This window comes from Saimiri boliviensis, chromosome 13, assembly GCF_048565385.1.
Source record: "Saimiri boliviensis isolate mSaiBol1 chromosome 13, mSaiBol1.pri, whole genome shotgun sequence".
Classification (NCBI taxonomy): domain Eukaryota; kingdom Metazoa; phylum Chordata; class Mammalia; order Primates; family Cebidae; genus Saimiri; species Saimiri boliviensis.
The window spans coordinates 23,704,462-24,280,588 of record NC_133461.1 but is presented as its reverse complement, the minus strand read 5'-3'; the positions used below and the strand labels follow the sequence as shown (position 1 = coordinate 24,280,588).

General features: G+C 37.7%; 3 protein-coding genes, 1 non-coding gene and 1 pseudogene across 13 annotated transcripts; 4 read left to right on the top strand and 1 right to left on the bottom strand.

Annotated features, from left to right (window-relative positions):
• Nucleotides 1-28,446: 28,446 nt before the first annotated feature.
• LOC120361638 (uncharacterized) lies at nucleotides 28,447-43,957 on the top strand (annotated as a pseudogene).
• Nucleotides 43,958-180,265: 136,308 nt separating this feature from the next.
• On the top strand, nucleotides 180,266-190,223 carry DYNAP (dynactin associated protein). The gene is made up of 3 exons (XM_003926055.2): nucleotides 180,266-180,391; nucleotides 184,223-184,387; nucleotides 188,544-190,223. The coding sequence occupies exons 1-3, from the start codon at nucleotides 180,335-180,337 to the stop codon at nucleotides 188,859-188,861; spliced, it is 540 nt and encodes a 179-aa protein (XP_003926104.1). The 5' UTR covers nucleotides 180,266-180,334; the 3' UTR covers nucleotides 188,862-190,223.
• On the top strand, nucleotides 186,386-186,519 carry LOC120361732 (small nucleolar RNA SNORA64/SNORA10 family). The gene has a single exon (XR_005577865.1). It is a non-coding gene; the product is annotated as a small nucleolar RNA SNORA64/SNORA10 family (small nucleolar RNA).
• Nucleotides 190,224-270,795: 80,572 nt separating the features above from the next.
• RAB27B (RAB27B, member RAS oncogene family) lies at nucleotides 270,796-451,234 on the top strand. Of its 5 annotated transcripts, none has more exons than XM_074383407.1 (7): nucleotides 270,796-270,873; nucleotides 271,006-271,078; nucleotides 435,261-435,432; nucleotides 437,018-437,103; nucleotides 442,043-442,146; nucleotides 445,246-445,369; nucleotides 446,834-451,234. In XM_074383407.1, the coding sequence occupies exons 3-7, from the start codon at nucleotides 435,280-435,282 to the stop codon at nucleotides 447,021-447,023; spliced, it is 657 nt and encodes a 218-aa protein (XP_074239508.1). In that variant the 5' UTR covers nucleotides 270,796-270,873; nucleotides 271,006-271,078; nucleotides 435,261-435,279; the 3' UTR covers nucleotides 447,024-451,234. The 5 variants fall into 5 exon arrangements, with proteins under 5 accessions (XP_074239508.1, XP_074239510.1, XP_003926103.1 ...); XM_074383409.1 differs by lacking the exons at nucleotides 270,796-270,873; nucleotides 271,006-271,078 and adding exons at nucleotides 383,581-384,277; nucleotides 411,239-411,406; XM_074383410.1 differs by lacking the exons at nucleotides 270,796-270,873; nucleotides 271,006-271,078 and adding exons at nucleotides 386,942-396,528; nucleotides 399,375-399,522.
• A 4,307-nt stretch (nucleotides 451,235-455,541) lies between these two features.
• Nucleotides 455,542-517,354, bottom strand: CCDC68 (coiled-coil domain containing 68). 6 transcript variants are annotated; one of them, XM_074383404.1, is made up of 14 exons: nucleotides 517,266-517,354; nucleotides 502,245-502,334; nucleotides 501,401-501,469; nucleotides 499,611-499,735; nucleotides 497,894-497,980; nucleotides 494,895-495,035; nucleotides 493,270-493,395; nucleotides 491,417-491,545; nucleotides 486,215-486,297; nucleotides 478,292-478,397; nucleotides 476,221-476,304; nucleotides 466,028-466,104; nucleotides 461,177-461,269; nucleotides 455,542-460,035 (listed from the first exon to the last, which is right to left on the bottom strand). In XM_074383404.1, exons 4-13 carry the CDS (start codon nucleotides 499,725-499,727, stop codon nucleotides 461,212-461,214), a joined length of 1,008 nt encoding a protein of 335 aa, XP_074239505.1. In that variant the 5' UTR covers nucleotides 499,728-499,735; nucleotides 501,401-501,469; nucleotides 502,245-502,334; nucleotides 517,266-517,354; the 3' UTR covers nucleotides 455,542-460,035; nucleotides 461,177-461,211. The 6 variants fall into 6 exon arrangements, with proteins under 6 accessions (XP_074239505.1, XP_039319711.1, XP_074239504.1 ...); XM_039463777.2 differs by lacking the exon at nucleotides 501,401-501,469; XM_074383403.1 differs by lacking the exons at nucleotides 501,401-501,469; nucleotides 517,266-517,354 and adding an exon at nucleotides 504,868-507,210.
• Between the last annotated feature and the right edge of the window lie 58,773 nt (nucleotides 517,355-576,127).

Here is a 576,127-nt window from a genome sequence, read left to right as displayed (position 1 = left end):
GGGTCTCATAACCTAGCAATTGATCACATTGTCTGCGACCTGTATAGATGACTTTACTAACTAGCTGGACATAGGGTATTTTAGTCCCAGAATGTGAGTAAAAAAAACCCATTCTAGGCCGGGCGTGGTGGCTCATGCCTGTAATCCCAGCACTTTGGGAGGCCGAGGCACTTTGGGAGGCCGAGGCACTTTGGGAGGCCGAGGCGGGTGGATCACGAGGTCGAGAGATCGAGACCATCCTGGTCAACATGGTGAAACCCCGTCTCTACTAAAAATACAAAAAAAAATTAGCTGGGCATGGTGGCGCGTGCCTGTAATCCCAGCTACTCAGGAGGCTGAGGCAGGAGAATTGCCTGAACCCAGGAGGCGGAGGTTGTGGTGAGCCGAGATCGCGCCATTGCACTCCAGCCTGGGTAACGAGCGAAACTCCGTCTAGGATATGTAGTCCTGGGGCCATCAGTCCTATTAATCCTGTTGGGAAATGTTTAGCAGGAGAAACAAACAATTGTACTGAATATCATGGGTCTATGCAATCTAGCTGCCGCTAAGAAATAGCTTCCCTCTGTGTCCTCAATTTCCCTTTTTGCAGCAGGGGTTAGATACTTGGAGGAGTCCAGGGTTGCCTTGCCCTTTAGGATAGAAAACAGATTTTGTAATTTATCAGTAATAATGCCCAAGGTGGGGTGAAGCCAATTTATATCGCCCAGGAATTTTTGATAATCATTTAAGGTGTTTGTTAGTATTTAACTTTTCGAGGTCACTGACCAGGAAGTTAGTAAGTATCCAAGATATTTCCAAGGAGAGGACATCTGTAGTTTGTCAGACACTATGATTAAACTTCTTAACTGTGTATTCCTTTTGGTAGAGGCATATAAATTTAAAAGTATTGGCTCCACTGGGCCCGTAAGTAAGATATCATCCATAAAATGGATGATCTTGGCAATTAGAAATTCTTTTCTACTGGGGAAGAAAGCCTGATTTACATGATACTGACACATGATAGGACTGTTTAGCATTCCTTGAGGAAGCACTTTCCAATGAAATCAGTGAGCTGGCCATTCATTATTTATAACTAGTATTGTAAAAGCAAATTTTTCTCTGGTTCTCCAAGGGGAGTTGTTTAAAATCAGTGTTTTAAGTCAATAATGACTATAGGTCAATCTCAAGGAATCACCACAGGGAAAGGAAGCCACTGTTGAAGCGGCCACATAGGTTGCAAATTAGCACTGATATCCTGTAAGTCATGCAGAAGTCTCCATTTACCAGACTTTTGGGGAAGGACGAAAATGGGCGAATTCCAAGGGCTGTTTGATGATTCTATATGGCCAGCTCTGAATTGTTCCTCAACTAATTCATGGGCTTGTTGTAATTTCTCTTTAAAGGCCACTGTTCTACCCAAATAGGATTTGAGAGAGCCACATGAGGGGCTGGAGAGGAGTAACAATAGTGGCCATTGTTGGAAAGGAGTCTTATGTTCACATAATTTATTAAATTCTGCCTTCTAGAGGAGGAATTGACTGACGTCTAAAGTTGTTTTAGGTGGCACTGACCAGTCCCATGAGGTCATATGGAAGTTGTCTGCTGTGGTCTCAATCCTTTTGTAAATAGGCTAGTGGCTCCATTTTCTCTAATGCTTTTTCTTCTCTCTTTGTAAGTGTCAAAAGTAATGGGTTCATACACCCGATTGCCTTGTTGATCTTGCATCACCAGGCAGGCCAAGAGCTTCCCTTCTAATCCTGCTTGCCTAAGACAGGGTCCCATAACTGTAGTGTATCCCTTGTCTTTTTTCCAGTTTATTGGGGGAGGGGGCTCAGAAAAAATATTCATTTCCTCTTTGGCATCTTTGCCCGGTAACAGCAGAGTTGAGGGAGGAGGAGGAGGCAGTAAGGTAGGTGATGGTTCCTCCTCCCCTCCCTTTTTTAGGCTTTTCTGTGTCGAGCAGGGCCAAAGAAGCCCTAAGGTCCATAAGGTTAAGGATATTACTGGGACCTGTAGCCCTTGTGCATGATGTTTAAGATTTCTCCCAACTTGTTCCCAGAGCTCTGGGTCTAGTATGCCTTCTTCTGGGAACCACGGGTTTTGGGAAACAATAGTTTGCATTAGGTTTCTTTTTCTTTTTTTTTTTTGGCGGGGGTTGGAGTCTTGCTTTGTTGCCCAGGCTGGAGTGCAGTGGTATAATCTCGTCTCACCGCAACCTCTGTCTTCCAGGTTCAAGCGATTCTCCTGCCTCAGCCTCCTGAGTAGCTGCAATTACAGGCATATGCCAACACGCCTGGCTAGTTTTTGTATTTTTAGTAGAGATGGGGTTTCAACATGTTGACCAGGCTGATCTCAAACTCCCAACTTAGTGATCCGCCTGCATTAGGTTTCTTAATTGAGACTGTGAAAACAAGGCTCCACTAGCTTTAAGCAGCTGTTTCAATACTTTCATATACTGTTTCTGTTGAGGGGATAACTGTTGTCCCTTGATGAAACCTTAGCTTGAAAATTCCCTCGAACTTGGAAATCCTGAGCAGGCACCAATGACTTACCGACCGCACAGTCTCTACACCTTCATATTTGAGGGTTCCGTTGTGATTCATTGCAGCGTTCCTCACAGCGGGCACCAGCTGCCCAGTCTGTCTTGCAGACTCTGGCCAAGCCACGGATGAAAGGAGTGATGGATTTCAATGCATACTCTGACACAGGTATGTAGTGAAAGAGCACTAGGGGGCTAGGGGACTGCCTGCAGAGTGAACAGTCTCAGTAAGCTGATACTGCTCGCTTTTATTCAGTACAGACGTAATGCTGAAAGCCTGGAGCCCACACAATCTGCATAATTAACATTGTTGTCTCCTCTTGCAGGGAGCAGTCTTGTACATGAACGATTAAAGGTCAGTTTCCAGACAACATAAACAAGCCTATTTAGATAAACTCCCCTACATTCCCTGGTACCTACTCCTTGCCCTTTGCCTCAGGGTAAGAGAACAGCTACCTTCAGCTTATTGTCCCCAAAGCTTTGCAAAACCTTCTGACCTTTCAAGGAAGTTTACATCTTTTTCTATAGCTTCTCCCATCACCCTGACTGACCTTCTATATTATCCAAAGCTTACTCTTGCATTTCTTTAAAGCTCTGATTTAAGTATTTTATTTCGTCCCCAAATATTCTAACTATCAACCAAAATGTGGTAAGTTGGCTTTTCTTTTTACTTCTGTCATTCATTTAGCTGTTATATTTTGTTTTAATGTTTTGGATGATGCCTCTTATACTACATTGTATTCCTAGGCAAGGAAATATATATCAAAATATATTACATGATTGATTCTGTTTTATCTTATCTCCTTGATGATAGTACCTCTTATACTACTTTACAGAATCAAGAAAAAGAAAACTATAGTGGCTTTAAGTATTGACTGATTATTTTAAACCTGGTTTCCTATATAAGGTTGTAAGTTCAAGGTAAAAGAGACCACATTCTTTACTTATGTGAGGTTCTAGAAACTCGTTATTTCTTTTTAAAAAACATTTTAATAATTTTTTTAAAGTTAAAAACTTTTAAGAGCAATTTTAGGTTCACAGCAAAATGAAGAGGAAAATAATTTTTTCACAAAGATTTCCCATATACCTCCTGCTTCTGCACATGAGTGAACTCCCATTTTCAACAACTGCCACCAGAGTGGTGAACAATCGATGAACCTACACTGACTCATCATAATCACCCAGAGTCCATAGTTCACATCAAGGTTCACTCTTAATGTTGTACATTCTGTGAGTTTGGACAGATGCATAATGACAAGTATCCACCATTGTGGCATCATACTGTTGTAGGACTTCCTCCTTAGTTTAGCTAAGAGCTGGGTCCTTGTCACATGGCCCTGAAATATTTTGCTTGCAGACACTTTGAAGGGTAAGAATAATGGAATTTAGGCCGGGCCTGGTGGCTCAAGCCTGTAATCCCAGCACTTTGGGAGGCCGAGATGGGTGGATCACAAGGTCAAGAGATCGAGACCATCCTGGTCAACATGGTGAAACCCCGTCTCTACTAAAAATACAAAACATTAGCTGGGCATGGTGGCGTGTGCCTGTAATCCCAGCTACTCAGGAGGCTGAGGCAGGAGAATTGCCTGAGCCCAGGAGGCGGAGGTTGCGGTGAGCCGAGATCGCGCCATTGCACTCCAGCCTGGGAAACAAGAGTGAAACTCCGTCTCAAAAAAAGAAAAAAATAATAATGGAATTTATTGGGCAAAAAGGAAAATAAACAGGGACTTTCTGCCAAGCCAGAGTCCCAGCTAGTATGCTTTCTGCCTCACAGATTGAATTCTAGGTTCCCCAGGAAGAGGAGGGGCCAGGCTCTTCCCCACTGCAAACTGGTTCCACCCCAGTGTATACTACTCTTAGTGAACAGACCGGTTGGGATTTCTCTGGGGACCCCTTCCAACCTGGCTGTCTCATACTCTTCTAAAGTACGTAATTGACAGTAGAATAAGGATCTAGGACGAAGACCGATCTTAACTTCTTCCTACTGACAGGGGTCACTGTTTTGGGAAAATGGCAGTCAGAACTTTCTCAGAGGCCTAAGGGTTCTCAGCAGAAGGGGCCATTGTTGGAGGCTCCTGTTGCATGACCATTTGGAGTTTGATGGCCAGGTTGTTAAAAAACTTGTATCAAAATGAAACAAAGGGAGGGGTAAGGACAGCTCAAAGATCCCAAGGCCTTTACCAGTTTGCACAGGGATAGGCAGGTCAAAAGCCTGACTGATAATAAAAACTTTTACCAGCATGTTGGGATTCTGGATTCCCTTCCCCTGAGCCTAAACCTAAGTCAAATAGTTTAAGGTTTGGGAAATTAAATTCTCCCAGTTTGAAGGGTGTATCTGAAGGAAGTGCCCTGTAGTATGGAGACACAATTACCTATCTGTGAAGTTAGGACATAGGAGGAAAAAAGAAAAAAAGGTGCTTTTCAAAGGAGTCCCAGGGGTTCAGGATGCATTTGAAAGGGGTACAGACTGAAGAAGAATGGCCACTTATCTAGAAAGAGGGTAGCAGGCATCTGTGTTTCCCTTATCTTTTTAGCAGATACCTGGGGTATGTGAGGGAGAGAAGGAAGAGCATTTTCTTTCCCTCTTCCATCCTTGTATCTCTGAGTCCTGGTGACCTTGGCAGGTGCCACCATAGGTGTGAACGTGGCTTTCACTCACGTTAGCAGGGGACTTGGGGGTGGGAATTATCCACTCTTCCCACATATGTCCTATCTCCTCTGCTGTCCATAGGCTTGAATTCCCTAGATCTCATTTATGCCATGGATACTAGCATGGCCTTTAGCCATGAAATGGGAAGCCTGGCTTTATTGACAGGAGCCAGCCATGTTCACCTGCATTGTGCCTTTTAACTTTCATTATCATCTGCCTCTGGATCCTGCAGATCCAGTTTTCTTTCCTAGGGCTTTGACCTGAAGCTTGAAATTGAGTTTGGGACAGAAATATGTCTCGGGGGTATTTGCATAGACTCCTTATCATAAGCCAAATGCTAAGGTGAAGCTGTGGAATTGGATCCTCCTCCAACAAGGGAGAGAAAAGGATGTCTTGCAGTACACCCATATAACTGCTGGCTATAGTTATGCTGCTAAGATTTGGGTGTGTGGTGCTTGGCTTTGGTTCCCTCCCTTGGTCTTTCTCAAGAAGCAAACCTCCAAACAATGGGCATCCTATTTATTCCCATCACCTGGCAGGATTTGCAGCATAATTGCTCAGAACTAGAATATTGATCCAGATTTTTACATTACCCATCCCTGTGTTCTTTCTAAGCTGCAACTGGAGATTGCTGGTAGGTTCACAGGAACAAGTAGGGTTAGTCTAAAATATAGGCAAAAACTTAAAAATGACAAATGAGTTTAAGATTTAATAATAAATGTATGATAAGTTTTTATGCAATTTCTCTCTTATTAGTCCTCATTTTCATTGAAAAAACACAACTCATCATAGAACTAAGTGGTTTCCAAAATGGACTTTAGTCTTATACTTGACTGGATTATTTGCATAAAGTGCAGCAAGGTAATTATTTCTACATAGTCCTTTTGGATTGGCTTTGATGGAACTCTGCTCCACAGGGAGTCTCAGATTAGATGTTTTGAAGGTGAGCCCAGCCAGGGATTTTTATCTTCAAATACCTGTGAAGAGGGTGATTATCTCCTATGATGGTCCCAAATAAACTTGGATGCCCTAGGCCTGTGATAAAGTGACATTTTTTACTGACCACACATCCTTTACAGGGCCTGTGTAGGCAAGGGTATGAAGCAGTTCTTCCTATGGGGCTTTTAGCAGCTCTACAAGTGAAGATTGACTCCTTAAAGGGAAGCATACCGGTAATTCTAGTCCAGGCCTTGGTAAAATAACCAGTTTCTCTAATTGCATCCTGTTGCAGAAGAAAATGGATTCTATTGCACTGATGCAAATAATAAGTTAACAGTATTCACAGATAATTTCCATATTCTAGAGGAACCAGGCAGAGAGAAATAAACATACTCCAAATTTTGTTCACAGGAGTATAACTTAATTAAAGGCCATAAATAGTTCAAAATAAGTTTCCTTGACTCTGAAAAACAAAACATGGATCAGCAACATTCCAAGCAGAAGTCAAAAAGATTTGCTTCATTTTCCTGACTTCAGTCTAGTTAACTCTTATTTTGCTTGGTATTCATGAACAGTTCAGCTCTTTGAGTCCTGTATATTTTTCCTTTATTCCAGTGTCATGGTCTCCAAAGTTATCGGAAACCTGCATTTGAGAGCACTGGTCAGAGTCCTATGGCTTATAATAAGCCATCTTTTGAAAAGGATTGAAAACAAGATAATTGTGAACAGCAAAATGTCCAGGGTAGTTATGGTTAGAAACACAATTGACAAGGAAGTTTGGTTATTTCTGTGGCTTACAATAACTTAACAACCTTAATTATGGTTGATGGCATATACATAGGCATTAGAATTTTAGAAGTTCTGTATAATTTTGTAACATATATTAGCATTATTCACCAAAATATAACCTAAAGAAGACTGAACATCATTTTGGCAATCTCATGTAGCTGAATATGTCAAATAATCCTGTTTGTAAAAAGGGTTGTCAAACAACCCTTTTCTGGATGTTTCAGGGGTCCTCTGATCCATCCAAAAAGGTAGGCATCAGGAAAGACAATTTTGAAACTGAAGTTTGATTTTGGAACACCTGTATGAAACAGAATTTCAGATTATGATAAGTTATTTTGCCAAAATAATAACTCAAAAATTTTAAAGAAGCAAAACCTTTTACAACCCTTTACAAATTTTGATAAAGAGCAGATTAGCACCTTAAGAATACTTTGTTGTGCTTTTATTTTAATGCTCAATTTACAGAAAAATCATATACCTTTTTTGAATTGAATTTAGTCAATATGTTCACACAGAGAACTTCTGCAAGATTTATTCTTACAGTCCTTTCACAACTAGTTTGTCCCTTCAGCTTTATCTTATCTAATTAAAACAATCCTTTAACCCTAGGTTAAAATTTACATTTCCATGCCTTCTTATAACCTTTTACTAAAAAACACATTTTACTGTTCTTATACACTTTACATGTAAATATAGTTCTAGTAGTTTCAGTTACATATTATAATGGTAACTACTAGCAATTTTAACTTTAATGTAAAACCTGGTAAGTTGTTTTAATTGTGTGCCAGGTACAGCCAAGATTTTACTCCTTCCAGCATAATGAAGGTTGTGGTTAGTTTTATATGTCCACAGGCCTTAACCAGTTGTGCAGCAGGCAAGTCAGAGGGTTCTCAAAACTCCAAAAGCAGTATACAACCTCTAAACACTTAGCATACCTTACATTTGACATGCATGACTTAGTCCACCTATTTACATTTTGATGGCATCTGCTTTTTACTGATAATATTTAAGGCTGTTTTATTTTTCTCAAAGATTAAAGTCATATGAAATGAAAGGTACCACAGCTTTATCTTCCCTTTAAAAAATATTTGATCTAAACGCTGTGTTACTTTAGACCAAATTAATTAGAGCTTTCTTTACAGAGATCATACACACCACATATATAGCTACACAGATAGGCAGGAGAAAACTCACTCCCCAGGTAGAGCCCTGTAAGAAACAGGGCTAGGAAAACATGCAGAAAGAACTTATTCCCTAAGGCAGGATTGCTAAGCAAAGCTTTGCCACTCTGCCATCATGTAAAACAAGATGGAGGCCTACAATGAACCATACAGACATGCAAAGCACACCAGATTGGCTACAGCTTAAGACCAGCCTCACAAATCCTTTTTTACAAAACTTTACAGAGAATATAAACAGTGATCCTTATCATTCCTAGCCTAGTAAAACATCTTCTAAAAGGAAAAACCTCACTTAAAAGTTAACTGCTGATGGCCTGGAGAAGGGGAAGAAAAGAAACAGTTTAAAAATGCCTGAGGAAGAGCATCTTATTCTTACACAACTGGTTTCTACACCAGGGAGAAAAGCTTAATTACTGTCTAATGAAGTTGAGCCCCTTGGCAGGGGAAGTGGGGAAGAGCTCGGGACATTCCCCAGCCCCAGCCAGGAGGGGAGGGGGAGTGAGGAACCCCTGTTGACCTGTCTATCCCAAAAAAGAAAAGGCTATGGAAATGCCCCTAACCCCAGGGAGTGACAGGGGTGGGAGAACAGTTTCCCCTACGCTTAGATGTCCGAGGATGAAAAGGCTTAGAAAGGACAGTGAGAGGCTTTGAGTTCCCATTTCACTCACCGCTTATCAAGCCTCACACTGGGCACTAAAGCTGTTGTAGGACTTACTCCTTAGTTCAGCTAAGAGCCAGGTCCTTGTGACACTGCCATGAAAGTATTAAACTTGCAGACACTTTGAAGGGTGAGAATAATGAAATTTATGGGGCAAAAAGGGAAACAGGAACTCTGAAAAACCTGAGTGCCTGCTAGTGTACTTCCTGCCTCACAGATTGAATTCTGCATTTCACCCAGGAAGAGCCAGGCTCTTCCCTGCTGCAAATGGCATGAACTGTGGCTCCACCCCAGTGTGCACTCCTCCCAGTGCGCATGCCTGTTGGAGTTTCTCTGGGGACCCATTCCCTTCTGGCTGTCTCAATACAGGCCATTTTCACTGCCCTAAAAATCCTGCATGCTCCACCCATTGTTCCTGACTCCAGCTGCCTGAAAATCCACTTTAAAATGCAGTACATTAAACCTGTTTTGGCGGAGCTATTTCTTTTTTGATGTTGCTGCTCCTGTTCATTAAGTAGGAACAATAGTAGTATATTTTGGATGACATAACTAAGCCTTCTGACCTCCTGAGTCCTCAAAACTGAGATTTTTGAGTTTTTAAGTGTTTTCCATTTCATCAGTTATATATTCAATTTTACAGATTTAGGACTAAATCTAGGAAAATTCAGTTTATTATGGAGACTCAAGTTCATTTATGTTGCTAGAGCAAAATACCTGAGACTGGGTAATTTATAGAAAACATAAATTTATTTCTCACAGTTCTGGAGGCAGGGAAGTCCAAGGTGCTGGCAGACATTTGGCTGTCTGGTGATGGCTGCTCTCTGTTTCTAAAATGGCACCTTAATGCTGCATTCTCTGGAGAGGAAGAACTTTATGTCATTACATGATGGAAGGGACAGAAAGCAAAAGGGGCCCAGATTCCTTCACCAAGCTCTTGTATAATGACATTGATTCTGCTCATGACTTAAACACCTCCCAAAAGTCTCCATCTTCCAATACTGTTGCATTGGGGATTAAGTTTCTAATACATGAGTTTAGGGGAACACATGCAGACCACAGCGCTGGATTTTGCATTGTGTTGCTTTTTCAAGCCTGGCTTGATGATCACTGTTTGGGTCTAATCTAGAAGCAAATCACACAGTGACATTAATCAAGGGAAGTTTAATATAAAAGTTTTAAACCAGTTGAGGCAGAGTACCCAAGAAAGGGCAGACTTGGAAGAGAGAACCGAAAGTCTGGATGCAGACATTGTTGAATATAGGGTAACCGTGGCCCACTGGTTTGCTTAGACCGCTGCTGGTGTTATCAGGCAAGCAGAAGCCACACTGCTGACTGTGTGAGAATGCAGAAGGAGTCAGGGCAGGACATCTGGAGCATGTGGTGTCTGTTTTGGAAGGGTCACAGGTGATCACCAGCCCAGATGAGGTCTGTAAAGTCACTAAGAAAATACCTTCCTGGAGTGTGGCTAGGGCAGAGTGGCCCCAGATGTCTTCACACCCACACTTCTTACTGATGGTGCAGCTGCCAGAAAGCAGCAGGAGAGTCCCTTTGGGGTAAATTTGGAGTTGAGAGACCATAAATTGATAACTAGTGCAAAAGCTGATTAGGTTCTAGAATGGTTTTGGTGAAATTTTATATTTACCATTTTATATTGGTAATTATAAAATATCTCATCCTCCTTTGCCCTCCTTGTTTTGCAACATATTGCATAGCCTGTCCAAGAAATGTGGGCATATGGGTAAGGTAGTGGAAATATCAGGTCATTTAGAAAACTGAGGAACCATGAAAAACCTTAAGCCAATATTTTCAAAATCTAATGAATTTGATAACTCCATTAAATACTTTATGAACTATAAATCTGGGACTAGGATATTTTGGAGTTACATAAATGGTACCCTCAATATATCAGGAGCATGGAGTATTCCTTTCATTACTTTTCATCAAGATGGTCATATAGTTTTATATGAACAATTCTGAAAATGGAAAATTCTCTGCAATTCTAATACTTTGTTTCTTAGCATATTCTTGCTTCAGTTAAGTCATGATTTACATTCCTGTGTCTTCACATTTTGCTCTTAATTTTGTCTCAAGACAATTTCATGTACATGTTTCAGTATTCCTAATGTTGAAATCAACGGAAGTAATGTTCCATCATTTAGGCTCAATGTTTCTAAATTATTTCTTTGGTAAAAATTTTATTTATTCATTATTGTTTTACTTTTCTAAATGTTTTCCAGCTTTCAATTTTTTTAATGTGGCACCAGATGTCCAGAATTCATAGAGTAGAATGTGGAGACTCTATGTTTAATAGTTTATTACAGTACTTTATTTTTCTAGTATTTATTTGACTCCTGGCACTGTGCTTGATGTGTGTGTGTGGCGGGGGCTCGGGGAGCGGTGATAACAAGCCATCACTCTACGATGAGGAACTCAGTGGAGGAAATATATAAATGGAGAAATGTATACTACAACCAGGTAACTATTGTTTCAGATAAATGAAGATAGAACAATGATGAAGAAGCACAGAAGATAGATCAGCTAAGTAGCCTGGGAAAAACCAGGAAAGATTTGTCTTAGGAGGGGATACTTGAGTTGATATAGAAAAATGAACAAAAATTTACCATCCAGGAAATTGAGTAGAAAGGTGTTTTTTTTTTTTTTTTTTCTAGCCAAGAGATAATATGTGTGCAAAAACTGAGTGGTGAAGAGCCTGCTACAGAATTTGTTGAATCAGAATAGTGTGTGCTGTAAAAGAAATCTGGGCTTCAGGATCAACAGATTTATGATTCCACTATTTTATTAGCTCTTTACTGTCGACAAGTGTCCTGACCTTGCCCAAGGTCTTTTTTGTTTTCTCTCTCTTTTTTAATACCTACTTTGCAGTTTTGTTTTGAGGATTAACTGAGAAAGGGTATGCCTGGCACATACGATCTCAGAAATTACTGACTGCCAAAGTCATAATGCATTTGGTTGAGGAGACACTAGGAATAAGACATAAGCTGCTTTTGCCTCTAAGGCAAAAATATGCCCTCCCCATTCTATTCTCCAGCAAGAACTACAGCAAGAGCAATCTTTTACAAACATGTCACATGATGTTGTATCTCTTAAAATTTCCAGTTCCTTCCTTTCAGAATAAAACAGAAGTTCCTGCCATGGTCTAGAAAGCTCTATGATATGCCAATATCTCTCAGTCCCCTCACCTAATAAAGCCAGTGCATTTTCTACCACTCCATTTGCTGTATAATTCAGCCATATTGGTCTTGCTGTTCTCAATTACTACAAACATGAGTGTCTGCTTTCAGACCTCTGCACTGTTCCCTCCATCTGGATAGTCTTTCCTCAAATATTCTGTGATTGACTCTCTCACTTCAGGTGTCTGCTCAAATGCCATGTACCAGAGGCTGACCCTAACCACCACCATTGTTCATGCCATTTACTCTTTACCCCTTTCCTCCTTTATTTTTCTTTAATTAATATTGAGGCTGGGACCTTTGTTTCATTCACTATTGTATCCCTAACAATTAGAAGAGTGCTTAGCAGTTATGTAAAATGCTCCAAAAATACTTGTTTTCTCAATGAATGATGCTAAGAAGGTGGCTTGGGGGCCCAACTGAGGCACGTGATATACTCAGCCAAAAATTTTAGATTTATTCTGTGGGCAAAAGGAAGGGGATTAGCATTTTGATGCAACCTAAAATGAATATTAATTTTTTTTTTGTTAGTCCTTATATTGATTTGTGCTTGCAGTAAGTGAAACTTTTTTAAATACAAAAACCATTTTTTTTTTCTTTCCAGTAGCCAGTCCTTAAAACCTGATGACATGGCAATAATACACTGTGTTAATTTCTTTAGATAGTAGTGAAAGGTAGAATGCAGGCTTATTGTTTTTGTTCAGAGATAAAGCTACTCTTAGTGAAGTTTCTATGATGTTTTGGTGTAAAATAAGTTCCCAGAATCTAGTGTTTTTATAACGATGTTAAGAGGGCTGTTGCTTTATTTTAGGTTGCAGTAGTAGACAATATTTAATTTATTGAATGATTTTTGGGGTGTGGGGGACACAAGTAAAAGAAAACAGAAATGAACACAGAGAAGTATCTTTTTACAGGTGTTCCAGAAGCAAGGGTGACAGTCACCTGGCTCATGATGGTGCCCCTGATGAAAAGTCAGTGCCCCTTTAAATCATAAATATTCAGTAATTTTAAAAGGGGAAACCTGGGGGAAACATAAAACTTTATTCAGAAACAGATTTACTTATTCCAAGACAAAGAAGAATAGATATTCTATTAAAAATAAGCAAAGCAACATCAATCATACCTCAATAAAAATGTTTTAAAAAAAGATGGGTGAAGAAAAAATGAGCAAAGAGTTGCAGATATTTCAGAAATTTCTCTAGTTCTTGTTCTGTGTGTGTGTGTGTGTGTGCGCGCGTGTGTGTGTGTACATGGTTTTATGAGGCAGATTTCTTAGGAGGGTTTAAAATTTAACTGTCTTCTGTTTATTCTATTAGCTTAGGCAAATTAAACGTCTGATCTTCAATTTCTTAAGTGGAGCTATGGCATCCATCTCATACAGCTGTGAAGATTTAGTGAGGTAATGCTCGTAAAGTGCTTACTTAGCACAGTTCCTGGCATGTAATAAGTAATCTATGTTAGTTGTTACCGGTAAAAATAATTATGCCAGCACATGGTGTCAGAATTTCAGTCAGTAATGACTGCCTGTATAAACAGACGTTTTAATAGTAAGAACTGTTATGCTTTTTAATTCCACTAGAGGGCACCTTTCTCCTACTGTAAACCTGATGTAGGCATAAAGCATTATGACTGTGGCCCCAACTCCCCTTTAGCATCCTCAGCACCACGATTCCTGTTAGACCACTAATAACCTCACATTGTGCCAGCTCTCTCCCTGGTTATCCTCCCCACATTCACAGAACGGAAGGATGTTTTAGTCTTGGCACATGCTTTTGCCAGTCTAAAGGGGTGGTCCTTGAGAATGTAAAAAGTATAATAATAATTAGCTTTGGGTCTTCAGCAAGACATAGGCTTGACATAGTGAGCTAGGAGCAGAGATTCAAAGGAAATACCCTTATTACTTCTTACCCTGGGGCCTCCCTCCCATATGTATGATTAAATCAAGTGTACCTAGTGGACTGAACCAGTCTCTCATATTTTAAGTCAGGGGAAAAAATAAGAAAATGTGAGATGGGGAAAGAGGCAGGCAGAAAGGGGCAAAAAAAAAAAAAAAAAAAAAAAAAAAAAGAGGATGAGTTAGAAACTTTGAGAAAATCACTGTAACTGACAGATCTTGAATGGGAGCTGGAGTCCCTGCTCTAGTTTCTGGAAAACAGCATTCTCTATCACCCATGATCTTAGGTTCAAATGAAAAAGTGTAAACACAGCACCAACTGTGTACTAGGGGTTCCCTGGCTATTGGAAGTCCTCACTTGTCAAGAATGAGCCAGATCCTTCCACAGGCCTCCTTATTTGGGAGACGCAAGTAAATCAGGGATCTGGTTCAATAATTTGAACAGTATCTTCTCAGGACCATACATCTGACCTTGAATAAAAAGTGGGCAAGTTAGGAATGATTTTGACGTTGATGGATTTGTAATAAATGTCAAGATTGAGACATGACTAGGAGGTCTTCCAAAAGGTAATTAAAAGTGGCCAATCACTGGTTCTGCTGGAACTAGATTATTAGCAATCTAGTAGAAATAATCATCCTTTTAATAAAGCAGGATCTACCCTGCCTGGATGAGGGGCCAATCAATGCTGATTAACTGGTTCTTATCGTGTAGTTCTAAATCACTGTAGGTCTTGAACCAGGAAGTGGGGAGAAGTAAGATATGTACTCCAAATAAGGGGTAGGTAAACTATAGTTTGACTCCAGCCTACTGAGAGTTTTTATATGGCCTGCCAGCTAGGAATGTTTTCTACATTTTGAAATAGTTAGATAAAAATTAAAAGATGTATCATGTTTTACGATAACATAAATTTAAACTTTAGTATTAACAAAGTTTTATTGGAACATAATCACAGTTAATCATTTTTGTATTTTCTTTTCTTTCAGACAAGGTCTGGCTCTGTGTCCAGGGTGGAGTGCAATGGTGCAATCACAGCTCATTGCAGCCTTGAACTCTGGGCTCACAGGATCCTCCCGTATTAGCCTCCTGAGTAGAGGGGATTTCAGGCACATGCTGCCATGCCTGGCTAAATTTTTGTTTTTTGTAGAGATGGGATTTTGACATATGGCCAGGATGATCTTGAGCTCCTAGTCTCAAGCTATTGTCCCTCCTTGGCTCCCAAAGTGTTGGGATTACAGGTGTGAATGCCTGGCCCATTTTGATCTTCCTTCCTTCCTTCCTTCCTTCCTTCCTTCCTCCCTCCCTCCCTCCCTCCCTCCCTTCCTTCCTTCCTTCCTCTCTTCCTCCTTCCTTCCCTCCCTCCCTCCCTCCCTTCCTTCTCCCCTCCCCTCCTCTCCTCTCTTCCCCTCCCCTCCTTTCCCCTTTCCTTCCCTCTCCTCCCTTCACCTCCCCTCCCCCCCTTTCTTTCTTTCTTTTTTTTTTGATACAGTTTCACTCTGTGAGCCGAGGCTGGAGTACAGTGGCATGATCTCGGCTCACTGTAACCTCTGCCTCCCAGGTTCAAGCAATTTTCTTGCCTCAGCCTCCTGAGTAGCTGGGATTACAGGCACATACCACTACACCTGGCTAATTTGTGTATTTTTTAGTAGAGACAGGGTTTCACCATGTTGGCCAGTCTGGTCTCGAACTCCTGATCTCAAGTGATCCACCTGCCTCAACCTCCCAAAATGCTGGCATTATAGGCCACCATGCCTGGCCCATTTGCATATTTTCTATGGCTGATTTTGCACTGGATTGGCAGCACTGACTAGTTGCAACAGAGACCATATATGGTATTTTCATCACTGCACTGCTGCTCCACACACTACAAATTAAAGTGATGTAGTTATTACTGGACAGCATTTTGAGTGCTGCACGTGTAACTGTACCATAGTGTTACTGGAACCAAGCTGGATCTGGCTGCATTTTCTTGAGGCCCAATAATGAGAAGCAGGTAAACTAGGAAAGAAGGGAATTTATTCCTGTAACCAGATACAGGGAGAAGGCCAGAGGTAATTCCACCAGACCTACTCAAAGTGTTACAATTTTTTTTAGTGCTTATATAGGTTGGGGTTATGTGCCTATGTGCAGTATAGCAGTCGCCTAAGTCTGTTGGTAACTAATCTTGATTCAACTAGAAGATCAGAGGCAAAAAATGCTTGCTAAGTTCAATTTAAAGGGCCCCCGTACTTTCAATCAAGGCCTGTCTACTGTGGTACGGGAGTGATTATTTCTATCTTACCTCCTTTAGAGCTTGGTCCGGAGAGCTGCCTTGCACTCTCCAATGAATCCATTAAAACGGCTGTCTCTGTTACCTTGACTCTTAGACAGGTCCTGGCACTAGGAATGTAAGACTGCCTCTATTATTTTGGCTTGCTCCAGGTTAGGGAGAAGTCCATGCAAGACTCCTACTGACCATATGTTTCATTTCTAGGTTTGATGTCTGGGCACTGATTGCCCTAGGTTTAACTATTTGCTTGATGGTAAGGCAGTTCTATGGAAATTTGTCTGTGTAGCTGGCGTGCTATGCAGGCCTGTCTGTGTGATTGTCAGGGAGAATTGGCCTGCCACAATAGCATTGTATTTATTGTTATTGCCAGTGCATAGCCATCATGTCAAAACAAGATGGGAAAATTGAACTTCAAATGTCATACTTTTAGGCATGATGGAGTGTAGATGGTTTTGTTATTAAATTAGAGGGCAAATCATTGTTTCATTGTGCACTGACACTACAGCTGTGCTAAAATAATACAAATATACATTAACGTTACTAGGCTGAAGATCTGTCACAATATTTCCAACTCACAGGAAAGCAAGAGTGAGATAAACTAGAACATTTAATATCATCACTGTAGAATTTCTTTACAAAAATAAAAAAATTAAAATGAGGCCACTGAGTTTTGAGTGACTCATTTGTTAATCAAGTCAAGAAACCTGTTTATTGATATTAGGTTACTTAAACTGAGTTCGATTGCAGCAGCTGGAGGAATGTGTGCAGAGAAAATGCACGTATTTAAGACTATTAACTATTTGGGGAGAACAGTTGTTCAAAGAGTTAAAGACATTGAGAGTGACATCAGTAGTCAAATAAAAAGCAGGGAAAAATTCATTTCGATGTTTTTTTTTCTTGTCTCTTGATGAGTCAGTGATGTTACTGATATTGCTCAGTTTTTTATTTAAGGAGTCAATACCAAGTATTTAAATAATTAGTCACTACGAATAGTCTGCAAGTTACAATTACAGGGGGAATATTTTCAAAGAATTTGAGAAACACTAACCAAGAAACTTGAAATGGAATTTGCTAAGATTTATTAAAACTCATTGTGGTAAAAATATGTGTGAAGCAGAAAAAAAGCTTAGTTGGCCAAATTTACAAATCTTGTCAAAATGTGGAATGTTTAAGGCCTATTCCTGGCATTATTCATTAGCAAGTTCTTTGCAGAAAATATTTGAGTCTACCATATGTTACTAATCTAATAGTATCAATAGTGAACTTCATTTACTCTTGTGGATTTAACCATCATCAGTTCTGCATTTTTTTGGGGTCAGAAATAGAAATTTAATCTTTTCTCTTGCCCTACTAGGCAGCAGTTTGATAACTTAGTAGTTAAGTTTATGTGATACTTCTGAGTTCAGGGGAAAATTAAAAATTTTCAGAATGAGAAAAATCAGCTTCAACTATTAAGGAACAATATATGGCTTTGAAATTAACTCTTGTAGTAGATTTCATAATGTTTCTTAATGAATTCCACTTAAAATTACAAGGTAAAACATCAAATACATGCAAATATTATACTATGGTAAAGTTATTTTGGTGACAGTTAACATTTGAATCACAAGTAATGTCGATTAGTTCTCATGTTTTCAAATGGTGAAACAAGAAGTGAAATCTCCACTCCTACACAGCCTTGCAGTGGATGTAATTTCCAAGATCAAATTATGAGTTTCAGCAGCACTTTTGGACCTCAATTCAAATGCAATTAAACATTCATTTATTTGTGCAATTGAGGAACTTTCACCTTACCTTTAATTGGAGGTTATTAATGTAATGACATGCTGAAAGGCAAATATCAAGAGAAGAATCTAACAATTTCATAAATGCTTTCTAATGATGAATATGTTTAGCTAAAATAATATGTTGATGGATTGACATTACTATTGGGCAGTACCTATCTGTGTACAAAGACGTTTTCAAAGATGAAATTTTCAACTGATCATCATTAGCAGATGAACATTTATAATCAGGTTTGATGACAAGGAACGCTAACTTTGAACCCCAATTAAGCAAAATGTTGTCTCTTAAAGAAGGGAAAGAAGAGTTCGATTTTTGTTATTACTAGACTTGTATTATAACAAATTATACACAATTATTATATTTTAAATTTTTTCTATAAATTTGTTTTGAAATTAATTTTCTCTCTTGGTATGTAAGTACCTATGTAATATCTTTTATTTTAGTTCTAGGACTACAAAGCCTAAACTCCTGCTCTGGCAGAATGTTTTTTGAATATATATATGGTTGAAGTAACCTTTTAAGTCATGGCAGAAATATATATGAATACTTATATTCTTTGTGGACTCAATTGCAGCCTAAATCCTGAAGTTTTCTATATATTTTAAATTCTTATTGATAGGTCTTTTGTCCCAGAGACCTCTGAACATGGAAAGCAACATCAACCACTATGCGGTTTGATGATGAATTATTAAATACATAAAATTTAAAAACCCAACTTATCCAAGCATTTAAACAACGATTTCAAGTTGACTAATTCCCTGAACAATTTAAATTGTACTCAAACTAGTATATCTGATGTTTTTTTAAACAGGAGATAAACTATATACAAATACAGTGATTTCAAAACTATTTCTAGAGTTATGCTTAAACCTAAAACATCAACACCACGACTTTAATTTATACTTGTGTATTAGATCCTATATTTTCCAAGTGTTGTACTTATTTTGATAGCTTCCTAGGGTCTTATTATTTTGATTTTTTTCCCCAAGGATTTTGTAATTTTATATGTTATCATAGGAACGAAGTATCAAGTTAATTATTGGTTAAGATATTAGACCTGCTTATAGGAACACTACATGGAGTTCATTTTCTTTTTTTCAGTGAAGTTTTATGTATTGTGCCATGAGACCCTTAAGCACCTATTATTCATACTGATTTTAACTTTTGACTGGTGTTATCACAAAAATGATTTAGTCTTTAAATTTTCCATAGTCAGCAGTACCTGAGCCATTGTCCTGTTATTATATTTTAATGCCTGGGTATGTTGGCATTATTAAAACATATTCACTCCTTAAAGAATTTTACTATAATTAGTAAGATCATCTAGAAGATTTTTTTTTTCTCCTAGGAGATGATGATTTGCTCTGTAATTACCCCTCTATTTAGAAATTTAGCTAATCCATCATTTTTGATACACAGCCAAACCTTTCATTTACTTGGTAATTGTGCATGATCACAGGTGCTGATAAAAACATTGAGCACTCTTTTTTTCCAGGTTACTGTATGTGACCATTGGTGAGTAATTCTCAGTCCTCTCTGTTTTGGGTACTGTATCTGCTGTCCCCAGAACTATTCAGTTCTCTCACTGTCCTCTTCCCTATGTTTACTGTTGTGCCTACACAGACAAAAGAAATTCATAAATTTATAAAGAAATATATCATTAATAGAAGAAACAAAGGGTACTATATATTAATATCCTTCTACTCATTAAAACAGGCATCCCCAAACTCTTTACACAGGGGGCCAGTTCACTGTCCCTCAGACCATTGGAGGGCCACCACATACTTTGCTTCTCTCACTGACCACCAATGAAAGAGGTGCCCCTTCCTGAAGTGCAGCGGGGGGTGGGGGGGGCGGATAAATGGCCTCAGGGGGCCGCATGCGGCCCATGGGCCGTAGTTTGGGGACGCCTGCATTAAAATATAGCATATAGTCTATTACTTTATCCTTTTATATTACAACTAGCTTTATTAACACCTTCTATTACCCTTTATTCTTAGAGTATCAGCATGAACATAGGACCTTTCACAAGTTTAATATATTCCAATCAACCACAATATAACTATTGCATATTTGAAGCTGAGATTGTCACAGTCTGGCTTTGTGTGAGCCTTTGAAAGCCTCCTGTTGTGTTGACATTCTTGAAAGCATCATTGCTCTCTGGCAACAAGAGGATGTTCCAGACTCTCCTGATTTTTTCCTGCCCTACATGTAGACACAACCTCCTTCCACAGAAACAAGAGTTCTTGCTCCTCATGGTAAAGAATAGTATTAGGTACCGTAGTCTGGATACTAGCATAACACATGAGAGTGAATGTAGGGCAAAAGTACAGTTACTGCAACTGCTGTTTGACTGTTTTTGGTAGTAACGGAGCTAGAAAATGACATGAATTCAAATTTATGTTTCTTATTTAGCATCTTGTACTGCTATACCATATCTATGTTTTTTAAAACCACAAATATGGTTTCATTGACCACTTACATTTTCTCCTATGTTAACAGCACACTAGAAGGGTAAGAGAAGGAGAGACTCATAAAGGCTGGATGCATTGGCCACTTCTTGTTAGTGGTTCAGGGTAAGAAATGTTGTTGTACTAAATTGTAAGTATCACACAAGAGTCGATCATTTATTCATTTAAGCCTACTAAGTGCCAGGTTTTATACTAAGCTTTAATGATGATGTCTCTGCTCTATGCAATCTATAATCTGGCAGTGGAGGCGTTCATGTAACTAGTCATTTTATAAATATTAACAGAGATAAACACTTTGAATGAAACATTCAGAGTGTGTTGAGAATGTATTACAGGAGCACTTAACCTAGATCTGAGGATATTAGAGAGTTCTGATAGATGTGAGCAAGTAAAGGAAATGGCATTTAGCATGTTGGTGGTAAAAACAGTGAACCATGCTAAGAAGGAACTCGCTTTTTTTGGAGGCTTAAGTGGCCCACCCAGAAATGAAATTGTAACCATTGAAGGTTTGTTATTCTTTAAGAAATAATTTCTTTTACTTCCAAAGCTTTGTGAATTTACAAAAGAAGTCCATGTTTACAGACAGCGTTCATTCATACTAGGAATGCAAAAGAGGTGAGAATCTGTGCCACCATGAATGGCAGCCATAACATCAGTGTTTGTCAGCAAATATACATGGACCATTGTTTAAAATATGTTCCCCTAAACTTGTATAATTGCCTCAGAGATCCTGCAGTTATTACCCACAGTCTCACATTATGTATGTGGGTCATTGGTATGACCATTGGGCACTGGAATGATACAGAGGTTTCTCTGTAGTATGTTAATTTTTTCCACAGGGTAGCTTCTATGAAAATGAAAATTTCAGCTTACTTTTTGAGGATAGAGATCATGGTTTATATTTTCTGGCATTCTCAGCTCCTCAGCATGCTGTCTGTGTGGAACAAGCACTTGATGCATGTCAGTCGATCTGTTGGTGTGCTGTAATGGCTTTTGACAAAGGGTACCCTTTCATTGATTGCTTCATTCTTAGGATGATACTTAGTGCTTCTTTGGTTTTTTCATTCTTAAAACTTGGGTTTTGCCACTGTATATTAAAAAATGACAGTCTGTGGTATGCAAGTTAAGGAGATGATGTGAAAGGGAGAGACTGTTCCAGGTGTTACTGAAAAGTAACCTGGCTTCCAGTGGAGTATCTGTCAGAATTACCTAAAATCTCTAAGTTTTAACTAGAAGGAGTTCATTAATGGATAGATCTTATCCCATCTCTCTGGAGTAGATCTGTAGCAAATATGGCAGGTGAAGATTTGAAGAAAGAGTGATGTGGAAGCATTGCCGGGAATGTGAGAAATCTAAATGTATATTTATTTCCCCCTGAATGGGAGAGGAAGAGACAACTGCTAATCCTTTTCATTTTATGGTGATTTGAAAGTTTTCTAAAATACTGTCTCCTATCTCTCTTTGGATTTGTATCACAACTTTCTGAAGTCGTTCCCCTCTTTGTTTACTGTTGTGCCTAAACAGAAAAAGTATATATTCTTAATTTATAAAGGGATATATCACTATAGAAGAAACAAAGTTCTTACAGTAATACTCTTCTACTTATTAAAATATAGCATACATTCTCTTACTTTATCCTTTTATATTACAACTAACTTTATCAACACCCTATATTACCTTTTATCCTTTGAGTATCACTATGAACATAGGACCTTTCGTAGGTTTAATATATTCCAATTAACCACAATATAGCTATTACATATTTGAAGCTCAGATTGTCACAGTTTTGCTTTGTATGCCCTTGAAAGCCTCTATTGTGTTGACATTTCTTGAAAGCATCGTTGCTCTCTGGTGACAACAGAATGTACTGGATTCTATTGATTTTTTTTTCCTACCCTAGAAGTAGACACAATCTTCTTCCAAGGAAACGAGTTCTTATTCCTGAAGTGGGCTGTTGGCAAGGGGTGGAGTTTATGACTTTACCCATTTATCTGAAGAGTAAGGCCTAGGAATTTATATTCTTTGCCTAAGGGCACATAGTGTTATCACCAATAAAACTGAGGCTAGCATAGAACTCTGTGCTGAACTCCAGAAAAGGCCTATGTGATCACCTTATTAATTAAAATGGCTCCCTTCGACATCACACACTCCTGCCTCCCCTGCCTAATTTTTTTTCTCATAGTACTTACCACTTTTTAACATAGTATGTAAATTACCACTTAAATTATTAATTAATTATGATTCTTCTACTAGAATGTAAGCAGCACGAGGGAGGGAATTTTTGTCTGTTTTATTTACCAGTAAAACTGAAGCATCTAGAACAGTGTCCTGGACATAGTGGGTGTTTGGTCAATATTTGTTGAGTGAATGCACGTGAGCTGTAACAAGTTTTCTGGAGCTGGACTCAGCTGGTCTTGTTGTCCATCTGATCACTCAGTAGCCATCCTGAAGTTTGAAGTTTGACTTCTATTATGCCATTATATTGGCCTTACGAATTATTTATTTGGGGTAACAAATTGCTGGAATGTTGAGTATCTTTTTTTTTTTCCTTTTTTTTTTTTTGAGACAGTCTCACTCCATCACCTAAGCCAGAGGTCAGTGGCACAATCTTGACTCACTGCAACCTCCTCCTCCCAGGTTCAAGTGATTTTTGTGCCTCAGCCTCCTGAGTAGCTGGAATTACAGGCATGTACCACCATGTCTGGCTAATTTTTGTATTTTTGGTGGAGACAGGGTTTTGCCATGTTGCTCAGGCTAGTCTTGAACTCCTGTGCTCAAGTGATCTGACTACGTCAGCCCCCCAAAGTGCTGGGATTACATCCATAAGCCACTGTGCCTGGCCTGAATATCTTTTTTTTTTTTTTTTTTTTGAGACAGAGTTTCGCTCTTGTTACCCAGGCTGGAGTGCAATGGCACGATCTCGGCTCACCGCAACCTCCACCTCCTGGGTTCAGGCAATTCTCCTGCCTCAGCCTCCTGAGTAGCTGGGATTACAGGCACACGCCACCATGCCCAGCTAATTTTTTTGTATTTTTAGTAGAGACGGGGTTTCACCATGTTGACCAGGATGGTCTCGATCTCTTGACCTCGTGATCCACCCGCCTCAGCCTCCCAAAGTGCTGGGATTACAGGCTTGAGCCACCGCGCCCAGCTTTGAATATCTTTATTATTATGTCCAATGGAATCCTAAAAAAATGAGAGTATTGGGAAGCTAGTGGTTTTATGTTATTTCTCAAAATAATTATATCACCAACTCAAGTGTCAGAGCTAGACAGTCATTTAATCCAGTCATACTTTTATACACATGAGGAAACTGACTTAGCATGCTTAAAGATCTAGCCTAAAATTGTATTGCTATGTAGATAGAGTAGAGCTGAAAGAATAGAACATTTTAATTTTTTTAATTTCACAAGTTTAGGGATCCTTCTCAGCATTCTCTGATGGCCTGTATTAGAAGCCCATACCTACCCAATGCCTGCAGGGTTAGGGTTCTCCTAAGAGCAAGGGTGTTTCTGGAATGGGTAATGGTGAGGGTAGGAGGAGCGGGAATATGTATTGAGCCTCTTCCACAAAAGAATTTAAATGTATGACATTGATTTTGAGGTGATAAAGCATTTGAAGTACTTATTTAAGTTTTATCTATGGGACCAGTAAGGTGATTTTCCCATCATGTTCTCAGGGTACCATAAAACACATTTTTTTCCTGTTTAATTTTCCGCGTACATTTGTTAGCTGGGATGAATCACATACATTGTAACATCTTTGAGGCAAGGGTCTGTGTCTTCTAAATTTACTAATTCTTCACAGTGTCTGTTATATAGTACATTATCATACATCTTTGATATCCAGTGGTCATACGAAAGTTGAACAGTAGATAAGAAACATTTGCATAATGAGAACATTGATTGATCCTGTTAGTAGTAAACATTTCAAAGGGAGTAATTAGAAAGAATTGACCAACATTGTCTTATCAACCTTTTCCACCCGAATGATTATAAAGGTAGACTAACATAGAGATGGGGAAAATTTCTTACTGGAACTTAGTAGCACTGCTTTTTCTCCTTTACCAGCATGGTATAAAGAAGAATCTATTTGACTCAGTTTTTCTGAAGAAAACAATATTCTTTTGTGATTGGATATATTCCAGGAAGATAAACTCAAGTCATATAATGAAGAGTTATATATTCAGTTTCTCCCTTTAACAGATATTGCAATCAGCAGCTCTTTGTACTTGCCAAATGTATTATTAGTTATGTCTAGCCCTTGTGATGGAGATAAACATTTCAAAGAATAAAACTTGTGGCTATGCCCTAGTGGGAAATAAGTGCTGGAAAAGTTATAAATATGTTTTCATTTTAGTTTGTGCTGAAAAATAGACCTGCCAAATGTATAGTGGTAGAATACAACAGAACTTTATTGCTTGTATATGCAAGAGTTTGAGATGGGTGTTTTTCCCTGGCAAGTGGGTTTCCTCTACACTGACCTGGGACCCAGGCTCCTTCCATCTAGTATATCTGCTCCCCACCAGGGCGTCACTGCATCCACCTGCTGAAAGTGTGAGGGGGAATAGTGGGGGATTACCTTCTTCTTCTTCTTTTTTTTTTTTTTAAATGTTTGAGCCTGAAAATGGCACACGGCATTTCTGCTCATAGTCTGTTGATTAAAACTCAGTTGCATGGCAAAACCTGACTATAAGGGATGGTGGGAAATATAGAGTAGTCGTGTGCCCAAGGAAAAGATGTAATGGATGTTTTTCATGATTTTCCTTCCTCCTTCCCCTTTTCTTTCTTTTTAATTTTTGAGATAATTTTAGACTTTAGACTTGCAAGTTGCAAAGATATTCCCTGAATAACTTTCTTTCAGCTTCTCCTTATGTTAACATCCACATAATGATAAAAGAATTTTCAAAACCTGGCACAATACTATAAACTATAGACCTTACTTAGATTTCACTAGTTTTTCCTGTAATGTCATTTTTGTGTTCCAGAATCCAGTTCATTTAATTGTCACATTTCCTTAGTCTCCTCCAATCTGTAATAGTTCTTGTCTTTCTGTTTTTTATAATCCTGTCACTTTTGAAGACTCAGTAATTACTGTTCAGTAGTTTTGTAAAATGTCACTCAATTTGGGTTTGTTTGATGTTTTCTCGTGATTAGAGTGAAATTAAGCATTCTAGTGAAGGCTACCATAGACTGGAGGGCATTTGCCCTTCTCAATGCATCAAATCAGGGGTATGTGATGTCGATGTGTATTATAAGTGATGTTAACCTTGATAAATTGGCTAAGGTGGTGTCTTCCAGAATCCTCCACTATAAAATCACTATTTTCCAGCCAGGTAAAGTGGTTCACCAAAAGTGCCAGGCACAGTGACCCTAAAGTGCCTGGAATCCCAGCATTTTGGGAGGCTGAGATGAGAAGATCACTGGAGCCCAGGAGTTCAAGACCAGCCCACGCAATATGGCAAGACCCTGTCTCTACAAAAAAATTAAAAAAAATAAAATAAAATTACTATTTTACCTTGGTAATTATCAAATATTTGAGAGAAATACTTTAAGAATATGCAAATATTATTTACAGTTTACCTTTCAATCAGTAATTTTAGCACTCGTCAAGGGATCTTGCTGCAGCAATTTTTACTGTGATAGTCTAATGATAATGTTCTGTTTCCTTCATTAAAAAATAAAGTTTTGGTGGATCTGACAGTTGTGTAGATATAAAGAATTCGTGCCCTCTTCTACATGTCCCCCATTTTGGAGATTAAAGTGACTATGATTTAAATGATGTTAAGCCATCATTTTATATGTGTGTGTGTGTGTGTGTGTGTGTGTGTGTGTGTGTATTTTTTTTATTGCACTTCAGGTTCTGGGGTACATGTGCAGGCACATACATGGCAATGTGGTTTGCTGCCTCCATCCCCACGTCACCTATATCTGGCATTTCTCCCAATTTTATCCCTCCCCAACCTCCCCCTGCTGTCCCTCCCCTATTTCCCCCCAACAAACCCCAGGGTGTGATGCTCCCCTCCCTGTGTCCATGTGTTCTCATTGTTCAATACCTGCCTATGAGTGAGAACATGCAGTGTTTGATTTTCTGTTTTTGTGTCAGTTTGCTGAGAATGATGGTTTCCAGATTCATCCATGTCCCTACAAAGGACACGAACTCATTGTTTTTTATGGCTGCATAATATTCCATGGTGTATATGTGCCACATTTTTCCTGTCCAGTCTATCATTGATGGGTATTTGGGTTGGTTCCAGGTCTTTGCTATTGTAAACAATGCCGCAATGAACATACGTGTACATGTGTCTTTATAATAGAATGATTTATAATCCTTTGGATATATACCCAGTAATGGGATTGCTGGGTCAAATGGGATTTTTATATCTAGGTCCTTGAGGAATCACCACACTGTCTTCTACAATGGTTGAACTAATTTACACTCCCACTAACAGTGTAAAAGTGTTCCTATTTCTCCACATCCTCTCCAGCATCTGTTGTGTCCAGATTTTTTAATGATTGCCTTTCTAACTGCTGTGAGATGGTATCTCAATGTGGTTTTGATTTGCATTTCTCTAATAACCAGTGGTGATGAGTATTTTTTCATATGTGTGTTGGCCTCATATATGTCTTCTTTTGAAAAGTGTCTGTTCATGTTCTTTGCCCACTTTTGAATGGGTTTGTTTGTTTTTTTTCTTGTAAATCTGTTTTAGTTCTTTATAGATTCTGGATATTAGCCCTTTGTCAGATGGGTAGATTGCAAAATTTTTTTCTCATTCTGTTGATTGTTGGTTCACTCTAATGATTGTTTCTTTTGCTGTACAGAAGCTGTGGAGTTTAGTTAGATCCTATTTGTCTTTTTTGGCTTTTTTGAAAGGATTGAAGGATAAGGGACACTGTCACAGCTTTGTAGTGCTTAGATATGGTCCAAATGGGAAGCTTGCTGAAATGGCAGTAAGAAAACTAGGGTTTCAGTTACAATTCTGCTATTAGCTGAATGTAAGGAGCTGTTTTTACTTTAATTTTCTAATTTGTAAAATGAGAGTAATTCTATACATTGTCCAAGGTAATGTGTAAGGATGTAGTACTTTGAATTACTAGGAAGGTTAATATCAGTTTTGTGAATTTGGGGTATCCTTATTATACCAATTAAAATATAGATATTATTAAAGTAGCAAGCCTACTTGTGCTTATTTAAGAGGAATAAGGCTAACATTTATTGTACATTTACTGTGTGCAGGCCCAAGCTTTGAATTCATTAACTAATTTGATCCTTTCAGACTTTTATGAGAGCAATGTTATTAGCCCCATCACATAGATGAAGAACTTGAGGCCCAGTGAGGCTAAATAACTTGCTCCAGGCCATATAGTCAATGAATGATGGGGTTAGAAATTGAACCATGGTAGGCCGGGCACGGTGGCTCAAGCCTGTAATCCCAGCACTTTGGGAGGCTGAGGCGGGTGGATCACGAGGTCAAGAGATCGAGACCATCCTGGTCAACATGGTGAAACCCCGTTCTACTAAAAATACAAAAAAATTAGCTGGGCATGGTGGCATGTGCCTGTAATCCCAGCTACTCAGGAGGCTGAGGCAGGAGAATTGCCTGAACCCAGGAGGTGGAGGTTGCGGTGAGCCGAGATTGCGCCATTGCACTCCAGCCTGGGTAACAAGAGCGAAACTCCGTCTCAAAAAAAAAAAAAAGAAAAGAAAAGAAAAAAGAAATTCAACCATGGTGGTCCAGCTCCAGAGTTTGGACTCTTCACTACTTTACTGTGCACTTGTGCCCAGGTTGCAGAATGAATATTCATCTAGTACATGCTATTGTGGCCATACTAGCTAACTGCTTCTGTTCGTAAGTGTTTAAGTTCTTAAATATTTAAGTAGTTAAATATTTTGTTAAAAATTTATATTTGTCGGGCGCGGTGGCTCACGCCTGTAATCCCAGCACTTTGGGAGGCCGAGACGGGTGGATCACGAGGTCAAGAGATCGAGACCATCCTGGTCAACATGGTGAAACCCCGTCTCTCATAAAAATACAAAAAATTAGCGGGCATGGTGGCGCGTGCCTGTAATCCCAGCTACTCAGGAGGCTGAGGCAGGAGAATTGTCTGAACCCAGGAGGCGGAGGTTGTGGTGAGCCGAGATCGCGCCATTGCACTCCAGCCTGGGTAACAAGAGCGAAACTCCGTCTCAAAAAAAAAAAAAAAAAAAATTATATTTAACAAGGTTGTTAAATAGGTTGTTAAATATTTTGGGTATAAGCCTGGGCACTGGTAAATAAAAATATTCATAATGTCCTAGTTATGTTTGAATTGAGCATGTATTGCATTTGAAAGTGTAAGTAAACCTGAGGAAATATTTTTGGTTTCTGTGATTGGAAGCACAATAATTTAAACAGTGAAGTGAAAACAGAAGTACTGGACATGTATTTGTTAATTATTCTTCCCAATTTTGAGTCATTAGTCCACGTTTGTCCATGGCCACAACATATAAGTATATGGCTCTTGTTTAAAGGTGATTATTAGGTGTGTGATTGGATATGTTATAAGGAAATCTAAGTATGGTCACCAATTATCTATTCTATACATCTGTCACTTGCTTGGTGATTTGGCTCCTATTGTAGAATCTGGTTCAGTTTACAATTCTGCCTATTTTCTTCCCAGTCTGCCAAGCATTTTTTTAATGGTCTGAAGAACTCACTGCATTTCTGAAGTTTCTGTGAAAAACTGGTGTTCCCTTTATTGGTGGGAGTGTGGGACTTCTCTGCACTATCCCGCAGAATTACCTTTATGTGCATTAAAATGATTTAAAAAATATTCCTGCTTTCAGCTGTACAGCTTCAATTCACCTTGAACCCTTTATATGTATATTAAAGGCATGAAGTTCTGCCGGAAATAGAAGTTGTAGGGAAAGCTCCGGCTGACAGTGGGTGAGCTGGGATTTTGTTTTGGCTCTGCCAGTGACTTACTCTGTTTTCTTGGGGAAAATACTTATCCTCTTTGGGCTCCTTATCTGCAAAGATCAAAATGACGGTATCCAGTTGCAGCTTTCTTTGATTCAGTGCTTCAGTGAGTTTTAGTGTAGTTTTGTTAATGATTTGTTTGTCTTGCCATTTAAAGGAATGCTAAGCACAGCCCCCAGATAATGCTTATGACAGAAGGCTGCATTTTCACATTTCCAAGAAAGAACAGTAAACGGCGGTGCAAAATTTTTTTTCGAAGATTCATATAGTATTGTTGTCTGATAAGACCAAAAAAAGTGGTCACACTATATTTCATGGCGTCAAAAAGACCACTCACTTTAAAACATATCTCATTTTCAGAGATATTAAAATGTAAAAAAATATGTACTTTGGATTTGATCAAACATGGTAGGAAAGCCCCAAGGTCATCTCTCCATCACTCGATCATAGATTAACCTATAGCCTTCTGGAACCAAGTCTGCCTGACCTAGGTGAGGTCGACATTCTTACCATATGGTCTATCATACAGCTGCTTATAGACAAGCCAGAAATTTGGACTAGAATGTAATTGGCTAAGTGTGCCCACCTAGTGTGGCTATGTTGAGATTTGAAGGCTCAGCTCACAGTTGCAATTTCGATGAAAACTTGCCTTCTTAACTTCCTCAGATACAATCAGTCTTGTGTATACTCACAGGACCTTGTATATATTTCTACATAACACTTAACACATTTTGTTGTAGTTATTTGCTTTCTTTTCTGTCTCTCCTCCTAAATTATGCACTACTCAAAATTCTCTTAATGTTGTACAGTAGTGGCATACAGTCTGGAATATAGTAGACATTCTTATCATGTTTATTAAAGGAGTAAAAGTAGGAAGGTAGGAAGGAAAGAAGGGAGACTGATTGTTCTGAGGATTATAGTAGGGTTTTTAGATTACTCAGCCACCATTTATCACCAGGAAAAAAATATGCAAAATAAATTTTCTGTAAAGATTAACTTTTAGGTAACAGGATGATTTCATAAAGTATTAGGAAAATTACATTATTAAGAAATAAGACTGATTTGGGTAAAAAAAAAAAAAAAGTTTACTAGGCTAACCACCCCCCATCAGATGTCAAAGAGAACCAATGTTATGGAAGAATATTTTGACAAAAGGTGCTTTGCTCCAATACTAAACTGGCTTTGTGATTAGAGGCAGTTACCATACCTCTCTATACCTCAGTTTCCTCATCTGTAAAATGGAAATAATCATAGCATCAGATAATCACTGTAAGAATGATATTATATAATGTCTGTAAAACACTCAGGACAGCACCTAGCACATAGTGAGAGGAGATAAGCGTGAGTTATTATTGTTACTATCTCTCTATGTTCATCAGTGGGCAAAGAGATGGGGACAAAAGGAAGTGTTTTATGGGTTTTTCTTTTTTTTTTTTTTTGAGACAGAGTTTCGCTCTTGTTACCCAGGCTGGAGTGCAATTGTGCGATCTCGGCTCACCGTAACCTCTGCCTCCTGGGTTCAGGCAATTCTCCTGCCTCAGCCTCCTGAGTAGCTGGGATTATAGGCACGTACCACCATGACCAGCTAATTTTTTGTATTTTTAGTAGAGATGAGGTTTCACCATGTTGACCAGGATGGTCTCGATCTCCTGACCTCGTGATCCATTTGGCAATTCTTTCAAGGACTTTTTAAACTCAAGATTATAATTGGATAGACGGTTTTCTTATTTGATGTCCTTCATGTTCAGCTCTATACAAGTACTCCCTTACTTAAGAATCCTCATTCTTCTCTGGGATCTCCCGGTTTGCTAGAGCTATCTTTTCCTCTCCTCTCCTTTCTTTTTCAGTGAATTGTTTGTTTCTTTTTGCCAATGGACAGCTCAGCATTTGAAATGTATGAAGATGCAAATAAAATCGTTTGTCTAAGGGGATGATAAACACTATCTCTAGAATGGTAATGTGGGGATTTATACCTTGTGATTAGTTCCCTCTAAGACCTTATGCAGAGCTCAGGAAAGAACTCCTCTTTAGATCAGCTCTTCTTAAGTGACCCTCTTCAGAAAGATAGCATCTCCTGCTCTGAACATTTTCTGATTTGCCCTCTCTCATAAACTCTAAACTCACACCCCATTTAGCTCTTCAATGGCCCAATTCCTTTTGAATTGTTGCTTATAGTATTAATAAGCGCTTTTGACTTCATGATTGTTAGAACCAGGTAAAATATATGCCTCTTAACTGGGGCTTTCTAGGGGCAGTGTCTTTCTAGAGGCATGCCGATCATTGAACGGCAGACAAGTTAAAGGGGAAACTTTATTTTTTATTTTTATTTTTGTTCAGCTTGTTTTTCATTGCCCTTCCTTTAACATTTGCTTTATGAATCTGGGGAGGCAGAAGAATAATTTTTCCTCTCCTCAATTTAAAGGGATCCAGGGGGTTTTCAAACTCCAAGTTGTAATCCACTAGTCATGAAATCAATATAGTGGGTTTGAACTGGCATTTAAAAATTAATACAATAACAAATAGTGTTTGTGAAACTTTTGTTTCAGTAGTGTGTATGTATGTATGTGTGTGTGTTTGTGCATGTATATATGTACATGTACTGGATCACAGCAGGAAATGTATTTCTTAATGTGGATACAGTAAAAAAAAAAGTTTGAGAAGCACTGATCAAGGCCATTGATTAAGGAAGAAATATTAATGTCTAGCAAAGCGTTACCTTTAGTTATATAAAGTTATATGCTATCATTTTCTTTTGAAAATGTAAATGTGACCTTAGAGGTGTGTGTAAATGTAAGCTTTTCTTTGAGAATGCTGGATCATCAGTATTACGTTTTAATGATCTGGCTGGGTATTGTCATGAGCACTTACATAATCCCAGCTACTTGGGTGGCTGAGGCAGGAGGATCTCTTGAGCCCGGGAGTTTGAGGTCAGCCTAGGCAACATAATAAGACCCCATCTCTAAAACAAAAAATATAATTAATTGATCCTGAAATGATATGCAGTGATAATACTTTGATTTAGTGGAATAACAGGAATCAGGAGAAATTCTTTCTACATCTGCAATTACAGATAATAATGTGGCTTTCCACAAGTCATTGCTCCACCCTGGGCCTCAATTTCCTCATCAGGAAAATGAGACATAGAAGTTAAGCTCGAATCTTTAGTATTCTTTATAATGCAGAATCTCTATGTTTGTATCTTAAGACTAGTTCCCCTTAAGACCCTTAACACAGAGCTCAGGAAAGACTCTTTAAGCCAGCTATAATCTTAAGAAATGTCCTGATCATGTCCTGGTTCAACATGAAATAATTAAAATATAAATTTTAAATATACTTTAAAAAATAGCCTTTTCATCATGTTTGTCAGTCAATTTTAGTTGAAGTTAGTATAAAGAAAAATTTAAGAGCCGAGAAAGGAGGCAATATTTCTAATGCATCATGAGTAGAGAATAATGGCTTTCTAGTTTTTCCTAGGTAAAGAAAAGGCTGTGGTCACAGTTAAGCATTTTCCTGGTGTGCCTTTTGGTCTGCATCATTACCACAGCAGTAGGAGTGCTGATTCTCTTCTTGGTCTATATTAGCAACTTATACAGACATTTATTTCAAACCTGATGCCTGGCCTCTGCAAGCAATGATTTCCATAGTACAAAAAGCAATTGATCCAGGATTTCAGTTTCTTCATTACTTACCTAAATCCAATGTGTGAAACACACACATTAGGAAAAATAATTATTCTCAATGGCAACTTTAAAACCACCTTTCCATTGCATGTTTGCCGAACTTTCTTCTCTATTGGAAGGAATGAACTGTGAGCCGAAGGATAAAGGAAGGTGAGATATAGAGAAGAGGGGAGAGTTGTGTTGATGTTGGCCTCAGACAGAAATGTGCTTCAGTAAATAGGTCCATGTTTGACTAGAGTAGAGAACTGCAGGTGGACAAATGGAAATTACTCTATTGTCTTGCCAACCTAGGTGTCTTTTTTTTTATGTCTAACAGGATCTACACTGATAATGCTGCATGTATTACTATTGCCATTCCTGGACTCTTATGGACCTATTCCTCCTCTTCCTTTCTAGGACTCCAAAATTCACCTCACCACCATTGATTGCCTTTTCCCTTTTGCCTCCTTCTTAATCTATAGGTCATGGTGGCCTCATGCTCCTTACGAGATGGACTCCATGCTTATGGTGGCTTGTTTATGGTTTTCCAGGTGTTGTGAGTTCCTTGGTGGTACAATCTGGTGGGCCCAGTACAGGAACAATGTCAAAGATGATCTCAGCAATGAAGAAGAGGCCTTTGGCACCAGCTTGAACAGTTGGAGATCACAAATGACATTAGGGATCCTTAGGATAAAAAGCAATGGCCTCCGGGCCCTTCATTGTCACTTCAATGCCAATGAACATGGCTGTCTTGCTCAGGTATAACTAGTTTGCCCACACTCTGCTCTTGAGCATGATTTTAGTTGTTGCAAAACCTGCTTAACTAAGAGATAGACAAATATTTAGGCTTTGGCTGTATATTCGACTAGATTAGTTAGCCTTGAAGCATTGGTCTGTTTGTTTAAATTATTTTTGGCATCACTTTGAACTCTTCTTCAGTGTGAAATCATTTTTCACACACTATTAAAATAAGATCACTGTTTAGTTCTCTGAGCCAAAGCTAAAACTGGCAGCTCTGATCTAATGATCAAAGAAATAGTAGCTTTTCTCTAAGGAAAATAACAGCAACCAGAATAACAAATGAGTTTGCTGTGTTCAGCCTAGAGTCTCTAAGATCAGGCCGATTGGATGCCCTTTTGTGGTTCAGACTTTTCAGAATGTTCTTGAAGTCTAGTGAAATAGAGATAGCTGGAGGCAAAATGAGTGTCATTACTTGAATTTAAAATAATTCATTAATTCCCAAAAATATTTATTGGTTTTCTTCTGCATTCCAGACACTGGGAAGCAGTAGTGACTAAGCCCTCGCAGAACTTTCAGAGTTTGGTCTTAACCTGGTGATTTAGTTAAAGATGCGTAGCCAATTTTACAGGATACTTTTGCTGTAGTTAAAAAAGCCCTCTTTTTTATTCTTGGAAAATGCATTCAGTTTTAGAATTTACAACATAAAGAGAGATTAGAGTTTCCTTTATATGAGACCAAACTCTTATTTTTTTCTCATATGAGAATAGGAGCTCAGAAAAATGAGGTGGTTTTTCTAAAGATAAACTGATCATTGGATTCACTGGGACACAGTTCATGTTTTTTGACTTCTTGTCTTTTTCCACATAGACAAAATATGTAAAAGAGAATAATCTTTAAAAGAGATTTGTTTTCTTGGCCTTGACTGAGCAGTGGCAGAGCAGTAGGAAAAAAGGCAGCTTCGTAGACTTTCCTGGAGGAGGACCCCTAAAAACAAACTCCAAGCTAGGGAAATTGGTTTGGAGCCTTCTTTAGTAGAAAATAGGCCCTGGGACTCAGCTCAGCCTGAGGAGGTTGTTCAGGCAGCTCTGAGAGTTTATAATGTGAGCTATAAGGAATTGAATATTCTCTAGATACCCAGATAATTATGGGATTACTGTTTCTCACAATCAGGATAAGAAACCAAGCAATAGCATGTGAAGAAGTCCCTCTACTGCACTCATCCAGGGAGATTGCTTCTGCTTCTGAGTGTCTTTATGGAAGATTTTCAAGGAACCCTGAGAGTAGGGTGGGCAAGCTGGCTGGTGTGCCTGGCTTCACCATGAAGATCACATTGACTCCTATGCTATCTCTGCTCTGTATCTGGAGTAATAGGTTCCCTGATATGAATAGGTACACATTTGTTGCTCCTTGCTTGTGGATGAAGAGTGAGCTCTTTAGAGGGTCACTTTTACCCTGCATCATTAATACCCATCTGGATTTGAGTTATACATGTCTGTATAGACAGAACAAAGACTTCTTTTTCATCCACCCCTGTGGCTGCTCCACTATGTGACCATGAGTCTCTGGTAAAACAGAAATAATGGTATCTTCTCTGCCTACCTCAGAAGGTAATACTGAGGAACAGATTAGAGAATGAGAAAGTATAGAATTTTATATATGCAGAATCAAAATATGGTTTAGTATTCAAAAAAGTATAGACTTTGGAGCCATACTGCTTAGGTCCAAATCTTGGCTTTTCCATTGACTAAGTAATCTTGGAAAAATATATTCTCTCCAAAGTTTTCTCTTTTGTAAAATAGGCATGATAATATTACTGTGCTTCATAGGATTGACATAAGGAATAATCAAGTCGAATCAAGTAAAGTGATCAGATGAATACCTGACATAAAATAAAGGCACTACAAGTTAGCTGTTATTACTAAAATTGTATGCAGACTTTTTCTTATCTGGAAAGCACACACATATCTGTATGCATACATACACACAAACACATGCATTCATATCTGTACAACCAACTAAAAACATGCACACATTCTACCCAAGTGGCTTCAGTCTTTTTAAACTTTAAAACATGCAGTCTTTGTCTTTGTTTTGTTTTTTGAGACAGTTTCACTCTTATTACCCAGGCTGGAGTGCAATGATGCGATCTCCACCCACTGCAACCTTTGCCTACCTGGTTCAAGCTATTCTCTTGCTTCAGCCTCCTAAGTAGGTGGGATTACAGGCATGTGCCACCATGCCCAACTAATTTTGTATTTGTAGTAGAGACGGGGTTTCACCATGTTGGCAAGGCTGGTCTCAAACTCCTGACCTTAGGTAATCTGCCTGCCTTGGCCTCCCAAAGTGTAAAACATGCAGTCTTACTAGAAGGCGATATTGCCCCCAAGAGGGCAACAACTGGTTATTGAAGGAGACAAAAGTCTTACCATCTTATGCATAAAGAATAGATATACATAGAGTATATAAACAATAGATGTATATAGTATACTGATGCACAGTATTGAATGGTATTAAAATTGCCTACGGTGGTGATAGACAAATCCAAAAGCATATCTTAGAGAGAAGGTAATGAAAAGATATTGAGAAACATTGCTCCAAAATGATGTTGGTTAGTTTTTCTGTTTATATTTTAGGGAACAGCATAGATTGGGTGGTTGATGATGATGGTGAAGTAATTACTACATACATTGTTACGGCTGGCCAAGTAATCTTCTTCCCTAAAAATATACTACACTGGATAAGGAATGTGGGGAATGAAGACTATTCTTGCTCTTCTTTTCCGTATATGATGAACTTCAGACCTTGGATGTTGATGATGTATTTTTTTCTGCAACTGAGACATTGCTTCCAGGTCACTTAAGGTAGGTACCGTATCTGAAAACACATATCACTCTGAAGGTATGTATTACATAGGCACAAAAAGGGCATAAATGTTTGCGTTTCTAGGGCAGGAGTTATCTAAGTCCAGGGGAAATTGACTTATAGGTATATATAATAACAGTTGGATAATGGACTCAAAAGTACATCTTATATTTCTCCTAATGACAAAATCTTGTTGAAATTGAGTTGTTTTTATTTTCTTTTATGACAAATTTCCATAGGGACTATAATGTATTGGCAGAAAGATTACAATATAATTAATAGAAAATTTGCTATAATTTGTATTTCTGAAGAGTCATCAACTCACCCATTCTTTCTCTGGGAAGAAGTTTGCTATAGATAATGTAATCATGTTTTCTTAATTTCACACAGAGAAGCCCATACTTTTCCTAAAGAATTGTAGTTACAGTATCACTGGGGAGCGCTCACTGATAATGCTGGTTGCAGAAGGTAAGGTCTTGATTCAGACAGTGCATCGACTGTTGGTGAAGAGAATTGGTGATGGCTTATGATTGGCAACTGGAGGAGGTAAGCTTAGAAATTTATATAGTGAGTAAGCTTAGAAAATTTATATAGTGGTAAACTTAGAAATTTATATAGTGAGTTTTTGAGCTCTACCTTTAGTGGACCCTAGGCTAATGCTATGGAGAGAAGTGGAATAAATGAGTCATTAAGTAGAGTATTGGCAAGTATGGGAAGCCATATGTACATTTCCAGGACTTTATTTTAAAAAACCAACACAATTCAACCCAAAATACATTGAAAACATTGGGGATTTTCATAAATATCAGAAGCCTTAGGCTAATTGAGTTCAGCTCTTCTGACTAGGACATGAAAACCACACTGGTGCTAATGCTACTCTATCGTCAGCTACCAACCCTTCTATTACTAAAATTTGTGGAATGTTTCACAAATATGTTATGTAGTTCCTTATGTATTTCAGCCTGAAGGTGGAGTTAATTTCATTACAACATTTCATAAACAAAAATAAGATCAAGGGGTCAGTGTTTCTTCCAACTTGGCAGAACTGGTTATGAAAGCTAGTTAGATGCAGTCTCCAGGCAGCCTTGTGTGGAGATTTTCTTTGACATTAAAGGTATAGTACATTATTTTGTGAAGACTTTAGTTAATGTTTTATATATATATATATATACACACACACATATATATATGACAATATATGTCCATTTTATTGACATGTGCTTTTTTAAGGTGGGCCATAGTCAAGAGAAATTTGAAAAAACAAAACAAAACAAAACAAACACTTCTCAACAGAGTAGGCAATTGATGAAAAGGCCTGGAGGCAAAAGAGAATGTGGCACAGGATTCCAAAGTATGAGGAGTGTATTGGCGCCCAGGGGTTCTGCAAGAGAAGCTGGAGGAGGAGTCCAATCATGCAAGTTTTGGAAGCTGTGCTAATGAGTGTCTACAGTAAGTTGATTGAAAACAGGAGCAATTGAGGGTTTTAAAATAAGAAAGTGACAAATTTATTTTGCTTTTTAAAGGGATGACCACTTTGGCCGAATTGTAGGGAATGGATTAGAAGGGGCCAGATGGGAGTCAGGGAAATGAGTCAGGGGGACTTTTGAAGTCCTTTCCGTAGGGACAAACTGCATTACAGCAGTTGTGAGAGGGAAAGAATTGGTGTAAAGCAAATAATTTAGAGGTAAAGCAGACAGGACGTGATCACTGACTGACCTGAAGGGTAAGGTAGAGATTGATGTTTAGGATGACTCAAGTTTTCTAGTCAGGCGCTGTATGAGAGTTTATTCTAAAGGGGACACTCTATGTTAGAAACATCAAGATAACTTAGAAGGTAGGCTAATATCTGGCTGTATTAGGTTACTATCTTGGGAGCCCATGCAATGTGGTGTCAGTCATTACTGCTACAGAAGTTTTCTGTGAATATAGAAGAGCTGTGTACTTTAATGGGACTAAATTTGGCTTTCTATCAAAGTACTATTTTGAAGTACTTTATCTTATTTTGTTGTTAAACTTCATCTGACTTAGGCTAAAAAAATATCAGTTTCCAAGAGGAATAATACAAAAAGCACAATATTGGAAAAATGGAAGTAAATTAAGAAACAATGAAAAAAAATTAGTAAGTTCCTGAATCAGGTAATTGAGAACATTGTTTTGATGAGCATTAGGATTGATAAAATATGAGACTTAAATTGAATTCAGGAACCTTTTGGACAAAAGAAAAAGGAAAGATCGAGTCAAACATTGGTTGACTTGATCATTGTAAATGGTTAATTGAGTCTTCAGTGTGGATTTAGGAACTAAACTTCTCTGGTATAGACAATCATATTAATGAAAAGACTGGATGCCTGTGAGAGTTCTCTTTTCATTTGTTTTTAAATACTCAACTGGTTATATTGTATCATTGCGGTGTCAGATTCTTTGGGTTCAAATCCTAGTTCTGCCATTTCTTCGCTGTGAGAACCTAGGTAAATTCCTCAACCAACTTGGATTTTAATTTCATCATGTGTACGATGGGGAGAGTAATACCACTGACCTTACAAGATTGTTGTGAGGAAGCAGTGACATAATGAACTGAAAAGACATAGAAAATTGCATGTTCTTGGTGAGGGCTGCATAAATATTAATTTTTATTATGATTGTATGAATTGCTAAGTTGCTAAGTAGGATGTTGCTAATGGGTTTCTTTTTCCTTTTTTAAGCATCAAGATGCCCTCACTTGGACTACATTCAGAAATTATAACAGAATTATAATGAATTACAACAGCCACATTTTCATTTTAATGCAAACAAAATGCACTATGTGTTAAGTGGATGTGGAAAGGTAATTTATCTCTAAACATTTTTTTTGGGAGGATTTACTTTTTAATGCAGAAATAAGCAAATGAGAGGTATTTTTCATTTTGCTTCAGCAGTTAATAACAAAAAGGACTCAGTCCTAATGGCTTTCTGGGCATAGTTGCTACAGAGAAAACCATGAAGATCCTACTAGGTAGTTTCTGAGTTTAATGAGACAGAAAGATTCAAGATGTGCATGAGAAGAGGCTAAGAATATTTCAGAAGTGATATAAAGATGTTATCACGATGGAGAGTAGGTTTTCAGTTTTGCATCTTCAGGTAATGCATAGTGGAAGGTGCCGCCCTTGGGAGAGTGTGAAGTAACAGAGTGCCTCTTGGTGTAATGTGAGTGTGGGTAGCTGGGGAGACATGGAGCTTCAGTAGGGTGGCCGCACATTCCAGTTTGTCTAGGGTACCCCTGATATATACTTGTCTTGGTGAAGTTATTGATCACCCTCTTTAACTTTTCAGAAAACTTGGTTTGGATGATCAATTATGTGGTTATCCTAAGAAAAGCCAAACTGTGTAGTATGTTTCTATAATGATTTGACTGTGGTTCCTCCAGAGTTTCATGGAGTTCCCTGGGGAAATCAACAATAGTATATACAGATGAAATTGGCTTCTCTAGCCTGTACCTTTCTCCATCTTGAAAGAAAAAACTAAAACCAGACTGGAACTTACTCATGTTATCATAGCAAAAGTCTTGTTTTATGTTTTTAGAAGTGAAAGCTTTAATAAATTGGAAAAGGGCATTGTGATTTTTCACCAATTATATTTCAAGTATTAGACTTCATTTTGCTTTGTTTGTGTGTGAGCATTTGTGTACAAATTTAGTCTTTAACTTTTTGAAGGAAGATTGTTAGGATGTTGCTATCCTAGAAGGAAGACTTTTCCCAAGCAGAGGAAGCAAAGGAAGGCATGAGGGTGGTAAAACACTGAAATGTAAATCTCTACCTGTTGTGTCAGGGAACATCATTTGTAACCCTTAATTAGAACATGGTGATTGATGCCCTTTTTCATGATGCTCTATGTATTGAACTCACTAATACATTTTAAGGAGCATTTACTTTAATATCTTTTCTTTTTTGTGGGGCTAGCAGATTTTATGTGAAAGATGACCTCTACCTTCCCCCCTTTCTCTTACTAAGGAGTTCCTGTATAATCATGTGCTTTTATTCATCTGTTCTTCACTACTAATACTTATTCTTAATGAATATTTGATTGAATAATGAATTGGATTTTCTGATGGTATCCATATAATTGATCATCTAAACTAGGCTCTCTGGAGAGTCAAGAGGTATGATCAATAATTTCACCAAGAAAACAAGTGTACATTTTATTTGCTTAAAGTTAAGTAAACAGTATTTTCCTCCCTTAGGTAGGCATTATTGGCACTTAGGGTACCAGAGAATTCAACATTCATATTGGAGATGTGATATTTTTCACTGTTAGAACCCAGCACTACATTAAGAGCACATGTGATTAGGATTTGCTTTTTATTCTTGCCTTCAAACCTGAAGACCAGCTGAGAATAAGCCAGTGAGAGAGAGATTGCCAAGTGTCAGTATTCTTCATAATATTTTGCTAAGCAAGGTGTCTGGACCAAAGGGAGCCCTCATTAAATGTCTGTTAAATGAATAAATGAGTAAACTGGATGAATCAACATGTGAACAGGAGAATAAAATAGTCTTCTCATTTCTTTATAAAGGGATCCAATGTATCACATTCTGTCTTAATGCTCCAAATTTGGAACACAGAAAAGGGATCAAAATGTCGATATATAGAGATCCATGAAATCAGTTTTATTAGTAATAAGTTTTAGAGAATGTACTAATATTGTGGGCAGGTGGGTTTCCTGATAGTGGTCCCCAGAATTGGAGAGACCTCCCATGTTGAGGCAGGTCTTTGCATATCTTATGGCATAAAGTAAAAGAGCATGCTCTTGGAAGGTTTGCCAGCTCCCAAGCAAAAAGAGGTAGGAGATGAAGTGAGCATGCCCAACTTATTCTTTTCAAGTGTACTTGAGGGGAAAAGCATGGGGAGAGGAAAAAAAAGAGAAATGGAGTTTCTTCTATATGAAGAGAAACTTCAGGAGTAGTGAAGTAGCATTTCTTCCCTTTTTCATTCTTGATTTTAAGAAATCTATGATGACCTGTGTATACAAAACATAGACTAAGGTAAATTGTTCACTGTATTAAATAGTTAATTTGCTTTAAAAAAAATCACCCCTGGACTCCTTAATTAGATGAAATGATGGGTTTGAGAGACAAGGATTCACTGTGGAATTTAGATTTGAAAAATCCTTGGGACTAGGTTGCCTTTTGAGACTGGGTGGGAAGTAAAACAGTCTGATTTGGGACCCCTGGGGTGAGTCCAGGAACAGACAGGCGTTTCTCTTGGCTGTGGTTCTTCCTACAAGGAGACCCACCATGGCCTCCATGGAGGAGCACATATGAATTCTGCAGTCTCTTCAACAGAGTCTAAGCCCAAAGGTGCATCTGATCTTGGTGATACTCATTTTCCAGAATGATGCCCTCCCTTCTTTGAGGGAGACTGGCAAATTATAGCCCTTGAGTCTCAAAACCTTCCTGGGTCTACCTGGCGAGAGGTTTATGGAGAGTTGCATGAGAAAGAGTGGAACTTTGGCTGTAGATGTTGTTGGCAGGGGGTGGCAGGGAGGAGGGATTCTGGTGACCCCTAATTTTGGTGTAGGTCTCACTGCTACTGCTGCCCTCTTGGTCATCATTCTCAATGGCCATTATAAGAACAAATCATAAAGCAAAATAAGATCTAAATAAGAAAAGAAAGGAAACCTGAAAGAGAGAAAGTTTAAGTTTAAAAAGGGGAGAATAAGAGAATTGAAAAATGAATAGAATAAAAAGGTTATGTATATGCAAAATATGACAACGGTAAAATGTTAAAAATCAAAATTAATATGGAGGTAAAATAAACAAGATTTAATGTGACTTGAAAGGCTAATATCAATAATTTAAAGCTTAAAAATACAAAAGTAAGATAAAAATGACAATTGAAAACCATTAAATACAAATCCCAAATTAGAGAGTACAAATCTTTTAAAAAGAGAAGTGAAATATAGAATTTTTAAATGAGAGAAAATAAGAAGTGATTTACAACAGGAAAGAAATAATTGAATCAGAATTTGGGGGTAGAAGAAATTTTTTCACTCCTCACTTACCTTCAGGAATGTCTGATTTGCACCTTGATGGAGGATAGTACCCCTTGTCCCCCATCACAGTAAGTGATGGGAAATGCCTCTGATGGGGGTGTGTTTGGCATAAGGAGTGTGGAGGGAAAAAGGAGGTAGGAAGGATAGACAGGCAGAGAGAGAGAGAGAGAGAGAGCGAGAGAGAGAGAGAGAGAGAGAGAAAGAGAGAACATATATCCAGAGAGAAACACAGAGAGAGTCACACACATACAGAGGGACAGAGGAACACAGAAGTAGATATATGGAGAGACACACAGAGGACGAGACACATACACACACAGACATACAGCTTTAAATAAAGAGAAAGACACAGAGAAGCAGACATGCAAAGAGAGTGACACAAAGAGAGAAACAACACAGCCATACACAAATAGGAGACACACAAACATGCACACAGAGAGGGACAGAGACCTGGAGACAGAGAGATAGAAGGAAAGACACACAGACACACATATGCCCACATACAGACAGACCTGTACCCAGGAGAAAGACAGACAGACACACACAAGGACCGACCTACATAAAGACAAACACACACAAACATAGACACATGCAGACAAGAGAGATTCAGAGGCAGATGTGCACAGAGGTATGCACACATAGACACAGGGAGAAACAGAAAGGTAGATGTGCATGCACACACACACACACACACACACAGAGAGAAATTGAGAGGCAGACTGAAAAAGGTAATATCAGAGAAGAGTAGGGGTGGGGAAGAGAGAGAAGGACAGCAACAGTCATATAGGGGATAAAGGCAGACACAGCATCAGGCCCAGCCCACTGGACATCCAAGCTTGGCAGATGGTGATTACCGGCCCCAGCAGAAAGAGGCCATCTGGGCATGGAGCTCTCAGAAGCCCTTTTGTCTCTAGGCCCAGCTCATGGGAAGACAGATGGGCCTGCTCCATCCTTAAGGAGAATCACTTCCCAGTAGGACAGAGGTCCCTTCTGAAAAGGTTTCAGATGCTTCGGCGTCTCTAGTCATCAGACTCTCCCTACTACACAGAGTTGAAAAGGTGAGCGCTCCACGGCAAGGCAAGACTAGTACACAAGGTGACCATTTGCAGGAGGTCAGATGTGCAGGTTGCCAAGTACCTTGAAGTACTACAAATGCCTTGACAGCTGTAAGATCTCTGCAGGAATCTGAGTAGTTAGATGCTGACATACCTTCTTTTGGTTTACACTATTCAGCTGCAAACCCTTGACATGGACGATTATATCCAGGCTACAGCAGACCACATCTTGGCCCAGCTTTTCTTCAGGCAGCAAAATGAATTTAACAAGAGTCCCCAGTTTTAGTAGGACCAGATAATCAACCTGCCTTAGAGTTGCTGGTGAGTTGCTAATTATTCTTCCTTCCCATTTCTTGTTATTGCTGTTAAAGAAGGACCACTTGGTTAATGAGCTTGGAGCGCTTTACAAAGTGGAAGTGGGAAAGCAGGTTTGAAGCAACCTGAGGGGCTCAGTTAGCTGTCAGTGACTATGGGCACTTCATGCTAAGGGAAAGTTTCAATACAGTCTGTAGATTAGCAGATCTATGGAGGAGACCCAATAAATTAATAGATTTTTATATGGATTTTAGCATGTGTGTATATAGTTGTTTACTTTCCTTTTATTACTTCAGATTTATTATTCCAAATGTAAAATCATTCTTGTTATGTCCATCAGTAAAACTTAATACATTGCAAATATTTTGTTAATAATCGTTGTGAAAGGAAGTAAAGAGATTAGCCTACCTATATACATATTAAGGCACTGGAACCCAGAAACTCAAATCTCCTCTGCAGAGTCTATAAAGAAGCCTAGACCAGCAATTCTCAATCCTTTCGTTGGCATGAGATACTTTCAATAATGCCAACATTTTCAAGGACACATTAACACTGATTTTATATTAGCTGAGAAAATATTTAGTGATAAACTGATTATAAATTCAATACCCTATCTTTAAATGTCTTTGGATTTTATTAATCACACCATCATCTATTTATACTTGACAAATAGTCATCCCTGTGTTTGAGAAGCATGTGGTTTATTTTGTCTATTGGTAATGCTGCCTATAAATGTGAATTCAAGGATACCTTATTATCATTCTGAAGCTGATAGTCTTCAAGTTAGGGGTTACTGTCTTAAGTAAAAAGTAATTTGTTTAGGTCTAATCTGGGCTTAATTTTTGTTTGCAATGTATTTTATTTATTTATTTATTTTGAGAAAGAGTCTCACTCTGTTACCCAGGCTGGAGTACTGTGGCACCATCTTAGCTCAGTGCCTCCACCTCCCAGGTTCAAGCGATTTTCATGCCTCAGCCTCCCAAGTAGCTGGGATTATAGGGACAAACCACCATGCCCAGTTTATGTTATAGTTTAAAAATATAAAAACTATTTTTTATATTTTTAGTAGAGATGGGGTTTTGCTATGTTGACTAGGTTGGTCACAAATTCCTATCCTCAAGTGATCCACCCACCTCGACTTCCCAAAGTGCTTGGATTACAGGCATGAACCAATGTGTCTGGTCTTGTTTGCAGTTTATTTCAACAGGTATTTGGTACCCTTGCAGCACACTGGGTACTACCATGAGTTCTGGACTACCCTATATAAAATTCTAAAGTAGATATAGCTGGGTTTTAATGCCTTTGATCCAACCCCTTTCAGTCATTACCTTAAGATCTAGTGGGATTTTTAAAAAGGTATTTTAGGCTGTTCCTCCTAGGCTACAAAGAATCTCTCTCTCTCTTTCTCTCTCTCTCTCTCTCTCTCCCTCTGAATGGTTAGTTCTCTTGACTACAAGTACAGAATTTAGTGAAAATCAGGAATAGCTCATTTTTTTCCAGGGGGAGGTAGGGACCTCCATAATGTACTTCAGGAACAGGACAACCTCTCTCTGCCCTTGACTATTTGTTTATCTAGCTATTCATTTACGAAACATTTACAAACAATGACTTTAAGTGAAGCATTATGTTAGATGTTAGTGACGTAAAATTGACTGTTAAATGATCTTCGTCCTGAAATAGCTTACAGCCTATAGAAAGACACAGAAAAAACAATGATACATTATAATAATGCTATAATAAATATACATTATAATAAGTGATATATATGTATATACACACCTACAAAGGATATGTATGTACATGCATACCTCAATGAGACATCAAATTCAGCTATGGGGTGTGAGGTAGAGAGTGTCAAGAAGTTTTCCTGGAATTGCTCTAAATGAAGATTAAGAGTTAGCCAAAACATGAAGAGGAAGAGGGAGTGTGTATATGTGAAGGGTGCTTCATAGTGAAGGCTGAAGGAGCCCCAGGTATGGAAGTGTGAGAAAGCAGTTCATTGTGGCTGGAAAATAGAGGCCCAGTGGTGAAAGATAAGGGTGGAGAAGGGAGGAATCAGGTTGGAAAAGACCTATTATCCCTTAGATCCACCTTATTGTGAATTTAGCTTATTGTCCTTTTCTGGGAAAGCTAAGCAATCTGAGAGCATGGTAGCAATGAGAATTTTGTGGTGGTGTTGGTGTTTTAAAGAGACTTTATAGTAAATGTTCACAATCCAGAAGGGGGAGTATAGTTGAGAAGGGCAGTGAATAGCACGGGGCAATGGGTATATGGAAGAGGATGTCCAAATAGAAAATAATCATAAAACGTAAATGATAATGTATGCAGAGTTTATCTGCTAGTTTTATTTTACTTTGGGTTTTAGAAAATATGCTGTAAACCAGTTATAATTCATTCTCTTATATCAGGAAATACTGTATCAGATTACAATGTAGTCATTTAATAAAGATTTTTGCATCTTCATATATTATTTTGTCATTGCAATTTTGAATAAAATCTGTTCTAATAGTTTTGTGTATTTGAGGCATTATTGGATTCCTTTTAGGCATTCTTCAGGTATGATTTATCATTACCTAAAGAAAAAATGGGCCAGGCATGGTGGCTCACGCCTATAATCCTAGCACTTTGGGAGGCTGAGGTGGGCAGATCACCTGAGGTCAGGAGTTCGAAAACAGCCTGACTAACATGGTGAAACCCAGTTTCCACTAAAAATACAAACATTTGCTGGCGTGATGGTGCACACCTGTAACTGCAGCTAGTTGGGAGGCTGAGGCATGAGAATTGCTTGAACCTGGGAGGTGGAAGCTGCAGTGAGCTGAGATTGTGAGACTGCACTCCAGGTCTGGGCAACAGAGTGAGACTCAGTCTCAAAAAAAAAAAGGAAGAAGATAATATATTATAATGCTGGAACTTTCTCTATTTTCTTATAAAATATACTTAAAGTCTGATTTAGGAATTTAATCCACTGTGAAACTAAAAAAGAAAACCCTTAAAAATAAAAATAACCTAATAAAACAACCCCACTGAAATATTGTTGGTATATTATTTTACAGTGGGAATATGTTCTTTCACTTCACGAATTTTTTTTTTCTTTCTTGAGTTGCTATTTCTTGATACTACTTTATTATTCAGGGTAAGTTTGTCTACTAGCCCTCAAGTGCTTTTAGGGTATTTGGTGTATCTACTTTAAAAATCAATGTACTGAAGTGTGAATTGCTCAATCAGATTGATATTTGTTATCATGTAGGCAAAAAACAGACTTTTGACTGAAAATCTCTTTTAAAACTGAATTCACCCTGACAACTTTATACATACATTCTGTGATATAGCCACACATAATGAATTTGATGCATAAATTATAGTACATAAAATATACTTAGATATTGAAAAATATTTTTAAAAAGAATTTTCTTTTTAACAGCAGCTTTAACTGAGTAGAATAAGTTTAATTTGAATATAGGAACTACAGGTTAGGTAAAGAAACACTGCATGCTCCTTATTGCTTCTAAATAGTGGAAAGTGGTTATAAAACTTTCTTTGTTCATACTCTCATCCTTACTTATGGGTGCAAGAGTCACTGGGTTGCTTTTTATCACCCAAATGATTGAAGGAAAGGAAAATAGTTGCTGTTACTACATAACTTGATTCTCAACTACCGTAATTTATCAGTGGTCAAAACCAAGTAGGCAATATAATATTATTGCTTAAAAATATGAAAAAAGAAAAAGTTACAGTGATTTTGTGTTATAATTAGAATTTACAAGTGATGTATCCTCCATATTTTTACTAATCATATCTTTATGAAACTGATAGGTGTATTTTGGATCACTATCCTCTTGGGGGTGGGAACAGGAAGAAACTGGAGAATCCAGAAAATAATAATGTTGGCCAAAGAGATGGGAAATGATTTTCATCATGTACTTAAGCTGAAACTATATAAAAAACATCAGTTAAGGGATACCTTTCAATCAGAGAAGTGCAGAGCTGTAGAGGCCATGTAACATCTGGTCCCATTAATTCGTAGAAATGGTAACTGAGACCTGAGAAATCTAAATTGCCCAGACTGCAAGTAAGATATTTGAGACCAAAGTTCAGGTATTCCTACCTCCACTCTGTAATATTTTGGGGCTAGTGTCTTCAAGTGTGTGAAAGATTGCTTCACAGGAAGCAGAAGTCTCTATTAGCAAATACGTCATCTTCAAGTGGGATGGATGGCTTCCATCCCCTACAAATCAGCCAGCCCCAGCCACAGCACTGCTGCTGCTTTGCAGGGCTTCCCACATGCGGAGTGCTTGAGTTCCAGAGGCTTCTCTGAAGAGGTGGTCAGGGCCTCCTGAGAAAACAGTTCACTGTTCCTGTTTAGCCAAGCACTCAATACTTGTTTTTTATTTTTATTCAAAATTGTTATGGTAGTAAAATATATAACATAAAATTAATCATTTTAACCATTTTTTAGATGATCAATTCAGTGGCATTATGTATATTCACAACGTTATGTAACCATCATCACCATTCATTTCTAGAACTTTTTTGTTATTCCAAATAGAAACTCTATACCCAATAAACAAGTCATTCTCCCCTGCCCTGGCCATGGTAACCTGTGTTCTGCTTTCTGTTATTATGAATTTGCCTGTTCTAGGTACCGCATATAAATGGAATCATACAATATTACTCAATGTTTGTTTTTATTAGGTTCTTGCTGATTTAAAAAATTTCGCCTTTACTATGTGCTTAACATTGTGCTAGGATTCTATGAGAGACATAGGATGTGGCCTTGGAGAATTTACAATTTAAATGTTTGTATTCAGTTCTGTTTTTCTCTTTCTTCCCTATCCCGTCCCTGGATAAGCAAACCCAACCCTTTGCACATCACGAGCATCAAAAGGAATGTTTGTTCATTTAGACTTTGTTAGGGAGTTTGCACTAACAGATATGAAAAAAATTTAACAGGTAGATCTATATTAAGCTTTAATATTTCCAGAGAAGGCAACACACACTTCTTCAGTGATTCCTATTCCAATGTCTTAAGTCCTCAATTTTTTAAATAAATCACCTAACATTTATTTGTTATTGCTTTTTTGGAGGGAGGCTTTATTGTAATCCCTAAAGTTTCAACATCCAGATGAGAGTGTTTAAATTCTTATATTAATTTTCTTTTCGACATTAGCAAGAAACCCAAATCGCTTAAATAGGTGTCTTTCACATCTCTCCTCTAGGTTCAGTATGTTCAACTTCATCCTACTGGCAATAAAGCTGTCATTTTGTTAATTGACTCTGATGTATTCAGATTATTTCTCGGTTCAGAGTGGGAGAATAGCTCATGCTGAAAAGAAAAAAAACTGCAATGTTCAGCCTACACACATAGAATACTGTACTATGTGGGCTGTAGTGAGGAAACCACTAGATTCTTTGTAGCCACTGCATTAGCACACATTCGAAAAGCCCATTTTTGATATTAGTTAATAAAAAGATAAAATTTTAAATCATCCTCCAGAAAAAAATCAAAGCAATTAGTAATCAATTATTAATTGTTGTATCTTTTTTCAGGAAATTGGGCAGATATGAAAAAGGGATTTTTATTTATTTTTGTTCTGGTATTAAGGATGCAGAGTGCTGTAGGTGTGTCAGGAATAAATTAAAAGAAAAACAGAACAATGGCTAGTAAAATTGGTCTCAAGTGATTCAGGTAAAGCCTTTAAATGTCTCCTGTACCTAGATAACCTTTTCCCCAGTATCAGCACTGCTCAAACGATTATTGTCCTTGGAGACAGTTTTGTCTCTGTTCATAAAGAGTTTTAGATAGTAAAAGCCAACAAGAAAAAATTCCTGTCAACCAGGATGGATTACCCTTTGAAGTATACTTTTTCTTATCTTGTAAAATAAGCCATTGGAGATGGTTTTACAAGTGTGTAGTAGTGAGCTCCCAACTAGCCTGGGTGTGGGAAGGAGTTCTTAAATACATAGTTACAGAACAGAGAGAAGCAGCATCACACAAAACAAAAGGGAAAAGTGTAGGTATGGTTTTCGTTTTAAAGTGCCATGACTTAACCAAAGGCTGCAGTAGAAATCTTGAACTTTCTTCCAAATGAATTTTTTTGACCTGTGCATTTCTCTATAAAATATTTGCTTTTGGATGGACACTTTTCTAATCAGGCATGATCTACTTCAGCTATATTTTCAATGATCACCCCCTAGGTTTTTAACATTTAACTTCTTATTTCAGTACAAACATACATGGAGAAAAGTGCACACATCCTAAGTGTACAGCCTGATGGATCTCAGCACACTGGACATGCCCATGCCCATGCCTATCTAAACAGCGCCTCAATCAAGAACCATGACATTAACTCCACATCCTCTTATGCCTGATTCAGCTGCCACTTCCCAATATGATGAAAAGACTTGTGCCTATTTTTGAACTTTATGTAAATAAAATCATACTAAATGTGTTTTTTCATATCTGATTTCTTTTACTCAACATTATGTTTGGGAAACTCATTAATTTCTTCACTTTTATGCTTCCTCTTTAATTTTTATGCTTCTCATTTTTTTATTCTCTCTTCTCTGATAAAAAACACTTGGATTTTATCTGTCACCTACTTGATTCAGTGATGACACCCATGACATATATGTAGTACAGAGTGACTCTAAGCCAGGTCCTCATTGTAGCTTTGATGGCTGAGGTTGTCCCTGCTCTATCTCCTCTGCAGTTATCTGGTGAGAACTGAAAGCTAAGAAGAGAAAGCAGGAAAAGACAAAGTCAGCTCTCCTCTGCCCTGTGGCATCTTTTCCTTTAACACTGTCCTTTTCAAGTCAGGCATAGTGGCTCACACCTGTAAACCCAGCTAATAGAGAGGCTAAGGCAGGAGAATCACTTGAGCTCAGGAATTTGAGAACAGCCTGGGCAACATAGTGAGACCCTGTCTCAAATAAAAGCCCAGCTACCAACCACAAAACCTCTAAACCGGTGCCTTACGCTTTCCTCTTCACCATGACCCAGCCCTCATGTGGGAGGAGTTTGTAGATTCCAGCTGCACTGGCTATGTTAAACTCCATGGCAAACTTTTCCCAAATAGGACACTTTTCCCTGTAATTAGAGAGAGAGAAGTGGAGGAGGGAATTCTGGAACAGATTACTAGCTTTCATAAGGGATAATTTGTTTAGTGCCTGTATATACATACAGGTTTGTTCATGATTTCGCCCCCTCTTCTGGTGAGTCTGACTATATTAATGCTTTATAAAATATATCACTAAATTTAACAACATGTTATATGATTTGAGACAGAGAAATTAAGAGAAAGATTTAAACTGCATAGGCACATAGCATAGATGAAGCAATCCACGGGCTCTGATCAATTCAAGTTTGAGCAATTTTATGAAGTTTTTTTTTTCCAAGACAATTTGTGGTAGAAAATTGATATTAGTAGCTCTGTAATTTTTGTCATGTTTTTACTAAACACTAGTCAAAACCATTCATTTTCATGCACTATGCAAAAATAAAGCCAATAGCTCTTGGAATTTGTCAACTTCAATTCCTAATGTGTTATCAAGAAAATTAACAGGATGTCCAACCACTCTTTCAACGTACTCTTCTGGCCTTAAAGGTGAAGAATATTCATTGGAATGCAGTCAACTTAGATTTTAAAGTTATAGTCAAAGTGGTCATGAAACAAAGTATTTATAAGAGAAATATGCATTCTGTTCTGAATACTTCTTCGTATGTTACAATTGGCATTTGCAGCACTGGGATAAATTTTAGGCTGAAGGTGGATATTGGAGGAAGTGGGAGGAAACAGTTATGGCTGTTGTGATTTTAGATGCTATGGAAGATACAGAGCTTCCTGTAACTGCAGTGACAGCAGGAAGGGGAGTCAGAGTGGTGGAATATGGGGTAGGAGCTAGTGAATCCTCTGGCAAGTCTTTTCTTGGGCTACTTGACGTTGGCTGCCTCTCTGGGAAAGCTTCTCTAGACATAATGACTCATTCAGAGAGGCCCCTTTTATGCTCCTCTTGGTGTATGAGGACTATTCTGATTTACAATATAAAATGTTAAAAAATATTTATATTAAAAAAATTAAAATTTTATATTTACAATATAAAATGTTAAAAAAATTTTTAGTGCCTGTATGTACAGGCACTAAAAATTCCCCACACCCAACATATAAACATCATAGGGAATCAGAGACTTCTTTCTTAAGGACTTAAGAGTAGAAGATGAGTAGAAAATTTGAATTTAGGCATTTTGGGACAGACACTGATTAAGGGCAACTTGATTTGCATGACAAATTTCAAGTAGGGCTGTAGCTCCATTAGTCATGTATCTACAGTAGGCATATAGGAAATTCATATGGACTTGAATTAGAGCTGAAACTCTTCCCCAAAATGTCTTTGTTTAAAGGAGAGAAAAATTCTTGTCCACTAAGCGTCCCAGCCAGATTAGTCTGTCACCTACCACAGCATCTCAGTGTCTAGAATGCCGCATAACTTCTTGCTGTATTTTAGACTTCCTGCTTGTGGTAAACTTCTTCCTTTGTGAGTATGTTTGCTAGTGTACATGTTTGCTACTGTACTCACAGCCTTCCAGGCCCTCACTGTCACTTTATGTTACCCTGAAACTATATTCAATTTAAAAAAGGGACTCTCAGAGGTGAGAAGGGATCATCTGGACCAGCTAGTCCAGGAAGCTCGGGCTGTGCTCCTAATAGTGCCCAAAGCAGATTCCACAGAGTTGTCTTTGGAGAATGGGTGAGTCAAGTCAAGCTGGGTGCTCAATGCCGCTACCAGCTTACACCCTGCCCTACTCCACATAAAACATAAAAGCGTTTGAAACTCAATGACCTGATCCAATCCCTTCCTTTTTCAGGTGAGAAAAGGGGCTTGAAAAGCTGCCTTCCTAGCTACAAAGCACACGAGAGTGGTAATGATATAACTGCTCTAGAAATTGATGTTACCTGGTTAACAGAACCTCAGGTCTCATTGTGGAGATGAGAGGTAAAAGGCAACAACTTTGTAAAGCTTTGGTTTCACTTAGATATTTTAACCTACCTGGAATGTGCTTGCCACATCTTTTGATTCTCTTCATTATTGGAACATAGCTTTGGAGAGTGGTACATACTGTTTCAGGAATTTGTTTTTTAAGAGACAGTCTTGCTTTGTCACTCAGGATGAAGTGCTGTGGTGCCATTGTAGCTCATTGCCTCCTCCACCTTCTGAGCTGAAGCTATCCTCCAGCCTCACAGCCACAGCCTCTCGTGCAGCTAACTCTATAGGCACGCACCACGACCATGTGTAGGTAATTATTATTTTGTTTTTTGTAGAGATGGGTTCTCTCTGTGTTGCCCAAACTGGTCTCAAACTTCTGGCCTCAAACAATCATCTTGCCTCAGTCTCCCAAAGTGTTGGGATTACAGATGTGAGCCACTGTTCTTGGCCAGGAAATAATTTAATGGCAACTTCCATCTAGTGCTTCTCAGGGCAATGTTAGGCTGAACACTGGATACTATGGTAAAGACTGTTACGTGACTTTGGGCTTACCTTTAGTGCACAGCTCTCCTTTCTCATGCTGTAAAGAAAACCATGATGAAATAATATACATGCCAAATCCACATCCCACAGTTCCTGGATGACTTGTCCCTTGACTTGTGATGACGTTGGAGGTCTTTGCTTTTGCTCCTCCACCTGGCTAAGCCCATCTCTCCTTTAGACCCTCTCTCTAAGACTCTAGACTCTTGCATGCATTACCCACTTGACATATCCACTTGCTTGTCTAATAAACATCTCCAACTCAACAAAAACAAGTCATTTTCTAATCTTTTTTTCTAAGTCTGTTCTCCCTGAGCATTTTTCATTTTGGGTTGTGGCAATTCTATCCTTCCAAATATCCTATCTATTCTATCCTTGGGCCAAAAACCTTGGAATCATTCTTGCCTTCTCTCTTTCTCTTACATTTTCTGCCTGAGCAAATCCTGAGTCTGACCAGTTCTTGCTACCTCCACTGTTGCCACCTTGAACAGAGTCATATTTATTTCCCGACCGGCTTCAGGGGCTTCCTAACTTGGCTTCCTACTTCTGCCTTTGCATCCCACTTTCAGTATAATTTTAGAAAAGTAGAGGGATTTTTTTTTTTCTTTAAGTTAAGTCAGATCATTATCATCTTCTGGTCAAAACCATCCAGTGGCTTTCCATGTCATCCAGAGAGAAGCCAGAATCCTACAGGGTCCTATGTGATCTATCTTGTGTTCTCTGCCCCTCCCCATGTCCCCCTGTCCATGGGCCACCCACTACTTCTCTGACCTCATCTTTACTACTCTTGCTCCTGGTCACCCACTGCTCTCCAGCCACATTAGCCTCTGGGCTGAGCTTCCAATTCCCTTGGCACACTTCCGTCTTAGAGCATTTGCTCTGGTGGTTTCCTCCATCCAGATTCCAAGCTCTCCCACACCTTCAAGACATTTTGCTCAAATGTCACCTTCTTAATAATGATCCTAATTAATATGGAAAAATGACTGCCACTGCACACATTCTCCCATGCCCCCATTTTTTGCATATGGATACTATAGACATATTTCTAGATGCAGAATAGCTGAGTTCAAGTTATACACATTTACAATGTTGCTTGCTATTGCCAACTACCATCCAAGAGTCTTTACCAGTTTACATTTTCACGAAGAGCGTATTAATTTCCTTACTTCAAACTCTTAATCACACTCTGAATTATCATTTAATCTTTGCCAATCCCATAGTCAAAGAATAATAAATTATTATTGTTTTAATTGTAGATGTCGTTGATTACTGTTGAGGATGACCATCTTTTTACATCTTTATTCAGATTTGTGATTTGTACTTCTATAAATTATCATTTGTCTATTTTTCTTTTTTTAAATTGCCAAATTATTAAAGCTCTTTAAGAATTAACTATATGTTAGTATTGCACATTGTACCGGGTTTACCTTTTATATTTTTAATGGTGATTTCCTGACCATGCAGAAATTTTAGATATTTAGATGTCAACTATGTCAACCTTTTCTTTCTTTTTTCTTTTCCTTCTTTTTTTTTTTTTTTTTTTGAGATAGAGTCTCACTCTGTCACCCAGGCTAGAATGCAGTGGTGCTATCTCAGGTCACTGCAACCTCTGCTTCCCAATTCAAGTGATTCTCCTGCCTCAGCCTCCCAAGTGGCTGGGATTACAAATGTGTGCCACCACGTCCAGCTAATTTTTGTATTTTTATTAGAGATGGTGTTTCACCGTGTTGGCCAGGCTGGCCTCGAACTCCTGGCCTCAAGTGATTCACCCACCTCAGCTTCCCAAAATACTGGGATTACAGGTCTGAGCCACCATACCTGGCCTTGACCTTTTCTTATATGGGATCTAGTTTTGTTCTCTTGCTCAGAAAAGTGTCTGCAATCCCTTGTATGAATAGTCACTCATTCGATGTTTATGATTTTATCAGTACATTGACATACAGAATTTGCAGTTTATTTGGGTTTAGTATATGTGATTGATTAGAAAAATGCTACAATTCTGCATCCTTATGAGTATGAACCCCCCTTTGCAATGTGACTTTGCTGTTCTGTTCATCAGGAGGTAGAATTTGTTTTCCCACCTCTTAAATCTGGGCTGGCCTTGTGACTTGCTTTGACCAATCAAATGTAGTGAGAATGATATTCTGCTAATCCCAGGACTAGACCTTCAAAGGCCCTTCATGTTCTGCCTGGTCTCTCAGAACCCTACAGTGCCATAGGAATAAGCCTGCTAGGCAACAAGATGCATATGGCCCTGGTACTCTCATCACTTAGCTGATAGCAAGCCAACCTCTGGAGACATGAGTGAGGCTGTCTTAGACCAGCTGGCCTTTAACCAAGGAGTCAGCTGGGCAGTAACTGATGGCAGACATGTGATGAGCCTAACCAAGATCAGAGGAACTTCTCTGCTGAGTCCTGGCCAAACTGATGACCCACAAAAAAGTGAACTAGACAACTGGTGGTGTTTTTAAGCCTATAGCTCTGAGTCTTGCCTTATTATGTAGTAGAAGTTAACTGGTGTCTTAAGTAGGGAATTTCATTTATTTATCCAAGGGTTAGTTTGTGGTCTAACATCACTACTACATACATATTTCATCTTGCCTCCATTGATTCAAAATGTTGCTTTTATTTAAAATATATTGTCTTGATTTATCTGTCTTTTGTGGTATGGTCTTGCTCAATAATATGTTTCAGTATCTGGAAGGACAAGTCTCACTTATTACTCTTGCCTCTTACAATCTTATTTTTATTCTTTCAGATAAACTTGATATTATTTTTTTCAAAAAAAGGAATGCTAGGTTTTTTTATTGGGGTGTTATTAAACATATAATTGAAAAAATATTGGCATTTAAAAATATTAAACCATCTCATCTAGAAACATATTTTGAATCATATTTTAAGTCATATTTTATATAATTCTGAAGAATTTTATAGTTTTTCTCATGTGATGTTCTCTCATTTCTTACAACATATTTTATATACAAATGGATTTTAAATGTATATTTTATTATTATATTTGATATTTAGAAAAACCATTAACTTCAGTATATTAACATTGTTAACTGACTACCTTACTGAGTTCTCTAATTATTTTTAGAAAATATTTAAAGTTGAGTTTCTTAACTATACAAGCTATACAAGTCCTATCTTTGCAAATAATGACAACTGTTCTGTTTTTTTTTTTTTTTAAATCAGCTCCTATACAAAGGTTGGGGTGGAAACCTGATTGCTATGCAAATGTGAAGTGAGAAAGGAGAGGGGCGCTCTGCAGCATGCAGAGGGAAGGGCCATACTATTAGTTGGCTTAGTGAATGAGGCATTGCTCAAAACCAGGCAACATCTATTGCTGGCATTCAGATTTGTCTCTGGGGACGTTTTCTGTACTAGCAGGGTGGCTACAACTGAATCCTTTGTCTATCTATTAGTGGTTGAGAAACCTCTTCGACATGCAGCTAACAAAGCACAACCCCTGACAGGAAAGGGGCTCTCCCTACTTGCTGAGGGAATGCAACATGCCATCTGCATGCTGAAGATTCCAGAGATTGCAGAGCAACTTCGACTTCTTCAGGGCTCCAGAGCAGCAGCATGGTGAACAGTGTGCTATTAGTAGCATGGGCTACCAGGCCTGGAAAATGGGATAGTCCCTGGCAGAGGAAGCATTGGTTCCAGGCATAATCATCATACCTAGTGGCAGCAGCATGGGCTGAGAATGCAGACCTCCCGAGAATAAATGGCACAGGTGCTTGTCAGAGGGTGTGGCAGCACTTTCTGGCACCAGAGATGGTGGCTGGGGGACTCCATGTGGTACCTAACTGGGCTTGCCTGTGTGAGTCCATTTGAGGGAGTCCTTGGGTATTCTAAAAAATATACATGGGGGATTTGAGGGGCTTAGGGATCTGTATGGTAGGGAAATATGGGGAATGAGTATTCCTGTAATCCCCTGTATCCATGAGTGAAGGTGTGCCAGAAGCAACATGGGTTATCAAGTGAGGGGATTATTCCCAAATTGGTCACAGGAGCCCTAGAAGAACAAGACCATTTGTTACTGCCTCTAGGGTTGTCTCTTCATTTCAAAGTATTTTAGTAGGACACACACACACACACACACACACACACACACACTCATAAACAGAGAAGTAAGTAATCTGGGACACAGGGGGTTAAAGTATATTGAACAGGTTGTCTTTCTTACGTAGGCCGTCATACAGGCAGACAGTGTCTCTGGTATCCTGACTCATTCAAATCGTGGACATTTGGTTAGGGATTGAGAACGCTGTAAGGCATGAAAATTACGCCTTGGCTGGTTCAGGTTCTAGGGCTGTAAACATGACAATGGGACAGGGCTTAAGTAACTTTCACTTTGGTTTTCTAGTGCGTTGCTTTCCCTCCTTTCTCCTCACCTTTCCTACATTTCTTTCTTCTTTCCTTCCTGGCTTGCATCACCTCTAAATAATTTGAAAACCTATATATTCCCTCTCATATTTATATTTTGCATAGAAATTTTAAAAATCATGAACTTAAATAGTTGCAAATGACACAGGTATCAGATTATTGCATATTACATCTGTGCTTCAAGTACATTTTTTGGAGCTATAAAAGAAAGCTGCAGGAAGGAAGGAAGGGAGGGAAGGAAGGAGGAAGGAGGAAGGAAGGAAGGAAGGAATGGAGGGAGAGAAGGAGAAAGGGAGGAAGGGAGGGAGGAAAAGAAGGCAATGCATTAGAAAACCAAAGTGAAAATTACCCAAGTTACGTCTTCATAGAATATGCCCATCATGTAATTAATTGACTAAACCATTTCTCATCGTCAACCCAAACAGCCAAATTAAGCTTTCTTTCTGACAAAAAGTGGTTTCCTTGATCTTTAAAATTTCATTCAAATGCATTCCTGGGATAACCATCCCAATTCTCAACTCTCATCCTAAAATACAGGGAGGAAAGGAGAGTACAAGGAATGGGAATACAAACAGGCTGGGAGACTCGCCAGAGTTTGTCAATTAGATGCAATAAGACTTTGCCTCCCTCCGTATTTTCTATTTCACTGGCTTTGTTTGCCCTCATAGAGCTCTTCCTCAGGGGTCATGCTTTTTCAGATTGCCCATGGGTTTAGTGACCTGGATGTCTTTCTGGCCTGAGGTGACGCTCCACAGTAAAACGTGGTAAGGCCATGCCATTCTTCTGTGAGGAGGGAGAGGAGGATTGTAAAAGTGGAGGTGATGGAGGGGACCCTACCTCACCATCAGAGGCTATGCCAGAACAGTCACTTTTAAGAAAAGACCGGCTGTTGAGGACCTGGGCCTTGATTCCTTCCACAGTTTCCAGCTCAAGTATTCCTCTCACAGCCTTTGTGTGCTCCAGAATCTTCTGTCAATTAAAAGACGGATAGGGAACTAGCAAGTATGTAATGGAAAGGAGACAGCTCTGATTAAATCATGGTCAGTGCAGAGGGCCTTCGTTCTTCCGCCAGGAGGCGCTCCTAAATTCAAAGCCCAACTTTGGTGTCTCAGGGAGGGAGATCTGCTAGATGAGAGCTCACAATGGAGCTCATTTATCTGTGAGTCATTATCTGGGGCTTATGTATCTCATCTGTCTGTGTCATTTTAGGTGTCTGTCGGCAGGTCAGCCGGTTGGCAGGTCAGTCAGTCGGACACAAATCATCAACACTTGGAGGTTCATCCTATTCCAAAAGAAGGAAGTTCTTATTGTGCCTGGGTTGCATTCTTCTGCCTGATTTTTCTCTCTGTGCTATTGGTCTCCACTACTCCTGCAGCCCCCAGGTTTCAGTAAAGAGGCCAGTCTTTACCTACCACAACCCACCCTTGCTAAACCACTGGCCTCAAGGAGAGAAGTAATCCTTCCCCAGTGCGGTTATCTTACGGATGATCTCTTGCTCACATTAAACACAACCTCTATGAGTCTTCTCATCTCAGAGAGCAAGTCATTCTCTGGATGTTCCCTGAGGTTTTTCCAGTCATAACACTTAGAATGTTAACTTATGCGGACTTTTCTCCCTAAGTCATCAAGATGTTTTATTTCTTCGGCAGATTGGAAACTCCTTGGAGGTAGAGTTTTTATTTTTCTTTTTTATTCATTTCTGTTCCCTCTGCAGTAGCAAGAATGAGGTGTCACACATAGTATAGGTGTTGAACAAATCTTAGTTGAATTAATAAACTTAGAGGTGACATAATATATATTTAAAATAGGAGATGTGACACAGGCCCCAAATACAAATTCATATAAAAACAAATATTTACAATGGAAGTTTTTAACAGCTATAATGGATGTTATTGGCTTCATGTTATTGATGAGAAATTTCGTGGAATCCAAGTGGATGGCCTCGTGTTTTGATGATATTTTGTGGTTAGGATATCAAGCCTGTAACCAGAGGTCTGAAACTGAAGCCACCCTGCCTCTGGGCATGAGGTGGCGCTCATACACCACCAGAGAAGTTTTTGCAAATTAGTCTGAAGTTTTGTTTTACAAATGGGATAGCTGTGGCTCTTAGGGAAATTCTGCAAAAAAAAAAAAAAAAAAAAAAAAAAAAAAAAAAAAAGATTTCCTGTGGACTTCTGGGCCATAGCTCTAGTCTCCAAAGGGGAATTTAATACACAAGCATGAAAACCTTATTATAAAGCACCAAGCTTTATAATAGCGGTATTGAAGTCCAAATCCTCTTTCTGTGAACACAGACGCTCTTTTCTTGCTTGGTCTGTGCTTTTTAAATAGCTTCCTTACAGAGAAAGAAAAGAGTAAAGGAAAGAGCAGGGAAAGAAAGCTAAAGAAGCAGAGTACTTTAGACTGGAGAGTTACTGATAATTTACAAAGAAATACAGGGCAGAAGAAGCCTGTGAGTTTGGACAAAATCACTTACTCTGGGTTTTTCACACATGGAATGAGGACACTTGACTCCGTGTTTTCTGATTTTTGAAGGGAGGTGAATTTTACACTGTACTGTCAACTGTCATTTCCTTGCTGTGCAAGAATGATTGTGCCTTAATCTCTCTCCTGCATTCTCTCCTCTCATATTTCTTAGGTCTAACGGGAGAGATTAGGGGTAGTTTATCAACCGGCAGGAAGCAAGTGGTTAAAGAGTAAAAACAGGCTTTGCCATTTACCAATGATGAAACCCTGAGTTAGTGTCCTCCTTAAGCCTCAGTTTACTTACCACTAAGGGTTAAAAATACTTATTTGGAAAGGTTGTTTCTGTAAGTATTGAACAAAATAATAAGCATACCATAAATCCTTTGCTTTTCTCTGCCTTTGAATAGACAACAAATGCAGACTAATGCTAAGAATTTGAGTCTACAGTCTTCATGGATTCATTTTCAGTCTTATTATTTTGAAGTCATCATACCTGTTACTCTTCAATTGGGCTGGTTCTTTGGGACATGATTGTCTATCCATTCATTCAAGTATGGAAGAAATATTCATTGAGCACCTACTGCCCTCCAGGCATTATACTAGGTACTGATGAGAATAATACAATAAGAACAAAATCCTTGATGTCATGGAATGCATGTTTTATAGCAGAAATAAGCAATATGTAAGTACACAGACATATAATATGTAATTATAAACTTTACTATGAGGGAAACAAACAGGTGCCATGATTAAAAAAAATAACAGTGAGGGGAGGAATATCTCAGATACAATGGCCAGAAAAAGCCTCTCAGTGGGAGGTAAATCAAAATACAGTGGAAGCGGAGATAAGGGTGAACCCTTCCCTGTGGAGTAAGTTGTGAAGCAGACCATGATCTGCTGGAAGATCTTTCTTTTTATCATTCTTTTCTTTTACTTTAAGTTCTGGGATATATGAGTAGAATGTGCAGGTTTGTTCCATAGGTATACAAGTGCCATGGTGGTTTGCTGCACCTATCAACCCATCATCTAGGTTTTAAGCCCTGCATACATTAGATATTTGTCCTTTTGCTCTCCCTCCCCTTGCCCCTGACCCCCTGACAGACCTTGGTGTGTGATGTTCCCCTCCTTATGTTCATGTGTTCTCACTGTTCAGCTCCCACTTATGAGTGAGAACATGTGGTGTTTGGTTTTCTCTTTATCATTCTTAAATAGCAAATGCAATTATATATATGACAATGTAATGATAGCATCTATTCTTCAGTTTAGATTAGCATATATCTTTGGGAGATCCTATCAAATTTGTCTTTTTAGCCTAATACTTTTCATTCAGCCTGGCCCAGAGTCAGTGTTCAATAAATGCTTGTTGAATGAATAAATGGTTACAACAATACCCTAATGAAGGCAAGGCAGATACCCCAGTGTAAGCAAGGCAGAAATTTTTGACCCATTGCAGAGATATTAAATCTTTGAATTATAGGGACAAGTCATATGGTTGACAAGGGGGTGGAGCTAGAACCAATGTTCTTTTATTTTCATCTTTGGAACCAAAATCTCATCCTTATGTTTGTGGGAGTTCTCTTTCACATGTAAGAATTCTTAGGTGAAATAAAGTACAAATATCTGAAAGAAAATCAGTACAATCGTGTACAGAATGGTTTTTAAGTAACACTGGTATTAATCTGAGTGGGATGATCCACACCACTTAGACTCCACCCATAACATTCTGGACAGGCTTATACCTGCCTATTGCTAATTGTTGGCCATGTTTCACAAACTAATGATTAGCTCCAAAATTCTAATGCTTCTTGAGTTGTTATTAAAGAATGGCTTCAATATTTCTGAGGAAGATGTAGTGGCAGCATCATACACAGTGTTGAAAATCAATCAATTTTAGCAGTGAAGGATGGATTCCTTCACATTACTCTCTGTATTCACACCTCCTTTGTAAACATTTATTTTTATATGAGGTAAACTTCAGAGAGATCTGTGTTGGAGAATTAAATAGTTAACTACTGAGATGCTTGAATAGAACTATTTGAAAAGAAGATATCTGACAAAAAGAAAAATCTCTCTTGAGCATTTAGAATACTACCCTAATGACTTTGTTTTCTCCTTTAGGTGGGACCTTTGTCTTACAGCCTTTCTTGAAATATAAAATTTGTTAATCAGTCACTGTGCTAGGTTCTGGGAGAGCTGCAAAGAAAAATATGTTTCCTCCAAGAAATTTATTCATTCATTTATTCCAGAAATATTTCTTGAACAACACCCTCTATGTCAGACACTGGGCTGGGCTTTAGGGGAGCCAAATAGCTAACATATTTTGAGTGCTTACTGTGAGCAGGCACTGACTGTTCAAAGTGTGTTTCATGTGTTAACACATAGTCTCACAATCTCCCTTTATAAACCAGAAAGTGAGGTCCCATTTCTCCACAATCTCACCAGCATCTGTTTCTTGACTTTTTGAGAATTGCCATTCTGTCCGGTGTGAGATGGTATCTCATTGTGGTTTTTATTTGCGTTTTTCTAATGATCAGTAATGTTGAGCTTTGTCATATTTATGTTTGTTGGCTGCATTAATGTCTTCTTTTGAGAAGTGTCTGTTCATGTCCTTTGCCCACTTTTTAATGGGGTTGTTTCTTGTAAATTTGTTTAAGTTCCTTGTGGATTCTGTATAGTAGACCTTTGTCAGATGGATAGATTACAAAATTTTTTCCCAGTTTGTACATTGCCTGTTCACTCTGATAATAGTTTCTTTTTTGTGTGCAGAAGCTCTTTAGTTTAGTTAGATCCCATTTGTCATTTATTGCTTTTGTTGCAATGGCTTTTGGCAATTTAGTCATGAAATTTTTGCCTGTGCCTATGTCCAAATGGTATTGCCTAGATTTTCTTCTAGGATTTTTATAGTTTTGGGTTTTACATTTAAGTCTTTAATCCATCATGAGTTCATTTTTGTTTAAGGTATAAGGAAGGGGTCTAGTTTCAATTTTCTGTATATGGCTAGCCAGTTCTCCCAGCACCATTTATTAAATAGGGAATCTTTTTTCCATTGCTTGTGTTTGTCAGATTTTTCAAAGATCAGATGTACATGCGTGGTCTTATTTCTGAGTATTCTATTCCATTGGTCTATGTTTTTGTATGAGTACCATGTTGTTTTGGTTACTGTAGTCTTGTAGTATAGTTTGAAGTCTGGTAGCATGATGCCTTCAGCTTTGTTCTTTTTGAATAGGATTATATTGGCTATATGAATTTTAAACTAGTTTCTTCTAATTCTGTGAAGAATATCAACAATAGTGTAATGGGAATAGCATTGAATCTATAAATTATTTTGAGCAGTATGCCATTTTCATGATATCGATTCTTCCTATTCATGAGCATAGAATGTTTTTCCATTTGTTTGTGTCCTCTCTGATTGCCTTGACCTGTGGTTAGTAGCTCTCCCTGAGGAAGTACTTCACGTCCCTTGTAAGTTGTATTCCTAGGTATTTTATTCTCTTTGTAGCAACTGTGAATGGAAACCTCCCCTCTTTTCTAGGTTTCAGTTGTTATTGAAACTCATGGCTGAGGGTGAATTATTTTTGACATTACATTGAATACTCTGATTTTAAGTCTAAAATTTAATAATATGAATATTACTACTGTTACTACTACTACTCATAGCTAACACTTGTCAAGAATTTACTATATTGCCAGGTACTATTTTAAGTTCTTTACATAAATTGACTTATGCATTGAAAACATCAATTACTGTCAATGTGCAGAGTAATAATTTGTATCTTCCCATGAAGTAACACTTCTAATGAAATCCAGATGTCTCTTGCCTTCCCCACGGGTTGTTTTTGGGACATAAAATACAGGTATTATAACTGTTATGGGTTAGTGTCCCCTCAAAAATTTACACATTGAAGTCTTAACTCCCAGTACCTGAAAATGTGACCCTATTTGGAAATAGAGTAGTTGCAGAGGGAATTAGTTAAGATGAGATCAGACTTGAGTGGGGAGAGGGCAGTTAATCCAATATGACTGTGTCTTTATAAATAGGGGACATTTGAACACAGACAGGCACACAGGGAGAACATCATGTGAACATGAAGGCAGAGATAGGGTGATGTGCCAGTGGCCAGCAAACCATGGGAAGCTGGGCAGAGGCATGGAATGGATTCTTCCTCACAGCCCTCAGAGAAAACCATTCCTTCTGACACCTCGTCTTGGACTTCCAGACTCCAGAACTGCGAGACAACACATTACATTTGTTTCAGCTACTTAGTTTGTGGTAATTTGTTCTGGAAGACCTAGTAAAATAATACAATAGCTTACAAAAAGTAGGTGAATAGCAAAATGCACTATATTGGCAATTCTTTGAATTACTTATTTTTGATGACCCAAGTCTTACTTAGCACATATATGGCTGACAAAGAAATTAATGAATATTACTTGATTAAAGCCAACAAAATACAGCATCATGATGGGCTTTAAAATGGCAGGGGAAACAGCTATGAGTATGCAGCAAGAACTACCTGCTGTTAGGGAGGGAACTATTCCTGTCATGAAAAAATTTAAAGTACATGGTATTGGCTTCGCACATGATTGCAAATGTCAAAATTCCATTAATTTGATTTTTAAAGTTTAAGGTATTCTGCCATTTGGTTACTCAGTATATGAATAGAATGACATTTATTCTACTTGGCTCTCTGTAAGCTAAACATGCACATTTGTTTGAAGGGTATCATTTATCCCTTTAATTAGTATTTTGGGAGCACACCATGTTGGACTAAATAGGATGTGTGATCAGAAGGAAAAGAATATACTCTGAAACTTTAGGCTCCAGTGGAAGGCAGACCTAACGAACATGAATGTCTTATGTTACAATGAAAAACAGCGTGGGATTAAGTGGCAATGAGTGATACAGACAAGACAATACATCTGAAGACTTCAGAGAAGGGGGAGAAGGATCAGCTAAGGCCTTGTGAGGGAGGCAAGATTCTATTTAGACTTTGCAGGGAGGGGGGGAAAGAAAGGCCCTTTAGATGAGTGGAGGAAAAGTGTGACCCAAAGCAGGAATGAATAAGGTTTGTTGATTTTCTCTTAGCTGGAGTGGAAAATTTTTTTTAAGGCTATATATTCAGCACCTACTATACATCAGGCATTCTACCAAGTATTATTTAACTTAATTCACAAAATAGCCTTGGAAATTAGTTGCTACCAACTCCATTTATAAATGGAGAAATTCTGGCTAAGGAAGGACAAGTCACTTGCCCATGGTCATATGCTAGCCAGTGGTAGAGTGGACACTTAACCTCAAATCTGTTCCATGTCCCTGACGTGGGTTTGTGTGCTGACCTTTCTGCTCCCATCTCAATTTGTTCAGATTTAGATATAATACAAGTGACATACATGTCCAAGGACGATTTCTCTCTCTTTAGTCTATTTAGGGAAAGGTAGGATTATATCTTTATTTTCCTGAGCTATTTCTCAGTGTCACACGTTCCTGTCTCTGGGAACATGAGACCTAACTTGGCTCTGGATCTCTGCTTGTTTTATAGATGATCACTGCCTGGACCCTATGGCCATTGTCCTATGATATCATGCTGCCACCATAATGTTGGCATCAATGAAATGGTGATGTTGAGAAGAACACAGTATCTTTTACTACTTTGTTATTTAATTCTATACCACACCACTAACACAAAGCATTACTGAGGGAATAAACCTTAGGTTATATTCATTAGGATATAGGTTTAGCTATGGAGACAGAGACCCAATACTAGTAATAGCTTTAACAATGAAAGTTTGCTTTTTTTTTGCCATATAAAAATCTGAGCTGTTATGGTGGTGCTTATTCATGACAGGGACAGAGAGCCTAGCCTTCTACCTTGTTGTTCTGCCACTGCAAAGCAGCTGCATGCAAGGTCCAAGATGGTACACCATTGTGTCTACATCCTATTAGGGTCTTTCTAAGGACATGGCCTGGAAGTTGCACACGTGGCTTTCACAATCATCCTTTGGCTATAACTTAGTCATCTGGCCCCATCTATCTGCAAGGGAGGCTGTTTTCTATATTCTAGGTGGCCAAGAAGCCAGATAGTACTCAAAAGGCTCCCTGTCTGTAGAAAGAGGAGGATGAATATTGGGGGATAGTTAGCAATCTCTGCTATTAGAAGGAATTCTAAAAACAGAGAAAACTGTAAATTTAGATGACAAATATGGCCATCCCCAGAGTCAAATAAAAGAGATAAAATTATTTATATCCATTGATGAAGGGATTCTATCCCATAAAAGACACTGTTCAGTTACAATATTTCCTATTTCAGATTGCATTCTTCTTTTGGAGAGAGATGAAAAGATAGAGGGTGGGATGGAGTGGGGCGGGGGGCGAGTGAGAGAGAGACAGAGAGAGAGAGTGCTCCAAATATACATCATCAGTCTTTTTAAAAATTAATTAATTAATTAATTTTTATTATTTTTTTTTAGAGGAAGTCTTGCTCTGTCACCCAGGCTGGAGTACAGTGGTGCAATCATAGCTCACTGCAGCCTTGATCTTCCAGGCTCAAGCAATCCTCCTGCACCAGCTTCCCAAGTAGCTCAGACCACAGCTGTGTGCAGCCATGCCTGGCACTTTGTTTTTTTGTTTTTTTGTTTTTTTTTGTAGCTACAGGATCTCATTATGTTGTCCAGGCTGCTGTCATACTCTTGGGCTCAAGCAATCCTCCCCACCTTGGCCACCCAAAGTGTTGGGAGTACATTCTAAAGTAACAATAAAAAGTATAGTAAATATGTGAGTCAATAACATAGTCATTTATTATCATTATTAATTATTCTATACTGCATATAACTGTATGTGCTAGACATTTATGTGACTGGCAGTGCAGTAGGTTTGTTTACACCAGCATCGCCACAAACAGGTGAGTAATGTGTTGCAGTACAACATTAGGATGGCTATGACATCACCAGGCAATAGGAGCGCTTCAGCTCAATTATAATCTTACGGAAATACTGTCATGTATACTATTCTGTCATTGACCAAAATGTCATTATGTGTCACATGACTGCAGTTATTTTTAGCTGAAGACTTGCCTTTTCCCAACAGCTCTGTTCTTCAACAGTTCCCCTCCAGAATCAAAATAAGACAGAAATGTTATATGGAAACACTGAATTTATAAGTGACAACCATTACGGTGAATAACTTTTATTTTTTCTTTCCTCCCACTTGTCTCCTTGCACCTTTCTTTCTAAGCAAATGAGATATTTAACTCCAATAAAGTTTTCAGAACTTAAGGATCATTTGGGTCTCAAAGACTATATTACCAAAAATTACAAGTTGAACAGATATAATAGAAGAGTGTTACAAAGGCAGACAAAGTGGTTTTTTTTCTTCACAGCATCAGCTATTTCCTTTCCAGAAGCTAATTAGAAATAAATGTCATCCCAGCTTAGTCCCTGGTAGTAGGTCATGAGTCTCCACATGGTGGTTCTCAAACTTGACTATAAAAATGCCACTGTCTGAGTCTTACTCCCAAGGATCTTAAGTTAATTGGTCTTGAACATGGCCTGGGTCTTATGATTTAACAGGTGATTCAGTATGCAACCACTTTTGGAAATCTGCTCTCAACCTTTTTATAAAACTAGTTCTCATAGGATGCCATTATGAGCTAATGATTTATTTAAATTTTGTTCTAAAGCATTGTATCTGTCTGGTAGAATAAGTTGATTAGCTGCATTGAGGATCAGATGGAATCTAATTCTACCTGATATAGAATTTATATCTATGTAAAGTGGAGATTCTAAATCCCTGGATCCAAAATGAAGTAAGGACCATGTGAAGCAAGACACGTGTCATTGTGGGGAGGGTAGACAAAGGTGACTGAGCCAGGTAGGAGTCAGCGAGGGACACAGCTAGAACACAGATGTAGACGGGAGAGGGTGAGGGGTGGACTTTGCTACTCCAGGCTTCGGAGTCAAAATTCTGACCATAAAGATTTAAATTTACTATGCGCTTTGGGAAAGTGTGTAGGAAAGGAGGAATCCCAGGTGCTGAGAGTTAGGATTCCCTTCTTTGAAGTGTCTGTGTTTCAGAGTTGCTTGGCTGGGACTGGGGTAAGGCAGGCTAGATCCACCCTACCTCTCCTAAAAACCTCCTAAAAACCTCTTTTCCATGTGCTTTCCTACCAGGGTACCATGGACAATTCTTACTCAGCCTAGGGGGAATTTAGATTTGAACTGGCTTTTTAAATTCTTCTAAATCACTTTTTATGTTCTTACTGCTTGGTTCTGTTCACTTGTGAAATCCAGGGTTTTTAAAATGAGGCAGATAGAAGAAAGGGATGAAAAGGAGAGGAAATTCAAATCGGTCACTTTTAGCCTATTAAAATTTGGAGACATTGAGCCACCTGGTGATGCCTGGATGAATAGCATATGTATGGCTCTAGTTTATTCCTCAAAGGTATTTTTGCTCTTTGTAGGAATTTATTTATTTTTATTATTTTAATTTTTTTGCATCTACTCGCTCTTCAATAATTTGATGTATGGCCAGATAGAATAACATGAAACAATTACGTTTTGGCTCATTTTACATTTCTGTCCTATAATAATTTGTTTTAATGGACCATTCATTTTTCATGCATATATAAGTCAAACACTGAATTTGGCCTTTCTTTATTGTTTTCTGCTAATCATTGGAAGCAATGATGTATAAAATATACACTTGCCTTGGAGTCTTGTAATTAAGCGTTCAAATCATTCTTTTTAAAAAATTAGTTAAGATCTCTAACTCTCAGTGCTTCTTTTTAAAAATTGGGAAAAGACTAATCATCATAAGATTGTCTTTGCTGTTTTAAAAATAATTAATATTATTTGTTTTTTAAAAATTTCATAATGCTGGAACAATTTGGGCAACAAAAGAAATAAAACAATATTGGATTAAAACCCAAAGTATAAAATAATATCAACACTGATCTTAATAAATGATCAACTAAAAAATAAATGGGGTGAGAATAGACAAATCTGAGCAAAAGAATTGCAAATAATTTCAAGGTCTAGTTCATTTTTCAATACTCGGTCAAAGCTTAGTGCCTAAAAATAAACAAAGCAAACATTAATGACAAATCCAATAGTACCTGCTAAAGAACTCTTAACATTAGTCCAATGGTAATGAATTAAACATTGGAGAAGTTAAGGAGGTTGGAGAGAGATATCCTTCAAAAAGCTATCAACAAAATATTGGTAACTTTCTGTCTTTGAAAACTTTGGAGCCCATGTATTTCTTCCATATTTGTTTTAAATGATTTTAAGCTTGCAAGCTGGCAATATAGAGTTTTGATGATCCCTTACAGTTCTTTTACTTTTCTTTTTTCTCCTCACTCAGAAAAATGAGGTTGAAGTGGTTATGTTTTGCTGATGCCTAGGAAAATAGGCTTTGACAGTGTCATCCTTCGTCTTTTGTTCCATCTTTACCTGTTCTCCTAACCCCTGATCCCACCAAATATTATTTTATGGACACAAAAAATATCTCTTTAGCTAAGGACAAGTATTTTTGGAAAAGTTAAAAAAAATCTGTTTCTTATTCTCCAAAGGATGTTTCTATTTCCCCTTTGGTGAGCCTTGGAAGAGATGGATAAATGCAAAGGTGTGAAAGGCTCGGGGAGCATCTGAAAGTATACTGGGTGTCTCAGTGATTTCGACTTCTGTTAAGCAAGGTGCAGCCATCATGGCCTCACCTACTTCCCTCCCAGAAGAAGGATTAGGGTTTATCCAGCAGCTTTGCATCATTTGTGCAAGGTCTGCTGGAAGTTTATGTTTGAATAATGCTTCTTAATGCATGCTTTCAACTATGCTTGACTTTATAGTTTTGAGGAGTCAGTCTTGTTAAATCTTGTTTCATGTAAAATGATGCTGTGTCAATGCCTTACATATTTCAAAGGCCTTTGTAGTATGTCAGAATTAATTACTGAAATATTAGCTGGTCCTATTTCACAGCTAAGGGATTTTTATGGAATGTAAAGAGAAGCAGCCCTACTTTTCTTTCCTTTTTTTTTTTTTTTTTTTTTTTTTTTGTAAATACTTGAGGATTTAAGCGTTAATGAAGATGTCCTATCAGGAAAAAAGAAATGGATAAGGTCTTTGAGAGTCTGGAGAAAACTAGGAGGAAGACTCTCCCCTAACTGATAAGAGGGGGAGGTTGAGTGTTCCATGGGAAGTGGGACTAAAGGCATTATATCAGGGCAATGAGGGAGGAGGTGGAAGAGTCCCATTTTTTTAGTGCCAGAAAAATGGCACCTATGGGAGGAGAGATATTGGACACAGGAATTTCTGGACCTACAGAAGATCCCTCATCTCCAGATGTGGCATGGAGGCCAGAGTCTCTGGCCTTCCAGGAACACTCTGGCCTTAGAGAATTAGGATGTCAATGGTCATTGCTACAAGTTGTTGGCTAGAGGCTCTTCCTACCTTTTCTGCACTCCACATAACCCTCATTGATTCTGCTGCAATCTGAGAATGGAGGCAGTTCTTATAAGAACTAAGATGAAAATGCAGGCTTGGTACCATATTAAGTTGATTAAAAAGCAATAAAATAATATTTCTTGAACACCTGCGCTTGTGCACTGAGACTCATATCTGTTACACTGGAATTAATTCATGGCTAATCGATTTGAAGGGAAAATATTGATCTTTCACACCAAAGGCAAATGTCTGAGTAAGTCTCAACAAAATCAGAAATTGCACATAACCTGTATCAAGGGAGATGAGAAGTACAACATGTGAATAAATGTACAGAGTTTCTTTTTCTATACAAACTCAGCTCAAAAACCCTAGGCAAGGTTTCTTTTAAAGAGCATATACATGTTAAAATTATAGTGGGGTTTGCAAGTCATTTAGCCAAAATTTTGGGTGTGAGTGCAGAGGGTAGTCATCAACTTTATTATCCAGTCATCCTTTCTCTTCTATATCTTACTATTTCTTATCTGTTGAAAGAACACAGGGCTAGGAGTCAGGACACTAAATTCCAAACTTTGGACTTGGACAATCCATTTTATCCCTGAATGTGTAAAATGAGGGTTTTGGCATACCTGAGAGTCTTTTAGTTGTGGAGGTTGAGAACTGGAAGCTGGTTCTAGGGAATGTGTAGTACAAATAATGGTGGGCTTTCTCTGAGGACATGGGCTCAAAGTTTGGCTTTTTTCACTCAATGGCTTTTGTTATCTTTGACAAATTAATTTTTCTCAACTTTAGTTTCCTAAACTGGAAGATATAGAAACTTTTTCAGGACCATCTAATGCAATGGTATATGTGGAAGTGCTTTGTAAATTATAAAGTGCTATACAAAGTTAAGGCCTAAGCAGCAATCAATCAATAATGCTTTATGAGAGCCTGATAGATGGTGGTTGGATTTGAAGGAAAAAAGAGAGAAGTCCTTAATATATGATTTCAGGCATTAGTGAAATTTCAGTTCAAAATTGAATAAGACAATTAGAGGAAAATAAACAATTAGAGGATATTAGCCAAATAAAAATTTTAAGAAAATGTTTCTTGGGGCAGGACATGAAGAGCTGGGGCCAGATGTTTGCATATTTAAAAAAATTGTGAACTTAAATAAAAACCAATTATCCACCAAGCCTTCTAAAATCTACAGAATAACTGAGATAGATCTTACTTTTTTTGTTTTTGTTTCCTCACCCTGGAACTTAATATATCATGACCATAGGCAGTTCCTATTGGAATCAGATAATGCAGATTAACTTCTCTAAATGGGAATCTTCATGCCTGGGAAATCCTAGATCAGTAAAGAATCTCACCACTTTGATTTCTTCAAAGTGGTCTATCATCAGTGTGTGTTTTAGAAAGAAATAATTGTTAAGTGCCAGGTATCATCATTCTTTATGTAAATTAACCCATTGAATCCTCACAAAGATCTTATAATTATACTATTATTATCATCAGCATCCTAATTTTTTAGAGAGGAAACTCAGACACAGAGAGATTAAATACAGACAGCCGAGCCCACTCTTGAACTCAGGCAGCCTGACTCCAGGGCCTTGCACTTAACCAGCGTCCTATGCTGCACTAAAACACAGAATCATCTCTTATTTCTTAACCTTTGCTAACCACTACATTTATACACTGTCCAGTATAGAAAACTTAGAGTTCTCAAGGACAATTTTGTTGGGAGAAACATTATTTTATTTCATTGAAAATGAGTGTATCTCTGACAATGTTTGTTTTTGAAGCAATTAGTGAAAACAATATTCCAGGAAAGCTAGTGATTTATTTTTTGCTAAGAATTCTCCAGAGTGATAATACTGGGATCTTGATTCCTAAACTCATGCATATGTAACTAATGAGGAGAAAAAGAGAAAAAGAAAAAGAAGCAAAGGAGACAAGAAGATGAGGCCTTGAAAACACAGAGTAGAAAAACAACATGTCAAATTTATTTTAACACAGCTCACTTAAATTCAGTGCATATTGTCAACAGTGTTTACCAAGATATTTGAATTTTCTGAGAATTTTCTTTCTTTCTATTAGTATATTCTTTAAAAAAATATTTTCAGGTATTTGTACGTTTAGATATCTTTAGGGCAGTAATAGCTACCAATGTACTTAAAAATAAATCTTTTTTATAGTCGGTATGTTGAATAAAAATATCTTTTTGGACAAAAAATTCTATTTATGCTTAATTCCTATTTATTAATAAAGTCACATGTAAGTATAAATCAATTGAAAAAATATAGAAAGCTATAGTAAAGTGATTACATGAGCAACAATAACAACAATTTACAGCTGTGATGGTTGGGTGTTTTAATCTCTCCAGGAAAACCTACACACCTTCAACCATTTAGGGCACCTTTTGAGGAATGAGGAAGAAGTTAGGGAACACCTAATGGTAATTATATTAAATTGCCATCACAGAGTTGGGTGTGACTCTGAAAAAAAATTCTAATACTAGGTGGCAAGTTTAGATGGAGAAAAGGGAGCTTGCTTAAAGAGAACTAGACAGACATTTTGAAAACGTGAGAAGTTTGACAGTAAAAAGTCCCAGTGTGTAATTGCTGTTTACATTTTCCCTCCCTGCCTTCCTTCCCTCGTTCCTACCCTCGTGACTTCCCTCCTTCCTTCCTCCTTCCCTCCCTCATTCCTGCCTTCCTTCTTCTCTCCTTCTTTCCCTTTCTCCTTCTCTCCCCCTTCCTGCCTCCCTCTACTTCTTTCTTTCACTTTTAAACAGCTTTATTGGGATCTCATTGACATGAATATATATATATATATATATATATATATATATATATATATATTTAAGTATATGACTTGGTGTTTTGATATACATGTACATGGGGGGAGAGGGAAGTGGGGAGATGTTGGTCAGAGGGTACAAGTGCTAAATTATGCAAGATGAATAAGTTCTGGAGATCTTGAAAATGTTGACAATAGTTAAAAATTGTCACCATGTTCAAGATCTCCAGAACTTAATAAAAATTGGTACCTATTCAGCATGGTGACAATAGTTAAAAATACCATATCGTTTGCTTGAAATTTACTAAGATGTTAAATCTTAAGTAAAATCTTCTTACCACACACACGTGAGAGATGATAGACATGTTGACTAGCTGGAATAGAAAGATTCATTCTTTCTTTCTTTAGTACATATTCATTGAGTGTATACTCCAGGCATTGCCATAGGCAATAAAGTACTATAGTGATCAAGGCAGATCATGTTCCTGCCCTCCTGAGGCTTACATTCTAATATAACACATCTCTAATACTATTTCCATTTCCTTCATTTTTGCTGGCATCCCTCATTAATAAATTCTTTATATTAATAAATTCATTAATATTTTAAATAGACTTTTGACTGGTTCCCTGGACTTCTATTTTCTCCCTCTACTCTGTTTAGCAACATATTTCTAATATGTTGCTTAATTAACTTCTTTATATAGTAAGAGCCATAATACTATCAACGTCATATGATTATCATGACATTTAAAAGAAACCTACAAGTAGACAGCACAGTAGGTCCTCATTAAATATTGACCCATGTTGTCATTCCTGAGTTTGCATTGGCTTCTTCCTCTCTGCTAGGGAAATGTTAAGCCCCTCATCCATCACTGGAGCTCTCCAAAGTTTTGGTTAGGGTGTGCCATATGACATGTTAGTGCAGTTCTGTTTGGTTTAGAGTTTATAACAGAGTTGGGTTCACATATAAAAATAAAAAAGGAATCATCTTTCATGGGTAATAAACAGAGTATTTTTCTAGAATGCTTTGCAGTATTTCAGATTCTGCCTTATCAACCTACTTCCAGCCTGTCCAGATATGGGATATTATTATTACAACTAAGTTATGATGATAACTTCTACATGTCCATGGCCATCACCATTTTTCTAGATCCCTGACCTTAAACCTGTTCTTACCTACTCCTCCCTTGCTCTTACAGGCTCCCTCCTCATGGCTGTGTTCGCATATCGTTAAATGACACTGCTAAGCCTTCACTGGCTGAATCCAGAGATCTTGGAGTCATACCTGTTTTTTCCCCTCTCTATTACTCCATACTGAGTTCCTAAATAAAGCTTTGAGACTCTGATTTCAACCCAGTCCAACCCTGTCTCCTCTGCCCTGGTCCAAAGTATGTTCTCTGCTCCGAGTTACCATGAGAGCCTCTTACTTTGCCATTCTCCTTCCACTTTTGCCCCTAAAGTCTACTCTCACACAGCAGCCACAGTGATTCTTCTGAAACATTAAGTCACTTTAAAAAACAAGTCCTCTATTCCCCAAGTGACCTCTCATCACCCTTCAAATTGATACAAATACCTTTATAGAGGTCCTCATTGACTGGACTCTCTCCTTTTTTTCTTTTTCTTTTTTTTTTTTTTTGAGATGGAGTTTTTCTCTTGTTGCCCAGGCCGGAGTACAATGGCACACTCTTGGCTCACCAAAACCTCTGCCTCCTGGGTTCAAGTGATTCTCCTGCCTCAGCCTCCCGGGTAGCTAGGATTACAGGCATGTGACACCACGCCTTGCTAATTTTGTATTTTTAGTAGAGGCAAAGTTTCTCCCTGTTGGTCAGGCTGGTCTGGAACTCCTGACCTCAGGTGATGCGCCCACCTCTGCTTCCCAAAGAGCTGGGATTACAGGTGTGAACCACCGCCCCCAGCCCTGGACTCCTTTTCTGCCCCTCTCTTCTCTTGCTCACAGCCTTCCGGCCACACTGGCCTTCTTTTTGTTCCTCTGATTCACTGTGCATGCACTCTGCTAGAAGCCTTAACTCCCTAAGCTTTAGTTTTCTTTGTACAAGGGGGATATTTGTATAATGAAAAGTTTCTTTTTATAGAATACTTGGGAAGATTACATTGGATAAGGCCTGTAACGTTCTAGGCACTGAACCTAGCATATAGTAATTTCTCAATAAATGGGTTTATGCTTGTTTCTCTTTTAATGTTAATCTCATTTTTTTCAATGGTCTAATTGACTTACATATCCCACTAGCAAATCAAATTTATTATTTCCAGTGTGAACTCACAAACATCTTCCCATAAATCAGTTAATTTTCTAGGCATTCTTATTCTTATAAGGACATCATTATTTTTTTAGATCCCTGATCTCAAACCTGTTCTTTTCTCCCTTTCCCTTGCTCATATCCCACCTCTAACTAGTCATCAAGTTCTATTGATTCTGTTTCTGAAAATTTCCATATATTGTTCTCTTTCTGTTCTCAAAACTGTCACACTAGACCTTTGTAGTAGATTCCTAATTGGTCATCCTGTTTCTGATCTACCCTTTCTAAACTATACTGTACTCCACTTTCAGATTCCTGTAGCTCAGCTTAGCCCTGGTCAAGTCACTTCTATGCTCGGAAATTTGAAGTCTCCCCATTACCTACAGAAGAAAGGCTCTGCTACTTGGTCTGCTATTTAAAGCCACTGTGTCAGTCAGAGTTCTCCAGAGAAACAGAATCAATAGGATATATGTGTGTATACTGTATGTGTGTGTATTGTGTGATGTGTGTGTACGTATATAAACAGAGAGAGAGAAAGAGAGAGTGTATTTATACATATGTAAAAATTGGCTATCATATCATGAGCAGTGCATCGCAGATTCCACCAATGACAAATTAAAAATATGTGGGGAAAAAAAGCAAAAAAACTAAGAATACAACAATAAAAAGTAATACAAATAAAACAGTATCACAACTATTTATATAGCATTTATATTGTATTGGATATTGTAAGTAATTTAGAGATCATTTAAAGTATATTGGAGAATGTGCATAGGTGATACACAAATAACTAGTCATTTTATATAAATGTTATGGCAGATGCCTGGATTGGGTGGGTCCAAACATTAAAAAAGTTACAATACATAAAATAAAAAAGTGAAATTCCTTATTTACTGCTATTTATTAGTGGTTACTTCATTTTCATTAAAAAAGTACAGAAAAAGGAAAGAATTGCAGAAAATAGGTATTGCTTATCTCAGATAACAAATAGAATGTCCTGAAGGAAAATATTCAGTAACAAGGCAAATTCCCACAGTTTATTCAAAGTCATAAATAATCATATTTCCTATTTTAAAAAACAGTGTATATCTGCAAGTTCTAAAGTGAATGTTACCTATTCCAAGTTACAAAATAAAACATTTAGTTTAAAGCAAAGGCAGGATGACAGATTCTATAAATACAGAGTTTTAGCAAGACTACAGCATTCTAACACTACTTTTTGCATATGAGGGATTTTGGGGCAATAAAGAGCAGCATGGCACAGGAACATGTTAGGGGATTCATCTATAAAGTGACCGCAGTCTTGCATATACTAAATTCTTACTTAAGGTATTTGATATTTCTCAGAGCTGGTGAAAGGATTTTCTGATTTTCTTTCTTTCTCTATTTTCTTTTCTTTTCTTTTCTTTTTTTTTTTTTATCAGTAAGCCACCTCCTCAGAAGTCAAAATAGGCCAGGCCATATATTTTATTTTACCTCAATTCTCAGAAATGTTCTTCCTGTATTAATAGTTAATGCTACATCTTCTACTTTTATAGAAGGCAGATAAAAATATTCATTTGAAGAATGAATCAGAATAATTACCAAACTGTGGTCAAAAACATTTTTAAAAATTATATTCCGTAGGCATATTGGAAGGATTAATATTATTTTTTTATTTCTTTATTGTTAAATATTATGGATACATAGTAGTTGTACGTATTTATGGTGTACATGTGATGTTTTATATAGGCATACAGTATATTATGATCAAATTAGGGTAATTGGGGTATCATCACTTCAAGCACTTATCATTTGTGTTACAAACATTCCATTTCTACTCTTTTAGTTATTCTAAAATATGCAGTAAATTTCTATTAACTGTAGGCACTCTGTTCTGCTACTGAATACTAGATCTTAAATAAGATTTAGTATTTGATGGTTGTATTTCTTAAGAGGTAATATATATATACTACTAAGCTCAGGGCCTAGCTGCATAGCTGCATGGATACTTACTAAATGGTAGCTATTGTAATCTTAAAAAATTACAATTTTTTAAGATTTATTGCCAGACAAATATTTGAGTGTTCCAAGAAGCTTGTTTGTTTTTAATAAAGCAAAAACAAGAATTATATGCTCACATGTATTTACCTATTTCATATAACTGATAGAAACTCAAAACATAATTTAGTGCCTAAATTCAATTATTATCTTATTTTAGATACTTAACACATCTATTTCTAGTCATTTTATAATTATAAAAAATTAGCTGTATTATTTTACATAGGTTTTAACATTCTGATCTGCTCTAATTTGTTTTTGGAAGGAGGTGAAAATGATTAAAACACAATGAAGCAGGATAGTTCCCTGACCCCTTCATAGGCAGGAATTGGAGTGCAGGGGCATTAGAACTAGCCAACAGCTTTGGACTTGCTGTGCCTCACCCCTTGCAGGAAGGGGAGCATGCAGGTGAGTGGGTATGGGAGCTGGAACAAGTACTTTTGGGTGCCGCCAGCAGGAGCAAGACTGTGCAGGCCCCATGACCAGACTCCTCTTTGAAGCTATGCTTTCAAGCCATCCATCTGATGTCAAGCCACTTCTCTCTGATGCAGAATCAGTCTCCAACATTCAGCTGTTTCTCCTCTTTCTGCTGGTTGAGGCTGGGGTTTTTATGGGCACAAGATAGAGGGCAGGGCAGGCCATGGGTGGTTTTGGAAAATGCAACATTCGAGTAGGAAAATAGAGATGTAAGTTCTCACTATAGGCTGTAGTTTCAGACTTGAGGGTGGGGCCCTCCCTGGGGACCTGGCCTCTTCTGCCCAGCATTTTCCTGGCTCCTGTCCCTATCAACAATGACAAGAAATAATGCTGCAAGGCCTCCAAATACTGACACTTTTCATAGACTTAGGATACTTCAAACAAAATACTTATGTCTTGAAAATAAAATTGATTCAGATGCCAACAACATGCATTTTTTTTAAATTCTAGAGTTTAATGTTTATAATATTTAAAATATCACCAGAAAAAGTCTGGATAATGTTTATGCCCCATTTACCAGATGAAACAAATATTTTACAGAATTAACATTGCCATTTTCTAAAGAGAATTCTGAGAGAAGCAAAAGTTTTGCTGTGACTTAAATATTAATTTATGCCATGTTGTAACACTTGAAAGCAGTGTGCTATATATATGGGTGTGTTATAGAGAATCCCAAACATGCATACCTGATTCTGCTGCCACTACTCCTGGTGGGTGATCTTTGCAGTTATTTAGCCCCTCTGAACCTCTATCCCTATCTGTAAAATCTTAAAAAATAATTTTTACCATTCATTGTTGTAAGGATTTATAATAATTTATGCAGCCAGCCTAAGACAGAATCTGGTACCAATATTCTATAATTGGTAGCTGTTAAAAATAATAACAAGACCAATGATACATACCTGTGCTAGCCTAGAATTGTGCAGAACACGAGCCCTCCAAGGACTTTCAATCACTGAATGGGGCAAGCAGAGTAAAATCTGCAGCAAAGCAGGCTGGTTCTTCCTTCTAAGGTGATACTGGCTTCACTAGCTTTGTCTTTGTTTGATGATGTTGGAAGTGAAAATGGTAAGAATTGTTAACTATTGGTTTTTGCTTATTTCAAACATCTAAAATAACTTAACACTGAGAAAATGACATGTTATTGACAAAAAGTTACATTTCACTTCTTTTTTGTAAGAAAGAGAGAAAAATAATCACTTAATACCAATCATGACTAAACGTGTTTTTCAGGCTATGGGTTGTTTCCTGTAACACCCTGGAATAATTATTTACTTTTATCCCTAATTGTCCTTGGTTAATTGCATACAATTTCTATTGATCATCTTACAGGTGTGCTAAGTTTCTAAAAACCTGAAATTTGCACATAACACATAAATTGAATCTGGAGATTGTGCCCATTGGAGACTAGATACTGACCCATATTGTGACTGTAGCATGACTTCATGTAGAACTGTCATCATCTATAGTTTCTCATGCAATAATTGCAGTTGTTTTGCTGAAAAAGAAACTGATAGTATGAGTCTCAATGTTTTAAAGTTGTGTACTTCTATTAATAAAACAATTTGATTTTGGTACTCAAAATATTGCAACTTCTTTGGTAAGAATAAACTCAGTAGAGAAAGTTGAGCTAAATGTGTATCAATTTTGGCCCCTTTATTTCTAAGAAAATATAAACACAAATAATCAGAAACCCTTACCTGTTAATTTTAGGTGTTCCTCTATGAAAACAAAAATAAACAAAAGCTGCTGTGGTCTTCCTCTATGAAAACAAAATTAAACAAAAGCTACTATAAATACTACCTAGGAAGGCAGGGAGTTGTTTTATCACAGTGTGGCTATAAAGTCTAGGAACACACCTTATTTGACTTTATCAAGACATGAAATGTAGACTGGGCACAGTGGCTCATGCCTGTAATCCCAGCACTTTGGAAGGCCAAGACAGGTGGATTATTTGGGTCCAGGAGTTCAAGACCAGCCTGGGGAACATAGTGAAATCTCATTTCTTCAAAAAATACAGAAATAAGCCAGGTATGGTGGTGTGCACCTGTAGTCCCAGTTACTTGAGAGGCTGAGTCAGGAGGATTGCCTGAGCCTGGGAGGTAGAGGTTGCAGTGAGCCATGATCATGCCACTGCACACCAACCTGGACAATAGAATGATATTCTGTCTCAAAACAAAAACAAAAACAAAAAACCCCACAAAAACCAAAACCTTAAAAACAAACAAACAAAAAAAACCAGGACATCAAGTGCTGATTGCACTTGACAGGCTGTGGGAGGTTTCTTGGAGTAGGACCTGTAGGGTGGTGCATGACACCTCATCACACTATCCCACAGCTGTTGGGATGATGTTAAACAAAAGTTATTGAACGATGTGGCTGTGTGGAGTGAGATGCCTACTTCCCAGATATGAAGACCTTCGTTATGTCTTCCAGAGTAGGCTAAAGGCATAGGTTTACTTAGTGAATACCGAAGACACAAATCATCTGAGGCAACACATTGCAGATGCATGTACAGGGATTGATGGAAACACTGCATTAATGCATTACATTCATTTCCATTCTGCCCAGCATAGTGAAATATGTGTTGCTAATGAGAAGCAACTCACTGAACTTTCATGTAATGTCATAGAACACCCATGTATTTTAATGTAAGATAATCACTGATCTGTTTATTGTGTCTGTTTGTCTGTGTTTCCAAAATTATGGTCATCCTCTAGGTCTCTGATCTCTGAGTAGCACACTGACTAGGGTGTTGAAGCATCCTTGTTTGCCTGGACCTGAGGAATTTCTAAGAATGCTAGACTTCTAGTTTTAAAACTAGGAAAGTACTGGGGAAAGTAGGACGAGTTGATCACTCTGATGATAACGTACCAAGATGTGAAAAACTTGGTCAATATGTGCCACCTTGAATACTAGCATAGTAAGTGTAGAATCCATCTAGCATTAATTTCTAGACACAAAGACAGGTAGCCATGTTCTTACGATAAGACTTGTAGTTGCTTTGCATCTCAGAAGTATTTCATCACTATCTTTTGAATGGCATTTTTAACATACAACAGTGAAAGATAATGACCAACTAAGAATTCATGGACCAACTCAGCTACCCACATCAAGTCCCAGCCTGGAGCCAGAGAGGTACAACGTAGAAACAAATGCATAGTTAACCAGTCCTGTGAGCATTTGGAAACTTTTTCCTCAGAAGTGAATGGATCTTTTCAGGAAATATTAAACTGAATGGGCTGAAAAAAAAAGTAGGTGCAATCTACTGTAAGGAATCCTCCCAGTTTTGTAACTGCCTCCCATCTTTCATGCAGTCATCTTAATAAGCAGTCTCCCCATCCCCACCACATACACACAAAATAGAAGCAGAGAGAAAGAGCTCTGGGGCCAGGAAAGATTGGGAAGGAATCCTACCTCCATTCCTTCTTGACTGTGTGGCTTTGATCAAATCACATAACATCTCTGAGCTTCTATGGCCTCATCTCCGAAATGAGGGATCTCTGGTCTAGGCCAGCTTCCTTTGTCATCTACTCTTAGGAACTACAGTCTTTTCCATCAGAGCACAGAGCTCAGTGGTGATTATTTGCTGTCAACTCACTGTAAGCCCTTTGAGAGCAGAAGTCATGTCTTTTTTTTAAGTTAGATTGTGTTTCTATAGGGGCAATCAATCACTTTTTGTTGAACAGATAAATTTGCTGATTTTTTTTGAAGATTATATACTTACCGGTAGGGTTCCTAGAGCCTTCTTTGCTTCCTGTCTCCCGAAGTCCACTCAATGCCTAAATGTTCCAGTTTTGCTTTTATATTTGTAGAACAAGGTTTAGTTAAAAGACCTTTTGTAAATATATAGAGAATCTGAAAATCGATAAGATGCCATATCTGCATGTTCATCAAATCTGCATATTTGGCTGGAATGCCAATATCCATCCAGTTATTTGAAAGTACTGTACATGCATACTTAGGATCTGGTCGAGAATTGTGACCAGGGAGAGCAGGTGGTTTATTTTGTTTTAACTAATGATCTCTATTTCTGTGGTGAGGCTGAGCTGATTATCAACAATTTCCGTGGATTACATAGACTTTTGCCAATTTTGAGCCCTGTTACTGCATCCTAGACAAGAATTCTGTCTGAGCAGGCAGTGAAAAGTGAAGACTTGTGGGCAGTTTATTTCATTTTATCCAATCAACTCAATATTTCAGCTGTATGTGATTTTTTTTCCAAATTATGTAGTTGATTGCTTCAATTTTTAACTTCCTTATGCATGTCTAGACACATCATTAGAACTGACAAAGAAGATGAGAGAATTTAAGAGGCATGCCCATCTCCACAGCAAAGGGCCTTATGAGATGGATAAATTTAGGAATTTACTCCTTTCTAAAAAAAATTCATTTGAAACAAGCCATAAAATTATTTGTACAAGGAAAAGTGCTCAGCTCACCAATACGTTAATATGGGACAGATTTGACAAATGCAGCTGTATCTGCAGTTTTTATGGTGGGCTTAAGAAAAGTTCTAATACCCTTTCAAGGAGCCTTTTAATTTTACTTGTCATTTAAAAAGTTATCTAGGTATGATAGTCCAAAAACTTTAACAGTTGCTCCATGATATGGTCCCTAAATGTCCACAGTGGGTGGTGCATGCTCACCATTGTTCTCCAGAATGGTTTTGTTGTTGCCAGTTTCTTGCATTACTACAGCCTCTGCTCTTCTTGAGTATGTCAGTCTCAGCTATACTTCCTCAAAGTCAGAAAGAAGGACAGAAAAACATGTAAAAACCAAAATTAAATACCCCCAAAATAGTTGTTTTATGCATAAACCTAGTAAGAACGCAAAATCCAGGTTGTTGCCAAACACTTAAAAACATTTGTGGTTTACCACAAATGCTACTTTATTTTTAAAATTTTTAAAAATTTTACTCTTTCACTTGACAATAATTGTCCTATTCATAGGGTACATAGTGATGTTTTTGATATATATAATTTGTAGTGATCAGATCAGGGTAATTAGTATATCCAGCATCTCAAATATTTATCATTTCTTTGTATCAGGAAAGTTCAACAGCCTCCTTAAAGCTATTTGAAATTGTATTACTGCTATCTATAGTCATCCTACAGTGGTTTAGAGCACTGGAACTTGTTTCCTCTATTTAGCTATAATTTTGTATTGTTTAATAAATCTCTCTACTGTTCCATTCTTGTGTTTTCATTATAAACAAGGGTGTGCATGCTTGTTTGTTTTATTTTCTTTTTAAACTGTAAGATGAAACTGATGGAATTAAGGGCCCATATGGTAGCACTCTCTATGTATCAATCATTGGCATATTCAGAGTTCAAATAGATTCTTTGCAGAGATCAATTATAGGATATAAAATGTGAAATTAACTCTAGTGACTTTTTAAAATAGAAAAACATACCAAGATCACTTCTCTTACTAATTGTACTAATTCATATTCATACTTTAGCAAATAAAATCTCTAGAATAAAAATTTAGAAACACTGGCCTCTCCCAACTTCAGTGTCTTATAACTATATAATAGGGGTCAGGGAGTGCATACTATGATATGCTTGTACATGTTTTCCAGCCGAAGTTATTCTCTCATTCAAAACGTTTACTGAGTACCTCGGATTTCCCAGGCACTAATGCTGTGCTGCCAGTTTTAGGAGATGGAAAAGTGAACAAGACATTGTTTCAGCCCCAGGGGAGCTTTCCATGACTGAGACAAACGAATGGTTCCTTCCTCCATGGTGCAATGAATGCTTTGATAAACACCAGTTCTTCTTAGAGGTAGATCCTGGATTGAAGTAATGGTTAATGAAGCTGATGAGTTAGTCAGTGATCTTTGAGATTAATCATGGGAATGGGCTAAGTGGGATCAAGAAGGCATACGGTAATAAGAATGTAGGTTGGGAGGACACAACCTTCCTAACCTGTAATTGTCAAAAGGTACTCTTCCCTGAGTTTTAGAGAGTATTGATAGCTATGATGGAGATGAGTTACTCTGACATGCACTTTCTAAAAAATAAAAAACAAATTTCTGGATCGCCTGCCAGGTCTTTAGTGCTCCTTTTACACTCAGTCCTATACTTACACATGATGTTTCCTTACACAGGAATTCATTTGCATTTTATCACCTGTAAAGTTTATATAAAAGAAAAAAAAATAAAATGATTTGCAGAACCCCAATTATGTCATATGTGCTCCTGGGATAAAAATAGCATTTTTTTCATTCTTTTTGAGCACATTGGCAACTTTTTTGCACTAGATTTATTCATTAACTCAAAAGTGTATACAGTCCTGTTGTCAAAAAGGTGAGTTCACAAATTTTGAATTTGTCAAATTTGGGTCACCTAAAGAAGTCAGGCAATTTTTCCTACTGTGTTATCCCCTTATTAATGTTGTGAAAGATATGTATATTTAAACAAATTTTGGAAGAGAGAGAAATTAGACAATCAGATTGACCATGAAAGTTGAAAAGAAAGAAATATGAAGAAAGTAACTTCTTTTATAAAAAGCAAAAGACATTGGATGAAGAATGATATCTCATTCTCTGTCTTCTTTGTGAAGAAGAAATAGATGAATTCTGTTGGAGGAGGAATGTGGGTAAGAATTCTTGGAGAGCAATTTCCTTTAGAAAGTCTAATGATAGTGGAACTGGTCTGTGTGGAAATTCCTATAATTTCCTTTTAGAATTTTCAAATTAATGTTGATATTCATCTGACTGTTGCTGTATTTGTGTTCTTATCTGAAAGGCTAGTTGGTGTCTTTCTTTGGGGCCTATTATTCCTTCATTTTATTTGTTTGATGAATACAGTGACTTGGACCAGTTTATCAACTCCTCTAAGCTTCTGTTTCCTCTGAAGCAGAATGAGGATAATCATAGCTCCTACATTTCAGGTTGTTGTGAGGATTAAATGGAATAATGCTTATAAGACTCTAATAGCAAAAGCCCTGGTGCATAGTAAGCAATTCACAAATGTGAATTATTATTTTAATTATTATTATTAGAGGGACACTCTGACCCATCATCAGAAGGACATGCATCTGAAATTTTTCCTACAGGAGTTTCCACTTGCCCTCGTTTAGAATAATGACATACATTGTGAGCCTACTGGTTAGGTAAATGGACATGTTCTCTAGGCAAAGAAAGCCAATAGGCACTTCTTTTTTTTTTTTTTTTTTTCTTTTTTGCTTGTTTTTTTATTTATTTTTGAGACAGGGTCTTGCTTTGTCATCCATGCTGGAGTACAGTGTTGCAATCATGGCTTGCTGCAACTTCAACCTTCCAGGCTCAAGTAATATTCCCACCTCTGCTCCCTAAGCAGCTGGGACTACAGGCACATACCAGTAGTCAGACTATCCATGAGAAAAAGATGAACTATCAATATCACCCCTGAACCTGTGAGTATGTTTCCTTCCATGGCAAAAGAGACTTTGTAGGTATTACCAAGTGAAGGATTTTGAGATGGGGAGATTATCTTGGTTTATCCAGATGCGGCTAATGTAACCACAGTGGTACTTATAAGAAAGAGAGAGAGTTAGAGAAAAAGATGTGATAACTGAAGCAGAGGTTGGAGAGATGTGTAACCACAAGCCAAGAAATGCAGGAAATTTCTAGAAGCTGGGAAAGCCAAAGAAATAGATTCCTCTAGGTGGAATGCAGGCCTGCTGACAAATTTTAGATTTCTTACCTTAAGAACTATAAGAGAATACATTTCTATTGCTTTAAGCCACAAATTTGTGATAATTTGTTATAGTGGCAACAGGAAAGTAATACAACTAGTGATAAATAATAGATTGAGATTAAAAGCAAAATCATTTATAAAAGCACCAAAATATAAAGTATTCATACACTGAATAATGCAAAATATGAATGAAAGAAATTAAAAATTTAATAGCAACACATATCACCTTTATGGATTGGAAGACTCAATATTTTAAAGATATCAGTTCACCCTAAGGAGGTCTATAGATTCAATGAAACCTCAATAAAAATTTCATTAACTTTTTATAGAAATGGAAAATCTATTCTGACATTCATATGAAAATGCAAAGTACGTATAGCAGCACAAGTAATTTTTAAAAAGTGGAACAAATTGGAGGACTTACACTATCTGACTTCAAGACTTATTATAAAGCTACAAGAGTAAAATTAATGTGGTATTGGTGTCAAGTCAAATAAATAAATGGAACAAAATGAAGAATTGAGAATTAGAACTACTTATATATGGTCATTTTAATTTTCAAAAATAGGTAAATTATATTCAGTGGAAAAAGAAAAGACTTCAACAAATGCAAAAAAAAAAAAACCAACAAAAAACAAAAAACTAAACTTGAAGTAATATCTTGCACTATATGCAAAAAATAACTCAAAATGGACCACAGACCTAAATTGTATAGGTCAATATACAGAAGTATATAGTTTTACATAACTGTAAACTTCTAGAAGATAACATAGAAGAAAATGTTTTGAGACCTGGGGTTATACAAAGATTTCTTAGATAAGATACCAGAAGTATGGCCTATAAAGAAACCAAATTGATAAATTGGGCATTGTTCAAATTAAGATGTTTTGCTCTTTAGAACACACAGCTAATAGAATGAAAGACAAGCCTCCCTATGGGAGCTAATATTTGCAAATCATATATAAAGGAAATCTATCCAGAATATACAAAGAATTCCCAAAACTCAATATCCAATTAAAATCCTGATAAAATCCTTTTCCTCATAAAAGAGAGAGATACTTCATCAAGGAAATATTTGATGGCAAATAAGCACATGCTTATCATATTTAGTCATTAGAGAAATACAAAACAAAATCACATTGCAATACTACTTTGCACTAATTAGAATGTATAAAATTGAAAACACCTACCATTCCAACTCTTGACAAGGATATAGAGTAAGCACACTGCTTTGGGGAATGTAAAACATGGTACAACATCTTTGGAAAACAGTTTGGCAGTTTTTGAAAGTTAAAAATACTCTTACCATATGACCTAGTAATTCTACTTTTAGGTAGTTACCCAAGATAAATGAAATCATAGGTCTATATAAAGATTTGTACACAAATATTCATAGCAGCTCTATGTGTAATAGCCAAAAACTGGAAACAATTCCAAATGTCCATCAACACCTGGATAAATAATTATAGTATATCCATACAATCCAATCTACTCAGCAACAAAAAGGAATTAACTTGGGATACATGTGATGACGTAAATGAATCTTGGTATAATTCTCAATGAAAAAAATCTAGATTACAAATGTACGTTCTGTGTAACTGTACTTATATAATATCTGGAAAATGCAAAGTTATCTACAGCAATAGCAAGCAGATCAGTGGTTGCTTGGGGATGGACAGTGGTGGGGAGGAGCAGGAGGGAGGTATTAGAAAAAGGCCCCCCAAAATTCTAGGAGATGAGGGATATGTTCATTTTCTTAGTATTAATGATGGTTTCACCTTTGCATATAAACTGTATACTTTAAATATTGTGATTTGTTGTGTGTCAATTATATCTCAATAAAGCTGTTAAAAAATGATTGTTTTGACACATGGATAAAAAGTCCTTAGCTTCAGAGAGAACTTGTCCCTGGGTATCATGGAATACAGTAGTGAATGAAGCAGTCAGGTCTCTCTGAGTTATTGTTCTGCGTGGCAGTGTCTTTATATGGGACCTGTGGAAGTGGTGGCAGATGTCTCTTTCCCTCAGAAACAACGTTCTTCGTTCTTTTATGTTCAGATTAACTGATATGAAGATGACTACACAGGATAGTTTTTCCTATATATATTTTTCTATTCCTTACCCTATCAAATATGAAGGTGCTATTTTATGATGACTGATGTTTGAACCTTTATTTTTAATTTATAAGTTTGAATATTTATAATCTTCTATCAAGGGAAGCCATGCAAGCAAGGCTGGTGCTCCTGCCAGTGCCATAGATGGGTATAGTTTCCAGAACAGGGACTTGGGCAGTGTTTTCAGTGTTGGCCATCTACAACAACCAGAAGAAGTTGGAGCCAAAACAAGGGCAAAACCGTGTCTGAAGAAGACACCCAGGATCAAAACTAGATGCTAGATTTCATGATCATCAAATGAGGGGCAATATGGTGATAAGGGGCAGATATGGGAAATTTTCCAGAGTTCAGTAGCCTGAAGAAAAAGCATAAAGCAGAAATGAGGTGAAAGAGGACATGTCTTTGGTCATAAATAGAAATGGGTTCCCTGGAACTTTCTTCCATTAGATACTGACTGCAGGATGATGTGTGGGTCATCTGGGTCAGAAGGCATGGGGTTTAGGGCTGGAATAATGGATATAAAGCACATTGTCACTTTAATACCCTCCGAGTAATTAAAGTTAGTCATCCTAGTGTGGAGAAGGGTGCGGCAGTCAATGGCTTTCTGATTTTTTACTTTTGAAAACTTGCCAGACAGGACGTGAGATTTCTCCTTTTTTAAAAGGAGGGAATTCTCTCTTAAATATTTAACTTCATGATAGGAGTAACAGGTTGTAAATAGAAAAGAGAACAAAAAGAAAAGGGGGTACATAAATTACAAATATTTAAGATACATATGTGCATTGTAAAATGTGTCATAGAAATATAAAATATGCATTGGAAGAACATTACTCAGATAACTAAAGTGATTAAAGTGTCTTACATTTATAATATTTCTGGGATCAGAGGATACATATGATACACTTACTTCTTTACTCAGGAGGAAAAACTTGAAAAAATCCAAGGCTTTTTATTTTTTGTAAAATTTTGAAATTTAAAAATAATATAGGTTTCAAAAACAGTTTCTTCCCCAAGAAGTTTGACTTCAGTTTAACAGACATGAGCATTGTGCTTTCAACTTCACAGGACACACCATCCTGGGCTTTGTTTTCTTCTCTGGTGCAAAAGAAAGAAGATGAAGTCATAGAAAAATCTCAGCTCATTCATTATACACATTGCTGTTCTAGAGCCTCATCTGCATGAGAAAACTCTGTTATGACCAATGGTTATTCTTGAGTAACGTGTTCATACAGCTTTCTCAGAATCGGAGATGTCTTACATGGAGAACTTTTAATGGATTAAAAAAACTCATAAACTTGGAATGTTGGAATATATTTTTATTGTAATGTTACTTGAAATGTACAACTGTAAAACTACATATGCACTCCTTATACTTTTAGCTATGAAACAGATATAAGACAAAAATTAACTTGTATAAAAATTAAATAACAATGAGACTTTAAAAGGAATAAAATTCAAATTGATACCATTAATTTGATGTGATGTATAATGCTATCCTGCTAAAACTAAATTTTCTGTTCTAATGAGGATTTTCAGACCACAGGTGTACAGATCTCAGCTGGTGAATGTTCTACAATAGTGATGTGATCCCTTTATGTTATCCTAGAGGCAATGGTGGTCTAGCAGATACCATGTGAGGTTTAGGGCAAACAGAGCTCAGTTTAAATCTCTTTTCTGATTTTTTTGGTAAGAGATGTGAGTCAGGACAAATTAACTTCTTTACCTTCATTATTGTCATCTGTGAAATGGGGAGGATGGTGAAATAGATAATACCTTTTTGGTGTTGTTTTGAAGATTTAATGAGATAATTTCGAAGGTATTCTATAACGATTAGTTCCTTTTCCCTAATTTTCTTTTTTAAACAGTTTTCATAAGTTTGGCTTTCCAAAGAGAATTAAAGCCTATAAAACTGCATTAAAAACTAACTAGCTAAGAATTAATTTTGGGAAGCAAAGAATAACTAAAACGTCCTTCTTCCCATACACTATGATTTTTCCTTTTTTCTGTGGTTGCTATTTTTTTTTTCCTCTCCATTCATAATGTCCTCCCAACATTCTGATGTTCAAATCCATTTCCTCACACTTTAAGGTCCAGATGAAGTGCACTGCAGTCAGATAACGTCTCTAAGTTCCCTTGGCTAGAAGTGATCGCTTCCTTCTTATGATGCCCGAAGCACGTTATGTATATATGTCTCATGTGATGCTCAAATTTGACAGGTCTTGGAGACAACTTACACAATGGCAGGACCTTGAAGTTGGGATTGGAGAACAGATTTCCCACAGCTCAGCCCAGATGAGGACTGCTGGGAGACAGCTGCAGGCAGATTCACCCCAATGGGAGCAGCCAAAGCTAAGCCCCTCAGCATGCAGGGTGAGGAGACAGCGTCAGAGATGTGAAAGGGTGTTTTGTTGGGAGGATTACTGGCCTCCCATCAGCCCTTTCAGCCAGTCATGAATGCGTCCACACAGAACAGTCCTGTCAGCAGCCTAATTCCTTCACAGGAGAAGAAATGATAGATCCATGTAGGTGAGGTGGAGCTATGCTTCTTACATTCTCAGTTGTAAAAAACCTGCACTTCTGAAAGCTTCTTTGTAGCAAGTAGGTACTGTTTAGTGGTTGATTTCCTGCTGACTTGCACAGGAAACTGAGTCAGCTTGTGGGCCAGCCTCTGAGATTGGAGCTGCAAGGACTTTCATACAGTAGATTTCAGGGAGAGATGGAAAAGATCAGGGTACCAGGCCACTGAAAGAAAACTCAAATGCAGAGTAGGTGGAATCAACTAAGGCAGGGAAGTTGTCAAGGCTGAAGTGTGGTTTCTGCTGCCTATGGTGAGGATAACCAGAGGTAAACAAATGTGAACACCAAAACAGTGCCAGGGTTTACCATTTAGAGTGGAACAGACCATTCCCCATGCAGAAGCTCTGACCTTGTCTTTCTTAATCTTGACATTTAATAACTCAGTAGGGACTGAGAATAAATATTTTTCTTTAGAAGGGATAAATGTGTTAGTCAGCATCTCTCCAATTGACCCAATCATGAAAATCACCTGGTGAGTTTTTTTTAAAAAATCACAAATTTCCAAAATCCATCTCAGTTGTGCTAGAATCACCATCATCGGGGAAAGGCTGGTCTGGAATTTTGAATTATTTCCCAAGCGCCTCAGGTGATTTTTATAATCAGGCTAGCTTGGGGTACCCTGCTGTGGAGGGAAGGGCTCAGGATGGGAGACCAGAAGGTGTAAGTTTGAATCTGGGCTTTAATGCTCACTCATTAGGAGGTCTTGTAGGAGCAATATAATGTCTCTGAACCTCATTGTCCTCAGATGGGAAAAGGGCATCCTGTACTCCCTACCTCATTTGCTTGTGAAACACAAATGACTGAATGTGTGTGAGAATACATGGGAATCACAACTATTGATTGCAAAAATTGACTGTTTTCCCAAACAGTTAATAAGATTAGTTACTCACAGAGTACAAAATTTTCCATTGACTTGTCGCATATTTTGGAAGACATTTATTTGGGTCAAATCACTTACAGGATGACAGAGGGAGGGCTTTGTTTTATGCTCATCTCCCCACCACTCAGCAGGCGCTGTGAGAGGACGTTGTTTCTTTGGGGGCTTCTTGGGTTACTGTTGCTGCTTTCATGGCCCTCTGGAGATTTGTAAAACCTGGAGATCAACCCTACAGTCTGATGGAGCTCAGTTGTCCTTTATCTCCCATTGAGGGTGGGAGGCGAGCAGAGTACGTGCTCACCTCCCACAAGCACGGAATGAAGTGAGACCACCTGATGGTCAGCCAGGTGGATGTGGGAAGGAATCTGGACATCAAAAGGAACGTGGGATGAAGTGAGCCCACCTGGTGGTCAGCCACGTTTATTCCAGAGCCAAGAAAAGAAGTTACTGGTCAGGAAATGCCTGATGTGTAGGTATGTGTGTGAATATTTAGTTAAATAAATATATGTATGTGAATATTTTTAACTATGACCGTTGTTGAAAAAAATCAGTGTACCGAAAACACAAAGAGGAAAACAGATTATTTGTAATCTCATTACCCAGAGCTAACTATTGTTCATATTTGGTGTATATGTTTCCATGCCTGTCTATCATCTATTAAGTAAAATTAAGACTTTTTAAAACCCATTTATTTTTCAGATAATATAGCTTTGATAGTTTTCCAAATTAATAAATACGGATTCATATCATTGTTTTTAATGTCTGACTTCTAACATATAGTGCACTACAGCCTCAAACTCCTGGGCTCAAGTGACCTTCCTGCCTCAGCTTCCTGAGTAACTCCTCTTTATTCTTAATGACATTCTTTGTCAGAAGTTTACTTTGCTTAATATTTAGCAAGCCTAGATTTATTTGATGACTTTGCATGAAATGCTTTTCTCCATCTTTTTAGTGTTAGCTTACCTAGGTGTTTAAAGTTGCTTTTTGTCATTCAGAGTCAGCCCTTCATATTCATGGGCTCTGCATTGTGAATTCAACCAACCATAGATCAAAAATTTTCAGAAAAAGGATGATTACTTCTGTACTGAACACATACAGACATTTTTCTTTTGGCTTTCTAAATAATGCATTATAATAACTATTTACATAGCATTTACATTGTACTAGGTATTATAGATTATTTAGGGAGAATGTATGTAGGCTATATGCAGATACCATGCCATTTTATATAAGAGTCTATGGCATTTAAATAAATGCCATCCATGGATTTTGGAATTTGAAAAGGCATGCTAGAACCAATTCCCCATGGATACCAAAGGGAAATTCTACATAGTTTGGTCTTGCTTTTTAATACAATCTGACACTCTGTCTTGCAACTAGTGTATTTAGAGGAGACTTGACAACTTTTTCTGAGAAGGACCAGAGAGTAAATATTTTCTCTTTTCTAAGTGACATGCTCTCTGTTGTAGATAATTAGTTTTGTCACTGCAGTGTACTGCAGCCATTGGCAACAAGCAAACGAACAGGCATGTTGGCCCTGGTCCATGTTAGGTCACCATGTAGGCCAGACTTGGCCATTGGGTCATATAGTTCACTGACCGCTTGTTTAGAACTTCCAAAGTATGTTCTTTGATATCCTTAGTTCACTGAAGATCAGCCTGGCTCTTCTACTTGTTGCCAGCTAATGACTTTATTCCAAAAATGTGGAATCATGAGTTGCTTTTCTGCATCTGCCTGTTTTCCCTCACTCTTCTTTCTCTTATATATCCTGCTTTCCCTTTGTTAGATAAATCAATCATTTGATTGACTTTATTTATGTGCAAATAAAATAGCTTGATAACAAGTATCTATCTTTAGGTTATACTCTGTCAATACCCTTTTAGCTTCTTGAGAATATTTTACTATTTGGTTAGAGACCTTTTGATAGTCATAGAATTTGAGAATGAGACTGATCTTAGCCAACCTAATTTTGCTAGTCATGTTTGATTATTTGTTGATTCATATGATTATTATATTTGTGTATTTCTTTAATCACTAATTAATACAACAAAGAACAAATATTTTGAATTTAGGCACTGTACCAAATGCTAGAAATATAAACATGAATAAGACTTAAACTTGCCTTTAAGGAGAGCTTTTTCTTTCTTCAACATCTTTCTAGCTTAACTTGTGGTCTTGCTGCTTTGCTGCTGCTGCAAATAATATAAATGAGCACGGTTTTTACCCTTACAATATGTATCCAAAACATATTCATTCATTACCCATTACAAAAAGTACTGTGAATTCTCGGAAGAAAAATTGCTCAATTGTAGCAGATTATATATTTATAGGTTTTGTTCAAAGTCATCCATTGTGTTAAATTTACGATGTTTTATTAGACTTTTGGTCCCATACTATGTGTTTAGTTCATAGTTAAAACATACATTTGAAAAATCTACTTACTTTTTTGGAATTGCCCACATCCTCTTCAAAGATCACCACCACCACCACCAAAACCTCTGTGTTTGTCCCAGGATAAATAAGAACATTGGAATAAATTTTAATATTTTTAAAAAAGAAAATATTATGCTTTAGTAAAATGAACTTTTACTTTCTGATTTCAAGTTGCTGCCAAGCAGTAATATTTATCACAGAAAATGTTATGACATGCTTTCTCATGTTAAGAAATGAAAGCAAAAGAACCAAAGGTGTTTACTAAACAGAATGTCAATAGAAACCCAAAATTTCTTTCAAGTTTCTGGTATTCCTGGCTAGAGAAGCACCTTTAACCAGGGTATGAGAATTACTAAATAGAATCAACAACTTGTACAAACAGTCATCTAAAATTCTGGAAGAATAGCTTCTTGGAGATTTAGACACCTCTCCACTTCTCTGGCCAGTGAAAGATGATATCACTCTTTTATTTTTATAAAGGAATGTGCTTTCTGAACTGGTAACCTCTATCTCAGTAAATCTCTGAGAATTCTCAACAAACGAATCAGTAATAATTCAGACATATTGCAGACTAAACTAACCTTGTGATAGATACTGTGACGGCCGTGTACACTTACTCTACCCAGTAAAGTTGCTTTTATCTTTAACCCCCAGCTTTCTCTTTCCCTTTTTGTCAGCTCTTTCTTCTCAGCATACGAGTTTTCTCAAGTCTCCTACGTTAATGAAACAAAACACAGAATCCTCAGTTAACTTCTTTTGACTATGTGACTCCCTCTCTATCCCCCTTCAGTTGGTTCCACATACTTTCTTTGCAGTCAAGATTCCAGAATATGTCATTTACATTCTAGGTTCATTTTCTGTGATTAGCCCATCCCATTACATTTTGGTTTTGCTTCATCACACAATTAAAATTGCTCTTACCGGAGTCATTTCTACCTCCCATTCACATTTTTCAGTAATTGTCTTAGTTTAGTTCGTGGGGCATTTGATATTGTTCACAATGCCCTCATCCGCCAATGCCTTTATCTTTCCTGGCTACTTGAACAACACTTTCTCTGGGTTTTTTCCTACTTCTTTGGTTGCTGCCCCTTAAGTTTCCCCTGGCACATTTTAAATTTGCCTGTCTCTGAAAAATGTAAGAGTTACAATTCCAAAGACTAGAGATAAAAAGTGACCTTATAGTGGAGAACCTGACAAAAACTACCTAACCTTTAAGGCTAATAGCCCCAATTATGTCATATGGGTATCAGATATCCCTGAAATGCTGTGATGAGAAAGGGTGCTTTACCTTTACGGGATGTTCTTTCCAAAAACCTATAACCCCATCTAATGTTAAGAAAAATACATGAGGCAAACCCAAATTGAGGAACGTTCTACAAAATGCCTGGCCAGTACCCTCAAAGGTGTTAGCTCATTTTTTTTTAAAGGAAGATGAAGAAAATGTCAGAGACAATAGAAGACTAAAGGGACACATTAACTCAATGGAGTGTGGAATCCTGAATTTGAGCTTGGAACAGAAAAAGGACATTAATGAAAAACTGGTGAAATCCAAAAAAAGTCATCTAGAACTTAGCTAATAGTTAATTTTGGTTTTTTAGACTTGGCAAATGTACCATAGTAATGTGAGATGGTATATTTAAGGAAATCGATATTGGGCAAAGGGTTTATTTGAAAATCTTTCTACTAACTTTACACATTTTTGGCAAATCTAAAATTATTTTAAATCAACTTTTTTTTTTTTTTAATGTAAGAATCTTAGGCTCCTAATACGTTTCAATTGTGTATTTGAATGTTCCTTATTTAGACACTGAACCCTAGAATAGGGTTATTTAAAGCTATTGGTAGCAGAAGGCTAATTTGAGACAAAATATTTGGGGAGGCATTTCATGGACTGGGGAGATTAAGAACAATTTATGCTCAAAGCCAGAGGCAAAATAGGGTGTTAGAAGGTCAGAATCATGCAAAGTTCGAGTGTGAACCAAAACGGGTTGGAAATAAATAAAAAGAGATAAATGCAATTGCTAGGAAAGTCCTTGGGAATATTTTAACTAGTGTAACAATAGGGCTGTCTTTTAAATATACTGTTACCTACTAGTTAAAACCTGTTTGACTGACTTAAAACATCAGAAGTAGATGATGGCTTTTAGTTTACACAGGATACTTTGCATATGTATGAGTTCCCTTGTTAATCCTTGCAGCAACTTTGTGAGGTACTATTTTCCACAGTATTTCCACTTTACAGATGAGCACACTGAGGTAAAGCAGCTAGTATAGAGCAACATGCCAAGAGACAGACTCATGGCTCAAAACACTGCTAGTATCAGCTATGTTTTTTATTATTGAATTTCTTGCTTTTTTTTTTTTTTTTTTTTTTTTGAGACAGTCTCACTCTGTTACCCAGGCTGGAGTGCAGTGGTGGGATCTAGGCTCACTGAAACCTCTGTCTCCTGGGTTCAAGCGATTCTCCTGCTTCAGCCTCCGGAGTAGCTGGCTGGGATTACAGGCATGCACCACTGTACCTGGCTACTTTTTGTATTTTTAGAAGAGACGAGGTCTCACGGTCTTGGCCAGGATAGTCTTAAACTCCTGACCTCAGGTGATCCACCTGCCTTGGCCTCCCAAAGTGCTGGGATTACAGGTGTGAGCCATTGTGCTCTGCCATTATTGAATTTCTGAAGAGTTAAAAAGGAACCTTCTTCAATTCATATAAAGGATATTTATTCTTTCACTCTTTGAAGTGTTGTGATGTCTCTTTTTCTTAAAGGTTTCTTTGTTTAACCTCACAGGTTTGGCTAAACCCAGACATAGGACAAAAATGCTGCTGGATTCCAGGTCTTAATTTTGCAGTTTTGTAATGGAGTGCTGGGTAGGACTTGACCGAGCTGATCAATTGCTTAAGAGATCTGGAAGAACTGCAGGAAATATAGAGCAGTGGGAGTCCATTTGGTGGGAGTCCATGGTATTTGGTGACATACTTGTATTTCTCACCTTCCTCAGGACATCCTGATAGTTTTTGCTGTTGTTGTTAAATCTCTCTGAGTAAAAACTTTTTTTTTTTTTTTTTTTTTTTTTTTTTTTTTGTCTTTTTGTTTTTTTCCTTTTTGTGGAGAACGGGGTCTCGCTATGTTGCCCAGGCAGGTCTCGAACTCCTGGGCTCAAGCTATCCTCCCGCTTCTGCCTCCCTAAGAGCTGGGATTACAGGCGTGAGCCACAGCGCCCGGCCTTGAGTAAAAACTTTTATTTAAGAAATGTTCAACACAAGCTTAAAAGCAAAAATATAACAAAAAGATCTTGCTTGCTCTTGTTGGATTGTTCCTTGAAAATTTCAGCTAGTCCAAATGACAGTTTCTTTACATATGTTAGACCTAACAGCTTCCCTAGGTAATATATTTATTTCTTCATAAATAAGGCATAGTATAGAAGATTAGAGTTTGGGCTTATAAATTGATTATAAATCTTTCTGCTAAGAAGTTTTAGCATTTTTATAAATTAGTTTATTTTAACATAACCTAAATTCTACAGTGTAAACTCATGCAAAGCTTTTTTCTCTCCTGGGTTTAAAAAACATCATTTGGGATGACTTTTACTACTTTGGGTATTTTTGATCAACTGCATGTTAACACTTAAATCTAAGACAATGGTTTCTGTTCACACACCAACTGGAAAACAAAACAGAAAAAATAATAACAGTGTAGGTTACATGTCTGATGACTGATAGCCATAGCAAGAACTACAGACATTTAGAGGAGAAAGTGTGCCTTAGGAGTAGTCAGGAGAAATTTAGCGAGAAAAAAGAAAAATAAAACAATAAGGTAAATAGGGACTTAAAGATTGAAGGGTCTTGAAAATAGCATTAAGTGAGGATTGATTTAGTGGATTGGAGGAAGAAATAACTAAACTCCATACTGAGTGTATTAGTCTGTTTTCATACTCCTGTAAAGAAATAGCCGAGACTGGGTAATTTATAAAGGAAAGAGGTTTAACTGGCTCACAGCTCCACATGGCTGAAGAGGCTTAAGGAAAAACTTGCAATCGTGGCAGAAGGCAAAGAAGCAGCAAATACCTTCCTCACAAGGCAGTAGGAAAGAGATAACAGGAAAAACTGCTACTTATAAAACCATTAGATCTCATATGAAGTCACTCACTATCGTGAGGACCCCATGATCCAGTCACCTCCTACGAGGTCCCTCCCTCGACACCTGGGGATTACAATTCGAGATGAGATTTAGGTGAGTACACAGAGCCAAACCATATCACTGAGAGAGGACGAGAATAAAATGATCTCTCAGGAAGGATTATTCTTTTAGAAATTGTTCCTGTGAGGACAGTGAGAGATAAGAGAGCATATATTTGAACTTGAGGGAGAATTTGCATGTCAGGATGTCTGTGACCCCTGTGTCCGAGACCCTTTCAGATCTCTGTGGCTCCTTTCTCAGTCATGAAGTGGATAAATAGCAACACTCTTGTCTGTCATTTATGATCTCTTACCCCAAAGCTTCAGGGACTTGCTCATAAGGCACAGGAAAAGCCTTCTTACATTGTGCAAGACCCAGACAGACAGACAACCAGGAAAGATGTTCTTTTCAGTATGCAGGGAGGCCTTTGCCTTTCTAAGCATGATTTACACAAGTGCAAGGAAATTGTTTTCTGAACCAGTAAATGAAGAGGGGATTATAATGGTATCTATTCCTGTTTTACTCATTTGTTCATTATTGAAGTGTTATACTGCTTTACAAAACGGATGTGATTTTCATAGGCTATAAAATGATCTACTATGATTTGTATTCAAGCTCTGAATGAAAGCACTTCTTTTACAAGTGGCAATATAAACAAAAACTCTAGTTCTTCTGGCAGTTATTGCTTGGAATTATCCAAGAACTCAGAGTTTCCCTTTGAGAGTAATAGCATTTTGGTGTTTGATTTTGTTTCATTTTGAAGAATTCAAAGGCTTTTATTTTTCACAAGTTTTTTTTCCTGATAAATGTGTGTTATTAGAATTTTCATATTTTATTTGATCATTTACATTAGAATTTCATAAAATATACAATTTTAAAAATCTAAATTATTTAATGGTCTTGAAAGATAAACTTGACTTCTTATCATTAAATGGGGTCGATAGACATGTTGTTGTGCCTCCAATTTAAATTAATTGAGTCAGTCTAGATTTTATGATGTTAGATCAGTTAGATATGAGAACTCCCTGAGTATTGGATATTGGCAACAAAAGGGTAATAAAAGCATACATATAATTAAGAATCGGCATTTTGAAAGTAAATTTTCATATAACTTGTTTAAGCCTTTATGAAGGGAAATTAAGTGTTGGATGCCTTTAATGAGAGCTCCAGATCTCAGAACACTTCATGCATTATTTTATAAAATATTCAAGTTAATTCTCTGAGTTTTTCTTAATCAAAAAGAATCCATGCAGATTGAAGTACAGTAAATGAAAGAACCATTGAAAAGTATGTTGTTTTCAAATAAGTGTAGAAGAAAACTATGAGTCAATGTATTTTTCCAAGATTTAAAGTTAATTTTAGTAAAATTTTTTCAAGTGCCCAAGTGAAGAATGAAAACACTTCTGGTTTTTGAACTATCTGAAATTCCACTGGGCTGAAAAAATTTCAGGTTTAATGCAATCAAACCATAGCACAGTTCTTTGCCTGGGCAAAATGGAAACTATTAATAAACATAAAATTAGAGAACAGTTATTTAGACTACTCCCAAGTGATTCATAGCTATTTTATTTAATAGAAAATTTTTGCCTTCTTTCTTTTGTCGTTTGCTGAAGAAATGCCAAAACCATTTGGGGATATTTATTGAAGTAACAAGAGAAATAAGCAAAATGGGATAAGAAAATAGGGAGACAAGGAAAAATATCTGATCTTCAATGTGCAAGTCTGTTGGGAAAATAATATTTTTTATTTTGCCAAGTATTTGTTGAGGTTCAAGTAAGTAGCAGGATAAAAGTTTTTTCTTGCAAAGAATTGGCAGTCGCTTCTTACAAAAATTAAAATGTTGAAGTCTCATTATAGATTTTTATTCATAGTGCATTTTTCCTTTGTAGTGTTTAGCACAGCTTATTAAACATTTATTGTGTGTGCTTTTCTAAGCTCTGAGTTCCCTGAGGGAAAGACTAAAAAGGATCTCTGGTCCTTTGCTTACTTTCTAACACTTAGCACAGTGGCTAACCCCTGAAAGAACACAGCAAAGAGTCATTGCATGAATGAATGATGCTAATGAAGTAAAAAACTGAACCCATAGGAAAAACTAAGAGGACATTTGATTATTTTAATTATTATGAGAAGATGGTTCTGTGGGAACAAATAAAGAGTACTCATATGAGAACAAAGAGAAACTCTTTATTCAGAGCTTGCAAGGGCATCAGACACTATTGTGTTTGTCACAAAGAAGCAGGCAGAGGAGTGGGAAAGCTTAATAGTGGAAAAAAGGGAAGGCTTCAGGTGTCCCCAGTCGGAGGTGTCAACACGAGGCAGCTGAAGGGGCTACCTAGAAGTAGCTTTTCTTCTCTAGTTGGTTTGGGGAGTATATTTGGTTTTCTCTGGTTAGTCCTGAGTTGGTAGAGAGAGCAAAAATTATGAAAACTGACAGTCATTGACCAGTCTAGGCCAATTGTTGCCTACGTTGTGTTTTGACTTCTCTGGCTGGTTGCTTGCTGCCAGAAGTTGTGGGTCATAGTTATACTACCATACATGGTCTGGCCATTATCCATTTGTATATTCAATTTCTCTGTTTAGTGTTCCTCAAATATGTGACAGTTTGAGGGCCTCATGTGATTTTCCCCCACAAATTTTATCTCCAGTACCACATAAAGGTGAATACTTAATAAATATGTGTGGGATGGTGAAGAATGGGAAGAGAAGAGGGCTGACATCCTCTTTCTCTCTGCTATAGAGACTCTATCATCTAGTGAAATAGCCACTAGTCACATGTAGCTGGTAGGCATTGGAAATGTAACCAGTCTGAAATATAGTGCAAGTATAAAACACACAGCTAATGTCCAATATTTGAAATGAATGAAATAATGCAAAATATCTCATCAGCAATTAAGACATTTTCTACATGTTGAAATAATATTTTGGACATATTGGGATAACAAATTTATCATTAAAATTAATTTCACTGTTTATTTTTTTTTTACTTTTTCTTTTTTTCTTTTTTTTTTTGAGACAGAGTTTCGCTCTTATTACCCAGGCTGGAGTGCAATGCCGCGATCTGGGCTCACCACAACCTCTGCCTCCTGGGTTCAGACAATTGTCCTGCCTCAGCCTCCTGAGTAGCTGGGATTACAGGCACGCGCCACCATGCCCAGCGAATTTTTTGTATTTTTAGTAGAGACGGGGTTTCACCATGTTGACCAGTATGGTCTCGATCTCTTGACCTCGTGATCCACCCACCTCGGCCTCCCAAAGTGCTGGGATTACAGGCTTGAGCCACCGCACCCGGCCCACTGTTTATTTTTACATTAAAAAATGTGGTTATTAGGAAATCTAAGATTAGTTATGTGGTTTAGATTATATTTCTACTAGACATCTGGGTCTTGACCCAAGATGACCTTTTTGTGTATAAGTTTCCTCTTCAGTAAAATAAGACAAATACATTGTATGGCTGGTTCCTTCTTCATTGCCTCAACATGAGTATTTAAAATGGCTGGAAACAAATTTGTGCATTAGTTTATTCATTCATTAAAGTATTTTTTTGAATTTACTGTGTGTCAACCAATAAGCTAGGGATTACTCACTCTTGAATAGTTTCCATTCATTGCCTTTGGCATCTTGGGGAGACAGAAAACTTAAATAGTGATTTGTTTAATAGGCATAGGAAACTGGTTAAGTCCAAGAAATTTCATAAGCAAACATTCATGCAGCCTAATGTTCACAATTATATATCACTAATGTTATAATTAACTTTTCTAAAAAAATAAAACCAGCACCAAAACTATCTAAAAATTCACCTCTGGAAAATTTTTGTTTACACATGTTCATGAACCAAGACCTATTTCAGTTGTGATTTTTTTCACCACTTAACAAAAGCTAAGCCCCAGACGCCAATGGGAATCACGGTCCCTTCCCCCGTAAGCTGGGTTTATCTCATGAAATTGCTCTGAGGCTCAAACATGATAATATGTGTGAAAAAACAATATAATTATGAAGGATAATTATGGTTATTATTAGAAACAATTATGGTCATTAGGTTAAAATGAGGGTACTGGGAAAAAGAGCAGTTTGGTGACCCAAGGAATAATTTTAAGCTTGTGTGGATTCCCATAGAACTAGAGGAAGCTAAATAAGAAGCCTAAAAATCCAAAGCATAATACATGATAAAATCTAACCCTTCACATACTTCTAAATCACTTTTTAAAACTGTCTTCATCATTGAAGTAAACTAATATATGACAGAAAGCTCTCAGGAAGAAATTGCTTCAGGTATACATTTTTGATTAAAGGTGTGGCCTAAAGCCTTATTCTTGGCAGGAATCAAAATGATAAAAAAATAAAAAATCATTGCTCCCTATGAACTCTGGTGGCCTTCTGACAAATTTTGGTTTTGTCTTCTCACCTAGCCAGATTAAGATAACTTCTCCAGCTATACCACTGGATTGCAAAAGGGTAGATACAAATGACTAGTCCAGGGCTATGTGAAAAAGATAACCTCTTTCAGGGCTCCATGGTTAGTATGGTAGCTGCAAGCTATGTGTGGCTATTGCACACTTGATATGTGGTTAGTCTTGTATTGTGATGAGTAGTAAGTGTAAAGTATATACCAAATTTTAAAGACTTGGCATGAAAAGGCAAAATGTTTCATTTTAAAAATAATGATTACACATTGAACTAATAGTATTTTGGATGTACTGAGTTAAATAAAATATTAAAATTAATTTCACTTTTATTCTACTTTTTGAAATGTAGCTACTAGAAAATTTAAAATTGGATATGTGCTTTGCATTTGTGGCTCACGTTGTATTTCTATTGAATAGAGTTCCCCAAGATCCTTCCTAGTATGTTTTAAAGGCACAAGTCCTTGTCTCAATGGATTTTTCAATCCATCCATTTGGCAGCTAACTAAGCTGCCAAAGCAGGCATCAAGGTTGGTTATGTGGAAAATAAGAACCCAATCATTCTTTCCTTCTGTTCTAATATGTTTTGTTCATTCATTCCTTCTACCCCTGGTTGGAGAGAAGACAAACTTTGATTTAAAATGACTTGATTGGCTCAAGCCTGTAATCCCAGCACTTTGGGAGGCCAAGGCGGGTGGATCACGAGGTCGAGAGATCGAGACCATCCTGGTCAACATGGTGAAACCCCGTCTCTACTAAAAATACAAAAAAATTAGCTGGGCATGGTGGCGCGTGCCTGTAATCCCAGCTACTCAGGAGGCTGAGGCAGGAGAATTGCCTGAACCTAGGAGGCGGAGGTTGCGGTGAGCCGAGATCGGGCCATTGCACTCCAGCCTGGGTAACAAGAGCGAAACTCCGTCTCAAAAAAAAAAAAAAAAAAAAATAAATAAATAAATAAAATGACTTGAGCAAAGTTCTCATAAAAAGTCCTTCAGTTAATGAATAGATGAAAACCATAAGATGAGTTTTCTTTGCAAGTCAATGACTTTCCTAGTAATCACATTTTTTTTTTTTTTTTTTTTTTTTTTTTAGTTTGAGGTGACCTGCCTCTGCTCATATGTGCAATAGGCATGATTTATTGGTACTTTTCAGGGACTCATTTTCTCTTTCATTAGACATTTTATTTAAGTACCTTGTCTGACCACAAATTTGTACCAAGAAAGACGTCCCGTTACAGAACAGAAACCGGTTTAAACCCCCTTTTCTTGCATGTGTGTCCTCTAGCCTTGATGAGGAAAAAGAAAGACAAAGAGAAGCAGAGATTTATAGGATCATGTTTAAAAGAAAGAAGAAAGATATTCAAGATAATTTAGAATTTCTGAAAGTGAAATTCTCGATGTTCAAAGTCTTGTGTTCACAACATGCCTGGAATGGCAGTTGGCACTAGTCATGCACTTATATTGTAATTGAGGAGGCAGGCAATAAACAAAATGTTAAAGCATAATTTTGAAGAAGGTTTTCTAGTGATTCTCTTGCAAATATAAAAGGGGCACAAATCAAAGAATATCAAATACCGTCTTCAACTCATTAATTAACAAGAGAACCAGTAAGATTTAAAAACAGGTTTAAAGATCTTTGGAGAAGTTAGGTATTTACAGTTAGTGTTAGGATAAATTTGTTGGGTTAGACACAAAACTAGTTAATGACCAACAGGGACATAAATCATAACCATAAACAATTAAACCAACTGTTAATCACGTATATTCTCTTCATCTTTCTTTGTGCATATATCAAAATTTGCAGCCATATACACATTTTAAAAATGGAATCATATTCTAGATTTTATGCAGAATAACAATGTTCAGATTTTAATACATCATGGATATCTTTCCTGGGCCATATTCAGGGCTAGACAGAGTAAACATGTCTTTCAGCTAGTGGGGAGCTTCTGCCATCTCCTGTCGGCTCAACATGAGCTGACTGTCAACATGAGCTGACTGTCAGCATGGCCTTCCAACTCTGCATTCAGTAACATCATGTTGGTAGCTTGAAACTGGCCATTGTGGGAACATTTATTTACACTTTGGCAATTGTCCTATGCTATAAAGCAGGCCCTCTCTCCCAAGAGCTGGTTGTTAAGCACTTGTCATCACACTGGGCCAGGACAACTTCAGAGTCCCCTTAGTTTGACTAAACTGTAGATAGGACTCTTCCTTACTCTAGGCCCTTCTTGGATTCTTAGGGCATTTACATTAGAAAAATTTCTGTTGTCAATTCTTTCTCTGCCCCTTTGAAATATTCTCCCAGGGTCTTGCTAGTTGCACAACCCTGGACTGTTTTCTTCAGGATCTGGGAACCATCCCTTTTCAATGTAATCAAGGAAAATAGTGCCCTTGTCTCCCCATCTCTGTGGTAGAGTAGGAGCCTAACTTGGATAAGCACCAATTACAAGTACAGATGGCTTCATCATATTGACCAGCCTCACCTCTAATATCTTGCCGTGCCTTTTCCCTGGCTCGGACCAATGCTTAACATCTGTTATTCCTTTTGTTTCAGTTGAGTTAAATTGAATCACTCTCCACTATTGCAATGTCTTAAACAAAGTCTTCTCTGCTTGTTTTAACTGATGCAAATTTTCTTTGACATACCACTGTCTATAATCCATATGCCTTAAGGGTGCTACAATGTGCTCAACCTCATAGGATATTAGATGCTATGTGCAGTAGGTTACCATTACTTCTACTCACAGGAGAGAAGACAAATACCATGAAAATCGTAACCAGACAGACTCCTTGTAGGAAAGAGGTCAGGCCAATGCCAGGTAGGTCTATAAAATTAGCTCTCTAAACAGAGTGCTGATGGCCTCAGAGTCCTGTTCTAGGGATCATATGGAAATGCTTGAAAAACCAAGCAGTAGAGTCAATGCAGATTTAAAGGTGTTTTTGGGGGGCCTTGGGGAGGCAGTTCTTTGGTGAATAAAACCTGTATTGAAGAGATTTCTTGAGATGTGTGACTAAATGAAAGATCGTGGAGATGGCATCACTGAAATAAGTAGCATGTAACTTAGCAGGATATTTGGAATGCCATAAATGGATATCAAACTCATCAAGAAATAACTGCAATACATTCAAATAGTATGAATAACATATAACCTATTCAACCAGTCCCTCCTTGATGGGCATTCAGGAGTGGTTTATAATTCTTGGAATATCAACTTTGCAACAAACATCTTTGTATATATATTGTTGTATCATAGTGCCTTTATTTCTGTAAGATAGATTCTTAAAAGAAGGTGAAATCAAAAGACAAAAAAAAGATATTTTAAATTTCAATAGTTATTTAAATCTTTGATTGCATTCTAAAAATGTAATATTTTGTAACTTTACCAGCAAAATGTAACTGTTCAGCAGTGTATACAACTTCTGTTTTTGTGCATATTCTTGAACACTGAACGATACTGCTTTCTTAAAACCTTTGCCAATATATTAGGGGAAAATTATATTTTTTTGGATTATGAATCTGTATCAGTACTACTACTTGGATCAGTGATAACAAGTGAAGTTGAGTATATTTTTAGTTTAGATTTTTTTCTTGTGAGACTTGTCTTTCATATCCATTGCCCATTTTTCTATTGGCTTGCGTCTTTTCCTTATCAACATGAAGACATGATTTTTATAGTATGTTTCATAATTTCTATTTTTATAGACAACATATTTTGTATTTGTCTGTTATATGGGGCAATCTTTTATGAATTCATTTATCTTTTGACTTTACTTATAGTCCAGTGTTTATGTATGTGCAAATGTGTGTCTCTGTATTTGACTTCTGGGTTTTTCATCTTGTTTATGAAAGTCTCCTCTTCACCTCAAATTTATCAATATATTTCTTAATAACTTGTTATATTTTTAAATTTTTAATATTTAAATCTTTAACCCCTTAGCATTTTTTTTAAAAGCCAAATAGTTTCAACAGAACATTAACTTTCTTTTAGGGCGGGGATTTATTACTTTGAAAAGGCACATTTAAAAATTTTTAACAATTATTAAATTAATATGTGTTCATTCTGGCACTTTTGGAAAATATGTACAAACATTTTGGGAACTATGCCCGTGACTTTTAGCATTAACCAATAGCATGTGCCTAATGCCATTTAGTTAGCTAACTCATGAATAACATTTTGGTGTATCTCTTTTACTCTTGCTATATGTTACCTTGTATGTAGAATAGTGAGGTCACACTGCATAAATAGTTTTGTATCCTACCTTTTAATGTAATATTTGTAGGTGTATTACAAAATAATTCCTGGAAACACGGGTGCATAACATCTTGTTATTTGAACATACCATATTTGATATCACCATTGGCTCAAATGCTTTCAGTTGCCAACCACAGAAAACCCAAATATGAATGACCAAAACAATAAAGGCAATTACTATTTTCCATAATAACAAAAATTCCAACAGTGCTACTCTAAATGCCAGTTTGCAAACTATTTTATACTACCTAGTGATGAGCTAAGTAGCTTGCTCCAGAAGGGAAAGCAAACAAACACCCTTAGTTCCGTAGATAAGTAAGCACTAATAGTTAACCTTTCTTTTGGTAATGAGACTTCCTCAGTGAAGAAAATGGCACATTGCTTTATGCGTAGCATATGATATCTTATTGAGGCCTATTAACAAAGTTCACAACAGCTACTATTACATGGATCCCACTTTGAGAAGCACAGGTCTAGAAAATGGTGGGGTAGTTGCAAGTTTTGTAGATCCTGCAGCTCCACACCACCCTGGGCTTAGATTCTCGGATCTTTTTGCACTGCCGTTCTCAGCCTGGCTCATACCCTTAGACTGGTTTCTCTTAAAGTCTCAAGCTGGCTTCAGCTTATGCAGATGGAAAATTCCAGAGGCAAAAATAAAGCATCTTTTTGTATTATATTTTTAAGAGCAAGAAATATGTCAAGATTTCATTGACCAAAATTGTATCACATGCCTGTGCCTAAACCTATCACACTCTTAGGTTTCATTGACCAAAATTGGTCACTCTTAGGTTTCATTGACCAAACACACTCTTAGGTTTCATTGACCAAAATTGCATCACATGCCTGTGCCTAAACCTGTCACAGGCAAGGAAAGTGGTATTACATCAGGTATAATTTAGCCCTCAGTATAGAGAAATTCTGTCTCCCTGCAAGCACATGACCACCGAAGTGCTCTAATATTTGCTAATAGTTGATACATGATGGGGCTTCTGCAAATGGGGGATAACACTACCTGCCTTAAAGGGTTACTGTAGGAAACCCAGTGGAATAATGTATATAGAACAGTTAGCAGAATTTGCCATTTAATGCATGTTCTATAAATTTTAGCTATTGATTTTATTAGTGTTATTTTTAATTGCGCTTTTTTTAACCCCAAAAATAGATGATTCAGCAGTGTTTTCCTGTGTGTTTTGAAATTTTTGATTGTGTATTTATGTTTACTGAGGTTCTCTCTATGGAACCCCTGGGAAGCCTGGATTGAGAATGGCTTTCCACAAAGAGAACCAGCATTTGCATCTGCTACATACCCTAGGGTGCAATCATCTGGGAAATATGAAGTAATGCCCCTGCTTGGGGTGTCTGGTCCCATTGAGGAAGTGTGCATTCTAATTCTACACCTGAATGAGGGCTAGTCTCTGAGGGTATAGCTGAAATTTGTGGGGTTCTCAATCTCATTTCCTCACCTTGTGCCTTGACCCCAATCCTGCCATTAAAATACAAAATAGTGTTTCATGGAAAATATGACTTCAGTCCCTGATTTTTACTATGATGAAGAGTCCTCCCCACTCCCTGTATTGCTCCATAGTTTCATTTCCTGGTGTCTTATAGTGGGAGAGTTTTTGTGAGTTATATAGTCATTTATGTTGGCACGAATAGGTGCTGTCCCTCTATTGTATAGGCCTTATACTTCTTCCAGTAACATCCTTCTTTACAACTTTGTAATTTATCTGATACATTTTAGCATATGGTATGATGTAATAATTTGATCTGATGTATTTTTTCCAAACAGTTATCTATTGAAGTAGAACCACTTATTTCTGATTTGTCATATGCTAAACTATATTCTTTTAGGCCTACTCCTGAATTTCATTCTGCTCTATTAATCTACTGCTATATTTGACAACAAGTAACACACTTAAAATATTTTCTAAATTAGGGCTTGATAATATTTTTACTATTAATGAATTTTTTCAAAACTTGGCTTTTCTCACTCATTTATTCCTCCAGGTATATTTTAGACTTTGTTCTGAACTATACATTAAAATATAAATTAATTTCAAGATCATTGATATCTTCATAATATTTTCTTCAGAATTATGTTAGAACTCTATTTATTCAAGCTTATTTAAGCTAAGCAATTAATTTAGAGATAAATGTTTTTTTCCTAACTAAAGTAACCAGAGTGATAGAGAAATTTCAGAAGGATATATGATGGTAATAGCCAGCCTGTAGATGTGAGGTGATACCTTGTGTTTTTGATTTGCATGCCTTTCATAATTAACAATGTTGAGCACATTTTTATATGTCTATTGGCCATTTTTATGTATTTCTTTGAGAAATGTCTATTCAAGTACTTTGTCCATTTTTAAATCAAGTTTGTTTTTGCTCTAGAGTTGTACGAGTTTCTTATATGATTTGGATTTTAATCCCTTATCAGAATATGGCTTGCAAATTTTTTTCCCACTCTGTAGGGTTTCTTTTCATTTTGTCATTTCCTTTGCTGTGCAGAAGGTTTTTATTTGAAGTAGTCCCAGTTGTTTGTTTTTGCTGTTGTTGCCTGTGCTTTTGGTGTCATATCTGAAAAATCATTGCCAAGGACAATGTCAAGGAGTTTTTCTCCTATATTTTTTTTCTAGGAGATTCATGGTTTCAGATCTTACAGTGAAGTTCTTATTCCATTTAACATTAATTTTTGTATATGGTGTAAAACAAGGGTCCAAAAACAGTTTGGAGTTTCCTCAAAAAATTAAAAATAGAATTATCATACCATCCAGCAATCCCACTGCTGGTTATATATCTAAATCAGTATCTTGAAGAGATATCAGTATCCCCATGTTCATTGCAACATTATTCATGGTAACCGAGATATGATGACAACCTAAGTGTCTATGGACAAATGAATGGATAAGAAAATGTTTCTCTCTCTCTCTCTCTCTCTCTCTCTCTGACGTATTCCATTTGTGCTGCCACAACAAAATGCCTGAAGCTGGGTAATTTATAAAGAACAGAAATTCATTTTTCACAGTTCTGGAGGCTGAGAAGTTCAAGATCAAGGCACTGATGATTTCGATGTCTTACCAGGGTCCCATTTGCTGCTTCCAGGATAGCACCTTGTTGCTGCATCCTCCAAAGGGCACAAATGATATATCCTTACATGGTGGAAGGCTGAAGGGCAAAGGGCCTAAGCTAGTTCTCTTCAGCCCTTTTACAAGGCACTGATCCATTTGTGAGGGCAGAGCCCTCCTTACTTAATTACTTGCCAAAAGACCTTACCTCCTAATTGCACCACAATGGGGATTTAGTCTCAACATGAATTTTGGAGGAGACATATTCAAACCATAGACAGGCAGACACACACACACACACACACACACACACACACACACACACACAGAATATTATTCAACCATAAAAAGAAGGAAATCCTGCCATTTGCAACAACATGGATGAACCTAGAAGATACTATGCTAAGGGAAATAAGCCAGACCCAGAAAAAGAAAATACTGGGTGATCTCATTTACATGTGAAATCTAAAAATGTTGAAATTAAAGAAAACAGAAAAAAGTGGTTGCCAGGGTCTGGGAGTAGGGATGCGGAGAATATGGAGATAGTGATCAAAGGGTGCAAATTGTTATTTATGAGATGAACAGGTTCTGGGATCTAATGTACAGCATGAGTGATCATGGATGTGTTAATTAATTTGATTGTGTTAATCATCACACAATATATATGTACATCGAATCACATTGTATATTTTTAATACATTCAATCTTTATTTGTTAATATTTAAAAATAGAAAACTTCAAAAATGACTATATAATGGGTTTTCTGCATTTGCTAGTAAAGTGTTATTTTGATTTAGTGTAAAGATTAGAGAGAAAAGAGAAAGAAGGAGAAGCAGGGAAAGGTAATTATATTGAAAGTAGTTATGTCAGAATTCTTATATAGCTTCTAAATCCTACTTTGACTATGAATTCCAAATTTTAGTCCCATCAAATTCTCATAAAGGTAAGTTTATAAACAATACATTTGACTGACACGTATTACAATCTCTTCTTTTCCTTCTCGTTCTCTTTGGAGAAGAAGGACTCTGAAAATATCTAAGCAATCATCTGTCTGCTTAGCTGGTCCTGGAATAGTCATGAATCCCCTGATACTACCAGGATTTTAATACCCAGCATAATAAGCCAGTGAGAGTTCTTTAGTAGACCACCGATGACAGGGGGTCTTTATAAGGAGCATAGGCTTTTGGTCTAATAATCCAATTATAAATTTGACAGAGGTCTTTATAATAGCACAGGCTTTTGGTCTAATGATCCATATTAACAAGGGCCTTCCAGTAGTTAATATGACCAAAGATACTTTTTGGAAAGGGATTGTGTGGATGGTCCTGATGGTCAACTCATAAATGAAGGTCATAGGTCCCCTTTGTTGAGCTCATGATCCTTCCCAGGCTGACTAGGAGCTTTCAGAAATACCATGGACACATCCTGTTGTTGCTTTACTCTTAAGGCAGGAACTGCGAAGCTGTCGATATTCCTTCACTGTGTCCTATAAGTTTAGCCATGGTTGCTAGATGCCTCTGTTGTTGCACTGGTGGTTCTTCTATGACCCTATGCTATGTTTGATGTTAAGGGGAATATATATTGCTCTATTAATTGTATGACACAAGAGATCTAAAAGGTGTTTTGAGCTCTAGTCCACAGCCGTGCCTGGCTGGCATTTGCCACTATTTCAATATGTCACTCAGGGAAAGTAATTTTATATCTCTTTACCTCAATTTCGTCATATGCAAAATGGGGCAACTTGACTAGTTTAATGTTGAAGGCCTAGTGAACTTAGAATGTGAAAAAAGGGAGCTAGTAGTTCGTGGGATGCAACAAACACTTAAATGGCACATCACCTTCTTTTCACGAGGCCCAATTGCAGAAATACAAATAACTATGGGTGTTTCAGTGTCTGAATTCTGCCTTCAACTTACTGCCAACTTGTTTAGACAATCTCATGGACAGTTCTTTGAAACATTTCCTCTCTCATCATACCTTTTGACATAGAAAGGGCCACTTCTATAGATGTCTTTATATCATCTGAGTGGGGCTTTAAGCCACAGTCATCTTAAAGTTTGTAGTTCAGGTCAAATGAGATATTTTCAAAGCTCAGTCTGTATTCCCAAAACAGCAATAAATCACTCAGAAAGTTATGTGCTCATTTGCACATAGCTTCAAATTACTGATTTAGCCAGCTGAGGGCACACATTATGGTTTTTTAGCATATGATTTTTTATTTCTGGTGTTCTGATCATCCAGTAATTAGTGGATACAGATGAAATTACATGCTTCTGCCATTGCCTCAGATGGTCAGGTTTTCAGGATGCCAACTCCCAGCTCCTTTGGAGTTGACATAAATATTATGGAAGCAAAAAATTATAGTCATTTGCAGGGAAATCATGTGTTTAATTGCCAAGTGAGGCAGAGGAAAAATAGCAGAAGCACGCCTCATGTATCGGTTAATGTGAGTGCATTATTGCATGTTGCAAAGGGGTCTAGAAGGACTTTTCAATAGCAAAATGAAAACAAAACTATTCTAAAAAAATGCCATCTGTGAAGCCTCCAGATATGTCTGCCTGGCTCATTTCATTTCAGAAATATTTCCTGCATTCCAAGAGATGTTAATAATGAATGAAAATAACCATGGAGTAAACATGGACCATGGCTGATGGAGTGGCACTTAATGTAAGGAGTTGATGTTGAAATAAACATGGAAAGGAATATCCTGCAGACATATTTTGTGCAGATACTTCAATGATTGCTGTAGATAGCACTTTAATACAACATAAGACTCCTTGGATTCTATACATAGGTGGGTTATTTTGATAATTTCAGATGCAGAATTTACTTAAACATTTATTTTTAAACACAAATTATTTGTAAAAAAAAGAAAGTACAAAAATACAGAGATATAATATTTCCAAGTTACATTAATTTTTGGCCTCCTATTTTAATTTAATCTTAATTTTAATTCATTTGTTATTTGGTAGACCTGTCATTTTGGGAAAGATAGTTGATAATTGATAAGGTTTTATAGGAGGCCAAAAATCAATGTAATTTGGAAATATTGCTATCATATTTCTATATTAGGTAGACAACTAATCATCACAGAAAACTTACCTAATCATGTGTCACATATCTTCCTCTATTCAAATTATGCTTAAAATTAGGGGCTTTATCTATTACTCTATATTACTATAAAAGCAGAGATAAAGCTCTCATAGGTTCTGTGTGGTACACCGTGATCAGCAGAGTATATCAATCAAGGACAAGAACTCTGGAGTCAGATTTTCTGGTTTTATTCCCCGTTTGCCACTTACCAATGTATGTCCTTGGCAAGTTTTACATTTATATATAACTCAGCTTCATCACCTGTAAAATGGAGATACTATCACCATCTACCTCATATGTTGTTGTGAGAGTTAAATGAGACAATATACATAAAGTAATGAATCTAATTCCTGTCATATATTAAGTGCTTAATATATGTAAGTAGCAACTGCAAACACTAGCATTCAACCAGAAGCTAAGTGTGGCACTCTCTGTTATTTGATAATTTTTAGCTGAGATGATGAAAAAAGGTATTACTTTATGCAGTCTATTATAGTATTACCTGCATAATATTCTTTATTCTAGTTGGACTATTATAATATATATATATATATATATAAAATAATGTATATATATATTATGAGGGCCTATTCTATATCAATTACTGACATATTTTTTCTGAAAAGAAGACACACAAATTAAAATTACAATGAGATATGATTTTTTCCCTATCAGAATTGCAAAATATGAAAAAATTTATAGTGTTGTTGATACAAATTCTGTAAGTTCAATTAAATGGAACCTATAAAAAATGAGGAACACACATACCCTTTGATCCAGCAGTTCAACTTACAGAAACTTATTTTAAATAAATAATCATGCAAATATGCATGAATACTTGTGAAAAGATGTTCATTATCTCATGCAATAGTGCAAAATTAAAAATCAAAGAACATGAGCAGGGGAATGCTCAGATACATTATAGTTTTTTTTTTCATACTATTGAATATTGTATAGCCACTCATGATACAAAGTAGATCTAGATGAATTATATAAATAAGTCTATTACACTGTGTTCAAGGTACAAGCCAAGTTGCGTTATGCTATGTGTTTGGTATAATTCTTTTTTAGTAAAAATATACTCATTTACCTTCTATATTTATATATTTATAGTAAAAGACTAGAAGGAAAATAATAAAATACAGTCTTGCTCTACATAATGACATTTCAATCAAGGATGGACCACATGTATGAAGGCGATGCCATAATATTAAAATAGAGTTGAAAAATTTCTAGCATGTTTTATCATAATGCATTACTCATGTGTTTGTGATGCTGGTATAAAGAAACTTACTGTGCTGCCAGTCATATAAAAGTATAGTATATACAATTAGGTATACCACATGATACTTGATAATGATAAGAACAACTATATTACTGGTTTATGAGTTCACTATAGTAAACATTTATTATTTTAATTTGTACTCCTTTTACTTATATAAAAAAAATAACTGCGTAATAGCCTCAGGCAGGACCTTAAAGAGATATTCCAGAAAAAGGCGATTATATAGGAGATGATGGCTTCAGGTTTGTTACTGTCTCTGCAGACCTTCTAGTGAGGAAAGATGCGGGGTTTGAGGAGAGTGATATTGATGATCCTGGCTCTGTGTAGGCCTAGGCTAATGTGTGTGTTTCTGTGTTTGTTTTTAATAAAAAAGTTTTTAAAATACTAAAAGTCAAAATGTTTAAAGTAGAAAAGCTTACAGAATAAGGATAGTAGCCGAAAGTGCTATTACGAAAGAGTCAAAAAGTTAGAAAATGGAAAAGACTGTAGAGCAAAAATGTTTTAGTAAACTACAGTTAATTTATTATTGAAGAAAGAAAAACATTAAAAAATAAATTTAGTATAGCTAAGGGTACAGTGTTTATAGGGTCTGTAGTAGTGTGTGGTAATGTCCTCAATCTTCACATTCACTCACTGACTCACCCAAGCAATTTTCAGTTCTGCAGCCTCCATTCATGGTGTCTTACACAGATGTACCTTTTAAAATCCTTTCTATCCTGTTTTTATTGTATTTCACCGTGTTGTCCAGGCTGTTCTTGAACTCCTCGGTTCAAGTGATCTGCCCACCTTCGTCTCCCAAAGTGCTGGAATTACAGGCATGAGCCACTGCACTTGGCCCAGAAATATTATTTTTGAGCTGGTATAAGTATATTTATAAACAATTATATATATATAAAACTTTAAAATTATATATTACTTTATAGATACTTTATATAATATGTAAATTATACTTTATATAATATGTAAATACATATTATATATACTTTATATAATATGTAAATATGTAAAGTATATAGATACTTTATATAATGTGTAAATAATATATAATATATTCACATAAATATAAATATAATATATAGTAATATAAATATAAATATATTTAAATACAAATATATATAAATAATATATATACATTTATATGTATATAAATTTATATATAATAGCTATATAACTATACACACTAGTGTTTTTTATATATAGGGTTAGTGTGTAAGTATATAAAGTTATATATATACACACACACATATATACACATATTTAGGTATGTCTATGTAGTGTTTGTATAAAGTTATATATACCATTTATATTAAATATATAATATAAAGTAGGTGCAGAGGGATGAGTGAATCTAACACACATGAATTATATATAATACACATGCACGTATAAAATTATATAATTTATGTGTGTGTGTGTGTGTGTGTGTGTGTGTGTGTATAGATACATACATACATTCATACACACACCTAGGAGCAGAATTGCTGGATCATAGATATGTGTGGCCTTAATTTGACCAAGGACCTGTAGTTCCAGATTCTAGAATTGCTGCCACCCTGCCCAGTATATATTCAGCTTTGCATTTTTTGCCAGTGTAATAGGCCTTTAATTCTAGCTATGCAATACCTAGGAAAACACCCCAGGAACTTTTAAATAAAAGCAAGCCCAAGCACCACCCAGAATATTTAGATCTGAATTTCTCAGGGTAGGGCCTGCATGTTAGGTTTTAAAAAAATCTCTCCAGGTGATTCTTATGCATAGCCAAAGTAGGGACTCTCTGGTGTAAAGTGTTGCCTTAGTGTTTTCATTTGCTTTTTTGTCTGATTACTCATGGTTTTGGATATCTCTTCCTATGCTTGTTAACTTTTGAAGTTTCTTCTTTAATAAATTATCTGTTCCCTAGCATATTTACATAATTGGATGCCAGTTAAAATGATAATAATTGATTTTTTTAACCTGTTAAATATGGTGCAGGCATGTAGAATTATTTTCTGTGTTTATTCAATGAATACTCATTGAAGGTTCACCATATGCTAGATGTTATTTAAGCCTGAATCATTCTTACCAAAAATGGGAGACAAAAAAAGAGAAAAAAGTCAGTTACACTTTATAAGGAAAAGAGAGTCTGGCTTCCTTAGCCTCAGTGATCTCAGTGATCATGGGATTAGGAAATCTATCTCGTTGTATGAGGCTGCGGTCTTCTGAAGCTACTTCCTCCTTATTCAGGTACTGCTTTCTGAATCACCATTCAGCCCCAGCAAAGCTAGGGATAGTGGAACTTAGTAAGTCCTTAGGTGTTTGTTAAAGAAATGTAAATAAATGACTCTTATTTTTTTTTAGGTTTGCAATACAAATGCCTCTTTTTCCTACTTAATAATTGGTGCTGGACAAGCTCTATTATGGAAAGATGTCAGTTTCTAAGCAACACGGGTTGGGGGTGGGCTTTGTGGCCTCCATTTTGGATACAGAGCCTGGATGCTACTAAGAGACTGAGTCTTGTTTCTAGGACCCACAGTCTGAACACCCCAACCTGTGATAATTCTTGTGTCCTGGATTTTCTTCTCTCCCCAGCCCCTCCCTTAATCCCTAGAGCAAGCTATTTTTGTGTGGCTGACCTGAATTTTACGGTGAGTCCCTTACCTGGAAAAAGTGAGCGGCTCCACCCTCTGAGACAGAGACCTCTCTGGGGCCTGGGAGGCCTGAGGGCAGCCTAGGCTTTGGGCGAGCTAGTACTGGCATGGTGTGTGACTGTTGGAGGAGATGGGCAGGTATGACCTGAGGTCATGTCACACCGTGCTAGATGAGGAACACCTTTCTGTTTCTCCTTAATTTCAGTTGTATGAGTTTTCAGATGTTATTTAAGCCTGAATCATTCATACCAAAAATGGGAGAGAGGAAAAAAAAAGTCCTCAGTTATACTTCCTGGCCCCTTATGGATGCCAAGAGTTTTTCTTCACCTTTAAGTAGTTTAGTTTACTAATTTTTTTAGCTAAGAGATAATGGTGGAAAAAATTCTCTATCATTTCATACCATGAGGAGCTCAAATTTTAGAAAGATAGATATAAATATTGGTAATCACAAATCACTGATCTTAGAGCCATTTACTTGCAAGACTGTGAGCGGTGGGGGCAGAAGACAGGGGAAGCGCTTCCCAAGGCCACTCTCAAAACCGGCGACTAAGCGGCAATGTATGTTTAAGCTGGGTTTTGAAAGAAAAGTAGAAATTTGCTAGGAGGAAAACTGGAACTCAATTACTCACTGCCTGTGTGACCTTGGGCAAGTTCTGACACCTCAAAAGCTCAGTTTCTTTAGGCGTGAAATGGGAAGACTAATATTACCTGCTTGTAAATGCAGTTGCAAAGATTAAATGAAAAAGAAAGCTTATGAAGGGCTTAACATGGGCCTGGCACAGAAAAAGGCTCAGCAAACACTTACTGAGTACATGCACGAATGGATGAGTGTGTGCATGGGTGCGCATGATGGAAGGTCCTGGCAAAGCTGATAAGAGAGGGACACTGCCTGATCGTTGTCTGGTTGATTGACTCTTATCCAGTACTCTGAACCAGAAAATTTAAATTATGAAGAACCCCCGACATGTATCTCTTTATTTAAAGGTCAAAATTAAAGAAGGCTAAGATTCTTTATTGTCCTGTTTTTTTATTTTATTTTTTATTTTACGAGTAAGCATTGGGGTTTCAAGTGGATCAGTTTAGGGGCAGATATGGATGTGGTAGCCCGTGGGTCTCAGTCAAATCTGAAAGGTGTTGAGTGTGAGCTGCAGAACTTCTAGTGTGTTTAAAGGCACAAGTTATTGAGGACAGAATTATTCACTGAGAGGGAATAACTGTTACCAGGAATTACCCCTAGAAGTTCTGCTAAGAAAGGGATAATGAATGACCCAGCCACAGGCCTAGAGGGAAGACCTGGGTCTCATATGAGATTGACTGATGTCCGGATTCCAAATCTGCAGCCTACACCTTTCTAAACTTCGAATTTTTTTTAACCTGTTAAATGCCTTGTAGGCATGTAGAATTATTTTATGTGTTTATTCAATGAATACTCATTGAAGGTGCACCATATGCCAGTGTCAGAGATATGATGATGATGAAAGCTGCACAGTTACCACCCTTGTGGGAATTTGGATTCAAGAGGCATGATAGATATTAAACAGATCACAAAGGTAATACTTAATGACCAACTGTGGTAAGTCCTAAGAAAGAACACAGTACTGGAGAGGTTGTGAAAGTAGAAGAATTAATTTAAATTGGAAAGTGAGATTCACACTGAGACCTGGAAAATGAGGTATTAGGTTTCTATGGCTGCTATAACAAATACCACAAACTTGGTGACTTAAAATAACACAGATTAATTATCTTGCAGTTCTGAAGGTTGGAAGTGCAGCATGGATCTCACTAGGATAAAGTTAAGATATTGGCAGGACTAAGCACTTTCTGGAGCCTCTAGGAGCCTCTCTACAGGTCTCTAGAACCTGGTTTATTGCTTTTTTTCCAGTTTTTGGAGTCTACTCACATTTCTTGGCTCATGGTCCTTTTATCCCATCTTAAAAGCCCTCAAAATTGCATATCTCTGATCATTTCAGTCATGTCTCTTTCTGAGGCTCTGTCTCCTTCTTCCACTTTTTATGACCCTTGATTACATTGGTCCCATTTGGATAATCCAGGATAATCTTCCTATTTTAAAGTCAACTAATTAGCAACTCAGTTCCACCTTTAATCTTGATTCTCCTTTGCCATATTACCTAACATATCTGTGAGCATTAAGTCTGTGGACATTTTTGGGAAGGTCATTGTTTTGCCTAGATGGGTCGACATGAGCCTGGGGAAGTTAGTTAGAGGTGGAGAGAAGATATCATAAGCAGGAGACCTTGAGTCAGGCTTCTGCTGAGTTCATGAAAAAGCAGAATATGTCTGAAGGGGAGAGCAGAGCCAGCTAAGAGGGCAGATGGAGCTAGATTTAGCAGGGCCTTTTTTGCCTTGTTAAAGTTTGAGGACTTTCATTCTCATGCACTGGGAATCCATCAGTGCTGAGTAGGGTGTGGCATCATGGGATGGCATTTAAGAATCACTCTGCATCCTTGGAGGAGAGCTGACTGAAGAGGCCAGCGATGAGGCTCCTGACCTTACCAGAGGGAGAGATTTATGAGATTCTTTAGCATAAGGCTTGGCAATTAGTAGGAAGTTTCCTGCCTTTAGTTCTTCTCTGCAATCAAGGTATTTGCTAGTATCTTTCTTAGCAACATTCATTATTTTTGTCCATTGTACTTTTCTCTTAAAGGCTCTCTTCTTTTACAACACCCACTTTTGCTCTTTTTGCCAACCTCTAGTATCCTTTATGATCTGGCTCAAGATTTACGCCCTCCAAGAAGCCATCAGCAGCAACTGGCTTTACTCTACATCAGTCACTGCCTTTGCTTTCTATGCATACTGAATGACTTAACTGTCATATTCTCCATATTCCTCCTTCCAGAGTCTACTCATAGCACCCCACCGTGGTTTCTGTTCTGCCTAAATTCCAAACCCACCATGACTGAGACAGATTTCACTGACTAGATAAAGCTTCAATTTTGAACAATGGAGTGCCAGGATCTTCCTCCATCTACTGTGGCCCTGATATCTATGCTGCAGTTGTAACCTGATGAAGTATAATGTCCCACTGCTGACTCCTCAGATCTCTGTATTAGTCTGGACAGGCTATGTTTCGCTGCAATAACAACTTATGTATTGCAATGACTTATGATAACAAAGGTTTATTTCTTGCTCATACTACCTACCTGTTACTGGTCACTTATGGGCTCTCTTCATTTAGCATTGTCCTCATTCTGAAACCTGGGCTAATGGAACCTGGACTTTTTGTAGAACATCATCTTTGATTGTGGCTCATGACTTGCATCAGTTTTAAATGTCTGGCTTCAAATGATAAATACATCTTTTGCTTACAACTCTCGCCAAAATAACCTGAATTCAAGGAGACTGAGAAGAAACACTGAGGCTAGAAAGTGCAACCTTATTATGTGTTGAAAACGGGAGAGCTAGAACATTTAACAAACAACATAAATGGCTAGTATTTTCATTCTTGTCTGGAGATCAGGACTCAACCCAAATTCCATGGTGCCTCAGATCTGATAACAATTAATATGCCAGAGGTTACAAGCCCAAGCCCTTTCTGTGTGACTCAGTTTATACACCTGACTTTTTCGTGGGTTTCCCTTTGAATTCTGCTCTAGTAGCTACTTTTTTCTCCACTGTTCTCCAACAGGGCTAGAAACCTTGTTTTGTCCTTTTCCAGTTTCCATTTCTATGGGCTGGAGGCTATTCCAATGCTATAGCCCTGCTCCCCTTGGGTAGACGATGACGTAGATGTCAATGAATGCCTGGATTCCTACGGATTCTCTAATGGAATTGCACCTGTAGAAGGCCTTGATATCTTTGGCTTCTCTTGTGTTGATCATTTCCTTGAACACTTGGCAGAGATTCTGAGTCTGCAAAAATAATAAACTTTATCTTCTTCTTGAGAATTCTCAGCCTGTGATGTAATTTGGGTCTGGGTTTCACCAACCTCTTGCTAGTAGGCAGGCAAGTTTTTAGGCATTACCACCACTCATTTCTTGCTGTCAGTAAACAATCATGTTGTCTTAATATATTGAGATGTGTTGGCAGAGTCTCTGGTTGATTTCTGATCTTTTTCCTGTCCATAAGAGATTAAGATTCTAAACATATTTCTGTCTTCGTTTTCCAATTTTTTTTTCCTCAGCATCTAATGTGGCACAGTAAATGTGCTAGGAATTCAATAGCTACTTCTTGAATAAATGAATGGGGAGTCACAAACTTATTAAGACTTATAAAGTATCACTAAATGCTTTGGTATTTCATCAGAAAAATGGGGTAATGATATTTAATTCAGGAAGATACTAGGAGGATTAGATATGATTATTGTGGTATGCTCTGGAATAGGCATTCCTCCACAAGAAATGGCAATAATATCATTAACAAGATGTGGCTGAGTCAGATGCCACCCAGCAGCCAGTTAATGTGCCCCATTAATGTGACAGTCTTCAGCAAGGGATGAAAGATTTATTTTCCTATTTCTCACCCACACTTGAACTGCCCTCCTGTAGCCTTTTCCTTAAGTCAAGGAAAAATAACCCTTAATTTATTTAAGGCACATTTCTGGGAGTCATTGGAGGGGTATGACAGAGATGATTTCTTGAACACATTTTCAGATAGTTTTGTTTTCTTCACTCTCCCACTTGATCATTTTTTCACATCCTGTAGTCATTTTACTGGCTTGACATTTACTTGACATTTAACTTCCACACATTTTGAACAATTATCTTTCAAGTTTAAATTGACAGGAAATGTAAATCTGAATTCTGTACTGAAGGCTTTGAAATCTGGTATCCGCTTATTTCATTACCATTTGATCACTCAACACAATGTGATGAACTATAATAATGGCCCTGGCATCAAAAAATTGCTAAAGATAATAGAGCTGGGGCTGTCATATTGGTTTTCCTCACATTGAAAGACCAAAGCAGAGACACAGAGGTGTTTTGATTACTATCAGTTCATGGGGAAATCTTAGCCACAGAAATATTTGATGTGGGTAACATGATAAATAAATCTATTTTATTGTATCTTTAGGACTATGGTGTACTTCATTTTATAATGCTAGATGACATATTAACAGACTTTCCTTTGGCTAAAAAAAAGAAACTCTATTATTGAAGGACTGTCAACTATTCTTAATTAATGTAGACTTCCAAATTTTTTGGCTTAAAATTCTGCAAATATAGAAAGCTTTTGTAGAAGATATTCAGCATACCAATGAGAGATAGGTGTATTCTCTTTGCACATTGTAATAATCCGGGTGCACTCTACTCTAGTGGTTGGCCTGTGATATAAGATTAATAAAATATGTTCTTTGGAAAAATAGTGTAAGTTTGAATTTTACACTGAAAATTTAAGAACATGGCAATTTACATGTGCATTCTTTCTTTAGCTCTTGCAATGGTTAATCAATTAATGATAGTGAGAAAGGGACTTTAATATTTTGTCACTGAAAGAATGATGTATATACTCCATATATTTCTGAAATCATGATATACGTTTCTGGAATTCTACCTACTTGGTGGTTATGAAACTCCAGTGCAAAATTTAAATATTTGTATCTCAGTATCACAATGATATGTTAAATTTTAAAATAGCTCAACTAAAATATATAATCTATTCAACTGACATATGTGTTCACTAGAGATATTAAATTGATTTTTAAACCAGTGGTTTATTGAGTGGTATAGTTTAGTACTAGTGAATCTTCCAACTCACATAGGTTCCTTATAGCTAAGTGACAACCTGTCTTGTTTGTGTTAGATACTGTTGTCTCTGTGAAATTACTGCTACTGCTTCCTTTTACTTTCGAAAGGCATTTGTGTGTGTGTGGTTTAATATCCAAAACATTGCATTTGGCTTTTGTCTTTTATTTTCTTTATTTTAATTTTTTAAAATTATATTTTAAGTTCTGGAGTACTTAAATGTGCAGGTTTGTTACATAGGTATACACAAGCCATGGTGGTTTGCTGCATCCATCACCCTGTCACCTACATTAGGTATTTCTCCTAATGCTATCCTTCCCCAATTACCCCACCCACTGCTATCCTTCTCCTACCCCCGACCCCCCAACAGTCCCCGTGTGTGATTTTCCCCTCCCTGTGTCCGTGTTTTCTTGTTGTTCAACACCCACTTATGAGTGAGAACATATGGTGTTGGTTTTCTGTTCTTTTGTCAGTTTGCTGAGAAAGGTGGTGAAGTACATGAACATTCTACTTAAACAGTCCCAGAATCCATTGTTTCTGACTCTTTTTTGGACCAAATTTCTTCCCTAGATTTTTCATGACTTTTTGTTCTATAGGCCCCAGGGCTGTTTTTCTTTGCCTCAGTGGATTCCAATGGAAACTTTTTGGCTTTAGAAAGGATTAAAAAGTTTTAAAATACATAATATTTGCTCTTTTTCACCATTGAACAGTCAACACTTAGCACAATGCTTGGCTATAGTAGAGACTCCATAATTACTTGTTGAAAAATAAACCATTTAAAAACTTAACCATTTTTTATTTAAGAAAATTCAAGTTTCTTCACACACACACTTTTCTTCCCAAAGATACTAAGCTACTTCGTGATTACCCTTGGAATCATTGCTTAGTAAAATATTTCTCAAACATTGTTTGAATAAAGATTACTTGGAATTTGGACAAGCAGGACCAAAATTCAGACTCCCAGATCCTGCCCCTGAGAGTCTGAATTTGTCTCAGATAATGCCGGATAAATAATAGATATTCCATCTAGGATCCTCTCTAACTTCAAGTCTTTGAAATCTCTGTCTGTCTTTAATTTCAAAAAGATATTTCCTTGACTTCCTACTAAGCTGTCCATCTTTCTACCATGTCATTACTAATAAAGTAGTTGTGAAGAAGATACTAGACTGCAAAGAAAACAAACAAACAAACAAACAAACAAACAAACAAACAAGTTCCACTACACAACTGGCTCTTACTACTTTCTCTCTCTGGGTACAAATTTCCTCAACCTTAAAATGACATGGCTGAGCTACAAGATCTCTCAGGTCTCTTGCAACAGATAGCTCTTATCTTTGAAGCCTGATAGATGTCTGATCATGAGCATTTTCCACAAAAGAGTACAACTACTTTGTCTTTGTTGCTTCATTTGCAAGAAATAATCTGTGGATTAACTACTACTTAAGAGATATTTCAGTCTTTTAGGTTTAAACACCATTCTTCACAAACAACTTTCTGCACCAATTTTATTTCAGATTCCCTAGATGCATGTATTGGGAGATGACTGATAATTTTCATTTCAGAGATTAAATATTATCTCTTAACTCTTGCCAATTGTCTCTTAGATCCTACCAAAGATATTTCTACAGATAAGAAAAAAGCCTTCACTTTGGAGTATAATTTTCAATAGTTGGAAGAGCCTCATCTGCCCACGTGCCCTGTTATTAAGTCATAAACACAATCAGAAGTAATCGTTTGGGTGGCCATGCCAATTGGAGCCCCTAAGATGGGAAGAAAAAGGAACCCTGGTGAATACATGTGCAGAGATTTGTTCCTCAGATTAACTATCTGTGGTGTATTGGAGCTTGAAAAAGACTAAGCCAAGTTAGATTAATTTTTTTTCAGAAGCAGAGAGAGGAAGAGAATAGACTGGAAAAGTTGTAGAGCATGGAAAGGTACCCAAGAAGGTCAAGACTTGAGCAGTGGGTAGTGAGCGTCTAAAAGTTGTTTCCTCTGAAAGTTATTTCCTCTTATTTGAGGAAAAGACAGTCACATGTGGTTAGAAGGAAGCAACAGAAATATTAGAAAAGAAGCAACAGGAACGTTCACTTATTCCGGAATTCTGTTCTGTCTTGGGCTGTTCTTGAGGTCAGAAGGAAGAGTCCTGAGAGATGATGTGTTAGGGAGAGAAGGAAGAAATCTATCTGAGGGCAATTTCTTTCTCCTAAGCAGGCTGTTTGGGGATGAGTATTGAGAGTATAGTCACCGAGGTGGTATTGATTTTCCTGTTTCTTTACATGATTACTTAACACTGTACTTCTTCCCTGAAGGTGGATCCCATGCAAAGAATAATTATTTATTATTTAATCTAATCCACACTGGCACTGATGTCTCATAGTAGATTTACTGTTAATCAACTCAATTATTTCTCAAGGTGCAGGTATAAAGGGCACCGAAGAGGCTGAAAAATGTTTCTGGAGTGAAGCTGGTGATATTGGTAGTTCAAGAATGGACAGAAAACATGGGAAATACGTAGTGAATATTGACCGCTCTGGAAACCAGCAAGTGAGTATTGGTGGCACCACTGTGATATATTTTGCTAGTCCACAATCTTAATTTCAGTATTTATGAAACCCTACTTTTTAAAAATTATAACATAGTTCTTCCCAAAATGGAATTCTTAATCAAAGTTTTACACGGAAGCCAATTTTTAACTACTCTATTACAACTTCTTAATTAGAAAACTTGTGTTTTTCTTCTGTATATCAATACATGCATAGTAGAGAAACTTATTTTAAATAATCACTGATCTAAGATATTAGCAGTTTTGGCGGGTAACAATTTAATGATATATTTGAGTAATACTTTACAGTTATTATAATTTAAGCATAAGACAACAAACATAAGTTTGACTGAATTAGCAAATTAAACTTTTAAAATGTGAAGTGTAGATTTTTGTGTTAACTGCCAAGATCATTAGTGTAATATCCAGATTAATCAGAACCTAAATATTTGTACCTATTTTTGAGAATCAGAAATGAATCTTGCAAGTGGAGTTGAGGCCTAGGAAACAAATCGTCTAGCAAGCCCTTTAGAGTGGCCTCTACTTAAGTGCTTATAAATTTCTTTTTTGGTAAAGAATTGTATTTAGATAAAATTTTAGAGTTCAATTACATGCAATCTTGTTTATTGTTTAGGATTTTAGAAGAAATAATTTAGCTCTGTATGTTTTATGATTGCATTTTATGTAACTCTTCATGTCTAACTAGAGTCCTTGATACTGGAAACAGAAATGGAAATATGCTGAATGAAATCAGTATAAGTTTGAATGGATAGTTATGTTTTGTGAGAAAAAATGTTTTTCTCCCCATGCACTAAGAAGGAAGTTATAAGGCAGAGAAACTTTTCCCTTGATTCTAGACCCGTACCCCTCTACCCTGAAGACAGTCTTTATGGTCCATCTACTCTTGCAAATCTGTCACTGTGTCTTCACAGTGTTAACATACTCAAATGAAAAGATTTATTTGGTAATAGTAAGGAATTAGTCATCTTGACTGTTTTCCTAAACAATGCTGTTTTCGAATAAAGGTTACATATTTTAACACTGACTGAATATTTCACTTATATCTGTATGTATACTTGGATGTAGTGACAGAAACAAATTTTTTTTAATTGAGGGCCATTTTAACCAATGAATTAAATAGAAATTGAAGGCCACATAAAAATAAAATTTAGGAGTTTGTTTTTCCTTCTTAGGAAACAAAAATTGGTAACTTAATCTCTTTATGAGTAGGGAATTTAAAATTTTACTCCGTGTGTATAGCTAATGCATATCAGATGCATGTTGGAAATTATTAGCTGCTACCAAAAGGTAATTAAGTATAATTCACAGCTCCCTAACTGATCAATTGTTAACTTTAGAGACAACTTTTAACTTTAATTTTTAACTTTAGAGACTGACAGGAGAAACTGAGACAGCAAGAATTATATTACCCCCAAACCTCCAGTGTGGTAGGCTCTCCATTCTTGGTATAGATACCCACTATCTTCCTTCCTTGATAAAGAACTTAAAAGAAATTCAGGCAAGCTGGTCTGGAAAGTGAGGTTTTATTTAGTTATAAAAGTTCAAAACCAAAAAACTAAGTTCATCACCCTCAGTTTACTAAATAGCTGAAGAATAAATGAAGCTTTTAGAAAAGATGAATTTTTGTCATTTTTCTCAAAGTTTCTGATTGAAGAACAGATGGAATTTTGGTAAGGTACCTGTGTATATCCTATTTCATCTTATTTAATATTGTTGAATAGCTATTTAAAAAAAAATGTTTTGGCATGCTATTGCACCTTAAGAAAAATTAGACTCTGGTTAAGTCTTTATACCCAGATATATACCTTCTTGACTGTATTTAATCACAATTAAACTATCTTTTATACTTATGTATAGTCTCCCACTGAGTAATGTCTGCATACACATTTGGTTTGGTTGTTTTAATAGAATTTAGAGATTAATTGATTTGTCAACATCAGTAGCTTTTTAAAAATCCACTTAGGATTGGGCATTTAATCAAGAAGGTTGAGAGAGTATATTTATTTTATTTATTTATTTTTATTTTTTATTTTTTACTTTTTGAGACAGAGTTTCACTCTTGTTGCCCAGGCTGGAGTGCAATGGCGTGATCTCAGCACACTGCAACCTTCACCTCCAGGTTCAAGAGATTCTCCTGCCTCAGCCTCCCAAGTAGCTGGGATTACAGGCATTTGCTATCACGCTCAGCTAATTTTTGTAATTTGGGTAGAGACAGGGTTTTCCCATGATGGCCAGGCCGTTATCAAGCTCCTGACTTCTGGTGATTCACTTGCCTCAGCCTCCCAAAATCTTGAGATTACAGGCGTGAGCCACTGCGCCTGGCCAGGAGAATATATTTAAATAATATTCTTACCGTTCTATTAGAAAAAAGTTCTAGATAATTATATAATATTTTTTAATTGTAACAAATTTACGTGGACCAATTTACAGTCCTTTGAATATCTAACAAAGATTATTCTTCTTTTTCTTAAAACTTTTTCTGAGATTACTTTTTCTTTCAACCTCCCTTTAAGAAAAACGTAACCCCCACATTGTTTCACATTTGAACCCAACTTTTTAATGCATTTGCTTAAAAAATATTTAAATAGGTACCCGTGTACCAAACACAAATGGAATCTTCCTCTTTTTTTGCAGGCAGAGTCTCACTTAGTCACCCAGGCTGGAGTGCAGTGGCACGATCTCAGCTCACTGCAACCTCCGCCTCCCCATTCAACTGATTCTCCTGCCTCAGCCACCTGAGTAGCTGGGATTATAGGCATCCACCACCAAACCCGGCTAATTTTTGTATTTTTAGTAGAGACAGGGTTTCACCATGTTGGCTAGGCTGGTCTTGAACTCCTGACCTCAGGTGATCTGCCTACCTCAGCCTCCCAAAGTGCTGGGATTATAAATGTGAGCCACTGTGCCTGTCCAAAGTCTTCTATTTATATCTTCTCATTACCACTCCCTTTAACCTTTGCACTATCCACTCCATGAAGACTGTGCTGAATATGGTTGTACCCAAACATTTTACAGCTTCTAATGCTTTTTATATTTGTATATAAATTCAAACAAGTCTGTGGCGTCTTTAGCCAACGATGGCGTACAATCTGTGAGGTTAGATAGAACAAAAAGAAACCAAAAAGTATATGTTGAGTCATCACTAAATGATGCATCTTCTACAGTTTTTCCATAGACTGTTAAGTTCTGTTGAGTATTAGATATTATTCATAATGCTTAGGCCACAGGATTCAGTTTTATATGGGGAATCTTAGTCAATGAAGGGTGGACAGAGGTTACTAGTCTTTGTAGTCTTAGAAATCCTGGGCATTATAACCTGAATAATGTAACCAGAAAATGTATGTTAACCTTCTCTTGGCTATAATCATTTCTCAGATTTTCCTTGTTTTTAATTACCTTGACGGTTTTGAGGACTACTACTGGTCAGGGATTTTATAGAATTTCTCTACATTAGGATTTGCCTGATAGTTTTCTCATGGTTAGACAGGTGGTACTGATTTCTTTCGGGCAGGCCACAGAGTTAAAGTGCCATAGTTATCACATCAAGGGTACATACTAACAATATGAGTTAGCTCTGTTGATGTTAACCTGGTCAAGGTGGTGGTTTGCCAGGTTTCTTCACTGTAAAATTACTCACTTCTCCCCCTTTCTGTGCTATATTCTTTGGAAGAAAGTCAAAAAAATGCAGCCCACACTTAAAATGTGGGGAATTATGTTCCCTGAGGGTAGATAATCTAGGTAAATTGTCCTGAATTATTTTGCACAGGATACTTGTCTCTTCTCCCCTATTTAATGATTTAGTCATTTATTTATATCAGTATGGACTCATAGATATTATTTTTTTTTAATCTGGGTGATCCAATACAACTTCAGTTATTTGCTCACATTTTCTAGCTTTGGCCATTGGGATCTCTTTCAGTTGGCTTCTGTGTATGTTTGACCTGCCCCATCATTGTGGGTTTTTCTAAAGGACAGTGTGGGGACTTTCTTATTCTCTGATACTATAAGATACTCAGGGTCATCTTAAATATTTGCTGCTCTAGCCCTAGAAACAGCCATTTCTCCAAGGAGCCCTGGGTCCTTTTGTTGGGAATGGTATTTAAAAATCAAGATTATGCATTGCATGTTCTCACTCATAAGTGGGTATTGAACAATGAGAACACATGGACACAGGGAGGGAACATCACACACCAGGGCCTGTCGGGGAGTGGAGGGCTAGGGGAGGGATAGCAGGGTGGGGGGGATTGGCGAGGGATAGCATTAGGAGAAATAACCTAATGTAGATGACAGGGTGATGGATACACCACATCATCATGGCACATGTGTACCTATGTAACAGATCTGCACATTCTGCACATGTACCCTAGAACTTAAAGCATACTAAATAAATTTTTTTAAAAACCAAGATTTGGGTGCTAAGTATGCTTGTTGCTACTGGCATTTTGTTGCTTCTGGGTCCCTCACCTGACAAAGCAAGGAGACATGTGAATATACTATCCCATGCATATAAACATATCTATAAGTATTTTTATATGTAACTATGTTGCTATTAAGCTAAGTCTAAATTTTTATTGATGTCTCCAACTGTAATTCATCCAATCTCTAACTGTAATGATCCATGGATCATTCTAGCCTCCATTGATGAAAAAAGCCAAACTGTAACATTTTTAAAACGGTTTCTTCTGAGCCAAGTATGAGTGACCATGGCTTGTGACATGGCCTCAAGAAGTCCAGAGAACATGTGCCCAAGGTGGTTGTGTTACAGATTGGTTTTATACATTTTATGGAGACAGAAGTTACAGGCAAAGATGTAAATGAATACATGTGGGGTATACATTCTTTTGGCCTGGAAAGTCAGGGCATCTTGAAGTGGGTGGGGTGGAGGAGTGAGTGTACACACTGGTCATAGGTGGATTCAACAGTTTCCTGATTGGCAATTGGTTGAAAGCCTTGAACTTTGCCTAAAGAGTGAAAGTCAGCAGAAAGAAAGGCTTGAGTTAAGATAAGGAAGATTATGGGAGCCAAGATTCTTCTTATTTAGATGAAGCTTCCAAGTGGCAGGCTTCGGAGAGAACAAATGGTAAATGACTCTTATCTGACCTTGAAAGGTGTGAGACTCAGTTAAATCTCTTCTGAATCAGGAAAACACCTGCAAAAGGAAGGGGATTTTCTACAGAACACAAATTTACAAGAGATGGCTTTGTAGGGCCATTTCAAAATATGTCAAAGAAATACATTTTGGTGTAATTTTTTTTTTTAATTTCCATCAGTGCCTGCTTTCTGTCATGTGTTGCTAAACCAAGGTCAGGTTGGAGCTGGGTATTTCATTGCTACAAAGAATCTGTTTTATTTATCTATGATCTCTATTTTAATGTTAATTCTGGTCAGTTGTGCCTAAACTCCAAAGGGAAGAGGGATAATAAATTATATCTGATCTGCCCTTCCTGTTGTGACTCAAAGTAGTTTTTCAGGGTTCTTTGGGATCCCCTTAGCAAAGAGGGGAGTCTGTTCATTCAGTGGGGCAGCTTAGAATTTTATTTTCGGTTTACACTTTCTTCTCTTGCTTATCTCTGAACTTCTACTCTAACAGGGAGAAACCTGGCTCCCATCCTCCCATCTTCCATCCATTTGCTTAATTATTTCATTCCAGTATGCATGTTTGGAATTATTAAACTGTCCTCCTGTGGGTAACAACTGCATCAGCTATAATTCTATGCGGTGTCTAGTTTCTTTTACTTTTAGTGTGACAGACTCCACTTGTTCCCAAAGTTCCTTTAGTCAGCACCTTTTGACTCCATCCACTTCAGTGAAGTTGTTGATTCTTATATTTGTAATACAATCAGATTGTTTCATCCTATTTTGTATTCCATCTTGGAATTCTCCAATATCCTCTGTGATTTTCAAAAATTTTCATATATTAAGTTTGTTCATGTGATAGCTTAGTGTACTCATGATTTTGAATTTTAAAAAATTAAGGTACAATATACTTTATGTAAACCATACATAAAATAAACTTATATTAAGTGAAAAAGTTAATGAATTTTTACACACATATGCATACACACACATATATGTATGTATATGTGTATATATATATATATATATATATATACATCAAGCACATACCTGTGTAACCATCCCTTGTAGAGTCTTAACTAGGGAAAAGGAGTCAGGCTGGTAGGACCAAGGGAAAGCAACAAGTAAGAGCAGATAAGCTGTAAGTCTGCCTTTCTTCATGGTCCAGTACACATAGCTGTCCTGTGCAAATAACTCACAATCCTCCTGCACCCAGCTGATCACCAGACCCCTGTAAGTTAGCTCATTGCAATCTTGGCATTATCAACCCTTCATAAATCCCTCTTCAGCACACAGCACAGACACCATTCTACAAAATCCCCAGCAAGCCTTTATCTCCTTGCTGTCAGCTCCTCTCTTGCTAACTTGCCTGCAGCTTCCTTACAACTTATTTTGCAGCTTTCTCTGATAATTCTACCTTTCTTTACTACAAGTGTTTTGATAAATTATTTTTACCCACTGTGCCACTGGCCCAGATAGTCACTGGTCACCCGTGACATCCCCTAGATCAAAATACAAAACATTTACAACATCCAGGAAGACCCCCTAAGCTGCTTCCAGTCAGTACCCCATTCTTTCAGAGGTAACCACTCTTACTTCTGTTGCCACAGCTTAGTTTTGTATTTTTTAAAATTCTGAATAAACGGAGTTGTACAGTACTTTTATGTATGTGGCTTATGTTGCTCGTCACGGTGTCTATATCACTTGTTTCTTCTTTATTACCGTAAAATATTTTATTTGCATAAACAAACCATAGTTTATTTATCCATTTTCCTGTTGATGGATGTTTGAGTTGTTTTCACTTTTTGTTATGAATCAAGCTTCTGTGAACTTCCTTGTCCATGGCTTAGGGAACACATGGCTCTCATAGCTCTTGGATGTACAGGCAGGAACACAGTGGCTATGTCATATGATAGGTGCTGAGAGCTGCTAGGTGTCCAGGTGGTCAGTTAGGACTTTGAGTCAAACTAAAAGTGATACTAAGCCCTTATTCACTTATTGCAATAGTATAAGCGAGAAGTCAAAGAGGAAATGGTTCCAGACACCATAATGTTCCTTTTTTTTCCTCCACATAACAGCACTGGGCAAGAGTTACGTGGATCAGCATAGACCAGGGTCACCCCATTTCCAAAGAAGCACTGAACAAAGGGTTGCTGCCATTGTATGGACTCAGGAGATAGAATGAGAAAGAGGAAGAAGGACTAGAAGTGGGAAAGAGCTGAGCACTGAATCAGGGTGGAAAAAAATTGTCAAGGGCTCTGATAAGGAGGCCTCCACATAAGTGCTTGAACAGTATCTGGGCTGAGGCAACCCTTGCTTCTATCCCCATACCAAACAAAGAAGTGTCCAGATGGAAGTTGCTGGGCAAGGAATGAAGATATGCTCAACAGCATGGTTACCCAGGGTGTGTGGGGGAAGGGGAGGATCAGTTCCTGACTGCAGCTTCCTCCAGAGACTGCAGTGCACAATGCACAGCTACACCAAATCTTCAGGGAAGGCAACTTCCTTCCTTGAGGCTTTCCAGGTGAAGACTTTGCAGTGGCCTTATAGTTACATCTGAAGGGTCACATACAGAATTTCGTCCTGGAGCCAGACTTCTCAATAGGTAGTATACGTTTTACGTTTTTTCCGCATTCTTTTCCACCTATAGGCTTTCCTGAGCCCAAGAAACCATGAAGCTCACAATTCAGCATGTCAGTTATCTACGTCAATGGAAATAACTGGTGATGTTGGTACCAGTTTAAGTGGTGTCTGCAGTAGCCCAGTGACCCTTGAACACTCAGAATTTCTAAACAGAGAATTCCAACATTGTCAGGTAATACTTGGGACAACACTGTTTTCTGGATTAAGATATAATCTACATGGAAATACTCTTGATCCAGTATTTGGAGGGAAAACATTCAGTCAATTAACATTAACATTTTTCTTTTGAGAAATCCTTTGAAAATGTTAAGTCACTGAGAGGGAATATAGGAGAGGTAGAAGATTTATGGGGCTGTTTGCTTAAGAAGTTAATGATCTTGATAGAAAGATAAAAACATAAGGAGTTTAGAGAAATTATGTGCAGGTCAAAGAAAATAAAAATTAGAGGCTTTTATTTTTGAAGTTTTGACTAGGTGGCAACCTAGCAAATACATTGGCAGTGAATGACGTTTGTAAACCTTGCACAGGTGAAAGATGAAGTCATGTGTTGAGGTCCCAGGCCCTAATCTGTGGATGATCTCTCTCACTCTGCCTTCCTGTGTGCTCTGAGCCTAACTGTGGGCTTTCGGTAGCCCTCCTGGCTCTGACCTCATATGCTTTCAACCTTGGCTTAGGTGGTTTCTATACTCTGGGAAGTGTAAAGAGTTTCTAAGAAGATTTTTATTATTTTTTAATTTGGAAAGATATATTCATGAAAATGAGAAAGCATGAGAGATCAGTGGAAATTTCTCTGAACATTAAGGAAAACCAAAGTATAAGATTTTTTCTAATAAAAATTAAAATTTGGGCCCAGCATTTGTTATTTAAAATAGCTTTTGTGTTCATGTTTTATGCTCAATAGGCTCTTCCTGCTCACTGATTTGATAGAACCGATTTGTCAGACACGGGGATTGCAATAAATAGTTTTAACATATAGAGCTGGCTAAATGGGAGACCAGAGTTTTATTATTACTCATCTCCACCTTCCCCCAAATTAGGAGGCTGGGGTTTTTCAAACATAGTTTGGGAGGAGAGGTGGCTAGAGAATTGGTGCTACTGCTTGGTTGGGGGTGCAATCATAGGAGTGTAGGAAATGATCCTCGTGGTCACTGAAGTTGCTTCCAGGTGGGGCCACAGGACCAGGTGGAGCCACCAGTCATCAGAAATGCAAAAACCTAAAAAAAAAATCTGAAAAGACCAATCTTAGGTGCTACAATAGTGAAGGTATCTGCAGGAGTAATTGGGGAAGTTGCAAATCTTGTGATCTCCAGAAAAGTGACAGGCAATCATTTATGTCTACATCTCAGCAGAATTCAGGTTCCTCTCATTCTCCTCACCTGGTGGTCTTTCATTAGCTTTACAAAGGCAGTTTAGTTTTGGGGAAGGCCTATTATGCCCAGGAATTAGTAAGGACAGTTTGGAGGTTAAAGGCAAGAAGTTGGTTGGTTAGATTACATCTCTTTCACTATCATAATTTCCTCATTGTTATAATTTTTGCAAAGTTGGTTTCATTTATACATTCAATGAAGTAACCTATTTCAAAATCTACAAAGTTGTAGTAATGGAAACAGGGCAGTATTGGCACTAAAAAAGACAGACCAATTGAAGAAGGCAGAGTCTAGAAATAAATCCACACATTTATGATCGATTGGTTTCAACAAAGATGTCAAGAACACACAATGAAGAACAGTCTTTTCAAAAATGGTGTTGGGAAAACTGAATATCCACTTGAAAAAGAGGGAAATTGGAATCTTATCACTCATCATATGCAAATATCAATACAAAATGGCAAAACACTTGAGTGTAAGACTTGAAACTATCACACCACTAGAAGAAAACATAATATAAAAAGGATAAACAGTGGCATTAATTTTTCACAAAATATTTATTTTTATTTTTAGTAATTTTTAAAAAATCCATTCCAGGTGAAACGAAATTTCTTCTGTGACTGGTCTCTATGGAAAACCTTTCTCGCTTGTCTCTTAGCCTGTGTGATAACAACAGCAATTGGAGTACTCGTAGTATCCCTGGTGTATAATGGGAAAAATAATAATGCCTCCATTGTTATCCAATTTCCCCAAAGCCATGGAACACCCTCATCTACCACTGGAATAACCTCATCTACAGTTTCTCAACCTACAGTTACCACTACGATAATAAATTCTACCACAAAATCCACTTCAACTAAACCTACTATTATGAGAACCACTGCAAGCACTTCTGTAGAACCTACCAGCACAATGAACTCCACTAACACTTCAAATGCAACTACAGTATCACCAGCCACCACTTCAACTGAAGCCACAGCCACAACAAATGCAGGAATTTCCACAGAGGCTACAACCACAACAGCCACCACTACCACCTCTCCTAAACCCACAACCAAAACATCAGCCAGCACTACAGCAGAACAGTTTGCCACCACAACCACAGGAACTTACACTGAAGCAAGAACAACAAGAGCCACTATGATCACCTCAGCTGAATCTACAACCATAACAACTGACAGCACTACAACTGAGCAGTCTGCTATCACAACTACAGGCACTTCCACTATGGCTACAACCACAATGACCACTACTACCACCTCTACTGAACCCACCACCACCGCAACAGCCAGCACTACAACTGAACACTCTGACACCACAACTGTGGGCACCTCCACTGAGGCTGCTACCACAGCCACCACCACTGACACCTCTAATGAACCCACCACGACAACAACAGCAAGAACTGCAACTGAAAAGTCTGCCACAACTGCAGGTACTTCCACTGAGGCTACAACCACAACCACCATGACTACCACCTCTACTGAACCCACTACAACAACAGTGGCCAGCGCTACAACTGAACAGACTGCCATTGCAACTACAGGCACTTCCACTGAGGCTACAACCACAACGATGACCACCACCACCTCTACTGAACCCACCACCACAACAGCCAGCTCTACAACTGAACAGTCTGACATCACAACTGCAGGCACCTCCACTGAGGCTACAACCACAATGACCACTACGTCTACTGAACCCATAGCCACAACAACAGCCAGCACTACAACTGAACAATCTGCCACCACAACTGCAGGTACCTCCACAGAGCCTATGACCACAACCACCACCACTACCACCTCTGCTGAACCCACCACAACAACAGTAGCCAGTGCTAACACTGAACAGCCTGCCACCACAACTACAGGAACTTCCACTGAGACTACAACCACAACCACCACTACCACCTCTACTAAACCTGCCACAACAACAGCCAGCTCTACAACTGAACAATCTGACACTACAACTGCAGGCACCTCCACTGAGGCTGCTACCACAACCACCACCACTGCCACCACTACTGAACCCACCACCACAACAACAGCCAGCACTACAACTGGACAGTCTGCCACTACAACTGCAGGTACCTCCACAGAGGCTATGACCACAACCACCACCACCACCACCTCAACTGAACTCATAGCCACAACAACAGCCAGCACTACAACTGAACAATCTGCCACCAGAACTGCTGGCATTTCGACTGATAGTACAATCACAACCACCACCACTACCATCTCTACTGAACACACCACAACAACAGCATCCAGCCCTACAACTGAACAGTCTGCTACCACAACTGGAGGTACCTCCACAGAGGCTACGACCACAACCACCACCACTATCACCTCTACAGAACCCACCACCATGACAACAGCCAGCACTACAACTGAACAGTCTGCCACCACAACCACGGGTACTTCCACTGAAGCTACAACCACAGCCACCACTATCACCTCTACTGAACCCACCACAACAACAGCCAGCTCTACAACTGAACAGTCAGACACTACAACTGCAGGCACCTCCACTGAGGCTGCTACCACAACCACCACCATTGCCACCACTACTGAACCCACCACAACAACAGCCAGTACTACAACTGGACAGTCTGCCACCACAACTGCAGGTACCTCCACAGAGGCTACGACCACAACCACCACCACCACCACTTCAACTGAACTCATAGCCACAACAACAGCCAGCATTACAAATGAACAGTCTGCCACCACAACTGCTGGCATTTCCACTGATAGTTCAATCACAACCACCACCACTACCATCTCTACTGAACCCACCACAACAACAGTAGCCAGCCCTACAACTGAACAGTCTGCTACCACAACTGCAGGTACTTCCACTGAGGCTACAACCACAGCCACCACTACTACCACCTCTGCTGAACCCACCACCACAATAGCCAGCACTACAACTGAACAGTCTGCCACTACAACTGCAGGTACTTACACTGAGGCTACGACCACAGCCACCACTACCACCTCTACTGAACCCACCACAACAGCCAGCTCTACCACTGAACAGTCAGACATTACAACTGCAGGCACCTCCACTGAGGCTGCTACCACAACCACCACCACTGCCACCACTACTGAACCCACCACCACCACAACAGCCAGCACTACAACTGAACAGTCTGCCACCACAACTGCAGGTAACTCCACAGAGGCTACAACCACAACCACCACCACCACCACCTCAACTGAACTCATAGCCACAACAACAGCCAGCACTACAACTGAACAGTCTGCCACCATAACTGCAGGTACCTCCACAGAGGCTGTGACCACAACCACCACCACTATCACCTCTGCTGAACCCACCACCACGACAACAGCCAGCACTACAACTGAACAGTCTGCCACCACAACTGCGGGTACTTCCACTGAAGCTACAACCACAGCCACCACTACCACCTCTACTGAACCCACCACAACAGCCAGCTCTACAACTGAACAGTCTGACATAACAACTGCAGGCACCTCCACTGAGGCTTCTACCACAACCACCACCACTGCCACCACTACTGAACCCACCACCACAACAACAGCCAGCACTGCAACTGGACAGTCTGCCACCACAACTGTAGGTACCTCCACAGAGGCTATGACCACAACCACCACCACCACCACCTCAACTGAACTCATAGCCACAACAACAGCCAGCACTACAACTGAACAGTCTGCCACCACAACTGCGGGTACTTCCACTGAAGCTACAACCACAGCCACCACTACCACCTCTACTGAACCCACCACAACAGCCAGCTCTACAACTGAACAGTCTGACATAACAACTGCAGGCACCTCCACTGAGGCTTCTACCACAACCACCACCACTGCCACCACTACTGAACCCACCACCACAACAACAGCCAGCACTGCAACTGGACAGTCTGCCACTACAACTGCAGGTACCTCCACAGAGGCTATGACCACAACCACCACCACCACCACCTCAACTGAACTCATAGCCACAACAACAGCCAGCACTACAACTGAACAGTCTGCCACCATAACTGCAGGTACCTCCACAGAGGCTGTGACCACAACCACCACCACTATCACCTCTGCTGAACCCACCACCACGACAACAGCCAGCACTACAACTGAACAGTCTGCCACCACAACTGCGGGTACTTCCACTGAAGCTACAACCACAGCCACCACTACCACCTCTACTGAACCCACCACAACAGCCAGCTCTACAACTGAACAGTCTGACATAACAACTGCAGGCACCTCCACTGAGGTTTCTACCACAACCACCACCACTGCCACCACTACTGAACCCACCACCACAACAACAGCCAGCACTGCAACTGGACAGTCTGCCACCACAACTGTAGGTACCTCCACAGAGGCTACGACCACAGACACCACCACCATCACCTCAACTGAACTCATAACCACAACAACAGCCAGCTCTGCAACTGAACAATCTGCTACAAGTACAGGTACCTCCACTGTGACTACAACCACTGCAGCCAGCACTATCTCCTCTACTGAACCCATCCCCACAACAACAATAGGCACTACAACTGAACAGTCTGCCATGACATCTGCTGTCACTTCCACTGAGACTACAGTCACAACCACCACCACTAACACCTCTACTGAACCAACCAAAACAACAGTAGCCAGCACTACAACTGAACAGTCTGCCACCACAACTACAGGAACTTCCACTGAGGCTAGAACCACAGCCACCACCATTACCATCTCTGCTGAACCCACCACCACAAAAACAGCCAGCACTGCAACTGAAGAGTCTGCCACAATAACTGCTGGCACATCCACTGAGGCTACAACCACCACAGCCACCACCACCACCTCTACTAAACCTATAACCACAACAACAGCCAGCACTACAACTGAACAATCTGCCACCACAACTGCAGGCACTTCCACTGAGGCTGCAACCACCACAGCCACCACTGCCACCTCTACTGAACCCACCACCATAATAACAGCTAGAACTATAACGGAACAGTCTGCCACAACTACTGCAGGCACTTCCCCTGAGACTACAACCACAATGGCCACCACTGCCACCTCTACTGAATCCACAACCACAACAGCAGCCGGTATTGAAACTTGAGTCTGCCACAACAACTGCAGGCACTTCCACTGAAGCTACAACCACCACTGCCACCTCTACTGAACCAATAACCACAACATAACCAGCACTGCAATTAAACTGTCTGCCACCACAACTATAGGCACTTCTACTGAAGTTACAACCACCACAACCACCACTGCCACCTCTACAGAACCCACAACCACAACAACAGCATGAACTACAACTGAAGAGTCTTCCACAACTGCAGCACTTCCACTGATACTGCTACCACATTTACGACCACTACCCTCTCTACTGAGATGAGCCCAGCACTACAACAGCCAGCATTGAAAGTTAATAGCCTAACACAATAAGTGCAGCAACTTCTACTGAGTCTTCAGCCACACTGGTCACCACTACTGCTTCCTCAGAATTCACTACTTCAATCCAACCAGCCATCTCACTGCCAGAACTTTTACTGAGACTACCACCATGGTGAGCACTACTACCTCCTCTACTTAATCTACGACACCAATAATAACCAGAAACACCATTGAAACAACCGCCACAATAATGTCAGGCCCTTCCACTGTGTCTACAACTACAACAGCCACCACTCACCCTTCTACTGTACCCACAACCATAATAGCAGCTAGCACTGAAACTAAACAGACTACTGCAATGACTGCTGGTACTTCCACAGAGGGTACAACCAAAATCACCACTACAGTCACTGAGTATACAACCACAATAGCAGCCATGTTGCCCATTGAACAGACCAGCACAACAACTTCAGGGACTTCCACTTAGCCATCACTCACAATGATCCCAACTTCTGCTTCTATTGAATCTTCAACCACAACTGCAACCACCAGTTCACCTGAACTGACCACCACAACAACCACAGACACTCCCACTCAGGTTACAACCACAAAATTCTCCATTACTACTTCTACTGAACCCACTACTCCAAGAGCAGCCAGCATTTTGACTGAATGAAACCTGCAAAACAGAAATAGCCACCATTTTGACTATGATCATTATCCTAGCAATCATAGACAGCATTTCTACTAGCCTGTATGTATAAGAGCCAGGACGATTGCTTCAAAAGAACCAACTATCACAACAGCAGCCATTCCTTCAGTTTAACCACAAACCATAAAACCATGTAAGGCACTTCAGCTGAACTTACCAGAACAGCAACATGCACCTCATCTAATGAGTCTGTAGACACAGATAGTAGTGCTCCATTTTAAGTAAACTAATAACCACAAAATCAGCTGCTACTTTAACTGAAGTTAGTGTTACTACACCTACTGGTAGCACTTCATCTGAACCTGCCATCATAATTGTGAGTCCAAATCTCCTAATCCAAACTTGTCACTGTAACTCTAAGCTTTGTTCCTTCAACTGAATGCATTACCACAACCATAATTATCTTTTTTTTTTTTTGAGATGGAGTTTCGCTCTTGTTACCTAGGCTGGAGTGCAATGGAGTGATCTCGGCTCACCGCAACCTCCGCCTCCTGGGTTCAGGCAATTCTCCTGCCTCAGCCTCCTGAACAGCTGGGATTACAGGCATGTGCCACCATGCCCAGCTAATTTTTTGTATTTTTAGTAGAGACCGGGTTTCACCATGTTGACCAGGATGGTCTCGATCTCTTGACCTCGTGATCCACTCACCTCGGCCTCCCAAAGTGCTGGGATTACAGGCTTGAGCCACCGCGCCCAGCCCCACAATTATCTTTTCAATTGAGGCCACAGCCATGAGAACTAGGTTCATATTAACTAAGTGTATGACCATTGTAACTTTTACTGAATCTACTATCATAAGATTACAGTAAAAATCTCACTCTTTGGTATCCACAGTGGCCAAAATTCATACTTAAGTTGAAGCTACAACTACATAAATCATCCAACAACTTTAGCTCAGCCCTGAATTACTTTCATATCAAATGAACCTACAAATTACTATTACTTTAACAAAATCATCAGATGCTGCTACCTGCACTTTAATTTGAATTTACAACCCTTAAAATAGCTACCTCCAACTCAGTTACTTAATCTATTCTGTTTTCTGATAAAACTAAAACATCATCTTTAACCTCCACTGCTACCAACTCAACTTAATGAAAACCAACATATACACTACTAACTCAACTGACTCTTTGATCACAACTCCCTAGCAATATCAGCTCAATTTACAATCTTCATAAGCATCATTACCTGATAATAGAAAATGCAACTACAGTTTATACATAATCTGTTATCACAGTATTGTCAGTTCTTCCACTGCCTTTTCAAAAAAGTCCATTTATAGCCACATCAACCATGTCACATGGTCAAAATGTGCTACTCCCATAACATCTACTTAAATTTTTCAATAGAGATCACCACAGTTCTACTGTATGTACTCCTACAACAGACAAAACTTTACTGAACGTTTTAATACCCTCTCACTGAACTCTACAAGCATTACAATTTCTATTGGCATGTTATTCAGTGCCATTCACTACTTATTCATAAATCAGAAACTATCAATCTTTCTAGTAAATTTACTAAGTCAGATTACTACCCTCACTTGACAAAAATGGCAACTCTCTAATGACCTATTCTAGGGCAACTGTGGTTAGTATACCTACAAATTAAATCCTAATACCTACTATTATCATTCCTATACCAGATTCTGTATCTACCATCAGTACCATGGGGAATTCTATGACCAGTGTCACTTCCAACATATGACTCCAACAACGTGGGGTTATGAAACAACCACCTTTAAAACAAGATTTACTTATTGACCAGTTCAGCTATTACTTCCCTGACAATGAAATTTATTTTTCATGCCTGCACTTATTTTCATGCCTACGCTTAGATTTTAAAATACTACTTAGCAGACCCGAACACTTATTGTGGAGTTTTTCTGTTTTCTCTGTGAAGTTTTAGATAATCCAATTTTTCATACAGAGTAAATTCAATCTATTTATATATGTTGGAAACCCGTTCTGGTTAAATAAGTTACTAAATATGAATATAGTCTTTTATTATTCCAAACTTTTAGTGCTTAATACATAAACTCCTTATGCATTAAGGACACGGGGACATTCTATCTTAATACATAAACTCCTTATGTATTAAGGACATAGGGAAAGGACATTCTATATAGTGAGGGTATATTGCATGTATGAAGTACTACATTTCCTTTTCAGATTGTATAAAATTATTTCCATTTCATTATTTACTGCTTAAATTGTTTTGGTATTTAAGTAATATTAATGGACGTGTTCTTACTATTTTTGATTTTAAAAACTTATTTTCTGCTTTTTTTCAGTAATCTTATACAGTTATTCAATTAAAAACCTTGAGTAAACATTTACTGTGTGCCTGCTATCTGCTGAAATACTGAAGAAAATGTAGAAAACGAAAATAGCAATGCAGGCCAAGCACAAAGGCTCACACCTGTAATTGCAACATGTTTGGACCCTGAGACAGTAGGATTGCTTGAGGTCAGGAGTTCAAGACCCGCTTGGGCAACATGATGAGACTCCACCTCTATAAGAAAGAAAAAATATTAGCTGGGCATGGTGATACATGCCTATAGTCCCAGCTACTTGGTAGGCTGAGGTGGGAGGATTGCTTGAGTCCAGGAGCTCAAGGCTGTAGTGAGCTATGATCATGGATCATGCCACTGCACTCAGGCATGGGTGACGGAGCAGGTCTCTTAAAAAAAAAATAACGCAGATAACAGTAAAAAACTTACAAATTTGGATTCTGTTATTTAGAATTCTTGGTAATTGACAGATTTAAATTAATGTTGATTGTACTTGCATTCCAGTGCAGTTCTATTGACTCAAAATCATCAAGGATGGACCAGAATTCTATATTTTTTAAAAAGTGTGCACCCAGGGTTCATAACCACCCACTGAAGCATTGACTTCAGTAGGACATTGTGACGTGTTATAGCTTTTAGATGGTGTTGATGAGATTGATATAAATCACTGGACAGTTTTTGAGCACTAAGAAAATTCAGTCATTTTCTTTGTGTGTGTTAGTTCTCTGTATAAACAAAAGATGGCAGTATATAGGCACTTCACTTGAGCGTGTGGTTGGGAGCAGGAGTGAAAACACTTATTTACCAAAAAAGAAGTATTCTCAAGAAATTTAAAACAAAGACTTTGACAGCATTTATGCTACTTAGAAATCATATTTAACTGTTTTTTATGCCGTTCCTATAGAAGTACTTTCCCCCCTTTTTGCTAGCCTGCTGACTGTAATTATATGCAATTAATGTAACAAAACTGCATTCAAATACTTTAATTCTATTTATTTCCTTCCTTCTTATATTTTCAATTAGTATTACTTTATTATTAAATGTATTACTGATTAAACTTTTCTCTTTCTGCAAATTCTTTTACAGTAAATTTTAGTTAAAGTTATTAGTCATAACTTTCACCATTTTCTAATTCTACATTTCTGCTTCTAATTAGGATGAGCAATGTTCCAGAGTAAATTCATTATGTAAATAAATACAAGGTAGTTTGTTTTTTTAACAATAGATTTTCCCAGTTTAACACTTTGTAGGTGCTTAATAGATATTTATTTAATGCAGTTGACCCTTGATCTCTGCTCTGTCTAAAATCTGCGTATAATTTTTGACTCTTCAAAAATTTAACTACTAATAACCTACTATTGACCAGATGACTTTCTGATGACATAGTCAGTCAACAGATCTTTTGTATATGTATTACATACTGTATTCTTACAATAAAGTAAGCTAGATAAAAAGAAAATATTATTTTAAAAATCGGAAGGAAAATAAAACACATTTACTATTTATTAATGTAAGTAGATCATCATAGACTTCTTGTCTTCATGTTGAGTAGGCTGAGGAGGAGGAAGAGGAAGGTTTGGTCTTGCTTTCTCAGTGTGGTGGAGATGTAAGAAAATTTGCTGCATAGTTCAGTCTCATGATGTTCAAGGGTCAACTGTTAGCACATAAATGCATCGTAGAAAGGCAATATGAAGTTAACTTTCTGGAGCCAGGGACCTGCCTCTATGTTTAATCACTGTGTATACCTGGAAGCTAATTGATAATAATTATTTGTTCCACAAATAAAAATAGTGATCATTGTAAGAATTTATTACCAAACTAAGATGACTAGAATCGGAAATATACTGTTAACTCAATTTTTAATCTACTTTCATTTATGTTAATCTATTCCTGTTAGTGTTAGTTTTCTAATTTTTTCAGTTGAAATACAACTAAAAATTAGCAGAAAATGCACAAATCATAAGACACAATGCAATGAGTTATCACAAAATGAACACATCCATATGCAAATCAAGAAATAGAACATTATCAGCACCTCAGAAACTCTCATGTGCCGTTCCCCAATCACCACCTCATTTTTCTTCCCCACAAAGTAAACACTGTTCTGATTTCTAACACTGTTAATTACTTTGTCTAATTGTGAATATAATAGAAATGAAATGGTACTGCATGAACTCTCTTGTGTCTGGCTTCTTTGGTTCAAGAAGTGAGTTTTTTTTAATCTTTTTACTTATACCAGTAGTTCCCAGTGTTAGATACTGATCAATCACCATACATTTATTTTCCATGAGGCTCTCCAAAGGACCCTGAATCATTTCCCACTTCTCTGCAGTGTTACCTAGCCATAAATCACATCTGTCATTTGACTCCTATTATCCTTAATTAATTAATTTGCTTAATTCTCCCTGTGTGTAACCAAGGTCCCATTTCATGACACTCCTGCCACTCCTTCTGTGACACAGATGTCCCCTTCATGCCACTCAGCTACAGCACCCAGCATCATGTCTCCTAACATCCTCTTTACCCTGTTCAGACTCTGACTGACCTTCCAGAGCCATCTGGCCCTATTCACTTTCAAAGCAGAGGCCTGCTTTATTCTGTGCCCCTTAATGAGCTTTAGGGCTGAACAGTTCAGAAAGAGAAGGAAAAAGAAGGGAAAAATAAAAGCAAGAGAAGAAGGATTTTATGTAGTTTGAGGTTATCTTATTTTCTCTATATGAAGTTAGCCTCAAAGTTGTCAACTTAAAGAAACTGAGGCAAAATTAAAATAAGTAGAGAGCTTATTTGAATCAAATTTGACGACTATAACCTGAGAGACACAGATTCAATTTTCCCTGAATATATGCTCCAATTAGCAGCTATCACAAGTGAGTTTTTAAAGGAAAAAAGAAAGCAGCTCCTACATTGTTCATTTAAACTATTGATTGGTTGTAAATTATCTTCATGAGATATCTTTATTAGCTCATGAAGATACCGCGTGAACGTCACACTGTGCAACTTGTAATGACATTTTAGGTAATTTAGTCAGTTAGTCTGGAAACTATAAGGAAGAAAAAACCAAAAAAAAAAAAAAAAATGTCTTTAACAATTGCCCCTGGGCATGGATCTGGCAGGGCATGGGGGAGGGGAGTCCTGTCCTGACTGAAGCTTCATATTCATCTTCTCTGAACCTGATCAGTTTTGCATACCTCACATAACTCAGACTGCTCTGAGCTACTCTTCTTTCTCAAACTTTTCCTGTTGATAAGAAAATTATCAATGAATTGCTCCTGCTTTGAAGAAAATCTATCTTTTATTCTGGTTGCTTTTGAGATTTTGTTTTTGTTTCTGGTTTCTTGAGGTTCAAGTGTGATCTGCCTATGTCATAGTTTTACTTGTATTTATTTAGTGATGAAGCTTTTATTGATCTAGATTTCAATGCTCTTCAGTTTTTGGGTTAATGCTTTTTATATTAGTTTTAAAAATATGAAATAATATTTTCAAACATAACTGCTTTTGCTTATTCTCTTTCTTCCATCTTCTGTGACGGATATATTTAAGTCCATTTGGACTCATACTAATCTCCCATTATTTTGTCTCTCTATATTTTTCACTCTGCATTTTTTTCAGTTGTTGTAGGGCTTAGAATTCTATTTTTGGTTTACATTCTCTCCCTTCTGTCTAAGATTTGCCAGAATCAATGGCCACCAAACTTTTACTTTGTCACATAGTGTTAACAGGGTTGCATGTCTGCCTTCCCTAGGACCAGCCTGTTCCTCAGTGGGACTTCCAAAGGCCAAAGGACTTAGAGCCAAAAGATTTATGGCCAATAAAGTATTCTAGGCCAGATAGAAATGGATGTGGACAGGCATTCATTATCCCTTAAAAATTTTAATAATATAAAATCCAGCAATTATAGCAATTAGCTATAGAAAATATAATCATTCTTGGCTAGGCTTAGTGGCTCATACCTGTAATCCCACCACTTTGGGAGGGCTAGGAGGCAGATTATGACATCAAGAGATAGAGATTATCCTGGCCAACATGGTGAAACCCCATCACTACTAAAAATATAAAAATTAGCTGGGCATGGTGGCATGCACTTGTAGTCCCAACTACTTGGGAGTCTGAGGCAGGAGAATCACTTGATCCCAGGAGGCGGAGGTTGCAGTGAGCCAAGATCACGCCACTGCACTCCAGCCTGGTGACACAGCGAGACTCCGTCTAAAAATAAAAAATAAAAAAAATAATGCATGTGTCAGAACAGAAAAAAGAATTTAGTGCATTAGGGCTCCAAATAAAAACATGAAGAAAATTATAACCTGGTGCTCTTTAGATGATTATTGTAGCCACGAAATAATTCATTATTCCATCTGCACTCAAAAGTCAGTGCTGGAATCTAGTAATAGGTGTTATTGTTTTCCTTTGAAACAATTTCCCTTTCTAGTTCTCATTTTCTACTAAAGAGAAATAGTAAGACCTATTTGTGTGCAAAGTAAGTTTCCGGTTTATTATACTTGGCTTGATTATCTGCATAAAGTGTAGCAAGAATTGATTGGCCATATAGGCTCTTTTCAAGTTGGCTTTGCTGGAACTTTACCTGAAAATGTGTTATTCCAGTCAAACCCTTGGTGAAATAACCAGTGTCTCCAATTGTGACTTGTTTCAAAAGAAGGGACTCTTACTAAACTTATCCAAATAAGTATATTATCATAAAATAAAAATATTTATGAATAGGTTTTGGATTTTGGAATTTCAAATATGATCCATCATCTAAATTCCACTGGTTTCTTTTACCTTTAGTAACTGAATACAACCCTGCTGCAACTCCATACTATGGGTGACCACTTGGCCACCTAGTAGTCAAAAGTTTTTTTTTCTTATGGTTTTATTTCTCTTTATTCATGAGTTTTATTTATATAATTTTTCTTTTATTTTAAAGCATGCTTAAATAGTTTCTAAATGAGAAAAATTGCATTTTATTTAGCAAAAACTACATATTCATGGTTTTATAAACTTACCAAAAACACATTTTTTTCCTACTGTTGTAACTATTAGCAACTCTAATTCCCATAGGAAAACCTAGTATTAGTTAATTTAACACAGGATGACTTTAAGAAGATTTTAAACTACTGGAAATAACTTAGATTAAATTTAACAAATTAATCTTATGAAAGATTACTAGTCATATGAACCAAAAAGCATCTGAGATAGATTCTGTTAATCTGAGAAGTACTTACTTTTTTTTCCAAGCCAATTGATTAGAGCTTTTTCATATAATGGGTAGTGAAATATCACTTCCACATGACATATATAAATATATAGACAAAACAAACACACAGACAGAGGCAGGTCCTATAAGAGTTTTCATTTGCCAGTCAACAAAAATTTTCCCTTACTTTATTAATTTAAAAAAATGACACAGGAGCCAACAAAAGTTGTCAAGAGTTACTATCCCAGGCCTTCTAAAAGGGAGAAAGACCTGAAGCAGCAGGGTACAGCAGAAGTTGAACTTCTGAGATATCAATACAAAGAATTTTAAAAAGAAAGAGATTATAGATTTTAAAAATTGAAAGTTTCTTGCAAGTTCACTGAGTAAATCAAATTGTAAGAATATCTAATTCTAACCAATTATTTAGTTTTGTATTAGTGTTCTTTTAATATCAGTCCAATTTTTAGAAAGACTATAATTTCCCTCAACTATAGCCAACTTAACCATATAACATTTTTATAAATTCCATCTTTCAATGAACCTTATTATAACTTACACAGACCATTTGTGTAAGTTATAATAAGGTTCATTGAAAGAAAGAATTTATAAAAATATGCTTGAACTTTCTGGTTTGTTCTAAACATCTCTCTTTCCTTAAACAACCAGTCGTTTTATTTTAGGTCAAAATTTACCATGTGATTATTTCTCATAGTCTTTCTTACCAAAAATATATCTTTATATTTATAACCTTCTTTACCTCTCTTACTTCCTGTTTCCTTTTACCTTGCTTTGTAAATAACCTTTGAATTAGACACGAACATATTTTTTTTAGAAAAATGTTTTTCATATGGTTTCTTAACCTGGAAACGACCCAGTCATTAAATAAATATCTGTTATTTAATTTAATATAGCTTTAGATTTTAAATTGTATGGCAAGTTTACCTATAAGCATTTATTCCATTACATTTATCAGATTAATTTATTAATTTTTAAAATAGTTAATCCACATTATGGATGAAAACTGTGATAGTCATTATTTAAAGATTTTTCCTTGCTAACCATTTTAATAGCCTGTGAATTTTAGGTGTTTACCTAAATAAGGACACCAAGGTTAAATATATGGGCATTTTACCAATAACACAGGATTTAGATGTTTTTATTAAACCAACAATATTAAATATCTTATTTATCAAAAATTTCACAAAGATCATTATGTTTGGGGCTGGGTTTACAGTTTTATATCCCTTATGGCAAAATTTGACAACTTACAGTATTTGGCAAAAATAAGTATAAAATCACTAGATCGGATAAAAACAAAAATGCTGACAGTTCTTAAGACATTTCTAGTATTACTTTACCAATAATTTTATAACCAGGTTATTTATTAAATATTTTACTTCAGTCACATGAACTTGAAAAGCATTCGGGCTTATTTTTTAGTTTTATGAGTATTCTTTAAGCCATTGTGGCATGTTGTGGCTAAATCATGTAACAAAATACATGTATGTACACATAAACACAAACATATGTGCCCATACAAACTAAGATCCTATAGCTTTTACTAGGCATGGGATAGTAATGCAAATTCAATGGTTTACAAAAACAATAAAAAATAAAAATAAAAAGTTGCGTCCAAATAGTGGGTTTTATCTCAGTAGAAAAGTAACAGCAGATTTAAAGCAGACAGAAAAGAAAATAGAGAAATAGACAACTTAGGATCTCTAAGTTGCAGGTCAACCTCTGGGCTCTGAATTTTTCCTTTATGTAATTTGTCCATCAGTTTAAAATGTGCACATAAAAGACTGTAACATGCAACTATCCATAGTACTAGAGAACCTGGCATGCCCTAGACTTTTTCTATTTTATACCTACACTTGCAAGTAGAGGCACCATAAAATCAATGAGATGCCCAGAAGAGGTCCTTCTCATTGTCTTTCCTCATTCTGAGATGGCTTGTTTCCTACATTTTTTTCTTAAAAGGAGAAACTGAGCTGTAGTCTAGGGTTTGGTATAGTGGAGAGAAGTGTGCTGATTTTCAGAACTCCACAGTGTGTCACCACTGAGTCATTTCTGCCCTCTTTCTCTCTATGAAGGACTAGCACCTTTAAGAGGGTTCAAAGTACAGAGTGACCAGCTCTTATATGTGTTTCCTGGAAAAGTCTTTAAAAACTAATTTTGCTGGGGAATCCCTCTAGGGCCACTGCACATTGTGGGGAGGTCAACCGCCTAGACAATCCCACTTGGCCCCACTTGGTCACCCAGGGGCATGTTTTGGGTGGGAGGAGCAAAAGGCCCTTTTTCTTCAGAGCTGAGGAACTCAGTCTCTCATTTATCTACAAGAATGACGGGTCAGTTTGTTAAACAAATGTACAGACATGCCAATCGTGATACTTTTGAGAGAAAAGGCAATGGAGAAGACCTTTCAGACTACACCACCAAACCAGACTTAGGATTTTAACAACTTCTTAGTAGGGAAAAAAACCAGCTAAGACCACTTTCTGTAAATTGTCCTCAGCCACCCCTAATGTTGTAGCTTTTGTCCTCCTTTACACACACCAAGGTCAAATCTTCTCATGGTACAAGATTGTCTCTGATACCCCCCTCAAAGCCAAAGAGGTCAGTTAATGCAATATAAGAAAGCAGGGCTGTAGACCTAAGAAGAATCTGCCCATGACTCTTGAAACTCTGCAAAGAAAACAGAACACAGCCAAAGGGGTGACGAAACTTTATTCTGAGTTCTTTAAGGAATCTTATTCATTAGAAGCCTTCTCTAGAATTTTCTTTTTTTTTTTTTTTTCACTTGATATAAAGATGGCCGAGAGTGAAGGAGGAATAGGGTAGAAGAAAAGTAGTGAAAGAACAATTTTTTTTTTAAAGAAAGGAAATGAACAGAGAAACCAATAGAACGTTTTTTGTTTTCATTTGCAGGGAATTTTAGCCAATTCAAAGGCCTTGTTCTCCATAATTTGGAATTCCTAATCAGATTTCACCACATTGGATAGAGTTGGTCAAATCCAAAGGAAGACCAGAACAGCAAAAACAAAACAAAATAAAACATAAAAACAAAAACAACAAAACACACACATACACAAAACAAACAAGCAAGCAAACAGAGATTACTGAGTGCTCTAACAGTAAGGAGAAATTAAAACCACCTAGTTGTCAATTTTAACTTTTAGTTATTTAGGAGAATTCTTGAGACAAAACCCCAATTCAACTACTTACCTAGGAATAGGGTCCAAGTTCAAGACTGCTCTCTGCCATCTTCGAAGCGGGTGGGAGGAACCCCTCAAATTTACCTTCTCTGTTGGAAGTGAGCCGAAACTCCAGAAAGCAGTTGCCTGCTCTCCATTGCCATGGAAGCAGGAAAAAGCTCCTTCTTTGTTGTAAGTAAGTAAAACTCCAGAAAAGGAGATGTAGAGCTAAATAAATAGAGCTAAATAAATAATGTAGAGCTAAATAAATAAAACCCTAAATCTCAACCAGATTTTGGGATTGGGGAGTCTATGGAGAAGGGAGCTCCCAGGCTTCAGAAAATTGTCCTATTGGTTTGAGCAATAAAGATAGCTCAAGCTGGTGCCATACTCTAACAGGAGATTTGTTAAAGGTCAGGGGCACCTTTACTCAGAATCCCTTTGTGGTTGCCAATTTGTAAACCAAAAGTATCTGAAACAGATCTCAATCAGTTTAGAAAGTTTATTTTGCCAAGATTAAGGATGAGCTCGTGACACAGCTTCAGGAGGTCCTGATGTCAGGTACCCAAGGTTGTTAGGGTACAGCTTGGTTTTAAACATTTAGAGAGATATGAAACATCCATCAATACATGTAATATGTATATTGGTTTGGTCCAGAATGGCCAGACAACTCAAAGCAGGGGCTTCCAGGTTATAGGTAGATTTAAGGATTTTCTGATTGGTAACTGGTTGAGTTATTATGAATAATAAGGTCTGGTGCCTGTAAATTCCAACTACTCAGGAGGCTGAGGCAGGAGAATCACTTGAACTTGGGAGGCAGAGGTTGCAGTGAGCCAAGATCCCACCACATTGCACTCCAGCCTGGGCAACAGAGTGAGGCATTGTCAGAGAAGAAAAAAATAAAGAAATAAAGGAATACCAAGGAATGCCTGGGTTATGATAAGGGATTGTGGAGACCAAGAGTTTATCATGTAGATAAAACTTCCAGGTAGCAGGCTTCAGAGAGAATAAATTGTAAATATTTCTTATAAGACTTAAAGAATCCTTTCTATCAGTCATTCCCAAAGGGAAGAGGTTACAGTGAGGCATGTCTAGCTCTTCCCATTCCCATCACGGCCTGAAGTAGTTTTTCAGATTAACTTTGGGATATCTTTGCTAGGAAGAGGGGTCCATTCAGATTGCTGGGCAGCTTAAAATTTTATTTTTGGTTTGCAAAGCCATCCATTGAATTCCTAATATTAATTATTTTATTTTCAGTTTTAATTTAAATATTTTAAATACTTTCATGTTTCTGCCAATTAACCTCCTTGTTTTTAATTTCCTGAACAGGTTAATCATAAAGATTTTTAAGTTCATATCTGGAAACTCTATATTCTTGTTTCTGTTTTGTTGTATAAATTCTTTTTCTTATTTTTCATATAAATATGTTTTTACATGTGTAATAATTTTTGCCCAATACTCTTTTCATGAAAATTTTATAGAAATAATTTGAGAATCTAAGAGGGATTCTCTTTCTCCAGAAATCATATACATCTGCTTCTGGCAGGCAGCTGAGTTGGTGGTGGATCATCTTAATTCAGTGAGGTGTGGAAATGACTCAAACTTGAGTGTTCTTGCTTGTGAGGGTCATTTGTAGTTCTTTGGATCCCAAATAAATACCTGTAATGTTTACCATAACCCCTCCTCTTGCATGAAGAATTTAGAATAGAAGCTCTATGAGGACAGGAATCTTTGCTATTTTATTTGTTGCTCAAAATTCTGATCAGGACCTGCAAGATATGGGTATCCAATAAATATTTATTTAATTAATAAATTGATGAACGAATAAGATACAAATTACAGTGACCAAGGGATAGCAATTCATATAACAAACTGATGTAATTAAAAATATGACAATACCTAGTTTTTAGCAAGTAGGTGTAAAACTGAGACCATCTCTATGAGAGCGTACACAGGTAGTTTTAGAGATCAATTTGGCAAAGCATGGCAGTTGAAGATGCACATACACTTTGTCTAGGAAATCCATTCTTAGATATACACTTTAGAAACATTTATATTCGTTTAATGTAAAATTCTTTCTGTTTGTATACTTGAAATACTTCTTTATCTTTTTTAAGACACCATGGTTGAGACATAGTAAGTATATAAATGAGGGAACAATGAAGCTTGAGAGAAGAGCAGGAGTTACCCCCACTTAAAGTCTTACAGGTCATTCTAAGTTTTAGTGATTTCCCCTCTGAAGAGGAAGTGCCATTGAGGTGTTCTGAGCAGGACAGTGACATATCTGCTTTCATTTTAGATAAACAGTGGGATGCTGTGTGGAAAGGGATTGAGGGATTGTAGAAATGGGAATAGGGAGGACAGTTGGGAGAGTTTTGCAATGGATTTGGTAGGAAGGGAGGGTGGGTTGGGTGAAAAGACTCAAAATAGTACCTAACACGTGGTGAGTGATCAATACCATGAATATTACTCTTATTGCTCAGATGATTCAGGTATACACAGCCATTTGTCCCTTTCTGAGAATGGAACCCCAAATCTTAATATTTTATTCACATACAGTAACCATGCTGTTTTCTTGATGTTATGTCTTATCTCTTCCAAATTTAGAATCAAAGTTCTCTTAATCTGCTTTCTCACTTTGTACATTGATCTCATTTATCTACATTTTCACAAAGGCCTCTCTGTATACCTGGCCCTATCTTTATAGTTTCCTTCAATCTTAGAGCTCCTCTGCATTGTCTTAACTGCTCTCATCTTCTCCAGTGCCCTTCTTCCTCCCCTTTTCCAACCTGTGCGCATCATAACCTTTAAGATCTGATTATCTTCTCCATGCTGTGACCAGCTTATTTCCTCTGAGATTATTTTCTTTGCTTTCTTACACATTGAAAATCATCACTCCAAATATGTTTATTTCCAGCTCCATCCCTTAGGCCCTGCCTGAGCCTCTCTCAGCTCCTCACAGCTGAATCCACCAAACCCCATCACCTGTAACTTCTATCTTTCCCCAGTGTCTACCCTAGTCCCAGACACAACTGGGTCAGCGAAAACAATCATATTAGTGCTCCTGCCCCTTATCTTCTGTTGGGCGGGGGTGCTTCATACTCGTCTTCTGCTACCTTCAACTCAGATTAGGTGGCCAATCCCATATGCTCACCTCCGCTGTGATGGCACAGTCCTGCCCTGACATTCTGCTCAAAACTTTCCTTGCTGTGGCCCTGAGTTGGGGCTGAATGTCTCATTGCTGATTCCTTCAGTCCCACTGTGGTTGTAGGGTTACAGCTGTCCCCAGCTCCCACAGGCCCTCAGATTGGACTACTCCATCATGACCCTGCAGCTTATAAGCCCTTTACTGTGAGCTAGTTTGTAGTCTCTGATAATTAGAGGGTTCCTTTTGCATTGCTGATGAATATCTGGTTGATTCCCACTCATTTCCCAATAGTGCTTACAGCCTTACTTTGTTCTTTTCAGGCCTCACCCCTGGAGATTGGGTCTTTTCTATGAACTTTACCTCCAAAGGCTAAAGACCTGCTGACTCCTGCAGACCTTGACTAACACTGTAAGACATGCAGGGCTCTTGATGGATTCATGATTCTTGTACCCAGTGAGAGGATGGGCTTCTCCAATGGGGATGCCTTAGTGCTGATCATCTGTTTAAATCTGGGTTAGAGTTTAGAGCGTTTGCGTGGATAGGAAGCCTGACATTCTCAATTAGATTTGCTAAGCCATTGCTACTACTTAAAGCTTGCACTCCTGCATCTGTTGTCCCATGGATGTTCCATTTCCAGCCCTCAACGCTACCTCTGTTTTGGTGTCCTGTCTTGTAATGGTAACATGTAGGCCTCCCTGATGCATTTGAAGATAAGTCACCATTTTGTTTTTCAATGTTTTTGTTTGGTCCCTTTGAAGGGTTCACTTCTAAATATGTTTCACTTCTAATTTACTTTTCCCATATCCCCTACTATACTTTTCAAATGTCAGCTTTATTGAGATGTAACTCACATATCATAAAATTTGCCAGTTTACAATGTATACTTTTTCATCTTCTCTTATTCTTAACAAAGGTATACAAAAATTATATGATTGGTAGATTAAATGATTAAATGATTGGTAGATGAGTGAGGCAACCTCAGATACACACTTAACTTAGCTTGGGAGTCACTGAGTGTTTCTTTAAGAGTTGATGTCTCATCAAGAAATGGGGATAATAATCTTTCCTTCTTAGAGGAGTTATAAGAATTAAATTATAATCAGAGAGCACATATCTCTTTATAGTGAATTTATTCATTCTGAATGAAGGAGTAAAAGACAATATTCTATTTATAAAGACACATTTGACATTTTTAATCTAATATATGGATTAGAAAAAAAACTCATATGGGTCAAACCATATTTTTCAGCTACCTGTTTCCATTTTGAGTAGTACTAATTATTATTATCACAATGGTAATCCTACTGGCAAGCTGAAAGTGCGGGAAAATGCTGCCTGCTCAGGTATTAACACTCATTTAGGAGGCTGCAGTGACATTTTGCAACAACAGATGGTGCTTCCCCGTTGAAAATAACTTAAGTAAAAGTCAAATTGCAATTTTTATTTTTTAAGAAGTTTTTTTTTTTTTAAATTTGAGTAATGGGGAGCATGTTTGTGGTGTTAAAATAATTAAGAACCACTTAGAATTTTTAAAGTTTCAACTTTTATTTTAGATGCGGGGGGATAAGCAAGCAGGTTTGTGACATAGGAATACGTCATGATGCTCAGGTTTGGAGTATGGATCCCATCACCCAGGTAGTGGGCATAGCACCTGATCAGTAGTTTTAAAAACCACACCCCTACCTCTACCATATAGTAGTCCACTGTGTTTATTGTTTCATATTTATGTCCATGTGTGCTTAATGTTAGCTCCCAGTTAGAAGTGAGAAAACGTGGCATTTGGTTTTCTGTTCCTGCATTAATTTGCTCTAGCTCGATCCATGTTGCAGCAAAGGATATGATTTCATTCTTTTTATGGCTGCATAATATTCAATGTGTATTTGTAACACATTTTCTTTATCCAGTCTGCCATTGATGGACACCTGGGTTGATTCCAAATATTTGCGATTGTAAATCATGCAGCAATGAGCATATAAGTGCATGTGTAGAAGAATAATTTGATTTATTTTGTGTATCTCTCTACAAAACAGAATACGAGGCAATAGGTTGAAGTTACTGACGACTTTGACTCAACATAGAGAAGAATGGTCTAGTAGTGTAAGTCAACTCAGGAGAAATTGTTGCACCCTAGAATATGAATGAACTCCTCGTCATTGTAAATTGACAGAGCCTGGAAAACAGAGTTCACTTTTGTTCATTGGAGTTTGATCATATTTCTAGTATGCTTTTATGTAAAATATAATTGCATACTTTTTTAAAAGCAGAGTATTGTCCATAATAAAATACAACTACTTTGAGAGGCTGAGAAGGGCAGATCACTTGAGTTTAGGAGTTTGAGACCAGCCTCAGCAACATGGTGAAACCCTGTCTCTACAAAAAATTAGTTGAGCTTGGTGGTGTATGTCTCTGGTCTCAGCTACTCAGGAGGCTGAGGTGGGAGGACTGCTTGAATCCAGGACATTGAGGCTGCAGCGAGTGTGATCATGCCAAATGTACTCCATCCTGGGTGAGAGAAAGACCATACCTTAAGAGAAAAAAACACAACTACTGTTACTTAAAGGAAATTTTAAATTTATAATCAAAAGTCAATGATTATATGTGTTACCAACTGCGTTAAGACTAGAATGTAAGCTCCAATAACACAAGTACTTATCTTGTGTTATTTTATTTTTTGCTTTGTAGATCACTATTTTCCAAAAAAGTCTGACTTGTATTACATTTTCAATAAACATTTCTGAATAAATGAAGAAAAGACACCATTCTATCATGAAAAACGCATTTGGCATTTTTAGTCATTCATATGGGTCAAAACATATTTTTCAGCAGCTTGTTTCCATTCTGAGTATTATTATTACAAGATACTATCTAATTTATTTTTCATTAATTTTAATCTATTGAAAGGATATTCTATCACTGGTATTAGAAACTAAGGAAAATAAAGAACCACTCTTATTTTTTATGATAAAAGAGAATGTGTAAAATTTTCTTTTATTTTTTACTTCTACACTTAGTGATTTTATGCAAAGAACTCATTGAATTAATATCAATCTGAGGTTTTGAATTTTTTTTGCACCTCTGTGTATTTCTATAACGACTTTTCATACATTAAATAATTGAATAAGACTGGAAATGTAATTATCACTAACTGCACTATATTTTAAAACCTTTTGTCTGGCTTGTTATTATGTCACTCAAACAGTTAAAGGAGCTAAGATAATCTCTTTGCCTAATTATTGTCAAAAATCAGAGAATTGGGGCTGTCATATTGGTCTCAACCAATAAATGAACTAAGTTGTTTTAATTATCAACAGACCATAATTAAATTTCAGCCAAGGAGTTTGTGTGTGTAGGGGTCACAATATGAAACAAATTGACATAGCATTAATAGATGAACCTAGCAGAGACTACCAAGTTTCTTAGGAAAAAGTATGGCCAAATATCAAAGCACTTTTACTAGTTTACTAACTAATAAATGTTTCCAAATTCTTTTGGTGGAAAAAAAAAAGCAGAGCAGAAGTATATAACTGTGAAGATGGTGGAATATGCAACTGCAAGTGGCATCATTTTCACAATCTAAGATGCATTAAATATCTAAGGTGTACTTTTGCCCCTGGTATTGGGCGAACTGACAATCCTGGACTTACCCATACATTCATTGCACATCATATTAATCCCGGTGTTCTATTCTGAATAATATACGAATACCTGCATAAGAAATGTTCTTTGACAATATAGAGATCAGATGGATTTTGCAGTAACATATTTTCTTTGGTGCCTTGTAATTGAGTCTTGCGACTGTGTAATCAATTAGGCATTTTGAAATTGGAACATGCCAGTTATTGTACAAGCATCAGAAATAATTTATTCATCTGTAGGCTATCAAAATAAGGTATAAATACAAATGAATGCTTGTTAAATTTTATCTGTGCTGTGGTTATGGTGCTCCAGGGCCAAATTAAGATAGTTTCTCCTCCCTGCCATAATATGGTAGTGTATTACTAAGAATGTAATTTAGCTGTCTTAAAAGTCTAAGGTGCTGCAGTAATTTTTCTTTATGAAGGTCTTAGAGGTCCAAGTTTCTTTCACTTTTCTACTCTGTGATTCATAGGATGTTGCCTTGATCTCTTGAGTTGATTTACACAACTAGATCATTCTTTTCTATGTTGAGTCAAAGTCAACCTGTAAAGGGTAAGTAAGCTGATTGTCATACAATGCATTAACTATCCTGTCTCAGGAATGACACGTCATAAAGGATGGCGTCCTTCCTCCCCAGCCCTCTCCTGCTTTGATTATAGCCTCTGTCCTCTGTTTGGCTGAACTCAAATTTCTTCATCTGCCTTAATCCTATCTCTCTCAACAGTGCCTTATTATTTTTTATAGATGAACCATCTGATTTATAATGCACATAGATGTATCCCTTCCTTATTCCCTGTAACAGAGCGTGAAGGCATTGAGGCAACATAAAGACCACACGAAGCATGTTGATCAACTGCAAAATATTTGGTCTTTCTTAGTTTTACCTTGAGCTTGGGCTCTGGTATTCTGTTAGGGCATTGAGTTATTACTAATACAGAATGTGTCTTTGCATGGGGGTTTTAAATGGTGGTTGTAGTTTCAGGAATTCCAGGATAAGCAGGAGAAAATTGGATAATAGAATTTTCCAAACTGTTTTGTGGAAAGTCTCCACACCACTTTTAGTCTCACTAATTTTATTTCTAAAATAACTGGCAGGTGTTGCTCTTGGTAAGCAATGGGTTTTCTTTTAGCTCTGACCAGCTATGACCATTTGTTTCTATACCTAATAGAAGGCCTGTTGTGGTATATCTTCATAAGATGTACCTATGCTTGAAATATGGGGATATTTAATAAATATGCATTGTATGATGATAATGAATGATGGATGATCTTGCTTCATAACATTAATGAAGTATATGAAATTATAATAAAGTCTAGTGGCCTGACTGGATTTAATTACTTTGAGAGCTAATTTTATTTGAAGACTATTTTTATTGATTAAATAAAATAGAAAATTTTATTTAATCAGTACAAGTCTTATTTTAAATATTGATCTAATAATTTTATTACATGTCACAAGATGGTTTAAAAATTTTTAGAATAATTTTACTTGAAAAATTCAACACAGTAACTTCCTTTTCTTTCCATTTGTGCCACTGTTTTGTCCCTGTAGACACTCCAGAGTCCAAACAACCATGAAGCTCATAGTTCAGCAAGTCAGTTTCTACTGATGTCACCAGAGTGGCTTATACAAATATCAATGCTGTCTGCATCAACCCAGAAACCCCTGAACCCTCGGAATTCCCAGAAAGACTGTTCCAGCAGGGTCAGATAATGTTTATGAGAATACTGTTTCTCTAGTGATACTTCCATGGCAGTACTCTTGGTTCAGTATTTACTGAATGGTATATGTATTTGATAATATAGGTATTATGTATTAGAAATGAGATATATAGAGAGTATATTTCTATATAATGATGTGTATGTATGTATATATACATATGTATAGACATATATGTGTGTGCATATATGTGTGCACATGTATATTATCTAATATCCAATACACACACACACACACACACATTCCATATATATATATATATATATATGGAATGTATATATATATATATATACATATATATATATATATATATGGAATGTGCAGGTAAACTAAGCTCAAGTACATTATGGAGGTGTCGATGTGCTCCAAGACTCAAGGGCTCTGCTCTCTAGGAGACTGCCTCTTACTCCAATTCCGGTCCAGCCTCTGAGTCAGCCTGACTGTCCTTCCTCTACCCCTCTGGGATCTGACTTCTCTCTCTTTCTCTCTCTCTCTCTCTCTCTCGATAGATGGATAGATATAGATGTCGATATAATTATACTGTGAGTACTGGGGTACATGTGCAGAACATGCAGGATTGTTGCATAGGTACATACATAGCAATGCGGTTTGCTGCCTCCATTCCCCCCATCACCCATACCTGGCATTTCTCCCCATGTTATCCCTCCCCAACCTCCCTACCCCCTGCTGTCCCTGCCCTAGTCTCCACCAACAGACACAAATCTGTGATGCTCCCCTCCCTGTGTCCATGTGTTCTCATTGTTCAACACTCACCTAAGAGTGAGAACATGTGGTGTTTAATTTTCTGTTCTTGTGTCAGTTTGTTGAGAACGGTGGTTTACAGATTCATCCATGTCCCTACAAAGGATATGAACTCATCCTTTTTTATGGCTGCCTAGTATTCCATGGTGTATATGTGCCACATTTTCCTTGTCCAGTCTATCATCAATGGGCATTTGGGTTGGTTCCAGGTCTTTGCTATTGTAAACAGTGCAGCTGTGAACATACATGTGCATGTGTCTTTATAATAGAATGATTCATAATCCTTTGGATATATACTCAGTAATGGGATTGCTGGGTCAAATGGAATTTCTATTTCTAGGTCCTTGAGGAATCACCACACTGTCTTCCACAATGGTTGAACTAATTTACACTCCCACCAACAGTGTAAAAGTGTTCCTATTTCTCCACGTTGTCTCCAGCATCTGTTGTGTCCAGATTTTTTGATGATCACTATTCTAACTGGCATGAGATGGTATCTCAATGTGGTTTTGATTTGCATTTCTGTAATGACCAGTGATGATGAGCATTTTTTCATGTTTGTTGGCCTCATATATGTCTTCTTTTGAAAAGTGTCTGTTCATGTCCTTCACCCACTTTTAAATGGGTTGGTTTGTTTGTTTTTCTTGTAAATCTGTTTTAGTTTTTTTAGATTCTGGATACTATGCCTTTGTCAGATGGGTAGATTGCAAAAATTTTTTCCCATTCTGTTAGTTGCAGGTTCACTCTAATGATTGTTTCTTTTGCTATACAGAAGCTCTGAAGTTTAATTAGATTCCATTTGTCTATTTTGACTTCTTTTTTAAAAAAACTTTTTATTATGGGAAATTTAAGACATATACAAAAGTTAGAGCACATAGTATAAAATAACCTCATATTTATATTGCTTAGCTTCAACAAGTATCAACATTTTTCCAAATGTGTTTCATTCGTTCTCTTTCATTACCTTTAGGTCCTTTGGCTTGCAGGTAACTCAACATACTTCTCTACCTGAGGACATTTTAAATAACATCACCACCTTTCTGTTACCATACTTATAAAAATTAACAGTGACTACTTAAGATTACCTAATAGCCAGTCTATGTTTCAGTTGCCCCTATTATCCCTCAAATTATAATTTTTGGTTTTAATGAAGATCTAAATAAAGTCTACACATTGCTTTGATTTTTACACATCTACATCATTTTTAGTCTAAAATAGTTTTTCTTCCCCTCTCTCTTTTTTTACATGGCATTGATTTGTAAAGAAACTAGGACATTCTCCATGTAGAATGTCTCACATTCAGGATTGGGTTGGTAGTTTCTTCCTGATACTTTTTGACTTGTTACTTTATCCTCTATATTTCCTGCAAGCCACAGGCAAAAAACATTTATAGGTGATGTATTCTACATTTTGCTGCATACAAAGTCTGTTTTTTCCATTCATTTTGATGCTTAGTGTACAGATACATGTGATATCAGGATGGTAACACTATCATAAAGTTCCTCAACTCTTTCACGTAAGGACTTTAGTATCTATTGATAATCTTTACCTAGATTCACTTTTGTTTTCCCATTATAGTTGGAAACTGGTGATTTTCTGATTATATGTTTCCTTCTACAATTTTTTTTTTTTTTTTTTTTTTTTTTTTTTTTGAGACGGAGTTTCGCTCTTGTTACCCAGGCTGGAGTGCAATGGCGCGATCTCGGCTCACCGCAACCTCCGCCTCCTGGGTTCAGGCAATTCTCCTGTCTCAGCCTCCTGAGTAGCTGGGATTACAGGCACGTGCCACCACGCCCAGCTAGTTTTTTGTATTTTTAGTACAGACGGGGTTTCTCCATGTTGACTGGGATGGTCTCGATCTCTCGACCTCGTGATCCACCCGCCTCAGCCTCTCAAAGTGCTGGGATTACAGGCTTGAGCCACCGCACCCGGCTACAATTATTAGATAAAGTTCTTTGATAAAGATGAACGAGCTATTTTATTACCTTGAAACACAATCCTTAAAGGACTGCATAAATAGTTGAATATTTCATTTTATTTATTCATTTTCAAGGAAATGAGCTTGCTGGTGCCATAGCAACCTCCAGTGGTGAACAGTGAGGTTTTAATTTTAAGAGTCAGTGTTATAATTCCTTTTTTCATGGTTTAATTTTTCCTTCTGGTCAGTTAGAGCCTGTTCAAGTTGACTCTTGTGTCTTATTGGCAAAATCCCATTAATCTTTGACAGATCACTTGCTGAAGGAAGGAATGTCCTAGGAATATCATCTTGTACTTTGCACACCTCAGACTTATAGTTAGCTACCTCTCTAAGGACTAAAACCTTTCTTTTGTCCTCCTGATTCTAAGTTTAGCATTTTTCTTTTTGTGTTTGTTTTGCTTCGTTTTTGGAAACGAAGTCTCACTCTGTCACCCAGGCTGGAGTGCAGTGATGTGATCTCAGTTGCAACCTGTGACTCCTGGGTTCAAGCAATTCTCATGCCTCAGCATCCCAAGTAGCTGGGACTACAGGTGTGTGCCACCATGCCTGGATAATTTCTGTATTTTTAGTAGAGATAGGGTTTTGTCTTTTTGGCCAGGCTAGTGTTGAACTCCTGACCTCAAATGATCCACCCCTCTTGTCCTCCCAAAGTTCTGGAATTACAGATGTGATAATCTTAGTGTTTTTAACTTAACTTAGAAACCTTACTTGGTTTCCCTGTGTTTCGCTCTTTGGTTTGTTGCCCAGACTCAGATATCCCATATTACTGAGTTTCTGCCACGTTGCTCTATTTACTTCATGCATTGCATGATTCCTAAATCCGGAACCCAGCAGAAAATTGACGTTGCTTTATGGACGAGATATTTGGCAGCTCATTTGGCTTACCATGGCTTTGAATTCACCCCTCCTCTTTTTCCTGCTATGATGGAGCATCTTCTAGAGGGTCTGAGTCCTGGTCCTTGATACAACTTTAGCAGAGCTAAAAGAGCTTAAAGAGAAGTGCGAGGATGTGTCTCCTTATCTGCAAAAGTGAACTAAAACATTTCAGTTTTAAAGCTGAAAGTCACCTTAGATACCAGTTAATTCAACCTCTTCATTTGATAACTGAAAATATACCTTCAGGAAAATTGAACATTTTGCTAGAATTTATACTGTTGCAGAATATTCAGGAGACCAGAGAGACCAATGGGTGAAACAGGAGGATTTTATTAAGATGGCTACTGGCTCAGTGGATTAGGATCTGAAGGCTGAATGCTTAACAAAGACAGGGATTAACTTTTTATATATGAAGCACACAGTGGTGCAAAAACAAGTTTGCAGGTGTACAACAAAGACAATTTGTTAAGCAATGACAGGGATACAACTCAGGCTTCTGTATGACTTTTGCTGTGCAGCACAGATGCTTGCTATCTGTAGAGCTCAAGGATTCTAGCACTGGCCTTATCTGTTGCCTTTTGCTGTAGCTCCTAGATGCCAGAGTCCAACCTATTTAGGCCTTTGCTGTGTTACGGAAACTTAACAGTTATTAGCTATGGAGAACAAGAATAGAAGAATTTATAAACATAAAACTTGCAAAGCAGGATCTGATCCCACAGGAGGGGGAAGGACTCAAGGAAGTTTGCTTATAGAAAAGAAAAATTGAATTTCTTCTCCCCTTTTCCCCCATTAATAAAACTAGTTAGTGGCTGAGGTGAACTAGTATCAGGCAAATTTAGAGACTTCTACCAAATATCATAGTTTTGAGACTTAAACCTAAGAATGCTTGATTTTTTTAAAAAAGCCTATTCTTTTCCCACTATCATGCTACCTATCCACTTAATAACAAAAAAGATTTGTTGCAATGTTACGATAATCATCAGTACTCGCATAATCACAAGCATTCTATATAACATATGCTAAAACCCCGAGTGAGATATGAACTTTACCCATTTATCTCATTTAAGCTGCGCAACAACCCCATGTGCCAGGTTATATTATTATTCTTATTTTACAGGTAAAGGCTGTGAAAAGCAGAATTGAGGTAATTTACTCCAGGCAACACTGTAAATGGCAGAGCTAGGTTGGAAGCCAAGTTGTTTCTGGGTCCAGATTCTACGCCATCCAACCACTATGTATTCAACCTCTCACTTGAACAGCTTTTTAGTTCACAAAGCTGTTTCACCCACATGAGTCTTTATGCCAGTATTGTAAGTCTACTAGCTCTCCTGTTACTAATTTTACAGGTGAGGACATAAGCTCAAAGAGGATAAGCAATTTTCCAAGGGAAAATAGCTAGTGACTTGCAGAAGCTAGATTCTTCTAAGGTCTGTCTAAAAATTTTCATGTGGATGAGTCCTAATATGAGCTGAAGATTAGCAGATGAGTGTGTTTTGTCTAATAATTGGAAAGCAAACCACTGGAAGATTCCTAGGGAGTATACTTAATGGAAGGATTTTGAGTTTTAATAGGCTCAGAAAGGAGAAAATTTTAATCAGGAGAATTTAGGTGATTCCTTATTGACACTATAAAGTCAACAACCTACCTGTGTACTGATTTTTGAGGATTTTGTTTTTTTAGCAAGTTTTTCCTTAAAAGAGGTAGACATACGACTAAGAAAGGATGAGCATTATATGCAAGTTTCTTTACTGTGATGGTAGGAAAAGCTTAAGATCAACCATTGCCCAGGATAAAAGTAGAAATTTAACTTAGTATTTACTATGAAAAGAATAAATAATAGTGACATTTACACACTTGGTGAGGAAATTACAAGTAAGTGGCAAATTATAAAAAGCAAGTAAAAATTAAAATGATAAAGAAGTGACAATGGCCTTCATTTTTCTTGAAATGTTTGATTTCATTTTAATAGTTTTGTTTAAATCATTTTAAGGTGACACCAAATATACCTAGTGACTGGTCTTTGTGGAAAATCTTTCTAATTTGTCTCTTATCCTGTGTAATAAGAACAGCAATTGGAGTACTCAGTGTGTGCCTGGTCAGTAAAGATAGGGACAACACTGCCTCCATTATTATCCATATACCCCTAGATGATGGGGAATCTAGCATAATCATTCCTGGAACAACCTCATTGCCTCTCTCTTAACCTACAGTGACCACTACAACAGAAGTAACTATAGAAATTGTACCTACAATGACCACAGCAGATCATTCTAAAATTTCAACCTAACTTATGACCATAAGGCCCACTATGTTACCTGAAGCTGCAGACAACACAATTTCAACCAAACCTACAAACATAACCCCAGTAACCTTCACTTTCATGGAAGCTGTTACCATAATGGAAATAATCATCAGCATTTCAACAAAATTGTCTGCTAAACTGGATAGTACCACCACTCCAGCAGAATCTACCACTTTAGTTGAGCATAATAGCACCACAACAGTTACGGCCATATCAGCAGAAGTTATACGTAAGGTTACTCCAACAGACCTTACAACAATAACCACATCAATGGAACATACAACTCCTGTACCTACAATCATCTTAACTTCTAAACCTGCCAGGATAGCCATGCCAATTTCAAGTGAATCTATACATATCACCTCTTCCATTGATTTTGGAACCTATTTAACTACAGTTACTTGAAGTGAATGTATGTCCACAACAGAAACAGTCACTTCTATTAAATCTGAAAACTTTACAATTTCTACTGAATCTACTACGATTGCAATGACAACAACCGATTCCATTGAAATTACAACAAACACAGTTGATACTACCTTGTTAATTGAGCCTAAAAGCACTACAATTTCTATTGAACATACTGCACTTAGAGATATAATGAATACTTCAGCTGAAACTACAAACAAAACAACCTAAACTTCTACCTAATGAACCCTCATCATGGTACTAGCTGTCATTGAATCCAGTTCCACTGAACTTATAACCACGAAAGTCACTCCCACTTTAAACTGAATCTACAAATACCATTAAATGCACAGGTACAAAAGCAAGGACCAAAACTAATCACATTTATAACCTCTGAAAAAACACTCAAATAAACACTGAAATAAACCCATCATTTTGTTCAGAAGCTACTTTCAAAATAAACAACAGCACTTAAGAATTTATAACACTACAAATAAATCTACAACCCCTATGGCTCCAACTACTTCATCTGAAGGCACATCTGCAATAGGAACCAACACTTCAGCTGAACTATCCTATTGCTATGACAGCCACAACCACTACCACTTTATCTCAACTCTCTGTAGTCAATACTTGAAATAAACAGATAATTGACACAATTTTGACTGAACAACTCCATCAGCTATTGCCACTTATTTAATCAAACTCATCTCTCACAATACAACCCTTTAATATTATTCATTCATGCTTTGCCATATTTGCCACTAACTCTAGTTAATTGTAATGATAACAACTAGCCTCCATGAGACAAAGCCTGCAACTACCATAGTTACCACTACTTCCAGTGAACCAACTGCAATAGGTCACCATGACTATAAAATAGTGGTAAAGCTGAGCCTGAAAAGCAACATATGCTCCACATAACACTACCACAAAAGATACAATATCTATTTCAACTGAAGCTATGATTGCCATGGTATTCACTAATTTTACAACAATCACAAAACAAATGCATCAACTGAACTAACAGCTACCACAAGAAATGATGCAATAGATTTGTCTGAAGTGGTAGAGATAATTTAATTGTGGTCATTGAAGGATCGAATAGTATTATATTTTTCAACTGAGCCCAAACGACCACAACTGTAACTGTTATGTTAGGTTAATCCAGTACCATAACTGTTTCCAGCACTACTATTGTTACTCCAACCGACCTTACAACAGTTAACTACTTCAATGGAACATACAACTCCTGAACCCACAACCATCAACACAAACAAACACACAAACACCTGCAACAACACAAAGACTTTCTTATGGCAAAGAAACTTTTATTATTGCTTTTAATTTTCCTATTGTCTCAGTCCCCACTCTCTTCTATTCCTGAGCTTCTATCTATGCATAGATGATTCTTTGGCCAACAGGAATATTTCATTGGAACTTTATTACCTTTTGAAGGACAAAGGACAACCATTTGGTTCATAGTCAATTTTCCATCACTATAATGATATAAAACCCACATTATCTTCTGTATTTGTTAAGCCATTTCATTAGAACTTAAATTTTAATTTAAAATGCTTGTCAGTTTTCTTAAAGTTTCAGATTATGTATTTGCCTAGAAAATGAGTGTATCTAAAAAGCTTTATCTAAGAAAAGTATGATAAAACCTCATGGTAAAATGAATTCAATATCTGTTGGTAATATAGATGCATTTAAAAGGTGAACTTTCAATATAGGAGTATATTAAATAAACATAAATAGAATATTTCCGATTTTTATATTTTTTCCTATGCATGGAACACAAAAAGATAGTTATTTTCTGTTAAGATTGTTTGTCTTTTGCATATTATATTGGCTGCTACTGCTAATTCTACTAACATTATTGTGTAATGAGCTTTTTCTATTTTTAAATGAAAGCATTAATTAAATACAAAGAAGTTATTAAGAAAGAAAATAACAGTGCAGGATAAGTAATATGATTATTAATATAGACTTTTATTGTTTAGAATTTCTGCCAACTGATAAGGTTAAAATGGATACATACAATGACCAGGCTTCTCTGGAAGCCTATGGAACCAATGAGGTGGGCTAGGAATATATTTTACAAATCAATAGACATTAAAGAGTTATTAAGAAAAATTAGTTATTGAGACATGCTGTATAAAATGTTAGCCTATGAAGAATGGACTCTTATTAAACATATGATTGCATTCTGGCAGGGGTTAAGGGGGAATATTTTTGGTTGGTAGGCTGTTAATTGCTGCCTCAATTTCAGACCTTGTTACTAGTCTATTCAGAATTCTACTTTCTTTATGGTTTAGTCTTGGAAGAATGCTTAAGCGTACAGGAATTTATCAATTTCGTCTAGATTTACTGGTTTATTAGCATAGAGGTGTTTATAGGATTTTCTGATGATAGTTTGTATTTCTGTGGGATCAGTGGTGATATCCCCTTTATCATTTTTTTATTGTATCTATTTGATTCTTCTCTCTTTTATTCTTTATTAGTCTTGCTAGTGGTCTATTTTGTTCATCTTTTCAAAAAACAAGCACCTGGATTCATTGATTTTTTAAAGGTATTTTTGTGTCTCTATCTCTTTCAGTTCTGCTCTGATCTTAGTTATTTCTTGTCTTTGGCTAGCTTTTGAATTTGTTTGATCTTGCTCCTCTAGTTCTTTTCATTGTGATGTTAGAGTGTTAATTTCTATAAAGAAAAATAAAGAAGGTTTTCTCTGAGGCAAAATAGAAGAGCTTGAAAGAAATACATGCCTAAATATCCTTTAACTATCACTTTTAAGTGGCCAAAAGTGCATTAAAAACCTCAAAGATTAGGTTTATATATTACTGTGCATACAAAAATTAACCAGGCATGGTGGTGGTCACCTGTAATCTCAGCTACTCAGGAGGCTGTGGCAGGAGAATTGCTGGGACCTGGGAGGTGGAGGTTGCAGTGAGATCATACCATTGCACTCCAGCCTGGGCCTACAACAGTGAGACACCATCAAAAAGAGAGAGAGAGAGAGAGAGAGAGAGAGAGAGAGAGAGAAGAAACTTGGTAAATGAATCAATGGTTATTGATTTATTAAGCTATGTTGCTCTCCCTCTGGAAAACAGAGTTGGAGGCCAGGCTTGGTGGCTCACACCTATAATCTCAACAGTTTGGGAGGCCAAGGTGAAAGGATCACTTGAGTCCAGGAGTTTGAGACTAGCCTGGGCAACATAGTGAGACACTGTCTCTAAAAAAATTTAGCAGGGCATAGTGGCACACCCTTGTGGTCCCAGTTACCTGGGAAGCTGAGGTGGGAGGATTGCTTGTGTCTGGGAGGTCAAGGCTTATAGTGAACCATGATGGCACTACTGTACTCCAGCCTGAACAGTATAAGACCTTATCTAAAAAAAAAGAAGTGTAAAACCTTGTCCAAACAAAAACCAGGGTAAGCCCTTGTCTAAAAAAAAAAAAAAAAAAAAAGGAAGAAAAGAAAACAGAGATGTGGTCTAAGAAAGTGCTATCCAAGAAAATTTCATCTTGCTGAATACTAGAGCTATGGGACTGAAAAGTTCAGAGTATTGGGGGCAGATTGAGTCAAGGAAGGATAAGCAGGAGCCCTGTATGCCTCAGAGGAGGTCAGTCCTGGAGAGGGAGAGTAGTCATCCTAGGCTTGAAAGAAGGCAACTAGAAACATAGCTTACTTTAGAATCCTCTCATGAAGCGGCCCTGAACTTAGAGGAATGATGTCTGTGGGATGAGAGCAAGAGAAGGAAAGGAAATATTACATATTACCACATATTGCTTCTGCTAGACAGGATGCTGAGAAAGAAGCAACAATACCTCTTAGAGCCAGGATTGGTTTTCTTGTTTCTTATTGCAATTAATAAATATTTTACTTCTGACTGTAAGGTGGGTCTTCTATCTGATATTTAATGTTTAATTTAATCAACACATGCACAGATGTATCACAGTGAATTTGCCATGAGTCAACTAAAATATTACTCAAGGTTTCAAATAAAAAGAGCAATCATTGATCAAAAGGCAAATTAGTTTTGAAGTTAAACTTGTGACACTGGTAGCTCAAGAATGGAGAGGAAACATGGGGAGTACATGGTAAATATTGACCCCTCTAGAAACCAGCCCATGAGTCACTGTTGTTCCATTTGGATATTGTGTTTATGTGAATCTTATTCCTGGTTTTATGGCTTTTAATGTAATAGAAGTAATGCTTATACATTCTTCACAAAAAAGAATGCATAATTTCAATGATTAAGGAAAGGACAATTTATTAACTTCTCAGCAATTCCCTAAAAGTCAGAAATTTTTTATTTTTTTATTTTATGGTACTAAAGGAATAGTTTAAAATTTATTTCATGTATTTTTAAAGTACTAGTGTTTTCTGGAATATAATTTAATAATGAGTTTAAATAATAATATGACTTAAAACCATACAATGCTGGCTTTAGTTACTTTAAAAAGTATTTTTTAAGTTTGATATCTAGGTTTTGGTATAGAATTCTTAAATTTTTGAAACTAATTCTAGAACTTTCAAAACTCAAATAATTCTGATGTCTTTGAAAAACAGAAATTAATGATATATGTGCTCAACAAATCTAATCCATAAATCAAGAAAATCTGGTTTATATATAGACATCATCATGTTTTCCATACCAAAGAGCCAAACTCTTCTTTTGTTTCTGTAGTCGCCTTGATGATGGAAACAAATGTGGATATGCAGCTTGAAATGGACAGTTTAAAGAACAGTTTAAAGGTGAGTGGGAAAGTATTTTTCTTCAAAAATCAATGTGTAGAAATCACAAGCATTACTATACAACAATAACAGACTTAAAGAGAGCCAAATCAATAACGAACTGCCATTCACAATTGCTGCAAAGAGAATAAAATACATAGGAATACAACTAACAAAGGACGTCAAGGACCTCTTCAAGGAGAACTACAAACTACTGCTCAAGGAAATAAAAGAGGACACAAACAGATGGAAAAACATTCCATATTCATAGTTAGGAAGAATCAATATTGTGAAAATGGCCATACTGCCCAAAGTAATTTATAGATTCAACACTATCCCCATCAAACTACCTATGACCCTCTTCACACAACTGGAACAAACCACCTTAAACTTCATATGGAACCAAAAGAGAGCCCGCATAGCCAAGTCAATTCTAAGCAAAAAGAACAAAGCTGGAGGCATCATGCTACCTGACTTCAAAGTACACTACAAGGCTGCAGTAATCAAAACAGCATGGTACTCATACCAGAGAAGAGATATAGACCAATGAAACAGAACAGGGACCTTGGAGGCAACGCCACACATCAACAACCATCTGATGTTTGACAACCTGACAAAAACAAGCAATGGGGAAAGGATTCCCTATTTAATAAATGGTGGTGGTAAAACTGGCTAGCCATGTGCAGAAAGCAGAAACTGGACACCTTCCTGACAACTTATATGAAAATTAACTCCAGATGTATTAAAGACTTAAACATAAGACCTAACACCATAAAAACCCTAGAAGAAAATCTAAGCAAAACAATTCAGGACATAGGCGTAGGCAAGGACTTCATGACCAAAACACCAAAAGCATTGACAACAAAAGCCAAAATAGACAAATGGGATCTAATTAAACTCCACAGCTTCTGTACAGCAAAAGAAACAATCATTAGAGTGAACCAGCAACCAACAGAATGGGAAAAAATTTTTTGCAATCTACCCATCTGACAAAGGCCTAGTATCCAGAATCTAAAAAAAACTAAAGCAGATTTACAAGAAAAAAACAAATCCATTCAAAAGTGGGTGAAGGATATGAACAGACACTTTACAAAAGAAGACATTTATGCAGCCAACAAACATGAAAAAATGCTCATCATCTCTGGTCATTGGAGAAATGTAAATCAAAACCACATTGAGATACCATCTCATGCAAGTTAGAATGGTGATCATCAAAAAATCTGGACACAACAGATGCTGGAAACAACATGGAGAACTAGGAAAACTTTTATACTGTTTGTGGGAGTGTAAATTAGTTTAACCATTGTGGAGGACAGTGTGGTGATTCCTCAAGGACCTAGAAATAGAAATTCCATATGACCCAGCAATCCCATTACTGGGTATATATCCAAAGGATTATAAATCATTCTATTATAAGGGCACATGCGCTTGTATGTTCATCACATTACTGTTTACAATACCAAAGATCTGGAACCAGCCCAAATGCCCATTGATGATAGACTGGACAAAGAAAATGTGGCACATATACACCGTGGAATACTAGGCAGCCATAAAAAATGATGAGTTTGTGCCCTTTGTAGGGACATGGATGAATCTGTAAACCATCATTCTCAGCAAACTGACACAAGAACAGGAAACCAAACACCATATGTTCTCACTCATAGGTGGATGTTGAACAATGAGAACACATGGACACAGGGAGGGGAGCATCACACACACAACAGACTTGGGTCTGTTGGGGGGGACTAGGGGAGCAACAGAGAGGGGTAGGGAGTTGAGGAGGGATAACATGGGAAGAAATGCCAGATATAGGTGATGGGGGGATGGAGGCAGCAAGCCACATTGCCATGTATGTACCTATGCAACAATACTGCATGTTCTGTACATGTACCCCAGAACCTAATGTGCAATTATATATATATACACACACACATAAAAGAAACATGTCAAAACAGAAAGTCATGTTGCTCAATAAGTATATTTGTTGAATGCTTGAACATCAAGTAAAATACTTCTGTCTCAAAGGTAGGAGATTCCCCCACCCTCATTTGTTTTAGTTTATGTGAGCCTCAAAGATGGTCTTCAGATCTTTCTGAATCCTCAGTTCTCTGATGGAATTTTTATTTGAAAGTACTGAGGTTGAATAATAAAGTAGTTGCTTTTGGTAAGGCATTAATTGATCATGTTAATCTTTACTTGGGTTAGTGGCAAATTTAGATATGTTTGAAATCCTATATAAACAGTACTTATAGTACTCTGAAAATTTTACTTCCATCTGGATATTTTGATGTAATGAGGTCAATTTTGACCAATGGAATAAAATATCACTTTCAAGTGAGATTCAAAAAGCATGTCAGGTGTACATCTTACATCATAACTTTTCTGTAAATACACCAAATGCATCTCAGCTGCACTGAATGGCATTATTGACTATTTTTGGCCAGCTGATTAAACATTATCCTCAGTGGTCTACCTATTCAAATTTTAAAATTTAGAGTCAGAACAGAGCCAGAGCAAAATGGCAGTACAACTTATGACTTGGGCTGCAATACTTGTGACAAGGACCAAAATAATCCTTCAGCATCACTGTTTTTTCACTACTGATAGACACCCTCTGTTATGGTGTATAATGAATACTTTAAGTGAACCTTCTGCTTACCACTACTTTAGCTAAAATGTAGCTATCACAATGTATACTGAATGTGCCACTATCATCATATCAAATTAAGCTGCAAGTACCACTTCAACTGAGCCTTCAATTTTCACAGCTACCATTATTTCAACTGAATGTACACCAACAACAGAAAGCAGCACATTGGCTGAAACAGCACAAACTCTCTCCTCCCTTCCAGTACATCTACTAATGGAAATGCTAATATCACTATTCTCACAGAAACTACAGCAATGTGGTAGCCTCCTATATAGCAACCAAACCTTTAATCACCATAGCTGCTCGTACCCTAAATTTGAATCTACAGATGCTATCATGGTGATTTGTTTAGCTAACAGAAGTACTTCAGCAGAGCCTGTAGCAATGGCCAACAATAACAGTTTAGTCCATTTCCAAGCACCAGCACCATGACACCAAATTCACTGCATTTGTCTTTTATACTTAAGAGATCTCCATTGTATTAGAATTGATATTTTATTTTGTAAGAGTTTAAAAATTTTTCTAAAATTTCAGATTGTATAATTTTCCTAGAAAAAAAATCTAGACACCACTCTCCAAGTAATTTGATAAAATTCCACAAGGAAATTGTTATTAACATTTATGGGTATTCCTTACCAACATTGTTTTTGTTTTTATAAAATTAAATTGTTCTTTGGTGGGAATGCAGTTTCTTTACTGTTCATTTAGTATGTGACAATTCTTTATGTTTTCAATCAATATACTATGTGTGTTTTAAGTACCACATTTTGTTTCCTTATGTGTAAAATTATTTTATTTATTTAAGTTTTCTTCAGATTGTTTTGCTGTGTAGCAGCACAATTGCTGGAAGAAGTAATTATTTGCTATTCCTTATGTAACCTTATAGTTGCTTAGTTAAATGTCGGACGTTTACTATATGTCTATCTCCCAAAATACTGAAGGAGATGCAGAAGAAATAACAATACAAGACAATTACTAAAATAATTAATTTGAACAGTTCTTGTTTACATTTCCTGGATATCAAGAGGTTTCAATTGATGTTGTTATGCCTGGGCTTTCCCTAGGCCTACTGTACCATAACCAGCAGGAGTGCAGCAGGAACGTATGTTCATAAACACCTTCACAACTGATTCTAATGCACAGGAAGGTTTAACAGTCATGGTCCAAACAGTAAACCAATGATTTATTTATTTAATTAATAAGTATTAAATATAAAATATTTAAAGTAAATATTTAGCTATTTAATATTTAAATTCTAAAATATATAGGATAGTTTGCATGTTTTTAAATTTGTATGAATTCTGTTATACTGCATTTTTTCACAATGCAGGTGTGGGGTTGCCGAGATTAAAGCTCAATTACATGGACACTTGTAACTCTATTTTATTCATTTTCACTGTTTTATAGTATTTCATTCAATTATTAACCTATTGTCCTATTGATATAAGTTGAGTTGGGCTCCCTTTTATTAGCATAATAAACAATGAGGCTATGAATATTCTAGAATATGCCTTGAATATGCCTTCTTGGGCATACTGATTAAAATATTTTTTATAAATTATTAATATAGAATATTAGATATTTTAAGTAACAATTTAGCTATTTATTTAATATTTAAATATCATATGTGGTCCTCCTTAGGTGTGAGGGTGGAATTCTTTTTTCTGTTTCAACATCCAATGCCCAACAGGGGACATAAAGGGCAGTCGACAGTGTAAATAGATTGTATTAACACTGAAATTAATTTAGGGATATTTACAATTTTATTTTATTTTTTTTACTAATACAAGGGCTATAAAACTAGTTATTCTACATCTAATTTTCATTTATTTTCTTGCTCCAAAGACTACTGTATTGTTCATTTCTCAATTCATATTTTAAAGTTCATATCCTGACATTTCTTTCCTTTTTGCCTATGTAATCTAGTTAATACCGATTTCCATTCTAGCCTTTACTTTACCTCCAGACCACTCTTCCGACTTTCCCCCGGTGCCTTCCCTCTTTCTGCCACTCCATGGTGGTCTTCACTTCTCTATTCTACAAGTTCTCTTTCCTTTTCTCTATCCATCCATGTGCACTGAGGACCTTTAAGATTTGGATGTAAATTTGCCTCTTCCAAACTGTCACCAGCTTCATCCCTCAAAGATCACTTCCTTTGCCTACTAGTATTTTGACAACTGTCCCAGTGATTAATTCTCACTTCTTCTCACTACTTTGCCTACCTGCCACTCTTCACCAGCTCCTCAGAGCTGAATTAATCACAGCTTTCTTCAGTCCTGTCTTAGTTCCCATCAGTGTTCCATATCCAAACCTGACTCAGGTAGTTCTGTGAGCTGCTCCAGCTTCATGAGCTCTCGTCTTTTACCACCCCATCCTCCATCTACAGTGAGGTTAATGAACACAGCCAAGTCCTAACTTCAAACTCTGAGACAGTTGGGTTTGCCTTGCCCACTTTACCCCAAGCCAGGCTACTGCAGCCCTGAACAGAGCTGTGATGTCCCACCCCTGAGCCCTTGTACCCCGCTCTAATCCTAGGTTGAGTTGACCACAATCTTAGTTCCAGATCTGATAACCCAATTAGCTTCTGGACCTTATGAGTCCCAGTTTCTCTATTTGCTCCATCTTTTAGATCTGACATTTGCTGTGAGTTTCATTCTGAGCTCTGAATCTAATAAGCAGTGTATTTGCCACAATTTTTTCATGAAACCTGGGCCCTGCCTTAATCTTTTTGTGCTCATTCCTAAAAACTAGTCCCACTGATGGGTAAACCTCAGCTCCGAAAGCTAGGGCCTTGATATTCTCAAAAATAAGGCCCACATAGCTGATTGCTGATCCTCATGCTCTGTGAACATCCTAACATTTGTCTCATGCTTGAACAGAGCTTGCAGAGTCAGCAAGGATGATGAGGCATGTTTCCACCCTGGGATTTGCTAAATTCTGTGGTATTTAAAGCCTGATTTCCATGAATCTCTGTTTTCTTGGTCTGGTCTCATTCCAGGTGGCAGAACCACCCTGGCTGTGCTTCCAGTGAATATCCACACCTCCCTGATGAATCTTGATATACGTCACCAGAATCTCTAAAGGTGCCAGAGTTGCATGGTCTTTACAATGAATTCAAACTCTGAGTTGTCTTTTACATTTTCTGCCCATCCTTCTTAGGGCTCAGTGTGGTATACACTAGACACTAATAAATGACCATCAACAAGAAATGAATAGAGATCCTGAGAGCCGCACACCCTAATCGTAACTTGAATTTGTAAAAGGTCACTGAAAGCATACATGTCTCGTCGGAAAAGTGGGAATACTACTACTTAACTGTTGTAGGTGTTACAAGGATTAGCTCTGAACAGTGTGGTACACCCATTGGAAGGGTCATAAACATTTCTACAATGTCGGTAATACTATGGTAATCAAATCTATATCAGACTAAGGGTAGCACCATTTCCTGCCATCCAGCAATGGTTAAAGCTATTTTCTTCTTTTTTTTCAAATAGACTTTATTTTTTAAAGTAGTTTTAGATTCACATCAAAATTGAGGGAAAGGTACAGAGAGGAAAAGTATGTTTTCATGCCCCTTCCCACATGTATAGCCTCCTCCATTATCAACATTTCCCCATCAGAGTAGTATTTTTTTCACAATTGATTAACCTACATTTTCTTCTTTTCATTCACAGTTTTCAAATGCCGGTCATGAGAGTCAGTTTACTAACTGAAGTCTTTTATGAAATATTTTTTTAAGATGATGAGAATAAGGAGGGACATAACTATCTTAAAAAATCGTAAAATTTGACACAAATTGGTGTGACCTGGAGTTCTAGCTACTTGGGATGCTGAGGTGAGAGGATTGTTTGAGCCCAGGAGTTCAAGTCCAGCCTGGGCAACATAGTGAGGTCCTGGGTATAAAAAAAAATAGCATTTCTATAAACCCATCATCACTCATGTGAAAAGGCTTGAGTTAGTTATGTTTCATGATTCAAAATTTTAAAAATTTTATAAAATATGGTACATATATTACATATTACACAGCACATGTGTTAGCTTGCAACACACATTAACATTTTTTAATTGAATATATACATAACCATGCTAATTCCAAATTTATTAAAGACCCAAAATATCCTTGTTTGTTTAGATTAATTTTTACTGCCAAATAAATTTATGCCAAACATAGAAATTGATTTTCAGTTTGCAAAGCCTTTGTATTTTTAGAATTGTGCATTAGGGATTGTAGATTCATAGTCTGAAGAAAAAATAGTTTTATTTTAGGTATCTCCAGATAGGAGGACCAGGGTATAAGTCAGCCAAAGAAACAAGGAAAATTTTGGCTCCATAGGAGAAAGAACTTTCAAACAGCAAAGATTACCAAAAAATGGAATAACAACCCCTAAGTAAGTCATGAATTCCTAGTCACTGTGCTCAAACACAGGTGAATTATACAATTGCCTTTTATTCTGTAGAAGTTGAAATATATTTATCATTTACATTTATCATTATGGTTCTTCCTTTAGTTCCAACATACAAAAAGCTAAAAGAGAACACTCTCTTTGATTGAACAAAAATATTAACACTTTAAACAAATTTGAAAGTTAAAATCAAAAGTCAAGCTTTCAATAAATAGAGTGTAAGCAGAGCTCTTCCCTGTCTTGGTTGCTGCTAATTTGATATCCAGGTTTCAGACATGCCTGTGATGCATTAGGCACTCGATAAACAGTTGGGAATAAATTAATGGAAGACTGTGCTTTGTTAACATAACCACATTTAAAATGTATAAGTAGACTTTACATTTAGAATTAGGAAATTCAATGATATGAATCAAAACATGTTTGACCTAGGCTTTGAGACAACACAGCCAATTCACTTTCTTATTGGATGGCTGAAAAACAGCCCCCTTCCCTTGCCACCTTACACTGCAAAGAATGGCCAGCTATCAAATAATTTTCTCAACCTCATGTCAGCCAACAAGACTTTCAGATTTCTTTTTGGTTATAAATCCTGCTCAGAACAAAGATCCTTTATCAGCAACTCTGACAAAGTAATGAGAGGTATCCATGCTCTCTGCCCATTCTAACAATCCAGGTGTCCTCTGCTTTTTACGCTAAGGTTTAGATTGAGGCATTCAAAGAATTGTTCATAATACATGGTGAAGAAATATTCTTTGCAAAATAAAGAAAAATCTGACTTTAACATGGTATATTTAGCTGTAGAATAAAATGTTGTCTTATTTTTCTGGTACTTTTTATTTTAATTTTAAATTTTAAAGTATTCTTCCAAATTTTGTGACTGAGTCTTGGAACTGCTTGGCCAGTTAGAGATTGTGAGGGTGAGACTCCAGTGAAAAGAGTAATCTTCCACTCTTTATGGCATTGATGTAATATGTGGTTGCCATCAATATTAATGGAGTTTCACTTCCACTGTGGTTCTAGTTCTAAATGAAATGTTTTTGCAGAGACATTTCATTTAGAAATAGAATATTTAAAATTTTAAATATTTTAGTGATATTTTAAACTGGAATATTTAAAATATTACTAAAATTGTAATATTTTAAATAATATGCAATTAAATATATATTATTTGTTTAATAATCTTCTGATTTTTAAATGAATCAAAAAGTTAATCAAAAGGTAATTCAAAAGTCATTTTAATATTATTGACACCTTTAACCCATGTTGGTCCATATACCCTATGGCTATACACTGGTTGTTTGCTTTGCTTCAACAAGACTAAGTCTTTATGTTTTTGTTTTTCACTTTTTAAATTGTGGTAAAATACACAAAACACAAAGCTCATCATCTTAATCGTTTAAAGTATACAGTTCAGGGAATTAAATACATTCACAATATTCTGCAACCATCGCTGTCATCATTTCCAGATCTCTTTTTGTCGTCCCAAACTGAAATTCTATATTCATTAAACAATAACTCCCCATTTCTCCCTCCTTCCAGCCCTGGGCCACCAATACTCTACTTTTTGTCTCTATATTTTTGACTATTCTAGGTATGTTATATAAGTGAAATCTTAAGTATTTGTCTTTTTTGTGATGACTTATTTCACTTAGCACAATGTCCTCAAGGTTCATCCATGTTGTAGCAAATCATCATATTTTAAACTCCTCTTTAGAATAATTTTTTCCCAGTTTTTCAATTCCTTGACAGCTTTCCATGTTCTTTATATTCTACAGCTTGAGGCTGTGTTACTTCAGTTGATCCAGTAAAATTTACAAGCTGAAGCTAATGAATACATTTATAAGAGAAATTTTAAAGATTAACTTAAAAAATATTCAGAATCCAAAAATGCCATATACAAAGAGAATATGAGTGTTTTGTTTTGTTTATTATGGAACTTTCTGCACTAGAAAAATACCTGGCACACTTTTGAAACTCCATATTCTCACTTGTTGAGTGAATAAATCAATACAAGAGTTGATTCTTTTACAATTTAGGACAAACTAGATTTTTTGATTAAAATAAAAAAAGATTTTCAATATTTTGTCACTCCTTTGCCATTACTGCCTAGGAAATTGATTCTAATAGTTTTTAATGAGTGTGAATTGCTTGAGCAGCCAACCAAAGAGACTTTCAGACACCAAACCAGGGACTGAAAAGGTGAAGTGTCCCTAAGGTCACGGGTACCTAAGAGATGGTGCCAACATGGGGAGAGTGGCATTCGTGCTTGAGTAGAAAGTACGCAATGGTAAATTTCTATCTCAGAGCTTTTTTTCTGGGGTTGGTCCTAAAATAAAAGGTGAGTTCCTGAATGATGAGGCCAAAGAGGAGAGACAGAAGAATAATGTAAGATTTTCAGAGTGGGTAGTCACAATAACTCTCAGAGGTAAGTACTGGTTTTCTTGCATCTTTCTGCAATTAACATTTCGTTCCCTCCTCTAAGGTGGATCCTGTTTTAGTGAATAATTGGTATTTAGTTTAATCCACGCCGATGCATCATAGTTGGTTTCTGCCAGTTGTTTTAATTGTTTCACGGTTGCAGATATAAAGGGCAATGAAGAAATCGAAAAATATTCTTGGAGAGAAGCTTGTGATATTGGCAGCTCAAGAATGGACAGAAAGCATGGAACATACGTATTGAATGTTGAGCACTCTGTAAACCAGCTGGTGAGTGTTGTTGCTCTGTTTTGATAGTTTTGCCTATATTACAGTTTCATTTTCAGCATTTAAAAGCAGCTTAATCTCTTCTCTACAATGTAGCCAAGATCATAGTTTTGCATTCTTCTCCAAAATAAAGAGCAACCCTATATCAATTTTTGTGCCGTAACTGTTATGTCTTTTTTTTTGCTATGTTATATATTTAGGTATTAATTTAAATATATATAGATATAAAGTATTAGAAATGTTTCTATGGCCATATGGCTATAGGATATACAAACAGATCCATTTAACTTTCTATATTCACTCTTATGTAAACATAAACTTCAATGATGTCAGTATTTATTTATTTATTAAGTTCTAGTTTTACAATTTGATGCTTAGAGTTTTTAGACTTGTCAGAACTCAGATTTCTAAATATGCTTAAAAACAAGATATTAATCATAGATGTTAATACTTCTAAGAAACAAATCCTCCAAAAATACCTGCTTTGTGTCAAAATATGACTATTTTGTCTGCTTTTAAAAAAATTTTTTACACCGAGAACCAAGCCTTCAGTGTACAGTTATCATAATCATGTATCTGTATCTTATACAGATTCTATATATCTATTTATATCCAACCAAATAATCTTTGACATCAGAAAACAGGAAGGACATGTATTGGAAATTAAAACGCTGAGTTAAAATTCACTGCCTGATGGTGGCGTGTGCCTGGAATCCCAGCTACTCGAGAGGCTGAGGCAGGAGAATTGCCTGAACCCAGGAGGCGGAGGTTGCGGTGAGCCGAGATCGTGCCATTGCACTCCAGCCTGGGTAACAAGAGCGAAACTCCGTCTCAAAAAAAAAAAAAAAAAAAAAAAAAATTCACTGCCTGAAGATGAATGAAACACTTGTAAAGAAATAGTTTGCTTTTGACATATGGAGCTGTGGTAATCAGCCTGTATAACTCACGTATGAGATAAACCAAAGAAGAAAGTCCTGTTTCTCAGTAAGTGTTAATACAAGAATCCTATGGAGGATTTCTGATTCACCAAAAGAACCAAGATCTTCAGTACCAGGGTTGGTGTCTGGAAGTTTGCTTGGTCAGTTGCTCAGGCAACCCTGTAATTGAATCTTCAAGATGTCCAAATATTCAGACGGAAAGAAAAAAAATTCTCTTTGGCCAGATATTTATCATCTTGATAGTTTCTCTAGATAATAACAAATGTAGAGATGTTTACAAATATGAGCTTAAGTTTTTTTTGTTTTTTTTTTGTTTGTTTTTTACAGCATATGTCTGGATAGCTGACTAAATATTTTACTTTATTATATTATTCAGGCCTAGATATAACAATATTTTTCTCTTCAGGCCAAATTCAATAATGTAATTTAAAAAGTATTTAAAGATTATAAACACATAGAAAATAAATTTTGGTGTCCTTGTTTTTCTGTTAGGGATACAAGAAATCTCAAGTTAATCCTTATAAAGTTAGGGGATAAAACTTATAGAGTGTCTTTTTGTAAATATAGCTAATACATTTCAGGTGTCTGCGGCCATTATTAGCTAATGCGGATTATGCTAATGCTGATTAAATATTATTTACAGCTCTCCAACTCTTCCAGTTTTGAATAAAGACTCCACTGTACTAAGAGTCAGAGCAACCTGACACTGTAAAATCATTACTTAGGCTGCAATATTATTCCCAAACTGGTCCTAGATTGCAGGCTGCCACCCTTCATGTAGACCCATCCATTACCTTCCTCTCTGAAAGGACTGGGATTCTAACAGAGCCAGAAAAATTTGGGAAACTGGCCTGCTGAGTGAGTTTCACTTTGTTTGCAAAGGGAATTAAAAGTTCAGGTTCACTAGCCACAAGTAAATTGGATGTAACAGAAACAAAAGGATCAGCACCTAGTTAAATAAGCAAGAATATTATCAAAAGATAAATTCAACTTCTTCAAATTTGCCTAATGAATAGTAGGTAGAATTTTACTCATATTTGATAAACATGGGACAGTTATCTATTTCTTTGATATTATACTTAACAGAAAAATTTAACTTAGCTAATTTTATACTGCCAGGAGTATCCCATCTTATCTGTGTTTAATGACAATTGTATATTTTTGTATTTTTAATGATAATTTCTAATGGGTCAATGATTACATATCATTCTGGTTTGACAGTTTTCATAGAACTCACTGGTTGTAATTTCTATAACTATTAGTAATGGGTTATTAAATCAACACAAAGACAACTGGTAGCAGTAGCAGTAGTAACTATTACTAATAACAATAACGATAGTTAACACCTATTCAGTGTATACTATGTGCCAGACATTGCTCCAAGCGTGTGGCAGTTATTTACTCAGTGATCATATGAGCAAATCTGTAAGTGAGTAATTTTAGTATTCCTCCTTTGAAGCTGATTGAGGAGTGGCCAAAGATCACCTTGATTCACAGCAGAAAGTAAACATTATCATCCTGTGAAATGAAGAGCCTTAAATAATTCTACCTTATGTTTCATATGTAATAAAACTTTTGGCTGGGCACAGGGCCTTGTGCATACAATGTCAGCACTTTGGGAGGGCAGAGCCAGAGAACTGCTTGAGCTCAGGAGTTCTAGATCAGCCTGGGCAACATATGTAGACCCGATCACTATGAAAAACAACATAAAAAGTAATTAGGTACATAATGACGTATGCCGGTAGTCATGGCTACTCAGGAGGCTGAGATGAGAGGACTGCTTGAGACTTGGGAGGTTGAGGTTTCAGTGAGCCGTGATGGTGTCATTGCACTACAGCCTGGGTTACAGAGACCCCATCTCAAAACCAAAACCAAACCAAACAAAAAACTTTTCCACAAGATCCATTAATTCTTGAATCTACTCCTCTCTCGTTTTCACTTTATCTTATTCTTCCCTTCTTTTATCTTTTAACACATCCCTTTCCTAAAATCTTTCCCTGCCAACTCAGTCATTTTCAATCCTTATTCATCTCTTCTTCTGAATGGGAATTTACAATTATTGCATTTATTTGTTAATTATACAGTAATCTGTTTTGCCTCCCCATGGGAAAATAGACTCCTTGAGAATAGAGACTAACATTGGTGTGGACTGTTTTTACACTGCACTGTGCCCGAGGAATCCAGCAAAAACATACTGCAAACTCGACAAATGGTTTCTTTTCTGTGTCACTGCCATAGGCTTGCAAGTTCCATTGGATACAGCATGATATGAATTATGTAAAGCAGTCATTTTGTGTAAGAATTTTTCACTAGTATCATGTAGTATAGTCTATACTACATTACTATATTAGCATAACATGGTATAGCATAACAATGTGTACTTTACACTATACTATTCCTAGTACGGTATAGTGTAATATAGTATAGCGGAAAGTACACGGGCCTTAACACTGGAAGGTCCGAGCTCCTTTTGTGTCATGACGGCAAATCATTTCAACTCTTTTTACTTCAATATTTCCATTTCCAAAATGACCTGAACGGGTTAGTACCCAATAATATGCAAGGAGTTCAGCTTACCATCCTCTTCCTTATGGAGGCTTCTTAACACATGCTCCACATATGGCAGCTTGCAATATGAAGATATCCAATCCACTGATGTAATACCATGAAGAAGAAGATAACACATTCCTAAACTAGGAGTTTGGTAACTTAACAAAAATTAGTTAAAGTATAAGGTATAATAATCTGTCTAGATTTTTTATCTTCAGAGGATAAGAAAACATTTATTCCTTTTAAAAGTCACACTCTTATGTATGTTTGATAGAAGAGTTTTATTTTAGCAATTCAATGCCATGGCTTCCTAGGTTTCCTAATCACTTGCACTCTGCCGTTGTAGCCAATCACACGTCCAAATGACCAAGAGGCTCACAGTTCCATACGCTGGTGTCCACCATCAAATGACATAACCAGTGATGTTTCTCCCAACTTAGCTGGGGTCTGCGTGAGCCCAGGAGTCCCTGCACATTCAAGATGTCTACAATCAGAGTCCTGTAACACACAGGTAATATTTAACACAGGAGCTTTTATTCAAGTTGGGACGTGCTCTATATGGGGAGGTACTTTGCTTATTCTTTCCCAAGAAATGTATTTAATTACTTAATTCATTTACATTTGTATTAAGCATTTGCTGTATTCTCAGTATAGGTACAAGTCACTGTGAGACAATTCACAAGAAAATAAATATTTGCTAGTCTCTGCTTTCCAAGAGCTAATGTTCTAATTGGGGGCTCAAATATTCACAATAGATAGAGAACATATATGAAAATCAAAGGAATAAGTGTAAGGTACAAATGCAAGTTTACGGATGGGTGGACAAATAAGAATGTTAGCAGTATTAGTGTTTAATTCACCATTAGGCTCTGACGGGAGACTGTGTCATATTTAAAGTTTCATGGGTCCTATTCTACTGGCGATCACCTTATTTTTAATCTTCTCAACAACAATATGAGATGGATAATTTTTATCCCTGTATTTCAAAATAAGAGACTTCAGGTTGAGAGAAGGTAAGGATGTTGTTTAAGATTTCATACCTCTGAAATTAAACATATCTCTCTATTTAAAAAAGACGGGACTCTTCTATTATGCCACATTGCCTGTCTAAGAATAGTAACAACAAATATTTGCAAAATACTTTCAGTATTAATAAACCAATTCAATTATTGTAATTTTAAGGCAATCCTATAAGTCACAAGCCATTTTTATCACCAATGCATAAATGAAATAGGAACTCATAAAAGCTAAGAAATTTTCTGAGGTAGCATGTAGATTTCAACATAGGGTCTCTAATCTAACATTTTATGTTTGTTCTTTTAAACTGTGCTGGTAAATAATCTCTTTAATCTTTGTTAAAGATAGTGAGAAAATAAGCAGGGCTTTGGTTTACCTTGTTAAAATGCACATCAATGGAAATTTGATGTGCAAATTAGGGAGTTGCACAATGAAAAACTAGGGAGTTTTTTTATTGTACAATTTCAGATATTAGGCCTGGGATGGAGATAATGCACTCAGGTGGATTCTCTGAGTCTCTCTCATTATACTTCACTCCAGGTAGCCACCTACATGCTGCATGATTGGAAGTTATAGAGTTGTTATCAAGAGTTGATTCATAACCTAGCAATCAATATTACTTAAATAATTGGGGATACTCTAAGAAAAATTAGTGCATCATTCTTCTCATAGTGCCCGATTTCTCTCCTAATAACATAGTCACTGACCAGTGCTCAGGAACTGGTGCCAAAATAGGTGCCTGTGGAAACAGTGCTGTGCTGAAGCTGAACCATGCTATATTCTGGATGGAGGATGGAGGATGGAGGATGGAGGATGGAGGATGGCGGATGGCGGTTAGAATGGCCTTCTTGACTGACAGACAAATTTTTGCCAAGGTCCTATTTTAGAAGTAAGCATGGTGCGTTTGAAGAAACTGGGGACGAGTAGGGTCTGAGGCTATTGCAGTATAAGGTAGAGATAAAGGAAGCCTGGGCTAGACAGGTATCAGCAGAGATGGAGAAAAAGTCATTAATACAGGGATATATTTAGGAACTAAAGTTAACAGGACTTGGTACTGAAATGGGAGATTTCTAGGATGATCTCTTTGTTCCAGTTTATGGAATTGAATGGAATGGATGGTGGTGCCATTCAGTGAGATGTGGGAGTTGGCCAGGTTTCACTGAGAAGAACATGACTTTGGGTTTGAACACATTGAATTTGAGACATCTTTGAGATCTAAAATATGGTACCATGTAAGCATTTGAAAGTTAGAGGGATTGGCTGAACTAGGGATAAACATAGTCATTTGGATATGGTTGGTAACTAAAATCATGGATGTAATGAGAAATCCTGGGGAGAAAGCATAAAGTGACCAAATCTAAGACCCCAACTATTTTTGGAGATAAAATTTCATTGAAGTGCAGCCATGCTCACTTGTTTATTCAGTGTCAGTGACTGCATTGCCACTGCAATGACAGAATTGGAGTAGCTGTAACAAAAAGTATACAGCTCTGGCCTCTCAGCTCTGCTTAATCACACAGGTTATGTGTGTGCTTGATGTGTTTTCAGAGAGGCAGAGGAAGACTCTCCTATTGCATGACAGACACGACCCCAGAATGGCCTCTCTGTTCCTAGAGAGCATCAGCTTTTGGGGAGAAAGAAAAAAAAAACTGTGTGGCTCACAAAGCTGAAAATAATTACTATCTGACCCTTTTAGAAAAATTTCATTAACTTCAGACCTACAGTGAAAAGAGACAAGGGCCTGGGTATGTCAACAGTAAAGGCTGAAAATGAACAGTGAGGTTTCAAAAGAAACTGAGAATAGGATTCTGGGGAGCTAGGATGAAACCAATGAGAATGGAACAACACAGAAGCAAAAGAGACAAGGAGGAATGGGCTCCAATGACAAATGCTACTCAGGGCTTAAGTAAAATGAAGTCTAAAATACGACAATGAGCTTCTAATAAATGAATATTACTGGTGACTTTTTCAGTGGCATGAAGGAAGCTGAAGCCAGATGGCACTGGCTTAAAAGATGCAAATGGAGACATTGCATCTAGGCAACTTTCTAGACATGTCATTTTCCAGGGAAAGAGAGGAAAAATGCAATAGCAAGAGGTTCATTTGGAATCAAACGATGTTTTTTTTTATTTGAAATGGGAGAGAGCTGAGTGAGTTTAAATGTTAAAAGGAAGAGCCGTTTAAGAGGAAAGTGGTGAAGTATTCATTCTGAGAGGAAGGGCATTCAAAAAAGAAATGTTGCTGGGAAGGGGAGACGAGATGGGATCCAAAGGACAGATTGGGGGATCAGCTTCAGTCAGTTGGAGGTATAACTTCTCTTGTGTCAATCGGGAAAGGAGAGGTGGAGTGCAGACCTCTGGTGGAGTGTTGAGGTTTGCAGGTTTGGTAGCTAATAGGGGTCTGAAAGAGTTACTGTTAGGTATTTTTGAGTTTTTCAGTGAAGTGGGAAGGTGTGGTCATTTGATGAGAATGAGAAGGGACAACTAGTGTGCAAGGGTTTGTGGGTAGATATTACAGATTCGAAGAGACAGTAGAAGATTGAGAAAGTACTATGAAATGAGAGAGAATTTTAGTCAGGGAAATATAGTAGGGTGATAGAGCAGAACAGAAAATTCATTTGAGGATGACGAACTTACATTTACATGGGTTCTAATCTGCTCAAGGGCTTGACATTCCCCAACAGTGTGGCAGCCCCAGGGCGGGTCCAGAGAAAGCAAATAGTCATTTACTTGCCATCTAGAGAGAATGAGAAGAGGAAGTTCGAGAGATTCTAGGGAATTAGCAAGAATGTTATTTTGAAATAATGGACCACCCAACAAAAGATGGACAAGGAGGAATCTAAGTGAAATAAGGGCTGCCAAACCAAAGGTTTCAATAAGACTAAAGAAAGATCATGCTGGTATCAGGGAACAAGCAATGTGGAAGGAGTGAGCATGGTGGTTAGAGGACAGATTTCTTGAGGAAATGAAGCAGTTTGTGGTAATGATAATGTCCATTGGAGAATCAGGTGCATGAAAGAGAATTTACTGTTTAAAAGTACTGTTCTGCTCACATGAAAAAAAAAAAATGTAGGAGTGAGAGAGGAAAGAATAAGTGGAATGCAGAGGATTTTTAGGGCAGTGAGACTACTCTGCATGATACTGTAATGGTAAATATATGTCATTGTATAGTTGTCCAAACCCATAGAGTGTACATCACCAAGAGTGAACCTTGAAGTAAACTATGGACTCTAATAATGACATATCATTGTAGCTTAATTAATTGTAACAAATATTCTACTCTGATGGGAGAAGTTGACAACTGGTGAGGCTGTAAATGCGTGAGGGCAGGAGGGATGTGGGAAATCACTGGATCTCCTGCTTCATATTGCTGTCAACCTAACACTGCCCTACAAAAATTAAGTCCGTTGAAAAGAGACAAATGGAAAATAGAATAAGAGAAGATGAAATTTTACAGATCTGTCTTCTAATGTAAGGGACAACAGACAATTATTTCCACTTGCATGAAAACATGGAGTTTAAGCCCAACTTTCAGAGACACATAGTGATTTAAATGATTGTTAATACAGTAAGTTATAAGTAATATAAAAGAGATGATAAGTTACAAGCATTTTTGTTTTTCTTTGCTGATATTTTTATATACATGCTTAGGTAAAAGAACATTGCCACAGTGACTGGTCTATGTGGAAAGTCTTCCTGGCTTGTCTCTTAGCCTGTGTGATAATGACAGCAATTGGGGTACTCATAATATGCTTGGTGAATAACAAAGGAAGTGCCAATTCCTCCATTGTTATCCAGCTGTCCACAAAAAATGGAGAGTGTGTTACTGTCAAATCTGGAACACCCTCTACTGCTTGTCCACCTACAATGACCACCACTTCAACTGTACCTACAACCACTGAAACTACAACCTCAACAGCTACAACTGCCACCACTTCCACAGGACCTACAACTACAGCTTTCTCTTAATATGTGATTTAAACAGCCACAGCCATCACTTCAACTGAAACTTCAGCCTCTACCACTTCAACTCAGCTTGCAACTGTAGCAGCTGCTCCTATCACTTCGAGTGGAACCATGGCTGCCGTCACCGTAACAGACTCTTTAACTGTTACAATTTCAGCAATATCAAGTCCTACTTCAACTTAAACTTACTTGACAATTCAAACAATCACCAGTTCTACCATCTCTTTGACTGAATCAACAACTACATTCTCTTCAACTGAATCTACAACCACTACTGCTTCCACTTAACCTATAACTACTGTAACTTCTGCTTAGCCTGCAGTAACAATGCTCATCATTCTTTTCCAACAATGTATAATCTCCACCTATTCATCTTAGGACTAAGCTCTGATTTTTCATCTTGCCCACATTCCTTTCTAATTGGTCTGGAGAATCATGCCCTACAAACCATAATTTCTCATCAGACGGGTTTTATTTAACCCTGTATATTGTGACTTACTTTCCAATCTGACTCTGGTATAACAAGGGAAAAAAATCAAAATGTTTTACCCCAAGATATATTTTCTTGCCATACCTTGAAATTGCCCTGCAAAGTCTCTTGTGGGAAAAACTCCACATTCTATAGAGAATACCCTTCCCCCCTTTGTTTTCCTTCCTTTCTTTCCACATTCAGGAGATAATCAGCAAAAAGTCAGGCACTCTTTTAGGTCTGTTAAGAAATATTTTACAACCTGCTCTCTTGCTGAAGTCTGAGATCTGAGAGATTGCTCTGCACAATAAAACTTGGTCCCAACAATCCTTTATCTTAACCTGAACATTCCTTTCCGTTGATCTCAGGTCTTCAAATAAACTCAACCAATTGTCAGCCAGAACATATTTAAATTTACCTATAGGCTGGAAGCTCCCTCTTTGAGTTGTCCCGCCTTTCTGAACCAAACTAATGTATTTCTTAAATGTATTTGATTGATGCCTCATGCCTCCCTAAAAATATATAAAACCAAGCTGTACCCCAGCCACCTTGGGCACAAGTTCTCAGAACCTCCTGAGGGCTCTGTCATGGGCCATGGTCACTCATATTTGGCTCAGAATAAATCCCTTAAAATATTTTACAAAGTTTACTCTTTTTGTCAACACATCTGAACCTGCAACCACAAATGCTACCATTACCACTTAAAACTTCATAGAACTACCATCAGTCATCAAAATGACCTGTTCTATATTAAGTTAACTTTTAGTTATCACCAGTAATGTTAGTCTACAACTACTCCTCACACTGGCCCTTCCCCAAAATTGAAATTGTACAATATATGAGTCTAGTTCTGGCTGACATAACATTATTGCCTACATTAAAACCTTCTGCAATGCAAAGGGAATGAAATGAAAAGTCAGCCTGCAGAATAGGAGAAAATATTTGTAAACTATGTATCTAATAAGTGGTTAATATCTAAAATATATTAGGAACTTACATAACTCAATAGCAGAAAAACAAACCTGATTTAAAAATGAGCAAAAGATTGAAATATAAATTTTTTTCAAAGAGTACATACAAATGGCCAACAGGTATATAAAAATATGGTCAACAGCACTAACCATCGGGGAAATGCAAGTCAAAACCACAATGAGATACCACCTCACAGCTGTTATTTTGACTATTATCAGAAAGTAAAGAGATGGCTAGGTGCAGTCGCTCACACCTGTAATCCCAGCACTTTGGGAGGCTGAGGTGAGCAGATCACGAAGTTAAGTGATCGAGACCATCCTTGGCAACGTGGTGAAACCCTGTGTCTACTAAAAATACAAAAATTAGCTGGGTGTCGTGATGTGTGCCTGTAATTTCAGCTACTTGGGAGGCTGAGGCAAGAGAATCACTTGAACCAGGGAGTTGGAGGTTGCAGTGAGCTGAGATCACACCATTGAACTTCAGCCTGGTGGCAGAGTAAGACTCTGTCTCAACAACAACAACAGCAAAAAGTAAAGAGATAAGTGTTATTAAGGTTGTGGAGAATGGGGACCCTGGTACACTATTTGTGAGAATGTGAATAATACAGCCGTTATGGGCAATAGTATGGAGGTTCCTCAAAAAATTAAAAGCACAACTACCATATGATTCAACAATCCCACTTCTGGGCATGAAATCAGTGTTTTGAAGAGATACCTGCATTTCCATGTTCACTTCAGTATTATTCACAATAGTCAAGATATGAAACAAATCTAAGCTTTCATTAATGAATGAATGGATAAAGAACATGTGATATATATAACATTTGTCTATATTCACTTCTAAAAAGGCTAAATAGTAATCCATTGTGTGTGTATATATACACACACACACACAATTTATCATATATATGATACACATATACTATGTATGTATGCACAAGGGAATATTATTCAGCCTTTAAAAAGAAGAAAATTTTGACGTTTGTAACAACGTGAATTAACTTGGAGGGTATTACGCTAAGTAACACAGACCAGGAACAGAAAGACAAATATTGCATCCAGTTATGATTAAAACTCTCAGCAAAATGGGCATACAAGGAACATATTTCAATATAATAAAAGCCATCTATGACAAGCTCATAGTCAATGTAATATTGAATGAGGAAAAGTTGAAAGCATTCCCTCTGAGAACTGGAACAAGACAAAGATACCCACTCTTACCAGAAGTCATAGCCAGAGCAATCAGACAAGAGAAAGAAAGAGTATCCACATCAGTGAGGAAAAAAAACGGCAAACTGTCCCTGTTTGTTGATGATATGATTGTTTACTTAGCAAACCCTAAAAACTCCTCCAGAAAGCTCCTAGAACTGATAAAAGAATTCAGCAAAGTTTCCGATACAAAGTTAATGTACACAAATCAGTAGCTCCTCTATACACCAACAGTGACCAAGCGAAGAATCAAATCAAGAACTCAACCCCTTTTACAATAGCTGCAAAAAATTAAAATACTTAGGAATATACCTAATCAAGGAGGTGAAAGAACTCTACAAGGAAAATTACAAAACACTGCTTTTTTGTATTTCTTAAAATCATTTCTTTCTCTCAGTCTTAAGCATGAGTTCGTTCCTTCTCTTTCCTCTTGACCTTTCAAACCATTCTCCCTGCATCAGCTAGAGGGAGCTTTCAAAATGACAAATTATATTTTGCCACTTGCATGCTTAAATGAATCCTGTGGTTTCAAATAGCTTTCCAAATGAGATCCAGTCTGTTCCATGTGGTCTGCCTCCTTCTTCCTTTCCAACTGTCCTTGCTCTTAACGAACTCCCAAAAGGTTCATTAGTCTCTTCACAGGCTGCCAGCTCTTCCTGGAGCACTCCTTTTCTTTCACCTGGCTTGCTCTTTATGAAGCTTTTTTTTTTTTTTTTGAGACGGAGTTTCGCTCTTGTTACCCAGGCTGGAGTGTAATGGCGTGATCTCGGCTCACCGCAAGCTCCACCTCCTGGGTTCAGGCAATTCTCCTGCCTCAGCCTCCTGAGTAGCTGGGATTACAGGCACGCACCACCATGCCCAGCTATTTTTTTTGTATTTTTAGTAGAGAAGGGGTTTCACCATGTTGACCAAGATGGTCTCGATCTCTTGACCTTGTGATCCACCCGCCTCGGCCTCCCAAAGTGCTGGGATTACAGGCTTGAGCCACCGCACCTGGCCCTTTATGAAGCTTTTAAAAGTCAGCTTAGCTACTGAATCCTACAGAAAGCCTTCCCTGTTACCTCTAATGGGGTTAGGTGGTTTGGCACCCTCTTGTGAGTGTCCACAGAGGTAATACATGCCACACCACAGTGGAATCACCTGCCTGGCAGTCTATTCTCCAGGCTGAGCTCACTGGCTTTTAGCTCGGAATCCACGACGCTCAGCATACGACTTTGCCTGGCACAAAGCTGATGTCAGTAGGTATTTGTTAAATGAATGAATAAGTGAATGGCTGATTATCTTTAATGCGTCAAGTTTTGCCAACTAACTTGCCTCTGGTGAAAAGCACTATGTGACAACGTGTTAAACAAAATAAATGCAAAATGCCAAAGTGTCGCATTAAAACTGATCTCTTCATCTGTTCAATTAGAAATATGAACTAGAAAGTGAAGTCACCAGGAAATGTTGCACGATTGTAGAGCAGGCGTCCCCAAACTTTTTACACAGGGGACCAGTTCACTGTCCCTCAGACCTTTGGAGGGCCGCCACATACTGTGCCCCAATGAAAGAGGTGCCCCTTCCTGAAGTGCGGCGGGGGACCGGATAAATGGCCTCAGGGGGCCGCATGCAGTCCGTGGGCCGTAGTTTGGGGACACCTGATAGAGCCTTTATCTAGTTCCAGTCATGGTTGAGTAGAGAATGTACATCGCAAGCAGGATTTCCAGTTCAAAGAAAAACCTGTTTTTTCTATAGTAAAAAGGTAACTATAAATGGAACTCACCTACTAGAATTTATTTATGTAATGTACACAGTTAAACTTCCCAAGCCAGCCTACTTCCAGTTAGGAAGGGGATCTTCTTACCCCGTCTTTCTACTTCATTTTAGATGAACTGGCTTCTCAACTCATACTGATCATTTTTCAATTTGTTTACTTACCTGTAATTTACCTATAACTACTTACCTATAACTTCTCATTTCTCAAAGAAATGACAACTTCTGACTTAGTAAATGTTTAAAATAAAAACAAAAAGACAAAAAATCATAAAAGGTGACCATAGGTGTCAGTGAACCTCCATTTTGCCACAATTCTGCAAACCTATTAAATGAGAAAATGGAACTAGATAATTTCTCTGATCTCATACATATTATGCTTCAATTAAACAAGAAAAAAATTGATTCATTCCACAAATCAATAGTCTGGAGGCATGGTTTTAAGTAGGAAGCTGATAAATAAGGTAGAAGTTTGCTTTCTTTTTTCCTTTTTAGTAGGAAGTAGGACACCGTTACTCAAACAATGTTTTGGAGCTAAGAAAAACTGTACCTGAGAGATGCTGGGAGGAAAAACACAGCACTGAAAGTGGCTTTGGCAGTTGCCAGAAGAGTTTCCTATTAATTTTACCAAGTGGTTTGGACTTTAGCCAAAAAAATTATTCATCTTTTTCTTTTTGGAAATTGTAATATGTCAACAGTAACACACTAGTATGTGGATGAAAGAAATTTTATACAGATTACAGAGTCATTTTCTAGTGAGGAAGACTAGATAAGAAAGACATTAGATAATTTTCAGTCAAATGGTGGAATGATCAATATTATTGTTTTACATAAAATATATACTCCAAAAGGCGTAGCCTACAATGGGAAATCATAACTACTGAATTGAATTCACTCCTGGATAGATGTATCATAGCTAACTTAGTGTTAAGTCCAATATTTCTTGAAGTCTGCAACTATAAAAAAATTAACAAAGTAACAAATATTTCTAGAACTGGGATTATGAAATTTGTTGCTATAGATGGAAGGAAAATGCAGGACATAATCCTATATGTGCTAAACAACTTCACATTTAAAAAATGAGTAGTATAAATATTTCTAACTCTAACCCGAGCTTTCCACTTATCATGAAATATCTAGCTTTTTGATGGTAAATCAAAATATTTTACAATGATTTTATTTTACTTGGATTACAATTAAAATAGCTGCATTTCAAATATATGAATTTGCTGTATGACTAATAGCTTAGCTACTTTATTAAATTGCTTTTCGAGTTCAGCCATTTGAGAGATGCTATTTTCTTCGGAATACAGATTCAAAGCTGCCTTTCCATAGCATTTACTATGCAAACATAACCAGGTAGAAGATAGAATACAGGATTTCCAAGAACAGTTTCCTGACAGTTCTTCAGGACTTAGCTAAGTTCTTACGTGGTAGTTTCAAACTTAGCATAGTTTTCACACCCTAAACAGAAACTTCTTAAGAAAGCTGGTTTATTGCCAGTTTATGATGAATGGTGCCACACGCAAGGCATACAATAGAACACTATGTTTTTCCTAGATTTTCTTCTAGAGGAGCAACAGGATGGATCTATTCCTATAATCTTCCCATGTAAATCACATAGTAATGATCCTAGAGTTGAGAGAAAGGAGTCTTTTCTCTAAGAGTTAAAATAAGATCACAGTGTGATACCATCTTACCATTATAAGAATGGCCACAATTTAAAAATCCAAAAATAACAGATGCTTGCATGAATATGGTGGAAAAAAAGAACAATTTTCCATTGCTGGTGGGAAGGAAAGCAATATTGAGATTGCTTAAAGAAATAAATGTAGAGCTGTCATTCAATCCAGCAATCCCACTACTGGGTATTTATTTACCCTCTGGGCTGAGTAGGAGTGTCTACGGGGTTGCCCTCCCCGCAAAGCACAGTTTGTGTTTTGGAATGGGGAACTACAGGAACTGCAGGGAACCTCCAGCAAAATTAGTTTAAAAAGGCTCATCCAGGAAACTCATGTAAGAGCTGGCCACCCTGTATTTAGAGCCCTCTTAAAGGTGCTAGCCCTTCACAGAGAAAAAGAGGGCATAAATGATGGTGGTGACAGTGTGGAGTCCCACCTACAACCAGCACACTTCTCTCTGCCACACTAAACTCTAGGCCACAGCTCAGTTTCTCCTTTTAAGAAAAAATTGTGGGAAATGAATCATCTAAGAATGAGGAAGGACAAGGAGAAGGCCCATTTTGGGTACCTCGTTGGTTTTCTGGTGCCTCTACTTGCAAGTGTTTGTGTAAAATCGAAAAGGTCTAGGGCATGCCAGGTTCTCTAGTACTCCGGCTGATTGCATATTATGGTCATTTTGTGCACATTTTAAACTGATGGGCAAATTACATCAAAAAAATTCAGAGCCCAGAGGTTGACCTGCAACTCTGGTGTTCCTACTATTTTTCTATTTTCTTTTCTGCCTGCTTTAAATCTGCTGTTATCTTTCTACTGAGATAAAAATCCACTATTTGAGTGCAACTTTTTGTATTTTGTTATTGTTTTTGTAAACCAGTGAGTTTGTATTTGCATCCCATGCCTAGAGCTTTAAAGTAAAAGTAATACAATACATATTAACCCGGTTGGAACTGTAAGCTAACTGTGCTTATTGTTCTAAAGTTGAGACATACAAATGTGTAATCTCCACTGGCAAGCTCATAATATATGGTTAGGAAATGTTTGCTGAACATGCTGAATTAGACTGTGACTCATTCTGTCAACATCTTGTTATTAATATTTGGAGCCCTGAGACATCAGGCCTTAGCTTGTAAGTCACTGAAATTGTTTTGACCACTTGCTTCTCAGAAACTTGAGCTGCAAACTCCACTTGCCCTAACACCTAAGCGAAGCCTTCTCATCACCAATCCTTGACCCATCTCCCATCCGGTCTTGTTCTCTATTTCCTCCTTTTTAGTTCATCCTTCAATTCTTCTTTTCTTCCTACTCTTTCCCTCTGTTCCCTGTAGGATCCTAATTAGCAAGTAAACAAACTCTCCTATGTCTTCAGTCTCTTTAAACTACGGGTCCACCATCTTTTTGCTGTAATGGAAGATGTCTTTTTCCATAGCATAATGTTTCCCTTTGTCTTCTTTAGTGACTATTTCATATTTTGGTCAGATTGAAACTAGCAGTGGGAGGTAAGGGAAAGGTGAACTTTCTAGTTTCCCATTGTTGCTGGCAAACTGTAACCAATCTTTCCTCATTAAACACACATGATTTTGAGAGTTTTGAAATCAGTGATTACCATAATCTTTCTGCTTGCTTAGCCATAGAATTCTGCAATATTAATAATCAAGGAGTGGCTTTGTGGGCTTTTTTTTTAGAAGCAGAAACTAAATTCCTAACCTGTGAAAAATCAAATTTCAGTGATTTCAAATAAGTTCTGTGAAATAAGGAGGGCAAGACCTTCCATTTGCTCAGAATCCTAGAATCATTCATGCAAATGAGATCATTTTCTGCCATTGCTTTTTGAAGGGAGCAGATATTTCTATTAATTTTTCTCTACCTAACATAAATTCTATACTTCTGGGTTGAATTTGGAAGTTTCACCAGGAAATAAATAGTTGTTAGTTTACATAATCCACATTGAATAAATACAAAATTATTAACTATTTCCTTACTTCTAACTCACAGAGTCAGCACAGATATTTTTGAAGTGGCATTTGAGATACCAGCATCTTCAGAATAAATGGAAAACATGCTGTGGATATTGAACAAAACAAGGCTGAGCTGGTTAGTATTGTAAATACTGTTTAATTGCTTTTTTGTCTAATATTCTTGCTTTCAACATTTAACATTGAGCCCTTCAAGAAAATTAGGTTGCAATTTTTATAATGTTGGATATTATAGGATTATGAAATCTGAGATGTTAATATCAGTAATCACAGTGCTGAGGAAGTTATTAGTGTATCAAACAGTGCTTTGACATCATTTCAGAATTGTGTGTTAGATTTTTTTGCTTAAATTTTGATAATTATACCAGAAACCTACAATAAGGTATCAGCAGAGAAGGTTTTAGTAGATAATTTAAAACATCATGTTCATAGCAAATACTAACAATATTATTTTTATATATATTTTCATTTGATAAAAATATTTATGATAATTTTTTTCTTCCTTATTGTGACCCATTTATATTTGGAGTAGCAATTATGGAAAATGCTTCATGGCGGGGGTACTTAGGCTTAAAATGTGTTACTTTGGTTCCATATGAAACTTAAAGTAGTTTTTTCTAATTCTGTGAAGAATGTGAACCATAGTTTGATGGGAATAGCATTGAATCTATAAATTACTTTGGGCAGCATGGCCATTTTCATGTTGATTTTCCTAAACATGAGGGTGGAATTTTGTCCATTTGTTTGTGTCCTCTCTGATTTCCTTGAGCAGTGGTTTGTAGTTCTCCTTGGAGAGGTCCGTCACATCCTCGTCAGCTGTATTCCTAGGTATTTTATTCTCTTTGTAGCCATTGTGAATGGGAGTTCATTCTTGATTTGGCTCTTTGCTTGTCTGTTGTTGGTGTAAAGGAATGCCTGCGATTCTTGCACATTGATTTTGTATCCTGAGATTTTGCTGAAGTTGCTTATGAGTTTAAGGAGTTTTTTAGGGTAGGATGATGGGGTTTTCTAAATTTAAAATCATGTGATCTGCAAACAGAGATAATTTAACTTCCTCTCTTTCTAATCGAATACGCTTTATTTCTTTCTCTTGCCTGACCGGCCTGGCCAGAACTTCTAATACTATGTTGAATAGGAGAGGTGAGATAGGGTATCCTTGTTTTGTGCCAGTTTTCAAAGGGAATGCTTACAACTTTTGCCTATTCAGTATGATATTGGCTGTGGGTTTGTCATAAATAGCTCTTATTATTTTGACATATGTTCCATTGATACCTAGTTTATTGAGAGTTTTTAACATGAAAGGATGTTGAATTTTATCAAGGGCCTTTTCTGCCTCTATTGAGATAATCGCGTGGTTTTGATTTTTGATTCTGTTTATGTGATGGATTATGTTTATTGAATTGCATGTGTTGAACAAGCCTTGCATCCTAGGGATGAAGCCAACTTGGTAATGGTGGATAAGTTTTTGACCATAAAAAGGAATGAGATCATGTTCTTTCCTGGGACATGGATGAAGCTGGAAGCCATCATCCTCGCAAACTGAGGACACAGACGCAGGGACAGAAACACAGGAACAGAAAATGAGCATTGCCTGTTCTCACTTAGAAGTAGGAGTTGAACAATGAGAACACAGGGACACGGGGAGGGGAACGACATACACCAGGGCCTATTGGGAGGTGGGAGGTGAGGGGAGAGAACTTAGAGGATGAGTCAATAGGAGCAGAAAACCACGTATACATAGGTAACAAACCTGCATGTTCTGCGCAGGTATCACAGAACTTGAAGTAACATTAAAAAAATAAACCTTAAAAAAATAAAAAATAGATATGTTCAAGTGTTAGAAAATAAAGTACCAAAAAAAGTGTTACTCTGCTAATGTACAAACCATACTTCTGAGAATCACAGAAACAAAGTTGTAAAGGTCTCATACATCATTCAAACATATTTTCTTGTTTTACAGTAGGAATATTAAGAGTCCACATAGCTAGTAGCAGAGTCAAAAATTACACTCAGGTTTCTCACATACAATCTTTTTATTATAAGAAACTATTTTTCAGATAACTTGACTACTACATTCCCAACAAAGAAAACAAATTTTATTATTAACTTGAGGTTATATACAAAATAAAAACTACAATAGATTTGATATAAGAACTGTTTTGCAACTTGATAATTAGACCACAGTTAACTCAGCTGATGTTTGCCTCGTGTCTTTTTTTTTGAGAAGGAGTCTTGCTCTGATGCCCAGGATGGATTGCAGTGATGCGATCTTGGTTCACTGCAATGCATGCCTCCTGGGTTCAAGCAATTCTCCTGCGTTCAAGCAATTCTCCTGCCTTAGCCTCCTGAGTAGCTGGGATTACAGGTGCCTGCCACCATGCCCGGATAGTTTTTTTTTTTTTTTTTTAAGTAGAGATGGGGTTTCGCCACGTTGGCCAGGCTGGTCTTGAACTCCTGACCTCAAGTTGTCTGCCCGACTCAGCCTCCCAAAGAGCTGGGCTTACAGGTGTGAGCCACTGCACCCAGCCTGCCTCATATTTCATAAAAACAGCAAAATTTCATTGCTTTAACATCATATACACATTGTTTTATTTCCTTTTCCTTTCTGTAATATATTAAATATGACTTATGATGTTTCCTACAATAACAAAACATTTATACAATTTAGTCCATTAAGTCAAATACTTACTTATACTAAAAAACAGTGAGATAAACTTCTGAAATTGTGAAGAAAAAGAATAATAGAACTTCTCATTTTTTAATAGTCTGACAATTACTTCTTATATTCCCCCCAAAAGGGATAAAAGATACTTTTTTTGAACAATTGTTTATATGAGTGTTATTTGCTTATTTTAGGGCATTTAAAAAATATAGAAAATAACAAAGAAAAAAAATTTTTAATTACCCATAATTTTACCCAGAGAAAATCACTGCTATTTTTTTCTTCCCATTCTCTCTTCTTCCTCTCTCTCTCTCACTTTAATCTCATATAATTTTTATTTTGCCACATGAAATTCTTGTCAAATTACTTAAGGTTTTCCTCCAAAAATTCTATAAAGTGCTTAATTGAAATCCAGGAAACTTATAGTTTATATTACTGAAACTTTTCATGAGAGAACATTTATTTAAGTTGCATCTTTTGGGTTCCTCAGTAAAGTTTTATGAGTTTCTTTATAAGTCCTATGGTATTTTATATGCTTAGGCATTTTATATACTTTATTTCTACTGTGAATAGCAATACACACACACACACAGTTGCTGTTATATTGTATATATTTTTCATATTTTTATAACAGCCAATTTAATGGGTTTTTATTACTTTTGATAACTATATGGTTGATTATTTGGAATTCCAATGGCAGAAAATCATATCTGCAAATAAGGATAATCCTGTCTTCACATTTTCATCATTCATATATACTAACTAGGACTTTCAAGAGAACATTACCTAATAGTGGTGGTAGGAGACATTCTTCACATCTCCCTGACTGAAATGGAATGCCCCTGAGATTTCACTGTTAAATATGATGTTGGCCATTTTTTTAAGATAAACATGGTGTATTTGTCTGTTCTCATGCTGCTAATAAAGACATACCAGAGACTGGGTAATTTATAAAGGAAAGAAGTTTAATGGATTTATATTTCCACATTGCTGGGGAGGCCTCACAATCATGGCAGAAGTTGAAGGAAGAGCAAAGGGATGTCTTACATGGTGGAAGGCAAGAAAGTGTGTGCAGGAGAATGGTCCTTTTATAAAACCATCAGATCTTGTGAGGCTTATTCATGATCATGAGAACAGTACAGGAAGAACCCACCCACCTTACTAAATTACCTCCCACTGGGTACCTCCCATAACACATGGGGAATATGGGAGTGACAATTCAAGGTGAGATTTGGGGACACAGCCAAACCGTATGACATGGTTTACCACATGTAGAAATTATTCTTACATCTTTAGTATATTGAGATTTGTTTTGTCTGCTTTTATCAGACTCAATGCTGAAATTTGTTAAATGATACTTAAATACCTGTTGAGATAATCATTTTAATTTCCTTCTTTGATAATTTCGTGTGAAAAATGTTGGTATATTTCATGTCATTAAACCTTTATCAAATTTCAGATTCTCCTAGAACTTGGTTATTTCTTTATTTAATATATGTATTTATATCATTTTATATTTTTTATATGCTTATGTTCCTGGATAAGATAAAGTTTCCTCATCCTTAACTATCAGGATTTGTTTTCTTGATTATCTATTTACTTAACTATATTTCTCTATAGTTATCCAGAAATCCATACTGTCCAAATGAAGGAACACACTGTGGTTATAGATTGTACAATATGGCCTTCCAGTCACAGTGGGTAAGGTTTGGGGGTTGGGGAGGAGGTGAGAAGTCCTCAGTAGTCTTTGGAATAATGGTAAAACAGAACAGGCAGCCCCTTCTCCATCAGATCCTCCGCAGGCCTCCAGCTGCCACTACGCAATCTCCAGGTAACACCTGGGCTCCAGGTCCCTAATGGTGCATCAGTGCTGCAGCTGCTTTGTATCCCTTTAAGATCCTGCTCTGCAGCAGAGCTTATTTTTCTAGTTTTATATATTTCTACACTCAAGGGATTTTTAAATTTATGTTTGACATATCCAGATATATTTAGTAAATAATTTTATAATTACAAAATCTTAACATGTAATGTGAAAATTAGAAATAATTGCCAATGAGTCAAAAAAAACCCCTGTAATTTTCCACCATCCAAAGATAATCAATCTATATGTTTTTATATATCTTTTCATTATTTTTCTACCCATTAGGACTAATTAGAAAATTTAATTTATATTGAGATGTTAGTAGCTGAGAAAACTTAACGTAATATATTCCTGAGGCAATCTATCGGCATTGGATATAAAGCCTTATTGCTTTGTACAACAGAGGAAGAACTAAGAGAGGATGTTTTGTCTCACAGGGTTGTGGACAAGATACATATATGTATGTGTTCATGTGTGTGTGAGAGAGAGGGCTGAAAACTTTGTTTTAAATTCCAGCATTTGAAGTGATGAAGAATGTTAGTCTTATTCTAATTAAAATCATTTACCTAGTTGATCACTATGTAATTTGCAGAAATATTCACCTTTCATAAACCTTTGCATGTTTCAGCAGATCCCTGGTCACTCTTAAAAACATTTATCATGTATCTATTGGCCTGTCTAATAGCCACAACTCTTGTAGTTCAGGTCTTGTATTTTGTCCACTTTGGCAAGCCCACCAGTGATACCACCATCATCATTCATGAAGACAGAAAGTCCGGTCATGCCACCTGCCTCCCTGGTTCTATTCCCCCATCTCTTTACCCATCACCGCTCCCTGGACCTGAGAGCACCCTGCCTTATGCTCCTGTGGCCAACCAAAGCTTCACTACTAAGATAACCCATTTGCTACAGTGACAACAAAAACCACAACATGGGGTCAACAAAGTTATCACTGAGTACAACAGCTCACATTTTTGAGCTCTCATCCCTCTCAAGCCAGTTTGACACCCTTCTCCCAAAGGAGGCATTCACAGCTTTCCTCCCCACCACCAGCTCCCGAAGCACTTAGCTTCCTGAGATCCCACCCTCTTGTTCAGTTCTTTGCTGGATTCCTACATGGTGATGACTCAGTGTTACACCCACTTGCATTCAAATGATTGGAAACAAAAAATTCCAGCTGAGCCTAGGTGATTCATCCAGGCTAGGGCATATAATATTCTTTTTACCTTTCCTGTACAACCAGCTTCAGTGATCACTAATGAGGACGTCAACAGATGAAGAGGCTGCCAAGTGCGTCTGCTCTATTCAGCTGTCTGCATGGAGATTCTTAAGCCAGTATCTACCATCAAGCTACTGTTGATTATCTCCCAATCTCATAGACTTGACTATTTTCAGCATTTGTACACCAGTAGAGAAAAAAGCAAATGTTCAAGTGAGGTGATTGAAAAGTATGATTTATTAAACACCTATTGATTTTTACAGAGGGGTTTCCCCTAATGGAGAAAGCATAAAACAGTGATCAGTGAGGGTAGGAATAAAGAAGGAAGATTTCAGCAAAAGGTTGAACATGAAAGGGTGAAGGTCTGGATTTAAGAATAAGTAATTAACATGAAAAATGAGAATACCAAGGGAGTTTAATAGACTTAAAACTAAAGGCACACTCAGAAAAAGACTTGAAATGTCAACCAGTGATAGACATACATGTATCTGCACTTTCTCACTGATATTATCAGTATTATTTTCTATACTTGACATTTTGCTTAATCTTTAAACTACTTTAAACTGCTACTTAGACATTTTGAACTTCTAAACTGTTTTTACTTCATGCTGTAACTTGGAGGACATATTGCTTATAATTTGCTGTGAAAGGCAAAACTTGTTTGATGCTACTTATATTCTGAGTGGTTAATACTTTCTAGAAGTATACTTTCTCAGTCTGGAAAAGACTTCCAAAGTAAAGAAACCTGCCCATCTATCCCCAATCTTCTAATTCTATAGAAGGAGGATATTGTTCCATCGAAGGGGTGCTCCTAGCCAAAGACCCAGACCCAATGAATTGACACTAGAACCCACATCTCAAGCTTACAACATCTGATGTTCTTTTGCACATTATTAGAGATTCTGCACAGGTTCTAAAAGCACTGTTTTGTTTTTCAACATTTCCCAGACCAAAAGAGTTTGTATTCTATATATAGCTTGGTTTGCTGCAGTCAATAATAGGCCATTTAAATGAGCATAGACCTTCAGGCCTTGCTGAGTCATTAAGCTCTACCAAAGAAAAATTAGAGAAATGCAAATCAAAACCACATTGAGATACCATCTCACGCCAGTTAGAATGGCAATCATTAAAAAATCTGGAGACAACAGATGCTGGAGAGGATGTGGAGAAATAGGAATGCTTTTACACTGTTGGTGGGAGTGTAAATTAGTTAAACCATTGTGAAAGACAGTGTGACGATTCCTCAAGGATCTAGAAATAGAAATACCATTTGACCCAGCAATCCCATTACTGGGTATATATCCAAAGGATTATAAATCATTCTATTATAAGGACACATGCACATGTTATGTTCATTGCAGCACGGTTTACAATAGCAAACACTTGAAACCAACCCAAATGCCCATAGATGATAGACTGGACAGGGAAATGTGACACATACACACCACGGAATACTATGCAGCAATTAAAAAACGATGCTTTCGTGTCCTTTGTAGGGACACGATGAACCTGGAGACCATCATTCTCGGCAAACTGACACAGAACAGAAAATCAAACACCACATGTTCTCACTCATAGGCGGGTGTTGAACAATGAGAACACATGGACACAGGGAGGGGAGCATCACACACTGAGGTCTGTGTGTGTGGGGGGGGGGTTGGGGAGGGATAACATTGGGAGAAATGCCTGATGTAGGTGACAGGGGCACAGAGACAGCAAACCACCACAGCATGTGTGTACCTATGCAAAAATCCTGCAATATCTGCACTCCAGGCCTTAAAGTATAATAATAATAATAATAATAATAATAATAACAATAATAATAATAAAACACCAAGATTAGAAATGTGATCAATCTTTACACATAGTTGTTATTTATGGACGGTTACTATTAATGTGATTTTTAAGACACTGGTAAATGTTAGAATTTGAGTCTTTGAAGAATAATTTTATATTCCTCAAACATTATTTGGTCCACTAGTAGAATTTAAGAATGATAAGTGATATTATGTAAATTTTAGAAAAGAAATTTAATGAAATGCTAGATAAGATTAGTAAAATACAAGAGAATAAGTGTACATACACTTTTCCCCAGTATTTTTTGTGTGTGTGCTTTGATTCAAATGTTTGTGAAGAAGAAAGCTTAAATTCACTAGGTTCAATGTGCTTTCTTATATAACTTAAGTTTTGATTTGTAATATTAAAATTAAAATTTTTTTTAAAGACCTAAATTTACTCCCAATAAAGAATAACAATATTTTATATTCTAGAAGCCATTCTAAATAACTTGATGATTGGTAAGAGTCATTCTTGACTCTTACTTTTAGTGATACCAAACGCAGAATGGTCATATGGAAGGATATCTTCTTTATGTTTGGGGAGTAACCTTTTTTATTTCTTTTAAGCAGACAACTTCCTAGGTTAAATGTTGGGTTGGAAGCGATTCTAATCATAGCTCACTGCAGCCTCAACCTTCTAGGTTGAAGTAGTCCTCCCACCTCAGCCTCCCAAGTACTGGAAACTAGGTGCCCATCACAACACCCTACTAAATTTTAAAAATTTTTGTAGACATAGGATCTCACTATGCTACCCCATGGTGGCCTCAAATCCCTGACATGAAGGAATCCTCCAGCCTCAGCCTCCCAAAGTGCTGGAATTACAGGTGTGAGCCACTGTGCTCAGCCAAATTTATATTTTTCAAAAACTGATTCACTAAACTTGAATGATAGTCATATATTTTAAATCAGTCCAGAAGTTCCTCTGTTTAGAACATTTTCTACAAGCACTTTTGTGACTCCATCATTTATTCTTAAATCCAAGTAACTTCATATAGGATTAAAACATTCAGTTTTCAAATATACTTCTACCGAATAAGAGTACATAATTCATCCTTTTAGATGTTTTACTGAAAAATGTTCTATTAGGCATTTTGTTTCCAAAATCAGCCCATTTGTCTACACTGAAAACCTGTTGTAACCAGTAGCACTGCTCCCTGATGATGTCCATGAATATTTTAGCGAAACCTTTTGGGCATAGTATATTACTGAAGATATATTTAGAAGGTACATTACTTAAGCCAATCACTTTGATACTGTGCAGTTTCAAAAGCTTCTTGACTCCTCTGTACTTTGTAAAATATTCTAATTTGTGGACTTTCACCTGCATGGTCCTTAAGTTCTTTAATAGCTTCCTGGGCTTCTCATTAATTGCTGTTATGGTAAAAAGCATCTCATTGTGGCGTTCTTCTCAAGTCAAGCATGACTCCATATTGCCACATCACTTGCTGACTTTTGCAATGGCATCATGAGAGCATCTTCCAAGTTTTCCATTCATCTATCTGTCATTGAAAAGGATCCCTACCATCCAACAATTTCTTTCTAGAGTCACTTACAACATTTGTCATTTTGTCCCACCACTTTGAACTTCTTGTTTTTTCCATTCACATTTACTTCATGTAAGTCTTTCTCTTCATATTATTTTTGTGCTTATTACACAAGATGAGTTTTGAAAATGGGGTAAAACTGACAGCAGAAAGGACAAACCAGAATGATTGTGCCCAACAACACATGCCATCTTTTCCAGCAGCAGAGTGGATTTTTTGTTCTGAATTCTACTTTGGTTTGTAAGAAATGTGGTAGGCACAGATACCTCTGTATCAGATGTGTTTATTTCTACATTTACATCTGTCCTAAATGGAAGGCATGTGCTTATCTTAGAAATAAACAAGAGACATCAAATCATAGCTAACTACTTACTACATCAAGGACACCTGTATTTGTTAAGATGAGGTTCAGACGTAATTGACAAATGTTCCTGAACAATAGTGAAGTTACAGAAGTTATAGAAAAATAATACAGAGAAGTTTCTACCCCGACACATTAAATGACTCAAGGTAGCTGGTTCAGAGTTGGAAAAAGTAATTTCAGTATCATCAAAGACATCGACTCCTTTGTCTTATTGTACCACATCCTCAACACATAGCTTCCTTTTCATAGTTCAAAATGGCTGCTTAGGCTCTAGTCATTATGTCTATGTCCAGCCAACAGAAAGAAGCGGGGCTGAAAAAGTTGATCTTTCACTTTAAGAATACTTCGTCTTAGAAGTTGCAAACAATAATTCTATGATATCTCATTGCCAGGAATTAGTCATACAGCCACACCTGGTTGCAAGGAAGGCTGGAGAATGTAATAATTATTCTGGATATGACCAACTAAAATCAAGGACTCCATTTAGAAGGAAAACTGGGAGAAAGAATATGGGGGGACAACAAAGAGTTTCTCTCATAGCAACTAAATTCAAACATTTTTAGAAGAAGAAGCATTTCACTCCAAATTCCTAATCCCTTCATGAGCCTCAGGTACTCTAAAACTCTTTCATGTACATTCTGGCAATAGGAAACTTCTAACATATCTAACACTTGAGAGTCAATTACAGTGTCAAAGGGAGTTGGCCTCAGGTGCCAACCTGACTGGCTGTGGATTCATGTCTTTAGGAGGTTCACCTGGTACAAGCAAGCATCATCAAGAGCCCCACCCTGAAGAAGTAGTCCATGCCCTGTGCTTTGGTTTAGTCCCACAGAGCCCAGCCCTGTGCCTGGAAGAAATATAAAACAAAGCAAGCATTTGCTGACAGCAGCACAGAACCTTCAGGTAGGAAGAGACCTTACAGATTAGCAATCTAAGCTCTTCTTTCAGATGAAATGACTAAAACTAGAACAACCTTTGGAAAGCTCTGGGTATGTACAGGCTCGGTGTAAAGGACTTTTCTCCTGTGATCTTACTTAACAGTACATTAGGTTTTCTTCTTTCTAAATCTCAAAGGGTTTTATGTTTATCTCTCAATAAATTATATGAAGTAATGTAGAAGTTAAAGTATACAAACTCCAAAACTAGGCTGTCAGGATTTGAAACCTAGCTCTCTCAGTACGTGACCTTTGGCAAACTATCTAAACTTTCCTCAGTTTCCTCATTTAGCAAGTAGTGATAAAAAAGACCACCAATTTCATAGAGTTATTGGGAAGAATGAATAGATTAATAAATGTAAAGCACTTAGGACAGTGGCCTGACATGTAGAAAGCATTTAATAAATGTTAGCTACTGCCGTCACTGTCAATTAAAAAATAAATTCAAATTACACTGGTAAAATCTCCTTAGTATAATTCCTTGTGGTTAAAAATTAGTGTGGAGAAATTTTTTTTTGTAAACTGATAAAATTTAAAAAAATAAGAGGAATATTTTTATGAATTTTGTGGTTGTATCTTTTTAAAACAACAAAAAGTTTTTAGGTATTTACCATGGGCAAAACACCAAACTGATATTTGGAATTAAGGTCACCAAATAGCTTTCAGCTTTGCCCAGGGGTTCTAATAATGGTGCTCATACCATCTGTTTCCTATGAGTAGCTTCCTTTTTTCTTGGAATAAAATCATGTAAAGAAAGGGAAAAATTGATCAATTTTGGGATGAAATGTTTAAAAAATGACAAAATACCATATGCACTAAGTTGACAGCCATAAAGCTTTGAAGACTGTGCAAAATCTTGGGTGCCTTCCTTACACACACCAGCTTTCAATATGTGTGAACACATTGCAGGCTACCCCAGCCACTTTGAAGCTGATAATTCATCCACAATCCAGGAGTCCCCTAAAGATTCTTTAGAGAAAGTCTAATAACCTTAGCTTGTGAGGAGCATCTGGGAAAAAAAAAAAAAAAAAAAAAAGAATAACTCTTGTGAAGACAGGTAACCAAAATCACAGAATTGTAAATAGAACTAAATATCCCTAAACATAGAAAACAGAATGCCTGTAATCCCAGCACTTTGGGAGACCAAGGAGGGTGGATTGCTTGAGGCAGAAGTTTGAGACCAGCCTGAACAACATGGTAAAACCCCATCTCTACTAAAAATTCAAAACTTACCTGGGCGTGGTGGCAGGTGCCTGTAATCCCAGCTACTTGGGAGGCTGGGGCTGGAAAATTGCTTGAACCTGGGAGATGGAGGTTGCAGAGAGTTGAAATCGTCCCACTGCACTCCAGCCTGGGCAACAAAGCAAGATTCCATTTCAAGAAAAAAAAAAGGTGGGGAAGAAAAGAAGAGAAAAGAAAATAGAATGCTCACCAGTGTGACAGTACCATGGAGTGTGCCTGCTGAAAATTTATAAAGTATGTCACTGACAAGATCTGGCCAAATAGGAATAAATTTGTCCAGATTTTCTGTGGAATCAAACAATTTTTAATTGTGTGTGTGTGTGTGTGTGTGTGTGTGTGTGTGTGTGTGTATATATATATATATATATATATAGTTGCATTTTAGGTTCTGAGGTACATGTACAGAACATGCAGGATTGTTGCATAGGTACATACATGGCAATGTGGTTTGCTGCCTCCATCCTCATCACCTATATCTGGCATTTCTCCCCATGTTATCCCTCCCCAACTTTCTACCCCCGACTGTCCCTCCTCTAGTTCCCCCCAACACAGACCTCAGTGTGTGATGCTCCCCTCCCTGTGTCCATGTGTTCTCATTGTTCAACACCCGCCTGTGAGTGAGAACATGTGGTCTTTGACTTTCTGTTCTTGTGTCAGTTTGTTGAGAATGATGGTCTTCAGGTTCATCATGTCCCTACAAAGGACACAAACTCATCGTTTTTTAATGGCTGCGTAGTATTCTATGGTGTATATGTGTCACATTTCCCTGTCCAGTCTATCATCTATGGGCATTTGGGTTGGTTTCAAGTGTTTGCTATTGTAAACCGTGCTGCAGTGAACATACATGTGCATGTGTCCTTATAATAGAATGATTTATAATCCTTTGGATATATATCCAGTAATGGGATTGCTGGGTCAAATGGTATTTCTATTTCTAGATCCTTAAGGAATCACCACACTGTCTTCCACAATGGTTTAACTAATTTACACTCCCACAGACTATAAAGTGTTCCTCATCCTCTCCAGCATCTGTTGTCTCCAGATTTTTTAATGATTGCCATTCTAACTGGCGTGAGATGGTATCTCAATGTGGTTTTGATTTGCATTTCTCTAATGACCAGTGATGATGAGCATTTTTTCATATGTTTGATGGCCTCATATGTGTCTTCTTTTGCAAAGTGTCTGTTGATACCCTTTGCCCACTTTTGAATGGGTTTGTTTGTTTTTTTCTTGTAAATCTGTTTTAGTTCTTTGTAGGTTTTGGATATAAGTCCTTTGTCAAATGGGTAGGTCGCAAAATGTTTTCCCATTCTGTTGGTTACTGGTTCACTTTAATGATTGTTTCTTTTGCTATACAGAAGCTGTGGAGTTTGATTAGATCCCATTTGTCTATTTCAGCTTTTGTTGCCAATGCTTTTGATGTTTTAGTCATGAAGTCCTTGCCTATGCCTATGTCCTGAATGGTTTTGCCTAAGTTTTCTTCTAAGGTTTTTATGGTGTTAGGTCTTATGTTTACGTCTTTAATCCATATGGAGTTAATTTTAGTGTAAGGTGTCAGAAAGGGGTCCAGTTTCTTCTTTCTGCCAGTTTTCCCAACACCATTTATTAAACAGGGAATCCTTTGCCCATTGCTTGTTTTTGTCTGGTTTGTCAAAGATCAGATGGTTGTAGATGTGTGGCATTTTAAACAAGAACTCTTAAATGAAAAAATCCAAAGTTAGAGAATTTGAAGTAGTGGACTTACTAAATTTTCCTGGCCACCCTTTCAACCTGTTGTCAGTAAATTATATTAGGACAAAGTCACTAGTTTATATTTTCCTTTTTCCCTTTCTCCTTCTTCTCAACTATATATTATTCATGATAGATAGCTTCTTTTTAAAGTATATTTTTTTAACGATAAGCTGTTATTGTAATAAAACTTTACATGGCATGCTGGTAAAAAACACACATATCTGTCTCTGAGTAGTCTCAGTTTGTTCTCCTTGATTCTAGTCTGCATATGATTATCATGTTAATCCGTTATTTTTCTTGAATAAAGTTTGCAAAAGAAAGTTAATCAGCTGCCTTATTTTATCTTTCAACATTAAAATCATTTTGTTAAAATTAAGACATTGGCACTAGAAAACAATGAAACTTAGGCTAGCCTGAAATCGACCAGTGAAACCAAAGCCATATTTGGTGGGGAAACTGAGGCGGTAGGAGGCATCCATTCTGGCTCTGAGATGGAGCCTACAGGACAGTGGGAACCCCCACCCATGTTCTGCCTAATTTCTCATTAGCTCCCAGAGGACGGGAGTTATCCCAGAGACTCTCCTCTCCCACCCAGCTCATGCCCTGTCCTCCACACTCATCAGAGATCTCAGGCTTGATATCTCCATCACTTTCTTCAATAATCCCGAATCACCACAGATATGATTAGAGGAAACACTACGGATCAAGTCATATCTTCAAACATAAATATCCTTGCTCAGTAGTAATCCTACCTCAAGCTTCCATAGACACATTTTTATTTGATGATAAAAGAGCTGTCATCTCCTATAATAACAATGCCTTCTTCTGGAACGACTCCTGAAGGACCTGCTTGAGGCTGTTTTACAGTAAATGTATTTTGATAAGTAGAAGGATTATTCTCTAAAATCATCATAAAAAGTGCAGTAAACACATAAACCAACAAAACAGTCATTTATCATAATTTTCAACTAGCATACACTGTACATAATTGTATGTGCTACAGTTTTATGTGATGGACAGAATAGTATGTTGTTCATCACAAACATGTGACTAATGTGTTGTGCTGTGATGTTTAGGACAGTACAAAGCCACTAGGCCATAGGAATTTTTCAGCTCCATTACAATATTATGGGACCACCATTACATATGTGGTCCATCACTGACTAAAATGTTGTCATGTGGCACAGGACTGTATATGGTCCTGTTAGAATTTTTAAATTTAATTTTGTTTATAGGTATGTTTTTCCCCAAACCATGAAATGAAGTATATACCTTATTTCTATTCTTTCTTTCTTTCTTTCTTTCTTTCTTTCTTTCTTTCTTTCTTTCTTTCTTTCTTTCTTTCTTTCTTTCTTTCTTTTTTTGAGACAGAGTCTCTCTGTGTTGTCCAGGCTGGAGTGCAGTGGTACAATCTCGGCTCACTGCAACCTCCACCTTCCAGGTATTGTCTGGTACTTTTTACCCATTTAGCAATGTATCACAAACTTTACCAATGCCAAAAAAAATTTGTGAGCATTTTTAACAGAGCTGTTACCTATTTGTCTGTCTCCTTTTCAGCAGTGTTTATTTAGATATTTTTTTGTGCACATTTCCACTTTGGTTATTTGTTTTCTTGCTATTGAGTTGTTTGAGTTTCTTATATATTTTGTATATTAACCTCTTAGCAGATTATGCTTTACAAACATTTTCTCCCAATCCATGTGTTTTCTCTTCATTCTGTTGTTTCCTTTGCTCTGCAAAAGCTTTTTAGTTGGATGTAATCTCATTTATTTTTGCTTTCGTTGCCTGGCATTTATTTGTGTGGCCTACAATTTCTTTCATCAATGTTTTCTAGTTTTCAGTATAGATGCTCCTCTATTCATGATGAAGTTATATCCAGATAAACCCTTCTTTAGAAACACTGATGATTTTTGTTTGTACCTTGCAACTTTACTGAATTTGTTTACTAATTTTAACAGGTTTTTGTGCAGTCTTTAGGGTTTTTCATATATAAGATCATGTCATCAGTAAACAGACAATCTCACTTCTTTGTTTTCTATTTGAATGCCTTTTCTTATATAATTGCTCTAGCTAGAACTTCCAGTACTATATTGAGTAAAGGTAGTGAGTGTGGACATCTTTGTCTGGTTACTAATCTTAGAGGAAAGGTTTTTAATAATCAAAGAAATTCAAATTAAAACCACAGTGGAATATTACCTCAATGGAATATTACCTCGCACCTATTAGAACGGTTATTAACAAATAGACAAAAGGTAAGAAATGTTGGTGAGGGTGTGAAGAAAATGGAGCCCTTGTGTACTGTCTATGGAAATGTAAATTAATATAGCCATTATAAAGAACAGTATGGAGGTTCCTCAAAAAACTAAAAATATAACAACCATATGATCCAGCAATTCCACTGCTGGATATATCTTGAAAGGAATTGAAACTCATATGCAAAATAAATATCTTCACTTTCATATTAATTGCAATGTTATTCACAATAGCTAAGATATGGAACACATCTAGGGGTCCATCATCAGAAGAATGAATAAAGAAAATGTGAAAGGTGAGCTCACAGAAGTAGAGAGGAGAATGGTAGTTACCAAGAGCTGAGGAAGGGGTGTAGATGGGTGAGGGGAGATGTTTATCAAAGGATATGAAATATTAGTTGGACAGGAGGAATGGTTTTAATAATCCATTGCATAGCATGGTGACAATAATAAACAATCATTCTTTGCTTATTTAAAAATAGCTAAAAGAGTAGATTTTACATGTTTTCATTGCAAAAGATATGTGAGGTGATAATTTGTTAACTAACCTGATTTAATCATTCCACATTATAAACATGTATCAAAACATCACACTGTACCCCAAAAATATATACAATTATTACTTATCAATTAAAAGTTTAAAAAGAACAAAGAAAAAATTCTATACTATCCTGCAACATAATATTTTTAAGTGACTTTAAAATATTCTCTTGTAAGGGTGCAGTGTAATTTAACCAGTTCTCTATATTTGGGCTTTTAAGTTGAATCCAATTTTTATGGTATTTAAAATATGTATTTAAAATATGTAAAAGATTTTATTGCAATAAACATCTTTTAATACATTAATAATTTTAACATAAGATAAATCCTGGTAACTAAAAATTTCTGGGTTCAAGTGTATGTACATTGGTAAGATCTTTAAAATATTTTATCCAATTGTTCTTCAGAAAGATTATACAAATTTACTTCCTATCAACAATATGAGTGTCTAGTTTCTTTACACCATTGAAAGAGCATTGTTTTAAATTCTTTCCCAAATTGAATATAAGATCAGTTCAACACAAATTGTCTTAAGCTTTAAAAAATTTTATTACTAGTGAGATTGGACATATTTTTATGCTTGTTTATGTTATTTCATGTTGATTTATCACATGTATTCCTGGATGAAACTGTCTTGTTTATCATGTGTTTGGTGTATTTTAACAGGTTCTTTATCTTCTCTTACTGATTTGTAAAAGAATTTTAAATATAGAAAGAATAAACCTCTTACCTGTCATATGTTGCAAGTACTTCCTCACATTGTAATTTATATTTTTATTTAGTTATGGTGCTTTTTTTAATTTTAGTTTTTGTATTTCAGAGATAGAGTTGCACCATATTGCCCATGGTGGTCTTGAACTCCTGGGCTCATGAGATCCACCCACCTTGCCCTACCAAAGTGTTGGGATTACAGTCATGAGCCACCCTGCCCAGCCTACTTATGGGCTTTAAGTTAAGAAGTATAAAATTGTTCCCATCTACAGATCTATTTTTTCTTCCTTTTTAATTTTTTTCTGTTAGTGCTGTGCCTCTAAAATCTCTTTCTCTAACACTAAAGATTACATCAACATTCAATTATTTTTTCTCCTTTAAAGTACCATTTTTATTGCACTCTTTAATCCACTAGAATTTATTTTGGTGGGTTTTATAAAGTTAAATTATTTGTCTGTCTATCTATCTATCTATCTATCTATCTATCTATCTATCTATCTATCTGTCTATCTTTATTTTTGAGGCAGGGCCTTCATCTGTCATCCAGACTGTGGAGTACAGTAGCACGATCTCGACTCACTGCAATATCTGCCTCCCAGGCTCAAGCAGTCCTCCCACTTCAGCCTCTTGAGTAGCTGGGACTACAGGTGCACTCCACCATTCCTGACTAATTTTGCTATTTTTTGTAAAGATGGGTCTCGCCATGTTTCCCAGGATGGTCATGAATATCTCTATTTTTGAAGAGCCAGAAATTTAGGGACCTGGAGATCCCATAGGCAAAGTTGCTACATAGAGTAGGTGCTCTGCAGTGGAAAGAGCTGGGAGTTCTGGTTTGCCCAAATGTATGTGGTAGACACGTTCCTTAACCTTTCCCTCTAAGTTCAATAATGCCTGCAGAGTTGTCATGAGGATTAAATGAGGTGATACTTTGAAAAATAGGAATGCAAATATTATCTTCTTATATTAGAGGATTTGGGGTGGTGGAGAGGGTAGGCGTATGCAACTTCATTTTTCTTTTGCAAGCTTAATCCGAAAGAACCTTTTTGCAGGTAGATAAGAAAGGCAAAATATAATGGAAAATAGGGGGTTAAAAAAAAAAAGAACTCGTGGTTCTTTTCCTCTGCCACGTTTCTGTTTTGAGCATGAAAATGATTTGACTGTATTTTAAGAGATCTTTGGCCTGTGTGTTTTCTCATGTTTGTATTTCTACCATGACTGTTTAGGTGCACAATGCAATAAATACGACACTCAATTGAGTAACTGCATTTTCTCTTGTGTTATTTGAGGCTCTCCTCTACTTGTCTCCTCTTCTGCTTGCACAGCTCCTTTGTCAATGTAGAGGTTTTGTTTTGTTCTTATAAATCACCTGCCTATATCAAGTGATACAGAAGGTATTAAAATATGTGTTTAACACTCAATATTTGTAACTTGGCAACTCCAAAAAGAGATTACCTTTGAGAAACACTGAAAGTATTAAACAGGACTTCCATATATATGTAAGCAGAGTTAAATATATTTCAATTATAAGGATATATATCTTTATTATACCCAAATAAATGAGTTCAGTTGGTAGATTCTCTTAGGTAAAATTATTTTATGTTATTAAGGTACCTAACATCCCCTTATGTAATGATGCTTTCCTGAATTTTTTTTTTTTTACTTTTATGGTTATCAGTGCTTATTTGTTTTCCAGATGGAAGAAATTATTAGTGTCAAGCCATTATTTTATTTTTTAAACAGATGATCTGTGCCCTGAAAAAAAAAAAAAAAGGACAAATTCTATGAGGAAATATTGTGAATTTTACTCTGCCAATAGGTGTTTCTGAAAAGAACACCTTGATGGAGAGGGGAGACATCTGGTGGACGCCAGCTGGAAAGAAGGCAAAAGAGTCACCAGGTAAGAGACCCGAGCAAGGGATTTTTAATTTATGTATCTTCGTAAGATAATACTGGCTAAATAAAAATGACAGAGGAAAAGGATATTAAAGATCTTAATATTTACCGATTTGCCTTTATTGGCAACAGTTAAAATTATTTTTAATGAGATTGAATTTTCTCTCTCTCTCTCTCTCTCTGTATATGTATATGTATATTTCTATCTTTCTTTCTCTGTCTAGTCAGCACCTCTAACGTTTTTGTTACTGTTTTAACCTTGAAACAAAGCTGAATACATTTTTCAGAAAATAAAACCAATGACGAGCTTTTCAAGGATATGAGGAATAGCTTTCCCATAATCTATTTTTATTTGCTATTGGCAATATCTATCAAAGTTTAAAATGCACACGGAAAAGAGCAATTCCACTCTGAGAAACATATGACACGCATATACTGGGAAAGTACACAAAGATAAATGTAAAGCCACATTCATTAAGCATCGTTTGTGAAAAACAAAAACCTAGAAATGACTTAGATTTCCACTGCTAGGAGAGTGATTACATAATTTAGAGAATATCAACATAATAAAATGTAACTGTTAGAAAGAATGAGATAGATCTATGTTATCATTAAACTATTTTCTAAACAGTATTATAGTAATGTCATTTGTGTAAAAAGAACATGTATACATGGGAGTTTGTTTAGAAGCTTGCAGAATATATGTTTGGATGACTGTTGAATGACCAAGAGTTAAAAATCCATATTCAGATAATGCTGAGGCTAAAGCCAAACTCACCATTAAGAGAATAAATTTCTGAGATAAAAGAAAAATATTATATTTTATTAAATCCATTAATGATGAAATGTTTATTATTAAAATTTTAATGGAAAAATATTAGAGTTCACTATTATAGAATAGACAAAATAAGTCTTAGTATTGACACTGCTAAGTTGCTCTGATAGTCACTTTACTACACATTTGTGAGACTAAGGAAATTCTTGCATTTTCTTTTTCGTTCGTTCTTTCTTTCTTTCTTTCTTTTTTTTTTTTTTGAGATGGAGTTTCACTCTTATTGCCCAGGCTGGAGTGCAATGGTGCAATCTCTGCTCACTGCAACCTCAACCTCCCAGGTTCAAGTGATTCTCCTGCCTTAGCCTCCCAAGTAGCTGGGATTACAGGAATGTGCCACAACCCCTGGCTAATTTTTTGTATTTAATAGAGATGGGGTTTTCCCATGTTGTCAGGCTGGTCTGAAACTCCTGACATCAGGTGATCTGCCCACTTCAGGCTCCCAAAATTCTGAGATTACAGGTGTGAGCCACTGCTCCCGGCCTGTCTTTGCATTCTCAAACTGCACATCTTACAATGTAATTTAACCTCTGTACAGCAGAATGTAATTCAAGATAAGTGTTAAGTAATCCATTGTCGAAGTAGATCATTGTATCCAGGTTTTATAACTGAAAGTTTGTAGCAATAATTTTGTAAGATTTTTGCATAAATTTATTTTTCTTTAATGTATTTAATATTTTTATCATGTCTTTATCTTTAATCAAGAGGAAATATTACAAGTTTTCCTTGGCCAAGGCATAATAAAAATATTAAATAGCTTAAAGTTTCATGTACATGATTTTGGGTTTTTCCCGTCAAGAAATTTGAAAAAGTAAAATTGAGGTATTCCTTTTAATTTGTTCCCTAAAGGATGTGAAGAATTCTCACATAGAAATTTTGCTTCAAAGACTTATAGCCCAACAGAAATTAAAGAAATAAAAATTAAAATGTATTCATAAAGAGTATACATTATGGAAACTAAAGGACATACTATGTTACAATTACTAGGCTATGGAAGCATCCAAGTTCTGTTCTATTTTCTCCTAATTTAAAGAATGATAACTTTTCAGAAGTAAGTTTGATTCCTTGAAAAATCACTTTATGCTAATATAGAAGACTCTGAATTCATTCTGCCTTAAGCTTTGTAGAGAGTGTTTAAGAAAAGAATCTGTGCTTGTATTTTTCTGTATGGACTTTAGCCACTTTCTGAAGCACCTTTATAAAGGAAGTAGGGTGGCATGGTCATTTCCAAGCCCAGTACAGCAGGATAAGGCAGAGAAATGGAGAACATCATGCCACCACAAGGATAGTGGCTGCAATTGGAGAGCAGTAATGTAAATAAAATACAACCTTTTAATATTCTGTAAGATGAAATGGAAAGTACACATAATATACTTGGCATGAAGCACTTGGACGATTGTTTAAATCATGAATTGAACTACAACTGAATTCACTGTATTTTTCACAGAATTGACTGCAATCATCCAGATTTGGTTGTTTGGCAGGTATTTTCTCAAAAATGAAAATGGAACTAGGAAACAACTAAAAGTATTTATGACCAAAGATTTTTTAAAAATTAACTTTTAGGTGAAAATTTGAATTTTGGAAAACTTGTATCCACTGCTGTGTGAGCTATAGTTTCTCAAAATATAAGGGATTTTCTGATGAGATTGGTGGTGATAGTCACACATGTGCTTTTAAAGTATTCAATAATAAAATGATACAACATTTAAAAGATCTACATAACTCAGTAAGCCAGTGTTTTCTAAGTAACCTAATGTACCATGTATAAAAGATGGATAAGATAAAAATCAAACATGGATAAAAGATCCATTGAAAGATACAATATAGAGCAATGAAACTTAATATAACATCATGAAAAGTTCACTGGTAAGATTTCAGATTTTTCACGTGGGGACTAATCTTTAAGAAACTACCACCTGTGGGGTTTTGGCATATTTAGAATTGCAGAACAATATCTGCAATAACCTAAAATCCTTATTTATGCTTATTTAAAATACTTCTCTGTTTTCGACCCTATATTTCTGAGAGCCAGATTTTCGTCATTTTCAACGAAAACAGTATAAAAGGCACATAAAATGTGGAGGGATCCGTAAGAGTCCAGCTGTTTTTCATTACTCCAGATATTAAGGCGATTTACAAATATGATACCATTCTTTTCACTTCTTCTGTTTTGCTTTCTCAGAAAACATATTGTTAATTAATAATGACATTACATATGTTAATAATGAATGGATTTATATTATTCTAAGTTAATTAAAAATACATATTTTCATAAATTTTTCATCTTTATTATTATTATTATTATTGAGACAGGGTCTTGTTCTGTCATCTAGGCTGGAGTGCAGTGGCATGATCTTGACTCACTTCAACCTCTGCATTTTGGGTTCAAGTGGTTCTTGTGCCTCAGCCTCTGGCGTAGTTGAGACTACAGGAACACACCACCACAGTCTGGCTAATTTTTGTATTTTTAGTAAAGATGAGGTTTCACCATGTTGGCCAGATTGGCCTCGAACTCCTGACCTCGGGTTATCCACCTGCCTCAGCCTCCCAAAGTGCTAGAATTACAGGAGTTAGCCACCCATCTTAATTTTTAACATGGCAAATTTGAGTGCTATAATGCACATAAATAAGAGCTCTTTGGAATCCTCACTAAACTTTAGGGTGAAGAGATCCTGAGAACCGCTGCCCTCTGCACTATCATCTCTTCTCCTGACCCTCCCAGGGGCCCTGAATGTGGCCCAGGTCTCCAATCTTCCTCCGTCTCTAATTCCACCTATGATTAACATCAGTTCTTTGACATGGGGAGGGCACGTGTTTCTATAGAAGCCCCAAGATGGCACTTAATACATTTTTTTTCTGTTCCACTGTGACACTGGCAGTTTCTCTAAGCACTTGCATGCCTTTTCCCACCTGGAGAACTCCTTTTCCTCCCTCATCAAATGTTCCCTCTTCCCAATTCTTTGCCTTCCTACTTCCTGCTTGTTAGGGTTCTCCAGAGGGACAGAACTAATAGGATATATTTATTTATAAAAGGGAGTTTATTAAGGAGAATTGACTCACATGATTACAAGGTGAAGTCCCACGATAGGCCGTCTGCAAGTTAGGATCAAGAAAGCCAGTGGTGGATTAGTCAGAGTCCCAAAACCTCAAAAGTAAGGAATTTGACAATGCAGCTTTCATTCTATGGCCAAAGGCCCAAGAACCCCCGGCAAACCACTGGTCTAAAGCCAAGAGTTCAAAGGCTAAAAAACTTCAAGTCTGATGTTCAAGGGCAGGGAGCATCCAGTACAGGAGAAGGATGAAAAACAGAGGACTTAGCAAGTCAGTTTCTTCTTTTTCCGCCTGCTTTTTCTAGCCTGGCTGGCAGCAGGTTGGATGGTGCCCACCCACATTGAGGGTGGGTCCTCTTCTCCCAGTCTACTGACTCAAACGTTAGTCTCTGACAACACCTTCACAGACACACCCAGAAGCAATACTTCACACCAAATCCGACCAACTTGACACTTAATATCCAATTAACTTGACACTTAATATTAACCATTACACTGCACATCATTCAGGACAAAGCTTCTTTTCAACATTCTCAAGGAAGTCTTACTTGACTGGCCAAAACAGCATTTTCTTCTTTTTTTTTTTTTCTTTTTATTGAGGCAGGGTCTCACTCTATCACCCAGGTAGGAGTGCACTGGCGTTATCTTGGCTCACTGCAACCTCTGCCTCCCTGGTTCAAGTGATCCTTCCACCTTAGCCTCCCGAGTAGGTGGGACCACAGGTGCATGCCACCATGCCCAGGTAATTTTTGTGTTTTTGGTAGAGCTTGGAGCCATTTGTGATGTCAGAGTTGATGTAGTCACTCAGCCCTCACCCCTGTTGACTTAGAATACCACCCTACTCTTGCTGTTTCATAAGTGAGAAACAAATTTGTATTGTGTTAAGTCATAATGTGCTTGCAACTATGTTTTTTATCATAGCCTAACTAGCCTACCCTAACATATTAGTAGAAGAATTATTGACTGTCTTGAGTCTTCCCTAATTCAGACCAAATTATTCATCCAATTTAATCCATTCATTTAGCCTATATTTGTGTAGTATCCACCATCTCTGCATTCTCTGTTGCATGCCAAAGATGTAATATTGAATAAGAAATGCATGGATCCTGCCTTCATAGATCATAAAAAATAGTGGGAAAGACAGAAAAGAGACAAACGATCAAAACATTAACAAACAACTAAAATGAAATATTTTTAAGTTGTGATAACTTCTATTAAGGAAATGAACAGTGCATGAGAATAGAAAATAAAAAGCATGCATATGAAGGGTTTTAGATGGTAGGAGGTTCAGAAAAGACCTCCCTGAGAGGGTGACATTTAAGCTAAGACATAGAGGACATGAAAGCCCATGAATGGGAAGTTTAAAATTACTGTAGGCAGAGGGAGTTGCATGCAAAGGTTGTAACATGGGAAATAACTTGGTAGGTCTAAAGCACTGAAAAAACCAGTGTAGCACATGGAAGAAGAGAAGACGTTGGGTTGAGAAGGCTAAACTTCATAGCAGTTTTCAGCCTTGTGAATGTGCCAACATTCTGGCTCCTTATTTACATATCTACTCTGGGACAAGCCAAAGACAAGTCAACTTGCATCCATATTCTGTTTGCTTTACCAAATTATTTTGTCCTATGTAGACAGACATTACTGAGGAGGGGAAAAACCAGGGTCAAAAGCCAAAGTGGCCCTGGTATTTGAGACTATTTTTTTTTTTTTCAATTAAAGGCCATCTGAATTACTACAGAAATTTTCTAAAACAAAAAGAGAATCTGTCCTATAAAAATATTTTTACTCTGCTTTGTATATAGCCACATAACTTTACTAATCAAAGTAAATCATTCAAAAATATGAGTAAAAACATTCTCTCTTCCATGAGTTATGTCATTCAACAATACATCATTACAATTTGTTAATGGAAAATTATCACATATTTTAATGACTTTATAATTATTTGATTACCTAAAGATAACATCACACATCTAAGACACTGAGGCCAAAGGTAATAATTGTATTCTTTATCATTTTCTTAAAAGTTCCAATGACTTCCTATTTCCACAATATCCATTTTGATGATTTTCTTAATAACCATGTCCAACCCAGGTTATCCTCAGTGCTGCTGTGACAAATTGTCTTGCCAGTAGCTACTTGTATAATTATCTCCATAGACTCCTCATGGTTTTATGCACAATGTTTTGCCTACAGAATTCTTCCTTGAATGTTATGAGTTAAGGATATCTACTATAAAAACCATGGGATATCGTTTAAACAGCTTTATGTAGACAGAAAAGACAATCTTCCATCCTGGAAATACACCCCAGCCTTCTTCCTATTAATTAATCTTACCCATTGATAGGGATAATTTGGAAAAGCATTCAGCAGGTTGCTGGGCAAATTTGAGATCTACAAAGCTTTCATCCTATCACTCTGATAAATTGAGATGCTGATCACCTCAGGGTTATGCCACTGCCGTTTGCCCTGAAAGTGAAATCACCATACATAAATAGAGCAGCTGCATTGTCCTGCCCAAATTATTTCTCAGTAGCTTTATTATATCAATGGTTCATTCCTTAGGCTTTAAAGTCACACAGACTCTATTAAACATCTCAATTGTGTGACACCCAAGGAAAGCAAACATCCTGGGTTCACTGATTTTTAATACCATGATGTACTAAGAACTGCTTCACTCAGGTAAATCAGAATTTTGTTTTCATGCCTAATTAGAAAATCCAGGAATCTACATCAAAAGTAAGTGAACTAATATAACATGCTTTATGTGAAAGTTTAACACTATGCCAGGCATACATTGAGCATATGATTAATGGTAGCTATCATTGTTATCTTTGATATTATCAGCTCTTAAAAAATCTGCCTTAGAGACTGAATATAGGAACTTCACACATACATCAATCAATTCATTAATTAACAGATGTTTTATGGGAACACAACTTGACTAATTATTAATTCAGTAGCTAGCCAAAAAGTGTTACAGTAATTCAGAGAGGCAGAGTTCATATGGCATAGATAAGATTTCATGTATACACGCAAAGTAGCATTTAAAGCAGAATTTAAAGGCTATTTAGATTTCTCATAGGCAGCAAGAGTGTGTTTTCTTCCCATCCCTTCCCCAAATTAGTTTTGAAAAATTTCAACCCTATAGAAGTGGAAAGAAGCAATACCTATTTACTCCTGACCTAAATTCCCCACTGTCATTATTTTGCCATATTTTCTTTATTGTCAGTCTTTTTATTCAGTCTTTTGGCTGAATGATTTGGAAGTAAATTGTAGCTAACTCAACACTTGGCCCCTTAATATTGCAGCATGCATCTCCAAAGACATCACCACAATATCATTATTCAACTCAAGGATATTAAAAAACACTGCCATAGTAGCATCTAGTGTACAATCCACCTTCAAATTTTCCCAATTGATACAAAACTATTTGTTACAGTTTTTTCTTTTTGGCCCAGGAAACAACCAATAAACATGCATTTAGTTGTTAAAAGACTTGTATCTTAAGTCCCAGATGATTTCCAAGCAGGTAGAAGCTTTTGATACCGTTTTCTACACATGGAAACATGGATGCTTTATCAATACCTAAATTAACAATTTTGGGTAGTAAACAAATCTTCTTATTTGATGGAACTTTCTGGAAAAATCAAGCAGAAAATTAAAGCAATTACTCATACAGTTCGTTTTTTAAAGAAAGAATATTCATGTTAATTTTCTGATAATTGAAGAGAGGTAAAAAGGGAGGAGAGGACGAATGATTAATTTTCCTTTAATTATCTGCCTAATTGCTTTTATTCTCCAAGATGTCTTGTCACTGATGATCTGGACTTAGCATTACATTGGGAATACAGGGAGCTCATAGGTGAATATTGTTTTTGTACAATCTGTCATTAATTTGAAATAATTAGACACATAGAGACCCATTTATTTGGCCTGCATTTTTGTTTGTAGACCATAGATGACACATCTTTGGAAATAAGCAAATTAAGTAATAATGTTCCGCAGCTGCTGAGTTATTAGTTAAATGTTCACCAAATGGGATCTCTCATTAGGATTCATGAACAGGTAATCTTTTTTGGTCAATGAACCTATAATTCTCATATCCATCCTACAATACACAGATTTCTCCTTTTATATTGGTTTCTAATGTCTTGGCACATAGGATGGTATATTCGATTTCTACTTTTAACAGATGTGAAATCATTACTGACACTTGATTAAGCCGTTTTTCAAAGTGGCATGAGGACCTACCAGGAATTAGATCATATGGGTGGGAATATTTTATGAATTTTATGAGTTAAGGTTTAGGTTTTGGTCAGATGCCAAATAATCACACCTATCATCCCAGCACTTTAGGAGGCCAAGGAGGGAGGACTGCTTCAAGCCAGAAGTTCAAGACCAGCCTGGGAAACAAAACAAGACACCCCCCTCCCCCGTCTGTGAATTTTTTTAAAAAAAAAGTTAGACAGGCATGGTAATGACTACCTGTAGTCCCAGATACTCAGAGGACTGAGGTAGGAGAATTTCTTGGACCCAGGACTTCAAGGCTACAGTGATCTATGATTGCATTGCTGCACTCCAGCCCAGACGACAAAATGAGAAAAGACTCAGATTTTTTTTTCTAGTTTTAACTTCAAAGGAAAGTCATGTCTTCCAATGAATAGTTTGATAGCTTCACCATTATGAAAACCCAGATGATAACTGTTATCCACATAAAAATAGTTCACATGTCCTTATTTAACCAAAGCTGCTGAATAGAAGTTAAAATTAAGTTACAAATGAAAACAGGTGAAAGCATTTATGTTTTTCCTGACTCTGAGCTAGATGGTTTCAAGTTCTAAACTTCTCCCTGCTAGCAATTCTGGCACTTTGGGAGGGTGCAATATTTTTCTTGATAAACTGAATTTCCAAGATCTTCCTTCATTGTAACTGGAAAAAAACTCACATAATTTAGAGGAGTTAATCAATACACCTGCAGCATCTTCATTTGTTTTAATCATTGAAACACTATTGAAATTGGAAACCTCATACATTGCTGGTAGGAATGTAATGGTGCAGATACTCTGGAAAACAGTCTGGTAGATCTTAGAAAGATCTAACATAGAGTTGCCATATCAACCAGCCATTCTACTCCTAGGGATAGTCTCAAGAGAATTAAAAACATATGTCCCCATGAAAACCTGTACAATCATTCAAAGCAGCATTTCTTAGCCAAAATAGCCAAAATGTTCACATTTGTTAGCTAAAAATGTGAACAACGCAATGTCCATCAACTGATGAATAGATATGATTTTAAAAAGTCATACAATGGAATGTTATTCAGCATGTTATTTGGCAATAAAAAAAATGAGAAGTACTTATTTTATGTGCTTGATCATAGACGAACCTTGAAAACAGTATGCTAAATGAAAGAAGCAACTTACGGAAGAATCAGACTTTATGATTCTATTTATGTTAAAGGTCCAGAATAGGCAATTCACCAGGGACAGAAGGTAGATTAATTGTTGTTTAAAGCTGAGAGGGTTGGAGGAAATGAATAGCACTACCAATGAGTACAGGACTTCTTTGTAGGATGATAAACATGTACTAAATTTGATTGTGGTGACAGTTGCACAACTCCATGAATATACTAAAAGCCATTGAAGCCTGTAATCCCAACACTTTGGGAGGTCAAGTCAGGTGAATTGTTTGAGCTCAAGAGTTCCAGACCAGCCTTGACAACATTGTGAAACCTCCTCTCTACCAAAAATACAAAAATTAGTTGGTCTCATAACTTGGACTCAAAATAAATAAATAAATAGATTAAAATTTTAAAATAAAATTTAAAATGTTTTAAAAACCCATTGAAGTACATACTTTACATAAGTCACTTGCATGGTATGTGAATCTTATTGCAATCAAGTTGCTTTAAATGTGATTAGTACATGAATATGCTGTATTATATAAATTTATAACATAATGTAATATTTATATATAATTTTTATTTCTTTTTGGCAAAGGAGAAGTTGGTGATTTTGTTAACATGAAGCCATAGGAATAATGCAAAAATTATTTCAAAATTATTACTATTTTTGGAAAATGATTTGAGAAAGATTTTTATCTACTGTTTCACCAGTTATTATTTAAAGACAAAGCTCAAATATTATGGGTATGCTATCTGCACCTATTATAATGTGAATGCAATGTAGACAAGTCATAATATATATTGCTTGGAGATCATTTCCTCACTAACAACAATGAATAAGAATAAAATATCCTTGCTATGTGCTTTGAGTTCCAGAAAATCCTTTGATGATGCCAGTTTTTGTTAATGTGATTCATTGCTGAACTGAACATGTATGTTAGGAGTAAAAATTACTGCCTACAACAATGCTCTGTTGGAACGTCTCTTTCCTATTTCTTAAACATCCCTTAGGCTGATCACCTTCTAAAAGAGAATAATCCAATTAAAACTCCTGATCATCTCTTTGTCCAGATCATACTTGTTCTGTAGCACCAGGAAGCTTGAAGGGAAAGGAAGCTCCAGTCTGTTATTTCATGTCATGCTCCCTCCGTCATCTTGTTCTGGGTTTTCCAGGAACAAGAGGAAAGATGGATAATGGGTGGTAGTGGTGACAAATACTTAACTGGTTATGAAATGGCATAGTTTGTAGTTATTCTTGCCTGGTTAGCATTAATTAATGTCTGCTTCTTGCCAAGTGCCCAAATACTGGCTCTTCCATGAGACATAGCTATGGCTTCACGGAACATCACGCTATTTCTTAGTGTATCAGTTGGGACAATCTAGGCTTTGCTGCAGTATAAATGGCACTGTAAAACTAGTGGCTTAAAAATGAGAAAGTTGTTTCTGTTTTTCCTCATATCTTGCATGTCCATCATGCACAGAAGCTAGAGCTTCTACACCAAATATCCTCATGGTGGGACCCTGGCTGATGGTATCTTGAATGTGATCTCCATTGCAATTGATACTAGCAATTAATGTTCATGTTTTTATAGCAGAGAGTAATGAAAATTCTTGATGAAACCAAATGATACTATTTTATTGTCCCATAACTAGCATCCTTCAAATGACCAAGACACAAAAGAACCCTAGTCAAAATTCAACTATAGAGTTCTGGGTAGTATTTTGCTATGTTTATCCTGATCCTTTTCAACAGAGTGTTACATCATCAGGAAGAATTGTGAGCAATACTTACATTCAAGGGTAAAAGATAAAAGATCTAAGGTAGTTGATGCTATAAAAATATAAAATATCCACTGACATGTAAAATTAAATTCAACTGCTTGGCCACTTACTATAATTACTATTCATAAGTTCTTCTAATTGATTGGAGCTGAATATATAGGTTTTTATTTTTTATTTTTATTTATTTATTTTTTATTGTACTTTAGGTTTTGGGGTACATGTGCAGATCATGCAGGATTGTTGCATAGGTACACATGTGGCAATGTGGTTTGCTGCCTCCATCCCCCCATCATCTACATCTGGCATTTCTCCCCATGTTATCCCTCCCTGACCTCCCCACACCACCCCCGCACTGTACTTCCCTTGGTGCCCCCAGCAGACTCTAGTCTGTGTGATGCTCCCTTCCCTATGTCCCTGTGTTCTCATTGTTCAACATCCATCTATGAGAGAACATGCGGTGTTTGATTTTCTGTTCTTAATAATATTTTCAACTTTTGCCTTTTTTAAAAAGAATAATTCAAAAGATTCTTTTCTATGGTTCTGCATCCTTAGAAGGTTGTTTTCTCAAGTCATTTGGCTATTAAAAGAATTTTATTTCTTAGCAAGAAGACTTGTCAGTTCAATGTTTCTAAAGCTATTTCATTTAAAAAGCAGTATAATTCTGTCCCTGAGTATCAAGTTGAAACTCAGTTTATTAAATGCCCCTGAAAATTGTAAGTCAGGCCAAAGGCAAGTGAAGACTACCTACTCTGAAGATAAAACACATTTACTTTAAAATGCCATATCGAGTATCTCAATAACTTTAAAACACAAGTGTTTCATGACCCAGCAATTACACTGTTAGGAAATTTATGCCAAAGAAATGATCTGTGAGATGAAAAATGATTTTTGGATAAGAATGTTCAGATACAGGTGAGGGGACAGAAGGCAGCAAACCACACTGCCAAGTGTGTACCTATGCAACAATCTTGCATGTTCATCACATGTACCCCAAAACCTGAAATGCAATAAAAAAAAAGAAGAATGTTCAAGCTAGTGCTACTTATTTATTTATTCATTTATTTTTTTATTGCATTTTAGGTTTGGGAGTACATGTGAAGAACATGCAAGATTGTTGCATAGGTACACACATGGCAGTGTGGTTTGCTGCCTTCCTTCCCCTCACCTGTATCTGTCATTTCTCCCCATGCTACATATACACCATGGAATATTACGCAGCCATCAAAAACAATGAGTTTGCATCCTTTGTAGGGACATGGATGAACCTCGAAACCATCATTCTCAGCAAACTGACACAAGAGCAGAAAATCAAACACAGAATGTTCTCACTCATAGGTGGGTGTTGAACAATGAGAAAACATGGACTCAGGGAGGGGAGCACTAGTGCTACTTATAATGAAAAACTAAACTACTAAAATGCTCATCGAAAGATTCATTAAATAAAATAAACTAGAGTATACAGAAAATATTATTTCCACAAATGATATTATAGAGGAATACTTAATGACATGGAAAAGTGAAGAAAGGAGCTTAAAAAACAGTATGTATAATATTGCTTTAATTTTATATTCAATCATTCATTTACTTATTCAGGAATGGTTATTGAATTCCAACTATATGAAATTTACTATGTAGGGCCCTGGGATAAACTGCAGATGGTATGGGAAAAATAGACTGATTCAGATCAAATGTCAAAGTTATAATATGGTTTGGCTGTGTCCCCACACAAATCTCATCTTGAATTGTAGTTCCCATAATCCCCACATGTCACGGAGGGACCTAGTGGTGGGTAATTGAATCATGGGGGCGGTATCCCCGTGCTATTCTTATGATAGTAAGTTCTCATGAGATCTGATGGTTTTATAAGAGGCTTCCCTCTTTGTTCGGCTCTCATTCGTCTCTCTTCTGCCGCTCTGTGAACAAGGATGTGCTTGCTTCCCCTTCTGCCATGATTATATATTTCCTGAGGCCTCCCCAGCCCTGTAGAACTGCAAGTCAATTCAACCTCTTTCCTTTATAAATTGCCCAGTCTTGGGTATGTCCTTATTGCAGTGTGAGAACAGACTAATACAGCTACCATTAATGATTATCTCAACCCAGGTTTCTAGAATGTTAGGAGTTAGGAATGTATTATTCCGACAAGTTTATTTGCAAGGAATTTTCCACACCAGTGCTAAATTCTCATTGGATGGTAGGACTTCCTATGTCACAGCTCAGGACACAAGTCAACTATTTCAGCAAGCCAAGTGGAAGCTACATTGCCTTTTATGACCTATCCTCTAAACATATAACGTCATTATGTATTATAACCAGTGCCCACTCCACTCATTGACCAGTAATGAGTGGTGTAGATTCAATGCTCAGCCTTCAATGGGACAATGGCAAAGAATTTGTGGACATGGTTAAAACCTCCATAGGTAAGAACTCATTGGTCTTATCAATCAAGATTTCTAGTTTTAATTTTAATGAAAATTAAACTTTAGTTTTAGTTCTAAAGAATAATGGAATATCATCAAACCATTTTAAGCAGAGGAATAACTCGATTATGTGTACACTTCTCAAAGATTAGTCTGGGCATGGGCATGGAGATGGGAAAAGGTCAGGAGCAGACATCATAAAACAAGTCTATTGAAGTGAACTAAACAGGAGATATAGGACCTTTGATGAATGGGCTAGTTTTAGAGATTGAGAAGTAGACTAATTTCAGAAATATTTCAAAAATGAAATCTACAATGTAAAGAAGAGGGATTCCATGGAGTTAGTTTTTGGTGAGGATGAATATTGGAAGCTGCTTAAGTTTGTGGGAAAATTCCATCTTAGACATGTTCAGTTTGAGTTAACCTTGAGAAGTTCTAGAGAAGAGGTCAGATATACTTGGAGCTTTGAAGAGATGTCTGAGTTAAAGATGCAAACTTTTGATAAAAATAAAAATAAATATATTTAATAGAACATTGAATGATACCTCTTCTCTTGCTTTACTTCTCATTGAAACCCCAAAGTTGATCACAGTAGGCATGAGCTACATCCTAAGATGCTTATATCATAGAGCATTACAGAGGGGCCAGGCAGCCCTCCAGGTCTTACTGCAAAGTGACCAAAGTGGTTCTGTGACCACCACCCTATCACCCACTTCCCTGCTGCATAGGACTAGAAATTACAAGAGTGTAGTGCAGTTGTGCCTTTCCAACATCTCAGAGCCAGGGATGTGCAGAGTTCACAATGAAGAGGCTGAAGAGGCTTTCATTCCTCTTCCCTACAAGAAAGAGGGAAGTGTGGCCCATCCCACCTCAAAATCATGTGAGAAGGGCTCTAGAAAAATCTCTTGGAAAGAACAGAGGTGACAGTAAGAAGCAAGGAAGAAGAGGAAACTGGCCTCTCGTGCCCTGGTTGGATGTTGACTTAGCAGATTTGTTGATCTGCCCTATGCCTACCTATAGAAGAGGACAACAAAGAGATCACAGAATAATAAGATGGCCAGCATTCACATTGTATTTCATGGCATGGATGGACGGGGAGTTTATGTGGGGGGAAGCATTCAGGCATGAGCCTTTTTGTCCATATAAATGTAGATGGCTGAGAAGCAAAAGGGTTCCCATCACAAGTATCTGTGCATGCTGTGCTGGTGAGGGTTGGTGGAAAGATTCACACTGGGCCAGAGCCTGTTCTCACAGTGCTGGGGGAGGCCTCACAAAGTCCCCCCTCATCCAAGAACTTTATATATGCTCTATGAAAGAGCCAGCATTGAGCACCTGCCACCAGGGGCATCCCAAAGAAATGGCAACAACTTACTGATGGGTTTATAGTCTCTCTCCCTGCTGAGCAAAAATCTTTAGCCTTTTACTCTAAATTTTACCCTTTCCTCTTTTCCCATGCCCTAGTAGCAGTAGAGCTAGAACCAAGAGAGAAATGAAAGAGCAAGTGATTGCCCCCTCCCCTCCAATTTCAAGCAGGAGCTGGAGAGAAAGGAAAGGATGAGATTAGAGCTTAACTATAAGGAAGAAATTCTGTAACTGAAAGGAGATCAACCTTGTTTTGTAGCAGACCCTATTCTAATTGCTTTAAAAAGCATTAGTTCATCCAATTCATAACAACTCCATCAGACAGAGGGAATTGAGGCACAGAGAGATGTAAACAATTTTCCAGAGGTCACGCAACTTGAAGTGGCAGGCTAGCTGGTTGTTGGGTTCATGATCTAAACCACTACATGATACAACCTTTCTACATGTTAAGAACTCAAGAAGGAGATTTGAGAGTGTTGTTGAAATGGTTGTAAATGGAGAAGTAAATAAATAAAACTATTTAATGACTGGAACTCTAGCAAGTTCAGACTAATCTGAACTGGAAATGTGCACATATGAGCAAATGATAATGCATATACACATAAAATTATTAGAGAATGTTCACCCAAATGTTAACAGCAATTATCACTGCAAGATAGGATTCTGGCTGTTAGTATTTCTTTGTATATTTTAGTATTTTTCCACAAATTTTCTAGTATGAATAAATATATAATACTTTTATGTATTAACTAGTAGGAATACAATAAAAACTCATATAAACAATCACAAGTTAGATCTAAATTAAAACACACCATTTACCATCTAATTGCTATTTCTGCTTATAATTCAAGTAAGAGAATTTAATGAAGTTATTACATTCTTAGGAATTTCATTTACAATCAGTTAAGCAGATAGAAAGACAGAGAGAAATGACCACCAGCAAATTCCATGAGGTAAAGGTCATGCTTGTCTGGTTCACCGTGGTGTCCCCAGAAGTTAACCCGGCACCCATTGTAAACTACCTTCCACAAAACCACATGGCCTTGGTGTCTTCATGGCCTCAGTGGCTCAGTTGTAATGGTGAACTCCAGTGCCCAGTACACATGGTGGCAACAGTGGCAGAAGTGCCCAGGAGGCCCTTATGTACCCAGCAGAGATGGGACTAATTTAGGCAACAAACAAAAAGGCAGAGAGCATGATGGTAATTGAATAAAAGACAGGTATTTCAGGATCTTTATGAACCCTTTAGAAGGGGTGCACATTTCAGGGAGCTAAGGTCCTACAAGTAGGGGCACAAATGAAGTGACACCAAGGTGATTACCATTAAGGTTACCCCATCTTTATACAACAAAATGCGTGCAAGGTAGCAAATGCACTGCTTGCAAAGCCATCTGGTGTTTGACTATGCATTGTGTAGCTGAGTATCATCAACCTCCAAATAAGTTAGTGGAATATTTCCATTGGCTAACACATGCAAATATCCTGACGATTATCTGAAACCTGGAGCTTTTGTCTAACATTTGGCTTTGTGTAAGTATGTTATAATGCTTCTAGTTTTGTGATTTAATTTACAAGTTCAACACCTTCTACAAAGGTAGCTTTAAATGCCAGAAAACCCTAAAGAAGTGATATGTTTTTATATTCATCTCCCCCTACCAGCCCTTAGTCAAGAATAGTTATAATTATCAGTACAAATTATATATAAATTATTGTTTCTGGAATTCTTTTTCATTGTTCTGTTATTGCTGCTTAGCAAAGTCTATTTCTTTATAAATATTGAGAAAATCCAGGCCTTGGTCAGATAGTGGAATTTCTGTGGAATTCAGATTAGTGCAATTTAATCATAAGGACTATTTACATTTTCCCATTTGAGTTAAGATCTAGCTATTTGTCTGCACATAGAGATAGAGAGTAGATAGCTTTCAGTATCACGTTATGTGTAATTTAGTGACTTTGAGACTAAATGTGTCTGTTCGGAACAACTGTCCCATCAATCATTAGGACTCGGATTATTTTCTTGAGCTGGTATAAAGTCATTGCCTGAAAAATTTTGGCAGTTGTTTAGTGCCATCTAGTGGGTAGCTTCTTGTGAACACACACATAAAAAATCTTACTTAACGGAAAGGCTTGTTGCATTTTATTATTTATAAAATAACTGTATGCAATTTTAATTTCAGATTTTATAAATTAGGATATAATAAAGCTATCAAATTTTAGAATCGTTTACTATTGCATTAAATAGCCAGTTTTTCAATTAGCTAAAAAATACATTAAGATTGTCTAAACAGCTTATAATCACTCTCTTTTATTGAAAAACATTGAAGTTTTCAAACCTAATTTAAAACTCCACAACACTTATTTCTCATTAATCCAAAATTTTAAATTATTCTATGCAGAAGAAGTGACTTGATAGTGCTATTAAATGTACAAGTGTTCATAAAGAATGTAATTTCTTACCAAATTGCTTAGTTTAGATAGCATATGATTTACTACAAATAAATATTTCAGGGAAATAATGTCACATATTTTAGCATAACAATCATGATGTTAATTCTATAAAATTTTGTTCTTCATTCATTTCAGAAACAGGATATCAGTTTATCTTTTGCCGTTATTAAATAAAATTTCTTTTTAAATAATCACTTTTTCTAGCTCAACATGGAATATATGTGCATGTTTGTTGGTCAACACCATTTATTGCATAGCAGGTGCTGCGGAGTGATAAAAAACATCTTTGGCAATGGTGATAGTGCAGGAGCACAGTTGAAAATATAGAGGGCTGCAAAAAACTAGAGTTCACATATATTAAAATCTGAAGCCTTTCTCTTACCTTAACTGACAAAAAATGGTAATAATGAGAGCTATGCAACGTTGAGATGACTTGTCTTGTGAGATGTGGATCTCTCTTTCCTTAGATGTTTTCAAACAATAGTTGCATGATGATAATGATGGCGACAATCATGTACCAAGAACTGTTCTCATGCTTTTCATGAATTGTGTTAGCCTTTCCTAATCACGAATTATATTAACTACCAATTCACATGGTAGTATTAATCACGTGAATATAATGTATTAATGTGCCCTGTTCTCTATATAGCTAAGAGAATAGTCTTGCAATATTTTTTGCATGTTCCAATACACATTCTCATGCTCAATTAAATTATTTAAACCATAAATGATAGGTTTCTCACTAATTTCCTTCAGATTTTGACTGCAAAAACAGAGGGTGAAAGACAGGGAAGCCAGCAGTGATATGATTCAATTTCCCAAGAGCCAAGTGATAAAAGGACTCAGGATAAGATTTTATTTCATTTTATGCAAATTAAAAAGACATTTATTTCTTATTTGAGTCTGTATTTGCAAGATGATACCCATCAGATGAGTACTACATGCCAAAATATAGAAGTTAAACATTTAAGTTGAAAATATTATTTGCACCGAGGTCAACTTTGATTTCAACATCTGATAGATGAGCAGCAAGGCCCTCCATTCAGGTCTTTCCCACCTGTATAGACTAACAGGACTAACGAAACAGAGCAAGAAATCTGTGCTCCTGAGGCTAAGGGTCATGGGCATGCAAGGCAACAAAACAGGTGGAACAAACAAAAGAAGATGACGCGAGCTGAGCAAGGCACGTGTGTGTCAGGAGTCAGGCCAAAGAGAGACTGTCAGCCACAAATGCCTGCTTCCAATCAGCATGATAAAGGTCTCAGGAGTGGAAAGACAGGTAAATAGAGAAGAGTTTTACCTGTTTTTCACCTTGCACCCCAATAAATCAGTCTTTAGCAATTCTAGCTGAAACATCTATGAAATATGACCAGGGAAATTCAGAGGTAATGTATCCCTGGCATGGACTTTGGCTGATACTAAAAATTCACAGCTCAGGGAGGTGCAGGAGTAGGACTGGAATGAGTTCCCTTTCATACCCATTAGCAGTTGTCTGATAGGACCTAGACGTTGAAATATATTCATCAAAAAAATAGCAGCACTCTGTTTTGTTTCTAATGGTATTAGTAAAAAATATCTTCTGATACATAGTTCAAAAAATATTAGTCTATCATAGGGTAGAGAAATCCTTGTTTTTTTCCTTCCTCTGAAATAGATAATATAATTCTATGCTCTATAGCAGGGGTCCCCAGCCCCTATAGTATGGGTCTCAACGGCTAACAGTCCATGGCCTGTTAGGAACTGGGCCATACAGCAGGAGGTGAGCCATGGGCAAGGACCAGAGCTGACTCCGCCTCCTGTAAGATCAGTGATGGCATCAGAGTCTCATAAGAGTGTGAACCCTATTGTGAACGGTGCATGTGAGTGATATAAGTTGCCCACTCCTTATGAGACTCTAATGATAAATGTAATGTTCTTGAATCATCCTGAAACCATCCTACCACCCTCCCATCCATAGAAAATTTGTCTTCTACAAAGCCGGTCCCTGATGTCAAACCAGTTGTGGACCACAGCTCTACAGGGAATCCTGACTTCAAAGAGGTTATTTTGGATGGTAGCATTCTAGCACAGAATAAATGAGCAATAAATATTAACATTGATTATCATCTCTCTAATTAACCTATAGGCTTTTTTTAGAGCAAAACTCATATTTTATTCAACAGTGTACTAGTCCAATAGCCCATGACATGGTGTCTTACACAAAGTGGACACTTAAAAGTAATTTTGAATTGATAAAAGAATGACGAGGCCTTGAGGTAATGAAACATGAAAAGGAGACAGGAAGAGAAGCTCAGGAAGGAGCCTGTGTGAGTCCACTATCGCATTGCTATAAGGAACTACCTGAGCCTGGGTAATTTATGAAGGAAAGAGGTTTAATTGACTCACAGTTCCACAGGCTTAACAGGAAGCATGTCTGGGAAGGCTTCCGGAAACTTACAATCATGGCAGAAGACGATGGGGAAGAAGGCACATCTTCACCTGGCAGAGCAGGATGAAGAGAGGGAAGGGGGAAGAGCTACACACTTTTCTTGTTTTGCTTTTTTGTTTTGGGATGTAGTTTCACTCTTGTTGCCCAAGCTGGCGTGCAGTAGCGGGATCTTGGCTCAATTGCAACCTCAGCCTCCCAGGTTCAAGTGATTCTTTGCCTCAGCCTCCCAAGTAGCTGGGACTATAGGTGGGCAGCACCACGCCTGGCTAATTGTTTTGTATTTTTAGTATAGACAGGGTTTCACTATTTGGGCAGGCTGGTCTTGAGCTCCTGACCTCAGGTGATCTGCCTGTCCTGGCCAGATCTCGTGAGAACTCACTCACTATCATGAGAACAGTAAGGTGGAAGGCCGCCCTCATGATCCCATCACCTCCCCACCAGGCCCCTCCTCCAACATTGAGAATTACAAGTCAACATGAAATTTGGGTGGGGCCACAGAGCCCAACCATATCAGAACTTCTCAAGAATTTGTGTCACATTTGGTTATCTTCTAGGGGCACTCTAGATATTCTTACTTAAATTAATGAAAATTATCCTGAAAAAAAAAAAGATAGAAAATTTTCCCGTTTTTTCTTAGGAGAAAGTGAAAGCTTAAAAAATTAAATGGCCTGGTGTGGTGGCTCATGCCTATAATCCTAGCACTTTGGGAAGCTGAAGTGGGCAGATCACCTGAGGTTGGTGTTCAAGACCAGCCTGACCAATGTGGAGAAACCCCGTCTCTACTAACAATAAAAAATTAACTGGGCATGGTAGCACATGCCTGTAATCCCAGCTATTCGGGAGGCTGAGGCAGGAGGATTGCTTGAACCTGGGAGGCGGAGGCTGTGGTGAACCAAGATTGTACCATTGCACTCTAGCCTGGGCAACAAGAGCAAAACTCCATCTCAAAAAAAATAAATAAACAAAAATAACTTGTTCAAGGGCACATTGTTATTAACAAGCAGAATTGAGCTTTGAGTGAAATACTTGCTCTATGATGCTCTCCATCCAACTAATCTTTGTTTTCCATATTTGTTAGCTTATTTCATCCTAGAAAGGACTGCATTTCTAGAGCACAGACTTTTCTCACCTTGTCTGAGTCCTTAATATCAGCCTGAGGGATGCTGTGTCACACAAGGTCTAACATGGTCAGTCAGATTACTCAAGGTCTATTTTAGACAGCTGCATGCTTAATCTATTCAATCCTGTGCTTAATAGGCCATTAAAATGGCTGACAACACAGTACCCAGAATGCCCTGGAAGATTCATTAGTCACACACAAGGGCTGCTTTTGTGCTTGACACAAACGAGACAATCTAAAAAGGCAAGAGAGGACAACATTTTAAATCCTCTATCTATTCTTACTCTTTCTTTTTTTGTTTGCTTTTAGCTTTTGCTGATTTTCCCATTGGACATAGGGAATTTTTTCACATTCTTCAGATCTAAGGCTGTGCCCCAAATTTATCTCTAACAGAATTCACCTCAGTATGAATTCAAGGAAAGAACTAAAGTGAAATATGCTAAGCAGTTTCTAAGTACTTTAGTTGATATAGTATATAATGAATATTTTGAGAAATCTAAATTTTTAAAAATATACCTAGCATATTATGTTATGCTATCTCATCAAAAATTAGAGACAAAATCGAATTCCTATTTATACAGGCATACTGTATCTCCCATACCAAAACTCAGAGTTATAAAGATAAATATCAGTAAATGTTAATACATGAAAGTCTTTCCATTTTCACATGGAAAAGACACAATAAACCAAAGTCAACAACAAACCAGGAAAAAAATATTTTCTTTTTGTTATTTTTTGAGACAGAGTTTCATTCTTGTTACCCAGGCTGGAGTGCAATGGCACGATCTCGGCTCACCACAACCTCTGCTTCCTGGGTTCAGGCAATTCTCCTGCCTCAGCCTCCTGAGTAGCTGGGATTACAGGCATGTGCCACCATGGCCAGCTAATTTTTTTGTATTTTTAGTAGAGACGGGGTTTCACCATGTTGACCAGGATGGTCTCGATCTCTTGATCTCGTGATCCACCCACCTCGGCCTCCCAAAGTGCTGGGATTATAGGCTTGAGCCACCATGGGCCTAGGAAAAAATATTTTCAACATGTGGAAAAAATATTTTCAACATTTAGAAAAAAATTTTAAATATTCCTTACATATAATGAGTACTTACAAATTAATAAGATTTTAATAGACATACACTAAGAGAAAGGAACAAAGGACATTAATGTGCTTGTAACAGAAGTCTATGTAATGAATGAAAACAGAGGGTAAGATACTTGACCTCACTGATAGTTAAATACCTAGAAATTGCAATAAAAGTGAGATATTTTTATTATTAGGTTTAGGCAAATTTTCTTAAAATTAATGACATTTTAAGAAGACATAACTATTTGATATTTATGGCCCCACTATGAAAAGGAACATGCCTATAAGAACACATCTTGAAATATACATTAAAAAGTAACATATCAGAAGATTCATTACTAGCTTTGCTCATTGGATGTGGAGACATGAGATCTCTTTTCTGCTATGTTTCCTCACCTTCCAGCTATTCCTAGCAAGCTGGCCACCAGCCTCAGTGAACATATGACCCAGGCCCACAGGGGGTTCTAAAGGAAATTTGCATTTTGAGGCATTTGAAAGAGTTAGGAAGAAATATCTCTGCCTCCAAATTTTTCCCAAAGGAGATAAATAGATATTTTAAACAAAGGCATTTGAATCAGTGAAATGTCGTGATTATAAGAGAGGTTCCAATGACAGTTCTGCCACTTGCTATCTGAGTTACTCTGGGAAAGGGACTTATTTCCTCTAAGTGTCAATGTCCAGATTTTTTAATATATTCTAAAAAAGTAGAGCAGTCAAGAGTAACTACCAGGTAATAGAACATACTATCAAGAACTAATAATTAATATAATGTGGCACTGGTACATGAACAGACAAAAATCCATGCAAAAGCATATACAATCTAGAAGGAGATTCCCTCTCCCCAATATAAGAATTCAACAATAAAGAGGGGATTTTATACCACAAAGCAAAATGTGAACTATATTTAACAAACGTCATCTCTATTTAACAGCAATCTGGGGAGGAAGGAAGCTGCATCTCATACCTTGCTTACACCAGGTTAGGAGAATTTAACTTTCTGAGTTGCCCAGATGAAAAGACCAATAGTTATAGATATTGGGGATTATAGATATTTCTGTTTAGTTATAGATATTTCTGATCATCTAATTGCAAAATCCACAGTCAACAGCCTCACCCTCTAAGCAATATGCATTAAGCTTTTTTTTTTTTTTGAGATGAAGTTTTGCTCTGTCTCCCAGGCTGGAGTGCAGTGGTCCATCTTGGGTCACTGCAACCTACAACCTCTGCCTCCCAGGTTCAAGCGAATCTCCTGTCAGCCTCCCAAGTAAATGGGACTACAGGCATGCATCATTCTGCCTGCCTAATTTTTTGTATTTTTAGTAGAGACAGATTTTCACCATGTTGGCCAGGCTGATCTCAAACTCCTGACCTCAAGTGATCCATCCACCTCGGTCTCCCAAAGTGCTGGGATTACAGTCCTGAGCCACGGTGCCTGGCTTCTAATGTTCTTTTAACCAATAAATATATACAACATTAACTATAAGTTTTATGAGGACAGGGCTTATGTCTGTTTTGCTAACTCATATCTGTTAAATGTGCAGCAGAGGTCTTGAGATACGTAAGGCATTCTATATACTAGTTGTTGAATGACTCCAGAGGCAAGGGGAAGAATGAATCGTGGCATTCTGAGAAGACTGTCCATCTCCTTTCTGGATTTAGAGAAAAACTGTATAGGAGGTGATAGATGATAAAGGAGATGGAGGCTCATAGCAGAGCTGCAAGAAATGGAGAAACACCTTCTGTAGAAGGATCATACCCTCTGCTTAACACCTTCTGCCAAAAAACCCTGTCCTCTCAAAAGGGAAATGAGGGGAGATCCAAATCTGGGTAAATATAGAATGCATTTAGAAAGGATAAAATAAATATTACCTGTATTGCAAACAAATATATCCTAAACATACTTAGTTTAGAAAAAATAAAAAAGACAGCAGCAACCAGGTGACAAATGAGTACTATGGTACGTTTGTACATTTATGTTTCTGTGTGTATATGTATGTTTATACATACATGTAAATAATGAAAAAACATATAAAAATCTCCTTGCAGTGGTCTTCTCTGGAAAATGGTAGGATAATGAGGGGTCTGAATTTTTACAATGCACATGTGCTTTCATAATCATCAAAAACAATAGGAATCCTTTTCTCATGGCTGATACTTACAGCAATATAATCAATTCTAAAATTAAGTAAACCAAAGGAAATGTGCCTTTTCTTTTGTGTGCCTCTTCATTTCTCTTCTGCGAATCAATATCAATGTAGTTTTGTTACATGGTAATGGAGATGTATTTTGTATGAAATCTGCTAGACAGATAATGTTTCTTCTCTTTGGTTCTAGGATAAACCTATGCTTTCTCTTTATGTGGGAAAGAAAGGCCATAGGAATAAATCATGACTCTTGTGTCAAATAGCTAGGCCTATGATGACTTAAGATCCATGAAGCACCTCATCTGTTCCAAATTCGTTGTGTAATTGATTCAAAATTCAATCAAGTATTGCACAGCTCAGCTTGGGCTATCATTGCTCTCCACAATTGTATTTGGGGATAAAGTATTCCATGGAGTGAAACCTAAAACCGCCAGACCTCCAAAGATGTCCACAAAATATAAAAACACAGAACAGAACAACAGTTGAGCAATTCTAGGAAAGCAAAAATAGACTTGCAAAATATTAACCTATCAGGAAAGCAAAAATAGACTTGCAAAATATTAACCTATCACAATCAAGGATGACCAAAGCCACCATCCCTTTCTGTCCAAGAGATCAGCTCCTTCTGGGGCACAGCCCAGTAGCCTTGGAGACTTACTACCTGATCTTTCCCTCTTAAAGTAAACCTTAGGTTCTCAGCCTCAGAGGGAGTTCTAAGAAAATGTCTCAAACAAATATTTCTAACCCTTTTCATAATTATTGCCTGCTTCCTGTGTGATAGAAAATAATCTATGAAAAGATTAGAATGGTATCTGCAGATTTTTCTACGTGGGCTATATTTGTGAATTTCCCTGTTGATGCCTACCCTCTGCCTCACTTGCTGGATTTAACAGAGCTGGCTGTTTGCCATTGGCTGTTAGAAATGCTATAAAAACCAGTAGAATGCCTGTGATGGGAATATTGGGCTGTAAGTACAACAGTCGCTCTAGACTTCCAATTAGTCATCCCAGGTTTGGGGGCAATAGAGTTTTCTGTCGAGCTGAATTACATAGTACTTATATGCAATGCTGAATAGTGCTATTGAGCTAGGATTCTTTATGACACAGAAAATAATCTCTGAAAACCCAGACCACAAGAAAAGAAATCAACCAGTAGATGTCTCTGTGGTGCTTCAGTTGATCATGTTCTTGCACGCTTAGCCACAGATATCTGTGGCTTCAGAAATGCAATGATATGAACATTTGTACTTTTTATTTGGGGCAAGTAGGGGGGAAAGATAAAAGTGCCCTAGAAATGTATCAAAACTCTTCAACAATAAGCTTTCTATACTTTCTGAAAATAAACCTAACATCTGAACTTCTACCTTTTTAAAAGGTGTTGTTTTACTTAACAAAAATGAGCAAGTATGAAACTTGGAAAAAAATGTTGTAAAATGATCACATTAGTAACTTCAGAAGTGTGTATCTAGGTGAAAGAAGTTTACACTGAGAAAAAATACCTCATTTTCTATGAAACCGTTTCAATCGTGAGTAGCAGAGGAAGTGGCTCTGTGGAAGGAAACAGGACAGCTTTAAAGAATGTCCAACAGTACAGATGACTCAGAATTCTAGGGGCCACTGAGAACTCATCCTTCTCATCTGTTTTACCTTTTAAACATTCTTCTGCTCGCCCCAGTGGTGGGACCCGGAGACGCAGCTTGGAACATTGAGATACCTGTCCTTGGGGAAATCACACGCTACTGACTCTCTCCAAACCTCTTTAGCATGTCAGGGTTAAGATTTTCCGGATTTTGCTAACACTAAAGCAATCACGCTGAGTCTATTTTGTAAATAGAATATTTGAAGCAAAATCATTACAGAGCAAGATTTGCATGTCTCCAATAAAAAAGTAAAATTTTCTAACTACATGACTCACTTTAAACAGTGTATTTCTGCATTTTATGGACTTTTTCCTCTTTGTGAATTTATCATAGGAAAAATACATACGTACATTTAGTTAAAAATATCTGTGACAATTATCATGTGAGGTTAAAATCTTTTTCTTCATTTAGTCAAGCAAATAATAACCCCCTAATATGTCTTTTCTGTAGGTGTAAATTTTTAAATCAATTTTTAAGTTGATATTTTTATTGAGATGATTATAGATTCATATGCAGTTGTAAGAAATAATAAAGATCCCTTGTACACTTTACCCAGTTTTCCCCAATAATATAATTTTACAAAACTCTACTAACATAAGCAGAATAGTAATACTGATACAACCCACCAATGTGTTCCTGTTTTTTCAATCTTACTTGTACTTACCTGTGTGTACATAGTATGTATACATGTGTATATGTGTTTATTTCCATGTGATTTTATCAAACGTACAATTTTGTGTATTTATCACTGCAGGAGAGATACTAAACAGGACCATCCTGTGGTTTTGTAACTGTTCAGTTTTAATCACATCCACCTCCCTCCACCCCCATCACAGCTCCCCTCACTCCCATCAAACCTTGGCAGTCATCCATCAGTCCTTCATTTCTCAGATGTTACAGGAATGGAATTATACAGCATGTAATCTTTTGAGATTGGCATTTTTGGGTCAACATAATTCCCTGGAGATTCACTCAAGTTGTGTTTCTCTAACTTGTTCTTTTCATTGCTCAGTAGCATTCTGGCATATCTGTACAACATAGTATGTTTAACGACTTACCTTTTGAAGAACATGTGGACAGGTTTTGCTATTACAGTATTTTGCTATTGCAAAGAAAGTTGCTACAAAGATTCATAGGCAAGTTTATGTATAAACCCAAGTTTTCATTACTTTAGGATTAATGCTCAAGATTACAGTTGCTGGGTCACAGGGTATATGTAGTTTTTAAGCAATTTTCTAAACTGTTTTCAAGAGTGCTCGATCGCTTTAAGTTCTCGCCTACAATATATGAGTGATTCAGTTTCTCTGCATCCATGCCAGCATTTGATGTTGTCACTGTCTTTCATTTTAGCTATTCTGATAGGTGTGTACTAGTTCCTTGTTGTAGTTTTAATTATATTTCCCCAATAGTTGAGGTTGAACATCTTTTCATATATGTATTTGCCTTATACTTTTTTTTGCCACTTCAATGAAATGTATGTCTTTATGTCTATTTTCTAATTGCAATGATTATTTGGGAGTTTTACTATGAGTTTTGAAACTTTCTTACATATTCTAGATACCAGGCCTTTGTTGGGTATGGGTTTGCAATTATTTTCTTATAGCTAATACTTATCTTTTCCTATTTTTCCTGTGAGCTTTCACAGAGCAAATTTTAAAAATTTTGGGTAGGGCATAGTGGCTCATGCCTGTAATCTCAGCACTTCAGGAGGCTGAGGCAGGCAGATCACCTGAGGTCAGGAGTTCGGGACCAAACTGCCCAACATGGTGAAACCCAGTCTCTACTAAAAAAATATAAAAATTAGTGGGGCATGGTGATGAGCACCTGTAATCCCAGCTACTTGGGAGACTGAGGCAGGAGAATTGCTTGAACCCGGGAGGCAGAAGTTGCAGTGAGCTGAGATCACACAATTGCACTCCAGCCTGGGTGACAAGAGTGAAACTCAGTCTCAAAAAAAAAATTTTTTTTTTGATGAAAATATATATCAGTTTTCCATTTTGTAGATCATAGTTTTTGGTGTCATATCTAAAAACTCTGCCTACCCTTATATCCCAAACATTTCCTATTTTCCTTAAGATTTTATAATTTTACATTTTATAATTCTATGATTCATTTTGATTTAATTTTGTATAAAATGTGAGAGTTAGGGCAAGGTCCTTTTTTGCCTGTGGATATTAAATAGCTTTAGCACCATTGAATTGATTTTGCACCTTCGTGAACAATCATGTGAACACATTTGACGAGGTCTATTTCTTGGTGCTCTGTTTTGTTCCACTATACATTTGAAGCATAAATTTTATTGTTTAAGTTTTATTAAAATTATATATATCTGTCTGCGTGTGTGTGTCTGTGTGTGTCTGTGTATGTGTGTCTGTATGTGTGTCTGTGTGCGTGTGTGTCTGTGTGTGTCTGTGTGTGTGTGTCTGTATGTGTGTCTGTATGTGTGGTGTGTCTGTGTGTCTATGTGTGTGTGTCTGTGTGTCTGTGTGTGTATATACATATATATATCTTCTCCCCTCTCCTCCATATGTTAACATTCTTATTCATTCTTTAACATTCAACTTTCATGCTGTCTCCTAAATCTAAGTTCTCTTTCTGGTTTAATGATTAGTCTAACTATAGTACCATAACTCTTTATGTATCTCTTCCAGTGTTTATTTAATATCAACTCGTGTTTTATAATAACTTTTCTTATTTGTATTCAAGGATTCATACTTCTCCATTTCATACTTTCTCTACATCTACAGTAACAGAGACAGAGTAGTATTGGCATGGCCCAGGCTTTATAAACCCCTGCTGAGATCTCAACCTTTCTGCATCATTCTCTAATCCTCACATGGGAGATCTGGCAAGTTTGTTTTTTCAAGAGAAGCTATAACTGAGAGCCTTTGAATTAGAGACCAATCTCTAAAGTGAAATCTAAATCTGTTTTTCGATGTTCTTAGCCAAGCAGAGAGAAATTCTGGCATCTGGGCACACACTGATCTTGAGCTTTATTGTGCACTGTTTTAAAGTAATTCTTTTGAGATTAGAATGCCTTGTTTTGTTTTGTTTCCACCCACTGGTCTTGATATTCATAGTGACTTTGAAATTGGTTGACTTTCCTAGAACTCCGTCTTCAGCTGGTACATAGTCTCAAGAGAAGGGTGGTAACATGGTTGACAGTATCTCCAGTGCTCTCCTAAGGATGGGCCTTTTTTCTTTGCTAGGATACAGCCAGATTTTCTCTGCCTTTGGCCCCACTGTGATTCTGTAACTCATCCCAAACATTCCAGAATTCCCTAAGGGAGTGTGTTTATAATGCTCATTATGGTCCTAATTTCTGTATCAATTAAGATTTGTTAGATAAAGAAATTTATTCTATTAAATTAATATCAAAATAAATAAATAAGAAGACTGGATCACTAGAAAAATTGTAAAAAGAACTAAGAACTATGTGCTTAAGTCTTGGGAAAGACAGGAACCAGGGCAGCAGTAGGAATCACAGTAGAAAGAGCTCACTAGAATCTTCCGCTGGCACATTGCTGTCAGAAGACTGGGTTCACTCATCATTCATCCCTGTGTGTTGTGCATGTTTTCAAAACTCAAACAATCTATAAGAAAAACTCCAAGAAGCCAGGCTTAGGTCATGTGCACCCCTGTGGGGTGGTGGAAGGGGAATGTCAAGGGACAGACGCTTGCTAGTATAATGTAATTTGTCATTCCAGACTTCATTATCAAAACTGTATAGTGATCATTCTTAAGCTTAATTATTTGCCTGAATGTCAGTTATTTTTCTTAGGATGGACATCTGAAAGTCAATTTGCTGGGTCAGAAAGTTGGGAAGTAAAATGAAGCTACGACTTCAGACTCTTGATATCACAACAATTACTTTCAGAAAGGTTATGTTGATTTACCAAGCTTCAAAAAGTACAAAACAACCATTTCATCATGTTTTATGAACACTAGTTATTACCCTCTCAAAAACTGGCAGTTTGGTAGGTTGGAAGTGATTTACTTTTTGTTGTTTGATTTAGTGCTAGCATAGAATAGTCCAAATCACAATGTCAAGTATTTAAAAAAAAGTTCCTTACATTTTTTCAGACTTTTGTTAAATAATAGGGGGGTTATTTTCACATATTTAGAAAAGAACCTACATGTTTAACTAAATCAATGTATTACATTTAATTAGGTTTTAATAGTAATTCATTAGGAGGGAGTAAAAATAATTTTAGCTTTTAACATTTAATTGTTTAGTGCAGTCTCTCAAATGACCACATATAGCTTGTAGCTAGTTTTGTGAATGTTTGAAGAAAAAATAGTTACTAATGAATGCAATTTTATCATTTAGTTTTTGACCTAAGTGTGAAAAAATTCCAGAATATGATATAAAATCTAGAGAAAAAGTCAATAAATTATGTGTGATTCTTAAATGTAAGTATTTCAGTGCTTATAATGCAATCTACAGTTAAATAATCAGGTCAAAAATGAACCTTGCACAGTGAAAAAATGCAGGATTGAGAAGTCTTAACTGGTTGCTCATGATACTCATGCTAACATTTAATAAGAAAAGAAAAATCTTGGGATACATCAGAAAAGAAGGTTTCCTAAAGAAGAAATCAGATATAAATCAATAATAAAAAATATAAGGTCTTGTGTACTATAATAGTTTGTCAAAACTCAAGGTTCAGAGCTACAGCTGAGAATGTTGGAAAAAAATGAGATTCAAATTGTGGTTAAAAAAACAAAACCAAAAATGGTAAAACAAATCATCCATCTAAGAGAAAGCACATGCACAGTAAAATCGCCTCCCAAGACTGGTTGCATAGCAACCAAAGAGGGATGCAGTAGCAGGAAAGGTCTGAGCTGGAAAGGAAGCAGGTCAGTGGTCCTGAAGCGGTAAAAGAATTTCCACAGAACAGGGCAGGAGCAGCATTTCCTAGAAAAACTACCATACGGGAAGATCCCTGAGGTTTTAAAGGAGAATGCAATTATGGATATGAATCAGAAGAAATGTAGTTGCTGAAACATTTCTCTTCACATTCCCCCACATTTTTTTCCATGTCTAAAAAGCCAGAAGAAAAAATGAAATAAAAAGAAGGAAAAGGACCATTTGATACTGAAAACAATACACACACATACACACCCCCAGGATCACTGCTTTTGCCATCTATTCAATAAATACTTAATAGTTTCCTATTGTACTTTATCTCAATGGAAGCTGTACAAAGAAATATAAAATATCCTCTGTCCCCCCCTCGAGACGACGATAGCATAATTGGGAGAAGAAGGCTTCAATAGGTGGGAAGTTTGAATAAATGATAAAAGAGAAAGGGAGCCAGGCAAGGTGGCTCACGCCTGTAATCTTAGCACTTTGGGAGGCCGAGGTGGGCAGATTTGCCTGAGCTCGGGAGGTTGAGAGTAGTCTGGGCAACATGATGAAACCCTGTCTCTACTAAAATACAAAAAATTAGCCGGCTCAGCTACTCGAGAGGATGAGGCAGGAGAATCGCTGGAACCTGGGAGGTGGAGGTTGCAGTGAGCTGAGATACCCCTACTGCATTCCAGCCTGGGCAATAGAGCCAGACTGCCTCAAAAAAAAAAAAAAAAAAAAAAAAAAAAAAAAAAAAAAAAGAAAAGAAAAAAAAGAGAAAGATAAATGAATAAACATTCATGGAGCATTCTGTGTACTGTGCTATTAACTTTTCATATATTTTTCATTAATCTTTTTTTTGAGACAGAGTCTCCTCTGTCGCCCAGGCTGGAGTGCAATGGTACCATCTCGGCTCACCACAACTTCAGCTTCCCAAGTTCAAGCAATGCTCCTGCCTCAGCCTCCTGAGTAGCTGGGATTACAGGTGTGTGCCACAATGCCTGGCTAATTTTTGTATCTTTAGTAGAGACGGGATTTCACTTTGTTGGCCAGGCTGGTCTCGAACTCCTGACCTCGTGATCCGCCCACCTTGGCCTCCCAAAGTGCTGGGATTACAAATGTGAGCCACTGTGCCCGGCCAATTTTTTCATTAATTTTGATAATTATTATTCACATTATTTTGTTAACCCTGTTTTGGGTCGTGGATACCTTTGAGAATCTGATGAAAGCTATATGCTCTCTACAGAAAAAAATGAAAACATGTACACACAGAAAATATTACTTACAATATTCAGGAGATTTGAGGACTTGCTGAATTTCATCCATGAATTTCAAGTTAAGAAATTCTGCTATTAGACTTATGGACCATTGCTCCTATTAAGGATAAAAGTGAGCCTAGCAATTTCTCTGCCTAAATTACTCTATAAAGTCACATAGCAAGTAAGTAATGGATTTGAGGCTCAAATCCTTCTTTTATTACATGTAAGAAATCTCTCTAGTTAATATGTCAAACTATAAAAGGAAATATTTATAAAACCTACTTACAAACATTATCTTGAACATTGCAGAATGCGTTAGGAACTTTGCAAAAGGCCCCTAGAATATCTCCAGGATATTGTTGCTGTCTCTATGATAGATTGCCTCTTTTCTACCAGAGCTTTCCTCTATTAAATATTGGTGAAAGGGCCAGGTGCAGTAGCTTACTCCTGTAATCCCAGCACTTTGGAAGGCCGAGGCGGGTGGATCACGAAGTCAGGAGTTCAGGACTAACCTGGCCAACATCGTGAAACGCCATCTCTATTAAAGATACAAAAATTTAGCGAGGCTTGGTGATGTGCACCTGTAATCCCAGCTACTTGGGAGGCTGAGACAGGAGAATGGCTGGAATCCAGAAGGCAGAGGTTGCAGTGAGCTGAGATGGCACCATTGCACTCCAGCCTGGGTGACACTGTCTCAAAAATAAGTTTATTGGTGGACATTGATTGAGGTTGAATTTCATATAACTTCACATGTCACAATATATTCTTCTTCTTCTTTGGCTTTTCTTTCCCCAACTGTGTAAGTATTTAAAAACCATTCTTAGCATGCAAACCATGCAAAGTATGCCATATTTGGCTCATGGGTCATAGTTTGCCAACTCTTGGCTTAGCACAAGATCTTACTTTTTCCTTATAAAGTTTTTGAAGTGCTCTCTTCCATCTAGTGACTTGGAGAGTCATAATTTCTTTATCTTGCAATGTCCCTATTTCAGCATAAGGTTCCCAAAGTCACTACAGCAAGGGGAAAGGAAGAATGAAAGAACACATATACTTAACTGTCTAGACCCAGAAGTTATACACATCACATATTATTGTTCACATTTCATTGGCCAGAGATAGTTAAGTGACTAAACTAATTACATGGGAACTGCAGAATGTAAGGCAGCAGATGAGATATGTGATAAGTATCAACTATCTATGCTACAATATTAAACCAAATAGTGGTCAATAATTTATATTTATGGCTATTGATCAAACATATTTCGATTTTTGCATTCCTAATTATTTATCATTGTATAGTTGGATGCAAATAACTTCAGAAAACTTCCACCCAAATAATATTATTGTAAAAACAAAAGAATACTGGCCAGGCATGGTGGCTCATGCCTGTAATCCCAGGACTTTGGGAGACTAAGGCAGGTAGATCACTTGAGGTCAGGAGTTCAAGACCAGCTCCACCAACATGGTGAAACCCCATCTCTACTAAAAATACAAAAATTAGCCAGGTGTGGTGGTGCTTGCCTGTAATCCCAGCTACTTGGAAAGCTGAAGCATGAGAATCGCTTGAACCTGGGAGGTAGAGGCTGCAGTCAGGTGCTGCACTCCAGCCTGGTAACAAAGTAAGACTCTGTCTGGAAAAAAAAAAAAAAATACAGACATACCATAGTAAATTTAATTAGGGTTTAAGATAGAATTCATTCTCATTTCTTAAATTCTTTGGCAGTATATTCTAAGTTTACTTTTATTACTACTTTACAAAATGCCAAAATCTGTTCTTTATGCTCATCCTATCATAGAAACACTCCACGTTTCCAGCTCATTAAGATGATTAGAAAACATCTTCCATTATTCAGTGCTATATACCAATCAAAATGCCCATGTAAAAATTACGTTCACTTTTACCATGTAATAATTGCTATATTTTTTCTATTAATTTATATTAAGCTTTACCTTCTTATTTGATTAAGTTAAATTTTTAATCAGCCTGGTAATTAAAGTTCTCTGTCAATTGTTGTCATCTCACTTACCATCCTAGTATATAACTTTCAAATCATGTAGCACATCTCTTTACCATCTCTGTTCATTCTTCATTTATTTCTCTATTGTTCTCTGTAAAAATCCTCTTCCCACCTCTGTCATCACCTTCTGGCATTACTCATCTTATATTTTTTTCAAATAAAATTTTGTATTTCTCTCCTCTCTGAAGTCCTACGGGATTAGCTGAACTTTATGAAGCCCATTCCTAATCTTGAGTTCCTCATATCATTGAGGATCTGAATCTTACTACCATAAACTTACTATTATAGAGACAGTGATGTACAGTTTTATGTAATGTATTTAAATCTTATTTTTGCATTTAGATTTTAGTTTTCTAAATGATAGGGACAGTCTGTTTTGTATTCAAAACAAAATTATTACATAAAATTATTTTTGAAATTCATCAGTCATCATATAAGGGGAAACAAAAAGACCATAAGATATTTTAGTATTTAACATTTTCAGAAATAAAAATATTATTAAATGTTATTTACACATATTGCTGAATTTGAGAAGAATTACTTTTCATGAGTCAGTTACTGAATAATGCAATCTAGAAGACAGATGGTCAATGCCTTATGGATGTATTCCAAAAGCATTGATAATCATTTAATTTAAAGCTTTACTCACAAGCATGAGCCCAAACCTGTATATGCACCATTTTATGGGGAACATTTTGCAGCATTGCACAAATATTGAAGACAAAACAGACGGGTCATTTAAAAAATGAAAAGTTGTTCTAAAAATGAATAGACACTTTCTTCATGGATTATTTCCACTTTCTTAGGAAATAAAGTCGTGATCAGAATTATTCATTTCATACATAGAGAAGACAAGAGTTACAATGAGGTGTATCCAGATGATAGCTTTTGTGAAAAGAGAAGTAGCCCAGAAGGGGAAGTATAGATTTCAGTACAAGGAGGATGACTTAGTAGCCAAGCAACGTGCTCCAGAATCAAGGGCTATAAATTGTAATTACAACATCTTACAACAGTTAGTGCTTTTCCAGCTGAGAGCTCAAAGTATACCCAGGCTAACAACTTGGTCCCAAACTGAGTCATTCATCCTCAGTTCAGTTGTCTAAAAAATGTAGATGAAGTAATGACGTACTAACAATTATACAGATAGCTTCAACATAGAAGTGAGATGAAAAGAAATTAATTCAGGATGTGAGCAAGCCTGGTGACTCAACATCAAAATGAAAGAAACAAGAAGAAATATAGGAAATAAAAAAAGGAAAAAAAAACCCTGCCTCTAATTCTCTCTCTGATTTCTAAAAATTCTCTCAAATTGCTTCGGAAACTCATTTCAATGACTTCTAATCATGTAATTTGAGAAACTGTTAGTTTTCACACCTCTTAGTCCAATAGAAAGTAGTTTCAAGTTTTATAAAGAATCATACAGAGAATTCCTTTGGAAGTCGTTTTAGATTTGCTTAAAATATAGACCTGCTAATAGAGAAACATTTTATACAAGAGAAATAAAATACTGATTTTAAATATAAACAAATACTTCCCATTTTTGCATATTTGTGCTGTAGCAAATGAAAAGTACTGAATTTAGGACAAACATAATCTAAGAAACTAGGTTAAAATTGACTCCACATTTTAGTTTCCTTGCTTTTTAAATTATAAATTGGGTCGAACATATTTGCATATATTAACTCTTTTCCAGTATTTAGTCATGGTGAGGGTAATGGAATATCATATTCCTGTACTCAACATTTATTTATATTAATTTATTGGAATTTTAGTATTTGTCAAAATTAGGGATCCTTCCTTCCATACTCTGGCTGGAAATAATAATTTTCTTCATCACAATGGGAGTTAAATTATAGACAGTAGAAAACAAATAATCTTCTCTTAAGAATAATGGTGAAAGCGTATTTAAATATTTCCCTCACTGTTTTCTGTCCTTATCTGAAGGCCAGAAACTTCATGCACTTAGATTATCTTGGGCTTCAGAACCCGCATACATTCTCATAAATAGAGTTTAGAGGAAGAGCAAGAATTTACCCTTTTGTCTACAACTAAATCCCTGTAGGTTCAGACTGCCTTTCCAGCAACCCCAGGTGGCCTTCTAATCTATTGTTGCAGTTTATCCCAGGGCCATGACCTCCCTCAGGTGAAATTCCACTAAATCTATTATTTTTCTTAAAGAAAAGGAGACAAATCTTCCTTAAAAAAAAGAGCATTTGAGACAGAGGAGAAATTCTTTGAATACTGGTTCAAACTGGGAATACTTATGTTGGTGATGTTTGAAGATCAGTAATCATTAGGTTTTGTGTAAAGGAATGTCATAAGCCTTGGTTAGGAAAGTTGATTCACACCAGTTTTTTTCTTCTTCTTCTTTTTTTGTTTTTATTGCATTTTAGGTTTTGGGGTACATGTGAAGAACATGTAAGATTGCTGTTGCATAGGTACACACATGGCAGTGTGGTTTTCTGCCTTCTATCCCCTCGCCTGTATCTGTCATTTCTCCCCATGCTATCTCTTCCCACGTCCCCACCCCCCGTCCCTCCCCCATTTCCCCCCAATGGACCCCAGTGTGTAGTGCTTCCCTCCCTGTGTCCATGTGTTCTCATTGATCAACACCCACCTATGAGTGAGAACATGCAGTGTTTGATTTTCTGCTCTTGTGTCAGTTTGCTGAAAATGATGGATTCCAGGTTCATCCATGTCCCTACAAAGGACGTGAACTCATCATTTTTGATGGCTGCGTAATATTCCATGGTGTATATGTACCACATTTTCCCTATCCAGTCAATCATCATTGGGCATTTGGGTTGGTTCCAGGTCTTTGCTATTGTGAACAGTGCTGCAATGAACATTCGTGTGCATGTGTCCTTATAGTAGAATGATTTATAATCCTTTGGATATATACCCAGTAATGGGATTGCTGGGTCAAATTGGATTTCTATTTTTAGGTCATTGAGGAATCGCCACACTGTCTTCCACAATGGTTGAATTAATTTACATTCCCACCGACAGTGTAAAAGTGTTCCTATTTCTCCACATCCTCTCCAGCATCTGTTGTTTCCAGATATTTTAATGATCACCATTCTAACTGGTGTGAGATGGTATCTCAATGTGGTTTTGATTTGCATTTCTCTAATGACCAGTAATGAGGAGTATTTTTTCATATGTTTGTTGGCCTCCTGTATGTCTTCTTTTGTAAAGTATCTGTTCATATCCTTCACCCATTTTTGAATGGGCTTGTTTGTTTTTTTTTCTTGTAGATCTGTTTTAGTTCTTTGTAAATTCTGGGTATCAGCGCCTTGTCAGATGGGTAGGCTGCAAAAATTTTTTCCCATTCTGTTGGTTGCCGATTCACTCTACTGACTGTTTCTTTTGCCGTGCAGAAGCTGTGGAGTTTGATTAGGTCCCATTTGTCTATTTTGGCTTTTATTGCCATTGCTTTTGGCATTTTGCACACCAGTTTTTAAAAGACGTTAGATGCTAGATTGTGACATTTAAAGTTTTTAGTTCCCCAATAATGGGGAGCCACTGATGGTTAATGAGCAAAGGGAAGCAACATAAGAAATGAGTACATTAAGAGAAAGTTGAAAATACACACGGTAGATTGGAGGTTTAGGAGAACTAAAGGGAAGAATAATTAGGAATGATTTCAATGGCAAATAAGTGGTAAAGTGGATGTATAATATGTCTTGCATTTATCATCCTTTTTTTAAAAAAGGAAGATTTTCTACATTTCTTGCATTTATCTTCCTTAAAAAGGAAGATAAATGCAAGAAATATTTACATGGAAAATCAAGCAACTCAATATAATTTCTTTCCAAACCTTTAGGAGAATAATGCAACCCATTTTTTCATTAAGATGCTAAACATATTTAATCTTGTAACACTTTAAAATCATAATTTTATAAGTTAAGTAGTAAAAAGAATTATTAAAAAAATAAACTGACATAGAAGGAATCAATTTTCCTAGTTTGCTTCAGTGATTTTTAAGTACTGTTTATAGTCTTCGCATTTATGTAGTCAAAATAAAAACAGAACCAGATGATTATGTTTTCTATGGTTGAAGGCTTGGCAAATTGTCTACAGGCAGGGTTGGTTTTCAGATGGCTTAGAGGTTTTTGAGATAGGGTAAAATTTTACAATCTCTTTGACCGCTATACATTTTTAAAACTCTAAAAAAAAAAAAATCACCATACATTAGAAATAAAAGATGAAGAGAACAAGAAAAAAACCTTGGTTGTTTTCAGTAAAATTCATCTTTAGCATATTCCTTTTGTTAATCCAAGAAAATGAGGAAGAGGAATTTTTTTTTTAAAGATAGAAAATAAAGAGCATTTAAAGTAAGATAGAGAATGAGCTTTCCAGTTTTTGCTGGTTAAATCCAATAATCATTTTCAATTTAACACTGCAGGCAGATTGTATCTTTTAATTCCTGTTTTTGTATTCCATACAGTGATAAGCACGTCTCTCTCTTTAGTTGTCAGGATAATGAATGCTAATCTGAAGATACGCTAAGATATTGTTTTTCCAATGCATTCACCTATGTCTTCTGTGTATGCCTATTCACTGTAGTTATCAGTCTTATAGTCAAGTGATGATGCATTTCATTTATAAATGTTGAAGTGGAATTAAGCTTTATAATGTTAACTGGGAGTGATACGTCACCTCCTGGTAATATTATGCCATAAGAAAGCTCTGACATTCCTGATGAAATTTTATAGATGGTTAATGTTCTAATTTTCTGGTGTTCTATCTTACTACATCTGACATTTTACTCATTTTTTATATTTGTATTGCTTTTCAAAGGTTAAATAAGTAAAATAAAACATCATAGAACATCTTTGTCACCTTGGATTAGACAGATTTCTTAATCAGGGTACCAAAAGCATTAAGCATGAAAGAAAAAAATGATAAATAAATTACATTAAAATAAAAAACTTCTTCGAACAATATACTTAAAAAGTTATGAAGGGCAGCCCACAAAACGAAAGCAGATAATATGTGTAATACATAGCATATATTTGAAAAAAGATATATGTATATATCAAATACAATTACATATATTATATATAAATGATGTATAATAATCATATATAAATGATATATTACATATATCAATATGATAGAGACACAAAAAAACCCTTCAAAATAATAATAAATCCAGGAGCTGTTTTTTTGAAAAGATCAACAAAATAGACCATTATACAGATTAATGAAAAAGAAAAGAGAGAAGAATCAAATGGATGCAAAAAAACAAAAACAAAAACAAAAACAAAAACAAAAAACGATAAAGGGGATATCACCACAGATTCCACAGAAATACCAACTACCATCAGAGATTACTACAAACAGCTCTATGCACATAAACCAGTAAACCTGGAAGAAATGGATAAATTACTCGACACTTGCAACATTCCAAGCCTAAACCAGGAGGAAGTCAAAACCCTGAGTAGACCAATAACAAGGGCTGAAGTTGAGGCAGCAACTAATAGTCTACCAACCAAAAAAAGCCCAGGTCCAGATGGGTTCACAGCCGAATTCTACCAGATATACAAAGGAGGAGCTGGTACCACTCCTTCTGAAACTATTCCAAACAATCAAAAAAGAGAAAATCCTTCCCAAATCATTTGATGAGACCAACATCATCCTGATACCAAAACCCAGCAGAGATGTAACAAGAAAAGAAAACTTCAGGCCAACATCCATGATGAACATACATGCAAAAATCTTCAATAAAATACTGGCAAACCGATTGCAACAGCATATCAAAAGCTGATCCATCACAATCAAGTAGGCTTCATCCAGGGAATGCAAGGCTGGTCCAACATAAGCAAGTCTATAAATGTAATTCACCACATAAACAGAACCAAAGACAAAAATCACATGATTATCTCAATAGATGCAGAAAAGGCCTTTGACAAAATTCAACAGCCCTTTATGCTAAAAGCTCTCAATTAACCAGGTGTCAATGGAACGTATCTCAAAATAATAAAAGCTATTTAGGACAAACCCACAGCCAATATCATACTGAATAGGCAAAACCTAGAAGCATTCCCTTTGAAATCTAGCACTTGACAAGGATGCCTTCTCTCACTACTCCTATTCAATATAGGATTGGAAGTGCAAGCCAGAGCAATCAGACAAGAAAAAGAATTAAAGGGTATTCAGTTAGGAAAGGAGGAAGTCAAATTGTCTCTATTTGCAGATAACATGTTACCAAGATCAAGCCCACACTCCTGCCTTTACTTAGCTATTCCATGTGACTGACCTTAGGGCTTTCCCACTCTGACCTGACTATAACTATTATTCAAGCCAAGTTCCACCTCCACCCACTCATCCCACATATACTTCTTAGACTGCTTGCAGTTTTCTCTCATGTCTGAATCAATGCTGCATTTGTATCAGAGCCATGTGTTTAATATTTATCATATTACCAAGCTGCATGATTATACAAATATAAATAAGTAATAGTTTTAATAAATATTTTATTGTTATAGTTAGGGTTTTAAATTTTATTCTGAGAACAGGGAATGGGACCTGCAAAGGAAAGATTCAATGAAGAAACAGCTGTCTCCTGGTGCATACCTTCGCCTGAGCTCACTCACCACGACCCCCCTACTTTAGGTAGCAATTGTTAAATTATGTTTTTGGTGTCCTACTAACACATATGACTTTCAGTGGACAAAGAAGAGTTGCTACAGAAATGGTGTTTCTTAACATTGTAGTGTGAAAAATTCTTTAGGAGGTATGGCTGAAGACCAATAGAGAGAGTGCTTCTATTAGTTGTGCAATGATCAAATCACCCATGGCTAAATGTTTGTGAAAAATCAACCTGCAGATATGATGAAATAATTCAGAGCCTGACACTTTCACTGAATTGGCTGACTTTCACTTCAGTCTACTTTTGAGGAAAAATTTCACACTATTTTATAAATAGGAAATTCATGTAAAATATGAGTTTATACAATAAAACAGGAGAATATGCCCAACAAAATTGGGTGATAATCATATAATTCTATTGAGATATGTTTTCTTTTAATTTTCTTTTCTTGTGGCATTTTGAATTTTTAGAATTGAATGGGTAGTTGATCCTATTGCTTTACATTAGGGTTTTTCTGACCTTATTTGGAGGTTCAGGCAATGATTATTTGTTCCTTTGAATTAGTTGGACATTTATACCTGAATTGCTACACATATAAGTGCTTTTATCTTGGTAGGTTTTGGGGGCAACAGAGTCAATAAAATGTTTGTCTCAAAAGACTGTGATCTATACACCACGATTTAAAGTAGATCCTTCAAGTTGGGTAAAGTTTGTGATACAGAATTTTAGGTTTGGTAGATCCATTGAGGGATGGTCTTGAATAGAATGTTGATCAATTGTTGTTTTATAAGCAAGCTATTTGCCCAGATGAGCAAACTTTTCCTGGACAGATGGATTTGCAAGAATTTTCTGATGTTAACAGAGACTTTAACAATATTGGTTTAATTTTCTAATGTAAACAGAGACTTTAAAAAAAATCGGACAAACATTTTTCCAGAACAAATAGTCATCATGTTGACACAAGCGTTCTTAGTTCTCAGTCCTTATGGTTGAGTTGTTTTCAGGCAGGTGATGTTAATTCACATAAAGCAGGGTAGCTGCAATAAGCTAAATTAGGCAAATTTAGATTATAGAGAATCTTGAAAGACACTGAAAATTTTGGTTGTTCTTCTGAGTATTAAATTTACTGTAAGGATAGTGGGCATTGCTACTATGCAGCTCTTTGTCAATATTGGAGCCCTCTTCAGTTTGTTCTTGGGTTTACCTGCCTCTCACTCAGCTGTTTGTTCTGCTTTGACAGTTAAAACAGAAACCAACTCTATTTGGGCTCTAGTGTTTCTGTTCCCTATGGCTTCCAGTGCCACATCCAGAGCCTCTGGTTCCTACCAATACTTCTAGGCAACATGTCATAGGGCATGGGATTTGTCTTTTCCAGAATATGCTGAGGTGACCAGGTGACACAACCTGGAGATATAGGAGTAAACTCCCTTCACGGTAAACCTCAAGGAGTGATAGAAAGAGAAACAGGTTGGATCCAGCAGTAAATCCTCTCTTCCTTGCTCTGACATACTATTTTGAGGCATGGTACAGATGTCTGGAGCTCTCTTGCTAGACTGAGCACATGTATTGCTGAGTGGACAGCTTGCTCCCTTTGAGTTTTCTGGGTATCAGTGGTCAGCTGGATAATGCATTATTGTGCATTTGCTTTCTATCTTTGCCTCCCTCATTCACCCTTTTAAAATTACTTACCAACCTGGGTTTTCCTTCCCAATAAAGTGTTAGTATTTAAGCCTTGCCTCAGGTCTATAATATTTTCTAGGAAACCTAGGTTAATACAATGACCTTAAGCTACTAAATCTCTTAGTCCTCAGTTTCCTTGACTGTAATATGAAGGGATTTACCTAAATTATTTCTATGATCCTTTTCAGTACTGATATACCATTATTATAATTTAGCCACTAAAATTTTTGTGCAAGGAATGATATGATAGGAAGCTGACTCTGGTAGTATACACAGTCAAGATTGTTGGAAGTATGAGGAAAATAAGCTAAAGCATTCTGGGGAGAACAGGTACTTGCAAAGAGGGCTGTCCTGGTCGGATGGCTACTGTAACAAAGGTGATTTAATCATGACTCTCAGAAAAGTCACTGAAATTGTACTATTGTAAACATAAATGTAAAAAGAAAGATTATATAAAAATTCATGGAAAACACGTGACTGATGCTGATAGAGTTATTGAAAAAGGTGGGCTTCATGAATTCATCAATTCATGCTTCTGAACAGGACGTTGTATCTACTTTGCTGCCAGAACACTGAACCCCAAGACATTTCTGAACAGAAAATAGCATATTTTTCATATTAAGAAATTCGTTTTGTAGTTCAGTGACTTCTAAGTAAATTGAATTCCCCGGGATGCTGATTTAGGGCCTTCCCAGCACACATAGTCTGTATAAGCCACTGAATAATGAGGGTGCAGTTTTGGATAAGAAGGGAGCTGTCCTAAAAGATCTTCCAACACAAAAACTTCCAGTGGCAGCCACATGGCATAACACAAGCTTTTCGATGGTGGGTTTAGAATATCCATCTAAGAGGCTGTCCTTCCTTCTTTACATAGGATGACATAGAATCCAGATGCTTAGAGGTGGAAAGGGTCTCAGATGTCACATAGTTGACTCCCCTCACTTTACTAGTAGGGAGAAAGAAGCCTCGAGTGAAATGAAATAATTTACCTAAGGTTACACACTGGACAATGAATGATCCTAGAAAAAAATAGGTTGCAGTACAAATTGTTTTTTCTCCACACCTTACAAAAGAATCAAAATAAAGCCAATGTTCAGCTAAAAATGCACAAACATACTAATCTACTCTGGCAGGGAAGTTTTTACTTCCTCCAATAATAAAGTCTTCTTTATCATCAAATTCAGTTATAGTCCATAGATAATATTAAGTATTAACACTATACTTTTCCTGTCCCTCTGTCATCTGGAACTTTGCAAATAAACAAGTCTTTAACACCATAAAGAGCTGGCAAAACCCATGATCTAGTTAGTGTCAAATGTAATGAATTAGAGTAGAGAAGTCCACACTGCTTCTCAATTGGGCATGTCAGTCCCACACCACAGATAATCTGTTTAGTGAAATGGATGAGCAGAAACTGCCCTTGTGAAGTATACTTAGAAAGAAACAGATTTGTCCCTGGTTGTCTTGAAGTGCTGCTACTGTACTTTGATGTAGTAAGAGGTAAGGATATTGTGCTAATAATTACCTCTTTTTCCATGAGTAAGCTGTAGCAGCATTGATGTAATAGGTTATGCAATACTACTGAAGGCCTGAATCTACCATTCCCTGGTTTTTCTTTCAATGTTCCGTAAATCACAAGGTATTAGACTACCTTAATACTTTCTATCCTCTTTTAGGGTAATGATCAGTTCATTCACTGAGTCATTTATTCAGTACTAATATCTCTATCTTGTGGAAGCCACAGCACAATGAAGATTCAAAGAAAAAGAAGGCTCAAAGCACATAGTAATGTAGTGTAAAATAAATAGCAAGATAAAATACTTTTAGGAATCACTGTAAGAAAATATTATATATGACAGGTACAGACAAAATAGAACTACTATGGAGAGCTGATAGAAGGGAGATAACATTTTCTGGCTGATGAGATGAGCAAAAGTAAATGAATAACTTTCAACGTAGGTATTAGGGTAAACGGTATAAAGACTTCTTATGCACATAGAATGCACCACAAATATATAAGGGATTAAAAATGCATGATTGGAGAATAGGGAATAGTTCAACTTGGGTAAATCTCAGAGTTTGGCAAACAGACTAGTAAAGGAAACTAAGGTCAGAAAGGCAAGTCAAGGCTGATTTAAAGAGTATTAAAAACTAATCAAAGGAATTTTAACTTTATTCTGTAAGCAATCTAAATTCATTGAAGATTTATGAGCAGGATGACATGGTTTGGCTATGTCCCCACTGAAATCTCACCTTGAATTGAAATAATCCTTATGTCAGGGGCAGGGCCAGGTGGAGATAATTGAACCATGGGGCTTTTTACCCCATACTATTCTCACCGTGGTGAATAAGTCTTAGGAGATCTGATGGTTCTATAAATGGGAGTTCCCCTGCACAAGCTCTCTTGCCTGTGGCCATGTAAGATACTTTCCTTATACTTCCAACAATCTTGACTTTGCTCCACCATCGCCTTCCACCATGATTGTGAGGCCTCCCCAGCCATGTGGAACTGTGGGTCAATTAAACCTCTTTCCTCTATAAATTAACCAGTCTCGGGTATGTCTGTCTTAGCACTGTGAGAACAGGCTAATACACAGGACATTAAGGTAATTAGAACTTTCTAAAAAGAAAACTTAATGTGGCACAAGTATGTAAAGAAAAAAGTTGAGGAAGATGTGACTGTAAGAAGTAAAGCAGTAAGGAGGCTACTTCAGTGGTACAGTCTAGAGGTAAAATATGCCAGAGGGAGGAGGAGACTGATGGTAGGATGCTGAGAAGCTGGTGTGAGAATAGATCAGATGTGAGTAGCAAGAGAAAAGAGAGCCAAGGCCTATTCTTGGGAAATTTCCACCAGTAGGATACAGGAGGAAGAACAGCTAAGAAGAAAAAGGAGCAGAGGAAAAGCAGAAAACTGGAGAGCCAGAATAAAGGATCAGTCATGTCAAAGGCCTGGAGAGGTCAAGAAAATGAAGCACTCTCACTATGACTAAACAGCAATGACTACACAGAGCAAAGGGTCACAAAGAGGTGCTGAGAGTGTTCATGCAGAGGATTGCATTTGGAGGTATTCTTTCCAGAAGTTCGGCTGTGAATAGTGGTGGTGATATCAATTGGTACAACCCTCTGGAAGAAAATGTGGCCACACACTTAAACTCTTTACATGGGACATATATACTTTGATCCAGCAATTTCATTGTTAGGATGGTGGCAAAGATTAAAATATATAATAATGAGGAATTGCTAATTTATAATATGTTCATAAAACAGAATACTATTAAGAGACAGCTACTAAAGTATGCCTTTTAGTAAAGACACCTATGAGAACACTGCCATAGCGGCGAAAGAGTGTGTATGTGTTTTAAGGCTTTTTGTTCCTGATGCTAAAGTGGAAGTTGAATACCATTTTTACAGTTTAACTGCAGATTAATAAACCATAACTAAATTTTAAAAGTAAAATTGAAAGGAATAGAAAAAATTAGTGTGTATTGCAGGTAGTAAGGGTTAGTGTCATTGTAAAAGTTTTGTTTAAAATTTGTGTGTAGATATATATATATATATATATATATATATATATATACACATATATATATATATGTTTGCATGGGTATTATTTAAAATATTTGGTTTATATTTGTGGTTACAAGAAGGTTTGAAAACTACTGGTTCAGAAGTTTTCCTCTTTTGCCTTCCTTTCTTCACCTAATTAACTTTTTCTCATCTTTTAAATGTCAGCTCCAATGTACTTGCTAAGCAAAGCCTTTTTCATCATACTCAGATAGATTTGATTCTATTGCCAATTGCCTTCAAGATTCATTTTCCTTTACTTCAAGCCTTCACCTCAGGTTGTAATAGAAATTTCATGGTGATATTGCTTGATTGATGTTTGTCTCCCACAGCAGACCGTGGGCTCCATGAAAAAAGATTGTCCATAGCTTTGTTCATCCTCAGATCTTCAGTGCCTAACACAATGCTGGAAGCACAGTAGGCATTTAATAAATACATGTTAAATAAATGAATTTTTCCTCTTATGAAATCTTCTCATATGATCTTATTTTAGTGATACCAGCAATATTGGAACGTCCCATGGGGTATGATGAGCAGACTGAGGGCATCTTGTTTCAGTAGATGTGCAAGCTCTTCTGTGAATTAACTCTTTAAACCACAAAAGCACATTCCTAGCTTTCAGAAAATTGGGACAACGATTGAATACAGATGGAACAAAAAGGCTTCCTTTATTGAAACTCACAGCAGCTAAAAGAAAAACTTCACTTTTTTTTTTTTTTTTTTTTTTTGGGACAGAGCCTCTCTCTGTTGTACAGGCTGGAGTGCAGTCAGTGGCACTTGGCTCAGTGCAACCTCTGCCCCCCAGGTTCAAGCGATTCTCATGCCTCAGCTTCCCGAGTAGCTGGAATTACAGTCATGTGCCACCGTGCCTGGCTAATATTTTGTATTTTTAGTAGAGATGGTGTTTCACCATGTTGGTTAGGCTGGTCTCAAACTCCTAACCCCAAGTGATCTGCCTGCCTTGGACTCCCAAAGTGCTGGGATTACAGGAGTGAACCACTGCACCCGGCGGAGAATTCTTTTAATAATGACCTCCAGTTTAGCCCTTTCTAAGAGTGAATGCCAGCTACATTAAATGGTAGAAATATAAACTGGGCTCTTCCCAAAATCTTTCTGCTGTAACTTCTTGTGAAGGCAAGAAAGGGCTTAGCTATAAAGAAGCAATAAGGCATGTTCACTATACAGCTTTTAGCAATTATTCTGCAATCATGAAAATTCTGAAGGATACAAAACAACTTCAACACCTTTAACAATTAATTCAGTAACGATGAGAAAGTGTTTTGGAAAGTAGATTAACTAATTATTGCTATAACATAGGGGGTAGCCAGTCAGGCATGAGCAGGGCAGGAGAGCCTCTGTCCCCACAGGAATATCAGGCAACCATCAGGTGATGACAGTCAAGCGATTATTGCACGGTTTCTCTAAAATAATAATTGGTTACCACTGGTGCCAGGGAAAGGCAGTCTCCCAATAGAAAAATCTGAAACTGGTGATCCATAGCTTCCTGATAAGATCTCAGGAGCTGGGCATGTGTGCTCAAGCATGCTCATTAAGAGGTAAAGCGGCGAAGTTTAACTGTTCCTCCTAGGAACATTCAGCTGGTACGAGAAAATGCCTCAGGTGAGCATGCGTACAACTCCAGCAAACACACTGCATAGCCCAAGGGCTAGCAGGCCACTGTGCATACTGACAGCCCGCCGCAAGGGAATAAGCAAGGGAGAAGGGAAACAAGACCCCAGAAGTATGCCAACATATAAAACCCCAAGTCAGAGGTCAAACTGTGCACTTGATCTCTCAAATCGCCTCCTTGGCCCTCTTCCAAGTGTACTTAACTCCCTTTCATTTCTGCCCTAAAACGTTTTAATAAACTCACTCCTGCTTTAAAACTTGCCTTGGTCTCTCAGTCTGCCTTATGACCCCTCGTTTGAATTCTTTCTTCTGAGGTGGCAAGAATTGGGGTTGCTGCAGACCTGTATGGACTCACCACCGCTAACATAACCGTATTCATTTTCCAACATGTTTTTACAACAATTAAAACAATATTTATGAAGTTTCTCATAATGGGGCTTTGTTGTCATGTAAATAATGAAAAAGTCACTGATGGCAACTGATTGGGTTATTCGTGGCCATTTTTTGGTCTTCATTTTCATAGACTTTAGAGAATGTATTTTCAAGATCTTCTCAAGGTGACCTTTCCTTGGCGGAGCATACCTTACATGTCATTAAATATACAAACTGCGTATAAATCCTTCAGTCTGATTAGGAATTTTTGTGTAGAGCTCTCCTGTCTGTGTACACTTCCTGGATTCTACTTAGCTTATTGGCAAAGGTGCTCTGGGCTATGTGATTAAAAGCATTTATGTTAGATGACACTGCTTTAATTTCTGTTACATATAGTGAAGCAAGGTCCATGGTAAGTCCTTTTCTTGTGCCATTATAAATATTTAATTCGGTTCAGGACAGGAAGGCTACCAAAGTTGTATCCAAACAAGCGCATGATATATTACAAGGGAAGTTTGATGTGATCAGGATGCCAGTTTGGTCATGTTTTCAAAATGCTAGTTACATTAGAAAGCCTAAGACATATACTTTAAATCTTTTACCCCAACTAAAAATATATAATGTTAACTTATTTGCCACTCTTTTACAATGAGGATAAGTTCTTTCCTTTGAGTATGTATGAGTATCAACAAGTGTCTATAATTTCTAGTTTTAGTTCTGTTAAGCAGAGCAAGAACACAAAACCCTTGCAAAGCCATTTGAATACATAACTCTATATTATTTTTGTTTGTTTGTTTTGAGACTAGCTCTCACTCTTGCCCAGGCTGGAGCCCAGTGATGCGATCTTGACTCACTGCAACCTCCACCTCCCAGTTCAAGCAATTCTTATGCCTCAGCCTTCTGAGTAGCTGGTATTATAAGTGTGCACCACGACACCCAGCTAATTTTTGTATTTTTAGTAGAGACAGGGTTTTGCCATATTGGTCAGGCTGGTCTCCAACTCCTGACCTCAAGTGATCCACCTGCCTCAGCCTCCCAAAGTGCTGGGATTACAGGCGTGAGCTGCTACACTATAAAATTTACTTTCAATCCTCTAGATTATTTTTGGCCCATATCTAATTTGGCAACAATTTATTTTAGCAACTCATCTTTATCTGGCTTTTACAAAGCATTACATTTATTTAGTTTTCTTAGAAATAATAACTCTCTTTTGCACTCATATTTTATCAGTGTAAACACCTTTCAATTAAATTATATACTTACACTAAAAGTACCTCCAACGTTAACAGATTTTGGTACTATACGTTAATGAATCTTGGTTTGTGTGGCAACTCAAGTACTGAAAGAGGAAGAACGTGGACATGCTTGGGAGTAAACACTAGCCTTCTGCATGTGTGGACATCAGTCAGAATGCTTTATTGAGCAGATTGGAGTAAGTCAGTTAAAATGAGGGGCATAGAGACTAGGGGTGTAGCAAAAGTGATGGCAATGACAATTTATTGAAGTTTCCTTAAATGAGCTTTACTCCATCTACAAATATGAATTATTCTCAGTGTCAATACAAATAACATAGTCATACAAGATGTTGAATATATTATGGAATTCAAATAGTTAAAAGAATGGTGGGGCTGGTAAGAAATGCATTTGCAATATAATATAATGTAATATAGTTTCATCTCATATCTTTTTCTTAGATGAGTCATGTTACTTGGCGTTATTATTCTAAGCATTTGATCACTCCAGATCATGAAAAGCGTGACACAATTTTGAGGAATTGTGATACAAAATTCCTCTTACTACACGAATCCAGAAAGCACATGATTCACATTCAAATGCTTTTGAAATGGAAAAGGTTCCCTTGTCCCCGTCACAGGGCATGCGATGGGGGCATGACTTGCTTCTTCAGTGTCCTGCTGCTCAGACCCCTAGGGGAGCATACAGACCAGCAGGCTGTGGGGCTCCAACCTCACCGCAGTGTCTGGGGTGGATGTTTACAGCTCCCTTGGGCTATGCAGTGTGTTTGCTGGAGTTGTACGCATGCTCACCTGAGGCATTTTCTCCTACCAGCTGAATGTTCCTAGAAGGAAACACTTTACCTCTTAATGAGCATGCTTGAGCCCACATGCCCAGCTCCTGAGATCTTATCAGGAAGCTATGGATCACCAGTTTCAGATTTTTCTATTGGGAGACTGCCTTTCCCTGGCACCAGTGGTGACCTAAAGCCCCATTGGGTGTGTATTATCAGGGTCCTCTCTTAATTTGCTGTTTATAGGTGGCTTGTGTTAACCAGCTCAGTAAGACCCTCTACCTTGTCACAAAGACAGAGGGCTTTCTGTATCCCTGGTTCTTGCCTTGAGGTACTGGGAGAATCCAATTGTATGTGGGCTTGGAGAATGAATGCAGTTTTATTGAGAGGAAATAGCTTTCTGCTGATGGGGGAGCAGAGGGAAATGGTTTTCCCCTGGAGTTGTGCCTCTCGGCCCAGGCCAGACTCTGCCTTGTCCTGCCGGTGGCTGGCCTGCCGGTGTACCGGAATCTGCAGTGTGCTTTTCCACTGGCATGCTCCCTCCATGTCCTCTTGACGTCCTGCAGCTTGTCTTCTTCCACTGATGTGTTCCTCTCATCCTCCAGCAGCTTCTGTCTCTGCCTTGCTGGGGTCTTGGCTATTTACAGGCCCAGGATGGGGGCGTGGTAGTCCAGGGTGGTCTTGGACAATGCAACATTTGGGCACAAAGGCAGAAATGCTTGTCCTTCCTGACCTAGGTCTGTGGGGGGAGAGCCCTAGCCAGGGACCCACCTTTCTCTACCCAGCTCTTCACTGCCCTCCACCTGTATCACCTTCAAGAGGTTTTTAATAACCACCACAATATATTTAACCACTCTTTGATCCATGTATAGAATATTCATGCTAAGCACTCTGCATGCATGATCCTATCTAATCCTAAGCAAACTCTTCACAGAGGTATTATTACTGGATTATACTTATGAGGAAACAGAGATTCACTTTGTAGAGTTTCAAAGTGAAAGAAGCTTGAAAGTCATTGCTGTTATCAATGCTGCACATCTTCAGAGGGGCAACTTTTGGCTTTATGCTACTAAATATAGTGGTTTCCTTTTTTAAAAATAAATACTTTTTTAATAGTAGAGTGGTGATGGTTTTTTTTTTTTTTTTTTTTTTTTTTTTTTTTTTTTTTTAGGCAGAGTATTGCTCTTATTGCCCAGGCTGGAGTGCGATGGTGTGATCTTGATCTTGGCTCACTGTAACCTCCTCCTCCTGCGTTTAAGCGATTCTCCTGCCTCAGCTCCTGAGTAACTGGGATTACAGGCATGTGCCACCACACCCAGCTAATTTTGTATTTTCAGCAGAGACAGAGTTTCACCATATTGGCCAGGCTGGTCTCAAACTCCTGACCTCAGGTGGTCCACCTGCTTTGGCCTCCCAGAATGCTGAGATTACAGGCATGAGCCATCCTGCCCAGTGGTTTTCTTTTTGTAATGGGCAGCTGTTCTGTGCTAGGCCTTTAAATGTAGTTGACATGGGGTCATTACAAGAGGCCTATGGAGTAGTATTTATTTAACTGCATGGACACACAAAGAGTCAGTTTTAATCTAGGTCTATAGTCCCAAAGTCAGTGATTATCCCACACTATTCTATAACAGTTGCATTTGCATATGACACCTGACTGCCACAATTCACTAGCACGTGGGTACAAATAAGGCTACATAAAATTGATAACCAATCTCATGAGATCTGAGCCCTCCTTCACCAGCTCATCCATGAATTCCAGCTCCTTATGATGCCCTTCACCTCACGGTCATCTTGAAAAGCCATAGACTGGTCCAAGTTACACTGTTCTTATAGTTACCATCAACTTTTGGCAAGTGAGCCCAAGATCTGTGATATCAGCACCACCCTTTACCAACTTGGGCACTGTGACACAGCTGTCCCTACAGAACCAGCAGTTAATGGCCTGTTGGGGGTCCCCAATGATTCTTCGAGGTACTGAATCTCACACAACTATGTGAGCCAAGCAGACTGAAAGGGAAGAGGATAACAGCACCCACACATTTGAAGTTTTCTTAGGGCCAAAATATTACAGAGTTTAAGAGGTCTCTATCTTGGTCAATTCAAGCTTCTATAACAAAGTATACACTGGGTGGTTTATAGACAATATACGTTTTCTTTTCATGGTTTTGGAGACTGGAGTCCAAGATCAGAGTGCCAGCACAGTCAGGTTCTGCTGAGGGTCCTCTTCAGAGTTGCAGGCTGCTGACTTCCCTTTTGATCCTCATATGGCAGAAAGCAAGTGAGAGAATTCTTGGGAATCTCTTTTATAAGGATACTAATCCCATTCATTAGGGTCCTGCCTTCATGACCTAATCACCTCTTAATAACCCCTGCATTCTAAAATCATCACATTAAGGGTTAGAATCCCAACAGATGAATTCTGGGGGGAACATAAATATTCAGTCCATTGCAGTATCTTTGTGTTTTCAGTTTGTATGGAGTCTTTTTCTCTTACAGGCATGTCCATCTCAGTCACAAAGCTCTACAGAGACCCATTACTCCCCTCTACCCCCAAGTTCTGTAGTGAGATCTATTTCCTCATGCTGGAATCCTTCTGATTTATGGTGACATGTCTCTCAGCAGCCCCCCTTTTCCTCCCTCCACCTGGAGTCATTGCACAGATGACAAGTCAGTGTGTGTCTGAAGCCCAATCATGGACATAGTGCTTTATTTCTTAGGGAGCTCTCCAACATTATAAAGATCAGTAACCACAATGAAATGCTTAATGAGGGGGCATTGCCTCCCTCACACACTAGGCACTCCCCTGCTACAGTCCAGCCCATGCACCACTTTGTAGTATCAAGGATCTATTGAGGGTACATTAGTGGCTTTTGCTGCTGATCAACTTTTTTTAAAAAAATAAGAAAAAGCCTCATTTCAGAAAACATGCTGAATTGGGAAGAAGTGGAAAGAAGTGCAATGGATAAGCAAATCACAATCCTCAGGGCTGAACAAAGCATTCTTTTTTTGATCACTAATCATTCTGAGTTCACCTGACTCTAGTGGTCAACATGGTTCCCTGGAGTTTTTCTCTAACCACAGTCACAGCTATTTGACCTGCAGATGATAGCGGATTGATTTATGGATCCTTAGATCACATAAAACCTCAGTGTCCCTTGTGGTTGGGTTCAGCCTCACCCCATGGCTTTTGATCTGTACTTTTCCCATGGGAAACCCCAGGCTCGAGTTCTCCATAGCAAGTCTTACCTTGATTTTTTCTCTCCCTCTCTTTTTGGTTGCAGAAGCCCTGAGCCTCAGCCTCAATGGCATGTCACCTTGTTATGGGCTGATGTACCTTGTTACTGCTGCCACACTTTACCACGTGGTTTGAATGCCTGGACCACAAGTTATGAGGTGCCTTCCTTGCTCTGGAAGGCAACCATCTCTCGGTGGAGAAGAACACTCTCCTGACTACCTACCTGCCAATGTAAGGTTTTGATCCAGGGCCTACAGTGACCACATACCCGTACCTGTACTCCTTCTCTTCACCTGTCTTAGTACCTATATTTACTCTACTAACCAATGTTACTAGAGTTAACTTTCCAGCTTCTAGTCCCTTCTGTACCAACCTGCCCACTGTCACCCAAACTCTACGTACTCTGGGGGAAAAAAGAAATCAACTGGGTTGAATTATCAAACCCAATCTCCCAGCTCCACTTCATACTCATAATACCCAGACTAGAAGCCCTTAGCAAATATAGCATATTTTGACTTTATTGTTCATTATTTTATGGCAAGTATCTTATGTACATGTAATTATTTGATTATACACATACACTAATATTTTTCTCTATGTTTAAATTATAAAATCCTGGTTGGACACAGTGGCTCACACCTGTAATCCTAGCGTTTTGGGAGACCAAAGTGGGCAGATCACTTCAGCTCAGGAATTCAATACCAGCCTGACCAACATGGTGAAACTGTCTCTATTAAAACTACAAAACTTAGCCAGGTATAGCATGCATACAAGAAACGCTTGAGCCTAGGAGGCAGGAGGCCGCAGTAAGTTGAGATTGCGCCATTGCAGTCCGGCCTCGGCAACAGAGTGAGACTCTGACTCAAAAAATAATGAATTATAAGCTCCTTAGAGGCAAACATATACTTAGCATGGTCCCTTATTAAAAGTAGTTTTTCAGAGAAGTATGCTAAATTGGATTTAATCACTTAAGAGATTAACTTCTGTACCTGTTTTCTATAGTGTAATTTCTCAGCTTACTGCCTCATTTATCTTTTCATAAATATTTACTGAGGGTGTATTATATGCTGGGCAATCTTTCAGGGGTTACTCTATCAAAGTCAATAGAGTCTGAGTGTGGTGGCTCACACGTGTAACCCCAGCACTTTGGAGGCTGGGGGGGGGCGGATTGCTTGAACTCAGGAGTTTGAGACCAGACTGGGCAATATGGTAAAACCCTCTCTCTACCAAAAATACAAATAATTAGCCTGGGCATGGTGGCACACACTGGTGGTCCAAAATTCTCTGAGGCCGAGGTTGGATAATTCCTTGAGTCGGGAGGAGGAGGTTGCAGCGAGCCAAGACGGCACCACTGCATACCAGACTGAGTGACAGGAGGGAGACCCTGTCTCAAATAAAGAAAAAAAAAGATAAGAGTCAATAGAACAGATTCCTTTATAGATACTGTACTGCAGTGGAGGAGTAAATTAAAAAATATAAATGTCATGAGGAGAAAACAGAAGGGGAATGAATAGAGAAAGATGAAGACTGGTGTTTGCATGAAGTGGCATGTGAACGTTTTGCCTCTTAGAGGATAAATTTCTGAAAGTCTTCATTTTGTTTGTTTTTGCATTTATTTCATTTTATATTTTTGAACAGCATAAACTACACATGGACTTTTCAGGGTTTTAGCAAACACTTTTTGCAAGTAGTTTTATAAATATATCAGACTTTAAAAATATCCTACTTTATTTTTTTTCTGTTATACATTAAACATTGAAAAAATAAAACAAATGGATTTTAGTAAATATCGCGTATTATCCGATTAGTTTGCTTTTGAACAACTCTCTGGCTTCAATATTTTTATGAGCATTATTTATTTAACAGAAAAGATCATCTGTAATCCTTTTTGGTTTCAACAGCAGTATCCGATTAACAGTAGCAAACTCTCTACTTATCATTTTTCCCAAACCTAAACCCCACTACCCTGATGCTTAACTGGCTGCTATCCCTGAAAATCTTTGGTGATAATCACTAGAAGAATCACCAAAAAGGGGAGCCTCTCTGGAGCTACCTTGTGTGGTAACCTGGCGCAGGCACTAGGACCGCCCAGGAGCCGATAGGCAGCCACGCTTTACAGCCTGTCAGAGGGACTGAGCCGCCTTTGCCGTTACACAGGAAGAGAGCAGGCAGCATCAATATCGGCTCAGCATCCTTCCCCCTTCTGTTCGATTAGAAGGTATTTACTTGCTATTTATCACTTAGGCTTTGAATACTGTCAGTGTGCCTTTAGTCTTCCTTTAGTATGATGCTCTGAAATACTGTCTAGCACCTACTGGGTTACTATATTATTTTATGTTAATTTCCACAGCCGATCGAAGCAACAGTGCCATAAAGAAATGGGATAGATATTTCCAGAGGCTGCAGTCTGGAGGCATTTGGAGGTGTGAGTACGTTGGTCACAGATCTCTAATGTGCTGGCTGTGTTAGTTGCTGTGTCTCTTGACCTTCCTCCTCTTCATTGAAAGAGTCAATGTGAGATGCCATCTGTATATTTCATTTATAAAGGAAAAGCAACCAGATGGTAACAGAAACCACTAATGATGGGCCTGAAACTCCACTTTGGAGTGGCTGTGGTTTCCTCTTCCAGCCTGTGGGTTTGCAAGAGAAGCTGGGTTTGCAACAGAGTTTGGATGGGAAAGAGATTTTGCTCAGGGCTGCAGACTGTGTGCTTAGATTCTGCTTTCTGTTTTCAAAGCTCAAAGACTGTCCTTTCTAATCATTGTCATGATGCAGTGTAGGAGTCTTTTTATGCTTGCTTTATTTCTGCAAATACTCTTATCATAGATGTGTACTGCCAGAAAGCTATTAAGCCATTTGGTGCCTCACAGTGTAAAGCCACTGAAGAGAAATCTAGTTTGCTTTTTCTTAACCATATACTGTACCATACACTTTTCCCTGACCCAATACCACAGCTAGTAGATGGCACACAGACACATGAAAAAAACAATGCGAATCTAAGATTATCTTTTCCTATTCAAAAATAATTTTGATTATGCATGATAAGGGAATAGTTTGCTATTAGGAAACTCAAATGATTATGATTATGATTTTATGTGGGAAATAGAAAATCCTTTTTTAGTATTTTACAAATCAATTGAAGGTGCTTTTTAAGAGCCCTGGTGCCAGTTTTATGCATTCAAGGCTCTTTGAAAACTTTAAAGCCTTCTCAAATTGGTAGATGTGGTTTTGACCACAGTAATTAGTTTAAATTTATATAAATTATGCCAAAATGTAATAGGTAAATGTATTCATAAATGAACAAAATATTGAGTTCTGCTAGTGGTCAATTCAAGAAAAATTGTAAGAGAAACAGTACCATCAACATTTATTTCAGGAAAGAATATATTTAACTAAGACACAAACGCAAAGCATCAACATTAAAAGTGTGACTTTAATAAAAAAAACATTTGTTAAAGAATTTTAAAAATACTTTTTAAAAAAGTATGTGTTTAATTTTCTTATATTTGATATATTGAAATACCCTAACTGTGATTTCAAAATGTTTAGGTATCCAATTTTTGAAAATGTACCTATAGTCCCCTTAAAATTCTTTATTTGGTAAACAAAAGAGGAGCAGAGGATATAAAGGAGAAAGAGTCTAAGTTTTACTTTGCTGTTTCAATTTTTTCGTATTTTGAATATTCTGATCTAATATTTGCAATATAAGCGTGCTGCCTATACTTTATAAATGTAACTAAAATTATGAATGATGGTAATCATTAATTTGCATTATCCTTAGCAAATAAAATAAATATATCGAAAAACATGTTAATATTGCTATATAACATTTCTTAGAGAGAAAAAGCCTTCTTTTCTAGATAGTCACTTGCTTCTGAAGGAAGTTAGAGAAATCAGATTGGGGTGGTAATAAACTTTCATTAGTTTCTGAGGCAAAAGTAATTTTTTAAACTTATTTTTGAGTCGGTGCACCTACAGTTTATTTTCAAGTTTGTATATATTACATATCTTCATAAAATTTGTGTTACAAAAGTTTTCTCCTTTCTCTTCTTAAAATACTTCTTATATTCCAAGTCTATAAAGATAACTCAGTTCTTCAAATTAAAGCTTACTTTTGAAAATTCCTACCCATCATATCATGATTTGCAGCCTTAGACTTCGGTTTGATGTCAGACTCTTCATGACACATGTCTTGTTAATAACTTTAAATAACTTTATTTTATGTTGAGTATAAAGATTCATTGAATTCAATTATGATGGGGGAAAAATCCCAAGAACGTAGATTTGTATTCAGAATTTGACACACTTTTCAGAACATGAACTTTGAACTTTCTTCTTGAATTTAAGTCCTAAAATTAAGTCCACTGGCTTGACCTAATCAAATGAAGACAAGTGGCACAGCGCTTAGCAGAAGTTCAGAATTACTAGCAAACAAATGGGACTTAAGCTAAGAAATAAATTGTAAAGGCTAAAAGGAATTTGTTGAGAGTGTGAAAGTCGTGATTATCAGGTGAGTTTGATGCCTGAGGATATCTCAAGGCCTTTAAAAGTCTTGCAGCCCAAGAGATCCAGGTGAATATCAATATTACATAGATTTACTGGGTAGTGTTAAGGTAGACATTTCTAACAGATGGATTTTAACATGCCTATTTTTAGTTGAAAGAATTCCAATAAATAGTAAATCTCATTCTATCAATTTCACCAACAGCAGTGCTTTTCCATCCAAAAAGACAGAAAATATTCCCTAACAAAAATTCTTTCATGAAGACAGTACTCAAGAAGACATTTTTAAAAGATAGCTTTTACATTATTTCTACATAGAAAACTACAGCATTTACAGCACTAAGCCACCCAGAAGATGCTAACATAAAGGAGAAAGTATTGGCACAATTATTCTGGTTTTTCAGTTTGCTTTTTTAAAAATTTTTTTCTGAGCACCTGCATAAGTAAGAAAAGATATCTCCTAGTAGGAAGCACGGAAAAATGCAATAAGTCATCCAGGGACCAATGGTAGGCCTGTGGGACACAGTGTTTACTGAATGGATTAAAGAAAAGAAATGTAGAAAAATAACAAACGATCCATTTGTATTTGTCATGAAAGATAATTGCAGTTCTAATATGAGTTTTTAAGAATCTGTTGGCCACATACACATGCCACAATAAATAGGAATTACATGTAACTTGAGATTTTCGTTATGATTTCCCCTTAAATAAAAGACTTAAAGGAAAGAAAACAAGAGTAGATGTGTCATCTCGACATCAGTTATAGTTGTGTGAACTGGGAAGCACAAATTATATATTTTGTTGGAGTTTGGCAAAAGGGAAAGTTATTATTCATATGGTTTTGGAAGAATTTTTCTCCAGAGGCAAGGTCTTGTGGTTTCCAGAACTGGATATTATTTATACAGAAGTAATTTTGTAGGTATAGCAGAAAGCTTTTAAATATATTCAATTTTTGAGTGTAAAGGACACATATGCAATGTATTCATGGCATTTGTTGATAAACAAGTTTATCCAAAACATTGTTTTAACTTGTCATTTCTAGTTGACACACTGTAACTGATGTGAACATGGGATACGATTAATATACTCTCATTCCTTTTCTTTTAAATATATTATTTGATAGGGAGGAAGTTAAAAATGCCAAAGAAACTTGTTGATAAATATTAATCATGATTTCACAGATGTGTAAATTGCAAATAAGATTTGCTCTTTCACATAATAGTGATCATTGGAGTTTGCACATTGGAATCACTGTAAGGTTTTTTGGACACAGCATTTAATATCTTTGGATTATTTTCTTTTCCTTAATACATATTTATTGATCTCTCACCATATCCCAAGTATGGGAGTTGCAGCAGTAAACAAGACATGTCCACCTTGAACAGTTTCCATCATTTTGTGAAGGGATAGATGCAAAAACCTAGGAATTAAATATTAACCAAATACATTGGTATTAAAATTATGTTGTTATTACTATAACTTATTGCCAATTAAATAAACCAGAATATATCTGATAAGTGCTAACTGGAAAATTAAAAGAGGGTACTGTGATAACGAATGGCTTCGTGGCATTTTCAGTTAGGGTTGTCTGGAAGACTTCCTGAAAAAGTGATATACCATTAGAGATCCAGGTGAAAAAGCCAGCCAGATAATGAGAGACGTAATGAGAGTATGGATTTAGAAGCAAACCTGCTGCAATTTAAATCCATTCTGTGTCGTTCTTAAACCCTGAAATCATGAGCATTTTACCCTATGAGCCCATTTGAGAAAATGTTACAGAGTTTTGACAAGAGACAAAATGAGATGATGTATGTTGAGCGTCCATGACACTAGGGGAAAATTTAATTTCCATGATGACTTATGAGGTGCTATAACTTTATGAACTAACTCCTTTAAATACTTCATATAGTGAAAAAGTATTTGACTGTTTTATCACTCCTGTGCCCCTTTCTTTAATTTTTTTTTTGGAGAATTCTCATAGAGTTGAAGGAGAAAAGACTGGTACTTCCACAGACAGCAGAAAGAGAAAGCATTGTTCCAGAATCTTCTTAAGAGCAAGCCTCAACTGGGATCTGTGTTAGGTGCAGATGTTATTAATTTTTCTCATCTCCCCAGAAACCACCAACATGTTGATGGGTGTTGATTATGGTGCAGCTCCTCTCAGGCAGTGCTGGAGTAAGATGACTACATCCAAGGAAGTTAGACATAACCCCTGGCAGGACTGTGCTTACTGGGCTCAGCCCATCACATCCACTTCTTGGGAAGTTGAGTGAGAGGCACATGGCATTTCATAGTGCACAGCACAGCATTCAGGCTCAAGTAGAAGAGGCAATTGATGAAGATAAGCAGTCATTTGATAAATTTGTCATTGATACTTGGAGAATTCGCACCTAAAGTCTCTTGGGGTTTTGTCATCTCATAGGCATGCAGCCGTGAAATACATATCTGCATACAAACATACACATATATTCCGCTAATCAACTGCTATAAATCTTTTTAAGTAGAAAATTGCTATGGTGTGACTTTTAAATATTTTCCTCCTATTATTCTTGACACTACAGTTATGCATAGGATCAAAATGGTTCAACAACGTTTTTCCCATTATTTCAAAGGAAAACATCCTGGAGTCTATCAGCTACCTGTATTTGAAGCTACTTTATGAAACAAAAGTCAAAATAGAAAACTAAACTAAAAGTTTTAAAATGGAAAACTCTGGCATAGAAGAGAGGCATGGTTGAGGGGAAAAATATGCATGATGGGTTTGGACTTGACTGGGACAATTTCTTTCCAATCTTGTAAAAGAAAATGGAATTCTCCTGAGTGGCAGCCACAGACAAATTGACATGTTCAGACTAAAATGCGTCCTTGTTCAGAATCAGGAAAGAGCAAAGACTCTTGCTGGGGATAAAAGAAGCAGTGGGAGAGAGTCAGGCCAGGAAGTAAAATTCAAGTTTATGAGACCTTGTGCTGCCACTGTCTAAAAGCTACCTGTGGCTGTGAGGTGTCCCACCTGCATGTTATTGGAAATGTAACTTGATCTACTTAGGTCCGAGTTTCTTTATTGCTATGTCTTGGGATTGGATTTTATAATAATCAACAATACGAGGTAGTTATTTTGTCATTTTCTTCAAAAATTTATTATCTATTATTCAACTATTATGCTTGGAACAACTCTGGAATTTATGTTTATTGCAAATACAACATGAGAAATCTGGAAGGAATAAGTGAGTTCAGGAAGCATACTAATCTCACATGTAATCCTGAATATAAGTAATCATGTTGAATATAAATAATAAAAAATTTTATGAAGATTGTGTAATTCTGAAACAGACAATTAGATAATTAGAGAATTAGATAGATAGCTGATAGATAGATAATAGATAAACAGATAAAATCCCTAATAACACATTAACTTATAAAGACAATCTTCAAGGTATGCATCTAGCAGCTTGCATAATTATTTCTCTGCCACATTTTAATCCATAACCAAGTGCTGAGTATTTATTTATAATTGATATGATTTTTAATGAATCTAGAACCCTCCTAATCTAAGCCCTGAACACAGAATCACAGGGGAGCCCTCAATGAGTAATAAGTTCTTTTCTTTTTTTGCGACAGGGTCTTAATCTGTTGCCCAGGCTAAAATGCATTGGTGTGATCTTGGCTCACTGCAACTTTTGTCTCCCAGTTGCAAGCAATCCTCCTTCTCAGGAGCACCACCACAGCTGGCTAACTTTTGTGTTTTTATTAGGGACAGGGTTTCACCACGTTGGTCAGGCTGGTCTTGAACTCCTGATCTCAAGTTATCCACTCGCCTAGGCTTCCAAAGTGCTGGGATTACAAGAGTGAGCCAAAGCATCCATCCAGTAATACAAATTATTAGACTGTCACCTCCCATGTTTTAGATACTTTGTTCCCTTTAATGTAGCCTAAGCATACATTAACCTTTCTAGCAGCCACATCACATTTTCCACTGACATGAATTTACTGAGAATTCAAACTACTAAGTAAGTTTCTATATATGTGGTTGCTAAGTCATGTCTTTCTCCACCTGGTTAAATTTTTGGATGCTTCTAAAATTTCTTAAATTTTTCCAGCTTCATCACTATTTTGTAAGACTCAGTCAGTTTTACCTTTATCATGACATCCAACTTGTGATGTAAATAAAAATTTCCCACATTTCCACACATGATACTTCTCACCACTAAAATCACATTTGAAAAACCAAGTGTGAATTTATAAGAGTATGTTCCTTAAAGAGTACACATTTTGGTCACTATGCCACAGTTCTGCTGCCAGCCAACAGTTGGATTATAGTCTCATCTTTGAAAATAAATGTTTATATGAAAAAATATATTTATATTTTATGACATGTTGCCCTTATTGCTTTATGACATTTACTGATAGATTAATTGGTAGTGACACTGAAATAATTAAAACAAAGTTGTAAATAATTTGGTCTAAAAGCTGCCTGTTGGGTTTTTATTATATTCTGTATATCCCAACAGGCTCGGGATCAGTCTAAACTGCAGAGCTTTGAATACAAACACAGCAAAGAAAGCTCCAGGAAAGTTTACTTCCTCTGGCCAGAAGATGGGAATGGGATAGAGGTGGGGAGGCTACAGAAACGCCTTTAGACTGTTTTTGGACCTCTCCATCCAAGTATCAGCAAAGAACTAGCAGCCCTCTCCTCCCTAGTATGGAGGTGGCAGTGGGGATGGCATCCTCAGTGGGGTGAAGTTTTTGTTACTTTTTACTCTTGCCCCTCTCAGCTGCATAGACAATCTCAGACCCTGAGGAATGGAGCACATGGTAACTGTCCATCCAGAATCCTCTATCTAGCAAAATGGTATCTCTCAGAAATAGAGGCAAATTGAGAAAATTCTCAAGCAAAAACAAAACAAATTCATCCTAGTAGTTCTACTCTAAAGGAAATACTAATGGAAGTTCTTTGCATGGAAGGGAAATGATTAAAATGGGAAAACAGCTGGGTGTGGTGGCTCCTGCCTGTAATCCCAGCACTTAGGGAGGCCGAGGCTGGCTGATCACTTGAGGTCAGGAGTTTGAGACTAGCCTGGCCAACATGGCAAAACCCTGTCTCTACCAAAAATACAAAAAATTACACAGTCGGGTGGTGCACACCTGTAGTCCCAGCTACTTGGGAGGCTGAGGCAGGAGAGTCCCGTGAACCAGGGAGACGGAGATTGCCATGAGCTCAGATCACACCACTGTACTCCAGCCCGGAAGTCAGAGTAAGACTTTGTCTCAAAACAAAACAAACAAACAAACAAAAAGGAAACCTGCCTACAAAGTAAGGAATTTTTCTTTAAAAACTAGTAGAAATCTTAAATGTTTGAGTAAACAACATGGGCTATTTTTCACCTCTTATATTCATTATAACATATATGACTGTTAAAATGCTTTTTGCATAGGCTATGTCACAGAGTGATATAGCTACCTATGAAAACTATATCATTAAGGAGACAGTCTACAGGGACTTACATATTCGTAAAGTTTCTATTTATTAGTGCTATTTGGAATACAAAAATATTCTTATAAGGAGATTCAGGAAAACTAAAAAGGAAACTTAAATACAAGGAGTCTAGGAATGATAAGTTTAAAAATTTAACCAGTTAGAATTCTGAGATAAAAGACCAGGGAGAAAAGGAGAGGAGTGGTATTCTAAGGGTTAATGACCAAGAGTTTTCCGAAAATAGGCCAGAAGAAAGATACTAAGCACACTTAACCGCAAGAAGTGTATATAGAAAGGAACCTACATGCTCAATAAATATATTAGAGTTTGATGAGGGAACACCAATGACAAGAGAACATTTAAATAAGTTTAAAAGCAAGGTGGAATTAAATTACTAGGAAACAGTAACATGGAAAATGGGGGCAATTGTCTGATTTATAGCATTCTAAAATACTTTGTATTGCTTACGAGGAGGTTAATTCTGTTAGTGAGCGTCAGACTTCCTTAAGTCAAGTATAAGTGTTATAAAGTTGTTGAAAAGGAGTAAGAGGGATTTTTTATAGCCTGATTAACCCATAGAAAGCAGGCAAGTAGAATAGTAAAAACAAGCAAAGCAACAACAAAAACAGTAAACAGAAAGCATAAAATAAATCTACCATCAGAGAACATGACACTGTAAATGAATTCATCTAATCACTTTAGATTTTTAAAACATAATCCCACTTACGTGCTTCTTAAAAGAGATATTCTTAAGACAAAAGGACAAAAAAAAATGTTGAAAGTTAAGACCAGACTCACATCGAGATTGTTCACTTAATGCCTTTTGCCTTAAGTGACTCTCGAAGAGTTCTAATTTACTGAAGACTCCTTTTCTCCATTTGGTGTGATTCACTAAGGAAAGATGCAATAAGAAGGGATAATTCGGGTTTTTTTTCTTTAGGTAAAGTCATGCTCATCAGTTTATTTGGTGAACATTTTCTGGTCAGAGAATATCTTAAATAACTAATTTATATATTCATAATTCAAATTGCATATTGTGTTTGGGTAAACCCAAAACAGTAGTGAAGGGTTATATCTTTTAAGATGTTCAGTCTGTCACATACATCACTGTTTCCATAGAGTTAGAAAGTGCTCTTGTATTTAGTCTTTATTTTGCCCGGAAGATGTTATCTGGACTTATGACTATGTTCAGGTGCATTTGGAATGAAAGATTAACCATAAGTTCTGAAAAGTTGAAAAACAGGTGCTGACATAAGACTGCACCTTCCAACAAATGCACAGTTCTCGCCCAATGTCCTCTCATTAGCAAGTCTTCCTCACCAGCCAAGTACGATAAATCTTCATCATGCTATAGTTATGTGCAAGCTGCATTTCTTTCTTTTTAATTGATTTTAAATTACATATATGATATGGTTTGGACGTGTTTCCCCTCCAAATCTCATGTTGAAATGTAGCCTCCAGTGTTGGAGGTGGGGCCTGGTAGAGGTGTTTGGGTCACAGGGGTTGATGCCTCAGAAGTGGGTTGGTGCTCTGCCTGTGGTTATGAGTTCACGTGAGAGCTAGTGTTTACGGAGCCTGGCTCCACCTCTCTCTCACTTCCTCTCTTACCATGTAATGTGCTGGCCCCCCTTCACCTTTTGCCATGAGTAAAAGCTTCCTGAGCCCTCACCAGAAGCAGATGCCAGCACCATGCTTCCTATACATCCTGCACAACCATGAGTCAAAATAAACCACTTTTCTTTGTAAATTACCCAGTCTCAGATATTCCTTTATAGCAATGCAAGAACATACTAACATGCTATATAACTTTGTTTATATTTTTATTGTTTTTCTGTCTGTGAAAGCTTTTGAGAATCTTAGATTAGGATAAACACATTGTCATTTTTGCTACTGAAATAATAGTCATGTATTTTTTCATTTGAGATTATTTAATTTGGCAATAAGGATGTTAGGAATAAATTAATGTCACTAAACGAGGGGTAGGTATAATACACAAATGCCTAACGAGCAGATATGAAATCAAGGCTAGAATAGCCATAATCACAGTAGGGAAATAAATAATAAAGTAGAAAAAAATTAGAATTCAAAGGGATTGTGAAATGATAAAAAGTTATAGTTCACTAGTTCAATATATACTGAACCTGTGAGTACCTAATGATTAACCTAAAATGTACTAACAATATACAGAGCAAGAAAAATAAACAAATCCACAATCATAGTGAGAGATTTGACCAAAGTCCTTTCAGAAACTGGGCAAAAATTCCTAAGGATATACAAAGTTTGAACATTATAATTTAAATCTCAATCTAACGGATGCATATGAAATCCGCAACCAATGAAGTTATTTTTTTTTAAGTAAACATAAACATTCTTTTTATGCATAACATTTACAAAAATGTACTAGGTTCTAACAAAAAGAAAGCCTCAACAATGACACAGATCAATGTGATACATCAATTAACATCTTTTACTCACAATATTAAAAATTATGTTGTAAGCTATTTTAATATAATATTAGGGTATAGAAATTTTTATGACCCTTAACAGACCATTCCAATTTCTTTACTTGATAAGCTTTAGTTGTTTAAAATTTTCCATCGGACTAAATTTAAATTAGATCAAATTTTCATTTCAGATCTTTAGCAACTTTGTTGTCAGTTTAAAAAAAGATGGGAAGACATACTGAGTACTGTGTAAGCTCTCTGATAAACAATGACCCTATTTGATGTCTTGGCAAGAAGAAAACTCTAGGAAAGACATAAATCTTGTCTCATTCTATGTGCGTATCAAAAGTTATCTATCTAAAGAACAAATGGCTCAATAAAAGAGTGATTGCTCCTGGCAAAGTAATCATTTAAATGGTACTTTTTCTTTTAGAATGGATTATGGTAGTTGTTATTACAATAAAAAGATCTGGTGTATTCCAGATCTGTTTGAGTTCTTTTTAGAATGTTCAAGTCTATTTCTTTCAATAATATTCTGTTTCTGTTAATGTATTCAAACTTTTCAGTTTTAGGATATTTAAAGTGACATTTGAAAGAGACATTTACAGATGACAGTTCCAAGTGGCCAGGTGCAGAATTGAGTGTCATAAAACATCATTTCTGGAAGGAGAAGTCATGGCTTATGATTCTCAACCAGATATTATTGTACCAGAATATTGTTTCGTTAAAATATAGTTTTAAAAGAAAAAATTATAACTCTTGTGAAATATATAATCAAGATGTATAAAAGATTTTCTTTAACTTACTAGTTAATAAAGAATATCAGTAAGATATAATGACCAGCTCAGAGCACATTTAAGAAACTGGATATTAATAATCAATTTTAAAAACAAATATTATGGTAAGATTGCTGACTTAAAAATAAAAGGTTTTGAGATTTTCTGTTCCACCAGACAAGTTATTTATATTTGTGCAAGATAAACCTCTATAAGTTAACAAGTAACTTCACCAAATCTGGAACTTTTAATCAATAGTGACTGATACGAACAAAATCCCTTCCCTTAAACAATCCTAGGTGACCTTTTCCCCCATATGTTGTCAGGATAACTTTCTACTCATCTTTTGCCTTATTTCCATCTTTTAGATTAGGTCAATTAACTAGACCTATATGTCAAATTCATTTCATTTCATTTTGTAAATGAAATCTTTTTATTTTTTATTTTTTTTTAGAGATGGGGTCTTGCTCTATTACCCAGGCTGGAGTATGGTTGCATGATCATAGCTCAATGTAACTTCAAACTCCTGGGCTCAAGCAATCCTTCTGTCTCAGCTTCCCAAGTAGCTGGGACTACAAGTACACACCACCAGGCCTGGCTAATTTTTAAAACTCTTTTGTAGAAATGGGGTCTTGCAATGTTGCATAGGCTGATCTCGAGCTCCTCAGTTCAAGAGATCCTCCTGCCTCTGCCTCTCAAAGCACTGGGATTACAGGCATGGGCCACCGTGCCCAGTTGTAAATGAAGTCTTTTTAGAGCCCAGGTTTAATTTGATTATTTCCAGGGGTGTATCAATATCATTAATTAATCATACAGTTCTCCTTGAGTTTGTTCTGCCAATATAGAGCCCTACAATATTGAGCAACCACTAAGGCCACAAAATTCACTTGTTTAGGAATTTTCAGAAGGAACTTGGGCTAGACTCTTGATCTCTCTTGCTCTTCTTTTCTAGTGCTAGGAAACAACCCCAAAACATACCCTCCATTAGACTTCGCTTGTAGTACCTATACATTTAGGCAAAATCTTCCTTTATAGAGTACCCCCCCCAACCCGCCCAAATTTGCTAAGCTCCTTAGCCTTCCAGAAGTTTACTTCTTTCCTATTCTCTGTGCTAGAACTCTAGAAGCAGGCCCTGAATCAACTCACATATGTTCCTTAATGGTGAGTTGCCATACTTGATTAAGTATGAATCTTTCTCAAATATGACACTCCAAGTGTAGATTAGGTTGCTACAATAATTTATGCAGTTATGCTCTGGTAAAAATAGGCACAGATTCTTGTCAATCCTATGCAAATAACTTATTACCTTGGAAAGTAAGAATACTCTAAAAATATTTGCTTCCAAATTCTGAGTGGGTGGGTGACACTTAGATACCATTTAGAACATTTAAGTTTACAATAGTATAATCTACTAAGGAAAGGGTTAAAGATAGCTGAAGAAGAAAGATAAAGTGTTTTCCTATATACTTACTAAAAGTAGAAAATTAAAACAATGCCAGCCATATTCCAGACAAATAATCACAATTAAATTTTCCTCATGAGCTCATTTAGTCCTGATGATTAATTTTTCTTGCCCTGGATCTGTGGTCAGCAGTCTGCTTTCATGTAAAATGCCTGCTTCTGGACTGAAAGGAGCCTAGGAGATCGTAACTCACTCCACTGTAGAGTCTGAGAGTTGTCTAAGCCATGAAAATTTGGAAACCTATCCCTCAGAGCCTGTTCTTTGCAGAGTACTTGGTATGCTGTCTCTTCTATGAGGTTCTGGAACTGTCTTTTGTGCAAGATACCAGTTCTAGCCTATAATGTATAGCAGAGACTTCAGGCAAGCACCAAGAAGCAGAGATCTATTTGCTGATGAGACTGGCTGTGATTAATTTATTATGATAACCAATAATATAAGAAAAAAGGATCCTCTAATAAGTTCTCGTAATAACTTAATCAGTGTTTTCTCTGAGGGTAAGATCAGATTATGGAAGGCACTGAAGAATCTCCAAGGCCTTTTCAAAAAGCACATAATTTCTGATAGATTTATATGAGTATTTTAGTTACATAAACAGACTAAGGAAGACTGGGCATCTTCTTTGAGTTTATCACTCTTTCCATGAATCTCTTGCAATAGTCTAAAACAAATTAGTAAATATGAAGCCACCAAACAGACCTAATTATTTCTAGCAGCTTTCATTTTATAAGGTAAAAGAACAAATTTCCCAGGTGGCCTCTAGGAAACCTCAGAAATAATTCTATGGGTGAATTTTAGGGGATCCAAAGCTGAAATATAATTTTCAAATTATGAATCTCAGACAAACATAAATGTACATATGTGAATAATTTTCATATAACATTAATTAATGAGGGAACTAGATGTTATGATTGGTTCAAGAAAAATGTGAGAAATTATGTATATCTAGACCATTTAACAAAGATTTGTTAAAATAAAATTACTGAGTCATATTATAAAACTGGCTGATATTTCTACCATAAATTTTTGGCATTACTTGTTCTGCCAGGCAAAAATTATTTGTGTATCTAACAGACAAAATTCTACAAATTAATAAATAATTTTTTTTTTAATTTTTATTGCATTTTAGGTTTTGGGGTACATATGAAGAACATGCAAGATTGTTGCATAGGTACACACATGGCAGTGTGATTTGCTGCCTTCCTTCCCCTCACCTATATCTGTCATTTCTCCCCATGCTATCTCTCCCCACCTCCCCACACCCCGTCCCTCCCCCATTTCCCCCCAATGGACCCCAGTGTGTAGTGCTCCCCTCCCTGTGTCCATGTGTTCTCATTGTTCAACACCCGCCTATGAGTGAGAACATGTGGTGTTTGATTTTCTGCTATCACCTTTCATTAATAACAAAATGTGAGACAAACTAAGCGCATTCCTCTCTAACTGTGCTGTCCAATAAGGTAGCCACAAGCAATTTAAGTGTGACTATTTAATGTAACTTTATTTAAAATTAAATATAATGTAAAAAAGCAGTTTCTCAGTCACACTCTCCTCTTTTCATGTGCTCAGTAGCCACACTTGCTCAGGCTACTACACAGATTCACAGAAATTCTTTGGGACAGAGCTGTGCCTATCTAGACAATGCTTGTGGATTATCGGGATGTACTGACAAACTTTTTGCCTTATTTCTAAGTTTCAGGTAAATTTTCTTTTGTGATAGAATTTATAACCATTTAAGAGTGAAAGTATATTTATTATCACTTTTGTGATAGAATTTATAACCATTTAAGAGTGAAAGTAGGTAGTAAATGCCTGTTGCATGAAAAAACTTTACATATATCATGATCATGCCAAACTGGATAATTTTATGAGTAAACCAAATAATACATAATATTTTTTGGTAGTGTTTTAAAGAAGTGGCTTTAGAGCAACACACACTTTTTAAAAAGTATAATATTACCAAAATATAGTATGCATTAGTTGGCTTACTTGGTTTCATAGGGGTTGACTCAATCAAGCCCTGCAAAAGCATGCAAGTTGGGATATTTGTCAATGGTCTGGTAAAACTGAGTAGTGCCAAACTGAGTAGGGGAGATGTGAGGTAAGGCAACTGCAGTATCGAAGAAAAGTTGTGCTGCCTTTTGCTTCATATAGAATTTTATTTTTCTATGCTCAATTATGATGAAATGGAATTACAAATATTGCTGCAAAAGTACTTTCACATTCAATAGAACTTCATTTTTATAATAGCACCCAATAGCGCAGTAAGGAAATACAACATTATCTAATCGGATGTTATTAAAACAGAGATAGTTAACTTTATAATAAAGAACTACTTTACTTTACCATGGTTTTCTTATTAGTAAAATGAAAGTCTTATTTCTCTGAATTTCTTTATTGCTGTAAATTTCTTCATTTAATAAACAAATGGCTATTAATAGCTATTCGGTGCCTATTACATAAACAAGATAGAAACAGGGTCTTTCCATCTGCAGGGTGCAGAATATAAAGAGGATAGAAAAATGAATAACTAATTAGTAAGTTTCATGAGGAAGTACAAAGGGAAGCCTTTTCTAGTCTCTGGGTGTGTGTATGTGAAGGATCCAGTCAAGAAAGTCATCTCTAAGAAAGTGAAATTTAGATAAGATCTGAGGATAATTAGGGATTTTCTAGGCTAAGAGGGGTTCTAGAGGGAATTGAGTGGGAAATTTCAGGGAGGAGATATATAGAAAAGCTCTGACAAAAGAGAGAATAAGCATTTGAGTTTTTGATTGGATGGGAGACTGCTGGAGGGTTGTATGTAATGGTAAAGTATAAACAAATAAGCTATGTTTTGCCAAAGAGAAATATGCACTCATCCATGGTAAGATAATCATCAGGAACTGAAAGCTTTAGGGACTTGAAAGAACATTTTAAAAAATGTTATTATTTCCTTTTGTGGCAAAAAGAAAGAGAACAAATTGGTGCAGATTATATTCATACATCAAATTGCATAAGACTATGTAAGTAGACCAACACCAAATGACATACTTCTCATTCATAATTGCTCAAAATGTTTGTATCTGTGGAAGAAAACCACCTCTATGGTCAAGTGGACTTTCCACAAAGATCAGTTTCGAACCATATCATAGTTTATTCATTCATTGTTGACTCTCTGGGTTGTCTTATGCACACAAGGCTTATTTACTGGATGGGTTAAGAGTTAAGTTTTGAACGGGCTTATTGACTTTAGGCATCAAGAAGAAAAAGAGGCTACTCCCTTTGTCTAGGATAACAACAATTTTATTACCAAAAGTAACTCAACCTTTATTTATAGTTTCAATTATAGGCCATCTACATTAAGATAACTAAATAACATTAAATTAGATTGCAGAGTTTTATATTAGCCAATGAGTAGATTGGTCAAAATTTAATTTTAAAGTTTATATGGTACATCTTGCCATCATCTGTCTCCCTTTCCGCACACCTCTTATAATATATTTATCCAACTCTGTTAGAAATATGTGTTGCTATGTTTGGTATTCTTTCTTGACTGTGAGCACATAATAATATTTTCCATAATAATAATATTTCCAGCACTTAGCACAGTGCCTGGCAAAAAGAGATGCTCAATACATATTTATTGAAAGACTAAACAAGTGAAAAAAATGAATGTGAACATACCAGGAGAAAGGAGAAGTCTTTAAATTACTTGACTGATTCTCTTAAATAAATGAATTTTTCACTTGAAATGGATGTGATCACATTTAAATTATTTGACTAAATAATATTGAAGAGGCAAGATTTTTCAAACCTAAGAATATCAGTATAATCATTCACAATATGTTTATCTTTTATTAAACACCTACTAGGTTCAAATCAGCCATAAAAAGAGTTATCAGACAAGCTTCTTGCCTTTTAGAAACTTGTGATGAAGTTGAACAATAAAAATGTGTACTTAAAAATGTAATGGCCAATGTAGAAAATGTATGCTAACTGCCAAATGAGTACAATAAAAATTTAGAAACCCCAGACTTTGGAAGGTAAAGAAAAAGCGTCTTATAAATCAAAAGTTTATAAGAGAGAAGAGCTTACATATTTTAACAGACTCTTCTGATTGTTCTTAGATGACTAACCACTGACTCATAATGTTGTCTTTCTGCATATATTTCTCAGTATTTATTTTATAGCTGACAGCCTTTGAATATATTACCTACATTTTCCACAAAAGAACTGGAAAAAAGGAGGAAACGAATATTTTGTTGATCACTAATTGATGTGGTTGGGCTCTGTATCCCCACCTAAATCTCATCCCAAATAGTAATCCCCATAATCCCCATGTGTCAAGGCGGGGGATCTCGTGGGAGGTGCTGGGATCAGGGGGTGGTTTCCCCATGCTGTTCTTATGACGGCGAATGAGTTCTCATGAGATCTGATGGTTTTATAAGTGGCAGTTTCCTCTCTTGGTCTCTCTCTCACCTGCTGCCATGTAAAACATGCCTGACTCCCCTTCCATCATGATTTTAAGTTTCCTGAGGCTTCCCCAGCCATGCAGAGCTGTGAGTCAATTAAATCTCTTTCTTTGTAAATTATCCAGTTTCAGGAAAGATTTTTACAGCAATGTGAAAATGGACTAATATATCTATCATATCCTGATTTTTCCATAATGTACCTCCACCTAAATCCCTTTTTAGAACATAATCACTGTCATCTGATTTTTAATTTAATCTGTATCTTTTGCTAGTTGTGGAACAAAACTTACCTGAATTTTTTTTTGTAAAACAATTTTGTTGTAATATACTTTGCCCAAAACAAGCTTTACCTATTTTAATTGTACAACTCAATGAGTCTTGAAAAATATGTATCTTTGCATAACCATGGGTGTCTTCAAGATAGAGAATATCACCCCCAAAATTTCTCTGATGCTTCTTTGTAGTCAACCCTAGCTTTGGGCTGCCTTTAATATGCTATTTGTCACTATAAGTTGATTTGTCTTCTCTGGAATTACATATAAATGTATCAGACAATAGGTACTCTTTTGTATATGTCTGCTTTCACTCTGTGTCATATTTTTGAGTTTTGCTTTGTTTTGTTTCTTTTTAATTTCTTAGTATTCAATAGTATTTCACCATATAGAAATAATACCTTTTGGCCAGGTGAGATGGCTCATTCCTGTAATCCCAGTACTTTGGGAGGCCGAGGCAGGCACATCACCTGAGGTTGGGAGTTTGAGACCAGCCTGGCCAAAAATACAAAAAATTAGCTAGGTGTGGTGGTGGGTGCCTGTAATTCCAGCTACTAGGGAGGCTGAGGCATGAGAGTCACTTGAACCTGGGAGGTGGCAGTTGCAATGAGCCGAGATTGCACCATTGCACTCCAGCCTGGGCAACAAGAGTGAAACTCTGTCTCAAAAAAATAAATAAAAGATAAAGAAATGCTATCTTGATGTATACTTAAATTCTTTCTTTCTTTTTTTGTTTTTGTTTTTGTTTTTGGCTACTACGAATAAAGTTGCTATGACCTTTGATCTTCAAATCTTTGTGTAGGCATATTTTTATTTTTCTTAGTGAATACCTAAGAGTGGAATGGCTGAACCACATGCTAAGTGTACATTTAGCTTTGTAAGAAGCTGCTGAATTGTATTCCAAAGTGACTGTTGCATTTTACTGTCTCCAGTAAATGTATGAGGGCTCTAGTTTCTCCACATTGTCATTGGCATTTCGTATTACTAATAGTTTTAAGTTCAGCCTTCTAGTGGGTATGTAGTGGTATCTCACTGTGATTAATTTTCATTTCTCTGAAGGCCTAATGACATGGAGCGTCTTTGTGTGAACTTATTCGACATTCATATATCTTCCTTTGATAAATGCCTACTCAAATCATTTGCCCACCTGGATGTGTAAGGGTTATCTCCATATTCTGGATACAAATTATTTGTAAGATATACGTATTGCAAATATGTTCTTCTCTCATTCTGTAGCTTTCCTCTTTATTTTCATAACAGCTTAATTTGATATAGTCCTGCTTACCTATTATTGTCTCTTATGGTTTGTTCATGGTCTGGTGACAAGTTCACAGTGAAGAATTCATCTCATGGCTACAATTATTAAAATTCAGTAACTTGATTGATTCTGCATAAGGAAGTAATATTAAGGATCTTCCTATAAGAATTATTGTATCTTATACTTTCTATTAGCTAATTCCCCAGAAAATAAAACAACTCTCACACATTGTCCTCCTTATCCCTAAGATGTCTAAGTAGAAAGAGTTATAGAGCCTCAGGGATACAAAGGAAATGATAAGTAATTCTTGCTATCCTTACATTGAATAAACACTTGGTAGTTAGACTATTTTTCCAAGACACATTTCCAGGACCTATTTTTATTAAAGAGAGCAGTGTAGTATAACTCATCTGGATATTAGAACAAGAAAGGAAATGAGGACCTTCTTTCCAATCTTTTTTATTTTTATTTATTTATTTATTTAAATCTTTTATTTATAGGATACCTGACTGAGTTTCCACAGCTTGACAGTGGAATGTCTCCAGTCAATGTATCACTTTCTCTCAAGTAGAATCATGACCCAGAAGTGGCTGAAGTGGTCTTGTTGGCAGAGTGAGAGCTTTCTAATCAGTTAGAGCTAGGCATGCATGCTGGGTTAGCAACTTTGGCAAGTCTCTTAAATGTTCTGAGCCACAGTTTCCTTCATATGCAAAATGTAAAGCTTGGTATATATAAGCCAGTACATAGCAGGCTCTCACTAAGTGGTAGTTAGATAGATGATAGATAGATAGATAGATAGGCAGATGAGAGATAGATAGATGATTGATAGATGATAGATAGATAGATAGATAATAGATAAATATAGATAAATAGATAGGTAATATAAAGAATGAAATGAGATTTTATTGCTAGTGTATTTTTATTAACAGAAGAAAGGGGGCTGAGAAATTGATGAAAACATAACAAGACTAAAACCTTGCTGTTTATTTTCAATAAACTCTACCTAAGTTTTTTTATCATGATGATAATCTAATAATGTACTTTCATAAGAAGCATGTTATTCTGGAAGTCATGAATACTACGTAATGTCCCTGGCATACCAAACCTAGGAGGCAAGTGGTATCACAAAAAATTTCAACGATAAGGCAAAATACAGTTAAATGTTATTAAGAGAGACTGTATTTCCCTATGAGACTCTTTAAATTTCGAATTAGTAATTCAAAACTTGGGAAATACATAAAGGCCACATTAGAACACTCACCTACATTCCTCGGCCCACCCCACCCTGTCACCCACAGCCCTGCTCTTAAAGCTAAAGAGGTTTATTACCTATTCAGTATTTCTTTTTGCCAATACAAAGATGAATATTATATATTCTTTCCTCCCTTTTGTCACACAAAAATTAGTATACTAAGCTTACCGTTGTGCATCTGGCTTTTAAGAAATATAGTAGCCATGAGAAGCTACTAAGAGTCATTCCAACCTTATATACTGTGCTGCTGAAGCAAGAACTCTAAGCTTTTTTTCCTTTTTTTTTTTTTGAGACAAGGTCTCACTATGTCACATAGGTTGGAGTACAGAGGTACAATTTCAGCTCACTGCAACCTCTGATTCTTAGGCTCAAGCCATCCTCCCACCCCAGCTTCCCAAGTAGCTGAGACTACATGCATGCACCACCATGCCCAGCTAATTTTTTGTTTGTTTGTTTATATATTTTGTAGAGACAGGGTCTTGCCATGTTGCCCAGGCTGGTCTTGAACTCCTGGGCTCAAGCAGTCCACCCATCTCTGCCTCCCAAAATGCTGGGATTACAGGAATGAGTCATTGCACCTGGCCTCTAAGCATTTTTTAAGTAAAAAGTGATCTTCCTCCTGGCAATAGCTAAGTTCTTTTGTCTAGAGACAGAAGGTGACAATAGGTAAGAAGTCAAGGCATCTATAATATCTGAAGACATAAGTCTAGAGTTAAGTACTCCCGAAAACAAGCTTTGAGAATTCTGACATTCTACCTTCTGGCAAAATCAGTCTTAAGGGATTTGTTTTAGCCTGAAGGCCTGTGCTGCAAATAAAAGTATATTTCATCATAAAAGTTAATGCAGCTTTTCATAGAGGAGCAAATGTTTTCATATGCAAAGCTTGAAAGGGAAAGAGAATCTATAGCAGCCTTATTTTGCTAATTAGGAGGAATGACCGGGAAGATGCCTTTAAGCCAATTGTTTGCAAGGTGACTTAATTGTCACCCTGGAGGAAGCTGTAAGCCTCTTGAAACACTATCCTTTAGGAAATTTACAGGATAAAATTTTCTGGGAGTCATAATGGTGGGTGGAACACTGTGTTGAAGTCATTATGGTAAATGCAGTTTATTTGAGAACTATATTGTCTGGAAGCAGTTTCATCTTTCTGAGTTTGTAAGCATCCTGGCTTGTTTTCCAAAAACCTGAAAGTACATGTATGTTATGTTACTGAAATCTATCAGAATGGAAGGCATGAGCAAGTTGGGGTCAGTGATACAAATATTAAAAAGTATAACATCATTTAAATCATTCATAATTTATTTACTGAGAATATTTGCTATGTCTGCAATAGATTGACCTTCATTACTGTGTTTTGCCTCTGCTAATAATGAAGTTTATTTGCATTTTCTGAGTATAAAGCAAGTAATTATGAGAACAAGTGCCCTGAAGACAGCTGAGTGGTAGGTGTAAGGCAGTCTGGCTTACAGATTTTCTGTTTCTAGATTGTGTGAGAGAAAACAGCAAATCCCTGGAGTCTAACAAGGAGGATGCTGCCCACTTGTATATCAAGACCAAAGGCTTTCAGTTGCATAACACTGTGGTTTTCTCTGTTAATGTTGGCCGTATCCCAGGACGTTGATAACAGGGCTCATCCCTCCTAAAGTGTGCGGGAAAGCCTTGCAAATTTTGCATCTATGTCAACTCACCCTGTGAGGTCAGCTTTTGGCAGGATGACCAGACCACGTACTACTTTTGGAAGCCTGCAGAAGTTGCTGGCAGTCCTCAGAAGTGTGTCTTCCAATTTGGAACAAGATTTTCAAGCCTAGATAGAAACACAGAAAATCACTTTTCTTTCTGGCCCTCTATAACATAATCTCAAACATTCCTGGACACCCACTCTTATTGTCTATGCCAATGACTGTATATCTGGCCGTTAATTCCACACTACTCTGCAGCATCTCATTCAGCTATTGTGCTATTTAGCTTTTACATACTGTAGTTTTCAACATTTTATGTCACTGTATTAACATAACTGAATTAGAAGCTGTTTTTGTGGTGGTATTCTAAAATATCAGCCCATATTGATTGAGTCCCTAGAATTATCTCCTCTTCTAGGGGCTGATGATAGCGTTCCTGTTATCTTGGAGCTCCAGACAGTACACTGCAAATATAGAAATGCATCTATGACATGTCAGATGTGAATAATTAATGAAGATCAAGGGCTGAGAGACTAGGAGCTGATATCCATTGAATCAGGAGGGAAGAAAACTCTGTCCATATGGACCTTAGGCAGAGTCCTGAGTTCAGTGAGGGAATGAGCCATGCAGGTAATAAATGTGGGAAAGAGCACCTGAGGCAAAGGGAATGATGACTGGTGGAGGCCTGGTCCTTGCACAGCAGAGTGTTTGTCACATTCAAGGAAGAGCAAGAAGGTAAATATGGCTAGAATAAAAAGGGAGAGAGAAGGGTAATAGGAGGTGAGATCAGCTACACAACAGGGAGCCAGAGTAGACAGAGCAAATCATCTCATAGATTCTTAATAGAACTGTGGCCTTTATGCCCAGTGAGATGGGAAACCCTTGAAGAGGTAGAACCAATGAGAGACATGTGCCGTCACATGTTAATGGTTCGTAGGAAATTGATTGTAAAGGAGCTGGAGAGTACAGACAAGTTACAGAGATGTCACATCATAGTCCAGACAAGAGATGATAGTGGTTAAAACCAGTGTCTAGAGGAGTGAGTCTGATGTAATTGATATCCAGCAATCATCTCTCAAGAGAATTTGGGCCAAGCAATTTGCCTGAATCTATGCTTTTTACCATTGTCCTACCTTATTAAAATAAACAGTGAATCAATGTTATATTAGGAAAATAAACTGATTCATTCATTGGAAAGTGTGTGAGCCATGACTACTTGTATATCTCTTAGGTAGCTCATATTGGATCCAGACAAAAAGATGAGCAAATATGGATCTTTAATATTTCCTCTACCTTTCCTGTCTCATTTTAGGGCAAAGTTTTAGTTACTTTTATTTTAAGATGTGATAATGAAATCTAAAAGAAGATAAAAACCTTTTTATATTTTCCTTTTAGATTTGCACTATACTGATCTAGCATTTTGAGGCTGAGGCAATAGGAGACTATGTCTCATTACTAGCAATCTAAACCCAACAGCTTGTTTCTTTTTGAAGGAGAATATAGAGAAGGTCAGGCCCAAGGCAATCTGAGCAAGAAAAATATTTCAGAAAATGTTCTTTCCATCACACACACACAAAATGACAAATGTTTGGGATGATGGATATGATAATTATTCTTATCACAATATACCTCATAATTATGTATAATAACTATGTGTCCATTGAAAATAATAATAGCCTTTCCATGCTACCCAGAGAGTGTCCATATGGCATTATTTTGAATTCCCCTCAGAACTTAAAGGGAAACTTTTACAATGGCCAGAGCCTGTGATGTCTTGAACATGAAGGAGGAGAATGTCCTCATATTTCTTGCAGCAGGAATTCTCTTGGGTGGCACCAAGCTTGACTTCCAAATGGAACAGTACATCTGCAAAAGGAAAAGTGTTGGTATCTACATCCTAAATCGGAAGAGGACCTGGGAGAAGCTTCTGATGATTGGCTCATGCCATCATCACTGTTGAAAGCCATGCTGATATCAGTGTCATATCCTCCAGGAACACTGGCAAGTGGGCTGTGCTGAAGTTTTCTGCTGCCACTGGGGTCATTATTGCTGATCGCTTCACTGCTGGAACCTTCCAACACCAGATCCAGGCAGCCTTCCAGAAGCCATGTCTGCTGGTGGTTCCTGATCCCAGCCTCTTACAGAGGCATCTTAAGTTAACCTGCCTACCATTGCTCTGGGTCACACAGATTCTCATCTGTGCTATGTGGACATTGCCATCCCATACAACAATAAGAGAGGTCCCTCACTAGGTCTGATGTGATGGATGCCAGCCAGGGAAGTTCCCATGAATGCCCATGGGAGGTCATGCCTGATCTCTGCTTCTACAGAGATCCTGAAGAGATTGAAAATGAAGAACAAGCTGCAGCTGAAATTTACAGGAGGAATTTCAGAGTAACTGGACTGCTGCATCTCTTGAGTTCACTGCTACTCAGCCTGCAGATATCCCTGGGCCTACTCAGCAGTTTCCTACTTAAGACTGGAGCTCTCAGCCTTCCACAGAAGCCTGGTCTGCAACTCGACTGCTCAGGTCACCAGATGGGTAGGAACAACCACTGAGAGGTCTTAAGCTGTTCTTCCACAGACTCTAAAGCAAGATGGAAACAAGCTTGAGGGAAAATAACCATCAGCTTCTAAAAATACCACCGTGGTGCCTGGATACCTATGTAACAAACCTGCATGATCTGCACAGGTACCCCAGGACTTAAAGTATAATTTAAAAAAAAGTTTAAAAAAAGAACAAATAATAATAATAAAAGCAAATAAAATATTTTAAAGAGTCTTTAGAAGCATTCATATAGTTAATCACAGTTTATAAATATTTATTGGGATATGGCAGTGGGTTTGCCACCATGCTGGCCAAGATAGATAGATACAAAGATGGATACTGCAGTCTGGCTGATGAAAGAGCACCTAATATACAGTTAAGTAGAAGAGCAATGCCAGCCACCTGATACATACATGCAGGATGCCATATAAACTTAGAGAAGGGAGGCGATCTCACTCTGTATGGGTGAGGTGTGCCACAAGGTATTGATATGTGAGATGGGGCTTCAAGGAGATTGCAGGTGGTCAAGGAGGTCCAATGACAAGTTTTAGTCTTTTTTTGAGAAGATTGAAATTAGTAGGGACTCTCTCTAAAAATGAAAAAGTCCACAACTGAAGAAAAACTTAAAGATGACACCAGTGTCATCAGATGGCAAGAATATCTGTAGGTGAGGTCTCAGGTATGAGGTAAGACTCCTGATTGCCAGTCAGATCAGATAAAAACCAGAAGGTTGACTTTGGTATCTGGATGGTAAGAATATTACTGCTATTGGGAGGATTCATGGTAAGACCTGAGCCCTCCATGGTGTCAATAATCTTTAAAGACTTGGTTTGGAGTATTGCCACATGGGTCATACTTTTTTCCATGACAAGGTTCCTGAAATCTTGCAAGGGCTTCTGAAAAACTAATTTGGCCTTATTTTATATAGATCAGAGATGCTTGTAGATATAAGTCTTACAACTAATTGTCTTTGTGTAGTTAACACTCTTCCTCGTTGGTGGCATTCAAGCTTGCTATTAAGATAGAGAGGCTGGAATAAATCGGCTTTGATGCAGATTCTGGCTCTGGTATCTACCTGCTGTCCTTCTTTAATTAGCCCTTGTTTTGTTATCTGAACAACTGAGAGAATAAAGTGCCTTCCTCACAGAATTATGATGGAAACACAATTAGTATATGTAAAGCGCTTAGCAAAATGGCTGGTGTGTGTTAAGTACTTAATGAGATTTCTTATGATACTCAATCCCTAATGCACTTTTCATATACTTGAGTTTCATAATGATTTTGCTTCAAGTAACATATTAAATTATCTAACACAAACCAACTTTTATTCAAGAATCCTGGCTTAGAGGACATGATGAAAATATGCTTCCTAATAGTGAAGAGTAACAATACAGAGATTTAATGTTTGTCTGTAAGTAAAATAAAATCAGTCTCCATGTATCTTTAAAAAATGTGTTTTTGCTTCAGATTCTTTTGTAAAGTTTTACCAGGCAAGAGCAAGACAGGATTTTTATATTTGGCTTTGTTATACCCCAGACTACTCTCCATAGAGTAGCACCTCTTCCCCACAATCTCCAACCATACATAGCCTCAAGTTTCTCCTGACCTGCCTTCATTTTTGCTTACGAAAGAAGATCTCTATCTTGTATAACTTTTTCTGTCCCCTCTTGATGATGAAAATTTGCCAGCCCAATGTCTTACTCTCCATATTACCTTGTAGAAGAATCCTAATGAATATAATAGTGATTGTTAATATCTACAGCCTACTTCCAAGTGACATGGGTAAACTAGCAAAGTCCTTTTGATACATCAGTTTTGTTTAGTCTGAAATAGATTTAAACAAAAATAAAAACTTGGATAAGAGCAATGCCATTTTCCCATAGGTATGAATTGCAAATTGAGAAAGATGGCTGGTGATGCTTAATGAATGGCCACAGTGGATAATGCAGTCTGAGGAATGTGGAAAGATTTTTAATCAAAATCTGAATAATAGGTCTTGACATTTCAGTGCACTTGTATTTGTGTGTATATGCCCACATGCATGTATATGAGTTTATTTAAATTCTTTTTGTTTCTCATACTTTGCCTACCAAATAATTATGATATTCAAAAATATACGTGGGTTTCAGATCCAATGTTAGTTACTAGATTGTATAATTAGAATTTGCAGCTCAAGTATTTCATATTCTCATAAAGACTTTGTGCATAAATACTTTATTAAAACTTTATTGGCTGGGTACCATGGCTCATGTCTGTAGTCCCAACACTTTGGGAGACTGAGGAAGGCAGGTCACTTGCACTCAGCAGGTTGAGACCAGCCTAGGAAACATAGTGAAACTCCATCTCTCCAAAAAATACAAAAATAAGTCAGACATGGTGGTGCATGCCTGTAGTCCCAACTACCTGGGAGGTGGAGATGGAGAATCACCTGAGCCCAGGGAGGTGAAGGTTGCAGTGAGCTGAAATGGTGCCACTGCACTATAGACTGGGCAGCAAAGTAAGACCCTGTCTCAAAAACAAAACAAAGGAAAACAAACAAAACACTTTCTCAGTGGTTGAGAAAGTCAATTAAATAGAATATAATTTTATTCTATTTAAAATGATAATATTTCGTTATATCCACAAAATCATCTGAGTTCTCTTATGAATTTACACATTTCCTGTGAGGATGGTGTGATGAAGATATAAGCATGAAAGGGACTTTGGGGTGCTTTGCAGAAGTCAAAATGATTATTGTGGGAATCTGATGAGATGGATTCTCTCAGAACCTCATAGCAGTTCTTGCTTCTATGCCTTAATACATTGGGATTCACTATGACATGTGTCACAAGTAATTGCTTATTAATAAAATACAGCCATTTCCAAATGAATTGCTTAAGTTTACATGGATTTAAAGTTCTCCCTAAAACAATGTGGTCCTCTTGAGTGTGATAAAAAGGCAGTAGTTACAGATATTTTGCATATGGCTTAAAACATGGTCTCAGACTGTAGTGGGACTATAATCTATGTAGCTGTATATTAGGTGCCAGACTGCAGTACCCATCTTTGTATCTGTTTATCTTGACCAGCATGGTGGCCAACCCACTGCCGTATCACAATAAATATTTATAAATTCTGATTGACTTATGTGAATGCTTCTAATAACTCTTTTTAAATTTTTTTTTGCTTTTGCTATTAATATTTTTGGAAGCTGATGGTTATTTTCCATCAAGCTTATTTTCCATCGTGCTTTAGAGTCTGTGGAAGAACAGCTTCCACAGACCTCTCAGTGGTTGTTCCTACCCATCTAGTGGCCTGAGCAGTCGAGTTGCAGACCAGGCTTCTGTGGGAGGCTGAGAGCTCCAGTCTTGAGTAGGGAACTGCTGAGTAGACCCAGGGTTATCTGCAGGCTGAGTAGCAGTGAACTCAAGAGATGCAGCAGTCTGGTTACTGGACAGGAAGGACAGAAATGTCTCATGGATGCCTGTTCTTTCCCTGATGTTCTCGTGGCTGCTGTTGGGGACAGAGATTGACACCCCTGGTCTTTGCCTCTGTGTAGGAGAGTCTGTGTGTATGTGTCTTCCCTGGAATCCACACTGCCCCACCCTCCTCCTGCATCTAGTGTTATCATATCTCTGTGCATTGGTTGTCCCCTGGAGTTTAGGGGACGTCCCACCTCAGACATCCTTCTCAAGAGGAAGCAAAGAAAGGCATCAGGATGGGTGGGTCTCTGATTGTGGTGATGTTTGCAACTGTTCACGGTTCAATAAATATTGGATGAATTTAGCAACAACAACAACAAAAACCAAACAACTCAGATGATTCTGACACAGATGAACAGACATCACATTTTCGCAAACAGTGGTGATGGGGTCAAAGGAAAGCTTCCCATCTGTTCTTTATAGGTTAACTGAAAATGAACTGACAAAAGACAGATTAATAGGAGAAAAAGGCATACAATGTTTATTTTAATGCACATATGGACACAAAAACCATACCCAAAGTATGAAACTCAAAGAGGAGCCAACTGGTTGAGGTTTAAATATGCTCTTCCCAAGGGAATGGTGTACGACCCAGGAGGCAGGCATTATTTTGTAAACTACTCTCTTTGGAAGATGGATAGCACAAGTTATGGAAGGTAAAGGGCAGAACATGGGTTGTCTGTTATGCAGGTAAAGTTCCCCAGGTAACCTCTGGGAGCTGCCCTTAGAAGAATAGGTGAAAAGACTAGGCATGGTGATGACTCCCAGACTCTTTCCTTCTACCTTGGTTTGATCTTTCCTGGTTATTTGATGGAGTTTCTAGGCAGCGGGCCTTAAGACAATTGCATTTCTTTTGCAAAGAATCTTTCTCACATAAGAACATTTCAGAGAAAGTCCCTTCCAGTGATTCTGGAAAGAGGATTTGAGAGACAGGGAGGTAGGGGAAAATCAGAGAGAGACCTTGGATCTCAGGCTTATTTCTACAGCCTTTCCATTTTCAAAGCACTCAGCCTGCCGAATCCCCATGTTTTGGAGAATCATTTTCTGAGCCCCAATGGCAGCTTGATATCACCAAAGGCAACCAATCTCAAATAGATCTCTTAACTTCCTGCCAGCCCCAATTTCTTGCTCTAACTCTCAGTCTCTAAGACCTGCTGGAGTATATTCTCAGCCAAAGGAGTTTTGGCTCACAGATCCTAACTCCTTAGAACAGGTGCTGACATCTGCCAATTCTTAATGAGTCACCTTCCTATTCAACTGTATTATCAGAGATTGCAGAGGACTTTTCTAGATTATATTTCACTTCCACCTACAAAGAAAACTGAAAAACAATATTTTTTATTTCTAAAAGAATGATATATTTTTTAAAAGCTACAAAGTGAGTGGAATAAGAGAGTACAAGAAAGCTACAATTATTAGTGACTTATCTTGATGTAAGGAGAGATAATACAGAAGGAAGAAAGGAACAATATTTTTATAATATTCATAAGCATAAAATAGAGGCTTTGGATTTGGGTGGGGGGTTCCTTGTTTTCTGTTTTGCTTCAAGCTATAATAATGTTAGCTGCATTTTTACTGCCAATTAATATCTATTAGTAATTGTGCTCTTTGTTTTGGACTATTAAAAATACTCTTTAAAAATCCAGAGACAAGCTTTTAAATATACCTACTGTTATTGAATGGCTCATCATTGATGTTTGAGATTTTGCATCAATTAATGTCATGATTTCAACCATTCTTGAACTAAAAAAATAAATGACTCATGCTATATTTATGTACAACAGAAGTTCCAGCTTTTCTCACTAGTCACTCTAGTATGTCTCTGTCCAGAAAGGGAACTGCTTCCTTCCATTTTTTAAAATCAATTAAATTAACACTCATTTTCAGAATCCTATAATGATCCAGTGCTAGAATATTATAAAACAAATATTCTATTGACAGTCAGCTATGTGAAGATGTAACTATCTCTTGAAATGTTAGGAGTCTTTGTTTTGTTAGCTTGAGCAGAGAAGTAAAGGATAACATTACAAATTTTACTTAAATTTTTAACATTTAAAATTTTAAATTGCACTTAACAACTGTATAGAAATCAGACCTTTCTTTCTTCCTTCTTTTCCTCTTTCTTTTTATTGTTACTGATACAACACCTATTCATTGTCAATTTGGCTAACACTAAAGAAACAAAGACCCAGCCTTTGATAGCTCTCTTGGAGTTAATGATCTAGTTGCAGAGACAGAAGAAGGACACAGTAAACCCAATAGAAGTTAGTAAGTACTGTGGAAGCATCAGATACTGAGTTCATTGAAGGAATTCATTCATTCTTTGAGTGCCAGGCTCTAAGTGCTGAGGATGCAGAGCACATTCACTGAATTCAAGACAGGTTATAGAGAATAATGATTAATGATAATACAATGTTATAAGTCTAATGACAGAAAATTGCACAGAATATTTCGAAAAGCAAAGAACCTGGAAGCCAATGGAAACAAGGTGCTGTTTTCTGGAATAATGCATAACAGAAATGAGTCTTGATGGGCAGGGGTTAGCCAAATAAAAGGCAGAGGGCCACAGGCACAGGTTGCAGAGAACATTGGAGAGGAGCAACACACAAAATGTTACTTCTGGGGAATTGAGTTCTAGGCAGAGTAGAGAGTTGTGCATGGAGAGGAAGGCAGAGGGCAGTTTGCAGAGAGGCCCATGGGCACCTGGAGAGAAAGGACTTTATCTTGCCCTCGAGAGGCACTGAAGTTAAGAGGGCAGTCAGATAGCTTTACCTTTTACACCCTGGCGGTTGTATAGCCAATTGGTTTGAGAAATACTAGGAGTTTGGGGCGCTGAGTAGTTCATGTGAGAGGACAGGGACAGGAGTGCTGAAGAGGATAGTAGCAGAGACATGTAAAGGAGTTGAGGTCTGCAGCACTTAGTGATTGGCTGATAGGAGAAGTGATGGAGAGGAGGAATGTCAACCCCAAGTTCTAGACTGGGTGACTAGATGGAGGGCAGTGTTAGTGACTGAGAATTTTGGAAGTGAAATAGGCATGAAGAAAACAATTTGCTTTTGGACACGTTGATTTGAGGTGCCTGTGTCACCTTGGAGGAGCCATCATAGGTAATTAGATATTTGAATATGGGAGTCTGGGTATGTGAGATAGATTTGGGGGTAAGATTAAATGGATTGTTGAAGAACTTTTTTGAGTTTAATTTTGGACGCAAAGAATTTAGGAAGTCATTGGAATGTGACAATGCCCCTACAAAACTCAGACGGGAGGTTGAGAAACCAGCAGCATATTCATGACTGATTAGGTGATTAAATCTACCCAGGAGCTGGAGGAAGATGTAAGAGATATAGGGAAATTGATGAAACAGAATAGAAAAGCTGCATAAGAAATCGAGCATCATATATATGAGGTTGTAGGAAAGCAGTTGAGGAGATGACACAGTCATTACAGAAAAGACTGAGCCAGGAAAACAGTTCCTGAAATGAAAATTTCTCTGGCGACCATTTCTCTTGGGCTACAAACTAACAATTTACACTAGCTGGAGTTTCATAGTCCTCAGTGGCCCCATCTGGCTCATACCTTTAGATCCGAGCTGTGGCATGGTGAGAATCTGGTTCTTCCCCTCACAGAAGTCATTGCTACTTGCAGCCATTCAGTTTAGCACTTCATGACATACAGGTGTGCATTTTTCTGTACTTGCTTTACATGTAAATTGAGGCAGTGGTGAACACGGTGGAGAGCTCACTTTTTAAAAATTTATTTTTAAATTGTAAGCTGGCAATTTGTAATTTTCCGTATTTATGGACACTAACAATCACATTAAGCCATAGCCTCGGTTCATTCAGGCTTATGGGTGGTGACTCTCAACTCTGGCTACCAACTGGAATCATCTGGGGAGCTTTTATTAAAGACCGATGGAGCAACTCACGCCCCAAAATTTTTGAGTTAATTAGTCTGGGGTGGGGCCCAGGCTTTCAAAATGTTAAAACTTCCCCCAGGTGATTCTCATGTGCAAACAAGATTGAGAATCAATGCTGTAAGGTAAGAAAACACCTGCTTTGCCTAATCAAAGTAGCTGCAAACATATCAAATAAAATAGGGAATGTGTGGGAAAGTGTATTCACATGGTGGGGGTATTGAGGAGTAAAACAGCAAAGTCCTAAGAAAGCAGCAAGAAAGATTTTCTGTTTGGGGTTTGTTTGCTATTTTTCATGTTTAAAGTTACCTGTGGTAGGTAGGTGATTTAAATTTCTAGAATTGAAGCCTAGAAGTTTCTGAGTTCCTCCCAGCAGCCAGGAGGTCTATGAAAGTCCCTTAGCAGCAGAGCAGAGATTTGCACTGTGGTGGGCATTCTACAAGGCATCCCACCATGGAAGAGCTGTGCCAGCTGCATATTTATAGTTGCCTGCCCTGGGGAGTCTGCCCCTTTTTCCAAGCTATCCACTTGGCCATCTACTTTTTGTATTTATCTCCAGAGATATATCAAGGAGGTGAAATCTGCAGCACTTAGTGATTGACAGGGCAAGTGATGTAGAGGGGGAAAGTCAAGAAAGACACACCAAGTTCTAGCTTGGGTGACTAGACAGAGGGAACTTTCACTTATCACACTCAATAGTTTTGCTATTTTATGAAATGCCAAGTTAATTTCTAGCCCGCCGGAGCCATACACTTTCACACACTTGGTGTTTAGAATAAATATTTATACTCGCAAATCCACCCGTTTATGAATTCTCTACTTACACTTAGATTAGACCAAGAAAATAGTGCCCTGTTTACAGAATGAGGGCTGAACAGGGCTGTTCTTTTTGGATGTGCACCCTTGTTAAAAAAAATGCTTTATAAATTGCATTAGTGATATGGTTTGGCTCTGTGTTCCCACCTAAATCTCAGCTTGAATTGCAATCTCCAGGTGTTGAGAGAGAGACCTGGTGGGAGGTGATTGGATTGGAGACAGTTTTCCCCACGCTGTTCTCGTGATAGTGAGTGAGTTCTCATGAGATCTGATAGTTTTTTAAGTGTTTGGTAGTTCCTCTCTTGCTCTCTCTCTCCTGCTGCTACGTCAAGAAGGTCCTTGCTTCGCCTTCACCTTCCACTATGATTTTAAGTTTCCTGAGGCCTCCCCAGCCATGAAAAACTGTGAGTCAATTAAGCCTCTTTCTTTTGTAAATTGCCCGGTCTCGGGTAGTATCTTTATAGCAGTGTGAGAACGGGCTAATAGAATTACCTATATGAATGTAGGTTATTGTTACTGTTAGCAGAAAAAGGGGTCTTGATCCAGACCCCAAGAGAGGGTTTTTGGATCTAGTGCAGGAAAGAATTCGAGGTGAGTTGCAGAATACAGTGAGAATAAATTGAGCTTTATGGAAAGCTCCTCTATTACAGAGTAGGGTGTCCTCAGAAAGCAAGCGGAGGAATGCACTGTCTTTAAGTTTTTCTTATATAGGGGACCTGTCTATGTAAAGGCTAAACTAAGCTGTGCCCATGTGCAGGTGTGCTGACAGCATGTCACAATTTATCATTTTATTGATTTAAAGAAAACTATTCCTGACATTTTATATGTAAATACTTCAAAGCATGACTATAATTATCCTGAAAGCATATCTTGTTATGAATATTGGAATATCTGGACTTTGTATTGTAGGAGTCTGTCCCTGTAGGTATCTTTAAACTGTTTCCTGAGTTGTAAATATTGTATGATCATGTAACTAGCAATAAATGTCCCTTGCTAGTTTTGAGATGGAGTAGATTTTAAAATGGTGTCAACTCTGGCTCTCCTAGGCTCCTCCATCCCTGATGTTATTGCTATTAGGATGATGATTTATTGACTTTTCCGTGAAAGAAAAAGGTTGAAAATAGCACATTTTTAGTACACAGCATATCGCTCTGTTGACCCTTTAGAAATGCTTCCTTAGTTTCATTTAAATGTGTCATGTAAGGCTGGGCATGGTGGCTTACACGTGTAATCCCAGCACTTTGGGAGGCTGAGGCAGATGGATCACCTGAGGTCAGTAGTTCAGGACCAGTCTGGACAACACAGTGAAAACCTGTCTCTACTAAAAATACAAAAATTAGCTGGGAATGGTGGTGCTTGCCTGTAGTCCCAGGTGCCTGGGAGGCTGAGGTACGAGAATCACTTGGACCCAGGAAGCAGAGGTTGCAGTGAGCTGAGATTACGCCAGTGTACTTCAGCCTGGGTGATGGAGGAAGGTTCCATCTCAAAAAATTAAATCAATAACGTAAAACGTTTACCTGAAAAGGGTTTTGGATTCAAAAATAGTTTTATTGTGGCATCAGGTTTATGGGAGAGACTGTAGAATTCTTTCCCTGTGTGACAATGACAGTGTAAACTTCACAATTAAAGACCGTGATAAATTACAAGTATGTAGGTGATTTCCCCTTTGAGGCACTTTGGCATTTCACCCTTTTCAGAGCCAAGGAGAGGTCAAATAAAACAGGCCAATAGTATCGTCTGCATCGGATCACTACTTTGCAGTAGTTTTATTGTGCAAATGCCTCATCTGACACCAGATCTCCATCTTTATGAACAATTTAGTTTGAATTCCTGGAAGGAAAAATCAATAAATACCCCTGTTTTAGCACAGTTATCAGAGTTCCATCAGCCAAATGAATGTGTAAGAAAATAATCTCAGTATCAGTGGGCAATGATTTTATTAAACTATGACATAAGAGGAAGATGAATATTACATAGAAAGCAAATACCAGTGCCACCAAAATCTGTCCTTTGTCACAGGCCTATTTGAACAACCAGCAAAGACTTTAGCCTATTACTAATAGTAACTGTTTTAATTGGCTATTTCAATAGGGATATAAGTAGTATTGTCTATCTGCAGTTTATCTGTGTCTCTATATAAAAGTGAAAACATCCATCACTGAATAATAAAGAATAATAACTGATTCAGTGTTACTGATCTACTGAAAAAGTATGAGATGATAATTGATTTTTTAGCTAGGTCATACTGTGAAATATGACCTCCACTGTATAAAAATCAACAGGAAAGATGAAGGAATTACCCAAAAGTTTGTCTCTTCTGTAGCAGTGATATTGCCTTAGGTAACAGATGCAAGATGGGAAAGTACCAACTTACATTTCCTTGGAATCATTGCCACCATTTCAGTTGAAACTGGAAGCATTTCCTTTGTATTCCACATTGTACTTAATTAGGTCTCCCACATTATTTAAGGAGCTCCACATTGATACCCTGAATGTAGATTCATTCTTCCAGCCCCTAAAATACTGCTTTTCTAGCATGTTTTTCCCCTAGGAAAAACTTCTCCTTTAGCCCCTAGGAACTTACCATTATTCAGAGCTACCAATTAATAGCGGAGAGTATAATAATACCATAGCTGTAGTATTCTGAAAAATACCACAGAGCGGGTGTTGATGAACAGAAACCTACTGTGCTGTCTCCTGGACTGGATGCATTTATGAGTCTGGGCAGGGCTACCCATAAGCCAGGTTTTGGTGTATATTTGTCTGGTTTACCTAAGTACTGTACCAGATATTTATGTTAAATGAATATGGATGAATGGGTAGATAAAGGCATGAAGAATGAGACAGATACAGGAATACATTATGAAGGTCAGTTGAGAAACTTCATTTGGCTTAAAAGATGATGAATTTCTGTATCTGTCAACATAGCACACATCAAATTATTCCTTTCTATCTAACTAAAGTTTCACATTTCATCTTAGTGAAAAATTTATAGGATAATCTTCACGGAGACAGGTCAACCAAAGCTGTTCCATTTGGCAAACAAGCGGTATGGTGGTTCAGTTAGTATGTGACCTGCAGTGGTCGCTAGAGGTCAGGATAGAGCCAGGAAGCAAAGGGGCAGAGAGTCATTAGACTCAAAGCAGCTGGTCAGTGAGATGAAGACCAGAGGTTCTGGTTTCAGAGCAGGTGTAGGCAAAAGTCTCAATTAAAAGACCTATATGTTAGCATGCCAAGTATGAGCAGAAAAGGAAACTGTACAGGTAACACACATTTAAAAGGAAGTCAGAGTCAGAACAAGGAACCCTGGGAGCCTATGGATTTCCAAGCCAGTATCAAAGTCGGGATCAAAATGTAGAGCTAAAATTCAAGCTCTTATGGGTGCAGGAAAAAAGCTATTGCTCTAACATCAGAGAGGTCTCTAACCTCTGCTAGATGTCTGTTGTGCACAGCAATTAAAAGACTATTTCCTTCTAACCTTTGCAATTAGCCATACTTTTTGACTATAAACTATTTCATTTTAATTTGAGACACAATGACTGATTGCGTAATAGTCAAAGATGGTGTGAAATTAAATCAAATCTTTCATGAGAAAGCTGTTGATATGTAATTTATTTACAACAGTATATATACTCCTCTTGTATATATAGTGAATTGTTATATATATTCACTAAAAACCAAATATGAACCAATCTACATAAATTATAAAAGGGACAATGTAATTTATCTGAAAGGAAGATCAATTTGTTAAAATTGAGGCTAAAAAAGGTTACTTATTATTTTTTGTAAATACTTAAGAACAAGATAATTCTAGCTGAGATCATTCTAGAACAAAGGACAATAACAGGTTTTATAAGACTTGAAGTTTATAAAATTCAAGAAAGCTCTTTAATTTGATTATAAAGTAATTAATTATAAATACAAAATTGGTATGAAAACAATCTTTCAAAATGACAAAACCCCCATAAATTACAAATTCTTTGAAAAATTGACAAATTAAAAAAAATCACAAAATCTAGAAATATTTTTCGTAGTGAATTGTCTGACCCACCTCTATAATAATTGCTTTTTCTTTTCTTTTCTTTTCTTTTTTTTTTTTTTTTTTTTTTTTTTGAGTTGGAGTTTTACTCTTGTTCCCCAGGCTGAAGTGCGGTGGCATGATCTCTGCTCGCTGCAATCTCTGCCTCCCAGGTTCAAGTGATTCTCCTGCCTCAGCCTCCTGAGTAGCTGGGATTAAAGATATCTGCGACCATGCCTGGCTAATTTTTTGTATTTTTAGTAGAGATGAACTTTCATCATGTTGGTCAGGCTGGTCTGGAACTCCTCGCCTCAGGTGATCCACCCACCTTGGCCTCCCAAAGTGCTGGAATTACCGGCATGAGCCACTATGCCTGGCCTAATACTTGCTTTTCTGTTTTTTTTTTTTTTTTTGGTTTGTTTGTTTGTTTGTTTGTTTGTTTTTTTGCCACATGTTCTTCCTATGGTGAAGATTTATAAGATCATTTTTTATAGAAAGATAAATTAGTATTTCTGTCAGCATAGTTGATCAGAATCTGTATGTGTATGCTTATACCAGAGTATTTTACCTATTGATTAGGTAGAAAAGATTTTTTTCAGTTTCACATCTTTTAATTCATGGTATCATATAAATGTATAGGATTATAAACAAATTTGGTCAAACCTTTTTAAGGTTTCTCACATATATAAGTTTTTAAGACATTTGCAGTTTTCTTGTATAGTATCTAATATTAAGTTAAATACTATCTAATAAATTGATGACATTCATTTACCAGTTTGTTATCAATGTCCTGGCTGTAATGACACATTTTGAGTTTTGTATTATATTTGTTGTCATCATATTTTGTGTAAAATCAGCAAGAAAGTTGTCCTTTTACGTGTTTATAGGCTCATTCGACTTCATTAATTAAATTATCTGACTATGCAAAGAGTCCATTCATTACTTCTATTTAAAACTTATTTCCTGCTGGATGTGGTGGCACACATCTGTAGTTCCAGCTACTCGGAAAGATTCCTTGAGTTCAGGAGTTCAGGCGAGCCTAGGCAGCATAGTGAGGCCCCCAGAACCTGGAAACCATCATTCTCAGCAAACTGACACAAGAGCAGAAAATCAAACACTGCATGTTCTCGCTCATAGGTGGGTGTTGAACAATGAGAACACATGGACACAGGGAGGGGAGCACTACACACTGGGGTCCATTGGGGGGAAATGGGGGAGGGATGGGGAGGTGGGGAGGTTGGAAGAGGTAGCATGGGGAGAAATGACAGATACAGGTGAGGGGAAGGAAGGCAGCAAACCATACTGCCATGTGTGTACCTATGCAACAATCTTGCATGTTCTTCTTCACATGTACCCCCAAACCTAAAATGCAATTAAAAAAATAGAATAAAATAAAGTAAAATTTATTTTCTAAAAAAATAAAATGTATCTCCTTCCCTTAATAAATTGCTTTTGGTAGAGTCTGAAATGTTTTTTGTGACAATCCTTTCCTTTTTGTTAATTTTTATTTTAGGTTTGAGGGTACTTGTGAAGGTTTGTTACATAGACAAATGTGTCACAGGGGTTCCTTGTACATATTACTACATCACCCAGGTATAAATCCCTGATATAAAGTACATAAAGATCTCTGACCTTTATCATTTTTAATTTTCTGTTAAATTTTTATATGAATTTTTTCTCAGATCTTTAATAAATGCTGCTAAGGAAAGAAAATAAGTTACTTTATATATTAAATCAGGAGTTTGTAAATCCTCAAACTTTCTATATTGCTGTTAAAATAACCTATTTGCAACAATGTTCCCTTAACCACATGGCCAAGACATTTGCTGTCCACTCATATGTGTCTGATGTGAGAGGAAGTTGAAGTTGACAGAGGAAAAGTCAGAATGAAGGTTGACAGTGGTAATAACCAATGGTGGTTAAAATACCTTATTTGTGTAAATGCAACAAAAATACCTTTTGATTACCTCATGTAAGAAAGGGGCTCTGAAACTTATGCTTCCTTCACTTTGCAGTAAATCTGCTTATGGTAACACAACATATACATACATAATTTCTCTGCATATGAAAATATAAAATGCTGCCTAATTATTTACAATAATCTTCATAGCACTAGTTAATAAAACAGTAATTTCTAGTTGAGAAAGACGTGACCCTCCAAAGTTCTTTTGCAAGCAATTAAATCTATATTAGTGTTTGTAAATGCACTGACATAAGTAGGAAAAAATGAGACACTTGAAAAACAGTGAAATAAAAGCCACATACACTACACAAACATGCACACACACTTGCACACAGAGAATAACATAGGACTGATTTCAAATGCCAATAGTGGGAACTGCTTTGAGATCTGTTGAGAGAAATACCAGTCAACTAGAATTTGACTTCACTAAACCCCAAATTCAGCATCTCCTTAAGCTATGTCAGGCATGCTCACCATATTATACTTAAGAAGATCTACTCTAATTTGGACAGTAATTCAGAAAAGATGTATGGTTTTTCCTTGACTTGTATCCCTGGTAAGTAGCTACCCAGATTATTCTCTAAACAGAGCAGATACTCAATAAACACTTGATTATTTTCATTTAGTTAATACTTTATTCAAGTGCAGACCAGGTTCATCTATTTTTAAGTACAGGCTTTATCATTGTTTAGGAATCTGACCCCTGGAATATTCGATTTGCCCAAAGTTTGTGGATATAAACTTGACTCCTCCATGTGTATCCCTAAGAGTTCTAATCTTGTTCATTCTCAGTCTTCCAGCTGAACAGTATTAAGTTGTATGAAATCAATGGGGGTGGTGGTTGTTCATATAATATCATATAAAACGTAAAACACATCTGTACCAAGAATTGATTCTTTTTCGTAATGTTTGGTAGATTAAAAAACATTAAATATTTGGCCAGGTGTGGTGGCTTACCCCTGTAATCCTAGCACCTTATATGGCAGAGGCAGGAGGATCACCTGAGGTCAGGAGTTTGAGACCAGCCTGGCCAGCATGATGAAACCCTGTCTGTACTAAAAATACAAAACAGACAAACAAACAAACAAACAAACATAAAATTAGCTGGGCATGGTGAGGTTGCCTGTAATTCCTGCTACTCAGGAGGCTGAGGCAGGAGAATCGCTTGAACCTGGGAGTCAAAGATTGCAGTGAGTTGAGACTCCATCACTGCATTCCATCCTGGGCAACAGAGCGAGACTCTGTCTCCCCCAAAATGTGTGGAATATTTGAATTAAATTATTGATGGGAGGCTGAGGTAGGAGAATCGCTTGAACCCAGAGTCAGAGTTTGCAGTGAGCTGAGATTGCGCCAGTGCACTCCAGCCTGGCAACAAAGCAGAACTCCATCTAAAAAAAAAAAAAAAAAAAAATTATTGTACCTGCCAGAAATAAATATAGACTTTGTGTTAGATTAATTTTGTTTTCCTAGTAGATGCAAAGGTGCTGAATTTCTACAGGTAGCTTATTGGTTTGAATAATTTCATCCAAAATAAAATTTAGTTTCTAAGAGCTCCAGCTATTATTTTAAGTGGTCAAACATGTATGATTTCTTAGAAATGTCCTTTATTTATTCAGTTTGTATCTTTCCCTGATTCAAGTAGACTTCCTTGAATGTGGTACCCAAAGCATTTATTTATATTAATCCTGGATTACCCCCACCAAAGAAATAACAATTATTTGGAAAGAATGTCATACTACAAGAAGTCAGATATAAATCAAGAATTGCACCTTTCTATCACTGATCTTGTCATTCCTTTGGAAGAGAAGAATTATTTCATGAAACCACTTGTGACTCAGTGAGTTTGGTATCTTTTCTTTCTCTGGGGAATGGGAAGGGATTTTAGTTAGAACAAAAGAATCATTTCTGAAGGATCTGATGAGTGTTATGTGTAAGATCAATGTTGTGCTTTGTAACCTTGGTTTTTTAAGCCTGTATTTTCCAGATAATGTGTTATGCTCTGTTAGATAATAGCCAAGTGTTTTTCAATCCAATTTCTAGGTAGAGGTATGACAATTAAGACTGTTGTCAATTCTCTGGTCATTTGATGCAGATACTGCCTTCACTGTAATTTATGAAAATATTCAGTAACTTCCTATTAGTTTCATTCAATGTACTTAATACTTACCTGAGCCATGATGTGTAGGGCATTGTTTGGTAACTGTGGATAATATGAAGAAAGACCTGATAAAGGTTTTTCCTTTGAAGAACTGAAAATCTCAAAGAGATTAAACAAACATCCAAATAAATGCAGTACAAAATTTAATAAGAGAAATACCAAAAGTGTGTTAGAAAAAAATGTTAAGAGGATACAAAAGATAAGAAAAATATGTCAGGTTTGGGAGAAAGCAGGAAAGGCTTCATGAATGAAGGATCATTGGAGATGGCTCTCAAAGGTTGGGCAGTTGGTAGACAATGATGTCTCTCTCTAGCTTGCAAGTGACCAAAAACAATTTAAAAAAAATGAGGATGGAGCTAAGAGACCCTGCCAGATTCTAATACCAATTTTTGCTATGAATTCTGAGCAAATAACTTGCTGTCAGAAAACCTCCCTCAAGTGAAGGCACTAGATGGTGATTCTAATGAGCTCTACAGTGTGCTGAAGTGGGAGCAAATGCCAGACCAGCAAACAGGAAACTGGATGTCTTGTCTCTGAGCAATCACCAATTAGCTTTAAGTCATTTAACTTGCACAAGCTTGGCCTCATATTTAAAATGAGGCCGAGGGATCAGAAGACTTCACAAGCCTCTCTATAGCTCTGAAATTACATAGTTAAGCACAAACTCAACACTAATTTCTATTATATTCTTATAAGAAGTAAAGAAAGGTTTCCTTTTAATTTTTCAAAGTTTTGTATTCTATCAGTGAGAAGCACAGTAGAACACACAGTAGTTGGATAATAAGCACATGCTGAATCACCATGAGTATCAAGAAGTACAGACTGCAAAGTAGAAGTCACTAACTGGTACTGAGAAAGTTAGATGTGATATGGACAGAAGGCAGGGAAATACTGGGTAGAGGAGGGTGGTCCTTGGTGAGGGCGACACCTTCAAGCCTAAGACTGTGGCCCAAAGTAAGAATGTGCATTCCTGTTTTCCCATTCAAATGTTGCTTTGTGGCACACCCCGCCCTGCATCCTATATCCATAGAAACCCCAGGCTCCACTGGCAAAGGGGAAGCAGAGTGGCAAAGAAGGAGAGAAGAGAAGCGGCAGCTGGATGTTGGATAGAAGCAGCCTGACTTCAGGTATACAACTTGATGGCTAGACTTCAGAGAAGAGTCTGGCCAGGGATGACCAAACTCCAGGGGAAGACCACCTTTCCACTCCATCCCCTTTCCAGCTCCTTATCCCACTGAGAGCTACTTTCATTGGCAATAAAATCCTCTGTATTTACCATCTTCAATTCATTCCTGCAACCTGTTTCGTCCTGGACATTGAACAAGAGCTCAGGATGCAAAGGGCTGTCAAATTGAGCTGTGAAACATGTAAGCCATCCACAGACAACAAAGCTAAAAGAGCACACGGTAACATACACCCTCTGGGGCTCTGGAGGTTGTGGATACCCCTAGAAGCTGTCATGGGGCCACACAAAGTTCTACTCCTTCCAGTGCCCAGAAACACTTGTTGCACCCACTTACCTGTGTGCTCCCCTTCCTGTGAGGGATTGAGAGGTGGGGGCTGAGTAAATGAGCCATCCCTTTAAACATCCATTGAAAGGATCAAGGGAACCATCCCATTTCAGATGTAAATTCAGAGGGATATGAATACAAAGATAACTAAGAATGCTGAGTAAAATATGCTACATATCTAGGTAGGGGAGGTAGGGATTTAGCTTATAGACAACTGGAAATTTTATTCCAAGTGAGGTGAAAAGCTATGAAGGGTTTTATATTTATAATTTGGGAAATACATAATTTAACTAAAGTTTTGAAAATATCATTTTGGCTGCTAGGTGGCTAACAGACCTTAGGGGTCAAGGATGGAAGCAGGGAGGCAGGAGGCCATTGCTTTAGTCCAGGCAACAGATGATTACTTGAATTTGGATATGGCAGGACTACAAACAGCTTAGTGAAAGGAGAAAAGTGTGGTGTGCAAATTGATGTTACAGGGTAACATAACACCAGAGAAGAGGTGAGATTCAACCCAGATCATGAAATGAAGAACTTTAAGTGGGCAGGATGGCGATTCTCTTCAGGCAGAGCCCAGGGTCCAGTATGAGGATTCCATGTTTGGAGGGACACAGAATGGCTGTACCTGAAGCCCTGGATTCTCTGATACAAGGGACAGAAAGCATTATAGCTAGACAAAAGGTCTTTGAATACCAATCCTAGAAAATGGGAGAATATTCTTTAGATCATATATAGCAAGAGATCATTGTTGAATCAATGGGAAAGGTCTGTGGAGAGGTAGCTGTTAAAGGACAGGCATTCTTTTTTTTTGTACTGAATATCAAGATATTTGTTTGAGAATCTGACATCACAATCAGGATAATTTATAGTATTTCATTTCCTTCATTCTCTCTACATGCCATGTCTCCCAGAAGTTATAACTTGGGAAGTAAATCAAGATTTCAGCTTAAATTGATACCAGAGCACTCAGAAGTTCATAATGAGCCCCATTGTGATTTTTCAGGCTGAGCTCAACTCCTTAGACTCTTTAAGATGTAAATCTTTTCTTTTAGATAGGTGAGATCAGTTTCCTTCCTTAAAAATTTTTTTTCATTCAAATAGATAGACTCAAAATAGAGAGTTGTTACAGTCCTAATGTTTGCATGAGAAATTCAACATTGCCACATAAATGGCAGTGCCACATAAATGCATTTCCTATCTTCAGAATTCATCTCTGCCACATAAATGCGTTTCCTATCTTCAGAATAATTTATCTTCAAAACTTTGCTCTATTTGAATTGCAACAAAATATATTAAGCTACAGATATTTTTAATAAGAAATACCAAATGGTAAAACTGGAAGAGATACCCTACTTCCCTGCTTACATGCAACAGTTATAAACCTTCATCTTGGTTTATCCTCTGTTCACAGCAGACTCAAGTAGGCAATAACAATCACTGGGCCTATTGGGCTGCCACATACCCCTTTCTCTTCCAAAAACCAATGCTTCTGTTATTTCTAAAGCAGTGAAAAAGAAAAACTCAAGAGGCAATAATCTAATGTGTCAATAAATCTCATTGGCTGTATTAAAAAATCTAAAGTAGAAGCACTTCTGTATTAGCACACCATGCCTCTGATGGATTATTGACATCTGAATGGCCTCTTAACTGCTCTGGCTGCTTCACCCTCATTCCCTGTAGTGAATTGACTCACATCCCTCCAAAATCTATGCCCACTCAGAGCCTCCTAATGTGACTTTATTTGGGATTAAGTCTGTACAGATGTAATTAGGATAAGGATTGAGATGAGATCCTAATGGTATAGGATGGGCTCTAAATCCAGTGACAGTGTCCTTATAAAAGACAGAAAAGGAGAAAATACAGAAACACAAAAAAGAATGAGATGTGAAGATGGAGGCAGTTTGGCAGCATGAATAGATTCTCCCTATGAACTTTCGCAAGAATCCCCCTGTTGACCCCTTGATTTCAGACTTCTGATAAATCTGTAGTTTTGTTTTGTTTTATTTTTGAGATGGAGTCTTGCTCTGTTGCCCAGGCTGGAGTGCAGTGGTACCATCTCAGCTCACTGCAAACTCCACCTCCCGAATGCAAGTGATTATCCTGCCTCAGCTTCCTGAGTAGCTGGGATTACAGGCTTGTGCCACCACGCCTGGCTAATTTTTTATTTTTAGTAGAGATGGGGTTTCATCATGTTAACCAGGAAATTCTGTAGTTTTAAGCTACCCAGTCGGTTGTAATTTTCTATGGCAGCCCTGGGAGATGAATACACTCTCCCCATAGTCTAACCTTGTTTCCTTCCATCCCACCCTTGATCACTCTGCCACATTGTCCTCCCTGCAATAAATTAGACAATCAAAGCACAATCCTGACTTGAGCCTTGACACTTGCTATTTCCTTTCTTGGAATTACCTTTCCTTCAGATGTGTGCTAGGCTTTCTCAGTAACGTCTTTAATGCTCTGAAAGATTATTTGTCTGAGGTCTTCCCTGGGGATCTTACTGAAAAATCGTGTACCTTCCTCCTCCCCAACACGCCCTCCCCACTCCTTATCTGTCTTCCCTGCTTTATTATTCCCAGCACTTACCACTCTGACAAGTATTTTACTCCTCCATTTGCATATTGCAGCTTTTTCCTCCAGTTCATAGGCTGTGTGGGCAGGGATTTTTACTGTTTTGCTCACACCTATACCCCTCACCCCCAGGTCAGTGTGTGTTACAATGAGTGTACTCAGGCATAAAGAAATAAATGTGCACATTAAAGAAGTTTATTTTGCTTCAAATTTACTTTTATGTAATGCATTCATATATTCATTAAATATTTATTGAGTCTCTAAGCTTAAGGCCTTGATGAATATTAGGCTTTTAAAAAAATAGCACTTGAAGTTTTACATTTTCTGACAGTGAGAAACTTTTAGAAAACTTAAAACTTCAAAGGGTAAATAATATAGACAAAAAGCAGTCAGGGAGGGCAAGGGAAAGCAATCTAAAGTGAGAAAATTATGGTTCGCATACTGTGTTTGCTAGTATTTTTAGTGTTTCTGTGTGTTTGTTTGTTTATTTATTTATTTGCTTATTTTGAGAAGTCATAGACCAGTGAGCTCCTTCCAAAACCATAAAGTGCTATGGAGCCCAGGAAGGGAGAGGTCATTTCAGGTCAAGGTGTTCAGGAGTCTTCTTGGAGGTAGTGGTATTTGAGCAAAACTATGATGGGATGCATGATTTTGGTAGGTGGAGGTGATCAGAACATGCTCCAAGGATAGCAAATAAGATCATGGATGTAACAGATGTGCAGTTTTCGGGTTTAGAGAGAGAGAGAAGACTGGAAATAGAGGCTGAAATATTCTGCTTATGGTACTATGTTAAGTGGATTCCTCTAGTTCTGTTCGAAGGAGAGAGAAACAGGTAGGAAGAGTCTCTGCCATTCAAGTGTATTTGAAAACTTTATGACTCAGGCTTTTATCCTTAAATCCCTGTGCCTTATTCATTTCTTAACCCCTCAGCACATCCACTTTAAGACTAAAGTCCCTCACTCAATTCAGGACTCCAGCAAGTGTCTGGTCTCAGCAGAAACTGGCAAATTGGATGAATGAGAGGTATGATAGAGCCTGGTTTTCAACTCTTGGTTTGTGCTAAAGGAAGAAGTATCGAGAAGGGGAAACTTTCTGTGTCCCCCTGGTTATCTGTGGTATCTGTCACCTCTAATCAAGCTATCTCTCTGCCAGCTCTGATGTCTGAACGTTGCTGTTTCTCATGCACCCATTTCTTCTCAGGAGTCTGTTCCCTGTCTTGCCCATAGCAGATACTAATGAAGTCGTATTTCTTGATTTTTATTTACTGCAACTTGTTTATGGATTCCTCTGTCTTCCTCCTGGCTTTCCCTAGATGTCATTGACCCTGTTTTTACCATCTTTGCATTACCTCATTGTGTCACAGAGCCAAGCACAGACAAGACACCTAATTAATACCCATCAAACTGGGCTAAATTTTCAAGGAATAAGTACTGTTTTGCTTCTTCCACTCTTATGTCCATATGGGTAAATTTCAATACGTTATCTCTGACCAGACTTTGCCATTCAATTCTGTATCTCCTGAAATGCAATACTGTAAATATTGTAGGAATTAAAGTCTTAGCCATACTCCCTATTAAATGTGTACATTTTAGAGCAAACACCTGGTATCTCTGCTATTCACTTTTCTCATCTGCACAATGGGGACGATGATAATCATATTCATAGCTCATTTGAGAAATAGGCTAAGATGGGAGAGTAGCTAAGTATTTGTGCCTTCCTTATGCCATCATTAGGTGACAGAACATCTCCCTTTAGCTATTTGTCATTATTCCCCAACACAGAATCCCTCTACCAATCCTATTCCCTCTTAGAATTTTCCCTTTTCTGTGACTGACACTACCACTATCTTAGGTCTAAACTTGGGTGCTGTTTTTCCATTGTTCCTTTTATTTAATTGTTCCTCAGGCTTATTGATTCTTCTTTCAAAATGCATTTCAAATTTATCTGCTCCAGGGAAGGTGATTGTCCTAAACTCCAACTTTTGTCTTCTAACTGCTGCATGCTGTTTGTGCCATCTCACAATTCAACCCCATCAGACATCACCAACCAGATTTGGTTTTGAAAAAGACTCTGTGTCTTCTTACTTTCCAAACAGAATTCCTCCAGTTCTCCTCCATTGTGCTTCTTTTATTCACACTCATTTGTTCTTTTAATTAACCAACATTAAAAAAAATCCTATATCATGTCCAGGCAGGCTGCAAGATGCTAGGGATGAAAAGGAAAAAACAAAACAAAACATGACATTGGGAAGATTCGGGAGTTCTCATTAGTATAACAATTTTTACATTCTGCTTAAGTTCCCCACTTCAATCTTTATTTTGCTCCTAACTACAAACGATCCTCCTGCCTCAGCCTCCCCAAATGCTAGAATTGCGGGTGTGAGCCACTGTGTCCGTCCCCTCTCTGATCTGAATTTCTTATCCCCTGCAGCCCAGTGCTCACCCTCATTCCTGTTCCAGAAACCTTAGGTTCTCCACTCCCATGAATAACATGTTTCACTCCATTTGACTGCAAGACATTGACCATGCTGTTCCCCAGCCCAGAAGGTCCTTCATTTGTTAAGCAAATAAGCATTGGTCACCCTTGTGCCAGGCACTTTCATTTCTACATATCCTTAGGATCTAATTTAAAATGTACTTTGTTCCAGTTAAGCTCAAATCTAAAATCCTAATGCCTTCATCTGTACCTTATGGAGATAATGGACACTGAATTATTTACTGCCTTAGGGTTTTGCTTACTTTTTGTGTGTCTTGTTTACATCCAATGCAATTATAAACTCAAGAAATCTAGAGTCATTTTTAACTTCTTATATCTCCTTCTTCCTTTCCTTTCCCCATATCCATTTCAACCACACAATGAACTGCCTACAGGAAACGTTTTGTAAATTCTTTTAATAAAGTATTGAAGTAGGAGATACTGGCCCACACCCCATTGTTCACTGTGATAAGGCAACTTACTAATGTTTGTTCTGGTTGTTTCAGGAACTTAGGTACACACAAGAAGAGCTTCCATCTTCAAATATGTTTGGGAAATAATGAGTTAATTAAAGTTAAACCGGTTTCATTACAATAGCACATTACCTTCTTCTAGATGAAATTATAGTTTTCCAAATTTATTTTAGAGACACAAATTTTTGGGTGAAGACACATTTTTAGAATGTGTCACGGTCAACAATGAATGAATGGTCAACAATCACACCTCCAGAATCACCCGAGAATTCCTGGAGTTCGGTTTCAGATTTGTAATTGTTACATGGAATAACTTGTCTTTCTTCCATCTTACTACTTCCTCATCTTCATGGTATACCTCCAGAAATAATCAAAAGCAGAAAATAATAGAAACAAATATAAAACAAAGTCAACAGGGAACACAATAAATGGGGTCATTATGGATGAACGAAAGGACAGTAATGGCCCTGTAAATTGAATCTAAAGAGGTGTTTTTGCAGTGGAGTAGAAGCAGGTAGTCATATGCAGGGAGCACCAGGTTAGGAATTGGAAGTTTTATTTCTGGCTTTGCCTTCAATTGCCTTAAAATTTGAATAGATCATTGAATGTCTCCACATCTCCTTTTTTGGTGTGTGTGTGTGTGTGTGTTCCCATTTATATAATGAAGAGATAAGATTAAATAAGTTCTAAAATATCTCCTAGATCTAATGTTTATGTTTCTGCACTTCAGAATCTTTACACTTTATTTGGGCTTCACCTCTGCATACAAATCTGTGAAATATGCCTGAAGATATAGGCACTGCGTGTGGAATATTAGAAATCTATGACAAAGAACTCCTGGAAATGACTGGTTGATGTTGCATATCCCTTCTGGTAGTTTGTGTACTTGTACTGGTTCCCTAGAGATAACAAACTCAGGTTTTTAGTTGTGAAATGTAATTTCTGCTATTCATTCTGAAGTGAGGAAGCAATGGCTGCCTAGGGAATTTTTAATGTGAAGCATGGAGCTAAATCATCACTAATGCATTGTAATGTGACTTTCCTAGTGGAGTCTTTTAGAGGATTATGACTGGTTCATTTTTGGCTCTTCCTTAAATTGTGCCAAATGGCAAGAATGTAGGCATTTGGCCAAAGCTGACCAGGATCTTTTGAGGACCATCCAATTCACTAAGTTTGTGAGTGACCACAAATTTGAATTCTAAACACACAGGAAGAAAGGTAGGGAAACTTTAATCAATTACAGATTTTTCCCACCCTGGGAACCAAAGATTTTACTTTTATCTTACATTTTTAACATCTTGCTAACAGGAATGTAACACTTAAATACCATCTCCATTTGTTCTTTTAAATGTTTGCTCTAATACTCCTAAAACAGGTTTTTGCTTGAGTACATAACATGGAAAGGCAAATAACTTGACACACAACTATTTACCCAGTAGCTCATGCCAATGTCTGGTAGGCAGTATTGATTTTTCAGGAGTTACCCAGCTGTTCTAACTAAAATGGTTAAAGGTCATAGTATAGTTCTCCAGTAAGGTAATGGCCATGGGGGTATTTAATTGCTATAGTCATTCAACTCTGTATTTTTGAGATACCACCAGTAGATGGTGACTAATTAATGGCTGTTTTTCAAAACAAGATATAACTAAAAATAATATAGGAAAGAACTCTTTGTAAGGTGTTCATAAGCACAATTAGTCACTTCACTTTTGTATTTTAGATGATGGCCATGAATGATAATATGAAGTCAATGACATTGTTTATCTTCTATGTTTATCTTATCTAATACACACTCATTTCATTCCATCTGGTCAGTCCACAACCAGCTGAAGTCAGACCTTGATTATTTTGCCTATTTCCCACAATTCACCAAAATAAGCATAAATGCCATCCTTGGCACATGGAATGTTGCTAATATTGTATGACCAAGTTCTGACTATTGTGTGGACTCAGTGAGATCAACCTATCTCCAGCAAGTAATCAGATTGTAAAGGGACGTTTGTTCCATAAAGTTACCCAGAATCATCTTAGGGAATGCTTGTTTTGGGAGAGGTAGTGGAAAATTAAATAATGATCAGGGATATGGTGACAAATAAGAGTCCCTTCTAAGAATCTCGGGCTAATAGAGACTTGGAGAGGAAAGATGGGGAAAGAAATAATTACAGTACTGTCTGGTAGGGGCCGATGCAGAGGAGAGACAAGGAAGATGTCAGGGGAATAGATGGATACCTGGTGGAGGTAAAACTTGAGCTCACGTTGAAGGATGAGTAGAAATTTATCAGGTAATCAAAGAGGGAATCTTTGCAGATATAACAGCAAATCCAAAAGAGGGGATTAGATAATGTGGGTGGGGGGGTGTTATGGGAATATAAATATGTTCCTATGGATAAAACACAAAGGTGTTTGTAAAATGTAACGATATCTGGCTTGTGGCTGGAAGTAGCAATATGTGGCAATGGCTGCATGGTGAAAGGTATTGAATGGCAAACAAATTTTAATTTAAAAAATCATTGTTTTAAGGTACTAAAGAGCCATTGATAACTTTCAATTTTTTTCTACTCTTTATGTACAAATATATAAGTTTCATATGTACTAAAAGTGGTCATATGCATGCTTTCCTTATTTGAGTCTACCTTTGCCTCTGTATTGCCATCACTAGACTACCTTCTCAAGGTAATCAATGTCCACAATTTAACTCTCATTTTTTTTAGGATTTTTTTTATTGTCTGTTCTCACACTGATATGAAGAAATAGCTGAGACTGGGTAATTTATAAAGGAAAGAGGTTTTATTGACTCACAGTTCTGCATTGCTGGGAGGCTTCAGAAAACTTACAATCATGGTGGGGGGCAAAGGAGAAACAGGTACCTTTTTTCACAGGGCAGGAGGAGAGAGTGAATACAATCAGGGGAAATGCCAGATGCTATAAAATGATCAGATCTCATGAGAACTCACTCACTATCATGAGGACAGCATGGGGGAAACTGCCACTGCCCCCATGATCCAATTAACTCCACTTGCTCCTGCCCTTGACATATAGGGACTATGGGGATTACAATTCAAGGTGATATTTGGGTGGAGACACAGATCCACCATATCATTACACTCCTGGCCTTTCCCAAATCTCATGTCCTTCTCATATTCCAAAACCAATCATGTCTTCCCCAAGTCCCCCAAAGTCTTAATTCATTGCAGCATTAACTTAAAAGTTCACAATCCATAGTCTCATCTGAGACAAGGCAAGTCCCTTCTGCCTATAAGCCTGTATAATCAAAAGCAAACTAGTTACTTCCTAGATACAATGGAGGTACAGCCACTAGATAAATACATCCATTCCAAATAGGATAAATTGGCCAGAAGAAAGGAGCTACAGGCCCATGCATGTCTAAATCCAATAAGGCAATCCTTAAAGTTCCAAAATAATTTCCTTTCACTCCACATCTTACATCCAGGTCACACTGATACAAGAGGTGCACTCCTATGGCTTGGGGGAGTCCTAACCTTGAGGCTTTGCAGGGTACAGCCACCCTCCAAGCTGCTTTCACAGAGTAGCCTTGAGTGTCTGTGACTTTTCCAGGTGCACTGTACAAGCTGTCTGTGACCATTCTGGGGTCTGAAGGACAATGGCCCTCTTCTCACAGCTGCACTAGACAGTGCCCCAGAGGAGATTCTGGGTGGAGACTTTGACTCCACATTTTCATTACTTACTGCCCTAGCAGAGGCTCTCTATGAGGGCCCCACCCCTGCAGAAAATTTCTGTCTGGACATTCAGGTGTCCATAATCCTCTGAAATCTAGGCAGAGGTTCCCAAACCTTAATTCTTGACTTTTCTGCATTCCTGGCTCAACACCATGTGGAAGCCAGCAAGGCTTGGGGTTTGTACTATCTGAAGCAATGGCCCAAGCTGTACCTTGGCCCATTTTAGCTGCAGCTGGAGCTGAAGCAGCTGGGATGCAGAGCACCAGGTCCTGAGGCTACATAGAGCAGGGCAGCCCTGGGCCTGGCCCAAGAAGCCGTTTTTCCTTCCTATGCCTCCTATGCCTGTGATAGGAGGGGCTGCCACAAATGTCTCTGACATACTCTGGAGACATTTCCCCATTGTCTTGGTGATTAACATTTGTCTCCTTTCTACTTATGCCAGTTTCTGCACAGGGCTTGAATTTCTCTCCAGGAAAGGGGTTTTCTTTTCTATCACATCATCAAGCTTCAATTTTTTCCAAACTTTTATGCTCTACTTCCTCTAGATGCTTTTTTGGCCACTTAGAAATTTATGCTAACAGATACCCTAAATCATTTCTCTCAAGTTGAAAATTCCACAAATCTCTAGGGCAGGGACAAAATGCCACCAGTCTCTGCATAGCAAGAGTAACCTTTACTCCAGTCCCCAACAAGCTCCTCATCTCTCCATCTGAGACCATCTCAGTATGTACTTCATTGTCCATATTACTATCAGCATTTTGGTCAAAGCCATTCAACAAATTTCTAGGAAATTCCAAACTTTCCCACATTTTCCTGTCTTCTGAGCCCTTCAAGTCTCTAGGAAGTTCCAAACTTTCCCACATTTTCTTATCTTCTTTTGAGCCCTCCAGACTGTTTCAATCTCTGCCTGTTACTCAGTTCCAAAGTCACTTTCACATTTTTGGGTATCCTTATAGCATTGCCTATCTACCTTAGCACCAATTTACTATATTAGTTTATTCTCACACTGCTACAAAGAAATACCTGAGACTGAGTAATTTATAAAGGAAAGAGGTTTAGTTGACTCTCAGTTCTCCATTGCTAGGGAGGCCTTAGGAAACTTACAGTCATGATAGAAGGCAAAAGAGAAGCAAGTACCTTTTTCATAGGGTGGTAGGACAGAGTGAATGCAAGTAGCAGATATGCTAAACACTAATAAAACCACCAGGTCTCATGAGAACTCACTTGCTATCATGAGAACAGCATGGGGGAAACTGCCCTCATGATGCAATCCAATTAATTACACCTACTTTCATCCTTGACACATGGGGATTATGGGGATTACAATTCGAGGTAAGATTTGGGTGAGGACATAGAACCAAACCACATCATATACAAACATGTAAAAACACAAAGATATAAATTGATGGAGTTGTCATAATTTTGTAAAAATTTGCTTAGATACAATATCCTGCATCTTGCTTGTCTCACTTAATACCTCTTTGAAATTCTCTCAAGTCAACTTGTATTTCTATGCCTTTATAAAATGTGAATGTACCATATTTTCTGTATTTTATTTAATAATTCACTTGTTCACCTGTTCATCTGTGGAAACAGTTTTTCTTTGTTTGCAGTTACACACACCTACACACACAGAGACACATATACATATATAGCCTTACTAACGGGCACTTATATTTCTAGGGTAAAGACCTAATTTTAGCAAATTTACCAGATCACATTCCCAAAAGGCTATGACAGCACACACTCCTGCCAGCAGCACAGGAGAGCACTCTTTATTCCACAACCTCTCCAGCACTCGGTGACCTAGTTCTTTGTTGTCCTGGGCAGTCCACTGTGTTTTAAATGCCATCTGATTATTATATGAAAACATGGTTTTTAAAGTATATTTCTTCACCATTTCAATGTGATCTTCTAGAAATAGCCTCTTTTTATTGTTTTTCCATCTTGTTTTTATTTTTTGGTTAATTTTTGAGAGCCCTTTTCTATCCTCTGCAATAGTGATATTTATTCAAAATCTGTGATTTGGTCTGTTGGTTTTGTTCATAGTATATTTTGCCATAGAAAAGATCTAACTTTTTGTTTACACCGTTAGGGTTTTCAGCTGTGGTTAAGAAGTACTTCCATGTGATTGCTTAGATATTCTTGCAATATTTTATGGTTTTATATACTATGATTAAGCTTCTAATCCCTGTAGTATTTGTTTTATATTGTATAATGTAAATCAGGGGTCTGATTTCATTTTTTTTCTAGTTAAGTAGCCCATTGGACCAACACTATTTATTAAATAAACCATCCTTTCCTCCACTGAATTTAAATAGAACTTTTATCATATGCCAAGTTCTTATTTTCTCTCTCTCTCTTGAGATGGAGTCTCGCTTTGTCTCCCAGGCTGGATCGTGCAGTCTTGGCTCACCACAACCTCTGCCTCTTGGGTACAAGCGATTCTCCTGCCTCAGCCTCCTGAGTAACTTGGATTACACATGTGCATCACCATGTCTGGCTAATTTTTTGTATTTTTAGTAAAGATCGGGTTTCACCATGTTGGCCAGGCTAGTCTCAAACTCCCAACCTTAAGTGACCCACCCACCTTGGCCTCCCAAAGTGCTAGAATTACTGGTGTGAGCTACCACACCCGACCATCATACACTAAATTCTATGTTCTAAGATAGCGGTTGCCAACACCTGGGCCATGGACTGGTACTGGTCTGTAGCCTGTTAGGTACAGGGACTCACAGCAGGAGGTGAGTGGAGGGTGAATGAGCAAAGCTTCATCTGGTTTACCACCACTCCCTATCACTTGCATTACTGGCTGAGCTCGACCTCCTGTCAGATTGGCAGCGGCATTGGATTCTCATAGAATCGCACAGCCTATTGTGAACTGTGCATTTGAGGGATCTAGGTGTGCACTCCTTATGAGAATCTAATGCTGATGATCTGTCACTGTCTCCCATCACCCCTCTATGGGACCGTCTAGTTGTAGAAAAACAAGATGAGCGCTCCTACTGTTCTACATTATGGTGAGTTGTATAATTATTTCATTATCTAGTGCAATGTAATAATAATAAAAATAAAGTGCACAATGAATGTAAATGGACTTAAGTCATCCCCGAAACTCACCCCTCAACCAACATGGAAAAATTGTCTTCCACAAAACCAGTCCATGGTGCCAAAACTGTTGGGTACTGCTGATCTTGGATCTATTTCTAGTCTCAATTCTGTTTCTTTGATTCTTTTTTTTCTATTGCTATACCATGTTGTTTAACAGCAGACCTATAGTACATTTTTAGTATTAGATAAGGCATATCTAATATCTCTTAACACTCTTAACACTGTTTTCCAAAATTTTCTCCAGCCCTTCTTATTCTATTATAAACATCAGCATCACTCAATTCAATACAAAAAAATTCTCTGGGGTTCAAATTAGAATTGCATTATATTTATATGTTAATTCTACGAACAAAGACACATTTAGGTTCTGTCACTTTCTTGCTAAACTGGAGGGTCTTCAGGAGTGTCTAGACGTGAATGGATGTGTATTTTGAAGGCCCAGTGCAGCATCAGGATGGAGGATGGATTAGATTGCAATACAGGATGAATGAGAAAGACTGATGTGTATTTTTTGCTACTTTCCAGAAAATGCTGATTTCTGGTTAATGCAGTGACAATCAGTTTGGCCAAGAAGGCATTGAAAAAAGAGTCATTTTGCAGATAAAATCAACATTAATTTCTTTTCATAAATAGCTTTATTGAAGCATAATTGATATACAAAAAGCTGCACAGGTTTAATGTATACAGTTTGGTGAATCTGTAGCAATATAAATTTTTAACAGAACTTGTGTGTAAGTTGAAGGCTACAGAAGAGTTTAATGTCTCCAGGTCTTCACTGGATTGTTGTGACTGGACTCGTAACTGTGACATTCATGACGAGAAGTCAGAGTCAGGCAAACGGTTCTAAGGGTAGACAGACAACAAGGCCAATATTGGACACATTTCATTTTGAATTGCCTAATAATAGATGACAATTTGGAAATTTGGAGCTCAGGGGAAAAATCAAGGTTGGAAGTATAAAGGGAGTATCACGGTGATAGAGCTGATAGGGGTGTGTGTGTGTGTGTGTGTGTGTGTGTGCGCGCGCTCTAAAAAGACTGTGAAGTAACAAGATCAAAGTTTATCGAAAGAGCTCCTTCACATTCTCTTTAAAACCTCACATTTGACTTCATGATAGGGGATATTTCTACTTGTAAAGAAGCCAGGCTGAGGAGAAATCTTCACTCAGTTTTTACACAGTCATTAGAAGACAGGACTAAAACCCAAGCAGCCTGGGACACTGTGATCTGAAGACCACAAGCAAGAATGAGCATTTATTTTCTTTATGATGTTTGGGAAGCCTAGTCACTACTTTAGGCAGTTAAGAGAAAAAGATATCATCTCTATTACTTGATGGAATACTTTCACATTTGTACACATTCACTCACACATTCAACCTACACAAACACATTGGCTTACTGAAAAACTCCTCTTTAATTTCTTCCTGTTGCTTTTGCTTTTTGGTGAGCTGCCATGTTTATTTCTGATGATGAGTTTCTTTAGGGAATGTGTCTCTTCACCTCTAGTGACAATATTATCAGTATAGTCACATAGAGGTCCTGGATAGGGACAGCTTTGTTAAGTGACATTTGGCAACTGGCTGATGAGGTTTAGCCAATTTCCATGCCAGATATTTAGTAACATAATGTGTCATGGGTTAGATGCCAATGGTTCTTGGACCATTTCCTCTCTGTGCTTATGTGCTATGGACCCAGGGGGTGACTAACAAAATGGTACACTTTATTCATCTGTGAATAGCAGCATGTGCAAATGAAGCCCGGGAATTAAAGCTCTCCTCTGCCGGAGAAAAGAGAATGTTGTGGTGGCTCATCCTTAATTCTGTATTGGCCTCTAGGCTTATCCATATTGATTGTTCCTACAGTTCCACACAGCAATTTGAATCAAAATGTGAGATCTTTCATTTTAATAGTTAATATGCATCCAAATTTCAAATAGACATCCAGTGTGAGGACAAGAGACATTTTGCATTGAACTAATTACATTGACTTAAGACAGTTATAATCCTTACTCCAAAGTCAGGCTCTTTAATTATTTTTAAAAACCCTTAAGATATTATGTTTTAATATTGAATCTCTTGCATAATCGATCCTATAAGCCATGCTTCTTATTCATTCACTTTGTAAACAAGCTTTCATTAGGGATATACTTGGTGTAATCAGCAGGTTAGGTATCGTGATTATTCCTACCTTGTATATTGCATTACATGTCCTCTTTCATACTTTCATCTGTTTCCTTCTTTCTTTGTACAACTTTCCCTTTGCTGTCTGGAAGAATGATATCAATTTGCTTCAGAATTTAATTCAGTGCTTCTTTCACATATTTTGTACTCAATGACTGTATTTACATGCACTTTCAAATCCAGTGTATTTTCAGAATTTTTAAAAGCCATACATCAATTGTCATGCCTATACTTTTTTTAATCTTCGCCAATCTTTTTTGGTTCATTTGGCAAAGGCCATCTCATATTTCTGTCCTGAATTTAATTAAATTGAGTGGACATTAGCTTTGAAATTTCATTTTCTAAAGCACTAAAGGAAATAAATGTTTTTAGAGTCAAGTAAACAGAGGGACCAAAATCTTCCTGTTACTAAGGTCATCATTCGATACAGGGATGCCCATTTTCTTCAAAGGTGCTCTTGATGTATCTTGTAAATGGAAGCTCAGCAACCATGGTGTGCTGCTTTGGTGAAGGGGCTGTAGAGGCAGAGTGGCTGCACCAACAGTAGAGATGACTTTGGTCTGATTTTCCCAAAAGGAAACAGCCCACAAAGCTTCTACAAAGGAAATGGATGGAGGAATTGCCATGGTCATGAACCTTAGTTTCATTCTGTGATGCAGTATTATAATCTCTATTCTTTCACTGTGAATTTTGTCACAGGTAGCCCTGTCTTCCAAGCACATAACTCTGCCAGGCACTATCTTAGGTGTTATAGATACACAGGAATAAGAAGGATTCTTTGCCATGAGGATTCATGTTCTAGAAGAGGACACAGAGACATAAAGCAAGAGACAGTCTACTTTCCACAGCCAGAATAGGTTAATTAATTTAACTTTTAAATAGTAGGAAAATACAACTTCTGTTTTTTCCTGTCATATTATTATCTTCAAGTAGTAACCAGCGATGTATTCAAGAGACTATGTAACTGAGTAACTAACACACACAGCATTGCTGCCGATTTGTACTGTCAACCAGATTCCACTCCACCTCCTCCAACAAGTGATAGTAAGAGAAAAAACACGATGTGTTACATTCAGAAACAATTATAACCCTAGAAGGTTGATTTTAACGTTGGGAAAATTTTCCAAAAAGATTTAACATGTTAATAGGTAGCTTGTATTGAGTATTCTGTGCCAGTCAGTGAACCAAACACTTTTGATGTATAATCTCGATAACCCTTCCAACAACTTAACAAGGAAGATACTATTATTATTCTGTTTTACAGGTAAGAAAATAGAAGCTCATAGAGATAAAATAACTGACTCAGTTTACATGGGTTTGCAGGGTAAAACCAGAATCCAAACACAGAGCATTTGACAGGCTTTGAAGCCTGTTCTCCTGACTACTATTAAAAGAGCTTAACCTCTAGAATGTCCTCATCCTCATTAAAAACTGTCAGTAAAAATGTAAACAACTGATTATTGATGCCTATTGTATTTTAGAGGGATAGCAAAGTGTTTCATAAATACATTCCTTTTAATTCCCATTACAGCCCAGAGAGGTCAAGACTTCATTTCTACTTTTGTTTCTATTCTATAATAAAGAAACGCTGTTCAACAATTGTTCAAGCTGGTAAAATAGCATCTTTTCTTGTTTTTTTTTTTTCTTGGTCATTCTCTATTCCCTTATTCTACTTTGTTTTCTTTACAGAACTTTCCTCTATCTGAAATAGCTGATATTTATTTGTATATTCTCAGCTTCCCCACACGGGATCAGAGGCTGCTTGTGTTTTGTTTACTGGTACATCCCTTGAGTCCTAAGCCTAGAACTATACCTTAAAAATGCTTGCCATCTAATTAATATCTGCTCAGTGTTGAATGAATAAACACAAAAGAGCCTGTATGCTGTCAGGAGCTATCAGTCACTGCTTTTGCATCCTGTGAGGAACTTGGCTTCTGTTCTTGCCACTGCTTCCTCAGAGAGCCTCACCTGGGAGCAGGTTTTCAGCTTCTCACCCAGGCACAATTTGGGACTGTGTCTCCCCTTCTCCTTTGGCATGGCGTCTTCTTCCTTAGGCCATGACCACATCATAAACATAAAATAGCTGTGATATCGTGTAAGGCCCAGAAACAACGTCTGGCAAATCCTCAAGCTCCCGTTAGCCAAATGATAAAATGGAGCAGCTGCACTTCAGACCTTATTCTTAAATCTGGAATTGATGCCAAATTAACAATATTCTGGCCATTACTCTTACAGAGAATAGGGTGGATTTCTTGGCCTAAGATTTGTCCTCTTGGCATCATATGGCCAAGAAAAATGTGTCCAGAGATCTGTTTCCAAAAGCCTGCTGCCTCAGGCTACAACCTGGTCATTTCATCACGTGTAAACTCTTCCTGTTTCTGCCAATTGTCATGTTTTGCCTCCTGGCCTTTGGGATGCCACTAATGTATATGTGCCAAATGGAGTCTGACCCCAGAATAAATATCTGCTGCAGTGAATTGAATCTGGCATATAATGTTTCCTGCAATCGAACTCTCTTTGTCTTCATCTTCTACATCCCTCTCCTATGAAACTACTTGTAATTTCCTCCATGTCTATGTTGCCTCAACTCAGAGCACTTGCTCATGCTGCCTCCTCTTCCTGAAATGTTCATGAAACTCCCCTCTTTGTCACTTAGCCAATTTCTAATAGTCCTCAATCTTTTGCTAATACACCCATCACCCATATCAGTGCATGGTCAGCCTCGGCACATTCAACATCATATACCCACTGGGCATGTAGGTGCCTTGCAGTGCACGAGGCACCAGGAAGTATAGTGATGTCATAAGATAACCATGGGAAATTGGCCAGGCACAGTGGCTCATGCCTATAATCCCAGCACTTTGGGAGGCCGAGGTGGGCAGATCACAAGGTCAGGAATTCAAGACCATCCTGGCCAATATGGTGAAACCCTGTCTTTACTAAAAATATAAAAATCAGCTGAGTGTGGCGGCACATGCCTGTAGTCCCAGCCACTCAGGAGGCTAAGGCAGAAGAATTGCTTGAACCTGGGAGGCAGAGATTGCAGTGAGCTGAGATCCCACCATTGCACTCCAGCCCTTGGCAATAGATCAAGACTCTGTCTGAAAAAAAAAAAAAGATAACCATGGGAAAATTATAAGACTTTCTGGCATCTCCACAAATAATCCCTTGTGGAAAAGATGCTGGAATTAATATATTGTGTTCATAGCTCTTAAGCAAATGACTCCAAGATTTATGTGCTGCTCAATCTGAAAATAGGCCATATGTTATACAAAAATCAGAACATGTAGAATCTGCAAATTCCTGTGTATAAATTCTATTTGTTTGCAAATTGAATTTGCTTGATGGTATTTTATATATATATATATATATGTTGTATTTTATTGCACTTTAGGTTCTGGGGTGCAGAACATGCAGGACTGTTGCATAGGTACATATATGGCAATGTGGTTTGCTGCCTCCATCCTCCCGTCACCTGTATCTGGCATTTCTTCATATGTTATCCCTCCCCAATCTCCCTACCCCCCTCTCCCTCCCCTATTCCTCCCCAACAGACCCCAGTGTATGATGCTCCCCTCCCTGTGTCCATGTGTTCTCATTGTTCAACACCCGCCTATAACTGAGAGCATGCGGTGTTTTTTGTGATTTTCTGTTCTTATGTCAGTTTGCTGAGAATGATGGTTTCCAGGTTTATCCAAGTCCCTACAAAGGGCACAAACTCATTGTTTTTTTATGGCTGCATAGTATTCCTTGGTGTATATGTGCCACATTTTCCTTGTCCAGTCTATCATCAATGGGCATTTGGGTTGGTTCCAGGTCTTTCCTATAGTAAACAGTGCTGCAATGAACATTCGTGTGCATGTGTCTTTATAACAGAATAATTTATAATCCTTTGGATATATAACTAGTAATGGGATTGCTGGCTCAAATGGAATTTCTATTTCTAGGTCCTTGAGGAATAACCACACTGTGTTCCACAATGGCATAACTAATTTACACTCCCACCAATAGTGTAAAAGTGTTCCCATTTCTCCACATCCTCTCCAGCAACTGTTGTCTCCAGATTTTTTGATGATCGCCATTCTAACTGGTGTGAGATGGTATCTCAGTGTAGTTTTGATTTGCATTTCTCTAATGACTGGTGAAGATTAGCATTTTTTCATATGTTTGTTGGCCTCATATATGTCTTCTTTTGAAAAGTGTCTGTTCATATCCTTTGCCCACATTTGAATGGGTTTGTTTTTTTCTTGTAAATCTGTTTTAGTTTTTTGTAGGTTTTTGACATAAGTCCTTTGTCAAATGGGTAGATTGCAAAAAAATTTTTCACATTCTATTGGTTGCTGGTTCACTCTAATGATTGTTTCTTTTGCTATGCAGAAGCTCTGGAGTTTAATTAGATCCCATTTGTCTATTTTGGCTTTTGTTGCCAATGCTTTTGGTGTTTTAGTCATGAAGTACTTGCCTATGCCTATGTCCTGAATGGTTTGCCTAGGTTTTCTTCTAGGGTTTTTATGGTGTTAGGTCTTATGTTTAAGTCTTTAATCCATGTGGAGTTAATTTTAGTGTAAGGTGTCAGGAAGGAGTCCAGTTTCTGCTTTCTGCACATGGCTAGCCAGTTTTCCCAACACCATTTATTAAACAGGGAATCCTTTTCCCATTGCTTGTTTTTGTCACGTTTGTCAAAGATCAGATGGTTGTAGATGTGTGAAGTTGCTTTTGAGGCCTCTGTTCTGTTCCATTGGTCTATATCTCTGTTTTGGTACCAGTACCATGCTGTTTTGATTACTGTAGCCTTTGAAATCAGGTAGCATGATGCCTCCAGCTTTTTGTTGTTGTTGTTGTTGTTGTTGTTTAGGATTGTCTTGGCTATGTGGGATCTCTTTTGGTTCCATATGAAGTTTAAAGTAGTTTTTTCCAGTTCTGTGAAAAGGATCATAGGTTGCTTGTTGGAGATAGCATTAAATCTATAAATTACTTTGGGCAGTATGGCCATTTTCACAATATTAATTCTTCCTAACCATGAGCATGGAATGTTTTTCCATCTGTTTGTGTCCTCTCTTATTTCTTGAGCAGTGGTTTGTAGTTCTCCTTGAAGAGGTCCTTTACATCCTTTGTTAGTCATATTCCTAGGTATTTTGTTCTCTTTGTAGCAATTGTGAATGGCGGTTTATTCTGAATTTGACTCTCTTTTAGTCTGTTATTGATGTATAGGAATGCTTGTGATTTCTGCACATTGATTTTGTATCCTGAGACTTTGCTGAAGTTGCTTATCAGTTTAAGGAGATTTTGGGCTGAGATGATAGGGTCTTCTAAATATACAATCATGTTGTCTGCAAATAGAGACAAATTGACTTCCTCCTTTCCTAACTGAATATCCTTTATTTCTTTTTCTTGCCTGATTGCTCTGGCTAGAACTTCCAATCTTATATTGAATAGGAGTGGTGAGAGAGGGCATCCTTGTCTGGTGCCAGATTTCAAAGGGAATGCTTCCAGTTTTTGCCCATTCAGTATGATATTGCCTGTGGGTTTGTCATAAATAGCTTTTATTATTTTGAGATATGTTCCATGGATATCTAGTTTATTGAGAGTTTTTAACATGAAGGGCTGCTGAATTTTATCAAAGGCCTTCTCTGCATCTATGGAGATAATCAGGTGGTTTTTGTCTTCGGTTCTGTTTATGTGGTGGATTATGTTTATAGACTTGTGAATGTTGAACCAGCCTTGCATCCCCAGGATGAAGCCTGCTTGATTGTGATGGATAAGCTTTTTGATGTGCTATTGCAATCGGCTTGACAGTATTTTTTTTTAAAAGAAAACAGAAAGTGGCCTGTTAGTATTTGTGATGAGGAAAGGAAGTTGCTCATAATTTCATCCACCAAGAAATAAGGCTTAGAGTAACTCTTCTCCTGGAAATGGTCTCCTGCTCAGACAGGCAAAGCCTGGCTACAGGCAGAGGCCCCTCTATCCCTTCCCCACACTTTTCTATTCCATCCCAATTACCAAGTAAACCAAACCTTTTCTGAGGCTGTAATAAAATCAAGTCTCTGACCTTCAGCACAAGGCAGGAGCAGCCTGATTCACATTGAGTATTACTGAGCCCTATGTTGTGTAGGCAATGGGGGTCATTAAAGCCCAACTAGCTGGTCTCATACCCTGGTTTCCTGGAACCTCCTTCTCTTGTGGTTGAATGAATCATAATAAGAACAATCCAGAAGACAGGAGTCATCATTCCTTTTGGGAGATTGCAAAACCAGCACTGCACAAACTAGATGACTTCTTTATCCTCATGGAGGATAGATTCTTGTGGGTTCTGCCATGCTACCCTGTGCAGATTTCTGTGTGAGCCATGTCAACAGTGTTCTGCAGGTGTCAGTTTGTGTGTCTGCCTCTTGGACTGTGAACACCTTTGGAGTCGTATTCATGTTTATGACCAAAATGCCTAGACTATCTCCAGCTCCATGTCGGTCACACAGTGAAGTTTTGATGAATGAATAAATCTCAGGCCTGGTATGGTCAGGCACATCCATAATCCCAGCACTCTGGGAGGCTGAGGCTTTCAAATCACTTGAGACTAGCCTAGCCAACATGGCGAAACCCTGTCTCTACTAAAAATACAAAAATTAGCTGGGTGTGGTGGCATACAGCTGTGTTCTTAGCTACTTGGGAAGCTGAGGCAGGAGAATCATCTCAGCCTGGGAGGTGGAGGTTACAGTGAGTCAAGATGGCACCACTGTCTCAGGCTTGGGTGACAAAACAAGTCTTGGTCTCACAAAATAAAAATAATAAATAAATCTGGTCACAATAGCGTAGATCACATATAAAAATATGGTGCTTAGAAGCATGTTTTATTTGTATACATTCTGAGAAAAGTGAAGATGTCCTCAAATTTATAATAACTTTTTAATAAAATGCATTAAATGTTGCCGCATTGAAGAATTTAAATTTTGATCTGTTAAAGTGAAGAAGGGCATCAAGAGTGGTAAATAATTAACAGTAAGTGAGAAAGAAGAGAAAGTACTTGTTCAGGACAGAGAACTTGTAGTTCTCATAGATCTATTGAGTACAGGGATGGGTGTAGGTAGTGAATGAGAAAAAGTTACTAGAAATGTATCGACCTGAAGAGTGATCCTTACAGGGTTAGAAATGGGTGCAGTATTTCTGCAGCCCAGCATGCATGCAAACTCCTCCTGAGCTCTAGCTGCACTTAAATTCACTGAAGACTTTTTAAGAATACGAACTGGAAGGGTTGAGAGAGAGTTGTGGAGCAGCATGGAAATAATTCGCCTTTTGTTTTAAGTAATCAGAGAAGAGAAATGCAAATGTGGTTTCTGTACTCAGAAGGTATATTATCTGTGCTCCCAGTTGCAGGTCTTCAGGTTGACAGTACTTAACATTAGCTATTAACTTTTGTTTGTTTACTACTTGTGTTAATTTTTCCTTTTATCTTCTGAAACATAGATCTAAGTTGCAAACTGTATTTTCTTATTTCCTTTATGATATAATAAACAAGGTTCTTCACTAATTTAATTAAAAACTAGTTTTTTGTTTGTTTGTTTGTTTGTTTGTTTTTTGAGATGGTGTCTCGCTCTGTCATCAGGCTGGAGTGCAGTGATATAACCTTGGCTCACTGCAACCTCCATCTCTTGGCTTCAAATGATTCTCCTGCCTCAGCCTTTTAAGTAGCTGGGATTATAGGCACGCACCACCACACCTGGCTAATTTTTGTATTTTTAGTAGAGATGGGGTTTTACTATGTTGGTCAGGCTGGTCTCAAACTCCTGACCTCAAGTGATCCACCCACCTTGGCTTCCCATAGGTGCTGGGATTACAGGTGTGAGTCACCGTGGCCGGCCAAAAGTTAACCAGTTTTAAAGTACTTCATTGGACATAATAGAGTGGCATCTTCTCTCCCCTACCCTGCTTCTTTTTATTTTTCTAATTCTTCCTTTGTTCTTAATTTAGTTCTCATTTTCAGTAATTATCTCTGGCAAAAATAAAAATATAAAGTAGCAATATTGTCAGACCATGAAAACTTTTAAAAAGTCAAATTGCTACAGAACCCAAGGTACAAACGAAGAAGTTCCCCACCTTCTGCCAATTCACTTTAACAATTTACAGCTATTCAGAATTATACATGTATGGGTAGTTTTTCTTTCAAAAATCTTCAGTCTAATGTTCACAGGCCTGGCAGTTTTCTTCTTACCAATGAGTCACATGTTCTTTCTCGACACACTTCATAAATAACATAATTGCCGTTTCTTTCTCTATGGTGCTTCCAGGGTTAGCATTTGGGCATCTTGCCCTTAGAGCCATATTTATCATCTTTTCTCCAAAGTGTTTATTTTGCCTGAATCCCAATTTCTCTTGCTCCAAATCATCTACTGTTTGTCCACGTCCTTCAGGATAAGAATGTGACTCCTTAGCAGGAAGAGCATGGCATGAATGAAAGCAACTGGTCTTTGAGTCACAAAGTTCTGTATTCAAGTCTGCCTCTCACACTTGGGTTAATTAATTAGCTTTGTGAACCTGTAGAGAGAGATGACAATACCTGTAGACAGCTTTTGATGAAAGCAACTAACACCGGGCTTTGTATTTCTTCACTGAGCCAATTTGTATTGAGCTTCTGCTTTGTACGAAGCAATGTGTTTGGTTCTAGGGGTAAATGACTCTGTCTTCCTGGAGTTTCTAGTGTGGCCTTCTGTAAATACTCAATAAATTGAAGCCATAAATGATTACTCTTTTTTTTTTTTTTTTTTTTTTTTTTTTTGAGACAGAGTCTTTCTCTGTTGCCCAGGCTGGAGTGTAGTGGCGTAATCTCAGCTCACTGCAACATCCAGCTTGCAGGATTACAGGCAAATGCCACCATGACTGGCTAATTTTTGTGTTTTTAGTAGAGACAGGGTTTCACCATGTTGGTCAGTCTGGTCTGGAACTCCTGACCTTGTGATTCTCCCACCTCGGCCTCCCAAAGTGCAGGGATTACAGGCACGAGCCACCAAGCCGGGCCGTGATTACTCTTTTCCATTCATGGCCATCTTCTGCTTTAATCCAGTTTTCTGCCCTTATTTCTCTCCTCTCCATTCCTCTTCCAATAAAAATGGTCTGTGCAGGGTCCCTAAAGGCATCCTGCACTTCTTACCTCTCTGTTTTGTTCATCTTGACTTCTACAAACTTAGAATCTCTTTCTCTTTACTTTCTGTACAGTTAAGTCCTTTCACACTTCAAGAATTAGTTGGCTCCAATGATGTCATTCTAGATTATTTTAAATAGTATTTATTTCTTCATCTTCTAAAATTTTGTAGCTGTGGTCCTCACCATTGTGCAATCTAGAATCAACCAGAGATCTTGCTAATGGTGCCATTCCCAGGTCCCATTCCCTCTTATTACATTATACTGCAGGATGGTTAGTGTTGAGATCAAAAGTATAGGCTTTGGAAAAAATACAAAGTCACTTCTATAGCAGAACACAATTTCTGTTATCCCACTGAGAATCCCAGGTCCAGAGACTTGACGGGAGTTGGACAAATCCCTAAGACTGCACAGTGGGGCACAACACAGACAGAATCCCAAGATTAATACCTCATGTTACTAGGACATGGTCAAACTCAGGTTCAGCACAGCCAGGGAGGAATCCACATGGCAATGCACAAAGGTCCAGGATGTGAAAACTATTCCATTAGTTGGAAAGACTAGATCAGTGGGCCTCTGAGTGGGCCTCTTCAGACCAGCAGTATCAGCATCAGTGGGAATTTGTTAGAAATGTACATTACTGGGTCCTACCTAAGGTCTATTGCATTAATTTTCTAGGGCTGCCATAACAAAATACTACAGATGGTTGACTTAAACAGCAGACATTTACTTTCTCATAGTTCTGGAGGCTGGAAGTTCAAGATGAAGATGGCAGCAGGGTTGATTTCTTCTGAGACCTCTCCCCTTGACTGTTCCCTCTCCTAAGGGCTTCCCCCTCACCCTGTCTCCCCTCTCCTGAGGGCTTTCCCCTCACCCTGCCTCCCTTCTCCTGACAGCTTCCCCCTCACCCTGTCTCCTCTCTCCTGATGGCTTCCCCTCATTGTGTCCCGCCTCACTGATGGATTTCTCCTCACTGTGTTTCTCCTCTCCCTGAGGGCTTCCTCCTCACTACGTCCTCACATGGCCTTCTGTCTCTGCACTTACTCATCTGTGTCCTAATCTCCTTTTCTAATAAGGACACCATTTGCATTGGAATAGGGCCAATGCACATGACCTCATTTTACTATAATTACATTTTTAAAGGCCAGGTCTCCAAATATAGTCATATTCTGAGATATTGGCAGTTAGGATTTCAACATATGAATTTGGATGAGGTGGGACATAAGCCCATAACATCTACCCAATCAGAAACTACAGAGAAGTTTCGGTGATCTGTGTTTTAAAGAATTCTCCAGGTGATTCTGCTCGACACGAGGTTTGCAAACCACTAGATAAACCTCCTGGGAGGTTGGATAATGCTGAGCTATGTACTGGGAGTAGAATATACACTAACAACTCATTAACAGTGTTCTACATCGCTTTATATTCATACCCATCGTTATACCATGACCTGCAGGGCTAGGAGAAAGTACCCGAATTATTAGGATCTGCTGGGGCATAGTGTGGATCTCTTCCATCCATTGCAGGAGGCTAAGCTGGCTTCGCCTTAGCTGCCCTGCATTATTTCTGACCTCTAAGGCCCAATCACAGCCCAACTGACCAGCCAGCTGTAGCTCCCTTCTACTCACTGAACAGGAAGTGGAAACACTCCACTACTCCATGCTGCCACCTGATTGAAAGTATCAGAATGTAGCCTTTGTCTCTAACATTAGTATATAAGGCCAAACTATCTGCCCACTGGCCTTTCTGCTTAGGTTCTTAGTGTCAGTTTTCTCTGACAATTGGAAGAGAAGAGAGAGCAGTGGGCGAGGAGAATGGAGCCTATCCCTGACCTTCATGCTTAGTTCAGCCAGCTTTCATTCTCCGCAGACCCCTGAATTTGACCATCCTTTATTGGTCTTAGCCACCCATGATTCAAGGTCCAGATAGCTTGCCTAACACTATAACCCTTTTTCTTCCACAAAATCTTTGTTGCATGTAGTCTTGCCCTTCTATTTGAATCTCTAATAACTTGATGCTTGCACAGACTGGACTTGAATTTGCTTCTTAAACTTTCAACTTGTGATACTAGATTTGGGCTTTTACTTTTGCAGCTTCCATCCATTTGGGTTCTAGCTCCATCCCACATACCTTTCCTTGCAGGAGTTCCCAGGATGCTGTCCACAGGCACCATGCTACAACATCGATAGCATTGCATGTAACACATAGTAACTGACAAACTTCTTTCCTGGTTAAGCCGTAGCTATACAACCAATGAGCAAACATTATAATCAGGTAACTGTGACACCTATTTCTTTCTTTAGGATCAAAATGGAGTTACTGATGGGACTACTCTTAAATGTTACATCTTTCTCATGGAAATTTTTTTCACACAAAAAATTAAACGTTAGATATGAATTAACTTCATAAAAAATAGTGCAAATGCCAATTCTTTAGAATAACATGCCCAGTAAGCTTTCTTTTTTTCTTTGTCATATCCTTTCCAATATACTTTCTTTCTTTCGTTATATATATATATATATATATATATATATATATATATGTGTGTGTGTGTGTGTGTGTGTGTGTGTGTATATGTGTGTGTGTGTGCATATGTGTGGGTGTGTATAAAATTGCATTTGAGGTTCTGGTGAACATGTAAAGAACATGCAGGATTGTTGCATAGGTACATATATGGCAGTGTGGTTTGCTACCTCCATCCTCATCACCTATATCTGGCATTTCTCCCCATGGTCTCCCTCCCCAACTCCCTACCACCCCCGACTGTCCCTCCCTTAGTCCCCTCTCCCACAGACCTCAGTGTGTGATGCTCCCCTCCCTGTGTCCATGTGTTCTCATTGTTCAACACCCGCCTAAGAGTAAGAACATGCGGTGTTTGATTTCTGTTCTTGTGTCAGTTTGCTGAGAATGATGGTTTCCAGGTTCATCCATGTCCCTACAAAGGATACAAACTCATTGTTTTTTATGGCTGCATAGTATTTAATCGTGTATATGTGTCACATTTTCCCTGTCTAGTTTATCATGGATGGACATTTGGGTTGGTTCCAGGTCTTTGCCATTGTAAACAGTGCTACAATGAACATATGTGTGCATGTGTCCTTATAATGGAGTGATTTATAATCATTTGGATATATACCCAGTAATGGAGAAACATTCTATGCTCATGGATAGGAAGAATCAATATCGTGAAAATGGCCATACTGCCCAAAGTAATTTATAGATTCAACACTATCCCCATCAAGCTACCAATGACCTTCACAGAACTGGAAAAAACCACCTTGAACTACATATGGAACCAAAAGAGAGCCCGCATAGCCAAGTCAATTCTAAGCAAAAAGAAGAAAGTTGGAGGCATCATGCTACCTGACTAAAAACTATACTACAAGGCTACAGTAATCAAAACAGCATGGTATTGGTACCAAAACAGAGATATAGACCAATGGAACAGAGCAGAGGCCTCAGAGGAAAGGCCACACATATACAACCATTTGATCTTTGGCAAACCTGACAAAAACAAGCAATGGGGAAAGGATTCCCTGTTTAATAAATGGTGTTGGGAAAACTAGCTAGCCATGTGCAGAAAGCAGAAACTGGACCCCTTCCTGACACCTTACACTAAGATTAACTCCAGATGGATTAAAGACTTAAACATAAGACCTAACACCATAAAAACCCTAGAAGAAAACCTAGGCAAACCATTCAGGACATAGGCATAGGCAAGGACTTCATTACTAAAACACCAAAAGCAATAGCAACAAAGGCCAAAAGAGACAATGGGATCTAATTAAACTCCAGAGCTTCTGCATAGCAAAAGAAACAATCATTAGAGTGAACCAGCAACCAACAGAATGTGAAAAAATTTTTTTCAATCTACCCATCTGACAAAGGACTTATAAATCTGAAAAGAACTAAAACAGATTTAAAAGAAAAAAACAAACCCATTCAAAAGTGGGCAAAGAATATGAACAGACACTTTTCAAAGGAAGACATATATGAAGCCAACAAACATATGAAAAAAATGCTCATCATCACTGATCATTAGAGAAATGCAAATCAAAACTACACTGAGATACCATCTCACACCAGTTAGAATGGCAATCATCAAAAAAATCTGGAGACAGCAGTTGCTGGAGAGGATGTGGAGAAATGGGAACACTTTTACACTATTGGTGGGAGTGTAAATTAGTTCAACCATTGTGGAAGACAGTGTGGCGATTCCTCAAGGACCTAAAAATAGAAATTCCATTTGACCTATTAAGCTTTTAAATAAAATTTTAATGAGTTCAAAAGTTAAATGTTTTTGAATTTGTTAATTATAGGGATAATTCTCAAGTAGAAAGAGTAAGGTTTTAGAAAGTTAATGAGAAAAATTATTTTCTCTTGGCTATCATGCCCAGGAGTAGTTAACATTCCATTGTGCCCAGGGTAAAGAAATTAATGCTGGAATTCATTATTCTAAATAATGTCCCATACAATGTGCAGTTGTTTTTCTGATATCCACAAAGTTTAGAACAGAATAGCAACTATAAAGACAACCTGATACATCATTTTCATGTCCTATTTACAAAACAAAATGTATTGAAATTTGACTTCAAGACTTGGAAAATTTAATAATAAATCCAAATCACATGGTTGCAAAATGTAATGTAAAGAGAAGTTAATTAGTCTCTAAAAGAAATTTGAATGTAGGAGATATTTTGGGTGAGCCACTATGGAAAGATACTTTCTTTTTTTTGAGACAGTCTTGCTCTGTCGCTCAGGCTGGAGTGCAGTGGTGCCAAACTCAATTCCCTGCAACCTTCGCCTCCCGGGTTCAAGCAATTCTCCTGCCTCGGCCTCCCAAATAGCTGGGACTAGAGGCACATGCCACCATGCTCAGCTAACTTTTTGTATTTTTAATAGAGATAGGGTTGCACTGTGTTAGCCAGGATGGTCTCAGTCTCCTGACTGCGTGATCTGCCCGCCTCGGCCTCTTAAAGTGCTGGGATTACAGGCATGAGCCACCACACCCGGCGGAAAGATACTTTTTTTGCATCAACAACTTAGTGCATTCTACTTAGAACCTTCGATTGCTTCTGTTGTTCCTTTTTATTTCTTTACTTGTATAAAACAACAGAAAGGTATAATCTTATTGGCTATTCTGATATACTTTTGTCATTGATGGTCATATAAATATGATGGAAACTCCAAGAAAACCTCTATAATGATTTTCAAAATTGTTATTAAAACTGAAGTTATTCCTTAAATTTGATAGTAAAACACAGACTTTTTGTACATCTCCTGAATGTTTTCTGAATAGGAGTGAAGATGACTCTTGTACAACTTCAGAAAATCATAGTAAAAAATCAGTAAATATTAGCTGAGGCTACAGATTGTAACTGAAAATATACCATGTAGTATTTGACTCAGTTCCATTAAAGATGGAAACATAAAGTATCAGAACCCTGCATGAAAACAGAACAAAATGGGCATCTTACACAATGGTGGGGTCATTATGGATTTCTTAGGATAACATTGACAAGAGTCTCATGATAACCTTTTTTTTCTTTGAGACAGAGTCTCACTCTGTTTCCCAGGCTGGAGTACAGTGATGTGATCTTAGCTCACTATAACCTTCACTTTCTGGGTTCAAACGATTATTCTGCCTCAACCTCTGAGTAGCTGCAATTATGACATGCATACACCATGATGCCTGGCTGATTTGTGTGTGTGTGTATGTGTGTGTGTGTGTATGTGCGTGTGTATTTTTCACAGAAACAGGGTTTCGCCATGTTGGCCAGACTGGTCTTGAGCTCCTGACCTCAAGTGATCCACACACCATGTCCTCTCAAAGCGCTGGAATTTCAAATATGAGCCATCATGCTCAGTCTCATGATAACTTTTTAAATGATTTTTGGAACACAACAAGATGATGATTGTTATTATCTCATTATTTTTGAGTTTCAAGAATGTGTTTTATCACCTCCCCTACTGTGATTTTTGCAGCTCTGATAGCCTTTTCTAAGAAGTATTTTAAATGTGGTGATTTAATTAGTAAATATTTTGCTTCAGCTTTAAAAAAATGTTAATTATGGAGCCTATGGCTTTGTGTGTGTATGTGTGTATGGGCGTCTGTGTGTGTGTATTTGTGTGTATATAGCATAAGACACAGTGATTATTCTACTTTAGATCTCTCGTCTTCTCAGGCTCTTATAGTAAAGTTTTAACATTACATATGATTGTAACAAACTCTAGCTTAAGGTAATAATGAAGGGAATTTATTGTGAGGATGCAAGCGTGTCTCATGGAAACGTAGAAACCTGGACCTCAGAATGACCAGCAAGCAGATACTTTGCACTCACTCCCCTCTTGTCCCTGCTTCCCTTTTGGACATAGGCTTCATTCTTTCCTCTCCATGGAAACCATATTCTTTTACTGCAGTCTTCATAGTGGAAAATGAATGCCAAAACATGTCCCAAGTTTATATTCACTCCTCAAGAGAACAGCCAGACTTTGGACTCTCATAATAACATAGGAAGGAGCCCACTGGGCCACTTGGGCTGTGCTTGTCTCCTATGGCTGGAGAGTCATATAATTAATTGAAACAATCAAGGCAGAAGTTAGAGTGACAGGGAATGAGGGAGAGAGGCTGCTTCTGATCCACAGATGTAGGTTGAACCAAGGAATCAAATAATACCAAAATTTCAAATTGCCATTATAACTGGCCTTCACCTTTTGGATTCCATTTTCTTTTAAACATTTTATTTTTCACTTCAGATTCAGAGTATACATGTGCAGATTTGTTATGTGGGTATTTTACATGATGCTGTGGTTTGGGCTTCTAATGATCACATTGCCCAGGATGCTTAGTACTGGGTAGGTAGTTTTTCAACCCTACCCTCCACCCTCTGTTCCCAATTTTGGAGTTCTCAGTGTCTTTTGTTCCCATTTTTGCATCCATGAGTACCCAAGTATGTATCCAGTGTTTAACTTCCACTTATAAGTGAGACCATGCAATATTTGGTTTGCTGTTCCTGTGTTAATTCACTTAGGATAATGGCCTCCAGCTGCATCCATATTGCTGCAAAGAATGTGATTTTGTTCTTTTTTATAGCTGCATAGTATTTCATGGTGTCTATCTATCTATCTATCTATCAACCATGCATCAACCTATATATAAGCATCCACTTATATATAAGCATTAACTATGGCTGATGCTTCAAATGTCTTATTGTCTAGCAGTCTAAGATGAAACCAATACATAAAGATTCTTCTTATCTTTCAGTTGTGAAAATGGAGGCCCAAAATGGAAATGGGGTATAAAACTATGTTAGTCTGATTGATACTTTCCAAAACCACATTCTTTCCATGCTTCCAGTGTTCAAACTGTCTCATTCTTTCCTCCTCCTCCTCCTCCTCCTCTTTTATTTCCTCCTCCTCCTCCTCTTCCTCCTCCTTCTTCTCCTTCTTCCCTCTCCTTTTTCCTTCTCCATCTTTCTCCTCTTCTTCTTCCTTCTTCCTGATTTTTCTATATTGCTCTTCATCCTCTATTTCATCTTTTTCTGGTCTTCTGCAGAATATTTCCTCCTTCCTCAGATAATGTAATGTCTGTTAGCATAATGTCTGAGAAAGGATGTCCTTTCAATTTTATATATAAAAAAATTCTTTCTTTCCTTGAGTCTTTCCAGAATAATTCCAACCAATTCCAATTTTTTGAAGAAAAGTAACATTAACAGTCACATGCCTTTGACAACACTACAGCCTCTCCAAACTTGTTCTAATTTTTCTCTGTTTGTCATCTCACGTGGAGAGAAAAGAATGGAAGTTCAAGGAGGGCAGCTGGGACCCAGGATTTATTTCTGTCTCATTCCCTGATGACACCCTAATGTGCCACTTTGGTTAATGCAAATCAGCAATGAAATAAGACACAGCTGTCTCATCTGAAATATCATGGAAATCCCAAGTTAGATGAGAGAATATCTTTCAATACTTAATTAAATAACATTTAACTCTAGACACATATTTTGTATCCATAATACATGCCGTGGAAATGCGTAAGAGTAGCCTTTATTCTGTAAGTTTTAAAAATTATTCTGTAATTATTCTATAAGTCATTGAAAATGTTAATATAATAAGTTTGAGAGATTTAAAATCACTATGAAACCTAAATTTTCAAGTAATTATTTTTTTAAAATCTCAGAAATATATTTATCTGGAAATGGACTATCTGAAGTTTATCAGCTGCATCTGGAAGAGGTGTGTTGACAATTAAATTCACTTCAATAACCTAATGAGTTACAAAAATGGCCTTATAATTTATTGCAAAGTGTTTGCCTCCTGAATAACACTATTTGAGTATATCACTCTGCATAAGCAGACATTAATAAAGTTCTGTTTTGCTCATATGCATCAATTAATAAGAAATAGCCTCAAGTTTGTTTGCTTTCCTTAACTCATCATGCCCAAGACAATTTAACAGTTCAAGACACAGTGGTTATTCTGAATAGTGAAGCTCAAGAACTTCCCAATAGGAAAGATGGAGTGATAGGTATCACTATCTGATATCACTATCAGATATCACTATCTGAATTGTCATTTGGGCTCAGTCCCCATATCTTGGCTCAGTTCTTGAAGGTTGGCTCCATGGACAGGCAGATTCTTGCCTTGTAGGGGTACCAGCTGCCAGCTGGTCCAGGTTTATTTCCTTCTCATGCAAAATTATTCTGGAGTTGTAGTTCACTGCTTCTGAGCCTTTTGCACTGGTCATGTGCCCACTGTTGATTCTGGGGAAGGTTCTCTTTCCTACAGGAATAACATGATCTAAAAGTGGGCAAAGAATCATTCTCCAAGTATAACTGTAGTGTTATTTTCTAAAGGGGAAGAAGTTCTGAGTAAACCAAAACAAGAGATATCTTTACTGTCCCATGGAGCATCTAAAGAAACTCTGACAGAAAGAGATGGAGAGGATCATATTATTTCCTCTTTAAAGAGAAGGCCTTATATCTTGCTGAGCAGGCAGACATTTTGACTTCTCAGCATACACAAACACACAAACACAGAAGCAGAGATAGAATTTTTAAAAGATAAAATCCAAGTAATAGCAATAATGGCATCAAACTTCAAAAATATGATAAAATGCAGAGAAATCTGTAAAGCTCAGTGGAAGCTTTCAGAAGGAAACATTGACTGGATTAAAAAAAATTGCCCCTAATTTGCCATTCCCTAGTGAGATGGTCCAATGAGGTTTATAAAGAATTTATAGTGAACACTTAACTTAGGCATGTACATATAGAGCTTTGGCTTCACTTCAGATTCAGAGGATACATGTACAGATTTGTTACATGGGTATTTTACATGATGCTGTGGTTTGGGCTTCTAATGATCACATTGCCCAGGATGCTTAGTACTGGGTAGGTAGTTTTTCAACCCTACCCTCCACCCTCTGTTTCCCATTTTGGAGTTTTCAGTGTCTATTGTTCCCATTTTTGCATCCATGAGTACCCAAGTATGTATCCAGTGTTTAACTTCCACTTATAAGTGAGAACATGCAATATTTGGTTTGCTGTTCCTGTGTTAATTCACTTAGGATAATGGCCTCCAGCTGCATCCATGTTGCTCCAAAGAATGTGATTTTGTTCTTTTTTATAGCTGCATAATATTCCATGGTGTGTGTGTGGGGGGGTGGGGTGTGTGTGTACATATATAACATACAAAAAGCGAGTGAGCTTTGACTCTATATGTACATGCCTAAGTGTTCATCACTTGTGCCATATAATTTACTCCCATTAATTGTTTTCAAGTCAATTTAGTTGACCTAAAGTTCTGGTAAAAGATTCCATTCAAGGAATATTTAGCTACCAATATCTGAATCTACATGGTCCCCAGTTGACACTCAGGAGTTGCTATTGTGGGATCTAAGAAGAGATCAACTTCGAGTGTGTTGCTAGCAGCAGTTATGCACATGGATGTTTCTGGTATATCTCTTCCTGTGTCCCTCCTTGCTTTACTTTCTCAACAAGGCCAGATGAATTATAGAGTGGAAAGAATTAGCCCAGACTCAATTTACACAAACTGAAATGGGAAAGTTTTCATTGAAAGAGGCACGGGTTTAGAGACTACTAAACTCTCTAAGCATTTTTTATATTGTATGAGTAATTGCTAGTTGTACATGGTACTAAAGTATGGTGATTTCACGAATAGGTGTTTTTGTTTTGTTTTGAGACAGAGATCCCACTCTGTCACCTAGGCTGGAGTGTAGTAGCACAATCTTAGTTCACTGCAAACCCTGGGTTCAAACAATTCTTCTGCCCCAGACTCCTGAATAGCTGGGATTACAGGTGCCTGACATCACACCCAGCTAATGTTTGCACTTTTAATAGAGATGGGGTTTCACCATGTTGGCCATGCTGGTCTCAAACTCCTGATCTCAAGTGGTCCTCCTGCCTTGGCCTCCCAAAGTGCTGTGATTACAAGTGTGAGCCACTGCACCTGACCTCAGCTGATTTTTAAGAACACCAAGTCTACAACCATGGCCCTTGGAAATACTCTAATTTTACTTTTGGTTCTTTCCCTCAACTTTAAAGTGATGTTAGAAAAAGAAAACAATAAAGGATAATAATATTTAAGAGTTAGTAACTGGAGTAGATCTGCTATTAGTGGCATCTGAGAAGCCATTTTTGTGTAGGGGCCTCTGCTTCCACATTTCAACTGTCTGTCAGGGAACAAAACATATGGATTTGGCTGGTATCCCACCCCTTTGCTCAAGGCTTGCATTGCAAGGAACTTGATAGCACAGAAATGGTCCTGGATAAAGAGTGTGTGTGATTTTCACAGTGCTTAAGAGGTCACTGAAACTGCAAACTATGAAATTCACAAATTCATGGTCCTAAGTAACTGTGACTTTTTTTTCCCCTAATATATTTATTCTAGGTGTTGGGCCTGGTTATCTTGCCAATAAGGGAAATTTTAGACACTTGGCAGAATAACTTAATTTTTATTGCAACATTAAATTTGAAGAAATGTAGGCCATCACAGGAGGAGCTGTAAGAATTTTTTCAGTTCCTCTTGATGATCATATTCATAACATCCTTAAAATTATAAGAATGAGAAGGACATGTTATTTCTATATTCATACCAGTGGCTTTAATTTATGCTGTTTTTCTATTCACCAAAACCATAAAATTATGTATAACATGGTAGTCAAAGTGATTAATATTTTCTAAGTTGCTATATGGAATACCATTTAAATAAGAATTATTTCTTTTTAAATAGCAGGTAAATAAAATATAAGAAAGCAGTTTAAATAATATTGCCCCAATAATTAATAAATGATAGAAAAGTAATACATACAAATACCATTTTGCTATGTAAATATATATGTACATATTGATTTGAATATACTATTATCCAAATTATTTATTTATTTATTTATTCATTTTTTTGAGACAGAGTCTCACTCTGTTGCCAGTCTGGAGTGCAGTGGCACGATCCTGGCTCACTGCAACCTCTGCCTCCCAGGTTCAAGCAATTCTCCTGCCTGCCTCAGCTTCCCGAGTAGCTGGGGCTTACAGGCGTGTGCCACCACGCCCAGCTAATTTTTGTATTTTTTTAGTAGAGACAGGGTTTCACCATGTTGGCCAGGATGGTCTTGATCTCTTGACCTTATGATCCCCCTGCCTCGGCCTCCCAAAGTGTTGGGACTACAGGCATGAGTCACTGTGTCCGGCCCCCAAATACAGGTTTCATATGTCTTATCTTCACATTCTTTTTTCTGTTTTTCAGCACAAAATAATGTTTTATATTTGAACTTAATAAGATGTTGCAAATAACTACTGTTAGAAAAAAGACAACTTGACCAGTGACTTTTTGTAACTTTCACATCAGTTTTTAGATCAAATAATCTCTGTAATATAATTAACATATCAGAAGGACTGGTTATATTAAAATTACCTTCTGCTTCCTATTTCATTTTTGGAATTAAAGTTAAATACAATAAAATGATCTGTTACTAGGACTTTTTCAAGTGAACACTCCAATCTTATCTCAGTGCATTCTACATTTATTAAGGTTTTGCTTTTACCTTTGAGTAGTGGATTATTTTGAAAAATTTGAGATACATTGCTATCCTTTTTTTATACTAAATTCTGTAGTTATTTTAATTGATCCATCAATTCCTTCAAAATGCTGGGTTTCATAGCTCTTGTTAGTCACAACTTAACATAAGGCAAATTCTTTGTTGAAGGAAAATTAATGAAGGTGAACAATGAATCATTGAAACCTGGTCATTTTACATTTGTCAGGAAAAAAAGAGTATTTAAAATTGTTTTTATTAAAACATACACACGATTTGTTGATCTTACAAAATATTCTCTAAACATTTATCTCCACAAATCAACTATATTAAACTATGTGTGAAGTATGTCATATTTAAGAGAAAAAAAAGATATATAAACCAGATGGTTGTAAAAGTGAGACTTAGCAACAGTATTTAGAGACAGTATCCAGGAAACATCAAAACATTTTTCAAAATGAAGGAGTGAATTTGTGAAAAATTATTCCTTTTCAAATACTCCCAACATTTTCTCTAACCATTGCCATGACCATACCTTGATTCATTTTGAATGTTGACTACGTAAAAATGATCAGTGATTTAATCTTGCATCATTCTAGAAAATAAGTACAAAAAGATTGTTTTTCACATTAATATTTAGAGAAAAAAATGAAAATTTTAGTTAACAGCCAGATTACTTTCAAAAAGCAAGGTAATTAGCATATATCTTAATAGGCACAATTTTCAAAAGAAAATTTATGTTTTCTTGGAGATTTTTGTATAAGGTATTCACATTCTCAGTATGCTATCTTCAAGATTTATTATTTTACAGAATAGCTCTGTGTAGTATTTTTTTTAATAGAAAGCATATGAGAATTCAGAAATCTAATTAAATGTTATCTCTAAAAACTTTTGCCCCGAGGAATTATGACATTTTTTATTGCCAAAACTTTTGTAAAACATTTTAGCACTTGTATTATTATCTTTAAGCCTTAATTTTGAACCATGCAGAGAATGATATCACTGAACTTCTTCAATGCTTCCATTTATCACACTTGATACAGAATAAGTTTTGGCTTTTTCTGTACATAAATTTCATCCTCAAAGTACGAAAATTTTTCTGTTGCTAAGACTATTGCAAAGACACTTATGGCAATTTTAAGAGTGGAATCCTGAAAACATCTTCCACAGGAACATTGCAGTAAGAACGTGCCCCCAAATGACAAATATAAGAAGTTATCGTTTGTCATCTGGATTTTAGCATCCATTATTTGTCTTCTATTTTGATCTCCCTTGTCACTTTGTAGACTTGTTTCACAATAAAGATTGATCTAGAGCATCCCCCCAAAAAGAAGGAAAGAAAGAAAGAAGGAGTAAAGAAAGGAAAAGAAGAAACCTCAACTCTGTATAGATCAAGCATCTCAGACTTGACTAGATGTGATGGCTCACACTTGTAATCCCAGCACTTTGGGAGGCTGAGGCCAGCGGATTGCTCAAACCCAGCAGTTTAAGGCCAGCTGGGACAACAAAGTGTGACTCTGTCTCTACAAAAATATTTTAAAACTAGCTGAGTGTGGTGGAACACGCCTGTAGTCCTAGCTACTCAGAAGGCTGAGTCAGGAGGATCACTTGAACCCAGAAGGTCAAGACTGCCATTGATAAGAGAGTGCTAGGAAGGGAAGAGTGTGATCCATTTAAATGATATGGAAGGTGGGAAGGGAAGTGCTGGGTAGAGGAGGGCATGGTCCCTGGCTAGGGCTCCACCCCTACGACCTAGGTGAGGACAGGCACTCCTCCCTTAGCGCCCAAATATTGCATTTTCCAAGACCACCCTGGCCCTCCACGCCTCCCATTCTGGGCCTAGCGGGGTAGACTCACAAGTGACCAGATGTCAAGAGGAGCACATCAGCAAACAAAGACACAAGCGGCTGGACAGACAGAAGACATTTAGTGAGCATGCTAGCAGAAGAGCACACCAGCAGATGCTGGCAAGCTGGCAGGCCATCGTCCTGCGTGGAGTTTAGTGGGCCAGTCAGAGGAGGTGGGTGGGGGCACCAAGCAGCCCAACTCCAGGGAAAAACCATCTCCCTTCTGGCTCTCCATGTGGGAGAGCTACTTCCTCTCAATAAAATTTTGCACTCATTCTCCAAGCCCAGGTGTGACCAGATTCTTCTAGTATGCCAAGCCAAGAAGTAGGTATACAGAAAACCTTCTGTCCTTGTGACAAGCTAGAGGGTCTAACTGAGCTGGTTAACACAAGCCACCTATAGACAGCAAACTAAGAGAGTGTCCTGTAACACATGCCCATTGGGGTTTCAGTAGCTGTAAACATTCACCCCTAGACACTGCTGTGAGGTCAGAGCCCCACAGCCTGCTGGTCCGTATGCTCCCCTAAAGATTTGCGCATTGGGGCCACTGAAGAAGCGAGTCACATCCTCATCGCATGTCCTGCAAGGGGGACAAGGGAACTTTTTCCCTTTCACCATGAGCCTTGTTTGTATCACTGCACCCTAGCCTAGGAAACAGCAAGATCCTATCTTACGAAAAAATCAGACTCATAAGCTAACTTTGCTTGTGTGCCCCAAGCCTTGGTTTCTCTACATGGTCAAATAAATAACAGTCTAAATCTCTCTATTCAATTGCATAACTGAGTAAGATTTAAAAACTTAAATCATGTTAATGAACATGAACACTCAAGTTAATGAACAGAAAGAAATATACTTATGCATGCATGATAGTGAATAAATTGACTAGACCCTGGTTTTCTAAGTAATCATTTTGTTTCCTCTAGTTATTACTAGAGTAGCTATTACTATCTTCTTTTATATTCCAAACAAGAAATATTGTTTTTTCACTGTTCCGGTACCTAACACTTTCTGGTGTTAAGGAACTCATGAAGATCTCCACTGGATTACTGCCAGAAGAAAATGTGTTTTACAAATTTCTAACAAAAAGTAGGTATTTTAAAGTTCTGGTAGTACTCATGAAATATAAACTCCTCAGGAATAAGAGACCTCCAAAACTGTCATCAGTGTCAACAGCATAATATAGTTGTTCCTCAGTTTTTACTGTAGGGGCATTGGTTCCAGGATTCAAGTCCACAGTCCTCTGGTAGAACTGGAGTATAGGGAAAGTCAGCCTTCCATATACGTGAATTTTGCATCCATGAATTATTTTTAATCTGCATTTGGTTGAAAAAAATCTGCATTTAAATTGACCTGTGCAGTTCAAGCCCCTGTTGTGGAAGCACCAACTGTAGTTTTTTGTTTCTTTTCTTTTTTTTTTAAATTATTGACAGCAACATAATGGCTAACTTATGATATTATGTGAAAATTGAAACAGTCTCAGTTCCTGATGTAAATGCATTAGAAACTTGGTAAATGAATGAATATTTGAATTATCCTTGGGCCTTTGAACAAAATGTCTCCACAGATAAAACAGAAACATAATTCATTGAATTAAAAATATTTCAAATCCACTACTAGCAAACCAACTTAGGAAAAAGCCATTTGATCTGACACCTTCTCATTTCTTCCTCTGAGAATTCTTTGTCCAGAAAGAGTATCCTCTTTCATGTGACATGCCACATAATAAGAGAGGAACATAGATAGGTGATAAAGGACAAGAATCCCCACATATACTGAATCAATTTTGACAATTAACAGAGAGAGAGAGAGAGAGAGAGAGAGAGAGAGAGAGAGAGAGAGAGAGAGAGAGAGATCCTTTTCACATGGTTTTCCCAAGTTCTCAATTATGGAGATTTTGGACCAGATAATCCCTAGGATCTGTCTCTTTGAATGTTCATTTCGTAGGATATTGTGATATGTTTGAAATAACAACAAGTAAGCTAGTCAAGTCTTGTGATGAACAAATAAAGTCTTCCTTATGTTGTATGTTGGGCTGAAAATACCACTAGTGATTTGTAGTAAATTCAGAAGATGGTGCACTGTAGTGATCCAATCAAGTTTGAAAGTAGTTACAAGCCAGGCATGGTGATATAGGCCTGTAGTCTGAACTATTTGGGAAGCTGAGCAGAGATCTCTTGAGCCCAGGAGTTCAAATCTACCCAGGGCAACATAGTGAGATCCCATCTCCATTTTTAAAAATAGTTACATTTATTCCATTTACTGCATTGCAAGAATGTATACAGCCTGAAATTCTGCTATAATTGTCACAATCCACATAAAAATGCACAATCATTTATACTTATTAACTTTTTAATTTGAAAGACAGACTGGCAAAGGGATTAAAATTAGATTCTGGAGCCAACCTGCTTGGGTTTGAATCGTAGCTCTGCCAGCTCCTATGTATGTGAGAAGTTTGACAAAATACTTAAATTTCTATGCTTCTGTTTTTCTATCTGTATGGAGCTTATAAAACTAGTACTTCAAATGGTTATTGAGAATTAAGTAAATTAATATATACAAAGTAGTTATTATAGCACCCTGAACTAAGAAAATAATAGATAATATTAGTCTTCATTGCACATTCTAGCCTTCTTAGAACTCTCCACACACTTTGAGTGCTAGATGAATGCATTTGCATATTTTTCTGAGTTCCATTTATCAATGACATTTCAGTAAGATTGCATTTTCATGAAATAAAATGTTGAGAATAATCAAAAGGAACTCCAGTAGCTGTATTAAAGGTGTGCCTTTTGCATAAGTTTGATATGAGCTCTTATAGAGTAAAAAAAAAATCTTCAGACTTTTCTGAGAAATGAAATTTCAGCCTTACATGTAGAATGATTCTCTGTCTCAGGATATTAAAATGGTTTTGGCAGAGATACTGATGCATGTATTTGATCCATACAATGTTGGAAAAATTGTTGGAATGGCTGTTCCTATTTTTTAATGGAAGTTCACATAAAAATCTTAATTCCCAGCTTTTGAAGAAAGAGAAACCTGACAATATTTCCTATGGGGATGATTAGCTAGAGCTGAACAGAAGTGGCCCCTTTTAGAGTGCAGGAGCAGTTTCCAGAATGCCACCGTCTCCAGCAGTTTAGTTTCTGAGCTGCCCGGCATCCACAATGTGTTCGTGTCCATACTGCTTTTATTTAGCATGAAATAATAAAAAATGTAAATAGAGACAAGATCAGCAATCCTGTCACATGATTCACAAATGGAGTGGTCCTCTAAATTACATGGCTGGCTACTATATATTTGTTGCTTTTTTGACTATTCCTATTTATTGCAGAGACTACAAGCTTTATTTTTCAAAGTGAAACCTTCCTAACTGCAGCATGGCAGTGTGGTCTGTTTCCTGTCACCAGCTTTCCAAATTTATCATCTTCATATCAGGATGGAAATTGAGCTTTAGAGTGATTTTTAAAAACTTTCCCACTTAGGTTAATTTTACTGAATTTGTGATGCTACCACAATGCCATTCACTGTCATATGCCTGAATCAGAGAGTTGAAGTATAGCCTGATGCTCCCCTGCCCCCATTGCTAGGAAGCTGCCCCATGCTAGGAAGTAGCTTTGCTAAGCCCCCAGTTTTAAAGAGAATGTTTCACCTTTCACCGGTAAATTTACCCCGTAGTAACAAGGCCAATATTGTATTATGGATGTGCCTGTGTTATGAAATGCCTCTGGCTAGGTCCTTGCCATACAGAAAGCCAATCACTGAGATGACAAGTATTGCCAAGAAAGGCTTTACTGGGGTGCTGCAGCCAAGGAGATGGGAGATCAGTCTCAACTCCATCTCCCTCACTAAAATGAGATGTTTATGCAGCAGGAAAGAAATGGCTGTGGGAAAACAAGAAGCAGGGAGGGTTTAGGAAACAATCATTATGAATCAAGGGCCTGGAACCTCATTTGTCTGGAAGCGATGATCTAGTGAGTTTCAGTTATTTGATGCTTTTGGAGAGGAATAGACATCCTTTCCTGAGAAAGGAACTCAGATAAAACAAATGTAAGTTTCAAGCTGTAAGAGTAGAAGGGTCAATTTCTATATTTATCCCAGAAACTGTCTCTGAGACCATTGGGTCAGTTTCACATGTATACATTGTATTGTGGATGAAGGGATAAGATAAAAGCCTAAATTTTACATTGGAATCAGGTGTGAATGTGAGTTATGCAGAAAACCTGTATTTATCATTAATACTTTTATTTAAACAGCTTTACTGAGCTCTAGTCAACATATGCTGCACATATTTAGTGTACCATTTAATAAGTATTGAACATGTATACACCCATGAAGTCATCACAATAACTAAATGTACATAATCATCACCCCCAAAGTTTTCTTGTGTCCCTCTGTCCTAGGCAAACACTGATCTGCTTTCTGTTACTATAGACTAGTGAAATGGGAGAGTTCCCTTATCCCCCTTGCAGGATGTTTGTCAGGGGTGTGGCTCGCTCCTTTGGCTGCCCTGCAGCCCATATCCCTAGGCAGAGCAAGAACATGGGCCAGTAAAGAGGCGACAGAGAGTGCTTTTGGGCTCCGGCCCCATAGCAGCATCTAGGGGTGGGTGTCTCTGTCTCCAGAAGCCCAAGTGGCCATGCGTTACAGTGTGCTGTTTCATCTTTGCCATCTGCAGTCAGCTTGTGTTAATCAGCTCAATAGACCCTCTGCTTTATTACAAGTATATGGCTGGCTGTATCTAGAGTTCTTGCCCAGTGTACCAGAAAAATCAAATGTGGGCTTAAAGGATGAGTACAAGGTTTTATTGAGTGGTGGAGGTGGCTCTCAGTGAGATGGGTGAGGAGCCAGAAGGGGGGATGGAATGGAAGGGTGGCTTCCCCTGGAGTCAGGCTGTCCAGAGGCCAGACTCCTCCTCTCTCTTATTCTGCTGCATCATTCTGCCATCACTGGTTTGCCAGCCTGCTGGTATCTGCGGGTGTCTGTTGGTCTACTCCTCTGCTCCTCTCAATGTTCACTCACTGTGTGTATGCCCACTAATGTATCAAGTTTACATGGGCACAGGACTAGGGGGCATGGAGGGCCAGAGTTGTCCTGGAATATGCAACATTTGGGTGCAAAAACAGGAGTGACTGTTTTCACTTAGGTCCTCAAACACAGGCCCAAGAGTGGAGCCCTCGCCTGGGACCCTGCCCTTCTCTACCCACCACTTCCCTGTCCCCTTCCTGTATCAGTAGTTCACATTTTCTAGAATATCATAAAAATGGAATGATATGTTACATATTATTCATTTGGCCTGGCTTCTTTCATTCAACATACTTATTATGAGATTAATCTATGTTGCAATGTGCATTAATAATTAATTTCTTCTTATTGCTAAGTAGTATTCCATTGGATAGTTGGTAGTATTAGTTTATCTGTTTGCCTGTTAGTAGACATTTGAGTATTACAAATAATGTCACTATAGGCATTCATGTATATATCTAACTATAAATGAATGCAAGCCTATAGTAATACCTCAAATTTCATTTCAACATGTAGGGTTCTTCTTGGCCTTTATCAATTTTATATTTGTAAATCTCTCTCCAATGCTCCAATGGTTAGAAATATGAATTTCACTAATGCCTCAGTGTCTGGTTCTCAAATCAAAATTATTAGCTAAAATATTGCCTTTGTATTCATTAATATCATCCTCCAAGTCTGGCCATAACCATTTCTAATAGAAAAAAATAAATATTTATTGATCAAACAATGAATAAATGAAGTATAATAACAAGTTTTATGTCTAATCTCTTTTTCCAGAAATTATAAGCAACCAAAACTAGTACTCTGTAAAAACATGTTTTCATCACATATCTTCCCAATTTATATCCACAGTTAAAAAAAAAAAAAGAAAGAAAAAACTATAGTTGGCCAAGCACAGTGGCTCATGCCTGTAATCCCAGCTTTTTGGGAAGCCAAGGCAGGTGGATCACCTGAGATCAGGAGTTCGAGACCAACCTGGCCAACATGGCGAAACTCTGTCTCTACTAAAAATACAAAAATTAGTCAGGCATGGTGACGCATGCCTGTAACCCCAGCTACTTGGGAGGCTGAGGCAGGAGAATCACTTGACCCAGGAAGGTGGAGGTTGCAGTGAGCCAAGATCAAAGCACTGCACTCCAGCCTGGGCGAAAGAGCAAAACTCCATCTCAATAAATAAACAAGCAAACTATGGTCAGGAACCACCCAATCATTCCAGTGGATCTGAAAATAAGACAAAATAGTGGCTTGATTGTTGTAACCAACTACCAGGTTGGCCACATGGTAGTTGGTCCTGAGCAGGATGTAGAGACATAATTTCCCATAACATCAGAGTTTAAGAGGAGTCATTGCAGTCTTTGCTCCATTTCAGAAAGAGGAATGCAGATTTTTATCTACCCTGATCATTTCCAATGTGACTAATGCCTCTAATTCTGTTAACATCGAGAAAGTATATTTCCAGTTCTATAAAAATGGGTGAAAATAAGTGATATATGCAGAAAGGCAAGTAGAAATTTGACTGCAAATTTGTGCACAGGCTTACAAGAATTTGGAATTGTTTCTAGGGAATCACATCTCTTTTAAAATACAAAAGTGACCGGGCACAGTGGCTCAAGCCTATAATCCCAGCACTTTGGGAGGCCAAGATGTGTGGATCACTTGAGGTCAGGAGTTTGAGACCAGCCTGGCAACATGGTGAAACCCCATCTCTACTAAAAATGCAAAAGATTAGCCAGGTGTGGTGGTGCATGCCTATAGTCCCAGCTACTCTGGAGGCTAGGGCACAAGAATTGCTTGAACCTGGGAGGTGGAGGTTTAAGTGAGCTGAGATTGTACCACTGCACTCCATTTTGGGGGACAGAGCAAGATCCGTCAAAATAAAATGAAATAAAATGCAAAAGCATCCATTTCTTTTTTTCAGAATAGTTTAGTCTATTTCACCATGAGTCTTTCTCACTCATGGTGAGACAGACTAAATAAACAACAATCTGTCTCTGTTTTCTAACGACCTAAGTCTGAAGTCTAATAAGGAGCAAATATCAAAGGATTGCAGAGTGACTTATGGTCTAGTGGGTCTAACCTTGGTTGCCCAATAGACTCATCTAGGGAGTTGTCTGGGTCATTTTTGTAAACTAAGAATAGTTAATATTTCCAAGGTTGTAGATTTTAAAAGACAGTCTCTATTTACATAATGATATTTCTGCATGGGCTTATTTTCTTCTTCAAATGATACCCTTACCCTCATCTTGTCTTGTGGTTCTCAATACTGGCTGTGCAATAGAAATATACAGGAGACATTGTTTTTATTCTTTAAGTATTGGTGTCAGCTCTACCCTTAAAGATTCTAACTTAATCAATTGTGGTAAGTTGAACATTGATATTTTTTTCAAAGCTCCTTTGGTGGTTCTAGTACAAGAACCAACATCTATTCTATGACCCAACAACTGACTTCTCTTTCCTTTTCTCTGATCTATTTCTCTTTCCCATTAATGCTTTATATTGAGAGTTCATTCCTCTTTCCATTGGTTAGCAATTCATATTATGTTTTCTAAGAAATCACAAGCCTAGGAAACAACCATCTACCATAGAGGGACTAATCATACAGGCAGTCCTCCTCCAAGGCTGAGATGCCAACAGGAGACCCTGAGGAATCCATTATTGAAGTGTATTCCTGAATCTGGTCACAGAGTCACAGAGGGTGAGGGCTTGAAGAGAACTCACCTATTGCACAACTCTTCCATTTTGCCAATGATGAAACAGAAGCATAAAGATGACAGGATTAAAGGACTAGTGCTGGTGAAGCTAGATGAGAACCAAGGCCACCGGTACCCAGGCTTTCTCTGTCTCTACTCCATCCTGGGGCCACCCTTTTCATGGGAGAGTATTTGAGTCTCTTCATATAAGTGTCCAGGCAGAGAAAAGCCATTCCATTCGGCATAGGTGAGTCAACCTACACATGGGAAGTTCTTCTGTGTGTTAGACTTTCAAAACAAATAGGAAAAACATAGACAGTAGTGGCAACATTTCAAAATACTACTTAATATGAAGGCGATAGGACTTGTTGACTCTGGAACTTCTAAGTTGCTAAGATTAAGTCACATTATTCTGTGTATCAAAGATGTACTCATTGTTTGAACACTAAATACTATTATTTATGACTATTATTTTCATTCATGTTATTAGAAACTAATGTATGCATTGCCACATGTTATAAATTCAAAAGAATTTATGCCCTAAATATATTATTAAAATTTAAGAAACTATAAAAACATTAAATTTTCCTCAAGGATGAAAATGAAGACAGAAATCAAATTGTATGTTTTTTCAGTCACAGTCACAAGAGGATTACGAATGTAAAGACTGTCTTTTATTTAAATTTTCTGAGAATTTTTAAATTAAAAGAAAATTACTATTGTCATCAGTCTCTTCCTGGAAACAATCTTTTTTTTTTTTTTTTTTTTTTTTTTTTTTTTTTTTTTAATTTAGGCTATGCTTAGAGAGAGTTACAAAAACTAAACTTTCTGTGATATTAGGCTAATGCTTTTTTTTTTTTTTTTTTTTGAGATGGAGTTTCGCTCTCGTTGCTCAGATGGGAGTCCAATAGAGCGATCTCAGCTCACCACAATCTCTGCCTCCCAAGTTCAAGCAATTCTCCTGCCTCAGCCTCCCAAGTAGCTAGGATTACAGGCATGCACCACCACCTCTGGCTAATTTTGTATTTTTAGTAGAGACAGGGTTTCTCCATGTTGTTCAGGCTGGTCTTGAATTCTTGACCTTAAGTGATTCACCTGCCCTGACCTCCCAAAGTACATTTTTAAAAATTAAAATAGTGACTCCTTAACTTCCAAATTGGTGTTATTGATTATGCTAGGATCATGAGGGAAAATATAGTACGTTTACATGATTTGTTTAGTTTTGTTTGGACAACTTCATTTATCATCAATGACAGGAAATGTATCCCTAACTTAATGGCACTTCTGCTTTTACTAACTAATGCTTTTACTCAGACTTAACGAGAAACAAATAAATCAACTGGAATTTTCTTGATTCTTAAAAGACTGAGTGACATCTGGGCTTAATAATTTCGTAGGTCATGAAATACTATACTGTTTTCCCATAGGGTATAATATGTGAATATTTTATAAATTTAAATATATATGTTTCAGATTAATTGATACATTAAAATAGTAATTTATGTTTTTTTAAGAAAAATGGTTAATACTTTTTTCTTAATATGAAAGCAAGGTACACTTGCAATATATACAGGAAAAAATAACAGAAGATATAATAAAATGATTTTTTAAGCAGAATAACCATTATGCCACCATACAGAAACAGTCACTAAGATCATCAACAAACAAGAGCTTGAACTAGTGAGAACTTCTCTTTCAAAGATTTATTCACTTTCCCTAAGCTCTTCTGTTTTATTCATTGATAATATTTTGAGTTTATAAAAATATTATAATCTATCCTCCTTCCATATACAGATTTGTTCATTCGCTTTGGCAGCTGTATACCACTACACTGTGTGGTTGTTAATAAATTGTATTTAACCAAACTTTTGTAAATGGACATTGGGATTATTTTCAATTATTTGCTATTATAAACCACGTTACAATGAACAGAATTGTGTGTTTATCTGTATCCACCTGTTCAATTATTTCCCTAAGTCCCTAGATGTAGACTTGTGCATAAAAGAACAGGTACATTTTTAATGTGATTCTAAGCCTAGATTGCAAAGAATGTTTACATTTACCATAGTGCATTAGTGGTGCTCTTCTTCCTCCTCCGTCTCCATTGCTCTACAACGCTGGGCATTAATTCCTTTTTAGCATTATAGATGAAGATTTCATTTTAATTTGCACTGATTTCATTGTCATTGCAACTGTTCGTCATTCTTCTTTTGAGAGGGTACCTTTTGTAATTTTTGTCTGCACTTTTATTGAAGTATTCCTTGCAGTACCTATTTGAAATACTGCTATAGATTACAGACATTAAGACTTTGTTCCTGCTTACCTTCCCAGGCACATCTCTACTCTCACCAAGAATATGATGTTATAAATTCACCTCTTGTTTATATACACATTTTCCCATTGTAGTCGTTTTCTCTGGTTATTACTGTTATTATTATGCCCACTTTTTAACTGCTGTCTGTTCTCATGGGTGCTCAGACTTTTATGCTGTTATGATCAGCTCATATGTAATAAGTAAAATACGAAACTTGCAATGGCAAACCAGCAATCCATGGGCCGGATCCAGACCACCAAATTTTACTTTATTTTTTGGCTCATGGGGTAGTTTAATTTTAAAATTTGTTTTGTTCATGTTTTTGTTTGTTGGTTTGTTTGTTTTTTGAGACAGAGTCTTGCTCTGTTGCCCAGGCTGGAGTGCAGTGGCACGATCTAAGCTCACTGCAAACTCCACCTCCTGGCTTCAAGTGATTCTCCTGCCTCATCCTCCTGAGTAGCTGGGATTACAGGCACACACCACCACACCTGGCTAATTTTTATACTTTTAGTGGAGATGGGGTTTCACCATGTTGGCCAGGCTGGTCGCAAACTACTGACCTCAAGTGATCCACCTGCCTTGGCCTCCCAAAGTGCTGGGATTATAGGCATGAGCCATCACACCCGGCGTGTTCCTGTGGATTAATTTAGTTTTTCAACATTCTAAAATTAATCTTCAGCATTTATAAAAACACTCTAAAACTAATTTACAACAATATATATGACTATTAAAAACCCAGACTCTTTCTCTCTCTTCAAACACTGGAAAATCTGTCATCAGTGTATCCTAGGCCACCAACTTCTGCATGATATCCTATTGTTCATGGCCAGGTTCTCACTTACTATTGCCTATCTAGGCCTGTTGACCTTTGAGCAGGGTTTATCAGGTTCAGACATTTTAAGCCAGCAGTTCTTTGTTGGGGCTTGGGAAGTTGTCCAGTATATTTCAGGATGATTAGCAGCATCTCTGGCTTTTACCCACTAGATGCCAGTAACACACACTCTACCACCCAGTTGAGACCCAAAAATATATCCAGCCATTGCCAAGTGCCCAGGAGGAGGACTGTGGCCCCATTGTGAGAACCATTGCCTTGAGATACAGGTTCAGTCAGCAATTACTGAGGTCACTTCTTGCTATCCCCTATTAAAAGTGTCATCCCTATTTTTTTTAGTGTCACTGTTGCCACAGCTTTTCTGTTGGCCTTTGCCCACTGGTTCAGTGCTCTTATATCTGGTACATGGTTATTCAAGAGTTAAAGTTTTTCTAGGATTTGTCACAACAATCTCATGTCCAAGATAGCTCTTTTCTGTTTTGACTGGATGGTCAGCAACTGGGAGATTTTCTCTCAGACCAAATATGTAATCTCTATCCCCTCCTGAAATTTTTCAAGGTTTCTTGATATATGATTTTACACTTCCCTATTTTCCTATCTGCTGCAGATATTTGCTTATTTCTAAAGTCTGCCATTATTTCCATGGAATATAAGGCAAAAGAGAGTTTAAACATGTGTGCTCAATTTGATATCTTGAAACCAGGAGAAGTCAGAAAAAATTTCCTTGGTAGAATGGGGGACATTGGAGTTATAAAGTCTAACTGGACCAGGATCATTCTGTGAAACTTGAGGTAAACTTCTTAGTGTAGGAGGAGGATGGGCTATGTCAAGTCTTTGTCAATGGGACATGTGCTGATTTGGAATGGTTTTGTCAATGATGAGTAATCATGTGATGAGTGGCAGCTTTACCAACTCCCCATTCAGTCCTTACATAAGCATATTGATTTAAATTAGTATTTATTTGTTCATTCATTTATTCAGTTAATATTTATTGAGTGTGTTATAACTGGCACTGAAGCTGAAATACATGAATTGAAAAAAATACAATATTTCTTTCCTTATGAATGTACATCTAGAAGATAAAAGGAGTGCTAAGCAAGGAAAAAATAAATAACATCATTTCACATAGTGATGATGATTATGATGGAAATAAAGCTAGGGGGATAGAGAAGTATAGAAACTGGGAAAACAGGCTTTTTCAGATAAGGCAATTGGAAGTCCCCCTAAGAGATGGCTCTGAGCAGAATTGGGAATGGTAAGCAGCAAGCTAAGTAATGTTCAGGGTGAAGTGTATGCCCGGAAAGAGATTGAAGCTTGAGTGATCAGAGAAAACACAATGAGGCCCGGTGTGGCCAGAGTTCAGTGAGCAAGAGAGCATGAGAGCAATCCCAAAGATCCTTGGGAATGAAGTGAGCAATTTGCATTTGTGTTTCCCCTAAACATGATCCGTATCTAGTAGAGGTTTCAGGCAGGGGAGCCAGACTTTATTTTTGAAAGCTCTCCCTGGCTTCTGAGTGGAGGGGAACAAGAATGGAAGCAGGAAATTACAATGGTGGTGCAAGCAAGAGATGATGGATGGGGATATGCAATATTGTGAACAGTGGAGACAAATAGAATTGATCAGATTTGGGGTATGTTTTGGAGTTAGATGGTTCTACTGGACTGGCAGGATGAGCTGAGTAAAAGAGAAGAATCAGGGGTGATTTCTTGGCTTTGGACTTAAGCAATGGTGGGGATGATGGAACTATTCACTGGGATGATGATAATTTGGTTAGAACAGATTTCCGGGTTTATTCAGGGATAGAAGAATCAATAGTTCTAGAAGTTTGGAACTTCTGCTGGTGAAATCAGTGATTTAGGAAAGTTTGGAGTTCTAGAAGTGACTTCATTAAACAGTCACAAAGGATCATGGGATTAGTCCTGATGAGGGGGAAGGTGGATAATCAGTCCTGATTTCTTCCTCTTCTTGAGTGGTATCTTATGGGGCTCTTCCTACTAAAAATGTGGTCAGTCCCATTGATGGCCTGGGGGCTTGTTAGAAATGTAGAACCATGCATCTCACCATCGTCTTATTGAATCAGAATATGCAATTTAGTTAAATTCTCCATGAGATGCCTATGCACATTAAAGTTGGACTTCTAGGAAACAGCAACTAATCTAATGATGAGGAAACATCCAAACTGAAAGGCATTCAACCAAACAACTGGTGATATGGTCTGGCTGTGTTGCCACCAAATCTCAACTTGAATTGTATCTCCCAGAATTCCCACATGTTGTGGGAGTGACCCAGGGGCAGGTAATTGAATCACTGAGGACCAGTCTTTCCAATTCTATTCTTGTGATAGTGAATAAGTCTCACGAGATCTTTTGGGTTTATGAGTTTCTGCTTTTGCCTCTTCTTCATTTTCTCTTGCTGCCACCATGTAAGTAGTCCCTTTTGCCTCCCACCATGATTCTGAAGCCTCCACGGCCGTGTGGAACTGTAAGTCCAATTAAACCTCTTTTTCTTCCTAGACTTGGATATGTCTTTATTAGCAGTATGAAAACAGACTAATACAACTGAACTGTAATCTCCAAAAATGTTAAGATCGTGAGGGTCAAAGGAGGACTTTAGAGCTGTTCTATACTAAAGAGAAATTAAATAACGTGAAAACAAAGTGCAACATGGGATCCAGAACTGGAGTTGAGTCCTTTTGCTCTAGAAGGTATTTTTGGGACAACTGGCCAAACTTGAGTGGGATCTCTGGGTGGCATGTATGAGAATTTCCTTTTGCTGTGGCCACTCTTTTTATATATCCTTTAAAAGGTTTGTTTTTTTTTTGGAGTTTTTTGTTCCTTTGTTTTCTAAAATTTTGACTGTTATGCACCATTGCATGATGTGCTCTAGCTGACAGGTAGGTTTCTGGAGATCTCTTTAATCCAAGGGCACTCTGATCACCCTCCCTAGAACCTCAACCAGTGGGCAGTAAAGCCTTTCCAGGGACACAAGGCGCTCTGCACACTTCCCTTACACTCAGCTCTGATTGACATCGTAGGCAGCAAGTGGGAACCTTATCAAGTGCCAGGGATGTAGCTGGGAAACAACTCACATAGACTCGGGGGTCACTGTGGCATTCATTCCTAGTAAAGGCCAGAAAACACTAGGAAAAAGATTTACTCTGGGTCTGGGTCTCTTTTCCTTCTGGTTTATTTATTCCTTCGAAGACTGTATAATATTAAAACTTCATACTTTTCTCTTCCTGTGCTTGTAGAAATGTATGTCTTTCTATTTAAAATGTCAGGGTACTATTCCAGGTACATATCTAAAGCATAAAAACAATTTTCACAACATTAAATGGTGGTAATTTTTCTATGTACTTAGAGAATTCATGAGCAAGTTTGTTCTTTGTGATTGAAGACTTCCCTCTTAGAAAAAACTACAACACAGTAGTGTCGATGTGAAAATTCTAGCATAGGTAATTTATGAGTTTAGGAATCATGTTATTCATGTCTTGAAAGCACAGTACAAGTTAATTCTTAAGAATCACTAACAGAGTTGAATGTCTTCTTGAGGTTAATGCATCATTCACCAAGCAGTTATTTTAGTTATTATATGAAACTTAAGTTCCTACTTTGAAGATCAGGTTTCAGAAGAATTGGATCTTATATTGAGTAATAAAAATGCCTCAGAGAAGCATTTAATTTTTATTCCATTGGAAATTATAATTTAAGTCTCCAAATGCAAGTACCACTCCATCAAAATCATACATTGATTACTTGTAAGTTGAGCCAAACCCAATTCACTTGAAACCATGTGCTCATTTTTGTACCAAGTCACTTAATTTTACAGCTTCTAATTTAGCTGCTTCATCATAACCCATTGTGAAAAAATGATTGATGTACTTAGTCCACTCAATCTGCTTGCAAGCCATGGGATTTCCTTTAAAGATATAAAGCATTTAGCTAGTGCTTCCTTTTTTGTTCTGGTGCCCACATCCTGTGGTCTGTGGATAGTCACAGTTTTTGAAATATGTTGACAGCTGGTACAGATAAGTAGTGTACTTAGCCTTTGGTCAAGGACTGGAAACTGACTGGTATCTGAATCATCTGCTTAACGCAGAGCCACCCTCTTCTTAGGCAGATGCAGCTTGGTGTATGGTGTGGCATGGAGCTCTATGGTGTGTTACCATGTGTGGAGCATAGAAGACTGGTTAGAGGAACAGTCTCTTTATCTCTTTTCACTTTGATTTCAAGTATATACAAGCATATATATATAATATATATATATAAATTCCTCTCTCTATATATATTAATTAATTCAAATAATCACCTAGGTTAGAATTATATATATATATATATATATATATATATATATATATATATATATTAATTGTGTGTGTGTGTGTGTGTGTGTGTGTGTGTGTGTGTGTGGAGAGAGAGAAAGTAAGAGAGAGCTTGAGAAATTGAGTTTGGGAAATATATATATAATATATAATATAATATATATTATATATAATTGTATATATAATTGTATATATACAATTATATAATTCTTTGTGTTTGGGAATTATAGAGGTATCTCTCTCTATATATATAGATCTCTCTCTCTCTCTCTCTCTAACTCTATCTCTGTCTCTCTCAGAGAGAGTGAGTTTGAGAAATTCTAACCTAGATGATTGTTTTCAAATTTTCAGATTCTAGACTCTAATTAACAAGGACATTTTAGTAATTAATTTTGTTAATATTTATCTCTAATGGTTTAAAGATGAAATACAGAGTAATTTAAATCATAGTGTGAGGAAAACAAAATTCATGAGCAAGTTTGTATATGTACATCTGTACACAGTATCTATACCAAATAATTGCAAATAAAACTAATAATTCAAGAAATATTTTCCTCATCTTGATGCAAATGATAATTCCATCTCAGTATGAGAAATAGAGTGAATAAAAAAGCATAGTTTCTCTGTCATCCTCTGCAATTATACCCCTTAGTTGACATAATTCAGAGAAGAAACTAGATCTCATGGCATAGAAATGTGCTAATACCTCGTTCTCATACTGCTGTCAGTTGTGGCTTTTCTCTGAGGCTCTGTGATTTTTGTCCACTGCTGTGGCTGGAGGATACCCCAGCACCGAAGGGGTTTTCTTTACTTTTTTTTTGTATCCCATCTGCTTATTGAAAAATAAATAAGATAGGAGTGTCTTACTTTCTCTTATTGCCTGCTTGAAGCAGAAGTAAGAGGAACATTTAAAAATGTAGTCTGCTGAGCATGTACTAGACATCCTATGAGAAAGTTTACATGTTTTATTTAATAATTAAATATCCATAAAGGATTGATATGGTTTGGTTATTTGTTCCCTCCAAATCTCATGTTGAAATGTGATCCCCAGGTTGACAATGGGGTACAATGGGAGGTGTTGGGTCACAGGGTAGATCCATCGTGAATGACTTGATGCCTTGCCCATGATAATGAGTGGTAATGAATTCACTCAAGATCTGATTGTGTCAAAGAGCTGGCACCTCTCCCCTTTGTCTTGTTTCCCCTTTCAACCTGTAGTACACTGGCTCCCCCTCTGCCTTCCTCCATGATTGTAAGTTTCTTGAGGCCTTTCCAGAAGCCAAGCAGATGCTGATACCATGCTTCTTATATAGTCTGCAGAACCATGAGCCAAAATAAATCTGTTTATAAATTACCCAATCTCTGGTGTTCCTTTACAGCAACATAAACAGACTAACCTGGGAATAGATATAAATATGTCAATTCACCTCAAATCAACTTTTGGAAGTAGATGAGATATAGCTATACTTAAATATCTCCAGGTTTTTTTTTTTAATGGAGAAAGAAGATAAAGTATTTTTCCACATAATGGATAATTAGTTGGTATGGTCAGTAATGGAACTTGGGCCTGTGAAACTCTGATAGCCAAGGTCTTTCAACTCTAAGCACCTAACAGTATTTTTTGTATATATGCACTTTTCAACAAAAATTGACTTTCATTATGTATGCTGTTTTCAGTTGCTTAGTTCATACTCATTGTACATCTATTTTCATTTAATTAAGAATTCTCCTACAATAACATTTCAAAAAATTCAGTCTGTTTTGAGTGGATGAACAGTAATTTATTTAACCAAATCCTCTATTGTTAGGCACCACAAACTCTCTCTGTAAAGGGCCAGATAAGTATTTCAGACTTGTAGGCTATGGTAACTACTTTGTCCCTGTAACTACTCATCTTTGCCATTGCACTGGGAAAGCTGTCAAAGATCCAGGTTTACAATCCAGATTTATTGAATAAAACTGTTCTATTTTTAAATATATAAGTTAGTATTTGAACATTACCATGGAAATATTTTTGATTTAGCTCAAGGGAATGGAAGAGAAAAATCTATGGCTTTTCTTTATGTGTTGTCGTGTTGTTTCTCCAGTTGCCATGAGAAAACAGTTTTTAAAATCAAATCCCAGATAGTGATCCCACCTCATTTGAACAACTCAGTACTCCAGAGCTGGTTACCTTCCTGGATATTTTAAAACTATTTTTAATAACCGACAGGATATAATTCTTAGATTAGCTATATCTCATCCCTCTTACTGTAGACAATAAAAAGACAAGGTTTGTTAAGCATATATTTTTACTTTCCCAATGTAAAAATGGGATTAGTAGAATAACGGTCATGCCAAAATATTAATATTCTAAAGCCAAATTAATCTTTTGAGTAGATACATTTCAACATTTAACTGAATTAACCCATTCATTTACTTGAGAATATATATTACCAATAGTTTTTATTGTAGGATATTGAATGAGGTTATGTTCATCAAATTTAAATATTTAAATGTCTGTGAATAATTTTGTGAATCAGGGCTGCAAGGAATGTGCTGTTATTATTTTGTGTTTGGTGTTTGTTATATCAGTGTTTTTCATCCTTTATTTCACAACTACCATCTCAACCCTCATCTCCACCCTAAGAAGCCTTTTCAGACATCTTTTTCCCTAATTGCCACCCAAATCAAATTTTAATACCACAGATATACTGTGTACCTGTTTATGTGTCATAGATATATCTGTGCTTTATGCATAAAAAATTATTTCACTTCCCAACAACAAATTTTGCCTCTATGGGGCAATATTTTTCTCACTGAAAATTCATGGATTATAACTACTTCAGTTGTTTTCCAAGGATCAGACTAATCTTCCAAGAAGTATTATTTCAGGAATATGGTAACTGTGTACTAGAGAAGGCTTAGAACTACTTGCAGAGGATCCTCGCATGTTTTAACCTTGAGCAGAGACAGGGAGTTCTTTGTGCAGACATAGCCATGTCAGACTTCTCAGCTTTCATGGCAAGACATCATCTTACCTCATTGGCTAAAGCACACTGATTCTCATTTAACCAGCAACAGGCAATGGCCATTCTTCAAGTACTTCTGGGAGGTATAGCCTCAAGTCCGTCTGCCTCAGGACTTATCAAAATCTGTGTACCTGAGGTTACAGTCTATCAATTCCTTATTCTAAAATCAATTTCTTGATTTAGCTGAACCTTCAAAGAGCATCATTTTGTAAGCCCCTCACTCCCTTATAGAAGCTCTTATCTGCTTTTCTTGAATAATTATTTGCTGTCAATGTCATTCTTCTACACTGAGGACCATTTTAAGAAACCACCCAAAGCAATTCAAGATGGTACTTATTATACAAACATTCTTAAAGTCATAGCTCATTATGTAGGATAAATATTCTCTATGAGCATGGAAGCATCTTCTTTTTAATCTTAAGCCTGTGAATGCATAGGTTTTTCTTGAGTGACACATTTGTTTTCTTATTAAGGACATAGTGAATCATATATTATTCCTGGCTTACCTCTAACAAATGTAACTAATGTTACTGAAGGCCTTTTTCTGTACTAGTGTAACTGTTGACTTCATCCTGTATTTCACATTCTTTTTCATCTTAACCTGATTTCAGTGTTGTGGTGCTGTGAATTTATATCTTAAGGCAATTTTATTGAAGAACAAAAAAACATATGGAAATCTGCACAAACCCTAAGTTTAGATAAACTTTGCAAAACAAACATACCTACTTAACCAACATACAAATGAAAAATAGAAAATCACCAGAAGCCCTCTGATGTCTCTTCAGTCACTGCCTCCTGACTGCTGCAAGATAACCACTGTCTTGACTTCTAATACCATAGATTAGTTTTGCCTGATTTAAAATTCACACATATGAAATCCTACAAAATATATTATTTTGTACCTGGATTTTGCCATTCAACATTGTTCTTGTGAGATTCACTAATGTTGTAGGTAGAAATAGTTTATTCTCTTTGCAGTATAACATTCTGTTTATGAAAATACATCAATATTTTTTCGTTGTTAATGGACATTTAGATTGTTTACTACAAATATCTCTTACAAACGACTTTTGGCAAACATATTACAATGGTGTCTATAGACCATATATATAAGATGGGCCATATCTCTGCTTGGGTTTAGTTTTCCAAAATAGTCAAGCAAATTTACATCCCCATTAGAAGAAAATGAACATTTCAGTTGCTCCATCCACATTTTCTCCAACTTTATCATCAGTCCTTTTTCATTGTATCCATCCTGGTAAATGCATAGGTTTACGTCATTATAGTTTAATTTGCATTTCTCTGATGACTAACAAGGGTTAAAACCTTTTCATCAATGATAGACTGAACAGGGAAAATGTGGAACATATACACCATAGAATATTATGCAACCATCAAAAACAATGAGTTCATGTCCTTTGTAGGGACATGGATGAACCTGGAAACCATCATTCTCAGCAAACTGACACAAGAGCAGAAAATCAAACACCACATGTTCTCACTCTTAGGCGGGTGTTGAACAATAAGAACACATGGACACAGGGAGGGGAGCATCACACACTGAAGTCTGTTGAGGGGAAATGGGGGAGGGATGAGGGGATGGGGAGTTGGGGAGAGATAGCATGGGGAGAGATGCCAGATATGGGTGAAGGGGAGGAAGGCAGCAAATCACGCTGCCATGTGTGTACCTATGCAACTATCTTGCATGTTCTTCACATGTACCCCAAAACCTAAAATGCAATAAAAAAAACCTTTTCATGTTCGCTGGATATCTGGATACTGTCTTTTGTAAAGTGCCTGTTCAACTTGATTGCCTATTTTTCTACTGCATTATTTTATTTTTCTTACTGTATTTTACAGTTATGGAAAAATTTAACATTTTCTGAAGCAAATTGGCAGATAAAAATATATAAATAAATATTGCTAGTGCTAAGCCTAAACTAAGCATAAGCCAAAGCCATTGGGCAAAGGACTTGACCATTTAGTACAAATAAACTATAGATGAGACCTGATGGGCTAAACATTCAGTATTATCACAGTACATGTTTATGCAGAAAGAACTATAGCATATCTGTCCTATTTCTAATGTAGTATAAATTCTCAGTGATAATTTCTGCTAGTCACTAAAGAATTTTATGAAATTTATTATGAATATTGAGAACTGTTGAAAATGGGCAGTCTCATTTGAGAGTTACAATTAGTAACAATATTCTTATGTCTGGTATATTACAGAATTTTGTTGTATAAGTTTCTATTTTTTTTTAAGTTTATGTGCTGAAGTTTAAAGCACCAGCAGTTACTTGTCTTGGGTTAATTTGTAACTTGGTTAAAATGTTGTCTACATTTGCTACTGTAGATTATACAATATATAATAGATGTCCTAAATGATAAGTTTAGTAAAATTAATCTAGAACTAAAAACTATTTGTAAGAGGATATCATAGATAAACATAACTTAATGGACAAATCAGTTAAACTAAGGCATGGAATAGAATGTATCATATTTACAGGGAAAATATTTAAGACAAAAATCATCAAAAATAATACTGAGACCTAGGACAAACTTCATTATACTTAATTCAATATCATCTATTAGATTGAAAAAAGTATATTTGAACGTTTCAAATAAATAAATGTAATGAGAAGTGTTAGCACAAAACTACTTGTAGGAAAAGAGCCCTTTTTTTTTCTGTCACGAACATAATAATCATGAGATTATTATCACACAAACATAATTCAGTTTTCAAAAAACCTAGTTCATATCTAGTTCAATTAGACATTAAGCGAATGAGGATAAAGATATGAAATTTAGACACCTGAAAGAACAAAAGAGATTAAATGATTTTATTTTAAAGATTAATAGATAAAGTGATGAGATCATTATTTTAACCAAAAATGTAAATTTTTATTTTCAAGGCTAAAGTCTGAGACATTGCTAGACATCATTAGGGATTTGGTATTCTACTTGTTATTATTGAGATGGAGTTTCACTCTTGTTGTCCAGGATGGAGTGCAATGGCACTATCTCAGCTCACCAAACCTCCACCTCCTGGGTTCAAGCAGTTTTCCTGCCTCAGCCTCCCAAGGAGCCAGGATTAGAGACATGCACCATCATGCCCTACTAATGTTGTATTTTTAGTAGAGACGGGATTTCAACATGTGGAGCAGGCTGGTCTCGAACTCCTGACCTTGTGATACACCCACCTTGGCCTTCCAAAGTGCTGGGATTACAGGTGTGAGCCACTGTGCCTGGCCAGTATTATTGTTAATAAATTACCAGATAAATAAATCTTCTCTCTTTAACTATCAAATTATTTTTATTTCAACATATACATTTATAAAGATTAAATATCTAAACCCCTATCTTTTTCAACTGGCTTACTTAATATAGTTTGTGTATGTGATGGCACAAATTCACTAGTATAAACATTCACTATTTTAATGTGCTTAAGTGTGAGTAGCATGCCCTTCTAGAGTTACTGTGAAATGTAGAGTTGTTTGTTCCTTGTCATAGGCAAAAAATACCAATTGTGTCAGCAAAAACATTAGTAGGTTAGAAATGCTTTCTGGTCCCCACTGATCAAATTGAGGGTATAAAGCAAAGGCCAAATCAAGAGTAGGTAAAATACAGTAATAATTGCTTCTACATCAAACATGGGGTCATAGAGTCATGGGGTTAGGGGTTGAATTCAACTTTGAGATATTTCATAAATTTCCAATATTTTCAAAAACTTTTATTTGTAGTATCTTTAAATCCTTAAGTATGTCTTTGCCAAGACAACTGAGGAATTGACTTATTTGGAGCTATATGTTTAAATATTTTACTGTTTTATTGAATGGTCATTAATAACCAAATGAATGATTTAAGCAAATATTTTATTTTATTTTTAACTTTGAAACAGAAAAGATTTAGGGCTAATTTTATCTTGACAGTGATAGTCTTAAGGAAAGTGAAAAACACTTTCATTTAGTTGGAGAAAGCAGATTTCAAATTGTAGTGACAAGTGTTAAAAGATTTATAGTTAGGAGCATTAAGCTTAAGTTTGGGCTGTGTATTTTTTGATTGTTACAAATCCATTTTGTCCATTAATGGTTGTGGCAAGGCTAAGGGCAACCAGCAATAGCCAAGGCATTTCTGAGATTTATTTTATAAAGTGCAGGACAGAGAGTTGCATATACATTTATCACTAATTGTGACATAAGGTCATGATATAATGACTAATGTGAGGGAGTTATCCTTTCTAATTATCATGGAGGAAAAATAGAGATGATTCATATCATTATGGCTTAAGAAATACATTACATTTGCTATAGACATTTTTTATTCTGAATCACATTTGAAAGTCTGATATAAAATACTTTTCATCATTTTTGCAAATCTTTATTTCTAACATTTTATATCTTAATTATTAAAAAAATCAAATATCGTTGAGCAATGGCTTGTAGTTCTCCTTGAAGAGGTCCTTTACGTTCCTTGTTAGTTGTATTCCTAGGTATTTTATTCTCTTTGTAGCAATTGTGAATGGCAGTTATTCTTGATTTGGCTCTCTTTAAGTCTGTTACTGGTGTATAGGAATGCTTGTGATTTTTCCATGTTCATGGCTAGGAAGAATCAATATCATGAAAATGGCCATACTGCCCAAAGTAATTACAGATTCAATGCTATTCCCATCAAGCTACCAATGACCTTCTTTACAGAACTGGAAAAAAACACCTTAAACTTCATATGGAACCAAAAGGGAGCCCGCATAGACAAGTCAATTCTAAGAAGAAATAACAAAGCAGGAGGCATCACACTACCAGACTTCAAACTATACTACAGGGCTACAGTAATCAAAACAGCATGGTACTGGTACCAAAACAGACATATAGACCAATGGAACAGAACAGAGCCCTTGGAGGAAACACAACATATCTACAACCATCCAATTCTTGACAAACCTGACAAAAACAATCAATGGGGAAAGGATTCCCTGCTTAATAAATGGTGTTGGGAAAACTGGCTAGCCATGTGCAGAAAGCAGAAACTGGACCCCTTCCTGACACCTTACAGTAAAATTAACTCCAGATGGATTAAAGACTTAAACATAAGACCTAACACCATAAAAACCCTAGAAGAAAATCTAGGCAAAACCATTCAGGACATAGGCATAGGCAAGGACTTCATGACCAAAACACCAAGGGCATTGGCAACAAAAGCCAAAATAGACAAATGGGACCTAATAAAACTCCACAGCTTCTGCACGGCAAAAGAAACAGTCATTAGAGTGAACTGGCAACCAACAGAATGGGAAAAAATTTTTGCAGTCTACCCATTTGACAAGGGGCTGATATCCAGAATTTACAAAGAACTAAAACAGATCTACAAGAAAAAAACAAACAAGCCCATTAAAAAGTGGGTGAAGGATATGAACAGACACTTTACAAAAGAAGACATACAGGAGGCCAACAAACATATGAAAAAATGCTCATCATCACTGGTCATTAGAGAAATGCAAATCAAAACTACATTGAGATACCATCTCACGCCAGTTAGAGTGGCGATCATTAAAAAATCTGGAGACAACAGATGCTGGAGAGGATGTGGAGAAATAGGAACACTTTTACACTGTTGGTGGGAGTATAAATTAGTTCAACCATTGTGGAAGACAGTGTGGTGATTCCTCAAGGACCTAGAAATAGAAATTCCATTTGACCCAGCAATCCCATTACTGGGTATATATCCAAAGGATTATAAATCTTTCTACTATAAGGACACATGCACACGAATGTTCATAGCAGCACTGTTTACAATAGCAAGGACCTGGAACCAACCCAAATGCCTATTGATGATAGACTGGACAGGGAAAATGTGGCACATATACACCATGGAATATTATGCTGCCATCAAAAACGATGAGTTCGTGTTCTTTGTAGGGACATGGATGAACCTGGAAACCATCATTCTCAGCAAACTGACACAAGAGCAGAAACTCAAACACAGCATGTTCTCACTCATAGGCGGGTGTTGAACAATGAGAACACATGGACACAGGGAGGGGAGCACTACACACTGGGGTCTGTTGTGGGGAAATGGGGGAGGGACGGGAGGATGGGGAGGTGGGGAGAGATAGCATGGGGAGAAATGTCAGATATCGGTGAAGGGGAGGAAGGCAGCAAATCACACTGCCATGTGTGTACCTATGCAACAATCTTGCATGTTTTTCACATGTACCCCAAAACATAAAATGCAATTTAAAAAAAATCAAATTTACTGAAATTTAAAGCAAGAGATTCTATGTTCTTTTCCTTGAAACTTTCCTTGCTAAGGATGTGAAGGTAATTAGCAGTAATTTCTTCAGTTATTCACTCACCAAACATTCATTCTGTGGATACCTATTGTGGCATCAGGTGTGTGAAACTCTTATCAGTAGAATGAGTTATTTTAAAACCTTCTATTTTGAACATATAAGATGAAAGATGAATTCATCACATGTCTTTGGCAGAACTTGGAGTAAAACCCAAGGCTTTAGATTTAGAGTTCTTATTGATCTTATCCTACCTGGAACTTGGGAAGATCAAGTCTATAATGTATAGGCTTCCAAAATAATTATCCTACTAGGGAATGTCACAGGCTCTATACATCACTCTGTTCTGCTACCAATAAATCTTTTACCATAAATCTCTTGGACATAAAATACAAGAAACATAATGGCTTTTTCTGAAAACTGAATTAGTTGGAGGGTCTTGCAAGTAATTTACTAAATAAATGTCTTAGAGCCACCTATCAAACTATACCAAGTATAAGAATATGTAGCTATTTGATTAGTTGCAATTGAAGTAATCATCTGATTAAGTTTATAGATATTCTTTGGTGTCTTTGAAGACCCATCCCATCCACCTTCTACCCAGTCAGTGTAGAGAACCTAGCAAAGATCTCATAGGAATCACCAGAAATTAGTGTCACCATTAAGGATTCAAGTCCTTAATGGTGACACTAATTTCTACAATTCTTACAGAAAATGGCTATCCTATTGGATATATTCTGTTGAGTTGTGTTGCATAATTTCAGTATCTCTAAATTCACTCTTCAATCACATTATCCTTTGATCCATAGGAATGGGGGAAATGACAAAAAGGTATGAGGTGGATTTGAGACTCCTATTAAGCCCACATTAAAGTCAAAGTTGGTTAAGCCACAAATTCTGACTTGAATCTTTGAATTTCAGTGGCTTTTTTGTTATCCAGCTCTTAGTGATAGCTTAGAGCCAGTTTTCTGTTACTCTGGAAATATTCCTGTTCTCCAGTGCCAATTACTTTGGAAAATAGCCATATAATCCTTTGGGAAATTTTAGGCAGCAGACATTCTGAATGTATTTGTAATGGTATTGCAATATCCTTCCTGAAGAGTTGGGGTAGGTCTTTGGCTTACGACAGGAGTTAATCTAGGTTTGAGTTTCATCAAACAGAGAAAACAATTACAAGCACTCACAGGTAACTAAACTAGTATATTATATCCTATGCATCTACAATAATCAATTCATCCTTTTTCAAAAATTGTGCTCCTTTTTCCTTGGTATGAGCACCTCAAGAATTCATTCCCATCCATGTTTCTCACTTTGCTCACATAAATGATCAAGTTCCGTATTTGTTTTGGTATAAGACCGTTTTCCCCTCATTTGGCATTTTGTGGTCCCTGCTCCAGGACATGTTGGCATGGGACTAGAGCCATAAGCAAAGGCATTCAACCATGTGGTTAGGATGCCTCCACTGGAATCAGTCAGTGCTATTGCATTCGGGTCCTATGCACCACCATTAGTGCCCTGAGCACCTTACCTCTGACTTTGGCACTAAGACATGCATTTGAGGAGACCTCACAAACAGGAAAGAGGTTTGAGTGCCTATGCCAGTGTGACTAATGTTCACCACATTTTACAGGCAGAAAATGCAAGAAATTGAGAAGTTCTTATTGTATCTTTATCCTAACCATGTTTTTTTTCTATCAGTTCTTAGGAAACTCGTCTCTTCTGTGAAGACTCACACAAAAATCTATTGTCTGTAATTGATTTAAAATAAATTGAATGGTTCTAGTATATTCACATTTTATATCAAGTATGTGGGGATTTTCTCCAGCCACTCAACCTTCAGTAGCAATGAAATCTGTAGCTAAAAATACCACAGAACAGAAATCTACTTAGTGTTTATGGCAGCAATGCATACTTCAGAAGGTATTGTATGGCTTCAGAAGGTATTGCATTTAGAATTTTTACATCATTTTAGAAATAGAAATTTAATTATTATAAATAATCATATATTAACATAATTATTAATTAAATACTGTCAATATATAATTATTCTAAAGCAATATAATATATAATTATATAAAATATACATCAATATAAACATACTTATTTTATATATTTTATTATACTACTAGAAATATAAAAATTCCTTATAGGCTTATAAGCTACTACTATATTGATAATAAAAATAGACTAGATCATATAAAAAATTAGCTGAGCATGCACTTGTAATCCTAGCTACTCTGGAGGCTGAGGTGTGAGGATCACTTGAGCCTGAAAGATGGAGACTGTAGTGAGCTGAGGTCACACCACTGCACCCCAGCCTTGGCAACAGAGTGAGACTCCGTCCCCAAAACAACAACAACAGCAACAACAAACTATTGTTGCATATATTTATCATAAGACTTATTGATATTATTTCCTAAAAGTATAATTTAAAAAATAATCATCTAGCATGTGATTCTTTGCTATGATCAAACCTTAATTAATTAGCTGTTATTCTTTACATGTATTTTAACATCATATATGACCAAAAGTAAAGCAAGATAATTTTCCAAATTACACCTTAAAAAAGAAATAGTTACCTTAATATTGGATTTCTTACAGTTCTCTTATAAGGAAACAATCATCAAAATAATTACATAAAAATGTATTTTGAGAAGGAAAGACATATTTCCCTGAAATTACATTAATCATTGTTAGTTTAGATGCCTGAAAAATTTACCTTATAATTGGTTAAAAGTTCAGCAAAGAAGTTTAAGATGATTTAATAATCATTCCTGAATATATGACATCACAGCTTCAAGTGTTTGCAATTTAAAAAATAGCAAAAGTATCAAAAACACTGGTTTTAGGTAACAGCTTCTGGGAAAGTGGAGAAATCATCACATATTCATTTATACTTACATGGTAAGCCCATATGACATTTTATTTTGAGGCTTGCCATAAAGCTACCAACAAAGCAAATATAATTATAAATTTGATACGGATTTGCACATGACTATACTTGGGTTCACACATACAATTATATATGCTAATAAATGACTATATTTATGTATGTGTTTGTGTGTTATCATATGACTTGCAGAAAATTGTTCTTTCCTATATGCTCAGTTCTTATTGATATAACTTGTCTTTAACAAATTTTTAAAATCAATTAAGCGATGTTGTAATTACTTCTAAAGTTGTGCTTATAGAATTGTTTTTATAAAGAGTCAAATATTCATAGGCAGAATCATGGCATACCCACACTATTGTGGCTTCTTGGCAAGTTAGGACGTGCATAAAGGCTACATGTGAACATTACTCATGAAATTCTTTGGGCCTTTCACACAGCATGTTCCTTTAACACAATAAGAAAAAAATAGACAAAATTACAATAATCTCCAATAAGGTCTGAGTATATCTTCATTACACATTCTAAGAAACAGGCAAAATGAGGTTGGAACTGGGAAGGTTAAGACCTCACCACAGAGTAGATGCTGCAGGTACGATTGTGAAAACATAGCCAGTTTAATGAGCAGATATCTAAAATAAGTCTTTATGTGCTATACATTTAAAGTAATGTGCCAGTGGAAAGTCTGCTACGCATGTTTATTTCTCGAAGTTACATCTTCGTTGTGAAGAAAACTAGCATGACCTGGAAGTCCGGTCTTATGACTTGTTAGTCATGCTGTGAGGTTTTCTCAAACTGGAGAAGGGTGGATTTTTATTTGTGATTAGACAGACTTCTTCACATGAACAGAAAATCAGCAGGAGATAGAGGCACACCCGTGAATAACTTTCTGGTGAAGCCTTCCCTGCAATCACAAGACAAAGGTTATGAAATCTTGGATCTCATCAGCGGGGGTGGCCGGGGGGAGTAGGGGGTAAAGTCATGAGAAATTTTTAAGAGGATAGTGAAGGATAAAAGGCGTGACCAGAAGGTCAGTGGCTCATGCTACTAAAGACAGGAGAAAAGAAACCCAAACATATTTGTTGCTTAAAGCTTACAAATGCTGATTTTCTCTTAGAGCGCACCTTTATTCTTCCTTCATGTTCTACACTGGATCCCCCATACCTAGCAGTGTACCAGGTGCAAGTTGCTCAATAAATATTTGTTGAATGAATAAATCACTGCGAAAACTTCTCAAATATATCTTTATTCTGTCTTTTGATTCACTTTCTCCACTGCTTATAGATCATTATATTAAAGTATATACACATACTTTAATAAGCATAATGTTTTCTCTATAGAACAAATATCTTTTGTTTCCTTATGTATATTTTAAGTATAATTTAAGATTAATTTTATTTTTATTAAGGTAATACATCTCATAATTTAAAACAAAATCAAAATTTACATTTCTTGTAGAGCAGCATGGATCTTCTCCTAAGCCCTGGTCTTAATCCCTACAAGCTAACATTTGACTCTTTTAGTAGATTTTTTTTTTTTTTTTTGAGACGGAGTTTCACTCTTGTTACCCAGGCTGGAGTGCAATGGCGCGATCTCGGCTCACCGCAACCTCCGCCTCCTGGGTTCAGGCAATTCTCCTGCCTCAGCCTCCTGTAGATTTTTAACTGACTTTTATATTTCTAACTGGTTTGCTAATTCTGCTACTTCTTTAGCAATTTTACACGTTATTTATTGATTTTTGTTATAAAAGTTGAGGGTTTACTTGTCTCACATGCGCATATACACAGATAGTCTTTCCCTCTGCCATCCTCCACACGTAGTTTTATTTTAGTTTGGGGTTAATTCTCTTGTCAGTATTCCCAACATTTTTACTATGGTCACATCTGAACATAATAATGTTATCTATCATAATGTTTCTTTTCTCTGGTAACCTTTTGTTTCTCATGGAGTTAATAATATCCTTTTATAATTAGTTCAGCATGCTCTGTACCTATTGTATATTATTCAAAATAGCCTCCAATTGATCTTTAAAACTGTAACAGAATGATCTAACTGTGGTAACAACTCTAAAAATCTTCGTGGCATTATGCAAGTTTACTTCTAGCTCATGTCATAGTCCAATGTGTGGCAGCTGGGGTTGCTGTTCCACACCCTGATTTAGGGTCATGAATTTTCATGTCTTCTAGGGTCTAGGAGCTCTTCCTTGGTTCTTTGCATCTGCACACTAATGAGGGAAGAGGGAAGCATGGAGGATCTCAGGGTTTATTTTATGGGCATACCTTGGAAGTGAAGTACATCACTTCTGCCCACAATCCATAAACCAGACCTCAGTGACATGCCTCCCCACCTTCAAGGGGCTAAGAAATGAAATCTAGTGAGGTGCTCAGGAAAAAGAGTAGAATGTGGAATCTTGTACCTACTTGGAACTATGTACTTTATTTTCTCCCTCCCTCCCTTCCTTCCTTCTTAACTTCCTTTCTTCCTTCTTTTTTTGAGACACAGTTTCACTCTTTTTTTTCCCAGGCTGGAGTGCAATGGCACAATCTTGGCTCACCGCAACCTGCGCCTTCTGGGTTCAAGTGATTTTTCTGCCTCAGCCCCCTGAGTAGCTGGGAATACAGGCATGCACCACCATGCCCGGTTAATTTTGTGTTTTTAGTAGAGGCGGGATTTCTCCATGTTGGTCAAGCTGGTCTCAAACTCCTGACCCCAGGTGATCCACCAGCCTCAGCTTCCCAAAATACTAGGATTACAGATATGAGCCACGATGCCCGGCATATCTACTGTATTTTCAAATGCACATGTGTATCAAACCATCTATCGTTTTCTTTTCTTTTCTTTTTTTTTTTTTTTTTTTGGCTTGGAAACATTCCTACTGCAAGCCATCTCTTTGCCTCTCTTTAGGCCTGCTTCACACTTATTGCTCTGAAGAATTTATTTTACTGCCTTTTATGTTGGGCCTGCATTTTTGGGGTTTCGTCTCTTCCTCTTTCTTGATTTATAAGCTTGTATGGGGAATGGTTACTTTAAACTGGCACACAGGATGTATATTTTTTAAGTTTTGCATTTCTGAAAATTTTTTTAAATCAAGCTTGGCTGACAATTTGTCTCGGTATACAATTCTAAGTTCAAAATCATTTCATTTTGAAAATGTGAAGGCATTCAAAGAAACTTCTGGATCCATTATTTCTCTTGAGAAATCCAACGCAATTTTTTTCCTTTGTATGTGATCTGCTTTATGTTTCTGGAAGATGTTTTAGGTTTTTCTTTTTATTCCTGGGTTTATTTTATCTCAGAGTAGTATATCTTGATGTGTTTAATTATTTGATTAATTTAAAAGATTGTTCTCCTGGATGTTTAGTGGAACTTTGATCCCCAAAGTTCATCATCTTCATTTCTGGTATTGTTTTTGCATTTGTTTCAAATTAGTGTTTTTATCCTTTTCTGCATAGAAAGAACTCTTTTCTAGAGCTTTTTGAGATTTCCATTAGTCAGAATTTTTCCATTTTTTTTTTTTACTTCTACAGCCTTTTGCTTTACTTTTCTTAAGATTTCTCAACTCAGTCTTCTGCCCCATCTGTCAGTTTTTTGTAAATGTTGAGTATATTTTCAATTTCAGAAGATTCTTTTTCCTGTTTTGTATATAAATTTCTTTTTTATTCATTATCTCTAGGAGCAGGGTAAAAAGGCATGTGTTCAGTTCATCTTGTTGAACCACAAATTACTCTAGTTTACTTTCTCCAGAAAATAAACCTCCAGTCTCCTGGAAGCTGGATTGAGCAGATGGAGGAACTTATGGTTGGTTGATTGTGTGACAGTGGGGAAGGGAACTTTGGGTCCAAGCATTCCAATATACAGACGTCTAACCAAACCCCTGTGTTTACCCCACCACCTGGTCTCCTTCTATGCTAAGATTTCTGCCTCCTAGGCTTGAGCCTGCCCAGGTTTTGCAGGAAGAATTGGCTTGCCTTTCATCCATAATCCTCCCTGCAGGCATGCAGTGTATAGAATCTTCTGCTCTTCCAAATCAGTTACCACACCGCCATTTGATTTAGCTTCTTCGAAAATTAATTGCAAGTTTATTTGTCTTCGTGGTTCAATAACATTTTAAACAATTTATTTATTCTTTTAATAAAGCAGCTTGAGGAGAGATGAAATACATGTGACAATTTTTCCATTTGTAACTATGCATCTCCCCATGTACATTATTAAGGTTTATCCCAGTGTCATATTGATTGAAGTACACAGATATTATATCTAGTTAAGTTGTACTACATAAACTCCAGCTACAAGAAGACCTTATTACTATAACTATCATGACACACAATGTTGTCACTTTGTTTTCACTGGATTTCCATGGTTTTTATTCTGCTCTACCTCTGGTCAAAGTGGCCTTCATGAAGTGGCCAAGCAACATTTCTCTTATGGCTTCCTACTCTTTTTCTTCCTTGGAACCCCTTTTCCCAGGGAAAGAAGTGTTCTACCATTCTCTGGTAGTGTCACTATGTAACATGACTAGATCTCAGCCTTGGGACCACCAAGACAGGACTGTGTGTGGCAAGTCACTCCAGGAGGGCTATCCCTGCAATAGTTGGTCCTAAAGAGCAGTAACACTCTTATGTAGGGAAATATGGCAAGGAAAGTCATCAATAAATGTGTGTGTGTTAGTTTTTTTCATGGCAGGACCTTTTTCTAGAAGTTGTAGGGAGGTAGCACAATGTAGTGACCACTATGTGTTGAGCATTCAGGATCAATAGACCTGACTTCCACCTTTTGAACTTTTTCATTTTGGACAAATTTACCGCGATTTTCTCAACCTCAGTTACCTCATTCTGAAAGTGGAGACAATAAATATAATAGATGCCTTGCCTGTTTCAAAGTAGTGTTGTGAAAGCCAAATGAGATGGTCTATGGGCAAAGGCTTTATAAACTCTATTGCATACAGGAAATAATAGCTATTAGGATTAATGTCAGTAGTGAACGCATTAACTAGGTAAAGAATATGGGTTATTATTGTACAGCACAGAGGGTCGTTTTAAATCAACGTGTTAACAGTCGAGAAGGTTCAAAGTTCTCATGTTCTTTCTTTTATTTCTATCTGGGCACATGGACACACATTTTTTTGTACTTAGATATTGCTGTTAAATGCAAAGTAGATTTATCATGAATATAGATTCCAAGCATACATACTTTGAAACTCTACAATCCGAGTCTCATATATTTTATGTAGTAGATCTAAAATAATTTTTCTGAACTGGATCTTACTTGGGGAGAATCGAGTAGATTAAGTGCTACCAAAATAATAAGTATAGCCAACATATTCGTAGAATTTACTATGCAAGGCACGCTTTATGCACTTTTCTAACAGGAATTCAATCCCTCATAGTAACACTATGAAGGCATTATTATTACCCTTCTTTTCAACATTCAAGATAACATTGAGGGAAATAAAATAGAACTTTTTTCATTGTTTCATAATAGAATAGACAGATTTTTATGAGACCAAAATGTTTTCGCTAACATTCCCTTTGTCCACTACTCTGGTATTGTTTGTTTTGTTTGTTTTGAGTTTTGGTTTGGGCGATTCCTTTACTCCCTTCTACAAGAAATTCTCTCAGAGCCGATAACAGCGGTGCTTTCCAGATTGTCTCTAGGGCATCCAATAAGAACCGAGTTAAGCAATTAAAATCCAAGCAGCCATTGGCATTTCATTGTTTACTAACATGAACGCCAGCCGCAGGTTTGGAACTTTTAAATTTTGTTCACAGAGGAGTAAATCAGTTGCTACTATCATGTGCCCAACCTTGTATTCTTACCTTTACTACCAGTCTGTAAATTAGGGATGTCTGAACGTGCCTAAAATGTAATCACAAGACAGGCAGTCAGGACCTGTGCTTTGTGGATGAATCTGATGTGTTTAGAACAGGGTATAGCACATAGCAGGTGCTTGATAAATATTTGTTCAGTGCCTCTGTGTGCTCATTATCTTGCTTAGTGGTAAACTATTGATCTCTGAAGTGACTTCAGGAAGTGGATTAGGGCTTTGGGAAGTGAATTAGGATGGTGTATACTGATTAATGCATTCATCTGAACACATCCTAACTTTTAAAATATTAATTTCTTTCCAACGCCTTCTTTTATTTCCCGAGGCCATCCTCTGCTCCCCACTATCAATCCCTCCCCTTCACTTCCCATAGTTAATGAGACACCCCCTCGGAGGAGACAACGCAGTGCCAGGGCCTCAGTTCTTCTCACAGCGCCCTGGGCTCTTTGAATGAGAAACATCAAAGAAAACACAGAAAAAAAAAATGAATAAAAATGAGCTCGCTGCTAGGTCTGGAAGCCCCACCACGTGGAGACTTCAACTCCGAGCGGAGCAGCGTTTCTCACTGCAGCAGTTGAGTCACCAGCAAGACTTGCCTGAGGTGAGCTCCGCACATCCGCGTTGAGACTTGCAGACACGCCTTCTTCTCACACAAACCTTCCCCAGCCCCGCCGCCGCCGCGGACTCCGAGGGTGGTGCCACCAGCCCTGCCACTCGCAGTCCAGACGGGCAGGGGCTGCTGCGGACCGTCCGGCCTCAGACCCAGCGCAGCCACAGGTCGGAGGAGATAAGGAGCTGTCCCCGTGCGGTCTCCCCGTGCCCTGTGGAGCAGATCCTGTCTCCCTGCTGGCGGTGGCCGCGGAGCCCGGGAGTTCCAGGGCTTGGGAAGGGGAACGAAGCCTCTCTGAAATCTGACACCGGCTCTCCCAGCAAGGAAACTTTGAAGGCTGGTGAGTTGGGAAGGCGGGCTGCTGCTGCTGGAACGCGTTCCCACCCACCCGGGTGCTGCAGCGCCGGCCTGTGCCGTGGGAAGTGAGGCCTCTGTGTGTGTGTGTGTGTGTGTGTGTGTGCGCGCGCCCTCGATCGTGGTTTCCAGCAGAAATCCTTGCAAAGAAGACAGGAGTGATATATGCTGCACGGATGGCATGGGCCAACTCGACCTGGCTCTCTTTGAGTGTTTGCTTAACAAACAAACAGCTGGTTACCACCAAAAAAAAAAAAAAAAAAAAAAAAAAAAGCAAAAAAGAAAAGCAAACAACCTAGGCACAGCAATGCCAACTTCCTTTCATTTGCATCTCAACAAGCAACCAAAATAATGCATAAGAAAAAGCATGGGTAATGATGTGCTTGAGTTTCATTCCAGGAGGAATGACTTCGTGAGGCAAGCCAGGAGACTGTTAAGACATTTATTTGCACTTCCTGAAATGAAATAGCCGCAGAGACCTTAAGAGGACTTTCTGTGTTCCATTTTTTTACTCCGTTACTTTCGAATCCTGATCGAAGTGTCGCACCGGCTCGGGTATATGTGTGTGTGTGTGTGTGTGTGTGTGTGTGTGTGTGTGTGTGTGTGTGTTCAAGTGATCACAACAAATTTGCTTTCAAGACTTTCCCACCAAATGCAACGTTAATTAAGCCTCTGAAAACTACGGAAGTAGGTGAACTGTAAGCAGAGACTGCGTTCCTAGGAAAAAGCTGTGTTTGATTAGAGCCTTCACACCTGTAACATGTTTTATGAGTTTTTTTATGTCAAGATCTAAAGCCAAGGGTATGCAATTCCAGCTGTTTTAAAGGGAGCATCATTAAGACCAAAGTAATAACATATGGTTTCAGGGTTAACAACAAAATTATTATTTAATATAATACAGCTCTGAATTTTGATTTTCTTCTGTTTACAAGGAAAATGTCTACAGTTCTTAATATTTAGTTATATTCACACATATTCAGTAATATATATAGAATATACAAGGTTTTATGGTTATAAATTTTGAAAGGTTGATGGTAAAGATGGACTTAAGCATTATTATAAATTCAGATATTTAAGTTTAGTGAATTTTCAAGCTGCCGTAAAGTCCATATTGCAGTGATGAAGTGAGAGACATACCTGTCATGTTCCATTACTCCTCAGTTGGTTATTTTTCATAGTTTCCTGGCATAATCCTCTACTCAGATGGGGTCAGCACTCCTTGAAGGCAAAACGTGATTCCTATGGATGACCAAAAAGGGTAATTTTGGCAGATAGTTTAATGTTAAGGGGCTTTTCTGTTTCAGAACTAACCATGGCCTCTCATACGGAGTTACTATCAATGCTTTCGAAAGGAAAACAAAACATTGCAGATGAAACTGGATGAGCCTGTTCTCATAGTTGCCAAGACGGAATAAAGGGAATCTGTTGAATATAAGCAAACCACAGTTCCCCTTTCTCATAGGTCACTTCTGGAACAGACATGTTTGACCCAACAGGGAAGATAACCCTAATGTAATTGATCTTCTTGGTAGCAGATCGGTTGGTATGCCAGTTTACATGACAAGTATATGTTGTTTTCAGAATTGCTGTTCATTTATTTCACCTGAAAAACATAACTATTCATATAAAAACACCTGAAAAACAACTATTCATATAAAGCTCATCTCACAATTAATCCAGTTTCTTGAGCTGATTCATCAAGGCAAGTTGACCAATAGTTCAGCTCTTAAGCAAGTAATTGTAATGTCGAGATGCAGAGAAATGATTACAATAAAAATAGGCAGGACAAACCAGGTGTTTCCCAAGAAGAATACTTTCTAAAGATGGCTGCCAAAGGGGAATAATTTTTTTTAAATTCATTATTAGGTATATATGGAGCTTAAGTATATCCTATAGAAGTAGGAAGCAGCAACATCACTGTTTATAATAACTAACGTATTGTAAACCCCAAATGTGGAGTTGAGAGTATTACTTAATTTGTTTCACACCCTTTGCAATCATTATTCACATTCTCCAAATAGTAACCTCCCATTGGCACTCCTTAAATGTGACAAACTTGTTTAGATTGCCAATAAGGAGAGTAACACTCTGTTTATCCGATGGCCAAAAAAAACTTCAATAAATTTAGTCTTTTAAACTAAACAACTGCTCAATATATGGAGATAAATAATTAATAAGTTGCATGTTCATTTATTCAACAAATATTTTGTTAAGAGTGTCAGACACTGTTCTGGGCTCTGTGTGGATAGAAGTCGATAAAATATCCTGACCTTATAGAGCTTGTCATTTACCAGGAAGATAAAAACCAAACAGGATAAGCAGGCTGAGTCCATGGCACATTGGAGAAAGGTGCTAAGCAGAAAGAATAAAGCTGAGGAGGCATACAGAAAGTGTCAGTGACCAGAGTCTGGGAGGGCTGAAATTCTAGATCAGATGCCCAGGAAAAGCCTCACTGAGATGATATTTTAATGTCGATCTGAGGTAAGTAAGATATGGATATCCACATATCCACACTGAAAAAGAGCATTATAGATTGAAGGAACAGGGAGCAGTTTGCTGGCATCTTTCAGGTACAGCAAAGAAACCCATGCACCTGGCACAAAGGGAGTGAAGTGGGGGTGGCAAGAAATGGGGGAGAGGGGATAATGGGGACAGATCTTGGAGGGCTTTGAAGGTCCTGATAAACATGTTGACCTTTGGTTTTTATTCCTAGTAAAATGACAAAACATCATGATTTAGATATAGCCCGTTGAACGTTTTTCAACAAATACTCACTGAGCATACTATGAACTCTAATATTCTTCTAAGTACTATGGATAACAACAGAGGTTAGTGAGACATACCAGGCCTTTGATGTCATGGACATTATATCTAGGGTTTGGAGATAGACATATAAGTAAATAAACAAATTAGTAATTCTGGAACTTTTGGTGCTATTTAGAAAAAAAAAATGTTAAAGGGTAATATAATGAGAGTGACCTGAAGAAGATTGTGTGATCCAGTGGTCAAGAAAAGCCTCAGGGGAGGTGATCTTTTTTTTTATTTTTTATTTTTTTTTAAGATGGAGTCTTGCTGTGTTGCCAGGTTGGAACACAGGCACACACCACCATGCCCAGTTAATTTTTGCATCTTTAGTAGAGGCAGGGTTTCGCAATGTTGGCCAGGATGGTCTTGATCTCCTGACCTCATGATCCCCCAGCCTCGTCCTCTCAAAGTGCTGGGATTACAGGCATGAGCCACTGCGCCTGATCAGGTGATCTTTTTAAGAGATTACTCTGGCTTCCCTGCAAAGACTAAGTCACTGGGTGACCAGAGTAGAAGAGAGTCCAGTTAGGAGGCTATTCCAGTAGACCGGCTATGACAGTGGCATAAATCAGGGTCAGAACAATGGCCCCAGAGAGAAGTAGATAGATTCAGGAAATATTTGAAGGCAGAGCTGACAGAACTTGCTAATGAATTGGATAAAGGTGGAAGTGAAAAAAAAAAAGAACCAAAATGATCAACAGGATTCTTACTGAGATATGGGGTAGACAGTAAAGTCATTTCCTAGGATGGATAAAACTAGGGAAGAACCATTTTAATGGGAAATGAAGACTTTCTGGCTGGGTGCAGTGGCTCACACCTATAATCCCAGCACTTTGGGAGACTGGGACAGGCAGATCACAAGGTCAGGAGATCAAGACCATCCTGACTAACACGGTGAGACCCTGTCCTACTAAAAATACAAAAATTAGCCAGGTGTGGTGGCACAGACCAAAGGTCCTGGCTACTTGGGAGGCCGAGGCAGGAGAATCAGTTGAACCTGGGAGGCAGAGGTTGCAGTGAGCCGAAATCATGCCACTGCACTCGAGCCTGCGTGACAGAGTGAGACCTTTCGGAGTGGTTTTCAGTAGCCAAATGGAGTTATCAACTTGGGCTTTTGCATATATAAATCTGGAGCACCTAGAGAACATCATAGCTGAATAAAGAAGTTTGAGAGGCAAGTGCCTATGGATACTATTTACAGTGATAGCCTTGAGGACATAAGTCCGAGAGAGATTACAGAGAAAAAATGGGGCCTGACGATGCAGCTCTGGCTTATTCTCACATGTGAGACCTTGGATGGGAGGAGTCAGTGAAAAGCCAGTCAAGTGAAAGGTAAACTGGAAGAGAGTGTCATCATGAACCTAAGCCAGGATGTTTTTTTTAAGAAGAAGGGCAGGGTCAATAGTGTCAGACAAGGCCAAGATAAACAGTGAGATGAGGACAGGGAAGTGATGATTGTATGTGGCCTTGTGGAATCATTGGCAGCTTGGGAAAGAGATGGAGTTTTCAAAATAAAATTTTCAGAAAAACTAACTTCAAAAAGTTCTGAAATTATAGCATTTCACCTAATCCTAAAGAGGAATCAGTCAGAAAGAAAGAGGCCACCAGAAAAACTCATCAGGCTACATAGAAGCTCTAATAAATTCTTTTTTTTTAATGACTTATAGAACAGATGAATAAAGGAAGCATATAATTAGAAATACTTATGAAGGTATTGAGCTGTACACATAGCTTGAAGAAAAGTAATACACAGTGAGTTGAAGCTTGGGAAAAAAGTGCTCAGGAGAGCAAAAGATTATTTTCACATTGTTTGGAACAAAGCAGTGAATATAGAAGGGTCATCTTCCTGCATCCTGGTGAACGTGAGAGAAAGTGGAATTACTCAATTTCTGTTTGAAGTCCCTCTTCTTTATCCCTTTCCTCCCCTCCCCTCCTCTCCATTCCCCTCCCCTCCCCTCTTTTTTTTTTTTTTTTTTTGACAGTTTCTGTTGCCCAGGTTGGAGTGCAGTGACACAATCTCAGCTCACTGCAACCTCTGCCTCCTGGGTTCAAGCCATTCTCCTACCTCAGCCTCCCAAGTAGCTGAGTTTACAGGCAAGTGCCACCATGCCAGGCTAATTTTTGTATTTTTAGTAGGGATGGGGTTTCACTATGTTGCCTAGGCTGGTCTCGAACTCCTGACCTCAGGTGACCCACCCACCTTGGCCTCCCACAGTGCTGGGATTACAGGCATGAGCCACTGCACCTGGCCATGAGTCCCTCTTCTTTCTATATAAAAGAAAATAGTTTTCAAAATGGAAAGTCTAGTCAACACCAAAAGAAAATTAAGATCAAAGAAAATTGAGAAGTTATTGTAACTGCAAATAACTTCTTTAAATGAAAAAGATTAATGGTAGAAGTGGTCAAGAGGGCCTCTGTGAGGAAAGGCTATTTCAGTTGAGACCTAAAGGTTCCTTGGTTGCCAGTTAAGTGAAGGGGTTGAGAAAGAACAACCAAATGGCGCAAAAGGATTTGTTAAATTCTAAACTGGGAAAGAGCATGGAGCATTCAAGAAACTGAGCAAAGGAGTTTGGAGAATGGAAAGCAGGTGGCAGAGAGAGGCACAAGATGAATCTGAAGGCACCAGTGGGGAAGTCATTGCAGAAACTAAAGACCAAGGACGATCAGAAAGTGCAGTATCATAAAACTTACTGTCAGAAATGTTACAGAGATGGCTTCTTCTGGGAGGTTGAATTAACTAACCCTCAAGCTCTCATCCAAAGCTGTAATCCAACAAATATAAGAACACAATTTGTTTAATATTTGGTAATGTATGCTAGATTTTTTAAATCAAGAATTGACAGTGGGCCGGGCACAGTGACTCACACCTGTAATCTCAGCACTTTGGTAGGCCGAGGCAGGCAGATCACAAGGTCAGGAGATCAAGACCTTCCTGGTCAACATGGTGAAACCCCCGTCTCTACTAAAAATACAAAAATTAGTGGGACATGGTGGTGCATGCCTGTAGTCCCAGCTACTCGGGTGGCTGAAGCAGGAAAATCCCATGAACATGAGAGGTAGAAGCTGCAATGAGCCAAGATCACACCACTGCACTCCAGCCTGGTGATAGAGTGAGATTCTGTCTCAAAAAAAAAAAAAAATGATAGTGAAGGTTTAGCTATAAAATATAAAACAGATCAAAGTAAATTAAGTAGTAGCTGCCATACAAAGCATATGTTTAATATCCAGAAAAGCAGGAAAAGCATTTCTAACATTTATAACAATAGGTATTTACAGCTATATTCAAGGATACCAAGCCCCAATCACATAATTTTGGGAACAGTTTCATAGAGAGGAGAGATAGAATTCATATATTGGGATTTAAATCAAACCAGTAGGAAGTCTATTATAAGTCAAATATTGCTAGTGTTGAGTAGCGTATAACTTAAGGCATTCAGTCTCCCTAAGGATCTTGATTTTCTCCTGTGTAAAATAAAAGGTATGAGCTGATCATTTTAACATCGCCACTGTTCAGATCTAAACTAGAGTAATGCATCATTCTTGTTTTATATTTACTTTCTTCCTTCTTTCCTTCTTTCGTCTTTTCTTCCTTCCATTTATGTATCTATCCCTTTAGATAGATGATAGGGAGATGGTTGATAGATAGCCTTAAATCTTCCTAAGATTATCTTTATGTTGTACATAAATCTGTATGTATATGTGTGTATGCATATATGTAAACATGGAAGAGATAGAAACATGAACTCTATGAACATACGAACGTATGAATTTTTCCTCTCTACAGGGAAAATTTTTAAAGTTTAGGGAAAAAATGCAAGACTTCATTTTAGTCCTCTTTCTGGCTTCATTCTAGCACATAAATTTATTTTCAATTATAGTGAACTTTGGGTCAACCTAATCTGTTTTCTTCTTCTCTCCTTGCTCAGAAAAAAACAACGAGATTATATATTAAATCTGACCTGAGGGATATACCAGCACAATAATAATTAGAAAAAGCAAAATCAGCTTGCCCAATCTAACTTAGGCAAGGCAATCAGAGCCTGAGAAGTTCCTTAAATGAATTATTCAGTTCTTATGGTCTATTATTCAAAATATATTAATTTCATAAACAAAATGTACTGTTGATAAATGTTCCTGTACATATCTAAATATTAAACATGCAAAATGAAACTAGATTTTTCAGAAGGAATGAGAAACTAGTTATGTCTTAGTGCCTTTGAAAAAAAGTAGACACTTTTTCTAATATAAAGAGGTGCCACATATTGACTCAGGTGCTTCCTTGGAGTAACTTAAGCCCCTAATTTTCTGGAACTTTCTCCCAAATGCTGAAAAGTGCAGGAGCAATGCAATCTGTTTGCTAATTTATTAATTCTTTGAACTAAAGATACAGATCACAACTAACTATATGGAAACTGCCATTCCTAGTCCCTATACCTATCCCTCTCCCACTCAATTTTTGATCTTAATCTTCCTAAGGTTAGTGATACCTATTCTCAAATGCTGCCTCTCAAGGAGGAACCTAGAGAACAACACTGCAAAATGTATCTTATGGTGGGGAAAGCTGTAATGAAAATATTCTCATATTTAAAACTGAGGGTTAAAATATAATAAAACAGTCTTAAATAAATAGGGCATCACATTTGAAAGGCCTATTCTTTAATCTTCTGTTGGAAATGAGATGCTAGTTGATAAAGCCTGCATAGGAGTAATAGCAATAAAACAAAGTGAGCAACTTTGGGTTTGCTTTTCTCTGGGGACCTCACTAGACTGTCATCAGGTGCTACTTATTTTGAAATTGGCCTACACAATCTCCCCAGATATCCTTTGCTATGTTTTATTTTTTCACTTACCTACTGGGAAAACCAAGCAAACAAAAGTGAAATGTACTCAGCAAGTCCTCATTAGTATTGTTTTTGAACACCCTTAATTTGGGTGCCCTCAGGAATGTATGTACTTGAGAATTTATTCGTCTGTGATTACAGAGCAGCTTATATTTAGATGAAGGTGAGGAGGAGATGAGAAATGGAGGATAAAGACAAAACATACTGATCACCATGTGCAGGTACACCAACCTACAGGCTCTGTGTCCTCTACAGACTTGGGCATCTGTTTCCTGTGCAAGCTCTGAGGAAGTCACAAAATTATACATTGTGGTTTTCTTTGAAAAATAATTAAATAATGATAACTGAGTTGCTTTGAAGAGGAATTTGCCTCAAATTATGTTGTTATTCTGGTTCCCAGCAGTTCTCCTTATCAAGTGTACTTTCCGTGGTTCTGATTCCTTAGTTTTCACCCTTTCAAAGTTCACTTTGACTTTAAGATAGACTTATGCGTGAGGCCAGGGACCTAGAAACCAGTTTCCACTTCTTCAGTTCTATAAGGTGTTAGATACGAGCCATTTTAGTAAAACAAAGCCTTCAAGGTCTAAGTCGTCTAGAGCAGTAAGGTGGATTCCTAAAATCAATATTGTAAATATTGAGACACATGAGGGTATATGAGCTTGGCAACTTGAGAACAGAGAACTAACTCAAAATAGAAAAGGAACAATTTAAATTCATAAATATTAACTATATGTTTAAAGAAAGATATTCTGTTAGCACTGCAATATTATATAACCAGTAGAAATATTTTGTCTTATTTTTCAGGAATCATGTTTTCTAAAAGTGTGTAGAAATTGGGATCAGAGGATTTAAAAATAGCTCAAAACTGCTTTTTAATTGATGTTTTTCACAGTAAACATGCATTGTGCATAGTCACTCCATCTGAAAGATGATAGCAAGACATCCAAGAATTAATCATTTTCTTCGGGAAGCAAAATTTCTCCCTGTTGTAGGACATTATAAACATTAGGAAAAATGTTAAATTGGTTAAAGTTGGTGATGTTTTTACAACAAAAGACCTGCTCACCATGTTAAATCTGATAATACTAATTTAATCTCTGGCATATTTTTTCTCTGTAATTTTGTAATTTTTCTCTGAAATTTTGCTTAAAACATTCATTAAGTGCCTACTATGTGTCAGGTCGTGTTAGGTACTTTAGTTGTGATGGTCAGTAAGAGATAGTTTCTGCTCTTAAAGAACTTAGAATCTAGTAAAATAGAGAGTTACATGAGCACATAATTTTAATGTAATTTGATAAGGTTTCAGTTAGTGGTTTGAAGGCAATATTATGATAATAAAGAGGAAGATAAATTTAAGGAGGTTAAAACTGTAGCGAGATCAGTGAGGAGAGGAAAATAAAAAAGGTCTGAAATTGTAAAGTTGGAGAAGATAAGTTACATTAATATTAAAAAAATAATTAGCAAGAGTGGGCATTAACAAGACATTGGGGAAAAGGAGAAATTATTATAAAGTCTAAATTTCTGGCTTTACTAAGGTAATAGATGGATAAATAGTGGTCCCCAAAATTGAAATCAGGCATAGAAAAGGTATAGCAGTTTAGAGGAGGAAGAATTACTGCATTTGAGGTACCTGTAGTTATTCAATTGCATATGCTCAAGAAAATGACTCTTGAAATGTAGACGTTTCAGGAGAGGTCAGGCTGGTGATAATGATTGGGAAGTACTGTCATGCAGGTGATCCCCAAAAACTGGAAACCATCATTTTCAGCAAACTGACCCAAGAACAGAAAACCAAACACCACATGTTCTCACTTATAAGTGGGAGTTGAACAATGAGAACACCTGGACACGGGGAGGGAAACATCACACACTGGGCCTGTCAGGCGGTGGGGGAATAGTGGAGGGATAGCATTAGGAGAAATACCTAAGTAGATGATGGGGTGATGGATGCAGCAAACTACCATGACACGTGTATACCTGTGTAACCTGCACGTTCTGCACATGTACCCCAGAACTTAAAGTATAAATAATAATAATAATAATCTATTAAGAAAAATCTATGAGACCAAATGCTATCTGTCAAGGAGGTCCTGGAAAGAAAGAGGAGGAGTAGACATAAGAGAGGACTAATGATTTTCTTTATTTTCTGCAAGTACTACTACTCTGCTTTGTCTAATAAAGACATTTAAGTTCTGGAAGGACTTACGAAAAATTTAAGGTTATGTATAATTATATATATGTGTGTGTGTGTCTATATATGTAGGTATGTATTATTAAAATCATTGTAGTTGTTGTTAAATTGGAAGGACATAATAAATATACCTGTAGCTTCTATGGAGCAATCACCAATTAATATTTCCTTTACGTTTAATTCTTTTCACCTATGTTCTCTCCCAACCCAGTCTGTGAAAAATGACAAACCATGTCTCAGAAAATGTTCTAATTCTAGAGAATGGAAACCCAACAGATACCTTAAGTGGTTGAATGAAATGATTCTGGCTCATTAATATCATGCTCTAATAAATGGTGCCCAGCCAATGTTAATTTAAGTGCCAATTAACTTCCATTCTCTTTATTTTACTTAATAGCTTGGTTCTACCTCTGCTGTGACTAAATTGATGACACTTTTATCCTCAAGACCTACTTACCAAAGCGTAACAAAATATATCTTGGTGTTCTAAAAAAATTAAAGAATAATTGTCCAGTAATTATTTGTGTAGATTCCAATAATGTGAAAATATTGTCAAGAAATTGACTTGAAAAACATGTCAAAGGATTTACCAAATTTAGGGAAAGCTATCTTGTCTCTTCTACCTCTTCTTTACTCCCATCTTCATCTCCATGTTAATACTTTTTTCCAGTTCACTGTTTAAAAAAGTTTGGGGAATATTCTATTACACTTATAAAAAATCTTTAAACTACCATCTGGCTGCTTCACACTCTCCATCACCAATCTTTCTGACTATTAAATAATTAGCATGAGAACACATTGCATGCCTAACTTGTTCAGTTGAGATGTTCTCTGTGTTCCTTCTGGATTTCAGGTGTATAACACTTTCTTTGTTATAAATGCATCATTTGAGACATCTAGTTCTGAACAAATATGTTTTTCATAAACGCTCCTTATAATATGCCAATATCCCAGTTATTTCTGTTCTGGTGATCATAGATGGAGAACATTTAAATGACTCATGTATGAGTTAGACACATAATCCATACCTACAAATATTCCAAGCAAGATTTCTTATTGCACTCTTGTGGACTTTAATCCTTTTGGTGTTTTTGTTCCTTAAGCATTTGCTACTTACGGTATTTGCTAACCTAGGATCCAACTGCAAATCTTCTACACTATCCTCTTCTGTAAATTGATCAGCATTCACATTATTTTGGGAAATATCAGTGTGTTTTTTCTTGTGTTTTGATTGAAAGTAAGCTAACATTGTAGGGACAAATCTCTTGTTTTGTAAAGAGTATATGGACTTATACAAGAGAGTAATAATAAATATGGAAAAAAGACACAAATATTGCTGGAAAAAAGTCTTCCTACCACTTATGATGAATATTTGTGGATCATTTGAAATGATGGCTATTTGACATGGTTTTCCAGGGTGAAAATGTGCATTGATGTTAAACCCGTGACTAAAGACTGACAATAAGCATCCTTGTTTTTGGCTTTGAACTATTATCACCAAAAGCATACACTTGTTGAATATAACAGTGTTCAAGTCTAGGCTATTGTGTAAGAAATTAAAAAGTTTAGTAATTTTGATTTTAATGGGAACTGTTTTGCAAATTCCATTTTTTCTTACTACTGCTTTCTCTTTGCAATAAGTTTTTACATACAACTTGTTAAGGTTTCAGGACCTTTGCGCAGTAAATATGCACAGAATGAAAAAGATGAAAGAGACTTAAAGTAAACAAACATTCTCCCATTGTAGCCATGATCTTTCTGAGGCTAGTTTTAGGTAACATAATTACCAAAATCAGCCTAAGGAATGATTTCAAGGCAAAACTGAACCAGACGATACAGACAACAGTTAGGTATTGTCCAAACCACAGGGTCCCAAGGACAAAGAAATATGAAGGCAGAAAAGTAAAGGTTTCTATCTACTAAGGTCCTATTTCCTTGGCCTGATGTACTATCTAGTACCCTCAGATGCTGTGAGTATACCTCAAATCCAACACTAATTGAGAAAAGTCTAAGAAGTAGGCTAATGGTGAATATCTTTTTGCTTTTCTGGCAGCAGAAATCACTTAAGTACTCTGACTTTAAAATTACCCTGTATACATGAATCAGAAATGAATTGATATTAGAATTACAGGAATGAATATTTTTATGAAATTTATTCCAGGGATGAGTTTCATACGTAAGTCAATAACATTCTTAATAATAGTTGCTTTTTTTCATGAAACTTTATTAAGGATGACACAAAAGATGCTCTTTTGCAGACTTTGTGAAGAAATAATGTATCTTCAACTTCTCCTACTTAATTGGAAATAATGAAGTTTTTTATAAGGCCAGACATTGTCTATGGCTCCTAAAATCCTGTCTGGGCAAAGAATGCTATTAGTTGTCTTTTTTATCATGAAGGTAAGATTGTCTTCTTGAGTATTTATCATATTAATTGAGGGTAAAGTTCTTTCCTTTTGGTATAAATTATGGGTAACATTAATCTTTCTTAGAACTTTATTTTGGAGCCCACATTTTTCTCTTTTGATACTTTTCCACAGTGCTTAATGCCATTTTGCAGCTCCCAAGCTAGGAAATCAATGATTTGTTGGCCAGTCTTTCTGATAAATTAATTTCTGCTAAAGTAGTTATGGCTAAAAACAACTATAAATTACTGTTCCCAGTAAATATATTTGCTTGTTTACATGTAACAAAAATCCAAAGTTATGCCTAACGTTAGAAGCTCCAGGCTTAAAAATAGAGTCATGAAGGAAGAATTTGGGGCAAAAATAACTTTATCAGTAAAATGTAGTGTGACCCATATGGGTGGCAATGCTATGGCCTGGAATTTCTGGAGCAGCTACTGCTTTAAATCTTCCATACACTGGAAGATTCAGGGTTGAATAAATGTTTGGATCTATAGTTCTGAAAATGTGGTCACTATCCTCTCTTGTCTTTTGTCTTCCTCCTGTAGAGTTTCTAAGTCTGTCCTCAGGATGGGAGTTGGCCTTGTCACAGAGTCTGAGGCCTATTCACCAATACTGTCAACAACACTTGACTGAGTATCTTTTATAATAAGTTCTCAGTTTCCCACCTGTTTGTTGAATATTTAAAATAACAGATGGCTGGCTGGGCATGGTGGCTCATGCCTGTAATCCCAGCACTTTGGGAGGCTGTGGCAGGTGGATCACGAGGTCAGGAGTTCGAGACCAGCCTGGCCAAGTTGGTGAAACCTTGTCCCTACTAAAAATTAGCCAGGCGTGGTAGTGTGCACTTATAATCCCAGCTATTCAGGAGATTGAAGCAGTAAAGTTGCTTGAACCTGGGAGGCAGAGGTTGCAGTGAGTTGAGATTGTACCATAGCACTCCAGTTCTGGATGACAGAGCAAGACTCCATCTTGGAAAAAAAAAAGAAAGTACAGATAGCTTTCCCCATCTATGGTTTCCTTATCCATATATTTAGCCAACCACAGATCAAGAATGTTTGGGGAAAAAAAAATGAATGGTTACATCTGTCCTAAATATGTACAGGCTTCTTTTTCTTGTCATTCTTCCTTAAACAATAAAGTATAACAACTATTTACATGGCATTTACATTACATTAGGTATAAGTAATCTACAAATGACTTAAAATATATAGCAGGACATGTGTGCCAATACTGTGCCATTTACACAGGATTTGAGCACCTGTGCATTTTGCTATCCACCAGGGGCTCCTCAAACCAGTCCCCCATGAACATTGAGAAACTCGATGTAAGTAGATTCAGCTGGTGAACTGGCAGATGCTTTGGTAATTCTGCAGACTAAAGTAGTAGTAACTGGTTAACCAGCCTGAGCATATTTCCATCAAGAATGGTGATATTATTTTCTAAGCCAAATTTAGCCAGCTGCTAGATTAAGAGGTGGGCTCATAAATAACAGTAGGTTTGGCAAACAGGTCCACAGTTGCAAACTAAATGGCCAACCTCAAAGATAGATGACAGCAAAAGATCTTTTGGTTGATTGCACCCTAATAATTTTAGAGTAATCATTAATGCAATATTGCCTCCTGAGTCATTACTTTCAAAAATAAGATACCCATATACTATTCAGTCCAATTTCCAGTCCTCCAGCCTAGAAAAATAGACTCATTACATAGAATAAAATGGATCACAATTAGAGATTTAGACAATTCGCAGGGCTCAAGGACAACAGCTTGACTCCTTAAAAACGTATCTTACTGATTAAACTAAACGGTGTCTAGTATTTACCACATAAACATGTGTATGTGACTGTGAAGGAACAAGTTAGGTCAATGTCTAATGGCAGAAGACTGCTATGTGAGAAATAGCTCTAAACTAAATTAATTAGTTCATCACAGGGAAGTTTAGTCCTGGTTTTCTATCTGTACTTATCTCTAAACAATAATTTCAAGTCAGAGAAATTTAGAAAGTGAATGTGGAATTGGTTGTTCCACTTGTTTGTAAGAAAAAGTATGTAAATAACTTCTTGCTTATTCCAGCCCAAGGAAAGCCTAGATCAGATAACTATTGATATTCTTAGAATTTATGGGGTTTTCTTTACAGAACTGCTAGAGGACTTAATCAACTGCACTGAAATAGCTTCTAGCCTTACTTCAAGGGAATACGGTTTTTGAACTATTTCTCAGAAATGATTTCTGTAAATGTGTAAAAGAAAATCTGTTTTAATATTCCAAGTAATTTTAAGCATAACTAGGTTTATCAGGACATTCTCAAACCCATCAAAGTTTAGAAGATAATATCAAGAAAGATAAACAATATAACCTTATATATTAATAGGATAGATAGAAATCTTTTTCCTATGGGTCAAAGCAGCAATCAAAACTTTGTCTAAAATAAATGTAAAGACACATCTTGCTATTAAGTCTAATCTATGTACTCTCAAGAACAAAATGCTTATTTAAAAGCAGGCTGCTGCAACTAATTTTATCCTAGACCCACTAGTTTCAGACAAGTATTTGTGGCATGTATCTTGAGTTTATGCATTAATATTATTTTTTTAATGAACAGGCAATATAAACTCCTATAAAGTAAGTAGCTGTCTTTCAAATTCATTTTTACCATTGTCATGGATATCGTGTCAGCAAGGAACATAGAATTTGTAGTAAAAATATCTCTGTTCAAGTTCAAGAATGCAATGCAATAAATTAATTCCCTATACAGCTAGTTATTAAAGCTTTGTGGTAATAACATACCTATAAGTTTAGATTTTCAATAAAACTCTGTTTTGTTTTTGTTTTTGTTTAGCAGTGCTAGCTTATTCTATATTAAGAAGATGCTTCTTTCTGGCTCACTGGAAAGAGAATTTACACTTGAAGAGTCATTTTTAAAAGTGTCAGGAATGTATCTGCACTCATCTCTACTGCTTCCTCTCCTGATTCTCCAGGGACTAAAGGTGATATTAAATACATTGAACAACTAGCATGACACTGCTGATCAATCAAAATAAACCCCACTGGTGTGTTCCAGCTGAGCCAAGGGTCTGATGTCAACCTGTTGCAAAAGACAGCAGAGCCAACTGGCCTATTTGGAAATCAGACTCATTCTAACTTTCAAGTCAATCCACTTGATTCTAACACTTCTATGTATCTTAGTAATATGAGCATTATTTCTATTCTTCTGAAATGGAAAATGTTCATATCAAGTCTTTTCCAAAATGTTTCTTCAAATTCTATAAAATTTGGCCAAATAACATGATCAACACATTTAATGTTAAAAATAATTAATATTGAGGCAATGGTCCCTCCTACACTATAATTTGTATGTTGGCTGCCCATCCAAACAGGTTTAGGACCACAGTCCAAACGAAGGACAGGGAGGATAAGAGCCACAGAAGGAGAAGAAAAATCATCCCATAACCCTGAGATGGCTGCAGGGAAGAGAGGAAGAGTGTCATATTAATCAGGGTGGGGGCTGAGATAATTGAGGGTGCCACTTCAAGAAGTGAACCAAGTTCATGAATAAAACACAGTGTATAAGTATGGTTTATCTATATATCGATATCTTCTGAGGGATATAACTGTGGGAAGAGACAGTGAGTTAGCTAACCACCCTGACAAATGATTATGAGTTAAAATTTCTAAGGAGGTCTGTGGTGCAAACAATCCTAATAATTTTCTACTTAATGGAAGATCTGTGACGATTAAAATTGAAGACAATTCTAGTACAGAAAGAAAATTTACTGAATTTTCACTTCATAAGCTAATGTAGTTTTAATCTAGAGCTACTTTTTTTTTTTTTTTTTTTTTTTTTTTGAGACAGAGTCTTGCTCTGTCACCTGCTGAAGTGCAGTGGCGTCATCTTGGCTCACGGCAGCTTTCACCTCCCAGTTTTACATGATTCTCCTGCCTCAGCCTCACAGTAGCTGGGATTGCAGGTATGCATCACCAAGCCCAGCTAATTTTTGTATTTTTAGTAGAGATGGAGTTTCATCACGTTGGCCAGGCTAGTTTCAAACTCCAGACCCCAAATGATCCGCACACCTCGACCTCCCAAAGTGCTGGGTTACACCTGTGCCTGGCCCAGTTTAGAGCTACTTCCTAAATAATAGATCCCCGAGATACTCAGAATCTACTATGTTGCAGCATCCTAAATAAATGCACTGATCTGCTTCTTTTGTCCTACAAATTTCACATATGTATTTCCCAGCCTGCCTTTCTCCCAGTTCTCACCAGTTGGGTGTCTTTATGTGGGTGTTGCTGTGAAAATGGAGGTGTGGGGAGGAAGCTGGCTCTTTCGGTTTAGTAAAGTTTTTCATCATCAACACTAGAAATATGACGTCAGGTTTCTTTTAGAATCTGTTGTCTCAAGTTTTAGTAACAATTTGACCAAAGCTCCTTTTGTATTAGGGTCCTTTTCTCTGCGATGCATTAGTATCACAATGCCCACTTAACTGGCCTGATGTATTTGTCTAAGTGTAGGGTAAAAAATCAATTTAGGGCCTGGTACAGTGGCTCATGCTTGTAATCCCAGCACTTTGGGAGGCCGAGGTGGGCAGATCACCTGAGGCCAGGAGTTTGAGAACAGCCTGGCCAACATGGTAAAACCTCGTCTCTACTAATAATACAAAAATTATCTGGGTGTGGTGGCCAATGCCTGTAATCCCAGCTACTCAAGAGACTGAGACAGGAGAATTGCTTGAACACAGGAGGTGGAGGTTGCAGTGAGCCAAGATCATGCCATTGCACTCCAGCCTGGGCAACAAGGGAGACTCCATATCAAAAAGAAAAAAAATCTATTTAGGAAGAAAACAAGTCCCTTTGGATACCTCTAGCTAAGCAATAATAAATATAATTAAAAGGTCATTGCAATAGAAAAAAAGAAAATTGTGAAATAAGTTAATGCTGTCTCCTTTGTAGCCTCACCTTGTTTTTCCTAGTCTGTTCCCAGGGCCCTGAGTTGCTGGTCGGACCCCCTGATTGCCCCCTGGAATATGCTCATGTTGTCTCTGCTCTAGCTTTTTGAATATGTCTTTTTTTATTTTTTATTTTTTTGAGATGGAGTCTTGCTCTGTCACCCAGGCTGGAGTGCAGTGGTGCGATCTTGGCTTACTGCAACGTCTGCCTCCCGGGTTCGAGCGATTCTCCTGCCTCAGCCTCCCAAGTAGCTGGGACTACAGGTACATGCCACCATGCCAGGCTATTTTTTTTTTTTTTTTGTATTTTTAGTATAGATGGGGTTTCACCATAATAGCATGGATGGTCTCAATCTCCCAACCTCATGATCCTCCCCCCTCGGCTTCCCAAAGTGCTGGGATTACAGGCGTGAGACACCACACCCAGCCATCTTTTGAATATTTCTACAAGGCTATCCAAGTGTATTTGTCACTAGTTCCATTCCCACAGAACCCTCCTTTCTATTTATTAACCTACTACTCTAATTGTTGTAAATGTGCTAATTGGCCAAAATATAACAATATTAATTTTGAAATAACATACCATCAATCCTTATGATTCGCTAATCATGTATTTGCAAATCTGATTACTTAATAACATTCATTTATAACCCCAGAATCAATACCATGGTGCTTTTTTAGTCGTTTGCAGGTATATGCAGAGTGGTAAAAATTTGAGTCATCCAGCTTGCATGTTCTCAGCTGAGGTCAAACAAGTTGATGCTGTACATTCTTGTTTAAGTTCTCCTATTGTAAACAAGTATCCTTTTCATTTTATTTAATGCCATGTTTTTTCACATTTTTGTCCTTTTGAGTGGTGGTTTCTCTGTTTAAAATGTCCCCCATGTGCAGTGCTTAGACGCTGTCTAGTGTTCCTAAGGGCAAGCAGGCTATATGTGCCTTAGGGAGAAAATACGTAGATAAGTTTCGTTCAGGCATGAGTTATAGTGCTGTTGACCATGAATTCAGTGTTAGTGAATCAACTTTATATTATCTTAGATATTATATATTACCTTATATATTACATATAGGGTATCTTTAAACAAAAGCACACAGAAAAAAAGGTTCTGTTTTGCTAAGTGGATGAAAATACTGTGGCTAGAGGCTCGCAGGAGCCTAATCCCACTTCCTCTAATAGCAATAGCTTGGTATTTGCTAATTTAGTGTTTGTAGCAACATTATAGAATGAACATATAACTCCTGTGAATAGCAACAATAGACTCTATCTTCTCCCATGAAATAATTTGCAATCATTTAGGAATAGAAATAAAATGCAGTTAAGTACGCAAAAGAACAATAAAAACCAAGCAAGAACCAAGCCATGTAGTCTAGAAGTAGATCCATATTTGAGCAAAAAACTGAACTCTGAGCTTCTAGGCAATAGAGGCAAAAAATAAAAAATAAAAAAGACAGTAAATACTATAGCTTTTCTTATAAGGCTAAAGCAAATGTATCAGCTTTTTGGGAGAGATACATTTTTTTTTTTTCTATCAGTAAATTCTAAGAGTAACTTTATGGCACAAAGCACATAATGGCAATGAGGTTTCTATTTGTAGTTTTATAAATAAAGTAGAAATGAACTTCACGTGACTAGTTGTTTTGTTTGTTTGTTTGTTTTGAGACAGAGTCTCCCTCTGTCACCTGGGCTCGAGTGCAGTGGCATGATCTTGGCTCACTGCAACCTCCACCTCCCAGGTTCAGTGATTCTCCTGCCTCAGCCTCCCGAGTACCCGGGATTACAGGTGCTTGCCACCACGCATGGCTAATTTCTGTATTTTTGCTAGAGACAGGGTTTCACCATGTTGGCCAGGCTAGTCTTGAACTCCTGGCCTCAAGTAATCTGCTGGCCTCAACCTTCCAAAATGCTGGAATTACAGACTTGAGTCACCATGCCCGGCTGTGACTGCTTTTGAAATTGACAGTGATAAACCTCAAGGCACTGATGCTATTTTCGTTGCTCTATGAAGGCATCCCTACAGGGATCTGAAGTTCCAAATACTTCTGGGGCTCTGACATAAAATGCATTTCTATTGTATATGTGAAATTATCCTAATTATGGAAATACCCAGTTATCTGGTAAACCGAAAAGGGAGTTATGTTTGAGTCAGGCTGTGTTGTTACCTCTAAAACCACTGTAAAATGAAGACACCTGCATTTGCCTACGAATTGAAGAGTCAACATAGGGCAGCCCAGAATAATGAGAATAGTCTCCAACCCATAATAGACTACTCCAATTAGGAATATGATGTTATTAGAAATATTGTGTTAATTATGAGGTTAGATGTATCTGAAACTCCCTCCATCAAGTCCTTGACTCTTTCAAGTATCTGTGCTCATTTTAATTTGTTAATTTATCCTACTACTCATGCTGAGAATTTTCTGATATTATGTGGAGAAAGATACAAAATGTACATTCAAATAGTGAGTGAAGAAATGTTCAGAAAAAAACAGAAGACTGAATAAAAGCTTATCAACTCATTTAAACTTCCCCATATATTTTATGGATTGGCTGTTGATGCCCAAATTTTTGAGCTTGATTTGCCCTGATTTTCCAAACATGGTTATTCACACATTTGGGACTTCTTAAAAAAAAAAATTCAGCGGTTCAGCCAGATTAAATTTAAAGGAGTTTAATTGAGCAATGAACAATTCACGAATCCCTTAGGCTCCAGAATCACAGCAGATTTAGACACTCCAGTGCAGCCACATGATGGAAGAGAATTTATGGACAGCAAAAGGAAAGTGATGTTCAGAAAACAGAAGCAAGATACGGAAACAACTGGATGATAACAAGCTCTGTGTTTGCCTTATTTGAACACGATTAAACTGTTGGCTACATTTGATTGGCCGAGCTCAGTGACTGGCACAGGTGTGGGCCATGGTCAGTTCACACCTTCACTTATATAGTTCACGATGTACAGAAAAACCTTTAGGCTGAACATAAATATGCAAGGAAGCAGCTTTAGGCCAAACTTGATTTAACAGACTCTTTAGGAATACATATTCTGGAAGAAAAAATTATAAAAATAAATGTTTATGGCTATCTCATAACTCTGCATTATCAGCAATTTTTGTACTATCAAGATTTTTATGTTAGGTCTCAGTCCTTTATATCATTAAAATATTAAATAGGAAAAATCAAGGAATTTATTCATAAATAGATGTGCATCTATTTCTGCAGACTATAGGTAAAGAACCATTTGGGTGAGAATGGGCTGCTGATCTGCAAGGAGAAAAATGAGTTTCAGAAAACTGAGGGGAAAGTCATTTAAAAACCATCATAGTTTATAAAAGATATAAACCATTCAGTTCATTTGCTTTTTAATATTTAGAAGAATAAACAAAAGTTTGATTCAATTAAATATAACAAATACAATTAAAGGGAGATGCAATTTGATTTATTGTAAATAACATGATTTTAATGCAGATTAACTGTAGGCAGTACTCTACCAGAATGTAATGCATTCTGGAAAATACTGAATCAAATGTGTTAAGACATAAAAAAATGTTATGGGATGATTGGGAGAGGGGATAGGAGAGATGTCCGTTCCAGGGAGCTATAAGTAATGTCAACTCTTTAATTACTTGCCGCTTTTTTGTTTTCTTTTGTTTTTGAGATGAAGTCTCACTCTGTTGCCCAGGCTAGAGTGCAGTGGTGTGATCTCCACTTACTGCAACCTCTGCCTCTCAGATTCAAGTGATTCTCTTGCTTCAGCCTCCCTAGTAGCTGGGATTACAGGTGTGTGCCACTGCACCTGGATACTCTTTTGTATTTTTAGTAGAGATGGGGTTTCACCATGTTGGTCAGGCTGGTCTTGAACTCCTGATCTCAGGTGATTCGCCTGCCTCAGCCTCCCAAAATGCTAGGATTACAGGCGCGGGCCACCATGCCTGGCCACTTACTGCTTTTTGACATAATCTTTGATGGCATAGATCTAATATTTTATACATATACTTTTATTTTGTTCTTTCAAAGAAAATCATTACTTTGATTAGAAATAAGTAAGAAATACAATATTCAGATAATGGCTCAAACACTGCAATATGAAGATGGTGATGGGGACAAACGGAGCCCTTGCCAGGCCAGCAACACCTATGGGATTTCATTTTAGATGTCGAGTCCTAAGCTGATTTTTAAAAAGCCTGGGTTTGGCATTGTAATGCTGCTAGCTCAGAAATATCAACGTGTAATAGGAGAAAATGTATGGGGAATTCAGCACTTGCCTGAACCTCCATGTGCCCAGCCTTGGTACACTCAGGCTAGAGAGATCTGTGAAGGGCTGTTCCACTGCCTGATGACCACTCCCACCCCGACGTTGGTTGGAGATCCTGGCACATATCCACGGAGGCTGTGAATCTCTTTCCAATGAGATGCTAGCTTTTAGTCAACTGTTTTAAAAGTTATTAACTTTAACGGCTCTTGAAAGATTAATTTTCTATTGCCATGCCCAAACCTTTCCTCCCACTCTGCACCTGCACCTGCACCTGCACTACAAAGAAGGTAAATCAGCCAGGTACAGTGGCTCAGTAATTCCAGTGGTTTGGGAAACCAAGGGAGTGCATATCACTTGAGATCAGGAGTTCAATACTAGCCTGGTCAACATGGTGAAACTCCTGTCTCTACAAAAAATACAAAAAAAATTCGCCAAGTGTAGTGGCATGTGCCTGTAATTCCAGCTACTCGGGAGGCTGAGGTGGGAAAATCTCTTGAACCCAGGAGGTAGAGGTTGCAGTGAGCTGAGATAGTGTCACTGCACTCCAGCCTGGGTGACAGTGAAACTCCATCTCAAACAAACAAAAAAAGTAAATCACTAGGGAATGTATAGGAATTATATGACAAAATAGACTTTAGAAGAAACCTTTTTTAAACCACTTACAAAAGGAAACTGAATAGACCTCTGACATATTCTTGTCTCCAATAAGCTGTGAAAATAGTACTGGTTTGATCACCGAAATGACATTCTGCTATTCTCTGGTAAATATTTACTGATATATTTAAAAGAAAAAAATAGCTAAAGGTAAGCTTGAGTTAGAAACTTAACCTAACCTAATCCTTTGTAATTTGGCAAAATTCCTTTTCACACATAAACCATCAGCCATGTTTTGTGTTAAGACCCCCAACTCCGAAGGACAATTAGCCAACTCCTGGACCATCTCATGTTATACCCTGTCCAAAAATAAACAAACTGGGGATCAGCACATTATAAAAATATCTTCCTGTCTAAAAAAAAACATTTAACAGAGTTTGTCTAAAAAGCAGACTCTCCATTTTATTCTAAACATAATTACAATTGCATATATGTAATTTACAAACAAGTTTCCTGGAACACAAACACAAGCATTGCACAAAGTATACCTGTATATTTATTTAAAAGCAAACAATGTATATATATATATACACACACACACACACACATATATTAATTATATACACATATACATTATGTATAAAATATATATACATATATATTTAAAAGCAAACAGAATATATGTGTGTGTGTATATATATATATATATATATATATATATATATTTTTATTTTTTATTTTTTTTATTTTTATTTTTTCCTGAGACAGAGTCTCACTCTGTCACCCAGGCTGGAGTACAATGGTGCAATCTTGGCTCACTGCAACCTCTGGCTCCCAGTCTCCCAGGTTCAAGCAATTCTCTCAGCCTCCTAGGTATCTGGGACCATAGGCGCAAGCCATCATGCCCAACTATTTTTAGTAGTTTTAGTAGAAATGTGGTTTCACCACGTTGGTTAGGCTGGTCTGGGACTCCTGTCTCAAGTGATCTGCCCATCTTGGTCTACCAAAGTGCTGGGAAAACAGGGCGTGAGCCACCACGCCTGGCCTCAGAATATAGTTTTTTTTTTTTTTTTTTTTAACCAGTGTGTCATGTTTCATAGCTCAGTGACTGATGTTGGCATAATATATGAAGGGGCTTATTCAGTGCTTTTACTTTTTGCATTGATATTCATGCCTAAAGACCAATTTTTTGACTCTTTAGAAATACATATTCTGAAAGAGAGTGTTGTGTTGTGTTGCATTGTATTTAAAAGCAAAAGGCTGTGGATTTTGACAGACCTTCAAACTTCAGGCCTGCTACTCATTAGTTGTGTGGTCTTGAGCAAATTATTTACCCATTCTGAGTTTTAGCCTTTTCATTTGCAAAACCGCTGAGGATTATTTTGAAGATTCAATTAACTAATCTATGAAAGTGCAATGCAACAGGAGGTTGCTAATATTAGTTTGAGTGATAGTCTGGCAACTCAACAAATGCCTGTTAATATTCTATATACATCTAACTACACTGAGAAAATCAGAGTGGAATCGAATAAAATGTGTGGGCAAACTTCTATTAGTTTGGTTTGCTAAGTGTATCACATATATTATTAAGTGTGTTTCCTTATATTGATTTTTAGCTCCTGTTAGTAATTATTTATCAACTTTATAATGGTTTTTGTTTTAAAAATATGTAATATGCTTATGTGATTCAAAATTCAAAAGGCACCAAAGAATACAGTAAAACAGTCCTTTTCCTCCTTGTCTCCTGCTGCAGTTCATCTACCCAGAAGCAAACCTGCAAAATCTATCTTATGTATATAAAAACAATTCGATGCACATATAATTTTTACCCCCTTTTTTGCACAAAAATTAGCATACCATTTAGGGTTGCCAAATAAAATATGGGACATCAGTTAAATGAGCAGCATTTGAGACATATTTACACTAAAAAATTAATTGGTGTCTCATCTGAAATTCAAATTTAACTGGGTATCCTGAATTTTATTGGCTAAACCTGGCATGAGTAAATTATTATCCACCCTATTCTGCATCTTGTTTTTCTGCTTCCCTTCCCCCCTTTTTTTCTGCATTGGAATCACTTAAAACTGTTTTTAAACTCCCGATGCCCAAGCTGCACACACCAGACCAATTTCATCGGAATCTCCAAGGATTGTACTTGGGCAACAGTATATTTTCTCTGATTTTGTCTAATTGAGGAATAACTTACACACACAAAAAAACACCCATTTTAAATGTACAATTCAATGAGGCAATGACAAATTTATACACCTGTTTTTAGTTAGTAATATATTTTGGTGATCACACAAAAATCAGTTCTTAAATTGTAAACCCTTTAGAGCAACCCTTATATTTTATGCTACTTCTCTTCATAGGACTTGAGCATTCTGTGTTTCAGATAAACACAGGTTGACTAACAGCAGAGTTCTTTATTGCAGTCATTGTTTAAGTTTAATGCGCAAAATGAGAAATGTTATTAATGAGTGTTTGCAGTTGTAACACTTATTACAAAGAAATGGTTGCAGACTGTACTTAGCACCAAGAGATCATTTCCACCTACTCAAGAGCTGGCTAAGTGGCACGCTAGGTGCCTTGAATATACGGGATGACCCTACAAATTCCCACTTACACAGGAGGATCTGAGGCCCAGGTTAAAGAAATTGTTTAAGCCACATAGTTAATATTAAGAGGAGCTAGGATTCAAACCACATGTTTAACCTAAAATTCTTGGTAAAGGTACTTCTCAATATGGCATAATTTTAAGATTTCATCTTTCTTCATGCTATTTATAATTTGGAAAATTATTCAGATTAGGTGTTTCTATTTCTCAGCGGATGATTATCTCAGCCAATATGCCTTCTAGAGAGAACCAGTCAAGAGAAACTAAACAGGTCAAATTTCTTCAGGCTCAAGTTTCTGTGAGCTCTACGAAAGCCTTTACCAGGTAGTTCTGGATTTTCTGTTTGTTGGTTCACAGGCCTTAGAGTACCTGAGCATGAAGGGCTTATTAAAAAAATAGTTGAAAAGGTATAATTACAAGTTGTGACTTCAGGGGAAAGGAAGTAGTGTCTTTTGCTAATGAACCTTATCACTCTCTTTAAATTGTGTGTATATCATATCCACGTCTTGATGTGTCACTAAAATGAAAGAATTGACTTAAAACACTAGGGGTGAATATCTTGTTCCTGCACATGCCAACTATCTTGTTTCTCTTCCTTTATGGATGTGTGTTTTGAGATGCAGGATGTAGACAGACCACAAAACCATTCTAGTTTCTGCAGCAGAGAACACAATGTGAGTATCTGTTTCAAGGTCATTTCCTGATAATATTATCTTCCTGTAAATTTGAGGCATAGGTTCAGGGAGGGGAGTAGGACTAAATTCTATTCCTGGCTTAGCTCTTTCCTTCTGTCTCCATCTTTAAAGCAATTTTGAAAGTCTCTTGCATATAGCTGATGTTCAGCAAAGGTTGATTGAACTGTCTTGACATTCTTTTTGAAAACTGAGGATATGCTATGTTCTGAGTAATTTGGCAATATATCAGTGAGGGCACAATTATGAAGTCAGACACCACAGAACTGCAATGGGATCTCAAATGTTTTTTAATTTTGGCAATCTCAATCCATCTAGAAACATCTTTAGAAGAGCAACTGAACTTAAAATCAACATCCAGCAATAAGTAGACGAGAAAGAGCTTTATAAAGTCCAGTGAATTTTAGGGAGAACTTGATGCCTGGCAGTCTATGACAAGTTGTGGACTTGCTTTATATAAAAAAAAAATCCATGAAACCACAATTTTATTGATTCCAGTAGTTTGGACTTGGGTCTTGGCTCAGAATTCAAAAGATAATGCTGTGACAGCAACAAGTAAATTCTAAGTATAGTTTTCTCTAAATACTGTGAAAGAAGAGAAATGGAAACTAGGTTAACTTCTTAGTGTTTTTGCTAATCCTCATAACTGGTATGAAGTTTCTTGATTCTGTCTTTTTTGGAAGTATCACAGTCATGCATGCTTTACACACAGTGGGTTCTCTTTATGGGTATTACTGTTAGTAATACCCTTTATCCACTTTTGGATCGACTACCTGTTATAAACTTGGAATGATGTGCAGTTTTTGTTAGTGTATAAAATTCCCGACCTTTCATTATCTCACGTCTAATGTTTTTTCACCTCACATTATCCTCTTTCTTCAGTCAACTTTCATTTGTGTTTTTTGGTGTAGCTTTTTGCTTGTGGCTTCTTTTACATCTAGAATCCAGTAATGCCAATATGTCTTTATAACTTCTAGATGAACAATTTGATATTTCTCCTTTACTCCCCACCATTTACTGCATTCTGTTTCAACAAATAGCTTTAACTTTGGAGATTAGTCAAAGTGTAGATTATTATACATTCAATTACATTCCACTGGTAATGGGCAGAGAGGTTTTTCCCAGGTTAATTATTTACATTAGTCTTTAGCATTTTAAGAGTTCAAGAAACATGGGCGAAATCCAGTTATGATACAGATATTTAGAAATTGTTACAATATCTTTAGAGTCAGCCAGGAACAAAATTGTAAGACAGGGAAGACATGGGCTTTGCCTTCAGACCCCCTACCACCCACCCACCCACATAAACACTTTTCCATTCTTAAGTGTATTTCCATGTGCCTATTGACTTCATTCTAGTAAGCTTCTTGTTCTCCACTGTCCCATTTAGAATTTTCATTGGTAGAAATATGTCCCATTCCAACTCTTTGTGTCTTTTCCATTATCCATTCAACAAATATGTTGTGCCTCTTTACAGCTACCCTGAGAACCACTAAAAGGCTTAGTTTAGGTGGCTGTGGGAGTAATGAGATCAAGCATAACCTTTATTTTAAAAATATGTAGAGATTAAGAAAATAATTAAGTATAACATTTCCATTTAGATCTCTCTAATACAGGTTCTGAGAACTCAACGTAGCTGAAATTTGTCCACAGGCAGACCTGCTCTCTGAGTTCAGTTTCTTACAGAAAAATTTATCAGCTGCTGAAGAATCAAGTCCAAAATAAAAATAATGGCACCATACGAGCTTCATCCTTAGTTTACATATAATGTGAGTTATTTGCATCCTTTAATGACAATGTTTTCTTGAATTTTCTTGAAACACTAGCCATATTTATCCATTTAAAACAGTGGTCCCAGCCTCTTCAACACCAGGGACTGGTTTAATGTAAGACTATTTTTTCACAGACTAGGGTGGGAGGATGTCTTGGGGATGATTCAAATGTATTACATGTATTGTACACTTTATTTCTATTATTATTATTACATTGTAATATACAACGAAATAAATATACAACTCGCTATAATGTAGAATCAGTGGGAGCCCTGAGCTTGTTTTCAGGCAACTAGACTGTCCCATCTAGGGGTGATGGGAGACAGTGAAAGATCATCAGGCATTAGATTCTCATAAGAGGTGTGCAACCCAGATCCCCTGCATGCACCATTCACAATAGAGTTCATGCTCCTTTGAGAATCTGCTGCTGCTGCTGATTTGACAGCAGGCAGAGCTCAGGAGGTAATATGAGCCATGGGAAGCAGCTGTAAATACAGATGAAGTTTGCTTGCTGGCCAGCTGCTCCCCTCCTGCTGTGTGGCCCAGTTCCTAACAGGCCACTGACCAGTAAAGGTCCCTGGGCCAAGGGTTGGGGACCCCTGATTTAACATCATTCTTGTTTTTACTTAAAGTACAAATTATTTTGCATTATATAATACATATCATCAAAGGGTGATGTCCAAGGTGTTGTGTTCTCCATTAGCAGCCTTGCATACAAGGTAGAAGTAAGTATTTGAGCCAGTGATTCTCTTGAGTGGAATTTCCTCTTCAGTAGTCTTACTCTTGAGCACCTAAATAAGACCCATTCCAGTACCTCATTAAAATCCCCATCACATATTTTTAATGAACATGGTTCTGAAAACCATGGAAGCAAAAGTAAGTATTAAGTAATTTACTGTCTTAAATGCAGACAGGGTTCAATATACTATTGAAAAGTATATACTCATTCATCAGGGTCCCTTAATTCTGGTATTTTTATTTTATTTATTTATTTATTTATTTATTTAAGACAGTGTCTCACTCTGTCATCCAGGCTGGAGTGCAGTGACGCAATCTCGGTTCACTGCAACCTCCACCTCCTGGATTCACGTGACTCTCCTGCCTCAGCCTCCTAAGTAGCTGTGCTCAGGTGCATGCCAGCACGCCCAGCTAAGTTTTGTGTTTTTAGTAGAGACTGGGTTTCACCATGTTGACCAGGCTGGTTTTGATCTCTTGATCTCATGATAGAGTTCCTTAATTCTATAGCTTTATATTTGTGAGTTTTAGATTGGGTTCTTCTTGGGATTCAACATACAAGGTACCTTTGAGTAAAGATAATTTTTCTTATGTAAAATGCAGTATTCAGTTTTCTTGTATGTACACTCTGAAGTTCTCCAAGACCAGTAGTCTTTATTATACAACCACACTGAATTAGATCCAACAGGGCATATATTATTGTTTTTAGCAAACATTTTTTGAACACTTATTTTGAGCTAGACCCTGTAAACAAGACGTGCAAAGCTTCCACCTTCTTAAGAGCTTGCATCCTAGAGGGAAAAGCAAGTGATGATGAATAAGAAGACAGATGTTAGCTGGGGAGAAGGGCTACAGAAAGAATTAAAATATAGTGGAACCATAGAAAATGAATGGGGGCCTTCTTTAGATACAGGATTCTTCAGGATCTTTCTGAGGAAGAAAAATTTCAACTGAGAACTGAATGTTAATTAGGAGTCAGCTTATGAAAGTTGGGGAGAAGGAAAACAGACAGTGCAAAGGCCCTGAGGCAGGATGAAACTTGACTCCTTCAAGGAATATAACAACAGAGGGCAAAGAGAATTAGTAGAGAACTAGCCAGACCCAGATTGTGGCTTTTGTAAGCCAGACAAGTGGCTTTAAGTTCTGTTTTCAGTTTGATGGGAAGCCGCTGGAAAATATTAAGCAGAACAGTAATGTGGTCTGACTTCGATTTTTTTTACAGATAACTCTGCTTGTTATGTGGAGAATGGATGGGGGAAGGGCAAAACTGGAGGCCTAGAGACAAGTTAGGAGGCTCTTATTAGTTGCAATGACTAATAAGGCCAAAGCAGGGCCTTTCTGAGAGTGCAAGTGAGTGCTACTTACAGAATGGGGGATGTCAGCTGGGCCTGTGCCGAGCGGACCAGGCCATGTGGCTGTTTTAGCTGTTATAGTGGCCTTGCTGGAGAGACAGCAGTAGAGCGTTTTAGGATGCGTCATGTAATCTTCAGAATAAACTCTGTGCCCAATGCATGTTAGCAACTGATACATGTTTTCTGGGTGAATTAATGAGTAAATCAGTTAATCTGAGGGAAGATTAGTATCTTTGTTTCACAAAAGAAGCTATGCTACAAGCATATTGTGAACTCTAATTCCAATGATAAAACCCACACTCTTCATTTTCTTACCTAAGACATCATATTTGTTGCTTTTCAAATGTTTTTAAACTACTTCACATATATTTCCATTTTCTTCCTTCGTTTTCTTCCCTCTCCTGGGTTTAGTGTTCTACATCCAAAGGTTTCATCAATGCATTTGCTGTACTAGTTTTTATCAAAGGCAGGAACCAGAGAGACCATTAACAATATAGAGTCCCCAGGAAACTTTTTGCTCTTTCCTTTTGAAGCACCCTGTTCCATATTTAATGCTCAACCTCATAAGGTCTTCACCTGGGTAATCTGTCAGAATTCATTTAACAAGGCTAATGGTATGTGCTGTCTTACCTACCCACTCATACCTTTTGCAAAAAACTCTCTCCTCTTCTGCCTATCCAGGAAATAATTCCACCTTAGTCTCAGGTAAAGAGACCTAGGAATCATTTCCATAGTACCCACCACACCCTTTAGTGGTAGAGTAGCTTTTACATATTTGATAACTTGTATCAAATTCCCAATAAAAAGGAACATCTCACCCTCTTGCTTTGAATTATGCATATTGAAAGTTTCAAATTTGTATAATTCATTAAATTTGTATTGTATATTGTATATATTTCTGGCTTGCTCCATAAACATTCAAAATAGACATATCTTCTGACACAATCAGGTTAAATAGAAGACTGGCATATAAATAGAAGAAATACATGCAGGAGCTAAATGATGTGCCCACGCTTGATGCACCTGTGTATATTGTGTATGCTCATGTATTCATGTGTGTGCATTCATGCATGCCCATGTGGGCATACATGCAGATGTGTGTGCACATGCACTCCTTATGACCCTGCCCATCCTCTATAATCAATAAACCTGATATAACCCAGTCAATGCTGTTATGCTTTAGAAGAAAATGTTGTAGCTTGCATCTTTATACTTATTCCTCCTATTTTATCCTATTTATTTGCATTGCTTAAGAAAATACAAACATATATTATGCGATGAAGCATTTCGATTGTTGACATTTTTGATTCTTTAACAAAAGCATCTTCTCTTTAGTTGGATTTATAAAAGTAGATTCCATTTTAGGTCCTAGGGAAAATCAGCTCTTTCAGATGATATTGGAAGATTTTAAGGTTTACAACCTCATAATCCCAACCTTTGCTTGATTAGGAGAAAGATAATGGACCTTATATTAGCCTGTGTTCATCATCGTGTAAATATGAACTAGATGATTAACTACTGAGTAATATTATCAGAGAAGGACAATGCTGACACTCTTCTAAAATATGAACCCTCTCATAGTCACATGCAATGACATATTGAACTTAATGTATTCACAGATAGAGCAAATGTGAAACATTTCTATTTTGTTATTCTATGCATTACAATTTATATGCTTGAAATTTAATATGAAAGCATTTCATTTTAATAATTATGCCTTTTGTTGTAAGAATAACACCTACCAAACTGGGCTCAGCTTCCAGTGGGAAACTATGAGTTAGCTGTTAAAAAAACCCCTTTTCTGCTCCTTCACCACTTGCAGTTTAGGTTATCAGAAACTTATAAAATTTGGATTTGGATTTTCCTTTTAAAAATTAATGGAAATGAGATAGGAAGAGCATTCATCAACATTAGAGGCATAAAATGATTCCCAAGAATTTCTTAAGATCAGATACAGCAAATTTATTCTTTGTGATAGATAGCTTTTTGTGACTTTTTTTCCGCTAAAATGTTAACATTTACTTTTTAGTGTTTGACTTAAAATAGTAAGTTATATGTGTCCTTTTGTTCAAAAATATCAGAAACTAACATGTCACTTTTTAGTGGAAATTGTTACCTTTTTTTCCTGGCTAGGAATAGGTTTCAGGGTGGTGACTTTACAGAGATGAGATGTAACACACACTAGTCCATAGCCTTTCTGAGTTCCACAAACTTTATTTTTAGATTAAATCTGGAAACGACAGGCAAAGCTATTTCTTAACAACTGTCTTATAACAAGTCTTAGTTTGTAAGAACTATGATTCTTGATGCTTATTTTATGTTTTTGTTTTATTGCTGAATTTGTGATTCTTTTTTCAGCAAGAACAGTCACTGAATATAAGCCGTCAACAGGAGATGTTTCCATGCGAAAGTCCCTTTCCCAACTTAAGGAAAGGTTGAGCAAAAAGCATAACGCAAAATTCTAAGTAGCAACCTTTTTGTAAGTGTATATTTCATGATTTTCATCAGCCACAAATTGCAATTAATAAAAAAAAATCACCAATTTTAAAGTTAAAGCATATTGCAGAATTGGGAATGGCACTCACTGCTGTCAGAACCTTAGCAGGCTCTAAGTGAGGCACCAAGAATCTGCCTTCTGCTCTGTTCTGATTAAACTTTAAAATGCACCAAACAGCAGGAAAGGTGATCATAGCTGTAAATGTCTTTGTGCTAATGATGACTTTTCTCACCAGTAACAGCTGGGGAGTAAAACTCGACAAAGACAAAATTATAAATGTTTTATACTGGAAAACACTAGATGAGTTTGAAACATGGTCAATCGATTAGGTTGCTGCCAAGAAGTAAACAATAGACTCATTAAAGCTGTAATTAGTCATTGTTGACATATTGTATTTTTAATCAGAGCTCCAGTCGGGGATGGAGTGGCTGAAATCATCTAGTGAAATAATCTAGTGCTTTGTGAAGCAGAAGTCAAACCAGATTTTTAAAATTCAGCCTTTGTTCTGATGAAGTTGGTGACTTCAGTTAGGTTATAAAGTAGCCTATAATAATTGATTAATTGTTTTGTGTTTTTTTTTTTTTACATTGTGTACTTTGGGTCAAAGTACATTGCATCAAAAGGACTTCATGCTTCCCTATTTCTTGGGATGTCAAGAGGGGAGAGGAATTCATGGTGAAGGCAGGGAACCAGGTGTTACATACTCATGACTGCAGATAAACATCCTAAGAATCAAGATTTAAGTACTTTTTCCTGTAGTTGGTAAATTTCTAAAATTGAGTGTCTAACCTCAGGGCTGTGGATTCCAATGCCTGCCACTTTCCATTATGCCATAGACAATAATGACCCTTCAGATCCAATATCATCTGCCTCAGCCCCCAGAAGCAAACCTCCTGTAACCAATGACGCTTGTACACATTCTGCCTCCAGGACCAACACTATCCTCATTCCAGTTCTCCCCCTCTCCTTTCCCTATCAAACTCTAGCTCTAATCTTGCCTCCTCCATGAAGCCCTCCTGATTATTTCTGCCCATCCCACCACACATCCCTTTATGAGTTTTTCCTTTCTCTTCTGTCAAATTTAGATTCCTAGATTTTCTGAGGTAGAACTCATTCCAAATAACTTAGCAGATGAAGGAACACTTACCCCAATCACCTAAGAGTTAAGAATCATAGATAGTTGCCTTTCTTATTTTCTGCTCAGTTTCAAATGATGCCCATCACAGAAGGAAAGTTCCAAGTCAGAGATTTTTATTTCTGTAGGGATGTATGTAATGTAGAAAGAACCCTGGTGAAACAAATAACCTTCTTTGGACTAACTCCATACTCTGTAGATATAATCTCTATTTTCCAGTATTTATTAAATTCATAAAATGCTTCTTGTAAAATATCCACTAAAACAATGAACAGCCAACATTCTTTTTCTAACAAGATCTTGGCTTTTCCTTGGAATCATATGGCTCTGTGAGTTATCTAGAATTATGTTTAAGTGAGAAATTTTCAATAAAATGAGACATCTTATTTTCATAGATATTTGCCTATGAACCCATAGATACTATCTAATTCAGCTTCCTCACAACTCAGGGAGGAGAACTTGTGGGCAGATATTTTGATTAGTTTTCCCTTTCTCAGATAATAAAGCAAAGAAGTTGAGCTTTGGCATGACTTCCTCTAAGCAGCAGCCAGCTAGAAAATGAACCCAATTTGCAAGTAAGAGCCCAAAGTCAGAAAACTTAGTAAAGCATTTTATTAAACAAGCCATATCTTTAACCTAAAACCAAATTTTTTTCTCTTTGGAGACATTGTTTAGGAGTAGAATTTTGCCTATATAAATTTAATATCTTTTCATATATCACATAACTCTACAGAGAAAAGGGATGGATTATCTGCTTCACTGAGGGTGGCATATCATTTTCATTTTAAGGGCACTGAATTGACTGGTGCTGGTTAGCCCATTGAATCAGGTGCCTGTGGTGGGAAAGGAACCATCTTCCTAACTAAGCATTGTCTTAGAAAAAGATACATCTTCATGAGTCTGGTCCACCTCTCTCTCCTAATAGCTGTAGAGTGAGACTTAGGAATCATTCTTTGGCAGTGAGGAGTCTCTGGGCTAAGAGGTAGGGCAGTGCTTCCTAACCTTGGCTGCATGTCGGAATCATTAGGGAGAGTGTTAAAAGGTGCACATGCTTTTGTCATATTATCAGAACTCAGATTTGTAATACTTGGAATGGTGTATGGCCTGGGCACTGGGGAGTTTTTAAAGCAGCCAAGTTTGAGAACCAGAGTTAGGAAAACCCATTTTCTGGTCTTGGTGCTGATCTCTGGGAAGGCATTGACCTGTCTGGGTGTACTTCTTAGTCTGCTCCATGGACGTAGGTTCTGCTTCATCACATCACAAGTGTTTTCAGTCTTAAAAGATATGTATGTGAAAGATTCTTTCAATATATGGCTTCACAGAATTTTAAGCAATTTACATTTATTTTTCTCGTTCCCTAGCTGGAGTCCTGGCAGAAACGATCTAGGAAAGCATTTAAAGAAAAAAAGAAGCATGACTTCCTTAGAAAAATTGAGTCATGCAACCCACTTAGGAAGACAAGCTGAAAAATTTTTGAAATCAAACAATAAATCTTTCCAGAAATTCTTGAAGCTGAGTTTATTTAATCCAAACATTTATATAACATGTTCAGTGCATCTGTTTTGAATGAGTAAAATTATAATATTTTGGGGGCTGCTACTAATTTTGGGGCAAATTGAGACTATGTGAGAGAACAAAATCATATGTAGTGGGGAAAGCATATTAAAGGTATTTATAACAGTTTTTAGCAGAAGGCGAAATCCACGAGCTATGCTCCAAGCTTTACTGATAGCCATCAGTAAGGAAAAATGGCTCTAAACGACCACAGGATCAAATTATTTGTAGACAAATGGGCTCCTTTCTGGACCAATGGGTTTTCTATACTGGAATGTGGTGCTGAAGGGGGGTTACAGAGTCTCAAGATTCTGGAATAGTGCCCTCTAGAGATGTCTGAAGTTGAAGGATGAGGATGGAGATGGTTTTCAAACCTGGCAGCTCTTCCGTTGATTCCTGCTGGAATATTTAAGCTCCCACTTGTCCAAGACCTGCCTGAAGAGATTCTGTTTCAGCTGATCCAGAGAGTCCCTTGAGTTGGTATTTGTAAACTTCATGGGGAATATTGATGATCCCCAGTGTGGAACCGACTGAATTATATACACGCTCAAGTTCTGATCTAGTATTGCTTGGTGGTGCCTGGACCACCAACCTGCCCTGCTGTTTGTCAGTGATTATCAATTACTCAGTCCCGATTTGTGTGCACATGTGCATAGCAGATTGGCTGCTGGGACTTTATCAAATGACAAACATTTTTATAAATAATAAATTATTTGTGAGAATTACTTTTTAGTCAAGATCATTTTGGCTATTCTGTGTCCCTTTCATTTTCATATTATTATTATTTTTTAAGATCAGCTTGTGATTCTTGCCAAAAGGCAGCTAGATTTTGAGGACGAATAAGTTGAATGTGTAATGTTGTGGCATTGTTTTAAAGATTAAATGTGTTAATCATTAGTTTTTATTGTTTAAATGATAATGACTCAAATGATAGTAGAATTATGATAGAACAGTGCCTGATTAAGTAGATATTATATATGATTAAATATATAGGTGATTAAATATATATGATTTAATATACACATATATTTCAAGTACTGTTCTATCATTATTCTATTATCATTTGAGTTGTCTCAAACATGATTTTCTAATTTTTGATAGAAATGTATCCTATGGCCCATAGATAACATGTATTCTATAGGCCATTTCCATTTGGTTTCAGGAGGATGTTATTGTTTGAATATGCATGATACCTACTAGTAAGTAAGTACAATGCAAACAAGTATTGTGGAGCTAGGCCTGAAAAATTATTTGTAAGAGAAAATAGAATATTCTTATCTTGTTGGGGTTTTTAATAATAGATTTATTGAAATATAATTCATGTATTATAAAATCCACCCTTTCAAAAAGTACAGAGTATTTTTTAGAACATGCACAAGGTTGTGCCATGATTACTATTTAAATCCAGAACACTTTCACCCTTTCCCCACAAAAGCCCATATCCATTAGCAGTCATTCCCCAATCCTCCTCTCACCAGCCACTGGCAAAAGTAACTAAACATTATGTCTGTATGGATTTATCTATTCTGGACATTTCATATGAATAGAATCATAAAATATTTTGCCTTTTGCTTCTGATTTTGTTAATTTAACATATTTTTAAAGTTTATCTATGTTGTTGCATGTATAAGCACTTCATTCCTTTCTGTGGCGAATAACATTGAATTGTACAGACATGCTACATTTTCTTTATGAATTCAGTGGATGGACATTTGGTTTGTGTACAATTTGGGGTTATTATGAGTAATGCTGACATGTGCATGCATGTACAAGTCTTTGAATGGATATATGTTGTTATTTCGTTTGTGTATAGACCCAGAAATGGTATTGGGTCATGCACTAAATCTATGTTTAAATTTTTGAAGAATTGCCAAACTGTTTTCCAAAGTGGCTGCTCCATTTAGATTCCCATGAGCAACATAAGAGGGTTCCAGCTTTCCACATCCTCACCAACACTTGTTACTGTACATCTCTTTATACCCATCCTTGTGGATGCAAAGCAGTATCTCATTGTGGATTTGACTTGTACTTTTCTAATAACTAATGCTGTTTTATAGTCTTTGAGAAGATATCTTTTCAAAGACTGCCCATTTTTAAAGTTTGGTTGTCTTTTAATTGAGCTATAAGAGTTCTATATGTAGTCTGGATACAAGTTCCTTATCAGATGTATGATTCCCAGGCATTTTCACCCAGCCTGGGGTTGTATTTTCCTTTTTTTTAAAGTGTCTTTTGAGGCACAAAAGTTTTAATTTATTTGTTTTTTTTTCTTTTGTTGCATCTAAGAAACCATTTACCTAATCCAGAGTTATGAAGATTTAACTGCTATACTTTCTTCTAAGAGTTTTATAGTTTTAGCTTTTATATTTAGGTCTATGATCCATTTAAGTTAATTTTTCTATAAAAGCATCTTTGTTGAAAGGGCTATTCTTATTCTCATTTATTTGTCCTGACACCCTTCTCACAACTGACCATAAATGTAAGAGTTTATTTCTAGACTCCCAGTTGTCTTCATGGATCTATTTGTCTATCCTTATGCCAGTGCAACACTCTCTTGATTACTGTAACTTTGTGGTAAGTTTTGAAGTTGAAAAGTATAAGTCCTCCAACTTTAGTATTTTTCAGCCAAGACTCTTTTGGCTATTCTGTGTCCCTTTCATTTCCATGCGAATTTTAGGATCATAGCTTGTGATTTTTGAAAGAAGGCAACTAGATTTTGAAGGAGATTAAGTTAAATCTGTAGTGTGTGACATTGTTTTAAAGATTAAAAGTGTTAATCATTAGTGTTTAGTGCTTAGACTAAATGATAATAGACTCAGATGATAATAGAATAATGATAGAACAGTACCTGATTATATATTATATATGACTAAGTATACAGATGGTTATACATATATATCAGGCACTGTTCTATTATTCTACTATCATTTGCATTGTCTCAAATATTCCTTTCTAATTTTTGCTATTTTTGCTATCTTTACTGCAATGGCCTTCTGTGTGTGTGTGTGCGTGTGTGTGTGTGTGGCCTTTTTCTCTTCTTAGTCACAATTTGCTTTCTTTGGTAAAAACTTATTGGATTTATGTGGAAATTATGTTAACTGGTACATAAGAATTGCCAAGTGTACAATGTATGGGGAATGACCAAAAAATTCTGTACTACAATTCTGTACTACAGGGAAATATCCATGAATTTTCTAGTTACTCTTTATGGATTTCATGAGGCTTTTAACTTAAGAGTAATGTCTGAAGGTGCCCTATTCCAAACCATGAAAGAGTTATTCTTTCTTTGGCTTAATATCCTGTAGATTGGACAAGGAGCCAAATTTTCCCCTTCCTTGTCATCAATGTGAGATGCAGGTTGAAATGTGCATATGAAGCAAAAGTTCTTTGATCCATTTGCTATTTGATTTTAAGACAAGTGAGCATCCACGGGTCTTCTTTTGAAGAATTTTGAGGGAAATGCCAAAACTACACCTTGGAATTAAATAAGCTAATGTTGAATGCTCATAACTTTGATTCAGTGGATATAGAAATACTGAAATTGAATATGCAATAACCACTTCAACTATAGGCCAGTTCACTGAATGACCCTCTCAGCTGGTTATCAGGATATATAAGCAGGATACCTTCATACGGTATTTATAAAGCTGTCTTTCAAAACTGGAATTTGTAGGTTGGAAGTAACTTATGCAGGATATCAGATTTGAAGTGGCAGCTCAGTCCATGGCCCTATCCTAGCTGTAACAGTATCTATGCTTTAATTTTCTAAACTTTAAAAAGTAAAGACATATACCTCATGCTGGATTATCAACACTCCGGAAAGTTTTATCAGTAAGAGTTTTATCAAAAAAGCAGAATCACTATGAGTGTGTATTGAGAGCTCCCAATTAAATTGGGATTCCAAACCCAGACCTGCTAGCAACACTGTGCTAAAGGGAAATGAAGGGCAGCTGAACTTGAGTGTTTACAGTGTGACTCTCATGGGATCCTTCTTTCCCCTCTACCTACCCCATCCAGTCCAAGATAGAGTCTCGCTCTGTTACCTAGGCTGGAGTGCAATGGTGCAATATCGTCTCACTGCAACCTCCGCCTCCCAGTTTCAAACAATTCTTCAGCCTCAGCCACCCGAGTTGCTGGGATTACCGCATGTGCCACCACGCCCAGCTGATTTTTTTGTATTTTTAGTAGAGACGGGGTTGCACCATGCTGACCAGGCTGGTCTCAAACTGCTGACCTCAGGTGATCCACCTGCTTTGGCCTCCCAAAGTACTGGGATTACAGGTGTGAGCCACTGCACCTGGTTGGGATCCTTCTTTTACCTAGCAGATGGCCAGATGCCTAGTTCTCCTACCTGTGATAGGGAGGGGACGCCAAGGGCAGGGGTCCCTCAAACAGGTAATTTGTTTATACTGGCAGACACTCTTGTGGCTGCTGTCTGACCTGTGTCCAATTTCTGCCTTCCTGACCATCATTCTGGCACTGGGAGCCAAACCTTTTTTTTCTCCGCAATGTTCTAGAGAAAACCCAGTGTGGGGCAGCTCCTTGTGTTTTAGATGGAAGGCACAAATTCAAGGCACCACCATAATAGGAAGCAAGTTCAAAGGTTTTTACTTACAGATCCTGGGCAGGGAGGGTGCGATGAGTCAGTAAGACAGTCCATCATCCCCGGGTCACATGAGGCAGGAATGAAGAGTCAGACAGAGAACAAGAAGAACACTTAGCATGTGGCAATTAGCAGTGTATATACGGAGTAAGTTTTGGGTCACACTAAAGTATTGGGAAAATGCCTGAACAGTCTCTTTGAAGGAAAGAGCAGGATGTGGGGAGCCCCCTTTCTATTGTTAAAAACTTATTTTAGCCAAAATGACAACCAAAATTGAGTTCTTGATTAAAATAAGTACTTTACTAAAATAAAAGTGGGAGAAATGCCTCTAAATTCTTATCTCTGGCCAGCAGATTGAGCCAATTAGGTGTGGTGTTCTACCGCCAATGCGCAGGCAACAACCTTGGCTGTGTTATTTCCACTGCAGAGTGGTATTCTGCAATAATGAACAATAGCTTTATTAATCAGATTAGACCTTATGCAATTGTAGGAGCTGGCTGGGCAGTCTTTGTAAGCCTGGTGCTTTTATGTCTTATGAACCTGAAGCTAGTATAACCTGGGGCAGCAAAGAAAGATGGACATGAAGTGAGAGAAGCAAGTTTCAATAGGAATCCAGGAGAAAAAATGGAAGCTTGCCTGCTTCTCTCACCACCTCAAACCTCAGCAGTGCAAATGGCTTACCAGAGAAGCTGGTGGCTTCCCGTGGAACTGCACACACCTAGTGGTATAGTTGGGAGATTTATCCCCTTCCAAATCTCAGGTTGAAATGTCTTTTCCAATGCTGGAGGTGACGTCTGGTGGGAGGTGTGTGGGTCACGACGTTGGTTCCCTCATGGCTTGGTGCTGTGTTTGTGATAGTGTGTTCTCACAAGATTGGTTTTTATTTTATTAAAATAAAAGTGGGAGAGATGCTAAGTGGGGGAGATGCCTCTAAGTTCTTATTCCAGCCACCAGCTTGAACCACTTAGGTGTGGTGTTCTACTTCTAATGCCCAGTCAAGAACCTTAGCTGTGTCCTTTAAAAGTGTGTGGTCATTTAAAAGTGTGTGGCACCTCCCCCCTCACTTTCTCTCTCTCGCTTGCTCCTGCTTTTGCCATGTAACATGCCTGCTCCCCCTTTGCTTATGATTGTAAGCTTCCTGAGGCCTCCCCAGAAGCCAAGAAAATGCCAGCACCATGCTTCCTGTAAACCCTGCAGAACCAGGAGCCAATTAAACCTCTTTTCTTTATAAATTACCCAGTCTCAGGTATTTCTTTCTTTTTTTTTATTGCATTTTAGGTTTTGGGGTACATGTGATGAACATGCAAGATTGTTGCATAGGTACACACATGGCAGTGTGCTTTGCTGCCTTCTGTCCCCTCACCTGTATCTGTCATTTCTCCCCATGCTATCTATTTCTTTATGGCAATGCAAGAAAGACCCAGTACACCTAACCCTCAGCATAACCCTGGACACACTTTGGTATCATACACATTTATGTTTCCAGGAAGGACATGACATTCTAAACTCTGTTTTGGGGTTTATTTGTGTTGTTTTGAGATGAAGTTTCTCTCTTGTCGCCCAGGCTGGAGTGCAATGGCAAAATCTCACCTCACTGCAACCTCTGCCTGCCAGGTTCAAGTGATTCTCCTGCTCAGCCTCCCAAGTGTATGGGATTACAGGCATGTGCTACCACGCCTAGCTAATTTTTGAATTTGTAGTAGAGACGAGTTTCACCATGTTTACCAGACTGGTCATAAACTAAACTCTCTATTTTTATTAAGAGATATTTTAGGCTATCAGCATTTAAAAATGTTTCTCAATTACTTACAACCCATAAACACAAGCCCTCACAAAGGCATCTCTGAATCGGAAACAGCAACTTTGTATAGTACTGTCTTGTTTTTCCTGATCATTTACTCATCTGAAGACAAAATCCTAAATTGTATTAACTCACTCTGAGGTTGGGTCTTGTCCACAAAACAGTGTTTTAAAACACATAATAATTAGGGATTTGCTTTCTATCCATGGGTATATGTGAGCTTCAGAGATTATCCTAGCCCTTTGCTTTCATGTTGTTCTCAGATAGACTCCATGTGGAATATTTGTCAGTATTGTTCTACACCTGGGGACAAAACAGCTTTGTGCTGGTTCGGGTCCTGCTGAGTTGTAATCATTTGTAGCAGGGAAATGCATGACAAGCATTGATCTGAATGGATCAATATTAGTAAACAGGGATTTAAAAACACATTCAATTCAGGCAGAATGTATTAGATTAGGGAAAAGTCCTTTCTCAACACTGATTATAAAACATTATTGACAAGTGTCAGAGTTCCCAGAAAGAATGCTCCTTGAGCAAATTTGGGTTTTAGCAACTTTACATCCAGATTTTCAAGGTCCACTAGAAATTGACCCAATAGCACTTGTTTTTTGGTAAGGGTATAGAAACTGGAGTAAAACTGGAGAAGTGCAAGAACTCATAGACAGTAGAACTGTGGGTGTAATTTAATTTAGAAGATAGAGTAGTGCTTGAGAGGATATTCTAAGCAAAAAGTGAATGGTGGTAGAAAATAGGATTAGTGAGCTACGCTACGTTAGTAGTAAAAATAATAGCCTATGAGTGAGAACATGCGATGTTTGATTTTTCTGTTCTTATGTCAGTTTGCTGAGAATGATGGTTTCCAGATTTATCCATGTCCCTACAAAGGGCATGAACTCATTGTTTTTTATGGCTGTGTAGTATTCCATGGTGTATATGTGCCACATTTTCTTTGTCCAGTCTATCATTGATGGACATTTGGGTTGGTTCCACGTCTTTTCTATTGTAAACAGTGCTACAATGAACATACATGTGCATGTGTCTTTATAATAGAACGATTTATAATCCTTTGGGTATATACCCAGTAATGGGAATGCTGGGTCAAACGGAATTTCTATTTCTAGATCCTTAAGAACCACCACACTGTCTTCCACAATGGTTGAGTTAATTTACACTCCCACCAACAGTATAAAAGTGTTCCTATTTCTCCACATCTTCTCCAGCATCTGTTGTCTCTAGATTTCTTAATGATTGCCGTTCTAACTGGCATGAGATGGTATCTCAATGTGGTTTTGATTTGCATTTCTCTAATGACCAGTGATGATGAGCATTTTTTCATGTTTGTTGGCCTCATATATGTCTTCTTTGAAAAGTGTCTGTTTATATCCTTTGCCCACTTTTGAATGGGTTTGTTTGTTTTTTTCTTATAAATCTGTTTTAGTTCTTTGTAGATTCTGGATATTAGCCCTTTATCAGATGGGTAGATTGAAAAAAATTTTTCCCATTCTGTTGGTTGCTGGTTCACTCTAATGATTGTTTCTTTTGCTGTGCAGAAGCTCTGGAGTTTAATTAGATCTGATTTGTCTATTTTGGCTTTTGTTGCCAATGCTTTTGGTGTTTTAATCATGAAGTCCTTGCCTATGCCCACATCCTGAATGGTTTTTCCTAGGCTTTCTTCTAGGGTTTTTATGGTGTTACATCTTACGTTTAAATCTTTAATCCATCTGGAATTAATTTTAGTGTAAGGTGTCAGGAAAGGGTCCAGTTTCTGCTTTCTGCATCAATTTTCCCAACACCCTTTATTAAACAGGGAATCCTTTGCCCATTGCTTGTTTTTGTCTGGTTTGTCAAAGATCAGATGGTTGTAGATGTGTGGAGTTGCTTTTGAGGCCTCTGTTATGTTCCATTGGTCTATATCTCTGTTTTGGTACCAGTAGCATGCTGTTTTGATTACTGTACCCTTGTAGTATAGTTTGAAGTCAGACAGCATGATGCCTCCAGCTTTGTTCTTTTTGCTTAGGATTGTATTGGCTATGTGGACTCTCTTTTGGTTCCATGTGAAGGTTAAAGTGTTTTTTTCCAGTTCTGTGAAGACAGTCATTTGTAGCTTGATGGGGATAGCTTAGAATCTATAAATTACTTTGGGCAGTATGGCCATTTTCACAATATTGATTCTTTCTAATCATGAGCATGGAATATTTTTCCATCTGTTTGTGTCCTCTCTTATTTCCTTGATCAGTGTGGTTCATAGTTCTCCTTGAAGAGATCCTTTACATCCTTTGTTAGTTGTGTTCCTAGGTATTTTATTCTCTTTATAGCAGTTGAGAATGGGAGTTTGCTCTTGATTTGGCTCTCTGTTTGTCTGTTATTGGTGTATAGGAATGCTTGTGATTTCTGCACATTGATTTTGTATTGTGAGACTTTACCGAAGTTGTTTATCAGTTTCAGGAGATTTTGGCCTGAGACGATGGGGTCTTCTAAATCTACAATCATGTCGTCTGTGAATACAGACAATTTGACTTTCTCCTTTCATAACTGAATACCCTTTATTTCTTTTTCTTGACTCATTGCTCTGGCTAGAACTTTCAATACTATATTGAATAGGAGTGGTGGAAAAGGGCATCCTTATCTAATACCAGATTTCAAAGGGAATGCTTCCAGTTTTGGCCTTTTCAGTATGATATTGGCTGTGGGTTTGTCATAAATAGCTTTTATTATTTTGTTATATGTTCCATCGATACCTAGTTTATTGAGGGTTTTTAGCATAAAGGGCTGCTGAATTTTGTAGAAGGCCTTCTCCACATCTATTGAGATAATCATGTGGTTTTTGTCTTTGGTTTGTTTATGTGATGGATTATGTTTATTGACTTGTGTATGTTCAACCAGCCTTGAATCCCTGAGATGAAGCCTGCTTGATTGTGATGAATAAGGTTTTTGATGTGCTGTTGCAATCGGTTTGCCAGTATTTTATTGAAGATTTTTATGTTGATGTTCATCATAGGTATTGGCCTGAAGTTTTCTTTTTTGGGTGAGTCTCTGCTAGGTTTTGGTATCAGGATGATGTTGGTCTCATAAAATGAGTTAGGGAAGATTCTCTCTTTTTGTATCATTTGGAATAGTTTCAGAAGGAGTGGTACCAGCTTCTCTTTGTGCGTCTGGTAGAATTCTGCTGTGAACCCATCTGGACCTGGACTTTTTTCGTTAGTAGACTATTAATTGCTGCCTCAGCTTTAGCCCTTGTTATTGGTCTATTCAGGGTTTTAACTTCTTCCTGGTTTAGTCTTGGGAGAGTGCAAGTGTCCAGGAATTTATCAATTTCTTCCAGATGTACTGGTTTATGTGCATAGACGTGTTTGTAGTAATCTTTGATGGTAGTTTGCATTTCTGTGGAATCAGTGGTGATATCCTCTTTATTGTTTTATCCTATCTAGTCTTAAAAAGCCAACTTAATAACCTTCTCTATAGATACACACCATGCCAATGGTGGTAAGATTGAGTGATCTTGTTCTACATAGATGTATTGAATTATTTCTTGAAAAAAGTTATGATATCTGATATTTGCTTCAAAGTAATCTGGTATATGAAGATTTACAGGGCAGATGAAAGAGGACTGGCCATATATTGATAATTTAAAAGCTGAGTGTTTGATTATACTAGTCTCTCAAATTTAGTATATGTTTGAAATTTTCCAACATAAAATGTGAAAAAATATTCGTATAGTTTCAAAAGATGCAGCTAAACTAAGCCAAAGGAAAATATGTCATTTAGAGAAAAAGTAAGTTTTTGGTTGATGTTAATTTATATTTTTAATTTGATCAGAAATCTTTCATATGAGCATTCATCAATTAATTTTAGTCCTTAAGAAGAGTTGAAATAAAAAATTAACTGCCTTCCTAATAGAAGAAAATGCTAAAAAATACACTAAAGAAACTTTCCCTTCCCTCAGAAACATGCTTTCTGTTCTCTTGGTAGTCTGCAGGTCCCTAGAGTAGATGAGCCACCCATTAATTTAATTCTGACCTTCAGAACATAAATGTGGTTATGGGAACTAATATTTCAAGGTCAGTTTGTGGGAACCACCCTCAGACTATCATTTAAACATGAGGTGCTTGCTATGAGAGTTCTAGATGTAAAAATGTACCTACTAAAACCTGACACAAACCAATCAAGGAAGATAAATGAGTAAATATTAAACATCTGCTTATCTTGTGCTTGACAGCTTTATTTTTTTGAAACCCTGTACCCAGAATGCAAAGAAATATCACTGATACCTTATCTGCTTACTATTTTGAGCTTTCCACAGTGCCTAAAGAATATTAAGTTAGTTTCTACTAATTTAACACGTTAAAGTCACAAGTTTATAGCTTGCCAAGGCATTCTTGAGATTGTTATCCAGTGGACTGGCAAAAAGCACCGAAGTTTGTGTGGGTAATTCCAAATGTTACATCAACATGTAACTGTAGCATTTGCCAAGCTCCTGACTGGGGAGCAAGGAGTATATCCTCAGAGCCATGCAAAATGTCATGCAAATAAGATGCGGTAATGAGGGTATATTAGATGGCAAATGGATGCCTATACAGAGGAGCCCAGTTCTCTGAGCCCTAACCTATTCAATTGACAGTTTTTATGTGCTCTCTGCCAGCACAAATCTCACTTTTAAGTACAGTTTCTCTGTGCTTTGTCTTTTCTTGTGTTATTTGAAAATATTCCTCTGAAGATATAAATATTCTATTTTGAGAAGGTTTTGTACTCTTGTGCAACTTAAGATAGAAAAAATGAGCTCTGGGAGCTATACCTGGAAAGCCCTACAGTGATCCTTTCATCTAAACACTCACTTCACTGATAAGAAGGGAGAATACAGCCAGGTGTGGTGGCTCATGCCTGTAGTTCCGCATTATGGGAGGCTGAGGCAGGCAGATCATGAGGTCAGGAGTTTGAGACCAGCCTAGCCAACATAGTGAAACGCCATCTCTACTAAAAATACAAAAAGTAGCTGGGCATGGTGGTGTTCATCTGTAGTCCCAGCTACTCAGGAGGTTGAGGCAGGAGAATAGCTTGAACCCAGGAGGCAGAAGTTGTGGTGAGCCAAGATCACACCACTGCATTCCCCTGGGCAACAGAGCAAGAGTCCATCTCAAAAAAAAAAAAAAAAAAAAAAGAATCCAAGTCCTTTTACTTGAATGGATGCCACTTTCACAAATGGCTCATGACATTAATTTCATTAATCATGACATTTGCACAGCTATGAATAGCTTAAGTAAATTTATACACTCAACAAATATGTATTGAGCTCCTTCTATATGGCAGTCACTGAGATGAGCTTGTGGATCCAGCAGTAGACAAAAGAGATCAAGTTTCATGCTAATGGAACTTACGTTAAACAAAAATTATGGGAGCTGAGAATTAGAGTGCGGAAGAGTGAATCCATGGGTAATTTGGCTTGAGATATTCTAGCTATGGAAATTTTGTTTCTGTCTATGTCTAAGATAAAATTCCCTTCCCATATAAAATGAATGTATTCCTACTTTGTTTCTATCTAGCTCATTTTGTATTTTAAATAATAATAATACTCTTGGATTCTCCTCCATTAGAATCTAGTTGTCACTCTCACAAATCACATGACTTCTCTGCATGTAACTTCTCATCCAAAAACTGAGGGGCTAGACCACCTGGTTACTTGAGTTCCTTTCTACCTTTAAGACTCTTCATTGAACAGAGACTCATGGATGTGATACATTTCAGTTCTTTTCCCTACTCTTTTTAGCCCCTTGACTACTCATGAAAGGGCTCCTCTGTATCTAAAAGTCCTTCCGGTTCTTGTGGTACAGCTGGTCACACCATGATAAGGACTGAGTGTGAAGCATTTCCTGAAACACTGCAATCTTCTGGCCTTTTTTACCCTTTTATATCCTCAGAACCAAGAACCAGCAAGACCATCAGTCATTGTGCAGGAATAAACAATACTGTGAAACTTGTCAGCCTTTTGATCTTTCCCACATCATTTTTTTAGCCCAGTTCTCGGAAAGTTTGCCAAATATTTTTTTTTATAGTGTCATATTTGCCATACCAACAACCAACAATAGAATATTGAGGCTATGTGATTTTAGGGCTCAAAAATCACATAATAATAAAAAGAGGAGCTGAACTAAATACTGCATGTGTGTATATGTGTGTGTGTGTGTGTGTGTGTGTGTGTGTATGTGTGTAGATAGAGAGAGACAGAGAGGATAGTAGTCATATGAAAAATAAGAAAATTCATTTTTGAAAGGAACTTAGAAGTGAACTATCTCATACCTAACTTAGTGTGTCAAATAGCCTATTAGAGACACTAAATACAGATTTTCCAGTTAAATGTCACAAGGTGTTCAGCACTCTTTACTTATAGAAAAGAGGCAGTATGGACCACAGAGGAATTGATGTGTTAGCCTTTGACTAGGAAGCAGCACCAGTATCGCCCCAGGCAGGTTTATGTACAAACAGCAGAGAACAATCTGGCTGCCAGTCAGGAAAATATGATAGGTCATGTAGTTGGTAAGTGGTAATCGTCTCATTCTACAACGGGAAGTAATCTCCCATGCCATGGTCCTGTATCTCCTCTCCTCATGTCTAATTTCCCTCCATGCTATAAGGTTAAATGCAAATATTTCTTTTGTAGTCTTCTTGGATCCCTGTAGTCCAAGAAGATACTGTTCTCTTTGAATTGAAAACACGACAAGGATTTGACTCATTTATCAATTAATCATTCTATCTTGCAAAAATACATTGTATTTTCTCACATCTTTATTTCACTTTTAAGTAAATTCATATCTTGTCAGAAGCTAGATGAGAACTTCCATTTTAAAAATTTTCATCTTTGGGCCTAACACTACGTATTGAAGATATTTAACTAGATTTGCTCATGACTTAGCATTTCTTGAGACTGTCAGGCATGCACACACACACACATTTGTAAAAATTTTTAAAAAAACAAACAGCTAACTTTAAGCAAAATCTCAAAGTATGCAGATGTGTCTTATAGACTCCGTTCTTTTCATTTCTTCAGGGAGCCATAGAATCCAGTGGCTTCAAGTTCACACCCCCGCCCCAAAAACTCTGCTCAAAAAACTAGGGCTTTTGCCTAGGGAAGAATTTAGCTTTAGTTACTAATACCTTAGAATAAATTTAAACACTGTCTCTTTTCTGAGAATTACAAGTTTCATCCAATTCTACTAGTGAAATGACAAACATCATCACTCTCCAAAATAGTTTTACATGAGCAACTTTAGGGGTAGAGAGAAAAAGGTAGAGTAACGGCAATAACAGACATTAAATATGAAGGAAAATCATACTACTTCAGCAGAAAACTCCTCTAGCTACCCATTTATGTTGACTAAGAGCAGCAACTAGGAATAAGAGCAGCACCATATTCAACAACACAGTCCTGGTAAAATATTTAGAACTGGCTGTGCATGATGACTCATGTCCGTAATCCCAGCCCTTTAGGAAGCTGAAGAGGGTGGATTGCCTGAGCCCAGGAGTTTGAAAACAGCCTGGTCAACATACTGAAACCCCATTTGTACCAAAAATACACACACACACACACACACACACACACACACATACACACACACACACACACACACACACACACACACAACCAGGTGTGGAGGCATGTGTCTGTAGTCCCAGCTAGGAAGGCTGAGTTGGGAGGATCATCTGAGCTGAGGAAGGTTGATGCTGCAGTGAGCCCCAATAATGCCACTGAGCTTTAGCTTGGATGACAGAGTAAGACTCTGTCTCAAAAAACGTTTTCTTTTTTTTTGGTGGGGGGGGGACTGAGAAACTCAGAACCAGTCCATTCTAGGCAGTCACACAATATAGACATTTTCCAAGAATTTCATGCCAATGGTTAAGACATGTGTATCATTTTATTAAGAAAGACTGGTCTTGATGGGTGCTATGGATCTTTTCCTAAGAAATGATTATGCTTTGTTTAGACCTTTCTTTTTTTGAAGAGAATATCCATGGTCAGCAAAAATCCATCCAGAGAGCTCTACTAGTGAAGAAAGCATTTTATATGGCAGAAAAGCTTTAGAGCAAAAGTATGAATTGGCAACTTTCAAAAAATCCTACCTCAAAAAAGCATTAATTCATGAAAGAAACATACATTCATAATAAAGTATAATATAAAAAATTGCAAATATTCCAAATGATATAATGGTCCTGAATTATTTGATGAATACCTCATTCTATTCTTCATCATTATTTACCCAAAGACATAAAACTTTCTGGTTTTGGTTAGTGACTAAAGTAACAACATAAAAAATTGTTTTAATTTTTTGTTCACGAACTTGTAAAATTTTTTTACACATAAAAAGTTGTTAGAATTATCTAGTGATTTTAGATATTTCCTGTATTAGTCAATTTTCATACTGATAAAAAGAACTGCCCAAGACTAGGTAATTTATAAAGGAAAGAGGTTTAATTAAAAAATAGTTCAGCATGACTAGGGAGGCCTCAGGAAACTTGCAATCATGGTGAAAGGCAAAGGGAAAGCAAGGCCCCTTCTTTACAAAGCAGCAGGAGAAAGGGAGATAGCAAAGGGGGAAGGGCCCCTTATAAAACTATCAAATCTTGTGAGAACTCACTGACTATCATGAGAACGGCTTGGGGAAACCACCCCCATGATTCAATTACCTCCACCTGATCTCTCCCTTGACATGTGGGGATTACAGGGATTACAATTCAGGGTGAGATTTGGGTGAGGACACAAAGCCTAACCATATCATATCCATAGAATAGGCTATTGTTGACATTTAATTTTAATTACCCCAGAATGCTTAAAGAATACAGTGTTTTCTGACGGGGGAGTGGGGAGGTGGGAAGAGATAGCATGGGGAGAAATGACAGATAGAGGTGAGGGGAAGGAAGGCAGCAAACCACAGTGCCATGTATGTACCTATGCAACAATCTTACATGTTCTTCACACGTACCCCCAAACATAAAATGCAATTAAAAAAAAAAGAATACAGTGTTTTCTGGATCTTCAGAGGTGGGGAAGTATTCCTCCTTCTCACATAATAATGAGATAAACCTTTGCATTCTAGGAAATCTTAATAGGCCTTCCTTTACATATATGTCAAGCCCATTTCTATTAATATAACCCATGATTCAGGAAGTTGTACCAAACAGTAAATTATTTTGCTCAACTCAAGAGTGGATATTTCACCAAGCAGGTAATTGTGTCATTCAAATACATGTCCTGGTATTCTTAGTGTTACCAGTAGAGGTTTAAAGGTTTTCATTCCAGTTGTTAAATGTTTTAAATTAAAAGCGAATGATTTTGTGTACAAATTATATAGAAGGCTCATCCTGCATATTTAGATGCAAAATAAATCCCTCTGCTTTTTTCTTCCATTATCTGTCTGTAAGCGCTGTCTTTCTCTAGGATATCTGCATTGTCTTGGACTGGATTTTCTGTCCCCTGTGACTCTCTCCTCTTCCTAATACCATCCTCTTAATCCAAAATGCTCTGGTTTTAAAACACAAGTCTATGACTTTTTACTTTAAGTTCTACTATCGCTGTATGATATGGTCTGACTGTGTCCCCATGCAAATCTTACCTTGAATTATAGTTCCCTTAATCCCTTTGTGTCAGGGGAAGGACACAGTGGGAGATAATTTAATCATGAGGGCAGTTATCCTCATGCTGCTCATGCTGTTCTCATGATAGTGAGTTCTCACAAGATCTGATGATTTTACAAGGGGCTTCACCCTTTGCTCAGCTCTCATTCTCTCTCCTGCCGCCTGTTAAGAGATTTCTTCTGCCATGATTGTAAGTTTCTTGAGGCTTCCCTAGCCATGTGGAACTGTGGAACTGTAAGTCAAACATCTTTCCTTTATAAACTACCAAGTCTCAGGCAGTTCTCTACAGCAACATGAGAACAGACTAATATACTGTGGCAATTGGTATTTTGCATATTTTTCCATATTAGATGATGCGATGTAAAAAGATTTGTACCCAGTGAAATACTAGATGTGCCTTCACCCCGAAAGCTGCTTTGATCAAGTTAATTTTGAATATGGCAGAATAGAGGTATTAGACTTTTTAACTCTGAAAATTAAATTTGTGTTGTGTTTTAATATAAGGCAAAGGAAAATCAACTTTAATCATAACACTTTTTTTCCCTCTCCTATACAGACTGACCAAGACCATCACTATGACCGATGGAGACTATGATTATCTGATCAAACTCCTGGCCCTCGGAGATTCAGGGGTGGGGAAGACAACATTTCTGTACAGATACACAGACAATAAATTCAATCCCAAATTCATCACTACAGTAGGAATAGACTTTCGGGAAAAACGTGTGGTAAGTTTTTAATCGTACTTGTCACTCATCCCCCTATATAAAACAAGAATCCAGAAGCTATGTTGATTGCATTTGAGTCTCTTTTGTTACATGAAATTCATAGCGTGTCACTTTATTTTAGAATATTATTTACTACTTTTCAGCTATAAATAACATTTTTCTTAAAAAAATATTAAGTGGCACTCTTTCATCTCCCAAATGACACAAGGGAACCCAAGTCAATATTTTACAGATTTGTATGTGTGTTTTCCATGAATTCTTAAGATATCTTTCAAAACTTGAATTATTAGAATCTAAAAACATTAACTCTGATCTGAGTTAAATTCCTCAATAAGAGCAAGTTATCATTTCCCCACTCTTAAGAAAGAAGTTAAAAGTATGATTGGCAAATATCTGGAACATGAGCTTTGTAAGTTCTTGCTGCATTTTTATTTATGTGTAGACTCAGCCATCAATCACTGGCTTCTTATGAACAGAATGTGAGACCAACCATGCCATTTTCCAAGATAAGGGAGTTTAAGTGAGAATCACAACCGCTTCCTTCTCCTATGCTAGACGCTATTGACAGGAATAAGGATATTGTGACATGTGAGATGTGTAGCATAGGCACAGAAGCTCAGCCAGATTTACTGCCACCCTGGGTATTCTTGATTGCCAAATGGCTGTGGCTTCCAGTTGATGTCACAAATCTACTAATTCCTTGAGAACTGGGGAAGAAAACAAAAGAATGGTAGTTGGAAGCCATTGCCTGGCAAGTTAAATCATGTTTCTTATAATGTACTGGACCTTATCTGAAAGTCAGTACATGGTCCTGTGGGCTTAGCAAACTCCCTAATAACCCATTCAGGGTTTTCCTGCCTTCTGTCCTTTCCTTTATCGGGGTATATGTCCTTGCAAATTTTCCCTTTAAAACATATTCACTAAACTATACTTAAGGAAACCGAGTAAATATTAAATGTTTTAGGCTTTCCTTCAACAATAAAAAGGCCGGTATTTCTTTTTTTTTAAATTAAACTTACCTAAAACAAACCTTTGACTAAATGACTAGTGAAGAAAGGCTTGAAATGTCCTGTGTCAACTTATTGAGAAATTCTGTGCATTTTGAAAGTCTATTTTTCAGTAAACAATATTTGTGTATTTATAAAACACTTCGCTGTTTTAAAAATGCTTTAACATCTGTGATTTCACTCAAGTTTGCAGTTTGAAGCAACTCTATAAAGTAGGAAGGGGTTGGATCTCTATTTAGAGATAAGAAAATAAGCCTCAAAGAGGTTAAATGAAGAGTTTGTATTTGAACCTAGAACTTGAGTCCTAAATCTGATGTTTGCTGTCTCATGAGAAAATGACAGAAGGCGTCTAATTTAAGTTTGCAATTTGCCTAAACTGTGTTGAAAATCATACTTGCACTTGACATTTAAAAGTGAGAGTACATGTGATAATTCTGGAAAAAAATAGAGCAAATATTTATTCTGCACTATGAACTTTGATTATAGTAATTGAGAAAAAACATGCTGAGTAAACCCAGAGAATTTGAATGTTGACAAAATCCAAAGCAACCTCAACTAATAAACGTTATGTATTTCAGGTTTATAATACACAAGGACCAAATGGGTCTTCAGGGAAAGCATTTAAAGTGCATCTTCAGCTTTGGGACACCGCAGGACAAGAGCGGTAATGTAAATTGCTTTATTTGTAGTTATACATAGCTTAGAAAAACTTACTTTCAAATGAATGCTATATGCAAACTTGAAAAACAAATAATATGCAACTCTTCTCCTGGTTTCAAATTAGACATTAGTATCCGGAAATAAAAATAAATGATTTGTAATTAATTAACCACAGTAGCACTGCACAGTTGGTACAAATTTCAAAAATCAGACTTTCAAACTTATCTCTGAAGATTCTTGTTATGCATTGTCTTTGCACTTTTTAGAAGGAAAAAAAAGGGTTCTCCATAATTTAATTGAATTAAGATGGGAAATAAACGCTGTTGTAAGTGCTACTTGACGGAGTTGAAGAAAGAATGTTAAGATCTTTTGTCTCTCTCTGTTATTTCAGCACAGCTTCTTTGTCCCATGCCGTGTGACTGGCTTTGTCCTTTCAGACTTTGATTGTAAACAATTACCCTCCAGCTAGAATATTTTACTCTCTTCCCATTTTTTCTGATCCTCTCCTTGCACCAGGCCCAGCTCATATTTCATCTCCTTTATGAAGCCTGTCTGAACACCCCAGCTGAAACAAACTCCCACTTTTCCTCTGAACTCTTGCAAACACCAGTTATTTCACCATTAAGGTCTAAAGTAATTATATCCCACCTTGTCATAAGATTAATATTCTATTTGTATCTTTAACTGTTGTTCACGGATTTACTTGGGGCCTTCTCACTCCAATAAAATAGTCAGCTTTACAGGTGTGGAGATCTCGCCTGGCTTTTCAGCATTGTCTTTGGTAGTGTCCAAGATAATACTCGGTAGATAGTGGTGCTAATTCTTAAGAGCTGGAGGTACTATTCCATTGTTAGGTGAAAAAATATTTTTGGGGGAACCAAAATTTCCAAGAGCAAAAGACCCCAAGCTAATGAAGCTTTTCAATATTAGATTAAATTAAAAGTGGCAAAACCTTGGCAGAGAGGATATTTAGAAGGCACGTACCTCCAAATTCTGCATCGTATGTCTTATAATGCTTATGCTTGTAAACACTTCCGTCTTTGAAATGCATCCAAAGTGTTCTCGCTTTCAGTGAGTGTAAACGCCAGGAGAGGTGCTGGGCCCTCTCTGTTAGCTTTTTTGACTGTGAATTCCATTTACACACACCCTTCAACACTGCTGGTTCCTCTGAAGCCATTCCTCACAAGAATCTCTGTTCATATGTCAGTTTTGTTGTCACAGAGATGTATGTTTTATAGAGCACTTTAATTCATTTTTGAAGAAGTAATATGAGAAAATGTGGTTCCCATATGTCCTCACACATGATATGTCAGCCTTGCATGATGGCAGCCTTCTCTGTCTGTCCCCTGCAGGCAGCTGCTCTGTGGGGGAAATGGGGAAGACTCAGGGCAGTCTTCGTAGCACTTGGGTTATTCATCCCTTGAGAATTTTGCGTTCTGTGTGTATATATAAGGTGTAGCTAAGCAACAAGATAAGCAATGTCTCACACCTCAGCCCTGTGCCTAAGGACATCTGGCAGTGCAACCCATGGAAGATAATAGATATTGATAGAAGTCACATCATGGCAAGGAAGAGAAAACACATGGCCCTTAAGGAAACCTAAAGGATGTAGGGCATAGCCTTCATTCCCAGGGACTGGGAAGAGTGATAATTGACTTTGGGGTCTGCTTCTTCTGTGATCCTAGTATCCTCGAGCAAACGTGGGCATGCTGCTCAATGCACTAGAAGCCAATACTATGGCACTGGATTTTGAGAAAAGGAAAGGCTTTTATTGCCAATTGACTCACAGGGAGACAGGAGTGTCAAGCTCAAATCTGTCTTTTTGCTCTGGCTTTTGAAGCAGCATTTTTTAAGACAAGGTTGGGGCAGGGGTGGGTTCTGAGATTAACAGGTGATTGGTGGAAGGAAAGGGGAGGGCTGGAAAGTTCTTGGACATGCGCACTTATGTCTGCACGCTATCTCAGGGGTCACATGTAGAAATTCAAGGGAAGTTAGTGGGAAACACGTGGTAAAAATTCAGGCTGTGACATTAGCAAGCTGGTTCTGTACAGATTCCAGTTGGCCATATCGGTTCCAATCGATTTCAGCCAGCTCTCTAATCTCATAAGCAGAGGGAGTTTCATTGTTTCAGCAAGTTATTTCCTTCTTTATCTGCCATCCTGCAAACTCAATTTCTGTTCATCATTGGTTTATTTAACTCTTTGGAACATGGTTTTACTGGTTTCCTCCACCCGGCTGACTCAACAGACAGAATGAGATGGGTAGGAAAGGCTGGAAATGAATTACTTGTCTCCCCAGGGGTGGGGAGAGTAGGGGATATCAAAGATACTAGACAGAAATGACCAGGATATCTGTTACTGCTCTGGAACAAGTGTGTTCTATCCATGCTGCTGTGGAGGAGAAAGTGTTTGCCCCAATCAGATCACTGTGGCAAGCACGTTTGTGAGTAACTTTGTCATACACTCTGGACAATGACGGGGAATAACACACAGTCTTGTCCTCAAATGAGACATACGCACTTAAAGAGAGAACAAAGAGCAGTTTTCCTGGCATGACACAATTATGGTTGAGTAGGAGACAATTTTGTGGGTACAGCTAGTTTCTAAAGAGGGAGAACTATTCGATAAACACTGCAATCTCTGTGGGCTTCCAAGGAATGGTAGAAACAAATCCTCAAGAAGAAATTGAATAAATATTTTTGGTATTTCTGCTCTACATTTTTAGATCATGATGATGCCTTACAAACAAATCCTACCTTGGAAATAAATAGCGGTGAAAATATCTCTTCTCCCATCCTTTGATATGAAAACTGTAATTCTCTGTTGCAGTCAATTAAAATATTTAATAATTGTATATCTTTTACTGTTTCTTTCTTTCTCTTGCACTGTTTAATTTCTCAAGTATTTAATGAGCAAATACCATGTTCTGAGCCATAAAAATACGACAGATAGCAAGTTAGAAACACAGCTCCCTTCCCCTTGGAGCTTACAGTCTAGGATAGAATTTGGATGAAAAACAATTGCAATGGAGCCTTAGAATAGTAACATGAAAACAAAGTCATAGGCAGGCCCACCAGGAGGAGCCCATAGCCCACATGCAGTGTTGGGAATGTCCCTTGGAGAAGTGGTATTTCCTCTTATACCATTATGAATGTACTCATGCACAATGTATGAGTGAGTGCTATCCTGGATAAAGGAAGGGGTAGGAAGTAAAGGAAGCACAAAGACAAGGAACCCACAGAAAGACCAGCATGTGTGAAAGCCCAGGAGAGCAGAGTGAACTTTCTAAGAACTAAAAGAAGATCAGCATGTCTGTGGGTAGTCAAAGAGATGGAGCTGGATAGATGAACAAAGATCACTTCCTGCAGAGCCTTGACAGCTTTTTAAGGAGTTTGTGCATTGGCTTACAAGTGATGTATAATCATTAAAATGTCTTTCATGGAGAATTGATATAATCTATGGAAAGAAATGGAGTGGTGATAAGAGTAGGGTCTCAAAAAAACTGGATACAGGAAGCCTAATGAGAAAGCTGTTGAAGTTGTCCAGGCGAGAGAGAATGAGTTTGGAAGTAGAGCAGGGGCAGAGTAAGAAATGAGAAGGTCAAAAGATGTGTGTTAACTGTAGACAGCAAGTGAAGGAGGAAGGGATTATGGCAACCAGGATGGTGATATCACAGACAGAAAATAAATCAAGAAGAGTGGCCAGTTTGGTTTTGGATGTGTGAAGTTGGAGGTACCTGAGTTTCCTCCAGGTGGAAGTATCCAACAAGCAATGAGGCACCCAATGTGAAAGGCGGGGAAGCACTAGATTTCTAATTTTGGGCTTCTCAATTTACAGGCTACAATCGAGCCAGTGAAATGGATAAGATTATCCAGTGAATGTGTATAGAGGGAGAGGGGTCAAGAATAGAACTCTGAGGAAACCAACACAAAGGATCTAAAAATAGGCTAAAATAGGAGACCAAAAATTAAAAGAACATTTAGGATAGGAAGCAATATCACTAGTTCAAAGCTATGTGCCTTTCTAAAAACCCACTGTCAAATTCAAAACCTTCTCTGGTCCCTATATGTGGTCTCTGGTTTTGCCCATTGCTCATATTAAAATAAATCTCAGTACATCTTTAACTTCACTGAAGATGGTTGGTAGTGTCTGGGATCTGGGGTCGGGGCATGGAAAGCTGACCAGGGAGGGAAAAACTTTGCTTTGCACACGAAAGAGCAAATTTCTCCAAAATCTTGATTAATAATGAGAGTTCTTTCTTTCTTTCTTTCTTTCCCCAATGACTATGTCTGTTCTGTCCTGACCCTCACTCAGTCCCCCAACCATCTTCCTTTTTCTTGTGAATCCTAGATGCCAACCTGAAGCTCAGTTTTACCCAAAAACAGTGCTTTTTAAAAAGAGTTTTGTCATCAATATTTTTCCCTACAAAAGAATTCCATTTCCTGTAGCTAACAAGTTGTGGTTTTCTTCATATTATCACAGGCATTCATTTTCAGGCTACTATGTGCCGAGCTTTCTTCTGGGCAGAGACAAGAAAGATGGAAAGTATAAGTTAAAGTGCCCACTCTAAAGTGCTTTACATTTAAATTGTAAACCATGAAATGCCCACGAGCCAAAAAAAAAAAAAAAAAGATTCCAGAAAGCTGTGTAAGCAAATCCATGATTGAATGTTACAAACTGTGTATACAAGTGCTGTGAGACCAGAAAACCAGGAAGTGGTAAAACAAACAAACAAACAAAAAAAAAAACAACAACAAAAAACCTACAACCAAATCTTCTCCCTTACTTCTTCAATAGTCTCTCTGCCCACATTCCCCTTTCCCTAGGATATTCCATAAGGGCCAACCATGGATAATTCATACCTGAAAGAGAAACTGTTGTTTGGGGTGTTGTCAAAAGTATGTGCACTAACTTTCAGAACTTCCCACTGTGTTTCCTCGGCAGGTTCCGGAGTCTCACCACTGCATTTTTCAGAGACGCCATGGGCTTCTTATTAATGTTTGACCTCACCAGTCAGCAGAGCTTCTTAAATGTCAGAAACTGGATGAGTAAGTGGGCCTGAGTAATGTGCATTGGCCGAGTTGCGACCCAACTGCCCTAGGTGCCTGTTGGTCTCACAAGATGCAACCAGACTGTGTACCACAGATTGACTGTCAAAGTCATGAGTTGAGTGTTGCCTGTGTCACCTTCAAAGTGGTGGCCTTTATGCGTACCACCAAAGGCAGCTTGGAATTGTATTTTCCTGTGATATTTTTAGAGGAAGCCTACCTTGCTTTATCACCACCTGTATTTATGATCTTTATTATTGTCATTGAAAGACCATTAATTCCACTTTTCCAGTAAATCTTGAAGGACTTCTTAAAACTAAGTGAGCTACTACATTTGACCTGGAGAGATCGCAGGGAAAACCAGCAGTGCTTTCTGAGAGGGATACTGACACCTAAGCATGTTAAGCACTGATGGGTTAATTAGATGTGAAACCGGAACAGACCAGTTGCGTGATGATAAGCTGAGGCACAATGTGTCAGTCAGTCAGCTCCCTTGGGCATTTTACTTTTCAAAAAAGGTTCAAATGTAAGGAAACCATGTAAAGACAATCTCCAGCCTTCGATATAATAAAAACTTAGTTATAATAAAAATTGAAACTTTGATATAATAAAAATTGAAATGTTCCCTAATCAATTACTAAAGTCATATTGACATACATCAACACAGGAGAGAAGTATTAGAATTTTCCTTTATGTTTTAGTTGATGTAGCAATAAAGGGCATATTTCTTTTTTTTTTTTTATTACAAGTAAGAATTTTGATCTTAGCAGGATACACTAATAGCAGGACAGACGAGTCGTCCTATGGGGTTGCTCTTGTCATTTCCAGATTTGTCTGGGCCATCTGGAGTTAGAGAGGTATTTTTTTTAAAACTCGACCTTGTTATTCTCCTGCTCAAAGTCCTTCTGTAACTTTCCACCTCCCCAGAATAAAATCCAGAGTCCCTCACTTACCTACAACGTCACGGTGGTATCTGGGCTTCCTCTCTAATTCCTGTTACTTGGGCCCAGCTTACTAGCCCTCAGCCCAGCTGGCTCCTATGCTATTCCCAATATGAAAACTTGCCATTCCCCTTTGCTTTCTCTTCTCCCATTTACAGCCTTGTGCTAGTTTCTTCATTCCCTTCAAGTTCTGGCCAAATCTTATTTATCTCTGGACTGACAACCCCTCTGAAATAGTGCTCATCACTCTGTATCCCCTCAACGTGCCTTAGAGTTCGTTCAGAACCAGGCATCACCTGGCATGATGTGATGTATTTTTGGTTTACTTGTGTTTTTGATGCTTTCTGCCACTAGAATGTAAGCGCTTATGAAAATGCAGACTTTTCCATTTTTTTTCAGTGTAATATGCCATACCTGGATGAGTGCCTGGCACAGAGCAGGTGCTCAATATAGATATATTTCTTATCACTGTGTTATGTAAAATTAATAATATATTTTGTATATAATTCATGATTATATATAATAATTATATAGAACCACTCTCAGTGTGGTTTCAATATTGTTGTAACCAATGGGGAGACAAATCCTGACTTTTGTAATTGCTTCTCCAAATGAATGTTTATCTTAGGATCTGTCCTTTATTTCCACGTAATACTGCATTTCCTTACCCAAATTTTGATGGTAGCATTAGATTCTGAAGACAAGGTGATAATAAGCTTATTAAATTCTTTCAGAGAATGATTTGTTTATCCTTTTTCAAGGCAGATGAGAGTCTCCCTTGTTTTTAAATGTCTCCAGAAGGATATTTCTGGGATTTAAAATAATTAATTGTCATGCCTAGTAACACTTGAATTTTTTAACATCCAAGTAATTGGTATTACAGGGCAAGCCTTTGTCTTCTTCCTCTAGTCTCAGCAAGGTAGCACACAACATGCTTTATGATAGACATTTAAGTAGCCTCTGCAACCTCAAAAACACAGCTTGACAGGTTTCTTATATTTTTTTCTTTTTTTTCCTCACTCTCACCTTCCTCCCCTGCCCTGCCTTCCCCTCCCCATCCCTCCCTTCCTCCCTTTCTCCCTGAGTTCCTTTCCTTCCTTCCCTCCTTCTTTCCTTCCTCCCTCCATCCCTCCCTTCTTCCCTCCCTCCCTCCCTTCTTCCTTCCCTCCCTCCCTCCCTCCCTCCCTTCTTTCCTTCCTTCCATCCTTCCTTCCTTCCTTCCTCCCTCCCTCCCTATTTCCTTCCTTCCTCTCTCCCTTCTATCTCTCTCTCTCTCTCTTTCTCTCTCTCCTTACACATAGGTCAGGAGATCGAGACTATCCTGGCCATGGTGAAACCCCATCTCTACTAAAATACAAAAAAATTAGCCTAGTGTGGTGGCATGCACCTGTAGTCTCGGCTACTCAGGAGATGGAGGCAGGGGAATCACTTGAATCTGGGAGATGGAGGTTGCAGTGAGCTGAGATCATGCCACTCTCCCCACATACACATAGTGTTTTTTGTAGAAAAGAGAAAAACAAGTTACTTGTCTTAAAATTGTTTCTACATGAATTTGTAGTGATTCAAATATATTCCACACTATAGATCATCACTTTGGATGTTAGGGAAGGGAAATATTGCAACTTCCCAAAGGATAAAGAAAATTTATTCACTTAAAAATCATATTCTATTTATCTCCATCTATATTTGAGGAACAAATGGTGTGAAGCAGTTATGGCCATTTCAGAGTACATTTCCCCAGAAGTATTCCATATTTACTGAATACTTACTATGTGCTGACAACTTGATATACATTATTAGAAGAAATGCCCTTAAGCAAGAACAGCACATGGATTAAAAAGATCTTCCAGAGGAAAACATGTGATGTTTTATTGAATTACTTAATAATAAAAGCACCTAACATTTACTAAATGTTGTGTATTGATACGGGTGCTTTATATATATTTTTAGTCCTTTCCATAATCTGCAATTTGTAAGGTGTTATCTCCATTTTACAGATGAGCACACTGTGACTGGGAAGAGGAAGTAACTTGGCTAATATAACTAGTAAACAACCAAGCTGGAGATGAACAATTAGATCGGGAATCTGGAATAAGAGCAATCATTTGACATCACTTATTTATCAATAACTTGCTGGTTCCATCTGCTTTCTTTTCAGGCCAACTGCAAGCAAATGCTTATTGTGAAAATCCAGATATAGTATTAATTGGCAACAAGGCAGATCTACTGGACCAGAGGGAAGTCAATGAAAGGCAAGCTCGGGAACTGGCTGACAAATATGGGTAAGTCAGTTACACGGAGACAGTGTGTGACTTTGCATGCTTCTGTTCAACAAATGGAGCAGGGACATGAGAATGATATTAGAAGAAATCCTCATAACCAAGAATGGCACGTGGATTAAAAAGATTTTCAGAGAGATAGATGTGATGTATTAATGAATTACTTAATAATAAGAGCACCTAACGTTTACTGTATACGTACAACGTACTGGCAACAATTCCTAGACACTAACTCATTTTGGCCCCTCAAAACCATGTGTGGAAGATAACTAGAGTTATCCCATTTTATATATAAGAACTGAGTCACAGAGACATTAAGAAACTGTTGGAAGCCCACCCCACACAGTTAGTAAGAGGCAGAGCTCCAACTCAATCCAGGCAGTCTGAGATCGAAGCTCATGCTCTTAAACACTCTATTCTTCTGCCTCTTAATCAACAGACGTAAAACTCTAAGGAATAATCCCTGACATGGACATGAAAATGTAGTCTTTATCCCAGCTGAGCTTGAATGGCAGCTTACAAAAAAAAACAACAACAGAAACAACACCCCATGTAATTGTAAATTGACTTCCGAGGCAGAATCTGTCATTATTTTTTAAATTTAAAGTAGTTTTATTATGTCTGCCAATTTTTTTTATGGAAGAATTCTCCCTGAGAGCTGTACAATTTACAAGTCTTCTTGAAACTTTTAATTCCAAATAAATATTGACTGTATTCACATGAATAGCCTTATTCAATGCATGCCTATTTTCTTTCTTTCTTTCTTTTTTTTTTTTTTTTTTTTTTTTTTGAGACAGAGTCTTGTTGTTTCACCAGGCTGGAGTGCAGGGGCATGATCTCAGCTCACAGCAACCTCCATCTCCCAGATTCAAGTGATTCCCCTGCCTCAGTCTCCTGAGTAGCTGGGACTACAGGTGCATGCCACCACACTCGGCTAATTTTTTGTATTTTAGTAGAGATGGGGTTTCACCATGGCCAGGATGGTCTCCATCTCCTGACCTCATGATCCACCACCCGCCTCAGCCTCCCAAAGTGCTGAGATTACAGCCATGAGCCACCACGCCTGGCCAATGCATGCCTATTTTCAAAAGCAGATTTCCAGATAATTGATTGGAAGGGAAGCAGTATTTTAATAGTAATGTTGATCAGTAGTTTTGTCGATCATGGGGTATTTTTCTCCTCCTAATTTTTTTAAACAGTGAAAATGCTTTGGCTTCAACTTCCTGACTACCTCTTGTATCAATTTCCTTGCCATAAAACTGGTTATAACCATCCTAAAGAGCAGCTCACCAATTTTTACTCACTGAAGGAAAAAACAAGGGTGCTTTTCAACTTAGCCAGCGAAGACATAATTATTTCATGGTCTCTCAGCCAGCCGTTTTTGCATGTGTGATTCACCTGTACATCTTGCTGTATCTGTTCTGATTTCTTCCTCTCAAAAAACATTTGCCATCCTTTCTGTGCTAGCATACCATATTTTGAAACAAGTGCAGCAACTGGACAGAATGTGGAGAAAGCTGTAGAAACCCTTTTGGACTTAATCATGAAGCGAATGGACCAGTGTGTGGAGAAGACACAAATCCCCGATGCTGTCAATGGTGGAAGTTCTGGAAAGTTGGATGGGGAGAAGCCACCAGAGAAGAAATGTGCCTGCTAGACTCCACGTAGAAACTGATCGTCAAGAGCCCCACTCAAATATGACCTTTAAAAACAATGACAAACCACACAACTGTTGTTGAGTAAACAATACACAATGGCATGTCTTTCTTTTTCTGCCAGAAAATCTACTTTAAGAAACCAGAATAGTCAACAGTGTTCAAAAGAATTGACTAGTTATCCCTGAGGCCCTTTCAGACAAGATGAAAGATTTCCTAATGTGGTTTCATTATCATGGATATTCAATTTATTTTTCTTGTAGAGAAAATGAGCATATAAGACAATATAAAAGAACTATCAGTGAGTTTTAAATCAGAACAAGTTACCTGTCACATTGAAGAAAAGGGTGGGCTACTAAAGGTAGAACACAGGAAGAAGATTTTCAAAGATTGGATTTACTTATTATATTGAATCAGATGGATAATTTTAGATTTGCATTGGGGAAAATGTACTAACTAAAAATGGATACACAATGAAGAATTCTATTTGGCTCTTTATGAATAACATTACTATGTACACCCAAAAAGCTGTACTAGAATGAGTAAATTACTGATAAGGTGACAAATAGGTAAATGTCACACTCCTGCTAAAATGCAGGAGATAGTGTCATAATGCCATCTTTATATTTTTAATAAATAGCACATCGACAAGAACAGGGCTGTAAATGACAAAGTATAAGACAAATATCCTGGAAAAAAATGAAAGTATGAGAGATTGCCATTTGTACAGCTTAAATTAATTGTATCTGTTAAAGATGTCTGGAAGGGTTACTTAGGCAAATTTCACTCAAGCCAATTAGGAGCTGACGTTATCAGTTGGGATTAAGAGAACTTCAGAGGTTTCACTTTCAAACAAAATTTTAGAAATCAATTTGGTGTTCAGCTTCACATTTCATTTTTTCTTAGCACATGTTGATAAAATAGTCACAAGGAGAAATTAACAGTTACGGTTTATTAAATCTCTTTTAAAATGCAGTCAAGGAAAACTAGCCCTGAATTTTTTTAGATGAAGTATGCTGGTGATATGAAACAAAAAGTGACAATTATTGCGGGTTTCCTTTTAGTTTGCAAAAGCACTAGAAACTCTAAATCACATTTCTGTCCTCCAAACCCCACCCATTCCTGGCTTTCAGCCAATCGCAGAAATGCAGGTGTGTTATTTTGTTGATCAGTAACTTTGGAACAATGATGGATCAATTCTATGGTCACTCTGAATTTTCATATCATTAATCACATAAAAATGATAATACCTCATTCTATATTATAATATGATTTTATTTTGCCAAAGGCAAAACACCTATATTTGAGCCGTATTTGGGGGGTTGGGTGAGGAAGGACCTATATCTTATCTCACCAAAAAATTGGTCAGTATTTTTTAATGGAAAGCTGCCTTTTCTTTCTAAGAAATAATAACAAAGTTGTTTTTTATTGGCCTAGTCTGTCCTTGTGCCTAATCTAACATTACATTAATTTTCGATCTTAGTTTCTGATAAATACAAGCCATTCCTATCAAATATTATTTATTTCAGTCAATTTTACCAATAACAGAGACAATGTATTTTCATTGCTTTTTTTTATTATGAGCATATGATTTTTTGACAGGCTGTTTCCTCATCCTATAATTTTTTTCCAATCAAACCTATTTTTTTCAAACTCTGTGCATATTTTTTGTTATACACATTGAAGACCCTAAAACTCCCAATCTGTCATTTAACTTCCCTCTACCAACTTCTGTCTGGTATTGAATCAGTTTCAGAAACACAGACAGACCCAAGGAAATGTCTCTTTTTAATGTTCTTAGGATGGACTAGACACATAAATGTGACATGAATCCAAATATGAATAACTTGGAAGCTTTTATGCTATTAGCCCCCAGTGAAATTCTCAGCATTAACTGCCCAGCTCCTCTGATTTCTGCAGCATCATGGCAGGTCCTAAGATGGATCATGTATGGGTATTCCCTCTCATGGTGTTTCCTCTGGGATGCTCTTCGTTATCTCAATGCCTGTGCCATGAAGATAGAAAACTAACATTTAAGATGTTTCTTCTGGAAGGAAAGTGAGCAGAAACAAGTGATATTGCCATTGCTGTGGCAAAATTTGGTGAACTTCTGTGGTCATTATTATCAATTTCTTCTTTGGATTTAAATTGTAATGTCCCCTGCATTTCCTTAATAGGGAATGTGAAGCCTTTATAAAACCCCAAAAGTATTCTATTTTGATATGTCTTTTTGTTTCTATTCATTTTCAATTACATGATTGATTTACTTATGCTAAGATTCTGTCATTGTCAGTTATTTAATGTTTTTTTCAGGGTCTGTTTTAAGATTATTATTTGATAGCCATAGCATGAAGCAGAGGCTGATGAGGCCCATAATTATGGAAAAATAACAATTATTGGATAATTTCAAGAGGAATGAAAAATGACAAGCTGATTTAAAATACTGTTCTATTTATAAATAAGTATTTGATCTAAAAAAATTTTCCCCATAAAGTTCGACATCTGACCCCATATTTTATGTAATCATTATTAGAAATTCCTTCTCTCATTATTTCATGATTAGTAGTTTTGTATAATTCATTTTACAATTTCAAATTGATCTGGTGCCATAAAGTATACAGACTACTTTAAAGATTTCCATATGCCCTTTACCCCATAACAGCATGTATTTTTAGCCAACATATATCCTGTTGCTAACTATCTCCCAATGCTTTAATGAAATATATGTATTTAGGAAAAATGTTTAAAATGTACGTGAAACTCCTTTCTGATATAGAAATCATTTCTGGAGTATTTACACTAGTTTGATGTTTACTTTGCTCCAACTCAGTGCCTGAGATACCTCTGTGACCAAATTTGTACCCAACCACATACATAGCTCATTTTCTATAATGTTGTATCATAGGAAGCCCTCACAGAGACACTAACACAGCTAAAGATCTTCTGATATTATCAGCAAGAAATGCAAAGACTTTATTGGAATCTGGAGAGCATAACCACCTTCTCTTGGTCTCCTTGCTTACTTCTTATGGAGTTGGCATCACCTGAGACTTTTAGCTGTGATTAGGTACAAGCTTACCTTTTAGGATAGAAAAAGAAAGATCCTTTGAAAAAATGCATCAAAAATAGTCCAGAGAACATGTTTGTCTTGGTCTGATGATGACAAGAGGTCAAGGGTTGACAAGAAACTACTAAATGCCAAGAGTTGAGCCTATGGGTCTCTCCGTAAGAGTTTTAAAACTCTTGGCCAGGCACAGTGGCTCATGCCTATAATGCCAGCACTTTGGGAGGCTGAGGTGGGTGGATCACTTGAGTTCAGGAGTTTGAGATCAGCCTGGCCAACATGGTGAAACTATGTGTCTACTAAAAATATAAAAAAAATTAACCGGGTGTGGTGGTGGGCGCCTGTAATCCCAGCTACTTGGGAGACTGAGGCAGGAGAATTACTTGAACCCAGGAGGCAGAGGTTGCAGTGAGCTGAGATCTCACCACTGGACACCAGCCTGGGTGACAGAGTGAGACTCTGTCTCAAAACAAACAAACAAACAAACAAAACTCTTGCAAATTACCACTTTATCCAATTTGCTATCATTTTCATATTATCAGCTATCACCCTGCAAAATATTCAAAACCAGCAATTTCTAAAGTAAATATTTTATCTGTTATTTTTAACCAGATAGGTGTCTTTGTCATGCTTCTACTATAAATTGTTCTTTGCCAACCTGTATAGGCAAGAGTTTTAATCAGCCCTTTCTTGTCCTCTTGGTAAGAAAGAGAAGCTTGACTATAGAGGACATGACTACATTAAAAATAATTTAATAGTCACAATATGACATTCTTTAAGCTGTAAATTGAGTACACTGGAAATCAACAAATTTGATGAAGCCTGTATATCTCTTCACCAGTGGAGTGAGTGCAGCAGTTAGAAAGAGAAGCAATGTTGTGTAATTGGTGCAGTGGTTAGTTAAGCATAGTATATAACCTTGTGTTCATGAAACAGGTTGTTCATAGTTCTGCATCTCTCTTCACTTAAAAAAAGGCACATTATTCTTTCCTTATTATGTCGTATTACACCAAACATTTGAGGGAAAAATCCTCATCCATAAAGGATTTTGGATCTATAACACTCAACTGTAAAGAAATAATATTTCAAGTCTTTGCTTTCCTCAGATACATAACAACTGTTTATAAAGAAGATCTGAGAGCTGATATTTGCCAAAGTGATAGAATAGTTGTCTTTGCCTCTCTACGACCAAGCTTTAAGACATTAAAAGAAGTCTAGTGTATTTGAATATTTTAGAGAAAGCTTTATCATTTTTTAAGATGCCAAGATGCTGCCTCTATTTGCAAAAGTTGTCTGAGAATTCACCATAAACTATATTTTCTTCTTGATCTTTGACTAAGATGATGTCAGCTTATTTCTGGGAAAGGTGCTGAGCTCTTATATGTGAAAATGGTTATAGACTATTATCTGAGATGAGTGTCATTTCAATACTTTATAAATCCACAAAGCTACTTGTCTCATAAAGTAGAACTGATACAATTTGTGGTTAGATATGTAGAGAATTTTATAAATTTATTGCCTTGAATTTCTGGGTGGAGACCCAACTACAATGGTATTGTTGAGCAAGAACTATTTTAAAGAGAATTAGAGTTAAAAGATATTTAAATTGTTCTCTCAAATACGCAGAACCTGGAGAAGGTCATACTTTGAAGGTCGATTTTGAGTCCGAATAAAGAAAGACCCAGTAACAGATACTGTTTTTGTAACCAGATTCAAAGAAAATATATATTCATTTTCTTCTACTAAGTAGAGGTTTATGCCCTTAGAAGTAAATTAGTAAAAATATCTGAACAAAAAACATTTCTTCATTAGCATAAAAATTTGGGACACTTAGAGACATTGTGTTTATTGCATATAAATCTAATTGTTCCATAAGTTATATTTATGAAAATATCATAAATTCTAAGCACTTTGATTAGTTTTTCAGGGAATACTATCACAAAGCTGCTTTCCTGCAGAGTTCCTTGTATCGACAGTCTATAGTTGAGGTGTTTTCTCATTTCCTATATAGAGAGAATATCACAAACAAGCAAAAACATTAGTACCAAAATAGCAGAACTATTTTGTCATATTCTGAGAAAAAAATATACAAAGAAATAATCTTTTCATTGAATGGGTTTCCTCGTTCCTTTTCGGCAGGTTGTGGAAGTAATGGCTTACATCCCTCAGCTGACGTTGTCTACAGGAGTATTAGCAAATTCTGTAGGAGCAAGTATGTCTGACCTTAATCTAATAGATCCCTTATTTAATCAGCAGCTTCTGTTTTCATGTCTGTTGGCACATCAAAATGGTTTCTGTTCCCAGGAAAGTAGTAACATACATTTATCTTTATTCTTTTCCCTGGCGATTTATTTTTCAAATGCTCTTTGAGAAAAGACCTAGTATTGTAGAAAGGAAAGTGGCCAGAAAGGACAACTTGGGGACCATGAGATATCTTAGTGACTTATCCTCACATAGGACTTATAAACCCTGTATGTGTTTAGATGTGCCTCACAGGTTCATGTCTGGCTCAAAGGAGAAATGTGTAAGAAAGTGGTTTGTAAATTATGTTCCATTTCGTAAATAGACACTATTTACAAACTAAAATCTAATTTAAAAAAACTGCAGTTGTAATTTAAACTGCTTGTCGTGAAAAAAGGTATCAGAGCAGGGAAAACACACTAATTTTTGTACAGTAGAGGTATTGGAAATTACAAATGGGGAGGCAACTTCAAACCATTGTATTTGATTGAAAATGTTTATTACATCTCGTTATTGACAAAATATGTATGTCATCTCGTATTTCTTCCAAGGAAACCAATGATATTCTAGGTAGTATATTACGAATTGGTCAAAATCTTCCATGTACAAATAGGACTTCTTTCTGTGTCCATAGCCTTGTAAGAGATACTGATTGTATCTGAAATTATTTTTTTAAAAATTATCCTGCTTTAGTGTGTTAAAAGTAGACAATGGTCTAATATAACACTGAAGTGCTTCATTGTATCCCAACAGTTTTCCTTCAAGTAATATTATCCTTATTTTTAGGCTAAGCACGTTTGATTATTTTGTCTGTCTCCTACACACACCTGTTTTGCCTAGTGCTATGAATGTAACTTAAAACTATAAACATGGATTTTTTTATTCTATATTTCCATTAATAGACCGTGGTTCCTGATGCACACTGTTAGGTCATTATTTTGTTGTACCAAAGTTCTAGTGGCTTCAGAAATCATAGCATCCAATGATCTCATGGTGTCTGGGTTTGAATACTCTCTTTACGAATTGTATTCAATGATTGTTTCTGCACACTTTTCAAATAAAAAATGCATTTTTATCAATTATTTTCTGTACTCAAAGAGACTTTATTTCTGTGCTGAAGTTGGATGTATGATGAGTGGGGAACATTAAACCAATATGAACAATAAAGTTGTGTCACATTAACAATGGATTCCATTCAGAACTAGGAAATAAGTGATTTGGACTTAGCACAATGAGTTTTACTTCTCTCTCCAAACTTTCATTAATTATTTAAAGACTGGGCTTTGCAAGTGAATTTTTAAAATAATTTTGAAGGAAACATTTATTAAACTTAGGAATTAACATGTTGAAGTATTCCCTGGTACATAAGCACTTCCACGTATTATAACCTATTTCTTCTCCATAAGAAAATGGTGAGCAAGTGGTGGTATCTACCTTAGTCACACACTGGTGAAAGACTGGCATTTGAGGCCAACTCCAGACCACAACCATACAGCATTCTTTACAGCGTTCATTTGCAAAGGCTGACTTGTTTCCCAGAGTGAATTTCCCCCCATATGTTGCTTAGATCAGCTTTGCCAAGATAATGATGAGTTTTTAATTTAAAGACAAACAGCTTTCCCACTGCAGGCAAATAAATCGTTGGCACCATTCTCTGAACTTTACTCCCCAGTAACAATAATGCTGTTTCTCACAGGCAGAATCTTTTGTCCATGGGGTTCATCTTAAATAATTCAAGATAAGTAATTGGGAACCTGTTTTTATTAATGATTTTATAGAATTTTTTAAAAGTCATCGCATGCCCCGTATTGAGGAAAAATAAAATAGAGCAGCTGGACATTCACTGTAATAATAGAACTTCTCTTTTTAAAGCTGTATTATTCACAGTTCTCCATGCCAAGGAGAATTTCATTTCTAATATGGATTGCTACTTGTAGGGAAAGAATAGCCATAATAGTGTGAGCACGGCTGTTCTCTTGGAAACTCATTTAGGTGACTTGCATTACAGCTTAGGAAGTCTATACACTAAGATTTAACTAAAGCCGTATTATAGGTACTCAATCCTTTGTGATGGTAATCTGACTTTTTCAATTATCATAGCTTTGGACCATTTCTCTGAGAAAGACATTGACTGTCCATTACCAAAAGGATAAAAATTAAAAGCAGCAAGATTACAAGAGAAGACTTCATCTGTTTGATTGATGCCCCTGAAAAAGTTACATCTCATGAGAAAGTGAACCAAGAGTGATTTGGAGTTGTGCTGGTTAGAATGTTGAATTAGGAGTACTCCCACTCTGAGCAACCTCGGGCCCTTTCTGCTCCCCTTACTGCCGAGGACATTTCCTCTAGCCAAGAGGGGACGTCAAAGCAAGACCACTTTACTGAACCATCTAGGTGCAGTTTTTCTTTGAATGCTTTTTGCAGAGAACATGTGGTTTCTTCAGTATATTAGGGAACCTAGACCCAGAAGGGTATTGAGATACAGATTCCAAAAACTTCTTGGCTAATCACTGCTTAGCATTCAAAAACCTGGAAGGATAACTTACTAATCAAAATAAAAGGAATGATTTATACAAAGGAAATATGACAAAATATATTGCATATGTAAGGATTTAGATGATAGGAGGGTCTTACTCTCCTATTTAAATTGCCAATCTGTAGTTAACATTTGTTAAATTATCACCCAATTTAAAATTGCAACCACATTGTCATCCCTAAAACTCCCTATTTGTGGGCTCAGCTTTATTTTTCTTCAGTTCTTTAGACACCTCTGACTTGATTATCTGTCCCTCCTCGCTAGAAAGTATTCCCATAAAGGTAAAGACTTCTGTTTTTTCCCTGTCCCTCCCTGCCTGCCCCACCCACCAACTGCCCACTACTGTAGCTCTGGCATCTAGAATAATGCCTGGAAAATAGGAAGTGATCAATAAATATTTGCTGAAAGAAAAACGAGTGAATCCTGCCAGAGAATCTGATTGGGTGGACTATAGAATAACAGTGTCTTTTACTACGTTATTGAAGCAAACATTCTATACAATACATCGCACATATTTAAACTGTATAATGTAATGACCATTGTCATGGAATGTTCCCATAAAAAACACTATTTTGAAGACACTGAGCATTGCTATGGCCTCCAATGTTTTCTTGTGCCCTTTTGTAGTCTCTTCCTGCCTCTACTCCTGTCCCGGGGACCCTTGAATAATGTAGGGGTTGTGAGCACTGACCATCCCCAAATTAGGAAGTCAAAAATTGGTATGTAACTTTTGATTCCCCTACAACTTAACTACTAATAGCCTACTATTGATCAGAGCCTTACTGATAAGTAATCAATTAACACATATTTGGGGTATGCATTATATACTGCATTCTTACAATCAAGTAAGCTAGAGAAAAGAAAATGTTATTAAGACAATCCTAATATATACTTACTACTCATTATGTGAAAGTGGATGATCATAAGGGTCTTCATCTTTGTCTTCATACTGAATAGACTGAGGAAGAGGAGAGATGGTCTTGCTGTCTCAGGGGTGGCAGAGGTGGAAGAACATTTGCATATAAGTGGACCCTTGCAGTTCGATGCCATGTTGTTCAAGGTCAACTCTACTAATTTGCTCTCTACCATGATGATATCATATAGTATATCCTCTTTTTCCTTCTGGCTTCTTTCACTTAGCATAAGGATTTGAGATTCATCCACTGAATATTTTTGTGATTTGGTCCTTTTATATTGTTGAGTTATATTCTAATATATGGGTGTATCACATTTTGTTTGTCTGTTTATTAATGGACAATTGTTTTTAGTTTGGGGCTCTTATAAATAAAGAGCTATGAAAATTCACATACGATTCTTTCTGTGGACAAAATTGTTGTTTCCCTTGGGCAAAATAATGAGGAATTGAGTGACTAGGTCAAATGGCAAGTTCACATTTAATTTTTTAAGAAACAGCCTGTTTTCTAAGTGGTTGCACTGTGTTTGCATTCCCACTTGTACTAAAATATAAGCCTAGTTTTCCGCATCCTCAGTAATGGCCAGTCGTCTTAATTTTGTTTGTTCTAATGGGTTAGAGTATTAGATCCCACTTATTTGGTATCTCTTAATGGTTTTAATTTGTATTTCCCTGGCAGCTAATGTATTAAGCATCTTTTCAGGTATGTATTTGTTATTTGTAGATCTTGTTTTGTAAAGCAATAGTTCAATCATTTTTGCCCATTTTTATTGTATTATTATATTGATGTTTTAAGTCTTTATGTATTCAGGAATCAAACCCTATATATGTTGTGAGTACTTTCTCTAATTCTATGGCTTACTTTTTGTTTCTTTAGTGGTGTCTTTCAAAAAGCAAAAGAGATGAATGTTAATAAAATTCAATTTACAGTTTTTTTCTTTTATGGCTCATGTTCTTCATGTGGTATTTTGGAATCTTGTCTGCCTTAATATTGCAAAGATAATCTACTAGGTTTTCTCCTAGAAATTTTGTAGTTTTAGCTTTACATCTAGGCATATTGCCCATTTCAGGTTAGTTATTGTATTGTATATGGTATGAAGTAAGGATCAATGTTTATTTTCCCCCACCCCATGTCAACAGGGGGATTGCAGTAGAGAAAGAGTTCTATGCACACAGAGCTGGCTCAAATGTCAACATTTCCAGTATTTCTGGTACCAATGGGAAGACTTTCCTTCCCCCATTGGATAGTCTTGACATCTTTTTCAAAACTCAATCAATCATCTACATGGACATATTTGTGGATTCTTCTTTCCTCCCATTGATCTGTCTGTCTTTTCACCAACTGTTAATATGTTGATTCTTTTATGTTAATCTTGTACTCAAATTTAGAGAAAAAGCTTAGTAGTTTTATTTTATTGTTAATTTGAACCCATGGAAAACCAGCAGAAAAAATTGAGGAAGCATAATTTTAATATAAAAAGAAATAAAAATAATTCACACAATGTAGCATCAATTTTATTTATGGTAAGGCATATTATAAGCAATTATTCAAAAGATATACTAGAGCAATTGTTTAAATATTTCATAACAATAATTTGTAACAACATATGTAATCAAGGTACTAAGTTTCTTTTCTTTTCCTGACTTCATGTGTGAATTTCAGACCCACCTCAGACCTTCTTATCTAATAAATTCAAGAGTGTAATTAGAAGTATAATCATTTAGAATACAACTGAGCTAGTGTTTCTTTTTCTATATTTCTTGTAGAGTACTATTCTAGCTGAATAAAGAGTATTCCCCCTTGTAATATTGTTTTCTTTTTTCACTGAGAGGTTTTTTAGTTTTTTAAAGCATTTCAAATGATAAAAGTGGAAATAATAAGGGTATAGAAAACTATGTATGACAAATAAATGATAAGGCTGAGGGTATTATAAACACACATTTATATTTGAAGAATTTGAACTTTTGGGGTCCTCTGAAATGGCTTAGTTTTATTCTCAGGAAATCCAAAGACTTCCAGAGTGAGCCTGGAGACATCATGAGCAGGTCTCATCTGTATCATATTCCACTGTAACCACCCAGTGGGTTTATCTTGCCCTCTGCCCACATTGAGCCAACTGCCTACATAGAGCCAATCAAGGCAGGGGGATTGCAGTAGAGAAAGAGTTCTATGCACACAGAGCTGGCTCAAATCAGCTTCCTTGAAAATTCAGAGGCTAGGGTTTTTCAAGTGTAGTTTTGTAGGCAGAGGGTTTAGGGGAATGAGAAATGCTGACTGGTTGGGGATACAATCCTTGAAGTGCAGAAAATGGTCCTCCTGACCAGAGTCCAACTTTGGTTGGGGGCCACAGAGGAGCTGCTCCTTCAGGTGGGGCCATCTGGTCATCAGAGATGCAGAAGTGGGCTGGATATGGTGACTCATGTCTGTAATTCTAGCACTTTGGGAGGCCAAGGCAGGTGGACTACCTGAGGCCAAGAGTTCAAGACCAACCTGCCCAATATGGCAAAACCCGATCTCTACTAAAAATACAAAAATTAGCCAGGCATGGTGGTGGGTGCCTGTAATCCCAGCTACTCAGGAGGCTGAGGCAGGAGAATCACTTGAATCTGGGAGGCAGAGGTTGCAGTGAGTTGAGATCACAACACTGGACTCCAGCCTGGGTGCCAGAGCAAGATTCCATCTCAAAAAAAAAAAAAAAAAAAGTGCAGAAGCCTGACAAGATATTTCAAAAGGCCAATCTTAGGTTCTACAATACTAATGTTATTTACAAGAATAACAGGGAAAGTTGCATAGCTTGTGACCTCTGGAATAATGGCTGGTCATCATATAACTGTGTCTATACCTTAGCAGAATTTAGGCCCCTCTCCTCTTAACCTAGTGGCCTTCCATTAGTTTTACAAAGGCAGTTTAGTTTTGGGAAGGGCTGTTATCATTTAAGCTATAAAGCTAATTTCTCCCAAAGTTAGGTTGGCCCACACTCAGGAATGACCAAGGGCAGATTGGAGGTAAGAAAGTTAGGTGAGAGCTATTTCACTGTCATAATTTTCTCACTGTTATGATTTTTGCATAGGTTGTTTCACAACTGTATTTCCATGTTCAAAAATGAGTATAGTGAAATCAAAATAAAAACCAACAATGTCTTTCCACTTTTGACCTTAACATAAGTTATTCTAATGGAAATTATCAAGATTGCTGGGTCAGTTAAATAAGCTTATTCCAAAATCTGCAATTTACTATAATCCAGCATGATAAATGAGGTATAAAAGGAATCTGATCTCCTAGTAAAAGACAGATTCTCTTACTATACTTCAAATTCTTAAAGCAGGATTCATGATCCTAATTTTCCTGCAAGTGTGCCTGAAAATGTATCACAAAGAAATTCTTCAATGTGACATAAAGTCATAAATAATAAATGTATGATAAGCAGATTTTTAGCAAGGAAGTTTGTCTGAACTGAGTTCTCACAATGGTAGTTCAACTGGTGAAAGTCAACTCATTTCAGCAAAACACTGATTTTATCAGTAAGTGTTGTTTCTTACTGTCATCCATAGGATAACACAGGCAGTCATCCAGGAAGCTATATGCTTATTAAAGTGGCAAAAAGAGAGAGATTTCTATAGCTGGGAAATTTCTCAGACCACCATGTGAGCAAGTAGAATGACTATCAATAGCCATGTCAAAAGGTTCAAATATTTGCTTTACAGTTAGCAGCTGGGCAAATTACTCAACCACGCTCAGTATCTTCCTCTGTAAAACAGAAATAATACTATCCGCTTATGAGGGCTTTGGGGGAGATAAAAGGAATTAATACAAATAAAGGACTTAGACTTCTTCCTGGCATAGAGTAACTATACCTTAAATGTTAACGGATAACTTATAACTTCAAAATAAGCAAGCAATAAAAATGTTTCCGAAGATACCATGAAGCATAACATTCACACACTGTTATACAACAAATCAAGCATTACAGTACTTGGATGAATTTGTAAATATGTTACATCATCTCATTTTTATACACCTTCAAATATTTTATAGACAACACTGATATTTCACATTCCACAATGAAAGGCTTGAAGCATCTTTCCTGAGCAAATATTTAAAGTTATATACTAGAAAGGAAGACCAAAGGCCCAAAGGAAATTCATCCTTTAGGGGCACCAAGTTCTCTCATTATACATTTAAATAAAGTTTGTTCTTTCCTGAGTATATGTCTGCATTTCTGCAAGTTAGGTCTTATTCACTGCAATCACAAACTCCACCTACAAAGAAGACATGTATCAGAATTTAAGCACACGTTCACAAAAACTCTAGATATACTGTTCCAATTCATGAATTCAGATTCTTCCTGGCTGTAAACAGCAGCCATTCTTCCCTTGAGCCTACTATAAATACATTTTCATGGAAGTATGGGCTAACACCATTATTTTTCTATTCCCCCCAATATTTTATTTAGATACTAGTAATAAATATCAAGAAGAAAATTTGTCACAAAGGCAGAGGATACCATGTGCACCCCTATGTGTTTATGCATATAGGTTACCTCTAGAAACCAATGTTTAATCCCAGAACTACTGAAGAACAGTCATTTTGTAAGGCAGGCGTCCCGAAACTTTTTACACAGGGGGCCAGTTCACTGTCCCTCAGACCATTGGAGGGCCACCACATACTGTGCTCCTCTCACTGACCACCAATGAAAGAGATGCCCCTTCCTGAAGTGCGGTGGGGGGCCGGATAAATGGCCTCAGGGGGCTGCATGCGGCTCGTAGGCCATAGTTTGGGGACGCCTGCTCTAAGGTGTGGTGAGGCACACATGATTCTCAACTTCAGAGGGGCGTACGGGTTGGGGAATTAGCTAAAAGGAATCTGCTCTTTCTCCTGCCCATAATTCAGTTGAGTGTAATTCTCCCACAAACAATGGATCAGGAGATGAAGTTATGTCGCTGTGAGATCTTTCTTATCATACAAAAGTCAACTTTCAAATATGCATGCTCACTTATACATATATATGCCTTTCATACATATATTTGCAGAAAATATATGCTTATTCATACATCTAAACACTCTCCCTTCTATTTATACACTTAAAAACCACTAGCAAAAACTCAGAGTTGACAATCTTAAAACAGTCCCATTAGAAAGACAAATTGAAAACAAGATTCAGATTTTTTTTTAAAAAAAATTTAAAGCAGAATCTGTCTACTGTCATGGGAAGGCACCTGGTTCCTTCACCTATTTGGTAAGTTTGGAAGAGTCCTTCCATTACTTACATATTTGTTTAATTTTCTAAAATATCATCTTCTTGCAAAGCCATTGGTATGTAATAAGTTCAATTTAAATAATGGCATTGTGCCATTTTAACATGAAGTTTGTGTTGTGTTTTAGAGAATAAATAAGACTTACGCAGTCTTTCTAAATCAGATCTTCGACCAGCCAGCTCATTTCCGTAACCTAATCAGCATGAAATAAGGGGAAATACCTTCGGTCTTCAATTCACTGTAGAAAAGACAACACGATGATCAAAATGGAAAATGCTAAACTCTAATGATCATGGTTAGACCACCATACTCAACTACCACAATACATTAATATCAAATCTGAACTAACTGCTTTGTTCTAAGAGATATGTTAATAGATATATTCTGACCAATTCCCCATGATATACAGTAGAATCGCATTGTGAAAGCATTTAATGTATGTAGATTCTGCTAGATGTAACAGAACAAGAATGAGGGAGCATGAGGGAAGCCAGAGAGAGGAAGAGTCTGTATCTGCCATTCTACCTGGTGAAGAGGTTCCCCAGAGTGAGCTGGAGATGACAAAACACAGATCTACTGTTCCCTCAGCCTGTTTTAGTTCAGTGCATTTTGCATAGCCTGAATTTATTTCCTCACTCTGAGATTCTTGCATTCAAAACTGTAAGTACATATGTACTTACAGTATATATATATATGTAGATATATATGTACATAGACATATATGCATGCATACACATATATACATGTGGCTATTTTATTATTGTTGTTGAACAAAATGGCCCCTAATCCCAAGCAAACCACTCAAGAAACATCAGACTGGACACAGTGGCTCATGACTGTAATCCCAACATTTTGGGAGGCTGAGACGGGAGAATCACTTGAGCCCAGAAGTTCAAGACCAGTCTAGGCAGCATAGCAAGACCCTGTTCTCTACAAAAAGCAAATAGCCAGGTATGATGGTGTGCTTGTAGCCCTAGCTACTGGGGAGGCTGAGGTGGGAAAACCCCTTGAGCCCAGGAGTTTGAGGTTAAGGCAAGCTATGATTACGCTACTGCACTCCAGCCTGGGCCACAGAAAAAGTTGTTTTTCTCTTTTCTCCAACCTGTCAAAAGAGAAAAACAGAGAGAATGAAAGGAAGAGGAGGAGAGGAGAGGGGCTGGTTGGGAGGAGGGGTGGAAAGAGGGAAGAGGAAGGGCAGGGAAGGGGAAGGAGAGGAGAGGAGGAAGGGCTGAGAGAAGGGAGAGAAGGGAGGGACGGAGGGATGAAGGAAGAAAGGAAGGAAAGATGGACCTATGTGTTCTAATGCTCAAGTAAAGAAGAAAAAACCTTGTTTGTACTCCCTGAGAGAATGTGTAGAGATTTGCCAGGATTAAATTTTTATGTGTACATATTTTTCTAATTTCAGTCTTAGCAGTTTTCTTTATACTCAAATCTCTCCCTAGAGTTAATTTCACTGTATATTCGTGAATCCAGATTTACCAAACCAAACTACCATTTACATGTTTTAAGTAGCCAGTGGGTCATATTTTATTTTGCAAATGTGAGTCCTACCTTTATATCAGGGGTCCCCAGCCCCTGGGCCATGGACTGGTACCAGTCTATGGCCTGTTAGGAATAAGGCCACATAGCAGGAAGTGAGCAGCAGGCAAGAGAGGGAAGCTTCATCTGTGTTTACAGCCACTCCCCAACACTCACATTACCTCCTGAGCGGCACCTCCTGTCAGATCAGCAATGGCATTAGAGTCTCACAGGAGCACGAACCCCATTGTGAACTGCGCATGCCATGGATCTAGGTTGCGTGCTCCTTATGAGAATCTACTGCCAGAATATCTGTCTCACCCCGAGTTGAGACCGGCTAGTTACAGGAACACAAGCTCAGGGCTCCCACTAATTCTACATTACAGTGAGTTTATTATTATTTTATTATGCATTACAATGTAATAAAAATAGAAATAAATGTAATGCACTTTAATCATCCCAAAACCACCCTCTCCACACTGGTTCGTGGAAAAACTGTCTTCCATGAAACCTGGTGCCAAAAAGAATGGGGACTGCTGTTTTACATCATTAACACTAGAATTTCCATCAAAAATCACAGAACAAAGGAGACATTCAGTCTACTGTCACCACTTCAATTAGGAAATTTACCCGTTTGACCTTTCCCAAGTCATAGGGAGAAGAAAAGTCTTTAAAACAGTAAACCTTTAACTGTTAATTAAATACTAATAGCTGTAGCTAAAGAGTTGGCCAGAAAAGTAATTTTCTCCAACATGACCCTTATATACCAGCCAGAGTCTCAGCATTCAATACTAGAGTAGTTACAATATGAAGATAACCAGCTGTTTACTTGTCTGCGCCATTATGGCTGCATTCCCTCCAGGGTTCAAGCAGCTAGGACTAGCCACAGTGCTTCAGCACCCCGGTGGGAATGACACAGATGAAGGGAGCAAAATACTGACCATTCTTCCTTCCCTTGGAATGTTAGGCTTGCCCTCCTAGTCCAGACCTTTCATGTCTCACCCAACTGAAGTGACTCTACTCTCCCTGCTTCTGAGATGTAGGCATTTCATCTCCTCCTGGAAAACCTCTGGGGCTTCATTTCTTTTCTTTTCTAGAAGTTGCAGGGCTAGTGTCCGGAAAGTTTATAACTTAGCATGCAGAGGCCAAAAGATTTTAGAGGACTTGAATCATAATAGTTTCATCTCTAGTCTCTAATTACATACAGCATTAGCAAAGTGAAATACTGTTTCAGGCAGTTTTAAAGAGAAAGATGAATCTTCCTGAATTCCTAGACTGATGCTAATCACAGTGGGTCTGATTTTTCTACCTCTGGCACTGGGCTGAAGAGAGGTTTAGAAAATGAGATTCTTCCCTAGAGGGACTAGCTTGGGAAATTCAAAAGCTGCTGGAAGAGGAAGTTTTTAATCACTTTTTAAATGATACATGTAATTAGACTATGTTTTCTTTTAAATGATAATTTCATAGGGTTTATGGAAATGAGATATGAGCCCAGATTCTGATTCTGCCAACAACAACCACAACAAAAATGGAACTTAAAAAAATAACTTAGATGGTTTCAATCATCATTTCAATTTCTTTAGTAGGACATCATCACTTGAAATCATTCATTATTAGGGGGTTGTTGAAGATCCTCGTTCTTACCAATGCAAGAAATAAAAAGAACTATTCTTGCCCTGGTGACATTTATATTAATAATTTATTAGATTTGACAACATAGCAATTTCAATAAATGCCAACAATTAAAGTTTAAAATGTCCATCAATGGCACAAAAAAACATGAGCAACAGAAGAAGAAAGACAGTAAAGGAGATGATCTGTAATGTCTAGATGTTGGAGTTGAGATTGGGCTTGTTTTAGGGTAAAGAAGAATACAACATACCCACAACCATCTGATCTTCGACAAACCTGACAAAAACAAGCAATGGGGAAAGGACTCCCTGTTTAATAAATGGTGTTGGGAAAACTGGCTAGCCATGTGCAGAAAGCAGAAACAGGACCCCTTCCTGACACCTTACACCAAAATTAACTCCAGATGGATTAAAGACTTAAACATCAGACCTAATACCATAAAAACCTTAGAAGAAAATCTAGGCAAAACCATTCAGGACATAGGTGTAGGCAAGGACTTCATGACCAAAACGCCAAAAGCAATGGCAACAAAAGCCAAAATAGACAAATGGGACCTAATCAAACTCCACAGCTTCTGCACGGCAAAAGAAACAGTCAGTAGAGTGAATCGGCAACCAACAGAATGGGAAAAAATTTTTGCAGCCTACCCATCTGACAAGGGGCTGATATCCAGAATTTACAAAGAACTAAAGCAGATCTACAAGAAAAAAACAAACAAGCCCATTCAAAAATGGGCAAAGGATATGAACAGATACTTTACAAAAGAAGACATACAGGAGGCCAACAAACATATGAAAAAATGCTCATCATCACTGGTCATCAGAGAAATGCAAATCAAAACCACATTGAGATACCATCTCACACCAGTTAGAATGGTGATCATTAAAAAATCGGGAAACAACAGATGCTGGAGAGGATGTGGAGAAATAGGAACACTTTTACACTGTTGGTGGGAATGTAAATTAATTCAACCATTGTGGAAGACAGTGTGGCGATTCCTCAAGGACCTAAAAATAGAAATCCCATTTGACCCAGCAATCCCATTACTGGGTATATATCCAAAGAATTATAAATCATTCTACTACAAGGACACGTGCACACGAATGTTCATTGCAGCACTGTTTACAATAGCAAAGACCTGGAACCAACCCAAATGCCCAACGATGATAGACTGGATAGGGAAAATGTGGTACATATACACCATGGAATATTATGCAGCCATCAAAAACGATGAGTTCACGTCCTTTATAGGGACATGGATGAACCTGGAAACCATCATTCTCAGCAAACTGACACAAGAGCAGAAAATCAAACACCATATATTCTCGCTCATAGGTGGGTGTTGAACAATGAGAACACATGGACACAGGGAGGGGAGCACTACACACTGGGGTCTGTTGGGGGGAAATGGGGGAGGGGCGGGGGGTGGGGAGGTGGGAAGAGATAGCATGGGGAGAAATGACAGATACAGGTGAGGGGACGGAAGGCAGCAAAGCACACTGCCAAGTGTGTACCTATGCAACAATCTTGCATGTTCATCACATGTACCCCAAAACCTAAAATGCAATAAAAAAAATAAATAAATAAAAAAAAAAAAAAAAAAAAAGAAAAAAAAAAGAAAAAAAGAGGTAAATTTGTTCATTAATTTATTTAGTATTTCTATGTTAGGCTTTGAAGATTAAATGATGAACAAGATTAACACAGTTCTTAATAGAAACTGGGTGACAGATAGTAAACAAATGCTAACGTAAGTACTGTCAGACTGGAATCTTTCTCGAGTGGGTTGAATGTCAAACGTGTTCAACAGAGGTTGTGAAGATAGGGTGGAAGAAGACAAAGATCTTACCTTGTAGAAACAGCCTTAGATACCTTTGCCCTAGGAGTTTCAGACGAAAGCGCTACCTGGGTTTTTAGTTCTTTATTCTAAAATTGAAAAAAAAAATGCAGAGATCAAATCGCTAACATATTTATTAGCTATCCCCTCAATGCTTCTATTTAACCCAACTCCTGCCTCGCTCCTTGGCAGTAAGTTTGTTATTGCAATTATACTATAGAACAAAGAAAATAGCCAGTTGAAAGTCACTAAATATTATCTCTGAAGATGCAGATACTCCCTGAAAAATGCATAATTTACCAAGGGACTAAAATATAGTATTCTGATTTAGCATCTGAAATTCAACAGCTGAAGTATCTATATTTTATTTTACAGAGTTTTAAAAATACAGACAAATGAGAAGAACTTTTAAAGAACCTTGTTAAAGATACCCACAATATCAATCGCATGTTCATCTTTCTTTTGAGATCTCTTTATTATAAACCCCATGAAAATAGGTCCCATCTGCTTTTTACTGTTAATATAAGTTCATGGCCTCTATAGCCTCCATTTTCTTATGAAGCCTTAGTTTCTTCATAGCTATACTGGTGGTAAATAATACATGCCTGCCTACCTTGTGTAAGTTGTTGGAAGAAACAACACATGAACATGATATTTTACATCTGGAAGTACTCTTGTAATTCTGGGAGTTCATGCAACAGCTAAGAGAAGGAATGGTTAGGGTGCAAGTTCTCAGGTACAAATCCTGGCACGGCCACTTACTGGTTATGTGACATCATTTAGGATATTTAACCTCTCTGAGCCTAATTTCCTCATCTGTATTGCAGATATAATAACGCCTTCTTCACAGATTTAAAATGAGACAAAAAATATGTCAAGTGCTCAGCTAGTGGCTGGCACAGATTTTAAGACTTAAAAGGAGTTGGTTATGATTTTCTAGTCCAAGTGCCTTTTTGTTTGTTTGTTTGTTTGTTTGTTTGTTTGTTTTTGCGACAATGTCTGGCTCCGTCGCCCAGGCTGGAGTGCAGTGGCACAATCTCGGCTCACTTCAACCTCCAACTCTCGGACTAAAACCATCAGGATGTCACTCAGCCTCCCAAGTAGCTGGGAAAACAGGTGTGTGCCACCATGCCCAACTAATTTTTGTATTTTTGGTAGAGACAGGGTTTCACCATGTTGCTCAGGCTGGTCTTAAACTCCTGGACTCAAGCAATCTACCTGCCTCAGCCTCCCGAAGTGCTGGGATTGCAGGTGTGAGCCACTGTGCTCAGCCCCTAGTATTTTTTATAACTATAAATTGAATTCCAAAGACTTCCAGTGCCCCACATCCTATTCACGGCAGAGGTCAATGCCAGGCTGTATACCGGCACATTTTTGTAACTATAAATTGAATTCCAAAGACTTCCATCTTTATAAATTTATAATTTATAAAATTTTATAAAAATTCATTTTATAACTATAAATTGAATTCCAAAGACTTCCAGTGCCCCACATCCTATTCATGGCAGAGGTCAATGCCAGGCTGTGTACTCTCATCCAGAGCCAGGGCTTTCTCTACAACACAGCCAAGCGAGCAATTTTACTTCCCAGATCTGGAAAGTGACACTTAAAACTGTGAAGGATCATGACCAGTGCTGAATTGCCAGTGAGTTGCACTGGCAGGCCAGGGGTCTTTAAAGGACACACCCACATTAAAGTGTCTGAGACCAAAAGGTAGCTGGGTGGAACAATGACAGGTGATGAACAGGGACACCGGCTCCCTTCCCTTTCAAGGAAAACAGGCTTAGAGCATCATGTAACTATAGTTTAAAAGGTATTTTCTTTCTTTCTTGTTTTTTCTTTTTTTGAGACAGGGTCTCACCCTGTCCTCCAGGCTGGAGTGCAGTGGTGTGATCTCAGTGTTACAGGGTGTCTTTTATCTGGCTGGAAATCTTTGTGGCCGGTGGCACCTTTGCCAGAGTTTTGCTCGGGTCTGCTGGGCTCATTTTATTCACTGAGCCTGGAAGGCTGCATGCCACTGGTCTAGGTTTCATGCCTGCCAAGGGCAAGTCAGATGTGGAATGGTGAGGGGTGTGTGACCCAGTGTGGGGTCTGCTACTGTGCACAGTCAAACATGCCGGCTGCTACAGTGGGGTGTGCAGCTCCAGGTACTGGCATGGGTGCTGAGGCTGCAGCCGGACCAGACTTATCGCAAGCAGCTTCCACAGCTGGCACCAGGGAACACAGTGGCACCTGGAAGCTTGGAGATGCCAGGAACCGCAAGGCCCCAAAGAGAGAGTCACAGCCCTAGCTCAGGGAGCTTCCAGGTCTGGGATCCCCAAAGGGCCACAGCTCTTTCCTTCTCTTTGCCTGCAACATGGCGAGCAACGGGTATGTGTCAGCCCTGTTTGTATTACAGCTCTTTTAACCCAGGCACCCATTGGGTTCTGAGTTCTTGTCTTGCAACCAGGAAGAATGATGTACACAGACAAGTGGGGGTCAAGCAAGATGAAGAGGAGATTTACTGAACAATAGAACAGCTCAGTGGAAACCTGCAGCGGGCAGCTCCTTTCCGCAATCAGGAGCTGTGTCCTAAAGCATGTTCAGCTCCTCGCAGAGAGGGTAGCTCCTCTCTGCTAGGCAAGTAATCCCAACAAGTGTTCAGCTATCTACAAGAGGGTAGCTTGTCTCCACAGCTGGCTGTCCCATCATCTGTGCAGCTCTCAGCAGAGAGGAAGCCCTAGAGTGGGTGCCTCCTCTCTGCAGGCAGGGGGTAAACCTGGGGCATTTATGGCTTCAAAAGGGAGGAAGTGTGTGCTGATTGGTCCATGGGCGGCCATGGGTGGGCCCAGAAAAGGCAACACAAGTTCCCACTCCAGTCCGCAGGGATTGGCAGCCCGGCCCCTAGCCTTTAGGATCTCCCTGGCTTACAGGTGGGAACTCACTGGGGAACTGCTCCTTCTGACCAGGAGCCTGTCTGCCTTCTGCTGTGGTTCATCACGCCCAGGCTGTTTGTGCCAAGGGGCACCTTCAGGACAGTGCCAAGCTGCCCTCAGCACCCCCTTGGCTTCCCTCCCATGCTTGTTGGTGCCCAAAGTCCAGAGGGAGTTGAGGCAGAAAGAAGCTGGCATGTCAGCCCTATCCTGACCATGCACATACCCAGCTGGGCTGTGACATTGACCAGGCTTGGACCCAATTTTGCTCTGAGACTGGAGAGGGTGCCAACAGCAGAGGGAAGCCAGGTAGTGGGCACAGGCACTTCTGAGCCTGCAAGGGCGGGGCGGGGGCCTTCCCAGGTCCCTAAGAGTACAGGGATTCCTGAATCTACAGCCACAGTTTGGGCAGGTGGAGCTGTGCCCAGTGGGGGTGGGGCTCTTGTGGGCTCCATAGAGCATATAGCCCTGACCACGCCTCCCTGCTGTTGCCAGTGAGAGGGCAGTGGCTCCTCCAGATGGCCCACCACAGACATCAGTGGCTCACTGCAACCTCCACCTCCACCTCCTGGGTTCAAGCAATTCTCTTGCCTCAGCCTCCTGAGTAGCTAGGATTATAAGCATGTGCCCCCAACACCCAGTCAACTTTTTTTTTTTTCTTAGTAGAGGCAGGGTTTCACTATGTTGGCCAGACTTGTCTTGAACTCCTGGCCTCAAGTGATCCATCCTCCTTAGGCTCCCAAAGTGCTGAGATTACAGGTGAGAGCCACTGCACCGAGCCTACAAGATATTTTCTGAAATTCCACCTGATGGTTTGAAGTCAATGGTCTAGAGTCAGTCTTGAATTGCGCCCCTTCGTAGCGCTCAGCATTTATCATTAATAATAATGGAAAGATGGGGCCAGTGTCTTCATGTGCAGTCATCATTCCACTGTGAAATTTCAAAAGTGAAGTTAAGTTTCACCCAGAAAATGTACTTCAGATATGATGAATTAACGATAAAGATCTCCTCATACAATGAATATAAATCTATTATACACTCCAAACAAGTGCAGGCACATATTATAGGCCAAGCATGTGCCTAGAAAAAAGTCCCTCTCTAAGTACTTTACACGTGATGAAGCGATTTGAAGCGCACTCTCTTGATGACAAGCACCATTGGAATGAAAATATTCTGTGACCGGTCAATTAGGTAAAAGCTACTTAGGTTTTCCTGGAATAAACTCCCAGTTTCTCAACCAATTCAGTACCAAACAATACAAAAGCATAAGAGTTTTTATGTTAGATCCTCTTTAATTTATTTTAAATTCCATGCTGATTTGTTTCATCTACAGATTTAGGTATTTAGCCTTGATTCATAGACTTGTCTGATTTTTTCCTTAACTAGGACAGTATATGCATGAGTTTTATTTAAAAACTGCAAATCACTGGCCAGAATATGTCTGCCATTATTATGGCTCTGTCTAAGGATAGTTTATTCACATAGTTTTCAAGAAGAATATAATTTTTGCATACTTAATATTTTAGCAACACACTCCAAGAATTAAATTTTAAGGATGATGGTGCTTATATAAACTAGGATACTCCTCAAAGTTTATAAAATGGAGTAATTTCTGAAGATGCATTTCCCTAGGAGCAGGTCCTTAGTGAAGAAACTAAAAATGCTAGAAATATGAGTGTCAGAGAGGTAAATTAAGATGAAGAAAGATATGTAAAAACAGGAAGTAAATAATTTTGGTAGGGTTAAGCAGAAATTTTCTGGTGGTGTTTAAAACTGGTTAAGAAGAATTAAAGATTTTTTAAAAGATAGGGTTATATGAGTCAATTTTATCACCTTTAGGCAGGAAAAAACTGCTAGGATAGAAAGACCACCACAGGAAAAAAGTGTTTCCATGACTTAAAAGCTAGAAGTAAAATAGAAAATATTTAATACAGTAACTGTGACAATGACTAAAATCAGTATAAAAGATCATGAAAATTTAATGTCATAACCATGTGTTTAAAAATATATTGGATGCACATATATATTTCACAAACATGTACACACACACACACACACACACACACACACACTCTTAATCACCCAGTGTATTAGTCTGTACTGACGCTGCTAATAAAGATGTACACAAGACTGGGTAATTTATAAAGAAAAGAGGTTTCGTGGACTCACAGTTCCACATGGCTGGGAAGGCCTCACAATCATGGCAGAAGTCAAAAGAGACACAAAGAGACACAAAGACACATCTTACATGGAGGCAGGCAAGGGAGAATGAGAACCAAGCAAAAGGGGTTTGCCTTTATAAAGTCATCAGATCTCATGATACTTATTCACTACCACAGGAACAGTAAGGAGGAAACTAGCCTCCTTACTGATTCGATTATCTCCCACTGGGTCCCTCCCACAACACATGGGAATTATGGGAGCTACAATTCAAGATGAGATTCGGATGAGGACACAGCTAAACCGTGTCACCCAGATATCCAGATAAGCAGATACTGGCGGGGAGGCATGTGCTGCAAAGCCAGGCAGACTCAAATGCAGGTTTTGCCGTCTGCTAGCTGAGTGATTTTAAACAAGTCGCTCAACTTTTCTGACCCTCAGATTTTCACTTGCAAAATGTAGTGAATAATAACTCTCCTGGAGTAGCTTTGAGGATTAAAGAAAACCAAATATGTAGCATGACTAAACAGAAATGATTTTAGTATGAATGAGAAAGTGATGCTGTCTTTAGGGTTGACAAAATTGATGTGTTTAAAATGTTGTTCAAGCTCTGATGATCATTTTTCATAAACTGAATCAGTGTATCCTGTTATTTCAGGAATTCCAAAATGGTCAGTGGCCTTAAATTTTCAGTGCAAGGTAGTGTACCCCTGCACATTTTATTCTAGTTTAAAAGCTTTCACTAGGAATAGGATAGAAATTGATTTACTGTGGGGCTGGGTGAAGTGGTTCACATTTGTAATCCCAGCACTTTGAGAGGCCAAGGCAGGAGGATCATTTGAGCCCAGAGGTTTGAAACCAGCCCTGACAACACAGTGAAACTCTGTCTCTACAATTTTTAAAAAATAAAATTAGTCAGGTATGATAGTGTGCACCTGTATTCCCAGCTACACAGAAGGCTGAAGTAGGAGGATTGCTTGAGCCTGAGAGGTTGAGGCTGCAGTGAGCCATGATCATGCCACAGCACTCCAGACTGGGCAACAGAGTGAGACCCTGTCTCTAAAAAACAGACAATAAAATAAAATAAAATAAGTTGAATCACCATGGCTCAAGGTCACTATATTTACGTATTTAGATACCTAATCCGACATCACATGCTCAGAGATGCCCTCCCTAATCCCTGTTACTCTGTGACTCCTCACAGTTTTCCATTCTTCCTCAGAGTACTTGGCACTTCCTGATGAAGCTGTATACTTGCTTGTTTATTGTCTGTTTTCTCAAAGTATAAGTAAGATGAAGTCAGGGACAATCTGTCATATTCATGGCCATATACCTAGCACTTAGAACATTTCCTGACACATCATAAACACACAAAATATCTACTGAATAAATAAATTAATATGGCTTGGACTTTTTAAAGCTCAAACGGGCATGGTAACATTCACTACTGTTAAGGAAAGATTTATCTATTGAAGAAAATAAATGTTGAGAACATAAAGTCACTCATCAGATACTGCGAATATTTGAAACCATTTTTCTACAGAAGTGTTAGAAAACACTGGCTTGAGGCTGGGTGTGGTGGCTTACACCTAAATCCCAGCACTTTGGGAGGCCAAAGTGGGTGGATCACCTGAGGTCAGGAGTTCGAGACCAACCTGGGCAATATGGTGAGACCCTGTCTCTACTAGAAATATAAAAATCAGTCTGGTGTGGTGGTGGGCACATAATCCCAGCTATTTAGAAGTGTGAGGTAGGAGAATTGCTTGAACCTGGGAGGCAGAGGCTGCAGTGAGCAGAGATCATGACATTGCACTCCAGCCTGGGTGACAGAGCAAGATTCCGTCTCAAAAAAAAAAAAAAAAAAAAAAAAAAAGAAAAAAAAAAGAAAAAGGAAGAAAGAAAAAAAAAACACTGGCTTGGGTTGAGCTAATACAGAGAATCTAAGACAACACTGAGAGATGCTGTCACATTACTGTAGAGAGTCTGTCACAAGCCAAGAAGTTTCCATGAGAGGTGAGAGGACACACATCTATTTCTGTGACATAATTGCTGAATAGTCAGTAATTATTTGCTGAATTTTGGAATATACAAACAGAGTATAATGGAAACAAATACATCTTCCTGGTCTAACTGTTTAACCAACAGGCCAGCTGGATAATGTACAGTATCTGGGCTAAGTTGTCAGTTTATTTAGGAAGATAAAACCCTTCTTGGGAACAATATAAATAAATAGACACAACTAAAGAACACAAAATTGAATTAGAGGCAGTAGTACCATTGACACCTTGACTTTGTGATAAGAATGGGCACTTAATTAGATATGAGCAGAGCCCAGAACCATATGAAGTGAAAGATCTAAGAACAATGCCAACCCTAAAACAACCTCTCCAATTAAAACACATTACAGATATACAATAATTAAAGCAGTAAGCTATTGGAGCCAAAATAAGCTGATTTGCTGTTGGGACAGTTTCAGTAAGAATTTAGTCCAAAACAAAAAGGCATTTCAAATTCACTCGCTAGCGAGTAAGTTCCAGAGAGCAGGGCTCATGTCAACTTTGTTCAACATTGTTTTCCAGAATTTAGTGCCTATATCATAGTAACCACTCAGTAATTAAGTGCAGAAGTAATTACATAATTCGTGATGTGGAAAAATGAAAAAATAAATGAAAGCTTAAAAATGAGAATACAATAGATAGGCATAGTGCAGTGCCATATATATTCTATAGTTACTATGTATACACAGGTATATAACAGGCACACAGATTCCCACAAAACACATATACACCCAACTGTGCTGAGTTGGTACCCAGGGATGGTACTTTTATCTGTGATTTTCTTGTTCTATTTGTACATTCATGTGTCCTAACTTACATGGAATGAATGAATGTCAGTTACATAAAAAGTGTAAGAAACAGGCTGGGTGTGGTGGCTCACATCGGTAATCCTAGCACTTTGGAAGGGAGAGTTGGCTGCAAATTGCCTGAGGTCAGGAGTTTGAGACCAGCCTGGCCAGTATGGTGAAATCCTGTCTCTACTAAAAATACAACAGTTAGCCAGGTGCCATAGCTTGTGCCTGTAATCCCAGCTGCTCAGGAGGATGAGGCAAGAGAATCACTTGAATCAGGGAGGCAGAGGTTGCAGTGAGCCAAGACTGTGCCACTGCACTCCAGCCTGGGTGACAAAGTGAGACCCTGTCTCAAATATGTTGCTACATGTAATAATACAAGAAAAAATATTTTACCAAGTAATTTGCCTCTAAGCAAGAAAGGGAGTGAAGAAATGTCTTTAGAGAACATTTCATAGGAGGCTCCACTGTGGTATGAATCACATAATCAGAAGGTCCCCTGATATAAATTATCCAGCTATTACTGGGCACTTGGGTGAACACTAGTTTTGAGCCAATTATTCCGCAATCAAGGCATTTTTAGATGCACAGAGCTGAGAGCAGTGTGTTAATCAGTCCCATACAACCTGAAGAGGGTGAGAATCTAACAAGAGTGTGAGGTTCAATGAAGTCTATCCACAAAACCAAAGAACAGTTGTCCCCCGGGAAAATAGAAATGGAAAATGAGGCTAAAAAAATTAAGATGTAAAAAACTGTTCTAATGATTTTTTATCTTCTGTTTGGGGAAAGCAGAAAGAACATGGCAGTGGAAGGAACAGTTCCAAAAGATGATAAGGCCTCCAGTGGGAAGTTAGGGCATCTCCACAGTCCATAGGATTGGACAACATTTACATTGGCAGGTGACAATGAGCAGAAAAATCAAAATACTGAGGGACAGAGTAGAACAGATTACCAGCTCCAGGCAGTGGGTGATGAGCCATTTGACAGAGACAGAAGCAGAGACACAGCAAGAAACGGAGCTGAAGCGGAGTTGCTGTGGGGTCTTCCGAGGAGCCCCAGCCTTGGCAGCGGCTTCACTGCACTTCCTGCAAGGCAGGGGCATTGCCAGCTGGGGACGGCAGCTGAGGGCCAGCAAGGGGGTTGATATGGTTTTGGTCTGTGCCCCCACCCAAATTGCACTTTGAATTGTAATCATCTTCACGTGTCAAGGGCAGGGCCAGGTGGAGATAGTTGAATCACGGCAGCAGTTTCCCCCATACTGTTCTCATGATAGTGAGTGAGTTCTCACGAGATCTGATGGTTTTATAATCTTCTGGCATTTCCCCTGCTGATACTTCTTTTGCCTGTTGCCAACGTAAGCCACGGTTTCCACCTTCCGTCATGCCATGATTGTGAAGCCTCTCCAGCGTGTGAACTGTGAGTCCACAAACCTCTTTTGCTTTATAAATTACCAGTCTCGGGTTTGTCTTTATGAGCAGCATGAGAACAGACTAATACAGGGGTCCTGAGGAAAGGGGGTCTGAGTGGGAGGGAGGAAAAGCATGTCTTACCCTAGGACATTAGAATGTATTGTGCTCAGTTTGAAAACACTGAAAAGCAAGGCCATTACAACAGGCTTCTAGAAGTGGGTAAGCCTGGAGGCAAAGGCTGCCTGGATATGAATGAAGAAAAGAGAAAAGAGGACATCTCAAACCAGGAAAGGATCGTGTGTGGGAACAAAGGCAGGACACAGGAAGCCTGGCCATCTGGCTCGAGTGGAATTTCCACACGAGTGGACTTGAGTGAGCTTCTGATTCAAGTCCATATCAAGAGAGGTTATCATCTGTCTCTCCATTACAGCAAGTATTCTGGAAAATTTAAGTGAACTTTTCATAGTCATTTAATTACATTAATAATATTTAACATTAATAATGCTAGTAATTTAATAACATTATAAAATCTTTTAAACGCTTCATAGTTTAGCAATCATTAAATTGTCACTCTTTTTTTTCCATAGCGCTAATTTCTTACGTATAGGAGATGCACATACACACCCTCACAAAACGACACTTGGATACACACAGACACACACACATATACTTAGACATAGACAGACACAGCATACACAGTCACGCAGACACACTGGCATGCCTGCTCCCAAACAGACATACTCAGAGTTATACAAGCATACAGTTGCACACTTTCATACACAGGCTCTCCGATACTGACACCCTCATGCACACAGATACATATACACACACCACTCACACCTTCATAACAAAATGTAAGACAGATTCCCTCCTTACCTGGGCTTCAAGTATGTTAACTTTTTCTTTGAGATTTTCAATTCTTTTGTCTTGTTCTTTTAAATTATTTTTTAATCCTTCCATCTGAGAATTAGAAAACACAATAGAAAAAAATCTTGTCAGACCACAGGAAATAGGTACTTAAGTCAGAAATTGTATGGATTTCTGAAGTCAGAAGATATTCATCAAATTAAAAAAATAAATAAATCCCAAAGCATTAGCAGACTCAGCAGGCAACAGAAAATACCAGGCCAAATTGACACCTGGGGCTGAAAGCCCTCAGCTGGTGCTGTTATTCACTTTAATCTTTGGATAACCTGTTTAAACCAAGTTCAGCAGGAGTGCCTCCTGTGAAAGTAGCCCTGCCCGCCCTTTCTGCGTCTCAGCAACTTAATGTTCTCATCCTGCAGATGCAGCTGCTGGTGGACAGAATGAAGGCTGCTGCCTGGTGTGCAGACGCTCCCTGAGGTAGAGACTTGTCAATCAGCGACACGATAAGGTGAGCCTGCTTTGCCAAGAGGCAATGTGAAATTGGGAGGTGGGGTGATGAGATTCAAAACGGTGCAAGAAGAGAAGGGACATGGATTCTAAGACAACTTTGCCACCACTAATTGTCATTAAACTGCTCTGTAAAAAGAGGATGTGGAGTGGCCCCCAAAGTCCCTCCTGGCTCTCAAATTACACTACTCAATTCTCTGGCCTTTTAGTGAGGTCATAGCTAAGCAAGCACAAAAGCTATATTTATGTCAGGAAGGCTCTGGAGTTATTTGGGAGGACTTCTATTTGGCAGTATAATAATTGGATAGAAGTCTGATTTTAAATTTTGAAACAGATACCCAAAAGCAGATGAATGCATATATATATATATATATATATATATATATATATATACACACACACACACACACACACACTTTAAGTTCTGGGGTACATGTGCAGATCTTGCAGGATTGTTACATGCCTTGGTGGTTTGCTGCCTCCATCCCCCTGTCACCTAAATTAGGTATTTCTCCTAATGTCATCCCTCCCCAATCTTCCCACCCCCTGCTATCCCTCCCTTAGCCCACCAGTCCCCAACAGACCCCAGTGTGTGATGCTCCCCTCCCTGTGTCCCTGTGTTCTCATTGTTCACCACCTGCCTATGAGTGAGAACAGGCGGTGTTTGGTTTTCTGTTCTTGTGTTTGCTGAGAATGATGGTTTCCAGATTCATCCATGTCCCTGCCAAGGGCATGAACTCATCATTTTTTATGGCTGCATAGTATTCCATGGTATATATGTGCCACATTTTCTTTAGCCAGTCTATCCTTGATGGGCATTTTCATTGGTTTCAAGTCTTTGCTTATTGTAAACAGTGCCACAATGAACATAACAGGTGCATGTGTCTTTATAATAGAATGATTTATAATCCTTTGAGTATATACCCAATAATGGGATTGCTGGGTCAAATAGTATTTCTATTTCTAGATCCTTGAAGAATTGCCACACTGTTTTCCACAATGGTTGCACTAATTTACACTCCCGCCAACAGTGTAAAAGCATTCCTATTTCTCCACATCCTCTCCAGCATACCTTGAAGTAGACTTTAAATACACACTTCATCATCTAGCTGGCTGCTACCACAATCCCACCTGCTTTGCCACCTGTCAGGCTGCTCTCAGAGAAGAAGGGCCAGGCTACACACCTAACCTAAAACACCACCTAAATAAATCATGAGGTTATGAAAACAGATCATTTTATGCTCAAGGAAGGGCTGAATCTCCTGATCTATAAATTTGTCTAAAGACCAGTATACATTATTTGGCTCAAAAGACTTAGAAAATCACTGAAACATTAAAAAAAAACCCAGATATACGTGATTTTACAAGCTATCTTCATTGAGAACATTACAGGTGTTGGTGTTACAAACAAGAGAGGGCATTGAAAACAGAGCCATACTGCATGAGAAAAAGAAAGGATGTGTCAGTAGGAAAAGAAATCTCATTGCTTCTAGAGTCCAGGCAAGCCACTTGTATTTGGGCTCCACGCTGTAAACATACCATCTGCCAGAGAAATACGCTAGATTAATCTGACCTCCTCGATGACACTGCGCAGGTTCTGATGCTGGGAGTGAATCACAAACTGCAGATGAGAGATCTGCTCCTGAAGAATGGAAATCTCCATCTGAAGGTCCTGGCATCTGGGAATGCGAAGGAAAAAAGAGTTAGAGAAAATGATTGGCTTACATGTTCCATAGCTCGCCCTTATTGCTAGGCCTCCTACACATTTCCCTGCTACTGGGGATCTGGTAGGTAAGACCCCAGAACCCCATTATGCCACACAGGACACTGACGATAAATAGCTATGAAGCAGGCTCTGATTTGCTTGGCAATAAACTTGAATGAGAATATCGATTCATGTCAAAAGCTACTCTCTGGCCATCTGTGACTCCTCCAGCAGGTAGTGGGATCAAGTTACATTCCACAGGATAAAGCACTTATAAGCTAAATTGCCTTGCCTGAGCACCCACAGACCTGGCACCCATCAAACTTCACAATTACATGGCAATAGCAGAGTCAGGACATAGGAGCAGAAATGGAGATTTTATATACGAATGTATTTTTCAGAAACCAATTTCTGATGATTCAGGCTTAGTATACGTTGTGGTTTCTCTGTCTTTGTTTTATTTTTTATTTTTTGGCTTCCTACTTTTGGTAATTCTATGAATCAGTAGGGTAAGGGAAAAAAGAGAGGAAAGGAAGAAATTAAATTTTAGCAAATATTTTTGAGTCCACATCAGCCATTATGAAAAAAAAAGAATAAGTCAATTTTGAATTTAGATTATTTATACTTTCCCAAAGCTCCATCCAGCTAACTGGAATTGATTGTGCTCTTTTGGCTGTTTCCCTTCTTGCCAATGTTATTAGAGTTATGAAGCCACATGCATTGTGGCAACTGTGTGCTACTGTGTTTTAGATGATAATGAGAAACATGTGATTATCATACCTACACAACGAAATCTCACTGTAAAATTCCATTTCCCTCCTCTTGATTAACACTATAAGCAATTATCAAATTAAGGAAAGCTATGAAAGAAATGTAGACTGTCAACACAGGCTGAAGGAAGATCACTAGTTCAACTGTGCCTATATTTTATCTACTGTTTATAACACAGTCATTTAAAGGACCCTCGTAGCTGGCAGAAAGCCTTACCCTGGTCTTTCTCTCTTGGAGAGGGGCAACGGGAAATCCGAACCAACTAAATGAGCAAGGAGTCCCTTGTTTTTCTTTCCATTGTCCACGGTAGGAAGTGTTTGAAAAGAGATAAGCTGAATGCCTGATTCAGATAAAAATGCTTTGTGCACATGTAATTTGAACTGACAATGGCAGCAATACTCAGCCCTCACAGCATTTCCAATTCAAGTTCAGAAAATGGCTGTATCAGTACCAGCCTGTATTCACATTAGATTTCAATTGTCCCTAGACTTGAGGTTCAGAGGCTTCTTGAGGCACAAGAGACTGAGGAAATTTTACGACCCCCAGCAGGTGAGGCTCCACACCCTAAGGATGCTGCAGGGAGATGAAAGAGCCTCCCAAGGAGATACCAGACTTTGGATGTCTGCAAACACTCCAAAAAGAAAGTAAGAAGGCTTACTGCCTACGGAGACTCTTCAGGGGCAGGACGTCTTCAGAAGTCCAGGAAGACTGGGTGTGTGCGAGGGGCAGGGCTGAGAAATCTGCAGATGTCGCTCAGAACCCTTGGAGGGTAGAATTGCTGCGAACATGCAGAGGGTGGGGTAACTGAGGAGCCTCAGAAGGAAACTTCAGTTACTAGGAAAAGATGACTTGAGAATATAAAGATCAAAACAGCCCAGGAGTAGTGTTTCACACCTGTAATTCAAGTACTTTGGGAGGCCAGGGTGGGAGGATCACTTGAGGCCAGGAGTTCAAGACCAGCCTGGCCAACATGGTGAAACCCCATCTCTATTAAAAATAAAAAAATTAGGCCGGGTGCAGTGGCTCATGCCTGTAATCCCAGCACTATGGGAGGCCGAGGTGGGTGGATCACTTGGGGTCATGAGTTCGAGACCAGCCTGGCCAACATGGTGAGACCCTGTCTCTACTAAAAATACAAAAATTAGCTGGGCTTGGTGGCATGTTCCTGTAATCCCAGGTACTCAGGAGGCTGAGGTACAAGAATCGCTTGAACTCAGGAGGTAAAGGTTGCAGTGAGGTGAGATTGCACCACTGCAATCCAGCCTGGGCTGCAGAGCAAGACTCTGTCTCAAAAAAAGAAAAAGGAAAAAGATAAAGGTCAAAACACAGAGGGCAAACAGAAATTGAGTTCATAGCTGGTGCTGAAGTTCACAGTTGTTCCAGCAAGGAAAGTAAAAGAAGAAAAGAAAAAGAAGAAGAAAAAAACCCAAAAACCAGAAAGAGCAGCTATGACTCACTTAATGGTCAGACTCAGAACTTTCCTGGGAAGGAATGAGAAAGAGCTTAAGATGCCTTGCAGAGACAAGCAGGCTGGCTTTGAATATGCACAAAATATAAAAATGCTGTAAGCTGTTAAAGGTTCGTATTTAAAATGGTTCTCTTTGTGTCCCATAACCTGGAACCTTGGAACCGATGGAAAAAAAAGATGGCTTTAGGCAAGGGAGACAGAGGTGGTTATTTTTCTATCAAAAATACCAAGCTCAGAAAACTTTCCAATGTATTCCTTGAAGATATTGCCATAAAGTTCATTGTAAATAAAACAAAAAACAAAAAACAAAAAACTTGAGATTGGACTCAAGATGGAAGAAAAATATTTTTAGAAGCACTCTTGAAAACACAAGGCTTTGGGCTTCACTTATCTCCGCTAATACTCTAAAACAGTGACTAAAGGACATTGCACAAAATCTCTATTAGGATTGTTCAATAAATATGAAGCCTAGTAATCCATTTAAGACCTTTAAGTGTAAAAATATGTCTAAGTAAGCTGCCACTTGATCTTCTTTTGAGCTTTGTTACTTATCTTTCTGACTCTACTGCCTTAGCTTCCTGAGTAGCTGGGATTACAGGTGTCCACCACCATGCCCAGCTAATTTTTGTATTTTTAGTGGAGATGGGGTTTCACCATGTTGACCAGGCTGGTCTCAAACTCCTGATCTCGTGATCTGCCCACCTCAGCCTCCCAAAGTGCTGTGATTACAGGCGTGAACCACTGCACTCAACCCAGTCTTAATTAAGAGATACACGAGCAAAACTGGAGGAAGAAAACATAAGGAAGGGCCAAGCCTAAGAAAAGGAGGCAAATGTCTGTATCCAGGATTCACGCTCTGCTTTCCTATGTCTCAATATAATTTTTGACCATGTTTTCCTCTGCGATGTAACTGAATACAGACATAAAGCAAATGTTGGAATTAAAGCAGAATTGAAAAGGTCTGGCTTCTAAGCAATGCAGAAGACATTCTCTTTCCCATTATTCCCACTAAGGACAACTCAAAGCCCTGGATATTGTATATGAAAAAAACACAAGAACACTCAGTGGAAAGAAGCCAGACTGGCTCCGGAAACTGGGATCCAGGAAAGGATACGATGGTTAATCCTCTGGGTTTTCTTTTTATCTCACACATCCCAGACTTGGGGCCAGAAAAAAACCAGCAGCCTGGAATGCCAGTGGGGGCAACCAAAAAAGCCCCAACCAAAAGAGAAGAGACTCTCTGCCCTACCCTTCAGAGGAAGGGAATTGAAGGTTCTCTCTCAATTCATCACTGAAGGAGGGGGAAGAGACAACTATTTCTGGTTCTCTTCCTGTTAGATTCCTTAGCATTCAAGAAAGGAAGTCGATCCTATCTTTAACTGCAGAAATGTGAAAAGAAATGACTTTGGGTTTAATTAGCAACATGGGATGATCATAGAAGAAGCACTTGACAGGAATCCCACCCTCAATTTCTCTACTACCCAAGGTCTCCCAAAGGCTTGGTGGAAAGAAACTGAGTCTATGGAGAATTGTCTCTCCCTCCATTCCTCGGGATACTCAAGAATCTTTCTTTGGGTCAACTTACACCATAGAGGGTGGCATTATTGGACTTTTTCACAGCGACTTCTTTTCCTCCCTGTTACAATGGCTTTGGCTGGATTGTGTTGGCATCATGCTCTTCTCTTTTAGATGATGTTCTGAGTTACAGCCTTTGCGTTTATTACAAGGGGTCAGTTGAAGACATTATTCAGGGTTCTTTTTATGATCATACCCTGGGCAATTTTCTTTCTGGCCTTATAGATAGATTAGAAATAACTGAATGATCCCAAAGACCTGATTTGTTTTAATCATGTGGAATTGTGACTAACAAAACTAAATATTTCCTGTTTGGGTTGGCTGCTGGAAAATTTAAAACTGAGTCAGTGGTCTACTGTGAGCAAGTCTGTAGTATCCATGGGCCTAATTTTGTAAGTGAACCTTATGGTATACCTATTCTTACATTTCCTTGTCCTCGTCATCTAATTTTTTTCCAATTTAAGTAATCATGTTATATTTTATGTAGCTTTTATAAATAACTTTAAATTTTCTTGAAATTTTCACAAAGGGCATGAATAGCCTGAGCATGGTCATAATTACATAGCCCAAGAATATAACATGTTTAAGTCTTTATAAAAGTACATTTATTACCAGGGATTCATGCAGTAAAATGCTTATGAGAATGAAAATTCCAGAAGAAACCAAAAAAGCTAGATGCTTAGACAAAGGAAATAAATGTAGCAACTGAAGCCATGTTGCAGGCTCCAAGAGGCTACTTCTGAGCACACTACAGATAACTGAGACATTGGAAATATGAATAACCCTACATAGAACTCCCACAGGAAGAGAAGATAGTGAGATTAGTGGCATCCTAGAGCTTCTCTGAAGCTATAAAAGAATATTGCTACCATCTGTGGGGACTCATATTGCCTTCTATTCAGGATCAATTTTTTTTTTTTACTTCTATGAGTGTGAACATCACTGACTATGGGCTCCCAGTGGAATAAAGGGTAACTAGGGACCACAGCCACAAGAACAGAAGGGGTTAGATTCTTACCATTCCCAGACCAGACTAAGGGAAAGACTCAGCTGAGATGCAGGTATGGCCCTGTTCACATTTCAACAAAATTCATGAATGTCTCTTACTATTTTCCATAAAATTCTTCTTCATTATTATTTTCAGTGGTGGCATCAAAGGGGTGCCTTGAGATAACCCTCTCGCCCCAAACTGCCACAGATAAATGTACAGTTTAAGTAACAACCATATGCTTTGACATGCAACCTCAGCTTCGAGGTCTCTCCTCCTCTAAGGAGTTTCCATTCCTAAGCAGCATCTATGTGAATATGGAGGGGCCAACACTATTTATTTTTACAATCCCCTGTATTAGTCTGTTCTCATGCTGCTATAAAATCACACCTGAGAGTGGGTAATTTATAAAGGAAAGGGATTTAGTTGATTCACAGTTCTGCAGGGCTTTGTGAGGCCTCAGGAAACTTACAGTCATGTTGGAAGAGGAAGCAAACATGTCCTTCACATGGCAGGCCAAAACCGCACAGCAAGGAGAAGTGACAGGCAAAGGGGGAAAAGCCCCTAATAAAACCATCAGATCTTGTGAGAACTCAGGAGAACAGCAGCACTGGGCTAACAGCCCCTATGATTCAATTACCTCCCACCAGGTCCCTCCCATCACACGTAGGGATTATGGCAACTACAATCAAGATTCTCATCTTTTTGGGTGGGGACACAGCCAAACCATATCAATCCCAGTTGTGTTTCTCCAAAAGATTACTCTAAAAAAGGCCTGCATATTTGTTTGGATGTGGCAAGGCAGAAGGAGAAGTCAGAAAGCGGCCTTTGCTAATCATTATTCAGAGGAATTAAGAACCCAGTTTGAGAGATTTTCAGAGGTTTCAGAAATAAAAGAAAGATAATCAAAATCCTGTATAGCAGAATGAGCACACGCTTTGCTATTTTGAAAATACAGAAGCCAAAACTCCCAGTTTTACAACTTCTGAGAGATTGAGCATCTTGGACAACTCGATTCAAACTTTAGCTTTCTCCTTGAAAGGTGAATGAAAGGATTAAAGTAAAGAAGGTACCTGGGGTTATTCTGAAAACTGCAGAGCATTTGACCTGTGTCAGTAATGAGTAATAGTAATAGAAGTATGGAGTCAACCTTATTTTTAAGGAAACAAATCTTAACTTTTCTGTCTCTTTTTTATGACCCTATCTATCAATCTTAACCTAACAGAAACCCTCTTTTTTTGTGGTAGCTTAATCAAGTCTCTTTTGCTTCAACCAAAAGAGTCTGATCTCTACTGATTTCATTGTTCTGTCACTTCACAAAGTGAATGCTTCCACAAAAAGCTCTGAAAAAGTAATAAGTCATCACAGATATGTGTGATATCCACAATCTAAAAAAGAAAAAATTGCATAAGCCTGGATGTTGAAAAACCTTTCTAGAAACACCAAACATCCATTTTCCCCAAGAAATTTCTAAGACTTCCTTAGGCGCTTTTAAAGCATTCTTTATAACAACGGCTTATATAGAACAGAAGTGAAAGAATAGATCAAGTTGGTTTTTAAAACAGCTATGTTGTTGGCTCAGAGAATGAACAATAGCCCTATTACTGATTTTTTAAAAATACATTTTTAAAGGAAAAAAAATCAAATGTGGACAGCCTGAACTTTTAATGGAAGATACATTGTACGAATCAGTAGTTCTGCTACATAGAAAAACTCTACTTAAGAAAAAATCCTGTTTAAGAAAAAAATATTAACTGAAGACTTACTTAGAATTAAGTTATGAATATCCATATGTAATTCCAATATCTAAGGAGACTTTCTGCAGTATTTCCTTCATTCTCTACAAAAATGTGCAGTGTTATAAAACTATCTTAGAAGTCCCCTCTCTTAGGCTGTATGCTGGTTGCAGGGAAGAAGATAGGAAAATTAATAACTTACTGGTAGCCTAGTATGTGTCAAATATGTGTGCATAATTTTCAGGGTCAGCCCATTATATGTGGTCAAAAACGCAGGAATACAAGCCAGGCAGAAGGTCCAACATATGAGGACAGATGGGAAGAAAGATAATAAAAGAAAAGAAAGCAGCGGGGAGCCTGTAGGGGGGAAATCAAAAGACTTAGAAAGAGGAATGTCTGAGCATACACCATTGAATAAATGACAACAAGAATTCTGTCCGTAACAGTGCCTGATATCCTAGTGAACAATAGTTCTAGGTTGACAAACTAAGATCTTGAAATTGATTTGAGTTTTAGCACTATTATATCATTATATCGGAACACAGAATGACTGTGTTGGGCTTAGAATTTTAAAAAAACAAAAATCTCAGAAAATGTCTTATGATTTATTATATGATAATACAGAGACTTCCAATAGCAGCAGAGTAGCACAGCAATTACGGTGATATCCACAAACCTACCCCCAGCATACTAAGGACTGTGGCTGCTTTTAAATTATGAGTATTTATAAGTAAGTTTAAAGAACTAAGGATATTGTCCATAGCATTTCCTTCACCCTACCAAATTCAGGAGTATCAGGAAATTATCTTAGAATTCTACTTGTGGACTGGCCACTGTAATGCAGCTGTAGAAGAGACTCACTAACAAAGACAGAAGCATTGGAGAATAAAGACCTCTCAAGCATAAAGACCTACTTAGAGAATAAAGACTTACTTAGCGCAAAAAGTAAACCAGGAGGTGCCAGGCTTACTCACTCATTCACTCTTCAGGAGGACTAAGCTGCCCACAGGTTTCCCTGCACCCCCAGTGAACTCTGCCCTGCCCCACTCCCAACTACCCTGTGATTCCTCTGAGTCTGAGGAAGGGGAAGCACATAACTACATATCTGTTAATCCTAGGAATTCAACCTTCTTCCTGCACTGTAGTCATCCTGTTTCTTTGGGGGACGGAAGGACTTCTGTTCCCTGGCTGGCATACCAGTGGACAGGAGAGAAATCAGGAACTGCTTTTACTTAACAGGTAGCTTCGCAAACCTTTTTCCATGTGTAGCACTGGATTTGAGTTGCAGTAGCTTGTTTTCCAAAGACAGTTTTTTTTCTAGTAGTGTTCTCTTCTCCTAGGAGAAAATAAGATACAAATTTTGCTAAACAGGATGTGTATGTTTGGTAAGGCATTCCTCTGTTCATAGTAGAACCATGGTTTGAGCTAAAGAGCTGATTTCACATGTGCCGTTATTCCCCATCTGGCCAAGTACTCCGTGTGTTTTACGCGCAGTTCAACTGCAGGCCGAGAATAGTTGTCTTCAGTCTCTCACCTGCCTGGAGGACTTTTGCTCCTCCTCCAGGGCATGGCCCACAGCCTGTTCAGCTCAGCCTCTCCCATTCGCCTCTCCCCATCCTACCCCACATAAACAGCTTGCTCATCCCTCACTAGGCACTGGCTCTCCCACCCTTATACCGCTTCCCGACATTAGACTGAGTTGGTGGTATCTAAGGACAGTAGATACCCTACCCACTACTATGGCATCTGTCGGAGAGTAGTAAATAAACGTATGTTTGATGAAGGATCGAGGCCACAAAGGATACAACTGCTTTCCAATTAGGATACAGGAGAAACTGAGGTTGCAATTTTATGATACTGAGAAAGACTATCTTTTAAAAATGCCTTAATTTGGTTATTAAGCGAAACTCTTTCCATCCTAAAGGAAAACAAACAAGACCATAAAAATGAAGCTGAGATGACTGTGTTCATTTTATATTTGATGGCAATTGGCTGAAAACAGGAATTTGGGGCTTTGGCCTGATGATTGAGGTTGCCAAGTTGGAAAGAATCAAGGGGGAGTGAAAAGAGGGAGGAATTGGTATTGGCAACATGGATGGAATTGACTAGAAGAGATGTGCTGAAACTATCTACAGTGCTGTTTAAAATTACTTCCTGCTGCAACATCTGAATGAGTAGTACACAGCGAGGCAGTGCTGTATAGCAGGGACTTACTTGGTTTCTACATTTTGGCCAAGGTTTTAAACTCTCTGGGCCTTACCACTGTTAAGAAAAAATAACCCAAACTTGGAAATAAAAACAATATACAGCACGCAGTTTTAATGTCATATTGGATAATTGTTTAATCATCTGACCCAAGATTTAATTATCTCAGAGAATTTCCCTGTGTTTGTTTCTATTATTTATTATTTTATTAGAGCCCTGATTTTGTGAAGCTGAATGTAAATTTGTAGATTTCTGTCTGGTGGAAGAGATAATCAGATAATCCCAAAGATTATGGGTTAATTGCCTTAAAGAATATTAACTGTTTTTTAAATGTAATCTAGTAATCCTATTCTATTTTCGCTTTTTCTCCAAAATGGTTATAAATGGCTAGTTCCTCAAAATATTTTATTTAAACCAGCTTTCTCATCTTACAATTTCCTTCAATAATCAATGAGTTAGTTGCAACATTTGACAGGCATTCATTGTATATTTATTTGATTCATACTTTTATCTTCTGAGCATTCCTAAAATGGGGATAATATTACCCATATTGAAATGTTGGGAGGATGGAGATAATATATGTAAGAGGCATACAGGCTTCCTGGCACATATTTGGACCTCAGTATATAATAATTTGAAGGTACCAGTTACTTCATATCTTATGTGTTCTGTTATTTTTTTTTAATTATGCTCACTTTTTCAAATTTTTCTTATAGTATTCTTGCCACATAGAAATTGTCCTGGAGTTACCCTAGCTGTGTTCAAATTATTTCTGAGGGATCACAGATACATCTTGCAAGCATATGATGACGCTTGGATTATCAAAGAAACACACCACAGATAATGTATTTTGAATTTGTGGGGTGAGGGAAAATGGTTCCTAACAACATTAAATAGACTTACTCTTGATTAATGGATTTTCATAAACAGGAGTCAGGGAAACCAGACAGCCGGACACATAAATGCTCTACCTTGGCCAGGCTCTGGCATCTAGTCTGGGTTCTTTTTGCCTCCTCTTTGACAACACAGAAAATCACACCATACCAGATAGCATTTCTCAGGCAATGTCTTCAGGAAAGGGAAAGGGAGTTTGCAGCACCACGCAGTGGGCAACCCACTATTCCCAGAGCCATACCTCGAGACAGCTCCAGGATTCCCTCCCCAGACTGATCCGAGTGGGCACCAATTTAAATCATTGCCAAATGGTAACATCTGAATGATTTGGGAACTAAGTCTATCAGTTTTGTCCAGCATTAGAGAAGACAGGGGCATAATGGAAAGTGGTATGATCTAGGAAGTGGAAGATTGTGGAATCGTTTCTGGTTCATGCTGTCCTCATTTATAAAATTATGATGAGGAACTAGGTGGTCTCAAGAGTGCCTTTCAGCTCTAAAATTGCAATACAGCTAAATCAATGACTTCAGGAATCAAATATGATGTAACAGAATTGCACTGCTAGCAAACGGAGCATATGCTATATTAAAATGCTCTTATTGGGCATTTTTGCTAGCTTATCACTGTGTTTATGGAATTCATTCTCACTGAATTCCTGATTAAAGTGGGACAGATGGTGAAGGTTTTAAGTAATGTGTTCATTACCAGACCTCATACCACTAATGGCTATTTACTGGAGCGGTGGATTGTTCAAGTGGGTAGCAAGAAAATTCTTCTCCAGGGGGTACGCACCACCAGGGCAATGTTTATCAATCTTTGTGAGGATGTTCATTTTTAATTTTTACTTTCTTTTTGAACTTGTCTTTTTCCTATTAATACAAAACGGCCAGTACACCCTCCCTTATTCTGATTCCCACTCCCCGCCTGAGACACCCTTCCTCACAGCCTGTCTTCTCCGTCTCTCCTTAAACCAAGATGTTGACAAGCTTTGCTTATTACAGTTTTATTTATTTGCTTGTTTCACAAATATAAAATATTCTTAAACCAATTTGGTTTTATTTTTGTTTTATTTTTTTGAGACAGAGTCCTGCTCTATCACTCAGGCTGGAGTGCAGTGGGGTGATCTCGGCTGGCTGCAACCTCCCAGGTTCAAGTGATTCTCATGCCTCTGCCTCCAGAGCGCCTGGGACTACAGGCACATGCCACCATGACCAGTTAATTTTTGCATTTTTTAGGAGAGACAGGCTTTCACCATGTTAGCCAGGTTGGTCTTGAACTACTGGCCTCAAGTGATCCTCCTGTCTCAGCCTCCCAAAATGCTGGAATTATAGGCGTGAGCCACCATGCCTGGCCTAAACCATTTTTTTTTTTAAGGATAAGACTCCTGCACATTTCCCCTCCACATTATTCCCACTTATCTCCACCCGCCAGAGATTCCAGTAGGCTGTATTCTAGGAAGTCACTGAATTACTGTGGAAGGTTGCTGCATGACCTTGCCAAGCCATGGGTATCCTGTCTACTTCCTCTGTCCAAGATCTCCTGGAGACAGCCCACTGTTGTGAGTTATTATCAGGGAGGGGTGAGGCCATCACTTCCCAAGAAAGTCCTGCAGGATCTGAGCCACTGAAACTTACTCTGGAGTGCGCTCCTCTGCCTTCGACTGGCATTTCACCCTCCCTAAAAGACTCATAGAATTAAGAAAGGGAGATCTGGGAAGTTCTTTGAACCTCACACAATACAGATATACTACATTGTCATCTCCACAAAAAGACTGTCTGGTTCATTCACAAATGTATATCCGGCCCATAGTTCTATGCTGTGGATGGTGGTTTTCAAATATTTGTTTAATGAACAGTGAAGTAAATATACCCCAGAACTCTGAGATGAACTTTCATCTAGTACACATTTCCTGGGGTCACTAGGAAATAGAAATTATCTTCCACTGTTTTTTTGTTAATTGGGAAGCAGTAACAGTGGCTATACTAGTTATACTAGTCTATACTAGACTATACTCTAGTCAATACTTAAATGTTAAGCTGGTTAATCAAGTTGTTTGGTGAAGCAATTATATTTGTTTCCCAGAATTGTCTTTCTTTCCTTGATGCAAACGTTCTTTGTGCTATCTTAGTTTTGTTAAGCTATTTTTTATAGGATCAAGTATTTTGACACTACCAAGTACTCAACCAGATATTACAGTTTTTCCAAAACAGCATAATTATAAACTGTCATGCCTGGATAAACTAATTGCTTAAGGACATTCTAGCCCACTGATTCTGATAAAGTATAAAACTCTGTGACCCACCACATAAACATGCAGCTGAATATTATTATCTTAGAACCACTTGAGAAAAGAGCATATTTAATTTTTGTGATTTCCTCATAGGACATCACAAAGACTATAAATTCAACCAAATCATAATGTTGTAACACTTTAAATTCTTGGGAAATATTTTTAAACAAATCAAAGTTCCTTTGGTAAGAAACCTGAATATTGAAATGTGATGTTTTTGAAATGACATTTATAAAATGGCATAAACCCGGGCAGAATAATAAAACAAATCTAAAAAGAACAGAGGCAAATACAATAAATATTAAAAAAAAGTATTGGCAATATTTACTAGAAGCCAAAACCTACATTCTTCTCTAACCCCAATTCCATTTTAGAGATGCCAGTTTTCTCTTTGTTTTGCTATTTAAAAAAATATTCCTTGATTTGTCCAAATTCTAAATTCTAAGGCATGCATACACAAATTTATGCATTTACCTTTTATATATATTTGGAGCGCTAGCTACTTAAATGAACATTGTATGAAACATTTTATAATTTTTGATCTATTATTACTCTTCTCTAAATATGCCTTCTTAAAGTTCCAATTTCCATAGAACGGATTATCTTAATGTTAACCAAACTTCTCCTAGTACAGCCATAGGTTTTTACAAACACAAAGTGGACTTGGGTGGCCAAAAATGAATACTGCACATTAAAATGCTGTGATTACAAGGACCTGCCCTATTATTGCTCCTAGGAGATGGACTTTGTGATCTTTTCCATTATTTGCACCACAGCCTCACCTGAGTCCCCTTTCTATGTCATGTATTTCCTAGAAAGAGAATGTGACAATGATGATATGACTACAGTATTTGCAGAAAGGTAAATCAATCACTACAGTATAGATCATATGAAATGTTTAAGGGAAAAAAATATTAAATACTTCCTAAGGCCAAGAATTGTAAAGAACACTTTCACTTAATATTATCTTATTTAATTTAATGTCCTATTTATTTTTGTGTTATTTTATTTCTTTTTCATCTTAACCATGTCGGTAAGAAAATCCCCTAATTCTCCAGGGGCGTACCTTTTCCATTCTCTGTACAAGGCTCTCCAATTCCGTAATTTGACTGTGTTTTTCTTCAAGTTTTTCAGCAACTTGATTGAGATTTTCAACATGTTGTTTCAATTTCTGTTCTTTTTCAACCTTGTTAACCTATGGTCAGAGAAACAGTTGTGTTGTGAAAACTCAGTTTTTATTAAACCTATACACATATTACCTCTTCCTATAATTTTCTAATTAGCCAAAAAATTCTGAATTAATACTTATTTAGAATTACTCTTTTGATATCAACGTTTCCTTCAAAATAACCCTGATACAACAACATTAAATCGAGAATTAATAGTGTATAAGTATTCTTCCTAGAATATTTACATATGTTACCATAAAGCATACTTCCTAAACTGGCATAAGAAAGAAAGATACTAATTTAAGAAAAGCAAATTTTTTTTTATTATACTTTAAGTTCTGGGGTACATGTACAGAAGGTGCAGGTGACACATTTATACATATGCTATGGTGGTTTGCTGTACCCATCAACCAGTCATCTACATTGGGTATTTCCCCTAATGTCACCCAGAACAAAAAAAATCTTACATGTTCAATGAAAACATGTTTTATTTTTAATCAGTAAGTGTCATGAAAGCAGAACAAGTCTCATCACTGTATCATGGTGCTACTTCATAGGCATAGAGGACGGGTAGGACTGACGATCATAGAAGTCTCCGTCTAGCAGGCAACAGGCCACAGTGGGACTGTGTCAACTCACTTCTTACTCTTCTGCATGTATATTTAACAAAGCTTGACATTTCACAGGGAAAAGTAAGTGTCTGGCTTCCCTTGTAAATACCAAGTGGGCCTTCCTGTCAGGTCACTCTAGGCTGCGGCTGAGCCCACGTTACAGGGATGCATGCGTCCCGTCCCCACAAGTGCCACCATCACATAGCGCCCCTCATCCACTTCCCACCTATGTTCTTCATCTGCACCCTGCATGCAAGTGAGTTTGCAACTATCACTGTCACAGCCTGAAGCATGAAAGGGTGTCACTTAGGCAGTGAATTTCCTACTGTACTCCCTGGAGACCTTCCTATAGCCTGAGCTGATGGACACCTGGGTGCCCCAAACTGTTATGAATGAACTGTCCGATTAGCTGTTTTATATTATTAATGTTGGCAAACACACACACACACATACACACACACACACACAGGCGCACACACATTTTTGACTCCTCCAGTTCTAGAATATATTTTTCAGTCAGATTTTATTGGTCCTAGTATATATACTTCAGATTTAAAAGCAAATGAACAGAAAAGAATATGCATGAGGGTATGTACATGTTTTTTATTTTTAACATTTATATACATTTACATATTAAAATATAAAACTAGATAACCTTATATATTTTTAACTATATATGCATACATATTTTTTTTTTTAATCTGAAGTATGTATCCTAAGACCAAAACAAGCTTGAAACTATGTGTCTTTCACTCTAGAGATAGAGACATCCAAGTCCAGAAAGAATGGCTCAGTCTGGGTCATCTAGCGAGTCAACAACAGAGCCTGAAACAAATTACCAGCCAGGCTCCACAGGGCCAGCCCAGATTTCCAGGCAGGGTAGTGCTGCCTCCCTCCCACCTGTGTTCTTTGGGGCTCTGGGTAAGAACTGAGACACAGCAGCTCAGCAACATCTGGGGTGTTGGGCTACATAGTGTGAGGGAAATCGGCAAAAAAGACTAGCCCACCACTCCTTCTCTAAGTCTTCTGCCAAGTCACTCGGCCATTGCTTGTTTCATTTCTAATTCTTCCAGAAAAATGAACTTGAACAGCTCGGGGTGGGGGCTAGTTCTCCAATAGACAAGCTGCGTGTTCGGTACCTGGAGTAAGTGTTTACTGTCCTCATGCTTTTTTCTCACTTCTTCAGATTTTGTTTGGTAGTTTTCAAATAATCTCCGGGCCACGTCTCGCAGAGCTGCTGCTCCAGCTTCTCTGGAGGCTTCCAGCTAGAAAAAAGGTCACTATGCATGTTCTGACATTTACAACAAAAAGCATTAAAGGCAGAACAGTTTGGTGGGCAATTAAGAACACCGAGGCTGTAACTATGTATGTACAGCCTCATAGAAAATGGATAGGAGAGAAGACACTGTTACCTGGTAAGAGGAAAATGGACAATGAGAAACTCCTTATTTAGAGGGGCTGTTGTGAAGTGGGAAATTAGGGACTTGGAAAGACCGATGGGGAAGCCAGAGGATTTTATTTAATGTGATTACAGGCTCAGTGGAATTGCTTCCTACGCCAGAGAAAGGTACAAAAAAACTGAGGGCCTTTTAAGAACCTTTGTGATATAAGATGATGAAGCAGGAAGTGATTTTACAGATCTAAGAACAAAGAGCAGTTAATAATCCTGTGACATGTCTTGTGACGTGCTTTACATTTGAAAAATGACATTTTAAGAAACACGTTTTACATTCTTTAGGTTTTATTTGCCCTGTGACCTTGCAGGTGGTCAGCAAGAAAAATAGGAACTTCTGGATGCCTGGGAACTTTGCTAAGAATGTGGGGAGGATAGATAAGGTTGAATGGTTTACAGGGAGTTAGTTAATTTTAAGCAGAGCAGGGGAGGGAGGAAGTTTCATCTTAAACACAACACAGTAAATTTTGCCTTATTGTATAGCAATTGTAAATTATTAATTTCCCTCTTCAATTGAACAGGCAGATTTGCCATGGTCAAACCAAAGCAGAGCTCATGCCACAGCAATGCCCTGCAAATAGACTCCTCACCGTTCAAATAACTCTATGGTGCTCTGTCAGCTTATACACTTATTTGCAAGCCTTTTATCATTAATGTCCATAACAGTATTGAAAAGTGTATCTTCCTGAAATAGAAGTGGGACAAGTTTAAAGTATTGAGGGCAATAATGCTAAAATGTCATGAATATTTCCAGGATTTAATCTAAGGAAAAAATCAAGGATGACTATAAAGATTTCCCTACCAAGATATTCATTGCAGGACTGCATATACAAGAAGCCTTTAAAGGGGACAATCAAAAGCATTCAGCAATAGACAAATTTAAAGAATATTGTGACATTTTACTATGAAGGCTATAGTTAATATTTATTAAATATGAACACACTTTTAAAAATGTATTGTGAATTGTGAAAAGAACACTTAACATAAGATCTACTAAGTACAGTACAGTATTGTTAACTATAAGCATAATCTTATGCAGTAGATCTCTAGAACTTATTCGTCTTGCTTGACTGAAATTGTATAACTTGAACTTTTGTAAGATATTTTCAATAACAAAAGAAGCCTCAACAATAAAACAGTGAGAAATGATTTGTGAAATATAAAAATTTTTCTCTATGGAAGGGAGCATACAGGTGAACCTATGGATATCTATGGCCATCTCTCTGCTTTTACAGAACCATGAACACTAACAACCCACTCTATTAGCCCAAAGGCTCAAAACACAAAATTTGTAACTTCTAGCAGTCATACCTTGATTTTCAATACTTCATTCTCTTTGTTCATTTCTAAGAGCTGTAGGTCTTTTCCTTTGATCTTTTTCATAAGCAAATCCAAACTGCAACAAGAAGGATCCATTTCAGAATGAGAGCTCTGTTGAAGGTTTCCACAGCACTGAAATGGACAAACATGAAAATTATAGACCTGACTGTTTTTTCCTCTACAAACTTTGACAGCAATAATGATCATTTAGTGTTACATATATCAAAGAGGCTTCAGGTCAGCATAAATAACCATCTTTTGAATCTCAAATATCAATGGGAAATTCTAGATGAAACATCTGACTTCTATATTAGCTCAAATTTGAACAGATTCTTATATTGAAAGAGGTAAAATGACATTTTAACTTTTATATTTTCTATAGTTTCAGATACACTGATAAGTGCTTTTGAGGAGATAAATAATATCCACAAGACCAGACAGTTTTAAAAAATCTAAGTTGTGGACATAATTTCATTTTGGTTACATTGTATTATAGACTAATACAGTCAGACCTAATAGTTACAATACATAATAGTCAATGTTTGGTCATGTTTCATTGCAATTACCTCGTATTAAATTTCCAATCAGAGATATCAGAACTGAATGGCACCTTCTATTATAACTTGATGTAAGCTCTAGCTTACTGAAAATATACCTGGAGCATAAATCTCATCTGGAATTGTGCACACACTGAAGTGGAAAAGAAATTAGAAACCATCTAACTTAACCTGTCCATTTTACAGATGTAGAAACTGAGGACCAGGGTCCAAGTTTATGCAGCAAATGAGCAAGAGAGCTCATGGCACAGCCTCTTAAATAGTTACCATGTGCTCATTCTTTCAATTTATTTCAAAACTGAGAAACTGTTAAACGATTACACATACCCTACAATTATAATAACAACTTCTATTTGTTAAACACCTGTTATGTGCCAGCTCATCTTTTAGATATTTTACGTACAGTCTTTTGTCCAAATACTCAAAACACTGGAAGGCACTACGCCCTTTCCACAGGTGAGAAATTTGAAGATGAGAATTTAACTAACACACCTAAGATTATACCTAAAGCAACTGACAGACCAGAATTAGAATCCCAGTTTGTTTAATAACAAAATATATGTTCTTTTCACTACAGTATAACTACATTTGTAGAAATAAAAAACAAAAAGAACATAGTGCATGTGGATAGCATCCTCCGCACCATCACTCTGCCACAGTTCTGTTTTTTATAGTTCAGGTCCTAGTGCATATTCCTGCTCTCCATATACAGAATAGGAATTATTTTCTTTTTTAATTTGTTAAAGAATATTTGAGAGAAAATCTCTTGTAGAAGAAGGTAGATTATCAGCAGTGGTAGACGGCTAACAAAGATCATTGATCAGTGCTTTTCAAACTTCAATGTGCCTGTGAATTACTGGGTGATAGATCTGGTTAAAAAGGCAGATTCTGGCCAGTCATGGTGGGGTGGCTCACGCCTGTCATCCCAGCACTTTGGGAGGCTGAGGTGGGTGGATCACAAGGCCAGGAGTCCAAGAGCAGCCTGGCCAACATGGTGAAATCCCATCTCTACTAAAAATACAAAAATTAGCCAGGAGTGGTGATATGCATCTGTAGTATCAGCTACTCCGGAGGCTGAGGCAGGAGAATCATTTGAACCCAGGAGGCTGAGGTTGCAATGAACCAAGATCATGCCACTGCACTCTAGCCTGGGTGACAGAGCAAGACTCTGTCTCAAAAAACAAAACAAAACAAAACAAAACAAAACAAACAAACAAACAAACAAACAAAAAACCAGATTCTGAATCAGTGGTCCTGGGGTAGAGCTTATATGCTGCATTTCTAACAAGTTTCTGGTGATGCTGAGCTGCTGGGACTGCAGAGCATCCTTGAGAGCAGCAAGGCCCTAGGTCACTCTGGTAAAATCCCTGCAGGGCCAGAGGGCTGAAGCTTTGATGTGTGGTTGATCTGCTGACCTTCCGTGGTTTGAGACGGCTGAGACAGACACATGGTAACACACTGTCGTCACCATTCCCATGAAGCTACTCCTATCAAGCCAACAATATGCTCCACATTGTTACATCCACTGGTTGGCATTCGGTCCTCAATTTTCTTGGCCCATGGACAGCATTTGACAGAGGGGTCCCGCCCGGCTTCTGAAACCCTGTCCTCATTTGCCTTCAGTGACTCCTGCTGAAGTAACCTTGACAGGAGTAGCTCCAAACCATGAAAGGTCAGCAGATCAACCACACTTCAAATCATCAGCCCTCTGGCCCTGCAGAGATTTCACCATAATAATCTAGGGCCTTGCTACCCTCAAGTGTTAGTCTACAGTCCCAGAAGCTCAGCATCAGCAGAAGCTTGTTAGAAATGCAGCACCTGGGCTGTACCCTAGAACCCTAAAATCTCCTTCTTTTCCTCCTAATCCACCAGCCTCATCTTAGCTTATGAAACCCTTTCCTCATTTGCCTTGCAGTGGACAACACTGGTGAAGTACACTTGGCACATATGAGGTTTAGCCTGGTGTAATCCAGACAATGCTAAGTGCAGGCTGCTCGACCTTACATATATAAAGCTGATGTTGTGGAAGGGAGCACATTCAAGCTTATCAACTATCTGGCAAAGACTTTACTCAACTCGGGCCTAAAAGCTTCAAGTGTGTGTGTCTATTCGTGTGGCCCAGGTGAGCCTAAAAGCTCCACCTGTCATTGGAAAATGTCGCTGTCATCGATCTTGGCTGGGCTGACATCTAATTTACTTTAGATAAGTAAGCTTTGTTTAATATATTCAAGTAAGGCTTAGCCATTCCAATTTGATCTTACTCATAACATTCGTAGTTAAACATTTCACACATATGATCATTAACATCTTTAGATATGCATGAAATACTTCAACACTCATCCTTTGAAGCATCAAAGAACTTAGTAATTGCCCAAAAAGTTACTTTAAGAAGTCCAACTGGCTTTATACTAATCTTCAGAAGGAAATTATTACCTTTGTGTCTAGACTATGCTTTGTACTATTATGTCTTACTTCATCTTTAAACATTTGGGTTCTGATCTTTTCCAGAGTAGTTCGAATCTACAGAAGGAAAAAAGAAAAAAAAAAAAACATTTTATTTGTTTCAAAGGTATTTAATGCCGAAGGCTTTTTTCTCAATACCACTTACAGGGTACCTGATTATCTAGAAAGTAATACACATAACACATATATTGATCTCAGATTTAAATAACTGCCACTATCAACCTAACTTGCATTTAGACTAATATTGTTTAGATTGCTTAAAGTAAGCATTTGGTCTTTAGAACTCTTTCTCAGACAAGTCTAAAACATGATCACTTAAGTGAATATTATCTCTAAAACAATTATTACTTAGTAATTAGTACCTAATACTATTTAGTTCTGGTCTTGTCTTTTTAGTAATTTAGTACTAATTTACTGTTTAGTAATTACTATGAAACAATTACTGCTTAGTAGTCACTACAAAATAATTACTATCTACTAATCACTACAAAATAATTACTACCTAGTAATTACTACAAAATAATTACTATTAAGTAATTACTACAGAATAATTACTGAGAGATCATATCATATACATTTATACATGAAATATAAGCCCCATGTCTTGATGACCCATGGAATTGCAAGAGACTCGAAAATGATGGAATTAATTGATCTGAACACATTATGAACTATGCCAGAATTTGTCCATTATTTAGTTAAAAAATTAAATAATCCAAAACGGTAAAATGTGAAATTTCTCTTTTTATTCAGCATCCTTTTAGACTATAAGACTATAAGAGTAGGAGCCAGGTTTATACTCTGGCACATTTTTTTTTTTTTTGAGGAGTCTTTCTCTGTTAGTCAGGCTGGAATGCAATGACTTGATCTCAGCTCACTGCAACCTCCACTTCCCGGATTCAAGTGATTCTCCTACCTCAGCCTCCTGAGTAGCTGGGATTACAGCTGGCCACCAGCATGTATGGCTATTTTTTTGTATTTTTAGAAGAGACTGGGTTTCACCATGTTGGCCAGGCTGGTCTCGAACTCCTGACCTCAGATGATCTGCCCGTCTCAGTTACCCAAAGTGCTGGGATTACAGGTGTGAGCCACTGTGCCCAGCCTACTCTAGCACATTTTAAGTGCCTAATAAATGCCTTTCTAAGAAACAGTTAAGAATATATACTTCTGTCAGCCATGATCATCTTGGATTCTCATAAGACTTCACATGTTTAATGAAGTGACATGCCAACCCACAGCCACTGGCAATAGTTACCATGAACTGTGAAAAGGAACAAGGTAAGGAAAGGCACCAACTCAGCAGGAAATACAAACATCTACTTGGGAACATGATCGACACTCATGAAACCACTGGAAAACATTATAAAACAGTAGGAAATCCAGTGGTGAATAGTGTGGGACAAATTAAGTGCTGTTAGGTGTTCTGAACCCTCCTGGCCCATCATTCAGTTTTACTGAGTGAGGAAAATCATTTTACTCCAAGTGTAGGAACAGTTTCGCATCCTCAAGAGAAATGACTAAACATGGGTTTAAATTTCAGCTAGGAAGATTGTCCTTTGCCAAATTAGAATTGTTCCTTTACATGTGTTCCGTTACATATATGGAGAGGGAAATAAAGTCCTCCAGCCCATATGGGATTCATCTTTAAAAAATCATATCATACTAACGATTTCTGCTACTCACATACCTTTTTCACATACTCGGTTTCTTCAATAATGTGAGCAGATGTAGACTCATACAAGGCAGAATTATCTTCCATTTTATCCCTTGGAGGAATTTCTGTGGTCACGGTCACTGTTGTCATTGTGAATTCTGGTTTTAGAAAAACATAAATCAGCTAAGCAAAACAGACTGTTTTGATTGCATGATTATGTGGTTCATAAACTGAAATAAGTTGTTTTATCACTATAGTCAAATACAGCAGAAAAGCTATAATTCATTGGTATCTGTATACATACATAAATCCAGGAATTAATTTAATATGAAGCAATATCATCTGAAGGAATCATTAATTTAAAAAATTAACATTTAAATAATCTAAGAAGGTAAAATCTGAAATTTTTCTTTTTATTCAGTATCATCTCAGACTGTAAAATCTCAGGAGTAGGAATGAGGTTTATATTATAACACATTGAAAGAATGTAATAAATGTGGAATTAATATAATATAATTATAACTGAATTATGTCTTGTGTGTGTGTACCTTCATACATAGTCTGTAAAGGCTATTTACTATTAGGAGAACTAACAGTAAAAGACTGGAAAAATCCCATGCCAACAAAAAGAAGATAGATTAAATAAACTATCAATGGCTATGGAGTCATCACTAGGATGTATTATTATTTCATGAAAAAGCATAGAGTAGAAAAGAATATGTAATATATTTTCTATAAAAAGGGCAGGAAATATGAATGGAAGGAAGAAAGCTGTGTCTTAATATTTTCATACTAAACCATGTATATATTTTATCTAACTATAAAGTAAAATTGACAGAAAAAGTAATCATCCAAAATAAAGATGAAATGAAATAAATAAATACATCCATATATCAAGTTCTGTAACCACAAGAACTTTTTCATGTGATTAAAAATGATCTACTAGGGACTATTTATCCCTAGTGTGCTATATTCTAAAACAAAAAGAATAGCAAAACAATCTTAAACTATATTCACTCATAATATTGTTAGTGGAAATACTGGTATTTGCTCTTTTGAACTGTGAACTCTGTGTGTGTGTGTGTGTGTGTGTGTGTGTGTGTGTGTGTGTGTATGCAGGTTCACACTATAAAATAAAGCCATCAGGTAACTGTGTTAACATCATGAAGAATCAAGCTATTTAGCATAAAAGAAAAAATGAAATACAGAACACAAATGTTAGGTAAAGCTGAAAGTCAAGGATGGTGGCTCACATCTGTAATCCCAGCACTTTGGGAGGCCAAGGCGGACCCATCACTTGAGGTCAGGAGTTTGAGACCAGCCTGACTGACATGGTGAAATCTCGTCTCTACTAAAAATACAAAAATTAGCTGGGCATGGTGGTGCACATCTGTAATCCCAGCTACTTAGGAGGCTGAGGCATGAGGATCACTTGAACCCAGGAGATAGAAAACAATGATTTATTTTTCTTTTATATATATATATATATATATACACATATTATGTAGAGGTAGAATGTATAATATATATTTTTATACCTCTATTCACTGAGAAACTTAGAAATAGTAGCAATTAGCATCCCTAGTGGCCAGACTGTGGTCTTTGAATATCATATCCTACTAAAAAGTCTCGGGTAAGAAATATATAAAGTGAGCCTGAGAGATATGGTCATGCCAGCAAGCAAACAAAGTAATCAAATACTATTTGAATAAGACACAAAACCCATCCTAAAAAAGAATGTTATGGATTGAAACTTATCAAAAATGTTAAATCCCTGAACTGATGATGGCTGAAGAAAAAACCCACAACAACACAGTACTCACTCTCCACCTTCAGAAGAACATAAGGAACAGCTCAATGCACATGGACTAAAAGTATACTACCCCCAGAACCTAAAGTAAAATTAAAAAAAATAAAAAAATAAAATTGGCAAAAAAAGAAACATTTAATATATGAACTATATTTCATAGTAGCCAAGTAGTTGATGAGGGAAAGTTTTTTTATGGAATTCCAGCTAATAAATTCAAAAGGATTGATAAAATTGAAAAACCTGTATTTTACAACACCTTATGAAGTAAAAAACCTAAACATCATCACCTAAAGCTAAAAACATTAGTGAATATTTAACAAGGAAACTTAACTTGAGAGACCCCATTAATCAATCTTAACATAAATTATGGATCTTAAAAGATATAGGACCAAATGCAATATATGAATCTTGTTTAGATTTTGATTAAAAAAAAACAACTATGTAAAGACATTTTTGAGACTAACTGGATAATATATGATGTAAAAGAACTGTTGTAATTTTGTTAGCTGTGATAATTATGACATTCCTTAAAAGGATTGTATCTATTAGTGACACCTACTGACATATTTGCAGGTGAAATGGCATTACATTTGGAACTGCTTTAAAACTCAGAGTGAGATAAAAAGGAGAAGGGGATAAAGATTAAGGAAGTTTATCAAAATATAAATAACTATTGAAACTGGGTGATGAGTCTGTAGGGTTCATTATATTCCTTTATGTATTTTGTGTTTGTTTGAAATTTCTATAATAAATAGTAAATAACTAATAAGTAATAAAAAGCCCTGTGGGATAGGATTATTAATACCATGTTACTGATAAGAAGCCAAAACTACACTCCCATGGTGACATGAACTTACCGAAGATTAAGTAAAATTCATAGAGCTAAAACTCAAACATTGGTCTTTTAGAAGTTCAGAGATGTTTCCATCGTATTAAGAGTGGCTTCCCTGTAGAGAAATAATAACAAAATATTTAAAATCTAACAATGACCTAGGCTGCAAAAAACACAAAGAATTTGCATATTTGAGGGTATCACTTGGAAACAAGATAGCTTCTGGGAATACTACAAAGTCCTGTATTTATCCTTTAATCTTCAATGAAATTGACAGAGTATGTCAAGAATTTTCCATTTCATTATAAATCCTCTTAGCAGCTATGGCTTCTATTAAATATTTGTTTTGACTGAAGTTGATTTGGCAGCAGAGCTCTGCAAGTGGGCTTTTGCAAAATGTGAGTAGAAGTACGTCTCTTACTGGGTCCTCTGAAGTCTTTTCCGGGATTAAGATCTTGGTACAAAACAATATTTAAATGCTTGAAGTAAGAGGAGACACCCACAGGGACAATACGCAGTGTGCTTGAAAACCAGAGGGAGGATGGTCAGGCCAGGGTAGGAGTCAGCAAACCCCAGACTGGGAGCTCAAGATTTCCCTCCTGTTTGTACAGCCCCGGAGCTAAGAATGGTTCTTACGTTTTTGAATGGTTCAATAAAAAAATCAAAAGAAGAATAAGATTATTTTATTATGGGAAAAGGTATTTGGGAAACTTGTCACTTGCTTGTCCCATCATGTGTACTGGCTCCTCCGTGCTGTCTGCCTGTTTTGTGACACTCTTCTTACAGTTCTTGAGATGCAGCAGAACATCAGGATGGGAACCGATGGTGGGTGGGGCTGCAGAGTGCCCATTGGTGCCCTGTTTCTCAACTACCTCATGTCATTGCAGATGCTAGTGTGTTGCCTGTCGCTTTCCCTTGGATGCCTAGACTGTCATAAAGTGTGCCCCCTGGACTTACTGAGCATGGAGAGAGGATTTTAGCTAGGATTTGAACACTTAGTGCTGGGAACCTAAGGGTGTGGCTTGTCATTAAGCTATAAAACCAGAGACAAAATATCTACACTGCCCTGAGTTGGGGGGATTCTTAGTGCCAACTGTGGCTGGTCCTCATCATCCAAAAGAGAGGGTCAGTTTGGTGTCACATGAAACACCAAGATGTCTGTCTCTGGTGTGTTGTTAAAATCCCCATGCCTCTGGCTGTGCTTGCTATTTCTGGGGCTGGGAAACACTCCTTGCATCAAGGGGTCACTTGAAAAGAACAAAGAATCTTTTGGGGAGGCTTCCTCTAAAACTCTCTCACAGACAGACAGCTTGGACTAGAGGGTACGTTTTTCTTCCAGGATGGTGTTATCGCAGTGGAAAGGGCAGTATGAAGTCATTTTCTTAATGTGAGCTAACGATAGGCACAGCTGTGTGCCACTGTATTCTTGCTGGACTCAACGTGTATTTGTAACTTAAGAAATAAATAATGCAGAACAAGAAAAAAAAAAGAATGACATTTCATGGCACATGAAAATTATATGAATTTCAAATTTAGTATTCATAAAAATGGTTGGAAAAAATAAAAGGACAATATTTCAAGACACATGAAAATTATGTGAAGTTCAAATGTAGTGCCCATAAATGAAGTTTTACCCTAGCACCACATGCCCATTCATGTATCATATCGTTCATGCTGCTTTGGCACCACAAACAGCAGAGTCCAGTAGTTATGACAGAGAAAGCATGTGGCAAGCAATGCCTACTGTATTTCCTCTCTGGCCCTTTAGAGGATATGTTTGCTGACCTCTGGGTTAGGGCTTAGCAAGGAGTCGGGGAAGGACCAGGGGGAAAACAGCGGCAAGCAAAGCAATCAGTCTGGCCTGAGTTAGCTTTTTCCCTCCTTGATCTACAGTCCTATTCTATTGATTTACTTTCATTTCCCTTTTAGTATATTAAGCAATGTGTACACTAACAAATGATAAGAGGCATTTTATCATAGGAATGAATGGCCAATTTAAAAATTGCATCAAGGATTACATCTTTTATCTTAAAATATACTCTCTTATGTATCTTTGGTTCTTAAAATCAAGGAATTTTGCTTCTTGATCACTGATATTTCTGAAATCATCCACCTATTCCACTCACTTGTTGGGCCATCTGAAACAAGTTACATAAAACTTTAGTCTTCACTTACATAGCTGTCAGATAGGGGTGATAACACCTAGAGATATGAAAATGAGTTGGTTTTTTTTTAAATGCCTGCTCTCAGAAGGCACTCAATGGGCAGTCACTGTCCATAGTGTTGCCCTGTTATTTTATATTATCAATAGCCACAGAAGACAAGTAGGGCAGGTAGTTCTCATCTATCTGGTTACAAAGCTTTATAACTCTATCCATATGAAGTTAAATTCCATGTCTCTTTTTGGTTCAGGAAACTTTTGTACCCACAGTCCCTGATTTGTATGAAGAAACCCAAGGGGAACATAAGCCAACAAAGTCCAAATTGCCATATGGCATTACTATCCTGGAGAAAATCCATGTTAGCATTTTATTTCAGCCAGAAGTAGATTAAGGAGATGAAATTTTCAAAATAAATCACAATCAGTTAATTAAAGTAAGGAAAGACTTTTGTTTGTTTTATGCTAGAATGGACTGAAGACAGCTTACAAGTGGCATCATGCCAAGAGGAGGTATTTCCTAGACAAGGGCCTTGCAAACAGGGCTCCCAGGGAGGCGGCGGAGGACTGCTGAATAGACAGGGCTCTGTCACCTCAACTTCAACCACAGCAGCTTTGCTTTGTTCTGTCACTCACACTGAATTTTTGCATGAGATTTTCTGTGAAGAAAGAAGGTTCCACAGCTGAAACGGTTTAGAGGCAGCCTGCCTAGTCTCATGGCCTCCTTCAGCCACTCCATACCTGTGTGACCTCTGCCAAGTCCCTCTCTGTGTCTCAGTTTCCTTAATGGTAAAAATGAAAATAATATTATTAACAATAGTCAATGTGGGGTTGTTCATTAGTTAATATTTGTCAAGCACTTATAACAGCACATATAATATATAATAAATGATTTGTACATATTTGTCAAATGAGTACATAAAATATGAAACCATTATTCACAATTAAGCTGACAAGCAATCTGAGTAGTTTTCTTTCTCGCAGGAAAGAAACAGGTTATATTTTAAATAACCTGCGGACTGAACTGGCCTATGAAGGAAAAATTGCTTTGGGGGACTTTAAGACTAGCAAATCCATGGTACAAATTCCTTATTGCTAATGCCCCAATAATTTGTCAGTTTCCTCTATCAATGATGCTAACATCTAATGAAGAGTTTACAATCTACAAAACAATGCACACACATTATTGTGAATTGTAATCCAAGTGATAACCCACCACACCACTGGTCACCCAAGAGAATCTAACTATACCTCGTGCTCTAGTTAATGACATGAAAATAGCAGAAGTATTATAAAACAAACATACACAAGCGCCTGTTACAGGTTGAATTGTGTCCTCCCTCTAATTTTATGTTAAAGTCTTAACCCCTAGTTTCTCAGAATGGGGCCTTATTTGGAAATAGGGCTTTACAGATGTAATTAGATAAGTAAACATGAGCTTATACTGCAGTAGGGTGGATCCCTACTCCAATATGACTAATGTGCTTATCAGGAGAGATGTGGCAGAGATGAGAACACCAAATCCCATGTGAAAATGAAGGCAGAGATCTACTGATGCTTGTACATGCCAAGGAAAACCAAAGATTACTAGCAAACCACCAAGCAGAGGAGAGGCAAGAAACATCTCTCTCTCACAGCGCCCAAGAGGAACTAACCATGTAGACACATCGATCTTGAACTTCTAGGCTTTAGAACTCAGAGATGATCCATTTCCATATTCAAGCCACGCCATGTGTTTTATTTTGTTAGAGTACCCCTAGAAAAGGATTACAGACACTGTTGGTATTCCAGAGACTGTAACAAGGGTATTTCCTTTCTTTACTTAACCCTTGATTCATATATTGAGAGAGTAAATATTTATTGAAAGCCACTGTGTTAGGAGCTGTGGCTACAGGGCTGAGCCAAAGACCCTAATTTCATGGGATTTTCAGTACAGAGGGAGAGGCAGACATTAAACAACAAGTAAATACAAAGGAGGTCTAAAGAAGGTTGTGATGAGTGACGTGAAGAAAAGCAGATCAGGGGACCCAGGGTAAAAGGAGATGCTGTTCTATATGAGTGGTGAGGAAAGCTGATCTGAGGAAGCAGTATTTGAGCAAAAGATGAAGAAAGTAAGGTGCAAGCCATGTGGCTCTCTCGGATCTAGGAGAAGAGAGTTCCAGGTAAATGGGAAAGCAAGAGCAGAAACTGGCATGTGCCTAGAGTAGTGGGTTTTGTTTTGTTTTGCTTTTGAGACAGAGTCTCACTCTGTTGCCAAGGTTCGAATGCAGTGGCATAATCTCAGCTCACTGCAACCTCTGCGATTCAAGAGATTATTGTGCCTCAGCTTCCCAATTAGCTGGGATTACAGACGTGCACCACCATACTCAGCTAATTTTTTTGTATTTTTAGTAGAGACGGGGTTTCGCCATGTTGGCCAGGCTGGTCTCAAACTCCTGGCCTCAAGTGATCCACCCACCTTGGCCTCCCAAAGTGTTGGAATTACAGGTGTGAGCCACGATGCCCAGCCTCTAGAGCAGTGTTCTAAGAACACCACTGCACACAGCAAAGCCTACCATTTTCTTTTCTTTTAATGTTGCAAGATTTCTTTCTTTTTTTTTTTTTTTTTTTTTTTTTTTTTGAGACGTAGTTTCGCTCTTGTTACCCAGGCTGGAGTGCAATGGCACGATCCCAGCTCACCGCAACCTCCGCCTCCTGGGTTCAGGCAATTCTCCTGCCTCAGCCTCCTGAGTAGCTGGGATTACAGGCACGCACCACCATGCCCAGCTAATTTTTTTTTGTATTTTTAGTAGAGACGGGGTTTCACCATGTTGACCAGGATGGTCTCGATCTCTTGACCTTGTGATCCACCCACCTCGGCCTCCCAAAGTGCTGGGATTACAGGCTTGAGCCACCGCGCCCGGCCTCTTTCTTTTTTACCTAAGCTTTTTGAGACTTCCAGTTTGTCTAAGGAGTTGTCTCCTGGGCCACATTAAAACAGTTCTAGCCGTTGCTATTATGGATCCCCCAGGACTGAAGCAAAGATAGAGTGAAGCTGTCAGGTACTGCAAAATTATAAACAACTGACCCCCAGGTCCACCTGGAAAAGGGGCAACAAAGTCTGGTTGACTGCACAGCGGTATTCTCCACTCACTTCTGGGGTCTGCTAATTGAAAAGCACCATGCTGGATGTCTGACAGGTTTTGGCTAGCTAGCACTTGAATCTCCTTCCCAGATATGCTGGGGCACATCTGTATGAGTCTTGCAGGAAAGGCCCCTTGTTCATGCTCACTCCCTGGAGCTGGAGCACAGGGACAATACCTAGAATCAGCCAATGAGAGCCCGTACTGGAAGTGCAACTCAGGGACTGGCCAACTGTCTGGTTGGAGCTGGCAGCAGTGGAAATTCAGTCATTATTCAGGAAAGGAAGGCGTCTCTGATACAGAGTGGTGCTTCTTGTCCAAGTGGCAGGAAATTCAGTGGCAGTATCCAGTGGCCAGTAGCTGTGTCAGGAAGATCCTAACCCCTTCATCCCACAGTCTGATTTCACTGGTGTCCTAGTATATGAGATCCTCTCATTTTCCAAACCTAGTTTTTCAACATTCCCATCAATTCCAGTAGTTGCTCTATATCTTCTCAGTAACTTATTCTTCTACTAAGTCAGCCAGAGTCAATTACTCCGGGTTGCAATCGAGACCCCTGCTTGGTTTTAGCACAGTTTCTGAGTTTTCAGGTTTTAATTTCCTGGTTCTAACAGATTATTTGTTCATTTTTGATCACTATTCTATAGAGCTTGGATATTAGAAACTGAAAACATTACTACAAAAGTGCCACAAAGATAATTCGGAACGTATTTTCAAACCCTGATAAGACTAACCGTGTCCTGAATACTAAATAGCACACCTGTTCTGCAGCTACATTATACAGCACAATGGTGACATCCAGTGTCAGCCGGCTAAATCTCAGGTGACTGTGCAGTTTACCTGAAAATGATGCACAGTATACAAAAGCCGTGCATGTTAACTCTGTACTCAAGTTCTGTTTTGAAATAATAATTAACCTTTGGCTAAGTAGAATTAATTTTATTCAGCTACCTGCTACTCATTTGTATATACACAGATATTATAACTAGTGCTATAGAAAATTCTTAGACATAAGATAAAAGCTATTTTGGGGTAAAAATGAAATATTGATGTAAATACAATGTACGAATATCTATTGACAAATCATGTGCCATTGACCAAAAAAATTATCATATATTGCCAAAATTAATCATTACAACTCTGTGTTGTAATTATTATCTTCAGTGTGTGTGTGTGTGTGTGTGTGTGTGTGTGTGTGTCACAAAAAAAGGATGTAAGTTTTTCAAGGTTATAAGAGCCTCATCAACTAAACACAGATAGGTTGACCCCAAATTCAGATGTCTTTGTAACAAAATAGTCTATTCTCATAGTTCACTGGCATAATTTGAAACAATGAAAAAGAGCTTAAAGTTTCAGCCAGTGTTCAGTTCAGCAACTAAACTGCAAAGAGGTACAGAGAGTATGTCTCCCTTCCCATCTGGAGAAGAGTGGGAAGGAGGGGCCAGGATTTGTTTTGTTTTGTTTTGTTTTTTGAGAGGGAGTCTCCCTCTGTTTCTCAAGCTGGAGTGCAGTGGCGTGATCTCAGCTCACCACCCTCCACCTCCCAGATTCGAGTGATTTTTCTGCCTCAGCCTCCCAAGTAGCTGGGACTACAGGTGCACACCACCATGCATGGATAATTTTTGTATTTTTAGTAGAGATAGGGTTTCACTATGTTGGTCAGGCTGGTCTTGAACTCCTGACCTAGTGATCTGTCTGCCCCAGCCTTCCAAAGAACTGGGATTACAGGCATGATCTCAGTAATCCACCACTCCCGGCCCAGGATTTGTTAAGTGAAGACTATATTCCAGGTAGGGTACGCTCTCTATAATACTCCTCACATATGCCCTGAGAGATCAGTATTATTCCCATTTTGCAGATGAAATGCAAGGCTCAACAAGATTAAGCAAAGATAGCTAGTTGGTGGCCATTGGATCCCAAGCCACGAGTTGTCTGGCTCTTTCTCATGAGTCTGCTAGCTCCTTCTAACTTATCACTTTGCCTCCTGCTACATTCTGAAGCAGTTTCTAAGCCTCACTTCTTAGGTGCAAGATAGTTTAAGAATCAAGGTTTTCCAAAGCAGGTCACTAAGTAACAGTCAAGGAACTCCTATTGGTAGATTCCAGGTGTGTCCTTCAGGAGCCTGAACAGATATCGTTATCCCAGTAGATTTATTCCATGAACAAAGGCAATTTGACTGCATGGCTTAAAAACAAGGGATTTGAGCCGGGCGCGGTGGCTCAAGCCTGTAATCCCAGCACTTTGGGAGGCCGAGGCGGGTGGATCACGAGGTAGAGAGATCGAGACCATCCTGGTCAACATGGTGAAACCCCGTCTGTACTAAAGGTGCAAAAAATTAGCTGGGCATGGTGGCGTGTGCCTGTAATCCCAGCTACTTAGGAGGCTGAGGCAGGAGAATTGCCTGAGCCCAGGAGGCGGAGGTTGCGGTGAGCCGAGATCGCGCCATTGCACTCCAGCCTGGGTAACAAGAGCGAAACTCCGTCTCAAAAAAAAAAAAAAAAAAAAAAAAAAAAAAAAAAACAAGGGATTTGGACTCAGTTGTTCTGCCTACAAGACTCTGTTCCACTTCCTCACCAGCTGGGAGATCTTTGAAAGTCATTCAAACTCCCTAAGCCTCGGTTCCTTGATGGGAATGCCAACTTTCTCAGAGTTCTGTGAGGATTAAATGAGATAATACATGAAAAGCACTTAATGGAATATCTGACCTATAATGTGCATTAAATTAATATTAAATAATATTTACACGCACAACTTATTGTGGACATTTGCTTGTAGGACATGATTTGAAAGTGTCAATTCCGAAGCTCAGTTGCCCTTCACTATTTCTTCCTTATCGCATTAGCCAATTATTCCTCCTGATTTGAACTTCTCTATTAACAAATCAACCCAAAAGCTGGTTAACACTTGCCAGTCAAGAAAATATAAAAGCAAACTGAAGTTAATGATATATGTCACAGTCACTTGCAGCATTTACATGATGCCCTTTTGGAAAATATCATTTGTGATGCTATAAAATATTTTAAGAGTGAACAGCTCAGAAATTTATAAAATACCTACAGTTTTCTGAGCTTGCCCTGGATTATTTTAGCTTGAACATAATTTATGTCACTTAAAAAATTATCCAGCCAGGAAGGAAAAGGAAACCATACCAGGTCTGGTGAGTATGTGGAACAGTTGGAACTCCTGTCTGCTGCTGATGGGAATGGAAGATGAGCAGGCACTGTGGACAACAGCTTGGCGGTCTCCCATACAGTTAAATACATAGTATACAACACAGAAAACCCATGCCTTGGTATTTATCTGAGTGAAATGAAAAATTATATTCTATAAAACCTGCTCACAAGTGTTCATAATTGCCAAACACTGCAAACAATTCAAATGTTTACCAACAGGTGAGCACATCCCCTCATTAAGAAGGAATGGACCAGGTACAGTGGCTCACACCTGTAATCCCAGTACTTTGGGAGGCCAAGGCACGCAGATCACTTGGTGTCAGGAGTTTGAGAGCAGACTGGCCAACATGGCAAAACCCCATCTCTACTAAATAACAATACAAAAATTAGCCACTCGTGGTGGTATATGTCTGTAATCCCAGCTACTCAGGAGGCTGAGGCACGAGAATCACTTGAACCTGAGAGGAGAAGGTTGCAGTGAGCTGAGATTGTGCCACTGCACTCCAGCCTGGGTGACAGAGTGAGACTGTCTAAAAAAAAAAAAAAAAAAAAGGGAGGAACTACTGATACACACAACAACATAGATAAGTGTCAAATGCATCATGCTAACTGAAACAGCCAAATTCAGGGGGCTATGTAGTCTATGGTTCCATCTATCTGACATTCTACGAAAGTGAAAAGTAAAAACTGTAGGCATCAAAAGTGATCAGTGGTTACTTGAGACTGGCAGTAGGGAAAAGGTTGACCGCAAGAGGAACATGTAGGACTTTGGGGTGGGGAAATATATCTTGTTAGTGATCATGGTTCTATGATTACAGCAATTTCCCAAAACTTACAATACTCCACACTGAAAAGGGTGAATTTGTACACTGTTATTTAAAAAATAGTAATCTGGCAGAATCTAGAAAAAACAATGCACAATTGAGATTTCAAAATCCAAGAACCCTCACTGATTTTATTAGAACTAACTGAAAGCCAAAATTAGCTGGATTTGATTTTCTTCATTCAAATTATTGACCCCCAAAAGAAGAGTGTAAATGGTAAATATACATATATAGCAATGGAATCAGGATTGTTAAAAACAGCAGGCAACTGGGCTGCTGATTCTAGCTCATGCTATAAGACTAATCAATTAAAGTAGGCATTCAGCATGACAGAAAAAAGAAAAGCCTTTTAAACATTTTTTAAAACTTAATCATAAGCACTGTTTATTAAAGGTGGTAAAGTAGAAGGAAATATATATATTAATACATAAGAAATAGAATATTTTCAACAAGTTTTAAATATAATTCATGAACCTAGAACTTTTTCTCTCATCTACTCATTCCTTTTCTAATAGCTTTCTAGATTCAGAATATGTTTTCATTCTTCATATTTGTCCATCTGCACATACACTGTTGGATCAATGATGAAAACGTCTACTTATTCAGGGCCTGAAACAGCTAGGACCATAATTTTCTTTCTTTATTTTGTTTTTTTGAGACAGAGTCTCCCTCTGTCACCCAGGCTGGAGTGCAGTGGTGCAATCTCAGCTTACTGCAACCTCCGCCTCCTGGGTTCAAGGTTCAAGTAGTCTCCTACCTCAGCCTCCTGAGTAGCTGGAACTACAAGTGCATGTCACCATACCCAGCTAATTTTTGTATTTTTAGTAGAGACTACTAAAAATGGTTTCACCGTATTGCCCATGCTGGTATCAAACTCCTGACCTCAGGTGATCCGCTCACCTCAGCCTCCCAAAGTACTGGGATTATAGGCGTGAGCCACCCACCACGCCCTGCCACGACCCTACTTTTCATCACCACCTTTGCCCACCCTCCCACACCATGAAGATGTTTGACTTATCCAAGAGCAGCGTCCTACCAAAATCCAGGTGTTAATAGAAAGATAGAAGAGTCAGAGGCAGCTTCTCATTTTGGGTAAAACAAAGTTCCTGTATCAGATCACAACAATGTAAGTGACCTCATCAAAATAAATAGCAGGCGTTAACAGCTCAATACTAATCAAGCCTTCTTCCTCTTTATGAACCAACATAGCATGATGAATGTCTCCACCCTGATCCTGATCCCTGGAGTATATGAAACTGAGAACAATAAAGATGAATTTCTGTAGATGGTAAATATCTCTCAGGAGATACTTGGTATAAAATCGTCAGTGTAAGGCTAGAAAAAAATGCATTTGTTTTAGAATTTTAAAAATCCTTACCAAGGAAACAAAGGAATATTACCAATTGAGATTGATTACTCCATCCAATCACACACAGATCATCAAAACAGTAGTACTATTCTCACTTAGGAGTTTTAGAAAGTTGTTTTGACATTTCAAGCAGAAAAAAACGAGTTGCAAATGAAGACATTCAGCTTTGGAAAACGGTATTATTTAACCTACATTGCCTTCTTTTCAAATTGTAGATGTTAAAAAAATCTTTTGCAATCTAAATTGCCAATAAAATAGACTTCAAGGGCTGGGCCCAGTGATTTACATCTGTAATCCCAGCACTTTGGGAGGCCAAGGTGGGAGGATTGCTTAAGGCCAGGAATTGAGGGCCAGTCTGGGTAACACAGTGATACCCCATCTACAAAAAATAATCATAATAATTAACTAAGCTTGCTGGCACATTCCTGTAGTCCCAGTCATAAAGGAGGCTGAGGCAGGAGCCTCAGTAGTTTGAGGCTTCTGTGAGCTAGGATCCTGACACTGCACCCCAGCATGAGTGGCAGAATAAGACCCTGTCTTGAAAAACACAAAAACAAAAACAGATCTCAAGTTATTCTGATGCTCTTTTTTCTTCCCCATAAGGAACTTGCAATTTATGTAGTAACTTAAAGATACTCAGAGAGATATTGTCTTCTTTTTAGGCTCACAGAACTGACTAGATTTTTATAAAAGGATTTCAGTAAACTAGAGAAATCCCCTAAGAGGATCTCTAAGCATAAGTTGTCAAGCATGACCCGCACCCCTGAAAATTGCATTTGCCATAATAGTTAGCAAAAAGTAAGGTCAATGGAGATATACAATAAAACAATTCTGGCTTGGAACTGCTGTTCCGGTTTTCCAATTCCTAATAAGGGTATACCAAAAGTCAATGTTCTTGGAAAGTGAAGAAGTTCCTGTTTGTTTGTTTCTTTGTTTTAGGCAGAGTCTCACTCTGTTGTCCAGGCTAAAGTGCAGTGGCACCATCTCAGCTCACTGCAACCTCCACCTCCTAAGTTCAAGCAATTCTCTTGGCTCAGCCTCCTGAGTAGATGGGATTACAGGCACATGCCACCACACCCAGCTAATTTTTAAAAATATTTTTATTAGAGAATGGGTTTCACCGTGTTAGCCAGGCTGGTCTCCAACTCCTGGCCCCAAGTGATCCACCTGCCTCAGCATCCCAAATTACTAAGGAAAGGTTAAGAAGTTCTTAACGTTGGTTCGTTCTCTAGACCAGGCATCCCCAAACTACGGCCGCATGCAGCCCCCTGAGGCCCTTTATCCACACCGCCCCCCGGCCACCGCACTTCAGGAAGGGGCACCTCTTTCATTGGTGGTCAGTGAGAGGAGCACAGTATGTGGCGGCCCACCAACGATCTGAGGGACAGTGAACTGGCCCCCTGTGTAAAAAGTTTGGGGACACCTGCTCTAGACAGTTATACACACATACAAAAAAAATCACTGCTTAATAGCAACCTCGTTGTTTAACTCTTGGCATTCATATTTAAAATTATAGAAGAGAGTCAAAGCATCAAATAAGATATTGGCTCATATCAGTCATTCGCAAATAATTCTACCATGTATGCTGCACCAATGTATCTGTTTACCATGCAAATGTAATTGCAGAAACATCTACCAAATGGTGAACAAAATGTAGTGTAGCCATGATATGGAATAAATACTAGTTAAGCAATAAATAGGAACCAACTACAGATACATGTGACAACCTGAATAAACCTCAACAACTATTCTAACTGAAGAAAGCCAGATGCTAAAGGCTATATATTGTACGATTCCATCTGTATGAAATGTCCAGAAAAGGCAAATCTAAACAGACAAAATAGATTAGTGGTTGCCTGAGGCTGGGGGTAAGAATGGTGAGTGACTGCAAACAGGCCCCAGGGATGTTTGAAGGATGATGAAATGATCTAAAATTGGATTGTGCCAGTGGTTGTACCATTTGGTAAATTTACCAAAAATCATTGAATTACACACTTGGATGAATTTTATGGTATGTAAATTATATCTTCAATAAAGATGTTTAAAGAAAAAAAAGAGGAAAAGTAAGAATAACTTGAATAAAGATGCTGTTTTCCTCTGGGGGAAAATATAATTGTAGTCACATTTTTCTAATTTACACCAAAAAATAATTTAATGGATAGATGATTTTCAATTTTAAATTTTTTGTTCATTAATTTTTGTCTCTAGATTATTGCCAGCCATACAAGTTTAGTTTTTATTTAATTTGCATGGAATTGATACTTAGCTATTTTAGGTTAATATTTCATAACATCAAACCTGGAGCACATGATTCCTAAGTTCCTCCCCAACCTAAACAAAAAAGAAAACCACTGAGCAGAATAACATGTGAGCTCCTCTATCATTTTTAGATTTGAGTATTTAAATCAGTGTAAGGGAATATGTGATTTGAAACTAATCTAGTTTCTGTCACTGTCCAAATTGAATGGATCATTGATGTGGTCTGCAAATCTATGAACTTGACTTGGGGTGGCCTGGAAGAGACTCCAACGTAGTAAATTCCAGGAGGACAGAAATGTGTCTTATCTATACAGGGCTGTGTTTGGCCCAGACTCCACTTCCCCTCCCACCTGGTTCTCCCACACAGAACACAGTGCTTTCAATAAATATTGTTTCAATGAATACATGAATAGGCCCACAAATTCACAGATGCACCAGATAGCTTCTAAAACTGAATGTACACACACATACTCTCTCACTCTCTCTTTCTCTCTTTTGTTTTCCAAACTCACATATATGACTGTTTTTGTGCTTAGTAAATGACATTCATTTAAACTCGTTAGTAAATTCGTAGTAAAATTTTGCCATTATGAAATGTTTTCAGTCAATACATAGTCATATAATTTGGATGTAAATATCTCAATTGGAAAGATGTGAAACTACTACTTTAAAAGACTTTTACATTCCCATCAAAATCTTCAATTCTTTCCCTTTGCAGGCATTATTCCAAACAAATGTCCACCTCAATTTTTAGCTTTGTCTAAATCTAGCTTAAGTTTATTAGCTTTGGCCACAATTTGGATTACAACTCACCTCCAATGCTGAGCATGCTGTAAATAAATAAGCTAACAAATAACATGCCTATCACTAATTTAATTAACATGCCTATTACTAATTCACAAAATAGCACCTGTACTAATTTCAAAAATCTCTTTCTACTTAGGACAAGGAATCAACTTATTTGTAAACAACAAGAGGTAAGAACCTTCTTATGAGAGCAGCCTGGAAGTATAGTTGTTTTCATTCTTTCTGCAAATATTTGAGGAACCACACGGGGATACTCCCTGCCTTGGGCAGAAATTCCTCTGTGTCAGGGGCCTTCACTCTAGCTGGGGAAAAGCTTAACAACAGCACCAATTGTGTCATCCAGGGTATCGGACACTCCTGCCCAGCTCACATTTCTGGAAAACCAGACTGCCGTAGCTCTGAATATTTAATAGCATTAGGTCAAATCAAAAAGGACAGATTATCTCCTTCCTATCACAAACACAGAATAATTCCTTTTAGTATTCTGACACTTCATCCAATCTATATACACCAAGAAAGTAAAAGAAGTTTTGGTTCCTAAAATAAAACAATTACAATATAATGGGGAACAGACACTTATGTACGGGGCTTGTTTGCTTGTTCTGATCCTTACATTCAATTTTGTCTTCCCTTCCGAAAAGGCTAAAAATTCACAGCTACGTCATCACCCAATCTGAAAACAATACTTGCACGGTCCCATACTACTTTTTAGTAAGATAAGAGCGTTCCTTTGTCTAGCCGCCTAGCACGCTGTTAATTCCCAGCTCTAAAATCTCGTGATGCCCACACAACGTTAAGGAAACGGTCAAGCAATGGGCTATTCTTTCTACTGCACCTGCAGCTGCAGAAGCCCTCCCAAATGAATGAACACAGCCACCTTCATTCATCTCTGCTCTTAAAAAAAAAAAGGCGAGCGCAGTAATGTGTCAAAGTCATCATACTGAAGTTCCCAGGTCAGGGCGTTTACCGAAGGGATTTTCTCCAAGGCCACTGAAATTAGAAGGCAGAAATCGCGGGGACCCTGATAAACGGATTGTATAAAATCAACCTAAGTGAACAATCAGGTGTGCGCCCAGCTAAAGAGGGGTTCCTCTCTGCGGAAAAGCGACTCTTCCCAGGGGAGAAGAAACGTCTCGCCCAGAAATCCGAGCCAAGAACTGAGGTTTCCAGGGCGGGTTACCCCCTTCAGCAAGGACCCTTTTACAGGAAATGTCCTTGATGCCAGGAGATCCGCTGGGGGAAGCCGCTGGAAAGGCACCTGGACGCCACACACCCGGCGGGGATGCCGCAGCGCGCTGCAGAGACCCGGCCCCCAGGTGGCCAGACTCGCCTACCTTGGGGGGCGCCCAGCCGGCACAGGGTCCCAGTGCTGCTCCTCCCCTGGGCGTTCGGGCCTTGGGGCCAGGGTCAGCTGCCAGGGCCCTGCGAGTGCAGCCGGCACCGCCCGCAGGTTTGACTCCGCCCCGTGGGGCGCGCCCAGGGCAGAGTCCGGGCGCCGGTGAGGCTCCGGGGAGGAGTCGTGGGACTTCCACGCCCAGCGCGGGAGAGTCAGACTCTGCCCCTCAAGCCCCTCGCTAGGGTGCTGTGCATGGGGGTGGGGATGATCGGCTGCTGCTTTACAAGGTTATATTTGCACCCTAAGTTCATAAACTTTTGTTTTTAAAATGATTTTTTGATTTTATAGTTTTTGGCATAAATTTATGGAGTACAAGTGCATTTTTTGGTTGTTGTTTTTAATAAAACTTTCTTTTGGAACTTAAAAAAAGTTGCAAAACCAGTACAGAGTCCTCTATATACTCCTAAGCTGATGTCTCCTAATACCTACGGCTTCCATAACCATGGCACATTTGTCAAAAGTAGGAAATTCACATTGGGCCAGGTGCGGTGGCTCAGGCCTTGTAATCTCAACATTTTGGGAGGCCAAGGCAGGCGGGAGGATCGCCTGAGCTCAGGAGTTCAAGACCAACCTGGGCAATACAGCGAGACCTCGTTTCTACTAAAAATATTTTTCTTAAAGAAATTAGCATCGATCTGCCACTATTAACACTGCTCCAGACTTGATGTAGCTTTCACTGGCTTTTTGGCTAACTATTCTCCTTTTCAGGATCCCAGGGGGGATACCACACTGCATTTAGTTTCCTGTGCCCTTTGTCTCCTCCAATCCATGACAGTTTCTCAGTCTTTTCTTGACCTTGATAGCTGTAAGGAATTCTGGTAAAGTATTATGAGAAAGTATTCTGGTAAGGTGTAGTTTTGTGGAGGAACTTCAACACCCAGTCATGTGGGTGTTGTCTAACGTTTTTTTCTTATGATGAGACTAGGGGGATGAAAGCCACAGAGATGAATTGCCTTCCTCATCACATCCTCTCAGGGACCATGGCACGATGGCCACATGACTTGTCGCTGGTAACTTGACCCTGATCCCTTAGTTAAGGTTGCGTCTGCCAGCTTTCTCTACTGCAAAGCTGTTTTTCTCTTTCCATACACTCTACTCTGAATGACAGTCACTCAAATCAATGCACACTCAAGATGAGGGCAAGATTAAACTCCATCCCAGAGGAGGGAGTATCTACATATTATTATTTAGAATTATTGTGTAAGAAAGATTTGTTCCATCTCTCTTGTTTATTAAATCATTTGTTTATGTCAGTATTTGTTACATCAGTATGGACTCATGTATATTTATTTTATACTTTGGGATATAATTCAATACTATATTATTTATTTTGTTGCTCAAATGGTTCCAGCTTTGCCCACTGGGAACTTTTTTAGGTTGGCTTTTGTGTTTCTCTGAAAGTTCATAAACTTTTAGGATTCTGGGTTAAAAAAAAAAGTATATTTTCTCCCCCGATTCAACATTTAACAGATTGAGAAAACTGCAACCCAAATCCTTCAGTATCCTAGGGTTTTTCAGAATCTTCTGGGAAACCTGCAATTACTGATTCCCACTACAGTTAGAGAGCAATGTTATTGTTTTTCCTAACAGATTAACTTGTGCATTGTGACCCAGTTGGAGAAGTGAAAGTTGATGGTTCTTAGTTAATTTTTTTGTTAACTAATACTTGAGGTTATATAAATAGATGTATGTATATTTACAGAAAAATCATCTTCCAAAGATAGCCATGGATGTTTATTACAAGTTTAAGCATTGAAGAAATCCAGCTGTTGAGAATCATTTGTTACATTTGTTTGGTTCGCTAATGTTTGCCTTTGCAAGTTGGTTCCATAAACACCACATTTCCTCTTTCTGAGCTTGGCTTTTGCTCAGCATTTGACACTGCCTGCTTTCTGAGACCTGTCTACCTCTCTTCCTGGCCTTGACCCTTCCTGGAGAGGGAAATTAGCCTGGGTTGAGCTGAGTAAACACAGGATGGATGGCCCAGTGAGTACTTCAGAACTGCTGAGCTAACTCATTTTCTATCTTTCAACTATTTTTAATAAAATTAGTAAGAAAAGTAAGAGTTAAAGGAAAATATTTCATACTGAAGTCTCACTGTATCTGCTATGGACTGAATGATTTGTATTCCCCCCAAAAGTTCATATAGTGAAATCCTAATCCCCAATGCGGTGGTGAAAGTGGGGTCTTCGCAAAGTAATTAGGTCATGAAGTTAAAGCCTTCATGAATGGATTTTAGTGCCCTTATAAGCAGCAAAAAGCTGGGCATGTTGGGTCATGCCTATAATTCCATCTCTTAGGGAGGCCAAAGCAGGTGGATTGCTTGAGCCCAGGAGTCTGAGACCAGCTTGGGCAATGTGGCAAAACCTCATCTCTACAAAATATACAAAAATTAGCCAAGCATGGTGGTGCACTCCTGTTGTCCCAGCTACTCAGGAGGCTGACATGGGAGAATCACTTCAGCCTGGGAGGCAGAAGCTGCAGGGAGCTGAGAGTATACCACTGCACTCCAGCCTGGGTAACAGAGTAAGACTTATAAAGAGAGGGAGACAGAGAGAGAAGAGATCTCTGTCATGTGAGGACACAGCAAGAAAACAACCATCTGCAAACCAGGAAGCAGGCCCCCCACAAACACCACATCTCCGGGTGCCTTGATCTTGGACTGCCCAATCTCCAGAGCTGTGAGAAATAAATAATGGTGGTTAACTGTGGTTTAAGCCAGTTTAATACTAGTCTATATTATTTTGTTATAGCCCCTGGAACTGAGACAATATCCCATAAGTAATTGACAAGGTCAGAGATGAAGCTGAGACTTTTGTGTATGTTTCTGGGGGAAGAGGTGAGGATCCTGAGATCCTCAGGATTCATAAGACTGTAGAATTACAATATATTAGCAACCTCCAGAGGAAAGCTCAGGAGAATTTATAAACTATTATTAATTTAAAACTTGGGTGGTGTGTCTCAGAGGTTGGATATTGGGGGGTTAGGGATGAGGTGGGGATTGATGTTTGTGAATTTCTCTCACAGCTATTGCCTTTGATTATTATTTTTATGACCGCATATGTACAAACCATTTAAAATTTTATAGACCTGTATACCTCCATGCTTTAAGATTATCCACATTAAGAAAAAGTATTACTATTATGTAATTTTCGGAATGGCTTTGGTTGGGTCTGATAGAGATTAGGTGGGAACTAAAGCATCCCCAAACCCCCCAGGTTACCCACGTTGAATAAATCCCTTCTTCTACTCACTCCATTAAAAAGAGGAGGGATTGAGGTGCAGAAGAAAGCAGCAGATGCAGTCTCCCCTCCTGAAGAACTAAAAATTGTCACCCATGTTGAAAGAGGGTCTGATCGTAAATCTAATACCCTGCCTTGTGATATTGAGAGCCTGTGGCTTGTCGCATTTGAAAGGAGGCTCACAGTTGAAATTGCTGTTGTTTATCTCTGTTCAAGACTATTTGCTGAAAGGAAAATGGGTGTGTCTGTGTCTCTCTGTGTGTGTGTGTATGTGCGCACACCCATGTGCATGTGTGTGCATTTAGTGCAATTTCATTTTATTTTAAATTTGCATTTAAATGTATTAAAATTTTTTTGTTTTAAATTTGCATTTAAAATACATGTGTGTGTCTATACATACATACATATATTTAGTGCAATTTTAAATGCAAATTTACTGTCATTCCAGCCTCTAACACATGCACACACACACAGACACACACACACACACACACACACACACACACACACACCATTCTTTAAAATGCTTCATTGCCTCCTCATGAGCTCTTATTGAAAGCCTAAACCCTTTCCCACGGAGAGAAGTTGCTCCCCTCTCTCCCATCCGTCCTTCCTGCTTCATCTTTGCCACATTATTTTTTTTGTTTGTTTGTTTTTTGTTTTGAGACGGAGTTTCGCTCTTGTTACCCAGGCTGGAGTGCAATGGCACGATCTTGGCTCACCGCAACCTCCGCCTCCTGGGTTCAGGCAATTCTCCTGCCTCAGCCTCCTGAGTAGCTGGGATTATAGGCACGCGCCACCATGCCCAGCTAATTTTTTTTTTTTGTATTTTTAGTAGAGACGGGGTTTCACCATGTTGACCAGGTTGGTCTCGATCTCTCGACCTTGTGATCCACCCGCCTCGGCCTCCCAAAGTGCTGGGATTACAGGCTTGAGCCACCGCGCCCGGCCTCTTTGCCACATTATTTTTCAACAAGGCTGGATGATTTGTAGTGCTCCAAGCCAACTCTTGTTTCTTACCTTATTCCCTTTTTTGTTCTTGTCTCACCCTCCACCCCCAACTCCATAGACTAGAATGTTCTTTCTCCTCCTCTTTGACCTGGAAACTCCTTCTCCATTTATTTCCTATGTATAAGAAAACCTTCCCTGAGCTCCCCAGTTTATGTTGAGTGTCCCACTTAGGTCTTCCCATAAAGCACTTGATGCATTTTATTTGCTGTTCTATTAGTTTTCTGTGGCTACGCTAACAAATAACCATACTTGATTGCTTACAACAATGCATATTTTTTGTTACAAAGTTGTGTAGGTGAGAAGTCTGTCATGGTAAGGGTAAAATCAACTGTTCCTTACTGGAGCCTCTTGTGGAGAATTTGTTCCCTTGCATTTTCCAGGCTTTTCTAGAGGCTCTCTGCATTTCTCCACTCATGGCCCCTTTCTACACCTTCAAAACCAGCAGCACACCTCCCTCTGGCTCTGTCCCACTTTCACTTATAAGGACCTTTGTGACAACATTAAGACCAACTAGATAATCTAAGATAATCTTCCCATCTCAACATCCTCAACTTGAACACATTTGCGAAGTCTCTTCGCCATGCAAAATAACATATTCACAGGTCCTGAGGATTAGGACGTGGACTTCTTTGTGGGAGGGCACTATTCTGCCTACCACAGTTTTGTCCCTAGGTCACTTCATAATTCAAACATTAATTCGGTTTTGTTACTAAATATTTTTGTAAGGTACAAAATCAAGAAGGCTTTGCAAAATTATAAAAGAGGCATACTCCTGTCACTTTTTTGATGATGCCTCTGCCTGCCTTTCCCTTCTTTCCTTTCACATTCCTGTGACACCCCCATAACACCACCCTAAGGAGTTCCTGGTATTGGATAATTTTCCCACTTCTTCCTCCTCTCCCATACCTACAGCCTTTCTATACTTTCTGTGACTTGTGGGAAGGAAAAGGGAATGGAAACGTGGAAATTACAGCATTGATCTTGACAAAATTTAACTCTATGAGCACCCTGAGTTTTGCATTTTGAGCTCTGAGCTCACAATGGAGCTGATTGCTAGAGAAACCACAGTATACCTAATGCCTCTCACAAGTTTAGGACAAAACTCCTAAGTGTTGTCTACACGTGTCGCAGCTGATGTGCTAAGTGTTGGAGTCCATTTTGCAATTTTATATTTCAAAGAATTTTCACTTTAAATGTGTAGGTCACATATATGCACATAAAAATACCTATAAATGTAATTACACAATAAGCTCAAATATTTCCAAGCAATAAATCATCACTGAGTATAAGCAACGTTACTAAGTACTAGAAGACTAAGATAAACTACTGACTCTAGTTGGTGTTCTAGGCAAGGCCTCAAGGGGAGGTAGGCTTGCCATTTGGTTTTTGAGCATAATTACCATTTAATTCTGGGACAGCATGGAAGCCTTTAAGGGTCAGACACAGCTAAAGGCAAGGAGGCAAGTCAATGTTCAGGCAGATTGAGAATCTACTAAGTAGACCAGTCCAGCCAGACCACAGGAGACTAACGGGAGATAAAGCAGAGAGATGTAAGCAAGCCTTGAGTAATAAACAAGAAGTATAGGAAATACATTTTTCTTGTCCATTTCTGCTCTGAGAGGAGGAGGAAAATATTGTAGGAACTGAAACTCTGGTTATTGAATAAGTTCATGAGTAAAATAATTAGCCAATGCTTATAAACAATACATGAATGTCTACTTATATACACAAGTCTGTCTACACAGGTGAATCTTTTTCTAAGACTCCTTTCACATAATAGGTACAGAAACCATGACATAACCAAGAGTGACATTCAGAATATACACCTATGGGTTGAGTAGTTGTACTAACCAATCAGAAAAGCTGCCAGCCATAATAGACAACTGGCCACTATGAACCCATGTGAACCAACAAAAACCCAGCCCTGGACATCATTATTTAAACTGATTGCTGCTCTCTTAGCAAAACCAGATATCCTTTTGTAAATGCCTTTTCAAAGCACCCAGTTGGAGTCAGTAAGTTCTGATTTCTGTAGGCTTTCTTTCTGCTGATGGGCTTGATTCACTTTATCTGAATAGTAGCTAGAATAATAAAACTTCCCTCTGCATTGTGAGCCCTTACCCCTGAACAAAGAAAGCATAGAGAAAGGTGAAAGAACACATGAGGGTTGAGATGTGTATTCTAAATTCAGATATTTCTAAGTTTGGAAGAGGGATATGGAGCCCAGGATAAGGCTATAGGAATGCTGTATTAGACAAGTTTATTGGTTATAGGTAGAGCCTAAATTTCAAGACTACTTGTCTTTGCTATTTGTTCATCGTCTCTCCCTTTATTCTCATGCTATCTTCAGTTGATAAAGACAATTTCAATATTAACTCCAGAAGCGCATGTTGGTTTGTTTTTATTTCTTCAGCTGTGATAGAAGAAAGCTCACTGTATTCCCAGGCCAAATAAGATGAATTTTCTTTAATTATCCACTCTAAACATGTCCACCTGCTGTAATAAGAAGTATAACTTTACAAATTATATTTGCTTGTTTTTAAAGGTATTCTCTAAGAGTCTATGGGATTTTGGCTTTCTATCCTTTTTGCAACAGCAGTGTTTTGGGGGATAATTGTGGTTTGATACCTATATCCCTGTTTCTTGGGTTTTCTTTTTCTTTGAAATATTACCTTTCTTGATGGTTTGGTGAGTGGTTAATATCAAAATAAAAATTATGAGAAAAGAAAAATAAAGTCTTCAAGTTAGCTCAAGTAATAGTGGGGAGTTAATGTTAGAGTTCACATGGCAATAAGAAATATAGAGAGCTCATCCAGATTCCAAAGCAGGAACCCTGCAATGGCTGAGACTCCTGGAGACTGGATGAGGATGGAAGAGCTTTAGGATTTCGGCCAGAGGCTGGGGATTCTCCCTCAAAGCTCTATCAAGTATTAATGGGACCAGCTGCTTTCTTTTCCATCTCTGCTTCTATGAGGATGTCTTCTGGTATCTTGCCACTATCAAGTGACTTCCTTATCCCTTGTGCACTGAACTTTCAGTGGCCATGAGGTGTCATATAAAGCAGTGTTCAGGTTAGCTAGTCAACCTTAGGCAAGTGGCATAGCCTCTCCAGCTTCAGTTTCTGGAAAATAGGCTCTAACTTTCATGAATCCTTGGAATCTCAGCCATGGCGACTCACTGCTAGGTTATTTTTGTTCTCATCAGTTTTAATTTTTGAGAGTGAAGATCTGAGGAAACTTGCTTTTTCCTCTTTAGAATGAGCTATTCACAGAAGACCGCCTCAAAAGTCACAGGCCATGCTATGGCTTGGCTGCCATTGAAATGGGTACCCATCACTTTCTGTCTGTCTTCTAGGACTTAGTAACTACTTGGTGGTTGCCTATGACAGAGCAAATGTCTTCCTAGGGCTCCTACTTCAACAAGGGTTGTGGGTATGACAAGCCCCTCAAATGAAAACTAGGACTGGTGGGCACCATGACTGTGGCTTCAAGTACAAAGAAGATAACCAAGGATTGAGGCCAAAGAATTCAAATTGGGGCTGGAGTGGGGGCAGGTGGCACCTGGAGAAATAGTTAGACAGAGTCTTTAAGAAAATCACTAAAGAAGGAAAGAAAGAACACAAAAATTAAAAATTATAATTCTCTCACAGATGTTAAGAGCTACGTTTCTCTTTTTTGCTAGAGTTAAATACTTTAAATTATTACCTATGTAGGTTATAAATTTCTACATTTATATATCTGTGTACGTCAAAATTTACAGACATATAAACATAGATTAATAAATTATTATACTAATAATGCACAAAACTAATAATATTAGAATTGGGTTTTTTTTTTTCTATAAAATGACTAAGTTATTTTATGCCCAGATTAGTAGAGATTCTGCAGAATCTGTTAATTTTAGGTACTTCTTGATATAGTCTTAATCATTTTTAAAAATAGTCCTTGCTTTTGGCTTTTGGAAACAAAGCTATATTTATTATCATCATTATTGTTATTGCTGTGTATTTCTATAATGTTGCCTACAAATCTGTTTTTTTTAGATACTTATGATGTTTGTAGGATGTTTATCTTCCTTAGCAATTATTTTTTATTTTGCCTTTCCTAATTTCAAGCCTCAATTTCAGAATAATAAAGTTTTTAAGATGTCCTTCATACCTCAATGTCTTTGAGTTTCTTAAAATAGACATTCGGTAACACTAAGATGTATTTCTTTATCCTACAAAAGAAAAGGCCATAGGAATAATTAGGTTTGAATAATATTTCCTAAATTTTAACTAATTGCATTGGTCTGTTTTCATACTGCTATAAAGATGCTTCCTGAGACTGGGTAATTTATAAACAAGAGGTTGAATTGACTTACAGTTCTGCATGGCTGTAGAGGCCTCAGGAAACTTACAATCATGAGAGAAGGTGAAGGGGAAACAGGCACCTTCTTCACAAGGCAACAGGAGAGTGAGAGAGGAGGAAGAAACACCAGAGACTTATCAGTCAGATCTCGTGAGAACTCACTCTCCATCATGAAAAAATCATGAGGGAAACTGCCCTCCTAATCCAATCACCTCTCACCAGGTCTCTTCCTCAACATGTGAAGATTACAATTTGAGATGAGATTTTGATGGAGACACAGTCAACACATATCAGTAATTCAAAACTGTTTTTGAAAGCTCTTTTCTTTACCAGACTTATGATAATTCAAAATAACTGACAAATTAAAATGAGAATTATCTTCCTATGCTAACAAATATATTTTTATGATTATATACTTTTTAATTTAAAAAACATCAAGCTCCCATTGAAGCACAAAGACTAACAATAACTGTGTATGAAAAGATTTTTATTAAAGAATTTTAGATTTACAAATTATTTTCTCTTTTTGTTTATGGAAAGTCTGAATGAACATTGGAGGTGCTGACTCATTCACAAGGGATCATCAGAGTTCTTTTTGCTTCTTTCTTTTGTTTCTGTTTTTGTTTTGAGATAGAGTCTCACTGTGTCACTGAGGCTGGAATGCAGTGGTGCGATCTCAGCTCACTGCAACTTCCACCTTCTGGGTTCAAGTGATTCTCCTGCCTCAGCCTCCCAAGTAGTTGGGATTACAGGTGCCCACCACCACACCCAGCTATTATTTGTATTTTTAGTAGAGGTGGAGTTTCGCCATATTGGCCAGTCTGGTCTCAACTTCAAGTGACCTGCCTGCCTCAGCCTCCCAAAGTGCTGGGATTACAGGCCTGGCCAACATGGTGACACCCCATCTCTACTAAAATACAAAAATTAGCTGGTCATGGTAGCGCGTGCCTGTAATCCCAGCTACAAGGGGGGCTGAGGCAGAAGAATCACTTGAACCTGGGAGGCGGAGGTTTCAGTGAGCTGAGAAAGCACCACTGCACTCCAGCCTGGGCAACAGAGCAAGACTCTGTCTCAAAAAAAAAAAAAAAATACCGTTTATGTACTGATGACTCACAAACACAAATCTCCTACCTTGGGCCTTTCCTCTGAGTCCAGACTCGTGTTCCCAGTTGCCTGTTCACCATCACCACTCGGATGTCCAAAAGACCCTTAAACACGGCATGTTCAAAATAGAATTCATGATCTCACCTCAATCCTGCTCCACTGCAATCTTCTTCCCTCGGTAGGTGGCAAACTTTATCATTTCAGTCATTTAGGCTCCAAAACCTTTACATCATCCTTGAATTTCCTCTTTCTATTTCCCATATGTCTCCTATCCTCCCAGTCTATCAGAAAATACTATAGAGTCTACCCTCAAAACACATCCATTTCTTCACTACCACCGTGGAATAAGTCATCATTGCTTCTAGCTTCCTAACTAGTGCCCCTGCTTCCATTCTTGCCTCCTTAAAATCTATTCTGGATCATTACTAAAGTAATCCTCATGAACATGAATATAATCAGGTCACTGTGCAATGCATCCCAATTTCTCTCCAATAAAAGCCAAAATTCTTGCAAGGATTTGCAAGGACTTGGTCCCTACTCCATCTCTGCTCTCCCTTCTCCCCCATTCCCTCCATGCTGGCTCCTGGATTTTCCTTGAGTATGTCAGGCAGGCTCTGGCTTTACACTCTTTGCATCATTGGTTGTTTGCTCTGCCTAGAATATTTTTTGGGTATCTGTATGCTGAATTCCCTCACCAGTTTCAAATCTTTGCTCAAATGCCACCTCGGTGACATCTTTCTGATCCTCTTATTTAATGCAGAAGACCTCTTTCCACTGTACCCTGATCTAATTTTCTTTCTTATCTTTACAAAGAACTGATTACCGTTTAACACACTAGCTGTTTCCTTGGGTGTTTTATTTACTGCCTATTTTCTGCCTTCCCAGCCTTTGTGTCCACTGGCATATCTTCAGCAATATCTGGCATATAAGATGTACTCACTAGTGCTTGTACCATTAACTAATTTGTGAGATTAAAATAGCGGAAGAAAGAGTAGGTTTTAAAGGAAAATTGAGTCTATTTTTAAACTTTGTGTCTTACATGCTTCTCAGATATCCAGTTGCAGACAGATAACAATTATGTATATCAACGTATTAGACTGAAGTTCAAAACTGGATACAATTATATATGAATTATTAAATGTATAGGGAAAAAATAGAATGGATGAAATAATCTAGATGAGAAATATTTAGAAATGGACGTACCAAAGAGTGAGAAAAACAATCAATACATTTGGAGAAAGACTAGATGTATGTAGCTTTGAAATGTTATATTTCTTGGTAAATTTCATGATGCCATGAAAGTAGAGGAAGTCCAGCAGAAATCCAACTAGATAATTAATTAATGTGACAATTACCTAACCATTTAAAGCATATATATATATATATATATATATATATATATATATATAAAATGTTTTTATGATGATAATCTGTAAAATAGTTTATGTTTTAATAAAGAAAGATATTATTTAGGACAGCTCAAAAAGGTAATCAGTTTCAAACCTGGAAAGAAATCTAATTCTCATCCTGTTCCTAAAAGCAGATAGTGAGCAAAGATCACAGCCTATCTTTACTAGTAAGTAAGTGTCCCCTCTGTGTTCACCTTATTTGTGTGTGGGGTATTAAGCTGTCACAGATGCCTGGGATATAGCATTTCAGGTGGCTCTGGAAACAGAAGCAGGCATCAGGGTCTAAAGTGTCCACAGCATACTCTGAAATTCTCCGTAAGTGCCTCCCCTGCCCCTTCCTGTCCTGTATCACTGTTTCTCCCTGGACTTTAAACTTGGTGATAACTCCATACCTTAGTCTTAAGGAGATGCTGCTTTCCTCTCCATGTTTTTTTTTTTTTTTTTTTGCATTTTAGGTTTTGGGGTACATGTGAAGAACATGCAAGATTGTTGCATAGGTACACACATGGCAGTGTGATTTGCTGCCTTCCTCCCCTTCACCTATATTTGGCATTTCTCCCCATGCTATCTCTTAAAGAGACTAACAAAGATTTACTTAAAAACTTAGCTTTACCAAATAACTATGACTTTGGAAAGAATTGTTTGGAAAGCTAAAGCAAAATATAGTTTGTCACAGAGGTGCAATGAGAATGTGGTGGGTTGTAAATGTAACAAGATGCTCACTTAATTCTGGAAGTTGCTTCCCAATCATTGTTTCCCAAGACCCTTTGTGGCCTGTCAGAGGGGTGTGATTTCCATTGCTTACTTCTGTCTTCCTTCTAGGGTCCAATTACCTCCCTCTAGGCCCCATCTCCAACCTTGGGGATTACATTTCAACATGAGCGCTTTGCTCTAGCTCTTGGTTCAACAGAAGGAAAAAGAAGACACAGTAACCCAGACTTCTGCCTGGACTGCTAGCCTTGTAGTGAGTTCTTCCCGTATCTCCACAAAGGCCCACGATACCTGCTCTCATGAGGCCCACTTCCCACCTTGCTTCATCTCTCTGTGTGTCTCTGTGCTGGGCAGCTGGTCTATGCCCCAGTCACCACTGTCTTCAGGGAAGCAGGGCATCTTCATTTACTGTGCTGAGCTCAGGCCTCAGATGGCACAAGTGATCGCCATGTTGCTCAGTCTAAATCTTGAGCTCCTTGACAGGTGTCATGTCTCTTTCCCACCTGGAGGAAGAATCCCATTCCTTTCCATTTCCAGACTCTTGATTTCTCTTTGGATCCTCCCAGGAAATTTGTTTTCTCTTATTCTTGGTTTATTTGCAAAATAGAGACTCCTTTCTACAGGGTCCCTAAGACTTACTCTAATAATCGAAGAAATAATTATATAGAGATTGACAATAGAAAAATGATTTAAGTGCACATGGAGTGCAATGTTGATATAATTCCTACCAAAAGCAGGGAGGTAGGTATTTTCTCACAGTTTCTATATACATCCTTGCCTTTAACGATGTAGTTTAACATCCTAACTCATACGATAATATAAATATGCTTTTGAAATTGAAACACCAATACAAGAATATATTCATTTACACTTCACATTCTTCCAAAAATAACTTGAGGCAGGATATCATAAATATTCCCAATTACCTTAATAGTTGGAAGCATAGAACATTTACAGAGAACTGAGAATTTAAAGTAAGCTAAATATCTGAGTAAATTAGCTCAGAGAAGAGGCTCCTAGTGTTCAAATATTGATTTTCACTGCAAAGAAATACTGTTCCTTGCTTCACAAAATTAATGAAGCTCTGTGTTAATTAATCACTACGCCTCTATAATGAGAGGCTGCCAATCACCCTGTCAGATTGTTTACTGCCGAAATCCTAGCCTAACATTCATCTAATGATCTAAGTTAAATTTAACCCATGTCTCAGGACCTCAAACATAATTTCAAATCACAACAGTGATCATAGCTTTAGAATCCCATATGTGCATCTTTGCTTCTCCATTACAGTAGCCAAAACCCAGGATCATGCTGAGCCTCCTGGTCCAAGCCTGAAACTTAGTTGAACTTTCCTAGGCTATGAACATCTAGCTGATATACAGAAAATCTGTGCTTATTTCATTTCTGTCTCATAGAGTAATATGCTTGATAAAGAATTTCTTTTCTGCTATTAACTAGAAAATTACTAAACTATTTAATACATTTATAACTAAAAACTTTAAAAATTTAGGATGAATATACCATGAACCAGCAATAAATAGGAATGAAGGTTTCACTTATAGTGTTGAGTTTTTTTATTCAAAAACTTAAGACGTTTGGCCTATTACTCTTTTGTGATTTTTCTGCTTTTTTACTGTGTTACAGGCATACCTTGGAGATATTGTGGGTTCAAGTTCCAGACCACCACAATAAAGTGAATACTGCAATAAAGCAAGTCACACCATTTTTTTTTTTTTGGTTTTTCAGTGCATATATAAGTTATGTTTAAACTATACTGTAGTCTATTAAATGTGTAATAACAATATACATATCTTCATTTAAAAATACTTTATGGCTAAAAATGCTATTGATAACCTTAGCCTTCAGAGCCATAATATTTTTGCTGGTGGAGTGTCTTGCCTCAATGTTGATGGCTGCTGACTGATCAGGGTGGTGATTGCTGAAGATTGGGATGGCTGTGGCAATTTGTTAAAATGAGACCACAATGAAATATGCCGCATTTCTTGACTCTTCCTTTTACGAGAGATTTCTCTGCAGGATGTGATGCTGTTTGGTAGCATTTTACCCACTGTAGAACTTCTTTCAAAATTGAAGTCTATCCTCTCAAACCCTGCTACTGCACTATCAACTAAATTTATGTAATCTTCTGAATCCTCTGTTGCCATTTCAGCGATGCTCACTGCAACTTCCCCAGCAGATTCCATCTCAAGGAACAACTTTCTTTGCTCATCCGTAAGAAACAGTTCCTCATTCATTAACGTTTTATCATGAGATTGCATCAATTCAGTCACATCTTCAGGCTCCACTTCTAATTCTAGTTCTCTTGCTATTTCTACTACATCTACAGTTACTTCCTCCACTGAAATCTTGAACCTTTCCAAGTCCTCTGTAAGAGTTAGAGTCAAGTCCTGTCAATGTTGATATTTTGACTTCCTCCCATGAATCACAAATGTTCTTAAACGGCATCTAGAATAGTGATTCCTTTGCAGAAGGTTTTCAATTGACTTTCCCCAGATCCATGAGAGGACCCTCTGTCTGTGGCAGCTATAGGCTTATGAAATGTATTTCTTAATAAGATTTGAAAGTCAAAATTACTCCTTGATCCATGAAATGCAGAACGGATGTTGCATTCGTATGCATGAAAATAACATTAATCTTGTACATCTTTGTCAGAGCTCTTGGGTGATTAGATACATTGTTAATGAGCAGTAATATTTTAAAAGGAATCTTTCTTTCTGAGCAGCTTTCTTATCATTCATGTGTTCACTGGAGTAGAACCTTAAATTTCCTTCAAGAACTTTTCTTTTGCATTCCCAATATGGCTAAACATTGGTGCAAGATGCTTGGCTTTCAGCCTATCTTGGCTATCGACATGTCCTGTTTACTAAGCTTTGGCTTAAAGAGAGAGACCTGCAATCTTCTTTTCACTTGCACACTTGAAGGCCATGGTAAGGTTATCCATCGGCCAACCATGGGCTTAAAATATTCAGTCAACCATGGTGTGAATATGTGTGCTGTCATCCAGGCTTTGTTCTTCCATTTACAGATCACAAGCAAAGTGGATTTAGCATGATTGTCAAGGGCCCTAGGATTTTCAGAATACCATCAGCTTCAACTTAAAGTCACTAGTTGCATTAGTCCCTAACAAGAGAGTGAGCCTGTCCTTTGAGGCTCTGAATCCAGGCATTGACTTGTCCTCTCTAGCTATGAAAGTCCTAGAGAGCGTCTTCTTCCTATATAAGGCTGTCTTGTCTATAATGAAAGTCTGTTGTTGTGTGCAGCCACCTTCATCAGTGATCTTAGCTAGATCTTCTGGGTAACTCATGCAGCTTCTACATCAGCCCTTGCTGTTTCACTCTTCACTTTTATGTTATAGAGATGGCTTCTTTCCTTAAACCTCAAACACCAAAGTCTGCTAGCTTCAAACGTTTTTCAGGCACCTTCCTTGCCTCTCAGCCTCGTAGAATTAAAGAAAGTTAGGGCCTTGATCTGTATTAGACTTTGGTTTAAGAGAATGTTGCAGCTGGTTGGGACTTCTATCCAGATTACTAAAACTCTTCAAGTCATCAATAAGGCTGTTTCACTTTCTTCATTCATGTATTCACTGGAGTAGTACCTTAAACTTCCTTCAAGAACTTTTCTTTTGCATTTCCAGTTTGGCTAAACATTGGTGCAAGACACTTCGCTTTCAGCCTATCCTGGCTATTGACATGTCTCGTTTACTAAGCTTTGGCTTAAAGAGAGAGACCTGCAATCTTCTTTTCACTTGCACACTTGAAGGCCATGGTAAGGTTATTAACCGGCCTATTTTCGATATTGGTGTGTCTCAAAGAATAGGGAAGCTGGAACAGTCAAGACACCCAACATTTATCACTTAAGGTCACCATCTTCTATGGATGTGATTCATTGTAGCCAAAACAATTGTAATAGTAACATCAAAGATGACTGATCACACAGCTATAGTAATGAAAATGTTTGAAATATAGTGAGGATTGTCAAAATGTGACACAGAGACACAAAGTAAGCACATACTGTTGGAAAAATAGTGCCTATAGATTTGCTTGACACAGGGTTGCCACAACCTTCAATTTTTACAAAACACAGTAACTACAAAGTACAATAAAGCAAAGCACAAGAAAATGAGGCACACCTGCACTTACATGGAGCCAATTTCCCCGAAAATGAAAGCTATGGATTTACGAAAGCAATCCTAAGGAAATGTTATTCTCTCTGGCACTTAATGATCTTAGAACTATATGAAACAGTGTCTCAAAGGGGCTTCTGGAACTGTGTATTTGGTAAAGCTTCTTTGTGTGGTGGAAAAACCTGTCCAAAGCGAAGACTCAATGGACTCACACATTTCAACCATTTGCCTTACACTGGATGGCCAACAGGCTCTTTGTAAATGCTGTGTTATTTTTGTTATTGGGGTTTCCATTCAGGTCGTTTCCTGGGAGCAATGACACGCAAGTGGGGAGGGTAAAGACAGGGCTAGGGATTCATGAAAAGGAAGAGTCACGGAGTACAACTAGCCTGTGGTCAAAGAACAGCCAAGGGCTTCTACCAGGTGACCAGTCTATGGTCAGTCCATGTCTTCAAGTTTAGCAGCACTGTTCAATAAAGCAGCCAGGATAGACCCAGGACAGCTGAGCTGCTCTCACCCTCAGACAGGCTGGCTTGGATTTTGTCAGATGGCAGCAGCCATTTACCAAGAGGGCAATCCCTCGTGCAAAGCATTTTTAGTTTGTTTTTATTTTTGTGTGGTGCTGTTGTTGTTGCTTTGTTTTATTTAGTTTTTAAATTGGCAAGTAAAACTTGTATGTATTTATTGTGTATAATATGTTTGGAAATACCATAGATAGACATTGTGGAATGGATAAATTGAGCTAATTACCATCTGCATTACCTCACATATTTATCATTTTTATTGTGGCAAGGGCACTCAAAATCTACTCTCTCATCAATTTTCAAGGACGGAATGCCTTTCTATCAACTACCGTTACCATGTTGTACTAGAGTTCTCTTGAACTTACTCCTCACATGTGACTGAAATTTTGTATCCCCTTCAAGCCTCTGCTTCTGTCACATTTACCAACATCTCGTGACCAAAGCAAACCACGTGGCCAAGCCCAGAGTCAATGCAGGGGGCTCCACACAAAGTCATGGATACCATAAAACTGGCAGATTTTACTATCACAATTTACCACAGTTGGGCAATGTCAGCTAATTTATTGACGAGAAAGCAGGATATAAATAGGGAAATAGTAGGAAATACTACATGAAAAGTAAATCACTGTTATATTTTGGGAGGCCTGAAACTCCATGGTGAGGAATGTACATTTAACTTGGCAGGTTCATAAGGAACTACTAAAGGTTTGCAATAGAAAAGTTTAATATGTGTAGACCAGGATAGGTTTTGTTTGTTTGTTTGTTTGTTTGTTTGTTTTAAGTTTTTGAGGCAGGGTCTCTCTCTGTCACCCAGACTGGAGTGCAGTGGCACAATCTCAGCTCACTGCAACTGTGACCTTCCAGATTCTAGTGATTTTCCTACCTCAGCCTCCTGAGTAGCTGGGACCACAGGCATGCACCACCACACCCGGCTATGTTTTGCATTTTTAGTACAGACAGGATTTTACCATGTTGGCCAGGCTGGTCCCTGACCTCAAGTGATATGCCCACCCCAGCCTCCCAAAGTGCTGGAGTTACAGACATGAGCCACTGTGTCCAGCCTAAGCATCTCGATTTTTAAATAAACTCACCTGAAATGGCATAAAGTGTCTAGCGTCAGCTTTTTAAAGAAAAGCGAGGACATAAACACACTTGGGAGGAAATCTAAGTACAGGACCCTTCTAGATTTTCATCAATTTTTTGAATCCGTTGTTTTCTTACCATTTCCTATTTTGGGAGCAAAATCTTTCTTAGCAATTTATCTTTGAGTCCTTTTCAAAGCATTCAGCTTGTTTTTCATAAAAACATCTATTCTTTTTTTGTCCTACTTCATTCGTTCACAAGATATTTAAGTAAATTACAGAACTAAAATGTAGAGTAGAACTAGTATACATCAGTTTGGGGAAATAATGTAATTGATAGTTAAATACACAGCTCAGTCGTATGAGAAGAGGATCTGGAGTTCCAGAGAGTTAGCGTAGTCTAATGGTGGGATCCACAGGCAGTGAACATCACTCACAGATGTTATCAAAGCATGAACACTAGAGGTTAATTTCAGCGAGTCAGTTAAATGCGAATCAGATGAGGAGTTTCTTTTGTAGATTTTGTGCTGGCTTGAAGTATAGCAGGGTGGAACAAATTGGTAGTGCTGTGAAACATGTTTGCGGATTATTTGAAAGATCATTAATTAGCAATGTTAAACCATATGGGATTTTGTTTGGGTTTTATTGTTGATGTTTTACATGTACAAGTCATTTATTTGGTAAACTTAAATTCTAGTGTATACCCTAGGTAAACTTTCTTGTTTTATTTCAAAATTCCTATAGCCTTCTTTTCCATCATGACTACATGTATTACAATTTTTACTTATTGTCTGTCTTTCTATTAGAATCTAGGAGTGATTGTAGGGGCAGGACTAGTGATCCTTTTTGGATCACTACTGAATTTCTAAGGCCCACGTCAGAGAGTCAATAAATATTTGTTTAATGAACAATGATATATAGTATTTTGTCCTTGCTAGGGCCAAGTTTCCAGTTCTCAGTAACTAAACTTTAATAGTTCTAAACCATCTGCTTATTGACAGTGCGCTTTTTTCAAAACAAACAGATAAAGCCCCATTACATGACATTTACAGATATTTATGTCTTTCCACAAGGTGATTTTCAATGTAACTGGAAGTGTATGCTGGGACAATCCTCCTCAATAATATGTGTTATAATCAATATGCCTCCTTTCCTGCTGTGCAGCTCCCTACCACCAAGAACAACAGACGTTTAAATGTTGCTTTAAAATATGAGTTTGGGGCTGGACACAGTGGCTCACGCTTATAATCCAAGCACTTTGGGAGGCCGAGGCAGGCGGATCACTTGAGGTCGGGAGTTTGAGACCAGCCTGACCAACATGGAGAAATGCAGTGTCTACTAAAAATACAAAAATTAGCCAGGTGAGGTAGCACATGCCTGTAATCCCAACTACTTGGGAGGTTAAAGCGGAATCTGGGAGGTGGAGGTTGTAGTGAGCCAAGATAGTGCCATTGAACTTCAGCCTGGGCAATGAGAGCAAAACTCCATCTCGAAAAAATAAAATGAGTTTGGAAATGCTAATTTTATAAGCCCGAGTTTAATTTCCAGGCAGTAGCTGGATCATTAGTGACAGTTTTAGTTAAAAAGTAAAGACTTAACATGGGTACTGATTGGGCATATATCATTATTTTATTCTAGACAGTGGGAATTGAGAAGAAATGCCCATAGACAGTACTTGTTCTGGAGCTTATTTTTTAACATCAACTATTTACCCTTTTATTTATGCTTTTTAGTAAATGTAAGTGAGCACTAACATATATCATGGCATTCTCAAAGACTTCTCAATCATGTGCCAATATATATAAGGTAACATAACATTTCATCATAAAAATCTCTCTTGTCTCTTTATAGTGGTTTTATTATCTAATTGTGCTTCACATAATAATCCCCTCTTCAGGCTGGAGCTCCTCAATCCTAATGCACATCATTGGGAACATTTTCTTATCACCTCTCTTCCTCATCCACAAATTCTTATTATCCTTGCTATCCACAAATCCTTGCTATCACGTACCAGTTGCATCCCAAAGCCTTCTTTGATGTCAGTTATCCATTTACTTTTCCTTCATTCCTTGTCTACATTTCTCAAAAGAGCACACTTTAAAGGAATAGCAAGTAAAAGTAAAGTATATGTTCATTTTAGAGAGATTACTTTGATATTTGTGGAGAATCCCACCCTGGTAGAACACAAGATTTGTGTCCCATGTGCTGTGGCTGCCTTTTTTTTTTTTGATCTGCATCAAGACTTTGATCTAAGAACATAAAATCCATAAGAAGAAAAAACCTCTTTATCCTTTCTCTCCCCAACTTGTTAATATCATGCCAAGTGAACAGGTCACACAATGAGATTTTTTGAATCGTGATGAACATTTAAATCCTTCATCCTTTGTCAGTTAACCAATGAGTTAAAACAAAACATTTAAGAACCAAATAGCCTAAAAATAGAAAATAGAGAAATCCTCAAGTGTGATATTTAACATCACATTGTTCTTATGATAGAAGGATAACCAAACAATGTGAACAACAAATATGTTACTTTTAAAACAAGAACCCCCCTAACTGGAGCTTTTTTTAGTTGAAATAATGACTGTCATGAATATGGTTTTGTTTCGAATAAAATTGTTAAATATCAGATAAGGTGAATGTGGTTTTTCAGGATCCCTGTTAGAAATTTACAGTGAGGATAGTAAATATGACAACATGTTGCCACCTAGTGGACATTTCGTAAAATGTCTAGACATCCAGGTTCCCGAAGCAGTGTATGTATTTAAGATCGCAGAGTAGGGCTGAGAGGATCTTCTTAGACAACTGTCCTGTAGGGCTCCCTTGTTTCATACGATTAGCCTACGCACTAGACTTATTCAAATTTGAACTGTAAACTCAAGGACTGAAATCAGAATATAAAACGCTTAACGTTTATTGAGCATCTATTTTGTACGGGGCTTTGTGCTAAAAGCTTTAGCTGGATTATCTCATATGATCCTTACAGCAACCCTGTTCCTGCATAACCACCTGCCCTTCCTGCAGATTAAGCAACCAAGGCAGGGGCCAATTAAGTCACTCACTCAAAGTCACTTGGCGCCAAGCTGTGAAACTGAGGTGTGAATGGACTACCAGCGTTCAGAGCCCAGGTCCTCATCCAAGCAAGAACCTTCCTCAGTTAATCACAAGCAAAACTTTGGGACTGGACCTCATTGAATTAAATATGGCACGTTGGGAATGGGGGATAGTTTTATGTTCTTTATTGAATGCATATGATCCTCGGGAAGTGGCTGTAGGCTTCTAAGAAAGAAATCAAGAGGGCTAGTGTCCTTTCTGCTAGACTGAAGACAGAAGACTCTCTCGTGGTGGGGTCTGGGCAACTCAATACTTCTTTACACCTGCCTGACAATGAATTGCCCATTTCCAGCCTCAAACTTCAGTGGTCACTGTTTAAAGGATAAAACATTGTGATCTGGGAGGGTAATACCCCAAAACTGTGAATATCGGATGTAATTAACCTATTTCTGCCTGTCACTTCTGAGAAGGACCAGCTCCTCTTGATGAGGTAATAGAAAGAGTTGAAATAAGAACTAGTAAATAAAAGAATTGTCCACAAAATTGGAGCTGGAATTCGCACAAGGAATGAAGAAAAGAGAAACTGTGCTTTCCTCCAGCACTCCGCTATCCGTTTGCTCAAGCCTGAATTCAGTTATATTACAACGAATATTCTGGTCATTTAAAAGCTCCTAACCCTCTCCATAAGCCCACTACTGCCTCCATATACACTCCTAAAGATGCCAAAAAGGTATTTTAAAGAGACTCTGGGCCCTTTGGTGCTAGCCCAATTCCAGGCTCACAGTATTTATTCAATAAATGATTGTTGGATGACTAAAATACAATTCAGGGGATCTAAAATTAAAACCCTAAATATACAATTTGATGATCTGCTAGGCTCCACAAGTCTATTTTTGCTTATCACTTGAAATGATGTACGTGATACTTTCCAAGATTTTGTGATATTGACTGGTAATTTATATCACCAAATAAAATTCAGTATGAAAATAAATAACTGGGTCTATCCTGATGAGGAATACTTACACTATATATGCACAATTATAGGTTAATAAAAGGGAAATATAATTTAAAGGAGAAATGAAAACATACAGTTGTTAAGAGTCACCACCCTTCTTGGAAATTAGAAATCTATGAATTTCTGGGTACGCTTGTATTCTTTGAAAAGGAGAATCTAGTTTTTCCACTGAATCCACAAAGCTAGATTCTAGTATTCCTTAATACAGGAAATCTCTACTTGAGTATCTAGCAGACTGCTTGACCTAACATGTTTGAACTGGAACTCCTAGTCTTTCTTCCAAATTCTGTCCCTCCCAGGTCTTCCACCTCAGGGAAGGAAAACTCCATTCTTCTAGTTCTCAGACCCAAAGCCTTGATATCATCCTTGACTTCTCCCTTTCTCTCATGCCCCACATCCCACCCATCAGCAAATTCTTTTGGCTCTTCCTTTAATGTAGACCGAGAACCCACCCCTTCTCACAGCACTGTGGCTGAGCCATCCCATGTCGCCTGGATTCCTGCAGTTGCCTCCACACCACCCTACCCCTAGCGGCCCACCCTAGGAAGAGGCATGACCTTGTAGTTTTGGTATAGGTTATTTTTGAGAATGTTAATCAGCTATCAGAGCATGATGGTCTTCATGCTCAAAGCCCATCAAGGGCTCCCATTTTCTCTTCAAGGACAAAGCAAAGTACCCATAATGGCCTTCATGGCTTTAGACAGTTTTGTCCTCGCCACCTCTTGGTCTTTTTTTTTTTTCTTTCTTTCTTTCTTTCTTTCTTTTTTTGAGATGGAGTCTTGCCTGGTCACCCAGGCTGGGTGCAATGGCTCGACCTCGGCTCACTGCAACCTCTGCCTCCCAGGTTCAAATGATTCTCTTGCCTCAGCCTCCCAAGTAGCTGGGATTACAGGTGCCCACCACCACACCCAGCTGCTCTCTGTCTTTTCTTATTACTCTTCTGCCCTGGTCCCCAGCTTGGTCTCGATCCACAGTGGCCTCCGCAGTTCTTTAGACAGGTGGCAAGGTCCCATGTTGTCCTTTCCTCAAGCTGCTTCCTCTTCTGCCTGTCTTCCTCGCACCTCTACAGAACTCACTGACTTTCTCACCTCTAAGTCTTTCTTTAAATGTCACCTTTAAATTGCAACTGTCCCCAACCTTCCCCAAGGCCCTCCCCATGCCCCTTACTCTACTTATTTTTCACTCTCCAGTAGCATGTGTGACCTTTCAGCACATTATATGATTTACGTAGAATGCTTATTGACTTATCTCTTTCCCTCTACTATAAGCTTCCAGAGTAGAGGAAACTTTTTGTATTTTGTTCACTGATGTAGTTCTAATACCCAAAAGAGTGTCAGGCACATAATGTCACTAAATAAATACTTTTGCAGAAATGAATAGACCAATCCATCCATTCAAGACATTTTAATAGATCAAAATGTCACCATATCTCAAATAGGAATTATACTACTTTTAATTGTAGATTTTAAGATTTCCCCCAAGTTACCTAAAAATATGGCCCACTTTAATAAAACAGGCCATGTCTGTTTCATTTGACTTCTAATTAATCTCCTGAGTCTTCAAAAGAACTTCCTGCCTGGGTGCATTAGCTCATCCCTGTAATTCCAGACTTCACTTTGGAAGTCTGAGGCAGATGGATCACGAGATCAAGAGATTGAGACCATCCTGGCCAGCATGGTGAAACCCCGTCTCTATTAAAAACACAAAAATTAGCCAGGCATGGTGGCGTGTGCCTGTAGTCCCAGCTACTCAGGAAGCGGAGGCAGGAGAATCACCTGAACCCGAGAGGCAGAGGTTGCAGTGAGTTAAGATCATGCCACCGCACTCCAGCCTCGGTGACAGAGTGAGACACCATCTCAAAAAGAAGAAGAAGAAGAAGAACTTCCTTCCTCCTTTTAGCAGGAAATGTAGTATCTGTATCCTGAAGATTTTTTTTTTTTTTTTTAGCCCTGATTTTGCCCAAGAAACTCTTGAACTTTATCAGTTCAACAGAAGTCTGCTCTGTTTCCAAAGAACAGGTAGCAAGGAGTGTAAAGTCTCACAACTCCCCCAGCACTGGTGCATGAGAAGCTACCGCAAGAGCTGCAGCTGAGCTCTCATCCCACTTTCCACGGCCACAGCAAAGCCCTCTGTATCAGTCATCTATCACCACAACAATGCTGTGTAACATACAACCTCACAGCCTTAGAGGTATACAACAGTGAGCGTTTCCTTGGCTCATACGTTTGGCGAGTCCAGTTGCCCTGGGCTGGGCTCAGCCGATCACAGCTGGGTTTACTCACACATTTGGGTTCTATGTTTAATTTGGGATTGGCTGGGATGATGGAGCAACTCAAGCTTTGTTCCTATGCCTCGTCTTCCAGCAGGCTCTCCCAGGCATATGCTCATGGTCACAGCAGAGGAGCAAGCACAGAGCAAATGGAAACACTCCAGGCCTCCTGAAGCAGAGACCTGGACCCAGCACATTCTTATTTCTACCATATTCAATTGGCCAAAGCAAGTCACAGGGCCAGCCCAATTCAAGGGTGGGGTTTGGGGGTAGAAAATAGAGTTCACTTCTTTACTGAAATTGCAAAATCACATGGCAGAGAGTACACATTCAGGAAGAGATGAATGTATGTCACTGTTAATGCAAACTATCACACCCTTCCTGGCTATCCTCTGCACAGGCCCTAATCACAAACCATACTCAAACTCCAAGCGCAAGTCCAAGTCCCTAAACCATTATGTCCCAGATGTCTACGTTGTTCAGGCATGTCTAGGTTCCGTGGAGCCTGTAACCCCAGCCAATTGCTGCATTCAAATTAACCATGCCACAAAATTCAATACTACAGTCATATAAGGACATTTCAACTACCTAAAGAAAAATAAATTTCGGGGACAAATAAATAGATGAAGAAATAGACATTTTATAAAGCATCACTCTGTGCCCTGCTCTACGCCGGAGGTGGAGGAGGGACACAGACGTGGTTATCTCTAGACCACAGTTTTCTAAGGATCTGAGTACAAGGGACCCAAATTACAGAGTTGAGGAAGGATTTTAGAAGACAGCAAGCATGGTAGAAGGTGGTATCTGGCTGAACACAGACAAAATAAAATAACCAAAGAACTTGAGGCTCATATTCTCCTTGCAGCCAGCCCATGACGTATGTAGACGTTACCCTTTTGTGTTATGTTTGTCCTTCACAGGCATCCAACAGAGAGAGCCTCTCCTCTCCTCTCGTCAGATTTCTCTAAGTAACTTACTTTCCCTTGAAACCTGTCCTGATCACACAGTTGAAATTCATTTCAATTCAATAAAGAGTGTTTATAAAGAGTGTCAGAAAGAGTGATTTATTCTTGTGTTAAACCACAAAATTGATTCAAACTTGTAAACTCAAGACCTGACTCTTAAAAACTTACAATATAGTTGGACCAGCATGCATGAGTCCACAGTAAACAGGTCAAGATAGAGTGGATTTGGAGCTAAATCAATGGTGTAGACACAGAGCTCTGGGGAGGAAAAGTACAGCAATTAAGGAGACACAGTTTCTTCCCTGAAAATGAGCCACTGCCCCAATGGATTTTGGAATTGCAGAGCTAGTAAATCACGTTTAAGACCAAGCTAAAAACACTACTCCTCCATTGGCCTTGAGTTGTTTCTTTAGCCTCAGAAACAACTGTGCCCTGAATCCTTAGAATACTCAGAATCTGTACCACATAATTGAACACATAATTGTATTTTTTTTAGTAATGCTTGCCAGTTTTTTTTTTTTCAGGATGGCTAGTTTTCTACTTTAACCAGATTGCAAACCCACTAAGGTCTGGGAACATATGTGTCTGCATAGAATTGAATGAGACCTTTGAGATCATTCTATATAATTGTTTCATTTCTACAGCTGGGGAAATTGAAGCCCAACAAGTTGTGAGTTGTCCAAGCTCACACTACTAATTAGTGTTCAGAAAACTCCTTAAAATTCTGTTTGTTTTTGTCTTCTCTTGATTGGTGAAGAAAAGCGGGGGTGACACTTTTTTCAGGGACTTTGTTACACTGTTAGTTTATTGTCTAGGATTTCCTTACCTTGAGGAGTAGGGGTAGAAAGAAACATGACCTTGTAGTTTTGGTGTAGATATTTTTGAGAATGTGAGTCAGCTATCACTCTGAGCTGGCCTACAAGACTTGAGTATGGAAATTCTGGGACTCTGAACACTGATTTAAATTCTCTCCACCAATACAGGATGAGGCATTAGAATCAGCAGTTTTTCTCCAAGTGGGAAAGCTAATGAGATAAGCCCTGGGCATAAGTAAGAAGAAGCAGTTCAGATCTGAGCTGGGTTGGCCAGACCAGAAATAGAAATAGCACATTATAAGGGGCTGGGCCTGGGTCTGGAGGTGAGAGTGTTGGGCCTTCTCTTTAGACATCCAAATGAGAGATGTCTTCTTTCCATCTGGGATCCTTGAATGACCCAAGGTGGTTTGCCATCACTGGTCACACCCATTCTTGAACTGGATATACCTGAGACTTAAGATTCATCAGCCCTGATACCCAAAGCAGGAAAAGAGTCCAGCCAGATCATTGCACCTTTGCCATCTTCTCTGCTAGTCCCAGAAAATAGCTCATTTTAATTTCAATCGTTCTTCTTTAACCTCCAATCTGTTTAGAAACCATTCTTGAGCAGCAATACTTTGCCTGAGACTAAACTCCCCATTCCATCGCTTTTTCTCTCCAAAGAATTGAAGAAGAACCTATAATACTGAATGTTTTTAATTGTTCGTATTTAACAGCTTTAGGGAGGTATAACTAACATAGTGAACTGCAAATATTTAAAGTATACAACTTGATTTGGTAAGTTTGGACACATGAATCCACCTGTGAAATACCAAAGTATCCTTGTATTAATAACTCTTTTTAAGGTCTTCTTACCATTCCTGTCCCATGGTCTCTAGGCAACCACAAATTTGCTTTCTCTCACTCTAGATTAGTTCACATATTCTAGAATTTTACATGAATGGAATCATACAATATGAACTCTTTTATGCTTGGCTTCTTTCACTCAGCATAATCATTTTAAAATTTATTTGTTTTCATCATGTAATTCTTTTTTTGTTACAAATTAGTATGGCATTGTATGGATACATCACAGTTTGTTTATTCACTTGTGTTTTAGTCAGATTTTAGATCAATTTCTCTATCTTTGTGCCAACATTACCCTTGTTTATTACTGATGTTTTACAATGCATCTTGAAAGCGGGTAGCATTAGTCCACCAAACTTGCTCTTCTTTTTCAAAATTATTTTGGGTATGGGTATTTAGGTCCTTTTCCTTTCTATGTGGATTTCAAAATCAACTTATTAGTTTATAATTTAAAAAAAACCTATTGAGATTTTATTGAGATTGATTTAAATCTATAGATGCAATTGGAAGAGATTGATGTCTTAATGTTATTGAGTCTTCCAAACAAGGGACACAATATATCTTTTCATTTATTTGTCTTATTTAATTTCTCATAGTAATGTTTGGATAATGTTATTTGAATTTCAATCTCTGATTGCTTTTTGCTAGCATATCCAAATATAATTAACTTTTACATTGATTTGTGTATCCTGCCACCTTACAGACCCCACTAGTTCTAATTTGTTTTGTAAATTCCTTAATATTTTCTACAAAGATAACCATACTGTCTCCAAACCAGGACAGTTTTGTTTCTAGCTTTGAAACTGAATGTCTTTTATTTCTTTTTCTTATTGTACTGTGCTGGCTAGAACCTCCAGTACAATATTGAATTCAAGTGGTGAAAGTGGACATCCTTGTTGCTTTCTTGATCTTAGAGGGAAAGCATCTCACCTTTCATCATCGAATAAAACATGAGCATTTCTGTAGATGACTTTAATCAGTTTGAAGGAGTTTGTTCCTATCCCATGTCCTGTGAATTATGAGGGTTTTTTCCAGCCTAGCCGATGGGAACAGGCCTTATTCCTGACTCTGTGAGAGCTCTGGGTACTGATTTTTGAAAACCTTACAGTCCTTTATTGAGCTGAGGAAGCTCTCTTCTATTCCTGAGTTGTTGAGAGTTTTTTACATGAATGAATTTTAACTCATGCTTTTTCTACATCTTTTGATATTTCATGTGGTTTTCCTATTTAATATGATAATATGGTAGATTACATTGATTTTTGATGTATTCTTTTTATGAAATCTGTTCTTTTAATACAGATCTTTTTATAACAAGATAAAAAAGAATGGGATGGGATACTGTTGTAGAAAAAGGTTCTGAAGCCTCATTCAAGCTCAGCAGGCAGCAATGGAGAATTGAGGAGGGATACCTGACCTAGGGGCAGGAGGGCAAGTGCCCATATACCTGCAGCTGCCATCTCATCCCTCAGTGGGGATGCATTCAGTAAAGTAAGTGATGTTTTCACCCACTGCCTTGCAGACAGCTTATGGTCACTTCTACTTAAGAAATTTCCACAGGCTGGGTGTAGTGGCTCATGCCTGTAATCCCAGCACTTTGGGAGGCCAAGATGGGAGGATCACTTGAGCCCAGGAGTTGGAAATGAGTCTGACTAACATAGGGAGATTGTGTCTCCATAAATATATTTTTTTTTGATGGAGTCTGACTCTGTCATCCAGGTTGGAGTGCAGTGACATGATCTCAGCTCACTGCAACTTCCCCCTCCCGGGTTCAAGCGATCCTCCTGCCTCAGCCTCCTGAGTAACTGGGATTACAGGCACCCGCCACCATGCCCAGCTAATGTTTTGTACTTTTAGTAGAGACAGGGTTTCACCATATTGGCCAGGCTGGTCTCAAACTCCTGACCTCAAGTGATTCACCGTCCTTGGCCTCCCAAAGTGCTGGAGTTACAGGCATGAGCCACCGTGCCCGGCCCACAAATAATTTTTAAAAATTAGCTGGGAGTGGTGGTGTGTGCTGTGGTCCTAGCTACTCAGAGGCTGAAGTCGGGGGATTGCTTGAGCCCAGGAAGTTGAGGCTACAGTGAGCCATGATTGTACAAGCAGCCTGAGCAACAGAGCAGGCAAAGGAAAAAAAAAATAAGGAATGAGAAAGATGGAAGGAAGGAAGGAAGGAAGGAGGAAGGGAGGTAGGGATGGAGGGAGGGAGGGAGGGAAAGAAAGAGAAAGAGAGAGAAAGAAAGCGAAAAAAGAAAGAGAAAGAAATTCCCACAAATGCAATGATGATCCCCAAGAGCAGCTTCTGAGCCCCTAATATTATGTAATTTACATTTTATTTCATTTTCATAAGGTAATAAAAATGTTTACCTTCTCCTCGGGGGAAAAAAATAACTGTCATACAAACACCAGGTCTGTGGATATATTTAAGACTACAACTTCCCCTGACATTTCTTCTGGATAAACTTATCCTTTGGTCCTTGATTGGGCGTCTCTGGGGTGTGAATGACCTGGCGAAATGTCTTTCTTTTTGAAGTTGTAAAGCATTAACAAGAAATTGGCAATAAGGATTGTTTATGCCTATGCTGCCCCTTCCAACCTAATCCCACGTGCCCTTCTTTACGTCTCTGACAGAGAAACCACTGAATGGGGAGAGATGTGTTCATGGTATCTGCGACTAGAATTCAGAATGAACTTCTCTTATCACTAGGAGCTACATACCACAAAAAATATTGCACAAAGTGCTTTGTACTGATGTATTAAGGTTCAAATTTTTTAATTTTTTTTTCTTTTGAATATACTCTTAAACATAGAACTTTCTTCAAATGACTAACTGAGAGAAGAATTCATAGAACTTGACCCATTAGTAAGTTGGAGATGGTTGGAATATTGTACTGATACATAATGTTAATACATATATGTTCTATGTCTATTTAACAATATGTGAAGGCATATGAGATGACAATTAAAAAACCTTAGGTTTCTTGTGCAGAAAAGAAATGAAAATTGTAGATGAAAAAAATCCCAGACTGCTACTGAACTCTCTGAGACGGCTAAAGTTGAAATTGATTCTGGCAAGACCATTACTGGGGTAATTGTCCAAGAGAATGTTTTCTTACACAGGAAATTAGAGACAGGGAAAACATTATTAAAACTAAAAATTTGTAGATTTTTGAGGTTGCCAGAATGTGTAGCAGCTATTGTATCCCCTTACGGGATTAACGATTAAATTGAATTTCAGTTAGACTCAGAATTTGAGCAAAATTCCAAGTAAAAGTGTCTTCAAGAAGAGAGAAAAAAGGCAGAGAGATTCAATATGTTGTTTGATTCAGTGAAAACCGGCCCCCCTGCTCCCTGCTGGAAAATCACATGTTTTAAGAAGTTACAAAAAAAAGGTAAAGTGAGGGGTTTTATTGCTTATATTAAATGAACCATCAAAATGTTTTGATTGGTGCTTTTGAAAAATCTGGCCACAGTTCTGTACCAAATTGACCATATGTATGTGATTTCAGAAGTTAAATATGACAAGATATGAAAAATATCTGTCACTAAATCTTACAATTAAATTCTAGCAAAATGTAGAATTGATTAATTCAGGAGGGTGGGTGTGTGTTTGTGAATATGTGTATATATACATATTATGCGAGTGTATGTATTTGGAAGGGGAATGGAATGGCAAGACTTAAAGTGTTAATTTGAAAAGAAAACCACTTGAATATATGAATTATGGTGATTACTCATTTTAATTCATTTTATTAGGTAATCAAGTAACTTTTTATTTGGCTTATATACATACTGTCCTTTGCATTTTCATTTTAAAATTCAACTTTATTAACATCACAGCTTCTTCCTCTCTAGATTGCTGTAAAACAATGATTATACTATATCATGTAAATAGACATTTTTGGATAAGACATGATCTACATTTATTAACAGCTCATTTATTTACCATTATACGTTTTGCATAAGTGAATTTTCTAGATAACCAGAATTAAACACATCAAGTTTTTATTTTAACCATTTTAATGGAAAGGACTCAATTTTTCTCATTTTGCAAAGAAGCCATTCTTTTGAGGTTTCCAAGTGAGGATTAAATAATTATGAGAAGGAAATCCTGACATGAGGTCAGCAGGAATTACAATATGATGTGCAATTTAAATGACATACAATAAAATGATGCTTTTGCATGACATTTAAAGATAGGAAAAATGGTCACTCAATCATGCTCAATGAAAAAAAGAAGTATCTAAAAGTGTAATCTGTATTATCTCAATAATAATCTACATGTAGAGAATGCATACATATAAAGTATGCAGAAGAAAATATAAAACATCAAATTAGTAACAGTAGTTCTCTTGGATAGGGAATTAGAAATGAGTTTTAAATTTTTTTCCTCAGGCCAGGTGCAGTGGTTCATGCCTGTAATCCTAGTAATTTGGGAGGCTGAAGTGGGCAGATAGCTTGAGGTCAGGAGCTCAATATCAGCGTGGTCAACATGATGAAACCCTGTCTCTACTAATAATACAATAATTAGCCAGGTATGGTAGTGAATGCCTGTAATCCCAGCTATTTGGGTGGCTGAGGGAGATAAATTGCTTGAACCCAGGAGGTGGAGGTTGCAGTCAGCTGAGACTCCATCTCAAAACAAAACAAAATAAAACAAAACAAGCACATTTCCTCAATCCTTCCTTTATTCTTCAGATTTCCTAAAGTACACATTTTTTAAATAGAGTTTTCTTCCAAAGACTGTTAGTTTTTTAGTTATATGATAGACAGCCTGTTTATCCCTTATTTAATAGTGCCTATGCATTTTAAGTAATTAATAAATGTTCTTATATGGATAATAGGTGCTCAGAGAACATTCATTCATTTTTATTTTGCAGAAAAATATTTCCTCAAAATTTCTGAGGACATTTTTATAAACAAGTTGTCCTTGAACTATTTCACTTAAGAGAAAGCTTCTTTGCATAGGCTAAGATTGTTCTTATAGGTACACTCATTTACCACAGAGGCAAAGGGGTTCACTAGGAGATTAAATATGGAAACCTTATTCTTCATCTGTATCTACATTCTATAAAGCAAAATAAGGACATACTATTTGTAGTTCTCAGTCAGAGTAAACCCTTGAGGATTGGCTACTCCAGCCCAAAACATCTACTGAAAGCTAGAAGTTGCCTGATTTGCTGCCTACGTTAATCATGTGAATGGAAAACTATACAATTAGTCCAGTGCTGCATGGAATAAACTAAGTTCTCAACAAACCGCTAGGTCTTCCCTTCAGTTCTCTGTGGATCATCAAAAGGCAGCAAGAAAAAGAAAAGAAAAGTTACCTTGGCTAAAATGCTTTTATAGTGGTTTCCAAGGTAGTGATATTTAATCTTTTTCAATTTTTAATTTTATTTTTCCATAAGTTATTGGGGCTACCTATAAGATGATTAACACAGAAAAAATAGAACGTAGAGAAGTCAGCAAAGTCTAGTTTTCTGATTAGCTAAAAGTAGATGACAACCTCTTGGGAACTATACGAAGATACAAAAGAACACCTGGTCTACCTAGAGATAATCATGGGATGATGTTTTCTACTGGGTTACAAGGCCCTTGGAAATGTCAAGATCATAGCACCTTCCCAAGACAAAACAAACCCTTAACATCAAGGCAGAAAAACTTCAGTTAGGAAGAAATTGTGACTTTATGAGATAAAGTTGCCAAAGCTACAAAACCTCTCGTTTTTTCTTGTATAGATTTGGTTACCAATGTATAAAGACAGAAAATACCAGCATCTGAATAAGCATGCATAGTTTCTTTGAGTCTGTAAGGTTCAAGTCTGTAAACCACATCAGTTGTAATTAACATAAAGTCTCCATTCTCAAATGCAGCATAACTCCTCTCATGTCTCACCTGCTAAAAACAGAAGGGCCAGGCAACTGAGTGACCTGAAGTTTCATCCAGAACATCTGAGATTTCCTGCGTCCCCTTTCAACCAACCAAAAAGACAAGCTTAAAATGAGGTAAAGCACAGAGGTGCACAATTAGATGCAAAGACTGCTTCTGTAGAACCTGAATTTCCCACAGAATGTCCATTATTGCCCTTCGTTTGGGCTATGTAGACTACTTGCTCATCAATCTTTGATAAAAGACTAAGTAGTGCAGGGAGCAGCTTTCACATTAAACTAAACTAATGGAATCAAAACAGACTTATTACTAGCTGCTATCTCCAGGAAAGAAAATTCTTACCATATACTATGTTCCTATTTTGGAAAAAACAAATACCTGCTGAGACATTAAGTTCGTGAGATTTATTCTGCACTGACATTCTGAATTGTGCGATTTCTTCATTGATGCTCCTTTCATGGTTCCATCATCATTACGATGCACTTGGGAGACAGAGTTGGGAACAGTATACAGAGTCTCTGCTCTGTCGCACATATGGTTGGATACATCAAAAGCAGTGAAGGATGCAAGGTTGAAATTAGCTCCGTTTAGCTAAAACATCATTTCTGTTGGACTCAGAGCAAGATGTATGAACTAAGGGTTCTGAAAGCATTTTGTTGCTTTTCTTCAATGTGGGGGAAATAATGATGCACCTAGTAATTGTTGAACTCTGGATATTTTAATGGTTCCCCAAAATGTTGGTTTAAACATATAAGTAGTCATATGGTAGGGGGTAGGACTAGATGGAAGACAATTTATTGAAATGTTGGGATTTACTTTATTTGAGTAGTGAGATTACAGATATTTCTTCTCTATTTTCTGTTTCCAAGTTTTTCAAATAAGTATTTGTATTCTTATATAGTGAAGAAAATATATAATAAATTTTATTACATTTGTTTATCTCATATCTTCTAGCATATTTGGGGGGAAAAAAAGAAAGAAAGAGAAAATTAGCTTATTTCCTGATATGACAGATGGATGTCTGGGAACTATATTTTTTAAATGATTTTAATAAATGAGAGTAGGCAAAATAATAACATTTTTCTGGCATTTAAGCCTAATATAAATGAGTAAAAAGGCACAGTCCTACCTTAATGAAATATTTCTGCCAAAAATCATTCATTTTTATTTGTCTTGTGCATAACTCAATGTGATCTCCCCAACTCCCACCATTGGTTCTACTTCTGTTTCCTTTCTGCCGCTTTACCTTTCTCTTTTTTATTCTCCCGTCTCCACCTTTTCTGTACAGATCAAACGACAGGCGCCATTATTCAAATACATATAATAAAGATGTTTGTCTTTTGAGGTAGCAGACTTAACGTTTTCTATGTTTATTTTCCTTCTTGCTTCCTACTCATAAATTACGTTTGTGCGAATTGCTCTATATTGGTCATTTAAATGAGGTAGATATTATTCTAATTCAAGAAATAGGTAGTAAGTAGGATATATTTGCAATTAATGAAAATTTTTTGATATGTCTACACTACAAGTCAACATTTAAAAACACATTTCTCAGCACATATACACTAAAATGTGTATTTTAGGCCATTATAAGTACTATAAGTACAAAAATTGCTGTGTCTAAAACAATTTGTACTTTTGCATTTGCAATTTCCTGGGTCTATTATAAACAACTGCACATTTTATAGAGCACATTTAAATGCATTATTTCCGTGCTTAAAAATGTACTCTTTTTAAAAAGAGCATTAAAAGAAATGTTAATGTCATCATTTTACTAATTTCACGCGGGCAAAGGGTGAATCAGTTGAAGCTTGGGAATTCAAATAAAGTATTCTAACTCTGTTGACAAGATATGTGATTTTGTACTTTAGTATAGCAGTGAATCAATCAGATTGAGGCTGACACTACGTAGGATAAATATGACCAGACAAAAAAGATCATCGACAGTGTATAGTCCCGTAGGCTTCCAAGCCAGAGAGATCTGGCTGTCATGTCCAGCTCTACCATTCATTTGTGTGACCTTGGGGGTATTTCTTATTTAAACTGAGACTTAACTTTCTTCATCTGGCACTGTGTGTGGAAAAAAAAAAAAGTACCCATCTCATAGGCCTTCCGTAAATGAAGCAATGCACATGAAACATTTCACATAATGAGAAGTCTGCAGTGAATGCTCAACCAGGGGTGTTTCCCACAGTTTTCTTTCTGTTGTCATCCTCATCTGCCTGCAACCCAGTCATTTATCCTGCAACACAGAGTCAAGGTCTTCCTAGACCCCGTTCTAGTAGCTAATCCATGATGTCCATTCACCTGATTTTCTCGAGACGGCTCCAGTCCATCAACAGGAATTAATCCAGCCCCCACTCTGCACAGTGTCATGACAGGCATACTCCTTGGAGAAAAGAAATAGACTGGGGTGCAAAATAAACATAATATTGCTTTTAAAACCTAACAGTCTTAATGCTAAAATTCTTCCAGCACACACGGGGCTCCTGACTTCCACCCCTATACTTCTTACGTTGCCTACAAATTCCCAATTTGGTCTCTCATAAATAGTAGAACTTGATCACATTATTATGACGTGGATTTAACCTTAGCCCCAATGGAGTCCTGTTCTCTTGCAGACTTAGCACCTCCGGAGCCGTATGACTAATCCTATACTTACTTAGTAGAGTGAACAGAAGCTGCCAATACCCCAGACAGGCAGAGGCCCGGCCTCATGCAGACTCCTTTGTGGAGATGCTCTGCCCTGTGCTCAGCTTCAGGGCTGCTGCCCTCTCTGGCAGCCATCTCTAATGGGAACAGGATGCTTTTCATGTACTTGGGTCTGTTCTCCAATAACCTGGCCAGGACTCTTGTTTTTGAGACAGAGTCTCACTCTGTCATCCAGGCTGGAGTGCAGTGGCATAATCTCTGTTCACTGCAAACTCTGCCTCCTGAGTTCAAGTGATTCTCCTGCCTCAGCCTCCCAAGTAGCAGGGATTAGAGGTGCCGACCACCAGTCCTGGCTAAATTTTGCATTTTAAGTAGAGATGGAGTTTTACCATGTTGGCCTGGCTGGTCTCAAACTCCTGATCTCAAGTGATCCACCTCCCTCAGCCTCCCAAAGTGCTGAAATTACAAGCATGAGCCACAGCGCCCGTCCTAGGGCTCCTTCTAAGGGAGGGATGGTGGTTTATTCCAGCCAGTAATCCAGGGACGAAGGCCTTCTCTGAGTCCTCTGAGTACCACTTTCTGGAGGCACTTACTTTTTAAACTCCTTCACCCTTGCCAGGGGTCCACCTGCCCAGATTTCTCTGATAAGTGGGATGGCTGAGACACTCTGGCTGACTGCCTTGGTTATCACTCACTCCTGATCACTCTGTTCTTTGGAGACCAAATTGCTCTACTGCCCTGCTGCCCTCACTGGTCTCTCCAGTCACCATGCTCCCCATCCACAAGTAGTGTGCCCGCTTCCCACATGCCAGCATCACTTAGCTGGACTCTTCTCAGTATCCACGGGCTTCCTGGCTCCTTCTGTGACATGGAAGAGCTGAGAATGTAGCTGCAGTTCGAGCCCAGAAGTGTCGCAGTCGAGAAACAACTAGAAGTCTTACAGCTTTCATTGTAAAGGCTTCAAAGTACACGAATTTTTTTCCCTCCACTAATTTAGTTCTGAATCTGTAAATGCCATCTGGGATTCTTTAAAAGTTTTCTCAATCAGTGTTTGTTGTTTGAAAAATACTACGACTTGCCTCATTGTGGGCTGTTGAGAGAATTGATGCTCTGTTCTTTGTTCTACTGCTCGCCACCTGAGAGGCACTTGTCTGTTTACTAATGCACGGAGAGCAGTATTTTTAACGGATGAGAGGACTGGGAAAGTAGCCTTGAAACAGACCCAAATAAAACAGAGAAAGGATATTAGGGCTGCTAGAGATGGAGGATCCTGGGAAATATGCTTCTTCAATACAAATCATATATGTGTGTGTGTGTGTGTGTGTGTGTGTGTGTGTGTGTATATATATATATATATATATATATATATATATATATATATATGCCAGGATTTGTAAGTAAGCCATATCTACCTTCCCATAAGAATGGGAGCTGGAGCCTCAGCAGGGGTAAATGAGCTTCCTGCAGGTTTAAGGAGCTGTTCCCTGATCCAAACCGGAGTGCTTGAACAGTTCCGATAATGAAATGAAATGAATTTTCAACTGCTATAGAAATGCTGCTCAGCCGACCCAGACAGGCATCTCCACTGGTGCTCACATAGAAAATGAGTTTATCACAGATGTTCCATCTCTTAAAAGTCTTCCTCCCATTTTATTTTAAGCAACTCCCTCACTGAATGGGTCCTTCACAAGGTTATCCATGTCTGAGCAGTAGAAAGAGCACCTGACCTGCCTCATACCTTTCCTGAGAGAAATAATGCATTGTTCAATATGGCCATCCTGGTGGAGGGATTCATTGGAGTGAGGTTAGCCAAACACACGTGGGTGAGCACCGGCCTGGCAGCCCACCTGTGTACACACACACACACACACACACACACACACACACACACACGCTCTCAGGTCCAAATTATGTTAAGAATTTCCTGATGAGAAATGTATTTACTTGTGCATTCACACGTGTAGGTCTTACCAAGTTACTGAGATTTGAACACGTAAGAAAATTACATTTTGATGAGGAAAAAATGACCATAAGAAAGCTAAACATCAGACTGAAAAAAATGTTTGCAATAAATGACAGACAAAGGTTTATTTTCTTTTTTTACAGAAAGGGATCTTACCAACCATAAGAAACAAGTACAATCTTTCATTCCCCACCTCCAGCTCAAAACTGCACCAAGGGCACAACCAGCTAACTCACAAAAAAGGGTATATAATTGCTCAATAAGTGCATGAAAAAAATTCAAATCTCTAGGGATCACAGGAAGATTTTTTTTACAATTTGAAGGGCACCAATTTGTATTTGTTTAAATAGTTAATGCTTGTAGGTTTAAGAGTGTTAAATGACAGGTATGGTGGCTCATGAATGTAATTCCAGCACTCTGGGAGGCCACTGCAGGAGAATGTCTTGAGCTCAGGAGTTCAATACCAGCCTTAATGTCTCTACTAAAAATAAAAAAAAAATAGGTGTAATGGTGCACACCTGTCATCCCAGCTACTCTGGAGGCTGAGGTGGGAGGATCACGTGAGCCCAGCCACTTCACTCCAGCCTCAGTGACAAAACGAGGCTCTGTCTCAGAAAGAGAGAGAGAAAGAGAAAAAAAAAAGTAAAGAAAAGGAAAGAAAGAAAGAAAGGTATTTAACACTTCAAGTGAAAGTATAAATTGTGTTTATTGTTTTAGAACTCAATTTAGTTTACATGTTGATTGATCTAATTTGTAAAAACAATTTTAAAAATTTGTCTTACTATGTTAATAATTCTAGGCTGTAAAAACAACATATTTGCTCATAAAATATATAATATTATATAAATATATAATATTAACAATTGCATTTGTAAGAAAAATACTGGAAAATAATAGATTAAATATTAGTGGTTATTAAAAAGAATGATAAACTTTTAAGTGACTTTCATTTTTTCTTTATTGCTACTTTTTTTATTTTTTAAATTGTTTTGAGATGGGGTCTCACTCTATCACCCAGGCTGGAGTGCAGTGGTGCGATCTCGGCTCGCTGCAGCCTCCACCTCCCAAGTTCAAGCAATTCTCCCATCTCAGCCTCCCGAGTAGCTGGGATTACAGGGGCATGCCACCACACCCAGTTCATTTTTGCATTTTTAGTAGAGATGTATTTCATCATGTTGGCCAGGCTGGTCTTGAACTCCTGATATCAGATGATCCACCCGCCTTGACCTGCCAAAGTGCTGGAATGACAGGCATGGGTAACCATGTCCGGCCTATTTTCTATGTTTTAAAAATGATCATTATTTTGCTTATATCAGAGGAAAAAATGTAAAACATTGTATTATATTTTAAAAACGTACATACATACCTTTGTTTTCTTGCTGGGAAGTTTTAATATCTAGGTCTTTGAATAGTTTTCTCACCCCACGCGCGTTTAAACAGTGATACACGTGAAAGACTTCCTGGCCGCCAAAAGCTGTCTGCGCATATGAGGTGTAGAGAGGGAGAGTCACATCTGAGTTATTGGCCGCATGGCTCTGTAATTATATATAATGTTGCAAATCCTAGTTTTCCATTTTCTCCGACTGTATGCTTTTGTTTAAAAAGAAATCACCAGCACATCTCATTATACAAGATGCCATCAGTCTACTTTTTTAGGAAGTGGACTGAATTTGAAACACTGCTTTATTTTAGTTTTGCAGCTCTGGGTTTGGTAATGTCCTGGGCACAGGCTGTATTTCACTGCAGAGTCCATGTGTAGTCCAAGTGGGGTTGCTGCCTATGCCTAATGTTACAGAACTCTGCAGTTTACAATGCATTGCCTAACTCCAAGATTGAAGAGTGCACCTGGCCCAAATGATGTGGCCTGGCATGATACATACTAACCAATGCCGAAAGCTCACATGCGTATGAGGATGGACTCAGAGAGAGCCTGCTGTGTTTCCAGAAGGTCTGATATGACCTTTACTCACCCAGACTTTATTACCCACACAGGCTGGATTTCCAGCTATCAAGCAGAATGAAGGTTTGAATTATTGTGATTTAGGCGCTAGAAAGAAATTTACCTTCATGGGTTATGAAATTCTGTAATATACTTTCCATATATGGAAATGTTTTTGACATAATGTCTGGCTCAAGTTAAAGACCTCCCAAAAATGGTAATGCCAAGAGTAGACTTGGGAGGTTATAGGAATGAATTCAAACATGAGTTTATCAAATTCCATGCTCTTAACCTTTGTGGTATAGTGGGTTTATGGTTATAATAACTCTATTGATGGATATGTAATTCATTATTTTAGGTATTTAGGACTCATATGCTTTATGAAATGACTTCTTTGCAAGGATGCCTTCCAGAATAAAGGAGGACAGAAAGCAAGCTGCAAAAATGATTTTCCATTTGCTCCCCAGTAGACAAGACAGTAGCAGGAGAAGTACAGAGACATATCTCAAAGGCAGGAGGAGGCAGGCTCAAAACAGCCATGGATTACTGTGAGAAGGACCAGGCCCCTTATTATTTCTACAAATCAGACCCAATACTCAGGTACCGACCATCTTTGAAAATGCAGGTAATTCCCAGTAGCCTCATTTGTACCTTATTGTGAATTGCAGCAATCATGGACTGCCTGCTAGTCCATGGACTGAGAATCTTCTGTTGAAGAGAAGCCAAGTTTGAAAAGATGAACTTTAGACCTGAGTAGGAGAGAGTTTGACCAGCCTGAGGCTGTGGAAGCCAATGACAGGTAGTAGAGGGACCCAGAAACCCGAGAAGAAGGCCATAACCGCGGCTAACAGAACACCTCTGGTCATGTATTGATTACATGGATTTCCAAGGTTTATTAGTTTCACAGAAAATTATGGGCTGTGGGTCTACTCTTTCAAAACTCAGACATCCCAGCTTCACTCTCAGAGTCTTCCCTTGCACTTTTGCAAATACAAATCAAGTTCACTCACGACTGAATTAAAGTGACAGATATATTTAATAGAAAATATCACCAACATGTGTACTTTGTGTGCTTTTAATCGTATGTAAATTATATCTCAATAAATAAAATTTAAGAAAAAGCCAGCTTTTGGCATTCAAAGTCGAACTTTTCTAAGTCTTTGAAAGCTTGGCTTGGGTTAACAAATGATTTTTTCCTTTCATTCCACCAGCTCACATTTACCTAACCAGAAGGAGGCCTGGTGATCTAGAGCATGTGAAATTTTACTGAAAGCAAAGGGGTAGAGAGGCTTCTGATCGGGGGATTTGGGGTACTGGATAAGGGAGAAATCCTATATGGGTTGACAGGAAGTCTGAAATCAGGGAATCCTGAGAAAAGACTTTCAAAGCAGGTTTGAAGGATTTCATGTCAGTTGCCAAGGCAGGTAGTTAGTTAGATAAGCCTGAGTGTTCTCTCCTAAGGGACTAAAAATGGAAACTGCTCGTGAGAGACCCAGAAAGTTCCCTGTGCTTAGCGGAGGGAGAACTTGGGAAGACTTTTTAAAGATAGTGGGCCAGCAGAAGTTTGGGTCAGTAAAGGAGGCCTTTGTGTGCTGCGATTTGACAATTAGAAGCAAAAGGCAAGGATCGGAATCTAGAACAATGGGTGGCATCGTGGTGTTTCAAGAAACCAGATAAAAGCAGGGTACCCTAATAGGCAACATCCAGAATGAAAGCCAAAGTGTCACCAGCAGAGACCCGTGAGTATCTACAGACACTGACCCAATATGGGAAGGGTGAAAAAACTACATGGCCAACCATTTACTCAAAAGACGCCAGCCCATCTAATAAAGATGGTCTGAACATAAAGATACTGAGATAAACAGTTAATTGCAAATATAAAGTCAATTTTTTTCTTGCCACTCAGAAAGTTCAGGATTTATTCCGAGTTATTTAGGGACTTATTTAGGATTATTAAATTAATTATAGAAATTATAGAATATGCCTCTTCACACGTTTGAATCGCAGTGAATGTAAGTTTTTAAGCAGCTTTATTGAGATATAATTTACCTACCATCTAGTTCACCCATTTAAAGTGCATCATTTAATGGTTTTGGTACATTTTCAGCACTGTACAACCATTACCATAATCTGTTAGACTTTTTTTGTTATCCCCAAAAGGAAACTTGTGCATATTGAATGTAAAATTTTGATCCCACTTCATAATTTAAAAACTTTTTGATGAAATTTTAAAAGTAAGTTGAGAGAGGAAATTTTATTAAAATGATTCAAGAGCACTGGATCTCAGGAGTGGACTAGACCCAGGAACAGGAGGTCCATCATTTTTCTCTGTGTCTCTACTTCTCTCAAGTGTCTTCTCTATTCCATGTTCTCTGCCAGAGACCAAATTTCTAGTATTTTTCAGAGTCACCAATAAGAGTTGGGAGGTCTCATAAATACTACAGTTCCAGCGATCCTCAGAAATTCACTTGGCTCCTTCTGACTCTAGAATTCCAAAAGCTTGGGGCAGCTAGCCACTTACATACTACCAAATGGTTGCTTGGGATGTAGACTCATATGTGGTTCAAACATGATATTTAAACATCCAATCCCGTGAACCATCAACAAATTACAGAGAAGCTGTGTTGCAGTTACTATGGAATGGTTCAATCATCATACTTTTTCAATTCCCGTTCTCACCACTATCAAGCATGATGATTGATCATTCATTCTACTATGCAGATAAGAATTCTAAAAACTTACTTTCAGCCTCCCTTGCAGTTAATTGTGGCTTTCTGGTTCCAGACAAGAAAATACTGCAATAATCCTTGGGGAAGAAGAAATTGGCAAAAAAATAAAGAGCAATGTCTTCCTAGGAGAAAACGCCCTTTGCATTTCCTTTCTTTTTTTTTTTTTTTTTTGAGACAGAGTTTTGCTCTTGTTACCCAGGCTGGAGTGCAATGGCAAGATCTCGGCTCACCGCAACCTCCACCTCCTGGGTTCAGGCAATTCTCCTGCCTCAGCCTCCTGAGTAGCTGGGATTACAGGCACGCACCACCATGTCCAGCTGATTTTTTTGTATTTTTAGTAGAGACGGGGTTTCACCATGTTGACCAGGATGGTCTCGATCTCTTGACCTCGTGATCCACCCGCCTCGGCCTCCCAAAGTGCTGGGATTACAGACTTGAGCCACTGTGCCCGGCCTCCTCTCATTCTTTTACCTCATTCCCCGTGTCTCTGACAGGAAAATAGATGCAATATCTATAATTGCAACAGTCATCTGTGGCCATGAGATGACAGGAATGAGGACAAAGGCTAGTACAAAGGAAAGCAAAGCAGAAACATGGAATAACTTGGGTCCCTGAGGGTATTTGGTTTGCCCTGGTCTTCATAAGATAAAAAAATCTCTGTGTGTTTCCTCTGCTGTTAGGCTTTCTGTTTCTGTAGCCATACCCATGCCAAATAATGAACACGTAAATCGTCATCTGAATATATACCCCAAGTGCTATTTAATATACTCTTGCTGCTCTTTTTCACCTTTATTCATTGATCCATTCGTTCAACAAATATCTGTTAATGACCATTATATGATAGAAACTCTTGCAGGTGCTGGAGATATGGTGATGAACTAGATAAAGTTCCTGAGCTCCTAGTGATGAGATCTACCTCCTGGAAACTCAGGATTTGCAATAGCCTCTTCCAGATGAGCCTCCTCTTCATTCAAGATGCACCTCCGGGTAAAATCTACTGATTCACAACATAAGGGGAAACTTAACTGGGGTTTCTCTTTTGGGTGTTTGTCTAGTTTTATCAGCCAACTGGTAAGCTTCTCAAGATAAGAGACTAAGAGACTACAATATGTGCTTCTTTTATGCCTGAGTTTTTGGCACTTGAAAGTTTTATAATAAAGTCTTCCTGGTTGACTAATATCTTGGCCAAAGGGAAGAAATTGTAAATTTTGCCCAAAATACCTTTCCAGCAGCACCTGCCTATTTTCACCTACCATGTATTCTACAAGGAGGTCAGAAACACAGATCACATCCCTTGTATTTTTAGTCATTCGCTGCTGTCTCTCTGGTTTATATATCCTATACAAGTTGGATTTATTTACATTGTTCTTAGTTGAAATTCAGTTTGTACAGCCTTTCCTTTTGGAAAATTCCTGCAAATTTCCTCATGCTTACTGCCATTCCTTTAAGCTATGTTTTATCACAGAGCTTTCTTTGTTCACAAGAATTCTGAGTGTCGTGCTGGAGCAGCTGCACATAACCTGTACAGGAATGCGTCTACCACTTTTTCGTGAAAGGGGATGCATGTGTTTTCTGAACCCTCATGCCTCAATGTAAGGGTAGAAAAAAAGCTTACATCAAGGAGAAGATTTTTGTTACCTAATGCCAAGACAGCAGCAAGTCTGAACCAGAAATAACATGTGTATGAAGAGGAATGCACTTGCTTTGAGCAGCCAAAGTGTGGCAGCTCAGCCTATGAAAGCAACCTATTATTCAACATTGATTGACTATTAGCATATTGTAATTTAACCTCATATTGCAAAGATTCTTCATGTAAATGGTTGGGGAAAAAATCTGTAGGCAATTATTGTTAATAACAAGCAATTTACAGCATCCAGGGATCACAAAATCTGTTACAAATTGGTATGCAGTATCATTCAAAACATACCATCATGAAGGGGAAAAACAGAGAGGTTAAGGGGTTTGAAAAGACTCCATAGCCAATCACAAGGAACGATGCAATGACAGGAGGCTGGGGCTCAATGGAGCTCATACTGGGAGCACCCAAATTCCAACACCAGAGCAATCCCATGGACACTGCCATCCTCTGCTCTCTTACATTCCCACATCACCCATTCATCAGAATCTTCTCTGTGGTCCATTAACCTGCAAAGAGTTGAGCAAATATAGTCAAAGGCATCACAATAGATATATGGAAACAGTGGGACTTGAACACCTGCATAAAAGGAATAAACTAAAAAAAAAAACTGTCAAAAACCAATTATTCCCTAAGTAACAGATTATTTTAATCAGTACATAAGCAAGTAGATGTTGTTCACTGGGCCCAAATGATTCTTCATTCTTCCCTCTTATTCTGTCAATAGATCTCTTCCGTAATTGGTCCCAAGTTAGAGAGACATAATCAAAGTAAAAATCAGGAGTACCACTAAATCCACAGAAACAAAGGGAAGATGTTCCTGTAGCCTTTCGGAGACAAATGAGAAACTCCTGCAAGACAGATACATTTGTGGAAGATGTATGACAGCTGTAGGGCTTGAGGTATCATTTGGGGGACCCAGGGTGATAGTCCTAAGATCAGTAAGATTGACAACTATATAGAAATGGATGTTGTGTATAATATTTATTTGAGGAAGAAAGCAAAAATAGCTCTGAGTTCTTCCTTCATTTTGCACAAAGAGAAATTTTTCAGTAGATCTATTTGACATTAAGAGGCATCTTCGAGCTGTGGGAGGTATAACACCTTTCTTGACAGAGTGCTCCCATATCTCCCACCAGTTAAACTTGTTGGTGGAATACATACATGTAGCTTGAGATCCTCCTATAAAAGACATCTGATCTTCTTGCTTCTCCTCATGCCAATTCCTTTTGCCATGAGCCTACTAGCATAACCTAAATCAAAGAAAATCTTTTTAACCCACAGATCCAGCAGATAAGACTATTCTCAAACCCACAGTCCTTTAGGGAGCATTTTTTTTTTAATCAATATAATTCAATGCAGTTCAACAAAACTCTATGCCAGGATTTAAGGATTAACACAGGAAAGATAAATGATCTTTCCCTCTGGAAGTTTGCAACACTCTTTTCCTCTCAAAATCCTCTGTCCAAAATATCTGTACTATGCATGTGTTATTTAGATACACATGGTCTTTAACTTTTCAAGTGAGGCTGTCTTGAGACTCTATGCTGACAATTCTTCAAGGTCAGTAAATTTGCCCTTTGTACTCTCCAAAGCACCTAGCATAATTCAAAGACTATAGTAACAATAATTTAAGGTTACTCTACAAACATTTTTAGTCAGTCAATCAATAAGAGTACTCACAGCGTCCTTTAGAAAGTATTACATTAGGTTCCTGATCCAGCACTTGTCTTAGGGGTTTCTACTAAAACATGCGGCCCCCTGAGGCCATTTATCCGGCCCCCCCCCCGCACTTCAGGAAGGGGCACCTCTTTCACTGGTGGTCAGTGAGAGGAGCACAGTATGTGGCGGCCCTCCAACGGTCTGAGGGACCGTGAACTGGCCCCCTGTGTAAAAAGTTTGGGGACACCTGATCTAAAGGATCAAATAGAACATCCACAAGAGATCAAAGTTTTATAACCATATGCCAGAGATTGGAAATTACCACTGTATGATTGATTTGGGATTAGCCTGGGATTTTGTAGCATTTCCCACCCATCTTTCTTCTCACAAAATTATCCGCAAAAAATCCCTGGATAAGGAGAAACTGACATCTTAAGTTAAATTACATGCCTAGAGTCAAACAATAAGCAGGAGCAAGATATTTAGTCATATAAAACATCACTATTGATCTATAAAGAGCTTGATTAGCACCTTCTTTTTAAAAAATGTTGAAATTTACCACTATGAGGAACAAGGATAAACACAAGTTTCTGCATCACAAGATGTCTCAGAGCCTTTACTTGGCTACAATACACCATAACTTTCCATCAGAAACATAATGTCTGTAATATTTCCTAAATACCCTTGAAAATGGGACTCATATTTTCAAAATACCTTGTATGGCTGGTGTTTCACAAAACATAAATTGAACTAATCTATGAGGCTTATAAGACATGAGATCCACCCTTCAATGACTATACAGAATGCAACTCCACTTCTTTGTCAATCTGTACATCTTTAGAAAATGTAAGTAGAAATTTGTAACAATTTTCACCACTACATTGAAAAACTCTTTACTCTTTTTATAGGCTGATAATGTGACTTTTCTCTAAACACCCTTCAAAACCATCTCCCTGATCTGATTCTATAGAGTAGTGTATGCTAGTAGGTTTTCTTGCATCTGTGTTTTCAGAGAAGCCATGGTAGCTTATATCTGCAGTTCTTTTAGATGATAATTAAGGATTAATTGGAAAACTTTGGGACCAGGCACAGTGGCTCACACCTGTAATCCCTGCACTTTGGGAGGCTAAGGCAAGGATTACTTGAGTCCAGAAGTTAGAGATTAGCCTGGGCAATGTGGTGAGACCATGTGATATGGTCAGACCTCTTTTGTCCCCACCTAAATCTCATCCTGAATTGTAATCCTCATAATCCCCACCTGTCAAGGGACAGGCCAGGTGGAGGTAATTGAATCATAGTGGCAGTTTCCTCCAAGTTCTTGTTTTGTGATAGTGAGTGAGTTCTCACGAGATCTGGTGGTTTCCCACTTCGTTCAGCACTGCTCCTTCCTGCTGCCTTGTAAAGAAGGTGCCTTGCTTCTCCTTCACCTTCCACCATTGCGTGTTTCCTGAGGCCTCCCCAGCCATGCTGAATTGTAAGTCAATTAAACCTCTTTTCTTTATAAATTACCCAGTATTGGAAACTTCTTTATAGAAGTATGAAAACAAACTAATATACCTTGTCTCTACAAAAATAAAAAAACTTAGCCAGGTGTAGTGGTACACACCTATAGTCCCAGATACGCAGGAGGCTGAGACAGGACGATCACTTGAGCCTGGAGGTCAAGGCTGCAGTGAGCCGTGATTATTCCACTGCATTCCAGAAACAGAGGGAGACACTGTCTCAAAAAAAAAAAAAAAAAGAAAGAAAGAAAGAAAGAAAGAAAGAAAAGAAAAAACATTTTAAAACACTAAGACCTAGACCTTGCATATCATGTTCAAACACAGTATACTGCAGGGTAAATAACAACAAATAGAAAATCCTGATGGCCTCCCTGATAAGAGTTACTTGATTTCATGTTTTGTGTTACTTTCATAACTACCTTCCTCTTTATGATGTCCAAGTCTGTTTTTGTTGAAGAATTAACATCAAAGCAAAATATGTGGCAGGATTCTTGCTTTTAACAACTTTCTTAGTTAAACTCATTGAGTTCCTTCTTTTCCTCAAATTGAAAATTTATGTGCTCACCCAAAGGTACCATATGCCCCTGAGTTTTAAGATGCTCAAACTCTGCTGCTTATTGTTTTAAAAACTAAACACACTCACACCCGAAATAACTACAAAGCCTCAGTCTCTAAGCCACACTCCAATCAGACAACGCCTGTTCCAATCCACCACTAATTGATCACACGCACTAGACACATGGAAAAAAGTATATTGCTGCAGTGTTTCCTAATGACTTCCAGAACTGAACTCTTCAGAACATCATGAATCACAGCAAGTATGTGTCTTAGGTTGCAATTGGGAGGTCGTGGCTTTTAATTATTTACTTTTACTACAATCTCTTTTCAAAGGAATGTTTTCTGAGATCTTTGTTACTCGAAGTGCTGCCCTAAGACCAGCAGCATCAGTTTCCTCCTGTAGGAGTGTGATAGAAATGCCAAACTAAACTCCACCCAACCCTCATGGATCACAAGTACCAGTTCAGCAAGAAGCTCAGGTGATTCTCATTCACATTAAAGTTAAAGAAGCCCTGAAATCTGCAAGACTTTGGTCAAATTTCCCTTTCTAGGCTTGAAGCACACTCACATTCATTATAAAGTTAATGATTTTTTTCCTTTCCTACAAACATAAAAATATATTAACAAATCATGGTATTAAGTAATACAAAGACTATGAGAGATTTTCCCATGTCAAGAATTGGATGTTGCAACAAGCAGAGAATATAATGATTGCAAAGTTCCCTTAGGAAATCTTTCCTACTCAACAGCATGATTGTTTACTTCAATGTGGCCACTAAGTTTTAGAGGTGTCTTTTGGCCTCATGTCATGCAAAGTAATGAGTCAGTGATTGGCTTTCATGAAAGTCAATCATTTCTGTTTCAGGGTAGTAATTTTAAAAGACTTAAAACCCCACATTTTAAACAGCTGCCATTGTATTTTCCTCCCTATAAAATCGCTTCAATTTGGGGGAAAAGATTATTTTAAGTCAGGGACTGAACTAATGTGGGTAGTACCTAAATAATGTTTAACACTCTGGAAATTGAGAATGACAGCATTGTAGAAAAATGCACTGATCTCCATGTTTGGTGTGCCATTTATGCTTTATTGTTTATGTTTGTAAGTCCTGGAATTTGGCCTAGACTAGAAGAGTCATCCACTGGTTGGATAACACAAAAAGCTGAAAGGAACAAGGCATAATCCTCCAGAAAAGCTTTCAGTTATTAACAATTTCAGATTTTGTTCATTCGGTTTTGTTTAATCCCCTTCAAATTAGTCACCTGAAGAGACCCACACATTTTTGTTCCTGCATCATTGCTATCATCAGAAACATTCTTTTCTAACTTATCTTTTAAAACTTGGACCAGGTGCAGTGGCTTATGCTTGTCATCCCGGTGTTTGGGAGGCTAAGGCAGGAGGATCACTTGAGGCTGGGAGTTTAAGACATGCCTGGGTGACAGAGCAAGACTGTCTCTAAAAAAAGAAAGAAAGAAAGTTTTAAAAACTGCCCTCAAAAATAATCTCATGAATATCACAGGAAAATGACATGGCAAGTTATTAAAATTTTAACTCTGTTATCACACCTTATCACCCAGTTAGTTCTTAGTGATCTTGAACAATTTCTCTACAATTCAGAAACCAATCCTAAAATACAGCTTGCACCACTTGGTTGTTTAAAAGTTTGTGCCCAGCTTTGACTCCAATAAGGGAATTCCATAGCAGCTTTGGCCAGCAGCAAAATAAGAACAGTTTCAACATTCTCAATTTCTCTTTGTGGAGATAGAAAATACCCAGACAAAGATAAATACTCAAGTGTGTGGTAATTCTGGTTAAGTTTTGGCAAAATACTTACCAATTCAGTCTACAGTCATGCCTTATCATGCATAGTACTCATCTTATTTTGTATATGATGAATTATGTAACTGGTGAATTGTCAGAAGTTTTCTTCATCTCTCAAAAAGCCTTAATTCCCATTCCTCTGCCCTAACTTGCTGTAAAGTCAAACCAGAAAAGGAGTCAGTGAGCTGTAACAGAGATGTCCACTGTATGAATAAAGGGGTGTGTGGTGTAGGTATGTTTCTAAATGCACACTCATAACCATACCACACCACTTTGTCTAGTTTTCCTGGACTTCCAAGTCAATTGTGATATTCTCAATGTCTGTTTCAACGACTGCTCGGTGAAGAGTCTTCATCCATTTCTTACTTGTGAATCTTCTCAGGGTATGGACTGGACCGTCACAGAGTGAGTGGGCTGGTGCCTATAAGAGGCTATCTATGAGGTTCTGTGTCAGAGTCTGCCAACTCTCTTTCCCACCTTCCTCAGTATCCATTTTCCCTATTTTCCTCAATATCAGAAATATGCTTATCTGATTATATAACCATTACACGGCCACCCACACACACCAGAAAAAAAGGGAAGGAGATACTACATTTCCCAGCCTCTCTTGCAGCTAATTGAGTCATACAGCTGATTTCTGGTCAGTACCTCAGTGGCAGAAGTTGTGTGTACAGCTTCTTCTTTTTTTTTTTTTTTAATTGCATTTTAGGTTTTGGGGTACATGTGAAGAACATGCAAGATTGTTGCATAGGTACACACATGGTGGTGTGGTTTTCTGCCTTCCGTCCCCTCACCTGTATCTGTCCTTTCTCCCCATGCTATCTCTTCCCACCTCCCCACCCCACCATCCCTCCCCTATTTCCCCCCAATGGACCCCAGTGTGTAGTGCTCCCCTCCCTGTGTCCATGTGTTCTCATTGTTCAACACCCGCCTATGAGTAAGAACATGCGGTGTTTGATTTTCTGCTCTTGTGTCAGTTTGCTGAGAATGATGGTTTCCAGGTTCATCCATGTCCCTACAAAGGACGTGAACTCATCGTTTTTGATGGCTGCGTAAAATTCCATGGTGTATATGTACCACATTTTCCCTATCCAGTCTACCATCGTTGGGCATTTGGGTTGGTTCCAGGTCTTTGCTATTGTAAACAGTGCTGCAATGAACATTCGTGTGCATGTATCCTTATTGTAGAATGATTTATAATCCTTTGGATATATACCCAGTAATGGGATTGCTGGGTCAAATGGGATTTCTATTTTTAGGTCCTTGAGGAATCGCCACACTGTCTTCCACAATGGTTGAATTAATTTACATTCCCACCAACAGTGTAAAAGTGTTCCTATTTCTCCACATCCTCTCCAGCATCTGTTGTTTCCCGATTTTTTAATGATCGCCATTCTAACTGGTGTGAGATGGTATCTCAATGTGGTTTTGATTTGCATTTCTCTAATGACCAATGATGATGAGCCTTTTTTCATATGTTTGTTGGTCTCCTGTATGTCTTCTTTTGTAACGTATCTGTTCATATCCTTCACCCATTTTTGAATGGGCTTGTTTGTTTTTTTCTTGTAGATCTGTTTTAGTTCTTTGTAAATTCTGGATATCAGCCCCTTGTCAGATGGGTAGACTGCAAAAATTTTTTTCCCGTTCTGTTGGTTGCCAGTTCACTCTACTGACTGTTTCTTTTGCCGTGCAGAAGCTGTGGAGTTTGATTAGGTCCCATTTGTCTATTTTGGCTTTTGTTGCCAATGCTTTTGGCGTTTTGGTCATGAAGTCCTTGCCTACACCTATGTCCTAAATGGTTTTGCCTAGATTTTCTTCTAGGGTTTTTATGGTGTTAGGTCTGATGTTTTTTTTTTTTTTTTTTTTTTTTTTTTTTTTTTTTTTTTTTTTTTTTTTTTTTCTGAGACGGAGTTTCGCTCTTGTTACCCAGGCTGGAGTGCAATGGCGCGATCTCGGCTCACCGCAACCTCCGCCTCCTGGGTTCAGGCAATTCTTCTGCCTCAGCCTCCTGAGTAGCTGGGATTACAGGCACGTGCCACCACGCCCAGCTAGTTTTTTGTATTTTTAGTAGAGACGGGGTTTCACCATGTTGACCAGGATGGTCTCGATCTCTCGACCTCGTGATCCACTGGCCTCGGCCTCCCAAAGTGCTGGGATAACAGGCTTGAGCCACCGCACCTGGCCAGGTCTGATGTTTAAGTCTTTAATCCATCTGGAGTTAATTTTGGTGTAAGGTGTCAGGAAGGGGTCCTGTTTCTGTTTTCTGCACATGGCTAGCCAGTTTTCCCAACACCATTTATTGAACAGGGAATCCTTTCCCCATTGCTTGTTTTTGTCAGGTTTGTCGAAGATCAGATAGTTGTGGGTATGTTGTATTTCCTCTGAGGCCTCTGTTCTGTTCCATTGGTCTATATCTCTGTTTTGGTACCAGTACCATGCTATTTTGATTACTGTAGCCTTGTAGTATAGTTTGAAGTCCAGTAGTGTGATGCCTCCTGCTTTGTTCTTTCTGCTTAGAATTGACTTGGCTATGCGGGCTCTCTTTTGGTTCCATATGAAGTTTAAGGTGTTTTTTTTCCAGTTCTGTGAATGTCCTTGGTAGCTTGATGGGAATAACGTTGAATTTGTAAATTACTTTGGGCAGTATGGCCATTTTCACGATGTTGATTCCTCCTGACCAGGAACATGGAATGTTTCTCCATCTGTTTGTGTCCTCTCTTATTTCGTTGAGCAATGGCTTGCAGTTCTCCTTGAAGAGGTCCTTTACGTTCCTTGTTAGTTGTATTCCTAGGTACTTTATTCTCTTTGTAGCAATTGTGAATGGCAGTTCGTTCTTGATTTGGCTCTCTTTAAGTCTGTTACTGGTGTATAGGAATGCTTGTGATTTTTGCACATTGATTTTGTATCCTGAGACTTTGCTGAAGTTGTTTATCAGTTTCAGGAGATTTTAGGCTGAGATGATGGGGTCTTCTAGATATACAATCATGTCATCTGCAAATAGAGAAAATTTGATTTCCTCCTTTCCAATTTGAATACTCTTTATTTCTTTTTCTTGCCTGATTGCTCTGGCTAGAACTTCCAGTACTATATTGAATAGGAGTGGTGAGAGAGGGCATCCTTGTCTAGTGCCAGATTTCAAAGGGAATGCTTCCAGTTTTTGCCCATTCAGTATGATATTGGCTGTTGGTTTGTCGTAAATAGCTTTTATTGTTTTGAGATACGTTCCATCAATACCTAGTTTATTGAGGGTTTTTAGCATAAAGGGCTGTTGAATTTTGTCAAAGGGTTTCTCTGCATCAATTGAGATAATCATGTGGTTTTTGTCTTTGGTTCTGTTTATGTGGTGAATTACGTTTATGGACTAGTGTATGTTGAACCAGCCTTGCATCCCCGGGATGAATCCTACTTGATCATGGTGGATGAGCTTTTTGATATGCTGTTGCAATCGGTTTGCCAGTATTTTATTGAAGATTTTTGCATCTATATTCATCATGGATATTGGCCTGAAATTTTCTTTTCTTGTTGAGTCTCTGCCGGGTTTTGGTATCAGGATGATGTTTGTCTCCTAAAATGATTTGGGAAGGATTCCCTCTTTTTGGATTGTCTAGGATAGTTTCAGAAGGAATGGTATCAGCTCCTCTTTGTATGTCTGGTAGAATTCAGCTGTGAACCCATCTGGACCTGGGCTTTTTTTGGGGGGTGGTAGGCTCTTTATTGCTGCCTCGACTTCAGACCTTGTTACTGGTCTATTCAGGGTTTCGGCTTCTTCCGGGCTTAGGCTTGGGAGGATGCAGGTGTCCAGGAATTTATCCATTTCTTCCAGGTTTACTAGTGTATGTGCATAGAGTTGTTTGTAATAATCTCTGATGACGGTTTGGATTTCTGTGGAATCTTTGGTGATATCCCCTTTATCATTTTTTATTGCATCAATTTGGTTATTCTCTCTTTTCTTTTTTATTAATCTGGCTAGTGGTCTATTTCGTTGATCTTTTCGAAAAACCAGCTCCTGGATTTACTGATTTTTTGAAGAGTTTTTTGTGTCTCTATTTCCTTCAGTTCTTCGCTGATCTTAGTTATTTCCTGTCTTCTGCTAGGTTTTGAGTTTTTTTGATCTTGCTCCTCTAGCTCTTTCAATTTTGATGATAGGGTGTCAATTTTAGATCTCTCCTTTCTTCTCATGTGGGCACTCATTGCTATATATTTTCCTCTAGAGACTGCTTTAAATGTGTCCCAGAGATTCTGGTATGTTGTGTCTTCGTTCTCGTTGGTTTTGAAGAACATCTTTATTTCTGCCTTCATTTCATTGTTTATCCAGTCAACATTTAAGAGCAAGTTGTTCAGTTTCCATGAAGCTGTGCGGTTCTGAGTTAGTTTCTGCATTCTGAGTTCTAACTCGATTGCACCGTGGTCTGAGAGACTGTTATGATTTCCATTCTTTTGCATTTGCTGAGGAGTGATTTATTGCCAATTATGTGGTCAATTTTAGAGTAGGTGTGATGTGGTGCTGAGAAGAATGTATATTCTGTGGATTTGGGGTGGAGAGTTCTGTAAATGTCTATTAGGTTTGCTTGTTCCAGGTCTGAGTTCAGGTCCTGGATATCCTTCTTGATTTTCTGTCTGATTGATCTGTCTAACATTGACAATGGGGTGTTAAAGTCTCCCACTATTATTGTGTGGGAGTCTAAGTCTCTTTGTAAGTCATTAAGAACTTGCCTTATGTATCTGGGTGCTCCTGTATTGGGTGTGTATATATTTAGGATCATTAGCTCTTCTCGTTTCAGTGATCCTTTTACCATTATGTAATGTCCTTCTTTGTCTCTTTTGATCTTTGTTGCTTTAAAGTCTATTTTGTCAGAGATGAGAATTGCAACTCCTGCTTTTTTTTGCTCTCCATTTGCTTGGTAGATCTTCTTCCATCCCTTTATTTTGAGCCTTTGTGTATCCTTGCATGTAAGATGGGTTTCCTGGATACAGCACGCTGATGGGGTTTGGCTTTTTATCCAATTTGCCAGTCTGTGTCTTTTGATTGGGGCATTTAGTCCATTTACATTTAGGGATAGTATTGTTATGTGTGAATTTGATGCTGTCATTTTGATGCTACCTGGCTGTTTTGTTGGTTAGTTGATGCAGATTCTTGATTGTGTTGATGCTCTTTTACCATTTGATGTGTTTTTGGAGTGGCTGGTACTGGTTGTTCCTTTATGTGTGTAGAGCCTCTTTCAGGAGTTCTTGTAGAGCAGGTTTGGTGGTGATGAAATCTCTGAGTACTTGCTTGTTCGCAAAGGATTTTATTTTTCCTTCACTTATGAAGCTTAGTTTGGCTGGATAGGAGATTCTGGGTTGAAAGTTCTTTTCTTTAAGGAAGTTGAATATTGGCCCCCAGTCTCTTCTGGCTTGTAGGGTTTCTGCTGAGAGATCTGCTGTGAGTCTAATGGGCTTCCCTTTGTGGGTAACCCGACCTTTCTCTCTGGCTGCCCTTAGCATTTTCTCTTTCATTTCAACCCTGGTGAATCTGATGATTATATGCCTTGGGGTTGCTCTTCTTGAGGAATATCTTTGTGGTGTTCTCTGTATTTCCTGTATTTGAATATTGGCCTGCCTTGCTAGGTTAGGGAAGTTTTCCTGGATAATATCCTGAAGAGTATTTTCCAGCTTGGATTCGTTCTCTTCATCACATTCAGGTACACCTATCAAACGTAGATTAAGTCTTTTCACATAGTTCCACATTTCTTGAAGATTTTGTTCATTCCTTTTTGCGCTTTTTTCTCTGTTCTTGCCTTCTCTTTTTATTTCATTGAGTTGACCTTCAACCTCTGATATCCTTTCTTCTGCTTGGTCAATTCTGCTGTTGAAGCTTGTGCATGCTTCACGAAGTTCTCATGTTGTGTTTTTCAGCTCCATCAATTCACTTATATTCCTCTCTATGCTGTCCATTCTCATTAGCATTTCGTCCAATCTTTTTTCAAGGTTCCTAGTTTCTTTGCATTGGGTTAGAACGTGTTCTTTTAGCTCACTGTAGTTTCTTACTACCCACCTTCTGAAGTCTGATTCTGTCATTTCATCACCCTCCTTCTCCATTGGGTCTGGTTCCCTTGCTGGTGAGGAGTTGTGATCCCTTTTAGGAGGAGAGGTGTTCTGGTTTCGGGAGTTTTCATCCTTTTTGCACTGGTTTCTTCCCATTTTTGTGGGTTTATCCACCTGTTGTCTTTGTAGTTACTGTCTTTCAGATTGGGTCTCTGAGTGAGCTTCTAGTTTGTGGATGCTGAAGTTACTTCTTTTTTATTTTTATTTTTTCTAAAGCTTTACTTCTAACAGTCTGGCCCCACTGCTGTAGGACTGCTGAGGTCCTCTCTGGGCCCTGCTTGACTGGGGATCACCTGCAGCAGCTGCAGAACAGTAAGGGTTGCTACCAGTTTCCTTTTCCTCTATCTTTGTCCCAGAAGGATGCTCGCCAACTGTCAGCCCGTTCTCTCCTTTATGAGGTGACTCTTTGGATCTATGGGGGTCAGGGAGCTACTTGAGGAGACAGTCTATCTTTTATTGGGGCTTAAGTCCTGAGCTGTGAGCTCTGTTGTTCGTTCAGAGCTGTTGGGCAGGTATGTTTAGGTCCGCTGCAGCTGAACTCATGAAGCACTTTTTGTTTCCAGGTGCTCTGTCCCAGGGAGTTGGGGCTTTATGAGTTTCCGTTGCACTACTGCCTTTTTTACTTTTTCTTTCAGGTCTGTCCCACCCAGCTAGCAGCATGCCTAGCCACTGTCTGCCCGCAGAGGCTTTGCTGAGCTGCTGTGGGCTCCGCCTAGCTGCCCTGCGCTCTTCCCTGCAGTCCTGTTTATATGGGCATAGTTAGAACTGTCTCGGCAACGGTGGCCCCGCCTCTGTTATGGCGGACTCTCTGTTGTGGCAGGTTGCCTTGGCAATGGTGGGTTGCCTCAGCGATGGCGGCCTGCCTCCATAGCAGTGGAGAGTCTCAGTAATGGCAGACGCCCCTCCCCGACTGAGCCAGACCATCCTGGGTTCAGCTGTCCTTGCTTTGAAACACTCAACCCAGAGGGTTTCCAATTACTGTTTTTGTTTTCCTTGTGGTGGGGGTCAGGAGTGGGACCAACCGAGCCTGATCACCTGGCTCCCTGACTCAGAGTCTTTTATTTTTTAAGTTGAATGACCCCGCGTTTCAGTCGCTTGTTGAAAAGGCACCGGGATCTCCCGTGCTGCGACTCACTGAGTCAGCTCAAACAGCGGCGCCGGCTCCTGGCAGATTTTTTGCCTAGGAATCTCCTGGCCTGGCTCACTATTTCAGATGAATGGGCAACTCTGCCATCTCAGGGCTCCGATCACCAGCTAAGAGGGCTCCCAGACCAGTGGCTTTTGTACGGAGAACCGGAGAACCACAGCAACAGGGCAAGGTCACAGCACCCGCGTGGGCCGAATCAGCCCTGCGGGCGCCAAAACAGCTGCACCGACTGGGACTGCAGTGCTGGTGACCCCTCTGCATGGGTATCTCCTGGTCTGTGGACAATAAAAATTCATCTGGAAGTGTGGCGTCCACTCACCCTCTGCACTTTCACTGGGAGCTGAAGTCCTGAGCTGTTCTTAGGCAGCCATCTTCTGAGATGTTCGTGTGTACAGCTTCTTAAAGCTTTAAAGGCTGGTGGCTTATCCTTCTTCCTAGACCTCTCTTTTCCTTTTACTGACTGTAATATAAACTTAATAGCTGGAGCTCCAGCAGCTACTTTGAATCATAAGAATCATTATAAATAAAAGTCACAAATGGGAGAATAAGACAGAAGGAACTTTAATTCCATGCCCTTCCATACCAGCTCTGGACTACAGAACTTGATATGGCAAATAAAGAAACTTTGAACTTGTTTAAGTTACTACTATTATTTTAGGTTATTCTCAACCTAATAGAAGCTAAACCTAACAGAAGATGACACAACTTCTTGTGTGTTATAGTAGGCTTCTCAATCAGGGTAGGGGTGTCTTTCTCCTACTTTAAATAGCGTCTAGTTTAGTAATTATTAGCCAGATCACTTTAATTGGCAATTTATCAAGAATTATCTTTGGTATTTTTTGTTGTCATTGTCATCTTAAATTCGTATTTAAAGCACTAATTACAATTCAACTTCTATATACTTTCACATATTAAGCCTTGCTTTTTCAACTAAATGGGGAGCTTCTCTCATTGTTGACTCACATCCATGGATTCCAGATATTTAAGCCTCAGTGATAACTCAGGGAGCCATTTATCATTTTGTGTTGAAATTTGAAATGCATTTTCTTTTTCTTTCTTTTTTTTTTTTTTTTTTTTTTTTTTAGAGATAGGCTGTACATCTGTACCCAGAATTACTAAAAAGCAAGTTAGCATGTGATTTAATAGCTTGGTTTAAATCCACAATATTGAATTAGATGAGTTACTGACCCTCACCATGTCTCGGTTTCATCTTCTGGAAGATGAACATAATCATAGATGAAAATAATATATGTGAAAGATAAAAATACAAAATCCTATCTTAGGAAGAAGGTATCATAATTAGTCTCATTTACAGATGAGGAAGTGGCTTGCTCAAGGTCATAGAGTCGGGGGTGACAGCAGTGTTCTCGTTCCTTTCAAGTAAAGATCAGGATAGAATGGTCCTAAGAGTGTCTTACAGTTGTATAGCACTTTACAGTTTATAAATCACTTTGCCCTTCCTGTCTCATTTAATTTTCATGTGAACTCAGAGGAAGCAGATATGATCTAACCCCAAGTTACAAAACAGGAAACCAAGGATGAGAGGTAAATTAGCTTTCCCAGGATTACATCGATAGTAAGTAACTGACCCATTTATTCTGGGTCCAAATCCAACTGGTCTTCTTAATAGGTCATGCTGTACAGTCTCCAAAATCTTAGCATAGGTCAGTAGCAGAATTCAAGTCCCAACAATCTGGTTTTTATCAAGCTTTCCAGGAAAGGTCAAATGAGGAGTACCTAGAATTGCACATTATCTGACTGTTAAGTTAAAACATTTGTCCACAGCCTACTAGAAAACTGAAAGAACACTCGTGAATATAACCCACCTATTCTGCTCTCAGTGCATATATACAGTCTATGGGTAGGTGCCAAGTCTGCATTTACCTTAGGAGGCACAATAAGAAACAACTGAATTTATCTGGAAGAAAAAAAAGAAACAAAAACCTTGATTTGTTTTCCCCAATCAAAGTAACAAGCCAGAACTGTCCGAGCCTTCCTTGCTCAAATGCTAAGATGAACATTTCCTTTCGTCAAGTCTCCCAGCAGTTTCTTTCCTACAATTACATCTTTAGCATGGATCCTGTGGACATCCAATGACCCACTATATAGAGGAGCTGTCCCAGAAGATCTGGGCCCAGGTGCAGAATAAACTAATGCTCTTCCTAATGTGTTTCTCTTTTCAATAATAATAAAAAGTTATAATCACTTTTTAAATCAATTTTTCCCCATTTGGATAAGCATAGTCCATGGTGCTGTCTGGTCCAAAGTGTGCTGTTCATGCCTGTTAATGACCAGGCCCCCATTGTTTACTGAGCACATGCTCATCTCACTTTGGTGAGTTAATATTGGCACTCAGCTCACTTATAAAAGCTATTTATTATCAATTTTTCAAATTAGCAGTTGATTGGCATTCAGTATAACTTCTTTCGGGGGCAGGGTCTTTGTGTACAGCTAATTAAACTAAAGAATTCATCTGTTCAAAAGTTAGAAGAATTAGGATTGTTAAAAAAAAATAACATTTTTGCCTCAAAATTGCTATACTCATATGTACAAAGTTTCTATATAATGTGATGAAATAATTATTGTAATTAGCATCTTAATTTGAATTTAGATGCAATTTGTTTTTTTTTTTCTTCTTCTTCTTTTTAGAAATCTAAATTAATTCCCTGGGAAACTGATGAGA

Coding starts and splice junctions, on each gene's coding strand:
- DYNAP (XM_003926055.2), top strand. CDS start 180,335: ATGGACAGAAAGCATGGAACATACGTATTGAATGTTGAGCACTCTGTA. Junction 180,392..184,222: donor AGCACTCTGTAAACCAGCTG/GTGAGTGTTGTT, acceptor CTGCCGTTGTAG/CCAATCACACGTCCAAATGA. Junction 184,388..188,543: donor CAGAGTCCTGTAACACACAG/GTAATATTTAAC, acceptor ATACATGCTTAG/GTAAAAGAACATTGCCACAG.
- RAB27B (XM_074383407.1), top strand. CDS start 435,280: ATGACCGATGGAGACTATGATTATCTGATCAAACTCCTGGCCCTCGGA. Junction 437,104..442,042: donor GACACCGCAGGACAAGAGCG/GTAATGTAAATT, acceptor TTTCCTCGGCAG/GTTCCGGAGTCTCACCACTG. Junction 445,370..446,833: donor GAACTGGCTGACAAATATGG/GTAAGTCAGTTA, acceptor TTTCTGTGCTAG/CATACCATATTTTGAAACAA.
- CCDC68 (XM_074383404.1), bottom strand. CDS start 499,727: ATGACAACAGTGACCGTGACCACAGAAATTCCTCCAAGGGATAAAATG. Junction 497,981..499,610: donor AAACCGAGTATGTGAAAAAG/GTATGTGAGTAG, acceptor TTCCTTCTGTAG/ATTCGAACTACTCTGGAAAA. Junction 495,036..497,893: donor AGCATAGTCTAGACACAAAG/GTAATAATTTCC, acceptor TGTCCATTTCAG/TGCTGTGGAAACCTTCAACA.